General features: G+C 36.2%; 3 long non-coding RNA genes across 4 annotated transcripts; all 3 read right to left on the bottom strand.

Moving 5' to 3' along the window:
- Positions 1–124,812: 124,812 nt before the first annotated feature.
- LOC141585263 (uncharacterized) lies at positions 124,813–139,334 on the bottom strand. The gene is made up of 3 exons (XR_012518661.1): positions 139,273–139,334; positions 125,490–125,541; positions 124,813–125,340 (listed from the first exon to the last, which is right to left on the bottom strand). It is a non-coding gene; the product is annotated as an uncharacterized LOC141585263 (long non-coding RNA).
- A 164,364-nt stretch (positions 139,335–303,698) lies between these two features.
- Positions 303,699–476,439, bottom strand: LOC141585262 (uncharacterized). The gene is made up of 6 exons (XR_012518660.1): positions 475,932–476,439; positions 473,917–474,112; positions 470,420–470,499; positions 452,967–453,087; positions 323,250–323,315; positions 303,699–304,072 (listed from the first exon to the last, which is right to left on the bottom strand). It is a non-coding gene; the product is annotated as an uncharacterized LOC141585262 (long non-coding RNA).
- Positions 476,440–476,564: 125 nt separating this feature from the next.
- On the bottom strand, positions 476,565–575,593 carry LOC141585261 (uncharacterized). 2 transcript variants are annotated; one of them, XR_012518659.1, is made up of 6 exons: positions 575,486–575,593; positions 570,153–570,235; positions 489,102–489,236; positions 486,886–487,024; positions 486,412–486,783; positions 476,565–480,083 (listed from the first exon to the last, which is right to left on the bottom strand). It is a non-coding gene; the product is annotated as an uncharacterized LOC141585261 (long non-coding RNA). The 2 variants fall into 2 exon arrangements; XR_012518658.1 differs by having other exon boundaries at positions 486,412–486,581.
- Between the last annotated feature and the right edge of the window lie 1,123 nt (positions 575,594–576,716).

Here is a 576,716-nt window from a genome sequence, read left to right as displayed (position 1 = left end):
CTTCACTGGCATTTTTCTTGAATCATTCTAGTTGTTAGCGCAAAGGAAATCAACATCTTATAAAGAAGTGAATATTTAGGAAAAAAAAAAGTGAGACTGGCTGTCTAAATATCCACCCTCTGCTATTTCTACACATTTGTGAAACTTAAACATTCTTATAAAATTTAACTGTTTTTTTCTGCCATGTTTTTTATGTCATTGTATAGGCAATAACCTAATGAAAATACAGTTATATGAACGTTTTTATAATACAAGTTATTACATTGACAGAGGAAGTCTAGAGTCAAAAGTAATGAATTTCATGGTTGTCATTCCACATTTAGAAAATAGTCATTGAGCTCATTTTAAAATTTGTTGAAAGCCTAACCCATTTTGCTAAAGTTCAGAATGAAGGCTTGGAGTCTCAGCCTCCCTTCTGATGATTACTTCTGTGTAACCTTGAACAAGTTTCTTAACTACCCTGTACCTCAGTCTTACCCTCTGTAAAAGTGGAGGTAATAATATTACTCTTTAAATAGAGCTGTGTGGAGGATTAAATCCATCAATTTCTATCAAACCTTTTCATGGCATATCGCATGTGCTTAACAGGTATTAGCTATTATAATACCACTTAGTCAGAATGGATTGAAAATAAAGGCAATGGTGGCTTTGGGAAATTATATACAGAGTCATTTAACTAAGGAATTTTGTATGTATGTATGTCAATAGCTATCATGAATTTTGTCTTCGTGGTCCTATTATATCAACTATTTAATAATTTAAAGAGCACATATATAATGATTCATTTCCCCTTTGTGGCAGCTTGATTATATTTGTTTTTTTTTATTCTTAATGAGAACCTTAGATGGGATTAAGATGCAAGAAACAGGTGGTTTCTCCTATTTTAATAATAACAGTAATGAAGCCTTTATATCCTAATTTAACTAATAAATTGTCCCTTTTTGATTCAAAAGTAGGAATACCTTTTGATAAATAATCAGCCTGCCAATATTTGTCAAACATTTCACACTAAATTGCTATCACTTGGATTACAGATGTATGCAGTTCACAAACCCTCTTCCCGTTTTTTTTTTTTTTTTTTTTTTTTTTTTTTTCCCCAGGAGCAATGTGCAACTAAATCAGCTCAAAAAGAACATGAGGATTTGGAAGAACTAATTTGAATATATTAGAAGACATTTCACAAAAGTCCTAGTTTACATTCTTGCACAGACTTGAGCAATGCTAATAAATTGCCCATGCTAAAAAGGCTGTTTCCTTTCCCTTTCCTCTTTCTTTGTATGTGGGAATTTATAGATGAAAAATTTTACATTGATGGGAGAGAGTTTCAGAATGAACCTCTGGGTTGAAATGCTGTAGCCCAACATTACGTCTTCACCACTTTCAGCTTCCTTGTCAACTGGACATCTTTTACTTCAATTTGTGAAAGTCATGCTAATTACCACAAGGGTGTAGAAAAATAGGGCACCAGTAGGTTTGGACCTCACAAATATCTTTGTTCAGGACAAATTAGGTACTAATAGTTTCCGAAAGATGCTAGTTCATCCTCCATGTCTATCTTGCAATTCTTTTTGTTTCTGAGATGAGGAGAGATTTTGGCACATTTTGTACAACTATCAAGTCATTAATTAAGAAGATAGAGACAACCTTCTAGGAAGCAAGAGCAGCCTTACTCCGTGAACCCATGATGCCTGACAACAGAGATCTCTGATAAGGTTAAGGCATTTAATTTACAGTGTCTCCACCTTTCTTTCGTCTTCCCAGTGCCTGCCACTGTAAATGCCCATTCAATCTATGCCATTATTTATTTTGTAATGTGAGCACCTGTGTCTCAACTACTAGACCAAGACAGCCATCTGATTTCACATACCATTAAATAGAAAATAGACATCATTGTCTCAAGCTATAAATTTTACACACACACATACATACATATTACACTTGAAGGTATAAGTACCTGTCCAGTTAGAAGGAATAAGAGAAAAAAATTTCAGTAAGAATAATACTCATCTTTTTTTCAGAATGCCTCAACTTTAACATAGAGACGTGGTACAGCATAAAAATACTTTTGAGTCAGACTACCTGATGTTTTCTTATGGGGGCCTTTGGAAAAGCTATTCAGTGTATTCTCCCCTTGGTCTCTCTTTTTTTTTAAAAAAAAAATATTATTTATTTATTTTTGAGACAGAGTCTTGCTCTGTCGCCCAGGCTGGAGGGCAGTCAATCGATCTCGGCTCACTGCAACCACCACCTCCAGGGTTCCAGCTCTTCTCCTGCCTTAGCCTCCCGAGTAGCTGAGACTACAGGCACATGCTACCACATCTGACTAATTTCTGTATTTTTAGTAGAGATGGGGATTCACCACATTGGCCAGACTGGTCTCAAACTCCTGACTTCATGATCTGCCCACCTTGGCCTCCCAAAGTGCTGGGACTACAGGTGTGAGCCACTGTACCTGGCCAGTCTTTTTATCCTTAAAATGGAATTAATAATGGAATCTTCATCATAGGGTTGTTGTGATAATTAAATATGTTAATACACATAAAGTGCCTAGCTAGTACATCCTAAAAGATTAATCAGCATTAGGTGGAAGAAATATGAGTAGTTGTAGTAGAGTAGCAGCAGCAGCAACAGGAAATTATTTTTATTTTCCTGAGTCCAACAGCAAATGCAATGTATTCACTACCGACAAAGGCCTTCAAACCATGGGTGTCTGCCTTTCGTGTTCCATTCTACCACAAAAATGAATTTAAAATAAAAATAAAATAATTCTTTGTTCATGTCAATGGCAAATATTTCATTTGAATTCATAATTTGTAGGTCATAATTTACTTTCGGGAAATAGAAATATTCTTTGGCTCATTAATTGGGAGAAATGTTGCTTTCTAACCCAATGTAAGAACTTAATGCTTCAGCTGTTAATATGGCCACACAAACTCATTCTGGCAGAGCATCCACAGTGCTTAGCATGGGGTGCTTTTTTATTAGAGCAGTACTTACCACCTGTGAACACAACACATGTAAAAAGAGACTTTTACAATTAGCCCTATCAGAACCAATTCTGAAGTTAATGCATTTTGAATGAATTCGCCTGTATTTTTCCTAATCCATATTGCTCTTGGTATAATGCTTTTTATATTAAAAAGGGAGTTATTTACTTGATTTATTTTTGCTTTTTTCTAAAAGCAAGTACAAAGTAGGTGCTAAAAGACGTAATGCAATGCATAAAGTAGAAATATTTATTGTTACTCTCTCTCTTACATAAATTTGGGTACATTAATTAATAAAGTACAATAATACTATTTGAATTCAGGTTTTTCTATTGTTACAGCTAATGTTCATTATGCTCTTATTATGGGGCAGATGATGATAAGGTGTTCTTATACATATTTCCTTAATCTTCTGGTAACTCTACGAAGTAGGTATCATGACAATCCTAGTTTTACAGATGAAAATATTCTAGGGCACTGAGGAGAAAAGCATCTTTGCCAACACCTCACCTATTGTTGTAGATGGCCAGGATTTACATATTAGGTCTTCTATTAAACCTCTTCCCCCCTGGTTTTAAACAAATATTTTATTCTGACACTAAAAATAAAAGCTTCAGACATTGTCCTTACACGTCTAATTTGTTGATTCTCTGTCTTTCAGATGAGGAGGATGAGGCTTAGTAGGGTGAAGTAATTTTTTCAAAGTCAGTAGTTGAACCCAGGCATTCTGGCTCTTCTGACTCAGCTGGGCACAAAACTGTGTTCTATTAAACAAGAAAACGGTTTTTACATAAAACGGTCTTTTCTATTTGGACTGGCTTTTATTATTGGTAGCAAAGTTGAGTTTTTCAGAAGTATGTTGTTGTCCTAGTATTGGTCTATCTGGCCCGAAATGGCCACTATTAGGATCCCTTCTGCAATTTAAGGCAGTGTCTCTTTATGTCTGACCCTGTTAATACAGTTGCATCCATTCATACCTTTGCATCCTTTAATGCAATAATCAGGAAATACTCAACTGTTGCTTTAGAGAGGAGGGTCCCAAGAAAATAGGTCATAGTACTGGAGAATTTAAACAAGTGGTTGGTGGAAGAGACAAGAAAGATTGGAAATAAGGTTGAGTTTCTCCTCGGGTCCTGAGAGAGCACTGAAGTGAGAAGAGGGAATGCAGCTAGGCAATTTAGGTGAATCAGGACCAAGGATTCCTCAGCAGGGAGCCATCATGATTTGAGTCTACCAACTGCATGAACACCACAATCTCACTTACCTCAAATCCTCACCCATTCTAAAGAGTAGCAAAGTCCTACTGTTTTACACAGCACTTTCTCAGACAGTATTTCACTTCTTGTGTGCCAATACCAGCAACAATACAAATACCAAATGAAGTCTGTGGTATGGCTAAAGTGTTTTACATAAGTTTAGAAGATGTGGGGGATAAAGAATGACAGAAAAAAAAGTCTTTCAGTTTTTGTAGGATGACAACTCTTGAAAATGGAACAATATCAAGGAAGTATATAGGGGGGACATGTATGTAGTTAGGGAGACTGCTGTTTCAGTGGTTGTTGAGAAAGAGGTTTGCTAAATGTGGTTTTATTTCTTCATCAGTAATAGCTGGTCAATTAGGAACTATGATGATTTATGGTTTATGAATCAAAAAGTAACCCAAGTAATCCAAGTAGCTGTGATGGGTACAGCAGAGGGCCAGAAGTATCTGAACGGTCTCAGTGACTGTGGTATTTTCTTAAATCTTGCCAGATGTGGCCAGGCATGGTGGCTCATGCCTGTAATACCAGCACTTTGGGAGGCTGAGACGGAAGGGTCACTTGAGGTCAGGAATTCAATACCCGCCTTGCTAACATGGCCAAACCCAGTCTTTACCAAAAAATACAAAAATTAGCCATTTGTGGTGGCACATGCCTGTAGTCCTGCTACTCCGGAGGCAGAGGGAGGAGAATCAGCTTGAACACAGGAGGCAGAGGTTGCAGTGAGCTGAGATCGTGCCACTGCGATCCAGCCTCGGTGACTCCTTTTCAAAACAAAACAAAACTAAATGTAATCATACAAAACCAAAAAACTTGCCAGATGTGTTGAGAGATTAAAACACTTTGCAAGTATTTTAATTCTATGAACACTTTTTTAGTAGGCTGAACTGAATTCATCATTTCACCTTGTTTATAAAAGGATAGAGATATTTTATGAGCTGAATTTAAATTAAAATGAAACACTATTGTATTAAGAAGGCCAAAGGATTTGAGCTTTTGTCTCCTAATAACATATTTAGTAAGGATCTCCAAACCCAATAAAAGGAAATCAAAAATCAAGAACTTGGCTTTGTAAGAAACAGTTATAATTGATAAACTCTTTTTTAGATAGCATGAAGTTGGCACTAATCACATTCAAATCTAACTTTATTCTAAAATCTATGTATGTTTAATCCAAAATCTCATTCACCAATCTAGGAGAATTAAACAGAAAATGACACCTCTCCTTTTCTTAACTATTTTATCGTTCTTCTTTTATTTTTTAATTCAGCCTAGGCACTAATAAAGAAAAAAGCACTATGTAAATATTTTAATAATGAGATAAAACCATAAATCTTTTATACCTGCTAAACTCAGACAGCAATTCAATATTGAAATAGATTCACTTCACTGGAAATGTAAAAACAAAAACAAAAACAAGGATTCTTATAAAGAAAAAAGTGCTCGCTGAGAAAATTTCATAATAGTTTCAAAGCTCTAATAAGTAAAGTACCATAATATAATACACTAAATGACCCATTCTGAAATATTATGGCTTTGTTTGACATGATAAATTGCTTTATAACATGCTACTGTCCATTGAAAATAAATCATCATGTTGTAGATTATGGCAGTATCTGCTCTTAATTGTTATTATTTTTTTTTTACATATTACAATGAACCAATGTTGCAAAAATGGAGACTTGTTTCTTGATATTTGTGAGACAGATGTCAACATGAACTATGGAAATTAAAATGTCTCTGAATAATGGCTTAGACTTACTCTAGTGAGCATATATTTTCATGGTTTAGTGTTAAAGTGCACATTGATGTCTGCCACCTAAATGACTTCTTGACACTGAGCTGGCAAAATAAAAGCAATGTGAATAAGTTAAATACTCACTAATGTTACAAGTTAAAGAAAAAACACATATTTGATTTTTGGGGGGTACATATGGGAGTATCCAAGGTTATAGAAATTTTGTACATGATCAAATTGAAATGTAAATGCATTATGACATTCTGTTGTGTATTGCCAATATATAATAATACCTTGGGATAAATTGGAACTTGAAAAGATGTCTCAGCTCTTTCTCGTTCATTCTTCCTTTCCCTCTCCTTTCCTTTCCCCTCCTTTCCTGTTCCTTCTCCTGTATATCAATTTAATCTTAATCCTTAAGTAGAATATTACAAAGTAAATATCTGTGCCAAAAATGGGAGGGAGCTGAATTTTTCTAGTGAAGCGTGCCCCAGGATGTCTATGTAGGAGGAAATTTTGCAGGAAATGTTGGCTGGGTTAAGAAGATCACCAGCGCAGAAGGGTGGTCTGATGAAGATAGAAGGGCCAACTAGGGTGATGACCATGTTCACATGGAGGAACACCAATCATAGTGTCAGAGTAGGGAATGGAGGGCACTCATGCCAGAGAGAAGGTAACAGCAAAAGCAGGATATTAGATGCTGAGGAACTTACCAAAGAATTAAATCAATTAAAAACAATGGGATATAGTTTTCTCACTATCAGAGACATGGACATGCAAATATGGAAAGGGGAAAAACATCGAAATCTGGGATGTTGGATTGAAATTGTAGATATTGCTGTGAACTCCTGGTTTTCAGTGTATATATATCAGGAATGCAAATAAATGTAGATAAAAACATGAATGTGCTTTGTGTATGAATATGAGTATTGCATAGCTCTTTTCACTCGAGGGCCTGGGAATGGTGACACACCAATACCAATAAGCACATTTAGTACACAGACCTTGGCTTCTAAATATCATTCTGTAGCTCCATGAAGAAATGGTTAAATACATGGTTGCGAAAGGGAAAGTACAAAGTGATCCTGAAACATCTCATTATGCCAGAAAATACGAAAGCACTCAAAAAAGTGGTGAAGAGGGTAAAGAAGCCAGATAGAAGGAATTCTCACTGGCCAAATCTGAGACCATATAGCATGAAAATAAACAAGCATAGCAATAGATTGTAAACAATTGGATAAAACAGGAACCCATGAGTCCATACAAATATAAATAAAGGAATTCATTAAAAGTTTTGTGAACAATTAGCTATTTATACAACTTTTAAGTACCACCCAATTAAATATTAATTACAACGGGAAAAAGTAACTTTACATTGGAGAAAATTGGAAGACACCAAGTGAATCAAGTTGTCAAAATGAATAAATAAATGGAAATCACATAATATGAAGGGATTCAATCAGAAGAACGCAGCATCACTTCACTGATGCTCTTTCTAGACACATCGCCTAAATCTAATTATGAAGCACCATAACATGAACTCAGATTGAAGGATGGTTTAAAAAGTAACCAAGCTGTGATCTTCAAAAGTGTCAAAGTCATGCATTTAAGGAAAGACAAAGAGATTGCTCCACACTCAACAATATCAGAGACACATCATAGCTAAATGTAGCTTGTGATTCTGAACTGCACCCTTTGGCTACAAAGGGCACTGTTGAGACGATTGATGAAACTTGAATGAGTTCTGAAGACTAGATGGCAGTAATTTTTCAGTTCTAGTTTCCCGACTGTGATGAGTGTACTGAGGTGATGCAGGGAATGTCTTTGTTTATAGGCTTCTAGGTGGTAATAGGGCATTGGGTCAGCAGTTTACTCTCAAATGGCTCAGGAGAAAGTTCTGTTACTGTACTTGTAATTTTTGTGTTGGTCTGTGATTGTTCCAAACTTTTTAAATGAAAAAATCTTTTGTATCAGAATCCCCCACAATGCAATTTGCTATTCTCCCAATATAAAGATAGTTGTGATAATTCTGATTACATGAACAATCTCTGAATTTTAATGGATATAACAGAATGTTACCACCCTAGAGAATTTCTAGGTAATGCAATTATTTTTCTAGCTCACTTTATATCTCGCTCTGATGTACTACATATTGTACCCTGGGACCTAAGGATAATATGGAAAATCAATTGTTCAGCAAAGTGGTATGCAAGCCCTAGTCAGTGTATACTGTTCTTATATTTGGTTTTAAATGGGCTTTTTAAATTCCACGTTAGAGTGAAATCAGATAAAATTACAATTATATTCATGTATTCTCCAAAACTTAACTAAGCCCTAAAGTGATTATCCAAAAAGAAATTTTAATTAGTTTGATGAAATCTGCCTTATAAGCAGCTGAAAATTTGGAGATCCAAGAAAATGATGGTATTTATTCTTAAAAAAAAAATCCCAAGGAATTAAAAATGCTTTGTCTGAGAGGAGCAGAGGAGTGACTCCCTGCCAGAACAGCATAATTTGTATGCAACTGTGTTTCTCCACAGTTATCTCTGTTTTAATGTGCGTGTGGGGTTCCCGGATTACAAAGCGGCTAAGGTAGGCACGATACTGTTATGTGAATAACGGTATTAAGACAGACAATATGGATTATTGACATTATATTTTACATAATGCATATAAAACAATGGGCCTTGCATAGCAAATCTGTGTTGAAAAGGCTCAACCTTATCACATTACCATGGATCAGTGTGAATTTCTTTTTCAAAGTGGAGATCTGACCAGGGTTGGGAGCCAAGTTCTTTTCTGACCGTGTTTATGCAAAGACTTCATTTCAGACACCTTGGACTGGAGCAGCATGTAAATTGTCAGTAAAAAATATTGCTAGCCTGAAGCTACTAATAGAGCCAGTTGTACAGCCAAATGTGCAGATTTGGCAAACCAGCTGTTTTCCCTGCTCAAGGAATTTTTGCATTGTGCTCCTGCTAAGCAAATCAAACAAGCATTACATCAGTGGCTTTTATACTGTGATAAAACCTGAGGCTTTGTGGAAATTTAAACAAAGTTTACTCAATGTTTTATCTCTTCTTTTGATGATCATTTTTTCACTTGTTTCTTACAAACAAGTTTCAAATATTGAGAATTTCTACAGGACAAAATGTAATTTTACATTTTGGCATGTTCAGCTACTATAAAGATAGAGGGAGAGAGAAAGATGAGCTGGTTGTAAGAATGCAATGTCCTTTCTTTTGTTTCTAAAATGATAAATCCATGAAGGCAGATATTTCTGCTATTTAGTTATTTATGTCACTATCATGGCATTCATCAGTGCATGGAAAAATGCCTGGTGGATTTCTGAATTTAAAAGTATTCATTTCTAGGGTAGAGTAAAGTGATTTACATTAAGTTCTTACCATGGGTTTAAATCATTATTCTTAATTTGGGAGGAGTTTAATCCTGAGAGGATAAAACCTGCTAAACTGAAAAAGAATATGTCATTACTAACTTCTCAAGAACATGGTTTTCTAGTTGAGTCCCCAGTCAGATCAGAAGACAGTCCAGACCAAACATTTCTTTGAGCATTATTCATTCTTCATTTAACACATTTTTAGTATATATCAGTATGTGTCAAATACTGTAACACATGCTTGAGGCAGAAACACAAATGGACAACTTCTTTGTCTTAGGATGTTTAATAAGGGTAATTGAAAGAAAGATTTTGCAGTACAATGTGATAAGTACCATGAAATGGATACCACAAAGGTGTGGCTTTTGACCCAAATGATGTTAGTATTCATGAGGAACAAGCATAAAGTAACATAAGAAAATCTAATAAGAAAGACAGCCAGACAAGAAGTCTGAATAGTTATGGTGCTACAAGTATAAAAGCCCTCATGTGTGTTTTGCAAGCAATGAGAGAGCTTCTATCTTTATTTGTATCATTTCCCCTAAGCTTTCTGTTTACTTGGTAAGTCTATTTAGAAGGTCTGTGGTTTCTGCCTGCTTGAAATCTTACTAACAAAACCTTGTCATTTTAAAATTACCACTTCACAAGCTACTTTTTATTAGGCACTGTCCTAAATATTTTGCATTATTTCATTTATCTTTTAAAATATGCTGCAAGTAAACTATGCATCTGACAAAGGTCTAATGTCCAGCATCTGCAAATTAAACAAATTTACAAAAAAAAATAATGACAATTATATTAAAAAGTAGGCAAAGGACATGAACAAACACTTTTCAAAAGAAGACACACATGTAGCCAATAAGCATTTGAAAAAAGCTCAACATCACTGATCATTTGAGAAAAACAAATCAAAACCACAATGAGATATCATCGCATACCACTCAGAATGGTCATTATTAAAGAGTCAAAAATTAATAGATGCTAGTGAGGTTGCAGAGAAAAAAAGAATTCTTATATACAGTTGGCGAGAGCAGAAATTAGTTCAACCTTTGTGGAAAGCAATATGGCAACTCCTCAAAGAACTAAAAGCAGAACTATCATTCAACCCAGCAATCCCAATCCTGGGTATATATCTAAAGGAATATAAATTACTCTATCAAAGACACATGCATACATATATTCACTGTAACACTATTCACAGTAGCAAAGACACGGAATCAAACGAAATGACCATCAAGAGTAGACTGGAGAAAGGAAACAGGGTACATATATGCCACAGAATACTGAGCATCCATAAAAAAGAACAAGATCATGTCCTTTGCAGGAACATGAATAAAACTTGAGGCCATTATCCTTAGCAAACTAATGCAGGAACAGAAAACCAAACACTACATGTTCTCATTTATAAATGAGAACTAAATAAGAAGAAGACATGGGCACATTAAGGGGAACAACACACACTGAGGCTTACCGGGGGTAGAAGGTATGAGGAGGGAGAGAATCAGGAAAAATAATCAGTAAATGGTAGGTTTAATATCTGGGTGACAAAATCTGCACAACAAACCCTGTGACATGAATTTACCTATGTAACAAACCTGTATATTTACCCATGTACTTTAAATAAGAGTTAAAAAAACAAATTTAATAAAATTAGAAATAAAAAAATGCTGCAAGTTAGATATTTCTATTCTTGCTACATAGAAGATGAAACTGGAGTTTGGAAATCTTAAAAATTCAACTTTTCATGTCTGCTAAGAATCAGAGGCAAGATTATACTGTGCCCTATGGCCTTCAAAAATCAAGTAATACTTAAAAAAAGAAAAGAAAAAAAGACCTGCTTCACTGTCATTCTGGCTCAAAACTGTGACCGTTTTCAGAATTAAAATGGAGTCACTTGGCTCAAATCCTGACAAAATGGAGTTTAAGAAGGCTATGAAGGGAAGATTCTCACACATGATTGCCTGATAACAAGAGCTATCACAAAAGATTCTGCCATAACCACAACTTTGCACCAAGGCCACTGCAACCAGACACAAAAAATACTCCCGGAACGACATTTGCCCAGCAACTGCCTGTCCTACCTTAGACTGAGGCAATTCTTGTTGTTCATTCTTATAGCCAAGGATACCTGTTTCAAAATATTTATGTAGCCCTCTTCATTTTACCTTCGAAAACCCTTGTCTTCCTTTGCCTCTCTGAAAACACCCACACGTTTTCGTATTGCAGTGCTTATTACTGAATAAACTAATCACTGGAGAATCTCCTTCTGTTTGCTATTTTGACTGACATAACCAATAACTGTCATATATTTAGACGTTATGCAAACTAGGCAGTTTACTTACTGTGCCACTGACCCTCGTATAGACAATTATCACTATGTGATTTTAGCCAGAGCTTCAGTTTCAGTGAACTTAAGAATCACTGAAAAACATGTCAAAACATAAACCTCTGAGCTGCAGTTTAAGATACTAAACAAACATTTCAGGAAGAAGAATTTATATAATTACATTTTTATCAAGACAACAAGATAATTCTAATGCAAGTGTTCTGTGAACTAAACTACTTGTTGAGCCACATTGATTCAATTACCTCAATATGACACTTGGAATCACCCAGAGTATGGGATATGTCTGATACGTGGACTGAAATGATCTCAGTAGCCTCGGGCTAGAGACCTTACAAACAACTTTAAAATCAGACTTTATAGGACTCTTAATTTATTGTTTCAACATATATTTACGGAACACCTATTATGAGCCAAATGCTGGCAATGGGAATTAAAGTAGAAAGCAGCTTAGACAGAGTATCTGCTCACAGAGAGCTTACATTTTAGTTATATATATATATATATATATATATAACAGAAAATAGACACATGTAAAGTGAGAAAATGTCAGGTGACTATCAGGCACAAAAGTAAATAAAACCGGGTAAAATGATATAGAAAGCTTGGGAAATGGGGATTTTTACTGAGTCATTAGAGAAGATTTCTCAGAAAAGGTGGCATTTTAGTTGAAATATTTGAGAAAGGGAGAGCCAGCCAAGAAAAAGCCATAAAGAAGAGCAGAGAGAAGAGCTATCGTGTGGGCACCTCGATGGGAAACAAGCTTGGCCAGTGTGGGAAACCAGGGAAGGTAGTGTAGCAGGATGTAGTCAGTGAGGTAACAGGGACACGAGAAAATGTTAGCAAGAGAGGCTGGCGGAAAATCAGGCAGCATTTGATTACCAGTAATCAAAGTGTAGTGGAGACCACCATCGGAGTTTTTAAAGCAAGGCAGCGAGATAACTTGCTACACAATCCTTTAGAACAAGAAGTGCAAAAGGATTTATTGCATTGTTTGAAACTGTGTGCAATCCATCAACTAAGAGGAGATCATGAGTTGATCTTCCCTCATGTCTTCCTTAGAGGCTAATTTACTCCAGTTTCTCTTGTCAATAATGTGAGCCACTTATCTTCATATATTGGTCCCGACCTTGTTCAAATCCAGCTAGATTTTCAATCCCACCGGCTTAGAATCTTAGGACTTTCGTGTTGTCCACATATTTCAGGAGTTCATATGTTGCAATCGACTTAACTCTTTCTGTGGAGTTAATGCAGAAAGTCTGGTGGCTTGTTCCTTGCATGTCTCCATTGGAACCTAGAACCATAATTGACCATGGCCAAACCCTGGGAAGACAGTATGTGGAAGATTCTTTAAGTTAATGATTGATGATTTTGATGTATGTATCTGAAGCAATGGACCATGTCATACCAGCTCGACAGAACTGCTTTGCAAAAACATCAAGATTGATGACATAAACCTGACTTTATTATTAAAGTCCTGAGTTTCAGTTGCCCTGTCTGATGGCATAGAAGAGTTTACTAACGTAACCAGACTCCATGAGCATCTCAAGCCCTGACGCTTAACTGGGATTCCCTGGGCAGAGACATTCCAGGGAATCTTTCTGTAGCCATTGGAGAAAACACATGTTCTGTGTGGCTTGAGATGAAGAAAGACTCTAAAACCTATGCCTGACATCTATGGAATCTGCCTGATGCATATGTTTTCTCTACCATTTTTACTGTGTATCATTTGCTGTAATAAAATTTAGTCATGAGAACAACCTGCTTTTGGGCCTTCTGGGTCCTTTTAGCAAGTAACAGAATTTGGGGTGCAGTGGGACTGTTGAAACACTGCCTAGCATTTGTTTCAGCTGATAGGAAAATTGTAGTACTATTTGTGTTTTTTGATTAGACTTGTTTCTTTTCTGCTAACTTCACTGCCTTCTTTTTTATTCTTCCTGATAATTAATTATTAGGGTCAAGTTGCATATATAGTGGTGTCTCATTTTCTGCAGTTTCAGTTACCTGCAGTCAGACATGATCTAAAAATATTAAATAAAAAATTTCAAATATAAACCACTTAAAAGATTTAAATTGTGTGCCATTCCGAGTATCATGATGAAATCTCCAACCATTCAGGTCCTTCTGCCTGGGATTTGAATCCTTCCTTTGTCCAGCTTATCCCCACTGCATATGCTACTCACTGCTGGACACTTAGTAGTCATCTCGTTTATCAGATTGACAGTCTCAGTATCACAGCGCTTTGTTCAAGTAACACTTAAGTGACTTAATAATGGTCTCAAAGTGCAAGAGTAGTAATGCTGTCAAATTGATTATGCTTATGCCAAAGAGAAGCCTTAAAGTGCTTCAAGTACAAAGGTAAAAATTCTTGACAATAAGAAAAAATCATATGCTATAGTGGCTAGGATGTATGTTAAGAAAAATATTCTATCCATAAAAATATAAAGAAGAAAAAAATGTGTGCATAGTATATATAGTGTTTAATACCATATGCACTTTTAGGCACCCACCGGGGGTGTTGGCACATAGTGCACGCAGGAAAGAGGGGACTACTGTATAGATACATGAATGAGATACAAAAACACATGGACATTAGAAAGGTTTATATTAATTTGTACATATACATTTATGTATACATGCTTTTGTCTATTACATATGATGTATATATCACAATATTAAATATATAATTTGCATATGCATTTATGTATATATGTAAATTTAAGTATATGTCATATAAGAAGAATATGACTGGACTTTGCCCTTGGTTCCTGAAAAGTAGACTCTGAATCCTTGAAATTTTCCAAGTAATGAGAGTTTCTTTGTTATTCATGTGTGCCTTAGATCACACCCAATTTTATACAAAGGAGATGATTCAGGTTAGGGACTGGTTACTAAAAAAGGCCAACCATGTGATTAGAGAGTCAAAGCTTTGAGCTCAGGAGGCTAGAGCTGGCTAGAGATTTGGTTCAATTGCATGGTCAATGATTCAATCCGCTTTGCCTATGTAATGAAAACCCAATAAAATCCCTGGGCACCAAAGCTTACTGGAACTTCTTGGCTGATGAACACACTGATGTGCTGAGTGGGTGATGTGCTCACTGGGTGATGTGCTCTGATTCCATGAGGAAAGGGCATAGAAGCTCTGTTGACACTCTGAGACCTCATTTATGTGTCTTTCCCTCTGGCTAGTTCCACATTGTATCCTTTAAAATAAAACCATAATTATGACATCTTCCTGAATACTGTGAGTCATTCTAGCAAAGCATTAAGCCTGGGAGAGGGGACATGGGGAACATCCCAGTTTTGTAACCAGTTAGTTAGAAGTACAGGTAGCCTGGGACCCTCTAACTTGCTGTTGGCATCTGAAGTGAGGGCAGTCTTGTTGGGTACCATGCGCCGAATCTACAGGGTTATGTCACAAACTCCAGGTGGTTAGCTTCAAAATTGAATTACAGTATTTTAGTATACACATATGAAGGGTGAAGTTCAGTATATTAATCAGGGTTCTCCAGGGAAACAAAACCAATAACATCAATATAAGAGATCTGTTATGGGAATTAGCACATAACCATTATGGAATCCAATACATTTTAAGCTATGCTGTCTCTATGGTAGAAAACCAGGAAAGCCAACAGTATAATTCAGCCTAAGTCCAAAGGATTGAGAACTAAGGGAGTTATTGGTGTAACTGTCGGTCCAAGGCCAAAAGCCTGAGAACCAGGGAGAAGCAGCAAGGAATGGGAAACAGTTCTCGGGTGAGTCTCTGAGTTTAAAGGCCCAAGAACCAGGGCTCTGATGTCCAAGGACAAAAGAACATGGCTGTCTCAACTCAAGAAAAGAGGATAATTGGCCTATCCTCTATCTTTTTGTTCCATTTGGACCCTCGATGGATAAGATGATGGCTTCTCACATTGGTGAGGGAGAACTGTTTTTACTCAGTCTACTGATTCAAATACTCATCTCCTCCAGAAATACTCTCACAAACACACCCAGAAATAACATTTTATCAGCTATCTGGGCATCCCTTTACTTAGTTGACACATAAAGCTATCATCACAGTCTGGCAACATGAAAGACACATATCATTCTAAGATAATGCCTTGTGTATAATGTCCAATATTTCACATAATTTTAACTTGCCCAACATTTTTCTAGAACAATATACAATGGGGCCCAGATTGGCTCTGTCCATGGTAGAGAATTTTAGCCAGTGACTTTCACTTTGTATTTGAATTTAACACCTAACTAACTTTGTTGTTCACTATGTTATACATATATGATGCCAAAGAAGGTGTTGGATATATAGTTGGTGTTCAATTCATGTTGGCTTTCCTCTTACCCAACTCTTTTGGTGACTCAAAGTATCTATTAGTGGCATACATTCTGAGAAGGCCAATCCTCTGATGACTAAGAATAATTTCTCCCTTTAATATCTGCTCTGAATATATAATGCCCTCTGCGATGGACTGCAACCAGGCCAATGGAGTTGCTATATCCATAGATACATGAATAATAAATAAGTAGATTTATCTGTATTCCCATTTATGTTCTCACTCTGGTCCCAACAGCCCTATGTCCAAGGGAAAACAAAGGCTTTTCTGGCATTGGGGTAAGGGATTTTATAAGTTATTTTATAAAACCATTAATGCTTCACCAAAAAAGAAAAAAAATAGGTGTTAGAGACACGGGTTTTGGCAGGAAGAATGCATTTGGGATTAACACACGTGAATAGGAGTAGGTTGGTAAATTATGACCAATATCTGAGGAAGGATTTTATCCATTATTTGGGAAAGGTTCTCTTTGTATTAGAAGACAATTCTTTCATGAACAAGAATTGGTTCCTTTGGAATTCTCTTTGCCCTAATTTTTTTTTTCTTCTTTGGTGTTTCTACTCATTTGCATGGTTGGCCTAGAGGACAATTTATCATCCCTCTTTTACGCATGTGATTTTCTAAAGGTCGCCCGGCAAGTCATGGATGACATTGGGATATTCTCTCGGGTAGCTTCTAATAATTGCACTTCCTCCCCAATGCTTTGGGTGTCTGGCACATTTGTAATTGACAGAAGGATAACAATGCAATCTGGCTGGTTTCCAAGACCAGTCTCCAAAGAGAGTAGGATGGTGTGAGGTGGTTAAACTGCCCATATCCCTTTCTCAGCTCGTAGGATGGTAGGCTGAGAGAGCATCAGAAGAAAGTACAAAATTCAAAATAAAGAAATTATCTCCTTGGCTCATTGTTTGTTTCTTTAACTAAAATAAAATCCTTATAATTAACTGTGAAGCTGGATACGCAAGCTATGAATAAGAATATAAATATATATGCTGCTTAAACTCTCTCCAGCTATCTTTAGAAATGCACAACCTGTTCTGTCTTTGACATTCTGTCCTTTCACAAGCGCTGTGTGCACAGAGAGCTCAGCTTAGAGATAAAAGCGATAGGAGGGTGCACTGATGTCTGAATGATGTTTAACCATGCTGATCCAGGTAGAATGCCTATCTCTGGAATGATGCAGGGATCCCAAAGTGGAGAGAATTAGACCTATCACATTTGTGATTAGAATGGGCAAGTAACTATCAATGATCTCCTCTCTTCAAATGTGGACAGAATAAGAAAAGTGCTATTTCTTCAGAAGCAGGTGTCAGACAGGCAATTTACTAACAGACAAAGGAAATATAAAGATTGTCTTTGTATATCCTTTTTATATCCTTTGACCACCTTGTATTGGCCTACTTAAAAAAACTTTTTATTTTAATAACAAGGATTTTTATTGGTTCATATATTGCAAAGTGTTACGTGGTGGTGGTGCTAAAAAATATTTATTCTATTTCTGAAACAATTAGAACAGCGAATTAAACAATGTAGATGTGAACAATTAGATTGTTTGCAAATGCTGAAACTTCAGGTAAAAGATAAGTACACAGATTTGATTGATTGAACTTTGAAATCTGATTGGAAAGTACTTTTGTATTTTAATTGTTGTCCTAAATGTTGTTCATTAGGGGTGGCTCCAATACTCCACCCTTCCTCGTATGCATGCTGGGATATACGTCCTTTGCCTTGCACCTTTGCAGTGACTTTAATTTGAGCCATGTAACTCACGTTGGCCAATAGAATAAGCTGACGTGAATAAATGGCCAGAGTGATATAGGCCTGATTTGTGCCTAGACCTCAAGAGCTGCCTTGTGTTTCTGTCGTGATCTTAGTTTTAGCTACAACCAGGAGGAGGACATTTCTCAGGCTAGCCCATTGGTTCCAGGAGATGAATAAGAGAGACGAATCAGAGCTGTCTCTCCTGGCTCTGCCAGCCAAACCAAATCTAACCAGAGACCTCAGCTGATCTGTACTTGCATGAATTAACATAGCTGTGTTAAGCCCCTGAGTTTGGGGATGGTTTGTTCTGCAGTGGTATTTAAATGAGTCAGTAGTGGTAAGGCTGGTGTGTTGCACCGTGCATGGTTTACCAAAGACAATATGGAGATCCTTAATGGAAAAATAGCTTACTCAAAATCACACTCAAATCACCATTACATCAGGCCTCAAACTCATCTCTTGATTTCCAAATCCATGTTCCTTAAATCCAAGAAGCCCTTTTGGAAACCAAGTATAATGTTTTAAAGTGTATTAACCCTCAGACAGAAAATCTATTTTTGTGATCCAGCCCATTTTGCTGCCTCAGCCATCTTGCTCATGGGTTAAAGCCATGTGATAGTTGCTGTAGGAAGCAAACTCCCACAGTCTTTATCATGGATAGTGCCCTGTTCTCTGTGAGAACATGCATGCCTTCCTCACAACGTAATAGACAAGAATTGACTGTAGCCCCAAATTTGGAAAATGGCTGAAAAAGAAACAAATCATGGAAGAGTGGTGAAGGGTTTAAACGTTACTTTTGTTTTTACCCAAATTTAACACTTTCCTGAGCTGAGATCAAGGGTTATTAAACGTTGAGCTAGTTCTTAGACATAGTAGAAAAAAAATGTAAAAAAAAATATAAGAAAAAAGAGTTATTAAATTTGAATGAATATAGACAGGTTGGCCTCCTATTTAATATGCCTCTCTTCACTGCCTGGGGCTTGAAAAGTTGCACACAGCTGGAAACATTAATTAAGTCTGCCCATGTAAGAAATTCCTCAAGGCCCTCTTGCAATGCCACATACAAAGGTTTTTATAAGTGACAACCAAAAATATAGAGTTGGAGCAAACTGAGGTGGCCTAATTTCATACATGGAAGAAAAGCATCAGAATTCAACTTTTCCTTGGACACCATCTATGTTTGGAAGGGGAGATGTTTTATTTATATTTATCTTATTCTATTTTTGCTTTTCTAAGTGCATGTGTAAAAGCAAACTCTGTTACTTCTTTTCTGCTGAGGACTTTGGGGACACATTTAGAGGCTGAAACCAATGGAGCTACTTTAGCATCTTACAATATGTTTTGCAGATTCAGCTAATTGAGAAGGCCTCAGAGGAAGGCTTTTGATAATTGGGCTTCCAAAGTTGTGCACACACTGGCAGGTAATATTCATGCACATAAATTTTACAATAAAAAGCTCATTCCTCTCATGTTTTATCTACAACCTACGTGCTGATGACTCTCAAATTTTAAATCTAACAGAGACTTTTCCCTGAGTCTCAGACTTCAATATTCAACTGACTCTTGGAGATCTGCATGTGAATGCCCCGAGGCACCTTGGAATTAACATAGGCAAATCTAAATGTATCACCTTCCCCTTTCACGTTTTCCTCTTGGATTCCCTACTCAGTTATTGGCCTCACCATCCACCTTGCCACCTAAGCCATCATCATAAGTATCATCCCTTGACTCATCTTATTTCTGCATTCTTCACTCTCCGTTGGCATAAAGCCCTGTCAATTTCACCCCACAAATAGTTCTGAAATCTGTCTCCTCATTTGTAATTCCTGGCTTCCTGATATGTCTTAGCTGAAATATTGCAGCTCCAGTCTTACACTTCTCAAATCTTGCTTTAAATGAAAACTAACAAGGTCTCTAATATAACTAAATGGCTTCCAGTAGGCTAGTTACAAAAATTCTGCTCCTTAGCCTCGCCTTATAGGGTCTGCGTAATGTGGTCATCGGTGCTCTCTCAAGTCCATGTGCAGAGAAAGGACTCCAGGAGCTGATTGTCTGGGTTCTTCTCCCAGCTTCACTACTTCCTGGTTGTGTAATCTTGAGCAAATTTCTCAACATCTGTGTGTCTCAGTTGCCCCTTCTGTAAAATGGAGTTATAATATAACTTATATCAAGAGGTTGCTATGAGCATGACTGGAGTGAATATAGTCAATAACTTAGAGTATTTCTTGACACAGTAAAAGCACACTGCAAATGTTTCTCAGTCCTGAACTTTCTGCTTCAGATATTCAGGTATACCTATCACTTCATGAATGCACCACTGGCTTCCTAGGTTCATGCCTTTCCTTAAGGTGTTTTGTTTTTCTGTATCGAAATTCTTTCTGTGCCTGGGTACGTTGAATTCATCCTTCAATTGTTCACTGAGGTTACTGAGTCAAATTTTCATGCTTTCATTCATTCAATAAACTGTAGTTTATTGAGTAGTGACACTGTATTTTGCAAAGGACATGTAAAGGTGGCCACACACAATTGTGCCCTGGCTTTGAGGAACTTGTGGGAAAAAGGGGTAGAGAGAAAGATAAACACAAAGTCACTTAATTAGGAAGAATGTGTGTTGGATGAATAAAATCCTGGTGAATATAGAAACATATTGGAGAGGCACTAACACAGCTTGGAGGAAGTATTTCAGGCATCCTCTCCTCCAGAAAATTGTCCCTAATGCTCAGGCAAGGTTAGATTTTTCTTCCCTGTGCTCTCAGGGCACACCTGGTGTGTTGTTTTGGTTTACGTTGCTATAACAAAATGCCATAGACTAGGTGGTTTAAACAACAGACACCTATTTTTCATAGTTCTGGAGGCTGGGAAGTCCAACATCAAGGCACCGGTCAATTCAGTTCCTAGGGAGGACTCTCTCTCTGGTTTGCAGAGGACCAAGCCATTTCTCACTATGTTCTCACATGGAAGATCAATCTTTCTGTCTTTGTCTTACAAAGCCACTTAACTTCTCATGAGGGTCTCATCCTCCTGATTTCATCTAACCCTAATTACCCTCTAATGGTCTCATCTCCAAATACCATTACACTGGGTGTTAGGACTTCAGTATATGATTATTGGGGGCAACATGATTCAGTCCATAGTACCTGACTAGGCTTTCCTAAAAACCATACCTTAAGTTATTGCAAATATCTGTTTCCTTTTCTACTTCTCCTTTTAGACTACAAGTAACTTGAAGGCTGGTACTGCATCTTCAAGCTCAGTGGCTCCAGGACCAGATACTCTTGCAGCCACATAGCAGTTGTGCAACCAATTTTTGTTGAATCAGAATGCAGTGTTCAGGTGCTCATTCAGGGTAGTGCTGTTGTTGGCAAATTTTTGTTTAATCTGAATTTAAAATATATAATACTTGAGTATGCCTTAGAAACATCATAATGTGGATGCCTTAGAAACTATATTAGAATGTGGATGCCTTAGAAACTGTATTAGAATGTGGATACCTTAGAAAAATGTAGTGTATTCTTGAAATATATTTTTAAAAAATATATAATACTTGAGTATGCCTTAGAAACATCATAATGTGGATGCCTTAGAAACTATATTAGAATGTGGATGCCTTAGAAAAATGTAGTGTATTCTTGAAATAACTTTGGGAAAATCATTTTCTCCTATTGAGCCTCAGTTTCCTCATTTACAAAAATTAGAATCTTTGATCAAAGACTGAAGTCCCTTTCACTTTCCCTCATTCTGTGACTCTACCCTCTGAGTACACCCTTGGCCTCTTGTGATCAGTATCTTTTCTTGGCTTTCCTTCTGTGGGTTTTCTTCCTCCCTCTGTCACTTCCCTTCCTCAGTCTCCTTCGATGATTCATTTGCAGCCTTCTCCCATCAGTAACGTGGAGCGTTCCAACTCTCTTTCACTTCTCTAATCACTTTTATTCCTTGAAACCATACGAGCAAACTAGGATGAGAGGCGAAATCTTCCCTTACTGCCTGTTTTTGTAAAGAGAGTTATAGCAGAATACAGCCACGCCCATTCATTTACTACTGTCTGTGGTTGCTTTCCTGCTACAATGGCATAGTTGAATAGTTTCAATGGAGACAGTATGGCCCACAAAGCCTAAAATATTTACTATCTGGCCACTCGCAGAACAACCTCTGCCCTAGGAGACTTCATTCAGTCCTATGGCTTTAACATCTACATTTTAATGATTCGTAAGTTTGTATCATTGACCTTGACCTTCTCTCCTGAGTTCTACATTGGTGTATACAACTGTTTCCTCCATGTTCCCACTGATATTTAATAGGCATCTCGGACTAGTGTGGTAGTTAATGTGATGACTCTGGAGCTAGGTGCATGGCTTTGAATTCTGCCTTTCTTTCCTCAGTACTAGCAGCATGGCCTTAGCAACTCGCTGATTTCCCTGTACCTCATGTTCCTGGTGTGTACAGTGAGGATGTTAATAATAGTGACATTTCATGAGGTTGTCATGACGACTTGTAAATATATAGACAGCTCTTAAAGCACTGTTTTGTTGTGGAATCAAATTTTAATTGCTATGACCAACTATCTCTTTGCCTTATACTCCATACAGATTATCAGCAAGTTCTTGCCAGTCTATGTTTAAAATATTCATTACTCAGTGTCTACACTGTTAGTATCCTTCACCACGCCACCATGATTTATCACCTATACTACTGGCTCTCCTACTTGTTCTTTCTGCTTCATTTTTACACCTCTTCTGGGTTACTCAGTTCTCCACCCAGCAGCCAGAACAATTTCTTAAATACCTAATTACATCACAATACTCCCCTGTGCAAAATTATCCAGTATCTTCCCAACACACTTAGAATAAAATCCAAGCTCCTTACCATTGACCTACAAAGCCCTGTGTGTCCTGTCTCCACATTTCTTTCAGGACCTTTCCTCTTAACACTTATCTCCATTATTTTTTTCCCACTCACCCTGCCTTCTTGGTCCTCTCCAAGCACAAAAAGCTTGGCCCTGTGTCAGAGTCCTTGGATTTGATGTCCCCTCTCTTGAAAATGGTTTTCCTCTAGATACTCACTCACATAATTCTTTCCCTGTTTAGTTCAGCTCTTCACCTAAATGCCATATCCTCAGAGCATTCCTTCTTGCTTTGCTGTATTTAAAATGACCTTCTATCTTTTTCTGTTCTCATAGCCTGATTTTTTTGTCTTCATAGCATTTATCACTGATTCTCATTATATTACTTATTCATTGAATTATTTGTTTGATGTGTTTATTGTGTAAGCTCCAAGAAGAAAGTGATTGTGCTTTTCGGTCACTACTGTATTCTTGGTGGCTATATAAAGACATGTCTTTTGTGGGCAAGAAATAAATATGTATTAAGTGAACGATTACCAATTTGTAAAGGATTCAAGATTGTCGAAAGGGGAAAGGTTATGGAATAGCCAAAGACCCATCTAATGAGACCTGCATCTATTTGTCCAGACTCATTTTGTTGGTGCTTATGATTCTATTCTTTCTTCTTCTGCTCATGATTTGAGTCAAACTGAATTTCTATCAGTTTGCCATTTGTTGCATAAGCGTTACACTTTCACTTCTCTCAAGCACCAGCATGATATCAAGCACCAGCATGACATCAATGCCGGTCATGCTGATGCTTTCACATAGACAACTGCTGAAAGCTTCCTTATCCCTTCACTTCTTGAAAACTCCTACTTGATCTACAAGGACCTATTTAAGCATAACCTGCTGTATTAAATCTTCTCTCAATACCTCTTACTTCTGCTTACTGATTAGATAGAAACGTTTTCAACTAGATACTACGATAGCTTTCCTTGAAATAAAGAATAGTCATATAAAACAGGAGTGGCCAATGAGAAGTGTCTTAGTCTGAATTTCTCTAGAAAGCAGGCCCTGAGACAAGGATTTGTGTGCAGCAAACTTATTTGTGAATACATTCCAGAGATAAGAAATAAGTTCTCATTCACACAGTTCTTTTTCTAAAAAAGAAACAGAAAATTATGGAACCTGTAGATGGTGAATTTTTAAGATCATCATCATTGTTAGCAACTGGGGTCCCATTACACTGGCATTATTTGAGGAGCTGTATAGATAAAGCCTGGCTATCATCTGCCCAAGAAATGAAAAGGTGGATAATTTACTTAGTGCCTTCTCTTCTCCACTGGCCAAAGCTTGTTCTCATAGGTTGCTAATTTTTTATAGCTCCAGTTTATGCATAAGCGGCACATTTCCAAAGGTTTCCTATAAGCTGTGTTAATGATGCCTGGGTAGAAAGTGTTAGATACACAATGAAGCTAAATGGGAGGCTATTCAGTCACACCTTCATGACACTGGTTACCTCAGTATTTACTAGAAGGACTTGAAAAGGGAAACAGATCCCCTACAAGATATAAGTGAAAAGTCTGCTGGGATTTTTGAAAAAATTCTTTCTTTCTTGATAAGGGAAAAGATGCATTTGTTTATACCTCATTCCTCTGTCCTCTCTGCCTTCAATGTGGATATGTTGTCTAGTAGGCACCTTGAAATTCAGAGAAGCTAAGTCTTAGGAAAAGGCCAAGAGAAAAGTGGGGACATCATTTCTGGCAGCACTAAGCTATTGAACTGGGTCTTTAATTATTATATCTCCAATTATTATATAAGAAAAGCATACATACACATCTGTTTAATTAAGTCAGTGTAGTTTGATATTTGTGTTACTTGCAGCGAAATGCATTTCAAATTTTTTCCTCCAATCTGCTCATATGGCAAGGTTTTTTGCATTATTATGTTAGCTAAATGCATTATATAGTAATCCTTTTAAAAATATAATTACCTTCACACGTATATATATAAAAAGACTTAATTACCTTTGTATTCCCAATAAAGTACCAATAATGTGGTCTCTGACCTCACCTTCACACTGACAGGTGCCTTTTCTCCCAGGGCATTAGCCACACACCCGAAAGAAAATTGGTGCTCTGAAGCAAGGATTTACCAAATGTCCTCTTTGGGGAATGTAAAAAGTTAATGTCTTCTTTTAAAAATATAATTACCTTCACATGTATATAAAAAAAAAACTTGATTACCTTTGTATCCCTATCTCATAAGTACTTTGTACATGGTAGACAAAATAAAAGTTGCATAATGTACAATGGCTGAAAATGTTTCCTATTCCAAGGGATACCTAATTTGAATAGAATAAACTTACTGTAAATAAGAATCCTTCCTGATCTTGTATGGGTATCCCATAGCATCTAACTCAGTGCCATCACAGAAACTCAGTAAATATTTCAGTATGAGAAAGAGGTATGGGAAAATTTGCAAGGGTAGAAAGGATCATTTCATTAATATTAACCATCTCTCCTCTTTATAAATAATTTGAATAAATTCAGAACGAATATAGGTATATCTTTTAAAACCTTGGACCATTTATGGATTTCAAAACATATACTGCGATAGGGAAGCTTTAACATCTGTATAAGATGACAAAAAAGAACAAACAGTTTTACACCAGCTGCCTTGACAACTACTTTGTCTGAAAAGATTGCTTCAGGCCCTCATACCAAATATTAAGCTTTAATCAGTGCTGGTCTAACCCTGAATATCTTCTTGTTTTGTTTTCTCCATCTATTTGTTATTATATGCACTATATTTTGCTGAACTTTAGACTATAAAAGGACAAAAAGAACATCTTTGTTTTTGTGGTTGAAAACTCTTCAAAAAAATGTCTTACAATTCAAAAATGAGAATTCACTATGTAGGAAAGCCTTACTTGCCCTAGTAAAGCCAATTTTTAGACTTGACTCTAATCTTTCTTTCATCTCATCCTGCCATATCTGAAATATGTCGGGAATAAAATTGAAAATAAGATTGCTCAGGGCTCAGATCAAGAGCCTAAGAGCAAATACTTTGTGATTCTGCCTCAGGAGGAACTGATACAAACTCATCTTGTGCTTCTGTGAAAAACTGTTGCAAGGAATCTATCATCACAACATTTTCCTTTGGAAATACACCCAAACTCCTGGGTATCTATTTTCACATGATGTTTCTTACTTTGATTTCAAAAGTAATATATTTTATTATGAAAAAGTAGCTAACATAATTATTCAGAACAAAGAACAAAATATTCCTATAACATTGCCTCCAAAGGAGGGCCACAATTAACATTTTAGTGTATTTACTTACAGTATTTTTTCTCTGCATACATAATATATACATTTTCCATTTTGTAATATAAAAATGTCAGCCAAATAGGATTCCACTATATCTACTATTTAATAAACTACTTTTTAAACAAAACCATGCATTATAAATGTTTTTCATAATATGACATTTTTGCAATATAATTATAATATCTTCAGAGAGGTCTCCTGTTTAGCTGTACCATAGATAATTTCATCTGTTAGATATGTAGGTTGCTTCCATTCTTGTTGCTAAGTTGGGCATAGTGGACATATGTTGCTTTTATTTTCTCCTCCTCATCATTCCTTTTTGGGATACTAACTACTCCCTTGCTTCTGAAGATATCAATCACGGTCTATTGTCTACTTCTGGCTATTATGACTTTGGCTTAACTAATATCTCATCCCCTTGGAAAAGTGATTGATCTAAAGTTAAGAAGATAACTCACAGAGATGAAACTAGCATCTTTCCTGAGATTGATATGTAGATGGTGGCAGCAGGTGAGAGGGAAGGGAAAGCTATACTTTTTCCTTAATGTTGTGTTCTAAGTTGTGATGATTTGAGCCAGGAGTTCTCAGAAGCTTTCTTCCAAATTTTCTTGAAAGAAACCCACTAGTAGTTGGGGAGAATAAGTAAAAGGCACTATGGAGAGAAAGGCTGAGAAGTTAAGGAAGAGAAAAAGAATGCTAATTTTCTGGATCAAGCTGTGTCTGAAATTCTCTCTACTCCTGAATTTCTCACTTCCGTTAGTCAATATACTCTTTGATTTTTTTATTGTCATTAAAGTAGTCTGGTCAATACTTCTGATAACATCTAAGTAGCAAACCTATTACAGTAATCTGCTAGATTTTCATGAACAAAAAAGAACTTTATCTCATTTTTTGGCATTATTATTTTGATGCATAATTTATACTACAATTTTTGACACTATGATGTTCTGAATTAAACCTGGGAAATACCTAGTTCATGAGCTGCATTTTTCTTATATTTACTTATTAAAATGGAAAAGATTTTATGCCTACAGACCATCATTTTAAGAACCTGTTTAGTTCCTTCAGAGGGACCCAGCACATGGCTAGTGCACAATAGAAATGTAATGAGTTGATGAACGAATGATTGAATTTGCTGCATAAGGATCCCCAAGAGTTTCTTTTTGAAGGTGCATTGATTCCCTCAGGTTATGATCAAACACTATATCAAACACTATGAAATATACGCTGTTCTCTTTGGTGCTTCAATTTTATGTAGCTGTAAAAAACTTCATTGTGTTTATTGCAATTTTTCAACATGAAATGTAAGCTGAACTTCAGAAACATGAAGTTTGCTCCTAGGGAAATAGCTATAAAGTCCCACTGAGATTTGAACACAGATGATGAAACTGCTTGCAACGTTTTGGTTTGGAATTCCAGCTATCTATGGAAGTCCTGACAGTTTGACAAAAGCATAATTTGATAGAGTAAGAAAGTTTTCAGCATTTTTTTTTGACCTAAGAGATTACATTTAACATCCTAGAGGTGGCATTTCTGGTCCCCCAAAAAAGGACTAAGGAAAAAGGGCTGTCATGTTCTATTTTGCTTCTCTATCACTGAGCAATGCTTGTCATATTTTTTTTTTCTTTTCTCCATCATCTTGGGAACTCTAAGTTTTCCTGAGACTGTTCAACTTCTGGCTGCATTTACTATGAGGCAAAACAAAACAAAACAAAACAAAACAAAACAAAAAACCCACATTAGGTTATAGTCCTAATGTTTAGGTTTATTTCAACATCAGAAACAACAGAGTCACAACAAGTAGTTGAGGAAGGTGTCAAAAATGGAGAGTAAACAAATGGCTAAAACAAGCAAGCTGGCAGGGTTTAATAAACTATTATAATGGACTATTCTACCTTTTTTTTTTTTTTTTTTTTTTTAGCACACTCACCAACATGCCTGTCAACAAAACCAATGATTTCTTCCTTGCAATGGGTTTATTTGGATGTATTTCTCTCGTTCTGATGTTCTTCCTTTTTATCTGATGTTTTATTATCAACTAGTTACACTGAATTAAATATGCCTTTGTGATAATACCCTCTTTAGAGGCTGCTATATGCACAGGACTGGAGAGTGCCTGTATTCCAAAGAAAACCCAACTCCAAAAGAGCTCCATTCAGCAAAGGCCAAGCAGGTGCCTACAACCTCAGAGGAAGACTATCCTTCGGCAAGGTGTGTTGTTTCCAATAGCATTGACTAAGTGGGAACTACGGAATTCTGCTTTGTGGCAAGAGCCTTTCATCCCTTTCCTCCCACAATACTGGAAGCCTCTTATTCCATCCGCCTTGAGACCACTGGAGCTAGCCATCCTGCCCATTGCCCTGTTTAGGCTGAATGTCACAAAGTGTTCAAGTGCTTCATATTGTTGCTCATCCTCCAGATTCCCAACTCTAATTCCTGTTGCCTTTTCTGACCCTTATGTCTCCCTCCCCACCTTTAAAACTCTTTCATGTGGCCATTTGGAGCTCTAGGTCAATTATCAGCAAACTCATATTCTCAACCTTATCAGGAAATCTTCACTCCTTGCTCAGACTGAAATATTTTCACCTCTAATGGCAAACCTTTCTCTGCTGCACTCTTAGTGAATGGTTCTTTTCTCTCCTATGGTATCATGGTATCTGGTGGCAGGACAGATGTCCTATCTCTCCCAACTGCCACCTCTAGACCATTCCTGTCCAAAGCATAAACATACAGTATGGAATTTTATCTCATTAGACTATAGATCACCCAACTTTCCTCCTTATTTTTCATCTACCCTCAGGTTATAATCTCTCTTCCTTTGGAAATTGTTTTCTCCTGATATGCTGTCACATTCTTCAACACTACCAGTGTTTTTTTTTTATAATTTCTATAATCTCTCAGATGATCCTTCCAATGCCCTCCTTTTAATTTCTTGGCCCCTTCTTCTCCAATGACCTTGCTCTTCACTCTGTCCCAGGCACACCATATCATTGCTATGTACTTAATCATGTTCTTTACCATCTGTGCATCACATGCTACTCTCCAACCAGCTCTCTCCCTGTATGCCCAAATTGCAATAGCACTTCAGCCCCTGCATTGCTGTCTAATGCATCAGTCCCAGCAATTTTTCACTGTCCTTCACTGACCCCACCAACCCTGTTATCTCTTCCCACCCTACTCTGCTTACATTTTGTGATCAGTTGCTATTATCATTTATAACTTCTCTACTATTATGGTCAATTTACTTACAACTGCATTGCTCCTCTTCACTCTCCTGGCAAACCAAAACCCTGGTTAAATGTACCTTTCTCTGTATCCACTGCCTCCTCCAGCACTGCCAAATTGTCTGAAGAAGACACAAAACATCCTGATTGATCTTATTTTAAATTCCTCACTAATCTCGAGTTAGCCCTTACTATTCCCTGGTAAGCATTCTAAGATCCTTAGCCCCTTCTCTCTCTGTCTCTAGTCAGTGCCTCTCAGACTCTAAAAGATATAAGAAAAATCACCTGGGGACTCCATATTTAGTCTATCAGCAAATCCCCTTGGTTCTAACCTAAACATATTCAGAATTCATCTCATTCTCACTGCTCCTATAGCCACCATCCTGGACCAAATTGCTCTACCTAGATATTGCAATAATCCAACTAATCTCCCTGCTTCCACCTTTACCAAATTTATTTGACACAGTAGCTAGAATAATTCCTTTAACAAGTAAGTTAGAACCTGTCAATCTTCTGCTTCAGCTCCTCTAGAGCTCTTGTTGCAACCAGACTAAAAGGTCTTACTCTGATCTTCAGGCTTTGTTTGTTCTGATTCCTGCCATCTTTCTAGTGTCACCTCCTATTTTTTTTTTAATACAAGTGCCCTCTGCTCCAGACGTATCAGCTCTTTTATGCCAGGCACAGCTTAGTGCCTTGGGCTTTGTTGTTTCCTCTACTCACAAGGAGCCTCCTCCATCCTCTGTCTGACTCATTATATCAAAGCTTTCCAATATTCATTCAGAATCCCCATTCTCAGTAAAGCATTTCCTGACTAGCTTTTCTAAAATTTCCACCAACATGTCCTAATTTGCATTCCTTTTCTGCATTTATCATTATCACTCATATGCATTCTTATACTTACTTAGTTTATTGTCTCTTTTCACCAGTGAAATATAAGCTCTAAGAAGGCAGTGGCAGTGATTCGTTTTTGTTTTCATTACTGCTTCCCCATTATTTAGATCAGTGTTTGACACATAGTAAGGGGTTAAAAAGTTTTTGTTGAATGAATAAATCACTTCAGAATTTTAAGATAGCACTGACATAAATAACTCAAGGTTTTCACATCTATCTCTTTATTGGGGGAAGACTAGAAAGATGCCAGTAACTGTTAAAGCAAAAAAAAAAAAAAAAAAAGAGTAGTCACCTGTAATTGAGCTAGGTCTATTTCATGCATACCTCAATACCCTCCTTGCCTCCTCTTCTATTTGTTTTTGTTTTTGTTTTTGCCCTCTAGGGAACAAAGTGGAAGCAGAAGTGGCAGCCATAGTCAGCTTTACTGGAGGGAAGAGTTGCGAGAACAAATGAATTCGCTATTTTTCTAGTTCAAACCCAATCAGTTTGTGTTATAAAAACCTCTTGACAAGCTACTTAAACTTGAAATCACCATCTTCCTCCTACAGCCTTCATACCCATGTTATCCCAACCGTTATCAGCCAAAGAAATCTGCTCTGACATTTTACCTCCTTAGTCACGGTCCCCTAGTCCTCTGCATTTGAACATTATCCCAGTGAGATCAACGAATAATCACAAGCATGGATTCTTATATTTGTATAAGCTCCTTCATAGTCAATGAATTATCCAAGAATTTTATTTGTCCAACAAATCATTGATATGTTTGTAATCAAGTTCTTTGTCAATCTCAATCTTACCAACCTTTTCAAATGCAACATTTGTTGGAACTTGATCTAGTGAAAGTTCTTATTCATTTTTATTCTGGCTTAGTTCCTAACATTCCCATTATACCTTGCTAAGGAGACCGCAGGGCTCCCAAATTGCTACTGAGTGCATAGTGTTTGTGTAATAAATATCATCTGAGTGCTTCAAGTGTGCACTGAATCATGGAGTCTCAGGCTGTAGGAAATATTAAATCATCTACCTCTGACACTTATCCACTGTTTGATTCTTTCTCTAATGTTTTCTTTTGAACACCTCTTGAGACAGTGAACACATTGCTTCTTAAAGAAATGCAAGAATAGGCCTGTTACAGAGTTCTTTTATGTTGAGCCATAATCTCTGTCCCTTTTATTTATAACATTGATTCTACTTCTGTTGTATGTCAGTGTGGTACAAAAGAAAAGGTTTCGAATGAAGAATGAGATGATCTGGGTTTGAGTTTGATTGAACCACTTGATAATGCAATTGTTTTCAGACTCAACACTTAATGTGCTAAGTTTTACTTTCTGAATCTGTTCAATGAATTAACTGCTTTAATGATAGACTTCAGAGTGTTTAATGGCTCAGCCTCAATAGAAGTTAAATTCTTGGTACATAATACTACGAAGTGGATTAACAAGTTGGTAAGGCAGCCCTCTTCCTTGCAGTCAATCAAGGATCCAGGCTGATGGAGTTTCCATTATAATTAACATTGGTTTCCAAGTTAGTACTACAACTCTTCTTCATTCCCGCTAACCAAAAGAGAAAAAGCATATGAAAGCATTTGCATAGGAGATGTGTGTGAGTGTGTGGGCGTGTAAATGTGTCGCCTGTGGCAGTGGATCCCAATTTTTCCACTACTGTTCCATTCACTAGAACACAGTCACATGGCCACAGCTGAGTAGGGCTAGGGAATATAGTCCATGGCTAGCAGCCACTTCTCAGAGATAACACTATGAAAAAAAGTAAACAAACTTTTTTGGTCTCCGCCACAGCTGTCAAACAGGACAATAATATCTCACAACAGTGAGAGGCAATGCACATGTCAGTGTTTAGTGAAACAGTAGTTCTTAGTTTCTGTTTTTTGCTTGCCAACAAAATGAACTCCTTTTTGTATTCTATGTAGCAGTCTTAAAATGCTTAAACTCAACCATCATATGTCATTTGAGTACTCTTTTTCTCCTGATTAAATTCCTCCCTGTTCATTTCCCTATTACCCATAGGACATTGTTTCAAACCCTTTAACAGCTATGCTTTCTTTCTTTGCACATGATTCAAATGTAATGTGCACACCTTGATACAATACTCCAAACACTGTGTAAGTAGCATGGAAAAAAGAAGTTCTCTTTTTTCCCTTGTTTAAGATTCTATGTCTCTTTTAATGTAGTTAATGATGAAGATAGGCATTGCAAGAAATCCCATCATAGTGTTGATTTATATTGACCTTGCGATTGAATAAAACCCTTAAGTATTGCACTGTTACATTGCTTTGCATTTCAAAGATGTTCTACTGCCTTTAGTCTGAAAAAATATCTGATTTTCACATCAATAGGAAAAGCAACAAATGATCAAGAGAATTTGGGACTTGTCCAATAAGCGAATCTTTGACAAAACTGTAGAGCCATGCAGCACAGTAAGCCCTTGCCATCCGTTGCTCATACTGAACCAATCAACTCCTTTTTATTTTGGTCATTGTTTTAATTTTTAATTATACAAATGCAACATTAATAAAATATCATTTTATTTATTAAGAAATACAGGTAAAGAAAATGACTTCGGTGGCTTTCCATCCATAATAGAACTCATATCCTACTTATATGTGAACATAAGGATGTATGTAGTTTTGTAAAGACTTGGGACATAAATGTTATTATACTAAATGTAAATTTGCTTACCAATGTGTTTTAACCCCTCTTTATTTGGAATATTTGTTATAAGAATATAGACAGTTGATTTAATGAGTATTCTCTTAAAAGGTGTTTAAATTTGGTCTGATTTTCTTCTACTATTATAAATAATACTCTAGTGAAGTTCCTGAAACTACTTTTTGTGCACCCCTGTAATTTTCTTTTATATTTGAATGTGTAATGGTTGAGCCTCATTAATGGCTTTTTTTTAATTTTAAAAGACACAGAGACATTTTTTTTTTTCCTGAAAGGCTAATACCAATCTCTTGCTTCCCTACAACTTCAATAATACAAGATTTGATGTCTCTTTTTAAATACAGCTAATGACTGAGATAGTCTTTGAGGAACCTTTACCATACTGTTTTTACTAGTCTTTTATTTTTTTCCAGTTTTATGAAAAAATTATCTCATAATTTTAATTTACATTCCTCTGATGAGCAGTGAGTTTAAGCATCCCTTCAAACATGCATTGGCCATTGGCTGATTTGCTTCTCTTCATAGCAAAACCTTGGTAAACTTTGATTATTGAAGGGTGATTGGTCTCCACCTTGTCATCAGGGTCTCTGCAGTTCCTGATGCTGTATGTTGCACGTAGATGCTTAACTAAGACTGGAGCCATAAGTTTTCCCTTTCTCTTACTCTCCATGTCTAATTTACCTGTAAACTCTGTCAGTTCCACCCTTGAAATGTATTCCCATTTATGGTGTTTATTACTTCTCTCCCTTTACTAACAATTTAATTTCCACATGAACAGGGGCTCTGTCTCTTGTGTTCATGTACTTAGTAATCAGTAATCTGTGCTCTTAGAAACATTTCTTCTGTCTTTTGATTATTTTTCATTACTTATGTCATCCTAAATTAAGAGAGAAGAAGATTTTGGATCCAAATTTTGAACACAATATAGGGCCAAAAAATAATGGAGTCTCTCTTCTTTTCCTTCCAGAAAAAAGTAGTCTTCAACTTTATCTGAGCCATAATACCCATAGAGGACCACATTTTTATGTGGGGCACAGTGACAGGCAAAATAGTGATACCATATTGCAAAGGTAATGGGGGCAACACACATCCTAATCCACAGTATGTGGGTTGTTACTTTGCATGGCATAGATGTTGCCGGAAAGGGGTCCTGATTCAGACCCCAAGAGAGGGTTCTTGGATCTTACACAAGAAGGAATTCAGGGCGAGTCCATAGAATAAAGTGAAAGCAAGTTTATTTGGAAAGTAAAGGAATTAAAGAATAACAGAGCAGCACCAAGGGCTGCTGGTTGCCCAATTTTATGATGATTTCTTGATGATACACTAACCAAGGGGTGGATTATTCATACCCCCACTTTTTAGACCACATAGGGTAATTTCCTGAGGTTGCCATGGTATTTGTAAACTGTCATGGCACTGATGGGAACACAGCAGTGAGTTACTCTTGTTGTCATCTTGGTTTTGACTGGCTTCTTTACAACTTTTTTATCAGCAAGGTCTTTATGACCTGTATCTTGTGCCGACCTCCTATCTCATCCTGTGACTTAGAATGCCTTAACTGTCTGGGAATGCAGCCCAGTAGGTCTCAGCCTTATTTTGCCCACCTCCTATTGCTCTGGTTTAAATGCCTCTGACACAGGGACTTTGAAGATGTGAGCAAGTTAAGGATCTTGAGATGGGGAGATAATCCCGGGTTATCCATGTGGGTTCAATGTGATCACAGAGGAATCTTATAAGAAGGAGGCAAGAGGGTCAGAGTTAAAGAAGGAGATGTGATGACAGAAGGAGATGCCAGAATGACACCAGGAAGGGGCCATGAGCCAGGCTTCGAGGAGGTGGCCTGTAGAAGCTGGAATGACAAGAAACAGATTCTACCCTAGAGATTCCAGAAGAACCACAGCCTTGCAGACACATTTTAGAATTCTTGTCTCCAGAGCAGTTACATGAAGCCAATAAATTTCTGATAATTTGTTACTATAGAAATCGAAAATGCATATAGGCGCACACCCACATCCCAGTCTGCAGTACAGATAAGAGAGCCTGAGGATTTTATAAAAGCTACAATTTATTTTTTAATATTTTGACTCCTTTGTTGCCTGTTAATCCTCACCAAACTCAAAACAAAGAGGCTGAGAACTAAAGTTTAGGAGATGCTGGATAACTACACCAACTAGTTAGATAACAATGAATGTATTAGTTAGAGCTCTCCAGAGCTCTCAACAAATTGAGAAAGAGTGAGAGAGAGAGTAAACACACACACACACACACAGACACACACACACACACACACACACACACAGAGAGAGAGAGAGAGAGAGAGAGAGAGAGACAGAGAGAGACAGAGAGAGATTTTATTCTAAAGAATTGGATCATAGGATTGTAGAGGTGCAAGTTCAAAATCTCTAGGAAGAGTAAGCAGGCTACAAATCATAAAAGAGTTGAAGTCTGAGGTCAAAGGTACTCTGCTGGAATAATTCCCTCTTATTCAGGGGAGGTCAGTCTTTGTTCTATCCAGGCCTTCAACTGATTGGATGAGGCCCACCGTATGCCTCCATTATGGAGGGCAATCTGCCTTATTCAGAGCCCACTGATATGAGTGTGAGTCTCATCCAAACAACACCTTCAAAGAAACATCCAGGATAATGTTTGACCAAATGTGTGGGCACTGTGGCCCAGCCAAGTTGACACATAAAATTAACCACCAGAGTGTACTACATTTAAAGACATGGCTGTAGGCTGTGAAGTGACAGAAATTATGATCATAAGTGATTCATATTACACTGATTTTCCTCCCACTTGCCAAGTCAAAGTCTAATTACCTGTAAAGTCCTCTTCCTGCATATATTAGTTAAACTTCCTTTGGTTAGACAAAATATATATTATTTTAAATGAAGTTTATATTAGAAACACACCAGGATTGTCCTGAGAACCAAGAAAATAACTGAACAATTGAGCATGTCCCAAGAAATTTAGTAACAAGACTCTGTGCTCTGGAGCCCTGAAATTAACTTGAGGAAGCTCTGGTGCCTATCAATCTCTCTATCTTTGATAGATGTAGGAGGCAACCAAGGACTCCCTGGCAAAACCTCACCTTCAAGCCTGAAATAACCTGAAGGCTAAAAAACTAGACTGCCAGTCCTAAAGAAGTCCACACTTTCCCAGCTGATTCTTTCTGAATAATGCCCACCTGCACACTGGGAAGATGGGGTGGGGCCATGGAAGCTCATGCTATTTGCAGAGGGGAGGAGCCCAGCCTCTTGAGTTCCTGTGTGGTGAAGTGGAAGCTGGTTAACAGGCTTCCCTCTCGCTCTACTAAGAGTTTTTCTCTTTTTCTTTTTTGCCCAATAAATTCCATTTTTCTCACCCTTCTGTGTATCCACGACCTAATCTTTCCTGATTGTGTGACAAGAACCTGGATTTTCTTAAAACATCTTCACTCAAAAATTTGAATTAGATTTAATTTGAATGTTAATGTAAGCAAACCTTATTTTCTCTGCCTGGATCAGATATCTATCTCAAAGAATAGATTTCAATAAGAAAAGGCAGGTCCATATAGCAGAGACAGAGCTACAGATAGCCTGACCCTGGGCATCAGGGCTATTCTACCAAAGCAGAGGCCACTGGGAGATGGGTAGCCCACCTAAGTGGGAACTGCACTACGTCAAGTAGATCTGGAAGCTGCAGGGCCTTGCACAGATACTTGCCAAGATTCTTTGTAATGACCTGAGTATACGCATCATGCCAGCTACCACCATGTCAATGATAAACTGGAACATCTGAGTTGTCAAAGTTGAATGACATTCCTTTGCAACATAAGAGAAGAATGCCTCTCTCCACATTTAGTTTCACTTTGTGTACACAGTATCTAAGAGTTACTGCTTCTATCCCTAACATTTTACTTGCTGTGTCAGTTTTTCCTTAGAGTTCCTTCCCCTGCCCTCCTTCTATAAAACTATTACACCGGCCAAAAGGTGGGGCCAGAAGAGAAATCGAATGAGAGCTGTGGCGAGTGGTTTCACAATAAGTTCTTTTCTCAAGTAACCAAATTTTGTTTTGTTTTTAATTTTGCTGGTTCCAGAGTGCCAAGCCTTACACAGTCCTCTCTTATCATCACATCTATTCAAACAGACACCATGCCTCTTATGCAAATAGCCTCCTAGGAGGATTGCTCCATCATCCAGTAGTCATGCTCAGACATGTCTGCACCCTAGTGACAGAAAATTTAGATGTCCCTCGCCCCACCCAATAGTATTTTACCTTTGTACCATGCTTCCTATTTTACAAACAGTCCATATGTGCAATTACATTTGATTCTCAACATGAGTCTCACAGGGAGGCAGGCAGGATCGATGGTTTCACTTCTATTTTACAGACTCAAAACTACGTCTTATTCAAGTTCACATAGCTGGCAAGTGGATTAGATTAGGCTCTTTTAACTTCAAACCCACTGCTCTTTCTATTCCAGCCTACTATCTCCTTTAAAGGGGGGAATGGATTAATTTACTTCCACTTGAGAAATTATCAGGACAATGAGCTACAAGATGACAAACAATGAGGATTTGCTGTTTGTTATGCAGGGAAGCAGGGCATTTTCCTTACTGAACAGCAGGATTTCAATTGTTGCTCATTCCAATATCATGGTAACTATATATTTTTTTCTTTTTTAAAAACAATATTAAATAATGCATTTTTCCTTGTACATATAAGTGCAGTATAGTATTATGGCAGTTTTAAGCAAAGTATTAAGGCCTCCTGATGACATGTTAAGGAATAAAATAGAAAACACTGGGTCTGTATTTTCAAATAAAAATCAAGAGCCAAGATTCTCAAGTGGATACCAACAAGATGGATACCAATAAGGAGCCTTTATGCTCCTCATAAAGGCAAGCAAATTATGTATCTTGATATTCCCATATGTACAGTGACACATGATTATTTTATAAAATTGACAATGTTATCTTTTAAAAATTATCAGCAGTAGATCTGGAGTAGCAGGAAACTTCTGAAATCATTCCGCAGTCTGTCAGTTGTTGTTCCTGAATCTCTGTCCCACCTATCATTTGATTTTTCATTTCAAAGCATTCACAGAGAAGGCAAGACATTTTTCATTTCTTTCCCAACTGCAATGCATGTTGGAGCCCTTTTTTATATTTTATTAATAGTTGAGAATCCCAGGATTGGGATGATTGTTGAATTGGTGAAGGAGAAGATATCAGATAATTTGCATTATATTTGAGTCTCATTATCAGCTCAAGTTGGTGAGGCTGTCAGCCATGGAGAAGGGCATTGCCTGGCATTTAGGAATTATTCAATGAATAAAATTTTAAAAAGCCACAAAATAATATACTTTTCAAATTCATATCTACAGATTTGTGCTAACTTGTCATATTTCAGCATCAAATTAAAATTGTCTTCTGTAATTATGTCTAATTTAAACTGTAATAATTCTCTAGACATCTTGTATCTTAAATTCCTTTTCTTGGGATAAAAATTCTTAAACATCTCCATGTTGTCTATCCTAATTCTAGCCATGACTGGAAAATCTTCCTATGAATTCGTACATCTTTATTTTTTACATAGTCTTTTTGTTGTGCATTCTGCAAAAAGTACCCACATCTCTCTATGCAGAGTTAGCGCTTTTGAGTTATTAAGTTCAATAATAGTACTTATAACAAGAACAGCAGCAATAGTACTTACATTTAGATGATGCTTTCTATATACAATAAATTGTGCTTAACTATATACATTATTTAATTTCATACATATAGTAACTCTATGAGTTAGGCTCAATAGTCTCCATTTTGCCCCCAGATTTGAAGAATCATGCTTAGAGAAGTTACCTAATTGGCCCATGGATACACAGCCAGTGATTTGAACCAAAATTTAAACCCAAGCAATGACTGGATTTTGCATTATTTATATTGAACATGCATCTGTCAAAGTTGTAGTCTTTAAACTCTTATCATTAGTATACTTACAGGAGTTATTTAACATAGCACAAAATCTAATATCTACATTTCTCACTATTCACCATCTTGAATACTGGGAAGGGACAATTGCTTAGGGTGAGAGAATTCCTTTTTTCTTTGCAGCCTATACCAGAAAGAATAGACAATTGTTCAGGATGATAATGGTGTTTTTTCTTTGCAGCACAACTGGTCATTCCAGTGGGCTAATATAATGTAAAGCCAACCCATTTTCTAGAAAATGAAGATCTAAATTCAAGCTTTTCAGTTAAAAATTTTAAAAAGCAGGCAAGTAGTACATCAAGTTTCAAACCTGACACAACTCAGCCGTGTGACTCTGAACAAATGTACACTCCTTGCAGAGTTGCAGAGTTCCATTCATAAAATAAAGATGGTCTATGTATCTCCCAAAATACCTTCCAGCTGTGTGAGTCTCTGCTGCTATCTGGGTCAATGGTGCTGGCTACCCTTTGATACTGTTTGGGTCTGTGTTCCCAACCAAATCTCATGTCAATTTGTAATACCCAACGTTGGAAGTGGGGCCTGGTGGCAGGTGATTGGATCATGGGAGTGTTCCTTCATGAATGATTTAGCACCATCCCCTCAGTGCTGTTGATAATGAGTGATAATAAGTGATTGAGTTATGGTGAGAGCTGGTTGTTTAAAAGAGAACAGCACCTCCCCTCTCTTCCTTCTGCTCCAGCCATATAAAGTACTGGCTTCTCCTTCACCATCCACCATGATTCTAAGTTTTCTGAAGGCTCCTCAGAAGCAGAGCAGATGCTGCCATTGCTTCCTATACAGCCCGAGGAACTGTGAGCCAATTAAATCTATTTTCTTTATAAATTACCCAGTCTGAGGTATTTCTTTACAGCAGTGTGGGAACGGACAAATACATCCTTTTATGGGGGTCTTTTTGGTAAGTACAGTGTAGACCTTCCACTTTTCAGTGTCCTGTGTTTTTTACTTATCTGGTACTCTAGAGCAGTGGCCTTAGGGGACATTTGACAGTCTTGAGACATTTTGGGTAGCAAGGACTAGAGTGATGCTACTGGAATCTAGTGGGTAGAGTCCAGGGATGTGGCTACACATCCTATGTTGCATAGAAGAGGTCCCCACAATGAAGAATTCTCCAGCCCAAGATGTCAGTAGTGTTGCTACTGAGGAAACCTGCACTAGATTAGAGTTTAATATCACTGTGCATTGGAAAATGCTAATCTCATGTTTCTACATCTCATCAATGACAAATAACCTTACTGACTCTTTTTTCTTACTCTGCTTTTCTATTCCTAGAATGGTGCAATTTAATGCTATATAATTTGATATCTCTATTGCCATTGCTAATGTGTATTGCTTTGTCATATAATTATCATTAAGAATAAAAGTACAGAGAATTACAGGTCTATTGTTGCCAATTTTAGTTTTCCTTCTAATAGTTAAAAGATATAGCTATAAATCCCTTTGTACCTGCTATTTTCTGAACCCTGAATGTATTTTCTTGTGAAATGTGAATTTGTGGTCAAAAACTACTGAGGCTAAAGTATTTCCCACTCAGAGAATTTAACTCTGGAAGATATTACAATGGTGCTGATCTTAATGACATCCTATTTTACCTGTACAAAAATGTGAATTGTGAGTATAAAATGTCATAAAAATAAAATAACTTACACTTTGTAAAGTGTCTCTTCATTTTAAATTGGCAGCTAAAGACCCACTGTGACTATAAGATGAAGTAAATTCTTCCAGTATGAAACAAATTTCAAACATGGTTTGCTTTTCATAGAATGCATGCAGATAAAATGGAAGCTGTTCATCACTGTTAACGAAAACAAGTCCTTGGTAGAGGGAGAAGCAAATCCCAAAAAAGTTAACCATGATGTTTACAGGGGAATAGCGCATTGAAAAGAAGTCATAATTAACCAGTTGGGCCAAAAAAAGTTGCCTTGTGCTTTAAAATTTGAATCATAATCTGTTATGTAAATATGTTTCAGAGACGTCTGGGAAATCTTATGTTTTAGATTAAAGTATTGCAACCTTCCTCAACTCCACAGAACTGCTCATTAGTTAGCTCTCAGCTAGTCACTTCTCTTTGTTTTGTTATGAATGACTGTAGTCAGGCTATTTAAAGTAACTGAGGCATTCAGTTGTCTGTTATAAATGTCTGTGGAGAGCACCACAAATGAACCACAATTTGATTTAAATCTTTTCTTCTTAAGCAAAATGGCAGGATTTGAAAGAATACAAAAAGTACATCTGTTATCATGACAAAAGCTGGAGAAACAATGAAGAGAAAGATTAGAAGGCAAAAACACCTGCAAACAGAAGTTAAAGAACTTTTAGTAAAGAGAGAATGAGACAAATGCCCTTCTGGTAATTTACTCTTTGAAAACAAATCAACCTGGGAGTTAAATAAGAAAGCAGCCAGAGCTTGAAGCAAGTATTCACATTTGTGATATTGATTTCATCATAGCGGTCTTTTGTAAAATGTACTCAAAACTTTGGCTACATCCTGTATCTTGCAGTAAAGCTACAATTCATCTTTATTTAAATGCAGTTAAATAAAATGGAGTTTTCTTCAACCACCCCTTTATTCATTAAAATATCAGCAAATATTGACTGCTTACTGTGTGCCCAGCAAGACCTAGCAGTTAATGCAGAAGAGGCATACTAGTTATCTCTTGTTGCATAGCAGTTGGCCCTCAAACTTAGTGGCTTAGACAAAACAGTCATTGTCTCCAACAGATTCTGTGTGTCAAGAATTCAGGAGCAGCCTAGTAGAGTAGTTTTGGCTCAGGGTCTCTTACAACATTGTGCTCAAAATATCAACCAGGGCTGTAGCCTCTGAAGCCTTGAGAGTGACTGAAGAATCAGTTTCCAGAATCTTCACTCACGTGCTTTGGTTGCTGGCAGGAATCCTCAGTTTCTCCCCATGGGGGCATCTTTATGAGTCACTTCCTCAACTTGTCTTCATGACAAGGTGGCTGGCTTTACTGAGAATGAGCAACCCAAAGCAGAGGTAGAAACTTTCTTTTATGGCCTAGCGTTAGAAGTCATGCATTATAATTTCCATATTATTCCACTGATTACAGAGATCTGTCTTAAAGGACTAACTACACCAGAACAGGAAGAGCAGGAGAGGATCACCAGGCTATTTGGAAGCTGGCCACCATGATGGTTAAGAGCTCACTGATATTGACAATGAGTAGATTTTTAGGATGAATACTAAAGTCCCTTCTTTTATTGACCCTATATTCTGGTGGAGAGGACAGAAAATAAACTAATATAAATAATAAATTATTACATACAAATATTTGCCATTAAAAGAGAAAACATGGTAAAGGCTTACTGGGTGGTGAAACTGGTACAGTTTTTATAAGATCATTAAGCAAACTGTTTCTTAAGAGACATTTAAAACTGAGAACTTGGTGACAAGAAGGATTGAAGCATTTGAAGCTCTCTGGAAATGTACTAAGGCAAAGAGAAAGCTTGTGCTAAGACTTAAATGGACACAAGTGTGGCTTGTTTGAGGCATAGAAAAGAGGACAGTGTGTCTGGAGGACTGTATAAAAGGAAAGCTTGGAATAAGACGAATCTCTTAGGAATTTCAATTTCATTCTAAGTGTGATAGGGAAAAAATGGAAATATTTTGTTTCAAGCAAGCAAGTATTTACCAAGATTAATGGATACATAGTTGCTTGAAAGGGTGTGCATATTTGGATGTGTATATGGGTGTGTGGGTATGAATCCTGGAAGAGAGAATTGATAGCTGTTTTTGGCACCATGGACAGAGATTCTTAAGAAACTCTAAGCAATATTGACAAGTCTCAAGGACAATGTTCTGAATTTCAGTGTTGCCTTATGATTTTACATTCAAGTAAAAAAGCAAAAGGAGCCTGAAGGAAAACCAGGCAGAGTTTTAGAGATATACTGCTAAATGACATATTTCTATACAATCAATACATATGCCTATCATTTAGTTTATCAGTCACCGTGATGTCTCTCTTCTGCCTTTCTTCACCCTACACTCTCTTTAAAAGAAAAGATGATATACAAGTCTTCTGCAGATTTTAAGCAACAAATACAGTTACGGTACACAATACCATGCTTGGGAAATATTTGTTGAATGAATAAATAAATGACAGATTAAATGAATGCATCTTAGAGTAGAGCAACTTTTCCAGAGAAGAATAAAGTATCATTATGCAAAATGGTAGAAATGTAGACCACAATGATACAAAAGTAACACCAGCTACACAAAATATGAGAAACAATTAAATCTATAATGTCTATACTGCATGTGCAATCTCTAAGAAACAGGTTATAAATTTGAATCCAAGAATATTCCTAAATATAAAACATAGATATCAAAATGGATTCCTGTGATAGGCAGCTAAGAGATATTCTGTCCTTGAGGCTATAGGCTTTCCAAATCTTAGAATCTTTTGTAAAAGAAATTATTATTCAAAATGAAAATGCTAATGTAAATTTGTTGCTTCTAGAAATAGCTTTAGTTGCTTTCTTAGGTTTTATGGTTGGATGCTACATTTGTATTTTGCCAGTGAAGTTTATAATTACTTACTTTCTTCTGTACTGCCATTTCTTTTCAGTTTCTTTTTCCTTGTATGATTTTACCTGCTCTCCCAAATGACAATTTTCTTATTGATATTTTCTTTTCTCTGCTTTAAAAATTGAATTTTAAAAAATGCATGTAATAAGAGGGTTTTTTTTTCAAAGCATGCCTGCCTCTTTGGAGAAAATGTATAATGGAAACATAACAAATGCATAAAACAAAGGAGTATGATGCAATTGCACATTAGATATATTAGTATCATTTATTTTAGATTTTAACCATCAAAGCGATAAAGGTCATTGAAGGGTGGATGTGAAGACAATTAAGGTCAAGGGGATTTACTGGGGATTATTAGCTTTCCTTAAAATGGCACCAGACCTAATATTGAACTAGGACTGCAGAGTGGCAAGAGCCATTTTTAATTATTAAAAGTAATTTCACATGTGATTTAACAGTCATAATTGGAATTTTGAGTTATGCTTTCCTTGGTAACAACCCATTTCCTTTGTTTGGATAAACCTCAGGCATGGAGAGATGAAATATGCTGTCCTTTAATATGTGATACTTCAAGAAATTACATTTCACCGGCAGGCATTCAGCATTTTTGTGGCTGAAATGGAATTTCAGCAAAATACAATAGAGATTAGGCCCCATCATTAATACATCTCTCTCACCAGTTTCTGGGCCTTGGGTAAGGACTATTGACAAAAAAAAAAAGTGGGGGGGGCTCTGCATGTTCTTCACAGAAGTACTCACAACTACCTAGTGAAAAGGGACACATGGTTGTCATCCCTGAGGGTTCAGTGGGTCTTAGGGAAGGTGGCACTCATTGCCTAACAGCAGAAGCAGATGTGTGGCAGCTCCTAGCAGTTGCTAGGAAAAGGAGACATATCAGACAAGGCATTAGATAACTCTTAAGGAAACATTGCCACCACCACCATAACAAATGGAACTGTTCCCACCACTGCATCTATCTGGAATGAGCTTCTTTTATTTGTGTGCCTGGCAAGATGCTACTCAGCTGTTAAGGCCCATTTCAAATGTTTCCTCATGTGAAGCCTTTGCTGATTTACCATGAGCTGAATTTCCTCCGCCTCTAGGTTCTTACAGCCATTTACTTCATTCCCCAGTGATGTTGCTAATTGACATTCACTCATCTACTCACTTGTGCATCAGTAAATACGTAACAAGTACCTACTATGGATCAGGGACTGAACTAAGTTTTTCTGTGCTGCTTACAACAGTCTAGGCAAGAAGCTACTAGCATTTCTCCCATTAAATAGATGAGAAAACAGGCTTAAAGAACACAGCCAGTCAGTATAATCTCACAGCTAATGAGCATATAGCTTGAAATTTAAAGTCACATTGGTCTGATACCAATACCTAAACTTTTTTTTTTTTTTTTTTTTTTTGAGAGTCTTACTCTGTCACTCAGTTTGGAAGGCAATGGTGCAAGCAGATGGGACTGCAGTTGTGCACCATCAGCCTGCTAATGTTTTTGTTTTTTTAGAAACAAGGTCTCCCTATGTTGCCCAGGCTGGTCTCAAACACCTGGGTTCAAGTGATTTTTCCCACCTTGGTCTCCCAAAGTGCTGATTTTCCAGGTGTGAGGCCTCCCAAACCTAAACTCTTAACTAATAAGCTATATCATCTTAACATGGCATTAGATTATTTTAAATTATATTACATTTATTATACTTTGTATCTATTATATACATGTATATTTATATATGTGTATATATATGATATGATATAATATAACATAACAATACAATACATTATATAATGTATATATATATACATTATACACTATATAGTGTGCTGGATCTGGCCTGTATTGCTTACAATAACCAATCTCTTTCTAACTCCACATTTAATGACATTATGTGGGTAACTTGATACTGGTCATGGTGGGAGTATTTATTTACACAGTGATGATAGCAAAGGAGACAGATAAGTGTCCTTTTTCCTAAAGAACTGGATGGTAAACATTTACCAACACGGCTAATTGTATTATAGTATTTTAGAGTCACTTGTGTAATAGTCTATATCCAATCATTTGCCCCTCAGATGAAGGGATTATATTTTAGTGTTATCTTTTTTTAGAGCTTGTATATAGCACAGTGCCTTGCACATAGTGGGTATTTGGTAAATTATCCTTGCGCAAATGAGCGAATATTTTCCAGTGACTTTCACAGCTTTTACAACATTTACTTCCATTAGTTTCACAGGTTCAATGTTTGTAATATCACTACAGTGGGTTGCCAAGGAATAAAACGCCTGAAGTCTGAAGTGCAATTCTTTGCTTCTCAGCTGATTAGATTCACAGAGAAGAAACGCACTGCATATCAGGTATCTCACACTTCTTTTTACCTGTAAGGCCTGGAAGAATGCTAGCTGTATAACGAACTAAATGAAATCTACAGCCCTCAAAACAGAGTGATTACAAATATACAAGTAAAATACAAATATTTGAGTTATGTATGCATGCTTGCCTTTATTTTATTTTACTTCTTTTGTCTCTTCCTTTCCCCTTGTCCTGCTCTCTGTCTTAACCTGGCTTTGAAGTGATGTAGCCCTTAAAATCCTAGGTTCCTATTGTAAAATAGAATCCTTTCCAAAATATAAAAATGCAATGTCACTAACCTCTTACAAATGATGTTGAGGAAGGTAATGATGATGATCATGATAACTGAGTCCAGAAACAATGTTTTCCTACAATTTCTAGGTTAAAAAGAAAAAAAAACTCCAGAAATCATTTTTATCCCAGATTAACAAAGACATTAGAATCTGAAAGACTGTTTATACATCCTAGCTCTGCACTGACCAACTATGTGATATTGAGCCTCAGTTTTCTCCTCTGTAAAAAGATACAATATACTTACCTCAAAGAGAGAAATTAAACAATGTATTGAAAGCACTCTGCAGGATTTTTTCAGCCTCTGGCCTACTTCTTTTAAATTCATATATTTTGAAGGAATGATTGAAGGGGAAACAACAAACAGCTCCCAAAGGCTTGAACGTTTATCCACTTTCTTCCAGGTCTGTCCAGTAGGCATTTCTGTGACAGCAGGAACGTTACTGATCTTCACTGGACAATATGGTAGCCTTGAGTCACATGTGGCTATTGAGTACTTGAAATGTGGCTAGGGCAACTGAGTAAATCAATTTTAATTTTATGTAAATTTAATTCATTTACCTTGAGTGAACACAGCTGGCTTATGACTACCATATTAAAAGCACAGATGCATTATTAACTATAGAAAGCTAGATTATATTTTGGACTCAGAACACAATTTTTAGAAGGCATTTCCCACTTTTGGAATAACAAAATAAATAATCTTCTCCTAGAGAAGAAGCTCTTCTCTTGGTTCTTTGATTCTGATCTCACTTACGATATTGGATTACTTGTGGAATTTCATGCTTTGGAGAGAAAACCTTGTGTACTGTGACAGTAGCCATCCTTTAGAGATCCCACCTACCCGCTTTGATATATTTAAGCTCCAAGGATTTCTGACAAGCAATGGGGTCACCAATTAGGACAGGGTGGGAGGTGAATGGAGTTAGAAGGTCATGAGTAGCCAGTTCTGCAGTCATCAAGCCTTTTTCAGAGGTCAAATGTGGCTGCGGTTAAAGGTTGAGACAATTATGCTTCATTTGCTCTTAAATATTCTATGAGGGGAATATTATAAATTTATTTTTAGATAGTGCCCTGAGTACTGAGGAGAAAAGATGCCACATGCATTTAAATAATGTTGTGATTCAAAGAAGTGTTTTAAACATTGATATTTGCAAACAGACTATTAAATCGTAAAGCATAGGACCCTTAGAAATAATTTAACTTAACCTATGTGTTTTCCAGTTGAAAATGTTGAGAAATGACCAGCTTAGGGACAAAAGATAGCAGCATAACTAATGCTAACAGCCTGGTTTTCTGGTTCTCAGGGCTGACTCTGCTAGACCTCACAGCAGTTGCAAATAGAAAAACGGGAAAAAAAGGATCCATTTTGAAACACTGCTGGAATGCCAAAGCACTTGTAGGCTAAGAAAAGAGTTATATGTAAATGTATTCTAATGAGATACTTTGGAAAGGGGGGTATCATTTATGCATTTTCCTTAATTTTGCCCCCCAGCCCTGTCTCCCCTGGCACTCATGGCTTCTGATTCTTTCAAAAGACATAATACCCTCTTGGAGTAAATTAGACAGGTTGGAAAATGACATTAACTCTTTACACTCCCCAGAGAGGACATTTGGTAAATCCTTGCATCAGAGCACTAATTTTCTTCCTGGTGTGTGGTGAATGCCCTGGGGGAAAAGGCGCCTGTCATTGTGAGGGTGAGGTCAGGGACCACATTATTGGGACTTTATTGCTAAGGAAATGAGCTGAAGCCTGCTACATGTAAATCAAAGAGTTAACAATGGGCCAGGTGACTGCTCTGGCTTTGTCATCTCAGGGTCACAAGTGGACAGGCTACAATCTGTCATCTTTCAGACACTTGGTTTTAGCAGTCTCTGTATTTTGCAAACCATCAGTTGTGTTTCTGTAAAGCCCACAACATGGTATTACACAGCCTGAAATCACTCAATCTTCAGGACTCATTCTACTTCTGCCATCTAATCATCTCTGGGATTAAGAAGCCAAGGTGAGCTTGGAAATCTCTGCAGTCATCATTTCTCCAAGTTTTTCCAATTTCCTACTTTGAGTCAGACACAATTGTGGACTCTGAACTTGACATTCGCTCCCGGATTGGAAACTCAAAGAACCTTATTTTGCTCTTACAGATGAATTGCTTCAATATTGCAAGAGAATATAAAACTCCCCCACTGCACCACACTTCTACACACACACACACATTTGCCCTTTTCTGTAATAATACTAGAAAAGATGAGACTAACGAGAACCTACCTGAATTCCTAGAGCACTGTTTTAAGAAAAAAAGAATTTACAATCCTGTGAGGGGAGTTATGTGCATAGAAAACTAAAGTCAAGAAAGTGATGCAGTCAGTGTTAACCTTCTGGAATCTTTATTTTCTCAGTGGCTGCAGGCTGACATGGAGGGACTCTGTGAGGCCCAGGCTTCTAGGCATTCAAGTTCATTAGGCATGCATCTCATTTTGGCAGGAAGCCACCCTCTTTAAGCAAAACCCAGTCACAGATAAACGGAGGGCAATCATCTCTCAACTAATAAATGCAAGGCTGCAGAGATGGGGCTGCCAATCTTGCAGAACTGGGAATAAAAGGGGTGGAGGGAAAGAGTGTGTTTTGGGTCCTTATGATCCCTCTGTAGAATACAGCTGGAGCAGGAAGAAACCTTGGCCACCTCTCAGAAGCGAGATCTAAACTGCCCATACAAACAGTGATCATGCCATGAGTTTGGACAGAGTGGTGTATTTGTCCCTGGGAGCTTAGGGCATCTTACAAACCATTTCTTTCTCTTATAATCCCCATAGCATCCTTGGGAAAGGGAATGAGGCCAAGAGTGCACTACAAATTGAGTCACTGAGGCAAAGGAAGGCCCAGGAATGAAAAGCAAGGGTGTGTAATCTTAGGGAGGTGTGCAAGTGGAATAAAACAGGGCGTGAGGGACCTTTCATCATATTTCAGACACAGCCACTGAGAAAATGCTGCAGCAATGCAGTTGTTGTGCTTCAGAATAATACACAAAGAATACTTCACTAGTTCCAGGAAGCAACAGAAAGGAATGGAGCGGGAGGATGCAATAAAGCCTATCATCAAAAGCACCTAGAAAACTAGCTATTTTGGGTGGAATCTCCCAATTTATGTATAGCAGCCATTCATTCAAGAGTTTCAAAAGACAGGGCAAGCCAATTGAAACATGCTTTAGGATGACCAGCAAGCCACCAGTTTGTGACCTTTGGCTTAGGTAATTAAATACACCAGCTAGTAGTTCAAACCTCTCCTTTATCCTGCCTGAGTAGACACAGGAAGACTCAACCCCCTTTCATCGTGTGAAGCATGATGGCATCTGGTTCATTTTGAATTTGCATGCTTGGTTAAAATGCTATCACAGCAAGGTAAACTGGGCCCCAGAAGCCAGGATGGGGAACAACGATGCATTAGAGAGGATGCTCCGGTGAAGTGGGACCCAGAGACTGCTTTAGAAAGTCAATAACAAAAAGGTCTGTTTATATCTTCCTAATAAGGAGTCCAATTATCTAATATTTTGAAGTTCTATCTCACTAACCCTCTCCACAAACTCCACATCTAATCCCCACCCTATGACCCACGTTTCCACCATGCCTGTAAATCCCAGCATATCTGCCTGTCAAACAGCTGTCTGGGTATTCACATCTTAGCTTATATCCCAGAGAGGCTAATCTTTGGAAATTTTATAACCCTCGGGAGTGAGAGAAGGGTAAGCCGACTGATGAAATCCCGTCTGCGTTAATGGGTGATAAAGTAAAATCCAGTCCCCAGGGACTATGATACAGAAAGCCTCTGGTCCTACTTTTATGTGGGTCATATATCTTAATAGGTTTTCAAGCAATTTAGAAGACAAGACAAAGCAGCTGGTAAGGGCCTATTTACAAGTCCTCAGTTCCGGAGCAATACACCCTGTAGCCTCTAACAAAAGCCCAATTGGCAAAACAAGCCTTTTTCCCGGAGGAGTATACTCACACATCAGAAATTCCACTTCACCCAAAACACTCATTTGATCTACTTTATAAAAACATAGTTAGGTTACGTATTCTCTGGCCCACTACATCTGTTCAGTATTCATTTTCCTTCCAAGCTATTTCAAAATGGCCACTGTGCACCTGGTAAATGCTAGCTGCTTTCTGTTGCTTGCTGTAAGGGGAAGAAATCAAACTGTAGATCGTCTAAATGAACTAGCAACCCCTGGACCTCTTTCTTTTTATTAGTGGTTCCATGGCAACACTTGCACCAAATTGGAGGTAAGAAAGTGATCACCGATCCTGCATGTGTTAACAATTTATCTCAGCAATTTTACATTATGCAAATCGAAGGAAGCTGTGCTTTGAGGTGTGCCAGTGGGGTTTGGCTGCAAAAATCAAGATGGGGTAATTCGCAGGAGGAGGAAATGAGTCTTGTTCTGCAAGGTGCCTTCTGCTCAGAAATACATTCAGGAAAATTAATCAGTCCCTAATATCACCGTGTTATTCTCTCTCATTACAAATCAGAGTAAACAATTACTGCATTAAGCACTCTCTGAGAGGTTTTGAAAGGCCACTGGTGCTTACCGCTGATTTTCATAAATGATCTTCAAGGAGCTCCCCTGGGGATAGGAGATCTGCAGCGGTCTATAGAAAGGTTGGCAAGGAATGCATCTCATTACCATGGTGATGAGATGCAACATGCAGCCTGCCTATAGAACCAGTCACCATGATTTTGGATTGTGGTTTTCTGGTTTCCTGAAAGAGTGTTAAATCTTTATTGATGGCAGGCTCCCGGGGCACATTACGTTTCTCTTATGAGCACTCATCAGAAGAGGGTGGATCCTCGAAGCTGAATTCTGGCTCTCCCTCTTAGAACTCTGCAATTTTGGACAAGTGAGTTGAAATAGTAATCCTCTATCTTTCATAGGGTTGTCATGGGGATCTACTGAGATTCAAGCATTTTGAATAGTGCCTGCCGTGGAGTTAGCATTCGATGGTGGTCATTATTTTATTTGTTTACTTAATTATTTTGATAAGCTCTACCTTCCCCATTAACCGGAAACTTTCAGTGAAAACAAACATGCTGCTTCTATCTTCCTCACTGCAATACTCATGACCCCTTGAAAAGTGACAAGTATATAGCAGGAACTTCATTAATATTTTACCAATGAACAAGTAAATGAATGCAGAACGGTGTTTTCTTCTTTGAAAAGGGCAGCCCCTCTGTCTGCTTTACTTATAGAGACTGAGATAGAAACATAAGACTAGGATAGCTCAACTCTAGAAATTCCAGTATTCCCCTTGATTCGACCAAGAGGCAGAAGTGGAGACAAGATAAAATATGAGAATATCAATGTGTTGTGACATCCTTGAGATGAGTATGTTTGGAGAGAGCGAATGCAATTAACTGATAAAGGGAGAAAATTCTTGGAGAATAAGCTCTGCCCATGTCTTTAAGGCCTATAAGTCCTGTCTATCTCTCTCCTGGGGCTTCCTTTTTTTTTTCTTTTTTTTTTTAAAGCAGAGTCTCACTCCATTACTAATGCTGGAGTGCAGCAGTGCAATCACAGCTCACTGCAGGCTCAAATTCCCAGGCTCAAGCAATCCTCCCACCTCAGCCTCCTGAATAACTTGGACTACAGGCACAGATAACAATTTTGTTTATTACTTCCATGGCTATAGCACACAGCTTGTGCTCAGACAAGCACCTCTACACAGAGACACTTGTGCAGATACTCCACTGGGTTAGTGAATATCCTTATCTCACCCACACATAGTTCTATTTACTTTGGATAAAGGGTCTCTTACATTATTCTGAATGAAAGTGTAGGGTGGAATGTCCCCAGGTTGGCACATTAATGTACCATTGTAGGTTTTGAGTTTCCAAACTGACTTATACTCTATCCTCAAATAGCACACTCTGGCCTCAGAAAGCCATAGCTGCTTTAACTCAAAGTGGTTTTACTGGAGTATGTAACTAAGGCTGATGCCTCAGTGCAGTTCTCAGGCAATAAACGAACTTCCCCTTCTTAGTGGAAAATAAGACAGATCAATTAATTACTCAAGTCATACTCTCAGAACAGAGAGAGGATCATGGGTACATTTACTTTTTCTGACCAAAATGTTGCATTAAAGCCTGTATTGATTCAAGTACATGGTCTGTTCATCAGTGGTGTTTACTGAGTATCTATTAGGTGTACCCTGCAAGGCCTCATAGTAAAAAGAAGCCCATAGTCAGCCAATAAGCTCCAAATCTCTTATCTTGCCATACAATGACATCAATTACCTGACCTCTGCTTTTCTTTTTAGTTTCAGCCCCATACACTGCCACCTCCAGATCCCAATCCTCTAATCACTGGAACTATATCTGCAACCTGTGTGTACCATGGCTGCTTCAGGATTGGAGCACCTGAAAATTCCTTTTTCTTCCTCCTTGCTTCACTGTTGAAAGAACTATTCACAACTAAACATTATGTTCAAGCATCACTCCTCCAAAAAGCCTTCCTGACTTCCACTTCTCACCCTCTCTCTAATTACACGTGAGAACATACATCTACCAAACACATTAGTAGGCAGAAAAATGGCTCACAAGAGAAATCCATGTTCTAACCCTGTGAATATATTCTTAGAAGGGTTTTAGAAGATGTGACTAAATTGTGAATCAAGATGGGGAGATCATCCTGGATTGTCCAATGTAATCACAAGGGTTCTTAAAAGTGAAAGAGTGAGGCAGGAGAGACAGAGTCAGAAGAGGTGTGAGATGGAAACAGAGGCTGAAGAGGACACTGCTGGCTTTGCAGAAGGAAGGGGGCCACAGCTATGGAATAAAGGCAAAATCTGGAGATTGAAAAAGGCAAGGGAACAGATTTTGTGTAGTGCCTCAAGAGAAAAAGCAATCTTCTTGAAAATTTGAATTTAACCCATTGAAACCGACTCTGAACTTCTGTCCTTCAGAATGGTAAATTAATAAATACGTAATATTTTAAGCCATTAAGTATATGGTAATTTGTTACATCAGCAATAGGGTTACTAATACATACCTATATTATTTTATTGATTTTCTTCCCACATCTTTCTCCTTCCAAAGGACTGAATGTTTCCTGAAGTAGTTAAAATTAGCCAACCTCTATCAAAGGATTCCATGTCTGGCCCTGTGCTAAGTACATGGAAACTGATATTCAAAACAAGCCCTGTGACATTAGATTACATGGAATTGGACATTAGATAACAAAGCAGTTGGCATTGGGATTCAGTGCCTGGTATTGGGCCATAGGCTGCCTGGGTTCTCAACTCTACCACATACCATCAATGACCTCCAGCAAGTTACGTTTTCTTTGCCTCACTTTATTCATCTGCAAAATGGGGATAATAACGATGCCTGTCTTATAGGTATACAGTGAGAATGAGTTGATTAACTATTATAAAAGAGCTCAAAACTGATGTCTGGCATATACTAAGCATCATGTTAAGTGTTTACCTCCAGATACTGTCACCTTCATTTTAGCATTGATAAAACCAAAGCTCAGAGTCCTTAATGTACTTGCCCTGCAGAATAGACACGGGAACCAAAGTAGGTGAGATTCAGTAAATCCATGAGTTGCAGATTCATTAAGGTTGGGGTCTGGCTGGATCACTTGTATGTTCTAATACATTTGCAGGTGATACTAATGCTGCTGGTCTAGAGACTACACTTAGAGACCCACTGATCTATAGTAATTATTTTCCCACTGCTTTCGTCCAAGATTACTTCCCAAAGACTCACAAAAGGAATTTAATTGTCTCAATCTAACATTTCATTCAAGGAATTGAAAGGGAAGTTCTGTCTGGGTATTTGGAACAGCACGAAGCCCATTAAAAGTACAAGACTCTGAGAGAGCAAATTGGCTTTACCTGAGAAAGCTTTTAAAGGACTTGCAACACCAAGGAAGTAATTCTGAGGTAATAACTATGTAAGTGAAGCACTGGGTTCTCAATACAGAGGACCAGGGAAACATTTCATTCCATGTAGAGAGTGTTTCCTGACTTAATTGAATCTCTTAGGCCTGACTCCCAACACTACCACCATCAATGTGGACAACGTTTAAGGACGGGATCGGGGGACATAACAGAGAAATCTTTAAAAGGCTTTTGGCTGGTGTTCTGCATTAGCTCCTTGGCACAGAAACATTCTCAAGTGGCACAGCATTGCAGCCTAGGTAGAGCAGGCTAATCAACTGAAAAAGTCTCATTCCTAATATAGATGCAAACTCACATTTCTCCTCGTTCACCTTGTTCATCCGATTGGGTGGGATTCTCTCTTATGAGTATTAACATCCAATACAAGCAGTATACCAGGAGGATGAAGGAGAGAGGAATTAACATTTTTACAATCTTTTCATTTATTTCCTATGTAAATTTCTCATTTAGCTAAGAAATAACTTGCAGTTCACATTTGGAAGTGAATGAATTAGGGTTTAAATTAAGATGATGAAATATTTAAACACATCTATGTAAGAAAATATAGCAAAAAGTCGATTTCTGACCAAAACTGAGGAGAGCCATTGGGTGAGAAGCAACACATATACAGTCCTGCAAAAATCATTTAGTCATCTTAAAATTAATCACTCATCAAAATGCAAAAGAAATACTATGTTTAAAGATGTGGATCATGAAAAGATACAGGTATAAATATAGGGATATAAATGACCTTCCCAACCTCTTAATTATAAATAACTATACTGCAAATGCTCAATATTTGGCATAAAATTCTTATTTTAAAAGTTAAGAACAAAAATGTAATCAGCCTTTTAATAGGAAAACTTTAAATATTTAATTTTGGAAAAAGAACTTCCTATGTATATTAGTCTGTTCTCACATTGCTATAAATAAATCCCTGAGACTGGGTAATTTATAAAGAAAAGAAGTTTAATTGGCTCATGGTTCTCCAGGCTATACAGGAAGCATAGCACCTTCTGCTTCTGGAGAGGCCTCAGGAAGCTTCCAATCATGGCAGAAGGCAAAGGAGGAGCCAGGTGTCTCACATGGTTGGAGCAGGAGCAAGAGACAAGGAAACCACAAGAGCTCACTCACTATTCTGAGAACAGCAGCAAGGGAGGGTGGTAACCCATTCATGAGAAATTGTCCCCATGATCCAATCACCTTCTACAAGGCCTCACCTCCAACACGGGATTACAATTCCACATGAGATTTGGTGGGGTCAGAGATCCAAATCATCTCACTGTGATTGCTTTCACCAACAAATTCTTAAGAGGAAGGTGAAAGCACTTGTAACTCAGTGCAAACCATGAAAGCAACATAAGCAAGACTGACTCATATATTCAGTTTCATTGTCAGCTGCTCAGGTCCACAATGAGTTGTTACCCATCTGTGGAGATAAACTGGTATTCATGACACAATTTCTCTCTCACTTTACATGAATGGAGATTTATTTCACACTCAGTAAAAACCAGGCATATTGCCATGAAGATGTTCTTGTCAATAAATATGCCAGATCGTCTAACTGTGTTGATTCATCTTTGTATTCCTCATAACATCTTGTACAGAAGGGTCCTGCTGGTACTAGCTTTGTCTTGGAACAAGTTAGCTTTATCTTATTAGTATAGTTAACTATCTTTAACATATGTCAGACACTCTTCTAAGTGCTTTAAAATATTAACCTACTTTATCATAATAACCAGATGGGGCAGGCATAATTTTTATTCCCAAGTTATGAATGAGCAAACTAAGGTATAAAGAGATGAATGAATTTTCCCAAGGTCAAGAAATTGGCAAGAGGGAAATAGAGGATTCATTACCGGGAAGCTATGGACACTTTTCTGTGTCTCAATGTAGGTAAAAGGAGCACTTACTTTACAGAATTGTAAAAATTCAGCAAGTTAATTTTGTATATCCTGTGGACCAGAATATGACCTACAGCAATCCAATAAAATTTGTTAGCTAGTAATAGGGGTACTAAATAAGCACTTAGTGAATGTGTCTTCAGTGTGAAGCTTTGACTTTACAATAGTGAATTAAATGATGACAAATATAACAAAACAAGTAATTACATACCGTTTAGTAGACTATCCCTCTTAGAAAATAAATTATTCCAGTTCTTTATAGTCATCTTAGTAATTACTTCTAATAAACTTCCTATGTGGATGGTATTGAGTAGTGCATACCTATAAAGAAATTATTGATTGAAAAGTTTTTAAGCACGTCTTTATACTCAATTTGGAGTCCAGACTGTTGAGATCTAAGGTTGAAAACAATATCTCAGGTTGTCAAATGGAGTTTGGATTGAGCTCTGAGTGAGATGGCAGGTTGCAAGTGAAGCAAAAGCAATTAGTTACCCATCATGTGGTTATTGATCTTTCTGTCCTTTTTGTTATCAGGACTTCAAAGGCGAGATAAAAGCAGCTACTTCAATACATCACAATTTGTTGTAAATATTAATAACCTTTAGAACACAGGGGCTGTATTTTTCTGTGAGACACAGACAGAAACTAGCTCTGTCCCCTGAAAAAGGGAAGTAATTGTCAAATTCAGATGACACCTTTCAAGGATGGCTAATTTAAAAAGAGATTAGAAGAATGAAATGCCACTTGAAATAACTGAATTGAATTAAAAATAACAATAAATATCCCACCTCTGCCACTCAATTTTAAAAGGCCTTTTGACCTTCGTTTTCTGTTGAGGTTTGAGAACAGATAAATATTTCAACCAAAGGGCTCATATCAGATTTTCAGATTCTATACTATGCATGTTTGGGATGAGTATTTGAACACAATCAGATGCTTACAAGAATTCCCAATGAGGAAAGATAAAATGGCTTTTAAAAAGACCATAAGTCCCATCAGCCTGATTTTTCAATTACTTGTGAAGTTTCCATCTCTAAGCTGAATATATTTTTGAGGGATTCTATGAATTAGAAGCACTTACGTATTCTGCTTAGGCAATCATTCTTATACACATAAAAGGATGGCAAACTATGGCCCATACCTGTTTTTGTAAATAAAACTCTATTGGTACTTTACATTGATGTAGTGCCTGAAGATAGCATGGCCTAGAAAGTCCAAAGTATTTACTTTCCAGCTGTTTGCAAAAGATTTGCCAACACCTGATATATATTATAGGGGTTGTTAAAAAATATGGTAAATGGAGAGATATTTTGTAGCCATGAGCATAGCTTGTATAAGTTGTATATATTTTGAATAGAACTATCATAATTTTTACTTTGAAAAACAGGCTTTAAAATTACAACTAAGCAGTAAATTAAAAAACTTTTTCCCCCTAGAAATGTCACCACAGGACTCATCCTTACTCTCCCTCTTCTTACTCTCAGTATTTACTCCATCAGTTTGTCCTGCTATGACTCCTTTCATTGCTTTCAATATGTGTCTCTAATCTACCTAACTCCATTGCTGCAATCCTGCTGCAAGTCTTCATTATTTCTGGCTGGACTACACCAGTGGCATCTGCTGTGGACTGAATGTGTCCCCTGCACAATTCATGTGTTGAAACCCTCGTCCTCAGATGATGGTATCATGGGGCCTTTAGGAGGTGATTGAATCATGAGTATGGAGTCTTCAGGAGTAGAATTAGAACCTCATAAGAAGAGACACAAGAGAGACGATCTTTTTCTCTTCCATGGAAGAACACAACAAAAAGGTAGCTGTCTGCAAACCAGGAGGAGAGCCCTCACCAGAACCCAATCATGCTGGCACCCTGATCTTGAACTTCCATCCTTAAGAACGGTGAGAAATGCATTTCTGTTGTTTAAGCTGTTCAGTCTGTGGTGTTCTGTTAACGGCAGTCTGGACTGACTGACAACATCTTAACTAATTTTCTTGCTTCTGTTCTTGTCCCTACACCAGACAATTCACTAACAGCCAAAAAGATCTTTTTAAAACTCAACTCAAATTATGTATGTCCTCTGGTTAAAAGCTTCCTCTACTTTTCCATTCGCTTACAGCAGAATCCAAACTCTGCCCCAAGGGCTGACAGTGTCTGGCTCTCTCCTGCCTCTGTGTCTCTGACCACTTGCTTACTAAATCCAGCCACACGAATTTTCTTTCTATTTCTCTAACAGGTAAAACTGGATCTATGGCAGGGCCTTTCCACTTGTTCTCTCTGCTTGAAGTAATCTGCTCCTAGATCACTGCCTGATCTACTCCTTATCTCTCAGGCCTCATCTCAAACATAGTATCATCAAAAAGGTTTCTCTAAATCCCCTATCTTGCCTCATCTTCATAATCCCTCCCAAACACACCATTTGGTTAGTTTCCTTGAAATTTATCATTATCAAAAATTCAGTAATTTAATTACATCTCATTTTGTTGTCTTTCTTCCTGTACTAAGGCCTATGAGAGCACAGAGCATAGCTATTTGCTTTACGGCTATATTTACATATAGCACAGTCTTGCACATAGTAGGTGCTCAGTTTACCTTTGTTGACTGCGTACTATTTTGAGGGGCAGAGGAAGTTATAGTTAAATGAACAAAGGGATGTATATATTTTTACTCACCTAAAATCCCAGAATTATATATGTAATGCAAAGGGCAAAGGAGAGAAAAGTTTAATAAAATCCATAGGAGACTGGAGGATGAGAAATGTGTGGGTTGGCACAGGCAGAAAAGACCCTCTGGGGAAGAAATAAGACTTAAAGAAAGTTGGAAAGAAGGAATGGGTGAATGCTAAGACATGGATTGGTGCTGGCAAAAACAGAAAAAAAGGGAGGGGGCAGGGAAAGAACTCCAGGACACTAACCAGATAGGAAATTTGCAGAAATAACGGAACCTTTATTGATCATAAGATCACAATTAATGATGTGGCTGAAAGTGCATTGCATAGAAAGAAAGATTACTTTAAGTGCTGCAAACCCTGTACCAGAATCAAAAGATGAGGTGAAGAAATTTTCTATCACGCATGTCATAATGTAGGCATTTTCAGATGATTGGCTAATGCTCCTGAAGTGGAAAAACGTGGGGATTGGATCTTTTCCTGGACATCCTGTTCTCTTCTCTCCTTCTAACTTTCTCTATTCCCTGCAATTCCATGATTGCATAAGTAGCTTTCCAAGGGCTCTTAACTTTTCAAGGTAAGATTGCCTGATATCTGGTCATTTTCTCTTTAATTTAGGAATTAAATATTTAGCCACTCTGAAATAGAGTGGCTAAATACTCCAGAGGACAACCAGTATTTTATTCTCAGAACTGGTAAAGTTATTCTAGTGTGTTTCACAATGTGTGACCACTTCCCATTTCTCTGATGCTCCAGGCTTTTTGCTCTTTGTGGTACATTACCAGCATTTCCTGAATGTCTACAGCTACTGCTGTTTTCATGCCTGAAAATTCTTTCCCTTATTTTCTCTGTCTTCTCCACATCTTTTCCTACTCAAATCCAAACCTATCGTCATTTTGGAAAATGCAAAGGCTACTTCCTTTCTGAAAGCTTTCAAATGTTTATATCCTACTTCCTTTAATAATAGTTTGTAAGTGCTCACTGTGGATCAGAAACTGTGTGGAAATGTAATGTCTGCTAATATATCATCGCATCTCATCTTTGTAAACACTTAAGCATCATGATCTCACTTTACAGATGAGAAAATGGAACCTGAGAGAGGTTCTATAACTTGCCCAAGATCAACTAGTTCTGTGTAAGAATCTAGACTTTGATTCAAGTCTGTTTGATTCTAAAGTCTGTGTTCAAATGACTGCACTCAAAGGCAAAGTTAATTGATCATTTTCTTCCTTAAACTCATGTCTAATCATATTCTACATCCACTTGCATAATGATGGTATCTGTCCAGTCTTCTGATTGTTTTATGCTGATGCCATATGCATCATTAAATCTAAGCTGGGAACAGTGGCTCATGGCTGTAATGCCAGCACTTAGGGGGGCCAAGGCAGGCAGAACATTTGAGGTCAGGAGTTCAGGACACACCTGGCCACCATGGTAAAACCCAGTCTCTACTAAAAATCCAAAAATTAGGCAGAGTAGTGGCATGCACCTATAATCCCATCTACTTGGGAGGGTGAGGCAGGAGAATTGCTTGAACCAGGAGACAGAGATTGCACCGAGCCAAGATGGTGCCACTGCACTCCAGATTGGGTGGCAGGGTGAGACTCTGTCTCCTCTGCCAAAAAAAAAAAAAAAATCTGGAACAAATTCATGCTAGTATTTTATGTATTCCACCCCCACCCCCTGAGATGGCATAGTGTAATCTTGGCTCACTGCAACCTCTGACTCTCAGGTTCAGGCAATTCTCATGCCTCAGTCTCCTAAGTAGCTGGGATTACAGGCACCTGCCACCACACTCGGCTAATTTTTGTATTTTTAGTAGAAACAAGACTTCACCGTGTTGGCCAGGCTGGTCTCGAACTTGTGACATCAAGTGATCTGCCTGCCTCAGCCTCCCAACGTGTTGGGATTCCAGGTGTGAGCCACCATGCCTGGCCTGTATTGTGTATCACATTCATCTTTATAACATTCCTCATGCCTAGAACAATAGAATGAATGCTTATCGTTTTTCTAATAAAAACACGGAATGATCAAATAAAAATATACATTATAAGCTCTAATAATTTAAATTTCATTTTGCAAAGTTGACTGTGAAGTTGTTGAAAGCAGGTACAATATTTCAATTTGTTCATTCATTCATCCTTTATTCCTTAAACATTCATCGCAGAAGACGCTCTTAGCATTTGCCAAAAATGATACAAGGTACTGGGAAGTAAAGAATAAGGCAGATCTAGTCTTTGGAGTGTAGAACTTAAAACTGTGTTCAAATCTTTGTTCCTCTCTGTTACGTGATGCCAGGCATTAACATACAGTGATTGACAGCAGTAAACTGAGAAGATCTTACTATATGTTTGGGCATAGTGAAAGGAAAATGCAACACGAGAACACAGGAAATAACTTCAAAGACAATAGAAAACCTATTTTTAAAGTTACCAGGCTCACAGTTAGTTAACTGAGGAAACAGCTCAGATGAGAGAATCATAAATTAAATTATGCAAAGCTTTTACATATCCTTTTTAGAAACATATAGAAAGGGCAATACCCATCTTTGGACATAAGACCAAGGACTTCTCTTTCAGTATGGGTCATCTGATCAGTATTCCCTATCATCTTTCATTCACACACCACACCCATAATGAATTATTCACAATTTCCATTTTCAACTTTTATGGATTTTGTTTGTTTGTTTGAGATTGGGCTCTGTCTGTCGCACAAGCTGGAGAGCAGTGGCAATATCATGGCTCACTGCAGGCTGAACTCCTGGGCTCAAGAGATCCTCCTGCCTAAGCCTCCTAAGCAACTGAGACTACAGGTGTATGCCTCCACACTTTAATTTTTGTATTTTTTTTTTGTAGAGAAGGGGTCTCACTATGTTGCCTAGGCTGGTCTCGAAACCCTGGGCTCAAATGATTCTCCAACTTCAGCCTCCCAAAGTGCTGGGGTTACAGGTATCAGCCACTGTGTCCAGCCCATTTTCAATTTCTATCACATGGAATGAGAACTTAAGGACATATGGGATTATATATGTATTTTTTCTTATTACACATTTTACAACTGTCATATATACCTTCACAACAATTTTTTGAAAGCAACTTTCCTTTAATGGATCTTTCCAAAACATTCTAATTAGTTTATCTAGTGACACAACTCTATTTTCACACAGATATTTCCTCAGTTTATATTATATTTCACTAAATTGTCTAATTATAATAACAAGTAACTTACTTAAACAGGTTTGGAAACAAATGGCCTAACAGACTCTTGGTAAACATTCAGCTCCACTGGTGGAAATAAAAATACGTTAAGTCACCACAGAGTTTCTTCCTAGGTATCCAAATTCAGTGTGTTAGGAGACTAACTGTTTGAGTTGATCCAGGAATGATGAGTTCTTGGGATTCAGGACTTTCAACACTAAAACCAAGATGTGTTAGGCAAAGCAGATTGGCTGCTCACGCAAACTATGGGTGTCAGTGATTCTGCTTTATAGAAGAGATGAAGGGCACTGGTAAATCTGGCAAATTAGTTAGATAGAGTTTTGTTAGTAGAGAGAGTTAGATAGAGTTTGGTTAGTAGAGAGAGATAGAGTTTGGTTAGCAGATTTTGTACAAAGTTGATGACTGACTCACATAGAGCATCAGGATCCCTTCACCCAGCTTCATTCTTGTCTTACCCTATCTCTATCGATCTCTCCTTGGCCAGAGGTAGTTTTTACTCACCACTGAGTAAATCATTCTGGATATTCGTAAGCCTTGAAAGCTAGGCCAAAATAACCTCTAGCCCCACAAAGTAAAGAACGTTCTAAGTCATTTATTTCTATAGCTGAATGAGATGCCCTGCTCCACAGCCACATGTCTACAGATAACTGCCAATGTAACCAACTGCTTCTTTCTGATGGTGTACCAGGCACCCCTAGAGGGGTATGGTCTGGCCAATGGTGCCAATGAGAAAATCGCACAATCATACATCTATACATTTCTCAAGGTAGTTTTAGACATCATCAAGAGGAGAATTTCAACAGTTTAGACCAGGTTGAAGTGTGGCATATGAAATCTAGTTTCTATGAAGTATCTCTCTGTCATGAGATAAAAGCGTCCTGAAGACCAGGCTTACCTGTTCTCATCTAGTCACACAGGAGATTCTGGATGTCTGAATACAAGGGGTAGATTCTAATGACTCTACAGGTGATCTTTGTTGTGGTTCTTCCTTTCAACAGTGAGGCTATGAATATTCAGAAAATAGAAATATTCTTAGAGAAATCAGTCTATTTTCCTCCAACTCTCAAAAGTGAACTAAACATTCAATATTGATTCCTACAACTGAACATCCTTCATGTATCTTCTGATAAATTCAGGGAGATAAATATCATAGCTCAGGCTAAAAACCAGTGAAAATGGTACCATGCTGACTCTAAGCACATGTTTCTTTGAGTTATTCAAAAGAGGGAACAATTCATTTATTTTTCAGCTGATGAAAGCTGCTGACAAGTATAAGATGCTCCTACCAAGAGGCGCCTTGGGATACAGGGAAATCATAGAAGGGAAAGCCTTGCCCAGGATTGCGATTGTTTTAAAAATCACAATTCCATGAATCAAGCCTTGGTTTGTAGTTGTTAAAAATGGCCTTTGTAGGATAATCCAAATAAATCAGCATAATATCTCTCCTTCTCCCTGGAGGTTCCCTAGTTGGAGAGAATTACATCAGACTCCATGTTCTAAAAGCCTGCTTCCCGGGTTTTATCCTATAAAACAGAAAAAGGTACTATATTTTGTGTGTCTTATGACACAAGGTCCTTTAAAAAATAACAATATAAAGTTTGGTGTGACAAAATGTCTACATGTTCCAATGTACTTGTCATTTTCTCAGTGTCCATACTATCAATAAAAGTCTCAGTGAGAGATAACAATGTAACATTGCTCTATTCCTGGAAGGCTGTCAGGGCCTATCACAAGATCTGGTTGGTTGGTCTTCTCTGTAGACATGAGCTGTGGGAAGAAAGCCATAGGCAATGCAGTTTTACAGGGAACATATGGGCAGAAATTTACCAGATCCTTAGGGAGGGGTTCTGCTACCCAGATGGTTGCCAAAATTCCTGATCCCTGCACTCCGGAAATAAGACTGGGAGAGTTAATCAGATTAGTATGAATGATGATGTGGGAACTTCAATGTGTGCCACCTCCCTGGTTCATAGACCTCTAATGAATGCCTTCATTATGGTCTACGTGGTTCAGACGCTCTTAAAGTCATGGAGATGTCAGCCTAGCACCACACCATAGTCCATTCATTTCTGAGTGTATCACGAACATGCACAGATCTTACTGAACAATTTCCAATAAAATAATAATGAAAATGACCTCTTCCTTTAAGTGCCTTGGATGATCATTTTTTAAGGTTATGGTCATGATTGCTATGAAATAATTATGGACAAGTGTAATTTGTGCCTATAAATAAAAACCTACAGAACCAGAACCAAGTTCACAATTTGGTAAAAATCATGAAATAAGTGAATGAAATAAAAAAATAACCTGAGCAATTAAAATTTATTAGAAATTTTGTTAATAATCACCTTGCCCATATTGTTTACCACTATGACCCCAGGATTTAGTACAATATTTGCTATATAAGGAGCAATTAATAACTTTTGAAAGAAAGAAAAATTAAATCTCCCTGGTCATTAATTCATCATTTTTAGTTGGGAATTATAAAATTAACATTCTTTACTAAATTGTAAATATTTTTCCTTTGCACCATCAGAGTCAGACAGTGGACAGTATTGCTATTCTCTGTAATTTATAAAAAGCATATTTAACTGAGAACCAGGAATCTTGGTTACCCCTGTCTTATGCTACTGCTTAGCTGTGTGATCTCAACCAAGAAGCTACAATAGAAAAATCTTGATTGAGCATTAGGCAGAGTCAATAAGCCACCTTAATTCTTCCTTGCTATTTGCATTTTGGTATTTAGTGTCCTCACCTACAAAGTGGCAATATATAATGCCTGCATCAAGGAGTTGATGTCAGAATTAAATAATGTAGGGTTTTTTTGTTTTTTTTTTTTCCCCATTTACTGAGCACAGTTTCTGGAACACAGTAGTATGAGAGAACATGTATAGAACACTCATTATATTCTAGGCACTGTTCTAAGTGCATTACATGCATTAACTTTTTCAGTTTTCATAACAACCTTATGGCCTAGGTAATACTGTTACTTCCACTTTACAAATAGAAGAAATGAGGACCTGAAAAGCTAAGCAATTTTCCCAGGGTTATACAGCTAATAAATAACAATAGGAGATTCAAACCCAAGCAGACTATCTTCATAGTCTGTGTTCTTCTCTTTTTACTAACAATAGATGCTCACTAACAGTTAAGGTTTCTCCTAACACTGATAGTCTCTCTATGATATGCTATCCTTATAAATGTTTTAATAAATATATTCATTCTCTTATCTATAATTATCTCTTATTATCTGTAATAGGAAAGAGTCTGAAAGAAGTAAGGTCTTATCTAATCAGGCTTGGTGTTGTTAAAATGTGGGTTTAAAAGTATTCAGAAAAAAATGCTTTTCATTTTCTCTGCCTGGAGATCTTCCACTCTGAAAGAATCAGGTAGACAATGCATGCATAGCAGTTTGAAATTGTATTTGTCATGGCAGAGACAGCCCTTGGACAGACAGGACACAAACCTGCAGTGATTTTCGGTTCTAGCCTCATTCTCCTTGTTCTGAGATTCTCAGGACCATATTTTAAGCTGAACCTTACACCACAGCTAAATTTAAGACTTTTGCTTGAGACTGGGGCTAGGTGCCAACAGAGTAGCTGCTTCAGCAATAGAGACACCTGTCTCCTAGCAAACCAAATGAGATCACCAACTCATTTGCATAAATCAGCAGATGGGGATGAGCTGCATTTGTTATCAATTTTGGCTAGATTTCAACCAATTACATGCACTTAAAATGTTTGGTCTTTCATTGCCAATCTTCTAAGCTATGTACTTTCCTAATGCAATTTTTATAAACATGCTTTTTAAGATTCACCATATTAGCAGGATTTGTTTTACTTTTTTTCCTGACTGGCTAATGCATTAGTTGGAACTAATAATTCAGTCTCTTTTGCATAAATCTTTCTAATAGTCAAAAATTTCACCTCTGATTTCTAAATATTTTGACTCCCATTGCATTATGTATTTTTTATAAACAGATTATAGTTTAATATATCATATAATCATATAATTATATTAAAACATCCCCCCCATTTTAAGCCTAATGCCAAGCACAGTACCTGACACATGATCAATATTCAATGAAGATTTATGAAATGACTAAGTGAATGATTTAAAGAATGAATACTTGAACTACTAGCTTTTTTATTATTAGCTTTCACAGTTTTAATGGAAAGAAGTCAGAATTTCAGAAACCTCGACAGGGTCTCCACAGGGAATTGCAATCAGTCATCCACCTCCAATCAATATTTACACAGTGTGAGCTCCTCTGGGCTGCATAAGAGCAATGTCTTTTTCCATCTTTCTATCATAGGTTGTTAAGCAGGGCCATGTACATGGCAGAATCTCAATAAATGCTCTTAAGTGATCACAAAAGAAGGGTAAGATTTGATTCTTCTCTTTAAAGAATACATAATCCATATTTTAGTGACAACAAGACTTCCTCCACTGTCCTGTGGGTTGCTGCCTACTACTCCTACAGGTCAAAATGAATACCAATATCGGATTTATTAAAGTTTCTTAACTTTGTTAATAGTCTAAGACTGTTGCTAGGTTCACTTCCTTTCAAAATGAGAAGACACTCACTACATGGCTCTCCTTATAACTTTACTCTAAGACAGTGATTCAGAAAGAAGAATCACCACTCCCCATCATGAGTTACTATGTAGGAGATAAAGCTATTCATCTTTTGTCATTAAATTGTGACATTTGCCTGCATGTGGCCTGAGTTCCAATAAGCTTGGCTTTGTCTAATTCCCTGGGTCATTAGCCACATAATCATAATTATTTTCAGCTGTGCAGATTGGTGTTGTTTTTCTCATTGATTTTTATCCTCCCCTTCTTCATCACAGTTCTGCATTGATGGAAACCATGAGAGCACCATCTGGTACAACCTGTGCATGGGGCCAGTCAAATGAATGGCAGCCACTGGAGGATGCCCATAGTTCATTAGATGCACTTATGTGCTGCCTTCAGTCTCATGTCATTTTCAGTCCGTCTAGATTTCACTTTAGGGAGTTCAAGGGCTTCTGAAGGCTACCTAAATACAGACCTCCTGCCCCCAACACCAATGACATCTGAAAATTCATCTCCATTGAGGGTGATACAATTGACACCAAGTTATGAATAACTGTATTTGCAGAGAATTAACATTTCCTGCATGTCTACTGATTGACTTAGGCAATTATACAGACAGCTGCCAAATAAGTATTAACAACTGGAAAAGCTTCACTGTGTCTGAGTCAGATATCCAGGCTGTGTGCAACGCTCTCCATATACTGCAGTGACTTTATTTTCCAAGAACAATTTATGAGTAGACAATGCCTTGTCTTGGAGCAATTGCCTGGAATCCTCCACAGTAGAAATTATACTGCAGCCTGTGGGAAGCCAATGAATCAGAAAGATTTGGGCTCTACTATTTTTTAAACTCATGAACTATCTTTAGGCAAATTATTTGATTTCCATGAATCACAAGGAAATTGGTACATTAATTCCCTTTGGTATCCTTAGTAGTTTGATACAGTGCCACAAGGAGGAAATGGCATTGAAGTGGAAGCCAGGAGACGTCATGTGGCTTCTAGTTTAGAATATGTGCTGTACAACCTGACTATGTGACATCTGTGCCTTCGAGTTTTTCTCTCCGGGCCTCAGTTTCATAATCTATAAAATGGTCCCCAAAGTGTGGTTCATGAACCTATGCCTGAGAAGCACCTGGGATGCTTATTTCTGAAAACATATATTCTTTAGTTATTTCTACTTCTTGGGAGCATAGAGAACAAATACTTTTTCCAATTTCTCCTATTAAGTACAGCTAAAAACCAGGGCAAACATGAGAAAACTCTGAAATGTAAAGAGAAAAGCACAGACCGGCTAGAGAATTAAGACCCCAGGAATGACATGACGGTGAGTTCCCTGGATTCTGTTTTTTGTTTTTGTTTTTTTGCCTCATATCCCTTACATTTGGAGCTGAAGAAGGTGGTAATCTGAAAATGCCAATTAGAGACAAAAATAGCTCCAGCCAAAGTTTATTCCCTGTAGCCAAAGGACCAGAAAACTGGGAGCCTATCAATATGCAAAACATTAAGAAATAACTACTCTGCCTCAGTCAATACCACAGAACTCTGTTGCCATCTCCACCAGTAAAGGTCGCAAGGGAAGTCTAGATTTCCTCCCTCACCTGTAACCAGGTGCTTCAACACCTCCACTGGGGTGCTGTCAACAAAAGCCAAATAGAGAACCTAGACTTTTATTCCCCACTGGCAAGTAATGAGGCTGGTGGCTCCACAGTGTCAGTGGAGAACATCTGGGGAACTGGAACTCTTATTTCCACCAAGCAGTAAGGGAGAGCCCCACCCCCTTGGGTGTCAACAGAGACCAAGTGGGAAACCTAGACTTCCTGCTCTTGGCAGGAATGCATTAGTATCCTCTTCTTCCTGGACATGCTGGAGTTATGTCAGGGAAAGCTAGCTAAAGCAGAAAGTTTAAATAAGATCTAGAGCCTCAAAACACAATATGAAAATGTCCATGTTTCAGTAAAAATAATCACTCATCATACCAAAATCCAGAAAGACCCAGACTGCATGAAAAAAAAAAAAATCAATAAATGCCGAAACCAAGATGACAAGAGATGTTAGAATTATCAGATGAAGATTTTTAAGCTGCCAAGATAAAAATGTTTCAGAGAGCAATCATGAACGTACGTGAAACAAATGAAAAATAGAAAGCTTCAGTAAAGAAAGAAAAGGTATAAAAAAGACCTAAAAGGAAATTCTAGAACTGAAGAACACTATAATAGGAATAAAAACCTCAGTGGGTGTGCTTGACTGCAAAAAAGAGAGCCTGGAGGACAGGATCACGCCCTGAAAGAGGGAACAATAGACATCATCCAGTTTAAACAACAGAGAGAAAATCGACTGAACAAAAATGAACAGAATTTCAGGGACCTGCGGGACTATAACCAAAGATCTAATATTCATGTCATTGGAGTACTGGAAGGAGATGAGCAATAAGAGCTGAAAAAGTACTCAAGCAAATTAGAGCTGAAAACTTTAAAATTTGGGAAGAGGTATCAACCTACATACTTAAGCAGCCAATTTCACACTGAACAGAAAAGGCCCAGAGAAATCCATGCCAAGTTATAATATAATTAAGCTTCTGGAAACTAAAGATAAAAGAAAAAAGTCTTGAAAGCTGCTAGAAAAAAAATGGAATTTTTATCTACACAAAAGAACAATTCAAAGGAAAGCAGATTTCTCCTCAGGAACCATGGACATGAGAAAAAAAATGACAAAATATTTTTCTAGTCTTAAAAAGAAAAGATTTGTCAACCCAGAGTCCCACAACCAGTAAAACATCCTTCAGGGATGAAGAGGAAATCAAAATATTCTCAGATGAAAAACTAAGAGCATTTGTCACCATCACACCTAGCTTAAAAGAACGACTAAAGGATGTTATCTAAATAAAATTTTTTAAAAAAGGAAATTTGAAAAATTGGAAAGAAAGAAAAGCATGGTCAGCAGAAATACGAATAAATGCATTAGACTTCCCTTTTTCTCTGGAGTTTTCTAAAGTATATTTGAAGGCTGAAAGGAAAATTATGACATTAATGTGGCTCTAGATGAATGTAGAGAAATATCTCAGTTAACTATATCATAAATGAGGGAGGGTAAATGCACACAATGAGAGTTAGAGAAGGTGGGCCTTGTATCAGGAAGGCAATAATACCTTCTCCCAAACACCCTGGAAGATTTCTCATTGTGTCTCATTGGTAACTGTAGCACCACGGTCACCTAGAGGCAAGAGAATAAATGTTTTTAGCCAGGAATATGGTTATTGTTAAAAATAAAAAAGAGAAGAATAACTATTCGGTGGACAGCAAGCAGTGTCTGATACTAACTCTGAGAGCTGGTGAATGAGTTATATAAGATACTGTTCTACAAATGCTCAATGCAGAGCCCAGCCCATTTTACTATTTATACTAAATGAATGTCTCTTTCCCTCTTTGATGGAAACATACAAGAAGAGCACAATATCATATTTCAGAGGTCCAGAATAGACCTAGTTTTTCATTTTCAAGAAAAATTTCAGATCTTTTCAAGAAGATATTAAGGGCTTTGATATATTTTCTTTCTTATTGCCTGAGTATATGCAGTAAAAGTTGACACTTAAACAGTAAACAATGGGTAAGATAAAGGGTCATGGGTTCAGTCAGTTTAGAAATTTAAAGCAATTTCCAGTATATATTCTGGAACTACAGAAAGGGTAGTGGTGATGCAGTAAGAAATATGCCCTGCTATGTCAATTAGAAGCAAACTACAGAGCTGGAGGCTTCCCCTCAATGGAGGGAAGTTTATCCTGCCAATTCCTCTCCCAGGTATACACTATGGTTTCCTGTGTCCACACTCGTCTACCAAACGGTTAACCAAATATTTTATTTCAGAGAATGAAGCAAAACTACAACTGTTCTAAGCCTAACAAAAATCCTCCCAATCAATTAGAATCTCTGCTCTTCATGGATATTGGTTTGGAATACGCAAAACATCATTTATTTTCATGTTTTTGGTGAGGATATGAAAATACATTTCAAAAAATCCTATTGTATTTGACATGGTTGGATGTCCATCCAGTATTCAATCCCTAGTTGCTATTTTCTTGACATACCTACAGTATTGTTATCTGCCCTTCTCCGCTACAGCCACAAGCTCAGGTCTGATGCAAGTTCAAGGTAATGCTATGTTCCTCATCAGCTATTCATTGCAGAACGAGTGCGCCACTCAACGCTGGCCAGTGAGGCTTAAAGTTTCTGTGAAAATCAATTAGCCTTTTAAAAAGAAAGCCTCTTTTTCTCTTCTCGATATTGCCTTTTAAGGATGGGATCACTAGAGCTGCTTTAACCATCATGCCCCCAGCCAGATGATCTAACCAACAAATCAGATTCATTTCTCCATCTTTTGAGAGAGAGAAAAAAAAAAACTAAGATTTTGATGGCACTGTTGAGTCATTGGCTCCACCAGCCTTAAAGCCTACTTGTCCTACTCTTCAACTTCTAGTTATAGGAAATAATTTTTCTTATTTTTTATTTCTCTGTCAGTTGTCATTGGACTCACAAGAATCCTAATTGAAACATCTGGAAAAGCCACAATGATAAAAAGTATTCAGAAAAAAAAACTGATAACTGAAAATCAACCAGAAAACCCTAACAAACAACAAAAAGGTGTGTTAATTTAAACCCTGGTTTAAAAAAGTTATTTCCAAATTGTATGAGCCATCTTCTCATATTGGGAAGCCTAAAAAAGTAAATATGGTTTATTCTTTATTTTTTTTATTACATTTTTACCTAGATCTTGCAGAACTTTATAGACTATTTTTATAAATGTTGATATAGACCATCTTAGTGACCCTTGAGCTATCAAGGACCAGGCATATAATGTAGCTCTACTGATAACTTGGGTGAATCTGCTCATGCTTTTATTCATCCTTTTATTCATTCTTACCCTTTTATTTCCTCTGTTAATGGAAAAATATAAACCAAACAGTAAAATATTTTTTAAAGTTTTATTCTGAAACAATATTGATAGATGCAGGAGGAAGATAAGAGAGTCAGTCCCTGGGGAATCTCTGACTGGTCTGTGTGCTGGGAGAGTGGGGTGGAGCCAGAAGTTCAGGCTGTTTGCAGCAGAGAGGACTGGCCTCTTCAGCTCTTATGTATGTGGCCTGGAATCAATCTGTGAGATGGGGGCCTGTTAGCAGGAGCCTCTTTCGCTTTGCTGAGAGGTTTCTTTTTTTCCTTTTACCCAGTAAATTCCATTCCCTTCACCTTTCAATATGTCTGCATGCCTAACTTTTCCTGGTTATGTGACAAGAACCCAGTTTTGGCTAAACTAAGAAGCAGAGATCTACATCAGTATGAGTGATCATAGCTCAGAGAAAACACAAAGCCAAGAAGCCTTGAGAAAGTGGCCTCAAGGTAGGTAGAGTCCAGTTTGGTTTTATACTTTCAAGGCAGGCAAGAGTTATAGGCAAAAACATAAATCAATACATGATGGCTATACCTTAATTCAGCCTGAAAAGGTGGGATATCTTGAAGTGGGGGACTTATAAATCATAGATGGATTCAGAGATTCTTTAAACTGCAGTTGATTAAAGGAGCAAAACTTTGTCTAACAACTTGGAGTTAACAGAAAGGAATGGTTAAGAAAGTATGATAATCATACAGCAAGCCACAATATACAAGATCAAAGTGACCTGTTAAGCAAAACTGGATGACCTGCATGATTTAACCCTTGGCTTGCACTGCCTTAGGTCCTGTTTATGATTTGATATCTTACTGTCACATAGAGTCTATCTTGTCATCCTCAAGGTCTCTATTTTTACATTAATACAGGCCAGTTTGTGTGTCTAAATCCCAAAAGGGAGGAAGTATAATGAGGTCAGTCAGACTTCTTGTATGTTCATGTCTAGGGACTATGTTTTTCAGTTTTCTCTGGGGTCTTCTCAGCTAAGAAAGGATCCGCTTGGTTAGCTGGAAGGTTTAGGATTTTATTTTTACTTCACATCTCATATCTCTTATTTTTATCATTATGTTTCCTGTTTCTCAAAGCCTAAAATTCTAGGATCTTGGTTGCGTGAGTGTTAGTTGCATTCCAATTAATCCATACATTTTCAGTTGCAAAGAGCACAGCAAATGTTCAGTGCAAAAGCATGTGTATATTTTTTTGTAAGGAAGCTATTGATTTAAGGTAGGCACATTTGTGTGCCATCAAATGGCCACACATGGAGACAGAGGGGTGGGGGAGAGGTATGGAGGGGAGGAAAACATTTAGTATATATATAATCTCCAGGGAAACAAAGAGAACAGTGAATTATTCAGCTTGGCACAATCTGAAATTAAGGAGGCAAATTTTGGCTGGAAATGAAGAAAATGCTTCCTGACAGTAAAAATAATTGGATTGTAAAATCACATCCTGAAAGAGACGGAAGGTGCTTTATCTTGCATCATTTGTGAAGGTGGGAACACACAGTGGAAATATTCTAGAAAGTCCCCATTAGGGAATTAATTTTTCTCCTGACATATTGTTTTAATATGGCCCAGTGATTCTGCTGTTTCTTTCTTTCTGAAGTAAACTGGTAAAAAGAGCCAAAGAAACACATTGATTGAAAATGTGAAGAAATAAGTGTGTGCTGTATAATTGTGGCAAATGTGCCCAAATTAAAAGACTTAAAATCTTTACCAATAATCCAGCAAATGAGAAAATTTTAGGGGTTATGAGGAATCACAAACATCATTCAGCCCTTCGTGAGAAAGATAATAACTGTCTATTATGTTTAACACTTAATTTATTTAGTACCTACCCTTTGCCAGACTCAGTATATTCTCTTTTTTAATCACACTCCTTCCAGTAAAACAGGCTTTATTATCTTATTCCAAAGAGGAGGAAATGGACTCAGAGAGTGGAAATATCAGCTGATGTCACACAGCTGCTGAGTGTATGAGTCATAACATTAATCCAATTATTGGCGTGGAAACCCAAATGCTTTCTTTCCACCATACCACATTTCTCAGGAGACAAAGATCCTAATGTCCAGAGGTGAGGTGTCTGTGCCCTAGCCTTGAAGTTGCTTAATGCCAGGGTGTCAGAGGTGTGGGAACCAGAGTGACTCCATCTTGACTAGGGACTGGGTAAAATAAGGCTGAAATCTACTGGGCTGCCCTCCCAGGAGGTTAAGCATTCTTAGTGACAGAATGAGATAGGTTGTGGGCATAAGGTATAGGTCATAAAGACCTTGCAGATAAAACAGTAAAAGTTGCAGTAAAGAAGCCCAGCCAAAACTCACCAAAATCAAGATGGCGATGAGAGTGACCTCTGGTCATTCTCACTGCTGGTTAGATGCTAATTATAATGCATTAGCATGCTAAGAGACACTCCCACCAGCACCATGACAGTTACAGATGCCATGGCAACATCAGGAAGTTACCTTTTATGGTCTAAAAGGGGGAGAGAGCCTCAATTCTGGGAATTGCCGCCTTTCCCTGAAAACTCATGAATAATCCATCCCTTGTTTAGCATGTAGGCAAAAAGTAACTAAGTATAAGCAGCTGAGCAGCCCATGCTGCTGCTCTGCCAATGAGTAGCCATTCTTTCATTCCTTTACTTTCTTAGTAAACTTGCTTTTACTTTATTTATGGACTTGCCCTGAATTCTTTCTCGTGCAAGATCCAAGAACCCCCGTCATGAGGTCTGGATCAGGACCCCTTTACCGTGAAAAGGGCAGGCACTATTCTCGAGTGTATGCCCTCCTCCTTAGTCCACTGCTTTTTATATGCACATTATATAGATGCACCACTTCAGTTAATAACCAGGTTCTAACATCAGGGTAGTTAGGGAGAGGGCCATGTCATATCTGCTTTTCAGGTTGGTGGCAATTAAAGTATTTTTTTAAAAATGTGCCTCCCCCAATATTATCTTCTCTACATGCTGTGTTGTTCTCCTTTCCACCAACATATGTTTATCATGATTAAGGCCTTAAAAATATAAAACGTGCCAGGTACAGTATCATGTGCCTCTAATCCCAGCACTTTTGGAGTCTGAGGCAGGAATATCCCCTGAGTCCTGGAGTTGGAGACCAGCCTGGGCAAGATAGCAAGACCCCATCTCAAAAAACAAACAAATGAAATATGCAAAACCTTAACAATTGTTGGAATGTTTCAACTGTTCCTGGCTACTCATTTGGAGAAAGATCATATGTGACTTCTCAGATAGAGCTTGATCTATTCACTCCATCCTTCAGTTTCCTTAATCTGGCATCTTCCATTTCCCCTCTCCATCCCCAGTCCCCATTCCCCAAATCTGGACATCTCAAGCCTTCTTTCCTACCTTAGAGTTCCTTGTTTTTTACCTACTTGCATGCACTGTGCTTTCTCCTATGTCAAGTATTCCTGCTTCTGCCCAAGGCTTTGTTGGCAAGTTCTGTTTTATGTCAAAATTAGTCCAACTTCTTTGAGAAGGCAGAATTTCTTCCAGTGATCAATTAAACGTTAGTCCTTATGCTAGCTTGCTAGCTTGGTGGGGCAGCTAGCACAATTGTCACTTACAAATGTGAAAAAGACACTGATAACTTCTGAGTTTAAACGACCTGATTGACAACTTAAACTCACAATCATAAGGCAGGGGACCTAGGACAGGCACCATGCAGAGCATTTAAGAAACAGTAAGATTTCAAGAGAAATGACACTCACAATATCTACTAAAAATGAAAGGGCCTCTTCCTTGAGTTCCTTCTTTTCCAACTTTTGCTCTTTCCCTTCCCTTTAAAGACCACATTCAACAGTAGGGTTGTCTCTTTGACTTGCAAATGAAACCCTGGCTCTCTACAAGTTCGCTTTTGGCAGGCCTTGCAAAAGGACTTTTAAAAGCTGGATTCAAAGTGGCAGAGGGTTTCAAATTCCAGAGACATCACAAAATGAAATGATTCCTTATTGGTGGCAACCGGTAAAACCCTTGGCTGAGGAAGCCAGATCAGCTTCCTCCAGATGGTCCAGTGGAAAATGCCCTCTGAGCTTTGCCGTTTAAAATGAAAATGGCATGTATTGACAAATGTGGTTAATATAGTTGCCTCTGTTACACTGCAATATTCTCAGTTTTAATGGGCACCCAACTTGAGGCTCTCAGCATGTAAACAATTGGGAGGGGGAACTGGAGGGAAACTTTATCTGAGAAAATATGGAAGCTTTGAGATCACAATAGCCTTTTATCAATTTCATTTACAAGTCATAGTACAGTTTGCTAAGAGGCAATATTTCATGATGAAGAAACACATATGCAGGTGCATGTGCGCGCACGTGCGTGCACACACACACACACACACATAGACACAGGGGTGGGGTGGGGAGAGAGAGAAATACACAGCTAAGCTCAACCAGTACCCAGTGTAAGCAATACTACACTGGTTGTTTTGAGGAGAAAAGTTCTTCTCTGTCCTGAACTGGAATTCACTGCACAAAAACAATGCTCTCTTCAAAGATTCTGGCACATGTTACAGATAGCAGGAGGCATCCAGAAATCCTTACTAAACAGACATGAACTTTTGCACAGTGACTGGAAGCAAAGTGATTTGCAGCATGAATGAATTTTTTTGATCTTAACACAGGAAATTTTCCTTGCCTGATAGTAAACTCTTGAAACTAGCCTTCATTACAGAATCTGTGGTCTGATTTAATGAGGTAGACCATGTATGATGGTTTGATAATGGCCAGTGTTCAATATTGATTTTTGTCCTTTTTAAGTTACTATTGAAAGTAATGACAGAAACCACAATTACTTTTGAACCAACCTAATAATAAGGAAATGAGACAAATCACAACCAACGTGACATGGCAAACTACAGAAAGTAATACTTTGGAAAAGACAAGCTGAATCTAATTTTTTTTTTTTTCTGAAAAAAGAAAGAGAGTCCTATGGTAAACAAAAAACATATGAGCTTTATTCAAGAAAAGCAGGGCTGCTATGCATAAAGGCAGTTCTCTTGATATAGTCACCTGAATCATTAATATGGAAGATGTGCATGTTTTTCAAAGCCACCATTCTACTGGAATTTAATATTGATGGTGCATCCAGAACTGTGGTGTCTTTCTCAGGCAGGAATATTATAAGGGGCCTAGTTGAAATTCAGTGGCAGGTAGGTAATCTAGAAGTAGTCTGTACCTATAAATCACCTCAGTACACAGAAGATTGCTATGCTCATCCTCACTGCAGTTCTGTTGGAGTCCCTTCTCTGTGCTTCTTCTGTCAAGGTGAAGGCTGATTTACTAGGTGTTCTGGCTATTTGCAAGATGGTGAGGTCTAGGTTTAATATAAGGAGAAAGCTAACATTTCACAAATATTAAAAGACTCCTGATATTTTTTTATTTTATTTAGAATTAAACAAGGCTGAGTTAGGGTTTCTGGTTTCTTTGCTTTCATGTTGATTGCTTTGTTTACACAATTTCTGCAGACATCTGGCAAACTAACACCTTTTTATTTATTAAAAAAAATATTGAGTACAAAAAAAAAATACCAGGCACATAGCATAGAAGAGACTGGTGCTATAATGAAGAACAGGACAGCTGTAGTCCCTGCTTTCATGGAGTTCATATTATAGAGCAGAGACAAAAATAAAAACAAAAAAGAAAAATATGCATGAATAAATAAGTTCAGACTACAATCATTGCTAGGAAGTGACTGAGCAACAAGGAATTATGTTACGGAATAGGGAAGGGGAGGGTTGTTTTTTATGCTGTGGTCAGGAGAGGGCTTTGATGAGGTGGTATTTTCATTGCCACCAAAGAAAGAATAAATAGGTAACCATACAAAGAGTTGGGAGAGATTGGCAGGTCAAACAGAGCAAAGAGACGCAAAAAGGTCCTGAGACAAGAAAGGAGTTGGCCTAACAAAAGAAAAAAGAAAGACCACTGTAGCTAGAGCATGGTGAGCCAGAGAAAGGCAGCTTCAGAGGAGGTCAGAGATGAAAGTGGGGACCAGGCAGCTCCTGGTGTTGTAAACTGTGCCTCAATGGAAAGGGCAACTTGATGCTATCAGCCCTGGGGTTTCAAAATGACACATGGAGGGTTCCAATGAGTCAACAGGGCACTTTGATGGGAGTAAACATGTGAATGACACTCAGAAAACCGGATATTGGTAAAGGTATTGGTATCTGGTAAAGGTATTGGCATTCAGTCACGTAAATTAGAAGCAGTACTGAGAGAGTTTGGTGACTGGAATTTGAATGGTCTTTTTATGGTATCTGTCCCTTTATAAAAGCAAAAGTTCAAGACATAAAATAGCAGAATGTTAGGCTTGAGAGTGACCCAGAAATCATTTTACAGGAGAAAAATGGAGGCCCAGTAGATTTGAATCACATTCAGAGACAGGACTAAAAGCTCAATCTACCATGCCCCTTACCACATCAATGAAATGTTTTAAGCATGTGGCCAAATTGTGTGGCTAAAGTGGAATGGATAGTGGTGAAAATAGAGACATGGATGTGGAAGGAGGAGGTTCAAGGTACCAGAGGAATCATTAGTATAAATTTGATTGACATATTTTCATGTAGCTTTCATTATGAGAGGTTAGGAAAACAACCTAAGTTTCTATGAGTGAAAGATATTTTAATTCAAGAAAGTTGGTAAAGTCTTTTTTTTGAGATGCAGTTTCACTCTTGTTGCCCAGTCTGGAGTACAATGACACGATCTCAGTTCACCGTATCCTCTGCCTCCCTGGTTCAAGCGATTCTTCTGCCTCCGGCTCCCAAGTAGCTTAGCTAATTTTGTATTTTTTTAGTAGAGACAGGATTTCTCCATGTTGGTCAGGCTGCTCTGGAATTCCCTATCTCAGGTGATCCACACACCTCAGCCTCCCAAAGTGCTGGGATTACAGGCCTTAGCCACCGTGCCCGGCCGAAAGTTGGTAAAGTCTTATGATAGGCTATTATGTGGCCATTCGATGTTATATTTATAAAGAGATTGTGTTGATGTTTGAAAGTGCTTATGACAAAAATGGAGGGAGCAGGTTATAAAAGTATATACCCAGGAAATGATCTCTGAAATCTGTTATCCATAAAATGAAACAAAGACTAGACAGACACACATTTGTAAAATATGGTATTTTAACATTAAATCTACCCATTTTGTTACTTAATTATTACGTGCCAGATTTTGTGCTAAGCTATATATCATCTCATTTATCCCCATCAAAACATTAAGAAGGGACTATACTTTCATGTATGGAATGAAGTGAGACTTAAGAAGACTTAATTAAGTCATTTGTAATCACAAAGCTAGATGTTGGCTGTGTCAGGTGATAGAAATCAGACTATCACCATTTAAATCATGATTTTTCCTTTCTGCATTTTCTAATTCTGCACTGTGGAAATGTACTGCATTATACTTAAAAAAAATAAGTCAGATGCCAACTAAAGAGATTATTGCAGCCTGTGATTTATTTGGTGATCTGCTTTTTTTCCTCCCCACCCAGTGGTTCAAGAAAATGCCTTCATAGCTGGCTTTCTAGTCAGTTTTCAATTCATTAAGTGTTCATTTAGCACTTACATTGTTGCAAGTATTATTGATTCTATTTCCCCTCAGACCCACTGGGCGTGAGACATGGAAAGCACCAGTTCCTGTTCTTTGCAATGATCTTTATACCAGGGAAATGACTTCCTGTGCTTGCTGGTGACCAGAGGATTTGCCCAATTGAAATTGGCCTTCTCCTTACTTCTCTTCAGCAAATTCCTTATATTTGCCTGAAAAACTCTTATTTCATAATTTCAATAAACTCTTGCTTCACAGTATTATCATCTCTGCCAAGGAAACAGGAAGCATTTGAACTCCAAAAGCTGCCAACATGAGTCATGTCAACAACAGTATATGCCTCCATACTCTGCTCTTAGTAACCTTATATTTTCTCTAACTATAAATTGGGGGATCAGGAGTTTGCAAGGTTTTCAAACTCCTTTTTATCTGCCTTGTGGCTTTACCAATGTCTTTATGACAATATTCTGTAACTATTTTACTTCAATACAGCATTCAAAAGAATGTTGCAAGTATTTTTTTCTGAATCTATGGTCCCATTTCTGTTCTTGATTTTTGAAATGTTCTAAGCTAAAAAAAAAAAAAGAAACTAATAACAACTGATTTTATTTTATTTAAAAAATCATCAAACATAAAATTTTATTAACTAGGAAATAAAAATACTTTCCCAGAAGGCTTTTATTTTCAGAAATTTTCCAAAAACATTTGCTAAGTATTTCAAACTAAAGAAACAACACAAATAATAATAACCATAATGAAAGTAACAATTATTGAGGATTTACTACTTGGTAGATACCATGATTTTTTTTAAAAAAATAAAATGTTACTTTGGCCAAGGATAGTGGCTCACACCTGTAATACCAAAACTCTGGGAGGTCTAGGTGGGTGGGTGGTATGAGCCCAGGAGTTCGAGACCAGCCTGGCCAACATGGTAAAAACCCATTTCTACCAAAAAAAAAATTAGCTGGGCATAGTGGTACACACCTGGGCATGGTGACACACTCAGCTACTCAGGAAGCTGACGTGGGACAATCACTTGAGCCTGGGGAGGAGGTGGAGGCTACAGTGAGCTGTGATTGTATCACTGCACTCCATGGGTGAGAATGAGGCCCTGTCACAAATATATATATATATATATATAGACATACACACACACACATACATATATAGAATCTTTATTTAATCCTTCAGACAAAGTTCTGAGTTAAGTACTATTATGCCCATTAAATCAATGAGCAGACAGAAGTTTGGAGAAGCTGAGAAACCTGTAAACTTGTGTCAGGACAAACTAGTAAATAGCAAGGCTAGGATTCATGCCCAGATCATCCCTACTCTAATGTCTAACTTTGAATAACCATAACATAATGCATGATTAAATTATAGTTTGCAAAGAGAGGGCATTTATGGCCAATCATTTTTAAATAAAATCATGGCTTGGAAAGTCAAAAAAGTTTTATTAACATCCATGTCATTTAATTAAGGTTGAGTGTATGTCTTTTTTTTTTTTTTTTTTTGAGATGGAGTCTTGCTCTGTTGCCCAGGCTGGAGTGAAGTGGCATGATCTCACTCACCACAACTTCCACCTTCTGGGTTCCAGTGATTCTCCTGCCTCAGCTTCCTGAGTAGCTAAGCCTACAGGTACATGCCATCACACCTGGCTAATTTTTTGTTCTTTTAGTAGAGACAGGGTTTCCCTGTTAGCCAGGATGATCTCAATCTCCTGACCTCATAATCCACCTACTTTGTCTCCCAAAGTGCTGGAATTACAGGTGTGAGCTACCATGCCTGGCTGAGTGTATGTCTTTTAAAAGAAAACTGCTTCTAAATTATTGATCAAAGCCCGTAAAACTCAGGAAAGGAAGAAAACAGATCTAGTTTTTCGACCACATATCCCTAAATGCAAATTGATATCCCTAAATGCTACTTGACTGACTAATCAAGTTAATCACCCAATTTTAATAAACTTTGTATCCATATACATAATCAGTAATGTTAATTTAAATTAGATGTCTGGTATTTTTTTACAAGAACAATCTGCAACATATAACACTTAGGGAGGAATATATGTGGTCATATGGGAAACACGACTTTATTGCGTGAACGTCAAACTGAAATGTTTTAAATTAAACATCACTTGAAATATAATAGACAAATATACAATTTAAAAATCTCCTTGTCAAACTTTTAGTATTAATGAATACGACTACTCTTAATTCAGAGACTATCATTTGTCAAGCTCTATCAGGTACTTCACATAGTTATTGCACTAAATTGTCACACAATTTAATGAGATCGGTATCATCTCCAATTCATGTCTGAGAAAACGGAGCCACGTACAGGGTAAATCACTTGTTTGCAAACCCACAGACGTTAAAGGATCTGGCAACAATTCATAGTGCTAATATAGTATGGTGGTGCTAAGTACTGCTGCTTTTCCAACTATGTAATATTGTTCACCTGTGTAAGTACTAGGCCTCTATTTCATATGGCTTGTAATTTTATTCTATTTTATTTTACCAATACTTATTTATTTATTTTGACACAAGGTCTCACTCTGTCTCCTAGGCTATAGCACAGTAGCATAATCATGGCTCACTGAAGCCTCAAACTCCTGGTCTCAAGGGGTCCTCTGGCCTCAGCCTCCCATGTAGCTGAGACTATAGGTGTGTGTACCACCACAATGGGCTAATATTTTTTCTTTCCTACCTCTCCTCCTCCTCCTCTTCCTCCTCCTCCGCCTCCTCCTTCCCTCCTCCTCTTCCCTCCTCTCCCTCCTCCTCCTCCTTCTCCTTCTCTTCCTTGTTCTTCTTCTTCTTTCTTTCTTTTTTTCTTTTTTTTTTTTGTAGAGATGGGGGTCTCCCTATTTTAATTATTCATGTCCTGGAATATCATAAAACAAGTTAGGTTTATTGGGAAAAATGTAAAAAGCACACCTTAATTATATTTTTCTGTTTAAATTGCTTTGACAGTTTTACTAAGGCTTTTACAGTAACTTTAGTATAAATGTTTGTGCAATTATTACGAAATCTTTATGGGTGCTGGGACATCAGGAATCCAATTATGAATTTGCTTGCAAATTTAAAGTAGCAATAATTCATGGGCCTTGGAACAAAAATCCCAATGGTTAATGAGTGGATAAGGGTTTCTCTGGTTTGGGAAAAAATGTTCTTAGAAGATACCTGCAAACAGATCATAAGAAACATGTGAATGCATCACCAATCCTCCGTCTCTTTCCTAGACCTCATCCCCTGCTACATAGGGTTTGCTGCTAGGATTTTTTATTTTGGCCACCAGTAGTCACTAGTTGTCTGACCACAGACAAGTTGGTTAAACGTACTGAACTTCAGCTTAAAAACTAAAAACTTATTATGAAAATAATAAGTTTGGCCACGTATTGTGGCTTCACACCTGTAATCCTAACACTGTGGGAGGCCCAAGTGGGAGGACTACTTGAGCCCAGGAGTTTGAAACCAGCCTGGTGAATATAGTAAGACCCTGTTTCTATTTTTCAAAAAAAATTAAAAATAAAAATGAGAATAATAAGATGAATATAATAACATGTCATCATATGTTTTATCATATTAAATGTAATTGTGGTTGTGAAAAGAGGTTTGTAATATAGTACAAATGCGAATTTGCATTCTTAGTGCTCTTAATACAATTCACCCGGTCCGGTCTTTCAATTTTATATACATATATTGAAGCCCAGATAATAAAGTGAAGTATTCAATGACATACAGTAACATTTCTAAATATTAAAACTACGTTTTTCCTATTCTTTCATGCTGGCTTTTATGAGACATTACTCCCTCTCACAGCAGCATAGTTCCACGGATGCCCATTGTACAGCTTTAGAGGGCACCATTCGCATTCTCATCTATGAATAATGCACACCTTGAAACACAGCTCAAAATGAATGGCATCCCCTGAAGTTGTGTGTCAGGTGGCATTATTCAATATTGCCATCCCAAGTGGCTTTTTCTTTCCTTCATTAGATGCCTATCAACAAACCGCATTGTTTTAATATTTTAAAATACCTGTCCATTTTAGTGATCATCTTTGCAACAACTTTTTAAAAACTGAATAAAAGGTCTGTCTCACATAAGTTATTCTTAAAACATAACACCTTTAATACCTTTTTAAAGCTCTGCAGTTTTGGTGGCCACTGGAGACTTCAACACCCACCTGAAATCTATTGCTTTTAATATTAGTATTGCCAAAAATAATGGATTCTTGACTGCATCCTGAGACTTTTCCCCATTATTTGATAATGTCAATTCTTAAGCTTTCAGAAATATTATACCACCTCATATTACTTTGTCCCACATCTTTCTGACATCCTGAGTGCCGTATTTAACCCTTGACCAGCATTTCCTCTCCAAACCCAAGACTGTTAACATCTCCCAAGGGTTAGTTTTAAGCTCTCCATTGTTTCTCATCTCCTAGCCATTCACTATCTTCCACTGCCAAGATTAAGGCTTTTAGACTCAGACAGATCTATGTTTTGAATCCTGGCTCTGCTATCCATTACATGCAGCTCCGCTGAATGGAACCTGGACTCTCGGAGCTGACACCTTTCACTTTCAGACAGAATCGATAACATTAACCTCACAGGATTGGTCTGAGGAATAAACAGTGCCATGTTTAGAAAGCACTATATGTCTTCACAAATTATAGTCCTACTATGTGATAATTTTTGTCATTGCCTTTTCACTGGAATTTCAATTCTTTGGGGTCTGGAGACTATGCCAGGTGTGTTAGTCTATTTCTTACTGCTATGAAGAATTACCTAAGACTGGGTAATTTGTAAAGAAAAGAGGTTCAATGGACTCACAGTTCCACTTGGCTGGGGAGGCCTCACAATCATGGTAGAAGGTAAAGGAGGAGCAAAGGCATGTCTTACATGGCGGCAGACAGGAGAGCATGTGCAGGGGAACTGCCCTTTATAAAACCATCAGATCTCTTGAGACTTATTCACTATCCCAAGAACAGCACGAGAAAAATCTGCCCCTATGTCAGTTACTACCACAGGGTCCCTCTCATGACATGTGGGGATTATGGGAGCTACAATTCAAGACGAGATTTGGGTAGGGAAACAGCTAAATCTTAACACCAACCTTGGTCACTACTGTATACTTAGTGCCTAGAATGGTGCCTTCACATAGACAGTACTACATACATGTAACCTGAATGCAAGCTGGTACCCATGTAGTAGAGATTCTGAGGAGAATCCTAGTGACATTCACCCAGCCCAGGAGCCAGAAATAGTGTAAACTCTAGCATACCCATTAACTTGCATTTCTCAGAAAAGAAAACTATTCATTCAAAATTTAAATTAATACGTTGTAAAATCCTCTTTTCCCTCTTTTTTCTAACCTGTTATCCTCTCATAGCTCCCATTTCTTCCTCATTTCCTTACCTCAAACTTCTTTGCAAACCTCTTAGTTCTCTTCATTCCCTATATCCAGTAAGTTCAGCAACAGGTTCGTTTTGAAATATATGTTTTCAATGTACCTTAACTAAAAATAATTGACTCATGCTATTCCCTATTGTAAAGGATTCTGCAAAAGCCCTATTGCCAAACAGAAAGAGGTTACTACCAGAGCAGATAAAGCGGAAACTGGTGTAAATCCAAGGGGACCATTAAAGTATACGAAACAGTTCATGTTTAGTCTCCAGATGGGACAATGAACATGTTCAAAGCAATAGAATGTGGAATCAGAATGAAGGAAGGCTCTGAACTAAACTGATTTTTGTGCTGCACTTCCTAATAATTTTGTGAGGTTCTACTGTTTCCCTCTTCATCATAAGCTCTTGAAAGCAGGGACTTTAGTAATTCATTTATTCCTTTTGTAACAGTGTCCCAGCAAAGAACTAGGCATACTGCAGATTCTCATAAGTTGGAAGAGTACCTTTAATGCATTTGCTTTAGTTTTCTTTAGGCCTGTGGAGACAAGAAGAAATAATCCTCCTCAAGAAGTTGAAAGGAGTAGCTAGGGGTACCAGGTGCTGAGAGAATTTCTCTTAAAACATTGGCTAAATCTTGCTTAATTCAAATGCTTTATTATTTCACTCCACATACATTTGAATAGAGTGCTGGTAACATGTTTCATTAGCCCTACTGATGATATTACAGAGAAAATGTTAATTGTTGGTGAAGAGTAGTTTAGAGTTTGACTAAAGAGTAGCATGATCTAATGGAAAGATGTAAACCTGAATTCTTATCTTGGCTCCAGTAATTATGAACTGTGTGATTTGAAACAAGTCCTTTAATCTTTCTGTCTTAATTTCCAGCTTCATCTTACTTCATCTTATAGGGATGTTGGAGATAAACAAAATATTTAATGTAATACCTAGAATAGAATATTTCCTAAAAATTTGGTAGTGTGTCTTTCATAATACTACAGTATTTTCTATATATTTTAACCTGAAGTTAGCAACCCAAAAATACAATCCTAAAAAGAGAGATACTGAGATTTTACCAACATTCTAGTTTTCTTTACACTGCCATTTAATCTCTTACTTTAAAATATAGTCTCTGTACCTTCACTATTCCAATTGCATTTTATCTACACCTTGCCAGTTTACCCCTCACATCCTTCTGACTTGTGCTGTTGTTTTTCAAGTCTTGACTCAGTCACCTTTTGAATGCAATATTAAGGTTATCTAATTGGGCTTCATTAACCAACTCTTCCTGGATTTCAGTTATTTTCTCTGCTTGGTTTTGAGTTTCCCATTGTGGTTCGTTCGGGATCTTGGCCCACGTCCAGATGAAGGCAACATGCCTGGGGCGGGGCTTCCCCAGACACTATGTTTCGCCAGGTGTGGGAGAAGTCTCTATGCCTCTGGTTATCTTGCAAAACCTCATTTGCTTCTGGCTGAGAACAGATTGCTCTCCCCCTCCCTTTCACTTCGTTAACTGTGAGAACAAAGAAGTCTGCTCCTGTGAGAGATAAAGTATTCAGCAGTGTTTGAGATGATTAGAAACAAGAAAAAGATTTCTTGTGAGTTTTGAAGGGGCTTTCCTGGTGGAAAACAGAGCTTCAGTCGACATTGTGTTATTAGCCAAGAGGCTTACTGCAATTCTGATCCAAGCCTAACCCAGCAAAACAAAGAATGTCTTCATGCCATGAATAATCTAAAATGTGTTTTGCAGGCTGGGTGACCTCCTTCCCTGAAATGAAGTGCATAAGTCACTTTCGATCTAACAAGTTCATAGAATGACTTCAGGGAAATCTCGTGTTTAATTTGTATATTGACCATGCAAATATGTGTCTTTGAACGTGATTCTTTGCTGCTGATGAGCATCAATCAAGCTGCAATTTAAACTTGTTTCAGAAGCAGTGTTTACTTGAAATGAGTGTTTAGAAAAGAGAGGGAGGAAGAGAGGGATATTTTAGAAAGGTCTTTGAGACTAATTTAGAGATGTCCATGACACCTATTTGAGCATTTTGGGAATTTTATTCAAGTCAAAAAGTATTTACTGAGCACACACAATATCCTCAGAAATGAATTATATAACCAGGATATAACATAATCAATAAGGTTTTATGCTTACTCTGGGGTAATGCCTAGTCTACTTTCTGGGGCTAAGAGAGTTATATTTGTTTTCTAGGCTGCGGTAACAAGTTACTACAAACCTGGAGGCATAAAACAACAGAAATGTATTTTCCCATAATTATGAAGGCCAGAAGTCCAAACTCAAAATTTTGGCAAGGTCACGCTTCCTCCAGAGGCTGTCAGGGAGAATCTGCTGCATGCCTATCTTTTAACTTCTGGTAGGTGCCATCAACCCTCAGCATTCCCTGGCCTGTAGTGGCATCATTCAGATCTTTTGCTGCTCTCTTTATGCTGCCTTCTCTGTGTATGTCCTCTCTTCTTTCTGTCTGTCTCTGACTCCCTCTTCCTTTCCCTTTGAAGGACACACGTGTGATTGTATAGTTTTTCGTATTAACTTGACTGGGCCAATAGAAAGATGCTAGAATACCAGAATCCTTCTCCATCTGTGGAGATGAGAACCTTGAGAAAATAGTTATCTGCCTCGAAAATACAACAGTGGGACAGGTATAGTTAATAGGTATAGACAATGCCATGTTAAGGGAGAAAATGCAAGAAAGAAAGTGGTCACTGATGCCAATCAAGCCGAAAATCCAGCAAGGAAAAGCTCATTAGGTTTTAAGACCTGATAATTATTTTCTGTTGCTTGAAGCTATGATCTCTGGGTCTGGAGTTTAGCCCTCTGTACCCCAAGTTCTGCTCTCAGAGTCATTCTTCTCTTTTTTTGAAGGATAACACGTTTGTAGCCAACTAGTTCTATTAGCCCATTTTCTACTTTTAAAATCCCAGAGGACTGACAGTCTGCCTTCATTATGTTCCATATATGCCCTTTCAGTTGGCAGTGTTTCTGCTGATATAATATTCCCAAAAGCCTGTGGGTATCCCATATGTGTCACAGGGGCTCATATCATTAGATAACAGCGTACCTCATATGTCTTTCTTGGATAAGTCTAACTCTTCTTAGCTTCAGTTGAGATGGTTGAGTGAATTCAGAAGTCACACATCTGAGATGATTAAACTGCCAGCCACATCCTTGGCTTTCTCTTAAGACCAGTTTTTTCTAACAGTGAGATTTAGTCCTAATATTAGTTAGGTTTCTTTTGAATCCTGATAGGTTGTAAATTTCCAAAACTATTAACTTCTCATTTCTTTCTGCTTAACAGTTTCTTCCTCAGTCCAATTATTTCCTCTTGCATTCTGTGATAAGCATCTAGAAGAAACCAGTTTGCACCTTTTGACAGCAGGCCTGTTCATCTCCTTAGCTAAATATCCAAGTTGATTGCTTATAAATCCTCTCTGACACAATTGTAGAATATAATTAAGCCAACTTTTCTGACAGTATATAACAAGGATCCCCTTTCCTGCAGTGTTCAATAACATGCTCCTTACTACTGGTGGTGAACCCTCTCCTGCCGTGCTTCTAACATTCATATTTCTACTGATATTCTGTTTATGACAATACACGTATTCCCTAAAACTACAGAAGACTTCCCTACTTTGTTTCTCACTTTGTTCTGAGCCCTCACCAGAATCTCCTTCAATGTCCATATTTCTACAAATACTCTGTTCAAGAAAGTTGAGTGGTTGTTATCATGCTTCCTCAAGTTCTTCTAGCTTCTATCACTGTGCAATTACAAAGCCACTTCTACATTTTTAAAAATTTATTACAGCAAATATAAAAACATCTGAGGGTGGCATGGTGGCTCATGCCTGAATCTCGGTATTTTAGGAGGCCGAGGTGGGAGGATTGCTTGAGTCTAGGAGTTTGAGACTAGCCTAAGCAACATAGCAAAACACTCTCTCTACAAAAAATAAAAATAAAAATTAGCCAGCCCTGGTGGCTATTATCAGGTACTACTCTAAGCTGCTGGAGAGGCAGAAGTAGGATGATTTCTTGAGCCCAGGAGGTTGAGGCTGCAGTGAGACATGATCATGTCACCGCACTCCAGTTTGGGTGGCAGAGTGAGACCCTGACCCAAACAAAGCAAAACAAAACAAAACAAAATCTGTATCCATTTTCTATTACCACCATAACAAAGTACCACATATTTGGTGGCTTAGAACAAAATAAATTTATATTCTCCTAATTCTAGAGGCCAGAAATCTGAAATCAGTTTCACTGAGTTGAAATCGCAATGTCAGCAGGGCTGTGCTCCTTCTGAAGCCTCATGGAGGGACTTTGTTCTTTGTCTCTTCCAGCTTCTGGTGGCTGTAGGATTCCTTAGCTTGTGGGCCCATCACTTCAATCTCTGTCTCTGTCTTCACATCACCTACTCTTCTTCTTCTGTGTGTCTGTCTTCCTTGTGTTTCTGTGCCCAAATTTCTCCCACCTCTCTTCGATAAGGATGTATGTGATCGCATTTATCTCCCACTAATAATCCAAGATAGCGCCTCCTCTCAAGGTCCTTAACTGAATAACATCTTTTGCTACATAACACAATAGCCATTCTTTGCCATGAAAGTGTAATGGTCACAAATCCCAGGGATTAGAATATGGACATATCTTTTTGTTGGAGTCACCATTTATTAAAATAAGCATTTTAATTCTTATTTCATTTAGGATATAGAAAGACAGATGAAAAATGTGTTATCATCTCCATTTTATAGATGAGGAAGTTAAACATCCGAGAGGAATTATCTTAATTTATTTGGTATTGCTATAAAGGAATACCTGAGACTGAATGATTTATAAAGAAAAACATTATTTGGCTCACAATTCTGCTGGATAGAAGACTGGGTATCTCGTGAAAGGCTCAGGCTGCTTCCGCTTGGAGTAGAAGGTGAAGGGAAGCTGGCATGTGCATAGATCACACGCTGAGAGAGGAAGCAAGAGAGATCATGGAGAGGTGTCAGGTTCTTTTTAACAATAAGCTCTTTCGGGAACTAAGAGTGAGAACTCACTTACTACCACACCTCCAGGGAGAGCCTTCATCTACTCACAAGGGATCCATGCTCATGACCCAAACACTTCCCATTAAGCCCCACATACAACACTGGGGATCAAATTTCAATATCAGATTTGGAGAAAACAAATATTTATACTATAGCAGGAACTGATACCCTAAAAATCTCACTGCCAGTTTGCCTGGTTTCCTATGCAGAGACCTTAGCTAGACTACTCTGCCCCTTCCACTAGCTATTGTGCTTCAGGAGTTGAAATTCTTATTTAAAAGGGGAAAATAAAAGAGCACATTCCCAAAACAGTTACAGATTCCATCATAATCCATGCCTGACACACATTACTGTGTGTCCAATACATTCAAAAAATAACCAGTAAAGAGAATGATTCAACTGCAAGTAGATATATTACGGAGGTAGCATTGATTTTTGGATTACAAATGTCCATTAATTCTCACTCTCTGCCCCAAGTGAAAGATTCATTGTTGTGTGATGGCAGCATTAAATTCAAGCAATAAAGGGGAGACTGTGCAACTTAAAGCACCATTTTACTTCATGTTTCTGATCTGGTGAAAGATTTAGAGCAAGGAACCTAGACAGATGATGAAATGAAGCTGGTCAATCCTGAGCGTTCGTGAAGCAACAACTTGGCATCAAGTTTTCTGTGAGTCACCTTTGAGTAAGACAAATGAAAGAAGATGGAGTTCTTTCCTAAAAGAAAAAGCTAATATTCATTTAAATGCACAGGATAGAAAAATTAAACCCTGGTGACGGAAAGAACAAATTGGAAAGTAAAAGGTCAAGTATCAGCAATGATCTGAGATGGAAGAAGCTTTGGAAAACTGGCATAGACACAGTCTTCAGTAGAAGCATGTGGCTGAGCAGAAGAAAAGGAGAAGCAGATGGGGGTAATGGATGATACGCTATGTGTTTGTGTGTGGGTTTGTCTGATTGGAGCAGAACTCAAGGACTAGATTGAAGAGGGAAATAATTAGGTGATTTTCCCCCAAAACACTGAGTTTTGATTCACTTTATGAAATAACACCTATTAGTTATCAGTACTATCAGTAGTAGTATTTCAAACACAAACTATGTCAATGTGATATACAAATCACACAAATACACAAGTGAACATAGAAAATAAAGATGGTTGGTAATGGCAACTTGCAGAAATAACCACTATTAACATTTCATTCTGAGTGTTTCCAATTGTACATATTCACCTATGTCTATTTATACACTTTTCTTCTACTTTGGGATTACGATACACAACCTTCCCTGTAGACAGTTGTTTTTTTTTTTTAACTTAAAAACCTGCTGTAAAGATTTTTCGGATCACATATTCCTTGAAAACATGATTTTAATGGTTGCATAACTTTTCATTATACAAGTATATTAACACCCATTTAAATAATTTTTTATTTTTGATATTTAGGTTTCCTATTTTACCCTCTTATAACATTAAACTGATCAACAAATTTTCATCCATGTATTATGTGCATGTAAATTGGATTCTCCTTTTAAGTGTGAGACAAGAAATTCCCAGCAGTTATTCAATATTAATATGTTTCTCTCTTCCCTCCCACGTATTACACACACACACACACACACACACACACACACACACACATATGTATACATATATACACAGCCTTATAAAATAACACTACAAAACAAGTAGCAGTATACCAGCAAGGCTGGAGAGGTAACTGAGATACAGATGGCAAATCCGAGACTCAAATTGAGTTCTGTCTACAACAAATTCTAAATTCTCTCCATGATACTACTGCTAGTAGTAATAATAACTAACCTTAGTTGAGCACTAACTATGTGCTAGGGAAGGTACTAATTATTTTATGTAAACTGTCTCATATAACCCTTACAATATCTATATAAAGTTATGGAGGCAAAAAGGGAATGATCCCTTTTCTCCTCATAAAGAATCATGGTCAAAATTTCTATAACGAAACAGAGTTTGATAAGAGACAAGCATAGCAAATTTATTATGTGCACAGGAATTCTATAAAAAATATTAAAAACTCAAAAAAGGGCCAGATGATTGATGCTTAAATATCCTCTTCATTGGGGACAGAAAAGTGAATGAACAGACCTAAAGACAAGGTAATGATTTATAAAAGATTCTCTTTAGATGCTGAATGGGACCAAAGGACAAACAATAGCTTGTAGGCAGGTTAGGGAAAGGTGTAGGGCAGAACTGCACTGTGAACAAAGGTTGTCTTATGCAAGTGCGGTTTCCCCAAGTAATTTGTCACAACTGTCCTGAGAAGAATAAATGAAAAGTCTGTCTGCATGTGGTAATATTTTCCAGTCTCTTTTCTTCTCCAGTGTTAATCCTTCTCGGTTATTTAATGAGATTCATAAGAAGAGGGTTTTAAGATAATTTCCTTTGATTTAGAAGAAGTTTTCTCAGCCAAATAGGGAAATTGCAGAGAAAACCCCTCCTAATGTTTTGGAAAAGAAGAAGGATCAGAGAAGCAGGGAGACAGAGGAAGATCAGAGGGAGATCTTAAAGCTTCTTCTTTACTTCAACACACCAGAGCAGCATATTTTAAGGTATTGGTCTCTGAGCCCCAACGAGGCAAACAATTATTATTATATCAACGAGGCAAACAATTATTATTATAACCATTTTCGAATTGAAAAATAGGAGAAAAAAATAATTTAATAATTTGTGCAAGGTCACATCACTAGTTACTCTATTTGTCAAGATGTCTCAGTGTGTAGGCACAAATTACAAAATCACTTTGTATTGGATATACTATATGGGTTTGAAATAGAATTTCTCGGTACCTATCATAGTCCTACTGGCAAACATTGCGATGTTGGCAATAGAGTATCTTGGTTAACAGTACTGACTCTAGAGACAGACTGCTCAAATTTAAATTTCAGCTTTGGCATATCTAGCTATGTGACCTTAGACAGGTTAATTAATACCTCTGTGCCTAAGTTTTCTCATCTCTAAAATTGGGATAATTATAACAAATAATTATGAAAATTAAATAAGATAATTAAATAGAGGGGTATCTAATAGTAAGGTTTCAATAAATGTTAACTGATATCCAAAGAAGTAATAATTGCAATGACAAAAAGCATCACATAAAAAATAACACATAAATAGAGAAATTTGCTTTAGACTAAGCTATGAAAAATGAGACTTCCATTGCAAAATTCCAACTAGGCTTCTATCTGTTAACATTTAGAGTATAATGAAAATTAGATAATAGTACAAAAACATAGTAACTAACTAAACTTTGACTCTTTTGGATGTCATAAAATAATTAGCTATTCACTTTTTTCAAATAAAGAGAGCTGCTAGCTCACTGCTGGGTGAGACTTTAGATAGAAACTCATTCACAGAAAGAACTAGGATCACTTTTCTAGCATTTAGGAAAACAAAACCAAAGAGATATAAACAAAAGTTTGCCGACATGATCAGAGAAAGTCTGATATGTGAAGAGGAGCTCAGTGAACTAGGAAGGACGCCTTTCTCACTCCTCCAAATCGACACAAGTTCCCAAGCTTGATGACCTTGGCTAATCCTAAATGAGACATCTGTACCACATATGGTGAGACAGGGACTGAGCATACACAGAATGAAAGAATTTTATACTGAAATGGGACATTGGTCCAAACACTGAGGCAAGGGAGGTCCTGAGAGAAGTAAGTGACTCACATAAAGTGGCTAGAATCCAGATTTCCAAGCATGGTTCGGTACTCTCTGATTCTACCATCTTATCTCGTTTATGTATGTGTGTGTGTGTGTGTGTGTGTGTGTGTGTGTATGTGTAAATTTGTGTATTCACGGATACATACATATATATTTATTGCATGAATGTATTATATATGTATATGCATGCATGTGTTTATGTGATTGGATATTTATATGCATGAATATGTATATGAATGCATAGGCATGAATATGTAAATGGATATCTGTGTGTATGTGTGTATATATATATATATATATATGTATTTCATTCTGTATATTCTATCAAATACCTACTGACAGCTCTGTTGCATAATTTATGTCATGAATAATTGATAATATCCATAAAGGAAGTTTAGGTTAATTTACATCAAGATGCTTCTTGAACACATTTAGAAATTTTTCACAGCTACACATACAGCTGCCTGGTTACAGATCGGTTTTTGTATTCATGGACTTTGTTTTGCTGATGCAGTGCTGAACTGCAGAGTCATTTTCAAAAAAGCGTATCTCAAAGGACAAGATCAAATGACATTGTAACTGAAGTCTGCATTTTTGGTAAGACTTTCTCTCTGCTTCTTTGTCACTATGCATGAGACAAGCTGTGCTGTGCTGTTTCAGACAAAGGAGCTTGCAAGAAAAAGGTATTAAGACTTTTTATCTATTTGTTTATTCACAGTGTGCAAAACCATGTCTTCCCTGTTTACTCTTATAATAAAAGGAAACTGTAATTCATTTATTTAATGAAAAATATATTATGGTTTAACCTTACATGTAGAAAAAAGTCATTTTTATCACCAGAACTATTGTTTTCCATAATAAATCTCACTCATTACATCTAATCAGGATAACATTTCTTTTTCTCTTAACTCTTACTTTTCCTTTAGATAGTAATCCAAGCTCAGTGGTGACAAAAGTTATAAGGCTCCCCTTGGTCAAATGCCATAATCTAAACCTTCCCTCGTACAGAGATCAGAACTGCAATTCAGGCATACAGCTTGGTTTGAATTCTTTGCATTGAAATAGTCGGCTTTTCCCCCATCACACTGGGATGTAGAAAAGAGAGGAATAATTGGTATATTCTCTCATTTCGATCTTTATTAGAATGTGATGTTGGAAATCTGCTTATTGGCATATTCAGCCTTGTTACCTGGATGTGTGCTATTGAGGAAATAAGATAAACAGCTCAGTTTGAAGATCAAGGCAGTGGCATGCCCTGATGTTCAATGCTGGTTTGCAGTTTGGGGATAGAAAACATGTCTGTCAGCCAGGCAAGTTCTATTACACAGCACTGGTATAGTGCCTGGAACTTAGGGGACTGGGTGAATGAATGAATAAACACATGCATTTTGCCATTCCCCCATACCACTGATATCATTGCTTTGTCTATTTTTTGCTCCAAATAATTTTAATTTTATAAATATTGTATAAAAGAAAGTTGTGTAATGCAAGTATCTTTCACTGGTTATCATTAATAAAATAAATATATAAGTATAGCACTATTTATTTAAATTCAGGGTTGTATTCCTTCCACACACAAATGTAGGACATAGAACACACCTTGGGAAACACTAAAGTTTGAAAGCTCTAAAGTAATATAATAGTGATAATTAATAATAGTTATACAAAGCAGCTATCATTTAAGTACTTAGTATCTACAGAGTTAGCTCATTTAATTGTCATACCTAAGAGGAAATCATTATTTTTCCCACTTCACAGGCATGAAAATTGAATTCAACAAACAATTCATATGTGACTTATAATAACAATAAAACAGTTCTTGATAAAACTGATTTTATACTGAGATTTATTGACAATGTAATATTTGATTTCACGACGACCCTATGAGGGAGACTTGGTATCTTCATTAAAAGGTGAGGAAACTTAACTAAATAACCAATTCACTCAGATACTAAGTGGATTACTCAATATTTGAGCCCACCAGTCTCCAGGACTTAATCCTGCAACACATGCCTTAATCTAGAAGAACTTACATAATTCCACCATAGAGTCAAGGGCATATAGTAGTACTCCCTAATCCAAAGGGGATATGTTCCAAGACCCCCAGGGGATGCCTTAAATCTCCAACAGTATGGAACCCTATGTATATTTTGCACAAATTTCTTTTTCCTTCTTCATAATTTCACAGGTAGAAGATTCATTCTTACCATAGATTTTAGCAACCTCACCATACCATATTTTTTCTCACCTTATTAAACGGAGAACTTTCACCTTTTCGCTGAAAGGAAGCATTTTACAGCTTCTCCTTGCTATATCCAAATAGCCAGCATCACTACTCTTGTGCTTTGAGGGCATGAAGAAGTAAAACAAGGGGTACTTGAACATAAGCACTGCAATACGACAGCAGTTCATCTGGTAATTGAGATGGCTACTAAGTGACTAACAGGTGGGTGGGTATAAAGTGTGGATATGCTGGACAAAGGAAGGATTCGTATCCAAGGCAAGATGGAGCAAGAGTGCAAGAGATTTCCCCAGGCCACTCAGAACGGTGCATGACTAAAAACTTATGAATTGTTTATTTCTATAATTCTCCGCTTAACTTTTTTGGATGGCAGGTAAGCCAAACTGCAGATAAGGGGGAAGTACTGTATTTTCTAGAATGGAGCAGTAGAAGTGCTCAAGATATTCTAGTTCCGCTGTGTCACTCACAGGAAACAATTCTAGAACTAAAAGTTACAAAGTTCATCAGTTGCTGCGATTTCAAATGAATACAAGAACCAAGCTTAAAAATTTTTTTTAAAAATTGTTCATTGGTGAAGGTGGCATCATTCAGCATCGGTGAAAGAGCCAAGTATTTTTTGGACTGTTAACCAAGTTATTTGGAGTTGTGTGTATATAGCTTGTTTGTATAAATTAGAAGAAAGTTACCCAGCTCTAACAGCAATGGAAGGTTACCAGTTGACCTTTTGTCTTCTTTCAGGAAGCACAGAGGAGCGAGGAACAATTCAAGTTTCAAGAGAAGAGGATCCACAAAGTGTTATTTGTTTTCTTCCATTTGATTTCTATATTCAGCTGGGCACTTCCTTGAAACTGATGCCCAGAGCTGTCATTTATCCACTTTTCCATTATCACATCTGAATCCCGCAGCCCCACTTCAAATGTGGAGGGATACACCTGCAGTTTCTGAATGGATTTCTTCAACAATGCCGCCCAATTGACTCACATTTAGAAATACTTTGATCGACCCATCTCTTTGTCACATGAAGCTGGCAACACTAAAGGAGGCTCTTGGAAAGAAAGGTCTGGTTCCCTGACCAAATATCTTGACTTTTCCAAAAAAAAAAAAAAAGACGATTTCTGTCTCTTCAAAAGAAGAATTACATGCAATGGAAAGATTGATGTTCCTCTGTCAAAAGCCACCTTGGAACAGGTGCTCCCAATTAATTTCCATGAGCCACATTTATCCTGTGGTCAGATAATTAGAAGAAGTAACCTGGAAGAACCTTCTTTTGCCAGTCTAGTAGCCACATTTGATGTAATAAAACAGCAAGCACTTAAGAATATTCCAATAATAAAGATTTATTTCTATTCTGGTATATATTGTAATGAACAATATTGTTATTATAAAATTTAAAATTACATTGTCAGAGCTATTTATGTTTATCATGCAAAATGTGCAAAACATAGTAAAATAAAAAAAATTCAATACATAGAAATGAAGGCATGCTTTATTTTCACTCTATTTTTGCATATATATTGACATAGACGTAGTCAAACATTATATAGAGTTTTATGAATAACACAGTCATTAAAAAGTAATTAACCAAGTAATATCCAGTCACTGTAAACTAATTGGAAAACACAGATAAATAAAATATAAGCATCACTTTCTTTTTAGTAGCACAATACTTTTTCTGATATATGTTATTGCTATTTGTTTGTTTTAAAATTTAAAGAATTACATTTATGTAGTAATGATTTCTGTGGTTGTTATGGAGCCCAAGTGCCCTTGGGAAGGATTTTAAATATCATGAAACTGAGTTCTTTTCAGTTTTCTTTCTCATTAAGGGGACTGGAGAGATCAGTCCCTTAGTAAAGATTTGACTGAGATATAAAAGTTACAATTATGTGCTCTATTACCAACTCGGATGGACTTTATGGTATTTAAATGAACAAAGCTCTCTTTGTCATTTCATTAACATGATTCCTTTTCAGAGAACAAGCAGTTCTCATCTACTTCCTCCATTTTGGCAAAACAGCCCAATATTTCTCAATCTCATTTGAAAGGAAAATGGTTGTTGGTCTTTCCATAATTGATTGAGGATGTGTCTGGTCTCTGAGTGCACCTGATTCCATGGTTTATCTCAGACCACACTAGTGTGAGAAGTGCCATGTTCTATTTGGGTGGAATATTTAGACATTCAAAAGAACAGAACAACAACCATTATTAATTTATAATTCCATGGCATTTGTTAGTTTTTCTCATATTTTCTTTTTCTCTCTTAAAAAATAAAATGTGTAACATCTGTGACTGGAACATATTGTTCTAAAAGGGTTCAAATTTAAAATGCTGAATTTCTTCACTTAAACTTTGCACAATTATGAATTTTAATACTTGCAAATTATTTTTTATTGTTTTATTTTACTTTAAAAAGTAATTTCATACGTTAGGTCGTCTTACTAATTAAAATTCATACATCCAAATTGCTCATATTTAAGAAGCCATGTCAAAAATAAATAAAAATAATGCATCCAGATGAACAATGAACTGTTATTTTACTTTGGCATATTTTAAGAACTATAGGCTCAGAAGTATGTATGTATACTATTGTATATATTGTATATTATTAATATGTACATTATCATATACGCATAAGCATATTCATGTATTACCTACCATAGGGTTCAATATAAAAAGCTGGGGAGAATTTTTTGCTCAATAGATACTAAGAAGAGACCTTTAAATTGTTTCTTTGGGTCTTGGTGATGTTTATGTAAGCTACAACCTTGTATAAGACATTGAACCACATACCTTGAGCCTGCTCTCTCAGTATTACTCTTTCAAGAGTAAAAAGAAGTAGTCCAGAATTGAACATTAGTTAAAATAAGGACCCGAATAACTGTGTAATTAAGTTCTTAAACAACAGAGTAGAAATGGAAGCAAATTTTAAATACCCTACTTAAGATGAGTCTGTAAAATTATTTGGAACACCCAATTTCTGGGTTACTTCATGGATCTTTTGCCCAACATAAGACTTCTTCCTCCAGTGCTCTTTTACCCATTTCAACCCACCCCTGAGACCCTTAATTGAGTGAAATCCCATTCATTGTTTGAGTAAAGTGAGTACAAATTTTGGGAACCTAAAGCATACCTAGGTTTGAGGAAGTTATTTTTAAAAAAAGGATATAAAGTTACAAATATACAAGGTGAAGACAGCCTGCATAGCCAAGACAATCCTAAGCAAAAAGAACAAAGCTGGAGGCATCACACTACCTGAAATCAAACTATACTACAAGGCTACAGCAATCAAAACAGCATGGTACTGGTACCAAAACAGACATAGACCAATGGAACAGAACACAGGCCTCGGAGGAAATGCCACACATCTACAACCATCTGATCTTTGACAAACCTGACAAAAACAAGCAATGGGGAAAGGATTCCCTGTTTAATAAATGGTGTTGGGATAACTGGCTAGCCATGTGCAGAAAGCAGAAACTGATCCCCTTCCTGACAACTTACAATAAAATTAACTCCAGATGGATTAAAGACTTAAACATAAGACCTAACATCATAAAAACCCTACGAGAAAACATAGGCAAAACCATTAAGGACACAGGCACAGGCAAGGACTTCATGACTAAAACACAAAAAGCATTAGCAACAAAAGCCAAAATAGACAAATGAGATCTAATTAAACTCCAGAGCTTCTGTACAGCAAAAGAAACAATCATTAGAGTGAACCAGCAACCAACAGAATGGAAAATAATTTTTGCAAACTACCCATCAACAAAGGGCTAATATCCAGAATCTATAAACTAAAACAGATTTATAAGAAAAGAACAAACCCATTCAAAAGTGGGCAAAGGATATAAACAGACACTTTTGAAAAGACATTTATGAGGCCAACAAACATATGAAAAAAATGCTCATCATGACTGGTCATTAAAGAAATGCAGATCAAAACCACATTGAGATACCATCTCACACCAGTTAGAATGGTGATCATTAAAAAATCTGGAGACAACAGATGCTGGAGAGGATGTAGAGAAATAGGAATGCTTTAACACTGTTGGTGGGAGTGTAAATTAGTTCAACCATTGTGGAAGACAGTGTGGTGATTCAAGGACCTAGAAATAAAAATTCCATTTGACCCAGAATTTCCATTACTGTGTATATACCCAAAGGATTATAAATCATTCTATTAAAAAGACACATGCACATGTATGTTCATTGTGGCACTGTTTACAATAGCAAAAACCTGGAACCAACCCAAATGCCCATCGATCATAGACTGAACAAGGAAAATGTGGCACATACACCATGGAATACTATGTAGCCACAAAAAATGATGAGTTTGTGTCCTTTGCAGGGGCATGGATGAATCTGGAAATCATCATTCTCAACAAACTGACACAAGAACAGAAAATCAAACACCACATGTTCGCACTCACAGGTGGGTGTTGAATACATGGACACTGGGAGGGGAGCATCACACACTGGGGTCTGTTGGGGGCAGCTAGGGAAGGGACAGCAGGGAGTGGGAAGTTGGAGAGGGATAACAGGAGGAGAAATGCCAGTTATAGATGAAGCGGGTATGGAGGTATCAAACCACATTGTCATGTATGTACCTATGAAACAATACTGCATAATCTGTGCATATACCCGAGAACCTAAAGTACAATGTAAGAAAATCAAAAAAATGAGAAAATAAATCACAACAATAACTGCATACGTAAGATTCAGCCCACTTTCTTCCAAGGTCTCTTTAGACAATTTAATGAAAATGCTTAAGCAGAAATGATAACTGTTTGCATCCTGAATTTTCCTCCCCAGCTTTAACACCTAGCTTTCCCAGGGAGCTGCCCAAGGGAGAAACCAAAAAACTGAAGTTTCTTTAAAAATTTTGTTTTAGTCACCAGAGAAATGCAAGTCAAAACCACATTGAGATACTGCCTCATGCTAGTTAGAATGGCATTCATTAAAACATCAGGAGACAACATGTGCTTGAGAGGATGTGGAGAAATAGGAACGCTTTTATACTGAGTGTAAATTAGTTCAACCACTGTGGAAGACAGTGTGGCAATTCCTCAAGGATCAAATAGAAATATCATTTGACCCAGCAATCCCATTACTATGTATATATACAAAGGATTATAAATCATTCTGTTATAAATACACATGTACACATATGTTTATTGCAGTACTGTTTATAATAGCAAAGACTTGGAACCAACCCAAACGCCCATCAATGAAAGACTGGATAAAGAAAAGGTGGCACATACATACCATAGAATACTATGCAGCCATAAAGAAGGATGAGTTCATGTCCTTTGCAGTGACATGGATAAAACTGGAAACCATCATTCTCAGCAAACTGACACAAGAACAGACAATCAAACACTGCATAGTTTCACTCATAAGTGGGTGTTAAACAATGAGAACACATGGACACAGGGAGAGGAACATCACATATTGGGGCCTGTCAGGGGATGGGGGACTCGGGGAGGAATAGCAGGTGGTAGGGGTTTGGGGAGGGATAGCATTAGGAAAAATTCCTAATGTAGATGATAGTGTGATCAATGTAGCAAGCCACCATGGCACGTGTGTACCTATGTGATAAACCTGCATGTTCTGCACATGTACCCAACAACTTAAAGTATAATAAAAAAATTGTTTCAATTGACCTACTGTACATATTTATGGCAGACAATGAAATCTTATCATTTGTGACAATGTGAATAAGTTTGGATCACATCATGTTAAGCAAAATAAGCCAGACACAGGACAAATAATGATCACACTCATGTGGAATCTAAAAAAAAAAAAAGTTGGTATCATAGAAGCAGAGTAGAACAGTGCTTTACCAGAGACTGTGGGGGGAGAAGGGGGAGAGATTGGTCAAGGCCTTCTTGAGCATTATGGCAAGTCTCAGACTTGCAAGAAATCTCAGGCTTCTTGCAAGAAATCTTCCTTGTTTGCTTTCAGTATTCCTCTCCTGAGCTTTTGTAGCATATTATGTCCCCCTCTATCTTAGCATTTACCACCTTGCATTTTAAGTTCCTTTATTATAATAGGAGTCTCCCTAATTAGAATAGCAAACTTGAATCCCTCCCCATTATATCCCCAATTTTCAACACGGTTCTTATATAATATGCACCAAATAAATATTTTCCAATAATAGCAAATAATTGCATAGTGCTTGTTATATGCTGGTCTGTGTTCTAAGTATTTTATATGTCTTCACTAGAACAAAGCTAACTTTATTATCAACGTTATACAGATGAGGAAACTAAGAAGTAGAGAGCTTAAATAACTTGCCCAAGTCCAGAGAGTGAGTTCACATTGGAGCTGAAATTCAAACCCAGGCAGTGTGCTAATGCCGTTCGAGCTCTTGACCCTATGCAATACTGCCTCTCAAAATAAATGCTAGAAGAATGCTAGCTTGAGTGCTGCTTGAATACTGCTTTGAGTGGCATTTAAACTCTATGCCTCAAGGCATGGTTTGCTACAATGGCCAGCTCCTTAAGAATTGATAATCCAATTTGTGAATTTTTGAAGACTTGCAACCTCTTCACCCCCCTACAGCTTCTTGCCTGTAGGAAACACTTACATGCTTGTTAGTACCTCCCCAGAGATGTTGCCAGGAGAGGAGACCATATTACTTCCACTGTCCTCTACAGCCCCCAGTTATTCTTAATGCTACTGGGGTCTCTAAAAGCTAATCTTGCAGTAGCTTGTCTGTATGTGTGGATTCCAAATAAGAAGAAACCCTTTATTATCTATACTTACCCTTTTCGCCCCTTAAGGGTTGATCATCCAGACCAATCCTCTCCTTCGAAAGATATGTTAAGTACACAAATGGAAGCTGAGAATATGCCCCTTCAGCAGTTGAAAGATTTTTAGTGGGAGAGTGACAGAATAAAAACTGTATTTAAAGAGGATTAGGAGATGCATTGCAGAAGAGAAAGAGACGGGAGAAGAGGAGGTAAGTGAAGGGCAAATTGGTTTCACATTGCAGCAGCTTTCAGCGTGGACGCTGATGCTGCACAGCTGACAACCATTTCCAACACTTTAAAATAATTATTTGCTGAAACTGGTTTTGGTATAATTTCCCAAGTCCAGTGACTCTCATAACACTTTGAGAACCTTATGTATTAGTCCATTCTCATGCTGCTATAAAGAACTGCCCAAGACGGGGTAATTTGTAAAGGAAAGAGGTTTCACTGACTTACGGTTGCACGGAGCTGAAGAGGCCTCAGGAAACTTACAATCATGGTAGAAGGGGAAACAAATGCATCCTTTTTCACATGGCAGCAGGAAGGAGAAACAGTGCCAAGCAAAGGGCGAAAAGCTCCTTATAAAATCATCAGATCTTGTGAAAACTCACTTGCTATCATGAGAAAAGCAGCGTAGAGGTAACTGCCCCCACGACTCAGTTACCTCCAGCCAGGTCCGTGGGATTATGGGAACTACAATTCAAGATGAGATCTGGGTGAGGACACAGCCAAACCGTATCACCTGTGCAGAGAATGTTTCTTTAGTTTTGAAGACAAAGTTGGCATAGGCAAAAGGTTAACTAAAATAATAATTTATGCTTATGTTTCCTGGCCAGCAAGCAAAGCTGACTAAAATTTCCTTATATCAAGGTTTTTTTTCTATTATGTAGAATTTTCTGTTTGTAACAGGAAGAAATAGTAAGCTCTGGGGAAATTTCTCTTGCAATTACAGGCATCTAAAGAGGGAAGACTTCTCTAGCCAAGAGAGCTTTTGCAATTTTGTAATCCAGACTGTATATGTTTTATGCAACATTAATCTGCCTCATTTTGCTCAGATGAGAGGTTTTATATGTCATTCCCTGGGAAAAAAATTGGTGACCATAACTGCATAATGAAGTTGACTTCCTAGCAGCTTATCAGGATTGGGTTCCTGAAATATTTCAAAGCATTTACAAAGCCTGGCAGAAATGAGCAGAATTATATCACAGTAAAATTTTATTCATTTAGAAGGCACTCATTTGGAGTTTATGATCATGGGCAATGGCTGGAGTGACCTTTAACAGGCACTACCTACTCAACAGAGTTTTATAAAACCTATTGAGGAAAGCAAACTCTTTTAAAGCATTTGTTATCCCTTTAGAGGCACCATTTCAAAAGCTGATGAATTAATTAAAATAATTATTACCTCCCTATTTAAGCAAGCCTTCTAGAATTTCTTTCTTATTTGTACTGCTAGCTCGGTTTGAGTTCATTTACATCCTAAAATACCATTTTAAAAAATTTGATCTAATTCTTGTCATTACATTCACTACCACTTCCTTGTTTGACACTATTTTGCATTGACTAAATGGAACAGTTATTTTTGTCCATCCACAAAATGTCATTTGGCAGATATTCAGTGAAATTATTATGCATTGGATACTTTTCTAATAGGTGGCCACTTTGGAGACTTTAGGGATGGGTTTTCATATAATACAGTTTCTTTCGTGCTCAAGCAGGCTGTCTTTTGGTAATTCCAAGTTTCCCCTGTCCTTGTGTCCAATTTCAGTGTAGGAACTGCCTTTTGTTAAATGTGGCTTCCCCTTCGCGCCACATGACCTAGCATTTGGTAGAAGCTTACTATTTTTCTTGAAAAACAAAGTAACAATGATTCAACAAATGAGTGTCTCAGGCTTTCATCTGTTGTGCACTAAATCTGAAGTCAATAATTTTGAAGATACAGTATTATTTGGCAAAGAAGATCCTGGCACAGTAGTCCATCTATGTGGAAAGGAGCTAGCAAGAATCCAAGAGAGCAGGGAAGTGGAAGGAAGATTACAAGAGGACACCAGGCAGGCACCAACGTGCTACACAGGCAGAGAGTGTCCAGAGAGTCAGCAAGAATGACCCCTCAACAAAAGTCCAACTATGGGGCCAGAAATGTTAGATATATCCCCAAATCAGTGAGAGGCAAACAGGGGGATATCTCCCTTTTTGAAAAACTATACATTTGTTCATTCACTTTTCACGCAGTTGTTAATCTCAACTATTTATAGTGTATCACTACTATTTACCAGATAGTATATTAGCTGCTGTCTAAACATATGGTCATGTCTGCCATTTGATGGTTGCTCAATAGCTGTTTATTAAATGTAACTGGCTGAAGATAAATGACATCAAGTGAGTAAGGCTGAATTAAATCTGGAACAAAGGGAAGAAAAGCTTAGGCAAGATTTTTTAGCTGCCCATGTATGTAATAAGCAGCCCATGAGTCTCTCTAAAACTTTCTCTGCACCTTCTCAGGAACACTGAACCCCACCCAGAATGTTTTGCAATCAAGCATGCTATCCAAATTTATTGTTACATCTTCTTGTATAAGTTCTCATTGGCTTTTCTGTTCTTAAAAGAAGAGAGGATTTGTGTTGGAGAAGATTGCCTGGCTCTTGAAGAACTGCACTCGATGGGACACAAGCCTGCAGCCCCATCTGGACTCAGTAATACCTACAGTAGAATTAACTATGACTGGATGACACAAAATCATACATTTACTAGTTTGCTATCACTTCTGTTTTGATCAGCTAATCTGTGTAAACATGGAGATGAAACACTAAGAGCAGGCAATTCCAAGAGCTGTGAAAGAAATAGGTACATTTTTTGGATTAAAAATGTTTTTATTTTGGCATTGAATACTACACTGAGCTGCTGAGTCTTATGGTGAAATAATTAGAAGCCTAAAGATCTTCTTCCAGTTTTTCTGTGGTCAACCAAAGGCTTAGGACCATATTAAGTATGGCGAAGAGAATTATCATTGTGTATCTACAGTGCCTAAGACTATTTTGCATACAAGAAACTGATCAAAATCGGCTAACTTGAATTGAGTTTGGAAAGTGCATGTAGATTCAGGTGTCAGACAGAGATCATGCTGTCAGATTAGCTATAGAGTATAAGAGGGGAAGGAGAAGAGAATGAAATCAAGGATGGATTAATCTCAAAGGGGAGAGAATACGCACTAACAAATCCTGAAGTAGAATTGGAAAAACAGAGATAATAACCATGGATTAAGAATAACAAAACAAGCTACTAATTGAGGAGTCCTGTTGATCAATTCATATTTTAGATCTTGGTTTTGACACTGTCACCTGATAAACATAGTCTCCTAGCATTTCTTTCAAAGAAATAGCTCATATGTCTATTAAGTATGAGTTATAAGTGACCTGAATATCTATGCTTCTTGTAGTAATAATAATTGGAAAATCTTAGCATTTTTAGAAGCTTCTATAGGTTGGGTCATATCTTCTCCCCCCAAATCTTGTCTTTCATGCCAGCAAATACTTGACATTATATAGGTAAATCAAATGTTGCAAGAAATGTTTACATAGTCTCTACGCATTTACCCAGAAGCTTTAGTCCCTTTCTTTTAAAAACTATTTAAAGTCAATTTGCTGCATAAGAACAAGAATATTCACTACCACATTATCCCAAATGTAAAAGTCCCCTTTTGGGATAAGGTGGTAGTGAGGTGTTCTGGTTTGTGTGCAGCAAATCGACTACATCAACATGTTTCAGCTATAAATTGTCTAAGAAACTATCAGCTTTAAAAAATTTTTATTCATAAAATATGAATATCAACAGAAATTGATGGCAAGCCTACTGTATAACAGTAAAAAGGAATACAGCAAAAAAAAAAAAAAAAGGAACCAAAGCCACTCCTGCTAAAAAAAAAAATAGATCAAAAAAGCAGTATATAATTTGTTTACTAATTGTATGTTGTGGACTGAAATTTTGTTCAGAAGACATCATGAGTAAATATTGATAGTTGTAAAGTCCAGGAGATTAAACTTGATATGTGGTTGGCTCTGGATTTGACCTTGGGCCTCCCTGACTAGAAAGTCATTGCTCTTTTCCAAAGACTCAAAAACTAGAAAAAGCTAGCTTGGAAAACTTGCTGAGCCAGGAAAAAGAAGAAAAACTGATTATGCACTAAACTCTAAGAAGATCACAGAAAACATTATCAAGACAAATCTCAAAGGTGAGCAATCGTCTGTTTCTAAGAAAACAGGACTTGCAAAGTCTACTCTGGCATTTTTGCCAAAGAATACCGAGTTTAAATTAAAGGCAGGCATAAAACGAGCTTTAAAAAGATTAGCTGAAAATATATCCTTAAAAAAAAATCTGCTGTAGCTAATAAAATGGTCATACTAGTAAAAGATCATTTCAAAGCCTATTTTATACTTTTCTTCTCCAAAGAAACTCAAAGTCATTTATGTATGGTATTACCTAAGAGCCCAAACTGTCCAATACTAAAGAAAGTAAAGGTATGAAGTGATGACAATAAATACTTGAATCATAGTTCTCATAGCCTGACAAATCACTGATGCTCTTAAAGTCCTTTAATCTTGTCTACAAAGCTTTTACACAGAGTAAGTGAAAAGTAAGGAGAGGTTGGTGGGTTTAAAATGGGTTCCTACACAATACATAAACAGAAATATTATGGGGGAAGAGGGAAAGGCAAAAGAAGAAGCGGTCCCAGCACTAGAGTTCAAAGTTCAAAGCTTTCCCTTGTTGAACTCAAAGAGGGTGCAAGGAGCACACTGCCTTCTCCTGGCTCAGAGAAAGGCGCTCAGCTGTGAACAAGGTTCTAAAGACAATGTGTCTAGCTCCTTATCATTATGCAAACACCCACACACACATATACAAACAGGCACATATATACACATATGTGTACACATACTTACAATTTGAGATCTCCCTACTTGACTACCAAAATCTCACAAACACACATGCAGACACACACACATGCACATTAGGAACACACACATACATGTATACACACCAGCACACTGTTGCACATGCCTGTGCACACACATCACATATGAACACACCACAATGTATATCTCTCACTCACACACAAACATATATATACACAACTGCACACCACACAATGTATGCCAATGTATGTGCACATACTTGCAGGTGCACTTCATGTAGATACATATGCACAGGCTCTCATACACATAACCCTCACACACTTATGTAATACACACAGGAAAACACAACAAAACTAATACAGGGATGCACACACGTTGGCTAAGTATTCACTCACATATTACAAGGCAGGCATGCAGACGCTGCTATACATCCATGCACACATGCACACAGGCACACCTACAGATACATTCACAGACACAGGTGCACATATAATAATCAAAGACGATAGATAAATTAAATACATATGTATTAAAATGTTTAGGAATTTTAAGTTATAATGAAGGAAAACAAAGGAAAGCGAAATCAATAACCTTTTTACCAGATGAAGTAAACGTATCTTCAAGTACCTGAGACCTTCCCTTGCGGAATGGAGATTGCCATTTTAATTCAAGATGAGCCCAGCGTTAATGCCAAAACAAATTATAGTAGGTGTGTCTGACTCTAAAATGTCAAGCAGCACTGCTTAATCCTCTAAATACACAATTCAGTTCCCAGCTGAGTTGAGCAATTTGATCAAGGTCACCAAGAATGGTAAACAGCCTGAGCTTGACTAACATTTGAACATGAACCACAGGACCACTCCCCTACATTTATTTCAATATTTCATTTCATAAACAAGATAGGGAAATGGATTTAAAATATAGATTTCTCCATTTAAAATTCTATTTAATTCATCATCATACATTAGAAGTTTGACAGTGATGAGGTGCTCATAATTTATATATGAATCTGTTGCATTTTAAGCACATTCATACACATATGGAAGACGGAGGTTGTGTATATAATTGGTGTTCTCTGCATTAAAGAGGTCCAGCTAGCAGCCAATATACTTTAAGAATGCCAAGTCATGCTACTTTAAATATGATTAACAACAGCAAATTAGAAAGAAAAACATCTCCAAAGCTCCTTCTTACATATATTTAAATAATTATTTTTATGTATGGAAAGAAAGACCAATATTCTGTAGGTGTGCAGATATAAAGCATAATTCTTTACCACCCTCTTGTGGAGATTTTAAAGAACAACTCTCTGATCACTGAATTCCCCCTCCATATTTCTAAGTACTACTGAGTCTCTACAATTCCTTGAAGGTAAATCATAAGAAATTGCAGATATTTGACAATTTTTCACCTATAAAATGGTGATTTCATAGGATATTGCTGCAATTAATCATTTCCCATTTGTTCTGAAGCCAAGGAGGATTCATGTACCACTTACTTGGATTTTTAAAAATTACCCTTCCCTACAAATTCCCTGCCTAGCTTTAAGGGTAAAAAGAATTGTATGTTACCTTTCTTATCTACATTTTTTGCTTCTTATAAACATGGTCTAACTCAATAGAGTTGGCTCCATCCCTACGCTGTGTGCATGATGCCTTCTTTCCTAACTGTTCCTCACTTCACTGGAGTCCCTTCCTGCCTCATCCAATAGCTATGCAGTCTTTATTATCGAGACAGATATAACTTTATTGGATATATCCAGTGTACTTAGATTTGTGCCTTCTCTCTGTTCCAATGGCAATACCTGGACCTAATAAATTAATTGTTATATACTGTCTTATTTACCAGCTGTTTTGTTTTTATCTCCCCACTTACAGATTAATATATCAACTCTCCAGCCATCATATGCTCAGAGGGGAATCTCTCTCTCTCTCTCTCTCTCTCTCTCTCTCTCTCTCTCTCTCTCGTAGGAAGAATAATGGTCTGCCAAAGATGTCCATAGCCTAATCCCCAGAAATGACGAATATGTTAGATTGTATAACAAAGGACAGTTAAAGGTGCTACCAAGCTGACATTAAAATAGGAAGATTATCCTGCACTTTCATGGTGGACCTAATGCCATCTCCTCAAAAGTGCAGAAGGAGACAAAAGCAAGAGAATTGGAGAGCTGGCACTCTGAAAATTATTCAGCTAAACCTTGTGGGTTTTGAAGATGGAGGAATGGAGCCATGAGCCAACGAATGTGGATGACCTCCAAATGCTAGAAAAAGCCACAGAATGGATTCTCCCTAGAACCTCCAGAAGGAATGCAGCCCTACAGATACTTTCACTTTAGCTTAGTGATCTATTTTGGACTCTGACCTCCAGAACTGTAACATAAAATATGTATTACTTGACACTAAATTTGTGGTAATTTGCTGCAGCAGCAATAGAAAAAGCTCTATCTATCCATGGCTTTATACTGGCTCTGGTAGGAGAGGTTAGAGGGAAGCAGCATAGAGAGGAGACAACTCAAAATGTATGAGTCTCTGTCTTACACAGGCTGCTATTATCTTTGGAGTTAGACAGACATGGCTTCTATTGACCCTACTACTCATTAAACTCTTGAACATGTGGATCAGCCTCTCTAAGACTCTTCTTCTTCCCTCATAATGAAAGAAAGGAGGATTTACAAGGCATCATCCAATATAGGTTTATTAGGATTTTAGATATATAAACTTCTAACTGCTAAGCTTTAGAGGCATAATTTAGTAAAATTCCTCTCTATCTAAATATATCCGTTTTGTAGGAAATTCTCAAGACTCAGAATAGATAACAAATGGAGTATGTATGGGAGGAAAAACCTTTTCCATCTATCCATCTGCAATGGACTGAATGTTTCTGTTCCCCCACAATTCATGTTGAAACTCTAATCCCAATGTAATGGTATTTGTAGGTGTGGCCTTTGGGAAGCAATTAGGTCATGAGAGTGGAACCATTATGAATGGGACTGGTGACCTTACAAGAGGATGCTAGACAGCTAGCTGGCTCTTTTTACATTACATGAGGATACCAGGAGAGGTCAACTATGCAAACTGCAAGAGGGCTCTTACCAGAACATAACTATGCTGGCACTCTGATCTAAGAGTTCTTCCAGACTCCAGAACTGTGAGAAATAAATACTTGGTGTCTAGCTACTATGTCTATGGTAATTAGTTATAACAGTTTGAATAGACTAAGACACTATCTTGTGTTCATTGTAAACTAAACTGACAAAAGATAGATTAATATGAGAAAAACAAAGAGTTCATTAACATGTGCAGAGCACATCACTTGGGAGAAACCTCAGTGATGAGTGAGTCAAAGGGGTGATTAAACGAGCATGTCAGACTGGGCAGCATAGCAAGACCCCATCTCTACCAAAAGTACAAAATTAGCAAGGTGTGGTAATGTGCACCTGTAGTCCTAGCTACGTGGGAGGCTGAGGCTAGAGGATCCCTTGAACCAGGAGTTGGAGGCTGCAGTAAACTATGATCATATCAGTGTATTTTAGCCTGGGTGACAGACAGAGCAAGACCTTGTCTCAGGGTGGGGGTGGGGGGGAATAAAAAGAACTTGTGCATATACAGCAACTTAGAAAACAATAATAAATTTGTAAAAAGACTTAGCCTTCCAAGGGCTATAACCTGTGGTGGGCTGTATATAGGGGGTGAAACTAATAGAATAGAAAGGTTCTTTTAGTAAAGTTACATAGATTCTTCTGGTGCCATCTCTGGGCTGATAGGAGTCTAGCATTGTCTCTGGTGGTTAAGAATAGTTCTACTCTTCCTAGCAGATAAAGGAAGGACAGACAGTATGTCCTATGTCTGTTTTTTTCTCAGTTGCCTTTAGCTCAAAACAATTATATGCCAGAGTAGCATATTTTGGGGTGGCATACTCTGAACCCCTCAAGACAGATAATTAGCTCAGAGAAGATGTCACGGTTCTGCAAAAGCCCATTGATGTTGGGCACATGTAAAATGTGTATTTATTAACAGAAGCAGCACTGTACCTTTAGGTTCATTTATCAACTCTGTCCCTCCTAGCTTCAACCAGCATTTATGCCTGAGGAGCACAGATTTTCTGTGATTGCCTGAAGAAGTCATTTCATTCTTCAACAAACTCAGTGGAATTGAAAAGACTGGAGACTGGCTTCAGTGGTTACCATCTCCCACCCAGGACACTCTTGACATGTACTAGAATACTGCCATAGCTCTAAATATTAAAAAAGAAATGAAAAATGTTAAAAATTTTAGGAGTCTGGTTCAGCTTTGACATGTCTGAACTTGGAGGTCATACTTGGCCTATGACAAGAAACGGTTGAACCAACTGAAAATCAGTAATTTTTCTTGGACTCATTGGTGTATGCAGAGAAACACACCTGACATCTGCTTATCTGGAAGAGAAGCTGGTGCCATACATTAGTAGGAGCATTCATTTGGTTATTTTAATGAAATGCTGAGAGTCGTGTATGAATTAGTGTGAGACTGAGAAACTATTAGGAGCTGGATTATTAGGGTTAAGGGTTCCCCACACCTTAAAGGGTTTTATATATAAACCCCAACAGGTTCTCATAGTAAACATCTGAAAATGTTTTTTTGATGGCTCTGGCAGGTGGAAGAAAAGAGTAATCACTGTGAAATAGCTCAGTTTTCTTCTTAACAAAGGCTGACTTTCCAGAAGAAAGACTACTAAGAGTTTATCACAGCAGAGACATTCCTCCCACTGAAGCTCCTAAGAAGGGAAAACAAATAAACAGAAATCAAGGTTTCAAGGAAGTATGCTGAGGATGCTGCAGCCAGGGAAAAGAATAGGGAGAAGCAGGGGGATAAAAGCTAGATCATGAAGGTCACCGCTCCAGATTTAAATGGCACATGGTGGTGGAAGTGCCTGTAATCCCAGCCTCTTGGGAGACCCAGGAGTTCCATCACATCACTGGACTCCAGCCTGGGTGACAGAGTGAGACTATGTCTCATACAGGAACTAAAAAGAAATTATTTAGGCAGATAGTGAGAGTAAAAGAGTCCCCAGCAAGCTTTTCCTTTTAATAAAAAGCAGCCCCCAAATAATTTCTTTTCTAAAAAAAAGCAGCCTGAAAAATCAAGCTGCAGGCATAGACAGGCAGGCTGGAAGCTTGCGCAGGTGAATGCCGGCAGCTGTGCCAATAGGAAAAGGATACCTGGAAGTCAGGTATGTCCAACATAGGGGTTCCCTTTTCCCTTTTCTTTGTTGCCACTTGTGCATGTACAGCATGGTACTGGCCAGGTAGAAAACCCATTTACATAATAAAAGATCATCGTGGGATGACCAGCCTCTTTGCATACTATGTAAATTGTTGCACATCTATTCCAACCAATCCTCTGTGCTCTATGTAAATCAGACACAGCCTCCTCAAGCTCATCTGTAAAAGCAGCTGCATCTTGTTGCAAGCCCGGAAACTCAGTCCAGTCCCCTTCCTCTGCATGAGGAAGGTTTCTTCTTTCTTCTCTCTATTAAATTTCCATTTTTCTTTTTTCTTTTTCTTTCTTTTTTTTTTTTTTTTTGAGTTGGAGTCTTGCTCAGTAGAGACAGGGTGTTACCATCTTTGACAGGCTGGTCTTGAACTCCTGACTTCATGATCCACTAGCCTTGGCCTCCCAAAGTGCTGAGATTACAGGCATGACCCACCACACCCGAACTGAACTTCTGTTCTTAAATGTATTCTTTGTGTGTCTCCATCATCGATTTCCTTGACATGAGACAATGAGCCTCCAGTATTTCCCCAGACCATAACACTGCTTCATAAACAAAAAACAAAAACAAACAAAAAAGTTGGATAATTATAATAATGCAATGTCTCTACTACATCTTAACACCATACCATCAGCCTTCAACACAATGACAGTGGGTCACAACAGAAAAAGCTCTCTCTTTGAAAAGATGTATATACTTAGGGAAGCATAAAGTCAAGATGGAAGACCAAAGGAGGAGGTCGGTGGGGAAGATCATGAGCTGAATTTAAAGCCTCTGGCACCTACAGCTACAGCAAATATTAAACACAACCCTACTCCTAGAGAAGTTAAAATAAATGTTCACACTGAAGCCTTACTTATCTTAGTTCCTGTTACCCAATGCATGTGTAGATTTCTACAGAGTATTATAAGGCATGATAAAGGACAAGGGCAAACACACTCTGAAGAGACAAAGCTACCATCAGCACAACACTTACATATGACTCAGATGTCAGAATCATCTTTTAAAACTAAATATAATTAACATTTTAAGGATCCTAATGGAAATAGTGGTGGGTAATGTCAGCAGAGGGATAGAAACTCTAAGAAACAAAAGAAAATGCTAGAAATAAAAAATCCTGTATATGGATATGGAAATGCCTTTGATAGGTTTATGAATGGATTTGACACAGCCAAAGAAAAATTTCACTGATTTTAAAGATAGATCAATAGAAACTTCCCAAAGAGAAATATTAAAATACAAAAAAAAAAAAAAAAAAAGGCCAGGTACAGCAGTGGCTCATGCCTGTAATTCCAACACTTTGGGAGGCCAAGGCAGGCAAATCACTTGAGGTCAGGGGTTCAAGACCAGCATAGTGAAACATGGTGAAACCCTGTTTCTACTAAAAATATAAAAATTAAATGGGCATGGTGGCAGGTACCTATAATCACAGCTACTCGGGAGGCTGAAGCAAAATGGCTTCAACCTGTGAGGTGAAGGTTGCAATGAACTGAGATTGTATCAATGCACTAAAACCTGGATGACAGAATGAAACTCTGTCTCAAAATATATATATATATATATATATATATATAATAAATAAATAAACCCAGAACATCTAAAACTGCAGAACAATTTCAAATGGTATAACATATGCAGAAATACTAAAAAGAGAAGAGAGAACAGAACAGTAGGAATATTTAAAGCATGAAAAAAAGCCATAAAGTTTGGAATTCTGCATATATCACCAAGTAAAGCATTTACCAAGATATTTCCCAAATTAACAAGTGACAGTATGGGTGCCTGTTCTGTTGTAGAAAAGCCTGTATTTCTGTGAGCAATGAGTTCATCACAGCAGAAGGTAACAGAAAAGGAGCCTAGTAAGAGAATGGTAAGCAGAGGTGATTGTGAAGGATCATGAATATCACTATATCATTTCAACCTCAATCCAAAATCTGTGATGTAACTTTGCCTTAAAAAGGCATACTAATAATGGGATTTAGAGTAAGATGAGGCTGGAAAGCTGTAAGTTCTTAAGCCCTTACCGCAAAACTCTAGGAAAGGAATAGTGAGAACCATGTCTGTGGCAAAAGCGAAAGCCTTTTACCAGAGATAGGACATGGAGTAAGTCCCGTAACCAAGTAGAAAAATTAGTAAAAATAATAGACTAATAAAAAGCAATCAAGTAAGAGATTCAAGTTGGGAAATCCCACTGACCATCACCAATATGAAATTATTGTCCAACAAAGGAGCTGACATTTCTAATTTAGAGTTTTCAGAACTGCAAGTAGCAACAAAGACGACATTTAGAACTTTCTTTGGCAAGCCCCTACAATTTATAAATGCATAAGGAAGTGCATACTTAACCACTCATATGACCTTGAAAATCATGGAGAAGGATGTCCATGTAGATAATAGTGGATAATGCCAATATGGCTGTTTTTAAAATTTCTGAGAGACCACTATTAAAGCTTCATATCTTACAAATACAGATGCGATGGGCATTTGATTTTGGCCTCACTGACTTCAATACTCTAATTACCAGTTTTCTTTATGGATGAATTAGTCAAATAGCTGTGTGATTTATCCTGATTGATTGTCATCATGGCACATTTGCAGAGGGAATAGTCAATGAAATGAATTTTTAGTAATAGCTATTCTGGCTACCTTCAATATACATGTGATGTCAATGCTTGACAGTTACATCTTGCATATTTTAAGGTACCCTTTCTCTTGAGTATAGTATCTAAGAGTTTATTTCAGCAAAAATTATAATACTTGCATCATGGATGATGTGATATGAAGGCAACATGATTACATGGCTAAATAGGTCTTTCACTGACTCTATTATAATGAATTGTCAAAAGCCCTGTCAATGAGGTTACAAATTGGTGACCACATAGGGGTAGATTCAGCCCCCAGATGTGTTTGCTTAGACAATGAAATATTTATGACTTTTAAAATAAACCAACAAAACAGATTTTACATGAACTACTCCCTACCTCCATGTGCGCATGCATGTGCGCATACACACACACACACACATACACACACACACACACACACACACACACACACACACCTTAGAGCTTGGCAATACTGTTCCTGCAATTCTGTGTCAACGATGACCTAACTGTAGTCTCCATTACTCCTCAAATGTATTCATTCACATTTAATCTCTGTGGTTTCCTTTATTTAAACTACTTGCTTAGCCCATTGTTATTAGTCAACCAGGGGTGCCATAACAAAATACCACAGACTGGTATTCTCTTATAGTCCTGAAAGCTGGAAGTCCAATATCTAGGTGTTAGCAGGTTGGTTTCTCCTGAAGCCTCTCCTTGGTTTGCTGCCTTGATGCCGTATCCTTGCATGTTCTTTTCTCTGTGCACACGACTTCCTGGTGTCTCTTCTTCTTATAAGGACACCAGTCCTACTGGATTAGGGTCACAGGCTTATGATCCCATTTAATCTTATTATCTCCTTAATGGCCATATCTCCAAATATAGTCATATTGGGGTTAAACTTTTAACATAACGAACTTTGGTGAGTCACAATTCAGTCCATTACATCCCTGTAAACATTTGAGTTTGTGAATGCTTACAAGACATTTTTAATTTTGTATATTGGGAGGAGCCATCCAGTAGGGCTCAACATTGAAGAGGCAGAAGGGGACTTGGATGTCATTGGCTTGACTTCCCAACTGATATAGCTCCTGCGTCATTGCTGCTGTCCAATCAACTTTTGCTTCACCCTTTCTGAAATAGCTAAATATTCATGCTAATCATTGCCAACCAGATCCTCTTCCATTGAAGCATCCTGTTTTGACTGATCAGCTTGCATTTGTGGAAAGATTTTGTTTGAGTTATCATTCATTGCATCATGTAAAGTCTTGTTTATTTAAATCACTGGAGAAGAGTTCCTTCCTGATAATGCTGATGGTAGTCGCCCTGCTGTTCTTTTGAGCAACTAGTCTCTTAAAAAATAAATCATGAGGACAATGTGTTTTGCATAAAAGCCATATTTCCTTTTTGGCTGGTCGCTGCAAAGCAGAGATGTCTATTCTTTTGGCTTCCCTGGGCCACACTGGAAAAAGAATTGTACTGAGCCACACATAAAATACTAGTGATAGCTGATAAGTTTTAAAAAATTGTCCCAAAATCTCGTAATGTTTTAAGAATGTTTGCAAATTTATGTTGGCCCACATTCAAAGCCGTAGGCCACAGGTTGGGCAAGCTCCCTGTAAAGCTTAGAAACAAACATGGGGCGGCTATGCCACTTAGAAACCAAGAAGTAACTGCAGGCTGGCATAAGGCCTCATAATGGTAATCCCAGCAGTTTGGGAGACTGAGACAGGAGGATCGCTTGAACCCAGGAGTTTGAGACCAGCATGGGCAACATGTTAAAATCTCCTCTCTACAAAAATTAAACAAAATCAACAGGGGGTGGTGGCACGTGCCTGTGGTTCCAGCTACTTCAGATGCTGAGGTGGGAGGATCACCTAAGTCTAAGAGGTTGAGGCTACAGTTAGCCAGGATCATGCCACTGCACTCTAGTGTGGACAACAGGGTGAGACTGCTCCACTGCCCCCACGATCCAAAAAAAGTGCCTGGAGTCAGAAAGCGTAATCTCAAAATCTTCCCCTGCACTCTCTAAGTGTTTAGTTTTTGGCAAGTTACTTATTCTCTTAGAACCGTGGTTTCTTCACCTGTAATTTGAAAAACACAGTAAACGTAATTGCTCTTAGTCCAGTTCTTGACAAACTTTTATGTGCTCAGGAATCACCTGGGACCTTGTTAAAATGTAGCTTCTGATTCAACAGATCTAGGATGAGGCTAGAGTTTCCGCATTTCTCACAAATCCCAGCTGACACTGGTGCTGTCGGTCTGTGGACTACACTTGGAGTGGCAGGGTCTTTGAGGATTAAATGAGATATAGGTGGAAAGCAACTAGAACCCTGCCTGTAACACCGTAAGAATTCAAAATAGCCTTCCTCCAAAAGTTAGTGTTATTCAGATGAAGCTTTTAGGTCAGTAGAATCTGCCTGTGTAGGAGGATTCATTGTAATCCTGATTGTGGCATTCCTCTGTGCATCGCCTGGCACTGCACTTTAAATTCATACAGTTGTATTATATTTTATGTATTTTTAGAAACCACCTGAAATTCTTTTTACAAAGAAAGATTATATAAACTAAATACATTGATAGACAATGATAATGTACTTTTAAAAATTTATTAAAAATACTGTGATTCCAAAAATGAAATCAGAGTACCCATTGTAATCACCACCACTCCTTATTCAGCAAGACACTTCCACAGACTGCACCCTGGTGCACCTTATCACATCTACCTTTTCATGACCCTGGAGCTTGCACACCATAATCCAGTTTCTCATAAATTCTTTCAGGTCCTTCAAAAGTATTATACATACAAGTGTCCTGCTCTTTGTGTTTCCTATTTCCTCTGATATTATTTATCTGCCCTCTGCTTCAGATTTCAGCTTAGATACCACTTCCTTCAGGAACTTGCCTGATTGCCCTCTAGATCTGAGTTTCCTGCCCCTTCAGGGGCTCTCATAGGACCTTTGCCTACTCTTATCTCTCTGCATTTCAAAATGTATCATAACTGCTTGTTTATTAATTGGTTCCTGTCACCTACCATCTCCCTGATCTGTAAACTTCAGAAAGTCAAGAGTACTATGCTTATGCCCTGTTATATTCTTATTACTTAGAACAGTGCCTAACTGGTGTTATAGTAGGTACCATACTGAAGACTCAATACATATATGCTCCATTAATGATGAATGGATGAGTGGATAGATAGATGGATGGATGGATGAGTAGATATAAAAGCAGATATGTCTATTGTTAAAGATTTTCATACCCTATTTATTAGCAACAGCTTGGATTAATTTTATTCGAACTGAAATCCCTGAACATAACAATCATCTCAACAACTACACACTTACTGGTAGTACCAGTAAGGAGATCAACTTAATCTCCTTTGCCCAGCTGTAAAGACATTTAGGAATAATGGAATTGTTATCTGGATTTTAGCATGTGGCAAATGTCTCTCTCCGAGACCTGCGATGAAGGGGTTCCAGGCTGAATTTCATTTAACTTTATCCCTGAATAAGATTGTACCTTCATCAAAGCCAGTAACCTAACATATGTAACAACTGTGCACAGAAAGAAACAGGGAAATACTGAGGAGTAGATTTTCAGGAAAGCACCATCACTATAAGAAAAAAAACCACTTCAAATTGTATTTGGAATTGATCATACCTCAATTTCATAATTTTTATCATTCAAAAGAGAAATAGCTCATGATTATTACTAAGATAAAAATAATGAAATTGTTTTCAGTTTCTGTAACATGATTGTACAATTCTCTGTTCAATTTAAAATAAAATAAATTCTTCCATTTTGGATGGGATTGGATAAACTGAGTGTTTATCAGAAATGATGTTATATTTTCAGAGAATGATAGCCCCAAGCTTAATCAATCCTCTGAAAATATAATGTACATTCACAGAAATACTTAAAAAACATATCCTGAGGTTTTTATCTTGGTTGGAAATACAGCACACTCTATTATATAGGACAGAAACCATTCAGCATGTGCCCTGAGGGCCATTAAGTTCCCCAGGACCTGAGATAATGAAGATAAACAGTTTAACCTTTGCTAGATGTGGGACCCTGGTAACCACAACGTCTCATTAGGAAGAGGCACACTAGGCAAAGCACAGAAAAATGGATTACCAAGCACCATGCCTCCAAGTGGTGACCCAGCTTCACTACTTTTATACTCCATTTTTGTTTTCTCACCCCATTCTAGCTATTTTCTATAGCCAGATCACAGTGCTTTTGTGAAAGATTTTTGTCACCAAATTTTCAGCTTAAGTTTTGAGAGTTAAAAATCACCTACATGTTGACCCAATAGCTTGCAATGTACTCTATAAACTGAAATCCTTTAGGAACAAACATTAGGATATTCCCTAGCATTTAGAAAGATTTCTGACATTTGATTTGTAATTATGGAGAAGTCTATTTGCAATTATTGAGGAGTAGTGGAAGTAAGGAAAAGGTATTAGCCTATTTGCGATTAGCAAAATCTATGACAAAAAAATGAAAGTAACAATCTTATCTTGGTTGTTAGAACCTGATAACAATATCTTAGTTTCTTATGCAATAAGATAAGGTAGTGGAACTAATCATGACTTACTCTGCTTCTCTTGAATGGATCTCGGGAGGAAGTAAGCCAATGGCAAAATCTTGTTTCTGAGCCCCACCTTGCAAGAGACAGATGGACCATTGAGGAGCAGGCTCTTGTTTCTCTTAATAGGAGTAAGAGGAATATTATAAGGCACAGCTATATATGGAGAAAAACATGCATACTATTTGGAAAAGACACTTAGACTCTTGAGAGCTTGTGAAGACTCAAAACAAAGTCAAGTGACAGTGTCAGATGTTTCAAGATGGACTTGACCTTTCACCCTTCCCAAGAGAGAAAGATTATTTTGCCTAGGAATAAAAGTGGATAACAACTTCACAGAGATGAATCATTATGTCATGTCCTCATTTCCCAATGGATGTAGTAAATAAGGTACTTTTTTTTTTTTTTTTTTTTTTTTTTTTTTTTTTTTTTTTTTTTTAAATAAAAGACCTAGGGTTGAGTGTCTTATCCAATCAAGTCACATGAGGAAAGGTGTGAAGATTGAAACAGGTAACATTTTTGTAATTCTAAATCCATTGGTTAAATCATGGAACGTGAAGAATTTTTTACTGCATTATCTTGCAACATTCATGGTAGCTAAAGAAGTTTAGCTTGCGATGACCAAATAATAATGGATATAACATAATCTGGATATATTTAAAATCTCCAACAGATAGTTCCTAAGAAGGCTGAAAAGTAAGGAATACCATCAAGGCAATAATAAAACTAGATTTTCTTTTTTTAACATATTAAAACAGAATTCCCTCCTTTCCTTTTATAGAGAGCCATGTTAGGACTCTGATGGGCTCAGGGACTTTTATCTTCTTGGGTATCTTTTTCCAAAAAAACACTTAAAATTATATTTTATGACTACACTGTCATAAAGATGAATATATTAATATTATGTATTATTTTCTTTGACCTAAAATTTCATTCATTTTTTCTGATTAAAAATAAAACACTTTTTTCGGCCCTTAACAGTATTGTGCACCTTAAGCACTGTGCTTCGTGTACCTGCTAGAAAAGTCAGCCATGCTGTTATCTAGCTGTATCTAGAAACTATGTATCTTCTTTCAATTCACAATACAGATTCTCATGCCTGGGAGTCACATCTTAGTGAACTAACACACTAGAAACTGCAATACCAAGCAAAACATTAAGTGTAACCTCAAATGCTTTTTTCTCCCCTCCAAATTCATTATATCAAGTTTATTTGATTAGCAAATATGTCAGCTAATCAAAGTACATTCGTTGGTTCCCTTTAAACAATGCTAGCTTTCATCAGGTGTCCTCTGAAGGAAGCTCCAACTCTCGAAGATTCAAATCATCTACATTTTTATTACCCACTATGTGATGATAATTCATCTCTGCAGCACACCCCTCCTTCATGAAATCAGTGGGTTAGACAAACATAAGCTCCACAAGAACATAAGCTCCAAAAGGAAGAGATTTTTTTTCTCTTTCTTTGGTCTGTTTTGTTCATTTTTTTTCACCGATGAATCTCAAATACCCACAACTTTGCCTGACGTATAGTGAATGTTCAATATGTAGTGAATGAAGAAAGTTCAGTTGATGATACCTCTTTTAAATCTCTTTCTACAGCCTGTTTACCACCTCTGTTAGTTTTTGTCACTCTTGTCTCTTTCCTTCATTGACCCATCTGCCTCTTTGCTCTAGTTGGTCTCCCTCCTATGTGCTTTTCTGAGTGTTCTTCTTAAAGCTCAATGTTAATGATGTAGTCATCTTATTCCAAAGTCTTTTGATGGTTCCTCATATTCTTCAGAAGCAAACAAAATCCAAAATATTTACGTATAAGGTATAAAAATCTCTTTATGAACCAACACCAGACTATATCTACTTTTGTCCCAAGTAGGCTACTGAATTCTTTGATAGAGGAGAGAATCTGCTCATCTCTTTAGCCTCCGGTTCTCTGCACGTGTCATTCTTGTGCATGGATAATCCTTTCTCAAGCCTTTCTTAAATTCACTTCCCTGACCCCACACCTTACTTGACTAATTCCCACCTACTCATCACCTTCTCTTCACTTTACGATTCCTAGTATTCTCCTACATCCTCATGTATCATCTGCAAATTCCTTTTATGATAGCATTCATTTGATTTTATTGTGACTAGGTGTTTAGGCATCTGTTTCTCCCACTGTATTCTAAGTTTCTCTAGGGAATGGTTTCACTGTGCAACATTTTATACCCAGAACATGGCACAGTATCTGAAACTTGCAAGAAATGTAATAAACAGGCCAGGCATGGTGGCCTTGCTCCTGTGATCCCAGCACTTTGGGAGGCCAAGGTGGGTGGATCACGAGGTCAGGAGGAAAAAGATATATGCCACAAGAGAGTGCAAAGATACGGCATCAAACCCTGCCTGTAGGAGTGAAAGATGTCAAGGCAGAGAGATTTGCATGTCCCACAAGTTACCTTCAGAGGATGCAATGACACTCCCGAGGGAGTTGAGAGAGGCTCATAAGTACTGCAAAGCTAATGGTCTAGGACAAACAAAGAAAATGACTGCTATGAAAATAAAGGAACGAAGTTGGCAAAATGATGTGTGCTGTTGCTGAAGCTAGAGAGTACAAAGGCAAACAAGCTGCATCCTAGGTCTGCTTACTAAAGATAAGATTTCTCTCAATGTAAAAGTCAGTGTATTGAATATTCAAACAATCATTCAGTAGTCTTAAACTATAAAACAAAAAGCAACCATAAACACACAACCCACAGGATGGCTTGTGCTACCATTACTGACAGGTTTCTTCAAAGTAGATCAAAAGACACTGTACTCAGTTTTCCTATACACAAATGAAAGTGACAAGGATGAGAAACATGCAGTGTGTAGCGTAGATAAAGGAAAAGAAGATTTTCCAACAAATATATATTTTGCTGACAATGAAAAAAAGCAAAAGATAAAGAAGTATGGTTATGAATGTTGAGGACCATATTAATTAAAAGAAACGTTGGGAAGGAGTGCTGTGCTTTTAACAAAGAGAGTATAGTTTTAAAGAGAAAGGTCAATGTCGAGTACTGAGTGGCTTGGTGGCTTTAAACAGGAGGCTTCTAAGTATGTTCATTTATTTACTGGCTATGATAAAATCCAGAAAAGTATCAGTGGCTATAATAGCCCAGTTGTATTTACACAGAAGGTCAAATATTAGAAGCCTACTGTTCAAGAAAATAAATGTGTGGATAAGCAGAAGGCATGGTTATTAAAAGCAAGAAAGCTGGGTTTAATTCTAGCACTGCCACTGGCTGGCCCTGTCAGTTAGGTAAACTGCCCAGTGAATCTGTTTCTCAGGCTCCTGTCCTGGAAATAAGAAAATCAAAACAAATGCACCATTAAATCACTTTCTTTTTAATATTTTGGAATCTTTCTGATATGCGGAGGAAATAAGAATAAAAAAGTGTTTTGTGGAAATAAAGACATTATTTTAGTGAATGATAGCAGGCACATGTTATTGTATTTTACTTTTGTTGTGTTTTGAAACAAAGTCTTGCTCTGTCACCCAGACTGGGGAGCAGTGGCATGATCATAGCTCACTGAAGCCTCAAACTCCAAAGTTCAAGTGACCCTTCTGTCTCAATCTCCCAAGTTGCTGGAACTACAGACACCTGCCACCATGCCTGGCTAATTATTATTATTATTATTAACTATTATTTTGTAGAGGTGAGGTTTGTTACCCAAGGGGGTCTCAAACTCCCAGCCTCAAGTGATCCTCCCACCTCAGCTTCCCAAAGTGGTTATTGCACTTTACAAATTTCTTAATATATGTTTTCCAAATCATAGATTTAGAAGTACTTGTAGATATTAGAAAGTTACTGGATTGCAAAATTGAATACAGAAATCTGGCATTTTATTTTCCTTTCTTTGATGTACCAGAGGAATAGCTACAAATATTTCCTCTTAATTTCTGACATGATTTGAAGATTAGGCTCTCCTTGCCTGCAAATAAATAAAAATTAATTTTGGGATTAATTATGATTTTGGTTTTCCATTTAGAAAAATATCAAGGTTTATTTTGAAAAAGCAAAAGAAGGAAAATGCTTGAGTTGCACACATATCTCCTATTGACATTCCATTGGCCCAAATATGTTCACATGGACATATCTAACTGCAAGGGATGCTGGAAAACGTAGCCTTCAGTGGGAAGCAATGTATCCAAGTAAAACTGGAGGCACTTTGTTACTAAAAGAAAAAAAAGTGGATGCTGCTTGGTAAGGCAGTTACTGAAGAAGGGAGTAAGTCTAGCACCCTAAAAGAGCTGAGTAGGAAATCTGACAGAATGAAAGAAAGGAATATTTTAAGTGTGCAACTGTCATGGAGTGCCAAGTCATTAATGAAGAACACCCAGATCTCACTGCACAAGCACCTTCTATCCCTTGTTTCCAGGGTATAGGTTGTTAAAAGAAAAACTTTAGCCAAATTAAATCTAAAGTTTAACTGAGCAAAGAGTGAATCAAGCAGTCTCCCTGAGCCAGACTCCAGTGCAGCGACATGGTAGAAAAAGATTTATGGACAGAAAAAAGAAAGACATACGGAAAATGGAAGTGAGGTACAGAAGCAGCCGAATTGGTTACGCTCAGTGTCTGCATTATTTGAACATGGTTTGAACAGTTGGCCACCTTTGATTGGCCAATCAAAGTTTTCTCAGGGATTGGCACAAGAGTACACTACAGTCTGTTTACAACTCCATTTAGGTTATAGTTCATGATATATGGAAAAACCTTTAGGCTGAACTTAAAATATGTAAGCAGGCAGCTTTTGGCTAAACTCGATATAACAATGTCAATTTTACTCAAAGGGTGTGGCAAAAACTTCACTTCATCAGCATTCAGAAACCTTCTCACTGACAAGAGAAATGCCATTTGATACCCAAGTCTTTTTGTAGGTTCTGACAAATTCTATATGACCAGACACTGGAAAACAGAGGAGAACAGACGTGGAGCTCTGGACAGCTAGGGTACTGGTCCACCTGAATAAGCCAAAGACTCCACCATAAACTGGAATAAATGTTAATAATATATTTGCTACTAATATTTATATAGATATGACTTAATATGAAAAAGCAATGTACACATATGCTTTAAATGTAGTATATAACCTATATAGGGCAGATCAAATATTATCATAAATAGAGCAGAATGATATTTGGAAACATCACCATTAGGTAGAAAATTTTGTCAGTAGGTGCCAAGGTGATAGACATTAATTATAGGGAAAAAAATCAGTTTTCTTCTAAGTGTTTTATTTATTAATTACTTTTATAAAAATTGTACAATCCCAAGTGTAGATTTTCTCACTTTGGCGTGAGAAAAAACTACTGTGGATGTGCATGTTGAATGAGAAACATGTTTTTTAGCTCAAACTTTTTGTTCCATTATTGGGAACAAGAAAGAATTTCTCCTGACAGAATGTACCTGAGGTAAAATAGAACTGTTATTAGGAAAACTTTTCCATATTGTATATATATATATACCTAAACCATATTTGTCAGTAAAAAGGCTGCTTTAAAAATGTTGTACACAGTATTTTCATTTTCATTAATTGCTTTAGTGTGGCAGCAATTCACTAGGAAGAATATGAGATGCTCTCTCTCCCAAGACTGCTTTAATTTTATGGAAAGCCACATACGATGTTTTGAGACAGTTACATTTTTCAAATCTAGCACCAAAAAAAGGTTTTTTTCATGTCTGTTTTACCACTTGACAATCTTTTGACTGCCTAGAAGCTTTGGATATCCTGTGCATGTTGGCTAATTTTCAAGCTTATGAGTCTGATCCTCCCCAAGGTAGAAGCCAGAAATTAAGTTCTCAACCTCTTTCAAAGTCGGGATAGAGGCGTGTGACTTGCATGCTACCGATTAAGTACATACATGAGAGTTTTTGAGTATCAAACTACAAATTGAAGAAGCAGATATCATGACCAATCCATTTCTGTTCTGGTGGTTGCACACTTATCCTGTTTCTTAAGATTGAACCAGCAAAAATTGTAGTGTTATTAGCCAACATGCAGTGTTGTGTTTGTTGCCAAGGGTTACTGAAGCAGTTATGAAGTGTGGTTTTGAGGTTCTTCCTTGATTCATAGGTTTCTGTCTAGTCTTCAAGATTGCTTGAGATGGAAGAATGGACACTGAGCATATAATTATTTGTTTTATGTATCTTACTTTTTTTACTGTATTCAGAGTAAACATATCCGCATTCATGAAATCATTTATGAATATATAATTTTAAATAACTGCACAGTATTTCCCATTTTACCCTTCAAATGTGTGTTTCATCTTTTTCACATAGCTTTCTTTCTGAGGCCAATCTGTGTATATGAAATAAAACAGCTCCCTAGATCTCTGATTTCAGGTGGGTTTGGACAATGGGGAACTAGGGTAAAATAGCAGAAAACGGAGGAGGCCTTAAGTCAGGCACTGGATTCAACTTGTTCTTTCTTACTGGATCAATTCTGATTGGCTGCTGCTCTCAAAGAGACTCACTCTTCATCCATATTCTGTTAATTGCTTCTTACTCAGCCCAGCCCAGACATCGCATTCCTTGTGATTTATTTTCACACACTTAGATTCTCTTTAAATAGCTTGAACTTGCGACAATTATGTTTTTTTTTTTAGGGTTTCTGACTGGAGTAACATTCCATTGTAGGAATACATCATAATTTATTTCACCATTTTCCTAGTGTTTTATGTTTAGGATTCTCTTGATTATTTTAAATCTAAACATTGCTGTAATTAGATGCTAATATATAATTCTGATGGTTGTCTCTGGTTCTTTCTTAATTATATTTTCTAATTGCTGCTATGCAGAGACTCTTGCCTTTGTTGTTGTTGTTGTTGTTGTATGGATCTCTTTCATTCACCTATATTGCAAAAATCTAATTAGCTACAAAAGGTTAGCTGTAGAATTGCTTGAATTTTTATGGAGACAATCCTATCAGCTATAATTAAAATTTTGCTTCTTTCTTTCCAATATATCTACTTTTCATTTCTGTTTCATATCTTATTGCATTGTCTGGGACATTTAGTAACATGTTGATTACACTGTTTTATTTTAAATTAAATTGTACATCTTTATGGGGCACACGTACTATTTTGATAGACACAAACAATGCATAATGATCAAATCATGGTATTTAGGAAGTCTATCACCTCAAATAGACATCATTTATTTGTGTTGGGTATATTTCAAGTCTTCAAGCTATTTTGAAATATAGAACATATTGTTGTTAATTACAGTCACCTTGGTTATTCCTTAGATCTAACTGTATTTTGTAATAATTAACCAATCTCTCTACACCTCCAAGCTGTTTTAATGGGCATATTTTCATATTTTCATCCGAATTTCAAAGATAATTCTCTTAATTTTACCACTAAATAAAAGCTATTGCTTTAGGACACATTTCTAGATGTTGAATTATTCAAACAGCATAAATATTTTAAAGCTTCTTGGAATATATTATGAAATTTCTCTCCAGAAAATTCCAACATTTTATATCATCATCAATATTTCCTGACAGTGTCTTGACCCACATAACCTTGCCAACATTAGCTGTTAATTAGATATATTTTATTATTTGTAACTGGATTACCTTTTTCTGCTCCATGGCCACACCTAAACCCTAATGTGCCACAAGAACAACAATAACAAAATGTAAGAATAAGATTCTGCTGAGAATTAATCAAGAATATTACCCTTGTCAGTAGCTGACAACATATTCCATTTGCTTTATTATTTTATTTATTTATTTATTTTTGAGACAGAGTTTTACCCTGTTGCCCAGGCTAGAGTACAGTGGTGCTATCTTAGCTCACTGCAGCCTTATCTACCAGGCTTAAGCAATTCTCCCACCACAGCGTCCCAAAGTACTGAGATTACAGCTGTGAGGCACTGCACCTGGTCTCTATTTACTTTAAAATAAGGATGAAGTTTTCTATTTCCTAAATTTATGTAACCAGATTTTCTGTGTCAAAGTATTTTTGAAGCATTTTGATCATTGGGAACACTTTTTTTTCTTTCACATAAAGGACTTTAAAATTCAGAAATCACCTCTAAGCTTGAGGGTACTGCTTTTCTCTACATAAACACTAGACACTTAAAAAAATAAAATTAGAAAACCAATTTCACTCTACCTGCTACACACAGTTTTCCAAAGTGAGATGTTTGTTCCCTAGCTGTGTAAATGTAAGTCATAAAAAATACTAAATGTTGACAGTTTTACTCCACCTGAAATTTACATTAGGTAGTCACTGGGCTGTGGAAGGTACAATGTCTATGAGAGAACTCATCAAAAACACTGATATAAAACATATACCTGCCTTTTGTCTCAGAAGGCTGCATGACTTTTATCTCATCCCATAAATAATGGAGGCATCAGCACATTTATCTGCACACAATAACAAATCCCATCCTCTTGGTAATTGTAAAAACGCTGAAGCCTGTTATTGACCTTGTGTAAAATATAGGCACGGGACAAAAACACGAAGAAACTTTTTGTCTGTCTATATCCACGTCTAAAGCCCCATCACACACTTTGAAAACCATTAAACTAAAAGTCAATGATGTGTAAAGGAAGAGGAAAAAACATATTATTGAATAAAGCAAAACAGACAAGTCAAATCAAAAGATGCATCCATCCATACCATGTCACTCAATGTTCCTATTTTCTATGCTGAAGTTTTTGAGATATTTGCATTAAAGGAAGGCTGAAATCTTCAGCTCTCAAAGCTCTATTGTTAGTTATCAATTTTTTTTTTACTTCTCACATTCTTTTACTGTGCTTATTTATTTTGCAAATGAATGGTCTGTGGATAGGTTTTTAAGGTGCCTTTCCTATATTGTTAGAATACAGATTTTCTGATTGAATTACAGTGAAAATGGTGAGCAGCTATTTTTTGATCACCATTTGCAAGTATTTATATCCATATCCTAATCTCTGCCAGTTTCTTTGGGCTGGGCTCAAGAACTACAATGCTGTGCATTGCCCTGTGCCTCACAGCTAGATGGCATGATAAATGGTAAGTAATGAGGTCCTCCAATGAGCAACACCCAACAATTACCATAATAGTTCAGAGAAGGGAGAGACAAATGCAAGCCACAGCAGTGACAAGATGTCCCTTATGAGAGGCATGCTTGAGTTGAATCTTCAAGAATGAGATTAAATTGATGGAAAAAACAATAGGAATATTCCAAAATGGTCAAAAAAGATATACATTATTGTTTTAGTACATTTTCACATTGCTATAAAGAAATACCAAAAATTGGGCAATTTATAAAGGAAAGAGGTTTAATTGACTCAGTTCCACATGAGGGAGGAAGCCTCAGAAAACTTACAATGGGAATGCAAAGGAGAGGCAAGCACCCTCTTCAAAATGCAGCAGGAGAGAAAGAAACAAAGGAGGAACTTCCAAACACTTATAAACCCATCAGATTTCATCAGAACTCACTCTCATGAGAACAGCATGGGGGAAATTTCCCCCATGATCCAATCATCTCCCTCTCTCAACTCATGGGGATTACAGGTCCCTCCCTTGACGTGCGGGACTTACAATTTGAGATGAGATTTGGGTGGGAACATAGAGCCAAATCATATTATTCTGCACCTTGCCCCTCCCAAATCTCATGTCTTTTCACATTTTTAAACCAATCATGCCTTCTCAACAGTACCCCAAAGACTTACCTCATTCCACCATTAACTCAAAAGCCTAAGTCCAAAGTCTCACCTGAGACAAGGCAAGTTCCTTACATCTATGAGCCCATAAAACAAAAAACAAGTTAGCCCCTTCCAAGATACAATGGAGGTACAGATATTGGATAAATACATCCATCCAAATGGGAGAAATTGGGCAAAACAAAAGGCCCTATGCAAGTCTTAAATCCCATAGAGCATTTCATTAAATCTTCAAGCTGTGAAATGAATGCCTCTGACTCCATGTCTCAAATTTGGGGTATGCTGATGCAAGAGGTGGGCTCCTCAAAACTTCCACAGCTGCTTCACGGGCTAGCATTGAATGTCTGTGGATTTTCCAGGTGCACTGTGCCACCTGTCAGTGGACCTACCATTCTGGGGTCTAGAGGTTGGTGGTCCTCTGCTCACAGCTCCACTAGAAACCAAATGGAGACTCGGTGTGCAGGCCAAAACTCCACATTTCCCTTTCACACTCTTCTAGCAGAGGTTCTCCATAAGGGCTCTGCCTCTGAAGCAGCCATCTGCCTGCATATCCAGGCATGTCCATACATCTTCTGATATGTAGGCAGTGATTCTGTAACCTCAATTCTTCCCTTCTGTGTTCCTGCAGGCCCATCATCATGTGCAAGCTGCCAAGGCTTGGGGCTTGAACCTTTGAAAGCAATGACCTAAGCTGTACATTTGCCCCTTTTAGCCACACCTGGATGTAGTGCACCAAATCCCAGGATTGGACAAAATAGCAAGGATTTGGGCCAAGCCCATGAAAACATTTTTTCTTCCTAGACCTCTAGGCCTATGTTGGAAAGGTCTGTTGCCAAAATCTTTGACATGCCCTGGATATATTTTCCCCATGTATTGGTGAATACCATTAGGCTCCTCATTACTTATGCAAATTTTTGCTTGAATTTCTCCACAGAAATTGGGATTTTCTTTCCTAATGCATCACCAGGCTGCAAATTTTCTAAACTTATATGCTTTGCTTTCCTTTTAATCATAAGTTCCAGTATCAGATTATCTCTCTCAACTTCAAAGTTCCACAGATCTCTAAGGCAGGGGCAAAATGCCGCCAGTCTCTTTGCTAAAGCATAGCAAGAATGACCCTTGCTCCCGTTCCCAAGAAGTTCTCATCTTCATCTGAGACCACTTCAGCCTGGACTTCATTTTTCACATCATCATCAGCATTTGGGTTAAAACCATTCAACAAGTCTCTAGGAAGTTCCAAACTTTCCCACATTGTCTTCTCTTCTTCTAGGTCCTCCAAATTGTTCCAGCCTTTGCCTGTTTCCCAGTTCCAAAATTGCTTCCACATTTTCAGGTCATCTTTGCATCAGTACCTGACTCTTTGTACCAATTTTCCATATTAGTCCATTCTCACACTGCTATAAAGAAATACCCAGGACTGGGTAATTTATGAAGCAAAAAGTTTTAATTGACTCACAGTTCCACAAGGCTGGGGAGGCCTCAGGAAACTTACCACCATGAGGAAAAGCAAAAGGGAAATAAGCACCTTCTTCACAAGGCAGCAGGAGAGCTAGAAATGAAGGAGGACCTTCCAAACACTTATACAACCATCAGATCTCATGATAACTCACTATCACAAGAACAGCATTGGAGAAACTTCCTCCATGATCCAAATACCTCACTCCTTTGACACATGGGGATTACAGTGCAATTTGAGATGAGATTTGGGTGGGGACACAGTGCCAAACCATATCAAGTATCATTAGAGAGATGTATATGAATCTAACATGTATTCAAAAGACAAGATAATGGATTTACTTGGAGGAAAAAGGGATCTGAGTTTGGATAAGTGGTATAGTAAACAAATATTAAAAGTCTTCAAATATAGGCTGAATAGTTTAAACTTGATTTGAAAGGTGAAGGTCACCAAACATTAGGAATAAGAGCTTCAACTTGCCTTCTACAGCAGACACTGCAATTTGGTCAAAGCTCTCCATCTCCCGGAAGCCAGGTAGAATATAAGATTCCTTAATTTTTGATATAAACTATCAAAATTGGCTCAAAATGTTAATCCATTTTGCCATGCTCAATATACGTAAACATTTTGAACCATAAAGGAACAGAAGCATACAGTTTTAAAGGATGACTCGGGGTAAAGGCCAGTTAACTAAAGCATTTATGAAATAATCTAGAAAATGAATACTGAAAACATTTAAATTAAAAGGGCAGGATCTAATGAAAGACAAGAGGAAGAATGAAGCAGAGACAGAGGGTTCACTCATACCAGGTTAAAGAAAAACTCATTTAGCTAAAATAAATAATTCAGCTTCAACCTATTCAATAAAAATTTATTAGCAATTTAATATAGTATAGGGCTAAAGCATTTACAAACTTTATCTGAATTAATTCTTGTAAAATTAGTATTAATTTTGCTTCTTGGAGATTATGTCTTTTGGGGGAACATGAATGGAGCTAGAGGCTCTTGTACTTAGCAAATGAAGGCAGGAACAGAAAACCAAATGCCACATGTTACCATTTATAAGTGAGAGCTAAATGATGAGAACTTATGAACACAAAGAAGGAAATAACAGATACCAGGGTCTACTTGAGGCAGGAGGGTGAGAGGAGGGAGAGGAAAAGAAAAGATAACTATTGGCTACTGGGTTTAATACCTGGGTAATGAAATAATATGTACAACAAACCCCTGTGACACTTGCTTATCTGTGTAACAAAACTTCACATGTATCCCCAACCTAAAATAGTTTTTAATGAAAAATGGCTCAGAGAAATTAAGAAACTTAGTCAAGACCCCATATTCTTTCAGCTCTATCACACTTCTGAGATGAGATGAAACACGAAAAACAATTATAGCCTAGTTGAATTTATATTTAAAAATATTTACTAGAAATTATAGCCTAATTAGAATCTCAGCACTACAGTGAGTTTAGCATGAAATGAATAGTTTATCACTCTTTTTGTTTTGAGAGTTAAAATTGTTCTTAAAAAAATCCGTTAAACTTGATAGCAATAAACTTGCTGACATCGAACTTTATTTTTAAGATTAATATGATTGAAATAATAATAATTTTAATACACAGGAGTGGGATGTAATCAAAGGAAATGCTGAAAATTATATGTGGAGTCTTTTTTAGTTTATATAGTGACTTACTTGGATCATTCAGAAAAAATAATTGAGAATTTCTCTTTGGATATTTTTGTCATTGTTTTTGTTATCTTAAGTAATTAAGTTAATAGTATATATCTTATCAAACAATTGTCAATTCTTCAACTCACAGTGCCTGAAAATGTGCTCAATAAATATTAATTGACTGAATGGCAAGACATTCGGCCAGAGATAGTATTTATCGTTATAGCAAAGATAATAGCTAAGCTGCCAAGAGACATTTCTTTAATCAAAATTCTATAATGTCTCAAAATTCACTCAAAGTAATTGCCCAAATTCTCACTGTGAAGGAGCTCCAAGGTCTGACTCCATGCCCACCCTCAACCTTTCTCTGACCTTATCTCCATCTTCTCTCTCCCTGAGTCTCTTCAGTCCAGTCACACTGGCCTGCCTGCTGTGCTCCAAAGCCCACATTAGCTTGTTCCTTACAGTTCTCTTTTCCTATTGTCTCTTCTTGAAAGTTCTTCCCACCTTATTCCCTCCTTCAAGTCTTCACTCAAATCTCATCTTCTCAAGGAGTCCTATGAAAAGCACTCTATTTAATTTTGCAACCAGCTGCCACCTGATACTTTCATTCATTTTCACTTGTTCTCCATCATTTTTTTTCTGCAGCACTTACCACTTTTAAAATATGTTGTTTACTCGATAATTACATTTATTTGTTATTTTCCCATTATAATTACAAGTTCAATGAAAGCAGAAACCTTTGTCATTCTTGATTGCTGCTGTATCCCAAACAGCTACAAGTCAATAAATAGTTTCTGAAAGAATGAATGAATAATAATGGTAAATAACAATGGTTATGCTATCTGAGAGCATTTATTTCCCAAGGACATTAAATGTTAAGCTACCTACTAAGTACAATCACATTTTTTTTTTTCATTTAAGCCTCATAACAGTTGTTTAAGGGAATGCGAATTTACATTAAGTAACAGGCTACAGATTTCCTAACCATAATTGGCCGTCTAACCCAAGTCTCCAAACTCTTGTTCTATGTTGCTGTGGCTGAAACATAGAGAAAAACATGTTTACTCCAATTATAGTTCAGACATACCAGCATCCAACAATGAGGTCATATCACATGGAATATGTAACTAATTTATATTAATTTACATCTTTTACACTCAAATTGTACAGTGATTGTTTGTAATATCGCTATTATACCAAGGTAAATTACACTTTAATTCAAAAATATTTCAATGATTAAATTTTTTGAAGTTTCATTTTGGAGACCTATATAGCTTTTCTGTCATATTACTAATATACTATAACCTTCTTTTTACATTTCTGAAATCAGATGTCAGAGGTCACCTAAGAAGGTTTTAAACATGCCAACCACATGTATTAGATTCCAGTAAGTTTAGAAACCCTATAATTATTCAATGGCCTGATTATAATCAAGTATTTTAAAATGCAATCTTATTTTGAACCTACCTTAAGATGAAATTGTAGCAAATAAGAAAAAAATCTCCAACTATCAAACTTTCTACCTACAAAATTTTCTCTGTAAAAGCAAATGAAAACAACTAGGAAAAAGTATATTTTAAATCAGCGTGACTGTAGCTATGACAAAATGGAAAATGACTTCCCTATGAAAGGGAATCTCTGTGAAAGTGCTGACAAGCCAAAGATAAGTTATTTATTGTTTTTATTCATTAAAAAATGAAATAATTGTTTCAAGGAAATAAAAACAAGGTAAAGAGTTAGGCTTCATTAAACAAAATCAGTGAAGACAAAGGTAATTCACAAAACCACATATGTTCTATGATATTCATTAAAGCAAAAACAGGTTTGCTGTTCTGATAAGTCATTTATTATTGCAGTTTGGAAGGCTATTTCTTTATTTACATAGGGATGCTGTGCCATCATGAGAATACTTTGGAGAGACTGCTAACAAGGCCACTTCATGTATCTTTCTTCTCATTATAAAAAAATTGTGGTAAAATATACATAGCATAAAATTTTTAATGGTACAGTTCCATTAGGTATATTCACATTGTTGTACAACCATCTTTTTTTTTTTAATCTCTTTATACTTTCAAATAAAACTATCATTCCACTGGTTTTATAAACTCTTGTTCATCCAAGTCACACAATTGAGAACAGATTAGGGTCACGAAGAAATATCTTAGAAAGTTCCACGACCTCGTAATTTATATTTCCCAAATGAAGCGCTAAATACAAGACCATCAAAGGCCCTGGCAATTCTTACCCCTTTGCCTATTTCTGTTATTAACTGCTTTTTGTTTTGTTTTGTTTTGCCGTGTTTCTGTAGATTTATGTGTACGTCATGACCACATCCCAAAATATGTTCCTTGGAGCATCAGTTGTAGGGGTGTCCACCGGTGTTACCCAGAAAAGGATTATGTGATCAAACAAACTTAGACTCACTCGATTAAACAGGTGTCCTTTCTGCAGAGTTTCTGAGAATTTCTCATGTGCTGGTGGGCATTGTGGCTGTTTAGGTCAGAGAGGTGGCCTGCAGACTTCACAAAGATCTTGGACCACTGAATTCTGTTATTGCTTGAGAATATTTTAGAACTATTTTGCAAAGGAGTGCACCTTGGAAAACATGAGATTACAGCACTATACCCCTGTCATTTTTATTATCACAGTATCTTTTGGCATGAAAAACTTTTTTTGTAAAGAAAACATTTTGTTCGATGTTACATCATCTTGGAAACTTGTCACTTTCCATATCCACCACCTTGTGCTATATTGTCCACATGTTTACTGCAAAACTCCTCACCTTTTTGGCATTTATTCATTCTGCCCAGTATTTTTACTTTTTAAGTTCTACCTACTTTCACAGGAGATTAAGGCAGGAAATGTACGACCAGAGAAGGAGAAAGAAATTTATTACGTAAGTCTTAAGTGAAAAAACAGAAAATCCAAAGCATACGGAAAGGAAACCTTGCAAGAAAAGAGGTTCAAGAGCTTTGTGTCACAGCAAGACACTAAGAACGTTCTAAGAAGGCCATATCAGAATGCCCTTTGCTGACTTTCAACCCCAGGATCAATACTTCAGAAGCATTAGCAGAGGGAGATAAATCAATATTTTCCATGTTTTGTGCTGTATCTATTTTGTTCCCTATCCCAATCCCCAATCCACCACTGCTCTGAAGCACAGATTGACCTCTCTGGATTCTGGGAGGAGATCTGTGTATTCAGTGCACTTCGACTGAGCATGAGGGCAGGTCTCAGACTCCAGCCAGTGACTGCTAGTTAGAGTCGAGCACATGAACTACCCAGCATGGACTGCTTATAATTGCTGGCCTGTGTTAAATTTTGGCCTCCTGCAAAATCAATATTGAGACATCAACAATTAATAAGAAGGTTCTCGGCATTTTTAGCAGTATTTATTTACAGTATATGTTCTGACAGGCAATGAGCCAAATCCATTAGAAAGGCTTTTATTTTTTATTTAAAAAAGTTAAAGGTATTTGGACATGGATACCAGGATCAATGATCTCTTTAGGCAGAACTTCCAAAGCAAAGCCCCTATGAGTGCCAATCTAAGCCCCCTGGAGTGTTGGAAAATGGGAAAATGCCTTCTTTAGAACATTCTGGTGGTGGTTGGTCAATATCTTAATTGTTCAAGACCATTTGCCCTGTGACAGGCAGGAAGTTGATAGTGGGAGTTCTCTGAGTTTACTTTTTCCCTCAGATCTTCTCATCTCCCTGAAAATTGCTAAAGCATGGTCATTAGCTCCCCAGAGCTTGCTCTCTCTCTCTCTCTCTCTCTCTCTCTCTCTCTCTCTCTCTCTCACCGACTCCCTCCTGACCTTGTCCCTCTTTTCTGTTTACTAATCCCCCTCTCATAGTTTCAACAAGAAGGACATTCACCACACTAACTTCTGCAGGAAGACAGGCTGTCTAAAGGCAACATCTGCCTCCGACCCTATAATATAGTCCTCACTGAAGATAAATGTTATAGGTTGAATTGCGTCCCTCAAAAAGATATGTAGAAGTTCTAACCTTTGGTGTCTGTAAAGAGGACTTTATTTTGAATATAGTATTTGTAGAAATAATCCAGCTATAGTGAGGTCATACTGGGTTAGGGTGGGCTTTAAATCCAATAACTGGTGTCCTTATAAGGGGAGAGGGAGATTTAGAGGCACAGCTTAAACACGGAGGGGAAATGTGCATGTGAAAACAGGGAAAGAAATCAGAATGATAAAACTATAAGACAAGGAACATCAGAGATTGTTGGCAATCTCTGGAAGACATGAAGAGTCAAGGTAGATTCTTTGCTAGAGTCTTCAGAGGAAGAATGGCTCTGCTAACACCTTAGTTCCAGAGTTCTGGTCTCTAGAACTGTAGAAAACTAAGTTGCATTACTTTTTACTTTAAGTCAAACACTTTGTAGTAATTTGTTACAGTAGTCTTAGGAAACTACTAGAAGTGAGTACAAAGGTCTAACTGATTGCATGGAAAAAGAAGACATAATATGGAAAAAATGAAACTCAGATTATGAGTCATTGTGTATTCCTGAGCAGGGGGACTAAAGTAGAAGGAAGGCCTCCAGAGGCATCTAGAGACTAGGACTGGATACGCATCTTGTGTCATGCTAAGAGCCCAGAGCTGACCGTATAAAAGATGGGAGCTAATGATGACTTAAACTAAGAGATATTATGGTGACATTTTCATTTTGCATATGTCATCTTGACATAGAACATGAACTGGACAAAAGCAAAGCATCATGCATACGCATTTGTCTTGGAGGCCAGGTGCAGTGGCTCACACCTATAATCCTAGAACTTTAGGAGGCCAGGGCAGGTGGATCATTTGAGGTCAGGAGTTCCAGACCAGCCTTGCCAAAATTCAGAAACCTGATCTCTACTAATAGCTGGGCAAAGTGGCAGATATCTGTAATACTAGCTACTTTGGACGCTGAGGCTGGAGAATTGCCTGAACCTGGGAGACAGAGGTTGCAGTGAGCTGAGATGGCACCACTGCACTCCAGGCTAGATGACAGAGTAAGACTCTGTCTTGAAAGAGCAAAGCAAAGCAAAACAAACAAACAAAAAAATAGCTGAGGATGGTGGTGTGTGCCTGTAGTCCCAGCTACTTGGGAGGCTGAAGTTTAATGTGTTTTTTTCCAGTTCTGTGAAGAAGGTCATTGGTAGCTTGATGGGAATAGCGTTGAATCTGTAAATTACTTTGGGCAGTATGGCCATTTTCACGATGTTGATTCTTCCTAACCATGAACATGGAATGTTTCTCCATCTGTTTGTATCCTCTCTTATTTTGTTTAGCAATGGCTTGTAGTTCTCCTTGAAGAGGTCCTTTACGTTCCTTGTTAGTTGTATTCCTAGGTACTTTATTCTCTTTGTAGCAATTGTGAATGGCAGTTCGTTCTTGATTTGGCTCTCTTGAAGTCTATTACTGGTGTATAGGAATGCTTTGCACTGTGAAACTATTGAGCCATATAGATGCAGTCATAGAAACTATTTTTCCCCAGTTGAAATTATCCCAGCTTAAAAGCTAGAAAGAAAGCATCTCTCCTCATACAGCCATCTCTGAAGTCTCTGAAAAGTATTGATTGTCCACTTGGCTCTGCGTCCATTTTGGAGCCAATCACTATGGCTATCTACGGAACAGAGAGTGATTCACTATCCTATCAAACTACTTCGAGGGAAAGTAGAGCCACCCTAAAAGAAAGGGAATGTAACCAAGGAAGTTATCAAGGCTGAATTGAGAAAAAGAAAGGTAAAGAAAGGGTTTATTAGTGTTCTGAATTCCAACTACAAAAAGGCAAGTCTGAGAGAAGGTGGAAATTTTCCTAGCACTGTAAACTTACAGGGAATACAGGCAAACAAACCAGTGGAGCATTCTACAACGGAGACTGTGTAGAATTGTTACTTCCAATCAGAAGTTTCTAATGGAGAAATTAATGTGGTGACCAATACTGCTTTCCATCCAAACTAAAATGTGTGTGGGCACACACTCCCCCAACACACAAATCATATTTAATGTAGAGAATAAAGTCTCAAGGGATAAATGGTTTCTCCAGTTTTATGGGTAAAAAAAATCTTTGCTCAGTAATATAGGATAGAAGTGTTTACTTTTGACATTATTGTTTGGATAAATTGAGATCAAAAAATAAAATTTATCAATGATAAAAAAAAATCTTTATCCAAACAGATAAAGAATTTTGTTTTATTCATTAGGGAGCACTGTTATTCTTTAACTCTTTTCTAAACTTATCAAAAATATAAATAAACAAAAGCACAAATGCACTAGTGATTGCTTTCTTTGGGAGATCTTCTCATTGCCAGAAAAATATATCTCTATCCTCCCAATCTCCAGAGTTCTTAGTTTGTACCATTCATATGAGATGAAAAAGGTTCTGTTTTTAAATTTGTGTTAATTATTACATTTTTACATATCCTGTTTGTAAATTTTTTGAGTAACATCTACCTAAAAGCCAACAGCATAAATAGCTAATTTTGAGAAACATCTGTTGTCAAGTTATATGCTAATTATGTGTGTGTGTCTTGGTTCAAATCCATCTATGAGATAGATTCATTCCATTTTAAGATGACAAACCTTTGGATCACAAAAGTAGACTAACTTGTCCATGATCAAGAGCTCATGAAAGACAGATCCAAGATTTGAACCCCCGTAAGTGTTGCTCCAAAACTCTTGAAATAGTCTGAAGGGGGCATGATTAGAGAGAGACCAGTTAGATGTCTATGGCTGTGATCCAGGTGACAGAGACAGTAGCTTAGACTGTGATGATGGCAGAGAAAATAGACAAAATGAGATGGATTTGAGGATATTTTAGGGTAGCATCAACAGATCTTGATATGAAGGTTAAGCTCTGTTCCATCTACCAATGTTTCAGCCTTTTGGAAGTAGCTAGGAAATGTGCTGTGAATGACAGATGGAAAGCTGTAGAGGTGATAAGGCTGCCCGGAGTATTTATAACTCTTCCACCTGGACTCTCTCCTGAAAGTCTCAGGTGGTCACTATGTTAAGAGCACATGGAAACTAACGAGAGAGGGAGCGCTTTGGATGTGCCATTTCTTTAGGGCTCAGAATGAGAGGCAGGGTATGGGAAAAGGAGACTTTGAGGATGAAGCCATTGGTCATGTTGAGGTAAAGAACTCCAAAGACGGAAGTTTCCTCATTAACTGTAATGCCAAGAAAACTGTGAGTCATTGGCCCAGCCACCATGAATTTCCACTCCCTCTAATACTTGCCTGTCACATTCACATTGATGTTGCCTATGAATATGTAGATACTCTCAGGAAATGTGTAACCCTTAGGAGGATTAATGCAAATTTAAACTCGTATTTCACATGTTGGAAGGCATTCATCACCTTAAACTGTATTAATGAATAACTAATTAAGGTTGCAGAAATCTTGTTACATTTTCAAAACCAAAATTAACTTTCATAGGATGATGATAACTCAGTCATCCATTAAAGTGGTAGTAATTGTCTATTAGTCTAGTGTCACTTTAGTACCAGAGAAAGGCCTAAAGTTAAATGGTTTCTATTCTGGGGACCATTTTCAGATTTGAGTTGAGAAAATAATACAAAATAGGAGAATTTAAGGCCTATATGTACCAGACTAAATTAAATATTTCCAGCAACAATGTAAGTGTAAGCTATTTCCTTTAGTATCTCTTCTTCCTGCTCTAATTTTCCCCTCTCTTCTTTTCTTCCTTTTTCCTTTCTTCCTTTCTTTCCTTTTTTTTTTTCACTTTTCCTTTGTCTCTTTGCCCCTCTATTCTCATTTAATAGGAAAAAAAAAAAAAAAAAAAATCTCTGTATGTTTTTCCCAAGATAATCCAGCAGAGGGCAAATGTTCTTTGCCTAAATTTTATAAACCTGAAAGAAAGTGAATTCTGAAGCCCTGCCTTTCTCTTTCAACATGAGGCAAATACTAGATGTGCACACTTTCCTGGGTCCCTAATGTTCTTTCTTCTCTTGCAGTTCTTTCTAGTTAACGAGAATACGGTGAACACACTAAGAGATAATGATCTCTCTTTTTAACCTGTTTGTTGTTTCTAAATAAAAATGTGTTCTATTAGACATATTTTCAAAACCAGTTAAAAATGGAGTGATCTCCATGTCTGATTTTATGTCTCTATCAAACTCGTTTCACTAAATGTGTAAGTAAGCATCAAATAATAAAATTAGAAATATTGTCTTGTAAACAAGGAGACAAAAAGCAGCATTAAAAAAGTAGTTGCTTTAAAGCTCATAGAAGTTATGGCTCACTTTAATCAGTATAATGTGGTTGCTTTGTATTTATGTCTGTGAGCAGTAGTTTTACCCTATGCAGAAAATGTTTCTGGAAAATACACTGTGGAATTACTTGTGAACTTTCTATTGGCTTTGGATTATCAAACTTCTTTTCAATCTTTAAATGAGAGAAAATGTAGCATACATTTGTGTTTCTCATTAAAAAAAAAAAGAATAAAAAGTTTAACCTATTTGGAGTAAAATCATTTCTAAAATTCAGTATTTAGTCTATTGATACCTTAGGAGGCTTGCTTCAATTCAAAGTGCTTGTTCTTAGAGTTTAGGTAGTATTTCTTTTCCTTAGTTATTTGTTAGGTAGGTAGGTAGATAGGTTGGTTGATTTCAATTTTATGAATAGCACACAAATGAAGTGTCTTCAATTTTTATTTTATTTATTAATTGATTGATTTTTGAGACAGAGTCTCATTCTGCCACGTAGGCTGGAGTGCAGTGGCATGATCTCAGCTCACTGCAGCCTCCACCTCCCAGTTCAATTGATTCTCGTGCCTCAGTGTTCTGAGTAGCTGGGACTACAGACATGCACCACCACATCCAGCTAATTTTTTATATTTTTAGTAGAGACAGGGTTTCACTGTTGGCCAGGCTGGTTTTGAACTCCTGACCTCTAGTGATCCTCCTGCCTCGGCCTCCCAAAGTCTGGGATTACAGGTATGACCTACCGTGCTCAGCCAGTGACTTTAATTTTTAACTTAAGAGAAATATACAGTGTAAAGCAGAAGTCACTTATGCATTCATTCGACAATAACTGCTGAGCTTCTACATACCTACAAAGTACATAGACATTCTGTACATGTACAAAGTATGAAGACATTCTGTGATGCTTATCCTGGCAAGGATGTGAAGATATGATCTTTTTCCCTGGGAAGCTTTTGGTCTGGAAGCTTCTCTTCATATTTTTCCCTCAATTACCAATTTAGTACAAATTCTTTCAGACCATTTGATATCCATTTTTATACATATATGCCTTTTAATCATATATGTGTGTGTTTTCACATAAATGGAATTCAACTATTTGTTGCGTAATGGGACTTGTTCTTCCCTTGCCTCTAGACAAAACCTTGGTTAACTTAGTTTATAATATTTATGGTCACTTTTAAGTAATACAAATAGTATAGATTTAGAAAGTACAAATAGTGTACAAATAGTATAGAGTTAGAAAGTGTGTTTCTCATTTGATCATCAAAATGTCAAAGTTGTTTTCAGAGTAAGGTAGAGGGAAGCCTTTGATGAAGAAAGGGGGTTGTGGTTGGCTTTTTCATCCTTTCTTCTACTCTAGCAGTTTTGTTACTTCCCCTGCTTTGCTGACATTATTAGTTCTGGTCCCTGCTGAGGTTGGATGAATATTGGAGAGAAAAGGAAGACAGCTAAGGGGCAGTGAAGAAAGTTCTTAATTGATGTAATTCAGGAGAGAGGCAGGAAAGTGCTGGGTAGAAAAGGGCAGGGTCCCTGGCAAGGGCTCCACCATCGGGCCTGTGCACGTGGACCTAAATGAGGACAAGCATTTCTGGTTTTGCCCCCAAAAAGTTGCCTTTAGCCCCTCATCCTGTGTCCATAAAAATCTGAGACCATAGTAGGTACACATACAAGCAGCTGGATACTGAGAGGAGCAGAGGAGCAGACGAACAGACACCAGCAGACGCCAGCAGGCCATTGATCTTGGAACAACCAAGACGTTCAGGGGAATTCAGACAGGGGCTGTAGGAGGAGAGTCCAGGTGCTGGGTAGTCCAACTCCAGGGAAAGATCACCTTCTCACTCCTCCCCCTTCTAGCTCTCATCCGTCTCACTGAGAGCGACTTCCACCACTCAATAAAACCTTGCACTCACTCTCCAAACCCACTTGTGATCCAATTTTGCTTGTGCACTGGGTCAAGAATCTGGGATACAGAAAGCCCTCTGTCCTTGTAGTAAGACAGAGGATCTAATTGGGCTGATTAACATAAGCTGCCTGCAGATAGAAAAGCTGAAAGGGAACACTATAACATACACCCACTGGGGCTTTGGGAGCTGTCAACACTCAACCCTAGAGGCTGCCATGGTGTTGGAGCCCAAAAATGGTCCCCATGACCTGTCCATCTGCATGCTCCCCCTAGGGGTTTGAGCATCGAGGCACCAAAAGTGAGTCACACCCCTGTTGCATGCCCTGTGAGGGGGATAAGGGAGCTTTCCCTGTTTCAGATGTATACTGGAATAAGATGAAATCCTGTTTTCTCTCAGCAGATATTTAGAACTAACTCTCACATGGGGCTTTGCATGAGTTCTGTTGGGATCTCCTTTTGATCTGGGAATCCTGCAGTTTGTCACCTTATCTTGCTGTGGTTTGTTCAACCTTCCTGGACAAGTATTGAAATAGCATCATTCAGCATATGTTCAGGATATGACCCAGATTCTAAACACTCATAAATCCTGACACATTGCCTTGACAATATTCCGAGAGAGCAAACAAATCCTAATGCAACAGGAACTTCTGTGTCTTAACAGGTCAGCAACTCTCAAGCCTGTTCCTCAACCCTGACATTTCTCTGGTGGAAGTCAGGCATGCTTGTTACCTCCAAAGTCAGTGGGCAGTTAGCAGGCTCTCCATTTGATCCAGGGAAAGTCCTTCTCACTAGTAATAAGCTAAGGAAGGAACACTGCATATTCTCAGCAAAGAGAGTGGAGTGGGATTTTTCATGACAGCAACAGTTACCTTCAGATATCCTCTTTATAGACACTTCAGTTCTCCATTCCTCCTCTTCCCCATCATCAAATGTTCAAAAGGAATTAAAAGTTATATTACTGTTTTTCAGATATCTTCCTTAAAAATGTATAGTTTGACTTGATAACTCACTTTTGAATGTCTATCATATCTTGGATTTAAGAAGTAATCACCAACTTAAGAGTGGTAAAAAAAAAAATACTGTCTTCCTAGGCTGTGACTGGTCTTTTAAAATGTTTTTTGGTCATGCTAAATCTTACAATTTTTAAAATCAAACTTTCTAATCTTTTCCCTGAGGTGTGCAAGAAGACCATCTTTAACCCAAGATAATACAAATACTCTTCTCTATTTTCTTCTAAATCTTATACTGATATGTTCATTTATATTTAAATATTGACTTCATCTGAAACTTACTTTGAAGTATTTTGTAATACAGATTATCTGATTTCATTTTTTCCCAAATGGAAAGCCAGTTGGTGTTAAAATTGCCATGATGTTCCCACTGATGCCAAATGCCATCTTTATCTTTATCACATAGCTAATTCCTGAGTAGGATTCAGACCTTACCAAGTAGATATCCCTTTTCCTAGGGTAGTCATGCTATATTAACAAAGGCTAGATAACTTAGTTGCTGATCTGGGCAACATCTCAATTTTGTGTTTCCATATGGTCTATAGAATAGGCAGTAGTCTATTCTATGGCAGTATTTTAACTGCCTTACCCATTCTAGGATTGTTATTATCCTAGAAATAAAAATTAGATAATGTGAACAAAGATCTTTGACAAACTTAACCATTTACATGGTTAAGTTTACATGGTTTTATGTAAACATATATATATATCTTTTAAAATCTTTTTTTATTTAAAAAAGTTGACAAAAAGAAAAAAATCTGGAGTAAAATGTCATTGTAAAACAGAGCCCTAATTTAAAAAGTCTCCATCTGGAGAAACATTCCATGTTCATGGTTAGGAAGAATCAACATCGTGAAAATGGCCATACTGCCCAAAGTAATTTACAGATTCAATGCTATTCCCATCAAGCTACCAATGACCTTCTTCACAGAACTGGAAAAAAACACCTTAAACTTCATATGGAACCAAAAGAGAGCCCGCATAGCCAAGTCAATTCTAAGCAAAAAGAACAAAGCAGGAGGCATCACACTACCGGACTTCAAACTATACTACAAGGCTACAGTAATCAAAACAGCATGGTACTGGTACCAAAACAGAGATATAGACCAATGGAACAGAACAGAGGCCTCACAGGAAATACAACATACACACAACCATCTGATCTTCGACAAACCTGACAAAAACAAGCAATGGGGAAAGGACTCCCTGTTTAATAAATGGTGTTGGGAAAACTGGCTAGCCATGTGCAGAAAGCAGAAACAGGACCCCTTCCTGACACCTTACACCAAAATTAACTCCAGATGGATTAAAGACTTAAACATCAGACCTAATACCTTAAAAACCTTAGAAGAAAATCTAGGCAAAACCATTCAGGACATAGGTGTAGGCAAGGACTTCATGACCAAAACGCTAAAAGCAATGGCAACAAAAGCCAAAATAGACAAATGGGACCTAATCAAACTCCACAGCTTCTGCACGGCAAAAGAAACAGTCAGTAGAGTGAATCGGCAACCAACAGAATGGGAAAAAATTTTTGCAGTCTACCCATCTGACAAGGGGCTGATATCCAGAATTTACAAAGAACTAAAGCAGATCTACAAGAGAAAAACAAACAAGCCCATTCAAAAATGGGCAAAGGATATGAACAGATACTTTACAAAAGAAGACATACAGGAGGCCAACAAACATATGAAAAAATGCTCATCATCACTGGTCATCAGAGAAATGCAAATCAAAACCACATTGAGATACCATCTCACACCAGTTAGAATGGCGATCATTAAAAAATCGGGAAACAACAGATGCTGGAGAGGATGTGGAGAAATAGGAACACTTTTACACTGTTGGTGGGAATGTAAATTAATTCAACCATTGTGGAAGACAGTGTGGCGATTCCTCAAGGACCTAAAAATAGAAATCCCATTTGACCCAGCAATCCCATTACTGGGTATATATCCAAAGGATTATAAATCATTCTACTACAAGGACACGTGCACACGAATGTTCATTGCAGCACTGTTTACAATAGCAAAGACCTGGAACCAACCCAAATGCCCAACGATGATAGACTGGATAGGGAAAATGTGGTACATATACACCATGGAATATTATGCAGCCATCAAAAACGATGAGTTCACGTCCTTTATAGGGACATGGATGAACCTGGAAACCATCATTCTCAGCAAACTGACACAAGAGCAGAAAATCAAACACCGTATATTCTCGCTCATAGGCAGGTGTTGAACAATGAGAACACATGGACACAGGGAGGGGAGCACTACACACTGGGGTCTGTTGGGGGGAAATGGGGGAGGGGCGGGGGGTGGGGAGGTGGGAAGAGATAGCATGGGGAGAAATGACAGATACAGGTGAGGGGACGGAAGGCAGCAAAGCACACTGCCATGTGTGTACCTATGCAACAATCTTGCATGTTCATCACATGTACCCCAAAACCTAAAATGCAATAAAAAAAAAAAAGTCTCCATCTGTTTCCAAACATTACTTTCAATAGGATGAAAATTAGCTATTGCAAATTGCTCATTTCAAAATTAGTTCTATGCAAAATGTTATGTGTGACATGCTATTTCATTCCACAATATTATATAGTTTAGTAAATGTCAATTTGGTACTTTTTTGACATTAAATCTACATTTGGTTCAAAATGGCAAAAGAAAAAAAATGATTTCAACAAATTGGCCCCAAATTCAGCTGAGTCTGCTAAGTTGTGATAATGGAATGACGTGATGAAATGACACAAATATTGTTATAGCTGCAATAAATAGAATTATGTTTTCCCCTGTGAGGGAAGAAATCAGAAGATAGCAATATCAGAGAATTTTATTTTTGTCAGTTTTGTTCTGTAGGTAGATTTTATATGTTTTTATATTTTAAAATACAATGCACTGAGCAGTTCTTATCAATCCCAACAGTTAAAAAGTGAAATAACACCAATTTTCTTTTGGTAAGCTATGTTGAAGGAAAACTATATTTAGATTAAAGACATAATGAAAATATACCACGGTATGCCATCCACTGCACATCTATCTAATAACATATCTTCGTAAGGATGAAAACTTAATTAAAAGTTACATAGCGACTGGAGACTTTCAAGATGGCCGCCTAAGAACAGCTCAGGACTTCAGCTCCCAGTGAAAGTGCAGAGGGTGAGTGGACGCCGCATTTCCAGACGAACTCTTATTGCCCACAGACCAGGAGATACCCAGGCAGAGGGGTCGCCAGCGTCGCAGTCCCAGCCGGTGCGGCTGTTTTGGCCCCCGCGGGGCTGATTCCGCCCGCGCGGCTGCTGTGACCGCTCCCTGTTGCTGCGGTTCTCCGTACAAAAGCCACTGGTCTGGGAGCCCTCTTAGCTGGCGAGCAGAGCCTTGAGACGGCAGAATAGCCCATTCATCTGAAATAGCGAGCCAGGCCAGGAGATTCCTAGGCAAAAAATCCGCCAGGAGCCAGCGCCGCGGTCCGAGCCGACTCCGTGAGTCGCAGCACGGGAGATCCCGGCGCCTTTTCAACAAGCGACCGGAACGCGGGGTCGTTCAACTTAAAAGAAAAGACTCTGAGTCAGGGAGCCAGGTGATCAGGCTCGGTTGGTCCCACCCCTCCACCCCCAACAACAACGAAAACAAAAACAGTAATTGGAAACCCTCTGGGCTGAGCCCTTCAAACCAAGCACAGCTGAACCCGGACGGTCCGGCTCCGTTGGGGAGGGGCTTCCGCCATTACTGAGACTCTCCACCGCTACGGAGGCAGGCTGCCATTGCCGAGGCAACCCGCTGTTGCCGAGGCAACCTGCCACAACAGAGAGAGTCCGCCATAACAGAGGCGGGGCCACCATTGCCCAGACAGTTCTAACTACGCCCATATAAAAAGGACTACAGGGAAGAGCTCAGGGCAGCTGGGCGGAGCCCACAGCAGCTCAGCAAAGCCCCTGCGGGCAGGCAGAGGCTAGGCGTGCTGCTAGCTGGGCGGGTCCGACCTGAAAAAAAAAAATCAAAAAAGGCAGTAGTGCAACGGAAACTCATAAAGCTCCAACTCCCTGGGACAGAGACAGACAACAGGAGGATAAACCCACAAAAATGGGTAGAAACCAGCGTAAAAAGGATGAAAACTCCCGAAACCAGAACACCTCTCCTCCTAAAAGTGATCACAACTCCTCACCAGCAAGGGAACCAGACCGGATGGAGAAGGAGGGTGATGAAATGACAGAATCAGACTTCAGAAGATGGGTAGTAAGAAACTACAATGAGCTAAAAGAACATGTTCTAACCCATCGCAAAGAAAATAGGAACCTTGAAAAAAGATTGGACGAACTGCTGACGAGAATGGACAGCATAGAGAGGAGTATAAGTGAATTGATGGAGCTGAAAAACGCAACACGAGAACTTCGTGAAGCATGCACAAGCTTCAACAGCCGAATTGACCAAGCAGAAGAAAGGATATCAGAGGTCGAAGACCAACTCAATGAAATAAAAAGAGAAGGCAAGAACAGAGAAAAAAGCGCAAAAAGGAATGAACAAAATCTTCAAGAAATGTGGGACTATGTGAAAAGACCTAATCTACGTCTGATAGGTGTACCTGAATGTGATGCAGAGAATGAATCCAAGCTGGAAAATACTCTTCAGGATATTATCCAGGAAAACTTCCCCAACCTAGCAAGGCAGACCAATATTCAAATCCAGGAAATACAGAGAACACCACAGAGATATTCCTCAAGAAGAGCAACCCCAAGGCACATAATCGTCAGATTCACCAGGGTTGAAATGAAAGAGAAAATGCTAAGGGCAGCCAGAGAGAAAGGTCGGGTTACCCACAAAGGGAAGCCCATTAGACTCACAGCAGATCTCTCAGCAGAAACCCTACAAGCCAGAAGAGACTGGGGGCCAATATTCAACATCCTTAAAGAAAAGAACTTTCAACCCAGAATCTCCTATCCAGCCAAACTCAGCTTCATAAGTGAAGGAAAAATAAAATCCTTTGTGAACAAGCAAGCACTCAGAGATTTCATCACCACCAAACCTGCTCTACAAGAACTCCTGAAAGAGGCTCTACACATATAAAGGAACAACCAGTACCAGCCACTCCAAAAACACACCAAATGGTAAAAAAGCAGCAACACAATCAAGAATCTGCATCAACTAACCAACAAAACAGCCAGGTAGCATCAAAATGACAGCATCAAATTCACACATAACAATACTATCCCTAAATGTCAATGGACTAAATGCCCCAATCAAAAGACACAGACTGGCAAATTGGATAAAAAGCCAAAACCCATCAGTGTGCTGTATCCAGGAAACCCATCTTACATGCAAGGATACACAAAGGCTCAAAATAAAGGGATGGAGGAAGATCTACCAAGCAAATGGAGAGCAAAAAAAGGCAGGAGTTGCAATTCTCATCTCTGATAAAATAGACTTTAAAGCAACAAAGATCAAAAGAGACAAAGAAGGACATTACATAATGGTAAAAGGATCACTGCAACAAGAAGAGCTAACGATCCTAAATATATATGCACCCAATACAGGAGCACCCAGATACATAAAGCAAGTTCTTAATGACTTACAAAGAGACTTAGACTCCCACACAATAATAGTGGGAGACTTTAACACCCCATTGTCAATATTAGACAGATCAACCAGACAGAAAATCAACAAGGATATCCAGGACCTGAACACAGACCTGGAACGAGCAAACCTAATAGACATTTACAGAACTCTCCACCCCAAATCCACAGAATATACATTCTTCTCAGCACCACATCACACCTACTCTAAAATTGACCACATAATTGGCAATAAATCACTCCTCAGCAAATGCAAAAGAACAGAAATCATAACAAACAGTCTCTCAGACCACAGTGCAATCGAGTTAGAACTCAGAATGCAGAAACTAACTCAGAACCGCACAGCTTCATGGAAACTGAACAACTTGCTCTTGAATGTTGACTGGATAAACAATGAAATGAAGGCAGAAATAAAGATGTTCTTCGAAACCAATGAGAACGAAGACACAACATACCAGAATCTCTGGGACACATTTAAAGCAGTCTCTAGAGGAAAATATATAGCAATGAGTGCCCACATGAGAAGAAAGGAGAGATCTAAAATTGACACCCTATCAGCAAAATTGAAAGAGCTAGAGGAGCAAGATCAAAAAAACTCAAAACCTAGCAGAAGACAGGAAATAACTAAGATCAGAGCAGAACTGAAGGAAATAGAGACACAAAAAACTCTTCAAAAAATCAATAAATCCAGGAGCTGGTTTTTTGAAAAGATCAACAAAATAGACAGACCACTAGCCAGATTAATAAAAAAGAAAAGAGAGAATAACCAAATTGATGCAATAAAAAACGATAAAGGGGATATCACCACAGATTCCACAGAAATCCAAACCATCATCAGAGATTATTACAAACAACTCTATGCACATAAACTAGTAAACCTGGAAGAAATGGATAAATTCCTGGACACCTGCAACCTCCCAAGCCTAAACCTGGAAGAAGCCGAAACCCTGAATAGACCAATAACATGGTCTGAAGTCGAGGCAGCAATAAAGAGCCTACCACCCAAAAAAAGCCCAGGTCCAGATGGGTTCACAGCTGAATTCTACCAGACATACAAGGAGGAGCTGATACCATTCCTTCTGAAACTATTCCAGACAATCCAAAAAGAGGGAATCCTTCCCAAATCATTTTACGAGACAAACATCATCCTGATACCAAAACCCGGCAGAGACTCAACAAGAAAAGAAAATTTCAGGCCAATATCCATGATGAACATAGATGCAAAAATCTTCAATAAAATACAGGCAAACCGATTGCAACAGCATATCAAAAAGCTCATCCACCATGATCAAGTAGGATTCATCCCGGGGATGCAAGGCTGGTTCAACATACGCAAGTCCATAAACGTAATTCACCACATAAACAGAACCAAAGACAAAAACCACATAATTATCTCGATTGATGCAGAGAAGGCTTTTGACAAAATTCAACAACCCTTTATGCTAAAAACCCTCAATAAACTAGGTATTGACGGAACGTATCTCAAAACAATAAAAGCTATTTACGACAAACCAACAGCCAATATCATACTGAATGGGCAAAAACTGGAAGCATTCCCTTTGAAATCTGGCACTAGACAAGGATGCCCTCTCTCACCACTCCTATTCAATATAGTACTGGAAGTTCTAGCCAGAGCAATCAGGCAAGAAAAAGAAATAAAGGGTATCCAAATTGGAAAGGAGGAAATCAAATTGTCTCTATTTGCAGATGACATGATTGTATATCTGGAAGACCCCATCATCTCAGCCCAAAATCTCCTGAAACTGATAAACAACTTCAGCAAAGTCTCAGGATACAAAATCAACGTGCAAAAATCACAAGCATTCCTATACACCAGTAATAGACTTCAAGAGAGCCAAATCAAGAACGAACTGCCATTCACAATTGCTACAAAGAGAATAAAGTACCTAGGAATACAACTAACAAGGAACGTAAAGGACCTCTTCAAGGAGAACTACAAGCCATTGCTCAACGAAATAAGAGAGGATACAAACAGATGGAGAAACATTCCATGTTCATGGTTAGGAAGAATCAACATCGTGAAAATGGCCATACTGCCCAAAGTAATTTACAGATTCAATGCTATTCCCATCAAGCTACCAATGACCTTCTTCACAGAACTGGAAAAAAACACCTTAAACTTCATATGGAACCAAAAGAGAGCCCGCATAGCCAAGTCAATTCTAAGCAAAAAGAACAAAGCGGGAGGCATCACACTACCGGACTTCAAACTATACTACAAGGCTACAGTAATCAAAACAGCATGGTACTGGTACCAAAACAGAGATATAGACCAATGGAACAGAACAGAGGCCTCAGAGGAAATACAACATACCCACAACCATCTGATCTTCGACAAACCTGACAAAAACAAGCAATGGGGAAAGGACTCCCTGTTTAATAAATGGTGTTGGGAAAACTGGCTAGCCATGTGCAGAAAGCAGAAACAGGACCCCTTCCTGACACCTTACACCAAAATTAACTCCAGATGGATTAAAGACTTAAACATCAGACCTAATACCATAAAAACCTTAGAAGAAAATCTAGGCAAAACCATTCAGGACATAGGTGTAGGCAAGGACTTCATGACCAAAACGCCAAAAGCAATGGCAACAAAAGCCAAAATAGACAAATGGGACCTAATCAAACTCCACAGCTTCTGCACGGCAAAAGAAACAGTCAGTAGAGTGAATCGGCAACCAACAGAATGGGAAAAAATTTTTGCAGTCTACCCATCTGACAAGGGGCTGATATCCAGAATTTACAAAGAACTAAAGCAGATCTACAAGAAAAAAACAAACAAGCCCATTCAAAAATGGGCAAAGGATATGAACAGATACTTTACAAAAGAAGACATACAGGAGGCCAACAAACATATGAAAAAATGCTCATCATCACTGGTCATCAGAGAAATGCAAATCAAAACCACATTGAGATACCATCTCACACCAGTTAGAATGGCGATCATTAAAAAATCGGGAAACAACAGATGCTGGAGAGGATGTGGAGAAATAGGAACACTTTTACACTGTTGGTGGGAATGTAAATTAATTCAACCATTGTGGAAGACAGTGTGGCGATTCCTCAAGGACCTAAAAATAGAAATCCCATTTGACCCAGCAATCCCATTACTGGGTATATATCCAAAGGATTATAAATCATTCTACTACAAGGACACGTGCACACGAATGTTCATTGCAGCACTGTTTACAATAGCAAAGACCTGGAACCAACCCAAATGCCCAACGATGATAGACTGGATAGGGAAAATGTGGTACATATACACCATGGAATATTATGCAGCCATCAAAAACGATGAATTCACGTCCTTTATAGGGACATGGATGAACCTGGAAACCATCATTCTCAGCAAACTGACACAAGAGCAGAAAATCAAACACCGTATATTCTCGCTCATAGGCGGGTGTTGAACAATGAGAACACATGGACACAGGGAGGGGAGCACTACACACTGGGGTCTGTTGGGGGGAAATGGGGGAGGGGCGGGGGTGGGGAGGTGGGAAGAGATAGCATGGGGAGAAATGACAGATACAGGTGAGGGGACGGAAGGCAGCAAAGCACACTGCCATGTGTGTACCTATGCAACAATCTTGCATGTTCATCACATGTACCCCAAAACCTAAAATGCAATAAAAAAAAAAAAAGAAAAAAAAAAATCCTGAAAAAAAAAAAAAAAAAAAAAAAAAGTTACATAGCAATCTGTTTCCTAGAAGTTTGAGGTCAGGCCTGGCAGATAAAAACTCAAAAGCTCCTTTACTATATGCTTGAATTACCATGTGGTTTCAGAAGGAATTTATTTCACTGCTGATTGCATATATTTCAAAGGAATTACAAGTGGGTTTTAGGAAAGTAACATGGTTAGACAGAAGCCAAATCTAGCTCTTCAGTGATCTCACTTGAATGAAGGTAAAAATGCAGTCAGTGCTAAAAAAATACTAGTTTGATGATTACAGGAGGACTGTGGGGAAGGGAGGGGTAAAGATAGTATGCAGCAAAATCATCCCAAGTTTATATATATTTAAATCTAATGCATTTTAATATGAAGATAACATTTTTAATTAATTTTTCCTTTCAAAGGAATAAAAAGCCTGATATCAATTCATATCAGGTTTTACTTCAACAAGGGTATACAATAAACTCCCATCACAAAGAACCTTTTGCCTCACTCGTTGAAGCCTTTCTGTGGGTTGCTATCAAATCTGTGCACACACAGCAGCTGTCTGCTCTCTCTGCCCTTCTGTCCACTGTGATCCAGCCAAGAAAATTGCTGCCCTGGGCCTTCCTATGGAGTCAAAACCTGTGGATCTGGCTTGCTCTGGTCCTTCTGTCTCAAAAGGTTGGCAATGACTTCATGGGGGCATACAGGTCAGAGACTGGTGCAAAAGCAATAATCATAAGAAAGATATAACAATCATAAAAGCAACTAATAGTTTATTGACTGTGTATTTAATGTGTCAAGAATGGTGTTAAGTGCTGTGTATGTGTCCTTTCATATAAACCTTACAATATCCTTTGCATTAGACACTTTTATCATCCCCATTTTTTGAAAGTGGGCTAGATCCAAATGACCTAACTCCTAAGTGAGAGAGTGACTACAAAAGTCAGGGCCCTTGTTCTGAGCCACTGAGTTTTCCTGCTTCTACCAACATCGTTGACAATGAGAGTGAAAAATGGATGTTACAGTAAACCTCTGCATTGCTTATGTCAAAGCTTGGAGAGGACCAGGACAGCAGTGGTGCGGGAAATGCTACTCTCTGAGGGCTGAGCCAAAGATAAGAGTAATCATGGTACTTAACTTGCTGAATGAAGAAAGAAGTGAGCAGCCCAGAAACTCCTTGGATAGTTCAAAGAAGCTATAACATTGCTTATGCTCTTATGTCCTGGCACAATAACAGTCACATCATGTGGCTTCAGGGATACTTCATAAAAGTTACAGACTCTATGTCATCTTTTCAAGACTCAAATAAAAAGTTTTTTAGAGAAAAATCCAGTGTCACCACAAAGGCTCAGAATCCAAGTGGAAGAATTATAGAGATTAAACTGGCACCAAATTAAAGACAGATTTGGAAATTTTCAGTATCCACCCAAATTGAGAAAATATTTGGAATAATATTTTACAACATCTTACAAAATAAAAATAAGAGAAACAGAGAATGAAAAGATCTGAAATTGACTTTAAAAAAATCATACTTTGGAAATGTTGATTAAAAATACAAATGGAAAGGCAAAATTTTCCTAATCTTATAAAGTTGACTGAGATGGGACAGAATTTAGCCATCAGGACATATTGATTCATCATTTATTCATTCAAAAAACATTTATTAAGGGTGTGCTGAGCACTAGATGCTTTTCTCGTTGCTGGGAGTAAAACTGTGAACAAAAGAGAGAGAGAGATTCTCTGCTATTATGAGATTATATTTCAGTGGAAGAGACAAATTAACAAGTAAATGATGAAACAAAATATCATATGGGGGTGACATGTTATAAAATAGGTAACAATAAGTACAGGCCAGAGATAATAATTGGGGGTTTCATTGTGGAAAGGGAAGGCTATCTATGGAGGACACATTCAACTCATTGAGACTTGTAGAAGATGGGATTAGCCCTGGGGAGCTCTGGAAAAAGTGTGTTCCAGGAAGAAAAAAGCTCTGTGCAAAAGCTTAGAGGCAAAGACACAGAGGCAGCAGATGTGACTAGAGCTTAAAAAGAGAGGGTATAGTGCCAGAGATGAAACAGAGAAGTAAGCAGGGCCAGAGTATGACCTAGCACTTTGAAGTCCAGAGTCAAGATTTGCACTGGACTTTTTTTAACTTTTAACTTCAGGGGTACAAGTGCAAGGTTGTTACATAGGTAAACTATGTCATGAGGGTTTGTGGCACAGATTATTTCATCACCCAGGTATTAAACCTAGGACACATTAGTTATTTTTCCTGATCCCCTCCCTCCTCTCACCCTCCACCGTCCATAGGCCCCAATGTGTGTTGTTTCCCTCTATGTGTCCATGTGTTTTCGTTACTTAGCTCCCACTTATAAGTGAAAAAGAATACGGACTATTTGCTTTTCTGTACCTGCATTAGTTTGTGAAGGGTAGTGGCCTCCAGCTCCACACATGTCCCTGCAAAGAACATGATCTCTTTCCTTTTTATGGCTGTGTAGTAATCCATGGTGTATACATACCACATTTTCTTTATCCAGTCTATCACTGATGACCATTCAGGTTGATTTCATGATTTTGCTATTGTGAATAGTGCTGCAATAAACATATATATATATATATATGCATGTGTCTTTATAGTAGAATGATCAATATTCCTTTGGGATATATACAGTAATGAAATTACTGAGTTGAATGGTCTTTCATAATGGCTAAACTAATTTACGCTCCCACCAGCAGTGGATAAGCATTTCTTTTTCTCCACAACCTTGTCAGCATCTATTATTTTTTGACTTCTCATAATAGCCATTTTGACTGGTGTGAGTATCTCATTGTGATTTTGATTTGCATCTCTGTAGTGATCATCAAGAGAGTAAACAGACAATCTACAGAATGGGAACATTTTTGCAAACTATGCATCTGACAAAAGTCTAATATCCAGCAACTATAAGGAACTTAAAGAAATTTACAAGGAAAAACCCAAACAACCCCATAAAAAAAGTGGGCAAAGGACATGAACAAACACTTTTCAAAAGAAGGCACATATGCGACCAACAGTCATGCCACATTGGATTTTACGTGCAACATGAAACTGCAGGAAGATTTCAAATACAGTGACAATATAATTTACCATACAAATCAGCACACTTTTCAGAAAGGTGTTTTTCCCAATGAACACATCAGGATAACAGGCATAAACTGGTACCATCTTAAGCAAAGTGGGATATATTGTTATTCTAATTTTAAATAAGTGAGCCTAGATCTGATGAAATTTTTTTAAACAACTGCTATGAGTGCTGAGTGGTCAATGGATTTTAGTAGGAATGGAAGTAGGGAGAGTAATTGAGAGGCTTTTTTGCTAATCAGGAAGTGAATGAGTGGCAGATGTGACGAATGTGGTAGTGAAGATTTTATTAAACAAATGCCTATGTGGCAGACAATGGGTGACACACATGGAAGTAGAGGCAGCAGGACTTGCTAAGGGGAAGGGGGACAGGAAGCCATCAGAGATGAGGGCTGATGAAAGGGTGGAATGAACAATGACTCCTGGTTCTCTGGCTTCAGCAATTAAATGGATGCAGTTGCTATTTACAGTGATCTGGGTTAGGGAGAATCTGGAGCTGGTGGAAAGAGAGTTCTATTTTTGCCAGTGATGCTTATTAGACATCCAGTCAGAGATGTCAAGTAGTCAATTGGTTTATGTGTTTGAAATTCAAGGGGAGACATGACTAGAAGTATATATTTTGGAGGCCATTGATCTATAAATTATATCATCTTCAGGATCCATTTACATGTCAAAAAGGTCAAAGTCTACCTAGTGCAAGTTTCCCCAGAGCCTGGCCTTCCAAACAGTCTGATCAGAATCAACCTCATTGTCTGCAGATAAATCAGCTTTCGGGGTCCAAATGCCAGATATTATAATTTGATAACGCATGTGGTAGGGCCATGGAATCTGCGTTTTGAACAAGCTTCCCAGGGATTCTTGAAGCTCACTAAGGTTGTGAAGCACTACCTTTGTTGTTGCCAAAGAATCACATAAATAATCAAAGAGGCAGAGAGCAGCAGTTTCTGAAGATACAGATAGGCTCGTGGTAGGAGAAACATTGTATTGTATCCTTCCTTAGTGCCTTAATTTCATCATCATTATTATAATTGTTTATTTTGAGCCCTTGTAATATTATTGTGACTATTTTTTGTTTTACCTTAAGGCAATGCAACACTGTTGTTCCCAAAGTTGACATATAGAAGCAACTGGATCAAGTAGCTTAATAAAATCTTGGACTCCAGTGATAGATTCAAATTCACAGCTTAACTTCAGAACTTTATTTTGACGAGGGCCTCAGGTAAATCTGCAACTTTGATGACCTATGTGATTCAGCACAAATTCCTATTTGGAGTTTCTCTCCACCCGAAAGCTTCTAGTCACTTTGTGGTTAAGCTCCTATTATCTGGACATGTTCATGTGTAGTATTTGATATAGATTATGTTATATCTCCACCTTTTAATTTTCTTTTTATGTTCACAGAGAGCAATGAGAATAAACAGCTAAGTTGTACATTACACTTCTGAAAAGATTTTTAAAAATTAAATTTATTTTTTTCTTGTGAGAATCATATTATATTCCCAAGAAAAGAAACTCTTCCTATTAATCTTTAAGTATGTGTTCCCAAGATGTCAGAAAGATCTTCTCAAATAAAATGTTCAAAGTAAAATATTTTTAGTACTTTATGATAAGCTGCTACTCATTGTTAGATTTATGCATCGGATTTTTCCAACTTGAAGTAAAGTAATTCTAAAAACAGGGTAAACCTGAACATATTACGTAAAGGAAAAAAGAGATGCATGCATAGGAAGAAACTACTTGACATAAGTGAAAAATTTTACTTTCTTATTTTTTTTTCTATTTTTAGGCAATCTATGATTTTAAAAGCTTTTACATATCCACAGTGATTTGTTTCTTATATCACTGAAGATAAGAAGGGTAATTATTTTTATTTTAGAACCAAGGCCCTAAGGAAATAAATGACTTGGCAAGGTCGTACACATTAAGTGCTGCATCCAGGGCTTAAACACAGGACCTTTTTACTAGAAGCGTAAGATTCATCCCAAATATTTGAGGAGTGTTGTCAAAATATGTGACCAGTCACTTCCCTGATGTTTTGAGTCAGAGTCTCCCCTTGATTCCTAGCTGTTCCTGACGTGCTATTAAATAGCTTTATCACAGCCCTCTTGAGTTTTTACAATCTTTATTTCAAGAAAACAAGGAACTCTCTTCGTGACACTTTTGATCCAAGAGACTTAAAAAGCACCTCAGAATAACTTCAGTAGAAACGAGAAGGGGGCAGGGATCTATTTTCTCACATAAATGATAACTCTAGGATAGAAAATCTTCAGGGATAGCTGGATCTAGGATATTTAATGATGTCATCAAGACCAAGTCCCTCTCCACAGTGTGTGACTCAGTTCTTCTCTACGATAGATTCTGGGTATGCCTTGGATGAACTCTGACTTAGCGGTCCTGGGAGAGGTTGCAATGCTCTGTCAGCTGAGGCTTTCTTCCTAAGCTTGCCATCGGCTAGACGCTCCAGCCCACAACACACATCAGGAGAAAGTAAAGGCTGGGTACTGCAGAGGCAAATTCATCTAATGTTCACTACGGTAAGAGCTGCAAAGGGCATTTAGCTCAATTTTCTTCTAACTCAGTATCCCCTGAGAGTTAAAGAATCTTCGCTTGTTCTATCAGTAAGAGAAGACTTTAGGAGTTTTATGATGTGGCAGTGTCAGTGGGGTTTTGACTGCAAGTGGTCCATGTGGAAGTGGGCAAACTGAACATTTATAGATTAACTGCCTTTTCAATTCGTTTATCTCCATTTTAACAGGTGCAGGTGATGGAATAGCTGGAACTTGGAAAGTTTGGAACATTCCAAAAGCTCTAATGCTTTGAACTTAGACGGTGAGGGGCTATTAAAGTCAGTCATTGTAATAAATTTATTATACCGTGGTGCTTGTACCCGTCCAATGCCAGACAGAGTTCAGATTTATGGGCAATCATACATTATGTATCAGCTATAAAAATAGTTTTATGCTATTGCACTAAATTTCAAGAAAATAAAAATTCTGACAAAGAGGATACTACACTAAAAAAATCTCCAGCTTATGATCAACACCTTGGAGTTGCTTCAGCAATCAACTATGTATTTGTGTTTAGAGTCTCTCAAAAGTACATTGAGACATTAATAGTGGTTTTCAGAAGCAAAAGTGGTGTCTAGAAGGAAGAAAGCTTTTAGTTCAGAAGAAATTGAATCAATTTTTCATTTTAAAGTCATAAAGGTTTTAGTGTTACTAAGCCCTAGAACCACCCTAACAAAAGCACATTAGTCCTAAGTAAAAGCGTGTCTTGTTTTGGATGGTACAGAGAAGTGCAAGAATCAGAAATATATTTTTTAAAGTTAATAAAATATGTTAAATAATAACAACATAAGTTTTTAAATATTAGAAATTTCCTCCATGCATAAAAAGACAGAAAAACTGAGATCAAAATGAAATTAAAATAGTGCTTGCCACCTCCAATTCATTGCTGAGGGAGTCATCACATTGAAAAGTAAAACTCAGGATGTAGCATTCAGCTAAAATGCTTTTTTAATTTTCTACAATCTGTACAGTTTATTGAGCTTTCTTTATATTTCATTATCTTGATATTTTTGAATAGGGTAAGATATTCTTTTGGTAGGCAGTCCCTCAATTTGGATTTGTCAGATATTCTTTATGATTTGATTTACAGTTTCGGTAGGAATACCTCTGTGTTAGTTCATACTCATGATGGTATGAAGAAATACTAGAGACTGGATAATTTATTTTTTTTAAAAAAATGTTTAATTGACCTACAGTTCCGCATGGCAGAGGAGGCCTCAAGAAATTTATAATAATGGAGGAAGGCACCTCTCTCCTGCCACAGGGTGGGAGGAGAGAGAATGAGTGACAGCAGGGGAAACGCCAGACACACATAAAACCATCAGATCTCATGAGAATAGAGATAAAACCACCAGATCTCACTCATTATCATGAGAATAGCATGAGGGAAATCACTCCTGTGACCCAATTACCTCCACCTGGTCTCACCTTTGACACATGGGGATTACTACAATTTCACATGAGATATGGGGGAAACCTGAAGCCAAACCGTATCAACCACAGAGATCCTGTTGCCTTCTCAGTGCGTCGTGTCAGGAGACACACCGTCAATAATGGTGATTTTGACTTTAATCACTTAATTAAGATGGTATCTGCCAAGTTTCTGTACTTTAAAGCTACTCTTTTTCCATTTTTAATTTAATATGCATCATTTGGGGAAACACTCTGTTTATTTTCACATTTTTACTCAGTAGTTTTAATGATACTTGATGATTCTGCCTAAAATAATTACTACTCTGGTAATATTCTAATTCCATTATTACTTCTATCTCATTAGTTTATACTCTACAGTAAGGGAGAATTCTATCTCATTCATTCATTCATTGATGTCATTGTGGAATTATGAATACTTGTTATATTTCATTCTATATTTTCCATATTCCATCACGATCACTACTTATTTTAATATTCACATTTTCCAGATTTTAACCATTTGTATTGCAAATAAATAATATAACCTCGCTTAAGAAGATGAGGAAGGAAGCTTACTTGAGTAACTTTTGAGCACAGTACTTTGATTATATACCCTTATATTAAAGACCAAAAAATTTAAGAACATATTGAACTCTAATTTGTAGATGTTTTCTCACTCTAACGTAAACTAGCATTTCTGAAGCAACTTCATGTGATTCTAGTTAAATAAAATGAATTGTTAATAGTGAAAAATTGGTTTTTCACTGTTAGAGAAGGGAGTGACATACATAGATAGGTTAGGAAAAAAACGTGTTGAATTATAATGAAAAGTATCAATATAAACTTAAGATTTCTAATTTTTTAAAATTTTCTTTCTTCTAGATAGTGTCTTGCTCTGTCACCCAGGCTGGCAGATCGTGCAGTGGCATAATCACAGTCACTGTAGCCTCAACCTCCTGGTCACAAGTGATCCTCCCACCTCAGTCTCCTGAGTAACTGGGACTACAGGCGTGTGCCAGTCTGCCCAGCTTATTTTTTCTGGATTTTTTGTAGAGACGAGGTCTCACTATGTTGCCCAGGCTGGTCCCAAACCCCTGGGCTAAAGCAATTCCCCTGCCTCAGCCTCCCCAAATGCTGGGATTACAAGTGTGAGCCACTATGCCAGGCCAAGATTTTTTAATATATATAAAGATCTATGATAATGAAATAAATATAGCTGCATGCATGTATGGTTGTGTGTGTATGTGTACATTATATTAAAGAATGCCAATGGTTTGATGTGACAGTCCAACTTTCGATAGGTTATATACTCTTTATGTGTACTCTCTAATGCTCATCGCAAGTAACAAACTCATTAGAGTTTGTTCTCATTCTAATTGTATAAGTAAAACTATAAAGAACATCACAATTATTAAGTACTATGACATCCTTAATGTTATTTATTTCATTACTTTTGCGTGTCCCCATCCTTAAGTATTATCCAAGAGAGGAAATTGCAACTATGCATTAGGAATTAGTAACTTCAGTCTAAGTGTATGATACTCAGTAGATGATACGACTGAAATGTTACAGTGTTAAGATTTTCAATTCCATGCCCACCGTGTGACTTTTACATCTCAATTTAGTGCAAGAAACATCACCTGAGAACCAGTAGAGAATATCTGAGACACCACAAAGCAATCTCAACAGTCACAACCTTCACTGTAAACTACTAAACCTGCAGTCTTATTCTACACATCAGTCTCACATGTTTGGTTACCATGAGTCTGTAGTGTAGTTTCCCTTAGTAACTACCCTGTGATGTTCTGATGGTAAATCCAGTTTTTAGCTACAAGATTACAAACAGGAAGCTCCTTGGGGAGAAACAATCCAAGCTTGCCAAAGTAACAAACTCCTTTGGGTCTCCAAATTTGGCTTGTTATGGTCTTCAGAATTCTACATACATGAATAAATCAACTCAATAAAGTCAATTTATTGAGTACCTATTCTTAGCCACCCACCATCTTAGGTGCTTTTCCAGTAGGATTAGATTAATTCATAGAGCATATCAAAATAACCAAGTGAACATTTTTATACATTGAGACCTATAATTAAAATACAAATTCATTTTAAACCAATAAATAGCCAGATTTTTACAGCAGAAGCATAAATAGAATCTGATTAATAAACTTATTATAATTTCCTGCCATTGTTAATATCTTATTTTCTAAGAAATAAGTTTGATAGTGACTCTAAGCCAGATGCTCAGCAATCCTAAGTAATTTTTAAAGAGCTATTTCTGATAACTATTTGGTTAATATTTCCACTGCCAGGAAGAATTTTTTTTATATGAACATGTTAGATGCCTTTTGGTCACTTAACAAGTAGACACAACTATTTAATACAACAATCTCACTGCTAAAATTTTACTCCACAAATAGGTATACTTGCAATTGCATGCTTATGATGCAGCGATTTTTGCTCCTTAGTTCAGCTAAAATCCAGGTTCTTGTTGCATAACCAGGAAAAACTAGGGCTGCAGACACATTGAAGGGTGAGGAGAGTAGAATTTATTAAAAGAAAGCTCTCAGTGAAATAAAAAGGAGTTTATTTCACCTTGCACAAGCTTGCACCTCACAGATTGAAGACCAGCTACCACACAGGAGATAAAGAAGCCGGTCTCCCCACTCTGCCCAAGGATTCCTGGTGGCTTCATCCCACTTTCCCAGCATGCAGGTGGGCCCCCAGTCCATTGTAAGCATGCCCAAACAAGGCCCTGGGCAGGTTTCCTTATTTTCCTCCTGGATCTATCATTCTTTCCTCTAAAGAAGTGCATCAAACTGCCATGACAGTAAGGATAAAGATAAGGACAATGATTACTTTTAACTGCTTCCTGCTGACGGGGGCTCTGTTTTGGGAAAACAGAAGTCAGAACTTCCTCAGAGGCATTTCTAAGGGCTCTCAGCAAAAGGGACCATCGTCCCAGGCTCTGGTTGCATGACCATTTGGAGTGTGATGGCTTGAAGGTGAGAAGGGACATACCTGGTTATTAGAAAACATGTATCAAAATGCAAAAAGGGGGTGAGTAAGGACAGCTCAAAAAATCCCAAGGCCTTTTAACCGTTTGCCCAGGGAGAGGGAGGCCACAAGCCTGACTGGTAAAGAAACATTTATCTTTCTGCTGGGAGGTCAGGCTTCTGGGTACCCTTCCCGTGAGCCCAATCCGAAACCAACCAGTTTAGTCTGGGAAATCAACCTTTCCCAGTTTGGAGGATGCATCTGAAGGGAGTGTCTGATAGTACAAAGACACAATTACCTTAAAGTAATTGTACATATCTATAGGGTACATCTTGTTGTGCAGGCTTGATCTTTTAGCAGCAGCAGCAGGGAAGCTAGGCAGGGTAATCCCAGCAGGATCACCTGAAACCTGGTGTCAACCTGCCCTCAACACAGTGGCATAAGAAGATCTAGGTTCAGTGGCTTCTCCGTGCCTTCCTACCGTACCAGGTGGCTCAGGGAAGCAATTTCCAGCCTCTCAGGTAGCACCAGAGGTGATCTGAATGGGAAGTCCAGCAATGCCAGAAGAACAAAGCGAACCATAATTTCATTTGCATGTGTCCTAAAAGCTAAAGTGCTACTGGAACCATTGCCTACTAAAACAGGCCAGAACAAACACGATCAATGTAAGCAGGGTAACTGCCTAATAAATAGGAGATTCAATACGATTAAGGGTCTCCTAACATAAAAACCAAATATCCAGGATACAATAAAAAGAAATTCATCATATCAAGACCCAGAATCCATAAATTAAATGAGAAAGACAATCAACTGATGTCAAAGCCAAAATTAATCAGATATCAGAATTATCTAAGAAGCATTCTTAAAGTAGCCATTATCAAAATGACTAAACACTTGTGAATGATCTTGAAACAAATAAAAAATTTAAAAAGTTATAAAAATAACCAAATGATAATTAGATAACTGAAAAATATGGTTAGTAAAACAAAATCTTCAATGTATAGAGTCAATAGGGGAGTAAATTAAAAAGGATAGACTCAGAGAACTTGAAGACAGATCAATAGAATATACTCAATTGAACAACAGAAATCAAACTTTAAAAAATGAAGAGAGCCTTGGGAAATTGTAGGACAATAACAAAATATCTAATATGTCATATGAGTTCAAGAAGAGGAAAAAGAGTGTAGAGCTGAGAAAATATTCAAAGAATAATGGCTGTAACCTTCCTAAATTTGGCAAAAATATAAAAACTTATAGGTCCAAGAGCCTGAACCAACTCTAAATAAGGTAAGCCTAAAACATCCACACTGAAAGACCTTACGATTAAACTTGTAAAATCTAAAAACAAAGAAAAAACTTTAATATCAGTCAGAAAGAAGCAATGCATTCTTTATAGAGGTGTACCAATTCAAAGGATAGTGTATTTCTCATCTAAAATCATAGAGGCCAGAACGAAGACGCGAAGTATTTTTCAAGCTGAAAGAGAAAAAAACAGCAAAACCGTCGACTGCAAATTTTACGTTTAGTGAAACTAACCTTTAAAATCCAAGGGGAAATAAAGACATTCTCAGATGAATTCAGAAATAGTTGCTGTCTTACCTACTCATAAAGAATGATTAAAGGAAGAAAATCCAAATAAAATTTAAAAAAATTGAAGATTGGGACTTTCAGAAAGGAAAGAAGTACGAATTAAAATAAAGGTAAACATTTTTTTCCAGTTTCTTTAAGGTTAGAAAAAATAGGTAAGCAAAATAAACTATTCTTTACCTCATGAGTTTTTTAAACCATTTTGTGTGACTGAAATAAAAATTATAACACTCTTTCATATGATGTGGAAGGTATGTTGAGGAATACTTAAACTAATTAAAATTAAGAACTGGAGGAGTTTAAAGAGACCTAAATAGAAGTAGGACTTTTGCACTTCACTGGAAAAACCAAAATGTCAACACCAGGAGGCCAGTTCAAATACAAAAATTCATCAATATAATCCATCCATTTTTCTAAAAAAGAAAAATCATAAAATCATATCAATTGATACAGAAAAATCATTTGACAGTTTGACACCCACTCATGATAAGAAATACTTAGAAAATTAGGACTAAATAATTGTAATCATTTGGCATAAAGCATTTTGCTTATTTTGAACAGAATTCTGTAACAGACTTGGTGGCTTATAAACAACAGACATATACTTCTTATAGTTCTGGAAGTTAGGAAGTCCAAGATCAAGGCACCACTGTTTGGAGAGGGCCTGCTTCCTGGTTCATAGATAACTATCTTCTCCCTATGTCCTCACATGGCAGCAAGGGAGCATACACAGGTCTCTATTATAAGGACTCTATTTTCTTTATAAGAGCTCTTTGTTCATGGCCTAATCATCACAAAAAGGCCCCATCTCCTAATGCAATTATATTAGGGGTTAGTGTTTCAACATGTGAATTTTGGGGGCACATAAACATTTATTCAATAGCAGCACATATAACTATAGCTAACATTGTATTTAATAGCAAAAGATGTAATGCTTCCTTCCTAAGATTAAACATAAGGCAAAAATGTCTGTTCTCATTACTCTTATATAACACAGTCCTGGAATATCTAGACATCTCAATATGGCAAGATAAATAAGTAAAAAATAAGTAAAAGCCATGAAGATTGTAAAGAAAATAAATAAAACTATACCTACTTGCAGATACCTTGTCTATGTAGTAAATTCCAAGCAATCTACAAAAGTCCCCTGAAGTAATAAGTGAATTTGGTATGATTGCAGCATTCAAGTTCAATACATAAAACTCCATCTCATTTCTGCGTTCTAAGAATGAACATGCAGAAACAAAAACTGAAAATATAATACCACTTACAATTACTCAAATAAAGATTCAATGTGTAATTACTTTTATTTTTAAAAAAGTAAAAGAAATCATGTAGGTACACATTTAAAAATATACATATATGGCCAGGTGTGGTGGCTTATGCTTGTAATCCCAGCACGTTAGGAGGCCAAGGCGGGCAGATCACTTGAGGTCAGGAGTTTGAGAACAGCCTAGCCAATGCGGTGAAATCCCCTCTCTACTAAAAATACAAAAGTTAGCCTGGCCTAGTGGTGCATGCCTGTAATCCAACTACTCAGAAGGGTGAGGCAGGAGAATTGCTTAATTGATTGAGCATGGGAGGCAGAGGTTGCAGTGAACTAAGATCGAGCCAATGTACTCTAGCACTCCAGCCTGGGTGACAGAGCAAGACTCCATCTCAAAGAAACAAAGAAAAAAATGAATACACACTCTCTCTCTCTATCTCTCTCTCTCTCTCTCTCTCTCTCTGTACTAAAAAATAAAATACAAAAATTTAAAATATTTAAATAAATTGGAAACACACTTTATTTGATAGATTGGGAGACTCAGCATAATAATGATATCAATTCTTCCTAAATGGATCTATCTATTGGTTTAATAAAGTTTCTATCAAAATCCTAGCAAGATTTTTGTAGACATAGAAAACTTATTCTAAAATTCATATGTAAAGGCCTGGCTCAAGAATAGCTAAAATAATCTTGATAAAGCAGTATACTGTGGGAAGAATTATTCTACAAGTATTAGGTCTTATGGCTACACAATCAAGGCAGTGTGTTCTTCACAAAGAAAGGGACACATAGATCAATAGAATCAAATAGGAAAGTCAGAAATAGGCCCACTCAAATATGCAAAATTGATTTTTTTTACAAACAAGTAGAAAACTCTATAGAAGAAGAAAATTGTTTTCAACAAATGATGCAGAAGCAATTGGACGTTCATAAACATAAAAATGTGAACCTCAATCTAAACATCACATCCTATACAAAAATTAACTTGATATTAAAATGGATCATAGACTTAACATGTAAAATGTAAATCTATAAAATATCTAGAAAAGTAGGAGAAAATCTTTAGGATGAGAAAAGGAATTTTTAGACTTGATGCCAAAGGTATTATTTGACCTCGTCAAAATTAAAATATTTTTTCTTTGTAAAAGATCCTACTAAAAGGATGAAAATATAAAGCTGCAGACTAGGAGAAAACATTTAGAAATCACATATTTGACAAAAGACTAATATTCAGAATATTTACTCTTATCTAATATCATATACAAAAATTAACTCAAAAAAGTTTAAATATTTAAACATAAGGTGCTTGAAACTATAAAACTAGTAGAAGAAAACACATGGAAAAAATTATGTAACATTGATTTGGGTGGTGATTTTTCAGATTTGACCCCAAAAGTACAGGCCAGAAAAGTAGAAATAGATAAATTGGACTGCCTCAAAATAAACAGATTCTGCAAAACAAAAGAAACAATCGACTAGAATCAAGAAACAACCTGCAAAGTGGGAAAAGATATTTACAAACTATACATCTGATAAAGGGTTAAAATTCATAACACATATGAAACTCAAATAACTTTATGGAAAGGAAACAAAAAATCTGATTAAAAATGGGGAAGGAACCAGAATAGACATTGCCTCCAGAAAGACATAAATGGCCAACAGATATGTAAAAAAATGCTCATCATCAATAATCATTAGAGAAATGCAATGAGTACCATTCCATCTTAAAAAAGCAAGAATTTCTGTCATTTGTGACAATATGGTTGGATTGAAGAACATTATGCTAAGTAAAATAAACCAGGCACAGAAGGACAAATATCACATGCTCTTACTTATATGTGGAATCTAAAACAATTGAATGAAGAAAAAAATGGAACAGAATGATGATTACCAGAGGTTGGGGGTTGGGAGTAATGAGGAGATGGTGGTTGAAGGGTACAAAGCCTTGGTTACACGGGAAAATGAGTTTGGTTTTTTTGTTTCATTTTGGAGGTGGAGTGCATAGTGTGGTGAATGTAATAAATAATAGTGTGCTAAAAATTTTTAAATTGCTAAGTGAGTAAATTTCAAATGTTCTTACCATAACAAAGGATAGTTTAAGGTCATGGACAGATTAATTAGCTTGATTTAATTATTCCACATTGTATTAATAAATCATAACATTACTTTGTAATCCATAAATATATACAACTATAATTTGTCAATTTACAATTAAAAAATTAAGCCATTGGGGATAATTGGAGAATATTTAAATAACATGTTAGATGAGAATCTATTAATGATAATTTTCTAAGATATGATAGTAGTATTGTGTTTGTAGAGGAAAATGTCTTTTCTCAAGGAGATACGCATCAAAATATTTAGAAATAAAAGTTCTACTGCTTTCAAAGTACTTTTTATGGTTTAGTAGAATGAAACAAAAAGTATATTTTGCTAGATAGACAAACATGCAAACAGAGGGTAGCAGGTCAACAATCATGAATGTAGAGAAAGGATAGCCAGTGTTATACTATTTCAACATTTCTGTAGATTTGAACATTTTGAAACTAGAGAAGTCAGGGAAAATGATAATATGATATTAAAGAACTACTAATAAGATATTAAATAACTTATTTATCTATGTGGTATTTTACTTTGCTACAAGTTGTTATGCTTAACGAGAATGTTCTCATTAGCATAATAAAGCAGACTAGTGTAAAAATACGTTATTATGTGCTTTCTGCATAAAATAACTTTACAGCCAGTATTTGTGTGTGATGTTTGGACTTATCAGCTCATAATGTGTCTAGAAGTCTAGAATTGGTTACCTTAGAGCCTATATCTTCCTGTCTGCTTAGAATAGCTCAATACAATATGAAACACTTGGAGTTGCCAACTTAAGATAAAGGATATACACATTGCAAAAATAACTGGATATTGATATAATGCACATGACTAGAATCACATTAGGTAAAAGAAAGAAAAAAACAGGTCAGTCTTAAGGAAGATTTAAGGACACTTAAGCACACTTTCTTAAACCACAAGCTTGCATAGCACAGATGAAGGAAAATACTGCGTATGTAAGAGCTCTAGAACATGGGGGCGGGGAATGGTAGTGTTCCATGTTAGATCAGACAGCTCTGTCTCCAGCAATTCCCACACATGGCTGTGCAACACAAATACTTGACTGTGCAAAGGAAATACAATAGACAGAATGCTAGGCTCCACCTCATACCTGTTACTTCAGATACTAACGAACGACATTCATTTCCAGAAATATATCTATTGTTAAATTCTTCTAGATGATGCCAAAACACAGTGAGATATAGAATCCATTGAACAAATTACTGACACAGACTGAAACAGATTCTCTGGAAAGAGCTGATTTCTGTATGCTTAAAATATTTCATTACAAATGCAAATTATTCAATTTTTTACTAACAATAGAAACAAATGCATGGTATTTAAAATTGAATAATTACTTTTTAAGTGTGTTTTTGTAACTTACAATTTATTTAACACAGGACAAATAATTTTATCTCTCAAGGTTCCTCTGTAAAAGGGGAGATAACTATGAGATAACTATGTTGGTAAGGCAAGGAACCAACAGTTAGTTATGTTACTATGTTTATGCTTCTGAGATAGCCATTTTAAAGATTTTATGTTTGGGGAACTTATTTCAACAAGTATACAACTATGCAGAATAGGTAGGCACAGTGCTTTAATATACAAGAATTGAAATTTAAATCAGCTTGTTGAATTCAACACAAGTAAATGGAAGCTATTAATATGTATTTTGTTTGACTCTGTTGTTTCTCAGGCCTTTCATTTAAGGGTAAAAGAATACTCTAGAACCTCTGCATAACACAAAAGCAAAATCATCTAAGTTCTAAGCACATTGAAGTATTCTAGTACCTACTTCTCTGTGATTTGCCTATATTATGTCTTCAATCTATATGGATGAATACCATCACAGAAAATGAGTCCAGGGACCACTTGCCAAATTGGTGTTCAAGTTTCCATCTGTGGGGGTTTACACTGAGCATTAGTAATATGACTTAAATTTTCATTTTTAAACTGTAGAAATAGTAACAGTTTTGATACATTTAAGGAGACTTCAGTAGGTAATAAAGCAGTGTTGTGTTCTTGAGGGAAATACTCTTAATGATAGCCTAAATATCACTGGCTTAAATAATAAAGCCTATTATATTTTTTAACAATTTTGCATGATTGCATCCTATTCTACTACCCCAAACTCCTGCATTTTAAGAGTTCCACAAAAACTCCCAAGCAATTAATTTTTAGGTACACACAAATGTTGAATAAATAAATAAAATTTCCTGCATTCTTAATGTATTTATTAAAAGCCCTCAAAATGCTGAGAATTCAAAAATAATTTTGATAAAAGCCAGTGCCAGAGGAAAATAATAACATATATATGAATATATGATTTGTTTTATTTTGTAAATATGCATACCTACTGTCAACAATCAAGGATAAATAAAAATGGTCTTAAAATATGCACCTATTCAACTAAGTTGCTCATTAAGTAAAAAAGTTTAAATGTATGCTTAAAGGCTAGGTAGTGGGAGAAGGAGCTGTTTAATCCTTTAAATAGTGTGTGAAACCATTTTGATACATCCAGTAATTCTCAGTAAAATTAAATGTAGAGATAAAATTTCCTGTTTGTGGAATGTTTTCTTTATCCTCCTCTCCACGGCAATCTACAGGAATTCATAGACACATTCTCATCCCGGTATTCTGTGGTTTATGTACCTCATCTTAGCAGATGCCTCTCCAATCATAAATTAAAGGAACACTTTATTGCCTCTCATTTCTCTGACATTATTAGGCTTGTCACAGGTCTGGATACAGCATTTTATGAGACATACTAAATCCTTCTTGGTGTTTTGTTACATGTAACTCTATTTCTTTGCCATCAATAACTTCTTAAAGCACACCCAGACACACACACACACACACACACACACACACACACACACACACACCCCACATTTATGATTAGAGAAAAAATTTCAAAGCCTGCACTTATGAAGTGAATTTATAGTACTACACTGAAATCTAATGGAAAGAAAATCTAAATATCTTTGATCATGTCAAATTACTAGTTGAAAGCCAATTGTCTCTATGAAAATGCAAATAATTCAATCACATATATTATCTTCGTTCCCTTAAAATTTAATGAATGTCAACATTTATAATTCTTAGGGGGTTTCACTCCTATTATCAGATATATTGGAACCTAAAAGATGAACAAAGAGGATACATTTCCCTTTGAAAAGATAATTGTTCAAAAAGTGGCAGAAGATATTCTCCTTTAGTATTGTACCCAAGCAAAATGACATGGAACAAGATCTGTGTCAACCTTTAACTTGCAAAATGTATGTTTTCATTCAAGGATCAGAGTACTTTTACAACACTTGGGATATAAATTCTTAAGTAGACTCAAGAGGATCAAAAGATTCTAAATCCTGTCAATTAATTATTACTCTATTTCGACAGCTCCAAGATAGTTGCTTCCCTAATTCTTTATCCCAGCTTCTTCAATTCTTTGCTTTCTTTAATATTTACATTTTTACTTTGTTATGTGATTGACAAAAACAGAAATCCATCAGTTTCTTTTTTTTCCGCCAGGGTCTCCTAGTACACTTATACCATGATGTGTGCATTGAAAATTTAATGAGATGTTTCATAATTCCTTAGGAGAGAGCTGCTCATTCATGGCTGCACTGCATTATCTGGCACAAGTGGGCTTTAATAAGGTATGTTTTTCTTATGAAGAAACTCATCCTTAGGAAGGGTATTAGTCAAGGTTTTCCAGATAAACATACACATAATCCTCTTTTTTTATATATGTATATGTGTGTGCGTGTGTGTGTGTGTGTGTGTGTGTGTATATATATATATATGTCCTGTGTATTATATAGAAGTAATAGAACCCATTTTTATGTACATATTCATTAAAAGTAATAGCAAAACTGCAATCACATTTGCACCAACCTAATACAATCTATAGTATATATATTATTGTGTATTACATATAATATATAATGTACTACATACAATATTAATATATATTATATACTACATATATTACATATATTTCATATAATATATGTATTATATATTATGTATATGTAACATACATTATATATAACATATTATGTATTATATATAATATACCCTATTATATAAATATATCAATTTATATAATATATACATATATCAATTTATATAATATATAAATATGTCATAGTATATATTTATATTTCATATTAATATGATATATTTTATCAATATTTACATTATTATATTAAATACATTATTTTAAAACTGTAAAAAAGAAATTATTGGCCAGGCATTGTGGCTCACACCAGTAAACCCAGCATTTTTGGAGGCTGAGTCAGGATTACTTGAGCTCAAGCACTATGCCTTTGAGGGTAATAACCCATGTAGTTGCATGTGTCAGTAGTTTGTTCCTTTACATTTCTGGATATACCACAGTTTGTTTAATAGTTCTAGAACTTTTAGTTACCCTTCTCATTTTCAAATTCCCTCATGATGGTTGAAGGGATGGGAAGATTATAGAAAAAGAAAAAACAGATTTCATAATCTAGAAACTGTGCTATAGGAAATACTCTCAGAAATCATATAATAATTAAAAAACTACTGTTGAACAACAGTAAAACCAAGTTTATGTATATTGAGTTGAATGAATCTTTAATGAATTCTGTTTTCAATGCATTATGTTTTCTGTGAAAGTCTGGTTAAAGAGTGAGGGTAAATTATATGAACCATGAACTTCCAGTACTGGCAAAACTACCATTTTTGATGCTCTTTTATCCGTTGTAACAATCAACTATTCCATGTTATCATATTCCTTCCACATTAAAAAAAAATCCTTTAACACTTCTGTTAGTGTAGATCTTCTAGTGATGAAACTTCTCAGTTTCTGTTTAACTGAAAATGTCTTTATATTGTTTTCATTTTTAAAATACATAATAACTGTTTAAAAAATTCTAGATAAACATCTTTTTCTTTCCCCAGTTTTTTTAAAGGTGATCTTTTATTATTTTCTGACTTGCATAGTTTCTGATGAGAAGTCTTCTGTCATTCTTATTTTCGCTTTTCTTTTTGTCTTTGTCTTTTTTCCCTTTGGCTGCTTCTAAACATTATTTCTTTTTTAATCGCTTGCTTTTAGCAGTTTAATATGCGAAGCTAAAATATCTGAGACAGTTCTCACTTTAGGACATTTATTTTGCCAAAGTTAAGGATACGTGTGCATGGCACAGCTTCAGGAAATCCTGATGACGTGTGCCCAAGGTAGTACAAGCAGAACTTGGTTTTAGACATTTTAGGATGACATGAGACATCAATCATATGTAAGATGCACCTTGGTTTGGTCTGGAAAGGCAGGACAACACAAAGCAAAGGCAGGACAACACAACATGGGGATGGGGCTTCCAGGTCATGAGTGGATAAGAGACAAATGGTTGTATTCTTTTGAGTTTCTGATTAGCCTTTCCAAAGGAGGCAATCGGATATACATTTACCTCAGTGAGCAGAGGAATGACTTTGAATAGAACTGGGGGCAGGTTTGCCCTAAGTAGTTCCCAGATTGACTTTTCCCTGTAGCTTAGTGATTTGGGCCCCAAGATTTATTTTCCTTTCACAGATTCTTATGCATATCATTGTGCTGTTCTTTATGTTTCTTCTACTTGGGTTTGCTAAAATTCTTCAATCTGTGGTTTTCATTTTCATTAGATCTGAGAATATTTATGTTACTATCCATAGGTCCTTAGGCTCTCATGTAATAGAAATTGACATGAAGCCAAGCAAGTTTCCCAGACAAAGCTTTATTAGGGGCTTATGCTGGAACACAAGGGAGACAGCACTGGAACACAGGAGTTCTCCAGCTGTCTCCTGGAGGGGAGTGCATTGCAGTGTCCTAAGGAGGTGACATGAATAATTCAAGAAGTAGGTAAGCATCCTTACATGTATAGGGTGGAGTGTGGGATGCTTAGGTATAGTAACAAATCATGCTAACACATACATCACATGATCAAAAAAAAGGCAGATAAGGACCCTCTGGCCAGAAGTTTTAGTGTTATAATGAGGTGAGGGGTAAAGATCAGTCATTCTTCTGGTATTGTACACTGCAGATGATAAGATTAACTTCCTTGAGTAAGACTTATGGTGGGAAACTGCTTTTCTTAGTTTCTTCAAAATCCCGTGGTCAGCAGTTAGAAAATGGAAAAAGAAAGAAAAGGAAAAATACGTATCAGTAAAGGGTGGGGCCAAGTCCCATCTCTACTTTGTCTCATTTGTACTATTATTTGTTCTTATATTTTCTTTCAACTTTCTTCCCTATTTTGGGGTCTCTAATGACATATTTATTAGAAAGATTAACATCATCCCACAGCTTCCTGAAGTTATGTATCTTTTTGTGTTCACTTCTTTTTCTCAGTGATTTATTTTGGAGATTTTCAATTGCTAGACCTTGAAGGCCACTTATCTTTTCTTTCTTGGTGTCTATTCTTCTGATAATCACATCCAGTGTGATTTTCAACTTTTTCATATTGAATCACTTATTTCTAGAAGTTCATTTTGGTCTTTTTAATGTCTCTATTTCTCTGCATTGTAGTTGTATGATTTTTCAAATCTCTGAATGCACCTTTAGACTTAAAATAACTGCCTCCAGGTTTTTGGATATAATTCCATCATTTGGGTCAATTTTTTAGATGGCTCCTTTGCATGTCTGGCAATTTTTAGTTTAATACTGAATAGTCTTAATTTTGTGTTGTGGGTATTGGAATTTGTCTTTCCAAAGAAGTAACTACTTGCAGATTAATCTTATAAGCCTTTTGAAGCTTTCATTCAAGGCACATTACGGCAAGTCCAGAGCACACTTCAATCTTGGACTGATTTTGCCTTGCTACTAAGGTGTGCAGAAAACTTTATCAATTGTTCTATTACAAGGTCTTTCTGTTTTGACTGGTGGAAATGCAAACAATTCCCAGTCCTTTGTGAGCTTTGTGAATTGTTCAGCCCAGTGTTTTCCAGTTGTTCTTTCCTTGGTTTGGGGAAGTTTCATCCTACTCATGCATAGATTAGTTTTCAGCCAAAAACTTAAGGGGACTCTGTGTGCAAATCCACAGAGCTCTCTCTCTCTCTGTGCAGATATTTCTTATCCAAACTCAGTTTTCCTCTCAGTCAAATAAGATTGCCAGAATTTATTCCCCTCCCTGCACTGTGGCCTGATTATTTCCTTCAGGCAATAAGCTGGGTCTATCATATCTCATTTGATTTCCTTCTTCCAATCATCATAGTCATGTGCTGGCTGTAGTCTGATGCCTAAAAATCATTGTTTCATATATTTCTTTCCAGTTTTGTGGTTATTTAAAGTAGAAGAGCAATTTTGTAGTAATTGCTTCTTCTTTGGCAGTTGTAGAAGTGTTGTTGCAGGTATTTATTAATAAAATAATTAAAATATAAAAGGTACGCAGAAGTTTTCCATTTTGCTTCCATTTTCTTCCTCTTCCTTTCTGAGTAGCAACTGCTATCATGAATGTGGTGCATAAAAGTAAATATTTCATTCTTTCAGGAAGATGGGAAATGAGAGTTTGATATTGTGAAATATCTACATGGTCTTCATCCTTGTTTCCTGTCAAACAACTTCTAAAACCCTGGGAATCTCCAAAGTGATATCTTTTTGTATGTTAATGATGGATGGATGGCCAGCAGCCCCCCAGCTTTGAGATGGGGAATGGTCACCAGAAAGGCAAAGGCAGGATCACCAACCTTCTGGGAGGAAAGGGGCTAATAGTCAATGGTTTAATCAATCATGCCTATGTAATAAGGCTTCCCTAAAAGCCCCAAAAAGATAGGGTTCAGAATCTTTCATATAGTTAGATACACAGCGGTTTCCTGGAGGGTGGCACACACACAGAGGCCTGGGAAACTCCATATGCCTTCCCCCATAGCCTGCTCTATGCGTCTCTTCATCTGTTTCCTTTGTAATATTCTTTTCAATAAACTGGTAAACATAAGTGTTTCCCTGAATTCTGTGAGCCACTCCAGCAAGTTAACCAAAGAGCTGGCCATGGGAACCCCAACTTGAAGCTGGTGGGTCAGAGGTTCTGGAGGTTGAACTTGGGACCAGTTTCTGAAGGGGGGCAGTGTTGCAGAACTAAGCCCTCAACTGTGGGATCTGATGCTATCTCCAGGTAGAGAGTGTCAAAATGAAACTGTAGGATACTCAATTGGTGTCTGGTGGAGACTTAATTGCTTGCTTGGTGGTGGGGAGAAACCCACACACATACATTTGGTCCCAGAAGTCTGTCTGTGTTGACTGGTGGTGTTGAGCATGGCATGAGAACAGAGGAAAGTGGGAATTTTGTTTTAAGGTCATTAGGTTTAGAATACAGTGTTTGACTAGAAGATTGTATCAGCATGGATTCAAAGATAAAGAGTAATTTAGACAAGAATTATTTACTAAATAAGAAACTGAAGGAATAAGGGACTGGCTATTAGGAAGTACAAATAACTCTCAATAATATAAGGTAGCAAATAGAAGGAGCAGCTACCAACCCTAGGGCTGAGATAGAGCAGCTACAGGAAAGCAGCTCCCCTACCCTGTTACCCGCCACGTAAGGCTGAAATCCAGACCGTTGGGAGAGACAGCTGTCGCTCACTGAATGAAAGAAGGGCTGGGAGAAGTTGCTGAAACCTGAACTCTAGAATTTACCAGTCATTCTTCTGCTAAGGTGATAGTGAAATCTGTTACCAGGAATGGGTCTCATTGGAGACATTCCAATATAAACCCACTAGAAGCAGAGACAGAGGGGCTGGCAGATACCTCTTACTACCACACATCATAGTTGCTGGGCACCAAAGAGGCTACAAGTGCTGAAGGAGCTGCCAAACTATCACCAGCATCAGGAAACAAAACCCTGGTATCCTTCAGTGTCTTTCTGGGGCCCTGTACTGACAAGCCTTAACATTGTGTCAGCCGGCAAAGAAAAATATTTAAAGGGTTCAGATCCATTTCACAGAACAGGCAAAAGGATGGATTTGGAGCTGAAAGGCAGTAAATAAATGACACAAGGATGCAGAAAAAACGTTACATTAATTACTAGATATTTATTTTAATGTTACTCAATGTAGCCTCATTTAGCCATATCAAGCAGTGGAACCAAGAAAAATTAGGTGCCCACTTCTAACTTGTAACACTTAAATGTGAGTATGCCAATTAGGAATGAGTTCCCACATCTGAGGGAACAATCTGCAGGAAAAGGTTGAACAAAGAACAGAGAAAAATAGGTATAAAAAGACAGCTCCAGAGAATAGATGGACCTGTGCTTAGCCTGCTAAATTAAACGATGCTATGACCTGTGACTCTACCCTTAGATTTTTCCCCTTGAACTTGGATTCTGGAGTTGAGCAAGACAAGAACAATTCATTAATATATCCGTGTTCAAATAAGGCTGTTAACATTTAAGTGTTTCCCATCCATAGTCATTTGAGGTGGAAAAATGATAGCATCCCGTTTAGAATTCTTAGAGAGAGATAAGGAGAATCTGAGAACTGGGGCTTATTACTGTAGCCCTTCCCCACTCCAAGATAATGGATCACAAGAAATTTTTAATTGCAGTTGTCTACATGAATGGATTGGCTAGGGAAATAAGCTGTTTATACTGCTGAAAAAGTGAGGCCTTTCCCTGAGTTCTTGAATACTATGGAAAACATAACCACACCAAATACATGGTTTGCCAAATACCAAAAGGCCAAATAATAAAATCAACAGTGAACCAAGGCTGAGATGAAAATAAATACTATCATCATAAAGTTCTGAAATCAAAATTAAATCCTAAGGTTTTTTTGTTTAAACTTAATTATTAGTAAAATTCACTGTTGAGTATTTTGTCAGTAAGATTTTAACAGTGTAACATTAGATGACAGAAATAAACATTCTTCAGAGCCCTGTAGATTAAACAGCAGGTCACTTGCACCTGTGATTTTTGAAGGTAGATATATTTTTTTGGTTATCATTACTGGTATTTATGCTGTCATCTAATTATTCAGTTTTCCTTTATCTAAATTAAAGGCACTTACTGTGGTAAATTAATGTGAAGATATTTTCTCTTCCAATTCTGCATTAAAAGATTTAGTCAGTAGTAAAATTGAAATCTCTTTGAAACAATCTCACAAACTAAACATTTTTGTACTTCTTGAAGAAAATGCTTTTAGCATATTTTCAGAAGCCGACTAAAGGTGGATTTCTTCATTTAAAAAAAAAAAAAAACGTAATATTCTTTTCAAGTACTTGCTGCTTCTCACAATCCCTTGAGACAATTTTGTCTTTATAATTTCCACCCAGGAGTAATTTGGCAAAGTAGCAGTGTTGGCTTTGTGAAAAACAAGGTCATTTCTAGAAATATGTTTCCTTCCACATTGTTCATATGCCAATTTCAGCATCTCCCCAGGAGGACAACGAGAGGAGAGTCTTTAGAGGAGAAGGCATAAAAAAGTATTAGCCACAATATTTTTGTTACTTCTAGGATCAGAAGATTGTTGGCACTGTGCAAGTTCAGAGATGATACATGATGTTGAAGTTGGCAATTGGGCTTGTCCTTGAACTAATCTTGGAGAGATGGTACTCAGGGTCCTCAAGTTTTTTAAGCAGGCTGTCCAAAGCCTCTGGACAGGTGGCCTGGAAAGCACAGAACTTAGCTGAATTTCATGACCTCTGAGACAGGGACGCTGAACGATTTGGATCCCCACCCAAATCTCATGTCAACTGTAATCCCCCATGTTGAAGGTGGGGCCTGTGATGCTGTCCTCACCTCAGTGAGTAAGTTCTTGTGAGATCTGGTTGTTCAGAAGTACAGTACCTCATGCCCCTCTCTCTTGCTCCTACTTCAGCCATGTGATGTGTGTGCTTCCCCTTTGTGTTTCACCACGATTGTACATTTCCTGAGGCCTCCCCAGAAGCCGAGCAGATGCCAGAATCATACTTCCTGTACAGCTTGTGGAACCATAAGCCAATAAAACTTCTTTTATTTATAAATTGTCCAGTCTCAGGTATTTCTTTATAGCAGTGTGAGAACAGACTAATACAGACCCCCTTATTCCTTTAGTCAAACTAACTCAGGGTGAGCAAAATATCATTTCTTTCTAGGGCTAACCAATCTATTTTTGTTAACCTAAATTTTCTGGAAATTCTGGAATATCTTTCTTAGTCCTTTTACTCCTTCTCTGCAAAAACACAGACTTGTCGATCCCCACTGAAGCTTTTCATTTATCTCGGCACCTCACCATTTCCTTTACTATGTCTCCTTCTTCCATTTGCCCTTCCATGTCTCAAATATGTGGTTTATATTCCTTACTACTCGATACTTTCCTTTCTAATTTAGTTTCCATCATTGCCACTCTGCTAAAGATAAGCTCAACAATTTCTTAATTCCTTTGAGTCACTTTTCCTTAATGTCAGTCTTGGAGGTGGAGTGGAGACATTACTATGCCATTACATTGTTTTTGCTTAATTGAATATTTTACACCAGATTTGCATGACACCATAGCAAGGGAATTCCTTTCCTTTCTTTTTTAAGGAGGCTTAACCTCTTTTGATTAATAGCTTGCCCTCAATTAGCACATCATACGTACAATCATGAAAATTACAAAAGCAGAAGAGAAAACATTATCTGCACTAAGAATTTACCCATTTTATTGTCTTTTGAAAATCTTTGCTAATATGTCATTTAATTTAGAAAAAAATGAGTTACTATAAAATGATAAAAATATTAAATCTGCAAACCAAGAAATGAATTCCTTTACATAATAGAGGTATGAAATATTAATTTAAATGTCAAATTTGACCCCTTTCACTGTTCTGAGACTCTGGCAAGGGAAGTCAACATACACATGAAGACTGGTACCAATCTATATTGTCTGAAAGCTGTTAAGGAAGCATTATCTGTCTCTGATGGGCTCAACACAGAATTCACCATAACAGCTGTTCCAAGCGCATTCCACCCTCCTCAATACAAAGCAGGAGAATTATACTGTGGCCAGATGTTAACCCCCTAGAGCTTGGTGCATTTTAGCTTCTCAAGGAGCTCCAGCTGCAGCTGCACAGGCAAGAATAAACACACACACACACACACACACACACACACACACACATGAGAGAGAGAGGAGCCATAAATTTCTGGTAGTTTGGGGGCATCTACTTATTGCCCTCTGGAGAACTAGGAAATGGTATCCAACAAGGTTTCCTTGAGGCAAAAAGAAAGTGATGTGTCCAACTTAGTACCCTAGTGGTTACTGGCATGGGTATATCTGGGGTCCTTGAGGTAAGTGCATAAAAGATACTTGAGGGGCAATTGCAGCAATCATTTTAAAAGGAGGAGAATTCTGGGGGGCAAGCTTCCCAGAAGGAAGGGTGGCTGGGAATTTGACAGTAACATGGAACCAGAGGCACAGCAGTGGTCAAACTGACAAGAGGAAGAAAGTACGACACGACATGTGGAAAAAAAAGACCTTTCTAAAGATGGAGACATAACTAAGTAATCCAGCTATCGAGAACTGTGTATGAAGAGAATTTCTTGCATGCAGACAATTTTGCAAGGCAGAAGATGCAGATGGGGTATATGTTGCTTACAAAACTGACCCTTGGATTTGGTTCTCCTTTTATATGCCACTAGACATACACTAAAATTTTTTCTTTTCTTTTTCTTTTTTTTGTTGAAATGGAGTCTTGCCCTGTTGCCAGGCTGGAGTGCAATAGCGTGATCTCGGCTCACTGTAACCTCTACCCACCTGGGTTAAAGCCATTCTCCTGTCTCAGCCTCCCGAAAATTTTTACTTTTTAAATAACATTTATATGTCTTGCAACCTAAAGTAACAAGCTCCTACAATGTACTTTATTTTTGGATACAAAGAATAACTCTTTAAGGAAATAGAACTTACAGAATCTTGAGAAAATCTAGATTAAAAAAGCTGGTCAAGTCTCCAAGGTTTTTAAGATCGTCAGTATAATTGAAGATTTTCTGAACACCTCCTGTGGCAGTCCAGATCTCACTAATGCAAGCCTCCATAACTACTGTTTCAGTACTGACTGAGTGGTTAAGTCAAATATTAAAAGCCAATGTCCTTATACAAAGGTTGGATTGTAACAAAAGCCCATCAGTAATTTTGCCTAGGCCTTTCGTGGGCTTTAAAGCATAACAAAATAACTAAAGAATTCTTAACAGGACCCATTTAGGATTAAACAAGTTTTACTGTGGGTCTAAAGAAACTCCCCAGGCCTCCACAAACAAGCTTATTGGGGGTTTGAAGGAACTCCTCAAACTTCTGTAATTAAGCAGAAGACAAAATAAGGGTAATCACCCCAGCATCTAGACCCATTTAGATAAGTAAACTTACTGAGGCTTCAGAGGAAGATCTTTAGGACTCAAATCTTAGTTATAGATTAAAAGAAGCTAATCACTTATATCTTTGGATAAACACACAGTTACATGTAAACATACAGCCTAGAAGGTATAAAACTTGGTAATTTTGAGTTGGTCTGGTGATAATTCCCAGGCCTTCTCCCTGTAACTTGTTACAGAAACAGGAGCTGACTTCCTCCCAGTTCATTTTCATCTCATTATTGGGCCATGAGAAATAGGAGCCTGACCCTCAGTTTGGTCTGGGAATACTACCACATAAAAGGGATTGTGTTTCTTTGAAAACTAACACTTACCGGGTGCTTTTATGTGCCAGACACTGTTCTAAATCCCTTATTTGAATCAACTTGTTTAATCCTCACCTCGGCTCTCCAAGGTAAGAACAATTCTTCTCCCATTATACAGAGGAAGAAACTGAGGTTTAGAAAAGTTAGCTAACTAGCCGAAGATCAAATAGTTTATATATGGTAGTGAGTGGTTCAACACAGTCATTTCTTCTGTAAAGTCTGAGTAACTGAGAAGAGGGGATGTGACAGTGAATCATATCAACCTGGCTTCTGGCTTTATAGCGTTCATCATCTTTGGGGGTGGAAGACAGCAAAAGTGAGAGGTCACTTTGTACAGGCAGGATGCTGAACTCAGTGTTGAAAGGCTAAAGAAAGCTTCCTAGAGGACATGCTAGTTTAATTAAAGACTTGAAGAATAAAAAGGAGCTGGCCAATTGAAGATAAAACTTATAAACCTTTCAGAAATGAAAAGAACAGAAAGTGTACATACCTAGATGTGAAAGATAACATGGCATGTTTATAACTAGAGTCTGAATTGCTCGTGGCAACAGATGAAGCTGAAGATGTACAGGAGTGACAACCAAACAGGCCTTGCATGCCATGCTGAAGAATAAATAAATAGGAGAAGTGTGGAACAAAGAAGTCACTCCTCTAGGGGGTTGTAACCCTCTGGCCTACATGGGCTACATTTCAGAATATAAATACATTCGCAAACAGGATAATTTTGAAATATTTTGGCCTATTAGTCTTTCAGAGACAGTGGGACATAAGACAATTACCCCAAGTCTAAATATCAGTAAATTCACCATTTGAAAGTGGAACAGATGTATTCTAAAAAATCAGATAAACTGATCTTAGCCTAAGCTGACTCAGTGCCAAGTACCAGAGGAAAAAGTAAAATACTTTTTGACCAATTGAAGGGAACACAATTCTAGAATAAATTGTTCATGAGATTTTTTTTTTGTGGGCACCTCAAGAAAGGGTGAGGCAGTGAGAAGATATTTACTTTTTAAAAAATGTAATGTATATCTTGTATGTGCAAGGAATTGTGCTGCATTTGGAGGAGAAGAATACAAAAGGACAATAATAATAGCTACCATTTATTGTGTACTTGCCAGATGCTTGGCCATCTTCCAAACCTTCATGTTTTCAACTCTTACAGTCCAGTGAAATTAACTCCTATAGTGTTCATTTTACAAACTGACACTTGGTATAACTTCTCCAAGGTCACATCCTAATAAATATGTGTGCTGAATTTTTTTTGGAAGGGGGATCAATATGGCACCATTACTACTGTTGCTTAAGGCTGTTTCACAGAATCTTTTTCTTTGTATGATTTCAGTATAGAATTTTGTGACTAGTGTTACATGCGATATGTTAGGTGAAAGTAAAATGCACTTTTTCCAAGAGGTTGTATCAGTATGATTTGTTGTCTTTCTCTAAAAAGGTATCTTCACAGACCCAGCAAAACCCAGTTGGGTGCCAGGTGCAGTGATTTTTACAAATTTCCTTTGAGCTCTGGTTGTCTGCATCTGTGGTCAGGTAGTGGATTGGCTGTTCACTGGATGATGGTGGCTGGTCTCGGTTGGAATACTCTCTAACGGGGTGTCTAAGTTTTCTCTCCCACCAGTCTAACTTAGGTTTCTTTCCAAGGCAGTTGCAGGGTTGCAAAAAGCAGCAAGAGAGGGCAAGTTCCATTTTTCAAAAAGTCTTCAAATATCTGCTTGCATCACATTTGATATTGTACCAATGGCCAAAACAAGTCACACGGCCAAGCCCAGTCTCACTATCGGAGAGTGTATCCAAGACATGTGAGTGAGTATCCTGGGCCATGTTACAGTGATGAGAAATTGTGGCCACTTTCAGAAATCACACAAGTCCCGATTCCAGTATTGTATCCCTTATTCCTGTATTTATAGTGACTCTATCTCCCTTGCTGAATCTTGATTATTACAGGATTAATAATTAAATCCAGTCAGTTAGGCTTAAGCGTTGGCAAAAATCTTGATCATAATGTTATTATATCTCCAAATCTGCAGAGAGAGCTTATTGCATAGAAGCACACATATTTCTGATTATCCTAAGAGACAGGATACAAATAAAAACTATGAAATTATTAAATGTACTAGCCCATGTAGTGCAAACATGGATGTATTAGAACTAATTCTGATGGGGAGATGAGTTGGTTAAGGATACATAATGAAAGAAATGCTGACCTATTTCCCAAGCTTCTAACTCACCTTGCTGTCAAGCTCCCTTTTGGAAAGCCTCATGTGAATTTGTCCCTGATATTTTATGCACATGTTCAAAATACAATTAATAATCTTCCCTTACTTTCATATTCCTACAAACGCCATATTTTGACTCACTGATTGATTCATTCAACAAGTATTTATTGAGTGGCTACTAGGTACTAGGTAATTTTCTAAATGTGGGGCTTGGATAAACAAAAAGGATTTCCCCCTTCGAGGACCTTGCATTTTAAACATTGACAGAAAACTTAAAAAGTAATAAGTCTTTGAGATAAACTGAAAGAAAAAAATTAAGCACACAAACTCTGCTAGTAGGAAGTAAACATTTGGCCACCTTGGAAAATGGTATTACATTACTTTCTAATTTGAATATTCCTCTATCCTATGACCCAGCAATTCTATTCTGAGGTATATATCCTAGAGAAATCCTTTCACATATACCAAAACATATAGAAAAAAACTGCTAACAACATCATTGTCTATAACAGCAAAAATCTAGGAAAAATTCCAAATATTTATTAATATCTAATAGAATATTTGTAGATATATTCTAAGGAAAAAACTACAGTGGTGTTTGCTGATGAGGAGTATACATTTTAATTGCCACTTCAGAAAACAATTTGGTGGTAACTTTTAAGTTAAACATTTATTTATTTTATAAGTCAGTAATTCTACTCTGAGGTTTATACCCTAGAGAAATTCTTTTATATATTTACCAAAATACATGTAAAAACATTTAGGATAGCTTTGTTCATATTAGCAAAAAGTTGAAAAATCTCTAAGAAAAGAAAAATGAATAAACAAACTAAATATATCCACATAAAGGAATGTTATACAACAGTGAAAATGAATAGATATTGATGCATCTTAGAGAAATGTGAAAAATAAAAATTACATGACTTCTGCTTCTTGCTATGATGAATTAGCTTCTAGCAGGCTAGAAAAACCACCTAAAATTCAATAAAACCTGTTTGAATTATTGGGGAGATGCTGAGATTGCCAGGATTTGAGGGGCTAAGATACTGGATAGAACTGAGGTTAATTAGGTGAATGTAACATACTCCATGCTGTTCTTCCCCCATGAAGCATATACTGATTTTTGGAGGAGGATAAGAGGCTGAGTAGCTCAGCAGATCCCAGGTGCTCTGAAGCAGTGAAGGCTGCAGGGCATTCAATATTTTTCAATATTCTCGGGAGGCAAACATGGAAGTAATTGTCTGCCAAGGCAGTCAGGATGAGAGGCTAAGATTCTAGAAGAAGGTGCATGTCCCTCCCAGCATTACAGTGGTTTTCCCTTTGGGCATGTCTTGAATGTTAACTAAACAGTGTGACAGGCTAAGAAGAAGCAACAAGAAAGCTGAAAAGCAAAGGTGTTTCCAGAAGCTCCACACTGCTAAGGAGACAAAAATTGTAGTTAATGATATGCCAAGGAGTAGAAATCCTAGTAAACACACAAAACTCTCATTGGAAACCTGAAGGGCTTCATATTAGAAGCAGGAGTAAATCAGTGGTAGAGAGAACCTTCAGAAGATGGTATTTCAGCCCAAGCTTAGCCTAGTTCCTTATTAGATTCAGATGACCTTCCTCAAGTCTAACTACATATCAAATGATAGAGTAAATCCTCTGTGGAAGAAAATCCGATAATCTAGAATCTTTATATTTCATCTCCAATGTGAAATAAAAGAGTTGTCACTCATCCCTAATGTATTAATCAGCTATATCTACCATTATGGTGCATAACAACCAACCATAAATCACAGAAGCATCCAACAACAAATTTCTATTTCTTTCTTGAACATCTACAAGTGACTGGGTGGTTCTGCTAACCCTGTGTGGAGGTCAGCTGAGGTAGTTCCACTTTAGTTTGCATGCCTGTACATCAACAGAGGTGGCCCTGCTCTACCTGTTTTATTCTGTAACCCAAGCTGAATGAACAATAAAACAGTATGTTATTCTTTGGGAATGACAGAAGCACAAAGGAGCAAAGTCAGTCATACAAACACCTTTCAAATTTTTTCCATAACAGGCTGGGAGGCGTGGTATGCACCTTTAGTCCCAGCTACTTAAAAGGCTGAGGCAGGAGGATTGCTTGGGTCCAGCAGTTCTGGGCTTTAGTGCACTGTGCTGATCAAGTATCTCCACTAAGTTTGGCGTCAGTATGGCTTTTCAGCAGGGAACCATCAGGTTGCCTAAAGAGGGTGGAATGGCCCAGGAGCAGGTCAAAGCTCCTCTGCTGATCAGTAGTGGGAGTGCCCCTGTGAATAACCAGGGCACTGCAGTCTGGGCAACATAGCAAGACCCCATTTCTTATGAAAAAAAATCCCATATCACCTCTAGTAAATGCCCATTCACCAAAGTCAAAGTCTTGGCAAAGTCCAAAAGTATTGGCAAGTTATCTCTATCATCAGTGAGTCCACAGAAACTATGGTGAAAATTACTACTATAGGTCGGACATGATGGCTCCCATCTGTAATCCCAGCACTTTGCGAGGCCAAGGCGGGTGAATCACTGAGGTCAGGACTTAGAGACCAGCCTGGCCAACATAGTAAAACCCCATCTCTACTAAAAATACAAAAATTAGCTGGGTGTGGAGGCACACACCTGTAGCCCCAGCTACTCAGGAGGCTAAGGCAAGAGAATAGCTTGAACCCAGTAGATGGAGGTTGCAGTAAGCTGAGATCATGTCACTGAACTCTAGCCTGGGCAATCAAATGAGACCCTGTATCAAAAACATAAAATAAAAAAAAAGAAAATTACTACTATAGGGCAGGAAGTTGAGAGGGGAGAAATGGGTTCGGTATTCAATCTGTCACAGTTTATTTTCTTGGCCACAATTATGTGTGTTGTCCCCATGTGCAAAATATCCTTATGCTCATGTCAAGGTTCAGAAATCTTTCCTGGTATGTCAGAGGGTATACACAGGTGTATTTATTCAAAAATGCAAGATTTTATATTATTTAAAAAGATAAATCTAATGAATTACATTCACAAAGGAGAAAAAGTAGATGATCTTCTCAAAAGATGTGATATATCAACTGATAAGCTTTAATACACATTTATAATAAAATCTCTTAGTGACCTAGGAAAGAATAGAAGGGAACTTTCTAAATCTGACAAAAGATTGCTACAAAACCCTGAAGCAAACATCAGATTAAATGGCAAAATTTTAAAAACTATTTCTTTGAGATTGTGACTAAAAATGTTAATTCTTACTACTTCTATTCATTATTGTCTTAGTGATCTGAGCCAATGGGGTAAATTAAGGAGAAAATTATATATAAATGTAGAAATGAAAGATGCAAAATTGTCCATATTCATGGATTACACACTTGTTTATATAAAAATCCAAAAGAATCTTCAAATTATTAGATGTGATAAGTTAACAAGTTTATCAAAAATTTGGTCAATATAAAATAATTATATTTCTATATAGCAGACACATTAAAATAGGAAACAAAATGAAAAAGGACACCCTTTCAATAACATAAAATACTTAAAATAACGAGAAAGATACTAAAACCTCTATGTAGATGTGACTGAGAGAAATTAAAGACCTAAATAAAAAAAGAAACGTATGATGCTCATAGATTGAACAGTATTGTTAAGATGTCCTTTTCCCCAAGTTGATCTATAGGTTTTATTACATATGATCAATCTAATTTTCTTTAGATTGCATCAACCCGTGTATTATATGAAAATAAAAATAGTCAAACATAGTCAACTCAATAATAAAAGGAACAACGCTGGAAGACATATTTTCAGTATTAAGACAAAGCCAGTGACATTGTATTGAATTACAATCACCAACTCCATAGCAGAAGTGAGATAGTATGTACCTGACTATTGTATCTCCTGGTTCTAACACATACTACACTACTCAGAAGCCACCAACGTGATGAGTGATAGAATAAGTATTCAGGGTGCAGTTGAGATACCAGCAAGGACAGAATTCCCTGTGAGGATGGGACATCATCCTCCAGGATGAAGCATACATCCCATAACCTACTTGGGAATGTGAGCTCCTTATTTCAGTAACTCTAGGTTCTGTGGTCTGAAGGACATGGGAAAATTCCCTTTGAACTTACAGCTTTAACTGCTATTTATTCACTTTGTGCTCTCACGCTAAGAGATACAGAGACAAGAAAGGGAGTCAACAAATTAGCAAGGGACCCTGATCATGAGGATGATATGAGACTGCTGTTACAGAAAGGGACAGTGAAAACTGCTTTTGGCTTTTGGTGATTCACTGAGGGAGACTCTTGGTATTTCTCTGCTGAATTTGGCACAATGCACAAGTGTACCTGCTATGGCCCCAGAAGGACATGGTGACCAGGAGCTCCATGAGAGGTCAAGACCAGTGCCATAGGAGAAACTACAGCCTATCCTAGTGAGCTTCCTCTTGTAAATTTTACCAGGAAAGGAGACCAACCAATCAGACAAGCTGTTCACAGATGGAATAAACATATCAATGAGAAGCAAGTGGATTTAAGCAAGAAGGGTCCAACCACACTGCATCTGATGGTGTGCTGCCCCGCTCTGGTCTTCTAAACAAGCTACCACCAGGTGCCAAGGAGGTATGTCACTGAAAGTTCACAGCTATGAACTGCTCTGGACTTTGCTCCCATGAAGGGAGCTACCTGATTAGTGTTTAAGACCCCTCTCCAGGGCATGGTCCTTTGCTTCAGTTTGGGACAATTCTGAAGCATTATTCTAGTTCAAGCTTGTGAGATCAGCTATACCCAGTGTTTCATTTTACCTAGTCCTGCTTCCCTCATTTCTCTATAGGATTTGTTCCTCGTTACACTGTCCAATAAACCACACAAATTTCCATCTGTTTGCACGGTTCCTGTCCTAAGACAGCTTTCCTATTTAGTTAAAAGTATACATGTCTAAGGCTAGACTGTTAGCACTTTGAGGGTGAGAGCAATTTATTTCCTGTGGTATCACTGGCATCCAGCAGAGAGCTTTGCAGGTTGCTGCCTCAATATAAAATTGTTGACTACTTCAAAAACCATCCTTCCTATTAGATTGTCATCATCTTGCAAGGAAGACTATCTCTAAAATTTTTTAGTATTCCTACATATTCTATAATAACCATTCATAGGAGGCTCTTTATGAATTTGCCTTTTTCTTTAAAAGGAAGAATTAGCTTTTACGTAACAAAAGCTAAGTTAACATATTCATTAATATTGAAAAGTGCTTTCTTTGTTTGTCTAATTAGCATTTGCATGTCCTTTTCTCTTCAGTAACTTTAGATCAGCACCTTTGATCTATTTACCAGTGACTGGCATGGATGGGTGAACAGTAACCTGACGTGGCTTGCCATTCTTTTATTTTAAATTATTTTGACATAGATGCAAAGAAATAGACGTGCGTTAAGAGACATCAGACATTAAATGAATAAATTTTCAGAGGAGATGATAGATAATGATGGAAATTAGCTCTTAACAGAGTCATCCCTAGGTTTGAGTTCTCTAGCATTGGAAGTTCTAAATTGGTAGAGTAGCCATACGAGCAAGGACGGTTTGAGGGAAACATCAGGGAGCCCGGATTCTATTAACTGTAATCACCGCAGTGTTTCTGCTCACTGGTACAACACATTTTCCATGTAGCAATAAACACTGAAGCACATTTCATTAATTCGTGATTTCCCCTAAACAGCAATGTGTTTAGCTGCAGATCAGTGTGTGACTTTATCAAACAAATTGAAGCAAGGAAAGTACAATGAAACAAATCACTCAATCATCTCCTGGGAAGGCTGTTCTTTACTGGGAGGCGCTTTGGACTAGGTCTACTATAATTAGCTCAGTCAAAGGTTTGCTCCACTGAGGGTCTTGGATTCCCATGAGAAATTCTTCAGGAAACAGAGATTAAGCCAGACCTTGCTACATTCTGCCAAAGTTGCCAGCCAGCTGCAGTTTCTCTCTAGAGGCACTGTGCAGTCAATCTGTCTAAGCTTAAGTCAGGAACTTGAAATTCTAATCACCACCCTGATAGCAGTTTGCAACGTGTCTTTGTGCAGGCCACTTACTGCTTCTGGTGCTCTAGCAGTTTCTCAGCCGGAACTTGGGAGAAGGGACTGGAGGCTCTAGTTATGACTATTCTGAGAATTAATATTGACAGAACACTTGTACATCTACTGATGAACGGTAAGGTAGCCTTGTAGAAACTCAAAAGAGTAGAGCGTTTGCCTTTCTAGCTACCTACAGGATCAATGCTGTACTCCCTACAGTTATTATATAGAGAGGAATTAGTCCAAAACTGAAAGAGATGACATGAACCTCATTTGGCATATTGAGATGTTTCTGTTCAGCACCTGCATGCATGAGGAGCTGACACCAGACATAAGGAAATTAAAAGCAGTCTGTAGCACTGTATAAAAATGAGCACCCCCTTGCTGAATATTTCCCATTGGCTCCCCAAGATTTATTGTGTTTCTTTCCATACCTCTGCTGATGAGGCTGACTTTGACGCAGAGAAAACTTCAGAGGCCTTCCTTTCCTCTGGCTTCCCCCCGGTTCAGGCAGTGGGGAGGACCCAAGGACATCAGAGTAAGGGAGGAGAATGAGGTCAAGGTATTGTTTCCCTCTCCTGTAGGGTCTCCTTTGGACTAGTTGTGAGTCTTGACTGGAGGTAACTATCCATCACAATGTGGCCCTCTCAATATGGCTGTCTCTTGCTATCTGCTTCCCGCCACATCCCTAATGACAGAGCTCCTTCCCTCTCCCCCCTTTCTTTCATTAAGCTCTGCCATTTTAACTTGCTGTATGATCTGGTTCCTATCCTACCATGCACTTGGATCTCTGCTGTCAGAGAACTCACATGGAATCTCAGAGGTGCCATCCAATAGAAATATAATTCAAACCACAGACACAAGCCACATATGCAGTTTTGAATTTTCTAGTAGCCACATTTTGAAAAGCAAAAAGAAACAAGTGAAATTAATATAAAAAATCTATTTCATTTAACCCAATACATCCAGGTACTATGCTCAACTCTTTACAAGTATTATCTAGAGTTAATATTACAACAACCGCATAATGGTTATTCTGAATGATTCCCAGATTCAGAGAGGTTTATTTCTTCATTTATTTGCTTATCGATAAGTACTGATGGAGTGCTTCTGTGTAACAGGCACGATTCTGGACTCTGTGATACTTAAGGAACTAACATCCTCATTGATGGTGTTTATATACCATTAGGGACACATCCGATAGTAAAGAAGCTAAATAACTAAAACATATAGCATATTAGATAGTAGAAAAGCTTTTGGACAAAAAATAAAACAAGGAAGAGGATGGAAAGAGTATGAAAAGAATTGAAATGTTACATATACTAGTCAGGTCATCCCTTGCAAAACAGACCTTTGAGCAATACCCTGAAAACAGCAGCCATGTAGACAATTGAAGAAAGAAGAACTCAAGTAAATAATTCAAAGCAGCAAGTACAGAGGCCCTGAGGAAGGAGTGTGCTTGAGGTGTTCAAGGAATAGCAACAAATATAATGTGGCTAGAATAAGTAGAGTCAGGTCAGGTGCTGTGGCTCATGCCTGTAATGTCAGCACTCTAAGAGGCTGAGGCAGAAGAGAGAGCAGCCTGGGCAACATAGGGAACCCCCATTTCTACAGAAAAGAAAAAAAAAATAATAAGTAGAGGCAGCATATCAGAGGGCGAGATCAGGGAAATAACAAGAGAGTGTGGGTCAGGGGTGCACATCCTGTTTGGCTTTCTACCAATAGATCATAGTAAGAACTTTCTCTTTCACTCTGAGTGAAATGCAGTCATTAGCAATTTTTGAGCAGTGGGACTAGTCAGGAGGTACAGGAACCATTTGGGCAAGTGATTAGGGTAGAGTGGGTTGGCCAGGTTGGGGGAGTGGGATGACCGTGGCGGAGATGACAAGTTTGGATAATGAATTTAATTAAAATATATAGGAAAATAGGAATAGTTGAAGGTAACTTTAAGTTTAAGAAGATTTTTCTGGTTGCACTGCTAACAAACAAGAGAATTAAGATTTAAATCCAGATCTGCCTGACTCCAAAGCTCTAGCTCTTAATTTTTACTGACAAGTCCTTGGTTTCTTTTCAGCTGCAGATGTCTTGGTGTCTCCAATATGTTTTTATGGCAAGTAAGAAGGTTCTACAAATAATAGAGCATAATTTATAAGATTAAAAGATTTTATACTTTGGCTTGGAAATCCCTTTTCAAGTAAAAAGCAAGTTTCTGGTAAAAGCATAGAATTAGTGGTCATTGGATCTTCACTTATTACCAGAGATAGCTGTGTGACTTTTTAGTCACTCCACCTAACCTTTTTCTATTTATATGTCCTCATTTCTGTATGGTGAATAAATATTATTTTTTTCTTAACTAAGATGTTTTTTCAAAAAATATGTGTATTTTAAAAATCAGGATATGAGAGAAAAATGGAACACCTTGGACTGCCTACTCTCCAAAAGAGAGAAATGACAGTACCACTAACCTTTGGATAATAGCTGCATGGCCAGATGAAGGTCATTCTTACCAAGAGAGCATAAATTTTCAAGAAAAGATAGTATGTCAGGTAATAGATACGTTAAGTAGTTCGATTTTCTCTTTCTGCAGTGCATGCATGGATCAAAGCATTATTTTGTATCCTCATAAATATATGCAATTATTATTTGTCAGTACAAATAAAATTAAGAAGAAAAAGATAATACGGGAACATGATTGTGTAGGAGGAAAAGGGTTGTGAAATTTTTGATTTTTCCATTTCAGCAACTAATTCAATTCCATTTTTGGTTTTAGTGGCATACAAGCCAACAGTATGTGGTTTCTCTGTCCCTTCTAATCTCAATATGAGAATACCAAGCTCTCGAGAAATGACCTTAAGGTAACTTAGCACTTCCATTCCAACTAGACAGATTTATAATTTGATGATGTTCTAAATTAGATATGGTGGTTCACAATGGTATCGTAAAGTGGGTGTTTTACATACATATGTAAAGTGTTGAGTAGAGTATATATACATAAAGAATGTGGGCTTAGTGTGAACAATAAACTAGATGCATTAAACACTGTTAACTTCAAGATATTTCAATTACTCCTCAGTGTAAAGATGCAAGCATTTTACACAAATACTGTTATGACTATCATTAACTGAAATAGTGGTTTCAGAAACACATTAACATAATGACAAATTTTTACAGGTGAAATTATGAAAACTTTTACTCAGTGAAAAGAAATTAAAAGATGTTTGTAGTAATAACTATTCTGTGATTGTGGAAGTACGTAAGTGGCAACTGATGGTTGAACTATTATGAGCAAGCCTTTGAAAAATGCATACCATTGTCAGCAGCAGGGCTTTGTCATCCACAGGTTGGTCAATTTTCTGTTAATTCTGTAGCATTTTACATTTGTATAGAAATGTGTCTTTCAAAAACTTTGCACATTATTTTACAATATAAACTTACATCTGATTTCTCATATTGGAAAGCCACATTTATTTAAGAGACTAATTTAGCTGACAACTGAATTAGTAATTAGTAAAAAACCTAGTGATATTTGGCAGCAAACAATGGTTGATGCATTTATTCAAATTTTTAAATAAATGGGTGGCCTGCTAACTGTCATTAATGTGACAGTAGCAGCCTGGAGAAAGGGCAAATGGGTATTCATGGCATAACGAGTAATCACAAAATGAAGACATAGTATTGATATAGAGGAGGTCACTTGCAGGTTTTATTTTTTAAAGAACATCTTTTCCCCAGCTACAGTATAGTTATGATATAAGAATAATTTTCAATATTGCACAATGAATGTATCCAGATCCTGAAACGTGGATCAAAAAAGTGGATTAAAATGGAGTATGATAGCAATTTCATGGAAGTCTCCCTGATGAAACCTAAATACTGAGTTTTTTTTTTTGTTGTTTTTTTTTTTAACATCTGACAGGTCCACTTATTTATTTCACAAACAGTATTTTAGAGTTCACCATATGACAGATACTACATTTAGTTCTACATTTTCAGAATGTACTCTCATTTTTCTTCCATGTTGCAATCTTTTTCAAAGTTTTAGACATTAAATTGACAAATAGCAATTTTATATATTCACCATGTACCACGTAATAATTTGATATATGATACACTGTGTAATGATTGCCACAGTCAAATCAATTAAAACATCAATTACCATCCATGCTGTATATTAGGTCCCCAAAAATTACTCATCTTATAATTGAAAGTTTGTGCCCTTTGGCCAACATCTGACAGTTCTTAATTATTTATATGTTAGTAGCTAAAATTTCTTTAAAGCATTAAAGCAACCCGGATAGAATTGGAGACCCTTTTTTTTTTCTTTTCTTTTTCTTTTTTCTTTTTTTTTTTTTTTTAGACAGAATCCTGCTCTGTTGCTTAGGCTGGAGTGTAGTGGTGTGATCTTGGCTCCCTGCAACCTCTGCCTCCAAGGTTCAAGTGATTCTCCTGCTTCAGGCTCCTGAGTAGCTGGGATTACAGGCACTTGCCACCACACCCAGCTAATTTTTCTGTATTTTTAGTAGAGATGGGGTTTCACTATGTTGGCCAGGCTGGTCTTTAACTCCTAACCTTGTGATCGGCCTGCCTCAGCCTCCCAAAGTGCTGGGATTACAGGCATGAGCCACTGTGCCCAGCCTGGAGACCATTATTCTAAGTGAAGTAACTCAGGAATGAAAAACCAAAGCAGTGTATGTTTTCATTCCTAAGTGGGAGCTAAGCTTTGGGAATACAAAGGCATAAAAATGATATAATGACCTTTGTTGACTTGGAGCAAAGGGTGGGATGGGGATGAGGGATAAAAGACTTCACACTGGGTACAGTGTACACTACTCAGGTGATGGGTGCATCAAAATCTCAGAAATCACCACTGAATAACTTATTCAGGTAACCGAATGCCACCTGTTCCCCCTAAAGCCCATTGATATAATTTTTAAAAGCACCTCCAACTAGACAGTAGCTGAGTAAAGACACAGCCCTGTGATTCTTTTGAGTCAGAATTTCTTCCACCATCTTAGAATAGATTCTATGCCTGCCATCCAGGGTATGGTCATTAAGATCTCAGCTCTACAGCTTCCAGCTACACAGGCCATGAGGCTAATTCCCGTTGAGTGCCCTGTACTCTTCTCCAACCTCCTTCAGCTTGCCTCCAGGGACTTGCTTTTCCCCTGCTCATTTTCAAAGCAGCTACCACCTGCACCATTTCTCCCTCTTACCTCTTACCAGGGACCACCTCCATTGGAAACTGCCTGCCCAGTGCCTTCTTCCTGGGCCCTTTGAAACTTTCACAAATCTATTTTATATCAATGGTTTCATCGCTTATGAAGGAAGGAGGAGTTAGAAATGAATTGTGGGAGTGTGGGGGCAGGAATAACTTAATGGAAGCTAATCTGGTTCTTGAATCTCACTTAGTATTTTCTGATGGATCTCAGCAGCCCTTCTCTAAATATGTACAAATGCAAAAAACGAAATTTGCAAGTACAAAAACAAAAACCATCATATTGATGGAAATAACATATTAAAAGAAAAACAAATTCATAAGATAATACATAAACTTCTCTTTTAGTACCAAGATTTAATGACAGGTGTAATAATTACCATAATTACGTAGTGCCTAAATAATACTGGCCCTATCTGCCACAATTGTAATATGGTATGAAAATACATTTGATTTCTTTTGTACACTATAGATAACATAGCCTACAATCTTAATGGGAAAAAAACTGCTAACCATCTATGAAAACTGGGATTTTTAAAGTTCAAGTTCACTGACATAAGTAAAGACCCTGTTTGAATCACTGGCTCTGGAAGGTAGATCCTATTTATAGACAAAACTGCCTGAAATGGAAACATTTAAAGAGGAAGAGAGTACCATCAACATCATCAATAATAGTAATAAACACCCAAGGGTCTACATCAGAGCTAGAGGTTTCCTGCAGACCCTTAGCCATATACTGTGGAATCCACATTGCCTTTTCAAGAAGTTGTGGGGGAAATAGGGGAGGCACGAGGTGGGTGGGGAGTTGGGGAGAGATAGCATGGGGAGAAATGCCAGACATAGGTGATGAGGAGGAAGGCAGCAAATCACACTGCCATGTGTGTACCTATGCAACAATCTTGCATGTTCTTCACATGTACCCCCAAACCTAAAATGCAATAAAAAAAGAAGTTATGGGGGAGAGGGAGCAAGTGCTCTTAAATAAGTACAGAAATTTAGTACAGAGGTGAGGGGGCAATATGTTAACAAGGAGGTGTAAGAAGAGAAGACAATGACTTCTCTGTTTTCAAAGACTTTGCAATTGAGAGAGAAATATGATTAACTATCCAGAGGTAATTACTAAACAAGGAAGAGCCAAGCCACATAGATTGTATTACAACATAAAGAACTTAAAACATGCATCTTAATAAACACGTAGAAAAAACATCGTATTTTGTAATATTCTTACAGACTACAAAATTCAACAGGCTTTATTTTCTGCTATTAAGCATGGCTTGTGAAGCTCAAAATGCTTTGGGGAAGAATATCCTTACTGTGGGCACTCCCAAGCTTTTGTGATTTGCTGTCTTCTCTCCAGCACACTTTTAGCTTTCTAAAGGTAGGGCAGGGACTTGTTTGCTCTGGCTATCAATTTTATTTGTCTGGCAGTATCTTTGGAAATATGATGTGAGGATAGGATGGAAGAGAGCTTTGAATAATTGGTATCCTATTTTGGAAAAATTTTCATTATGCAATTCAGTTAAACTCTGAGGATAATAATGAAGTGTCTTATGTATAAGTTATATTCTAATTAATTTTTAATTAATTTTTAAGTGAGATTTTAGTGAGAGCAGAAATAAGGTAGATAAAAATATCCACTTGTAAAATTTTTTCAACATTTACATTTTGGTTCTGTGGCACTTTAAAAGGAAAAATACAGTTGGCTTTGAGTATATATATTCAGACCTAAACCTTCATTAGTTTTCTGAAGAGCGCCTATTTTGGTTATTGCATATATGTTATCCTAAAAAGGTGTACTTTATTTTAAAAAGAATGTATCATTGCAGAAGTATAGAATGTGATTTTTAATTAACTTTTATCTCTTTTTTCTGATTCATCATCTATATGAATGGAAATGCCCACTAGAGGTCTCTCCAACCTGAATTATTTCTATTCCTGAAATGAGATTGTATTACTTAAATGTTCAGTCCTTGCCTGCTTGTGAGAGTTAGCAAAACTTTGTGGCATTTGACATGATAATTGCCCAGGATCTTAACAGAGGAGAGTGGGACACACATTTAAACTGCTACTCCTGTGAGTCTATTTTATTTACATACAAGAATGTTAGTTTTACCCCCTGTTCTACCAAGTTCATTTGACACGTTTTATGCTTTTGAGTGAAGATGGAAAGCAAGTAAGCCCTTTAAAGACAGTGACCACGTGCTGTTGGTTTTTTTTTTTTTTCCAGCTTGCAGAAGACTCTGGAAGGCTATCAACTGGAAATAATAATTATTATTGTCAATTTTCAGCCCTACATTTATCAAATCACGGAAAATACTTAAAAATTTCAATTCAAAAGAAGAACTTCCGTGTGCAAATGCTAGAGACAACTTTTTGATTTTCTGATACATTTATTAATTATGTCAAATAAATTTCAGGAAGTTTGGCTTATGTGCAGTGTGCATTAGAGAGACTTTTTGCAGTGTGTAATTTTAACATGAGTTTGTGTGCGTGTGTGCACCTGTTTACATACATAAAGCAATTCTGACATTGACTCAGCAAATACATAAATTAGCCTTTATGATATGAGTCTTAAAACATAAAATTAAAAGGCCAGAAAGGTTTAGTAACCCTATATTATTTCTGTAATCTTTAATCCCACACCCTAGTTCAAGACAAGTTAGAGTTGATGAACAATGGGCAGGGTGTTCTACTGAGAAAAGTCAGTATTTAAGATCAGCTGTGGCCATTGTCCCCATATTGGATGGAGCTCACGCAATTTGTGAACTAGTCTTTGCAAGTTAGATTAATTTTCTTATGTGGCTCAAGGAAACCTGCAAGCAAAATGAAGTAAAAAATAGATAATTGACAAAGTGCAGTGATACATATGAGTAAATTAAAAATGTGACTAAGAGAAGACAAAATAACAAATCTATTGTCTTTGAACTCATAATTAATTATCTTCTCAAAATCAAAGTCTACAGAATTTAGACATAAGCAAGTTTGCATGCACGAAGCTATTACAGCACCTGTCCTTACCAAAGCAACAAGAAGCAATGAAAGAGTTTGCTCATTCCTGAATCAGCTTGCATGAATAGTAAAGACATGTGGACAAAATAACCTCAAGATACCAACTGTTTGGGCTGGAGGAATCCTAAACCTTTGATATTTTGTTGCTAGACTACTATAGTAATAACACCAGTCCAGACATTAGTTGAACTCAAATCCCATACCACTGTAAGCAGAAATGTAATGGTTTGGAAACTTTTTTCTCTCTCCATAAAAACAATAGTCAACATAAGACTCCTTCCCCAAGACGAGACTGGAGTGGGAATAAACATTGAACCTGTGATGCTTCTAAGCAAAATGATCTCATTTTCTCACATAGCAGGGAGCAGTAAGATGAGATGGCATGTATTCTTTTCAGACAGAATTCAAAACGATTAAATATGTCAATAATTGTTTTAAAAGAGCTTTGGCTGGGCTCAGTAGCTCATGCCTATAATCTCAGCACTTTGGGAGGCTGAGGCAGGAGGATCACTTGAGCCCAGGAGTTCAAGACCAGAATGGGCAAACTAGAAAGCCCTTAACTCTACTAAAAGTTGAAAAATTAGCCCAGCATTGTGGAGTGAAGTTCTAGTCCCAAATATTTGAGAGACTGAGGCAGGGGTATTGCTTGAGCCCTGGTGGTTAAGGCTGCAGTGACTCATGATTGTGCTACTGCATTCCAGTCTAGGTGACAGAGTGAGACACTGTCTTAAAAACAAAGGAGGTTTCATAAAATTAATAAGCAGAAATAGCAGGCCACAGTACTGGTTTTCTAGTATTTTTACTGACAATATAAAAATCACTTTACATTGTGGTCCTAGACACATTCACACATATATAACTGACACAATATTTATCCTTACTCTGCACTATTTACTCAGTTATTTTATAGTCTATTTCTATTCATTATTTTAATGCTGGTTATTACCCACTAAATCGATTTTCTAACCCACTAATTGGTCATAAGTCACAGTTTGAAAATCTTTAAATGAAAGAATAATGTATGAAAAGAATCAATTTTTGTAAACCTAAATTCTCATGGGAAAAGTAATGAAGATCACATATTTTAATATTAAAAATCAGTTGTCTCTGGGTAACGGATTTTGTGATTTTTTTTTTTTTTCGTTTTTCTTACCTTTATTAGCTTCCTTAAGGAAGTTATATGTCTTGGGGAAATGGTAAACTGAATCACATCCTATGCGAGAAATGTTTTAGAATCTTTCAAATTATCAGAATGTCCTAATTCCCAATATCAATTTGGACCCTCCTCCATCAATAGGTTTAGCTGCTGAATTTCCTACCAGCAACCATAATGACATTCGTACGCCCTTAATTCCCAGCTCAGAGTACCTCAAACAGGAAGAAAGGAAGGAAAGAAAGAAGAGGGTAAAGAAGGAGAGAAGGAAAGGGTTGGAAGGAAGAGTGAATCTCATGTACCTACTCCAGGTTCCTTTACCCAGGGTGTTTGTATGTGGTGGGGGTAGGTTGGTTTGGGGCTTAGAGCTTATTGTTATGTTGCCTTGAACATGGACTGGATTTTGCCCATAGATTTATTACACACACACACACACACACACACACACACACACACACCCCTATATATCTCTATTATATATAGATTATTGATAACTCAAAATTTATATTTCTTGCTTTATACCAAATTCCTAGGAAGAATACTAAAAATTGACTGCCTTTATTATGAATTAAATTTAGCTCAGTGGCCAAATCAGATCTAATGACTCCTTTTGTAAAAATATGTGTAAGATTTCTTTTACTATCTTAAGCTATTTGACCACTTGCACTTATAACTTTATAAAATTAAATGAAAACCTACTGACCATGTGTGCAAACATGTCACTCCGCTTCCACAGGAACAAATTTAAACAGTCTATATATCCTATAAATATTTGTTTACCTAATTTTTAGTGTTAAAGATAAAAGTAAGTTATATTTAATAGAAGGTCATGCAAAGAGCTTTAAAAAGCTTTATTCATACTCTTTGAGATGCTGAAGACATTTCCAGGGCTCACTCAACTGCCATTCAAAGAAGTCACTACTGCTATTGACAGTAAGTGTTCAAGGAAAACATTCTCTCTGGGAACAGGTTACAAAACTCCTATATGGGTAGGAAGTCTTTTTCTCTTTCTTTCTCTCTCTTTTTCTTGACAGAGTCCCCTCACTTTCTTTCTCTGTTTCTTTTTCTTTTCTTTTTTCTTTCTTTCTTTCCTTTCTTTTCTTTTTTCTTCTTTCTCTTTCTTTTCTCTTTCTCTCTGTCTCCCCTCCCTCCCTCCCTCCCTCCCTTCTTCCTTTCCTCCCTTCCTCCCTTCCTCCCTTCCTCCCTTCCTTCCTTCCTTCCTTCCTTCCTTCCTTCCTTCCTTCCTTCCTAACTCTGTGTCCCAGGCTGAAGTGCAGTGGCACAATCATAACTCACTGTGACCTCCAACTTTTGGGCTCAAGCAATCCTCCTGCCTCAACCTCCCACGTAGCAGGGAGTACAGGCATGAGTCACCACACCTGGCTATCTTTTAAAACTTTTGTAGCAACTAAGTCTTGCCATGTTGTTCCTGGTCTCAAGCAATCCTCCCGTCTTGGCCTCCCTGAATTCACAAGTGGATGGTTGAGAAACTGGCAAGAAGTTGGCCAAATTTATCTCCTAAGATGTGTTCTTTGGCCCTTGGATGTTTACAAACAATTTTTAATTAGTTACAAATACTAAAAAGTGAGAGATTACACATTATAAGCCAAGTTTGCTTTCAGCTTCCTTTAAAGAGTCACATAACAAGTCTACCCTGAGTCTGCATTGCTGGGAACTCCCTTGCTGGACCTGGGTAGTGATGGTCACTTTACGACGAGCAGGGGCTCCAGGTGAGCACACCCTAACCTGCACCCTTCCATTCCTGCAGGTTGCCTCCCTAGACATTTAGGCATTTGAGCTGGAGACTCCTACTGTGAGCAAACATGCTAGGTACAATTTCATCAGTTAATCAACAGACATTTACTTGATGTAATTAATTAATTACCACCAGCAGAAAGTAACCAAAAAACAAACCATAATGTTTCATGCAAATTTTCAATCTAAACACACTTGTTTCTATCTTATTGCCAAGCCTCTTTGTCTTCATCTTGTTATATTTACCTTTATTCACCCCTCCCCACATGCTTTTTTCCTCTGAGGGAGATTTTTTTGTAAAATGCAGTTAATAGCATCTGCTCAGCCCACCTTTCTGAAAGTCCAAGTGCAAAAGTGCTATATGAATGCAAGGTATCATATCCATTATTGTTCACGCTCAGGCATTGTTACGTTCTTCTAGGCCCTGCTGCTCTGCCTGGCTTGAAGTCTCATGTATCAGCAGGAATAGGTAAAGCTGGTTAGATGCCTTTAAACTCATTTAATGCTGTTCTTGGTTCCTCCATACTGGTGTTGAAGTAACTCTTTTTCTCTGTCAGCTCAGTAGTCAACCCAACCAAAACTAACTAAATAAACAAAAACTCCCCCCTTTTTCTGTGACAACAACTGAAGCTGCAGACCTACTTGCACCAATAGAATCTAGGCTACTAATTCTTAATAGTGGTGATGATTAACACAAATGTACTATACTAATAAGAAGGGTATCCAAAGGCATTTGAATGTGCCAGTAGGTCCATTCAAATGCAATGTGGCTCTGCCCTCAGCACACAAAAAGGGTGTTGCAGCCCCCAGAAGGAGATATGTTTCCAAGCCAGTCCATTTCTCCAGAAAGTAATCCACAGTTTGTTTGTTTGTTCCGAGACAGAGTTTCACACCTGTTGCCTAGGCTGGAGTGCAATGGTGTGATCTCAGCTCACTGCAACCACTTTCTGGGTTCAAGTGGTTCTCCTGCCTCAGCCTCCTGAGTGGCTGAGATTACAGGAATGCGCCACTATGCCCAGCTAATTTGGTATTTTTAGTAGAGATGGAGTTTCTCCATGTTAGTCAGGCTGGTCTTGAACCCCCAACCTCAGGTGGTCCTCTCACCTTTGCCTCCCAAAGTGCTGGGATTATAGGCATGAGCCACCATGCCCGGCCAGTTATGCTGTTTTTGAATGTTCTGCATCATTTTGTAAAATGTTAAACTAGTTCAATGTCAAAATACAGAGGCAAAGCAATCTGTCAACCAAAGGACTTGCAAATATGCACATTTCACCATGGCAACTGCCTTCTGAGCTTCAGGCTCCTCACCTCACCAACCCTCTGACATTCCATAATGGTAGGGAGTTTTTTCAGTACTTTGTTAGCTCACAAAATTCTCCGTGCCCAGAATGCTATCTAGCATACAGACGGTATGCAATGTCTTCTTGAGTTTGTTTTTGTGGTGGAATAAATGAAGGATACCACCCAATAAATAGCTGGAATTTAACTAGTCTAGGATAAGAATTCTGATTTCTATCTCTCACCTCCAAAACTGCTCCTTTCCTGTTTTTTTGTTTTTTTTTTGTTTGTTTGTTTGTTTTTTGTCTTTGCAATTAGTGCTGCCATCCTCCCAGTTATTCAGTGACACTGATTCCCCATTCCCTTGCTCCCACTTCCAATCAGCAAGTTCTTTCAGCTCTACCTCTGTGATGTGTCTCACATCTGTCCCCTTTTCACCACCATCACTCCTACCCCAATATAGCCTCTTTAGTGGACAACTAGAAACATCCCCCTCCAGCTTCCTGTCTCTCCTCTTTCCTCCTGCAGACGCTTTTCTTCACGAAAACCACGGAGAACTTTAAAACCTATAATTCTGCCAAGAATTCTCCGATGGCTTCTCATGGCACATAGATTAAGATGAAAACTCTTTATCATGATCTAGTCTGTGGGGTAAAACAATTGGGGTTTCTAAAACTTGGCCATAAAAGCACCCAGAGAGCTGAAAAACATGCAGAGCTTGAGACATGCATTAGACTCATCTAACCAACCTTGCTAGAGGTGAGAGCTCAGTAGATTCCACATTGAACATTCCCCATCTTTCAACTTCTATGTTTTATATCCCTCTCCTTTTCACCCATGACACTTGGACTACATGGGGCTTCTCTTCCCTCTCCAGAAAACATCAAGTTCTTTCCAGTCTCAGGACTTTTGCTTTTACTATCTGAAATGCCTCTCCTCTTCATGGCTGTTGCTTCACCTCATCCCAGAGTCCTATCAAGCATCTCCTCCCTCTTGCATCCTCAATAACGCAGCCCCAACACTGCCCTTAGGTGTTTCCTATGCCATACTTGTTATATTTTCCTTCTAGTACTTATCACATAAATTGAAGTAATCTTATCAATTTATGAGTTTATCTATCTCCCCTAGTAGGAAGTAAAATCCATGATGGCAGAGACATTGCAGGGTTTTTTTGATCGCTGACTTTGCAGATGTGCTCCACAAGTACATGTGGATAATCAATATGTTAGTCTTTGTGGGCTCTGTCGCAACTGCTTACCTCTGCCATTGTAGTCTGAAAGTAGCCAAAGATGGGCTGTGGCAAATAAGCATGGCTGCATTCTAGAAAAACTTCAGTTATAGAAACTGAAATTCAAATTCCATTTGATTTTCATAGGTTGAAAGTATTATTCCATTTTTGGTTGTTTAACCATTTAAACAAATTGTAAAGACCACCTTATTATCCTGTACAAAAACATGAGGCAGACTGGATTTGGACTGTGGGCTGTAAACCCTGATTAAGAGCATTTATTTTGTCATTTGGTTTTAAAGTCCAGAACATCTTCAAGAAACACAACGGAAGATTCCTAAAACACTGTTAGCAATGTTATCATTCTATTTCCATCTTAGGATGTCTGCAGGTCTAAGACCAATTCAAAAAGCATTTGCCAGGTATATATTAGGTTAAATTGAACTGTACTAAGTGGTAGGCCGGGGGCAGCTACACAAGGTACCAATCGACAACTAATGATAAAATATCACCGTAATAAATCTGAAATTTTGGATTCTGAACTCAGTTTTCCACAAGAGTGTTTTTAAATAAGTGGCAAAATAAACTCTTGTAAATGAAGACATCAGTCCTGAATGAGTAGTAATTTAAAATAAAGCACCTATCTCTTCTTCATTAATATAGAGTAAACATTCAAATAATTTTTAAATGAAAAATAAATATTTAAATATTTTAGACATTGCAAACTCTGTTTTTGCATCTAACATAAATTCAAACTAAATTGAAAACATTGTGAAAAGGCTCTCAAAAAATACAAAGAATAAAATAGTTCCTACCTGTTCTTAAGGAGTTTGTACTGGCTGTCCTGAACTTTCACCTGCCCAAATACTAATTATACATTTTACTTCAAGCCCAAAAGCCAATATTTCTGGTAAGATTTCCTGAATTCCCACACATAGATAGGTTGTTCTAGGTTTCCAGTATTTTCTCTTTTTGCATATGTTTATATATTTATTTTGAAATAAAAATATAGTCTTTATATATTTATTGACAAATATAAATATTTGTGTATTTGAATACTTAGTTAATGTCCATTTCCCTCATGAAACTGCTAAGCACATTAGGCATGTTTTATAGACCTGGACGAATATTGTTCCTGGCATTCAGTTAGCACAGTTGAATAATTGTTCAACGAGTAAATAAGTATTTGAATAAATGTATATAGTAGATCTTGAAGGAAAGCAAATTTGTACCTTAACAATTAGGAAGATATTTCTTTCCACTTTTTCCATAACTTTTTATAATGCATTCTGCACACATTTATTACAAATATGATAATCATATTTCTGAGGCCCAAACAGTCCACCTTTGGGTGAAGGAAGAAGAGAGACGGGGAGAAAATGAAGGTGCCCCTGGAGTGAAAATTCATTAGATGCAGAGGATAGCTTACAAATCATAGCATTCATTTTAAAGCTCGCATGCTGGTTACTGCAAAAAAAGAAGAAAAAAATCTACCACATGTATTAAAAAGCAGAGGAAAACACAAAGAAAAGTCTTCTTTCTAAACCATAGGAAGCTTGTTTTCAATCCTGATTCCAAAAGACGAACAGCCTGCTCTCCCCTTCATTATAATCCTCATTGCTGCCCTTACAATTAGGTCCTAGAATGCATGCTGGTGTCAAACACAAAATCAAAAGCTACAGCATAAATGCATTTCCAGATACTCTGCATATATTTTCTATTTCTTTGGCAAGAGTCAAGTTCAGGTGAGGTCTCTCATATGGCTAGTTGTTCCTGGTAAAGATGTCCCCCTTTCCAGGTGGCTGGTATTTCAGCATGATCAAGAAAGTGAAACTTGTGCACTAAGAAGAATATTTAGGCATTGAAAATTGATGAATCAGATGATAATAGATTTCCTTACCAGAAATATATATACCCTAAAGTTAGGTTTTAACTTATGAGATCAATAAAATCCAGGTTACTAATGAGTGGTGATGAATAATATGATACACTGTACTAATGAGATATGTAAGAAGACGAACTTCTAAAATAACACAAACAGTTCTGAGCATAGCAAATGAATCACGTTCTCCAGAAAAAATTTAATGTAAAGACAACAGTTGTGGGTCTTTCAACAATCTCTAAACTTGCAGTTGCCTGAAATAAATTGGAAAATATCAAGCAGTCACATTTATCTGCAGATTCAATATGCAGTTATGAGGCTGTAAAATGAGCATTGCTATAGAAAAGATGCTGGCTATCAAACTGATTATATAAAATTAATCTCCATTAAAACATTCCTCCCACCTAACACTAGTTTATATCTTTTCTGATTCTCCTCTCCAAACTAAATGCAGTACAGAAAAACATTAATGTGCAATTATGAATCTTCCAACTACTGCCCGATTTCCTGAAGTTAATGAAAGTGATATTGAAGAGTTTCTTTAAACTTGAAGCCATTAATAAATAGATTTTTAACAGAGATAGAATGGTTAATGATGAAATATGTAGTTATTGTCAGGTATAATGGCACAATCATCATTTTAAAAGATAATGATTTAAATACAAAAAGTAAAAGAGGCCCATGGGAAAGCTCAGGAAGTCTTGAAGAAAATATGATGCCCTATATCATTTGTGGAAAAATAAAAAATAAAATGAAGAATTTTTTTTACACTGTCAGAAAATTTTCTCACAGAAAATGTTCTAGAAAAACATGAACATAAATCATATTGCTTACTGTAGATATTGGCTTTTTGCTATAATTTCTATCAACATTTTATAAAATACATAGAATATAAAAATATTTTATAAATAATACACAAAATAATATAATTAAATGATAAAAATACATAAAATAAAACATTTATAAATACTATAAATTAAATATTTATATATGAAATATTTATAATATAATATCTATAATGGAATAAATATGAAAGTAAATAATTATTTTCGTACTATTAACTTCAGTTTTCAAGATAACATTCCAATAGCATATTTCTAGAAATTTCATGACAAACTCATCTTCATTTTAAAGAAACTTTTCCTTGCAGCAATGATCCTTGGTTATGAAGGATCATTTTAATGAGTAGAGTTTCTAATTCCTATATCTCTGAATGTTCTTTCTCCAATTTTTTCATGGTCTCCTACCTCTACACCCAGTACTTAGATGTACAGCTTAACTAAGTTTTATTGATTTGTAAAAAAGATTATATACTTTATTGTCCAATGGAAATACTGTTGAGAATGGCAAAAGAAGCCAAAAATAATTAACAGGCATTAAGTGATTTACAGCAATTGTTAACTATTAGAGTCCCAAGTTTTTGGCATCTATTCTACTTAATCACTTTGCATGCTTTTATCACCTGTCAATCAATCCGTTTGCTAATATGCCCAACCTCAGATATTCCATCTGATGACCCTAACTCAAAGTCTTGACATACACAGGCCTTCTCCCCTTCTTGATTCACTTTAAGGCCATGCAATCAGCCACCTTAGTGTGGTTTTATTTTTTTTGTACATGAATATATCTTCCCTATATTTTTAATACTGTTATGAATAAAACCCTCATATTTTTATTTGGATCTCCTGCATTGAACTCTTAGCAGGTCTTTTCTCTGCCCTCTTTTTCTTTCCAAGTACAAGTTATGTCCACTCACACACACAAAGACACACAAAAATAGTCTTACCATGTCAGTCTTTTCTTATCCTGTAGAAAAGACTTAGCTGAGCATAGGCAACCTGAGTCCTTATGTATTTTTTCAATTTAATCTCTCATCACTTCCTACATCACACTTTATGGCAAAGCCGTAACTTGTAACTAGGGATACAGCAATCTTCGGACAACACAAGCTATAATATATGTACACTTAAAGAACATTTCCGGAAAACAGTGAAAGAATATTATGAATACAAAATAGTTAAGAACCATGACACCAGAGCAAAACCAACCCTAGAAACAATGTGCATTTTCAGTGGAGACAACTATGAGCTTGTGTGGTCTTTACCACTCACTGTGGTAGATACTTGTGACCTTTGCAAGTTAGTTAACTTTCTCAGCATGTTCTCTCATATCCAAAACAGAACTAATAATTTTCAACTTATGTGGCTTATTATGAGAATTAAATGAGATAGTGTTTGTAAAGTGCTAATGTAGTTTTTCAACCAATGGTAGTTTAGCAACGATGCTAATAAAAATGATGAAGAAGATGATAATACTTCAAGACTTTTCTCACTAATAAGGTTTTCTTTGTTGTTCCCTCTGCCGAAAAACACTTTGTTCGCCCATTTCACCTGAAAATTTTTATTACTCTTCAAGGTACAACTCAGCCTTCAACTTCTTCAAGAGCCCTTTCCTCACCTGCCTTAGACTGAGCAAAGTGCTTAACGTTTTTGTAAGTCTGCATATCTTCCAAGAAGAGAAATGGCATTTCATTGAAATGATACATAAATATTTCCTTAGTCAGAATATAAATATCTTCAAGTCAAAAACTGTGTCTTATTACCCCTTTATCCTCAGTGCCTTGCACAGTAATTGGTACATAGTTATAGAGGGTTTGAAGGCTTCGGGACTGATCAAGGAAAAAGATATGAACACAAGGGGCAGCAACACACCGTAACCTTTACTGGACAGTGCTTCAACAGGGTTGCATGAGAAGTACCTCACAGCATAAGACAGTCCCCAGGCTACCATCCATAGAAAAAAGAGGGTAAGGGGATTGAAGGATTGGAGACAGGGATTGAAGAGGGGTCCACTGATGGTGCTAAGCAGCATTTGGAGGGTCCTGGGTCAGAAAGCTCCAAAATAGAGCTTGGAACTTTGTAACTGCAGGTCTCTATCTAGTTAATGGGTATCAAATGTAGGGTGGAGTTTCATGGGGTATGCAAAACAGGTGAGCTCTAAGTGGCTAAAACTGCTTGTTTGGGCTGTTATAAAAAGTAAATGGATGTATAAAAATTTTGAATTTGTTGCCAGCAGGCCTGTACACAACCTAGAGACCAATACACAGAAGCCAACTTTGGCTCATTTATGCAACAATAGTAGGTTCTCTGTAATTGTCAAAATTCCGTGAACTTACTAACTACAATTTTGATGTATATTCAGAAGTTCTCAAAGGAACAGCCTACTTTAATTGAGGTTAAAATCCAAAAGTCCAGAGATAGAGAGCTTGGTTCATTTGTTTCTTAAATATGTCCCTTAATCTATTCAGTTTCAGAATTCAGGACATTTAAAAGACCCCTCCAGTAACTGAAGGTTCCATGGCTCCTTCTTTTTTCTATAGCAAGCATACTGTTCTGTGAATAGTGTGTACTTAATAAATAATCATTGATTGGAATAAATGAATTAATGATTCCAAAACAAAATAAACTAAAATAATTAATAGGCACTGAGTGATCCACAACAAATACTAACTACTGGAGTCCCAAGTTTCTGGTCTCCATTTATACTTACTCACTTTGCATGCTTTTCTGATGTGTCAGTTCCTCCAATAACTAAAGGTATCATGATTCTTTTTTTCCCTACAGCAAGCATATTATTCTGTGTATAGTGCATACTTAATAAATATTCATTGATTGGAATAAATGAAGTAATGATTCCAAAACTCCTCAAGCACATATTCTTGAAGATGTTCAGAACAGAGAAGTGTTTTTATGCTTAAAATAATTATCTTCTTGAAGAAAATAGCTCAAATCCAATCTATTTAGAAATTTATTTTAAATTTATTAAAATAAGATATATGGGTATTGTTTTCTGGCTGAAAAATATTGAATAAAAATCTTTGTATACAAGAAATGCCAAATAATGCAGGCAAGTTGAGATAAGGGTGTGGTGGCTCATGCCTGTAATCACAGCAATTTGCCAGGCTGAGGCAGGCAGGTCACTGGAGCTCAGGAGTTCAAGACCAGTTTGGCCAAAATGGTGAAACCCCATCTCTAATCAAAATACAAAATTGGTTGGGCATAAATTACATGCCTGTAATCCCAGCAACTGGGGAGGCTAAGGCAGGAGAATTACTTGAACACAATGGCCAAGGTTGCAGTTGCCGAAATCATGCCACTGCATTCAGCCTGGATGAGAGAGGAGAAAAAAAAAATCATAATGCCTGAAGAATCACCTTCTTCAGATAAATGCCTATTCTACCTCTGTAAATTCACAAATGATGATGAGGAGAATGAATGGATAAATAAATTCATTTGTTTCTTAGCTAGTAGACAGATAGATAGATAAATGTTGTACATTTACTACATGCTAGCTACAGTGTTTGGTGCTTTACACACATTATCTCATTTAATTCTCATGACAACCCTCTAAGGAAGAGGTTGTTATTATCACATTTTTAATATGGGAACTAAGGCTTTGGCGAGTATTTATAGGAGACAACAGAGCTAGTAAGTGATATTTGAATTCAGGTTTTCTATGCAGTGTCCATGCAGGCTGAAAGAAGAAAATTTCAGCTGTAGAGATTATGTTCCTATAATAATCCCAACTTCTTTCCACGTTGATCTTTCAACTTGCCTGCTAAGAACATACCTTCATTTTGAAAAGTAATTTCAAACACAATGAAAACAAGGTAAAATCCATGGGAATTGTAATTAAGTTCCAGATCACCATATTCTAGAGGAAAGCAAATGAAAGCAGTTGGAAATCTCCTATTTTATGTACTAATAGAATTATTTAGCACCACTCACTGTTCAATTACTCTAATTATGGTCAACATCAGTCTATGTTGTTAAAATGACAGAAGAAAATAATTCTGCTACTTTTTAGAACTAGGCTTGCCAGAGGGATAATAAATAGGTGTTGTGCCTAACATAGGTAATTGCCATCCATCTTCAGTGGTTCTATACCATTAAAGTGATTAAAATAAAAATAACTTGTATGAATACTTTATGAATTTTTATTTCTTGTGGTCATTTGTATAGGTACCTCCATTATTGATTGAATGTTGTAAGATTTTATGATATTTTTGTATCTTCAACAAAAATAAATTCAAGGTATTCTTACAGTTCTAGAACGAACTCAACAACTGCAAATTTGAACATGCACTACTTAAAATATCAAAAATAATTAATTTCACAATAAAAAATCTTTAGAATTAAGCAGCTCATTAAATGTATAATTTTATATTCATATAAAGTAGACTTTACATTACTGTATGTATTTATATGGATATGTGTATGTCATGTGTACAAGGAAACTGACCATCTGAAAACTCATAATTAATGGTTGTAAAACCCAGGAACTTAACTATTCGGTAGCAACAAGAAATTTACTTCAAACACTTCAAGTATTCCCATTAGAGCAAACAGTCTAAATTTTCTACAATTTAGGCAAACATTTGTTATATACAGAGTTAGAATAGGCTCATAAAATAAACTGGAGAATAAGACAACACTTTGTAACAAAGTCACTAGACCAAGAAAATAAGATACAGATGAAGGGAGAGTCATCCTGACTTTACTATTCCAGTTCCGAGGGAACTCCACAAAGCATGCCTGAGTAAAATCCATTGGACACTCTTGTCCAAGAGTCTCTATGAGATGCAGTAAACTAGGAAACGGGAGCTCCTGGACACAGTTAGTTCTGGAAGTATTTCTCTTGGTCTGCCCAACATTTTGGTAATCACAAATTTAGTTACCAATGTCTATTAAAAAATAAAGATATTTTCACATAAATTTCTTTATTCTGGTTTCTCTTGAAAAGTCCAGTGTTATTAGAACTGGGTGTACAGTACCTGAAAGCTCCTTTTTTTTTTTTTCCCTACAGCAAGTATATTATTCTGTGAATAATGTGTATTTAATAAATAATCATGTGAATAATGTGTACTTAATAAATAATCATTGATTAGAATAAATGAATTAATGTTTCCAAAACTAAATAAACTAAAATAATTAATAGGCATTAAGTGTCCTGAATTTTAATGACTGTTGTTATTAGATGAATCATATGATTTTCTGAGGCTAGAGTCCCTGCCACCCCCTATAGTGAGGCATGAGATCTAATGGGTCATAAAGTTTATTTTGTGACTCTGGTAGAAATACAAATGGGAGTTTGAGACTTTGGGAAAAGTCTAACTGATGGAAAGAATCTGAAAAATTTGACCACTTCTTTCAAACTTGAACTTACGCTCCCTTAACAGAGACAGAAAACTTGATTAGTATTTTTGTTTCTCTTGAAACTAATTAGTATCTGGCATTTTGAAAAGTAATTTCAAACATACTGAAAACATGATAAAATAAATGTGAATTATAAATAAGCTCCAGACCACCATATTCCAGAGGAAAGCAAATGAAAGCAGTTGGAAATCTCCTCTTATTTTATGCACTAATTGAATTATATAGCACCTACTGACAGTTCAATTAGTTTAATTATGATCAACATCAGTCTTGGTTGTTAAAATGACAGGAGAATATGGAGTTTGTTGAATAGACAGTGATTTGACTAAAGATCATCCATAAGTGGTAGGCTGAACTGGGAACAAAATCTTATGAGATTCAAATACAGTAACTGGATTTTGAGGTATTTATAGTCTAAAACAAATCATTCCATTAACATCTCACTAAATTAACTCATTGTTCCACTGAGTCAATCAAAGCATTACCACTGTTCGATATATTAAAAATACTAAGTATTTTTTTCCTAGTATATTCACTACAATCTATATAAATGACTTCCACAAAAATATTTCTGAAACTGGGAAATACTTACTAAGCTTCTCTGAAAAATCAAACAACCATAATATTAAGAAAGCAAAATTTTCCCTAAAAACAAGATGACTCTGAAAAATAAAAAATGTAGAATGGGAATCTTCTTAAGAAAAAATGGTAAATATATAATATTTTTGTTTGGTTTTGAGAGAGCAAAATGTTTGTGCCAACAGGTATAATCATGATTACCAGCAAAATTTGTCAAATCCATGTATTGATAGAAAACTATATTTCTGACAAAGAGTGAAGCACTCATTCACTAAACTTTCTCCTTTAGAATAAACAGTAATTCTGATAAACATGTACTCCAATATACACTGACACACTCTATTCCTGATCATAATTAAGCTTTTTGAAATCCAATCTACCTAACATCACATATGAAAATTAAAAAGGAATTCAGATAAAGCCTAAGTTTATTTTTTTGAATGATGTCAATAAGACCTTTAAAAATGTCTTACTTATCATTTTTTTTAATTGCACTTTAGGTTCTGGGGTACATGTGCAAAACACGCAGGACTGTTGCAGAGGTACATACATGGCAATGTGGTTTGCTGCCTCCATCTCCCTGTCACCTATATCTGGTATTTCTCCCCATTATTCCTCCCCAACCTCATTACCCCGCACTATCCATCACAATTTCCCCTAAACAGACCCCAGGGTGTGATGCTCCCCTCCCTGTGTCCATGAGTACTCATTGTTCAACACCCGCCTTTGAGTGAGAACATGCAGTGTTTAGTTTTCTGTTCTTATGTCAGTTTGCTGAGAATGATGGTTTCCAGAATCATCCATGTCCCTGCAAAGGACACAAACTCATTGCTTTTTATGGCTGCACAGGATGCCATGGTGCATTTAAGCCATATTTTCCTTTTCCAGTCTATCATCAATGGGCATTTGGGTTGGTTCCAGGTCTTTGCTACTGTAAACAATGCCACAATGAACATACGTGTGCATGTGTCTTTATAAAAGAATGATTTATAATCCTTTGGATATATACCCAGTAATGGGATTGATAGGTCAAATGGAATTTCTATTTCTAGGTCCTTAAGGAATCAACACACTGTCTTCCACAATGGTTGAATTAATTTACACTCCCACCAACAGTGTAAAAGTGTTCCTATTTCTCCACATCCTCTCCAGCATCTGTTGTCTCCAGATTTTTTAATGATCACCATTCTATGTGCAATGTTATCTCAATGTGGTTTTGATTTGCCTTTCTCTAATGACCAGTGACGATGAGCATTTTTTTCGTTTGTTGGCCTCATAAATGTCTTCTTTTGAAAAGTATCTGTTCATATCATTTGCCCACTTTTGAATGGGTTTGTTTTTTTTCTTGTAAATCTGTTTTAGTTCTTTGTAGATTCTGAATATTAGCCCTTTATCAGATGGGTGGATTGCAAAATTTTTTTCCCATTCTTTTGGTTGCTGGTTCTCTCTAATGATAGTTTCTTTTGCTGTACAGAAGCTCTGGAGTTTAATTAGATACCATTTGTCTATTTTGGCTTTTGCTGTTTTAGTCATGAAGTCATTGTCTCTGCCTATGTCCTGAATGGTTTTGCCTAGGTTTTCTTCTAGGGTTTTTATAGTGCTAGGTCATATGTTTAAGTCTTTAATACATCTGGAGTTAATTTTAGTGTAAGGCATCAGAAAGGGGGCCCAGTTTCTGCTTTCTGCACATTGTTAGCCAGTTTTCCCAATGCCATTTATTAAACAGGGAGTGCTTTCCCCATTGCTTGTTTTTGTCAGGTTTGCCAAAGATCAGATGGTTGTAGATGGGTGGCATTGCCTCTGAGGCCTCTGTTCTGTTCCATTGGTCTATATCTCTGTTTTAGTACCAGTACCATGCTGTTTTGATTACTGTAGCCTTGTAGTATAGTTTGATGTCAGGTAGCGTGATGCCTCTACCTTTGTTCCTTTTGCTTAGGATTTTTTTGGCTATGTGGGCTCTCTTTTGGTTCCATATGAAGTTTAAGATGGATTTTTCCAGTTCTGTGAAGAGGGTCATAGGTAGCTTGAAGGGGATAGTGTTGAATCTATAAATTACTTTGGACATTACAGCCATTTCCACATGCAAATTCTTTCTAACCATGAGCATAGAATGTTTTCCCATCTGTTTGTTTCCTCTCTTATTTCCTGAGCAGTGGTTTATAGTTCTCCTTGAAGAGGTCCTTTACATCCTTTGCTAGTTGTATTCCTAGGTATTTTATTCTCTTTGTAGGAACTGTGAATGACAGTTCATTCTTGATTTGGCTCTCTTTAAGTCTGTTATTGGTATATAGGAATGCTTGTGATTTCTGCACATTGATTTGTATCCTGAGACTTTGCTGAAGTTGCTTAGAAGTTTCAGAAGATTTTGGGCTGAGACAATAAGGTCTTCTAAATATACAATCAAGTCATCTTAAAATAGAGACAATTTGACTTCCTACTTTTCTAATTGAATACCCTTTATTTCTTTTTTTTGCCTGATTGCTCTGGCTAGAACTTCCAATACTATAGGAGTGGTAAGAGAGGGCATCCTTGTCTAGTGTCAGATTTCAAAGGGAAAGCTTCCAGTTTTTGCCCATTCATTATGATATTGGCTGTGGGTTTGTCATAAATAGCTTTTATTATTTTGAGATACGTTCCATCTATACCTAGTTTGTTGAGAGTTTTTAGCATAAAGGGGTGTTGAATTTTGTTGAAGGACTTCTCTGCATCTATTGAGATAATCGTGTTTTTTTCTTTGGTTCTGTTTATGTGGTGGATTACATTTATAGACTTGCATATGTTGAACCAGTCTTGCATCCCTGGGATGAAGCCTACTTCATTGTGATGGATAAACTTTTTGATGTGCTGTTGCAATTGGCTTGCCAATATTTTATTGAAGATTTTTGCGTCCATGTTCATCATGGATATTGGCCTGTAGTTTTCTTTCTTTGTTGCATCTCTGCTGGGTTTTGGTATCAGGATGATGTTGGTCTCATAAAATGATTTGGGAAGGTTTCCCTCTTTTTGGACTGTTTGGAATAGTTTCAGAAGGGGTGGTACCTTCTGAAAGGGGTGGTACCTTCAGACATACCTCTTTGTATGTCTGGCAGAATTCAGCTATGAACCCATCTGGACCTAGGCTTTTCTTGGGTGGTAGGCTATTAATTGCTGCCTCAACTTCAGCCCTTGTTATTGGTCTATTCAGGGTTTCAACTTCTTCCTGGTTTAGGTGTGGGAGGGTGCAAGTGTCCAGGAATTTATCCATTTCTTCCAGGTTTACTGGTTTGTGTGCATAGAATTGTTTGTAGTAATCTCTGATGGTAATTTGTATTTCTGTGAAATTGGTGGTGCTATACCCTTTATTGTTTTTTATTGCATCTATTTTATTCTTCTATCTTTTCTTTTTTACTAATCTGGACAGTGGACTGTCTATTTTGTTGATCTTTTCAAAAAACCAGCTCCTGGATTTATTGATTTTTTGAAGGGTTTTTGTGTCTCTATCTTCTTCAGTTCTACTCTGATCTTAGTTATTTCTTGTCTTCTGCTAGGTTTTGAGTTTTTTTGAACTTGCTCCTTTAACTCTTTCAATTTTGATGATAGGGTGTCAATTTAGATCTTTCCTTTTTTCTCATTTGGGCATTTATTTCTATATATTTTCCTCTAGATACTGCTTTAAATGTGTCCATAGATTCTGGTACATTGTATCTTCATTCTCATTGGTTTTGAAGAACATCTTTATTTCTGCCTTCATTTCTTTGTTTATCGAGCCAACATTCAAGAGCAAGTTGTTCAGTTTCCATGAAGTTGTGCGGTTCTGAGTTCATTTCTGAATTCTGAGTTCTAACCTGATTGCACTGTGGTCTGAGAGACTGTTTCTTATGATTTCCGTTCTTTCCATTTGCTGAGGAGTGATTTACTTCCAATTATGTGGTCAATGTTAGAGTACGTGTGATGTGGTACTGAAAAGAATGTATATTCTGTGGATTTGGGGTGGAGAGTTCTGTAAATGTCTATTAGGTTTGTTTGATCCAGGTCTGAGTTCAAGTCCTGGATATCCTTGTTGATTTTCTATCACATTGATCTGTCTAATATTGACAGTGGAGTATTAAAGTCTCCCACTATTACTGTCTGGGAGTCTCAATCTCTTTGTAAGTTGTTAAGAACTTGCTTTATGTATCTGGGTGCTCCTGTATAGGTTGTATATATATTTAGGATCATTCGCTCTTCTTGTTGCATTGATCCTTTTATCATTATGTAATGCTCTATTTGTTTCTTTTGATCTTTGTTGGTTTAAAGTCTATTTTATCAGACACTAGGATTGTAACTCCTGCTTTTTTTTTTTTGCTCTCTATTTGCTTTGTAAATCTTCCTCCATCCCTTTATTTTGAGCCTATGTGTGTCCTTGCAAGTGAGATGGGTTTCCTGGATACAGCATACCGATGGTTTGACTTTTTATCCAATTTGCCAGTCTGTATCTTTGATTGGGGCATTTAGCCCATTTACTTTTAAGGTTAATATTGTTATGTGTGAATTTGATCCTCTCATTTTGATACTAGCTGGTTGATTTGCCCATTAGTTGATGTAGTTTCTACATTGTTTCTATCCTTTTTTTACCATTTGGTACATTTTTGGAGTGGCTGGTACTTGTTGTTCCTTTCTATGTTTAGTGCTCCTTCAGGAGCTCTTGTAAGGCAGGCCTGATGGTGATGAAATCTCTCAGCAATTGCTTGTTTTGTAAAGGATTTTTTTTTTCTCCTTTGCTTAAGAAGCCCAATTTGGCTGGATATGAAATGATGGGTTGAAAATTCTTTGCTTTAAGAATGTTGAATATTGGCCCCTGCTCTCTTCTGGCTTGTAGGGTTTCTGCCAAAGGATCCTCTGTGAGTCTGATGGGCAACCCGACCTTTCTCTCTGGCAGCTCTTAGCATTTTTTTCCCCTTCATTTCAACCTGGTGAATCTGATGATTACGTGCGTTGGGGTTGCTCTTCTTGAGGAATATCTTTGTGGTGTTCTCTGTATTTCCAGGATGTGAATATTGGTCTGCCTTGCTAGGTTGGGGAGGTTCTCCTTGATAATATCCTGAAGAGTGTTTTCCAGCTTGGATTCATTCTCTGTCACATTCAGGTACACCTATCAAACTTAGATTAGGTCTTTTCACACAATTCCATATTTCTTGGAGGCTTTGTTCATTTCTTTTCACTCTTTTTTCTCTAATCTTGTCTTCTCATTTTATTTCATTGAGTTGATCTTCAATCTCTGATATCCTTTGTTCTGCTTGGTCAATTCGGCTACTGAAACTTGTGTATCTTTGCAAAGTTCTTGTGTTTTTCAGTTCCATTAAGTCAGTTATATTCTTCTCTAAGCTGTTTGTTCTCGTTAGCATTTCATCAAACCTTTTTTCAAGGTTCTTAGTTTCTTTGCATTGGGCTAGAACATGTTCTTTTAGTTCAGAGAAGTTTGTTATTACCCACCTTCTGAAGCCTGTTGCTGTCAATTCATCAGACTAATTCTCCATCCAGCTTTGTTCCTTTGCTGATGATGAGTTGTGATCCCTTGGAGGAGGAGAGGTGTTCTGGTTTGGGATGTTTTCATCCTTTTTGCACTAGTTTCTTCCTGTCTTTGTGAATTTATCTACCTGTGATCTTTGTAGTTGGTGACTTTCAGATAAGGTCTCTGAGTGGATGTTCTTTTTTTTTTGATGATGAAGTTATGTATTTCTGTTTTTTAGTTTTCTTTCTAACAGTCAGGCCCCTCTGTTGTAGGGTTGCTGGAGGTCCACTCCAGACCCTGCTTGCCTGGGGGTCACCTGCGGTGGCTGCAGAACAGTAAGGGTTTCTGCCAGTTTCTTCTTCTGCTATCTTCATCCCGGAAAGATACTCACTAGATGTCAGCCTGAGCTCTCCTTTATGAGGTGACTCTTTAGACCCTCTACATTGTTCTCGCTGGGAACTGCACTCCAAAGCTGTTCCTGTTTAGCCATCTTGGATCTGCCTCCACAAGTATCTTTTGTAAGAGAAGTTACCTTGCTTGTTTTTCAGGAAGAAATAATAGCCGCTACAAACACTTGATGAAAACAATGTTTATCCGTCTACTGAGTTTTCACAGAAACTGGAAATTGGAGTGTACCTGAGCCACAAGGTGAGTGGGCCATCCAGCTGATTGTCTGAGCTCAGGGAGGCAGCACTTAAATCATTTTTTAAAAAATGTTTGCTGTCATTGGTGTCCTGTAGATGTAGCTAAAGGAATTAAGGCAGCAATTCAGGTCTAAAGCTAAAGAGCAGCTGGAGCTTCATACCATGACATCTCTCTATTATAAAATATGGTTGCTTTATAAGGAACAGGTTATCTATCATCAGAGAAGTGGAAGTGCTTTGACTGACCCCTGCTTTCACTCATTCAACAAGTGTTTATTGCAGGTCTATTGTTTTAGGTTTGGCATAAAATGGTAGACATAAAGAATACAATTGCAAACAGAAAGTGGTAAAAGAGGATATTCTAGAATGAGTTAGGTGACTGAGCTACATAAACTTTAGGATCTTTCTGAACACTGAGATAAAAATACCATGTATTGCATATATATTTAAGAAAAATACTCCTGGTAACTAAAGTTATATTTAATCTGACATATGCTCAAACTAATTATAGACACTACTAACAACATCCTGTTTAGTAAAAAAAAAAAAATTAAGTATTATAATGGAAGGAAAAAAATTTCAGAGACAATAAGAAAACTTCATTGCTCTAATTATAATTCACAAGGTTGGATATTGCAAGATAGCCTTGCAGATAAGAACATTTGATTCTATTAGGACTTCAATACTGAATGATGTTGAAAACATTAGAGAAGATTATCAGTTTTGTCTTTATCCATATTAACGGCACTTTCTGGTTCCAATAAAGGTATTTTGTTTACGTATTTTGAATGCGTATTAGCTGTGACATTCTTGGGACAGTGCTGGTACGTAATAAATGATAAGTAATTATTTATATTGCTGTTTTTGTTATTATTATTGCCATAGGAGATCCAGATCAACTAACACAGATGCAGAGAACAAATAAAGTACATGTGAGATATCAGTTGTGAACCTGATGAAACATATAAAATAAAATTCCTCCCATTAAAAAATTTTATCACTTAGGCCAGGTGCAATGGCTTGTGGTGTAACATTTTGGGAGGCCAAGGCAGGTGGATAGCTTGAGCCCAGGAGTTAGAGACTAACCTGGGCAACATGCTGAAATCCAGTTTCCATGAAAAATACAAAAAATTAGCCGGATGTGGTGGTGTATGCCTGTAGTGCCGGCTACTTAGAATACTGAAGAGGGAGGATCACTTGAACCCAGGAATTCAAGGCTGCAGAGAGTTGTGATTGTTCCACTGCACTGCAGCCTGGGCGACAGAGTGAGACCGTGTCTCAAAATACATGTATATATGTTGTAATTCTATATATAGAATTAGTGCATCTAATATGAATTCCTAAAATTTTATATATATACACACATATATGCGTGTATGCATATATATACACACATATATATATATATACGTATATATACACATATATATACATACTCACATATATGCATATATGTATATATATATTTATATATTATATATATATATAATTTAACACTTAATAGTCACTCTTTACAAGAAATTTCTAGGTTAACATCTCCAGTATTTACTTACTAAATCCAAAAATAAAAATAGAATATACAAGGTATGTGAAGAAATATACCTCTTTCCTCATAAACATTTTGGCCAGTGTGATTTTACTGAAGGGCATTCTGCTTTCTCAGGTCTCTTATATAAATCATATAAATTTATAAAATTATTAAGATGGCGCTGATTCATAAAACAAACACTAAGCCTCATTTATCATTTTCAGGATATTCTTCCATGCTTTTTTGATTAATACTTTTATTAAAGGCATTAAAGATAGATAATGTGAAATTAAATGGATTTTGCCAGAATACATTATGGTCATTAAAATAAATCAGACTATTAAATGGAGAGAAAAAGTAAAATCTGAAAAAGAAATATAATTCCATATAACTTATGACAGAGTCGATTAATCACCTTACTACAATTTGAGAACTTTCCTATGGAAAGAAAGGAATAAAGATCCATTTATCAGTCCATAATTATTGTTGAATTCTCTGAAGAAAACATTATGAGCCAAGGACTGGTCTGTAATGACTTTGAAGATAGAATTTTCTGGGTTTTTTTTTTTTTCAACTTCCCTTAACTCAACTATACTCTGTTACCCTTGCTAAGAGACAATATGAAACAAGATATAGGCCAATAGGAAAGAAGCAAACCAAATGTCAATGCTTTCAAAAACTTTTGGAAACAATTCATTTGAGAAGAGCGCTTGTGTTTTGTCATTACGACTTTACTTCTGCATTCTGCTTCTGAATATCTTTCTCCAGTGTTCCATTTCACAAAATTGCCTTCAATTTCCACTTACCTTAATAACAAGATAGAACATTTACTTGACTTTAATTATTGAACTTCACAATTTTTTGGCCTTTAAAATTTCCTCTTAAATAAAAAAAAGACGACAGGATGAAAACTTGTTATAAGTATGCTACTGCATCCAATATGAATTCATAGAATTATGAATAAGTTCATTTTTACCAAATACCAAATGCCTGCTATGAAGCAATTTTAATACTGTCTGTGTTTTATGCCAGTTCTGAAATTTATTATTTATTGATTTAATAGATTTTTAGGTGTCAGTTATAGTTTAGTGAATTCAAGGAATAATTGAAAAACTTTTACTCTGCTATTGCTTGATGACAAGCTTAATCAATCAAAAAGTTCTATTTCTGACTGTGATGTTAGAGCCTGCTAGGGGTTGAGTGAGACATGCAAAGCAAAAAAACATATTTTTGCCATCACAGAACTTATAGGATAGTTGGGAAGACAGAAGTATGTATACATTCAGAAAATAATAAAACATTCCTAGATATTTGATGTCATAAGAGTTAAGCAGGAGAAGGAAAAAGAATAAAACAGGTTGAATTTTGAAGAAGAAGGAGTAGGAGGAGACTTTAGGGGGCATTTTCAGGACTCCAGTTTGAACCCAAGAACAAATATGGAAGGCAAGAGGTGTGGTCAGGAAGTAGGATGACTCCTTGGTTTCAGGGGAGCTGCATGTGCAGTAAGATAGAAGGAGCAAGTCCAACTGGAAATACTCAAGTGTTTGTTATTAAAGGGATACAGCCTGCCTTTTTACTGCAAACCGCATCACATAGATACAGCCTTCTAGGAAGCCCCAAATTATAACAGCTAGAGAGATAAGCATTGTTTTAGAAACCACTACTGATTAACTACCTAAAGGAAAAAAAAAATCATTCTATCAAAAAGATATCTGCACATGTATGTTTATCACAGAATTATTCACAATAGCAAAGTCATGGAATCAAACTAAGTGCCCATCAGTGGTGGATTGGACAAAGAATACAGGGTACATATATATCATAGAATGACATGCAGCCAGAAAAATGAAATTATGACCTTTGGAGCAGCATGAATGCATCTGGAGGTCATTATTTTAAATGAATTCACACAAAAGAAAATCAAATACCACATGTTCTCACTTGTAAGTGGGGGCTAAACACGGCTACACATGGACATAAAGATGGAAACAATAAAGATGGTATTCCCAAAGTGGAGCGTGAGGAAGGGAGGAAAGGACTGAAAAACAACCTATCAGGTAATATGTTCACTGTTTGGATGCTGGGTTCAATAGAAGCCCAAAACCCAGCTTTATGCATTATATTCTTACAGCAAACCTGCACACGTACCCCGATTATAAAAATTTTTAAAACTGCCTCCTTCAATTCTTGAATAATACAGTTTATGTCCCATCCTCCCCTTCTTGTCATGTCTCTTAGTGATGTAAATATTTTCGTAGATGGAGCTTCCAAAGCATTACTTTCTAAGTCTTTCTTCTCTAAGGCCAGCAGCCCCAATGGTCTACACTTGTCACCCAGTTTCATGGCACTAATGATAAACACACGGCCGCCTTAATCTGTATTACAAACATTGTAACACCCAGCACCACCTCCTGTCTTTCAACTTTGTCCCTCTCATATATTGTCTCACAAAGTTCTTTCTCCTCATTGGGACTCTTAATTTATTTACCTTTTAACCTTTTTGACTTTCTATCACTCCTATTATATCCTCACTTCTCTTCTCCTGCAGCTCAAATTACAGGGTCAGTCACACTCATCAGTCCCTTGGAAATCCTAACTCCCTTGGCCTTTCTTTTTCCATCATTCTATCTGGCAAGATACCAAATTTGTTTAAATTCCAGCTTTTCCCTACTTATGGCCTATATCCAAGCAGCCGAAGACTCCTGAAAAAAATATGGAGCTATGCTGACAGGTCTCGTTTTAAATTCATGACAGAAATCTCAAGTGGGTTCTTACTGCTTGCCTCTCAGTCTTACAGCTTTTCCCTAGTTAATTCACTTTCTCCTTCTACATAGTTCCTATTATAAACCCTTTACTCTCTCCTTCAACTTTTAATATCTCCTACCTACTTGCTTCTCTCAGCTGAAAGCACTGCTTAAACATTTCCCTGAGTAAATGAAAGTTCAGAAGAAGACTTCCATGCATTTCCAGCACCCAATCTACCAACTAATCTGCATCTGCATTCACATCCTCAGCCTCTTTCTCCCTTGCTATGAAGTGCTTATCTCAGGCCAACCCTCCACCTGTTCTCTGCATTGCCTATTCTCACCCCCATGAAAGTACCTGGCTCATTCCTCCCACTTTCTGGCAAACATCAGATTTTGTCTTCTTCAGCAGGGATCAGCAGACTATGGCTCACATGCCAAATCTGGCCAGATGCATGCGTTAAGAATAATTCCTGCATTTTTCAACGGCCGAAAAAAGTCAACCTGACTTATATTTCATGGCATGTAAAATAATATGAAATTCAAAAATTAGCATCCACATAGAAAGTTTCATTGGAACACTGCCTTATTCACTAATCTGTGGTTGCTCTTATGCTGCAGCAGCAGAGTTAAGTAGTTACAACAGAGACTATAGGGTCGGTTAAGCTAAAGATATTTACTATCTGCTCTTTACAGCACAGTTTTAGATCCCAGTTGAACAAAGTAATTCACAATAATGTTTAAGCATGCTGTAATCAGTTAAATGTTAAAAACAAAGACATCCCTTCACTCCGTGTCTCTCTCCAGTCATAGCACACCAATCCTTTCTAGCAAAAATCTTCAAAATAATGCTCAGTAACTACAGTTTTCAACTCCATTTGTCCTGTCTGTTTTAAGATCACTCCAGTAATTGTTCAAATGAGGTAGTCTTTTTAAAGGTCACCAGAAGCTGCAAATTGTGAAATCTAATGGCTATCTCATCCCATTCCTACTCTATCACTTAGCAGCATTTGACAGGGATCATGCTCTTCTTCACTTAGGTTTTGGGACCAACTCTCTCTTGATTAATTTCCTTTTTATCTAGTTGATCCTTCATTTTCTTTGCTGGCTATTCTTATTTTCCAAAAACATCTAAAAATAGTAGAGCTCTAGTGTTTAGTCCTCTGACCTCCTCTCTTTTGTTTCTCTGCTTGCCAGGTGATCTCATCCAGCATCTGAGTTTTAAGGGACATTAATAAGCTGATAGTCAAATTTGTAAGTCCACCCGTGACCTTTCCCTTCAACTCAAGACTCATATACACAAGAGTCAACTTGACATATCCAAGTTTATATTACTAAAAACACACTCTGGATATCTCCCCAAAGCCTACTTCTTCCTTTCTTTCTTTCTCATCTCAGTGTTAGGCAACTTCTGTTTCTACAAATACCTGAGCCAAAATATTTGGTGTTGCCCTTAATTACTCTCTATAGTTCATATTTAAATCTGATCAGCTCTTTGATTTCTCTTTATCCTTAACACACTCAAATACTATTAACTCTATCTTTAAAATAACCCCAAAGTTATTTGGTTTATTTTATCACCTTTATTCCTTTGACCTTAGTCCAAAGCATTACCCTTGGTATAGACCATAGCAGTAGCCTCCTATTTGATCTCTCTTCTTCTGCACTTGTTTCCTTAAACGATTCTTTTCAAATGAAAGTTGAATATGCAACTTCCCTTCAAATGGCTCCCCACTGCACAAGGACAGAAATGAAAACATTTAACCCTGGTTTTCATGGCCTCAGATTATTTTGTCTCTGCTTAGTCTCCAACTTCATTTCATTCTACACCCAGTTTCCTGTCACCACTTTTTATCACAATGGTCTGATTTCTGCTGCTCACAACCTCTAAGCCAAGTTCCTGCTACTACTCTCTAGGCTTAGAGGTTTTCCTTCTCCCTGCTCATCACATGCTGTGACCTACCCTTCAGAGTCCGGAGAGGCTTTTCCTGGCCACCCAGTCATCCCCACTCTGTCTCATCCACCGACTCTTTAACTGTCCTACTCAGTTTCTCCATAGTCCCATCTCTATCAGGTATTATTCTACTATACATTTTTATTACCCCACTAGAAAATAAATGCTATTAGAGAAGATCTCTTACCTATCTTAATCTCCATTGTATTTCAAAAGTCTGAAAGAGTTGCCACTCGTAAAACATCTGTTGACTTAATATATAAATCAGTAAATACAGGAATAAAAAAAATTCTTAAAAAGTGTTCAACACATTGCTTGGCACAAAGAAAAATACTGAATAAATGGAGGCTGTTAATAAAAAATAAAAATGTATGTAAAATAAAAACAAAATAATGAATAATAAAAGTTAAAAGATAAATAATACTGTTTTAATTAAAAACGGCAATTTAGAAGAGTGGCATGCAGAACATACATGTTATAAAATAAACTTATAAAAACTAATTTTTATAGGTTCAATGAAAGTGTTATTTTGTAGTGCTGACAATCTTTAAATTTGGGGTGTAGTATTGTATCTTTATTCAAAATACTCAAGCACATATATACAATACACAAAAAGGGTTGGGGAGGGATATTCTGTGGAAGTCAGTAGCAGCAACCATGGAAAAGAGAACTGAATTTTCTTTTTCTTGAAGAAAGGAAATGAAGTTGTTGCTGTTCCATGCTTCCTTAAGCTTGAATTTCAATTTGTGTTAAGTCTAGTCTGTTCCAAGTTCTGAATAGAACATTAAGTGCTGCACAGGCAGTGTAACTAATATTTTTTTCTCATTCTTCTAGACCTTTTACTGTGCCCTAGGTAAAAGACTTTACATAACTGACTTTGATTTTTTTTCCTTGGCTCAGGTGCTATATGGGATATTTGCAATAAAACATATGTGTGTGAATTAGAAGCGATGAATTTAAATTTCATAAGCTTCTCATTGATTTAAAAATATATATATATGAATGCTGAACATCTACTTTCTTTTGAAATTATAATGTTTGTGCAGTTTTACTGAGCTTATGTTGTTTGTTTCACTTCAGTGCAATTTATTAAACAAAGGCTGAGTATCCACAATGTTGAGAGTAACATGTTGGGCACATTAGAGGATACCAAATGAAACAAATATGGAAAATGAAATCTATTTCCTGAGTAACTCCAATTGAATGATTATAGCTACATGAAGGGGTATATGAGATGGTTTGCAAGACTGTGACTGGAACTATGGAAAAAAAGTGACATGATCCGTGAATGATATCTGACAGAAGGGACCGAGGCTCAATCATTACACAAATATTGACTGCCATGTTAGAATTTGACAGTCATTGCTCTTAAATAGTAGTAGTCCACTACAAAAGATTAATTCACATGGTTGTATGGCAAGGAGTCATATTAATAAATTTTAAGACAAATCAACAGATGCCTAATTTAATTGGCACATTTTAACACATTAACATTAGTTTACCTTATATAAGAATACATGAATTTTAAAACAGAGTATTTGGTCAATTCTGATCAGCATAATGGAACCAACTCATATGGTAATCTTTAGCCGATACTCATATTTTAAAACCTCCTTTTGCTCTTAAGGCAGGGAATGCTGGGAAGATGGCCGCCTAAGAACAGCGCAGGACTTCAGCTCCCAGTGAAAGTGCAGAGGGTGAGTGGATGCCGCATTTCCAGATGAACTCTTATTGCCCACAGACCAGGAGATACCCAGGCAGAGGGGTCGCCAGCGTCGCAGCCCCAGCCGGTGCGGCTGTTTTGGCCCCTGTGGGGCTGATTCCGCCTACGCGGCTGCTGTGACCACGTCCTGTTGCTGCGGTTCTCCGTACAAAAGCCACTTGTCTGGGAGCCCTCTTAGCTGGCGAGCAGAGCCCTGAGACGGCAGAGTTGCCCATTCATCTGAAATAGCGAATCAGGCCAGGAGATTCCTAGGCAAAAAATCCGCCAGGAGCCGGCGCCACAATTCGAGCCGACTCCGTGAGTCGCAGCACGGGAGATCCCGGCGCCTTTTCAACAAGCGACCGGAATGCTGGGTCCTTCAACTTAAAAGACTCTGAGTCAGGGAGCCAGGTGATCAGGCTCGGTTGGTCCCACCCCTCCACCCCCAACAACAACGAAAACAAAAACAGTAATTGGAAACCCTCTGGGTTGAGCCCTCCAAACCAAGCACAGCTGGACGGGGACGGTCCGGCTCCGTGGGGGAGGGGCTTCCGCCATTACTGAGACTCTCCACCGCTAAGGAGGCAGGCTGCCGTTGCCGAGGCAACCCGCTGTTGCCGAGGCAACCTGCCACAACAGAGAGAGTCCGCCATAACAGAGGCGGGGCCACCATTGCCCAGACAGTTCTAACTACGCCCATATAAAAAGGACTACAGGGAAGAGCTCAGGGCAGCTGGGCGGAGCCCACAGCAGCTCAGCAAAGCCCCTGCGGGCAGGCAGTGGCTAGGCGTGCTGCTAGCTGGGCGGGTCAGACCTGAAAGAAAAATCAAAAAAGGCAGTAGTGCAAGGGAAACTCATAAAGCTCCAACTCCCTGGGACAGAGACAGACAACAGGTGGATAAACCCACAAAAATGGGAAGAAACCAGCGCAAAAAGGATGAAAACTCCCGAAACCAGAACACCTCTCCTCCTAAAAGGGATCACAACTCCTCACCAGCAAGGGAACCAGACTGGATGGAGAAGGAGGGTGATGAAATGACAGAATCAGACTTCAGAAGGTGGGTAGTAAGAAACTACAGTGAGCTAAAAGAACATGTTCTAACCGAACGCAAAGAAAAGAGGAACCTTGAAAAAAGATTGGACGAACTGCTGACGAGAATGGACAGCATAGAGAGGAGTATAAGTGAATTGATGGAGCTGAAAAACGCAACACGAGAACTTCGTGAAGCATGCACAAGCTTCAACAGCCGAATTGACCAAGCAGAAGAAAGGATATCAGAGGTCGAAGAGCAACTCAATGAAATAAAAAGAGAAGGCAAGAACAGAGAAAAAAGCGCAAAAAGGAATGAACAAAATCTTCAAGATATGTGGGACTATGTGAAAAGACCTAATCTATGTCTGATAGGTGTACCTGAATGTGATGAAGACAATGAATCCAAGCTGGAAAACACTCTTCAGGATATTATCCAGGAAAACTTCCCCAACCTAGCAAGGCAGACCAATATTCAAATCCAGGAAATACAGAGAACACCACAAAGATATTCCTCAAGAAGAGCAACCCCAAGGCACATAATCGTCAGATTCACCAGGGTTGAAATGAAAGAGAAAATGCTAAGGGCAGCCAGAGAGAAAGGTCGGGTTACCCACAAAGGGAAGCCCATTAGACTCACAGCAGATCTCTCAGCAGAAACCCTACAAGCCAGAAGAGATTGGGGGCCAATATTCAACATCCTTAAAGAAAAGAACTTTCAACCCAGAATCTCCTATCCAGCCAAACTAAGCTTCATAAGTGAAGGAAAAATAAAATCCTTTGTGAACAAGCAAGCACTCAGAGATTTCATCACCACCAAACCTGCCCTACAAGAAATCCTGGAAGAAGCTCTACACATATAAAGGAACAACCAGTACCAGCCACTCCAAAAACACACCAAATGGTAAAAGAGCATCAACACAATCAAGAATCTGCATCAACTAACCAACAAAACAGCCAGGTAGCATCAAAATGACAGTATCAAATTCCCACATAACAATACTATCCCTAAATGTCAATGGACTAAATGCCCCAATCAGAAGACACAGACTGGCAAATTGGATAAGAAGCCAAAACCCATCAGTGTGCTGCATCCAGGAAACCCATCTTACATGCAAGGATACACAAAAGCTCAAAATAAAGGGATGGAGGAAGATCCACCAAGCAAATGGAGAGCAAAAAAAGGCAGGAGTTGCAATTCTCATCTCTGATAAAATAGACTTTAAAGCAACAAAGATCAAAAGAGACAAAGAAGGACATTACATAATGGTAAAAGGATCACTGCAACAAGAAGAGCTAACGATCCTAAATATATACGCACCCAATACAGGAGCACCCAGATACATAAGGCAAGTTCTTAATGACTTACAAAGAGACTTAGACTCCCACACAATAATAGTGGGAGACTTTAACACCCCATTGTCAATATTAGACAGATCAACCAGACAGAAAATCAACAAGGATATCCAGGACCTGAATACAGACCTGGAACAAGCAAACCTAATAGACATTTACAGAACTCTCCACCCCAAATCCACAGAATATACATTCTTCTCAGCACCACATCACACCTACTCTAAAATTGACCACATAATTGGCAATAAATCACTCCTCAGCAAATGCAAAAGAACAGAAATCATAACAAACAGTCTCTCAGACCACAGTGCAATCGAGTTAGAACTCAGAATGCAGAAACTAACATAGAACCGCACAGCTTCATGGAAACTGAACAACTTGCTCTTGAATGTTGACTGGATAAACAATGAAATGAAGGCAGAAATAAAGATGTTCTTCGAAACCAATGAGAACGAAGACACAACATACCAGAATCTCTGGGACACATTTAAAGCAGTCTCTAGAGGAAAATATATAGCAATGAGTGCCCACATGAGAAGAAAGGAGAGATCGAAAATCGACACCCTATCATCAAAATTGAAAGAGCTAGAGGAGCAAGATAAAAAAAAACTCAAAACCTAGCAGAAGACAGGAAATAACTAAGATCAGAGCAGAACTGAAGGAAATAGAGACACAAAAAATTCTTCAAAAAATCAATAAATCCAGGAGCTGGTTTTTTGAAAAGATCAACAAAACAGATAGACCACTAGCCAGATTAATAAAAAAGAAAAGAGAGAATAACCAAATTGATGCAATAAAAACGATAAAGGGGATATCACCACAGATTCCACAGAAATCCAAACCATCATCAGAGATTATTACAAACAACTCTATGCACATAAACTAGTAAACCTGGAAGAAATGGATAAATTCCTGGACACCTGCATCCTCCCAAGCCTAAACCTGGAAGAAGCTGAAACCCTGAATAGACCAATAACATGGTCTGAAGTCGAGGCAGCAATAAAGAGCCTACCACCCAAAAAAAGCCCACGTCCAGATGGGTTCACAGCTGAATTCTACCAGACATACAAAGAGGAGCTGATACCATTCCTTCTGAAACTATTCCAGACAATCCAAAAAGAGGGAATCCTTCCCAAATCATTTTATGAGACAAACATCATCCTGATACCAAAACCCAGCAAAGACTCAACAAGAAAAGAAAATTTCAGGCCAATATCCATGATGAACATAGATGCAAAAATTTTCAATAAAATACTGGCAAACCGATTGCAACAGCATACCAAAAAGCTCACCCACCATGATCAATTAGGATTCATCCCGGGGATGCAAGGCTGGTTCAACATATGCAAGTCCATAAACGTAATTCACCACATAAACAGAACAAAAGACAAAATCCACATGATTATCTCGATTGATGCAGAGAAGGCTTTTGACAAAATTCAACAACACTTTATGCTAAAAACCCTCAATAAACTAGGTATTGACGGAACGTATCTCAAAACAATAAAAGCTATTTACGACAAACCAACAGCCAACATCATACTGAATGGGCAAAAACTGGAAGCATTCCGTTAAATCTGGCACTAGACAAGGATGCCCTCTCTCACCACTCCTATTCAATATAGTACTGGAAGTTCTAGCCAGAGCAATCAGGCAATAAAAAGAAATAAAGGGTATCCAAATTGGAAAGGAGGAAATCAAATTGTCTCTATTTGCAGATGACATGATTGTATATCTGGAAGACCCCATCATCTCAGCCCAAAATCTCCTGAAACTGATAAACAACTTCAGCAAAGTCTCAGGATACAAAATCAACGTGCAAAAATCACAAGCATTCCTATACACCAGTAATAGACTTCAAGAGAGCCAAATCAAGAACGAACTGCCATTCACAATTGCTACAAAGAGAATAAAGTACCTAGGAATACAACTAACAAGGAACGTAAAGGACCTCTTCAAGGAGAACTACAAGCCATTGCTCAACGAAATAAGAGAGGATACAAACAGATGGAGAAACATTCCATGTTCATGGTTAGGAAGAATCAACATCGTGAAAATGGCCATACTGCCCAAAGTAATTTACAGATTCAACAGTATTCCCATCAAGCTACCAATGACCTTCTTCACAGAACTGGAGAAAAACACCTTAAACTTCATATGGAACCAAAAGAGAGCCCGCATAGCCAAGTCAATTCTAAGCAAAAAGAACAAAGCAGGCAGCATCACACTACCGGACTTCAAACTATACTACAAGGCTACAGTAATCAAAACAGCATGGTACTGGTACCAAAACAGAGATATAGACCAATGGAACAGAACAGAGGCCTCACAGGAAATACAACATACACACAGCCATCTGATCTTCGACAAACCTGACAAAAACAAGCAATGGGGAAAGGACTCCCTGTTTAATAAATGGTGTTGGGAAAACTGGCTAGCCATGTGCAGAAAGCAGAAACAGGACCCCTTCCCGACACCTTACACCAAAATTAACTCCAGATGGATTAAAGACTTAAACATCAGACCTAATACCATAAAAACCTTAGAAGAAAATCGAGGCAAAACCATTCAGGACATAGGCGTAGGCAAGGACTTCATGACCAAAACGTCAAAAGCAATGGCAACAAAAGCCAAAATAGACAAATGGGACCTAATCAAACTCCACAGCTTCTGCACGGCAAAAGAAACAGTCAGTAGAGTGAATCGGCAACCAACAGAATGGGAAAAAATTTTTGCAGCCTACCCATCTGACAAGGGGCTGATATCCAGAATTTACAAAGAACTAAAGCAGATCTACAAGAAAAAAACAAACAAGCCCATTCAAAAATGGGCGAAGGATATGAACAGATACTTTACAAAAGAAGACATACAGGAGGCCAACAAACATATGAAAAAATGCTCATCATCACTGGTCATCAGAGAAATGCAAATCAAAACCACATTGAGATACCATCTCACACCAGTTAGAATGGCAATCATTAAAAAATCAGGAAACAACAGATGCTGGAGAGGATGTGGAGAAATAGGAACACTTTTACACTGTTGGTGGGAATGTAAAGTAATTCATCCATTGTGGAAGACAGTGTGGCGATTCCTCAAGGACCTAAAAATAGAAATCCCATTTGACCCAGCAATCCCATTACTGGGTATATATCCAAAGGATTATAAATCATTCTACTACAAGGACACGTGCACACAAATGTTCATTGCAGCACTGTTTACAATAGCAAAGACCTGGAACCAACCCAAATGCCCAATGATGATAGACTGGATAGGAAAAATGTGGTACATATCCACCATGGAATATTATGCAGCCATCAAAAACGATGAGTTCACGTCCTTTGTAGGGACATGGATGAACCTGAAAACCATCATTCTCAGCAAACTGACACAAGAGCAGAAAATCAAACACCGTATATTCTCACTCATAGGCGGGTGTTGAACAATGAGAACATCTGGACACAGGGAGGGGAGCACTACACACTGGGGTCCGTTGGGGGGAAATGGGGGAGGGGCGGGGGGTGGGGAGGTGGGAAGAGATAGCATGGGGAGAAATGACAGATACAGGTGAGGGGACGGAAGGCAGCAAACCACACTGCTATGTGTGTACCTATGCAACAATCTTGCATGTTCATCACATGTACCCCAAAACCTAAAATGCAATAAAAAAAATAAAAAAATAAAATTAAATTAAAAAAATCTCCATTTATATTTTCACTGAACTATCAATATAATTTTTATACATTTAGTTAGAATAATATGCTCAATACATTAAAATATATAGAAACTGTGAATGTTAATAACTAAAAGCATTTTTCAAAATAAATTTCCCTTCAGCATAGCAGACTATTTGCATTAATGAAAACAGAGTATTTCTCAATATTATAGTAAAGAATTAAATAATAATATCTTAATAAAAATGAATACTATGGATGAAAACATATAGACAGATGGTGGCTAAATCATCATTGCTAAAGTTTTCATTATCAGTTCTGCCACAGAAGGATAAACTAGATATCCAAAAAGGTTTTAGAAAGAGAGCTATAAAGGTCATAATAACATTTTAAAATAATTAAAATAGAAAGAAGTGGCATTCATACATCTAAGACTTTAATTGACAAAAGTGGATCTCTGGAAAATATAATCAAGAATAAAAGAGCAAAATATTCATAATTCATATCTGTCAGAAGCATTTTGGGTGATATATAAACAACAGGTATAAGGGGGAAATGTTGAGGGAAAAGTCAAGATCTCAATTATTACTTTATAAAAAGTATTTACGGTCAGGCGTGGTGGCTCACACGGGTATCCCAGCACTTCGGGAGAAAGAGGCTGGTGGATCACCTGAGGTCAGGAGTTCGACAATAGCTTGGCCAACATGGCAAAACCCTATCTCTACTAAAAATACAAAAAATTAGCCTGATGTGGTGGCACTTGCCTGTAATCTCAGCTACCCAGGAGGCTGAGGCAAGAGAATCACTTGAACAGAGAAAGTGGAGGTTGCAGCGAGCAGAGATCATGCCATTGGATTCAAACCTGGGCAACAAGAGCAAAACTTCATCTCAATTAAAAAAAAAAATAGATACTTACTGTGAGCACAGATAGTACATCTGTGCAAAGAAAAATAGGGTTATTCCTGAATTACGGCAAGCAAGGATGATAATAATAATTTAATGCAGAAATAATTCCATGGTTTGTTTCTTTACTGCAATAGACTTAGCAGTAGAAAAATTACAAGGGCTTCTTTATGCTAAAAACTCTCAATAAACTATGTATTGATGCAATTTATCTCAAAATACTAAGAGCTATTTATAACAAACCCACAGCCAATAACATACTGAATGGGCAAAAACTGGAAGCATTCCCTTTGAGAGTCAGCACAAGACAAGGTGCCCTCCCTCACACCACTTCTATTCAACATTGTATTGGAAGTTCTGGCCGGGGCAATCAGGCAAGCAAAAGAAATAAAACGTATTTGAATAGGTAAAGAGGAAGTCAAATTGTCACTATTTACAGGTGACATGATCATACATTTAGAAGACCCTATTGTCTCAGCCAAAAACATCCTTAAGCTGATAAACAATTTCAGCAAAGTCTCAGTATACAAAATCAATGTGCATAAATAATAAGCATTCCTATACACCAATAACACACAAACAGAGTCAAATCATGAATGAATTCCCATTCACAATTGCTACAAAGAGAACAAAATATTTAGGAATATAACTAACAAGGGATGTGAAGTACCTCTTCAAGGAGAACAACAAACCACTATTCAAGGAAATAAAAGAGGACACAACAGATGGAAAAAGAATTCCACGCTCATGGTTAGAAAGAATCAATATTGTGAAAATGGCCATAGTGCTTCAAGTAATTTATAGATTCACTGCTATCTCCATCAAGCTACCATTGACACTTCTATATTTAAAAACCACCTTAAATTTCATATGGAACCAAAAAGACAATAGCCAAGAAAATTCTAAGGAAAAAACAAACAAACAAACAAAAAAATAAAGCTGGAGACATCATACTACCTGACCTCAAACTATATTACAAGGCTACAGTAATCAAAACAGCATGGTACTGATAATAAAACAGAGATATAGACCAAAGGAATAGAACAGAAGCCTCCAAAATAACATCACACATCTACAACCTGACCAAACAATCTTTGACAAACATGACAAAAACAATCAATGGGGAAAGGATTCCCTATTTAATAAATGGTGCTGGGAAAACTGGCTAGCCATATGCTGAAAGCTGAAACTGGATCCCTTCCTTAGACCTCATACAAAAATTAACTAAGATGGAGTAAAAAATGAAACCTAAGACCTAACACCATAAAAACCCTAGAAGAAAACCTAGATAATATCATTTAGGGCATAGGGATGGGCAAAGACTTCATGACTAAAACACCAAAAGCAATGGCAACAAAAGCCAAAATCGATCTAATTAAACTAAAGAGCTTCTGTACAGTAAAAGAAACTATCATTAGAGTGAACAGGCAACCTACACAATAGGAGAACATTTTTGCAATCTACCAATCTGACAAATGGCTAATATCAAGAATCTACAAAGAATTTAAACAAATTTACAAGGAAAAGCAACCCCATCACAAGGCAGGCAAAGGATACGAACAGACACTTCTCAAAAGGAGACATTTATGCACCCAAGAAACATAAAAATAAAGCTCATCATCACTGGTCATTAGAGAAATGCAAATCAAAACCACAATGAAATACTATTTCATGTCAGTTAGAACTGTGATCATTAAAAAGTTAGGAGACAACAGGTGCTGGAGAGGATGTGGAAAAATATGAATGCTTTTACACTGTTGGTGGGAGTGTGAATTAATTCAACAATTGTGGAAGACAGTGTGGCAAATGCTTAAGAATCTAGAAATAGAAATATCATTTGACTCAGCAATCCAATTACTGGGTATATACCCAAAGGATTATAAATTATTCTATTATAAAGATACATGTACATGTATTTTATTGCGACTCTTTTCACAATAGCAAAGACATGGAACCAACCCAAATGCCCATCAGTGTAGACTGGATAAAGAAAACATGGCACATATACACCATGGAATACTATGCAACAATATAAAGGATGAATTCACGTCCTTTGCAGGAACATGGATGAAACTAGAAATCATTATTCTCAAAAAACTGACACAAGAACAGAAAATCAAACATTGCATGTTCTCACTCATAAGTGGGTGTTGAACAATGAGAACACATGAACACAAGAAGGGGAACATCACACACTGGGGCCTTTGGAGGGGTGAGGGACTAGAGGTAGGATAGCACTAGGAACAATACCTAATGTAGATGACAGGGTGATGGATGCAGCAAACCGCCATGGTACATGTATACCTATTGAACAAACCTGCATATTCTGCACATGTACCCCAGAACTTAAAGTATAACTTAAAAAAAGAAAAATTACATGGGCTTTTTCCTTTTGTGTACTCAAAGGAAAGGTAACAAGATTGCCCTGCCTTTGTGAATTTGTAAATCACTGGTTCCTTGGGGAATGTTACCGTTCTTTTGTTTTTTAGCTATGTAGGGTTAAGCTGCTCTGATGAATGTCCTCTCAACTATCAACATTTAATTGTACATTCAAGAAAGATGATCCAAGAAGAGTATACGGATGGAAATCAATCATTAAAATAACTATGAATACACAAAACCACAGGATATGCTTGGATTTTCTAATTACAAGAAATTTAGTACCCACAAAATTCGTATGCTGAAATCTAAGCTCCAATATGGTAGTATTAGGAGATAGGGCCTTTGGGAGATAATTAGATCATGAGGATGGAGCTCTTATGAATAACACTTATAAAAGGGACTTCAGGTAACTCTCTAAGCTCTCTTCCACCATATGACGCTACAACTGAGAAGTCAGCTGACTGCAACTGAAAGAGGTTTTTCACCAGGACCCTATCGTGATGGCATCCTGATCTTGGACTTCTAGCATCCAGAACTGTGAGGAATGAATTTCCATTGTTTAAAAGCTACCCAGTATATGGCACACTGCTTAGAAGCACAAACTGATTAACATAGGAGGATATGGAAGAATGAGAACCTTTCCAAAGGCCAAGATCTTCAGGCTACATGTAAAATTTGCTCAGATGGTATGCAGAGTCCAAGGTAGGTGTGCATGGGACAGGTGCAGAACCATGGAAAATGACCCACATTAGATTGTTCATAGAAAAGAGTGAAGGGGCTCCTGAGAGTTAAACCCAATATTATTTTAAAGAATAAAGAATGTGGCATCTCTTGCATCTTAAATAGTGTTATAATGTGGTAGAATAAGTGTGCCAAAACAGAAGCACAAAAGCTACTTTGGGTATTCAAGAAAAGAAGGAATTATTTAAAGTCTAGATTCATGGGGGAGATTATGTTGACAAACACCTGTGTTACAATTCATTTTACATAAACATATTTTCAGGGTCTTGATCAAATGAAAAATTTAAGGAATTCTAACCTTTTAAGGACTTTATTAAGGACTTGAGAATATCAACTTTTGTTTAGGTTTTGAAGTCTCTAGTTATTCCAAATACAGAAATTTTTTGGTCAGTGGTAAGCCTTTAACCCTATACTGTCATCCTTGCCTCTTATATGAGATAAAACTAAAATCAAGACAAACTTTCCTACATTGAAAAACCCAAGTACAATCACAGGCCTTATTCTACTGGTATAGCTCTTGGAAACATCATAGTTCGTTCAAATCTGGAAACAATTCTGCGATTTTTTAGCTCTTGTCTAGAGAGCTACCTGTCTTCCTCTTCTGTGTTTGTAGATTCAGTTCTTTAGACATTTCCTGCTTCTTATATTTAAGAATACATCATGTTTTGGTTTCCGTGTCTGTCTTACTTCATCTCATGAAGAATTTGCTAGTTACCTTAGTTCCTTTTTTTCCCTTTCTTTTCTTTTCTTTCCTTTTCTTCTTTTCTTTCCTTCTCTTTTCTTTTTGCCTTACCCAACATATCTTTGATTGTTTGGTAATCTTGATTATTTCCTTCACGCATCCTAGATTTACTAAGGAAGGTCACATATTGGCTCAACATTTTGGTTCTGCATCAAAATTCTTCTTTGATCCAAAGTAATGCATTTGTTTAGGTTTTATTAAATTTAAATTTCTATGCTAGATGTGTTAATTCAGATATTTCAACAACCAGTCACTGATATCAATTCCTGAGGTTCAACAGCTTGCAAACCCCATATGCTTACATATAGAAAAGTATATGTAATCTGTAGAAAAATAAATGTATTTATTTTTTACCATTACAGAAGAAGTCATTCATGGAGCATTAAATTTAGACCATCAGGTGATGATGATATAAAGAAGGGAGACAATGAGTCTGGGAATAATATTCAAAATAGAACAAGCAAATTGGTTTTCCTATCTACTTATATAGTAAATAATTTTAAATGAATAACAAAACACATGATTTCTTCAAATCATTCAGTTTAAGACGGCTCTTTGTGTGCATGCCTGCATGCATGCACACATGTACGTATGCACATATTTGGTCTTCAACTTGTCCTCTCTTGCAAAGAATTTCAGAATAGTGTGTTTGACTTTAGTTGAAAGTGGCAGGAGTTACAGGCTGAGTGATCTTATGCATATCATTCAAGTATACTGAGGCTCAGATTCTTCAACAACCTAAGAGATTAATATCTAAAAATAAACAAAATACTGCTTATAAATACACTGTAGGAATGGCTGTTTTACAAAAGTTATACAACAAATGATAGTTACCGATTTTTTATCAATACCGTAACAGTAGTAGATTTTTAGAATCAATGGTTTTAGCATTAAATAGTAGCGGTGATAACAAGCAGTAATCAGCGTTGCTATGAGTTTCCAAATGCTTAGAAAAATGCCTTTGTTGTGGCTTTCTTTCTTTGAGATTAAACTTCTCAAAAGAAATGGTTACTTTATTCATACATTACTCATGAGAGTATTAACTGATACAATCTTATTGGAAAGTAACCTGGAAAAATCTATTAAAGTTCAACATAGAAAGGCTCTCTAAACCAGAAGTCTCATTGTATAGAATCTCTCTTTCAGAAATAAAAGTAATAAAATATAAAAACATGTAATAACCTTATTACAGTAGATATATATAGCCAAAAATACAGAGCTAATGAAAAGCTTATTAATAGGAAGTAGTTGAATAAATAGAGGTGGAAGATTACAGAGCTATTAAAAATGGGTTATATTTGTATATTTTGAATGGGGGATTTTCATGATATATTGTTTAATGAAAAAACATGTTTCAAAATAAAGCATATAGTGTCATCTTATTTTAGATATATTTTTAAAGGAATATATATATACACATATACATATATATACACACATATATACACACACACATGCACATAGACAAATAGAATTAACTGTGTGAAACAGCTAATACTGGTTACCTAATGAAGCATTCCAGGAGTAGGATTTAGAGAGATAGAGTGTTGACTTATATCTTTTCTTATTAGATTTATGTACGAGCTTTTACTGCATTTGTAATTTTTTAAAGTTTGGTGATGTTAAAACACTTGTAAGTCACTGTGTTTATTTGCAGAAGGATAAGTACTACATAAGGGCTTCTTACCTTCTGTAGACGTCACTTTATTTAGAGAACATCTAAAAGAGTGGGCATGAAAAGAATGTGAAAAAAGAAATGTTGGAAAATGAGACAAAGCCAAAAAATACTTGGCTCTAGAATACAAAAAAGTTCTATTTTCACACATTGGTTTTAACTCTAAATATGATTGAACAGGGCAGGAGCAGTAAGCTATTCAAGCAGATCAAAATATCCTACTTTTGGTATGTTGATTATTTGGGGCTGCAACAGAAATTGAGAAATGGCAGATACAGAAGAGCTTTCTAACCTCCCGCTGTATACCTTAAACCAGGGCACACATTTCCCTTGACAAAGTTCCTTCTCCCCAATACTAGCAAGAGAAGAGTATTCTTACCACCACATACAAGGAACTGATGTCAGGATGAGTCTGCATAAATAGGCCTTATTAAAATAATTCTTGCTGGGCGCAGTGGCTCATGCCTGTAATCCGAGCACTTTGGGAGGCCAAGGCAGGCAAATCTTGAGGTCAGAATTGAGACCATCCAGAGCAACATGATGAAACCCAACCTCTACTAATAATACAAAAATGAGCTGGGCATAGTGGCACACATCTGTAATCTCAGCTACTCGGGAGGCTGAGGTGGGAGAATCCCTTGAACCACAGAGTCGGAGGTCTCAGTGAGCCAAGACTGCAACACAGCACTCCAGCCTCAGTGACAGAGGGAGCCTCCCTCTTAAATAAACAAATAAACAAACAAATAAATAATTCTTATCTTCTATTATTTCCCTCCAAGTATTTCCTACTTACTTTCCCATAGCTTATGAGCCCTCGAAAGGCAAAACCCTTTTTCTTTAACTAGTTCCTCCTCCAAAATTTATCACCCTAAAATATATATCAAATCTCACCCAAGTTATAGAGATCTGGTATATATTTTACAGAGACACCAAACATTAAGTAGGTTATGAATTATTATAGCATTTATTGAGCTTTAAAAACCCTGATTCCAAATATCAGACTGCAATTACAGAAATTATGAAAGATAATGCAAACTATAATAAAATATAAAATTTTGGTTTATATTCAATACTACAGTATGAGCAGGAGAACCATATATCTGAAATATATACCCTCCCAACTTGTAGTTATATCATAAAAAGAAAGAATTATCTGTTTTTTTGTTATTTTCCAGGGTTCTAGCTGAGCCCCCTCTCTCTATACTCTCATTAACTGATCTCATCTACCACCATGGCTTCTATAACCCTCTTCTTAATAATTTCTAAACTGACCTCTAACTAGGAGACCCTTTTGATCTGTGGACACATATGTCTAGCTTTCTAGTGGCCATCTCCAGTTGGATATCTCATACTTATCTCCAATTCAATACTATCAAAACATAAACATGTCACTACCTCTTACCTGCCCCTTGCACATATTTTCTACTGTGCCTATAATTGCTGTTTCATGGAATACCCTCACCATTCAACGTGACTCTCAAGACATATACCAAAGAGCAAAGCATCTACTTCATTGCCAACATTCTGCTCAAGTGGTCAGCCCTCCCTTGCTCACTGTGACTAAAGGACTTCCTGAAACATGAGAGTTTGAGATAAAACGAGAACCTCCAGGGACTAACCTGGATGAGTTGGAAAATGTACATTCAACTGGGTCTAGTCACAGGAGTTTGTTTCCACCATCCTCACTATCCTTTAATTGGTTTAAAACCAAATCTCTAGAACAGCATCATCATGGGTTTTCAAACCATTCTCCACTTTGTACTCAGGGCAATATTTCTTGTTTCTTTTAATTATTCAAATAACGTTTTAATGATTTCGGTTAAATACAACTGAAATTGTGGTGTCACTGAGGGCTGTTTCCTACTGAATTTCAAATTATAGATTTATGGGCCATCTCTGTGCAGGCACATATATTCCTACTAAATATTCATTTTATTATCTCAGGTTATTGGTAGCCTTGTAATAGGAGGTGGAGAACAAGAATGATCAACTGAAAGGATTTGATTAAGAGAGAAAACAAAAACAATGCAAGTGACACTTGAGGTAGTTACAGACATTACTGAAAGAGAAATGCAATCCCAAGTATTCAGCCCTTAAAGTATTGGGGGGAAAAATACTGGCAAAGTTGAAGCAATGACAGTCTTCACAGACTTGAGTAACTTTATTTGCATTTTATAGTTCTTTCTTTTATGTTGCTTGTTTTGAGACAGAGTCTTGCTCTGCTTCTCAGGCTGGAATACAGTGGTTTGATAATGACTAATTACAGCCTCAACCTCCTGCCTCAGTCTCCTGAGTAGCTAAGTCCACAGGTGTACACCACCACACCTGGCTAATGTTTTTATTTTTTGTAGAGAAGAGATCTCACTCTCTCACCTAGCCTGATCTCAAATTCCTTGCTTCAAGTGATTCTCCCTCCTTGGCCACCCAAAGTGCTGGGATTACAGGCATGAGCCACCACTCCTGGCCTGACTTCTTAAGGCTTATGTCCAATGAAACCATTTTAAAAAGTTCTACCAGGAATGAAAATTTAGCCATTTATTATGTGTTATCAGGTCATGGAGCTATTTCTCAAAGCAAGTTCCTTCACTTGAAATTAAATTTAACTATTTAAATTAATTGTATTAAGAGGAGTTAAAAACCTCTCTTGAAGAAATATCTGCAGGTTCTCCCTCTGGTTTTTCAAATGAAGTGTTAAACTAATGAATATAAAAGTCAGGCAAGGGCATGCAATGCATCCTATAATATCTTGTCAGCCTTTTGTGCCTTTGATTTTTCTTTTTTCCCTTTTAGATATGTAGTAGCATTTTCTTGTAGTATTTTAAGTTTTTTTAAAAATTAAAATAATACCTTCATAAAGAAAAATGCCTAAATTATTAGTATACATCTTGATGAATTTTCACAACACAATGGATTCACCATGTAATTAACACATTAAAAAACAGATCATTATCAGCACCCAGAAATTATCATGATGCCCTTTTTCAGGGACTACCTATCCCAAACATAACCAATATCCTTACATTTTTTTTTTCTTTGAGACAGAGTCTCACTCACTCTGTCATCCAGGCTAGAGTGCACTGGCATGATTTTGGCTCACTGCAACCTCCGCCTCCCTGGTTCAAGCAATTCTCCTGCCTTAGCCTCCTGAGGAGCTGGGGTTAAAGGTATGCTCCACTACCTCTAGATAATTTTTGTATTTTTAGTAGAGGTGGAGTTTTACAATGTGGGTCAGGCTGATCTCAAAGTCCTGGTCTCAAGTGATCTGCTGGCCTCAAAGTGCTGGGATTACAGGCATGAGCTACTGCACCCAGCCTATCCTTACTTCTTCCACCATTTAATCTTCTTTATTTCCAACATTGTGTAAATGAAATCACAATACTATTTTTTGTTTATATTTTCCCCCACAGCATTATATTTGTGACATTTATCAATATTTTGGGATGTAGTTCTAGTTTGGTCATTCTCATTCCTATATAGCACTTATTGGTGAACTTACCACAATTTATTTTCCATTCTATTGTGTTTTGTTGTTGTTTTATTTCTATTCTTTTCTCCCTCCAGCTTTATTATCATTGTTTTAACATGTGAAATGATTACCACAGTCAAGCTAATTAACATATTCACCACCTCATGTTGTAACCTGTGTATGTATGTAGTCAGAACACTTGACTACATACATAGACACACACACACACACACACACACACACACACACACACACAGTTTCTCTTCACAAATTTCAAGTATACAATACATTGTTATTAACTGTAGCCCATATGCCGTACATTAGGTCTCCAGAATTTATCTTACAACTGAAAGTTTTACCCTTTTACCAATATCTCCCCATTTTCCCTATCTTATAGTCATTGGTAACTACCATTCTATTATCTGTTCCTGTGAGTTCATCCTTTTTTTAAGATTCCACATAGAAGTGAGATTAAGAAGTATTTCTCTTTCTGTGCTTGACTTATATCACCCAGCAATAATGACCTCCAGGATTATTTGTGTTGTTACAAATGGTAGATTTTTTTTTAAGGTTAAATAATATTCCATTGCGTGTGTGTCATGCGCTGACAGACACGTAGGTTGTTTTCATGTCTTGGCTATTGTGAATAATGTTACAATGAACCTGAGAGTTAAAAGATCTCTTTGAGATAGTGATTTTCTTTTCTTTGGCTATATAGCCCGAAGTGGTATTGCAGGGTCATACGGCAGTTTAATTTATTTTTTTTGATAAAACTCCGTATTTTTTCCCACAATGCTTCTTGTACCAATTTACATTCCTGCCAACTGTGTATAAGAGTTCCTTTCTCTACATCCTTGCCAAGGGTTGTTATCTTTTGTCTTTTTAAACAATCTTTTACAAAATTATAGTTTTTATAATTGCTAAGAGTTGTAAGATGGTATCTCATTGTGGTTTTGACTTGCATTTTTCTGCTATTACGTTAAACATAATTTCATACACAAATTGGCCATCTGTATGTCTTCTTTTTCAGGTCTTTTGTCCATTTTTTAATTGGATATTTGTTTCTTCACTAGTTGTATAAGTTTCTTATATGTTTTGGCGTAAAATAAGGGTCTGATTTAATTCTTCTCCATATAGATATTCAGTTTTTCCAGGATGATTTACTGAAGACACTGTCTTTTCCTCATTTTGTATTTGTGGCACTTTTTTTTTTCTGATCTACAAATCACCATAGATATGTAGATTTATTTTGAGGATCCTTATTCTCTCTTGGTCTATATTGTCTTTTTGCCTGTGTTATAGTATTTTGATTACTATAGCTTTATAATATACTTAAAATCAGGAAGTGTGATGCCTTTATTTTTGTATTTTGTCATAATTTGTTTGGCTACTTATGGTCTTTTGTGATTCCATATTAATTTCAAAAAAAATATCTATTCTGTAAAAAAGTCATTGAGATTTTCATAGGGATTGCCTTAAATTTTGAATCATTTTGGAAAGTATGAACATTATGCCAATATTAAGCCTCCCAATCCATGAGTACAGGATTTCTTTTCAGTTATTTATATCTTCAATTTCTTTTATCAATATTTTCTAGTTTTTAGTATAGAGATCGCTCATCTCCTTAAATTTATTCCTAAATGATAACTTTGCTATTTCTGATGCTAATATGATTGTATTATTTTCTTAATTCTTTGTTGAATAGTTCATTGTAATTCTATAAAATTCCTGCTAATTTTTGTTGTTTGATTTTGTATTCTGCAACTCTACTGAATTCATTTATTAGTTGCAAGAGCTTTTGGTAGAGTCTTTAAGGAGTTCTGTGTATAAGAGTTTGTTATCTATAAAAGGCTGAGGCTGAGGCAGGATTTTCACTTGAACCTGGGAGGTGGAGGTTGCAGTGAGACACGATTGCACCATCGCACTCCAGTCTGGGCAACAAGAGCGAAACTCCATCTCAAAATAAAAATAAAAATATAAACAATAAAGAGACTGTTTTACTTCTTCCTTTCCAATCTGAATGCCTTTCATTTCTTTTTCGTATCTAGTTGCTCTGGCTAGAATGTCTGGTATAATGATGAATAGAAATGGTAAACTTGAGTACCCTTGTCTTGTTCTTGATCTTAGGAGAAAAGCTGAAAGCTTTTCACTGTTGAGAATGATGCTAGCTGTGGGCATTTCATGTATACCATTTACTATGTTGAGGTAAATTCCTGTCATACGTAATTTGTTGAGAGTTTTATCATAAATTTCAGACACCTTCCCTGCATATACTGAGATGATCACATAATTTTTGCCCTTAAGAGTACTCTTAAGAAAATAATATTTTACATGAGTCAGAATGCTAACATTAAGCAAGATAATTACTTTATGAAAAGGTATGAGAAAATGTGTTTTTTTCTTTCTTGAAAACATACTTTTACAATAAAGAAATTTTCATCATATTTCAAAAAATAATGCTAACATGTATTTGATAGTTTTCTACAATACCAAAATTTAGCCCCAAACATGGCTGTTTTTAAAATAATTTTCTAAGCTGAATAAACATGTAAAAATGGACCAGAAGTTTCATCTGTTCTACCAGCTATCAACCCCCCTTTGGGACGTCTGCCCAATGCAGCTTTCTAAACACAGGCATCTGGTACATTCTGAAAGACTAGAAATGATAAATGGGTTAGAGACTGTTTAAGGTCTTTGTAAAGTTTAATGAAAGATTTATCTCTTGAGGGTAATGTTCCTCTTTCTTTTACTGAAATGAGAGTTTGATAACCTCTCATTGTGCTTTTGATAAATTACACCTCACAGTCATAACTAAAATGACTAAGTGGAATTTTTTAAATGTAGCTAAGCAAGGTTTAGTTATCACTAAATGCTTTTAATACTTAGTATCTACAAAACTAAGTTTGGCATTTGAAGTACTTTTAATTATTAAACTGAGAAATAGTATGATTCAATAATTTAACAACAATCGCTGGGAGACCCTTTAATATTCTCTATGCTGATTATAGCCAGAGGAATGGGAGATTATGACTTAGAATTTATAGTCAATTTAAGGCATTATAATCTACAATCACAAAGGATGTTTTTCACTAGAGTTAGCCATTACTGTTGTTGAAGTCATTAATATTTGATTTTAAATTTAACAGTTTGAATGTGTTTTTATCCTTATATACCCACATGCACAAATACTGAAAAGACACTTATCCAGCACAATAAAAAATAAGAAAAATAAACACCTCAGCTATTTTACTTAATTCAAACCTGAAGATTTTTTCAACACACTGAACATTTTTTCTCACACATTAGGAATTTTAAGTTTTACTTTTAGAACTCAATATATCCAAGAGCATTTGAAATGAACAGTTAGAAAAAGAAGATAATTTTCAAGGTATTTATAGTGGTTAAAAATACATAATAATTGTTTAACACATTTCTCAAGCCACTGTTTATAATCAGAGTGGTTTTCTGGGCATAGAGAGCATTTCTCTGAGATTGATGTGAATGTGGACAAATATTGCTTCTCCATTTCTCCAGCTGATGCTCTAAGATTATTTAGATTTAGTTGGTGCTTCCTTTCCTCCTAGGAATTCTGTAAAGAACTGCATGCGAGCAGTGACAATTTTTCATATTTTAAAATATTTTGAGTGATTTTTAGTACAAAATTAATCCATGTTTGAGGTAAAAATTAAATTATACATAAACCTTTGAAATAAAAGTAGTAAAATCCTCTAACTTTTTTCACTACATCCTATCCTAACTTGCCTCCCCAAAGCTGAGCCCCTACATACTCACACAGACATCCTGCCATTCCCATTCCTAAAGAAAAACCAATTTCCCTAAGTATGTACAATGATTACATATCAGTTGAATAATAAATATGCAAAAGAACAATAAACTGCAATGTATACTATAAGCAAAAAGTCACCTATTGTATGCATATAATTAAATTGTAAATATGCATTTTATATAATTAAATATGTTAATTATATTAAGTATAACATAGGACAGATATTTATTAAATATATAATTACATTATATAATTAGATATTCATAAATGTATTTACATATACAGTCATGTGTCACTTAACAATAAGGCTACATTCTGAGAAATTCATCATTAGACAATGTCATTATTATGTGAACAAATAATAACCCAAACCTATATGGGATAGCCTACTACACACCTAAGCTATATGGTAGAGCCTATTGTGCCTAGGAAACAAACCCGTGCAGCACCTGACTGTACTGAATACTACAGGCAATTGAAAAATCATAGTAAATTTTTGTGTTTTTAAACATATCTAAACATAGAAAAGATACCATACAAATATTATATAGCAGTACTCTAAGTTGCTCTGGGTGAGTCAGTGAGTTGGGAGTGCATGTGAAGTGGAGGACATTACCATACGCTACTATAGCCTTTCTAGATACCGTAGACTTAGGCTACACTGAATTTATTTTTTAATTGTCTTTTTAAAAATAACAAATTAAACTTAGCTTATTATAACTATTTTGTTTGTAAACTTTTAATTTTATAAAACTTTTAGACACTTTTGTGATAACATTTAGCTGAAGACACAAACACGTTGTGCAGCTGGGTGAAACTATTTTCTTTCTTTGTATCCTTATTCTGTAATCTTTTTCTTACAAAAAAAATTCACTTTTTTTACTTTTAAACATTTTTGTTAGAAATCAAGACACAAAAACACACATTAATCTAGGCCTACAGAACATCAAGATAATTGATATCACCATCTTCCACCTCCACATCTTGTCCCATTGGAAGATTTTTAAGGGCAATAACACCTATGGAGTTGTCATCTATGATAACAATGTCTTCTTAGGGAATACCTCCTCAAGGATCTGCCAAGGGTTGTTTCTCAGTTAATCTTTTTTTTTTTTTTAATAAATGGAGAGAAAGCATTCTAAAATAACTATATTAACCTAGATGAAATAGTCTTCAAGTTATAGTACAGTAAATACATAAACCAGTAACATAGGATCATTATCATTATCAAGGATTATGTACTGTACATAATTATATACACTACACTTTTACATGATTGGCAGTGCAGTAAATTTGTTTACACCAGCATCACCACAAACACATGATTAATGCATTGCACTAAGACACTGCAACAGCTACGATGTCACTTGGCAATAGACATTTTTCAATTCCATTATAATCTTGTGGGACTAGCATTGTATGTGTTTCATCATTGAATGAAATGTAATTATGTGGTGCATGACTGTATTTGCATAAAATATAAATAAAATATAGTGTGTATATATTTATATATAATTGAGATCTTTCATACACACTTAAGTTCATCTTGTTACATATTTATTATTTTATTCCATAACATTCTAGGAAATCCATCCATGTTGGCCCCCATTCTCTACCTGTGTTTCCTCACCTCATTGCACCATAGCTTATGCTTAACTTTACATTACTGGCTGTCGATATTATAATTCATTAGCCATCATTTCTTGCTACTTCGGTACCCTAGCTGAGCTGTTATTTAGCTATGATCACAAATATCAGGGAAGACAATGTAGATATCCTTGAGCTGCTAGTGAGTGATTTTTCTGCTTCCAGTTTTTATCAAACTCCTATTGGAAATAAAAGTCTTAGGGCAGGTTGAGAGCAATCTTTTCCTTTTCTGGGCCTTTCCAACACACTGTTAGTCTTGCTAAGGGAAAAGCAGTCTGATTATACAAATCTGGACAAACATTCTGCCTAACAACACACATATGTTGCTATGAAACGATTTACAAATTCTGCCCAATTTTTCAATCACTTTAAATTGAATACCACCTTCTATCACTCAAACCCTGACTCAATATAAATCTGAGAAGCTTTAGTGAAAATCAGCTTCAAGTGCCTTATTGAAAGCATTTAATTCTTTGAGTCAGGAATTATGTCAACCCACAGATAGAATGGAACTCTTAAGAGGCTATCAGATTATTCTTTATGAAGCATTTTAAGAATATTTTTTAAAAAGAAATACAATCATTTGTTGCAAAACCATTGACTCTTTTTGGAGACTGGGTAATCCAGGCAACTCTGCCATTAGCAGAAGCTCTCCCCTTTCACGAGAAGCATGAGGTGTTCTGTGTTTAAGGAGAAGGGGAACGAGGGAAACCCCACCCTCTATAGCTGTTAAAATAGCACCAGCTGACACTGTTGAAGCGGGTTGTTTATTTCTTCTGATTATCTATGAGAAATAAACAGGCCAGCTGGTTAGATTCATCTTAAAACAGTAAAGTTCAAAAAGAATTCTACTTTTTTCTTCCAAACAGTGGTTACTTGGCATTGGTTGTGGAGTAATAAATGAGACAGCTTGGCTCCTATTTATGATCCTTTCCTGATACAACGTGGACAGAGAAATATTAGAAACAATTGTCACTGTAATGATACTGATGATGAGCTCCTTTTAAAGGGCAACATGCAGTCTCCACAGTAGAGAACATCGGTTTTGTTCAGTGCTTTTCCTGAGCATCATGTGAGATGAATTTTTCAGTGAGTTGTATTATAAGATGTAAGCATTGAAAGAATTGTGGAGGTTATGCCAGATGACTAAAACTGTTACCCATGGAGGGTCTTGACAATGAGTCATCCAGGTTCTTTGCATTTTGAACAAAGAATTGGACAAAATGCAAAAGCAAAGCAATGAAAGAATACAGCAATGAAAGTACAGATTTATTGAAATGAAAGTACACTCTACAGAGTGGGAGCAGGATTGAGCAAGTGGCTGAAGAGTACCACTTGCAAAATTTTCTGGGGTTTCAATCCCCTCTAAGGGGTTCCCATTGGTTACTTGATTACACCCAGTGTAAATGAAGACTTGGCCTATGATCAGTCTGATTGGTTGTAGGAGGGAACCAATCAGAGGTACTATCCACTTTTCATCTGCAACACAGTGCAAAAGGATTAGCCTCTGATCCTTTGTTACGGAGAGGTTGGTGGTATGGTTTGGCTGTGTCCCCACTCAAATCTCATCTTGAATTATAACTCCCACAATTCCCATGTCTCATGGGAGGATCCTGGTGGGAGGTGATAGAATTATGGGGGTGGGTCCCTCCTGTGCTGTTCTTGTGATAGTGAATGAGTCTCAGGAGACCTGATGGTTTTAAAAGCGGGAGTTTCCCTGTATAAGCACTCTTCTCTTGCCTGCCATCATGTGACACATGCCTTTCACCTTCTGCCATGATTGTGAGGCCTCCCCAGCCACATGAATCTGTATGTCCAGTAAACCTCTTTCTCTTGTAAATTGCCCAGTCTCGGGTATGTCTTTATGAGCAGCATGAAAATGGACTAATACAGTGGAGTTTTCCTTTGGATTCAGCTCTAGGAAGTCAGTAGGAATTGGCCTTAGGTTTCTTGACTCCAGCCCCTATTGTCCTGGCTCAGGTCTCCACTGAGAGACATGATCCTGATAAATCTTTATGGGAGGCATAGAGACCAATGGTTTTCTTCTGTAACTGCTTTATACTGACTTGAACTTGGGATGCAGCCCCTACCTAATGGGGCTCAAGGAACTCTCTCCTTGCTCTGCTAGTTGTGACAGGGTAGCTTCCTGATGGCCAGGCATGGTGTCTTTACCTGGAACTGGTTAGAAACCATGTCGCATAATCATCTGAAGCTTGATGGCCTCTAGCCAAGAGGAAATGAATTTGGGTAAGAGACTTAACATAGTCCAAAAAACCAAGCGAAGTATAATCATTAATAATGCGCCAGCCAAGGGAAGGAACCATGAAACCCAAATCACTGCCCTTCTCCAGGAGCCCCATGACTCGGACAACTATTGTTGTATTTTGGAGGCCTGATCATCTAATTTCTGGGTGGCATTCCTTACTAATCCAGATTGGCTGGTTTCTCTAGAAAAAGACATAAGCCACTCTTTTTTATTAGTTAGGAGATCCAGTCCCCTTCTATTTTGTAAAGTGACACTCGATCAAGGAGTCTAACTGATTTTGTATGTTCGTGATACTTTGAAAAATGTCATCCAAGCTTTCCATTAAATCCTTGAACAAGCATTGGTAATAGGATAGGAAAGTTTCAGGCTCAGTAACTCCTGTTCCTACTCCCACTGTTAAAACTACTACCTCTGAAGGATTAACTTCTTCATATGTAAACAATACATACTCACACACATTACAAATGGGCTGAAATGATAATAATAAGCAGTCATGTCTACAGAGAATTCAAACCCCCCAGCAACATGCCTGGGCTATCTTTTCAGCAAGTCATTCTACCATGGCCAAGGTTGCCAAGAAGGAATATAGATAAATGCTTGATTTAAAACAGCATTTTCTTTCTGCGCTTCTGGGAAACAACAAGACACATCAAAATGCTACCTGGAAAGCAAAGAATGGAAGAGAATGGAAATTCAGACATTATTGGGAAGGACTTTCAGTTCATACTACCTTTTAACCAATATTTAAAAATTTCATTGACTGCCTAATTTGTTCTTAAAAGTATCCATGGTGTTCTGATCTAAAAACTCGGAGTTCTCAGGAGAAAAAATATCTAGTCTCCCTCTCAGATCTGGCTCAACATTGACTAAATTCACAGTATTAATTAAGTTCTACCTTTCTCATTGTAAAATGAAAAAAAAAATTCTTACTTAAGATTATGTGGAATAGCAAGTAGAACACTGGCACCTAGATCGAGGCTTGCAAAACTAAAGTCTGCAGTCCAAATTCAGCCTACCACCTGTTCTGTATGGCATGCAAGCCAAGAATGTCTTAGTCTACTCATACTAACTGCCATAACTAAGTACCTTAGACTAGGTGGCTTAAACAGCAGAGTTATGTTCTTACAGTTCCGGAGGTGAGAAGATCAAGCTGCTGGCTGATTGAGTCTTAGTCAGGGTTTTCTTCCTAGCTTACAGAGAGAAATCTCTCTCTTTCTTTTTATAAATCCACCAATCCTATCAAATTAGCACCACACCCTTATGACCTAATTTAATCTTAGTTAACTCTTAAAAGCCCTGTCTCCAAATATGGTTACACTGAGAGTTAAGGATTCAAACATTCAATCTATAACAGAGTGGCTTTTACATTTGTAAATGATTGGAAAGAAATAAAAACGTAAGATTTTGTGACGTGAAAATTATACGAAATTCAAATTTCAGCATCCATTCAATAAAGTTTAATTAGGAACACAACTGTACCCATCATTTATGATGTGTTTATAGTTTCTTTCACAGAGTTAACTAGTTGTGACAGAGGCCCAGTGACCCACAAAGCCTAAAATGTTTGCTCTCTGTTCCTTAATAAATAACATTTATTGACCCTCTGACATAGGAAATCCTCAATAAATGGTATTGCTTGTTAGGACATCAAAACATCTGAGTAAAGATTGAAATGTATAATTCTCCAGCATAGATAGAGTGCAACAGAGAGAACATCTGGAAACAACTGGCAATTTTCTATAAACTGGAGGTCCCAAACACAGGCATCTCCAAGGCCCAGCTAGACAATGTCAAAGAGTGGAGTGAACCAGGTTAGGGAGATAACTGGGAGGCCTGGGGGCAGTGGGAATCTGCTGTGAGTATTGACCAACCCCAGCAGATTGTTGCCAAAAGAAATACAGGTCTGGAATTGCCTGTGAAGTAAAGTTGGAAGCTTTACTTTCTATGTGAATTTTGTTGACAAACAATATTTTTTAAAATTTTTAATTGCTGTTCAACAAAGTGTGGAAGAAACAAAATATGTCGTTATGCCCAATGCAAGCCAATAATGAGAACTTTGCAAGATTTGATGTGAAGAGTAAGAAATAGCCCCAAATTTAATAAGATTTTATATTTTTGAAGTATCTTTTCAGATCAACATAGTTTTGGTCTAGTGATAAGACATAGCTGATTTTTTTTTTCTTTCTCTGCTGGATAGTCATTCTTGTTTTAGAAAAATACAGGACAGATGTGGCCGCATTTTTTTCCTTTCAACTTTTTGAAATTTATAAAATTTTGTTCTCATTTTCTTCATTATTTATTCAGATTTTGGGACATAACTGATCTTTCCATATGACTACAAACTGTCTTAGCTGAGGTGTATAATTGTCAGGATCCTCATGGCCTAAATAGTGCTTAATGCATGATGCAATTATAAATGTCTGTTGAGCAAAAACTGAATGAATAATAAGAACTAATGCCCTATTCCATCTATCAAAGTCTCCAATATAAATAAATCGACAAAAGTTTCAAGTATGATATATACAAATGACGACCATTATACTGAGCAGTTTTGATGTAAATGTGTGGTATTTTTTATTGCTACAGCAAAATATAATATTGCTATGGAACTTCTCTTTATAAAAAGACTAGAGAATATATGTGTAACACCTACTGAGTATATTTTCCCCCAGTGTCTAGCCTTGTAGAATATCTATGTAACATAGATACATAAATGTCAAACAGTCACTGAGAAACAGCATGGTTCATGGAAGCATTAGCAAGAGATATGTCTTTGTACTTCAACTTTTTATTGTAATTCACTATACAACACCACACAACACAGCTCTTCAAATTGCCAGGGAAAAAGTTATACTTTTCTCTTGAAATAGAAGTTAGAAATGATACATCTGTAATCATCTGTGTACATAAAGCCACTTATTCACCATAGACATAAAATATTGTTATACTCGTGCTTATTAAGCTTTCAAAGCCTGTGGAAATCGTTATGAATGCTGTTAGCATACAGGGAAGCCATGTGGTTTAGGGAAGAGGTAAGGAATCTTTGCTATTCACCAGTGTTTTCTTTCCTTTCCCCCACAGTCTTTAATCTTGCGTAGGGTTTTCTATCCCTGGTGAGGTTTCTCTCAAGTGCTTTGAGAAATAAATATTTGCTAGACTATTTTAATATTTTATTAAAATAAACTCTAGCTGCTGCCTTTAAATTGTGAGATTCACAGATATATGTTTAGAATCCCTACATATGTGTACCAATAAATAACAATTGAGATTTACTTGGAGGTACAAGGAAATGAATTCACTCCAAAAGACCTGGGAGACTGACATGTTCCAAATTCCAAATACTATTGTGGAATGAATCACTATTAAATGAAATGTGCATATGAGGCTATTTCTAAATAAACAACCTATCTAAAGAGCTTTAATGCTATCTGTTGCCAGAAACAAATTGTTAAATGGCACTTTTATTAATGGCCCAGTTTATGACTTGATTACATGCCCTTAATATTTGTTTAACATATGTTGAAATGCCTTATAAATACTACAATGTACAAGGTCACTTTCTGTGGTTATTAGACAGGGTCTCTGGATATGATTTCTCAGAGATCATCAAGATGCTAAACTTATAACTTTGTAATGATATTCTGAAACTGCATAGGATCCTCTGCCTAAATATCTCAAAGAGCTTTACTTAATATTAAGTGATTAAATCATACAATGCCCTTGACTGACAAATTTAATTATACCCATTTCAGAAAGACAGTATGCTGAAAAACTATTAATCTACCAACCCAAGGTTATCCAGATAATCAAGTCCAGAAGGCCATTTTGCTGGGATAGCCATACCTCCTACAGTGGCTAGCTCCCATATGGAAGTGAATTGTGAGACTTGGGGTTTTGCCAATTTCTTCAGTATGTATATAAAGCTGAATGTCACCACTGGCAGTACAGTAATCATGTCTTTGGAGGGTTAACACCTTTAATTCTGTATGATTCAACAACTTTTGCATAGTCTTTTAGAGGAGAATAAAACACAAATGTCAGGCTAATGTTGGTTTTGTTTTTGTTTTTTTTTTTTTTTGCAAAAAAAACTAAAATTATAAAAATCATCTGAAAATCAAGAAATAATTCTTAATATGTTTATGTACACTCACTTTTAAACAAAACAGACACACACAGTACACCCACAAACACACAGATATTGCTTATCCTTCAACCAGTCCTGTTAGTTCAACCACAAAAGCAGACTCTCACTTAGATTTTTCCCTCTGCTTTTTCATTTCTTCTTTACATCCTGCATGAGAATGCATTGTTTATAGGTATGGGAGCCATTGTGTGGTCAGAGTGGACATGTATAAAAACCAATGTTAACACATTTTTAAAAAATTAAGCTAAAACTTAGCAATAGCTTGAATTAATGGCATTTCTGAGCTCTCGGAACATACCAGAGACTAATTACCTTCCAACCTCTTATAAAGTAAACCATAAATATCCTTACAATTTAATTATATTTATTTTGTAGCTTGCAACCAAACGCTTTCCCATCTGATATTTATTTTATCCTATTTCTCTCTTTCACTATTGTCATAACATTTTTTTTCTACATAGGAGTATACTATTTTATTTATAAATTTGCTTATTGGTTTCTTTGCCTTTCTCTGCATTGAAACGTCAGCTGCACAAGAGAATGAATATTTTCTGTCTATTAACAGCTGTATCCACACAACTAAGTGCTCTGGCACATTGAAGGCTGTAACAAATCGTTTTAAATGAATGAATGTATATGTGAGTAAATGAATTTATGAAATATCTTACCTATACATCCAATGACTAAGATGTTATAAACTTCATTCAGGTTGTATAACTGCCTGTTGGATTTCTAAAAATTTAATTAGCTTTCTTAATAACTTATAAGAAAAACGATTTATCTAATTTTTTCATAAAAAATTGACATGGTACATTTGCTGCTTCTGCCTTAATTTCAGTCTTCATCATGAGAAGCCTGGTTTCTGAAAGCAATGACAAAAGCTAGAGACTATAACAAACTGTTTCTGCCAGGGTGAAGGGCCATTGCTGAGATGACAGCACTTAAAGGAACAAAGCAGTAAGTTAACAAACCCCCTTTGAGTCTTTCTGCATGTCACTCTGTTTCTTTACTGGAAAACCTAATAGGGAACCAGCTGGACAAAAAAAGAATTATAGTTTTCAGCATTCCAAGCCCAGTAGCACAAAGGAACAGATAGAGTATAGGTTTGGGGCCAAGAGAAAATAGGTTAATACACAGCAAAAAAAAAAAACCTGCATAACTGTGACTCATGGAATCTTGTCTTGTGTCTTTGTAACTCATTAAAGGTTGACTTTTTTTCCCCTTAAAACACAAATCAGATCAGGTAATATCCTGCTCAATATCTTTCAGAAGATTTCCATTTTCTCTTAAGCTACCTAATATTATATACATGACCATTTATGACCTGGCTTCTGGTTTCCCCTCTGCCCTCATCCCCTGGTATACCCACAGGATCTAACTTTAAGAATAGACTTCATTAGGTTCCCCTCAGTAGCACACCTTCTCCAGCTTTTATAGTCTCTTCCTGTATTTGTTATTCCATTCCTCTTTCTCCATTTGCTAATTCTTACTCATATTTGGGAAAGTGTTCAAACTAAGTCTTTCTACACCTGCCAATGGAGATATTAATAGATGATATTGTATCAGGTTCTTGTTAGTAAACCAAATAATGCAGGTAAACTATTATCACCTATCAGGACTTAGAACACTCTCAATAAATGTGTGCTTTTATTATCACTGCCTTTTATAACTCTACCAGAGTATTCCTTTCTTTCATAAAATGTGTCTAATACCCATGTGTATGTTTTCTCAGTGATCCCATAGCACACCACATCATCATGAGGATACCTACCACACTGGGTAGATCCCTAGCTGGTTGGCCAGTCTTTCCCATTAAGTAATAAAATTAAAAGGTGGTGGCTATGTCATTTATATGTTTAACTTACATACTTGACACAGAGCAGAGCAGGTAGTAATTTTTCAATAAATAGCTCAATGAAAATATTGCATTTTTACTAATTTGATATAGTTTTATTGACTATTTTGCATGAAGACAATGCTAGAACACACACACACACACACACACAAATAGATTAATTACTATTTAGACAACTCTACAGCAACTTATTTCATTATAAAGATTCAAGCCATCCTTGATTGATAGTTACTAACCATAATTTTTTAAATTTGTTAAAGCAGTGTGCTTGTATTTGAAATATTTAGGAGACTATGAAGATGACTCATATGAGCTGTGTCTTGACCTAAGTTCCGCTACCATCTCCATAAAAGCAGAACCAGAGACAAGGGCTCATGTGAAGATTGCTTGTTTGAAGAAATGACCCCAAGGAAAAGGAGAGGGTAGATGAAAAAAGTAAAACTGGGAAGGAGTGAGAGCAAATATAAGTTTGCATATAGAATTACAGCATGCCGTTGGGCTCATTTCCAGTGGAAACATCTCAATGAATCATTTAAAATTCCCCTTAGAATTGTCCATCCAAGGGAAATAATTAAGTATTTATCCACTGGTTTCTAGCCTCCATTGGTCAAGAGTTGCCCCAGGTAACACTAACTACCTCACACTGCCTGATTTTGAATACTTCAGAATGGCTGAATGGTTTCCTTACTGACATCAAGGTAAGAAGCAACAGAAAGCACCCAGGGCAGAAAGCAAGAAAAATCCTAGCTACAGCTAGGAGTGGTTCTGTCAGGTTATACCTGAGTGCAGCTGGTTGCCACAGCAACTGCTAGAGTTCAAAAAAAAAAAAAAAAAGGGCTGAGAGAATACTACTCAGGTCTTAACCAAGCTGGAATAGATATCTTTTAAAATTTGCTCTATTTATATTAATATCATGAATGGCTTAAAATACACAATTTAAATAGCTTATAAATAACTTCTTTTGTAGTGTAACTTGGAAACATTAATCAATTATTTATAACCTTCTAATATCTAAGTAGATGGTATCTTAACAGTGTAAAGGAAAATATAAAACCATATTTTAGAAATTTTCAGAAATTCCTCATGGAAAGCCTTCATGTAGAAATTGGAAACATTATACTAATATCATAAGACGGAATTGAAATTTCTCAGACTACTTGAATGAATCTGGAAACCATCATTCTCAGCAAACTGACACAAGAACAAAAAATCAAACACTGCATATTCTCACTCATAGGTGGGTGTTGAACAATGAGAACACATGGACACAGGAAGGGGAGGATCACACACTGGGGTCTGTTGGGGGCAACCAAGGGAGGGACAGTGAGTGGGATGGTGGGGAGATCCAGAGGGATAACATGGGGAGAAATGCCAGATGTAGGTGATGGGGCGATGGAGGCAGCAAACCACATTGCCATGAGTGTACCTATGCAACAATCCTGCATGATCGTCACATGTACCCCAGAAGCTAAAGTAAAATAAAAATATATAAAAAAAGAGAGATGTCTAGTGCCATAACTCAATTTAATATTCCATATATGTCATTACTGAAGAAATAGCAGAGTGAGGAGAGGCAAAGAGATGGGATCAGGGAAGGGCATAAAAATAGTTTCAAATATATTCGGTGATGTTTTGGTTCTTCAGTGTGTTATGGGCTTAGAGGTATTCGTTTTTGCTTTATAACATAATTCTGTGACATCTAGTTTGCATTTGAATATATTATTGCATGGTAAAATTAAAACTAAAGAAATAAATATAATCATATTATGTATTACAGAAAAATACCATATTATGTTAAAAAAACATTAGTCATATAGCTTCTGAGACATACCTTCAAAATAAATGCAAAGAAAGGTTGAGAGCAATATGATAGAAATATTTTTCATGCAAATATTCATGAACATAAAGCAAAAAGAAAAGAAGAAAACTAAACCAGAAGAAAACAGCTATTTAAAAGCGAAGGTAAAATTTCAGCCGTTCAACATGCTGAGAACACATATACTAAGAGTTCAGAGCCTGCCACAGAGGAGAAGCCACAGGGTTCCCCATGAAACCCAACAATCTTGAAATGGCTAAATTTTTATTAGATCCAGGTGATCTGCCTGAACTCTAATGACCAGGAAATAAAAACTAAAATAAATGACATTCTGAGAGAATGTCATAGGTATGCTTGCTTTCATACCCCAGCCATGAGGAACACAAACACAAAATAATACTTCTTGTTGAAGACAAGCTCACAGACAAAAATTACAAAGTACCTACCATTCATTTAAAAGGGTGTTTCAAAAAGATAAAAAGAAATATTGTACATTTTAAAAGATATTTTTTTTTTTTAAAAAAAGGACCAGGTATGTTTAATGAAGAAACACACAGAGCAATGAAAAACATAGGTATTGAAAAAAAAAACAAAAAACAAAAACAAAACCTGATCAAATTGGATAAACAGTAGTCTAGTTAAGACAGGAACAAAGATACTGCAAAAAAGTTTCCTTCAATATGGTACAGAAAGGCAATGGCAAAGATCGCTGATAAGGCTTTGCTCTATGGTCTCTACAGCACCCAGTTTGTGGATGGGCAGTGCCAATGCTTTCTTTCTGGTGTTTGCCAGGAGTAGGGTGGGTTTAGTCAAAATGTTCTGCCCTTCAGTACTACTCTTTTTCTGGTCCCTTGGTCAGAGTGGAGGTTTTTCCTGGTGCATTGTGAATATATATGCATAGTTCAGAGCTTTCTGCAGTTTCAAACAGGGACACTTAGCGTATATCCCTTGTGTAATAAGGGGGAGGTAGTGTATATTGGTCAGGGTTATCAGTCCATAGTCTTCTTTTGTAGTGGCATCTTTGTCGTTTATTATCAGAACAATGCTCATCTCAAAATGACTTTGGGCGAGTTTCCTTCTCTGTAGTTTCTTTGAAGAATTTGAGAGGGCTTGGTATTAATTATTTAAATATTTGGTATAATTCACCACTGAAGCCATTTGGTTCTGGGGTTCTCTGTTGAAATGGCTGTGATTACTGATTTAACCTCCATGTTAGTTATAGGTCTGTCCAGATTTTATTTTTCTTCATGATTCAGTCTTAGTCAATGGTATATTTCTAGAGAATAGTTCACTTTTTCCTATAATTTCCAGTTCATTGGCTTATAATTGTTTCTACTGTTTCTAGTACCTCTACATTCCTGTTATAAGAATGGTTGTGATAAAATTCAGGGCCCACTGAGGTAATCTATGATAACCTCTCCATCATCAGATCATTAGCTTAATCACATCTGTGAAGTACCTATGATTTATAAGGTAACATTGACAGGTTCCAGAGATTAGGACTTGACTAATTCAGGAGCCAGTTTTAGGCCTAAATACTCTACTATGGTATTTTTAAAAAAATATTAAACTGAATGCAAGTGATAGAAATCCAGTTAGAATTTTCTAAATAAAAAATGAAATTGAATATAAAGAGATGAGAAATGGGAAATATTCAAAACCCTGGAAAGGATCTGGAGAATAACTAGAATCAGAAAAGTGAACAGTATTAGAGCCCTTCATCTCTTCTCCTTGTTTCTTCCTACACCTCTTTATTTTTTAAAAGAACCGCTCTCTGTCTCTCTCAACCACTCTCTCTCTCATCCTTTCTCTGTTACTATCTCTATCTCTATCTCTCTGTAGAGTGGTTCTCTCTGCTTCTCTGGCCCACAGGTTGCCAATTTTCCTGAGGTTGGCTCAATGGGGTAGCATGACTACTGAGAAGCTGACATACATGTCTATCAATCCAAAGTTCAGAAACTGCAGGAAAGAAGCTATTGGTTAATACAGGTGATATTTCTTGGACTAATCAATGCCAGCATTAAGGCAGGGTCCAATTTAACAAAAATGGTCCTTCTTCAGCCCTTTTGAAAGGCAAAAGAAGCATAAAGGGGCAGTAACTAGAAAAGCAATAGAATAGTTGCTGGGCAGACATTCTCACACGTGTCCTTTGCAACTTTATTCCTGGGGAAAATAAAAAATTCTTTCTTGTGGGGTTAGGTGAAGTCGAGAAAATACTTTACAATTGATAACATGATTTCACATAAAATTATTATTCAACTGTCTAGAAAACAAGCAAAAATTATTAATAGATTGGGATATTAAGGTTTAGAAATGTTACTATATGCAGCTTGTAAAAGTTGGCTAACATGAATCATCTAGCGCTAAGATTATTATTCCTTTATTCAAGTAATTGTATTGCAGTTGAAATAATACTAGACTAAGAGTTGGAAGACCTGAGCTTATGTCTTGCCTCTGCTATTTATTAAAAGTCACCCTTAAAAAGTTATTTGAGTGTCCATAGCTCAGTTTCTTCCTCTAATATGAAGATAAAAATTCCTAAGCCATAGGGTTATGTTTTCAATTTTAAATGAAATAATTTAAGTAGAAGTCCTTTCATAACTGCTAATTTATTTTTAAAAACTAAATAAATGTCATATAACCTTTCTCTGATTATTTGTGTTCACATCTCTCACTTGAACTGTCTATTTTTAAAAAGGATTACAGTAGAGTTTGTTATTCATTAAGAATTGAAATCTGATGAAAAGGTTCTGTTTGAGTGTTAGTGACCAAGATATGTCCTGCTACATATTGTATTATAAAAGAGAGCATTTTCCAGGAACAGGAACCACTCCTAGAGGTTGAGGTGGCAGGGAACATTCCAAAAGACCCAACTTCTGAATGAAATTCAGAAGAATATCCCTGATTAGACTGGTGTATACTTTATACTATCTCTCAAATAAAATTTCTTTAATGGTTTTTTCTTGCCAGAAGGGAAAATCAGCCTCTCTATGCAATAGAACCATTGGCAGCAATGATCTGAAAGCACAATGGTATACGGAGAATAAGAAAACAAGAGCTGGCATCTCAAGTTTTATGATAAAAAGATAATGTTGATAATGTTTTATTAACAATATCAAAATGCATGATTCTTCATTAAATGGAAATTTTAAACTAGCATGGGGATATATCTCTACAAAATAAACATTAGCCACATTGCTTACTGATGATACTTCCCTCTGCTCTTTGTAGCATATGTACTTTGGATATATAAACTGAGAAATTTAACAATAATCTTGATGTGGGACTAGTTAATATACTTAAGGCTGGGTATGCTTGTGGGAAATATATAAAATTATAAAAGTTAAAATTACTGAAAGACATGGAAATTTATACCCCAAGGTTGAAAGTAAGTATCATAACTAGGAGCTTTTTAAAAAGCTATTTGTTACATGTTTCCTTTGAATTCTCTCTATATATTCAAATAACATTATTATTATTATTATTATTATTTTGGTCATAAGGGAAACTATAATTGGTATTTAATTAAACCTGCCAGCTATGTTTTCTTGCCTGGTGAAATTGTGTCAGTTCAAATCACATGCATTCTTTCCACAGGGAAAAAAAAAAAATTAAAGTTTGAAAGTTTTCTAAAGTCATTACTTAAATTGTTAAATAAAAGTAAGAACAATCCAGTCAATATTAATAAATGTATGTCTTAGTCCATTCTAACACTGCTATAAAGAAATACTTGTACCCCAGCACAGTGACTCATGTCTATAATCCCAACACTTTGGGAGGCTGAAGCAGGCAGATCATTTGAGGTCAGGAGTTTGAGGCCAGTATGGTCAACATGGCAAAACCCCATCTCTACCAAAAATATGAAAAGAAAAATTAGGCTGGTGTGCTGGTGCATGTCTGTATCCCAGCTAGGCTGAGGCAGGACAATTGCTTGAACCTAGGAGATGGAGGCTGCAGTGAATTGAGATCATACAATTATATCCCAGTGTGGCCTACAGAGTGAGATTTTGTCAGAAAGAAAGAAAGAAAGAGAAGGAAGGAAGGAAGGAAGAAAGAAAGAAAGGGAGGGAGGGAGGGAGGGAGGGAGAGAGGAAGACTTGAAACTGGATAATTTATAAAGAAAAGAGGTCTAATCAGCTTATGGTTCTGCAGGCTATACAGGAAGCATGGGCCGGAGGTCTCAGGAAACTTACAATCATGGTGGAAACAGAAACAGGCACATCTTACATGGCCAGAGCAGGAGGAAGAGACAGAGAAGGAGGTGCTATACACTTTTAAATAACCAGATCTTGTGAGAACTCACTATCAGGTGAAATAGAAAGGGGGAAATTTGTCCAGTTATCCAATTACCTCCCACCAGGTCCCTCCTCCAACATTTGGTATTACAGTTTGCTGAGACTTGGGTGGGGACACAAATCTAAATCATATTAATGTATAAATTTTTAAAAGCCAAAACTTAAAATATTTAAAGTACTTAATTGTTTTACAAATTCATAATATTGAGAAAAAGATTGAGATCATTTACACATTTTTAGACTATCTGACTGGACAAAAGTAAAATAAGTTAACATTTAAAATCTTAATTACCTCTATATTTGGCATCTTGAAAAATAGTATATTTAAACACCTGACTTGCTTATTCATTTTTCATTCAATTGGTTTGCTCTGCTGTAGACACTGAATCTTTGCAAATGAAAATATTTTAAAATATATTAATGCTCCGTAGGAAGCAATGAGGTAACCCATATTCATATACTGCTGATGAGTATGTCGTACTATTTGATTTATCATGTCAACTTTTAAGAATCACTTGTGGAGCTTTCAATTTTAGATCAAATGAAGAAAACACATTCCACCTTATTTCTCTTGCTGATTATGGCTAAAAAGTCTTGACAAAACACATAAGGCAACTCTGAGGCGACTCAAGAAGGTGAAGAGAGGGAGGCCAACTGGCCTCAGGACTTGAGGAATTACCAAGTAGTGAGTTTCCTGTTTTTTTTTTTTTAATGCTTCCAGCATATCTCATCCTGGGTGCTAGAAAAGCTTACCCCCCAGAAACACTAAAGGATCTATAGCCAATGCACCAAGAAAATCTTCAACTGTCTCACCAAGAGACCAAAAAAAGAGTAGCACTCAAGGGCAGAACATTTTGACTAAACCCAGCCTACTCCAGGCAAACACCAGAAAGCAAGCATTGGCACTGCCCATCCACACACTGGGTGCTGTAGAGAACATAGGGCAGAGCCTTATCAACAATCCCTGCCATAGTCTTTCTGTACCATATTGAAGGAAATTTTTTTGCAGTATCTCTGTCACTGTCTTAACTAGACTATGATTTATCCAATCCAATGAGATTTTTCTTTCAGTATCTATGTTTTTCTAAGTGTTTCTTTATTAAACAGACCTGGTCCTTCTTTTAATAATATCTTTTTAAATGTACAATTTTTTTATCTATTTTTGAAATATCTTGTTAAATGAATGGTAGGTCCTTTGTAATTTTTGTCTGTGAGCCTGTCTTCAACAAGTATTCTTTTGTGTTTGTTTTACTCATGACTAGGAAATAAAAGCAAGCATACCTATTATTTTAGTTTTTATTTCCTGGCCATAAGAGTTCAGGCAGATCACCTGGATCTAATAAAAAATTAGCTGATTCAAGATTGTTGGGTTTTATGAGAAACCCTGCTTCTCCTCTTGGACAGGCTCTGAAGTCTAGTGTTTGTCTTCTCAGCACATTAAATGGCTGAAACTTTACCTTTGCTTTTAAGTAGCTGTTCTCTTCTGATTTAGTTTTCTTTCTTCTTTTTTTTTTGCTTTATGTGAATATTGGTGGAAGTCAGGCCGTACTCACTGAGGGTATGGAGTAGTGATGGCCAAAGTGAAGGACTTCTCTGATTGAGGAAAAAGGATAAAAGAGCGGAAATAACTTTGTCTTGTTGCTTGGGTGCCAGCTCAGCTGCAGTAGGATAGTGCACCAGAAAGATTCCTAAGGTTTCCAACTCTAGGATCTGGCTATCAGATGGAATCTCTGGACTAAGCTGAGGCTGGCAATAACTTGCTGCCCTGAAGAGAAGAATGCAAGGCTATATGGTTTCAGCACCTGCTGATCGCAGAGCATTTGGGTCTAGAATAAACACCGGAGGTACTCAAGCAGTGTTCACCATCAGCCTTGAGTGAGGCACAGGGCTGTGCTGGCTTTGGGTCTGACTCAGTATGGTTCCAATGGTGGTGGCCACAGTGTGTTTGTGTTACCCATCTCCCATCTCTTTGTGGCTCAGTACAGAAAGAGAGACTCTGTTTGGGAAGAAAATAAAAGAAGAGAACAAAAGTCTCTGCCTGGTAATCCAAGGAATTCTCCTGGATCACACCCAAATTCATGAAGATGACACCTCTATGAGTCTGAAAAAGCCAAAGCGTTACAGGGCTTGGAGTGTCCCCGAATGCTGATAGAGCTGCAATGATCAGTGACTCAGATCACAACATGTAAGTAACTTTGTTTGGAAAGCTTTTCTAAGAAGGATGGGTATCAACAAGCCCAGTCTCTGAAGACTGCAATAAATAATTAACTGGCTAATGCCCAGATAACCATCCAAAACATCAAGACCATCCAAGGAAACATGACCTCACCAAACAAACTAAATACAGCACCAGTGACCATTCCCTGAGACACAGAGATATGTGACCTTTCAGATAATCCAAAATAGTTGTTTTGAGGAAGCTCAACAAAAATCAATGTAATATAGAGGAGAAATTCTGAATCCTATTAAATAAATTTAACAAGGAGATTGAAATATTTAAAAGGAATCAAGAAGAAATTCTGGAGCTAAAAGATGCAATTGACATAATGAAGAACACATCAGAGTATCCTAACAACATAATTGATAAAGCAGAAGAAATAATGAGCTTGAAGGCAGGCTATTTGGAAATGCACAGTCTGAGGAAATAAAAGAAAAATAATGAAACACACCTATGAGATATAGAAAATAGCCTCAAAGGGGCAAATCTAAGAGTTACTGACCTTTAAAACAAGGTAGACAGAGAGAAGAGGGTAGAAAGTTTATTCAAAGGATTAATAACAAAAAATTTCTCAAACCAAGAGAAAGATATTAATATTCAAGTAAAAGAAGATTCTAGAACACCAAGCAGACTTAATCAAATAAGACTACCTCAAGACATTTAATTTAATCAAGCTCCTAAAGGTCAAGGATAGAAAAAGAATCCTAAAATCAGTAAGAGAAAAAAGAAGACAAATAACATACAAAGAATCATAAATACATATGGTAACAGTCCAGGAGAGAGTGATATGATATATTTCAAGTGTTGAAGGAAAAAAATCAAAAACAAAAATTTTATCCTAGAATAGGATATCCAGCAAAAACATCCCGCCAACAATAAAGATAAATAATTTCCAAGACAAACAGAAGCTATGAGATTTCATCAACATTAGATCTTTGCTACAAGAAATTCCAATGTGAGTTTCTTCAATCTGAAGGTAAAGTATATTAATGAACAATACAGTATCATCTAAAGGTACATAACTTACTGGTAAGGGTGAGTACAAAGAAAAACATAGACTATTGTAACATAGCAATTGTGATGTACAAACTACTCATATCATGAGTAAAACAACTGGAAATGAAATCTACCAAAAATAACTCCAACAACTTTTAAAGACATAAGATAATAAGATATAAATAGAAAGAACAAAAAGTTAGAAAGGAGGGAAGTGAAATTAAGTTGCAGGGTTTTTATCAGTTTTCTCTTTGCTTGTTTGTTCATTCACACAATCAGTGTTAAGTTGTCATCAGTTTAAAATAATGGGTTATAAGATATTATTTACAATCTTTATGATAATGTTGGTTCAAAACTATGTAACAGATACTCAAAAATAGAAAAGAAAGAAATAAAAACATACTACCAGAAAAAATTACCTTCACTAAAAACAAGACAGGAAGGAAGAAAAGAAGGACGAGAAGACCACAAAACAACCAGAAAACAAACAACAAAGAAGACAAGATTAAGTCCTTATTTATCAACAATAACATTACATATAAATAGACTAAAATTTCCAAAACTCCTAGAGTGGCTGAATAGACAAAAAAAACAGGAAACATTGATCTGCTGCCTACAAGAAACACACTTCACCTATGAAGATACTCACAGACTATTTCCATTTGCATGGAAAAAAACTATTCCATGCAAATGCAAACTAAAAAAGAGCAAAAATAGCTATAATTGTATCACAAAAAATAAATTCAAGGCAAAAACTATAAAAAGAGATAATTAGATGATATATAATAATAAATGGAACAATTCAGCAAGAAGATATAACATTAGTTAATATATATGCATTCACTGCTGAAGCATCCAGAAATATAAAGCAAATATTAGAGCTAAAGAGAGATAGACCAAAATGCAATAATAGCTGGAGACTTCACCACCATACTTTCAGCTGGACAGATCATCAAGACAGAAAATTAAGAAAAAAATATTAGATTTAATCTGCACTATATAAGAAATTGATCTAATAGATATTTATATAACATTTCATCCCAAGGCTGCAAAATATGCATTATTCTCAGCATGTGGATTATTCTCAAGGATAGATCATATGTTAGGCTACAGATGTCTTTAAAAATTCAAAAAAAGGAAATAATATCAAGTATCTTCTTTGACTACAATGAAATAAAACTAGAACTTGATAATAAGAGAAATTTTGGAAGCTTTAGAAACATAAAAATTAAACAATATGCTCTAGAATGACAATAGGTCAATGAAGAAATTAAGAAGAAAATTGAAAAATTTCCTGAAATGATAATGATACACAACATACCAAAATCTATGGATTCAGTGAAAGCAGTACTAAGAGAGAAATTTATTGCTATAAGCACCTACATCAAAAAGGAAGAATAACTTCAAATAAATAACTTAGCAATACATTTTAAAGAACTGGTAAAGTAAGAACAAACTGAACCCAAAATTAGTGAAAAATAAAAAATGAAAAAGATCAGAGCAGAAATAAATGAATTTGAAATGAAGGAAACAATTAAAAAGATCAAAGAAAAAAAGTTGATTTTTGAAAAGATAAACAAAATTAACAAAGCTTTATCCAGACTAAGAAATAGATTGAAAACCAAAATATATAAAATATTTATATGTATATATTTATCTTTTATATAAATATATAAAATCAGAGGTGAAAAAGGAGACATTACAACTGACACTGCAGAAATTAAAAGGATTAATAGAGGCTACAATGAGCAACTCTATGCTGATAAGTTAGAAAACATTTTAGAAATGAATAAATTCCCAGGCATTTTATTTTCTTCAATTTCTTCATGGGCCATATTGAACCATGAAGAAACCCAAAACCCGAACAGACCAATAAGATGTAATGAGATTGAAGCCATATAAAATGTCTTCTAGCAAATAAATGCCCAGGGCCTGATAGTTTCACTGCTGAATTTTACCAAACATTTAAAGAAAATTAATGCCAATCCTACTCAACCTATTCTTAAAGACAGAGGAGGAGAAACACTTTCAAACCCATTTTATGAGGACAGTATTGCCTTGATACCAAAACCAAAGACACATTAGAAATGAAAACTACAGAACTACAGATCAATATCCCTGATAACATTGATGCAATGATTCTCAACAAAATGTTAGTAAATCATATTTAACAACACATTAAAAAGATCTTTCATTATTATGACCAAGTAGGATTTATCTGTGATGCAAGGATGGTTTGTTATATGCAAATGTAATACATCATACCAACAGAATGAAGGACAAATCTATATGATCATTTCAATTGATTCTGAAAAAGCGTTTGCTAAAATTCAACATTCCTTCATGCTAAAAACCCTCAAAAATTGATTATAGGAGGAGCATGCGTCAACATAATAAAAGACATATATCACAGACCCACAGCTAATATTCTAAGTGGGGAAAACTTGAAAGCCTTTTTCTAAGATCTATGTATTAGTCTGTTCTTTCATTACTGTAAAGTATTACCTGAGACTAGGTAATTTATTAAGAAAATGGGTTTAATTGACTCATAGTTCCACCAACTATACAGGAAGCCTGACTGGGCAGCCTCAGGAAACTTACCATCATGGCATAAGGCAAAAGGGAAGCAGGTGTGTCCTATATGGCTAGAGACAGAGGAAGAGAGAAAGAAGTAGAAGGTGCTACACACTTTTATAGATAACCGTATCTTATGAGAAGTAACTCATTATCATGACAATGGCAAGGGGGAAATAGATTCCTTCTTCCACGAGGCCCCTTTTCCAACATTGGGGATTAGAATTTGACACGGTATTTGTGTGGGGACACAAACCCAAACCACATCATTTGGACAGACAAGGATGTCCACTTTCACCACTGTTCCTCCACATAGTATTAGAAGCCACAGTTAGAGCAATCAGACAAGAGAATGAAATAAGGGACATTCAAACTGGAAAGGAAAAAGACAAATTATACTTTTTTGTAGGTGACACAATCTTATAATTGGAGAAACCTAAATACTCCACCAAACAACTATTAGAACTGATAATTTCAGTAAAGTTGCAGGATTATAAAATATACACGGATTAATATAGACATACAATTTGAAAATCGAGAATGTAATATTATTTACAATAACTACAACAAAATAAAATACCTAGCACTAAACTGAACCAACATTAATGCAATAAATTGAAAAGAATATAAGAAAATGCTTTCTGCACATGACTAGCCAGTTTTCCCAACACCATTTATTAAACAGGGAATCCTTTCCCCATTGCTTGTTCTTGGCAGGTTTGTTGAAGATCGGATGGTTGTGGGTATGTTGTATTTCCTCTGAGGCCTCTGTTCTGTTCCATTGGTCTATATCTCTGTTTTGGTACCAGTACCATGCTGTTCTGATTACTGTAGCCTTGCAGTATAGTTTGAAGTCCGGTAGTGTGATGCCTCCTGCTTTGTTCTTTTTACTTAGAATTGACATGGCTATGCGGGCTCTCTTTTGGTTCCATATGAAGTTTAAGGTGTTTTTTCCAGTTCTGTGAACACGAGTGTTCATTGCAGCACTGTTTACAATAGCAAAGACCTGGAACCAACCCAAATGCCCAACGATGATAGACTGGATAGGGAAAATGTGGTACATATACACCATGGAATATTACGCAGCCAACAAAAACGATGAGTTCACGTCCTTTGTACGGACATGGATGAACCTGGAAACCATCATTCTCAGCAAACTGACACAAGAGCAGAAAATCAAACACCGCATGTTCTCACTCATAGGCGGGTGTTGAACAATGAGAACACATGGACACAGGGAGGGGAGCACTACACACTGGGGTCCACTGGTGGGAAATGGGAGAGGAACGGGGGGGTGGGGAGGTGGGAAGAGATAGCATGGGGAGAAATGACAGATACAGGTGAGGGGATGGAAGGCAGCAAACCACACTGCCATGTGTGTACCTATGCAACAATCTTGCATGTTCTACCCCCAAACCTAAAATGCAATAATAAAAAAAAGAGCAGATAGAAGGCACTGGAAAAAAAGAATATAAGAAAATGGAAAGATATTCCATGTTTATGGATTAGAATAATTAATATTGAGAAAATGTTCATGCTACCCCAAACAATCTACAAATCTGATGAAATCTCTATCAAAATACCAATGACATTCTTCACAGAAATGGAAAAAAAATTCTAAAATTTATATGGAACCCCAAAAAGCCAGAAAACAAAATGTATCTGTCTTCCACACTGTCTTCAACAATGGTTGAACTAATTTACACTCCTGCCAACAGTGTGAAAGTGCAGTGAACTCATTTTTGACAAATGTGCCAAGAACATACACTGGGTAAAAGACAGTCTCTTCTCTGGGGAAAGTTAGTGCTGAGAAAACTAGATATCCACAGGCAGAAGAATAAAATTAGAATACTATCTCTAGCCATACACAAAAATCAAATAAAAATAAATTAAAAACTTAAATCAAATACCTCAATCTATGAATCTATTAAAAGAAAACATTGGGAAAACTCTCCAGGAGATTGGTCTGGGCAAAGATTTCTTGAGCAATTCCCCAAAAGCACAGGCCACCAAGGCAAAAATGGACAAATGGGATCAGATCAAGTTAAAAAGCTTCTGCAAAGCAAAGGAAACAATCAACAAAATGAATAGACAACCCACAGAATAGGAAAAAAAATATTTGCAAGCTCCCTATCTGACAAGGGATTAATAACCAGAATACATAAGGAGCTCAAACAACTCAATAGGAAAAACTCAAATAGTTTGATTTAAAAATGGGCAAAATATCTGTATAGACATTTCTCAAAAGAAGACATACAAATGGCAAACAGTAATATGAAAAAGTGCTCAACCTCATCAGAGAAATGGAAATCAAAAATAAAATGAGCTAACATTTTATCTGTTAAAATGGCTTTTATCCAAAAGACAGGCAATAATAAATACTAAAAAGGACATGGAAAAAAGGGAACCCATGTACATTGTTGGTGGGAATGTAAATTAGTACAGCCATTATGGAGAATAGTTTGGAGATTCCTTAAAAAAAACTGAAAATATAACTGAAATATGACCTAGAAATCTCACTGCTAGGTATATACCCAAAAGAAAGGAAATCAGAATATTGAAGAGATATCTGCACTTCCGTGTTTGTGGTAGTACTATTCACAATAGCCAAGAGTTAGAAGAAACCTATGTGTCTATCGACAAATGACTGGATAAAGACAGTGTGGTGCATAAACACAGAAACCATTACAATGGAGTACTATGCAGTTATGAAAAAGAATGAGATCCTGTCATTTTTAGTGATATATATGGAACTTTAAGAAGGGTATTATGTTAAATAAAATTAGACAGGCACAGAAATACAAACATCACATGTTCTCACATACTTGTTCACACAAGCTAAAAATTAAAACAATTGAACACATGGAGATAGAGAATAGAATGATAGTTACCAGAGGCTGGGAAGGGTCTTAGGGGGACGTGAGTGATGATAATCAATACAAAAGTAAATTGAGCTAGAATGACTAAAATCTAGCATTTGATAGCACAACAGGGTAAGTACAGTCAACACGAATTTACTGAACATTTTAAAATAAAATAGTGGATTGTTTATAACACAAAGGATAAATGCTTTGGTAACAAATATCTCATTATGGTGATATGATTATTATGCATTATAGCGTTTATCAAAACATCGCATGTATTTCATAAAATATACACCTGCTATGTACCCACAAAAAGAGAAAATAAAAAAGATCACAACTAGATACTACCTCACAATTCTCAAGATGGCTATTTTTAAAAAAACCCAAAGAAAACAAGCATTGGAGATGATGTGAAGAAATTGAAACATTTATGCCATTACAGAAAACAGTATAAAGGTTCTTTAAAAAACTAATAATAGAACCATTACATGACACAGAAATCTCACTTTTGGGTTTTTTTTTTATCCACATGAAGTAAAATTAGGATCTCAAAGAGATATTAGCACTCTATGTCATAGTGGCACTATATCCAATGGCGAAGATGTGAAAAAAAAAAAACCTAAATATCTATGAACAGATGAATGGAAAAAAAATTATAGTGTGTGTGTGTGTGTGTGTGTGTGTGTGTGTGTGTGTACAATGTAATATTATTCAGACTTAAAATAGAAAGAAACTCTGTAGTATGAGACAACATAAATGAAAGTTTAGGACATTGTGCTAAGTGAATGAAGCCAATAATCCAAAGATATATATTGCATGATTCCACTTATATGTGGCATAAAAATCAGTCTAATTTATGAAATCAAAGGCCAAAATGTTTGTCAGGTGCTGGGAGGAGAAGCTGAGGTATTATAAACCTTGACATAAAGTTTTAATCCAGCAAAGTGAGTATGTTCTAAAGGTCTGCTATACAACATGGTAACTATTGCCAAGAATACCATATTGTACACTTAAAATATGTTAATAAGGTAAGACTTATGGTAAGTGTACTTACCACAATGAAATAAAATTAATAAAGTTTTTTAAAGAGAAAGTCAGAGAGAGGTTTGACTACAGAAGATTAAGTCAATGTTTAGACTAAAACCAGACGCTGTACTGCGGCATCTTGCAATGGAAGAAGATGGAGGAAGGAGCTATGGGCCAAGAAACGCAGTTTAGGAGCCAGAATAGGCAAAGACAGATTCTCCCTGATATAGTTTAGCTCTGTATCCCCACCTGAATGTCACCTTTAATTGTTATAATTCCCACATGTCCAGGGCATGTTATAATTCCCACAGGACCAGGTGGAGACAACTCAATCATAGGGGCAGTTTACCCCATACTGTTCTCATGATAGTGAGTGAGTTCTCATGAGATCTGATGGTTTTATAAGGGATTTCCCACTTCACTCAGCTCTCATTCTCTCTCCTGCTGCCCTGTGAAGAAGTGCCTTCCACCAATATTGTAAGTTTCTTCACACCTCCCCAGCCATGCAGAACTGAGTCACTTAAAATTCTTTTCTTTATAAATTACCTAGTCTCAGGTATTTCTCTATAGAAGCATGAGAATGAATTAATACACTCCCCTAGGCTGAGTAAAAGTGATTCTAGATTTTTAACCTTTAGAGCGCTGAAAGAATAAATGTATGACATTTTAAGCCACTAAGATTGTGGTAATTTGTTACAACATCCATTGGAAACAAATATATAAAGTAGACCATGAAGTTTTTTGTTTTTTTTTTTAATGGTGCCAGAAAGGATATGTGAGGGGGTGACTCCTCATAAGAACACTGAGTGGTTAAACCAGAAATTATTACCTGTGGAACTTCATCTACCCTGTATGTGCCCAAGAACTAAGCTCTAATAACTCTACCATTTCTACTCTAAGAAAAGGGATATGTGCAAATTTGGGTACAGATTCCTTCATACTTTCCATCCTACTTTCCCATTAGCCCTAAACACCAAGTACAGTTCTTGCTAGCAAAAATCTTTGATCAGTGAAATTATGCCACGTGCAAAGGTAGAGTTTACAAAAGAAAAGCAAACACAAACACAATTTATGGAAAAATCTATTGCATAACGCTGGAGTACCAGGAATTTGATTATTTCTGACTTACAGCATCGATGTGTGACATTCTCATTGAGGTTGATTACTACCCTAACAAAAATTGAGTGTTGATTTGATGGCTGCTTTGGGCCTTCGAACTTCAAGCACACACAGTTCAGGCCATGTGATGGTTTCAGACTTGGCATTCCCACTGATTCAAAGCACTCATGCCTTTTACTGTATATAACATAGATGGAAGTTCATGGATATTTGAAACAATACTAGGAGCATATTAACAGTGTTGTGGGAACACACAAGATGACATATATAGATTATAGGCAGTCCCATGAATATGTAAATTTGGTGGATTTAAGGGGAAGCAATTGAAACAAGTTGGTTGAAGGCCCCTAAAGCTAAGCTCCCTCAGGAAATATCCTTAAGGTGTTCAAGAAGAGCAGAGTTAATAGATGAAATTTTTTAGTGTCTAGAGAAGGGTTCAGCTAAGGTTGATTAAGTGGTTTCTTTTTTTATTTAATGCCTGATATGTCAGCCAAAGGCAGTATTCAATTCCTTAGTGACTTTCTCTGCTAACTGAGGCATTAGGCCAATTTCCTCGGCTAGAACAAACCTCTCTTTTGCCCAAATGTTTGTTCAAGTGGTGACTGCATTGGTTTTTACACCAGTGGAAGGTTTGTTCTACTTTATTTATATTTTGTTGCAAGCACGACATTTTTGTGCCCTGCTGACCAGTCAGAATTTATTTAAGCACTCAAACATCCATATAGTCTATTTTAAGAGAGGCAATATACTTGGTTTACTGATGTTCTTTTTGGAAATTCTGATTCACTGGGTTTTCTTTAAAAAATGCAATAGAATAGACTGGATATTTTTTATAATGGAATAAAAACTACATTACAAAATTTCTTACATTTAGCATTAATTGTGTCTTCTAAAGAATATAAATTGAATTTCCAGATGTTTAGGAATTAAATCAAGTGTAATGATCTACTTTTAGGGCTTTCTTAGAATTAACATTTGAGTTTTGAGAAAAGATACGTTGTACATCTCAAGAGAACTTATCCAAAATCCAGAATAAACAGGACTCTCAACATTGTGAGAGGTGAGTTGGCAAGATGATGTAGAAGAATCAATTAGCAGCCAATTAGTAATTCAATAACAGAATCATAATATTAAATATTATCTATGAAAGGAACAATCATTTGTGACTGAGATCATGCTGAAAATATAGTGGTAAAATCAATTCTCTGTCCTCTACAAGGGTTTTAGAATCATTGGAAGAAGCAGCAAGTATTTAAACTGCAGCAGCCGCAAAGCAATCATTGTAGTTCAAGATTTCACTGTGGTGGAAGAAAAGTGATATTTAAAAAAATGATGATTAGTGTTCTAATTAAGAGGGGACCATACTGAAAGACTTTCACAAAATTAAAGGGCACTTCTAAAAGAGTCTAGGAAATGAATTGAGTTACTTTAAAATGCATTGTAAGACATGCATTGAGAGCTTGAAAATAAATTAAGATAATAATAAATTTATCATGCAAAGAAAGTTTGTGAATTGTTTGAGTCTGATGTCTAAAACTGGCAATAATTTAGAAAAAAAATGCCATTTAAAAAGTTTTAGAAAACATTTCAATTTCAGGTTAATTTGCTGAAAATACTTCACATGTATATAAAAATTAATGAAAGGTATTATAGAAATATTTTTAAGATTTTAAAATACGTGTATTAATTATTTAAATGCATTTATGTAAAAACTTTTACATTAAAACTTGAAAATAATCAGAAAGAAGGACTTATTCACATAACACCCTGTACTAATAAAGCATCTGATTGGCATATAAATTTGAAAGAAGATGTATCTGAATTATAATGAAACATCTTTCATCCAAGAACATTATCACCTGCAAAGTAAATAACTATGAGCAATAATGGTTGTAGAAAGAATGCACCGTAAATCACAATGTAATAAAGTACTTTGAATTTCAATTGATCGGCTTCCAAAACTAATCCAAACAGCATTTTCATTAGCCTAAATGATCTGCAGAAAAATGGTTTTAATTTTCATTTAATACTCTTTACCATGTCTATGACCTTCAACATGCAAATGGAAAAAGATGAAACATAAAATATGATATGAAAGAAAAGTGTATCCTATTACTCGTTGTATCATTTCAATTGTTAAAAGATCCGCATAAAAATAATATATCAAACTAGTTTTTTGGCAAAAACCTGGTTCGTCATCCTAATTGGTATAGCCTCATGTCCAGTGACATTCTAATTTTCTCCTCACTCCAGTACCCCAGACCTGTCTCCAAAACACACTCAGACAGATATTTGAGACAGATTTTACCTTCCAAAGGGGGAAAAAAAACACATTTTCTTCTTATGGAAATAGACACTTGACAGGAAAGCAGTGACATATAGGTAACAAATATTATTCAGTATAAAATTATTATCTAATAATTGTGAGGTAAGTCATGCTCACAACTGTTCTGGCAGATTTATTTCTCTTTTAATCTGTCATTATGGTTGATCAGTGTTTTGAGTAGTTTTTTTAAAAACGCCCAGACATTGTTATTAACTTTCTTAGGTGTGATAATGACATTGTGGTTCTTTAAGAAATTGTCTATACATTTTCTGAGATAGAAAGTTTGTCAGGATGTCATTGAGAAGTGGATCTGTGGATTTGGTAGCAGGAAATTCTAATACTGGTTGAAAAAATAAAGCCAAAAAAGTTCAATTAATCACATGTTGCATACGTAAAACTACTTCAGGCCAGAACTGGTCAAGAAGTATTTGAGTTTGGGTCATAATCCTCAAAGACACAATCGTCAATTTTGAAATCCTGAAGGATAAAATCCCTAAATTGTAAAATTTAGAAAAATCACAATTCTGGAAAGAAATAATTTTTAAAAATTCTTTCAAAGATATTTTTATTCATTCATTCATTCATTCATTCATTCATTTTTTTGAGACAGTCTTCCTCTGTTGCCCAGGCTGGAGTGCACTGGCACAAACTTGGTTCACCAAAACCTCTACCTCCCTGGTTCAAGTGATTCTTCCTGCCTCAGCCTCCTATGTTGCTGGAACTACAGGCACATGCCACCATGCCCAGCTAATTTTTGTATTTTTAGTAGAGATGGGGTTTCACTATGTTGGCCAGGCTGGTCTCGAACTCCTGACATTGTGACCTGCCTACCTCAGCCTCCCAAAGTGCTGGGATTACAGGTTTGAGCCACCACGTCTAGCTATTTTCATTTATAAAAGGATTTATTTGAGAGACATTTGAAGACACAGCAGAATATGTCATAGACCACTTGACAGATAAAATAGGCAATAATAATATACATATTTTTGCAAGCATAAACACTCAGGTATACTAATGACAGTCCCATGGGTATGATGGTTATGAGCAGTCAAACCATATTCATAAAGAAATGGGTCAAAAAGCAGAAGAAATCAATACATGTCACTGTGGTTGGCAATTGTGTGCTCCAACAGCTTTATAATTGTAGTCATTTGAAATACTGTCATTACGTTTTGATGAGATTGACCAAAAAACATAATGAGTCACCGCTGCATTTGCAGTCACCCAAAGAGCTGAGATCTCAAGAAATTTTATATTTCACAAACGCAGATTTACAAAAGGACATATCTTCACTTATGGAGGAACTTTCACTATTTTTACATACACACACAATGCTTACATACAGAGTCAACATTGAGATAATTCTCTTTATAGAGTCAAACTTGCAAAAAAAAAATGCATAGGATGATTAGAACTCTCTAAAAGTCTACACAATTTGTACTGCTAGTATTAGAAATTATTTGAAGACAAAATATATAGCATAGCAAACTACAGAAAATAATGATGACAATTTAAAATAGTGGAAAAAATATAAAAATTTTGATACATGAGAATGTGTATTATAGATATATATTATGGGCAATTGTATGGAGGTAGTTCAAAAAAGTTGTTACCAATAAAGTTTTTTTTTTTTTTTCATACAGCCTAATGCATTTGTTAGAAAATTCAAATTAGTAGGTTGGCCCACACAAGATGGCAACAGTGAATACTTCAGTTTAACAATGCATCATTTTTCTGCACTGTATTTCTAGCTGCTGATGAAATTCTGGGAACTTTTAACGAATTAAAATCACACTTGCCTAAAGAAGCCAGAATACTTACTAATGATTGTTTCAAAAATCACTTTTAGTAGTTTGCTGAAACCTATTTTCACATCTGTCATCACGGTTTGGGGATTCAACTGAAATCTATTTTCCTCTGTAACATGCACCAAATTTTCAAACATACGTTTATAAAATGCTTCACTTTTTTTTCCCAGTCATTCAAACATAAATGAGATGATAAGTTCTAGAATTTCTGGATCCAACAGAGATGCCATTTATATAGTTAATAAAAAAAAAAGGTAGGGACAGCTTTGGAAGTGTCATCCATTAGCAAAAGTGAATGCACCATGAGCCAGTTTTTCTGTTAGATTTAGTGGTAAATACAGGAAGACTACTTTCTTCAACAGTCAAATTTCTCACCAAGAGTAGGTCACCATTTAATGTGATTGCAACATTGGAGGAATCTCTATATCATCAAATGTCTTTGCTTCAGAAGTCTCTGAGCTTTTAATTTTTTTTTTTTTTTTTTTTTTTCTAGACGGAGTTTCACTCTTGTTGCCCAGGCTGGAGTGCAATGGCGCGATCTCGGCTCACCGCAACCTCCGCCTCCTGGGTTCAGGCAATTCTCCTGCCTCAGCCTCCTGAGTAGCTGGGATTACAGGCATGTGCCACCATGCCCAGCTAATTTTTTGTATTTTTAGTAGAGACGGGGTTTCACCATGTTGACCTGGATGGTCTCGATCTCTTGACCTCGTGATCCACCCGCCTCGGCCTCCCAAAGTGCTGGGATTACAGGCTTGAGCCACCGCACCCGGCCAATTTTTTTTAATCTTCTGAAAAAGGGTGTTTGTTTGCCTTGTACTTTTTAGAGACAAGGTTGCTTTGTGTGGCCTAGGTTGGAGGATGGAGAGCAGTGGCTATCACAGGTACAACCATAGCACACTACAGCCTTGATCTTCTGGGCTCAAGCAAACCTCCTGCCTCAGCTCCTGGAGCAGCTAGGACTACAGGCACAGGCCAGTGTATTTGGCTTGAAGGGCATTTTTTGGGCAAGCATGACGGTATGTGTGAATAGGCAGAAGTCACACGTGATTGAATAATTTGTCAGGAAATATTTCTTGTATAATTTGCCTGTATTTTCTCTTCTTCTGTGACATCAGAAACACTTTAAACATTGAGGGTGGTCTTTCCCATTTACTTCACTCAGACTCACATACTAATCTGCACGGGACACAACCTCACAGACACACCCAAAAGAATACTATATAAAGTTTCTAGGTATTTCTTAACCCAATCTAGTTGACACTTAAAATTAAGTCCACAAATTTACCCCTTCTCAACTTGGCACCTGTATACATCCCCCTACATCATATTTAATTTCCAAATAAGGACAATAACAAAGTAATAGTTCCACCTAACATGGTGCAACCAACGTGATGCAGCTTACCTGTGTATAACTCCAAAACCCACTCATTCTTTCTTCAGAATTCAGCTTTCAAGGTTTCAACATGTGGATTTTAATCTTTTGGATAGTGATGTTCAGAATTTTAGATGTTAGGATATTTGGGAGATTTTAATCTTTCAGAAATCCAGCATTTGAGATTGTCTTTCAGAATTCTGAATGGCACCACATATGTTCATAGTATTCATAGCATCAATAAGCATGCCCTTGATTTGCTTTTAACATAACGTAAGAATCAATCTCCAACCGGATCTAATAGGATGGACAATGAGATGAAAATAATATAATCATCTACTTTTTATGGGATGACCTATTAATTAGATTATTCTTAGAAAGCTGTCTGAGTTCCATGAGTTTCATGTATACAGGAGGTATTTTCACCAATGTGTTGTTCAATTCCACAGGTTAAGCTTTATTATTATTAAAAACTTTATATATTAAAGAAGTTGCTATTCATCGTTTTTTCATCTTTCAGGATAGGCAGAGGAAGACTTGCTAAATTAAAGTTGACATTGTTAAAGGCTTGCAACAAGAATATCCCCACAATTATTATAAAAAGCCACTCAAATTACCAGTGACATTATCAACAAACATACTTTGACACAGCTTAGAAAGAATAGCTGAACAAGTTAAAATAAATGTAAAAAATACTTCATATATTGGAGTCACTATGAAAGTGCTGAATACATTGAGAGCCTTATTTAGATAATTAATCTGTGGGCTCACTCAGACAACAAAGCTCAGCAGCAAAATTAGGCCAGGGCACATCAGAGCCCAGGCGACAGCTCTTCAATAGCAATGCCTGAGCCCTTACACAGGAGACTAAAAATGCTTCAATTACAGAGTAAATGGTTATATACAGAACATGTCTGTCCATGGCATAGTCTCACTAGAGAGATTAATAATCAGGGACACAGTGACCACAAGTATTGCAAAGCCCACAAAACCTGGATCACCTAGCCTGTGAAACATTTCCTTTAAGTTCTCTAACCCCTCTGCTTTTAAAGTATGGCCGATTGACCGTAACTGTAGATCTTAAAATACTCAGCAACTACCCACTATTTTCATGAGATTAAGTCATTCACTTAGAAAGTATGAAGAAAGAGTGGCACTTTCTAGGTCTCCAAAAACTCCTAATGGAGTCACCAGTGTAGCTCGTGCAAATGCATGAGTGACACTGGCCATCTCCCCAGCTCTCATCAACAGCAATTCCACCCACCAGCACCATTCTCTAAGATGTGTATGCCCACCTTGACCAGCTGTCATGAGCCTTTGCTACAGTGGCAGACCTTTTTTGTTTTTCTTTTAGAAAATGAAACTCCCTCCAGTGAAAATACTACAGCACATAGCCAATCCTAGATGAATATAAAAATGATCTTTTCCATGCCCCTGACTATTTATTTCACTTGTTACTTTTGAGGTTTTTTTAATCAATCATATTGACCACAATATGGAAAAACTGTTAGCACTGAAGAAAGAATGATGCCATCTTCATAGAGTTTGAAAAGATAACATCAGTGGGGATGTTCTAAAAGGAATGAACTCTTTCCTGTTCTCAGACCTGGAAATGCTCCATTTTCAACTCTGTAACTGAAGGGTGATCACAGCAATACGGACACTTCCCTCAGAAAATGGTTGGAAGACGTTAGACGTGATTTACTTTTATTTCCTCATAAACATTACTCTTTACTCCCATTTAAAGCTTTAAATCCTAGCTGTTTAGCTCCAGCCCCAGCCGGCCAACTGCCTCATGGCTTCCCCTCTACCACCCAGCTCTGGGTCACCTAGGCTCGCATACAGCCACAGAGACCACAAGGGTCACCCCATGCTGCACTGAAGTGGCCACCACATTCACTGCAGTCTATTGGGAGGTAAGAGCATCCAGGCTGCAGCCTGCTAGAGGGAGTACCTAAGGAAACTGTCCTAACTATCCGTGGCCAAGGGCAGCCACCCAGGAGCAAGAAGGTACATTTAATAACAAAAAAAAATAGAGTCCAATAAGTATAAAAAGTCGTCATATTTACTGTAGAGTTTTTAGAGAGGATTAAAGTTTTAGTTGACTGAAAAAAGATTTGAATGCATTGTTTGACAAAGAAGAAAGTTTTGGGGTAAAGAAGAGAAAAGACAGGTGGGAAGGAAGACAAGAATCATAATTTTCTCCGAACACCTTTCTTTTTTTTTTCTTTGTTACTCACTAAGATATGAATTGTTCATTAAAAAGGATGCATATGTGTGCATGTTTCAAAGAATAATGACCAAAACACACATAACGTTCTCACTATATTCTTTAAGAAATAAAGTATCAGTGACTTTGAAGCCTACTCTGCTCCTCCCCACTCAATTTCCTCTACCTCATTCTTACGTGACAGAGAGAAAAACTGCAAGATTTTGTGTGTATCGCGTTCTTTTCTTTTGAAAAATTAACGAGTCATTGATATTGTATACATAGTGAAATATATTGCTTAGGTTTGTAATTTATGAAAATATTTTTTGAAGTTTATACAGAAGAAAACATGATATATGCATTTTTTTACCACTTGCTTCTTTTAATTAAAATTAAATTTGTGAGACTAATCCATGATGGTGACTGTAGACTGTGTTTATTCATTTGTATTGTGATACTGTATTTCATTGTGTGAATATGTCACAGTTTATATGAAGATTTTACTACAGTTGTAGATTTGGATTATTTCTCAAACATGACTACAAAAAGGACATCTATGAAGGTTCTTGTACAAGTTTTCTGGTACATATACAGAAGAGATTCTTCAGTGTTTGTGCTAAGAAATAGAATCGCTAGTCTTAGGGTGCATACATTATTGCTCTACTAGATAATTTCAAATTGCTTGACAAGTAAATTTTGAATATTCACAGTTTGAGTATGAGTAGTTTTTGTTCCTCATTTTTATCTATACTAATATTGTCATTTTTAAACTTTTTGTGCGTTTGCCAATCTTGAGGATATAAAATGTAATATCACTATTTGAATTTGCATTACAATTATCACTACTAAGATCAACCATGCATTTAAATTATTACTGGTAATTCATGTCGTCTCTTATGTATGCTTTTAAATCTTCTTTCTTTTTGATTTGTCAGAAAATTTTTATTTTTATTGATTGATTGACTGATTTTTAGAGATGGAGTCTTGCTCTGTCACCCACACAGAGAGAAGCTGCACGATCAGAGCTAACTGTAGCCATGAATTCCTGGGCTCAAAAGATCCTTCCACCTCAGCCTTACAAGTACCTGGAACTATAGGCATGTGTGACTATGGCCAGCTGAGAATTTTTTAAATACACAAATCATTTTGCATAAACACACACACACACACACACACACACACACACACACACATATGGTGTGTATTTTACATACACAAACATGTATGTGTATTTATCCATAGTCACAAATACCTTATCCCAGTGTGTTGGCTAATATTTGTATTTGCTTTATGTTACTTTTTAAAAAAATGTGATAAGAACAATTAAAACCAGATATATCCTCTCTCCTAACCAATTTTTACCTGTATAAGATAGTATTCATACCATAGATACAATACTGTATGACAAAATTAACTATTGTCATTAATTTTATTTTATTTATGTTTTTTATTTCTTCCTGAATGAGTTTTGGCTATGTAAGAATATACACTTAGCCCTCCACATCAGCAAGTTCTACATCCCATGGATTCAACCAACCTCAAATCAAAAATATTTTAAAAAGACAAATAAAGAAATAAAACAGTGTAACAACTATTTCTATAACATTTATATCATATAAAGTATTACAAATAAGCTAGAAATGACTTAAAATATATGGCAGACTCCTCTGTGAAGCTCTCCTTTCTTCTCCCAAGCAGAATTAGTGACTTTTAAAAGACTCCTCTATATGTCACTTGGCATTTGATTTCCATATCTACTTGTTTATCTCTCAGTAGCCTGCAAGTAATTTAAGAGCAATAGCTGGCTTATTCAATCACAAATCCCCGACATTCATCACAATGCCTGGCATATTGTAGGGTTTAATGAACACTGATGAATGAATAACGAAATCCTTTTGATTTTACTGTGGTTCCTACTATCTAATATGTAATCCAAAATATGATTTTTATGTGTCTGCTGCTGTTATTTTACATGTCTGAGCTATATTTGGAGATCAATAAATATTTGCTGACCAAAAAAGTATACACATATACACATCCTGCCCACCCGCCAAACACACACCATACATAAGGGAGGATGTGTGTACACTATATGCAAATACTATGTCATTTTATATGAGGGACTTTAATATCTAGATTTTGGTGTGTATTGAGATTGTTGGAACCTAGCCCCTGTGGATACCAAGGGACAACTGTAGATTTTAGTCGTGCTTCCCTTTCAATAATGCTTGCAGATGTATTGGCATGGTGTGTGAAGAATTGAAACAGATCTGACACTTTACCTCACTTCTGAGATAAAAAGTTAACCAACCAAAATTTCATAGATGTCAGTAGAATACATAAGACCTGAATCAGAGACAAAGGACAGGTATTTTTTTGTTTGTTTTTTATCACAGCAATAACAAAAGTCAGACTATCAGCATTTTTTTTTTCTGCCGGCTTCCCAAACCCCAGTCCTCACAAGGCATACATAAGGTCCAGGTGACACCTGTAAAGGAAGTGGGTTACAATATAGAAAACAAATTCTGAATTTAAAAATCCAAATCTTTTGTAATGAGCAAAGAATACCTGACATTTGTATGAGTGAGAGACATTATCTCTATCTTCCAAAGCTATAAGCAAACCCATATTTTGCTTTGGAGAGAAAATTTCTCTCTCTTATTTAGTTTGTTTGCTAAGAATCATCATACATCCTTGAAAGATTGTATGTACTTCTGGTTTCAGCTGTATCATGCAGAGGACTTCAAAGTCATGACAATCATTCTCACCAGAATAAAGCAGATTAGGCTAAAAGTCAATGACTTTTCTTGGATCTACCAGAGAATTGTGGCTACTAGACAAACCATCACTCCGAAATACCGAAAGACAGATGAACACAGTATCTCACAGCTTATTGAGAGAGAAGTCACCAGAGTCAATAAGCAGTAGGAACAATTACATTGAACCGTGATGAACTGATGGAAGCCTATTATAGATTACCTTGAGAGTTAGGAAATTCTGGGGACACAACATTAAGGGGTCACCATACTTTCATGTGTTTCACTTCCAGAAACACATTCTCACTGTACAGATTGGAGAAAAATTCCCTCATGTTTTGAGCAGAGGGAAATGCAACCACGTGAAAATCTCCCAGGGCAAAGTATTGGTGTAAAATATTTAAAAAGCATTTTTCATAATAAAAACGTGTCCTCTGTGAAAAACCACTTTACTAGAGACTTATAAGGCCTGGGAGAAGGACAGCTGGAAAACTCTAGCCCCCTCTAGCCTCCCTGTCTTACACAAGAAGAAAATTAAAAAGACAAGGAAAGTCTTTCAAAGTTCACAAGATATATCCGAAACAATGCAGGCAGAATGAGACTGGAGTGAAAGTTTTACAGCTGAGAGAAAAAATCCTACCAATTTACAAGTTTTTATTCACCAAAATCATTTTCCAAAAGAAAGAAAAACTGAAGGCTAGAGTATTTGTTACAAGGTAATCTGCCTTGCAAGAAGTGTTAAAAAGAAGTTAGAGAGAAGGAAAATGATGTAAGTTATAAACTGAGATCTACATAAAGACAGGGAGAACAAAGGGGAAGGAATAAATGAAGAGAAAATACAAAATAAAATATTTTAAATTGACCTAATAATTTATTTTAATTTTAAATTGACCTAATAATTTATTTCAAAGCAATAATAGTAGAAATTTATTGGTTAATTATAAGACATGTAAAAATGAAATAAATGAAACAATTACAAAACAAGAAGGAAGAATTAAGAATATTCTGTTACAAGATATTTGCATTACATGTGAGTAGTTTTATTTTAGAGTGGTCTTAGAGTTGTTATAAGTATATAATGCAGACTTTAGGAAACCAGTAACATTTTTTAGAAAAAAAAAGTTCATTGATATGCTAATAAAGAAAAGAAAATCAGAAAAGAAATATATATTCTATTAAAACCAGAGAAGGCATAAGTAGAAAGGAAAGTTTAAAAAAAAAGAAAAGAAATAAAGAACAAGTACAACAAATAGAAAGTAGTTACAAACATGGCATTAATCCAACTATACAAATAACACTTTAGTTGGGAATGATTCAAATACTCCAATTAAAAGACATACTGCCCTTGCAAACAGCAAAACCCCACTATATGTTTTCTATATGAAACCCACTTTGAATATAAAGACACAGAGGGACCAAAGTAATGAAATGAATAAATATATATCATACTAAACCTAGAGTAGCTCTATTAATTTTATACAAAGAAACCTAGAGTAGCTTTATTAATTTTATACAAAGCAGACTTCAGAGCAATGAAAACTATCAGGGATAAAGAGGGGTATTACATAGTGATAAAGTGATCAATTCCCTGAAAACAAAATAATCCTTAATATATGCATGTGTAACAACAAAGCATCAAAGTATGTGTGGCAAAAAAATAATAGAACTTTAAGAAAAAACAAACTCACTATTATAGTTGAAGACTTCAACACCCCTCTGTCAGTACTTGATAGATCCAACAGAGAAAACACCAGTAAGGACAGCATCATTTGTAAATTAGATCTAAGTGACATCTAAAGAATAATTCATCCAAAAAGAGCAGAGCGCACATTCTGCTCAAGTTCATATGTAACATTCACTAAGACAGACCAGATGTTGTTTCATAAAACATATCTTAACAAATTTAAAAGAAAAGACAGTCAGATCACAGTAGAACTGAAACAGAAACCAGTAAAAAAAAAGATAACTGAAAAAAATCTTAAAATATTTTCAGATTAAACACACTTTTAAATAACACATTGGGAAAAAAGAGGTCTCTAAAGTAATTAAAAATACTTTGAACTAAATAAAATCCTGCTTTTCAAGATTTGTGGGATGTAGTAAAAGTATTATTTACAGAATAATTTATAGCATTGAATGTGCATTTTAGAAAAGAATAAAGAGCTAAACTGATCATGTAAGCTTCCACCTTAAAAAACTAGATGAAAAAAAGAGAAATATAAGCTAGCAGAAGACAATAAGTAATAAAAATCAGTGCAGAAATGAATGAAATTTCAAATGGGAAATAAACAAAGAAAATCAGTGAAATCAAAATCTAGTTCCTTGAAAAGTTGAATGAAAATGATAAACCTACAGATAGGCTAGCCAAGAAAAAAGAAAGACACAAATTATAAATTATACATATCAAAAACAAAAGAGTGGTCATCAATGCCTGTCTCATGGACATCACAATGAACAACTATATTCCCACAAATTTGATAACTTAGAGAAAATGAGCCAATTCCTTGAAAGATATGAACTACCAAACCCATGCAAGGAAAAACGGAAAATCTCAATAGGCCTATATATGTTGTATAAAAAACATAATAATTAATAACCTTTTTTTTTAAAAAAAAGCACTAGGCCCAGATAATTATACTGGTAAATATTATCAAACATTTAAGAAAGACATATACAATTATCTACAATCTTTCAGAATACAGGAGAAAATGGAACACTTCCTTATTTAATGAACCAAGCATTACTCTGATACCAAAACCAAACAAACATTCCAAGAAAGGAAATTGACAGTCACACACAGCTCATGAGCATAGTTGCAAAATTGGTCAACAACATACCTATAAATTGAATCCAATAATTCATTAAAAGAATTATATTCCATGACAAAGTAGGATTTACTTCAGGTATGCCAGGCTGGGTTAACATTTTAAAAATCAACTAGTGTAATCTATCTCAGCAGGTGAAAGAAGAAAAAAATCATATGATTGCTTCAATAGAAGCAGAAAAAACCTGTGAGACAATCCAACGTTGAATCATAATATTAAAAACTACCAACAAAATAGAAATATAAAGGAAATTTTTTAACTCGATAAAGAACATCTAATGCTAAGTTCACACTCAACGGTGAGAAATCAGATGTGTTGCCCTTATAGTCAAAAACAGAAAATTTATTCTCTGTTTTTTCCCTGTCAGCACTTTTATTCAACATGAATAGGTCCTAGTTACTACAATAAGAAATGTGTTCAGTTTGGGAAGGAATAAATAAAATTGTCTTTTTTCATAAATGACATGATTGTCTATGTAGAAAATCCAGAAAATAAAATTTTTTAAAAAAACCTTCTGGAACCAATAGGCAATTATATCAAAATTGCAGGATACAAGGTTAACATACAAATTCAATTGCTTTCCTATATATAAGAAAAGAACAATTGAAATTTGAAATTTAAAAACACAATGATATTTGCATTAGCGCTCCTAAAATGAAATACTTATGCATAAATCCAGCGAAATATGTACAAGATCTATGTGAGGAAAGTATACAAAACCTAGATGAAATAAGTTAAAGATCTAAGTATGTGGAGATGTATTTTATGTCTACAGATAGGAAGACCCAGTAATGTTAGGATGCCAGTTCTTCCCCAACTTCTCATATTGATTCAACTCAATCCCATTCAAAATCCCAGCAAACAATTTTGATGATATTGACAGAGTCATTCCAAAGCTGACATGAAAAGGCAAAAGATCTAGAATGGCCAATACAATACAGAAGAACAACAAAGTCGGAGGACTGACACTACCCTACTTCAAGACTTATTGTAAAGCTATAGTAATCAAGACACTGTGATACTGATAAAATAATAGACAAGTATGTCAATGGAACAGAATAGAGAGCCAAGAAATAGACCCACACAAATATCATCAGCTGATATTTGACAACACAACAAAGGCAATTAGATGGAGAATAGGGAGACTTTCCACCAAATGGTGCTGAAATAATTGGATATCTAGAGGTAAAAAATAAAACAAAACAAATATAAACAGAGACTTTCCAGCTTTGACAAAAATTAACTCAAAATGGATTATAGACTTTAATGTAAAATACAAAACTTTAAAACTAGTACAAGACAATATAACAGAAAATAATATTTGACATAGGACTAATATCTCCAATGCATAAAGAACTCTCAAAAGTCTCCCAGACAGATTCACAGCTGAATTCTACCAGAGATACAAAGAAGAGCTGGTACCATTCCTTCTGAAATTATTCTAAACAACAGAAAAAGAGAGAATCCTGCCTCATTTTACAAGACCAACATCATCCTGATACCAAAAACAAAAAAATTTCAGGCCAGTATCCATGATAAAAAAAATGCGAAAATCCTCAATAAAATACTAGCAAATTGAATCCAGCAGCACATTAAAAAGCTTATCCATCACGATCAACTCTGCTTCATCCCTGGGATGCAAGGCTTCTTCAACATATACAAATCTATAAACATAATCCATCACATAAACAGAACCAAAGACAAAAACCAAATGATTATCTCAAGAGATGCAGAGAAGGCCTTCAACAAAATTCATCAGCATTTTATGCTAAAAACTCTCAATAAACTAGGTATCAATGGAACGTATCTCAAAATAATAAGAGCTATTTATGACAAACCCATAGCCAATGCCATACTAAATGGGCAAAAACTGGAAGCATTCCCTTTGAAAACCGGCACAAGACAAGGATGCCCTCTCTCAACACTCCTATTCAATATAGTATTGGAAGTTCCGGCCAGGGCAAACAGGCAAGAAAATGAAATAAAGGTATTCAACTAGTAAAAGAGGAAGTCAAATTGTCTCTATTTGCAGACAACATGATTGTATATTTAAGAGACCCCATCCTCTTAGCCCAAAATCTCCTTAAGCTGATAAGCAATTTCAGCAAAGTCTCAGGATACAAAATCAATGTGCAGAAATCACAAGCATTCCTACATACTAATAACAGACAAAAAGAGAGCCAAATTATGAGTGAACTCCCATTCACAATTGCAACAAAAATAATAAAATACCTAGGAATACAATTAACAAAGGATATGAAGGACTTCTTCAAGGAGAACTACCAACGATTGCTCAAGGAAATAAGAGAGGACAACAAACGGATGGTAAAACACTCCATGCTCATGGTTAGGAAGAATCAATATTGTGAAAATGGCCATACTGCCGAAAGTAATTTATAGAGTCAATGCTATCCCCATCAAGCTACTATTGACTTTCTTCACAGCATCAGAAAAAAAAAAAAAAGAAAAAAACACCTTAAATTTCATATGGAACCAAAAAAGAGCCTGCATGGCCAAGAAAATCCTAAGCAAAAAGAACAAAGCTGGAAGCATCACACTACCTCACTTCAAACTATACTACAGGCTACAATAATCAAATAATCAAACAGCATGGTACTGGTACCAAAACAGATATATAGACCAATGGAACAGAACAGAGGCCTCAGAAGTAATGTGGCACATCTACAACTATCTGATCTTTGACAACATTGACAAAAACAAGCAATGTTGAAAGGATTCCCTGTTTAATAAACGATGTTGGGAAAACTGGCTAGCCATATGCAGAAATCTGAAACTGGATCCCTTCCTTACACCTTATGCAAAGATTAACTCTAGATAGATTAAAGATTCAAACATAAGACCTAATACCATAAAAACCCTTGAAGAAAACCCAGGTAATACGATTCAGGACATAGGCATGGACAAGGATTTCATGACTAAAACACCGAAAGCAATGGCAGCAAAAGCCAAAATAAACAAACAGAATCTAATTAAACTAAAAGGCTTCTGAACAGCAAAGGAAGCTATCATGAGAGTGAACCAGTAACAAACAGAATGGGAGAAAATATTTGCAATCTACCCATCTGACAAAGGGCTAATATCCAGAATCTACAAAGAACTAAAACAAATTTAGAAAAACAAAAAACAAAAACCAACCCATCAAAAAGTGGGTGAAGGACAGGAACAGACACTTTTCAAAAGAAGACATTTATGCAGCCAACAAACATATGAAAAAAAGCTCATCATCACTGGTCATTAGAGAAATGCAAATCAAAACCACACTGAGATACCATCTCATGCCAGTTAGAATGGCAGTCATTAAAAAGTCGGGAGACAACAGATGCTGGAGAGAATATGGAGAAATAGGAACACTTTTACATTGTTGGCAGGACTGTAAATTAGTTCAACCATTGTGGAAGACCGTGTAGCAATTCCTCAGGGACCTAGAAATAGAAATTCCATTTGACCCAGCAATCCCATTAGTGGGTATATACCCAAAGGATTATAAATTGTTCCATTATAAAGACACATGGACACGTATGTTTATAGTGGCACTCTTTACAATAGCAAAGACTTAGAGTCAACCCAAATGCCAATCAGTGATAGACTGGACAAAGAAAATGTGGCACATATACACCATGGAATATTATGTAGCCATAAAAAAGGATGAGTACATGTCCTTTGCAGGGACATGGACAAAGCTGGAAACCATCATTTTCAGCAAACTGATACAAGAACAGACAACCAAACACTGCATGTTCTCACTCATAAATGGGTGTTGAACAAGGAGAACACATGGACACAGGGAGGGAAGCACCACACACTGGGGCCTGTTGGGGAGTGTGAGGCTAGGGGATGGATAGCAGGGGGCGGGGTGATAGCAGAGGGATAGCATTGGGAGAAAGACCTAATATAGGTGACAGGATGATAGATGCAGCAAACCACCATGACGCATGTATACCTATGTAACAAACCTGCACATTCTGCACATGTACCTAGAATGTAAATTATAATAAAAAAGAAAGGAAAGCAAATAAAAGAAAAGAAAAAAGGAAAGAAACAGAGAAAGAGATAAAAAGAGAGAAAGAAAAAGAAAGAAAGACACAGAGAGAGAGAGAGAGAGAGCAGAAGACATGAACAGATAATTCACTGATGAGGATATACAGATGTCAAAAAAGCACTTAATAATATGTTTAACCTCTTCATTATTAAGAAAATTTCAATTAATAACAAAGAAATATCAGCACTCATGTATCATAAAAGCTAAATTAAAAACTCGTGATAATACCAAATGCTGGCAAGGATGTGAACAACAGAAATTCTCCTTCATTGCTGGTGAAAATACAAATGTTATAGCCACTTGGAAGACAGTGTGTCTATTGGTTACAAAGCTAAATATGTTCTTAACATCTAATGCAGTAATTATGTGTGCTCCTATTTGCCCAATTAGTAGAAAATTTATATCCATACAAAATGTGCATATGAATATTTATAGCAACTTTATCTGTAAATGTCCCCAACTGAAAGCAAACAATCTAACTTTCAATAGGTGAATGGATAAACAAACTATGGTACATCCACATAATACAAGATTTTCAGCTGAAATGAAATGAGGTATCAAGCCATGAAGAGATCTGTAGAAATGTTAAATGCATATTGCTAAGTGAAAGACACCAGTCTGTGTGATGACAACTATATGGAACTGTGGAGAAGGTAAAACTATAGAAATAGCAAAAAAAGTCAGTGGTTCTCAGGAATTTGATGGAAGGCTGGAGATGAACTGGCGAAGTGCAGAAAATAGGGCAGTGAAACTATTCCGTATATTCCATGATATACATTTTTCAAAATCCATAGAACTGTACATCACAAAGTACGAAACCATGTAAACCATGGACTTTAGTTAATAATAATGGATTAATATTGGTTTGTTAATTGTAAGAAATGTATTACTCTAAAGGAAGATGGTAATAATAGTGTAAATTATGAAGATGGAGAGAAACTATGTGGGGAGTCTCTGCACTATTCATTCAATTTTGCTGTAAAGCTAAAACTGTTCTAAAAGATAAATATAGCTAGGAACAAAAAATATCTGTTACCCACTTGCAATATAGACAGAATGTGAGACAACTGTGAACAATTGTCCTACAGTATAGTGATAGCATAATATCTTATCTTGATCACTTAACTATCAATGCATTTGTATATACAACTTTCTCTTTATTCTGGATATTGTTTATTTCTTCCTCTTTATTTCTTGATTAATATCCCATAAAGTTTATTAACTCTATGAAACATTTCAAAGGACAACTTTTGGGTTCGCATTTATTCCCTAGATCACCTTCTATGTCTCACTAATTTCTGTGCCTTAAGATTATGCTGGTATTGTTCATTCGTGTTTTTTTTCTATGAAGATGAGTGGATAGTCATTTATTGCATGATTTTTTTTTGTTAATATAAGCATTAAAACAGTAATTTTCATCCAAGTACTGCTTTGGTTATATTACAAATTTGTATACATTTTCTTATTCAGTTCTAATTAATTTTAAAAATTTAGTATAATCTTGAATATTCAAACTTCTGAAATAAATGTTTTTGAAATTGTTTTATGTAGTTAATGCTTGCTGATATTTACAGACATTTCTTATTTTACTTTGCATTCCCTTATGTATCCCACCTATTTCCTACAAATTATTTCCTTCCTACATAAAGTGTATTGTTTAAAGGTTGCTTCAGCAACAGTCTATTGACAGTGTTTTTTATTGTTTATCTGAAATCTTTTTTATTTTGCACTAGTTCCCTACGGAGGCTTTCACTGGATATGCAATTGGAAGTTGAAAGTTATTTTCTCTCAACACCGTATTAGTCCACTGTTGTTTACTTTTCAATTTTGCTTGTAAAAAGCAAACTGTTAATTTTAGTTTTTTTTTTTTAAGTCATCTGTCTCTTTTAACAGAATCCTTTAAAATGTTTTTGCCTTGTTTTTCTGGTCGTTAGGTTTCTGCAGGTTTATTCCGGCTTGCCTACGTATACGTTTCCTTTTATCTATCCTGCTTAATATTTTGAGACTTTGGGAAATTAAGAATTTATGTCTATCTAATTTTGGTCTTCTTGACAATTTCTCTTGCAGTATGGCTTTACTATCATTTCTTCCTTTGGAACTCCAACTGACCTATCTTGGAAATTGTGATTATTCTACACTTTAGGTCTCCACCTCCTTTTCATATTTTATATTTTTGTATCACTAAAATCTATTCTAGGTAATTCAGATCTATTTGCTGGTTTAAAAATTCTTCTTGCAACTGTGTTTAGTGTGATATTCACCGAGTTTTGTGTTTTACTATACTTCAATTTCCCATCCCTCCTTCCCTCCTTTCTTCCCTCCCTCCCTCCCTTCCTTTTTTTTTTTCTTCCTTTGTCGAACATCCCTGGTCAGTTTCATAGCATAAGATTTACTTTTTAGATATTATCTTTTACATCTTTAAAAAGAAGAAACATGTTTATTTTATAGTCTTTATTTAACATTATATCAGCTATATTTTTTTGTGAGACTGATCCAATTGTTTCTGCTGATTTTCAAAGTGGCTTTTTTTTTTCTTGCTCTTTACTTAGCTATTTATTTGTGAACTCATATTTGTTGGAAGTCTATCTGCAGATTATTTCAAAGTTTCAGTTAATGATGCATTTTTTAAAAAATTAGGATGGAGTGGAGTCTCACTCTGTCTCCCAGGCTGGAGTGAGTGGCACTATCTCAGCTCACTGCATCCTCTACCTCCCAGGTTCAAGTGATTCTTCTGTCTCGGCCTCCTGAGTAGCTGGGACTATAGGCACACATCACTATACCTGGCTAATTATTTTTGAGTGTGCATTTTTAGTAGAGAAGGGCTTTCACCATGTTAGGCAAGCTGGTCTCAAACTCCTGGCCTCAAATGATCCACCCACCTCAGCCTCCCAAAGTGCTGGAATTATAGGCACGAGCCACTCTGCTGAGCCAGTGTATTCTTTTAGAAACAATTTGTGTTTGCTTCTGCTAAGTATTCATGACATTTAGTCCATTACTACTTAAAATTAAATTTCTGCTTGGGTTTTCACAACTAATATGCATATCCAGAAATGTACATGCTTCCTGATTTTTCTTTAGGAATTGGAAGAGAAGACATTGCAAGATAGGCACAAATATATATTCATAATCTGTTGGGTGACAAGATGTTTTCTAATTTACTCTCTGAGTAAATCATCTTCATAATGACCCATTTTTCTGCAGGGGTCTGTTTCCCTATTTTCTATGATTGTGGCTCATTAAAACTGAGTCTTGAGATCATTCATAAATAGATGAAACTTCCTCAGTGCTCACTTACTCTGTTTTCTTTAATTTCTGGTCTCTGAATAGTCACTTTATTTTGTCAGCTTATTTATGGATGAAAAAACACCTTTATATAAAATTTTATCTAGTATATTTTAACATAATATAATAAAAGAAATTTATAAAACTATTTAATTTCTCATATTAGTATGAATGAAATGACTTCCGACATTTTTATGGGTAATAAATACTGCCATTTGAAACAGATATTAGACTTTTTTTCTGATTATCCCATAGGATCAATAAAAGGAAGTTACAAGAAAGAACACTTTTTAACTAAAATATCAAGATGCAGAAAATTATGTATAATGTCATTTTTATAAAATAGTAACCAATGCACGAACCACAAGTAGACACAAAAATACACACCAATATATATGTTTGTATGTGTATATATATATATATATGTATATATATACATGTATGCTTTTATGTGTGTATCTAAATATGTATATACAGTTAAATTGAACGTGTGTGTATCTTAGTCTGTACTGTTATAACAAAATACCAAATGCGGGGTAATGGAAATTTATCTCTCAAGTTCTGGAGGCTGAAATGTCCAAGATCAAGGTACCAGCATGTGGAGTCTGGTGAAGACCTTCTTGCTACGTCCTTACATGGCAGAAGAAATAAATACTTTGTCCTCATGGTGGAAGATGGAAGGCAGAAAAGAGCCTATTGCTATGTAAAGCCTCTTTTAAAAGTGCTTTAGCGGCTTAAGATCACGATGGCGAATGGGAGGCAGAACTAGATTGCAGCTCAGACTTACATGGACAGAGCAACGTGCGAGGGCTTGCATTGTGAATTTTAGCTTCTTATTGACTGCAAAAATAAACCAAAAATCCCAAGAGGACCCATAGTCCCTCTGAAAGAAGCAGACTGATCCTGAAGGACCCAGGAGACACTCCAAATACTGCGAGTAGCCCAACAGCAGAAGTGGAAAAGGGAGAGCCTCTTCCCCAAAACCACACCTACACTGGAGAAACTAAAGGTCTGTTTGCAGTTTTCAAGCTTACCTGGAGCCAAGTCAATTTAGATAGCCAAGGGAAATACAGTGGTAGAAGCAGCAGCAGAAAGGCCCTGGGAACTAGCTGTGTCCGTAAGCAGGCTATTCCTGCCTGGCACCACAGGGATCCATCAGGAGGGCAGCCAGAGGAGCAGGGGTTGGGGTGGGACACTACAGGGAGAAGGTAATTCTCACCTGAACTTTGTAACAATTGAAAGAGTTAGAGCCCATCTAACGTATGTTCCCACTGATATGTGGGAGCCAAGCTATGAGGACACAAAGGCATAAGAATGATACAATGGTCTTTGAGGACTTGCAGGGAAGAGTAGGAAAGGGTAGAGGAATAAAAGATTACATATATGGTGCGGTGTATACGGTTCAGGTGATGGCTGCACAAAAATCTCACAAATAACCACTCTTTGGTAACTTACTCATGTAACCACATACCACCTGCACACCAATAATTTACAGGAAAATAAAAGTAATAAATTAAAGTGCTTTAATCTCATTCATAAAGGAAGAGTCTTGAACTATTCACTTGCTAATGTCCCTAGCTCTTAATACTATTTATTAAATTAGAGATTAAGTTTCAACAAGAATTTTGGTAGGCATAAAAACATTCAAACCATAGCACATGAAATTAAATTGGGATAATATATACTACATTGCTGTCATGGCTTCTCACGTTGGAATGGCTTATACAAGAATAGAGGGAGGATGGGAAAAAGAAGAATTAACATAAAAGTAAAGGAAAGTGGTGTGTGTGTATGTGTATATGGGGGGGAGAGAGAAACATGCTAAAATATAATATTTATGCGTTTGTGTAAAATACTGTATGCTTAAAGCAAAAGACATATTCTTCTCACTCCCTGTGTAATAAAGCTACAGAGCACATATATGTAGTCTATTGATTTACTAATGCATTTATAAGCAGTAAAATAGTGACACCATTGATTGTGGGAAAATAATTTTCGAGCACAAATACTTGATGAAGCTGTTTAGGAAGGAATCAAGAAGTGGGTTGGAGGCAGGGATGGGCAAAGACAAGGTGACTTCTAACTCTGAGATTATTTTTGAGTATATAATAATTCTGACACTAAGCATTTCTAAAGTAGAATATCAAGTCACTTCAGTAACAACACAAAAATCTTGGTTTTGTTATATGCCTTGAATTTCAATGCAGCTTTAAAATTTATCGTGCCAACTGTGTTTTTCTATCACCATCCAGGGTGCAGTGCATATCCCAAAACGTATCCTACAATGTCATGTTAATTTAATCCCAACGACTGAGCATCTGAAAACTCCTTTGTTCTTTAAAGGATGTTTTGTGAGCAACTGGTGCAATACAATTTTGCTTTTGCTTTGAACAAATCCCAATGTCACCTTTACTCTTTTACCGAGAGCTGCATTTTATTTGCCTGAGCAACCATGGAAACACTGTGTAGATGAGTTTGTAGCATGCTATGGCTTTGTGACTTTCTACTTCGAAGAACAGGAGGTTAAACACAGTAATTCTAGCATTATACCCTAATTTCACAGTGCAGATTTTGTATTATTACTATAAATCTATTTTTTCATTCTAGAGTGTGTTCCACGTGGGTTATTTCCTCATTGATGATCATAGTAATTCAACAGGACTTGAAATGGGATTATCTTTTGTAGAAAGACTGATTTGGGCCAAGTTGGTAAAGAGATGAGCACAATGAGAAAAAGCCTTAGTGAAGGGATGAATTTAATTGCTGAGGAGTGTCCATTTCTTCAAGTAATTTATGGATCAGCAACATACATTGCCTTGTTTACCTATCACATACTGCTGGAACTGATAAAGTCAGAATGTCCAGTGTTTTAATTTTTATTTAAAAAACAAAGAAATCTGACTAAACTGAATGGGTGACTAATTTAAACTTGAGTTGTATGTCTGAGACCAAATTTTATAGGATTAGAGTAAAATTCAGTAACCAGGGAAAGGCCTTCTTTCAGCCCATTCAATGTGTCTTGCTCTCATTTTTTAAAAAGATATTATACATTTTGTTTTTCTGCTTAAAATGGTCTCCCTCCTACCTCTCTAGTCCTCCTATTAAATAATTCTTTCTTATCTAGCAAAGTCCCATTTGACCTTCAGATCTTTAGCCCACATCGATCTATAAGGAAAGAATTCCCTGTTAAGGAGAATAATTGTCTCCTGGAATCATATACTTACTTTCATACTACGATTGCAATTTTACATTTGTTTGAGTGATAATATGGTTTAAATGTATCTCTCCCATTAAACACGAATCTCCCCAAATGGTATGAATGTATCTATGTTAGAGGTAACTACTGTTTCCCAAAGCCAAACACAGTGCCTGATGCAGGTGAGCTCTCAGTATGAATTTATTGAATTTATAAACAAATCGATGATTACATAAACTAGCTAGTATCCCAGAACATAAATTATTCCTATATTCTCATTCTTACAAGCTTGTTATTATAAGCAAAATCAACCATCTTCTACCACAGGGTAGCTACTAAAGAATGTTCTTGGTTTCTCTCTGTTGTTCAATAGAATTTTCTCTGATGATGGAAATGTTTGTATGTCTAAGATCATCCTATGCCAATCAATATAGTAGCCACATGCAGCTACTGAGTATTTAAAATGTGGCTACTGCCACTGTGACAGTGAATTTTATATTTTATTTAGTTTTAATTGATCTTAATTGTAATAGTCATATGTGACTAGTGACTACTGTATTAGAAAGCACAGGATAGTTACCGGGTTATAAAATTTCTTCTTCTCCTACTGAAAAATTCAGCAGAAGACTGGAGACATGCTGGTGGGAGATAAAATTTTATGATTATGGAAGTCAGATAAACAACAAAACTATTCTCAACTTTTGTGGATAATATCAAATCTCAGCAACACCAGGAGAAAGAATCAGAAAAATAACATAACTTAGTTTTTCTATTTTCCTTTTGCTCTTTTTCACCACTAACTAAAGTCAAGCACAGCTAAGGATACACTATAATAATTATTTTACAATGTCTTCATTTCCAAAATCCAGTTCCAATTCAGCATCTTTGAGTGAATCTCCTCTGACAATTTTAGCTCCCAATGAACTCCCACTTTCCTGATTTGCCTTGCATTTTTGGTTCTGCACAACAAGAGCTTTCTTTAATTAATATGTGCTTTATATACTGCGGCTGGAAAATGACTCTTAAAGCAGATTAACCTTTTAGGTTAATAGGCTCCTTTTGGTGCATGACTAACACAATGAAGGAAGAGTTAGCTCAATAACTTGAAAGGATTATTGCACTTCTGAGAAAACCTAGCCAGTACCCTGAGAGTTATTTACCCTCTAGGAGAAATTGACCACAGATGTGACTTCAAATGCACAAGGATATATTTGATCGCATTTTCACCCTTGACCTGTCTAAAATATGTTCTCACTATTGATCGCACCTCTCTTGTTTGAAATTCACTCCTCTCTTGGCTTCCTTGACACATGTTGACCTTATTTTCTTCCCTATTTCTCCATAATTCTCTATCTCCTTTGCTTGTTTTCTACTTCCTCTTCTGTGCTAAGAAACTTGAGGTATTGGCCAGGCCTATGTCTCTGTATCTGTCTCATTTTGCTCCTTTCTTTAAATGTTTCTCCTAGAGGGCACATTTTGTATATATTTCCTACCACTAATCAAATCTAAACTTATCACATCACATCTAAATTATCCCAATACTCTCCAGACCATGATGTTCCTTTGATTATAATCTGGGTTCCTGTGTAATTCACCCTGATATTGCTGGAGCATGGTCTTCTGTAACTGCTACACTCAGCAGGTAACTTCATTGCCAGTTGCTTGACAGTGGTTTCTTAATGGCTCAAATCTCAGGTTCCAATTCCATATAGCTATATGAGCTACAAAACTCTTTAACTTTAATCCATTCTCCCCTGAGAGCCCATAAAAAGTTGCTGCTACTACTTTTATGACTCATCTACTTATGCTAGTTGAGTCTTCCCACGAACAGCAAGCACACCACACTAATTGCTTCATTGTCCTGTTCTTCACATGTTGAATCTCCTTTGACGTATCTGTATTCTTATATAATAGCTGACTACCTCATTCATCAAGGTCATGCTTGACTTACATTCTGCCCATAAAATTTCTCCAACTACTTGAAAATCCAGAATTTTTTTTTCTACCTCAATTGTTACAAAATCAAATGGCCTTAGGGACAAGACACCTAAGAGTAAAATGGGCAATATAAGTTAAATAAAATCATACTTTTGTATATTAAGCATGTAGGATTATTCTTTCATTTCTCCCCAGAAACCAGCTCTCATTTTAATCTAAAACATAAAGCTCTGTCGATCACTTAAATCCCCTAGTACTTTTGTTGGAGACACAAGTAGAGGAAATGCTTCTCTGTATGAGAGAAGTAGCAGCAAGGTAAGGATGATCACTAGCCACTGATGCTCAACCTACGTGTCAGCAGGACAATAGGGAGAGGTGGAGACTGTGGTAAACTGAGAAGCGCGTGCTTATTCTAAAGGATACATTAATTTGCACCAGCTAATTGTCATAAGAAAATATGAGTCTGATATTAGTAGACAGTATTGTCAGGAAACTCTAGGAATATCATTACTGTGCAAACTAAACCAAAAGCAGCTATGAGTGGGATACAATGCTTTTAGAGGAATCTGCTTTCTCTCTTGAAACTCTACAGTCAGGATGCAACTAAATAGTATTTGCTATTGTGAGCTAGTTACTACATATGTGAAGTCATCTTTCATAGAGAGATCCTAAGTTCTATGAGGAAATAGTCCATGGTTAACATGCTTTTGTCTTTCTCAGTGCTTAGCACAGTGCTCATCCCCTGAAACTCAAATTGACTTTGTTATTACCTGCTTATTTTTACCTTGGTTAACCCCAAAACATAACCTTGGATAATATAAATTTTCTACACTCATTTCATATCAATTATTTTAAAATGTATATAAAGGATACATTACATATGCTCAGTTCATTCAGTAACTATTATCTAATGAATGAATATTCAACAGATGAAACATTTATCAATTACTATAAGACAAAAGTGTTAATCACAGCAGTTTTTTTTTAACTTCAAAAGCTAAATTGCCATAACATTGCTAGTAGGTTACCAAGTCACTCTCTAGTTGATGTCTAGAACTAGCTAAATGATTAGGATCTGATTATTGGAATCAGAAGTACTTGAAATGTGGTTGAAATGTACTCACATTGGTTCTAACTAAAATGATCTATTGTAGATGTATAGACCTCAAACAATGATAATCATGGCAAAAAAAAAAATCTCAAATTGAAAATAACACCAGGAAAAATTGAGTCCAGTGCATTTTAGAGGCTGAGGTGAGAAAGGATATACAGGAAGCCTACATATATCATATATTTTATCAACTTTCTACAAACTTATAGGTATTCTTCTCAAAACTATTCTAAGTAACCAGAAAAGTGAAAATAAAGTCAGAGAGCCACAAAAAAATATTTTGACCTTCTCAACTTTTTTTCTTGTCAAGTCTATAAATATTTTTAATTTGCCTTTGTAAGAAATATATCTTTGTAGTATCTGGAATGAGTTTTTAGTTATGGTAGATTTGATACCACCACTGAAATTTAAAACAAATGTTGTGTGCCTTAATTATTGCCATTCTATATTTTAAATTGTATTTGCAATTATAAAAATGGGCTGCTGTTTACTAAATGTCAAAAATAGTTCAGCTACAACTGGGCCCAACTTGACCCTTAAAATTGCAAAAATTTATCAATTGTGAAAATACCTAATTACCATAGACAGTGTTCAACAGGTTAATGTATGCTAGTCATTTTGTTGTTTCTATACTTTCCTGGAACTTTTTGCACGTGTTAACGTTTGACGCATTTCAAAACGATGACTAGTCTTATTTCTATTACCTACAGGAAAATGTTCTGACATGCCTGATTTCCCACAAGAGTTATGTTTCACTAAAATTGAATCTACTACGCATGCTCTAGGTGAAATTTTCTCATTGTTGAAGCACTTTTTTAAAGTCAGAAACTCAAATATGGAAAATTAATATCACAGTTGTAGATTTATTAATTTCAATGTACATTGCACATTATTATTTATAAAAAGCACTGTTTGCTGCCTTATGATTCCATTGAAATAATTATGCATTAGAGCTCCTAATGCAAGATTACTTTGGAACTTTGCAGAATATATACAAATTTAGGTGGGTCTGGGAGGAAGCACAAGAGTATTTTTTACTTGTATAATGTTTGTAACTTATTTTGCTTCAAAACTTGAAATGAGAAGTAAAGAAAGAGAAAGGAAAGGTATGCCACAGAAGGAAAGGAAGATGGAAAAGTTCAATTGCACCCCATAACCACAAACATAAATAACCATGACAAGGCACAAATTTTGCCTTCTTAAGGTTTCTAGGAATTCTATTTTTTTCTATTCTTAATAACCCTGTTTCAATCCAGTACTCAATTACTGAGCTAACTTCCTTCCTTCCTTCCCATTCTCCCTTCCTTTTTTCTCTTTCTTCCTCCCTCCCTCTCCCCCTTCCTTTTATTTTTCTTTCCTTCTTTGTCTTTCTTTTTCTTTCTTTGCTTTCTTTTCCTTCTTCTTTCTTTCACTCTCTTTTCCTTTCATTCCTTCTTTTTTCTTTTTCCTCTGCCTTCCTGCCTTCCTTACCATCCTTCTATATATCTTTGTGACTGTCTATTTTTATCTTTGAGACAGTGTCTAAGTCTGTCACTCAAGCTAGACTACAGTGACCCAATCATGTTTCACTGCAGCCTTAACCTCCTGAGTTAAAGAGACTGCCCTGCATCAGACTCTCTAGAAGCTGGGACTATGTGTGCCACCACGCCAGGCTAATTGTGCCATTGTAGAAACAGGGACTCACTACGTTGCCCAGGCTGGTCTTGAACTCCTAGAATAAAGTGATCTTTCTGCCTTGGCTGTGTTCTGAGTTTGCAGGCATGAGTCACAGTTCCCAGCCTCTCTATCTTAACACATAGCAAAAATTTGACCCCAACCTATATTTACATTCCTATCTTTCTTCAACTTCTACTTTTGAGTTTTGCAATTCCTAATCTCATAGTAGCTACCCCATGGGCACCATGTCATTTCACACATTCAAACTTGTTCAACTTTCCTCTGCCTGAAATCTGATTCCATGTTTTTTTTTTTTTTTTTCACCAGGTTATTTCTCAATGTACAAAATTTGTTCTTAGTCAACATCTGCTCCCAGCAGGCTGCTTTATCTTACTCCCTCCCATATTCTACCCCCCGATCTAGATTGAAGATTTATATTTGTGCTTCTCTGACACCCTGGGTTTACCTCTCTCACTTTACTTACCATGTGGCATAAGCTTTGTGATAGCAGCGGCCATGTCTGCCTAATTCTGGGCTATACTTCTCTGCCTAGGGCTATGCTTGCCACATAGTAGGAACTCATTAAATGTTTGTTGAATGAAATAGCAAACATGTCTCATGATGTGTCTGACCCCCATGAAAATAAGATAGTAATTTTGCTATAATTCTGTGGACAAGACTTCATCCTATTACTTTTCTTAACTATCCCCAGAACCTAATATAGAAACTGGTACACAATATGTGCTTAGTACGTATGTGTTAAACTGATCATTTTATATTTTGACTTTTGTTTCTTCCAGCTGAATTCTGATCTCTTCCCTCCCAAGACATCTTACTCCCCATCTCTATTTTTCATCATATTTTGTAGCACCCAAAGGGAAACACAGTAAGAGAAGAAGACTAATCAGTTTAGAGCCTGGCACCCTTGACCTTACAAAATAAGAAGTAGGTTTGGAGGGCATGAGGATAGGCCCATTTATCTGAGAATGCAGCCAATGAAAAAGTGACCTGAACATCCCATTTCAGGACAAACTGACTGGATGAGCCCATCAATTCCACACCAGTTACCTAGAAACTATTAAGCCTTGTCCACCTCTCCTCTGCCCTACGGTGCTAGGTCAATAATGCCAACGTTAGAAAATATCTCCTTTGGGCCACAGCTTCTCTGGTCACCATTTCTCTGTGTCTGCCTCTTACATTATCAGGGAAGAAGAAGACTGTCCTGTCAGAAAAATACACCAAAAACAAAGAGATTGCACAGAAAACCACAGAAAGCCCTAATAATATGATTTTTTTTTGCAAACTTCTGCCTCTTTATGTAGTCTCAGTAATCATGAAAATCCATAAAATGAAAAAAATTAGAGAACCCTACTGTAGTTGTGAGAATGAAATGATGTAACTGAATTTGCTTATAACATAACAAACCTCCAGATATTCACCTACTATTGTTGTCATTGGTCCTGTATTGAAAGGGGCTTTATACTCAATTCAAGAACGAGCTAGCACTTCCAACAGTCTTCACTTAAACATATTCAGGGGCAGGTCCTAGGCTGTAGCTTGGGGTTCCTTAAGGGCAGAGCTATTAGGACCCAGTAATCCTGTGTTATGTGGTGCTTTCCTGTGCATTGGATGATGTCAGCAGCAGCCCAGACGTTTACTCACTAGATGCTAATAGAAAAACCTCCCACTGAGTGGTGACCATCAAAATGTCTCCAAACATTGCCAAATGCCTCCTAGAAACAAAATATCCCCCTGTTGAGAATGCTGGTCCGAAGTATATTTTTCTCCACTATCACAGAGTTTTATTATTTAGACCATTTTTTCCCCTACTGAACTAAAATTTGTCTCCTTGCAATCACAACCCATTAATACACAGCTTCACAGCACACACCTCTTTTTCACAAGTCAGATATTTGAGAGTGTTGCTTTAAATGCAATGCAGGCTAGATCTTTATGTAAATTGGGGTAGCCTGTTGATGGCTTACCTTCTCAATACTTATATAAATGTGCAATAAGCATTCACCTTCATACCCAGATCTTTCTGAAGTGCTTACAGGCTGGTGACAGTGATAAATTAAAAACTAATCTAAAACAAACACTAGGACAATATTATAAATATATATTAATTATAATCCTGAAGTCCCTACAATAATTTTAAATTATTTTGTGGTTGAAAATGGAAGAACTAATTTTGTATTAAGTTTATAGAACTGAAGATGAAGCAAACAATAATAAGCTCCAATTACACTGTATTTTCTTGGTACAGCGACCAAGGCTAAAGTTTTAAGCACTGATTTATTGTAGTATGATATTAAAATGGTACATGGATATCAATTAAGAAGATAATTATTGTTTGAAAAGAAACCTATCTCTCAAGGATTTTTTTAAATCTGGGGGCAGTAATAATATTTCTTAATATTAAATACTTTAGATGTACTAAGTATTGTGCTTGGAAGTTTATATATATTGTCACATTATACTATTAATTTTTGTACCAATCACACAGGCTATAATTTATAGTGGTAATAAACAACCACAAATTTTCAGTGTTCATTGTGGGTCAAAATGGGGTTTTAAAAGTATGTTTTCCGTGCTTTAGGACAAAACCTTCCCCATCTGAAAAACTGGGATTGTAGGGGAAATAGTTTACAATTCATAGGTGTCTTTTAAGACTCTCAACTGACATTTAATTGGTCAAAGCAAGTCACGTGGCCACATCTAATTTCACGGAACCCGGGAGATGATGAAATCTACTAAGCACCCAAACGCGGAAAACTCAAATACCTGAGAACAGCATCAATCATTACCACATTATCTCCATTTTATATATGAGAAATCTGTCATGGGAAGGTTAAATTGCCTGTCATCACACATGCCCTAAGTGTTGGAACTGGGAGTTGAAACTAAATGTATCCATATTGCTAAGTAACAACTATCCTCCACCCCACACAAATCTTAAAGGCACAAAGAAACAACCATTTACTTACTTCATGATTCTGTCTGTTGGCCATTTGGGCTGGACTCAGCTCAACGATTCTTTCAGTCAGGCTTGGCTAAATGCTGTGTTCCCTTATGCCTCTGTCAAGTCAACTGCCAAGTCAGCTGGGAGCTCACTCGTCTAAGATAGTTCAGTTAGGTTGGCCCTTTTCTGCTCCACATGTTGTCTCGTCCTTCAGCAGGCTAGCCCAGGCTTGTAGTCATGGCTGCAGGGGTAGGTTACTGAAAGAATAAGAGGAAGCATGGAAGCCCAGAGTGTCACAACTTTCCTTTTCACACAAAGCCAGTCACAGGGTCAGCCCAGATTCAATGGACGGACAAATAGATTCTACCTTTTGATAGGAGGAACAACAAAAATTACCTTATGAAGAGTATTGATAAAAGGAGAGGCAATCTGGTCTAAGTCCCCACATTCTTAAGCACTATGTTATTGTTCAATGATTATATTCTCTAATTCAGGGATATAGGTCAAAGGCACACCTGAATATTTATTTGGTGAAAACTTATGATCTGTTCTGTGGGTTTTTTAACAGTGCATTTTCATTTAATTTTTTATAAGACCTATAGAGCAAGATCAAAGACAAATAAAACAAGTAAGTGGTACACTGTGTCTAATTCTTTCTCTTCAAAACAGTTGTAAAAATAGCACATCTAGTAATTATCCATATGATGATGTTATTTCAACATTTCAAAACTCTCAATTGGAGCTCAACATGATAAAAAGCAAGTCAATATCATGTCAAGCAGTGATATTACATAGGAACTGTTAACAAGGTATTGAATTGATACTTGTGAATTTCCTGGTAGTTTTTCAAAAGAAAATGTTGCTTGCTAAAGTTATTCTTCATTTCAATGAAGAATCAATTCATTATATAAGTCCTTGTTACTCCTCTCTTCTAAAATGTAGAAGAATTTATTTGAAGTCCCCAGTGGGTAAGTGTGACAGTATGATTAAGAAGCGCTCTTTGGAGTTAGGCTGGTACCACCATATAATTATTGAGAAGCGTCAGATAAGTTATTTTGCCTCCAAACTCACTTTTTACATCAGCCAAATGGGAATTATCATAGTAGGTATATCCTGTGTCTCTATGTAAGACAACAGTACAAAACATAAAGCCTTGTCGGTAGTACTTTTTAAATAAATATTTTAACAAAAAATTGGAGCAGTCTTATTTCAGATAATAATGATAATAAATACACATTTAGAAACTTAAAAAAGAAAGATGTTTACATTTTTAAATTGTATTCTAGTCCAACGGCAACTTTGAAAGTAAGTGATTTTTAATATTCGTGGAAGCATTTTAGATTAACCATCTTTCAGATGATTTCTAACTTCCTTCCAAATGGTATAGATAGTAAGTAAGAAGAAATCTCTTCCATCCATTGCCCTATTTTGTCCATTTAACTCAATCAGAGGATTTTTCTTCTATTATTCCCTTTACCCTGGACAGACTTAACCTGCCCAAAGGACCAATTACCTACCAGTGTTCAGTACCTGACCTTTTCCAGGAAGTTAACATTTGAAAGATTTACTCTAAAAATGTAAGGAGAAGGCAGGTAAGAAAGGTCTATGGAAGTCAGACAGAAATATAGGGATGCCACGTTCAAGACAATGAAGGCAACATCAGCAACAACAACAAAACTAAGAAACACAGAGTCAGAAACTCCACACTAAATTTGGGTCATAGTTTTGGAAAGAAAATGGGACCAACACTACAGATGAAGGCAATTTACTCAACTGCCTGTTACCTACATTACCATCAGCATAAAAGGATCAAAGTTGAAGGATTTTTTAAATACAGAGAAGTGAAGCATGGGATAAACCAATTTTGCATACTCTGTCTCTTTCCCCTCTTTCCTTCCCTCTCTCCTGCTCTCATTGCTCATTTTCCATTTCCTGTGTCTCTTTAAAAAAAAAAACCTATAAAGAATACAAATCATCTTTCTATTCTCCAATGCAGATTATGTTTACCAACCTAAATCCACACATATATAATAACAATAACAGCTTGTAGATGTTAGTGCTTATTGTGTGTAGGTGTTAGTGCTTATTATGTGCTGATTGCCTTTTTGTACTTTTTCTAAGTTAATAAAAGTCATTTTTAGAACAAATAGTTTTAGGTTCATAGCAAAATTGGATGGAAAATACAAAGGGTCCCCTCATATTCACTGTCCCCACACATGCAAAACCTCACCCTACTATCAACATTCTGAACCAAAGTAGTGTATTTGATACAATTGAACCTATAGTTACAGTCACACATCATTATCATCCAAAGTCCATAGTTTACCATTGGGGTTCACTCTTGGTGTTGCATATTTTATGGGGTAGACAAATCTATAATGACATGAATCTATCATCATCATCTCATACAGTGTATTTTCTCTGTCCTAAGAATCTCTATACTCTGCCTATTCATCCCACCCTCCCCCAAGTCCCTGGAAACTATTAATCTTTGTGCTATCTTTATTCTTCTGCCTTTTCCAGAATGTCATATGGTTAGAATCAAACAGTATGTAGCCTTTTCAGATTTACATATTCTACTTAGTAATATGCATTTAAGTTCCTCTATATCTTTTTATGTCTTGATAGCTCATTTCTTTTTAGCACAGAGTAATTTTTAATTTAATGGAGGTACAGTTTATCTACTTTCTGAGCTTTTTATGCATATAAGCAGAGACAAACAGCTGCATATTATGAATCTAATCATTTCAATGATCACATTATTCTTATTGAACAAATGAGACCACCGGAGTAAAGAGAAATTGGCATGGCCAAAAGCACTTGGGAAAAAGAAAAAGGTAGTTACAGGCCATGCATGGTGGTTCATGCCTATAATCCCAGCATTTTGGGAGGCCGAGGCAGGAAGATCACTTGAGCCCAGGAGTTCGAGACCAGCCTGGGCAACAAAATGAGACTCTGTCTCTGTATTAAAAACAACTTCATGAATTTATGCTTATTACCTGGGTGACAAAATAATCTGTACACCAAACCTCCATGACATGCAGTTTATCCATGTGACAAACCTGCACATGTAATCCCAAACCTAAAATAAAAGTTGAAAAGAAAAAAAATGGTAGCCAGAAAGAGATCTAAACTCAGGTCTTGACATCTTCAAAATCTATCTTCCCTGCTATACATACATGAGAGATTATGTTACATATCTCTCTTAAAAGTACATTAACCAAAGACTTATCAGTTTGTGTATCACTCCCCTTTTTTTATTATACTTTAAGTTCTGGGGTACATGTGCAGGTTGTGCAGGATTGTTACGTAGTTATACGCGTGCCATGGTGGTTTGCTGCATCCATCCCCTTCGTCACCTATATTAGGTATTGCTCCTAATGTTATTATTCCCCAATCCCCCCACCCCATGCTATCTCTCCCGAACACACCCCACAACAGGCCCCAGTGTGTGATGTTCCTGCCCCTGTGTCCATGTGTTCCCATTGTTTAACACCTACTTATGAGTGAGAACATGCGGTGTTTGGTTTTCTGTTCTTGTATCAGTTAGCTGAGAATGATGGTTTCCAGCTTCATCTACGTCCCTACAAAGGATGGGAACTCATTCTTTTTTATGGCTGCATAGTATTCCATGGTATATATGTGCCACATTTTCTTTATCCAATCTATCACTGATGAGCATTTGGGTTGGTTCCAGTCTATGCTATCTTCAATAGTGCCGCAATGAGCATATGTGTACAGGTGTCCTTATAATAGAATGATTTATAATCCTTTGGATATGTACCCAGCAATGGGATTGCTGGGTCAAATGGTATTTCTATTTCTAGATCCTTGAGGAATCACCACACTATCTTCCACAAAAATTGAACTAATTTACACTCTCACCAATGGTGTAAAAGTGTTCCTATTTCTCTACATCCTCTCCAGCATCTGTTGTCTCCAGATTTTTTAATAATCACCATTTGAACTTGCGTGAAATGTTATTTCAATGTGGTTTTGATTTGCATTTCTCTAATGACCAGTGATAATGAGCATTTTTTCATATGTTTGTTGGCTGCATAAATGTCTTCTTTTGAAAAGTGTCCATTCATATCCATCACCCACTTTTTGATGGATTCTTTTTTCTTGTAAATTTGTTTTAGTTCTTTGTAGATTCTGGATATTAGCCCTATGTAAGATATGTAGGTTGGAAAAATGTTTTCCCATTCTGTTGATTGCTGGTTGACTCTAGTGATTGTTTTGCTGTGCAGAAGCTCTTAGGTTTAATTAGATCCCATTTGTCTATTTTGGTTTTTGTTGCCATTGCTTTTATTTCTTCATTCAAACAGTAAGTTTTGATAGAAACAAGAAGCACTATACCCAGGACAACTGTATTATTATAAAGAAATTTTAAAAAAAGGAAAGAACAGCAGCAACAAAACAACTGTCATGATGTATCTTCTGATCACATATAGATCATAAAGGTCTTTAGATCATTTCAACCCATGTACCCCCCCTATTTTACACTATGGGCCTTGGAAAGATGTGTATTTTCTAAATTATCTTAAAACTTCAAACTAGAAATTCCTCCATTCTTTTTATTCACAGTGAAGATAAAACTACACTTGAAGTATTTCACAAGTTTACAGATGTCTTAAGTTCTCACCTATAAGGCTTAAATATGGTGAATTGGAGATTGAAGAAAATAGGAAAGCAATTGAGAAAGCCTGTTTAAAATCTGACATTAGGCAATGAAAGGGAAAAATGTTTCACTCTCTTAATGATGTTTGTACTTTCAAAGCAACTGCCAACTGGTCTTTTTACATCCATTTGAAAATATATTGTCCACACTTCATGCTTCAGTTTTACTTGAACTATCATCTGTTTGCCTTTTCAGCAGAATAATCCCACAGGAGTTTTTAATTCTATCTGTAAATGTTGATTTTTAATACGGAATGTTATAGTAGTAATTTATACCATGGGTTAAAACCACAGATATTTCCTTTAAAAAGTCTTATTCTCACAGTAACTATCATGTCTACAATAATGTTCAGTTTACTTTTCAAGGGATTGAGAAGCAAAGAAATATTAAATGGGAACTAAGTATCTGATTACATTTTCTCGGGGACTTCCAGGGACAAAGAAATGTATAAATGACAGAAAAACGTTCAGCCCTGATTTAATTCAGTATACATGTTCTATTGCAAGTTTGAAAAACAAAGTCCTTAGTTGGTATAAACAACTTAATTTTTGATTAGAAAATTATTTATATTGAAGATAAGGAACCTAAAAAGGAAAAGGAGAAAGTGGGGAGGAAAAAAGGACACTATGTTTTTTTATGAGAGGAGAAAGGAAGAAACCAGTCAGGCAGGCCATTAGGGTGGGTGCTTGGTTGAATTCTTTCAAGCAACAGGACAGCCTGAAAAATCAAGCTGCAGGCAGAGATAAGGGAACTTGCACAGGGGGGCCTGCCCAAGACATGCCCACAGCCACGCAGATAAGAAAGGTCCACGCAGGTTATTTGCCCAGACTCGCCCACAATGGAAAATTGCATCTTCTGACACATGTGCAGTAAGATGAACAAAGCAATATGGAGTAGCTCAAGCTAAGGGCCCTCAGGCACATTAGGAGGACAGGGTGGAGCTACCAGAAATCTGCACCTTACACAAGTGAGACACTCAGGTTTCATGGGTTTCTAACAAAACCCCTTATATTCAACTGTAAAAATGGCAACCCTCTTTTGGGCACCATCTCCACTGTGGCGAAGTTTCTTCTTCCACTTATTAAACTTTCACTCCAACCTCACCCTTGGTATCCATGCTCCTTAATTTTCATGGTCATGATTCAAAGAATTCCAGGTGATAACTCAAACAGTGAGAGACTGTTACACTGTGGTCCCTTGATGAGACTGTAACATTTACATCTTTGCAGACAGTATTGTTTAATTAGAGACTTAATTTCAGGATGTAAGAGAAAATTAATGAGAGAAGTTCTGTTTCCATAAGAAATGGAGACCCCTTGTAGGGCTTCCTCTGTGTTTCATGGGCTGCCTGGATAGCATACATATGATGGGTCCCATCTTCCCCCAAATTATATAATAGCTTCCCTTAGTAAGGTGTCCAGGCTCTTAAATCTTTCTAACCTCATCACACATGTTTTCTTTACTCAATGCACTACATTGACCAGGGAAGGGAGTAAGGGATGTCTTACATTTTGACCCTCTCATATCCATATATAGTTTCCTAAGAAAAGTGTGAAAGTACCAATTCAAGTAATGATTTCAAAAGAAAAAAAAAAAAAGCTTCTTGTCCTGTGTGGTAATATTTCCTAAGGGAAAAGTGGGAATTAACATATATTGAGAACTTTTCTTGCTTAGACTCTCCAGTGAGGCCAAAACTATTTTCAAATTTTTATTCCTCCTGAATGTTGGATTCATATTTCTGGACTAGTATTGGAGGTTGATGAATTTCAGTAAGGAGTTCTTGATTTGTTTATATAGGACCTCATCCCATTTAAAGCTTTATCTTGAATTCAACCTATCTCCCATGACTACCCTAGGCCTGATTATCATCCTCTCACTTGGATTGTTGTAGTTGACTTTTTACAGGTTCTCCGCATCTATTCAATTTACCACTCCGCCCTACCGCAATCCAATCTCCTCAGGTCTGTCAGGTCTTTGAGAATGTAAATCAGAGTTTGATTGGAATGTAAAGGATGACTCAGTGGTTTTCTCTTGCCCTTAGGGTAAATCTAAACTTTGACTAGGTCTTGAAGGTTCTGTAAAAAGTTCTGCTCACCCTCATTTTGTGTAAATTTATACCCAAGTACTACACTATTGCTATAATGTCTCTGGACCCCAACAAGAAATAGTGGGGGAGGAAGGAACAGAGAAGACAGAGCAGAGCTCCTGCAGATTTGTACAATGCCTTAGTGCAAATTAGGAAATAATGCTGACCTCCAGGCTGAGTAATTTAACAGAAGATACACTTTCAGAGAAGATTAATTAAGAAGAGTTTCCTCCAACACACCCTGGGTGCATGTAGCACCTCACTAGGTTATAGAATGCATTCAGTGGGGGTGTGCACACTGAGCTAGAGCTCCTTGAGCAGGGTACTAAGTACTAAGGTACTGAACTATTTTCAGTGCTCCTTTCCAGGACTTCGTCTTCCAAAATTGCCAACATCCTCCTGCCCCATTCTCATTCTTCACTGTGTACACAGTAGTAACTTTCTTAGTCTTAAGTGTTCCCCCCATCCAGTTTACTTAACACTATTAGTAATATAAAGTCATTAAATAATTTTGTTGGTGTTTTTGTTGCTTTGTAAAGGCTTATGCCTCATTAGATTGCAAGTTCCATGAGGCCAGAAGCTCTGTGTTCTTTATTCGTTTTGGCATCCCTTTTGGGACTGATTGGCATACAATAGAGCTGCAATAAATATTTTACAAAGAAAGCCATTTGTTTAGGTACAGTAGCTCTTGCTCTTTGCTGTGCATTTAAATTATACCTTGAGAATTTTTTTAAATTTGATGATGTTAAAAGAAAAACTTCAGCTAAATTAAATTTAAAGAAGTTTAATTGAGCGAATCAGGCCCCAGAATCACAGCAGATACAGAGGGACTCCAGTGCAGCCACACGGTAGAAGAAGATTTATAGGAAAAAAAAAAAAAAAGTGATGTACAGAAACTGGAAGTAACAACTGGATTGGTTACAGCTCAGTACTTACCTTATTTGAACACAGTTTGAACACTCAGCAGTAAATGAGTATTTGACGTATGACTACCGGGATTGGACAAGACTCAGCTATTCTTACAGGTGCATACTTTTAGTTAGGTTTTCATTCTTGTCTACCTATTAAGTTAGGTTGCAGTTCATCCACAGGACTCAAATATAAAAATATGGAGTTCTTCTCAGGCTATATTTATTAACAGTTCACTTTAACAATGCCCAGCACCCCCCATCAGAAAATTCCATTTAAGTGGCCAGAAGTGAGGCATAGGCATAACAATTATTAAAATATTCCCAGGTGATTACAATTTATAGCAGAAGATGAGACCTACTGTTCTTAGTATTTTTTCAACTTTAAAGTACATGAGAATTTTCTGTAGATTCTGTTAAGTTAGTATTCTAATTTGGTACATTTGGGGCACAGCCTAGGCTACCGCACTTCAGCATTAGTGTTGCTGATGCTGCTTGCTGGTCCATGGCCCACACTTTGGATAGCAAAAGTAACAAAGCTTTTATAACCTGTCCTTCTCATTTTCACTGTCAAGACACAGAAAAGATAAACTTGAATGGGCCCACAGGTTGTAACGATACCAAAATAATTGGATTGGTTTGAAAAAAAAGGGACTGAATGAAATTAACATGAATGGCTGTACACTGGATTATCAAATAATGCTACTTAAAATTTCATATATATAGATGTCCTAGAACCTTGTCATTATAAGTCAACCATCATGATCACAATGTATTATGGAATCTGGGAAACCTGTGTTTGTCAGTAAGATGATTAAAGCTTTAGATCCTGTTGAAATCATTTATACTCTTCCCATAAATTGAGAAATATGATATGTGGGTTGGCAGATTATATGTGACATTCAGTTTGTAGAAATACTTTCTCCAGTTACTGACTTAGAAATCACTTCTTCATTCCCTCCCCCTCCCCCTCATCACTGCTGTGGGAGAGGAGAGGTGAGGAGAAGAAAAGCATGCACAAAGCTCATTTCAATCCTCCCCTGCCCCCAAGAAAATAAGTTTGGAAAAAGTTAACACAATCTCCATCTAGGTTCGAAACTTTTGAGCTTCTATAACCAAATGGAAGTTATTATATGGTATCAATTCCATGAAAGAATGGTTAAATTCTTCTATAGCCATAATAGACTCTGAAGGGATGCAAATGGAATACTAAGCTGAATCTATAAAAGATTAAACTGACAAAAAGTTTGTTTTTCATGATGAGTCTTCAAGCTTGTGCAAAAACTGGGACTGTTTTTTAATCAACTCTATTTCCAAGATTTAAAATGTAAGTAGAACACAATAAGCCTTTCTTATATTAAATATGTGACCTCATGTAACAACTTTTCTAACAATTATTTTTTCTAGAACTTGTAAAAATCTTTATTAAAAACACAGAAATCAAGTCATGCTAATCCATAAATGTCTATTTATTCCATTGAAGATTAGTCTCTGTATCATTCTAATGTTTAAAAAACTTAGAAGGAGGCATATCTATAGAACTAATCAAATACTAAGAAGAAAGAAAAGGAGGAAAATAGCTAAATTTGAACAAAACATACTGCAATCCTGTTACTGCTCACTTCAAAATGAAAAACAAGATTCCAGGAAAATGGCTGACTAGACACAGCCAGAAAATGCCTCTGCCATGGAGAGGAATAAAAATTTCAAGTAAACTATGACACTCTGAACCAATCTTTTAAGAGGAAGCACTGAAAATCAATAGAGAGGCAACACAGACATGTGGTTGGAGGAGGAAGAAGCTGCGAAGCCTGCTCGGAGAAGCTGGATGCCAAGACTGACTCCAGTCCTGAACTGGACCCAAGATAGGGTTAAGTGAAGGAACTTCAGAGCACCACTCCAACTGTGGACCACTGGGATCCTACCTACAGGAATTCCCAGGCACCGCAAGCCTTTAAACTGACAGGAGAAGTTGCCTAGAGAACAGACAGAGGCAAAGCTCAAACCAACACAGAGCCCATGGTGCAGCTACAGAAAAACATGATTGTAGCTACCCATCCCCCAAGGCTCTCCATCTTACACTAAGTGGCTTCAGCTTCTGCTGTCTGCCAGGCCAGAGGACAGCATGGCTGCCATTGCCACAGGACTGGGGTAAATCTAATCCAGGTGTCCCCTTGCCTGCCTGCCCCTCCTTGCGGGGGGATGCCTACAGCACAGCCTTCACTGAGCCATCTGAGTGTTTTGCTGGTTGCCTGGGAGCAATTCACTACCCATTAAAACAGCCAGTGCTCGACCTTGAGGGCCCAGAGAACTAATCTGCTGGTCTGGTCCCAACTAACCAGGACTGAAATATACCACTCAAAGGTATTAAGCTGGGATCTGTGGCCTTGGCTCTAGCAGGGGAGGAGCCCCCATTCTCAGAAAACAGGGAAAAGCATGGTGCAGGTTCATGTGACAGCACAGGAGATGTGTGTCCTTCCTTTACAAGACATGTCTAGAAAGGATGTGGCCTAAAGCCAGCTGTGACTTCTTTTCTGCGGAGGCCTGTGGCCTGAAACATCTGCAATGGCTCAGCAATCTGGGTGCAAATGGCTTGGGACAAGCCTATCTTGTCGGGCCTGCTATGAAGGAGGACACCAGAGGAAGACCCGCCCGGCTGGGGGAGCATGAGCTAGGAGAGCTCCACAGCCATCTGCTGTTCTGAAAAACCCCAGAATGTGGGCACCATAGGGTTGCACACTGTAATAGATTATTCTCACACTGCTATGAAGAAATACTGGAGACTGGGTAATTTATAAAGGAGAAAGTTTCAATTGACCACAGTTTCGCTTTTCAGGGAAGCCTCAGGAAACTTACAATTGTGGTGGAAGGCAAAGGAGAAGGAGGCACCTTCTTCACAGGGCAGCAGGACCGAGTGAGTGCAACCAGGGAAAATGCCAGATGCTTATAAGCTATGAGACCATGTGAGAATTCACTATCATGAGCACAGCATGGGGGGAACTGCCCCCATGATTCAATCACTTTCCACTGGATGCCTCCCATGACACATGGGGATTATGGAGATGAAAATTTAAGAAGAGATTTGGGTGGGGACGCAGCCAAAACATTTCACACACTCATGGCACCACTGCCTCGCCTGAGGGTCCTCTGTCCTGCATGCACTGCATCACTAGATCATCCACAGACATACCCCACAACCTACTCTGACTTTGGTAAGCCCAGGGGACCAGCAGCAGGTCCCTGGGAAACTGCAGGTATCCTGGTGACCTAACCTTCAGTTCAGACTGCCCCCTAAGGGAGGGGGGAACACAGTCTCCCAATGTCCCCCTTGGAAAAAAGAAAATGTGGCTGCTACCAGTAGTCGAAGGTGACACCACCAAGGCCCAGAAAGAGACGTGTGATCTCTTGCTGATCTCTCCATCTTGCACTAAGGGAGTGATCTCTTGCTGCTCACTTCTTTTCCCTACAGCACTGCGACAGAGGCACTGAAATACAAAACTGGCACAAGAGACTGAGTATGAGCCTCACTCTGTTGACCCTTACTCTTAAGCATCATCTACTGGATTGCAGCCTGAATTACACTACCAAACAAAAACATATTACTTCAACAAACACCTGTGAAACTGATCTACAAGGAACACCCATACAGAGCCATGGCCTTCTGACAGCTCCCAGAAACAAAGCCAATCTACTATACACAACATACATCACAGCCAAAATCTCTAGGGCAAAAAAATATAAAAACAAAAAGCCTTATCCAAAGAACAGCAAATTCAAAAAGTAAAAGCAGCACTAGCCCCCTCAGATGAGAAGGAATCAGTGCAAGAACTCTGGAAAGTCAAAAAGTCATGGGATTTTATTACCTACAAATGTTTACACTGGTTCTTTAGTAAAGATCCCTAACCAGAGTCAAATGTCTGAAATGATTGACATAGAATTCATAATCTGGATGGCAAGGAAGCTCAACGAGATCCAAGAGGAAGTTGAACTCCAATCCACGGAAGCCAGAAAAACAACACAACTTTTGAAAGATTAAATAGCTATATTAAGAAAGAACCAAACTGAACTTGTAGAATTGAAAGATTTACTAGTGGAATTTTGTTAAACAACTGGAAGCTCAACAGTAGAGTAGACCAAGCAGAGTAAAGAATTTCAGAGCTTGAATACCAGTCCTATGAATCAACCAGTCAGACAAAATTTGAAAGGAATTTAAAAAATGAATGAAGCCTCTGAAAAATATGGGATTATGTAAAACAACCAAACCTACAATTCATTGGCATTCCTGAGAAAGAAGAGAGTAAGAAATATGGAAAACATACTTGAGGATATAGCCCACAGAAATTTCCACAATCCCTCTAGAAAGGTCAACCTGCAAGTACAAGAAATTCCGAGAACCCTTATGAGAAGCGATACAAAATGTCCAGCTCCAATGTACATATTCAACAGACTTTCCAAGGTCAACATGAAAGAAAAAAGTCTTAAAGGCAGCTAGACAAAAGAGTCATATCATTTAAAAGGGAATCTTATCAAGCTAACAGGGGACTTCTCAGCAGAAACATCACAATCCAGAAGAGTGGGGATCTATTTTTAGCATTCTTAAAAGAAAAGAAATACCAACAAAGAATTACATATATCGTTAAATTAAGCATCATAAGCAAAGGACAAATAAAATATTTCCCATAAAAGCAATCACTAAAGGGATTTGTTACTGCTAGACTGGTCTTACAAGAGTTTAAGGGAATTTTAACATGGAAACAAAAGAATACTATCTGGTACCACAAAAACATACATAAGCACTTCAACCACAGACCTTACAAAGCAACTACTTAATCAAGACTACAAAGCAACAAGTTAACAACTCTGCAACAGGAACAAAATTTCACATATTAATCTTGAATTTAAAGTGTCTAAATGTTCAACTTAAAAGATACAAAGTAGCAACTTGGATTAAAAAAAAAATTCAAACTTCTGTTGTCTTAAGGACACCCATCTTACCTGTAATAATACCGATAGGTTCAATGTAAAGGAATGGAGAAAGTTCCATCACAAAAATGGAAAACAAGAAAGAGCAGGTGTCACCGTTCAGAATAAAGCAGACTTTAAACCAACAATAGTACAAAAGGACAAATAAGGCCATTATATAATGATAAAGCTTTCAGTTCAACAAGAAGACTTCCCTATCTCAAATATATACACACCCAAAAATGGAGCACCCAGATTCATAAAACTGTTACTTTTAGATCTAGGAAAAGACTTTGCCACATAATTACAGTAGAGGACTTCAACACCTCACTGAAGCATTAGATAGATCATCAAAGCACAAAACTAAGAAACTCTGGATATAAATTCAACAGTCAGTCAATTGGATTTAATAGTATCTACCCATTACTCCACTCAACAATCACAGAATATACATTCTTCTTACTTGTACATGGAATATACTCTTAAGACTGACAACATTTGGGGTCATAAAGTCTTGGGCCGGGCGCAGTGGCTCAAGCCTGTAATCCCAGCACTTTGGGAGGCCGAGGCAGGTGGATCACAAGGTCAAGAGATTGAGACCATCCTGGTCAACAAGGTGAAACCCTGTCTCTAACAAAAATACAAAAAGTTAGCTGGGCATGGTGGTGCATGCCTGTAATCCCAGCTACTCAGGAGGCTGAGGCAGGAGAATTGCCTGAACCCAGGAGGCGGAGGTTGCGGTGAGCCGAGATCATGCCATTGCACTCCAGCCTGGGTAACAAGAGCGAAACTCCGTCTCAAAAAAAAAAAAGAAAGTCTTAATACATTTAAAAACAGTTAAATCATACAAAGCATGGCTTTCTCAGACCGCAATGCAATAAAAATAGAAATAAATACCAAGAGGAACTCTCATAACAGCACAATTACATGAAAACTAAACAATTTGCTCCTTAATGCCTTTTAGGGACAATAAATCAAGGTAGGAATCAAAAAATTATTTGAAACAAATGAAAACAGAGACAAAGTATACCAAAATCACTGGGATGCAGCAAAAACAGTGTTAAGAGGAAAGTTTATAGCACTAAATACCTACATCAAGAAGATAGAGCTCAAATTAACAATCTACCATTGCACCAAAGGAACTAGTAAAACAAAAACAAATCCCAAAGATAGCAGAAGAAAGGGAATAACTAAAATCAGAGCAGAAATAAACAAAATTGAGACCTGAAAAAAATGTACAAAGAAACAGTGAAATAAAAAATTGGTTTTTTGAAAGGATAAACAGGATTGGTAGAGCAACCTTGCATCTGGGGAATAAAGCCTACTTGATCATGGGGAATTAATTTTTGATATGCTGTTGGATTTGATTTGCAAGTATTTTAGTGAAAATGTTTGTGACTGTGTTCATCAGGGATATTGGCCTATAGTTTTCTTTTTCCATTGTGCCTTTGCCAGATTTTGGTGTTAAGGTGATACTGCTTTTACTGAATGAGTTAGAGGGCAATTATTTCTTCTTGACTTTTTGGAATAGTTTCAATAGGATGGGAAAGACCTCTCTTCTCCGTACATGTGGAAGAATTTGACTGTGAATCTACCTGATCTAGGGATATTTTTGATTGGTAGATTCTTTGAATTACTGATTCAATTTCAGAACTTGCTTTTGGTCTGATCAGGGTTTTGATTTCTTCCTGATTAAATTTTGGGAGGTCGTGTATTTCCAAGAATTTATACTTTACCCCTAGTTTTTCTAGTTTGTATACATGGGTGTGTTCATCACAGTTTCTGAGGATCTTTTGTGTTTCTGTGGGATTGGTTGTAATATCACCTTTGTCATTTATGATTGCACTTATTTGGATCGCCTCTCTTTTTGTCTTTGTTAATCCAGAAATAGGAACGCTTTTACACTGTTGGTGGGAATGTAAATTATTTCAACAATTGTGGAAAACAGTGTGGTGATTCCTCAAGGATCTAGAACCAGAAATACCTTTTGACCCAGCAATCCCATTACTGAGTATATACCCAAGGGAATATAAAGCATTCTACTATAAAGACACATGCACACGTATGTTCATTGCAGCACTATTTACCACAGCAATGACATGGAACGAACTCAAATGCTCATCAGTGACAGAGTGGATAAAGAAAATGCAGTACATATACACTGTGGAATACTATGAAGCCATAAAAAGAAATAAGACGATGTCTTTTGCAAGGACATGGAGGAAGCTGAAAGCCATCCTCCTTAGTCAACTAACGCAGGAACAGAAAACCAAACACAGTATGTTCTCACTCGTAAGTGGAAGTTGAACACTGGGAACACATGGACACAGAGAGGGAAATAGCACACACCAGGGCCTGTTTGCGGGGTTGGGGGTGAGGGGAGGAACTTAGAGGATGGGTCAATAAATATGGCAAATCGCCTTGGCACATGTATACCTATGTAACAAACCTACACATTCTGCATAGGTGTCTCATTTTTTTAAGAGGAAAAAACCAATGCATAGTGTTTCTATACACTAATAACATTCAAGCTGCAAGCCAAATTGAGAATGCAATCCCACTTGAAGTATCCATACATACAAAAAAAAAATATCTAGGAATACTTCTTACCAAGAAGGTGAGAAATCTGTTTAGGGAGAGGTAATAAAGTGCTGCTGAAAGAAATCAAAGATGACAGAAACAATTGGGAAAATATTCCAGGCACATTTGTTTAAAGGATATTAGGCGGGTGTTGAACAATGAGAACACATGGACACAGGGAGGGGAGCACTACACACTGGGGTCTGCTGGGGGGAAATGGGGGAGGGGCGGGGGGGTGGGGAGGTGGGAAGAGATAGCATGGGGAGAAATGACAGATACAGGTGAGGGGACGGAAGGAAGCAAAGCACACTGCCATGTGTGTACCTATGCAACAATCTTGCATGTTCATCACATGTACCCCAAAACCTAAAATGCAATAAAAAAAAAATCAGAATTAAAAAAAAAAAAAAAAGAAAAAGTCATCCTTTAAGTATCCATACTGCCCAAAGCAATCTATAAATTCAATACTATTCCTATCAAACTACCAACATCATTTTTTTTCACATAATTAGAAAAAAAAATTTCAAAAATTCATATGGAACCAAAAAAGAGCCTGAATAGCCAAAGTAATTCTAAGCAAAATGAATAAAGCTAGAGGCCTCACAATTTCAAACTATAATATAAGGCTAGAGTAACAAAAACAGCATGGTAACAGTACAAAAAGAGACACGTAGACCAATGGGATGGAACAGAAGAACACCCAGAAGAAAAACCACACACCTACAGCCATATGATCTTTGATGAAGGTGACAAAAATAAGCAGTGGGGAAAGAGATCGTTTTTCAATAAAGGATACTGGGATAGCAGGCTAGCCATATCCAGAAAAATGAAACCAGACCTCTATATTTCACCATAAACCAAAATTAGCCTGAGTTGCATTAAAGACATAAATATAAAACCTCAAACTATAAAAGCCCTAGAAGAAAACCTAGGAAATATCTTTCCAGACATTGGTTTAGGCAAAGAATTTATCACCATATCCTCAAAAGCAATCACAGAAAAAACAAAAATTGCCAAGTGGGACCTAACAAAGCTAAAGAATCTCTACACAGCAAAGGAAACTATCAACCATGTAAACAGACACCTGCAGAATGAGACAACGTATTTGCAAACTATGCGTCTGAGAAAGGACTAATATCCAGCATCTAGGACTTCAACAGGCTTCTTCTCAAAAGAAGTCACACAAGTGGCCAAGAAACACATGAAAAAATGCACATCATTACTAATAATCAGAGAAAAGGAAATAAAAACCACAATAAGATACTATCTCTCACTACTCAAAATGATTATTATTAAAAAGTCAAAAATCAGCAGATGTTGGTGAGGCTGTGAAGAAAAGATAATACGTGCTGTTGGTGGGAATGTAAATTAGTTCAGACACTGTGGAAAGCAGTTTGGAGATTTCTCAAAGAATTTAAAACAGAACTATTTGGCCCAGCATTCCCATTACTGGGTATATCTCTAACAGAAAATAAATCATTCTACCAAAAAGACATCTGTATGCATATGTTTACTGCAGCAATATTTACAGTAGCAAAGACATGGAATCAACCTAGGTGCTTTCCAATGGTGTACTTGATAAACAAAATGTAGTACATATACACCACAGAATACTATTCAGCCATAAAAAAAGAGTAAAATTATGTCTTTTGCAGCAACATGGATGCAGCTGGAGGACATTATCCTAAGGAAATTAACACAGAAATGGAATAACAAATATCACATGTTTTCATTTCTAAGTGGGAGCTAAACCTTGGGTACACACAGATACAAAGACGGGAAAAATGGACACTAGAAACTCCAAAAGGAGAAAAACAGAGTTGAGAACATGGGCTGAAAATCTTCCTATTGGGTACTATGTTCACTACCGGGTGATGGAATCAACAGAGGCTCAAACCTCAGCATCATGCAATATAGCCTTGTAAGAAATCTGTGCATGTACCTCCCGAATCTAAAAATAAAAGAAAAAGAAAAAAATAAAATAAAATACAAATTGTATTGCATCATTCCGTATCTCTTACTAGAGAAGTTGCAGACTGCTAATACAAAGATTATCATGATAGAGTTATATTTTAATTAATCCATTCATTGACTTAATGAGCATTTGAGTTTGGTAGTATAAGAAATTTTATTCACAAAGTTTCTGCCCTGATGGATAGCATTGCTAATATATACTACACAGCAATAAAAACGCTATTTTTAATAAAGATTTACATATTTATAAAATGTTTGATATTTCTTAATCATTTCTAATAATTTTCATCTTTTTACTAAATGTTCACTTTTTATCTTTTGATGATTGTGGAGAACTCCATGTGGACTTTATTGCATTTAGAAAACTCCATGTGGGTATGTTTTTAAAGAGTGGGAGGGGGGTCTACAATGTTTTCCAGGACTTGGTTGAAATTGAATGTTTTTAATGAATATTATATTAAATAGCATAATGTACTGAATATATAAAATGATTACTAAGGAAAGAAATAAGCTGAAACATCAAATTCAACTTAAGACATTTTCTAAAAAGTGACAGGGTATTTCCTAGTCACATTTCTAGTAAAAATATCTAAAAATATCTAAAGACTGTTTTTTCCCTACAATCTTAAAATAGGTATATAAAAATATAAATATTTTACAAATTATTTACATAAATATACAATATTATATTTTATCTGTACATAAATATAAAATATTGTCTATTTTTCAATTATATATTATTTTGTATATATTACACTGTATATATAGTATATGTTACATTTGTAATATTTTACAAATATATATACTTGTATATATACATAAATATTGTATATTTTGAATATTGTATATTTATGTATATATACATATTTTACATATAATACTTGTATATATACATATTGTATATATTGAATATTGTATATATATACAAGTATATTTGTAAAATATAAATTTGTATATATAATATATAAATATATATACAGTATTTATGTATATAATATTTATGTGTATACAAGTATACATACATTGTAAAATATAAAATATATATTATAAATATATACATACAAATATATATATACTTGACATATTCTAATATTTTTACTCTATAAAGTACATCTGATGAAACAGAAAATAAAAAACAAGACAAAATTGAAAGAAAAATGTTAATTTTGTTGTGTTTATCTCTTTGAACTGTTTTGTTTACTCTATTTTATTTTCTTGCCTTCTCCTTGCCCCTTCTTAAATTATTCAATTCCACCATTTCTACTGTTAGGACATTTTTCTCATTGCTTTTGTAACTCTGTGACATTTCCTATTTAGTATGTGATCCTTTCCCTGGGGCACCTATTTGCCCATTGATTGACAGTGTGCTTTCCTCTCCCACTCTCTTTGTGCTGGTCACCACCATCCTCAGCTTCTACCAAAAGGATATCCTTAGTCAAAACGAGATGGAGAGTCCAGATAAGGTTTAGAGAGATTCTTTTGTTAGACAATACAAAATGGGTTCTCTTATCTACTGGATACTTCTAAGTATATCATTTTGGAAGGGTCGTGTAAATATCTAAATACATTCAACTGCTAAAGGAACAGCATAATAAAAACAGATTTCTGCAGCCTGGGCTGGGATCCTGACTCCTGACCATTCTTTTGGGCTAGTTCCATTCCACAAGGGACACCATGTCTCATAGTTGAAACATGGGGTCTGGTGTCTGGACACTCAGAATTTAAATTCTGAATCCAGCATTAACTTTTTAGGTTCCTTGGAAAAATTAGTTAATATCTATGAGTTTAGTCTCTTAACATATAAAATAGACATAATACTTACCTCACAGTATTGTTATAAAGATTAAAACCAAAAAAATGAGATAGGACTGAGATCACTCATAAGTACCAAATAAATGATAGCTATTTTTAAATTTTTATAGCAGTTGAATGAAAGTTGTCCTTAGTATCAAAACGATTTACAACATAAATAGTGTAAAAAGTAATAATGTTTTGTAGTATAGAGTTTATAAATACAAATATTTGGATAGAAATATATGCCTCTAAAGTATCATGGAATGAAGGAAAAGGCTAGATTTCTAAATTCCATGGATATGTATTAAAAATTATATGCACTAATCAATAAAGTGTGAAAGGGCTGATGAAACAGACTGTATTTTTCTAGGACAGTGATTTTTGTTCTATGAATTATTTATAAGGAAAGTGAAGTAGAAATAAAAGAAATATGAAAGCATAAGCCTTACCTTATTAGTCATAATCTTTCAAACATCAGCAATGAAGTTATAATCATTTAGCACATGGTGGTACATCTGCAAAAAAACGTAACATTGTGTCATATAAAAAATGTATCATACTATGTACAAGAAATTAATCCCTGTTGAGTTGCTAAGTATCCACTGTGCTTTCCCTAATTGTGGATTTTTCTTCTCATAGCAAGGTAAAACCAAAAAAACCTAGATAAAAACAGATTTGTAGGGAGTGAGCTTGTCAAATAAGATTATCTTCTTTATGTGGTCTATTTTAGCATCTGGTATATCATGACCAGCAAATGCCAATACAGAACAATAGTCATTTATGTCTTATTTTACATACAGGGAAACTGAGGGCCAACAGTGTGAGGGAGTAGCACAAGTTAACACAGTTGAATAGTGGTGATGGCAAAAGGCAGATCAGATTGTGGCTTTTTAATTATCAGTCCTTTACCCTTTCCACTTCAGCTGTCTAATTTGTAAAGCATTCTGGCAGGAAGTGACGATAAGAAAAAACAAAGTCAGACTTCACTTTATGCTAAATTTCATTATTAGATTAAGCAAGTTTTATTGGTGCTATAAATACATAATAAGAAAAAGACAGTAAGATGGCATTTTGACTTAGATAATAACAGCTAGTGTATAGGGGACCTTATATGTCCCAAGCCATCATCTAAAAGTTGTATGTGTATTAACCCATTTATCTCCTGATAAAGGTATTATTAATTACTTTTAGTTTACAGAGAAGGACAGTGAGTCATTGCAAGCTTAAGCCAAAGCCCTAATCACATAATCTAGTAATATATTTTTCTAATTTTTGATGGATGCTTATATAAGATCTAAAATTATCGTAACAAAGAATAAAGACATTCTGTTCTGAGAAAAATTTATGTCCAGGGTAAACACATAGAATGATTACTTATATGGGAATGTATTATAAGTATATAAGAAAAATGTAGAGCTGATTCGGGCCCAAGACAAATAATATGAATCAAGCTGTACATTAAAATCTATTTCCCTGTTGTTAAGGTCTTACAACTTGAGAATAAGTTAACTTAATTCATAAGTCATTCTCTTCTCTACCTACTTCCTCACACTGCGATCTAGGACTACTGACTTACTGTTGCCTGCTGTGTTTGGTCTGTCGATCTAGTCTGGGTGTCAATGAAGCAGTGAAGCCCCAGATGGCAGAATTTTATATTGAGATAACAGAGTAAAGGCCACTTTCTCTTAATGTATTTTTCTTGAGAGTTTTTTTTCTTTCAATTTAAGGTAATTGGAGGGATTTCCCTTTTTTCTGAGAGAGGAGTCTTTGATTTGCACTTAGAGTTTTTGGGCTGGCTGTGTGTCTCTTCAGAAGAGAAAATATCACTTTGTAATACTGTATTCTGGCAGGAGGATCCAAAATTGCTGGGGTAAGCATAAGTTAGTGAAGAGAGGATAGACAGTTTTTAAATTATTAAAGTACAATTGGTACATCACATCTCTAACATTTCCAGGGAAAGACTACTGAAGAATTTATCATTTGTAGATTTATTTTCTTGCAAAACCTGTCTCCTTTTAACTTGTCTTCATGAAAATTTCAGTGGTTCACTTCCCGTAAAAATATCATTTATGCTAGTTATGATGACAGCAAAAAAAAAAAAAAAAAAAAAAAAAAAAAAAAAAAAAAAAGGTTAGAAAGTTACTCTGTGATAGAGTAAGCTGCCAGTCCTACATAAAACACCTGTGAATAACAACACAAGAAACTCTGTTCTCATTGTGTTCATGCTTTAGATACTTTGAGGGTGGTAAGCACCATTATCATTACTGGGTCTTCAAAAATTGTCAGGATGATTCCATCCATTCCCAGATGGCATTTAAATTGTAGAGAAGCATTTAAATATTTGACATGTTTTTGAGTTTTCTGGGCCCAATTCTCCATTCATTGTAATAAAGCTATTTCCTCTGAATGCTGACTGGACTGTGCTTGAATTTAATTTAAGGAGCCATTTTCATGTTGGGAAGATTTTTATAATTATTAAACACTACAGATAGACAGCAGGGAAGAGGCTCTTAATACAGAGATCTTTCTGTTCCCAATGCAAAATGATGACTTCAAAAACTGAGCACATGAAGGCAATACACAGTTTTTGTAAACAGAAATGCATGAATGAATAAATGAAAAATACCCAAGGTAGACACATAAGATAAGCAAATTCAGGATGGTTATTGGCAAACACTGAAGTATTGCATAATTCCCTCAGTCATTAACCAACAGAAAGCTCTTAACACTGACTTTTAGACTTAACATGGGGAAAACAACAAAAGAAACATGATTTATCATCTAAAGAGTATAAAACATAATGCTCACAAGTGAGTAAGTACTAGTGAGTAGTACAAAACCCTTTCATACTACTATAGGGAAAAAGTCTAGAGGTTACCAAAACAAAGCCAATACTCCCACATGGAGTAGAAAACAGGATTATGCCTAGGAGATGCCCTTCTATCCCAAGTTTTCCCCTGCTGTGCTATTGCATCTCTTTTGCCATAAAGCAAAAAGTGCTCTATGAATTAAATTCTGAAAAACATAAATATTTTTCCAAATGCCAGGATAATGTTCCCATAGAATTCACAATACTATATGTAGGTACGAAACTGTCCTGACCACCACCTTGCCCTCATTCCCACTACCAAAACAGACTAGAAGGCATTGTAAGATTTGTAGGGCTGGCGTCACAAATCTGTGCTACAGGAACTGTTCAGCTGCTTCCTATTGTTCTTAGGGTCAAGTCCAAATCCCTGAATGGGCCTAAAATGTCCTCGGCTCTCAGTTTATCTCTCTAACCTTGGCTCAGCTCTTACCTCCCCAAATATATTGAATAATTTCTTAAAATTTCTGATTTTCTTCTGACCTTTGTAAATCTTCTTTGTTTCAAAAACACCTCCCTTTTACTTTGACACATTTTGCTCAGGTTTCCACAAAGATGTCACTTCCTCTGGCTAGACTTCTGTAAAGTGCGTCTACTTGTATGTGTCTCTGTAACATCCTATGACTCTGTTATTTAACAGCTCATCTGTGCCTCTTTCCTGCTTGTCTTCTTCTGCAGGCTGTAAGACCAGGGCCCGCAATGGTCTTCTGCACCACAGTGTTCCCACCACTGCATTCCCACCATTCTGAACCACTGCATAGCCGACTCTGCTTCACAGTGGTGCTCAATAAATATTTATATCCCACAAGATCTTACAGTCTTACTATCAATGTCTGAAGATAATCTGTGGCTAAGGAGAAGAGACAATCTCTCTGTTAACACGGTAGTTTGGGTGTGTTTTAGTTCATTTGGTGCTGCTCTAACCGAATACTCTAGGCTGGGTATTTTAAAAATATATATATTTCTTAAATTTCTGGAGTCTGGGAAGTCCAAGGTCCAGAAACCTGCTCACATCTGGCTAGCGCCTTTGTGCTGCATCATCCCATGGTGGAAGACAGAAGGGTAAAGGAGCTCATGACGGACAAAAGGGGCAAGGGGAGACTGACCTCCCTTTTTTCAGGAATACACTAACAACGCTCATCTATTCATGAGGCCAGAGACCTCACTGTCTGAGTCACCTTTTAGTGATTCCAGCTTTCAATACCCTCACAATGGAAATTAAATTTAAACATGAGTTTTGGAGAGAACGTTCAAACCCCAGCAAGGTGGAAAGCAAAATACTGTGTATGGAGTAATTTCTCCCCTATTCTAGCTAAACTGAAAACTCTCAGCTGGTAACAAATGGCGGATTGCTGAAGCATGTAAAGTAACCTTCATTTTTTTTTTTTTTTTTTTTTTTTTTTGCCTATTCATCTTTGAGGTTTAGTTCATATTACACCTCTCCTCTGGAAAACCTGTCTTGGCTTCTCTAACAATGTGAGTCTCTACTTACCTCTGCCATCCCTTACTATCTATCCACCTGGAGGTGTTTGTAATGAAGATGCATACAGAGTGGTCAGGATGAATCTGCTGAAGGTCAGTGGTTTGGATGTACAGCTTCGCAGAGACGCTTTAAACTTGATGAGTTCCTCATCTGACATCACATTACTATCCTCCACTTTGGGTACTGAAATCTCAGACTGCTCAGAATCCTGAAATTGATCAGTACTGGGGAATCTGTTTTACTCTCATCACTCATAAGAGATTGAAGTTTATAAATCAGAAAATCTGCTAATTAATTTATAATGAGAAAGACTAGCATTGAGTGAAGCTGACTTTGATGTTAGTTCAACCGGCAGTTTCTCCTTGCAGACATGCTACACAGAATTCAAATTATTAGAACTTGCTTAGTGAACCCTGGAATCAGAACAAGGGGAATTTCACAAATACTGAATGGCATCAGGCTCTAATGGCTTTGTTATTCCCTTTTTACAATAGGGCCATAAATATCTTGACAATAAAATTTATCATCCAGACTGAGATATCCTTGAGAGTTGAAAAGAACACTATTGCAATTCCACTAGGACAATAAGTGACATGATTGTCCAAGGCAAATTGGATGTACAGTCACCGGAGATTCTAAATGCCTGGAAGACAGAAGTATCTATTGTTTTCTAAAGAATATTCAAATGACCATATGGACAATTTTAATTATTTCTCTATCAATGTTTCTATACTTTATGGATGGTCAACCCATCTTCCTGCTCAAGTGCAGGAAGCTTAATTCTAAGATTACCTACTAGATTCCTACCTCACTGGGTACACACACTGGGATATATGGTCCAATTCTGACTGTGAGAAGTGAGTGGTTCCCTTGATTAGGGTATGATGACACTATAGTTGCTCATGTGATTACATTTCTTTATATAAGACTCCTTCCTGGCAGACTGGAGATAGTGTCTTCTCCTGGACTTGGAGAAACAAACTACTATTTTGTGAATTGGGCCATGCTGCAGAGAAGAACAGCCTCTAGGAGTAGAGGGACTCAGTCCTACATCTATAGGAATGGAATTCTGCCAGCAGCCAGTGATCTTAGAAAGCCATGCCTCAGTTGAAACTACATCCCTGATTGACACCTTCATCATGGCCTGTGAGAGGAGACAGAGCAGATTATATTGCTAAACCATGCCCAGATTCATGGAAATGGTGAAATAATAAGTTTGTGTTATTTTAAGTCACTAAGTTTGTGGTTACTTGGTAATAGAAAACTGATATAGAAGGCTTTACTCCTTCGTCCCTGAAATCAGATAACAGTCAATTCTTACAGGTTGAAGGCAAGAAAGAGTTTTCTCCTTGAGAACAAATAGAAAGATGTATTCTTACCCTGTACATCCCAAAGTGCCTATTATAATTCTGGGCCAGCAGCCAGTTGTCTAAAAATATCAGTCAATGAATTCTTCCATCAATCAACCAAAAAATAATTTGTTAATTTACAGTGAATTATTTTTATTTCTTCTAATTTTCTCTATTCCACAAGAGAGTAGAAAGCTATTAAAAACAATGTTTGTGTCAAACTGTCCTGCTTGAAATATGCCCTGTTGATCTGTCACATGGCTACTGGCCCTGTGTGATCTCCTCCCTGCTTCCTTTGCCAGCATTTTTTTTTTTTTTGAGTCAGAGTCTCACTCGGTTGCCCAGGCTAGAGTACAATGGCATGATCTTGGCTCACTGCAACCTCCATCTCCAGGGTTCATACAATTCTCCTGCTTTAGCCTCCTGAGTAGTTGGGATTACAGGCACCTGCCACCATGCCCAGCTAATTTTTGTATTTTTAGTAGAGATGGGGTTTCAACATATTGGTCAGGTTAGTCTCTTGACCAGGCTGGTCTCAAACTCCTGACCTCATGATTCGCCCACCTCAGCCTTGTAAAGTGATAAATGACAGGTGTAAGCCACTGTGTCCAGCCTTGCCAGCCTTTTTTACCCCCATTTGTCTCTTTCCAAATGCTCTAACCATTCTGCACTGTATTCCAATGTTAAATTTATTTTCTAATAGTGATAGCAATATTATTCATGCATGAGACTTTGTGTGAGAATTTCAATGAAATAAACATTAAAAGAGATTATAGCAATTTCTACCAAACACACAATAAATGCCAGCTCTTGTTACTAATACTAAGGCCTTTGCATATGCTGTTCCTTTGGCCTGAATGTGGGGTCATAGTGCCCCACACTGAGTCCCCACTGGAACACTGCCTAGAGGAGCTATGAGAAGGCCACTATCCTCCAGACCCCAGAATGGTAGACCCACCGACAGGTTGCACCATATGTCTGAAAAAGCCACAGACGCTAAAAAAAAAAAAAAAAAAAAAAAAAAAAAAAAAAAAAAAGCAGCCAGAAGGGGAACTGTACCCTGCAAAGCCACAGGGGCAGAGCTTCCTAAGGCCATGGGAGCCCTGCTCTTGCATCAGTGTGACCATTCCAGAATATAAGACACGGAGTCAAAGGAGATCATTTTGGAACTTTAAGGTTTAATGACTCCCCTGTTGGTTTTTGGGCTTGCATGGGGCATGTAGCTTCTTTGTTTTGGCCAACTTCTCCCATTTGGAACAGATGTATTTACCCAATGCCTGTACCCCCTGCCCCCCTTGTTTCTAGGAAATACTAACTTACTTTTGATTTTGCAGGCTCATAGGAGGACGGGACTTGCCTTATCTCAGAAGAGGCACTGAACTGTGAACTTTTGAGTTAAAGCTGAAATAAGACTTTGGGGGACTATTGGGAAGCCATGATTGATTTTGAAATGTAAAGATATGAGATTTGGCAGGGGCCAGGGGTGGAATGATATGGTCTGGCTGTGTCTCCACCCATATCTCACCCAGAATTGTAGTAAGTCCCAAGTGCCAAGGGCAAGGCCAGGTATAGATAATTGAATCATGGAGGCAGATTCCCCCATACTTTTCTCCTGGTACCGAAAAAGTCTCATGACACCTGATGGTTTTATAGATGGGAGTTCCCCTGCCAAGCTCTCTTGCTTGCCATCATATAAGGCATGACTTTTCTCCTCATTTGCCTTCTATCATGATTGTGACTTCTCCCCAGCCATGTGGAACTGTAAATCAATTAAACCTCTTTCCTTTATAAATTACTCAGTCTTGGGTATGTCTTTATGAGCAGTGTGACAACAGACTAATACAGCCTGGAATACTTTTCTTGCAGTTCTCTCCCTCTCTATCTAGGTAAGGAGGTGATTCTGCCATCAGGTCTCAGATTAAATATCTTTTGATTTATAAGCTTTTCTGACATCACCCACTATAGCTAGATTAGGCTTCCAATATGTAATGTCAGCCAGTTCACTAGATTTTTCTTTCACATCATTTGTTATTATGCCAAATGATAGGGTTTGAATGAGTCCCTCAAATTTCATGTGTTGGAAACTTAATCCCCAAATTTGTATATTGATGGCATTTGGAGGTTTGGCCTTTGGGAGGTAATTAGGATTAAATAAGGTCACCAGGGTGAGAACACCATGACGGGACTGGTGGCTTTACAGGAAGAGGAAGAGACACAAGAATTGGGATGCCCTTTTCCCCTCCCCATGTGATGCCCTCTGTCATATTTTGATACAATAAGAAACCCCTTACTAGATATGGCCCCTTGACCTTGGACATCTCAGGCTCCAAAACTGTAAGAAAATATTATTTTCATTATAAATTACCCAGTATGTGGTACTCTGCTATAGCAACAGGAAAAAGACTAAGACAATACATATTCATATGAGGTGTTATATAGTGTCTGCCTCTTTCTCTAGACTATAAGCTCTATGAGGGCAAAAACCCTATCTGTGTTATATATTGTTGTTTTTATAATTTCACTATAGGGCCTGGCACATAAGAGCCATTCAAATACATTGTTGTCTGTTTGGGCTACTATAAAACATACCTGAGACTGGGCAATTTATAAATAACAGGAATGTATTGCTCACAGTTATAAAGGCTGGAAGTCCAAGATCAAGGTGCCTGCTATCTCATTCCTCACAGATAACACTTTCTATGTGTCCTCACATGGTGGAAGGGGCAAGACAGCTCTTTGCAGCATCTTTTATAACAACGTTAATTTCATTCATGAGGGCAGAGACTTCATGACCTAATTGCCTCCCAAAGGCCACATCTCATAATACTATTACCTTGGAGATTAGGTTTCAACATACCAAAGTTTGAGGGGACACGAACATTCAGATTATAGCAATTGTGAAATGGCAAATGAATAAAGGAATAATTACAAGAAAAGCATTCACTGTGGAAAGAATTTTATAATGGAATGGCTCTTAATTCACCACAACCCCAAAACGAACAAAAAATGAAGAGCGCAAGCCAATGAATTACAATAAAACTTACATATTTATGTTAAGTAAAACTGATTTTGTCCAAGATATAAAACTAAAAATTTTTAAAATATGTAATGACAGAATAATTCAAAAAGTCACTCTAGCTGCAACTACATACATTATTTCAGATATGGCTGGAAAAAGGCCAGCATCTATAGTTTATCTCTCCATCCTTCAAGTGTTAGGCCAATGTTAGCTACTATTGTTAAAAAAAACTCTCAAATTTCAGAGGTACAATAAAGGCTTACTTTAGTGTTGTGACTGTCTGTTGAGGGTGTTTTAGTTAAGAAACTTTCTTTCAGGAAAGAATTCAGGGACTCCAGTCTTCTCTCACTCTGTGGCTCTGCGATCTTGTGGTTTGGCTATCTGTCCCCAGAAGGGAAAAGCACAAAGGGGACCATGAGTGGGAGATTTTATGAACCAGACTGGAAGCGCAGTGCCTCACTCTTGAGACCATTCTGTCACTTACAACTTCAACATGACTATTCCCCATTGAAAACCAGGCTGGAAGTGTAGCTTTCCTGTACCCTCCGAAAGAAGAGGAGGCTAGTGTGGGGAGAGCTAGCCAATTTCTGACACATCATGCAAAATTAAAAGTGCTCTCCTGACTACAAGCCATTTCAAAATTGGGAGGTCTGAAAAACTGAACATGGGTATTTTTTCACACGCCAGTCTTATCTGTGACTTCTAAGAATGTAAAAATGCTCTAGGCATATGTTATGTCAACATGACCCAAATTGCCAAAAATTAAGCATGATAACAGCAACCTTGAGTAAGTCAAGTATCAACCTTTCTAGTACATAAAAATATCACTAAATTAGGCTTTTCCCCTCTGTATTTTAACAGAATATTTGGGAATTTGATTATTACAGCCCAGTTATTTCTAAAAATGAGTAACACTTCCATAGGGCACTGCTAAAATGCACAGAGGCATTTTAATTGCCTATGAATATTCAAAACCTCATTATTGTTGCAGTTTATAATTATCAAATTCCCTTGACAAAAATATGCAGCACACAATAAAAAAAGGCAATTCATTTAGAAGTGTTGACATCCGTGTTCAACCATTTCACTTTAATTCTTGGCTATTGAGTCTATATCATTAAATTTCATTTTAGGGAGATGCTAAGATTGAGCACATCTTTTCTCATTCAAAATGCAGCCTGTTGATTGTGTACATTTCCTTATTAAGGTGCAGCATATTTTACACAAGACAGTAGATTCATTGAACTGCTATAAAACTCAACTGAAGCCTGGAATGGAGATCAAGATTTGTGTGCAATAGCAAGCAAAATGAGAAGTTGAAAATAACTTCTCTGATTTTGGAAGAATCATAATGGCACAGTGGCAGTAGAAACAAATTTGTAATTCATAGCCTTGAAAAAATGAGAAAAATTTCACTGAAAATTATCATTTTGTAAAGAGGTAGAGAGACATGTTTGTTTGATCATCAAAACAGACCTGGAAGAGAGTTAACAACAACAAAACAAACAGAAAAATCCCAAAACAACCACCACCAAAAAGATCCCTAAGTCATCTCCCAGTATACGAATGGTTTTACTTAAAAGTCTGCAGACCAATTCATTCCTTTTATAAATATGTATGGAATTCCTTCCTTGTGGCAGAAACTCTGCTAGCAGGAGGGAACACATTGATGAGTAAAGTAAAGGTAGTATCTCCAAGTAGCTAATCTCCATTTTCTTTGTTCTTTTCTTGCTTTTTGCTTAATTTTCTTAAAAAAAACCCTATAATTATTCAGCAAATATTAGCTAAGTATCCATTATGTGCCACGGAATGTATAATTGACGCTATGACATTGCTTATAGTAACTGAGGTAGATCGATACATAAATCTACAATTATAACACAATGTTATAGCTTAGTGATAAAGTGGAGCATTTTTGCTCACGACTTTTCCTATACTAGATTATCAGGAAAGACACACCTGAGAAGCTGACACCTGATTTGAATAATAAATAATACACTTAAATTAGGTAAAATCATGAGTCCAGAAAAGGTGATCCAAAACTAAAAGCAGAACAAGGTGAGGCAAGGAGAAAGAAAAGTAATTGCATATGGAACTGAAGTTTAGGTTCTTGTAATATGAAGGTTGGAGGTGGAACCCTATTCAGACTATGTGGACTAAATAAAGGAAAAGTTAGATCTTTCAATGAGGGAAAAGCAGTTGATATTTGGAAGGCAAATAATCCGTAACTATGAAGCAGTCACTGTGAGATTTCACCTCAGCATTTGCAATGCCAGATCAAGAAGACTATAATCAAGAGAATTCTAGCCCTGTGCTTCTCCATAGGGCTGGGTAGGATATGAAGATCACAGCAGCCTTGTTGTAGGGTTTTTCCTAAATATGAATCACTGCATTCTTATTCTACACAAAACCCCATAAATATTTGAGTTGAGAATGTGAAATCAACAGGGCTCAGGCATATTCATTTTGTTCTTTGTGTCTTCTTTCTCTGCTCCATCAACATTAAAAATGACAAAAGAGTATTATAAAATACTATTCAGCCACAAGAAGAATGAAATCATGTATTTTCTAGCAACATGGATGGAGCAGGCAGCCATTTTCTTAAGTGAAACAACTCAGAAAGAGAAAGGTAAGTACTGCATGTTCTCACTTACAAGTGGTGGCTAAACAATACATATGCATGGGCATAGTGTGTGAAATGAAAGACACTGGAAACTGAAGAATAGGGGTTGGGTCAGAGAGGGGTGGATGATAAGAAATGCCTAATGGGTATAATGTATATTGATTAGCCTGATAGATATCCTATAAGCCCAGACTTCACCTCTACACAATGTGTCCATGTAACAAAATTGTACTTGAACAATTTTGAAATATATTATATATATATTTTAAAAATATATACAATAAGATAAATACTTTCAGAAAGATAATGCATAATATTTTTATATGTCCAAGGAACATTAGAAACTTTAAATATATTCCAGGCCACATAGGAAACCAAATTTCCCACAAAGTATAAATCATAAAGCCCATAGTTTCTGATTACAAGACAATAAAACTAAAACAATAACAAAGATTTAAACATTTGCCAATTGCTTAGAAATTAAGCAGCAGTCCTAGAATTATTTAGGTCCTAATTTTGATTAAAAGAAATGTAACTAAAGGCTATTAGGAAGTTCAAAATAACAGTGGTGGCACAACCTGTTAAGGCACATGGGATGCTTTCAACACTTACACACAAATCCAGAGCATTTGTGTACTTATGTGAAACAGCCTTGAGTATTTGACAGACTTGTTTGTGGATTTCTACTTAATAATAATAGTATCAGTTTCTTCCCTATATTCTTGGGATGAAGTTCAAACAACAAACAATGTTAACATTGAATGTTTATTTTTTTTTATTAACATACGTTAACAGAAAGTAGAATAAAATAATTGAAACATTATGGGAAAATAGTATCTTTTATACACAATAAGCTTTATAAGTGGATAGAATAGGATGAACACTCCAGGACGAAAAGGAGAAATGACCTTAACAAGTGATTTAAGAAAGAAGAAATACACATAGCTAAGCACATAAAAAAATCTTACTGATAAACAAAACAGATGTGATTTATAATAAGATGTCATTTTTTTTGCCATTCAGAATTGGAGCTAATCTTTATTAATATTTACTTTGTGGGAAGGCATAATTCTAAACTCTTTACATGTATCAGCAACCTTAATTCAACAACTTTATAGAGTGGATACTTATTAGCCTTATTTTATAAATAATAAAGTTGAGACAGGAAAAGTTATATAATTGTCCTTGGCACTGGACGTCGAATTCAATTGACAAATATATAACCTATAGCATTGTCCAGTGCTGGAATGGTACAGCAGAACTGCATTCTTGTATATACCTTGAGTGTAAATTGGTATAATTTTCCTGCAGAGCAATTCGACAGCACGAATAGATAGCTTTGAATCCCCTAAATCTTTAACGTATTCCATCTTTATGTATTTGTACTGAAGGAAAAACAATTCAGAAATCAGTGATGTTCAGTTATGTATGTTGGAATGCTATACTAATAAAAATCCTATTTTCATAATCAAATATTCCTTGGAAGAGATTTCTTTACACACAGTATGGTATAACTAAAAAGCAAAATACTGTATGATCATACAAAATTATCCCCATAAATAATAACGAATAAGGTAAGGAGATGTCCATGATATAATGAAGTTAATAAAAGGAAGATTCAAAACTATAAATACTAGTAATACTAGAAGATTCAGATTTTACAATTTTTGTACATACACACACATATGCACACACAGAAACTCATATTGTCACACATCAAACATAAACAAAAGTAAATCAATATTTTAATAATCAGTGAAACAACATTGGATGTATATTTTAGTTTGTTCCTTTCCTGTATAATTTTTACATTGAGTATATTAATCTTATAATTACAAAAAGATTAATTTTTAAAGTGTGCATTTTACGAGTCTTAGATTTTCAAGCAGGTAATCTGAGAACATCAACATTGTCACAAAACAACATCTGTTATCGAACATAGGGCCTCATTTAAGTTAATGAGTAAATATTCTTCATAAGCAGATAGATAAACAGGCCCTTGATTAATGAATATGCTAACTGTTCTTCTCTGCTACACACATTACCTCTGTTTGGTTTTAATTGTGACACATCCTTATGAGAAAACACTATTACATTTATCATTTCCTTTCAAATACATGAAGTTATAATTTCAGAACTTTTCTAACACCTTTTCTCCTATCAAGAATCATCGGGGATAAGGATGACATGTAGCCTCTTGACACAATCCAAATTTCCCATTTGTTTGCCTTCAGCTTTCCTTGAAAGGCCCCAGGCTAATCCTGCTTAGGGAATTATTCCTGTTCTGGCGGGGTGAGGATAAAAACAGCTCGCTGCACACAGAGTAGGAAAGTGTACAGCCAGCATGGCTTTTTTGAGCATGACTCCACGTGTCTGTGTCCTGTTCTCATGCAGTTGCCTCATGAATTCTTCCTTCCCTTTAATTCTTTCTTAGCTAAGTCAGAAACTTAGAGGGTTATATCCTAGCCATACTACTTTGCAAAGCTCCCTTGGTGATTCCAATGTGAAACCAAGGGGAAGAGCCATTGCTCTAAGCTTGGTTTACTCAAAGTGATGAAAATCGGAATCCTTCCTTTTGAGCCCTCTTCTCCAGGGCAACACTGAGCCTTCTTAGCAGCATCAGCGGCACAAATCAACTGAAATTAAAATTTATCACAATGGCAGGCAACCCAAATCAATTCACAAAAGTTAGCAAGATAGCAAACCCTTTCTCACTCTTTTTTCCATGCAGTAAAAATAGTAACATGCAAGAGTTGTGAGACAAGGTGCACCCAGGAACTATTGATTTCTTTTCACTGGATCCCACAGTAGCATCAAGAAAATGGATAGGCAAGTGCTATCCCCAATACCCTCTTGGGCGCACAGTTTTATTATAGTCCCTTTGTTTGCCTACTCCAAGCTCTTCCCCGACTAATCTTGCTCTTATAATCTAATCTTGGTCATATATCTCAAACTACATTTAAATTTGTTTTGAGTAAAGCTCACAAGAATTCATTTTGTCCCATCCTTTACTCGAATTCATTTTCTTTGTGTCTTTCTTTTAAATCTTGTTGCACGGTCCATGACTTGATGTAACTAATTAATCAAAATTTGTTTCTATGAAAATATAAACTCAACTTCATATAAGTGTGTACATATCTACGTAGTCACACATTTGATTTTTAAAACTGTTATTATTTATATAACATTTTTGTACTTAACTCTTAAACTAGAAAATCCTCTAATAAAATCACTGCCCTCCTAAGCCATGTTACCTGTCGTCTACTTCAGTTGGTTGTGTGGACTGAATGAGAAAGACCCTGAAAAGCTTGCAGAAGAGCACTTAGCAATAGTAAATCACCTAAAAGATGTGAACAATTATGATTATAGTGACTCAGAGCTAGTATGACATTCAGTTAAACCTGCGCTTTTTAAATGCAGCAAATAGGTATTTACTTCATACGGCAATTTCTCAAAAACGTAAAGGGTATGCAATTTCTCATAAATGAAATGCCTTTGAACTAGAATAATATCCTTTTTGTAATCTGATCCCCTTTCATTAGTATTTTTCAACAATACTTTTTAAAATTTCTTAGTGAATTAGGCAAAAATTTTTTTGAGAATCAAATGAAAGAAAAGTAACGAAGTGTGTACTTCTGCTTGTATTTATGAAAATTGATGTATTTTGAAGATAAGAACTGATAAATGTATCCAGAGACTAAATTAATGGAGGGGAAGGGCAAAACAAATTAGATTACGTGCATATATATATGCATGTCACATTGTCGCATGCTGGTACCTCTAATGCCTGACTCATGGCCAGCCTGGAAAATCTTTCTCTCTCTCTCTCTCTCTCTCTCTCTCCACACACACACACACACACACACACACACACACACACACACAGGCACACATACCACCTATTTTTCTGGTTACCTATTTCTCATCTTTTGAGAAGACTTCTCTGATGGTTCCTCATCCCCCAATACCTCAGGTCCCCCTTAAACAAAACCTCATAGCACCCAGTACTTCTATTTTTATCACATTTACAATTTTAGTCAAAAGCTTAATTGTACATCTGTCCTCTTTAAACCACCATCACCTTTTCCACAGTCTATGCTGGAGCTTTCCAAAGAGAGACATTCAATAACTCACATTTGCAACATAATTCACATTTGCAACATGGCTTCATACACACACACACACATAATACTAGCAAATTATATATATAGTACTGTGACTATATATGTGTATATATATAGTGCTTGTTTGGTTTCAATGGGTCTCTAGTTCTAAGGGAGAACTTAGAATATATGAGCTGCAGTACAAAGAGCTACAAAAGTTTTTGTGGGGAACTGTGGAGGTAGGGAGGGCTAGAGAAAGAACTATCTAAGGAGAGACTGGAAAGAACCTTTTTCAATATTTCACCATTTCCAAGACCCCAGTCTCCTTTGATCTTAGCCATGTCCCTTAGGATCCTGAGTACTATAAATTAAGAAGGAGATTGTTGAGATGACATGGGATTTTATTACTAAATGCAATACTCACACCAGGAGAATCAGGCCAAGCTCAATCCCAGCCTAATTCAGGGAGAAGGGCTTTCATCAAGGTTTTCTAAGATCTAATATCATACAGTTCCCAAAGAATTGCTATGAAATCCATCACCTTCAGACTTGAAAGCCCACCCTCCTTAGTGGGAGCCTTGGAAGAGGTGAAGTGACCATTATTAAGAAAGACGGATCCGACTTTCAAGATGGCCGCCTAAGAACAGCTCAGGACTTCAGCTCCCAGTGAAAGTGCAGAGGGTGAGTGGACGCCGCATTTCCAGACGAACTCTTATTGCCCACAGACCAGGAGATACCCAGGCAGAGGGGTCGCCAGTGTCGCAGTCCCAGCCGGTGCGGCTGTTTTGGCCCCCGCGGGGCTGATTCCGCCCGCGCGGCTGCTGTGACCACTCCCTGTTGCTGCGGTTCTCCGTACAAAAGCCACTGGTCTGGGAGCCCTCTTAGCTGGCGAGCAGAGCCTTGAGACGGCAGAATAGCCCATTCATCTGAAATAGCGAGCCAGGCCAGGAGATTCCTAGGCAAAAAATCCGCCAGGAGCCGGCGCCGCGGTTCGAGCCGACTCCGTGAGTCGCAGCACGGGAGATCCCGGCGCCTTTTCAACAAGCGACCGGAACGCGGGGTCCTTCAACTTAAAAGAAAAGACTCTGAGTCAGGGAGCCAGGTGATCAGGCTCGGTTGGTCCCACCCCTCCACCCCCAACAACAACGAAAACAAAAACAGTAATTGGAAACCCTCTGGGTTGAGCCCTTCAAACCAAGCACAGCTGAACCTGGACGGTCCGGCTCCGTGGGGGAGGGGCTTCCGCCATTACTGAGACTCTCCACCGCTAAGGAGGCAGGCTGCCGTTGCCGAGGCAACCTGCCACAACAGAGAGAGTCCGCCATAACAGAGGCGGGGCCACCATTGCCCAGACTTCTAACTACGCCCATATAAAAAGGACTACAGGGAAGAGCTCAGGGCAGCTGGGCGGAGCCCACAGCAGCTCAGCAAAGCCCCTGCGGGCAGGCAGTGGCTAGGCGTGCTGCTAGCTGGGCGGGTCCGACCTGAAAAAAAAAAAAATCAAAAAAGGCAGTAGTGCAACGGAAACTCATAAAGCTCCAACTCCCTGGGACAGAGACAGACAACAGGTGGATAAACCCACAAAAATGGGTAGAAACCAGCGTAAAAAGGATGAAAACTCCCGAAACCAGAACACCTCTCCTCCTAAAAGTGATCACAACTCCTCACCAGCAAGGGAACCAGACCGGATGGAGAAGGAGGGTGATGAAATGACAGAATCAGACTTCAGAAGATGGGTAGTAAGAAACTACAATGAGCTAAAAGAACACGTTCTAACCCATCGCAAAGAAAATAGGAACCTTGAAAAAAGATTGGACGAACTGCTGACGAGAATGGACAGCATAGAGAGGAGAATAAGTGAATTGATGGAGCTGAAAAACGCAACACGAGAACTTCGTGAAGCATGCACAAGCTTCAACAGCCGAATTGACCAAGCAGAAGAAAGGATATCAGAGGTCGAAGACCAACTCAATGAAATAAAAAGAGAAGGCAAGAACAGAGAAAAAAGCGCAAAAAGGAATGAACAAAATCTTCAAGAAATGTGGGACTATGTGAAAAGACCTAATCTACGTCTGATAGGTGTACCTGAATGTGATGAAGAGAATGAATCCAAGCTGGAAAATACTCTTCAGGATATTATCCAGGAAAACTTCCCCAACCTAGCAAGGCAGACCAATATTCAAATCCAGGAAATACAGAGAACACCACAGAGATATTCCTCAAGAAGAGCAACCCCAAGGCACATAATCGTCAGATTCACCAGGGTTGAAATGAAAGAGAAAATGCTAAGGGCAGCCAGAGAGAAAGGTCGGGTTACCCACAAAGGGAAGCCCATTAGACTCACAGCAGATCTCTCAGCAGAAACCCTACAAGCCAGAAGAGACTGGGGGCCAATATTCAACATCCTTAAAGAAAAGAACTTTCAACCCAGAATCTCCTATCCAGCCAAACTCAGCTTCATAAGTGAAGGAAAAATAAAATCCTTTGTGAACAAGCAAGCACTCAGAGATTTCATCACCACCAAACCTGCTCTACAAGAACTCCTGAAAGAGGCTCTACACATATAAAGGAACAACCAGTACCAGCCACTCCAAAAACACACCAAATGGTAAAAAAGCAGCAACACAATCAAGAATCTGCATCAACTAACCAACAAAACAGCCAGGTAGCATCAAAATGACAGCATCAAATTCACACATAACAATACTATCCCTAAATGTCAATGGACTAAATGCCCCAATCAAAAGACACAGACTGGCAAATTGGATAAAAAGCCAAAACCCATCAGTGTGCTGTATCCAGGAAACCCATCTTACATGCAAGGATACACAAAGGCTCAAAATAAAGGGATGGAGGAAGATCTACCAAGCAAATGGAGAGCAAAAAAAGGCAGGAGTTGCAATTCTCATCTCTGATAAAATAGACTTTAAAGCAACAAAGATCAAAAGAGACAAAGAAGGACATTACATAATGGTAAAAGGATCACTGCAACAAGAAGAGCTAACGATCCTAAATATATATGCACCCAATACAGGAGCACCCAGATACATAAGGCAAGTTCTTAATGACTTACAAAGAGACTTAGACTCCCACACAATAATAGTGGGAGACTTTAACACCCCATTGTCAATATTAGACAGATCAACCAGACAGAAAATCAACAAGGATATCCAGGACCTGAACACAGACCTGGAACGAGCAAACCTAATAGACATTTACAGAACTCTCCACCCCAAATCCACAGAATATACATTCTTCTCAGCACCACATCACACCTACTCTAAAATTGACCACATAATTGGCAATAAATCACTCCTCAGCAAATGCAAAAGAACAGAAATCATAACAAACAGTCTCTCAGACCACAGTGCAATCGAGTTAGAACTCAGAATGCAGAAACTAACTCAGAACCGCACAGCTTCATGGAAACTGAACAACTTGCTCTTGAATGTTGACTGGATAAACAATGAAATGAAGGCAGAAATAAAGATGTTCTTCGAAACCAATGAGAACGAAGACACAACATACCAGAACCTCTGGGACACATTTAAAGCAGTCTCTAGAGGAAAATATATAGCAATGAGTGCCCACATGAGAAGAAAGGAGAGATCGAAAATTGACACCCTATCATCAAAATTGAAAGAGCTAGAGGAGCAAGATCAAAAAAACTCAAAACCTAGCAGAAGACAGGAAATAACTAAGATCAGAGCAGAACTGAAGGAAATAGAGACACAAAAAACTCTTCAAAAAATCAATAAATCCAGGAGCTGGTTTTTTGAAAAGATCAACAAAACAGACAGACCACTAGCCAGATTAATAAAAAAGAAAAGAGAGAATAACCAAATTGATGCAATAAAAAACGATAAAGGGGATATCACCACAGATTCCACAGAAATCCAAACCATCATCAGAGATTATTACAAACAACTCTATGCACATAAACTAGTAAACCTGGAAGAAATGGATAAATTCCTGGACACCTGCAACCTCCCAAGCCTAAACCTGGAAGAAGCCGAAACCCTGAATAGACCAATAACATGGTCTGAAGTCGAGGCAGCAATAAAGAGCCTACCACCCAAAAAAAGCCCAGGTCCAGATGGGTTCACAGCTGAATTCTACCAGACATACAAGGAGGAGCTGATACCATTCCTTCTGAAACTATTCCAGACAATCCAAAAAGAGGGAATCCTTCCCAAATCATTTTACGAGACAAACATCATCCTGATACCAAAACCCGGCAGAGACTCAACAAGAAAAGAAAATTTCAGGCCAATATCCATGATGAACATAGATGCAAAAATCTTCAATAAAATCCTGGCAAACCGATTGCAACAGCATATCAAAAAGCTCATCCACCATGATCAAGTAGGATTCATCCCGGGGATGCAAGGCTGGTTCAACATACGCAAGTCCATAAACGTAATTCACCACATAAACAGAACCAAAGACAAAAACCACATGATTATCTCGATTGATGCAGAGAAGGCTTTTGACAAAATTCAACAACCCTTTATGCTAAAAACCCTCAATAAACTAGGTATTGACGGAACGTATCTCAAAACAATAAAAGCTATTTACGACAAACCAACAGCCAATATCATACTGAATGGGCAAAAACTGGAAGCATTCCCTTTGAAATCTGGCACTAGACAAGGATGCCCTCTCTCACCACTCCTATTCAATATAGTACTGGAAGTTCTAGCCAGAGCAATCAGGCAAGAAAAAGAAATAAAGGGTATCCAAATTGGAAAGGAGGAAATCAAATTGTCTCTATTTGCAGATGACATGATTGTATATCTGGAAGACCCCATCATCTCAGCCCAAAATCTCCTGAAACTGATAAACAACTTCAGCAAAGTCTCAGGATACAAAATCAACGTGCAAAAATCACAAGCATTCCTATACACCAGTAATAGACTTCAAGAGAGCCAAATCAAGAACGAACTGCCATTCACAATTGCTACAAAGAGAATAAAGTACCTAGGAATACAACTAACAAGGAACGTAAAGGACCTCTTCAAGGAGAACTACAAGCCATTGCTCAACGAAATAAGAGAGGATACAAACAGATGGAGAAACATTCCATGTTCATGGTTAGGAAGAATCAACATCGTGAAAATGGCCTTACTGCCCAAAGTAATTTACAGATTCAATGCTATTCCCATCAAGCTACCAATGACCTTCTTCACAGAACTGGAAAAAAACACCTTAAACTTCATATGGAACCAAAAGAGAGCCCGCATAGCCAAGTCAATTCTAAGCAAAAAGAACAAAGCGGGAGGCATCACACTACCAGACTTCAAACTATACTACAAGGCTACAGTAATCAAAACAGCATGGTACTGGTACCAAAACAGAGATATAGACCAATGGAACAGAACAGAGGCCTCACAGGAAATACAACATACCCACAGCCATCTGATCTTCGACAAACCTGACAAAAACAAGCAATGGGGAAAGGACTCCCTGTTTAATAAATGGTGTTGGGAAAACTGGCTAGCCATGTGCAGAAAGCAGAAACAGGACCCCTTCCTGACACCTTACACCAAAATTAACTCCAGATGGATTAAAGACTTAAACATCAGACCTAATACCATAAAAACCTTAGAAGAAAATCTAGGCAAAACCATTCAGGACATAGGTGTAGGCAAGGACTTCATGACCAAAACGCCAAAAGCAATGGCAACAAAAGCCAAAATAGACAAATGGGACCTAATCAAACTCCACAGCTTCTGCACGGCAAAAGAAACAGTCAGTAGAGTGAATCGGCAACCAACAGAATGGGAAAAAATTTTTGCAGTCTACCCATCTGACAAGGGGCTGATATCCAGAATTTACAAAGAACTAAAGCAGATCTACAAGAAAAAAACAAACAAGCCCATTCAAAAATGGGCAAAGGATATGAACAGATACTTTACAAAAGAAGACATACAGGAGGCCAACAAACATATGAAAAAATGCTCATCATCACTGGTCATCAGAGAAATGCAAATCAAAACCACATTGAGATACCATCTCACACCAGTTAGAATGGCGATCATTAAAAAATCGGGAAACAACAGATGCTGGAGAGGATGTGGAGAAATAGGAACATTTTTACACTGTTGGTGGGAATGTAAATTAATTCAACCATTGTGGAAGACAGTGTGGCGATTCCTCAAGGACTTAAAAATAGAAATCCCATTTGACCCAGCAATCCCATTACTGGGTATATATCCAAAGGATTATAAATCATTCTACTACAAGGACACGTGCGCACGAATGTTCATTGCAGCACTGTTTACAATAGCAAAGACCTGGAACCAACCCAAATGCCCAACGATGATAGACTGGATAGGGAAAATGTGGTACATATACACCATGGAATATTATGCAGCCATCAAAAACGATGAGTCCACGTCCTTTATAGGGACATGGATGAACCTGGAAACCATCATTCTCAGCAAACTGACACAAGAGCAGAAAATCAAACACCGTATATTCTCGCTCATAGGCGGGTGTTGAACAATGAGAACACATGGACACAGGGAGGGGAGCACTACACACTGGGGTCTGCTGGGGGGAAATGGGGGAGGGGCGGGGGGTGGGGAGGTGGGAAGAGATAGCATGGGGAGAAATGACAGATACAGGTGAGGGGACGGAAGGCAGCAAAGCACACTGCCATGTGTGTACCTATGCAACAATCTTGCATGTTCATCACATGTACCCCAAAACCTAAAATGCAATAAAAAAAAAAAAAAAAGAAAGACAACTTGAATTTTCCATCGTAATCTTCTTTCTTGAACAGTACTGTTGTCCCCTTTGATATACACAATGGTTTATAAAGAGACCTGATATATACATTCACATCTCTCAATTTTAGATTTTATGCACCAAAAGAGTAAAGCATTCTTCCAGTTTGCCACTAAGACAGTTGTTTTTGGAGAAATTTAGCTACAGGAATGTTTGTACAAAACAGACATTTTCATTATTATTTGAAAATAAATATGAAGTGCTGTTCAAACTTTTACAAATATCAGACTTATGAATCTTCATATTAATTTTAAGTGATAGATTATATTATTATAAATCTAATTTTTAAAAGGGGAAACTTGAAATGCAGATAGGCTAAATGACTTGTTCAATGTCATGTAAGTAGTAGGTCAATGCCTCTAAGTGCTGGGCCATGCTGCCTCTGATTCTGCAAAGCCCACCTGACTCAGAGAGGTCCAGCTGAGATTAGAAGAGGGGTCATAGGTTTAAAGTGTCCGATTTCACTCATAATTTAACTTTCATAGGAGATGTTCACATGACTACTAATAAAACATATGCTAACACAATCAGCAGTTTAAATGAAACTGCTATGCATGAGATTTTAAAAAAGAAAATATTAACAACTCCTATTGGAATACATACACCTGAATCCTGAACTATAGACTTTAGCTTTTAGAATCCCAGTTTGATGCTAACATTAAGTAAAGATTTGCCATCTGCTATGTACTTGTTAAAATTATTTAATGCTAATAACTTATTAATTTCTCATTATAAATCCTATGAGGTAAGTGCTACTATTATTCTTACTTCACATATATGGAAACTAAAGAATAGAGATGTTAAATAACAACCCTAGTGCTTACTCACTTATGTACAAGTTTGAACCACAAATGGTATTTGCAAATTGATAATTTTGTACTATAAAATGCTTTAGCAAGTTCCTGGTTTTGTAACTCTCCAGCTCATTTTCAGATTAATATAGGCTGAAATTCTCAGTATTATTTAAGAAATTCCATTTTCATTCTGTTTTGTTGTGTTTTGTAGGAAAGAAGACAAGTTAAAAGAGAAAATGTTAAAGTGTTTCTTTGTTGATTGGCCTGAGAAAGCCACCACCAGTTTTGAATGTGTCAACTCTAGTCTATGAACCATAGCCAGACTTTAATATAATCTAGAAGAATTATTACCAGAAGGCAGTTTGGAGATTTTCTCATTCTTGACTTTCACTCTTTGAAGTTAAAATTGAATCTTTATTATGAAAAGATTGGTGCTCTTTGAAATCTTCTCATGACTCTTCCTTGAACTGGTAAACAATTTAGAGATCAAAGATTCTAAGAGAGTTTTCCTGTTTCCTTTCTATTCTACTATTTGAAACACATGTAAATGAGTACTCGTCAGTTAATAAGGTTGCAAAGAACTTGGGAACTATAATGTCAAATGTTTTATTTTAATCTAAAGTTCATGAAGCTCTCACTGAATTGATTCTGATTTGTTTTTATTTATGAATTATTTCAATACATCTTTAAACACCTAATGTGTAAAAAAATGAAAACAAAAAACTAATTTTCTGGGAACTTGGGAATAGCTATAACTGAGGTTTAAAGATGTTTGATTAACAGAGCTGCTATAAATCAGTTAGCTGGGAACAAAATAAAGTAAGTAAAGTCGTGTTGCAAATGAGAGTCATTGAATGTCACTCCTGGAAAGCTCCAGCAGAGATTGTGGAAAAGGTGGTGGTGGTTTAAAAGGGACAGACGTACAATTAAGTTTTTGACTAAAATTATAAATGCGGTTAAAAAAATCGAGGTACTGGGTGCTATGAGGTTATATTCAAGGGAGACCTGAGGTATTGTGGAGTGAGGAACCATCAGAGAAGTATTTTCAAAGAATAAGAAATAGGTAACCAGAAAATAGGTGGTGTGTGTGTGTGTGTGTGTATATGTGTGCGTGTGTGCGTGTGTGTGTGTGTGTGTGTGTGTGTATGTGTAGAGAGCGAAAGAGAGAAAGATTTTCTATGCCACCAGTCAGGCAGTAGAGGTACCATCATCATGTGACAAAAAAAAAAAAAAGAAAGATCCTGACCATTTAAAGACCTAAAACAACCTCAGGCCATTTCAGTGAGTAGGGGCCCAATTTTGATTCATTATATTCTTTGTTGAGTTCCTTTGAATGTTATTCCTAAAACAAGAAACACTGGTGGCTGGACTAGGGCATGGTAATGCAGATGGCAGGATGTGAGTATATGTGAGACACAGTGCAGAGCTTGAATCACTCAGTCTTTGGTCGATGTTCTAAATAGAACACATTAAAATCAAACAAATCAGATGGATTGTTATTTTTTGTAATATTCTTTCTCTTCACTATTTTAGGAATATAGTCATATAATTGTAAAGAGGTTTTTAACTTACCAAGTGCTTCTATCCTAACAACAATAAGAAATTACAAACACTTATTTGATGACTCACCTTGAGCTAGAACTGTGAATCTCAAGCTTAAAGAGCTTAAGTTCTAAGCACTTAATATGCAGGTGTGCTCTAACTTAATTCTCACAACTACCTTCTTAAGGAAGTACAGTTACATGCTCCATAACAACATTTCAGCCAGTGACTGACCACATATACAATGGTGGTCTCATAAAGTAACAGTACGTATGATGTTTTTACTATACCTTTTCTATGTTTAGAAACACAAATGCTATGATCTTAGAACTGCCTGCCATATTCAGTACAGTCACCTGCTGTACAAGTTTATATGCTAGAGGCAATGGACCATACACCATACTGCAGGTGCAGAGCAGGTTACTCCATCTAGGTTTGTGTAAGTAACTCTGTGATGCTTGAATGACAAGGAAGTCACCTAATGATGCTTTTCTCAGTGTACATCCCCTTCATTAAGTGATGCATAACTGTAATGCTATTACTGTCTCCTGTTTCATGAATGGGGAATCTCAGGTTTAAGGAGGCTAAGTGATTTACCAAGATAATGTAATGTGGTGGCTCAGGAGGGTTTCTAATTCTAAGTACTGCAACTGTCTCCAGCAAGATGTGAAATGTGGTCTGAAAAAGTTGATAAAGGTCTCTAGAGGCACGAGAAGTCTTCCTTCAATCAGGGAACCTGGCATTACCCAAATTGTCTACATTTATAGTAAGAGTCTCAGTAAATGATTTATTTCTAGGTTCTAACTTAATTCTTAAATCTTTTGAGAGACTCATTCTTCTATTGACTGGTGCAACCCACTAACAAATGCACTCACACATGCATGAAATATATGGAAATATGAAACAAATTCATGTTGAATATATATAATGTAAACTATATATATAGTGTAAAAATATATACTTGAATATGAAAAAATATGTATGTATTCATGTGTCCCCTAAGCAACTCTCACTAAAAGAATGCTCCATTTCCCAATATGATCTTTCTCCTTAGCTATTCTTGTAAAATCAAGTCCGTACCTCACAGCACTATGAAAATCCTGAAATAGATCTTAGGACATGACTCCTGTAATTTGTAAAAGCAGAAACTGGTTCCTATATTCTGAGCTATCAGCCTTAACAAAGAAGGAAGCACAAGGAAACACTGAGGCAGCTTTCGAAAGCATAGTATACCATCAGCAGCCAGCATGCAGACATGTACAAACTAGAGAATTGAGCATATAAAGTCATGGCTATTTCTCTAGTGGTCCAGCAACTGAATCTGCACTAGTGGATGGGTGCTACTTTTGGAGAATGAAAGGCAACTATGGCATTTTCTCTTTTTAAAAAAAGAATCTAAAAAATGCACCAACTAATCATTTCAGACGTCAGCTAGTTTAAGCTGTTCTGTGTTAGAGCATCAAATATTTATACTAAGCCATCATCACAAACTGGGAGACTTGTTGGTGGAATGATTGATCTGTAATTCAAGTAATCAATAACAATGGACTTGAAATTTTAATTATTGTGGTAATTCAGAAAATAAGGTGAGTGATTAATTTTTCAGTAAATTTTTATGGTTTGCATGCTATGTGCCACTTACAGTTCTGAAAACTAGGGAGTAACGAACAAGACAGGTATTTCCCCTGTGGTACACAGAAATCCAAGATGATCCTGTATGACTTAGGCCCTTGCAAAACCTCTTTCGCATAAAAGTGGGTGAAACCTGGAAATATGAGATAGCATTCCTGTGATCAGGCTATTAATCAACTGACTTCGAGTTAATCAAAAGGGAGTTGGTACTGGCTGGGCCTGAGCTGAGGCCCTCAGCCTTAAATCCACATGGAACTGATTTCTGCTGATTTCCTGAGTGAGCTTTCCAGAGGACCCTGATCCTCAGCTGAGAGGGACCCCCAGGCCCACATTTTGATTAAAGTTCTCTGAGACCCTGGGTACAGGATCCACTTAAGTCACACCTGAACCCTTTACCCGGGGAAACTGGGCAATGATAAATGTATCTTGATTTAAATAATATAGAAATTAAATAACAGCAATAGAAAACTAATGCAGTTCTTTGCTGGGACAGATGATAAAACTCTCAAGCCTTAAAAATTTCCCTTTCTTTTGTAATCCCCTTTCCCTTTGTGTTTGAGATTGTATTTCTCTTCATCTCTACGAAAGGTGTCAGGAAGGTGAGCAGAAAAAGGAAACACCAAAGAAAGGGGAAGAAATATATGAGCTCATCAAAGTATATGCTAGACAAAAGGAAATGAAGTCAGTAACCTCATTTTTCCCAGGATGATGAGCTGTGGTAGCACAATGATCAATAACATTAGCTTCAAAGCCATCAACTGACGAAATGCAAAACCAAAGGGTAACAGATAAGGCCGTCAGAAACACCAGTCCCCAAGAGGAATGAGTTCCAAATAAATGAAATGACCAACTTTCAAGATAGTTTATAGCAGAAACCAGACCATAGCAGGTAGATCCCCCTAGGGAAAAGGAAATTCAGGCAGAAAAGTGGTTTGGCAATGATATATACTGTAACATGGAAAACTAATTGGCACTAAATGTAAGAAGCAATTTTTACTTTAAGTGTTAAAAGTTTTTGTTCTGTTTGAAATTACACTTTTATCTTGGAAACTCACACAATGCCGACTTCAGCTGCCTCTGCTTCTAGATTTTCATTAAAACACACATGCTGTATGCAGTATTTTGATCTTGGAAGTGCTTGATATGTTAATGGTCTTGCTTTCTATTTGTGGACTTGGCATCACTCTTATTTGGTGGGCGTGATGAACCAAAAAAAGGCTGAATAGTGGGAGGACAGAATGCCCTTCACTGAACAAAGGCAAACGTTTCTAAACAGGCTATTATCTGTTCACTGAGCCCTGGGCAGGGAACCTATAGATATGAGAATTACAGTCGACTCCTGGGAGAGTAATCCTCTATTAAAAAACTCACTGGGCTTTTTTTCCCCCATTGCTTGCAAAAAATCCCTTGAATCAGAAACTCCTTAGAGGAGATCATGAACTCCTTTCTACTTAAAATCTCTCTGACAGAAACCCACAACACCTAAATGAAAAGAGAATTGAAGCTCTGCTGTGATGATCATTCAAGAGCTAATCTCAGATCCCCAGGCGCCTGTAAAATAAAACCCATTTTTAGTAGTATCTCGTATCTTCAGAGTCTCTTTAAACACAGATAAGCAAACCCGCAAAGACAATTCAGTTTAGAAAAATATTAGCCAATATGCAATAGTTCTGATAAAGGTACAATTAAGAAATATGTCTAATGTCTTGCTTTGACAATCATTAAAATCATGAGAAATATGTGCTCACATGAATATCAAATCTTAACATTCTACTATCGAAAGTCCAATATGGGAAAAGTCTGAGAGATAGGCATAGATACAAAATACAAGTGAATAAATGAATGAATGAAAACCTGAATAAATAAAAATAAAATGTCCTTTGCCTTTCATGTCCACACAATGAATTGAGACTTAGACATAAATGAGGAACTCTGATACCCAGCTGTACCTGATAGGTGTGATAGTGACATTCCTTGAAATAGACTCTGTATTAGTCTGTTTTGCATTGCTATAAAGGAATACAAGAGGTTGGATAATTTACAAAGAAATGAGGTTTATTTGGCTCATGGTTCTGCAGGCTGTATGAGAATGGCACCAACATCTGCTGGGCTTCCTTTAAGGTCTCAGGGAGCTTTTACTCATGGTGGATGAAAAATGGGGTGCAGACATGTCACATGGCAAGAGAAGGAGCAAGAGAGAGGGGATGGAGGTCCCAGTCTCTTTAAGAACTGGATCTCATATGAAGTCCTTACCACGGGATGGGCGTCAAGCCAGTCATTAGGGATCCACCCATATGGTCCAAAGACCTCCCACCAGACTCCACTCTCAACATTGGGAATCACATTTCAACATGAGATTTGGAAAGGAAAATATTCAAACTATATCATAGTCCTAGAGAAAAGAAAAATTGGTTCCTATTGGGAAAATCAGGATGCTTGGAGGAGATTAAAAGTAGGTTTGTGTTTTTATGGAAAGATGTTAGTTACTTTAGAATTCAAATAATGATTAACAATGTGTCAGATACTTTACTTAGTGCTTTTTAAATTAACTTTTGAGTTATAGATTTACATGTAGTTGTAAGAAATAATACAGAGAAACTCTGTATATGCTTTACCCAGTCCTTCCAGTGCTACTATCTTGCATAACTACAGTGTGATATCAAAGCAAGAAGTTAACATTGATACAATCCACTGACCATATCAACCTTATTTCACCAGTTACACATGCATTTGTGTGTATGTGTGTGCATGCTCATGTGTGTTTAGTTCAACTATTCTGTATGGGATAAATGGCAGGGCTATTCATTGTTTATATTAGACTTCTTCATGTAATGATACTTTGATATGCCTCTGGTTAATAACCCTGTCCTCCACCACTAGCCTCTCTGTCTCCAGTGGTTAAGTCCTAACCTTAGGTCCAAGATTAAGATAATAACTCAGGTTTAGACAATCAAAATTCTGTTACTTCTGGCCATGTGATAGGCACACTACAGAATCAACCAATAAAATTTTGCAAGTGTTGCTGAGAGAGTGTTTCCTTTTTCACTGAACATGACCTGAAATGTTCTACATACAAAAGTGATGGCAGTCATCTTGACACCTGGTGGAGACTGATAATGATACCAGCATGTAGGAGCATAGTTGGTAGATGGAGAGACACATTCTAACGATGTTGTTTAGACTCCAGAATCCAAAAAGGAGCCACATTTCCATTTAAGTGAGTCATATTCCTCTTTAACTGAGCCATATTCCTAGTTTCCTTAAACAAATTTAAACCAGGTTTTCTGGGATTTGCAGCCGAAGAATCCTCACTGGGACACAGGCACATTTTATTTATTTTATGCATTTTTACACATGAGAAAGTAGAGATGCTGAGATTGTAAAATAAATTGTTATTTTAAGGAGATCAGAAAGAGGAAACCCAATTTGTGCTGGGTTTCACCTAGGTGATCATCTAGGTGCTGTACCTCCAGGGTAAGGATATTCTACACTATGTCATTTGGACCAAATAAACAGGGGTTATATAAAATTCTTCATTTTATAGATGAGAAAATAAGTCTTAGAGATTAGGCAGCTAATAGTCATCTATTGCAGCATTATAAAAAATACTTCAAAACATAGTAGCTTAAACAATAATCATTTGATTTGTTTAAGCTACTATGGTTCTATAAATCAGCAAATTGGGCCTGTTCTTCTGCTTGTCTCTCCTGAAGTTATTCTTGTGGCTGCAGTTAGCTGGTAGGCTAGAGGGTGGTTGATAAGAGGGTTATTAGCTAGGATGGTCTATTTCTGATCGATGTGGTCATTCATTCTGTGCATGTCAACCAGAAATAGTGGTAGTGCAAGAGTGTCGACCAGCATGAGAGGACAAGCAGGCAAATGCTTTTCGAACTTTTGCTTGTGTGACATTTGCTAATGTCCTATTGGCCAACACAATTCACATGACCATGGCTTTTGTTATCATATTACATCTCTCAAATAAAAGAGAAAAGGGTTACCAGGAAGAGGGACTAGGAACTGGAAGATATTAGACAGTATTAAATAAAGTGAAAGATCAGGCTGTCAAAAAATTAGAGGAGATATTGGAGAAGCTTAGAGAAAGTGACATTCATGTATCTCCTAGCAGCAGTTGGAGAGGAGAAGAAGGACATGTAGGGAAGAGAGAAGTCTTCAATAGAGTATGTAGCTGCTTATGCTCCTGGAGTCAGGTGGGCTAGAGTACAGAAGAGAGGAACAGGAGTGGCCTGAGACCAGCTCATAAAACACTCAGAGAACATGTTGTAAAAAGTTAGCAATCTTCTGTCTTCTATGCCAGGAAACTATAGATTGCTTGGGCAACATGGCATTTCAAACTCTCCAAATTTTGTCTGTTTGCTTGTTTGTTTATTTTAAGACCAAGTTTTGCTCTGTCACTCAGGCAGGAGTGCAGTGGCTCAATCTAGACTCACTGCAACCTTTGCCTCCTGGTTCAAGTGATTCTTGTGTCTCAGCCTCCCGAGTAGCTGAGATTACAGGTGCATGCCACCATGTAAACTCTCTAGATTTTAACATTTCCTAATTAATTTCCCTTTTGGTTCATCTTCCCTATTGCTACTATGAAGGACTTATATTTTTTGATCATAGACTTTTTATACCTTTCACCTTAAAAAAAATGTGTACTTTGAAGTTATGAATATGTTTAAAATAACATTTTAAATTCATCAATTTCTATATAAAATGTAGAAAGTTATAGACATTTCTTATCTTTGGTCACCTCTAGGATTACCAGAAATGTAATTATGCAACTGCTAATAATTATAATCTCAGTTATTTAGCTGAGAGGCATATAAATTTTATAAGGCAATAAATCTTATTAAATGGTCCCTAGAGTATCAATTGATTCATTAACTTATAATAAATGCTTTTAAGAATTTCTGGGTAAGATGGCTGAATAAGAATAGCTCCAGTCTGCAGCTGTTAGCCAGACCAATGAAGAAGGTGAGTGATTTCTGCATTTCCAACTGAGGTAACTGGTTGATCTCACTGGGACTGATTAGACAGTAGGTGCAACCCACAGGGTGAGCAGAAGCAGGGTGGGGCATTGCCTCACCAGGGAAGTGCAAGCGGTGGAGGAACTCCCTCCTTAGCCAAGGGAAACCTTGAGGAACCCTGCATGAAGGACATCACCATCTGGCCCAGATACTATGCTTTCCTCACAGTCTTTGCAACCCACAGACCAGGAGATTCCCTTGGGCACCTACAGCACAAGCACCCTGCGTTTCAAGCACAAAACTGTGTCGTCTTTTGGGCAAACATTGAACTAGCTACAGGAGCTTTTTTTCATACCCTAGTGGCACCTGGAATACCAGTGAGACAGAACTGTTCACTTCCCTGGAAAGAGGGCTGAAGCCAGGGAGCCAAGTGGTCTTGCTCAGCAGATCCCACCCCCATGGAGCCCACCAAGCTAAGATCAACTAACTTGAAATTCTCACTGCCAGCATAGCAGTTTGAAGATGACCTGGGATGCAAGAGCATGGTGGGAGGAGGGGCATCTGCCATTACTACGGCTTTGTTTCCCCTCACAGTGTAAACAAAGCAACCAGGAAGTTTGGACTGGGCAGAGCCCACCACAGTACCTCAAAGCTTCTCTAGATGCCTCCTCTCTGGGCAACAGCCCCAGTCAGGGGCTTACGGATAAAACTCCCATTTCCCTGGGAAAGAGCACCTGGGGCAAGGGGCAGCTGTGGGCTCAGCTTCAGCAGACTTATACGTTCCTGCCTACTGGCTCAGAAGAGATCAGTGGATTTCCCAGAACAGTGCTCAAGCTCTACTAGGGGCAGACTGCCTCCTCAAGTGGATCCCTAACCCCTAGACCTCCTAACACAAAGACACCTCCCAGCAGAGGTTGACAGACACCTCATACAGGAGAGCTCCAGCTGGCATCTGACAGATGCTCCTACGGGACGAATCTTCCAGAGGAAGGAGCAGACAGCAATTTTTGCTGTTCTGCAGCCTCAGCTGGTGATACCCAGCAAACAGGGTCTGGAGTAGACCCCCAGCAAACACCAGCAGACCTGCAGAAGAGGAGCCTGAGTATTAGAAGAAAAACTAACAAACATAAAGTAATAGCATCAACATCAACAAAAAGGATGACCCTGCAAAAACTCCATTCAAAGGTCAGCAACAGCAAAGACCAAAGGTAGATAAATCCACAAAGATGAGGAAAACCCAGTGCAAAAAGGCTGAAAATTCTAAAAACCAGAATGCCTCTTCTCCAAAGGATCACAACTCTTCACCAGCAAGGGAACAAAACTGGATGGAGAATGAGTTTAACTAATTGACAGTAGTAGGCTTTGGAAGGTGGATAATAACAAACCCCTCCAAGCTAAAGGAGCATGTTCTGACCCAATGCAAGGAAGCTAAGAACCTTGATAAAAATGAAAGGAATTGCTAACTAGAATAACCAGTTTAGAGAAGAACATAAATGACCTGATGGAGATGAAATACACAGCACAAGAACTTTGTAAAGCACACACAAGTATCAGTAGCCAAATTGATCACGTGGAAGAAAGGATATCAGAGATTGAAGATCAACTTAATGAAATAAAGCATGAAGATCAAGATTAGAAAAAAAATAATGAAAAGGAACAAACAAAGCCTCCAAGAAATATGGGACTATGTGAAAAGACCAAACCTGTTTGGTTGGTGTACCTGAAAATGACAGGGAGAATGGAGCCAAGTTGGAAAACACACTTGGGGGTATTATCCAGAAGAACTTCCCCAACCAAGCAGGACAGGTCAACATTCAAATTCAGGAAGTGCAGAGAACACCAAAAAGATACTCCTCAAGAAGGGAAACCCCAAGACACATAATCATCAGATTCACCAAGGCTGAATTGAAAAAAAAATGTTAAGGGCAGCCAGAGAGAAAGGTTGGGTTACCCACAACGGAAGCCCATCAGACTAACAGCAGATCTCTCTGCTGAAACCCTACAAACCAGAAGAGAATGGGGTCAATATTCAACATTCTTAAAGCAAAGAATTTTCAAATCAGCATTTCATATCCAGCCAAACTAAGCTTCATAGGTGAAGGAGAAATAAAATCCTTTACAGACAAACAAATGCTGAGAGATTTTGTCACCACCAGGCCTGCTTTACAAGAGCTCCTGAAGGAAGCACTAAATATGTAAAGGAAAAACTGGTACCAGCCACTGCAAAAACAAACCTAGATGTGAAGTTCATCAACGCTATGAAGAAACTGCATCAACTAATGGACAAAATAACCAACTAGCATAATAATGACAGTATCAAATTCACACATAACAATATTAACCTTAAATGTAAATCAGCTAAATGCCCCCATTAAAAGGCACAGACTGGCAAACTGGATAGAGTCAAGACCCATAAGTGTGCTGTATTCAGAACTATCTCACATGCAATGACACATATAGGCTCAAAATAAAGGATGGGGAAAAATGTATCAAGCCAATGGAAAGCAATAAAAAAGCAAGGGTTGCAATCCTAGTCTCTGATAACACAGACTTAAATTAAACAAAGATTAAAAAGACAAAGGTCATTATATAACGGGAAAAGTATCAATGCAACAAGAAGAGCTAATTATCCTAAATATATATACACCCAATACAAGAGCACCAAATTCATAAAGCAAGTTCTTAAGAACTACAAAGAGACTTAGACTTCCACACAACAAAAGTGGAAGACTTTAAGAGCCCACTGTCAATATTGGACAGTCAATATTAAACTACCATCAAAGAATAATATAAACACCTCTACACAAATAAACTAGAAGATCTAGAAAAAAAATGGATAAATTCCTAGACACATATGTCCACCCAGGATTAAACCAGGAAGAAGTCAAATCCCTGAATAGACCAATAACAAGTTCTGAAATTGAGGCAGTAATTAATAGCCTAATAACCAAAACAATCCCAGGACCAGACAGATTCACAGCCAAATTCTACCAAAGGCACAAAGAGAAGCTGGTACCATTCCTTCTGAAACTATTCCAAACAAACAAACAGAGGGACTCCTCCTTAACTCATTACATGAGGCCAGCATCATCCTGATACCAAAACCCAGTAGAGATACAACAAAAAAAAGAAAATTTTAGGACAATATCCCTGATGAACATCTATGTGAAAATCCTCACTCAAATACTGGGAAACCAAATACAGTATCACATCAAAAAGTTTATCCACCATGACCAAGTTGGTTTAATCCCTGGGATGCAAGGCTGGTTCAACATACACAAATCAATAAACACAATTCATCACATAAACAGAACCAATGATGAAACCACATGATTATCTCAATAGATGCAGAAAAGGCCTTCAACAAAATTCAACACCCCTTCATGCTAATAAAACTCAACAAACTAGGTATTGATGGAATGTATCTCAAAATAATAAGAGCTATTTATGACAAACCCACAGCCAATATCATATTGAATGGGCAAAAACTGGAAGCATTCCCTTTGAAAACTGGCATAAGACAAGCATCCCCTTTCTCACCTATTCAACATAGTATTGGAAGTTCTGGCCAGGGCAATCAGGCAAGGGAAAGAAATAAAAGGTATTTAAATAGGAAAAGAGGAAGTCAAATTGTCTCTATTTGCATATGACATGACTGTATATTTAGAAGACCCCATTGTCTCAGCCCAAAATCTCCTGAAACTGATAAGCAACGTCAGCAAAGTCTCAGGATACAAAGTCAATGTGCAGAAATCACAAGCATTCCTATACACCAATAACAGACTTAAACAGAGCCAAATCAAGAACGAACTCCCATTCACAATTGCTACAAAGAGAATAAAATACATAGGAATACAACTATCAAAGGATGTAAATGACCTCTTCAAGGAGAACTACAAACTACTGCTCAAGGAAATAAGAGAGGACACAAATGAAAAAACACTCCATACTCATGGTTAGGAAGAATCGATATTGTGAAAATGGCCACACTGCCCAAAGTAATTTATAGATTCAATGTTATTCCCATCAACTACCATTGAATTTCTTCACAGAATTAGAAAAAACTACTTTAAATTACATATGGAACCAAAAATGAGCCCGTATAGCCAAGACAATCCTAAGCGAAAAGAACAAAGCTGGAGGCATCATACTACCTCATGTACTCTACTGCAGGATACTACAAACTCTACAGTAACCAAAACAGCCTGCAAGGTTACAGTAATCAAAACAGCATGATACTGGTACCAAAATAGATATATAGACCAATAGAACAGAAAAGAGGCCTCATAAATAATACCACACATCTACAACAATCTGATCTTTGACCTCAAAAAAAAAAAAAAAAAAAAAAACAAGCAATGGGGAAAGGACTCCCTATTTAACAAATGGTGCTGGGAAAACTGGCTAGCCATATGCAGAAAACTAAAACTGGATCCCTTCCTTACACCTTAACAAAAATTAACTTAAGACAGATTAAAGATTTAATATAAGACTAAAACCAAAAAAACCCTAGAAGAAAACTTAGGCAATACCATTCAGGACATAGGCATTGGCAAAGAGTTCATGACTAAAACACCAAAAACAACTGCAACAAAAGCTAGAATTCACAAATGGGATCTAATTAAACTAAAGAATTTCTGCCCAGCAAAAGAAACTATCATCAAAGTAAACAGGCAACTTACAGAATGTAAGAAAATTTTTGCAATCTCTCCGTCTGACAAAGGGCTAATATCCAGAATCTAAAAGGAACTTAAACAAATTTACAGAGAAAAAACAGACAACACCATCAGAAAGTGGGCAAAGGATATAAACAGACAGTTTTCAAAAGAAGACATTTATGTGGCCAACAAATATATGAAAAAAGGTTCATCATCACTGATCATTAGAAAAATGCAAATTGAAGCCACAATGAGATACCATCTCATGCCATTTAGAATGGTGATCATGAAAAAGTCAGGAAATAACATATGTGGAGAAATAGGAATGCCTTTACTCTGTTGGTGGGCGTGTAAATTATTTCAACCATTGTGGAAGACAGTGTGGTGATTCCTAAAGGGTCTAGAAATAGAAATGCCATTTGATCCAGCAATCCCATTACTGGGTATATACCCAAAGATTATAAATCATTCTCCTATAAGGACACATGCGCACATATGTTTATTGCAGCACTATTCACAGTAACAAAGACTTGGAACCAACACATATACCCAACAATGTTAGACTGGGTAAAGAAAATGTAGTACATATATACCATGGAATACTATGCAACCATAAAAAAGAATGAGTTCATGTCCTTTGCAGGGACATGGATGAAGCTGGGAACCATCATTCTCAGCAAACTAACACAAGAACAGAAAACCAAATACAGCACATTCTCACTCACAAGTGGTAATTGAACAACAGGAACACATGGGTACAGGGAGAAGAACATCACACATTGGGGCCTGCCAGGGGTAGGGGACAAAGGGAGGGATGGCATTATGCAGCAAACCACCATGGCAAATGTATACTCATGTAACAAACCTGCACATTCTGCACGTGTATTTCAGAACTTAAAGTATAAGACAAAAAATAAATGCTTTTAAAATGCAAATCAAATAATAACTGTAAACACCTCAGTTAAATGCCACCAGGATTCCCTTTTATATACCTCTACAAGAGATCTGTATTGTTGCTTCATTTTAAAGCAATGTGTTCATAAACATAGTCAATAAGATGTTTACTATAGTGGGAAGGGACACAGGATGTGCTGTGTAGGTATGTAGAGGGTTTGCTAATTTAAATTCTAGCTTAAAATGATCAATTTTAAATTATTCAACTCAGAATATCTCTTCAGAAGCAAATCTTTGTTCAACCACTCTGAAAAGCTACTTGACAATATTTCAAAGATGTCCTGTCCTTTCACCAACCATTTCATTTCCAGGAAACTCTCTAAGGAATACTCAGAAAACCATTCAAAACTATAAGTGTAAAGATACTCATTGAAGGCTGTGTGCGGTGGCTCACGCCTGTAATCCCAGCACTTTGGGAGGCCGAGGCGGGTGGATCATGAGGTCAAGAGATCGAGACCATCCTGGTCAACATGGTGAAACCCCGTCTCTACTAAAAATACAAAAAATTAGCTGGGTGTGGTGGTGCGTGCCTGTAATCCCAGCTACTCAGGAGGCTGAGGCAGGAGAATTGCCTGAACCCAGGAGGCGGAGGTTGCAGTGAGCCAAGATCATGCCATTGCACTCCAGCCTCGGTAACAAGAGTGAAACTCCGTCTCAAAAAAAAAAAAAAAAAAAAAAAAAAAAAAAGACACTCATTGAAGCTGTATTTTAAATATGTAGTGACATCTAAATCAGTTCTGTATTTCATTCTGATGAGGCATTATTCAGAAATTTTTAATGGTAATTTTAAAAAGTAGTTAATTACACAAAGGCAATACATATAGTGTATCACTAATGGTTTTGTTATAATATTACATTTTGGGTGAAGATATAAAACCATATTTAAGCTTTATTTCAATTTTATAAATGTATACTTATCTGTAAAAACAGACCAAAAGGAGTACATTAAATGTTAAGTGAGGTTATTTTGTATTATGATATAATAAATAATAATGATTATTTTATTTCCTTTGGTGGTTTTGTAATAGTTTTAAACTTTTTAAAAATTTACTAGAATCTACTAAATTTCTAATTTGGGGGAAATAAACAGGTGACTTGAGAGAGAGAGAGGGAGAGAAAGAGAAAGCAGAGAAACAACTTTGTTAACTGGGCATAATAATGACTTCAGACTTTAATAGATAATAAATAATAAATATATAATCCAGTTAATGATAGAAACCTGCAATAAAAGAGAAGCTAACCCAATCACATATTAAGATTCTAACTTTGTAGAGTTGTGCTCACGCAGAGCAAAATAAAACTGACAAATAAGAAAATATAACATGGTCAAGTTTTAAAAAAACCCCAAAGCATACAGCTGGATATATTCTTCATAAGCTGGGTTGAAAATAGCTGGGCATTTGACATTTTTGTATTTTCTTGCTACTGAAATCATTTTACACAAGTATCAAATTTACTTATTTAAAATATCTTTTACTCCACTTTTACCACTTAATATAATTTATTTTTAAACTTTTATTTCTTGAGTTTTTTTTTGTTCTTGTTCCAAAATTAATAGAATGGCTAGATTTCAATGGGTGCCTACACAAAAGTCCCTGCAAATTTGATTTCCCAAGGCATAAATAAATGTCAATAATTCTTATATGTCTAAAGAGGGAGCTATTGACTAAGAATGGCTGGAATATCAAATTGAATAAAGATATTTCTCAATTCACAGAGGAACTCTCATACATTAGTAACTGATTTTTACTCTCTTGATACTTAATTGAAAAAAGTATATCACTTTATGAATCAACTCCACCACTATGAATCTGAAATACTATTTTTCCACTGATATCATTTTTCTAGCTTCAACAGTTTCTCATTCCTAGACTGTTCCCTACCCTTATTGCATATTGGTACCAAAAAAATCTTGTTTTTGGCAAGTATGATATTTTTATGGGTTCCATGACAAAGTATTATGGTATTTTCTACCTTTCCACTATCCATCCTCTTACCAATATTCATAAATAATATTATATTGTCAGTATGCTTAGCCTTTAAAAGCTGAGCCAGAAACCAGACCTGGGAAGATTTGTTTTCAAAAATATTCCATTATATAATTTTGAATTACAATGAATTATAATATACTCAAGAAGAAACTTCATACTAAGTAAGTAGGTTGAGTAGTAACAATTTCTGAAACGAGTTATGCACAGTACATATGTACACCTATTGAAATAAATATGGTCAACTTCAGGTAATGGTTATCCCAACCTAGTGATTTATAAGTAATATTTCTGATGCATTCTCATAAAATATAATCAAGACAGTTTCTGGCTTTTATGAGGCTGAATGCTAAAAAATTTTCAGAGAGTAATGCCAAACACAACACAATTTGTATTGCTAAAACACTGCTAAAACACTGTGTCAATGAATTTGCATGTCACGTTAGTTTGAAAAAAACATCATACACTGACTCGCATCCTCCTCTTTTCATAGACAAATTAAACATCCTGAGAGATCTACCCAGGTAATTTTTATTTTTTCCAAAACAGAGACTTTTCATAAAATGATTGTAACTGTGATTTGTGACATGGGTCATACCATTGCTTTCTTCCTATATATGTCAGGATCCCTATGTGATGTGATTTTGGTAACTGGCAGATTTCAGTGGAAAGCAATGTTTCCTTCCAGTTTGATTTTGACAAGTTCTCAAAGTCTTCCAAGGCGCTCCACAAGGATTTCAAGTTAGCAGGATATTATTAATCAAATTTCTTAAAAAAAATTAATAAACACATAATAAAAGTATACTGATGATAAAACTTGAGCAGTTAAATATTCAAATAATAATTTGCATTACTGAAAAAGATACAGATTAAGCACATACTTGAATATGAAAAGTAACAAAGTGATTCTACATTAAATGTAGAATTTGATTTAAACTTCAATTAAAAAATGATTAAATTTAACCAAAAATTTAATATTTAAATATTAAATAATTAAGAAAAAAACTGAAAATACACCCTTACAATTGGTAATAATAGGTGTTGTGTAAATATTGTTTTCAATGAGAGGCAATGCATACTGACTTAGCTCTTACCTGGACACAGTGTAAGGATTTATAAAAAAATCATTTTTTGAATTTAATAGAAAATGAACCTGATCATTACTCTTTCACTTATATCAAACTATATATCATTATCATTAGCTGAAAGTCATTTGGTTATCAAGAAAGACTAAGAAGATAAATTGCTTTGTGTCTGAGATAAAACTTTGCCCAAGGGAAACAGATACCCAAGATTTAGTAGCACATTTCTAAGATCATATTTCATGGCCAAATTTATGCACTATGAAGTTGTATATTAATATTATCTTAGTACCTAGGCCATTTGTGATTTGGAATTTGTAGATATTTAAAATATATAACCAAAATGTCTATCAAGTATGAAGGGAACACTTTTGTGACCCAACTGTAAGTTATAGGTGTCATTATTTAAAGAAAAGATTTAAGATGGTGAACTTTGCATTAAGTCAATTAAGCTCTTTCAACTAATCAGCATTTGAATAGCAGACTGGGTTTTTCAGTCAGTGCTAAAAAACCAGTTGCAGGCTGGTCAAGAGATTTTCTTCAAGTGACGCTAAATGGCCCCATGACAATTATGTTATGGCTTTGACCTTCTTGCTTTCCGTAATTGACAAAACAGATTCAGACATTTTCTGCAATCTACTTATGGGCCAACAGAGATTTTTTTTCCTATGAAAAATAACTATCGACCTTTTAAAAAATACTATTTTAAGATTTTTGAATACATTACGCAATGAGTACTGCCAAGATTCTGATTTGTATTTAAAAACATTTTAAACCAGACTATACATAAGAAAAAACAAACAAAACATCTCCTTATATTACTGCAAATAATTTAAATAGAGGCAAAAAAAACAAAAACACAAACGTTAAATAATTTAATTGGAAGTATGAGTTCCCCATAGTAATGTTAGTTTTCTCACTGCAAACAATTGGCACTAGGGGTAAAGAAGAAATTAACATTACCATAGGTCATAGTCATCACCCCTCATGGTTTGAAAATTTATTCATAATATTGATTGATACTAACATATTGTAATTGTCTCCTTTAATGCAAAGATGATGACCATGTAAGAATCAATGTGAACAATGTCTAGTTTTTAGAATTGCTGATTTGATTCCAAATTACTGATTAGTTCTGCTCACAGAACAGGGTCATTATCAACTATTAGAGAGCTCAGTTATTTGTAACAGACATTTTCAGGGTCAGAGTAAGTCAGTAAAAGCAATATTCCTGCACTATATAAAACAGCTGTTGCAGTTCAGGAGTCTAGAGGGAAATTAAAATCTATAGAGGTGTCTTTTTGCATTTATATTTAATGGAAGAGCAGTCATCTCATTTTTAAAAAGGTAAAACTTCATTGAGATTATTCATATATTCAACAAACATTTATTGAATAACCAGCACTAAACTGAAGGCTCAAAAATAAATAAAACTTGTTCCCTTTCAAAGTGCTGTGTTTCCAAATCATTTCTTTTTAGTAACCATTTATTTTGATAGTGGGCCTTCTATACCATTTTAAAATATTATTTGAAATTTTAAAATAGATAACATAACTAAAACAAATAAAATGACATATCTGAGAATTAGAAATACCTCCCAACCACTAGAAATTTCTGATATGAACTCTTTCTTCCACCTCAGCCTATCACGGACCCTCTTAACTAAAATTTCTTGGTATGGGGTGGGAATCTGCATTTTTCAGATGTTACCAACTATCCAGTTTGAGAACCTCTAAGAGAGTGAAATGATAGAGTATTGCAAAGAAAGAAAGAACAGGGAAACACTGAAAAAAGATTGCTTTGAATATGGCATTTACTGTTGAAGACAGTTTTAAAGATTGAACATACTATGTAGAAATACTACCTTAGTGGCAAAAAAAAAAAAAAAAAAAAGGCAATTTAAAAATGAGATTTTTATGGGTACCTGGACCCTAAATTTTAATTCCTATTTCATGGAAATTCACATAAGTAGATATTTGGCCCAATAACTTCTGATAATACTTATTTTGTAATATTATCAAAATAATTCCTTAATATTTGCCCAAATATTGCAAGCTTAAATTACTTCTAAATTTGTTTCCTTATTCTTAACCAAAAGCAATGAACCTGTCCTTGCCTCTTAACTCCTTCTCACGTCTCTCTTCTTTAGAACTCATTTTAAATATCAGAGCATTCTTAGCCTTTCTGTGTCTTGTAAAGACCTTAAGATAAAAGCAATAAAATCTTGAAATCATAACAAATAAGTTTAAAATATGTGTGTATATGGGGTGGGTGTATATTCCTTTAGGTATTCCCTTAAATAAGAGTCCATATACTATTTATAATGGGAGTAGAAAGAATACCCATTTGTGAGTAAAAACTTTCTGGAGCTCTGAGACCAAGTTAATACTATTTGGTATTCTAGGAAAAATACGTAATCAAATGTTTGTTAAACGCTTTCAATACATCAAGTATTTTGTTTATTTTCCCCTAAATCCCACAAATAAAATGTCACTTTCCTTTTATACCAAAGAAAAGCAAGGTTCAGGGACGCTAAGTAACCTGCCCAACTTAAGTAGCCTATTCTGGTTCAAGGCAATTCTATTTAACTTCAATGTCCACAGTCTTTCTAAATTATCCTCTATTGTAACAAATGACCAGAGAACTTTTACATCTGCAAAAGATACATATCTTCTTTGTTCACTGTCAGTTTGGGGCAAAAGCAAATCATGGACTAGTTTCTCCTGACAAGTCATTGATGAGTGGTGGTTGACTAAACCCCAGTGATGAAAAAATTCTGAGGTTAAAGCAGGACTTTCCAGGAGCCAGCTGGTTGGTGGTGCCTGTGTTCCTTATAGGAGCAGTCACAGTGTGCATGTTCATTGCCTCTGACTTACAGCCTACAAACAAGATGCAGCATCTGCTTCTTAGTCTTAATTCCATAATGTAACTCCAGCGAGCAGAATATACTTTACATTCTTTGCAAACAATATAAGAATGTTTCACAAACGAACAGTTCAGTGTTACTGTTTCCCCATGAGCTCAATTTGCTGTTGTTTATCCAGGTGCTCACTTACCTATGTTTTTAATAGTTTACTACAGTTTTCAAAGATATATTTTAAAAATGCATATACAGTGTAATAAATAGGAAAACGTGAATATAAAATATAATTAAATGGGAAATGACAGATCTAAAATTAAAATCAATATTTAATCGACTTAATTATTCCTGACAGGTTACAGTGAATTTACTGATTCTGTATGCTTTCAGTATGAATAAAATGAGGCTCATAATTGAATAAGATTCATGATTTATCATAGGTCACAAGAATCCTTAATTTCTTCCAGCCTCCATAGTCCCATTAATATAAGCACTTATGCTCACATTAATAAACCAGATAGTTTATTCTCATAATATAGACCAGATAGTTTCTGGCAATGATAGTGGCTTAACTTCTATGGATATGAGGACTTAGGAGATGACATCTAAAAATCAATTTCTAAGTTTACATAGGAAGCTCTAGACAGTAAAAGAGCAACAGGTCTCTAACACAAAACTGTCACTTCCGTTACATGTCATATTGAAAGAACTCAGAATACATTTCAGACATCTTACCATGGCTGTCAGGGTCCTCTGTGACCCAGTCTGGCCTATTCCTCTGATCTTAGCACCTTCACTTTGTTCTGGAAACATTGAAGTTATCTCCCATCTCAATAAAATGATTTTTATGATAACCTGAATCAGCAAATCTTGTTCCAATCTCAATAGTTGTGCACTTCTTGTTTCTTCTGCCTGGAACCTTTTCCATCAAATTTTTGTAAGACTGGCTTATCTTGTCATCTATATCTCAGCTCAAATTACACATTCTCAGAGAGATCTAACCTGAGTTCTCCTTGCCTTCAATTGCTTTCAATCTCAATATCTTATTAATTTTAACCACTGTCTTTTTAAAAATATATAGTTGTTCTCTATTTTTCTTCATAACAAAATGAGCTCCAGGAAGGCATGACTTTTGTCAATATTTTTATGCCTATATCACCAGATAAAAGACTAGTGCCTAGCCCACAGGGCTTGGAAATAGTATTGAAAGATTGAGTTAACAAATAAAAGAAGAAATGACTGAATGTGAGTACTTTTACTATTTTATTCTATCACGATATATTCTGAGACAATAGGGAATTAGACAATTTTCCCAAGACAAAACTAATTCCAAACTATATAGGGTTAACTTTTAAATAATTTTATGGTTTATTCCCTTTTCTTTAGCATCTCAGCTCTGCATTATTGATATCTTTTGTGGAAAGACAATTCTTATATTGGCTTGCCTCTCGAGTTGGTTTGAACTTCTAGAATATTCTGGTTGTAGTGATGCATTACAATGACCTCAGTTAAGTGGACAAGCCTATGTATGATTATTAGAATGAGGATTTGTATAGTAATTCCTGACAGTGTTTCTAATAATGCCGCTTAGGTTACCACTGTAAGAGATAAAATCATTTCAAAAAGGAAATTGTGTTTTTAAAATGCAGTATTTTTAAAATTTTGTCAGCACTAGGAGTATGTCCAACTATATAAAATAGTAATTTATATCAAATCTCCCATGTCAATATGGAAGAAATAGCTGAAGGGGCTGCAAAATAAAGCTTAGCCTAATAAGCTATCCAATTCTGAGGGTTTCAAATATACTACAGTTTTAGATGATGTATAATAGACTATGATTTTTATGATAGACCTTGGACATATTCAGAAATCTATAATTACCATAAAGCAATATGATATTTATCAAGTGCCTTTTAAACATGTTAAGAGTATTCTTACTTGTATAAAAAGTCACTCTGCCCTCTAGGAGTGCATTAGGTAGGATTAGGTTGGCTTCAAGAGACCAAAAACTCAAAATAATTGAAATATCAGTACAGTAGAAATGTATTCCTTCTCAAATGCAATAAGTGTAGAAAGAGTCTGTTTAGGGTTGGTCTGCATTTCTTTTCAACCATCCTCAGCATGTGGTCTCGATATCATATTCTGAGATGGCTGGTCTAGTACCAGCTCCAGAATCCAAATCCAGCCAAGAGAATGAAGAAAGGATCGAAGTATAACATACCTTCTGCTTTCCAAGAATTCCCATTGAAATGTCACTGTCCAGACTTAATCACGTGGATGCATAGGGAATCTAAGACATAAGATTCTTATTTTTGATGACTGAGTGCTCAGCTAAAATTTAAAGATTTCAATTCAAATGAAGAAAGGGAGATAGGCATTTAGGGAGAGATGGAACTTGCTGCTACAAAGTTTCCAAAGAACGGGACAAGACATGGAAAATCTAAAAGTTAAATGTCTAATATTTAAATTATAAGTTGGAGGTCAGGCGTGGTGTCTCACACCTGTAATCCTACCACTTTGGGAGGCCATGGTGGATGAATCACCTGAGATCAGGAGTTCAAGACCAGCCTGGCCAACATGGCAACATCCTGTCTCTATTAAAAATACCAAAATAGCCAGGTACAGCGGAGGGCACCTGTAATCCCAGCTTCTCAGGAGGCTGAGGCAGGAGAATCACTTGAACTTGGGAGGCAGAGGTTGTAGTGAGCTGAGATTGAACCACTGCACTCCAGCCTGGGTGACAGAGTGAGACTCTGTCTCAAATAAATTAATAAATAATAAGTTGGATAGTAATTATAGGGAGGTTAAGAAATTAGGGCTTTGCAGTTAGGCTGCTGGGATTGAGTATGGCTCTGCCATTTATTTGCAATGTGAACTTGGATAAGTATTTAAACTTTGCAAGACTCAGTTTCTCAAGCATCAGTAGAGAATAATAGTAGAATTACAGTATGGAGATGACCAAATAAAATGAACATAAGGTCTTTAGTATAGAATCTGCCTCATATTGAGCACTTGATAAATATTGATGAAGAAGATGATAATGATGATGGTGATATTAAGTTTAATGGGTGACAGTAAATATTAAGGTATTATTAGTAATATAAAAACTATCAAAACATGATTATTATGATTATTGTCCAAGAATGTTTGGAAGGCTTCATAGATGGGGAAGACTTGATACACACCACATGGATAAGTTGGATTTATAGAGCTAGAAAGGAAAGCAAATTCGACATTGACCATACTAATACATTATGATCAAGATCAACAACATCAACCTCTACATTGTTTGAATCCTCCATAATTTCATTGCAAATGGATTTAAAGCAAATGGAAGACTGGAGCTTATTGAACTCAAGTGTAAATGTTGTTTGATGATTTAGTTACTAACATGGACAATTATTCTATCGCTGAACATTTTCTGAATTCCTTTTTAGGGCAAAAACAAATTATTACATGGATATGCTACAATCAGAATAAGTGAACTCTTTAGGTAGCAGTTTGAATGGAAAATCAATAGCCTTCCATATCTTCAAATAGGAAATAACTCTTGCTTTCCTAATAGTAATTTCAATGTTACCAAAACCTCCCCCACAAAACCGACACATTCAGAAATCTTCACGATTTCCACCGATGGTAAACCATAGAGTAAAAGTATAGTCATTGTACTTATTTTCTATCCAATGTTTTGGCTTTACGTGTGTGTGTGTGCGTGTGTGTGTGTGTGCATGTGCGTGAACCCAATCTTTTCTTCAAAATGTGAAGAGCTTTGGGCATACCTTCGACTGCTATAATTAATTTATTCTTGCCCAAAACACTAAGAGGTTCACTTGAGCATGAATTCTGCATTTTTCCACCATTGGAAATCACTTGAAAATTTCCCCCATTAGAAAGCCTAATTTAAAATTAATATGTATGCATTTTCTTTCATCTTTTAAATATGCAAAAATAAGCTGTTTCTCAGTGATGAAGAACTGAACAGTGGTTTGAAATGCCACTTATTTGAATTTCATAAGTCAATCTTTCCCTATATCTTTTTTTTCTTCCTTTGGCTGTCACTCAGAAAATTGCAAGCAAACAGCTGAAAACTAAGCAATATTCCCCACAAAGTCTGAGCCTTAAAGAGCTAGTGCTGTTATGACTTTCAATTATACAATTTACTCAGCTTATTTAACTACTACTTTTAATAGCAAAAAACACAATTATTTTGGAACCACCCTAACACTATTAATTTTTTTACCCCTCACCATTTTCCAGGTATGTTCCTAAGGACTTCACATTCTCTCTCTCATTTAATCCTCACCAAAAATTGATGAGGTGGTTCTTATTATTATATCATTTTTAGAGCCCAGATAACTGGTCCATAGAATGGATCAGCTGGCCAATGTCAGAGAGGTGACAAAGGGTGGACATCAGATTAAACCCCACTCTGTTTTTGTCTGCATATCACACATTTAAGCCCTGAATTACTTTGCCTCTCCTCTCATGCATATGCACATCTTATTTAAGGCTACTAGATGAAAAAAAATGCTGCTCTAATATAAAATTTTATTGTAAAACTTTATTTCCACAATAATTGTTTGGTACTGCACCTGTGGCTCCATTTCTCAATCCTACAAACATTTGGCTGAAAGCATTGTACACAGTGTTGCTATAGCAAACATGCTGGTGAGCCCACATTTATGCTCTGAAAGTCAGCTACCTCCAGACGAAGTGACAAAGCAACATATTTGATTCCCGCAGAAACAATCTACCCCCATGTCTACACAACTGTCGGAGACACAGTAAACTCTTTTTAAAGGCAGAAGAGGAAAAACACTGTGCATGGAAAACTACTGGCTGCTTCGTGTGTGTGTGTGTGTGTGTGTGTGTGTGTGTGTGTGTGTGTGTGTGTCTGTGTGTGTGTGTAGCTAACTGGCTCTTGACAAGATAAATGCTCCATCTGATAAAAATCTATGAGAGCTACATGAGCAGCCGGCGGAGTACATGCATAGCGTTTTAATAATTTCTTGTTGTTTGTTTTAACAAGCACACATCATCATAGCCCATTCTGACAGTCAAATAATGCTACCACCAACTTGTCACGATAAAAAATAAACCCCATTGAATGCAAATAGGAAAACCCATTTAAAATATGTTAAAGGAATAAACATGTACCAGTCTAATCAAGATGGTAAACAGATTTCAGTCATCTCAAATAGTTCAGAGAACAACAGTGTGAAGGTAAATGAAAGGAACATTTTTCTGTCATAAGAAACAAAGAACTATATGTCCCTGTGAACATATGCACACTGTTTAGATCAAAGAACATGCTAATTTTATCATTCAAATGCCAGTCCTATATGTCTCTTCCATTTACTCAAGTGATCTGCATGAGATTTATGATAAAGTGGGGATGATGGTTATATTCTAAAGGGTCAAATATTATAGAATGAATAGTCACCTTGCATGTTTCTTTAATGCCAAACCTTCTGGAAAAGGAAGGTGAGGGGCTTCCTCAAAGACCAAATAATCTGAGAAGGGGTTTAAAATGGTCTCTACAAATGTTTTCCAAACAGGTACTCAAGGTAATTTTTAAAACACAACATGATTGAATCATAACACCTCCCCACCGCACTCCCGTTTAGACTGGCAGTGCCTTCTCATTGTTTGTGGGATGAAAACAATGCTCACTATGTTCCTGCGTGTTCCTTCTGCCACCAAGCATTAGGTTCCAGTGCATATCTCCCCTCCCCAACCCAATACTCCAAGCTTATGGACTTTCTTTCCGTCACTAAAACAACAATATGCCTTCTCAGGATCATCCCAAAGTCTCATGGTAGCTGTTTCCTCAGTGTCCCTTGCTGAGAACAGCACCTGTAATTTGGTCACCACCCATAACTAGTGTTAAATAGAGGAATGAGTGAATGCATGCCCCTCGCTTTCCCTGGTATATTCTCTTCCCACTCATCCTTTTAACTTGCTTTACTTGTAAGTATTCATATTTCAGCTTAAATCTTACATCCTCAAGGAAGCCTTCTCTTAGCGTAACCCACAACTTTAAATGGTACCATATCTCTCTCACTGTAGCAATTATCATAGTTGTAATCTTTACTTATTTGTTTGATAATTTGTTTAGTATCATTTCTCTACTAAACTTTTAGCTCCATGAACTCCATGAGAATAGAAATCAAACCTATTTTTGCCCATTACTATTTCCCAAGTGTCTAGCGTAGCAGCTCACATGTTTAGAAGCCCATAAATATTTATTGAGTATATCTGTGAGCAGACAAGTGAAAGAATGAATGAAAGACACCAAGAAAAGTAGAGTTCCCACCATTTTCATAAAATAACCCACCTGTCACATTTCCTCTGTCAAATACAGGAAGCAGACAGGCAGAGCTCTCAATGACTAGCTAATGATATCAAAATTGGAAATGTATGACTTTAAAACTTCTAGGGAACATTTTTAATTGTAAATATTTCTCTACCAACAGTTTTAGGCAAGGTTTACACTTGCCACGTGATTTTATTTCTGTTACTCCAACTTTGGGCTAAGGAAAAAAGTCTCAACCATTTCCAGGGGGGAGATTCATAGCCTCTGGGTCAAAGGCAATTGGTTTAAAACTTACTGTGATTTCACAAAAAAACACAGCAAAAATAATTGCTGCACTTTATTTCTTCCTGAAAATACAAAGGTTAGTTTGTGAAATGATGATTAATTTCTAACTATTGTTTTAAAAATAGTGTCCTCTCAAAAGCATGTTGGTAATAGCTTGCAATTTTAGTAGCAGTTAAATTAATTCTTTTACAAATTAATGAAGTCAATGAGTCAGAGACTTCTGAATTGTAAATGAGTTTCAAAAAATTTTGCATGAGCTAAAATGCCACATAAGTTGTATAAGAACATCTTTGTTTTCCTTCTTTATTCTGCATACTTCCGTAGTATTTTTCTATGTAAAAGAAGTATAAATATTTGAAAAGGGCAGCCTGTGTTTTATGGTCTCTTAGGCAGCCAAATTCCAGTGACCTTGTAACAACTTCCATTCCCACCCTGTTTCCACAGTCTAACAAATTCCATTCATTTCAACTTTCAACTTAAAACATTTTTGTCAATTTTGTTTTCTGAAAATTTACTGCCTTGGGAGATTTTTCACTGGTAAGAGAAAGGATTTTTAAAAGAAAAGATTCTGAATGTGATGGCCTTGCAACCAGTGAGATTTTAGTTATTTACTCATTGTTTATTTATTTATGTAGACTGATATTTGGTTCTGCAAAGAAGGAAAGAATGTTGTTTGTCTATAGTGCTTCTTTCTAAATCTTATTTGAAAAATGGAAAGTAGGGCAAAAGTCACTATACTGCACTTGGCTCCAGTGCCATATGTCATATAGGGAGGAGCATTAATCTAGCATGATTCTTTTAACTTGAGTCTTTAATATTTTTTTCTGGAATAAATGTTCGGCAATAAGCATAGTCCCTGATAACCAGTGAGTTCTGTGTTGTCATGCAGAGTCAGAAAATGGATTACCCTTGTACAAGCATTAAGTTTAATTAAACAATCAATTTTTCATTAAGTCATTGCTTCAGTTCAGCACTGTACTAGGTGCTTTGGGGAAAAAACAGGTACAACATAGTGACAGTACTTATGTCTTATACCACTAAGGCACCCATGAAGAGGGGAAAGTATGGGATATCGAAGTCCAACAAACAGTGAGGGTCACAGTAATTATAAAGACTCCAGAGAGGAAGGACCTTGAATATGATGGGACTGGGGAAGTAAACAGAAAATAATTTTGCTGGAATTGTATGTCAAGGAAAGAAAAAAAAAATGTGAGAGTTCATAGAAAACGAGGTTCCACAGTCACACAATGAGAATACAATGAAGGTATCCTTACAGTTAAAATGATATGAAAAATAATTAAAACTTGTCAGATAATTCAACAGTCTGCTACATCTTCACATATGCAAATGAAACTCATCAGCTTTGAAGTACTAAACTTCATATCTGTTAGTTTTTTTTTATAATTTTAATAATGTATTTTAAAAGAATTAGATTTTTGTGAAGTCTGTTGTTGACACATACACATATTTATAAGTTTTGGAGTTATTTTTAAAAACACTTTTTAATGTGGGCATGCTTTATGTCTGTTCATAACTGTCTATATAAAACATATAAAACGTTAATGTTTCAGCTGAAAATAGTTACATAGAATGTTACCATTGATCCTAAAACAGAGAAAGTCTAGGTCACATCCCTTCAGTGAAGAGCTAAAGCTCATCTCCTTCTTAATGTTATAACTTAGTCTATTTTTACTATTATATTACTGATTTGTTCCTATTTATTTAAAACTAAACATCTGCCAGTGCAGTGTTCATGCCTATAATCCCAGCACTTTGACAACATGAGGCAGGGTGATCTCTTGAGGCCAGAAGTTGGAGACCAGCCTGGGCAACACAACAAGACCCCATCTCTACAAAAAACTAGAAAAATTAGCAGAGTGTGGTGGTGTGTGTCTGCAGTCCAGCTACTTGGGAGGCTGAGGTGGGAGAATTGTTTGAGCCTGGGAGTTCGAGGCTGCAGTAAGCTGAGATCCTGTTACTGCACTCCAGCCTGAGCGACAGAGTTAAACCTTGTCTCAAAAAAAATAAAAGAAAGAAAAAAATTTAGTGGTTTCTAAACTAACTCTTAAGTGCTATATTTTGAAATAATATTAAACTTATAGAAATGTTGCAAAGATAGCACGGAGAGATCCCCTATACCTTTCCTATGGCATCCCCCAATGTCACGGTCATCTGCTACCATGTTACATTCATCAACATGAAGAAATTAATATTGGCGCGATTCTATTAGCAAAACTACAGATTTTATTTGCACCATCCTAGTTTTTCTATCAATGTCTTCAATTTTTTTTCTTTTCTTTTTTTTTTTTCTTTCTGTTCCAGGAGCCAATCCAGGCTCTGGTGTTGCAATTAGTCATTACATCCCCTTGGTCTCCTCCAGTTTGTAACAGTCTTTCCTAGTTTTTTATTAATTTGACACTTAAAAATACTGCTTAAAACCAGATTTTAGGGAAGAGCTGGCAAGATGGCCAAAGAGGAATACCTCTGGCTTGCAGCTCCCAGCGAGACCAACACAGGAGGTGAAAGACTTCTGCATTTCCAACTGAGGTACCCAGTTCATCTCACTAAGACTGGTTAGACATTGGGTCCAGCCCACAGAGGGCAAGCAGAAGCAAGGTGGGGTATGGCCTCACCCGGGAAGTGCAAGGAGCCAGGACCCTGCCTTCCTGAGCCAAGGAGAGCCATTGAGGGGCTATGCTATCTGGACCACATACTACCCTTTTCCCACAGTTTTTGCAATCTGCAGACCCGAAGATTCCCTTGTGTGTCAACACCACCAGAGCCTTGGGTTTCAAGTATAAAACTGGGCGGTTGTTTGGGCAGACAGTGAGCTAGCTGCAAGAGTCTTTGTTTTTCTTGTTTTCTTTCATACCTCAGTGGCAGCTACAACCCCAGCTACAACCGTTCACTACCCTGGAAAGGGGACCGAAGCTAGGGAGCCATGTGTTCTCACTCAGTGGGTCCCACTCCCACAGAGCCCAACAAGCTAAGAACCACTGGCTTGAAATTCTCGCTGCCAGCACAGCAGTTGGAAGTTGACCTGCAACAATGGAGTTTGGTGGGGGGAAGGGCATTGGCCATTACTGAGGCTTGAATAGGTGGTTTTCCCCTGACAGTGCTAAGGAGGTGGGGAAGTTTGAACTGGGTGGAACTTACCACAGCATGGCAAAGTGGCTGTGGCTAGACTGCCTTTCTGTATTCTTCCTTACTGGGCAGGGCATCCCTGAAAGAAAGACAGCAGCCCCAGCCAGGGGCTTATAGGTAAAACTCCCATGCCTCTGGGACAGAGCACCAGGGGGAAGGGGCGGCTGTGGGCACAGCTTCAGTAGACTTAAACATTCATGCCTGGTGGCTCTGAAGAGAGTAGCAGATCTCCCAGCACACCACTGGAGCTCTGCTAAGGGACAGATTGCCACCTCAAATGGGTTCCTGATCCTCATGCCTCCTGACTGGGAGACACCTCCCAACAGGGGTCAACAGACACCTCATACAGGAGAGCTCTGGCTGGCAAGCTTCCAGAGGAAAGAGCAGTCAGTAACCTTTGCTGTTCTGCAGCCTCAGCTTGTGATACCTAGGCAAACAGGGTCTGGAGAGGACCTCCAGCAAACTCCAGAAGACCTGCAGAAGAGCGGCCTGACTGCTAGAAGAAAAATTAATAAACAGAAAGCAGTAACATCAACACCAACAAAAAGGACCCCTACACAAAAATCCAATGTAATCATCATCAGCCTCAAAGATCAAGGGTAGAAAAATCCACAAAGATGAGGTAAAAACAGTGCAAGAATGCTGAAAATTCAAAAAAACCAGAATGCCTCTTCTCCAAACGATCACAACTGCTCTCCAGCAAAGGCACAAAACTTGACAGAGAATGAGTTTAACAAACTGACTAAAGTAGGCTTTGGAAAGTGGTCAATAACAAAATCCTAGTTAAAGGAGCATATTCTAACTCAATGCAAGAAAACTAAGAACCTTAATAAAAGATTCCAGGAACTGCTAAATAGAAATACCAGTTTAGAGAGGAACACAAATGACCCGATGGAGCTGGAAAACACAGCACAAGAACTTCACGAAGCATGTACGAATATCAATAGCTGAATTGATCAAGCAAAAGAAAGGATATCAGAGATTGAAGATCAACTTAATGAAATAAGGTGTGAAGACAAAATTAGAGAAAAAAAAAAAGAATGAAAAGGTAAGAACAAAGCCTCCAGGAAATATGGGACTATGTGATAAGACCAAACCTATGATTGATTGGTGTACCTGAAAGTGACAGGGAGAAAAAACCAAGGTGGAAAACACTCTTCAGGATATTAACCAGGAGAACTTCTCCAACTTAGCAAGACAGGCCAACATTCAAATTTAGGAAATACTAAGATACTACTTGAAAAGAGCAACCCCAAGGCACATACTCATCAGATTCTCTAAGATTAAAATAAAGGAAAAAAACTTAAGGGCAGCCAGAGAGAAAGGTCAGTTTACTTACAAAGTGAAGTCCATCAGACTAACAACAGATTTTTTTTTTTGCAAAAACCCCAAAAGCCAAAAGAGATTGGGGGCCAATATTCAACATTCTTAAGAAACACATTTTCAAACCAGAATTTCATATCCATCCAAACTAAGCTTCATAAGTGAAGGAGAAAAAATGTCCTTTACAGGCTAGCATATGCTGAGGGATTTTGTCACCACCAGGTCTGCCTTACAAGAGCTCCTGAAGGAAGCATTAAATGTAGAAAAGGAAAACCAGTACCAGTCACTGCAAAACCACACCAAAGTATAAAGACCAACAACACTATGAAGAACCTGCATCGACTAATGTGCAAATAACCAGCTAGCACCACGATGCAGGATTAAATTCACACATAGCAATATTAACCTTAAATGTAAATGGGCTAAATGCCCCAATTAAAAGACACAGACTGGAAAATTGGATGAAAGTGTCAATACCCATCAGTGTGCTGTATTCAGGAGATCCATCTCCTGTGCAAAGATGCTCATAGGCTCAATAAAAAGGGATGGAGGAATAATTACCAAGCAAATAGAAAGGAAAAAAAGAAGGTAGGGGTTGCAATCCTAGTCTCTGATAAAAGAGACTTTAAACTAACAGAGATAAAACAGAAGGGTATTACATAATGGTAGAGGGATCAATGCAACAAGAAAAGCTAACTATCCTAAATATATATGCACCCAAAATAGGAACACCCAGATTCATAAAGCAAATTTTAGAGACTTACAAAGAGATGGAGAATCCCACACAATAATAGTGGGAGCATTTAACATCCCATTGTCAATATTAAACAGATCAATGAGATAGAAAATTAACAAGGATATTCAGGACTTGAACTCAGCTCTGGACCAAGCAGACCTAATAGACATCTACAGAACTCTCTAATCCAAGTCAACAAAATACACATTCTTTTCAGCATCAAGCCTCAGGATACAAAATCTTTGTGCAGAAATCACAAGTATTTCTATACATCAGTAACAGACAAACAGCCAAATCTTGAATGAAATTCCATTCACAACTACTACAAAGAGAATAAAATACCTAGGAATACAACTTACAAGGGATGTGAAGGACCTCTTCAAGGAGAACTACAAACCACTGCTCAAAGAAATAAGAGAGGACACAAATAAATGGAAAAATATTCCATGCTCATGATTAGGAAGAATCAATATTGTGAAAATGGCCTTACTGCCCAAAGTAATTTACAGATTCAATGCTATTCCCATCAAACTACCATTGAATTTTTTTCACAGAATTAGAAAAACTACTGTAAATTACATATGGAACTAAAAATGAACCCATATAGCCAAGAGAATCCTAAACAAAGAGAACACAGCAGGAAGCATCATGGCACCTGACTTAAAACTCTACTACAAGGCTACAGTAACCAAAACAGCATGGTACTAGTCCCAGAAGAGATATATAGACTAATGGAACAGAACAGAGGCCTCATAAATAACACCACACATCTACAACCATCGGATCTTCCACAAACCTGACAAAGACAAGCAATGGGGAAGTCATTCCCTATTTAATGAATGGTGCTGGGAAAACTGGCTAGCCATATAAGGAAAACTGAAACTGAACTCCTTCCTTACACCTTATACAAAAATTAACTCAAGATGCATTAAAGACTTAAATGTAAAAACTAAAACCACAAAAACCCTAGAAGAAAACATAGGCAGTGCCATTCAGGACATAGGCATGAGCAAAGACTTCATGACTAAAACACGAAAAGCAATTGCAACAAAAGCCAGAATTGACTTTTGTCAATTCTTTAGATTAATCAGATCCCATTTGTCAAAAAAAAAGGAGCTTTTTTTTTTTTTTGACAAATGGGATCTGATTAAACTAAAGAGCTTCTACACAGCAAAAGTAACTATCATCAGAGTGAACAGGCAGCCTACAGAATGGGAGAAAACTTTTGCAATCTACCCATTTGACAAAGGTCTAATATCCAGAATCTACAAGGAACTTAATTAAATTTACAAGAAAAAAAGACATCCCCATCAAAAAGTGGGCAAAGAATATGAACAGACACTCCTCAAAATAAGACATCTATGCAGCCAACAAACATGAAAATAAAGCTCATCATCACTGGTCATTAGAAAAATGCAAATCAAAACCACAGTGAGATACCATCTCATGCCAGTTAGAATGGTGATCATTAAAAAGTCAGGAAACAACAGATGCTGGTGAGGATGTGGAGAAATAGGATTGCTTTTATACCGTTGGTGGGAGTGTAAATGAGTTCAACAGTTGTGGAAGACAATATGGCAATTCCTCAAGGATGTAGAACCAGAAATACTGTGTGACCCAGAAATCCCATTACTAGTTATATACCCAAAGCATTATAAATCATTCTACTATAAAGGCAAATGCACACATATGTTTATTGCAGTGCTACTTACAATAGCAAAGACTTGGAAGCAACACAAATGCCCATCAATGATAGACTAACTAGACAAAGAAAATGTAGAAAATGTGGCACATATACACCATGGAATACTAGGCAGCCATAAAAATAAATGAATTCATGTACCTTGCAAGGACATGGATGAATCTGGAAGCCCTTTATTAATTCTCAGCAAATTAATAAAGAAAGAGAAAACCAAACACCACATTTTCTCACTCAAAATTTGGAATTGAACAATGAGAACACATGGACATGACACAGGGAGGGAAACCTCACACACTGGGGCCTTTGGAGAAGAGGAGGGAGAGCATTGGGAGAAATACCTAATGCATGTGGGGCTTAAAACCTAGTTGATGGGTTGATAGATGCAGCAAACCACCAGAGCACATGTATACTTATGTAACAAGCCTGCACATTCTACACATGTATCTCGGAACTAAAAGTAAAAAAAAAAAGAAAGAAAGAACAAATTACTTCCAAACGCTTTTGAATTTTCTGCTTAGCAGAAGAGGAGCTATTATTTATTAATTCAGCAACTGCTATATGCATTCCTCACATCCTATGAAGTAGGCATTCTAGTAAAGGAATGAAAGATGAGAGATTAAACTGAGCTGCCCCAGATGGATTAATATAATTTCATTGGAAATAACCCAATCATTTTGCCAAGATGATTAAATGGTCCTTTATCTGTAAGGTTATTAGATTATGTCTCTATTTTGATTGTTCTGTGTCATTTTTTTCCCACAATGTAATGAGTTTTCCACTTCATGCCTTCTTTTGTTTAATATTCCAAATGTCCCACTGTGCTTGTCCAGCCCTCCTCTTCAGGTTCTGATCATGTGCAGGCCAATCTCCTTTTTCAGTTCTCTCTGAAAATTTTTATTAAGAGTGAACAAGTCAGGCAAAAAAAAATTTAAAAATAAAATACTGCTTAAATATTTTGTAGAATATCCCTCAATTTGTGTTTGTCTGGAACTTTCTCATAATTAAGCTGAAGGTCTATACCTTTTAGAAAGAATGCCAAGATAATGTAACGGCATTAGAGCAGAGGGTACATTATGTCAATATCCCTGATTATTGCTAATGTTAAGCTGGATTGCTTCATTAAGATGGTTTCCACCAAGGTTTTAAACTGTAAAGTTACCATTTTTCCCTTTCCATATTCTTTTTAGAAGTAAGTCCTATATGAAGAGTTTAATGTGGCATATGATAACTACAACTTCCTCAGTTCATGTCTGAGAAAGTATCATTACACTTCCTGGAGGGAAGAGTTTCAAAGAATTTGTGGACATATGTTAAAATCATCACAGTGATTAATGAATATATTGAGTATAATATGTTCAGGCCACAAACTATCCTGATCCTTCTTGAGGTTTTGCCCAGCAATTTCATATTTACTGGTAGACTTTGCTTGCAGCAATTATTACTATTGTGATCATCTTAATGTCAGCGTTGCTATAGAGCAGGCGTCCCCAAACTTTTTACACAGGGGGCCAGTTCACTGTCCCTCAGACCGTCGGAGGGCCGCCACATGCTGTGCTCCTCTCACTGACCACCAATGAAAGAGGTGCCCCTTCCTGAAGTGCGGTGGGGGGCCGGATAAATGGCCTCAGGGGGCCGCATGCGGCCCGTGGGCCGTAGTTTGGGGACGCCTGCTAGAGGAATATGCCAGGCTGGATAATTTATAAAGAAAAAAAGGGTTTATCTGGCTTACAATTCTACTTGCTGGAGGATTGCGCATCTGATGACAGCCTCAGGCTGCCTTTACTCAAGGCTGAAGTCAAAAAGGAGCTGCTGTGTGGGGATTACAGGGGAAGAGAGGACCAAGAGGGAGAAGGGAAGGAGGTTCCAGGCTCTTTTTAAGAACCAGTTCCAGGAACAACAAATACAGTGAGAACTTGCTCATCATCATAAGGACATTATGCCATTCATGAAAGACCTGCCTCCATGATCCAAACCCCTCCCATTAGGCCCCACTTTCAATGTTAGAGATCAGATTTCAACATGAGATTTGGAGTGTCAGATATCCAACCTATGGCAGTGATGTAATAGTAATTTTCTGCTTCTTACATTCCTTCTATATTTACTAATTAAAATTCTTCTAAAGAAAAGAATTCTGACTTCTGCCTCTTTTATTCAATTATTCAATTAATCATTTATTTTTATCAGTATGGATTGGAGAAAGTCATTTTAGTCTTTGGGCTATAATACTATAATTATTAAATTGGTTGCTCAAATTGCTCCAGTTTCAGCCATGGAAGAGTTAACATTGCAAATGACTGGGTGATTTTAGGGTAATTATGTGGGTTTTAGAAGAAGCTAATAATATTTTGTGGTGTTAGATCAATTTTCTAGACCTGACTCTATTCTCAGTCTGCTGAGCACTAAGCTCATTACTAATGGGATAAGATAGACCTTCCCTTCTTTTTAGAATTCTTTCCTATTATTCTTACCTTTAGTGATCCCCTGTTCTAATGTGCCTGTAAATTCGGATTGGAGGTGAAGAGTGGTCTTTTCCTTGTGAATCAGGATATGATTGCAAGACTTGCATTAAGATTTCTTATTTTTTTCTAGGATTAAAGGTACAACAAATTTACTATTTACTTTGGTCTTATTTACTTTGGTTTGATTAGTAGAAATATCTATTACGTTTTTTTCAAATTAGAGAGTCTTACAAATATAATCCTCTCATAAAATGAAATATTACTTTAATTTCACCAGGATATATTTCATTAGTTTTCCCAAGTTTATTATGATTCTCTAACTTAGTCCACAAACAAAGTCTAGATAATCTCATGTTGACTGCTACCTATTACCAGAAATTGCAGTTTGGTTTTCATATTAAAAGAAATCTTAGCGTTTTAAAACATCATTTTCCTATCCAGAACACTAATTTTTCAGGACCAGGAAACAAAGTAAGTTTCTAAAAATATTGTGATTCTTATCTTTTTATATCATTAATCAAAAATCAACTGTATTAATAAATCCAAAATCCAGGTAAACTATATAGAAAAAAAGTCCTCTTAAAAATTAATAATAATTAATTAGGGATAATAAATAATTTAATTTAAGCCAAGCTTAAGCAAGGTGTTTTATAAGTTTCATTTCCTAAACTAATGCTTAGCACATAGGACGTGTTTAATAGTCATGTGTGATTTAACAAAAATATCAATAAAGAATTTACAACGTCATTTGAGCTAGATTATGCACATATTATTCAATATAAATTTAAAAATGAATACTCAGAAATTTTTTAAATTATTATTGATGCTTACTGCACTACTATAAAAATTATTTATTTTATACTTCAATTGGAATATCAAGAAAAATGCCATTTCAGAAATCCAGATGCAAGTGAGATTACTGAAATTTTTTTTCTATTTGCACATTACCCATTTAGCAAGTTTATATGGAAATGGAAAATTAGTGCATTATGAATGTATTATTTTTGTTGTAATAAGGCTTAATGTATTTATACAAATGAATTAAAATGATTTAGACAGATTTATTGTGAAATTAAATTCTTTACCAAAGTAATTGTAATACTATAAAAATCATTATGTCACACTTTTATTTCTTTACTCCTCCCTCACTCTAACCACCTATACAAATAGTTTCAAATATCATGTGTTTCAATAATGGGTAGGATTTTTACACCCGACTCCTGAAAATAGATATTAGTGATTTATTGACTATTTAAATGACAACGTTACTTGAGAAAAACTGAAATTCTTTTTCATTAATAAATGAGTAAGTCATATGTTCAAAATTTTATTCTAGCTCTTTCTAGCTCTGTTTCCTTGACTGGCTTACCTAACATCTCTGAACCTTCGTTTAACATCTTTCCCTGAACAAGGCACATGACACAGACCTTGCAAATTTGCTGTGATAGTGCAGTTGTCATAATCAGAGGAGTGCATTTTTGGTCTTTATTTTCAAAATCTTCTGGCTGTCACAAAACATTAATAACAGTAACTGATTAAGAAAATATACTTTTGATGTTATGATTCTGCCAGATAACATTCTTTTTGTGATGATGATGCAAAACTTAAATTTAAAATCATGATTAAATGAGATCTAACTGGATAATTTTTAGACTTGTTCAAAGTAACAGATTGCTTTTCTGAAGCTTTACTGAAATACAGCAAATCACGGTAGATATGAATGGTTTTTACAGAGAGCATGAGATGATTATGTGATTTGTTTTGAGACTTTCAATGTATTAAAATATTAATGTATCTTATTAAGAGCAATTATCAATAAGAATTCTAATAAAACCACAATGAAAGATTGTCCATTTTTTTTTTCAAAAGGGAGGCAGCTTGTTGATATACTAGAAAATACATAGGTTTTCAAATTAGAAAAATATATTTAAATCTGAATGTCCACTTAATAGTACTTTTTGGAATCTTAGTTTCTTTATTATTGATGTGGAATTAAGAAAATTTCTTCTTCAGGGTTGCTTTGATGGTGACAGATAATTATATATGAAGAGTTTAATGTGGCATATGATAACTAAAACTTCCTCTGTTCATTTCTGTGGTAGACAGCAATACAACATTTTATCGTTTTGCAAGCACCCCTATTACAAATGTAGGCAGAAACTTTGCCATGTATCCATCATGCACTATTAAATGCACTCATTCATTCATTCATTTATCATAATATGCTAGGTAGTGGGAATAATCAAGTGAGGGAAATTAAGAAAAATAACTACAATGTAAAGCAAGAAAGAAATTTCTGAGACAATTGGCTGGTTGTTAAAGAAAAAAATGGCATTAGAAAAAGTATCACAGAAGAGGTAGAATTTAAGATTGCTCATGGAAGATGAATATGGATCCTAAATTTTTGGAAGAGCGTAGAGGGGCTTTATGATTGTCAAAACAACAGGAGTAAGTTCAAGAAGGCATGTGTAACCAGAATACATTTCTGAACCTCATGTGACTCAACCTTCAAACAAACAGACTCCAGTAACAATAAGAAACTAATTCCAATTTCTAGTTTTGTCTCTCAAAAAACATCAAAGGGTACATAGTTTAAAATGTACTTCTGTTATTCCTTTCATTCTGCAATTTATTTTACCCCCTCCTGCTTTCCCTCAAGCATCTCTTCATGTTCTCCTTCTCTACAGAGCATCAAAATGCACTTCATCCCAAGGGGTCTTTCCTTTTCCATTGCCTTTACTGTATTTCTTTTTATTTTTATCCCTTGTAGGAATTTCTCTTGACACAATTTAAATTCCCTATTCTGATTTTCCCTCTAGCATAATTTGCATAATAAGGCCCAAGAACTAGGGCAGGGGTTCTTATCCACAAGGTTTTGGATGGTATTTCAATGTAATTGGTTTCTCTTAGAATCCTAGGCATTTTACTTTATGCATTTAGAAACACTCTTCTAAGAAGTGACCCAGAGGTTTCTCCAGATTGCCAAAGAGGCCCATGGCACAAAACACATTTAAAAACCCATTAAACCAGGAAGAAGAAGGGGCAACTGAAAACAGCAGCCAACTGGCCTGGCATGGTGGCTCATACCTGTAATCCCAGCACTTTGGGATCCGCCCACTAGGCCGGCAGAGGAGGATCGCTCGAGGTCAGGAGTTTGAGACCAGCCTGAACAACATGGAGGAACCTATCTCTACTAAAAATACAAAATTAGCTGGGCATGGTGGTGTGTGCGTGTAATCCCATCTACTCTGGAGTCTGAGGCAGGAGAATTGTTTGAACCAAGGAGGTAGAGCTTGTAGTGAGCCGAGATTGTGCCACTGCACTCCATCCAGCCTTGGCAATGGAGGGAAGCTCTGTCACAAAAAAAGAAAGAAAAGACAAGCAAGCAAGCAAGCAAGAAAAAGAAAGAAAGAAAGAGAGAGAGAAAGAGGAAGAGGAAGGAAGGAAGGAAGCAAAGAAGGAGGGAGGGAAGGAAGAAAGGAAGGAAGGAAAGAAGGAAGGAGTGAGCAGCCAATATTTTTTCATTCAAGTTTTTGTTCCTGCTTTACTCAAAAGTATCTGCAGATGTGTGAGGAGCAATGGGCAGTTTACGTAACCAAAACGTAGCATGACAACAGGAAGTAATGGGACTTGAGACATTGATTTTCTATGCATATGGAAACAAAAATGAGACACAAAACAGCCACTATGCTGTGCATACGGGAAGTCAAACATCCTCTTCATAAAAACATAAAGGGCTCGCTCCTTCTATGTTTCTTTCCACCCTCCCGTGGGTTACCCTGCTACTCTTCTCATTAGCTTTTCCAAAATTATCTACAGCCTGAATCTAGTGAAGAAATATTCAAACTTACTAAAACTTATGATTTCAAAGCAGATTAGTTCCAAACCCAGATTAAACAGAAATCAGCTGTCACAGTTCAAATATTTCACAGTAGTTATCCGACCATTTAATTCCTGTCCTGTCTCCCCGTATTCCCTCCTCACCTCTTCTAATACCTTAACTAGAAATTTTCAAGGGAGTAGGTTTCTGAAAGACACTCCTGCCAGCTTTTAGTGCTGCGTAAAAATCAACCTGCCTGCCACCAGCTGTGTGACAGTTTGTATAGTGTTGCTAGGCCCATAATGGTTCAGAGTATTTTCGAATATATTATTTTTGACAGGTTCTTCTCCCAATTAAGGACCACACAAAACCCTTCATTCACACTTAAAATTCCCAGCAGTGGTATCCTTTGTGTAGCTAAGGAGTTTTAAATCTTGGAAAAAGAAAAGTCTAGGTTTTCACGGGTATCTGGGAAGAAGCGCAAATCAGCCCACAGCTCATTCCTTTACATTAGTGGGTCAGTTTTTAGGGGCAGCACAGATTTCCAATTTGCTGAATGTTAAGTCACCTTCTTCCATCAACTCCCTGTCAATGGCAAAACTATTACACAATACCCAAACTTTCACTTTTGTTAAAGTAGCAGAATCCCAATTATTATCATAAACACAAAACTCAGAAAAGACCAAACTTACATTTTAACTTTTCACTTGAAGACAGATAGAATGTGGCAGCTCATTTCAAGTCATGACCACATCTATGATGGAGCAAATTGTATAAAACTACACTGATAACACAAATAAATTTAAATAGATTCTCATGATCTCCTGGACAGTCACTGGTCAATGGGAACTAAGTTTCTTTTGAAATTTAACTCCTCTGACAACTTGAGAATTTACTTAGTACTGACCAGTGATTCTACCAGCCAACATGTATCCTATTGTGAATACTGTTAAAAATATTTTAAAAATTGAGTGCTTAGCATGTATTAAATACTTTATATATACTAATCCACTTATATTTTTTCCCCAAAACTCTTTGAGTTAGATATTAAGATTATCGCCATTTTAAAGAGGTGAGAATTAAGAAAGTTGAATGTTCTGGATCTGAGTCCAGGCAGTCTAGACCCAGAGCTTGCTTGCAATTTGTGCCGTTGCATAGTGTCTAAGATCTAAAAGGGTGCCCCACTTAGGTCAACACTCCTGTCTTAAAAATCATTAATAATTTGTGTAAACGGAGTCCTGAATTTTCATTTTGCACCTGTCTCCACAAATAATGGAGCCAGTCCCACCCAAGCACTTAATCTTTATGCTATCTTGGCCATATTTTACCATCTGATTCACAGAAACATCATCGCATCCCACTCTCTCCTTAACCATTTTTGAGTTCTTCTTTGTCCCTGCATTGGCTGAAATCTGGCTCTCACTGGAAGACACCACTCTGTAGCACTGTTAAGTGACAGCATCTTGTTGCTTTGTTACCCATCATGGATCTTGGGGATTGAAGGGATATTGTTGTACTCCATGCTTCTCATTGCCACTTCCAGACAACTTCTTTCAGCCTCTAACTACTTTCTTGAATACCAAACCACTTGACTAAGTTAGTTCACAACCCTCATCCTCATCTTAATCGCTATCCCTATTAAACCTCCTGCTTAGTCTCCATTCGTCTGAATCTTTAGAACTAGTGCAAAGCCTCATCAATCCAGTGTTGTCTGTATGAACATTGTAGGCACTAGGGTACTGATGAATTCCTTGACCTCTACATCTGACATTGTTACAGAGACACACTGAAAAAGCGATACCTGGGAACTTGCCATTACCAGGAACTGAGCTACCTCTTAAATCATAAATTTATAGGTTACATCTTGCTACTGCCTCACTCCTTCCAGTTGAATTGTTGATTTACTGTTTCTACCTTAATTCCTGACCACATTGGGGCCTCGCATCCTTGTATCCTCTGATTTTCCCTTCTTCTTAGTCCTTTTTTTTTATTCTTGACATATTTCTTTACTCAAGATACCATGGGCCACTGTTTTCTAATGTTTACATCAATACCCATATTCCATTGCATTTCTACCTTTTCATCATATCTGTCTGCTAAAACCTCACCCTAAACTAATCCTAACCAATCCCATCCCTGGGCCTGCATTTTAAAAAGCTAAGAAATAATAGCATAGATGTATACTAGACAGCTTTAAATCATTACGTACTCATGAACACTAGTTTCCAATAGGCTATCCACCCTGTTAGGCAATTCTTTAGTGTATTTGCAGTGTATTTGCTCTTAGGTGGAGTTCCTTAACAACGTTGTTTGAGAAAAGGACTTTGAGTGGGTGATGTATGAGGGAGTGGTAGAAGTGGAATAGGCAAGAACATGGGTTCCACTGAGTTCCAGCCTCAACATCAGTCCATAGGAGCTGGAACATAAGTGGCTCCATAAAAATTGGACCACCTGAGGCAAAGGCAACAATATCTCTCATCCCCTCATGCATCAGTGGTCCATCCCTGCAGACAGAGAGTAAGAAATGTCCTAGGTATTTCTGGGCAAGGTGGCTACCTTCAGCCCACGGTGATTCTTAGAGGAATGTAGCTGTGAGTTGTCCACAGCAAACCTCCACAAGAGCTGGGTGATGGGATCTGGGTGAGGCACCACATCACTTACTGCATTCACGCTCTTAATTTCTACTGTGATTATGTAAAAATGTTTCCATTTTCCTCCCACCCACTAAACCGCCACCTTTACACAAAACCCCACAACTAAGTCAGTTTCTTTGTTATATGCTCACTTAGCACGATGGTGTTTCTTGGACTCAGAAATCTTATTTCATTGTGTGCATTTGTATATATAATATCTGTCTTTGCAACCAAACGGCATACTCCATGAGAAAAAAAGACAAAATATATTTGTCCATGAATATCACACCTCTTGGGCTTAAAACACTATGTGTATTAAACCTTCCATCTCCTACAGCTGTGAGCTAGGTACTGTTATTAGCCCATACTGCAAACAAGAAGTTCAGGAAGTTGCCCAAGTTCACATGGCTAAGAAGGAGATTTGTGATATTAAACCAAGCAGTCTGACTTTATAGTCTTTGGTCTTATCTAGTACACTATACTATACTGTACTGCCTCTCATATGAATAGTGTAATAAATAAAGGACAGATGAAATGGAGGGAGAAAAGAGAGGGAAATGGAAGAAGGGAGAAAGGAAAATAGAATGCAGCAGACTGGAGACACACATACTATGTGTGATGTAGTCAGAAGCATTTGAGTATCTCACAGAAAGTGACCTTTTGTTAAACCAGTCTCCTTAAGTAGATGTCAACTATCACTGGATGCATAAAGCATCTCAAGAAGGAAGGCAATAGTATACCAATCTTGTGAAACAATTTGATCTCCTAGGAATCCAGATGGGAAATTCACAGTCACTGAGGTTTGGAAAGAAACCTAAAGGTCATTCTGTTTAAACCTCTCAGTAGCATCTGGTCCATTTAGGAGACATTATTTAAAGATTGTTTTTCTTCCCATAAAGGTCATAATTAACGTGTTTGTTATTATTTTTAAGGTTAAGACAGTAAATTGAGAGCAGATGTATTTAATATTTTCTGGCCGCTTTAAAACCAAACTGGATTAAAGGTTTGTTTCATCAGATACCCTCTTTGATAAATGATTCAAGATGTTTAGTCATCATCAGAATGTAGGTCGAACCTCCATGTGTGTGAGAACAATTTTCTCAATTTATTATAATTCCATTGATTTATGCACAACAGTAATGGAAATAGCCTGGTGTCGATTTCCAAGGCACAATGTGGGAGGCACTGTGTGTGCATAAATCCCGTTATTTGTTAACAGGATTTGTCCACACACCCTCTGCCTAATCTGTCCAATGCTTTGAAATACTGCAGCTGCTTTTCATTTCCTGCTAAATCCGATTGGCAACAATGTCAATGCCACAGCTCAACCTACAAACAGAAGCACAACTCCAAGTAAGAATACACAGTTGGCAAAAACAGTCATTAATGCCACCACCAAGGATGCCATCTGGGGAATTTCGTTATCCTGCTAGGCCCAGCTCTAAAGTAAGATATTTCATATTCAACTGAATATGGCTTTCTAACATTGGTGACTCCACATAACAGTTCTTAACTGGGGGCGATTTTGCTACTCATAAAACATTTGGCAATGTCCGGAGACATTTTTTAATTGTTATCACTAAAGGGGGATGTCCATCAAATGGGTGGAGCCTGGATAATGCTAAACATCTTACAATGCACCAGAAAGCCTCCCAAACAAAAAATTACCCAGTACAAAATTTTGATCATGCTGAGGTTGCAGCCCTGCTCCAAGGCATTTCAAACCAATCTAATATAACCATAAATGACAGTTGTCTTTCTTTATCACCATTTAGGATACAAACTACAATGCCTGTTGGAGAACAAGTAGTTTAAATCCATGGGATCTAATCTGGCATTATATTTCTGTCTTTGTGACATTTATGAATACATCTCTTACTATGTATTTTGACTACAAAAAGAAGTAGCAACAGTAAGGAGGAGAGTGGTAACAGTAATGCAGCAACAGTAAGTAGCAACAGTATTGCAGATTCTTGGAAATGCCTCACAGGGACTCTCCTGGTACAACATTTTCAACCCCTATTCTCTCAAATATCAGTTCAGCAAGTTGTATGGGAATCCCATGACTACCGGATTATGGGTCAAAAGCTTGGTGAAAGGCTGGCTTCAACTAACTGAAATGTGTTCCGGTCCTGTAGGACTATTGTCAGCCACTTAAAATGGTCACAGTCACCATAGCTCTCCAAGAGATAAATATAACAAAACAAAGAAAACATTCTGAAACGTATTGGACCAAAAATTTTCTTAGTTCTGTAACATCTGTTAATACTGCTTTAAACAAATGACCTACTACAGCCAGCACGTTCATCGGTAAAGTACGGTGCAAAAGTTGCAGTTATTCGCCCAGAATTATTCGCTAAGTAGGACAAAGCAAGGACCACAAAAAATACCACCTTCTGTTGTCTATTCTTCCACTATGCAATGTTTATTTTTACGGCTATAGTTTTAAAATGATGACATAATTTCATCGTTAAATCACAGTATAAAGTGCTTGGAATAAAACATTACTTTGGTCGGAGCATTTTAAAAGCTAGTATCATGTTGCTCTTCACAATTCACATGGAATTATTTTTCCCTCTACTACTCCACTTCCTCCTCCTGTTTATTGTTCTCTTCCCTATTATCGTCACTACCACCATATCTTGAATGTAAAATTCGCCTCTAGAATTTACCATGAGTCTAGGGCCTTTGTTACCCCAGTGTTGAAAACAATCTGTGGCACATTGGAGCCACTCCATGTCTGCTCAATTCATGGAAGCCCATTTTGTAGGTGATGGATATGAAGCAAAACCTGAAGGCAGAAGTACACAATTTTTAAAAGCACCTACTATGTTGAAAGTACTATGCTAGTTATTTTTTCAGATATTATTTCATGGAATTAGAGAGATATAACAGCAACATCAAAAGATAAAACTGGCTAAATAGCAAAAATAATACATTTTTAGAAAAGTATCTAACAAAAACTACAGAATAAATGAAGGAAAATTGCAGTAATCTTTTTATGCTTGTTTTCCGCACTCTAAAACAGGGAGCCGGTAGACACTGGCTGCTTGCTTAAGACTTCAGTGTATTGACTCACATTTATTTGGTTTTATGCAAAAGGCCAGTGATTTTGCTGGGTAAAATTTCTCACTGGAGCTACAAGAAGAGACACAATGATGAGCAATTAACTTTTCACAACCACCCTGCTAAACTAGCCAGAATTAAAGACATCAGTAATTCCACTTCAATTTTATGTTTATTTTTTATGATTACGAAGTCTAGTCAACTTGATGTTTAACACATAATTCTCAAAAACAAAACGGGAAAGAACTCACTGGAAGAATGAAGCAATGAAAGATTATCTCTAATAGCTAATTTTTTATTTTTTATTTTGTTTGAGACAGAGTCTTGCTTTTGTTGCCCAGGCTGGAGTGTAATGGGACAATATCAGTTTACTGCAACCTCTGTCTCCTGGGATCAAGTGATTTTCCTGCTTTAGTATCTCAAGTAGCTGGGACAACAGGCATGCATCCCTGAGCCCGGCTAATTTTTATATTTTTAATAGAGATGGGTTTTCACCATGTTGGCCAGACTGGTCTTGAATTCCTGTCCTTAAGTGATCTGCCTGCCCTGGGCTCCCAAAGTACTGGGATTACAGGGATGAGCCACCATGTTCTGCCTCTAATAATTAATTATTAAACATGTTTCATTATCTGGTAGATTAGCTTCCTGCAGATCCTTGCCAGTTCTTCTCCACCCATCTACCTATCTAGAGTGCCATAGTAAAAATAAGCTGGGAAATTATCAGAGAATTTTTTCACAGAAGAGCTTCTTCTTAGTAGGAATGCTTAACATTAGAAAATATTATCAAATTAAACATAGGCAACCTTAAAAAGGCATTACAACTGAAAGCAGATAAAATTAGCATTGACCAGTTAACTTCTAGACCTAGAAATAATGTTTTTAATGTCCAGCCATTGTCAAGTGTTTACAAACATCTTAAATTACCTTGACGCACATGGCAAAGCAAGCTGAAATATTCCCACTAATACATGAGCTCACTGACAAGCTTATTTGTCCATCACTTATTCAAACATACTGTGTACAAACGACATAGAAAACACTAGACTCAGTGCTATGGAGGATAGAAGATACAGACTCTGCTCTCGAAGAGGTCATGTATTGATCAGGAGGATTAGAAATTGTGTTTTAAAGGTAAACTCAAGTCCCTATGAACAAAAATGAAGAGCGAGGATGTTCATTGCTGCATTGTTCGTAAAAGTAATCTGGAGGAAACATACATGTTTATTAGGAGAAAAATGGTTAAAGAAATATCTATTATTTGCAATAGAGAATAGCATAACAGCAGTAAACAAAACAAAACAACCCCAATAGCCAGAATTTGAATGAATAAAGCAAATGGTTGAACCAATATTACCATATACATATTATATATTTATGGGCATGTAAGAAGTATAGAGCTTTTTAGGGAAAAGGCCTAGAAAGATACAAATGAAATGAGAACAGTGGTTTCCACTGGGCAAATACTGGAACTATGGAAATCATTGTAACAACCTACAGTTTCACCCATAATGTTCCAATTTAAGATGGTAATAAATACATTATTTATCAAATATATGTACATATAGAGATGTATATATATATATATATATATATATATAAACATGACTATTACAGGGAAGAGCACATAAAAGGATAAAGAATTCTGAAAAAAATGGTTTTCTCTCAGGAGAATTACTCAACCTTTTGTACAGGAAAAGCCATTTCTTATTAGTTTGAAAAATTCAAAATAGGACACAAAAATAGAAGAAGGAAATGTATAATTAACTACAAAGATGCTGTAGTACACAAAACTTACAAAGATTAAAATTTTAGCCAAAATTTGGGTGGCAGGGAGAGATGAGGAAACAGACCACAGGTAAAACATTTTCATTTTTCAGATTATGAAACTATTCAGTATGCATAATAATGGCAGATACATCATGTATTTCAGAAAACCCTTAGGACTACACAAGTTAACATGAAACTTTTGATAGTAATAATTTATCAATATTGGTTCATCACTTGTAACAAATGTGCCACAGTAATGCAAGATATTAATAATAGGGGAAATTACATGCATTTGAGAGAATAGGGAGTACATGGGAACTCTCTGTACTCTGTGTTTGATTTTTCTGTAAACCTAAAACTTTTCTAAGAAATAAAGCCTATTTGGCTGTTGGTTTGTCATAAACAGCTTTTATTATTTTGAGATATGTTCCATTGATAGCTAGTTTGAGAGTTTTTAGCATAACGGGCTGTTAAATTTTGTCGAAGGCCTTCTCTGCATCTATTGAGATAATCATGTGGCTTTTGTCTTTGGTTCTGTTTATGTGGTGGATTACATTTATACACTTGCGTATGTTGAACCAGTCTTGCATCCAGGGGATGAAGCCTACTTCATTGTGATGGATAAGCTTTTTGATGTGATACTGCAACCAGTTTGCCAGTACTTTATTCAAGATTTTTACATCTATGTTCATCACAGATATGGGCCTGAAGTTTCCTCTTCTTGTTGAGTCTCTGCTGGGTTTTGGTATCAGGATAATGTTGGTCTCATAAGATGATTTGGAAAGGATTCCCTCTTTTTGCTTCGTTTGGAATAGTTTCAGAAGGAATGGGACCAGCTCCTCTTTGTACAGCTGGTAGAATTAGATGTAAACTCATCTGGACCTGGGCTTTTTTTGGTTGGTAAGCTATTAATTGCTGCCTCAACTTCAGCCCTTGTTATGGGTCTATTCAGGGTTTTGACTTCTTTCTGGCTTAGGCTTGGGAGGGTGTAAGTGTCCAGGAATTTAACCATTTCTTCCAGATTTTCTTGTTTATGTGCATAGAGTTGCTTGTACTAAGCTCTGATGGTAGTTCGTATTTCTGTGGAATTGGTGATATCCCTTTAACATTTTTTATTGCATCTATTTGATTATTCTCTCTTTTCTCTTTTATTAATCTGGCTAGTGGTCTATTTTGCTGATCTTTACAAAAAAATCTGCTCCTGGATTTATTGATTTTTTGAAGAGCTCTTTGTGTCTCTATCTCCTTGAACTCTGCTCTGATCTTAGTTATTTCTTGTCTTCTCCTAGCTTTTGAGTTTTTTTTTTTAATCTTGCTCCTCTAGCTCTTTCATTTTTGATGATAGGTTGTTGATTTTACATTTTTCCTTGCTTCTCATTGGGCATTTATTGCTATAAATTTTCCTCTAGACACTGCTTTAAATGTGTCCCAGAGATTCTGGTACATTGTGTATTCATTCTCACTGGTTTCAATGAACATCTTTATTTCTGCCATTATTTCTCTCAGCAATTGCTTGTTCATAAACGATTTTATTTCTCCTTCACTAATGAAGCTTAGTTTGGCTGGATATGAAATTCTAGATTGAAAGTTCCTTTTTTAAGGATGTTGAATATTGGTTCCCATTCTCTTCTGGCTTGTAGCCAAATCAAGAGCAAACAAACATTCACAATTGCTACAAAAAGAATAAACTACCTAGGAATACAACTAACAAAGGATGTAAAGGACCTCTTTAAGGAGAACTGTGAACAACTGCTCAAGGAGGAAATAAGAGAGGACACAAACAGACTGAAAAACAGTCCATGCTCATGGTTAGGAAGAATCAGTATTGTGAAAATGGCCATACTGCCCAATGTAATTTATAGATTCAACACTATCCCCATCAAGCTACCTATGACCCTCTTCACAGAACTGGAAAAAACCACCTTAAACTTCATATGGAAGCAAAAGTGAGCCCGCACAGCCAAGACAATCCTAGGGAAAAAGAACAAAGCTGGAGGTATCACACTACCTGACTTCAAACTATACTACAAGGTTACAGTAATCAAAACAGCATGCTATTGGTACCAAAACAGAGATATAGAACAATGGAACAGAACAGAGGTCTCAGAGGCAACACCACACACCTACAACCATTGGATCTTTGACAAACCTGACAAAAGCAATGGGGAAAGGATTCCCTGTTTAATAAATGGTGTTGGGAAAAATGGCTAGCCATGTGCAGAAAGCAGACACTGGAGTCCTTCCTTACACCTTACACTAAAATTAACTCCAGATGGATTAAAGACTTAAACATAAGACCTAACACTATAAAAACCCTAGAAGAAAACCTAGGCAAATCCATTCAGGACATAGGCATAGGCAAGGACTTCATGACCAAAACACCAAAAGCATTGGCAACAAAAGCCAAAATAGACAAATAGGATCTAATTAAACTCCAGAGCTTCTGTACAGCAAAAGAAACAATCACTAGAGTAAACTGGCCACCAACAAAATGGGAAAAAAAATTTGCAATCTACCCATCTGACAAAGGGTTAATATCCAGAATCCACAAAGAACTAAAACAGATTCACAAGAAAACAAATAAACGGTCATGTGCAGAAAGCAGAGACTGGACCCCTTCCTGACACCTTACCCTAAAATTCACCCCAGATGGATTAAAGACTTAAACATAAGACCTAACACCACAAAACTCCTATAAGAAAACCTAGGCAAAACCATTCTGGACATAGGCGTAGGCAAGGATTTCATGACCAAAACACCAAAAGCATTGGCAACATAAGTCAAAATAGACAAATGGGACCTAATCAAACTCCACAGCTTCTGCACAGCAAAAGAAACAATCATTAGAGTGAATTGGCAACCAAGAGAATGAGAAAAAATTTTTGCAGTCTACCCATCTGACAAGGGGCTGATATCCAGAATTTACAAAGAATTAAAACAGATTTATAAGAAAAAAACAAACAAGCCCATTCAAGAGTGGGTAAAGGATATGAACAGACACTTTACAAAAGAAGACATACAGGAGGCCAATAAACATATGAAAAAATGCCCATCATCACTTGTCATTAGAGAAATGCAAATCAAAACCACATTGAGATACCATCTCACGCCAGTTAGAATGACGATCATTAAAAAATCTGGAGACAACAGATGCTGAAGAGGATGTGGAGAAATAGGAACACTTTTACACTGTTGGTGAGTGTGTAAATTAGTTCAAGCATTATGGAATAGAGTGTGGCAATTCCTCAAGGATCTAGAAATAGAAATTCCATTTGACCCAGCAATCCCATTACTGGGTATATACCCAAAGGATTATAAATTGTTCTATTATAAAGACACATGCACACATATGTTCATTGCAGCATTGTTTACAATAGCAAAAACCTGGAACCAACTGAAATGCCCATTGATGATAGACTGGACAAGAAAAATGTGGCACATACACATATACCATGGAATACTATGCAGCCATAAAAAACGATGAGTTCATGTCCTTTGTAGTGACATGGATGAATCTGAAAACCATCATTCTCAGCAAAGTGACATAAGAGCAGAAAACCAAACACTGCATGTTCTCACTCACAGGTGGGTGTTGAACAATGAGAACACATGGACACAGGGAGGGGAGTATCATACACTGGTGTCTGTTGGGGGAGACTAGGAGAGAGACAGCAGCGGGTGGGGAGGTTGGGGAGGGATAACATGGGGAGAAATGCCAGATATAGGTGATGGGGGAATGGAGTCAGCAAACCACATTGCCATGTATGTACCTATGCAACAATCCTGCATGATCTGCACATATACCCCACAACCTAAAGTACAATATATATAAAAAGAAATAAATCCTATTTAAATTTAAAAAAGTGCAACTGAATAATGCACAAGACAGTATGTCCATATGTCCATATATAAAAGGATAATTGATGCTTTTGGAGAAAGAGTGAGGCAGTGGTTATATTACATCTATGACATGAGTTAGTCCATAGAGAGCTCCGTTGTGCTTGCTACACAAAAGTATTCAACGTTGTTGCTATTATTGGATCTGTCCACCTGTTTGTCTATCCCTCCATCCATCTATCCATCTATCCTTCTTCACTCTGTTTATACATTTTTATATGTCTTACAGAGGAATAAAATTATGCCAGAAAGGCAAGGTGTGGAAAAACATTCTAAACAGAGAGAACAGCTAGCTGGATGACACAGACATATGGGAAACAGCCCTTTCAAGGACTAGACTTGAATATGGGATGGCTGGCATAAAGACACATTTCAAACCTACTGGAGAGGAAACCAGAACCCGAAACTAGGATTGAGCTTCAAGAACCTTGAACCCCTTGCCAAGGTTTGCATATAGGTTGTGGGAATCACAGTGTTTTGAATGTGACCTACTTACTTCTGTGCTTTTAGGAGTCAGATGGAAATAAGAAGAGATTCAGGAGATGCCGATGAGGGAATAGTGAGAGTATAACAAGAGTGATGGTTTGGGAATCAAAATGAGTAGGTTCAAATTCTAGTTCTGACACTTCCTAGCTAGCTATGCATGTAAACCCAGGGCATGGATCTTAACTGTTTTCAATCTCAAGTGCCTCATGAATAATGATAAATATAATATAATACTCTCTAACAGGTTTGTTGGTGGTATTAAACCAGAAAATATATACTAAAATGCCTGATACCGAACCTTACACATTATAAGTGCTCTAGAAACAAGTCTTTGGTACAAGTATTGTGTTAGAGACCTAAGTATTAATAGGGGATAATAGATAATGATGTATTTGGGAAAATTAGTAGGACCACAGGAAAAGAGAAGGTATGGCAATTGACCCTTTCTGAGTTCCTGGAAAAATGGTGATATTAATGACAAATATAGGAAGCAAAGGGAGGCAAGACATTTGAGCAAAGAGGAGTTTGACCTCAGACATAAAGACATTCGTCCAAAACTCAAGCGGAATTACAGAGTAGTAAGCAATGTGAAGAAAAAGAGTTTGGAAATTAGGAACAGGGAGCCAAGTGTGAAATTAAGACATGTGAAAGTGACTCACATAGAAATGGGTGGTGTAGGCGCAGGGAGAACAGGCAGGGTAACACCTATGAGGGAGTTAGAGGGTTGTGGAGGAGCAAAATAGAAGTCACTCACAACCTGGAGCCAGCTGGAACAGTCGATAAGGAGGGTGTCATGAGGCCCTGAAGAGTTCTGCCCAGTCGCCCTGCCCTGTGTATGTCTTCATGCTTGATCTCATACAGGGCCTCCACACACAAGCCTTCAAGGCACCACATGCAACCTCGCACAAATAAATCAAAATTAGGTCTCATAATTTTATGAATAATAATATTCTAGCTATTCTTTAAATTTTAGGATTTCCTTTTAGTAAGACTGAAAGAAAAGGAAAGACCATTGTATTATTTCTGAACTACTGCACCAAATCCATTACGTAGACATTTACAGACACACATAGACACAGAGTACAGTTTCTAAGTCGTCATTTAAAAATATTTTTTAGTGGAAATTTACCTTGTTTAAAATCTATTATTCTTATGACTAGGCCAGGCATTGTAGCTCATGCCTGTAATCCTAGAACTTTGGGAGGCCAAGATAGTAGGATCGCTTGGGGCCAGGAATTTGAGACCAGTCTGGTCAACATAGCTGACCCAATCACTTTTAAAAAAGAAAAAGAAAGAAAAGAAAAGAAGAGAGGAGAGGAGAGGAGCGGAGAGGAGGGGAGGGGAGGGGAGGGCAGGAGAGGAGAGGAGAGAAAAGAGAAAAGGAAGAAATGGAAGGGAGGAGAGGGGAGGGGAGGGAAAGGAGAAAGAAAGAGAAAATGATTATTCTTATGGCTAAAACTTTGTTCTTCATGAGATATTTTTAAAATAATATTAATCTCCAAAGTCAACACATTAGTTAGAAAATACTTTATTTGGTATAAGGTACTTCACATTAGAGATAAAATGCCATATTAGAAAGATTTGGAAGAATTATAAGAAGGTTAAAATGAAATGCTAGGCAAAATAATAAAATGATGTGATTTTATAGATAATTTCACCCTCTCTTTTTAACAAATTGATCTTTTTATGCTAAATGCTATTTTTACATCATCCTTTCAATTACTAAATCAATGAACAACTGCCTCAAATTACTTTTTCTAGCCATTTTAAAACAATCACGTGTGCCTTAATTTTGTTCACTGGCATACTGCTCCATGATTTTACTCAATGAATAACATTTTACTACAGATATAGAAAGACCAGAATGAACTGCAGACATGAAACTCTATCCTGCTATCATCCAATTATCAGATGGCACATTGGTCTACTAATTATAAAAGCAACCTTGTTCATGGCAAGGGTGAGAGTTACCAAAGCACAAATATTCGTTTCTAAGAGCTTTAATGTTAAGTGATTCACTTCTTTTTTTCCCCAAAAACAATCTCACTGTTTCCCCATTAGACTCAAATTGTGTCATATGGTTCTATTCAGTGACTAATTAATGCTATTTTCCAGAACAAATCTCCAACAGTGCTGAGAATAAAAGCCTAATTTAGAACACAAAAACAATGAATGAGGTGGTCATGGCCAGTGACTTTTACTCAAAAGTCAATGCCAGCTAATTACAATGTCTGGGAAGTTGCACAAGGGATCAATGGCGAGTTATTCTGTTCTGGTTCCTCCCATTAATAACACAAATGTCCACCATATCACTGTCATTTTCCCAAGAAAAGGGTACAAAAATCAGCAAACAGATGAAAGCAATAAGGACCACAAAATGCTTACCACAGTGCCAGGTACAAAATAAGTCTTCACTAAATACTAGCTAATGATAATAAGAGTATTATACTCCCAACTTTGCTAAGCACCCTGGTTAAAAGTCCAGAGAAAACAGAATAGCAAATGTTAAAAGGATTCCAACATGTAATACCTCTGATTTATAAATATCTAAGTTTATCACAGAAAAAATACTTAGTTCACTTCCTGGAAAATGATCCACACCTAATAATCATTTATTGAGGGAAAGCATGAATGAACGCTCTTCAGAACATAAAACTGGATAAGCTAGCAAAGGAGGGGTAGGGAATATGACACTGCAGGAATCGTCTCTGTCATGTTTCGTTGAGTAATGACCATTCTAAGGTGGCCTAATTCAGGAAAGGTATGTCCAAATAACGATCACAGAGATCAAGCAAACTCTGCACCTTACCAGGCTTACAGCCTGACAAAATTCAGGGCAGTTCTTTAAAAGTAAAAATAATAATTATTATTATTAGGTTAAAACCAGGAGAAATGCAAAATTGAGACTTACTTTTATTCTGTCTTTCGATATAGAGAAAAGACATTTTCCCTTATACTCTGTCCCCCAAGGCAAACTGGGGAAGGATGAGTGGTGTATTTTTGGGTAAAATTCTGACCTTTTCTATTAAATTCCTCTAACATATGAAATATTGCTTAAATTCATAGATTTATCCACATTTACATAGTTTTAGAGTCAGTCTTGAAATAATTAAAAGGAAAACAAAATTCCCAAAATTACATCTTTTAAAAGATTATGTTTTTTGTCTTTCCTTCACTAGATTTGCAATGACTATTTAAAGTCATTTTAGTTTTCTCTATATATAACTATTTGAACTTTCTGTTTTTTCAAGCATCGTTAACTTGAGTTTCCACAATATCCTGAGGGAAATTTTGTTCTAATTGCATTTTTAAAATATTACACGTGTGTATGCTGAATTGGACTTGCAGTTAATGTCTCTGCCTATTAGGTAATTTTACCTTGAAGTCTGAAATAATTTGTTATTATATGTTGTTTAAATAATCCCATGACAACATTATAGCCATTAATATGTCTAGCTATGGTTATTTATTTATGCATAATATCTATCATGTATGAGTTAACGTTACATTAAGCCAGTGACTAACTCAATGTTAAATTGCAGATCCAATTCTGCAGCTGCTGGCCCCTTTCACTTGAAAATGTCTTTAAAATTTCTACTAATTCAGCATTACATAAGTAAAACCAACTTGAGATTATTTTCTCAGTTATATACAAAGTGATGTTAAATGTATTTGGAATATATAGGACTTCAGCCTTGATGTATGTTATTAAGTTACGTATACAAAACTTCATATTTACCAAGGCCAAGAATTTTTTAAAAATACTTTAGCAGCAGAACCCTCTCCTCCCTCTATATATTTTAATGTTAAATCTTACAGAGTTTTTTTAAATTGAAAAAATAAAATTTTTAGGTACTATTTCTGGTGTCAGACATGAAGTTTTGACATATGTGTATGCTGTGGAATGGCTACATCAAGGTAATTAACATATGCATCCACACATTTATGGTCAATTCTTTTTTGACAAATATGCCAATAAAACACAATGGGGAAAGGAGAGTCTCCTCAATAAATAGTGTTGGTACAGCTTGTTATTCACATGCAAAAGAATTAAATTAGAACCTTATCTCACACCATATACAAAAGTCAACTCAAAAGACATTACAGACTTAAACCAAAGATCAGAAACTGTAAAACTACCAGAGCAAAACAGAGGGAAAAGCTTTTCGACATTGGTCTAGGCAATGATATTTTTGGCTATAACCCCAGAAGTACAGCCAACAAATGCAAAAATAGACAAATGGGGATTACTTCAAACTAAAAAGCCCCTGTGCAGTAAAGGAAAAAATCAACAGAATAGAGAAAAAACTCACCAAATGGGAGAAAATATTTGCAAACCATGTATCTGACAAAAAGTTAATATCTGAAATATATAAGGAAGTCACACAACTCAATAGCAAGAAAACAAATAACCCAACTAAAGAGTTAAACAGTTTTAAGATACAGAACAGATAAGACAAGTACTCTCTTTAGTTGAAGCCAATGAACAGAGCCCCCCCTCCACCCCTGCTGTTCATTTCTCTCTCTCTCTTTTTTAGACAGTTTTCCTATGTTGTCCAGGCTTGTCTCAAATTCCTGGTCTCAAGTGATCTGAGCCTTCTGCCTCAGCTTCATAAGTAGTTGGGATTAAAGGCATAAGCCATTGCACTCAGCTCTATCCATTTCTTTTGAGTTCTTTTTTTAAAAAATACTTTAAGTTCTGGGGTACATGTGCAGTTGTGCAGGATTTCTACATAGGTATACACATGCCATGGTGGTTTGCTGCCTTCATCCCCCATCATCTGCATTAGGTATTTCTCCTAATGTTATCCGTCCTCAATCTTCCCACCTGCTGCTATCCCTCCCCTAGTTCCCTTATCCCCCAGCAGGCCCCAGTCTATGATGTTCTCCACTCTGTGTACAGGTGTTCTCATTGTTCAACACCCACTTATGAATGAGAACATGCCAGACCTGGGGCACACTCATAATCCTCTCTGTGGAACTCAGGACTACACAGAAAACAGCTAGAACACATCTCTGACATATCAATTTCATTTTCTTTGGATACATACCCACTAGTGGGATTGATGGATCATATGGTAGTTCTATTTTTAATTTTTTTTAGGAACCCCCATACTGTTTTCCATAATGGATGTACTAATTTATATTCCCACCAACAGGGTATAAGAGTTTCCTTTTCTTTGCATCCTTCCCAGCATTTGTTATTTTTTGTCTCTTTGATACTAGCCATTCTATTTGTCATGAGATGATGTCTCGTTGTGGTTTTGATCTGCATGTCCCTGATGATTACAGGTGTTGCACATTTTCTCATCTACCTGTTGGCCATTTGTATGTCTTCTTTTGAGAAATACTAATTCAGATATTTTTTGCATTTTTATTATGATGATTTTTTTCTATTCAGTTGTTTGACTTGCTTACATATTCTGAATATTAACCCTTTGTGAAATGCATAGTTTGCATATATGATCTCTCATTCTTGAGGTTGTCTTCTTACTCCATTGATTTTTAAAGAGATATCTTTGTCAAATACAAATCCTTGTGGAAAAGATACCTTTTCATGTCAAAGAGATAGCCGCATTTCCATGTTTATTACAGCAGTATTCATGATAACTATGATATGTAATCAACCTAAGTATCCATTAGCAGATGAATGAACAAAGAAAATGTCGTATTTATACACAATAGAATAGTATTCAGCCATAGAAAAGAATGAAATTCTGTCATTTGTGGCAACATGGATGAACTGGAGGGCGTTAAGTTAAGTGAAACAAGCCAGACATAGAAGGACAAATACTGCATAGTTTCACTCACATGTGGAATCTATAAAAGTTTATCACACAGAAGTAGACAGTGGAATAGTGGTTATCAGAGGTTAACCAGTGGGCCAGTAGTGGGGATTGGGAGATATTCATCAACAGGTACATAGCTACAGTTAGGAGAAATCAGTTCTGGCTTTCTATTGCACAGTGGGTTTAACAATACTGGAGCATGTATTTCAATATATTAACACCTGGCATGGTGGCTCATGCCATAATCCCAGCACTTTAGTAGGCTCAGTTGGGTGCCTCACTTGAGGTCAGGAGTTTGAGACCAGCCTGGCCAACGTGATGAAACCCTGTCTCTATTAAAAATACAAATATTAGCTGGGAATGGTGGTGGACTTCTGTAATCCCGGATACTTGGGGAGGGGGTGCTGAGGCAGGACAATCGTTTGAACCCAGGAGGCGGAGGTTGCAGTGAGCTGAGGTTGTACCAATGCACTCCAGTGTGGGACACAGAGTGAAGTTTCATCTAAAAAAAAAAAAAATCTATCTAGTTGTCTATCTATCATCTGTCTGTCTATACATATAGCTAGAAGAGAAAATTTTGAATGTTCTCACCACAAGGGAGTAAAAAATATATGAGTTAGATATGCTAAATAGCCTGATTTTTTATCTTTTATTTTTTGAGACAGTCTTGCTCTGTCATCCAGGCTGTAGTGGAGTGGCACCATCAATAGCTGACTGTAGCCTTGACCTCTCGGGCTCAAGTAATCTTCCATGCCTGGCTAAATTTTAAACTTTTTGTAGCAACATGATCTTACCATGATGCCTAAGCTGGTCCCATACTCCTGGCTTCAAGCAATCCTCCCACTCTGCCTTCCAATGTGCTAGAATTACAGGCATGAGCCACTGTGCCCAAACAAATTTTTAATTTTTATACAATGTACACATGTATTGAAACATCACACTTTACCCCATAAATACGCACAATTATTATGTGTTATATTTTTAAAAAAAGTAAGAAAAAAAAAGAATACACCTTGTTGTAGCTTCTAATACGGCAGTTAACTACAAACTCCCAAGTGTTCTTTAATAACCTTTATCAGAAATGATGGTAAAATGGACTCCTGTGTAAGTTCATTTATCAGAGCTTCTGATCCAGAATACAACTGTAATTAATAAAAGAGGGCGTTTTAAAAACAGAATATAATTGTACTAATGGTAGTTTCCAAGAAATGATGCAGAATATGTTATATCCATGTGATACTGATTTGATCAATTCAGCTGATCATTTAAATATTTTCTCATTGTAAATTTATGACACTTTTGAAAGTTTTTGAAAATCAAATGTATCAAGTATTTTTTATATTTCTTAGTACCCTGCTGCCTTTTAAAAATAATCCTAGTCTTGAGGAGGAAGGAAATGCAGAAAACTGCATGATCTTCTGATCAATTTCTCTGTGGTAAGGAATCCCTGTTTCTCTTTTCCTCCCTACTCCTCTGCCCTCCTCCTCATAGGGCTTGTCTTGGAAGAATCACTGAGGTTAGGGTGAGTGTACATCTATTAACTACTCCTACCTCAGAGTTTTCAAAAACAGTTCTCCCTACATATCTCTGCAATAAAACATACCCATCCAAAGCCTTTCCCACTTCTGTACATAGTATTCTACATGTCTCTGGAATTTTATAAGTAATTCTACTTAAGATACTGGACATATTTCATGGAAGCTCTTATTGCACAATTTTTTCTAATGAGATTCAACTTTCACAAATTCTTTATTCTTTTGTTTCAGATTATGAAAGACAAAAGCTTTCTTAATATATCCTGGATCTAGGTCAATAATTCAAAAACAAATATTATCTGAACTTCAGATAAATTTAGTATCTTTTGAAGTTTTATTATTTTTTTCTAAAATATGTTTATTTTCCTTTCAATTTCATTGTACCTTTGTCAAAAGTCAGATTATATTTGTATAAGTTTATGACTGAGATTTGTGTTCCTTTCCTTTGATTTATGTGTCTGCCTTTTCAGCAATACCACAGTGATGATTACTGTAGCTTTATATTAAGTTCTGAAATTGATTTTATAACATACTTGTACTGAAGTCCTCACAATTCCAATTAGTTAAAATAATCCTGGGTATAACTGATGAAACACGTTAGACTTGGTTTTAGCCACATAAATTTCAAAATCATCTTGGCAATTCTAATCTGGTAAATATCTATCTGATACAAAGAGAAAAGTCTGTTGAGATGAGAATTATATTTATGAAACAAACTGGAGAGAAATGACCTTAATGTTATTGAATTATCCAGTCCATGAATAAGGTATACCTCTGCATTTATTTAGGCCTTTTAAAAAAATTTATTTTATTAGTGCTTTGTGGTTTAACTGTACAGATCCTGCACATAGTGGAGGCATGCTTAATTACTTTAGTTTTTGGTGCTTTTTTAGATGTGATTGATTTTTAAAGTGTTTATTTTAGTAGTTCAATACTAATGTAGAGAAATACAATTGATATGCATATGTTGATTTGTTATCCACAAACTTGCTAAACTTATTGGCTTTGAGGTCATTTTTGTAGATCTTTGGGATGTCTGACAAAGACAATCATTTTATATGTGAACAAGGATGATTTTATTTATTCTTTTCTAAATTGTACATATGGCTTTCATTTGTTTATCTTGTAATGGCTAAAGCACAGATAAATGATTTTGTCGCAGGCCCAGAAGGCACAAGCCCAGGGACCAGTGCCATCTCTACCTCCTTGTTTCCAGGCAGGCTGCTTATGGGCTTAAACAAATACAGGAGGCCAGGTGGTTCTAAAATGGAAGACTAGTCTCTGTCAGCAGGAAATTTGGGCAAGAAGTTTCCCCTATGGTTGTGAATATGGTAAATACTGGGTACAGTAGCTTTACATATTTTATATAACATAATCCTCATAGAAACTAAAAATAAATAAATAAATAATGAATAGAAATGATTAGACAACATAGCCTTGCCTTTGTCTGATATTAGAGGGAAAAAAAATCAGTCCTTGATAACTATGTATGATTTTAGTTTTGGTTTTCTGACATAGTATATTTATTCTGATAAATTGATAATGTTTTATCCTATTTTTAGTATTCTCAGGTTTTACTATGAATGAATATTAATTTTTTTGAAATTTTTTGGTATCTATTAGCATTATCAATTTTTTTCTTAAGTTTGTTAATATGATAAACTACAGTGATTTTTAAATGTAGTGCTACATTTACATTCCTGGGATAAAACCCACTTGGATGTGATGCATTATCCTTCTGATATTTTGCTGAATTGGATTTGTTAATATTTTGTTGACAATCTTTACAGTTACATTCATGAGGGATATGGTCTCTAGTTTTCCTACAATAACCTCCTTGCCTAATTTTGGTATTATATAAATGCTAGTCTTATGAAAATGAACTGGGAAGTTTTTCCTTCCTCTAATTTTTGAAAGGATTTTAAGGAATCAATATTACGTATTCATGAAATGGTAGAATTCGCCATAAAAATCACCTGGGCTTTCAGTTTCCTTCTTTTGAAGCTTTATAATTATGAATTCTATTTCAATCTCATATAAAGGGCTCTTGATATAATCTGTTCTTCTTGAGTGAATTTTCATAGGTAGTATCTTTTGAAAATTTGGTCATTTCATCTAAGTTGTCAGATTTATGGGCACAGAGATTTTCATAGTATTTCCTTATTTTTCTTTTCATATTTGTAGGGTCTTACAGTGATATGTCCTTGTTCTTTCATGACATTGATAATTTTTGTCTTCTATTTTCTCCTCATCAGTCTGACAAGATTTTTTATCAATTTTACTCATTACAAAAATCAGTTTTTAGTTTTCATTTTCATTGATTTTCTCTACTATGTTTTCTGTGTTCAATTTTATTGATTTTTGCCTTATTTTTTTCCTTCTGATTACTGTAGCTTTAATCTTCTCTTCCTTTTCTAATTTCTTGTGGTGGAACAGATTATGTTTTTTGATCATTATTTTCTAAATTAAGCTTTAAATGAGAGAAATTTCTCTCAAGCCACCGCTTTAGCTATATCCTACACATATTGACATATTTTAACATTTTTTTCATGCATCACAAATATTTTTTAAAATTTCCTTTAGAATTTCTCTTTGAAATACACTTCCTTCCTCAAATTTTACCAGATATATTTCTGTTATCAATTTCTGGTTTAATTCCACTATGGTACAAGACCATTTGGTATGATTTCTATTATTTTAAATATTTTTGTAGTTTATTTTGTGGTTTAGATAGGGTCTATTTTGGTCATATTTTCATGTGCACTTCAGAAGACAGTGTATTCTGTCCCCTCTGCCCGACAATGACATCTCTGTGGACACTTTTTAGTCTTTTATATTTGAACCTGGTGGGATTTCTTGCAAGAAAGTTTGTATTCCAACAGTGTCTACAGCCCATGATAATTCCCATAGTTCCCTGTCCTGCATTCCCATATTCAGCCTTCACCCATTTGTCAACTACTTTTGATGATCTCTTCTTACCAGTGTCAAATTGTGTCTACCTTCAGTAGTAGCAAGTGCACAAATCTATTTCCCTTATTTGTCCTTAAACTTTTGGGTCAGTTGGGTGCTCTGCCAACTGACTTTTAAAAATATATGCATTTAAATTTAGTCTGACTTTTTGTGTTTTGTTTTAAATGTGGGAATGATGCTCCTTCCAATACTTTGCATACCATGACAGAAAACCTTGTGATTAAGCTCCCCTGTAAAGTAATTGGCTACTCTTTATAAAACAAATTCCAAATGATTCCCAATGATAATGAAGACATAAGATACTATCAATTTCTGTATAGCTGAAAATTTCATATTTGAATAGTTTATAAAATAAAGTTATAATCCCAAGGGATGCAAAAATAATGGAATGTAGAAATTATATACTTCATTAATAATAAAACTAGTCTATAATTTGTTATGTTTTTGGGAATTGCATAGCCAAAATCATATTAAGTGGATCAAAGAAACAGTAAAATAAATGAACACAGCTTGTAGTAAAATGTCATTGTTGAACCATAAAGAAATAAAGCTACGGATGCTGAATTTAAATAGAAAACAGAACAAAGAATTGCCTGCTTTTATCTACCATATGACATCTGGGAGCAGCAAGCCTCTTGGAGAATCTCACATCACAGTTTAACAACGGTGACCCACAAAAATTGGCTTCATATTTCAGATATTTAACTGTAAGGCATTATAACATGGCTATTAGAAGAGAACAGATTTTTGGAATCAGACAGATTGGACTCCAATTACTACTTTCTACTCCATCAGTTAACCAAAGGTAACTTCAAGGATACTGAGTTAGACTTCTCAAGAAAACTGACTTATATTCAAATATTTCCTGATTGTGTCCAGTTAGCATGAAAAATTAAGAGTTTAAGTAGCTTAAACTACAAATGTATACCCAGAGCAAAGGAACATCCACTGTAATCATGTGTTTGTAATTAATTTTGGTTAAATTTGGAAGTCCAACAGCATCTTTCTTTGGCATGACATCCTTACTTAGTAAAAAAGAAAAAAAAAAGGAAAACAAAAACAATAACTTTATAAACCAGACATAATTGGGTTCTAATCTCAGCCATGAACTTATTAGAAGAGCAAACATTTATAAATCAGTGAACCACTATGACGTACAGTTACTACACTTACAAAATGAAAATTTAAAATATCTATCTCACAGGACTGCCAGAAATAATGCATATAAAATGCCTAAATTTTTATTTCATCTATCTTTATCGTTTTCTTCACTTCTGGTGTAATAGATCTTGAGAATATCAGGTTCAAGATTCAATTGCAAATCTAGTTGCAAATCTGTCCTTTCCCGAGGTAAGTAATATTATTCCATAATGAATGTCCATATTTAAACTCCATAATTAAAAGTATTTAAGATAAAAGCTTTATGATTGTGATAACACAATAGTGCCCTGATAATTTTTTACAAGTGATTTCTAAACTCAACAATTTTAGCTTTACAAAATGAGGTAAACAGGAATAAACGTTATTTCAGGTACACTGATGTTGCTATTATCAAATATGAAACAATTATATTGTCAAATAAATATTCTTGTTATATGATATTCCATATTTAGACATCCTTAGTATTCTTTATACTGTTTGAAACCTTTCATGATGTTAATGGTTACCTACTTACCTTGCATTGACTTGTTCTAATAATATCCTCATGAAAGCTTAGAGATTTCTTTCAAAAACTACATAGTGCATTTCTATAAGAACTGAAAAACAATTCATGTGCATCTAAATTTGAACTATCTAAGTTTAATAGTGAATCCCACATAAATCAATCACTTTTATTTTCATAAACAACATAATGAATGTAAGGAATACTTATTAGAAAGACATTTTACTTGGATTGGTATGTTATTTCTGCCATGATGCTTTCTAATATAAGGCCAACTGACCAAACTAACCAACCAACCAAACAAAAAAAACCTGTTGATCAATTACAAGGAGAAAACCCTTCAAATATCTATTTTTGTTTCAAAGTTTCTGTCATTATATGGCAAAAACTGTAAAATATTACATGTTGATTTAATTGCAATTATAGGAATCTATAGAAAATATATTCTAGAGTAGACAGTATAGTTCCACATATAACCAAAATAAGTTGGTAACGAATATTCTCAGCAGATATTTCTTTATCTTTGGTTTTCGGCATAGGCTTGAGCCAATTCAATTTTATGTTTCCCATTCTATTTTATAATAATCACAAAATATCTCCGTTTCGAATTCCATCTGCCACTGGCTATTGGATGGGCTCCCTTTCCAAGACTCTTGGTTCCTGCAGGCAGGCTTTCTGTATAGTCTGTATAGTCTACAATTTAAATGTCACAGGACTGTGGAGTAACTGTTGGGGGAAAATGGAATTACATGTGAATTCTGATCTCCAGCATTTATACAATGTTTCATTCTCCAGAGTATCTCTTGTTTCCTACATTTACTGAATCTCAACTTTTCTGTTTAGTTAGGTTTGTTTTTTTCCATGCAGGATACTATTACATCTGCTATACAACATAAACTCAGAGAGTTGTGGGTCTTTTTAGAGACTGTTCTTTTAACAATGAGTAGAAGCATTTTCCATATTGTCACTGTAATTTTTGGATACCTACAGCATCTCATTGGTTTCCTAAAGTAATTTACCTTGGAGATAGCATAACCTAACCAATAGTTTAAGAAAAATAATATTAGTTTAAGCCAAACACATAGTTCCTGATTCCAGTTCTAATCAACACTTCAGCCAAGAAATTGGTCATTCACACATCTCAGCACATGAATTGGTAATCAGAAGCATCCTTTCCATTGTTATTTAATAATTATTAGAGCAATAGCAAAGGCAGATTTTTTCAAGCCAACAACTATGATAATACATAAAAATTAATATTTCATGAACATTTACTTAAATTTTTATATCAAAAAGGATTTCATCTGACCCTTGGCTGAACTATATATAGAAAATTTTAAAAAGTCACAAAGAAGAAACAACAGAGAATTAGGTGAAACATGGAATTCTATGCTATAATTTTAAATTACTAAATATTATCTTACAAAAATTCCTTTATTAGTTACTCTTAAAGTTTAAGGTGTTACTCCTCCTATTGTTTGCTAATCAGCTAAGCACAATCATTGACTTTTGCATCTAGACAACTGACAATGTATTCATCTGTCCATCCTTCCACTCATCAGTCTGACTATTCCCCTTTGCTGATGAGCAACTTACACAGTTCCTTTGCTAAAGCTGAGGGGGATTCAGTTGTGAGTAACACAGCATTGACAGATTTACCATCAAATTTAGTAAAGGGATTTTCTTTGCTGCCTAAGGGTATGGGCTTTGAGGTATGAAGATCTAAATCCAAATCCCATTTCTGCTATGCACAATCTGTGTTATTCCTACTTTGCTTAACCTCCCCTTGCCTAAGTTGTGGGTTTGTAAGACGGAGATTATGAAATCCACATTTGAAGGTTGTAGGATGCTTAAATGCTAAATAGTAATTATCATCGGTATTCAGGAGATGGGAAGAACAATCGCAACCAAGGAAATCATCAAATATTATTGAAAGAAAGAAACATTCAGGGACATCTGTAGAGTACGTTAATCTAAAAAGTAAGCAAGACAAGGAACTTAATTGTATCAAATGCTAGAAAAATAATTGAGGAAGATGGAAGATGGATATGTTTGTCTATTGGTTCTTCCAAACGATGAATCTATGAAAAGATATGACCAGGTTGAGTTCTTTCTTTTATTTAATGCCACTGATATCTTCAAGCAATGACATAAATATATATCTATATAAATATATATATTTAAAAATATATATTATATATAAATATATATTTATATATTTATTTTAAATATATATAAATATATATTTTAAATTTATTTATTATATAAAATATAATTATAATATATGTTATATATATTTTATATATAATATATAAAAATATATATTATATATAATATAAAAATATATTATATATATTTATATATATATAAAAAACATTAATTCACAAAATCACAGGTCCCACAATAGGCCATCTCAGTCTGCAGATGGCCTATTGTGGGACCTGTGATTTTGCAAGTTAATACTTAATGAATTCCCCTCATATACATGTGTGTGAAACTGAAGAACATGGTCCAACATTTGAGGTCAGGAAGGATCCATCAGGAAGACAGATGTCATCTGGAAGGCTAAGCCAGTCTAGTCTTTTCACATTTTTCTGCCTGCTTTACATTCTAACTGTGCTGGCAGTTGATGAGATGGTGCCCACCCAGATTAAGAGTAGGTGTGCATTTCCCAGCCTACTGACTCAAATATTAATCTCCTTTGGTAACACCCTCACAGATACACCCAGGATCAATACTTTGCATCCTTCAATGCAATCAAGTTGACACTCAGTATTAACCAACACACCATCGAAACCTCCTGTCAACTGTAATCTCTGGTGTTGGGGGTAGAGTCTGGTGGAAGGTGATTGGATGTTGGGGGTGGTTTCTCATGGTTTAACACCATCCCCCTGGTGCTGTCCTCACAATTGTGAGTTCTCCTGTGAGATCTAGTTGTTTAAAAATGTGTTGTACCTTCCTGCCCTTTCTCTTGCTCCTGCTCCCACCACGTGAGCCATGTCACCCTCCCTTTGTTTCTGCCATGATTGGGAGCTTCCTAGAGACTTTCCTAGAAGCAGATGCTGCCATGCTTCCTGTACAGCCTGCAGAACCATGAGCCAATTAAACCTCTTTTCTTGATACCAGTCTCAGGTATTTCTTTTTAGCAGTGCAAGAACAGACTCACACACACACACACACACACTTTGGAAACTTGCAATATATTTTAATGTTAATTTAGAAAAGTTTGAGAACCTTCAAGTGAAGAACTCTTTCAAGTCTTTAGCTAGTTCCCTTGTACCTGATGGAAATGAAATGTTCAATCACTTCCTTTACTTTCTGGGTAGCAAATAATGGTATTTATTTGTTTAGAATCATCATATTATATATAAAGGAACTACACAATAACTTAAGGACAAAAATGTAAAGGAAATAGAAAAGTCACTTAGAATGAAACCTTAGAAGGCAACCAGCGTGTCTCCTACCACAATGCATACTATTAAAGTTGTATATTAAAACCTATGAGGATCAGTGGAGATAGAGCCTTAAAGTTTATTATGTAATTTTCTTGAGCCATTATTTAAAAGCAGAAAATCTCAGACTAAGGAAGACATTTGGTTCAAGTTGTTTCTATTTGAAATGAAAAATGTTTGTAGAATCCAGAGTCAAAGAAACCTGGGAATTCAAAGAACAGCTGGCCTGAGACAATGTAGATAAATGACTTTTATCATTTTCAGTCTATAAGAGGGAAGATGGTGGGTTCAAGAAAAGCACAAGTTTGCTGGGCTTGTATCTGACTCTACTATTATTAGGTGCCTGGCCTAGGACAAAATTTAACCCTTCTGGCTTAGAATTTTCTAATACAATGTGAATGACTACTAAATTTGTCAATATATTTCAACATCTTAATGCAGTAGTTTATATTTCCCTCTCATGTAGCCATCCAGCAGGTGATCCAGTGGTCAGGCAGGCTTCTTGGATCTTGGGGTCCACTAACACCCAGGGTCTCTGTATCCAGCCAGTGGGAGGAGAAAGAAGGCATGATGACAGCAGCTTCAATTCTTAAGAGCTTTGGCTCAGATGTGGTGCATGCCACTTCTCTCATTCTATTTGTGACACATTGTCACGTGTCACACCTAGAAGCAAGGAGGCCAGGGAAAGGAGTCCTGGTCTGTGCATTCACTTCCCAGCCATGGTTTTCCCCTATGGACTTGGGCACATAAACAGTGGCAGATGGCTAGCATTTTTCAGTCCTTGCGTTTTATGGTTGATGACAGAGTTGCAGAGCACACATGTAAGGAACCCAGCACATTTGTCACACTGTGAGCAAACAATAAATGACACCTGTTAATTAGGGAAATGAACTCCTCCAAGTTTGCCTAAGATTTTCTTTTACATTAGCTTGGAAGATCCTATGTAATTCTTAGAGTTCCAGGAACACTGGGATGGTTTATACAGGACTGTCCTTGCCTTAAAACTGAAAGTCCATAATCCTGAGAACCTTCTCAGTTCCATGCAAACTGGAACACTTGGTCATCCTACTACTAATGTTAATATCATTATCATCGTCTTGAATATAAGGGAACATTTTTACTTGTGTACTTAGCAAGGGTGTATGTACAAAGTAATAACTGCTTTGCTGATTTGACTGAAATGCAATACAGAAGAAACACCCTACAAATTTTCTAACATTTTTTAAATGATTTGCTGCAGATGACCCAAGGAGACATTTGAGATGTTTGTGAGAATGATAACTGTCTTGAAATACACAAATGCAGCCATGTGCAAGTGTTTAGATATATTTTGAGTGATTCCAGAAGGCTGAAATGAGACCTATGGGTAGAAGATATGACAGGTAGATGACAGCTCAATATAAAGAATTTTTTTTTTTTAAAAAAAGGGTCTATTCAGAAGACAGACTAATTCAGTAATCCTCAAGGCAGAACTGGAAAGCAAAACACATGCTATTTCCACATCCCAAAAGACCTACAATATTTTTTAATGTGCTTTAAATGCAACATCATTCTGGTCCATTATCCTGCTTCTCAGGCAAAATAGATACTGAGGAGACATTTTAGCAAAAAATATAGAATGGGCACATATTTTCACCTTACATTTCCTGATCTCTGTGAGCTTTATATTTTAATCTCGAATCCCTGTTACATATTTTTCTGTTTCTAATGTCACACAATGTTACCCTTTGGGAGCACAGCCAATCCTAGAACTCCCTGCCACTTAAACCAATCAATTAGTGATTTTTTTCATCTCTATGCTTGCTCCAAGTTGGAAGAGCAACAGAATTATATTCTTGGGCTGAAAAATTAATACAAGTCAGAGCCCTTGGAATGGTAATCTATAAAACTGACCTCCCTAAAGAAGCTGGTTGGAATATTATTTTACCAACAGACTCCTTTGATCTTTCCTTTCTAAAGACATTTTCCCCCCATGTACCCCAAGGAAGAACATCATACAACTAAAGTAGATGTTCTCTTAAGACCATGATTATGTGTCAAACTCTGTGCAACTAGAATTCCATCTTTCCTCAATAAGATTAGCATATGATTAAAAATATTAATGATTGCTTTAAGTAACCAGAGGGACAGATAACTACAAGATTTGGAAATGAGGGAATCAATCATATACTGGAAATTGATCTATTGGTAATCCTGTGTAATTGGGATGTAGAGGTCTGTGCTTTTGAAATGATACTGTGTCCAAGATAGGGCTGCTGTAATGAAATACCATAGCCTGGGTGGCTTAAAGCATTGACATTTATTTCTCCCAGTCTGAAATCAAGGTGCCAGGAAGAGCCCATTTCTGGCTTGCAGAGGGCTGGCCTGTGTCCTCACATGCTAGAGAGGCGGCACCAGCTCTAATTTATCTTCTTCTTATAAAAACAAGAATCCTATCATGGGGACCCCACCTGCAGGATTGCATGTAAACCTAATTACCTTCCAAAGGTCCTACCTCCAAATACCATCACATGGGACCTACAGCTCCAACATACGAATTTGAGGGGCACAAACATTCAGTCTGTAACAGAAGCCCTTATAGGGGCCAACAGGGATGCCTCTAACTTGTGGCATTGGTGAATTTCCACCAATTATTCAACATATTTCTTCGGTCCATCTACTATTTGAAGAACAATGTGCTTTCTATGCTAGGCTCACTCGAGCAAAAATCATGGAGGACTCTCTGTCAGAAGATGGTCCAGAAGCTCTTTTATTGAGAAAGATACCCTCCACATGTAGGATTTTATGATTCCCTATAAAAGTGCGTGATTCTTTTCTCTCCTGCTATTGCTATCTCATTATAGTATTTTCCCATCAACACATTAAATGTCCTCTTGTGTTCCCAAGAAGATAGTACTCAATACATTTTTTGATAAATGAATAAATGTCGATTGGATAAATGATATAACCTCTAAGGAAGAAAGATAAATAATTAGCATTCCATTGACCAAATTTTGTTAATTGTTAAAAAAATCAGGGAGCCACTAAATTCTACTTGGCTCACAAAATCTTAATTCATCTTATGACAGCAGAGTTTGTATTTTCTAATGGTCTCTTCAACCTCTCTATTTTGCAGAGAACAAAGGCGCACAGTATCGTTTCTTCAGTATGTTCAATTTGGATATTGGTGAAAATTGGGAAAGGCTGGATTTGTACTAAACATTTTTAGGATAGAAATGATGAATTCTTACCAGGAAGGTAGATGTTTTATTGAGGAAATAGGGTAGACCCCTTGGAAGAGTATGAAAGTTCTCACCCTTGCCATAGCATCTTAAGCTCCCTGAGCCTCAAAATCTTAACCATAAATAGGGTGATTATTATATCCAAGTCATTTACATCCCTCTATATTTTGGTACTTTATTTGTATGTTTCCCCTTATCTTCAGGTAAACTCAGAGTTATATCTTATTCTCCTAGTCATATTCATATTAATGAAAGCTAAAAGGGCATTTATTGGTGTAGAATGAAAAGTCTGGCAAAATATTGGCTTCAGGCTATGTCCCAGAGCTCAAACGATGTTACTAAGACTCTGTCTCTCTCATGACTTAATTTTTGGCTATATTTTTAGAGTACACAACCAATAGATTTAGGTTCATCTTATCTCTTCAGCCATCTTTTTTTTTTTTTTTTAAACTAGTACCATCAAAACTCCTTGAATGAGTCTTATTGTCTTGGTTTGAGGCACTTAAACAATCCCTGTGGCTGATTGGCCAGACATGGTTTATTTTCTCATCTCTAGGGATTAAGAGTCAGGACATGATAGATTTAGACACACTTGGACTAAGTGCGGCAAGGAATATTTTCCAAAAAATAAATAGAGAAGACATAATTAATTCTGGGCAGATATTCAACACACACACACACACACAGTCTACGTGCTATTATAATCTGGCTGGCATGTTCGAAAGTAACTGTATTTTAGAGGCACTTTTCAAAGTTAACGTCAGACAATCCCTTTGAGTTATTACAGATCCATAGAGTTTGATTTTTAAACTATTATCCTTAGTAACATAATGGTAAGGGCACTTGTCAGAAAATATTTGGTCTACATAGATGTAATATAAGATAACTAGATGAATGTTAAAAATGATAGCAATGATAGCCAACATCCTGTGTAATTATGTTTTTCTTGCTGACTTTCACATTCTATTGAATTATTCCTCTTTATGCTTCAAATATTAGATTAACATAGGTTTAATACAATTTTTAGCCCCAGAGTCTATGTATTTTCTTTTCAAATAAGAATGTTTTAAAATACTGCATTTCTGCTAAATTGTAAAATACAAATTCTAATAAATTATCACTTTAGAATTAGGTTTTACTAAATCTTAAGTATATATTTAAATGTTATGAAAACTATGCTGAAAATATGATTATCAAAGAAATACAATGATGATTAAAAAGCATTAAATAATAAATCTCTCCATAAAAGTTAAAATATGAGTTGATTTGTTTTATAACTCTCTACCTGGAGTCCCCGTACTTATTAAATTCCCTTATACTTAAATAACTTGAAGAACATGAAAATATATTTACTACTGACAATGTTTTAAAATATGTTATTTCAAATAATACTTTTAAGAAAACTAAATATTCGTTAGATCCATGTGAAATCACAATCATTGTAGACAAAATGCCACCACATGTCAGGCATGTTAAAAGATATATAGTTAAAACTATAGGCCAGGCACGGTGGCTCACGTCTGTAATCCCAGCACTTTGGGAGGCTGAGGCGGGTGGATCACGAGGTCAGGAATTCGAGACCAGCCTGGCCAAGATGTTGAAACCCCATCTCTACTAAAAATACAAAAATTAGCTGGGTGCGGTGGCACGTGCCTATAATCCCAGCTACTCTGAGGCAAGAGAATCACTTGAACCTGGGAGGCGGAGGTTGCAGTGAGCCGAGATCGTGCCATTGCTCTCCAGCCTGGGTGACAGAGTGAGACTCCATCTCAAAAAAATAAAAAAAATAAAAAAATAAATTAATTTAAAAAATTTAAAAAAAACTATAGTTTGGTAATGCAATTGCCATATATATTTTAATATTATAGGCAGTGATATGGACACATTCAGAGGATAATTCTCAACATTAAATTCACTATTCATCACAAAGATACTTTGCTGCAGCCTAAGCATCAGTGTAAGAAAGTATATTTTCTGCTACATTTCTGAGATATTTATTGTCAATCACTAGTACTATTAGAAAATTGGCCGGGTGCAGTGGCTCACGCCTGCAATCCCAGCACTTCGGGAGGCTGAGGTGAGTGGATTACTTGAGGTCAAGAGATCAAGACCATCCTGGCCAACATGGTGAAACCCCATCTCTACTAAAAATTAAAAAATAAATTAGCCAGACATGGTTCTGGACGCCTGTAGTCCCAGCTACTCAGGAGGCTGAGGTTGCAGTAAGCCAAGATCACACCACTGCACTCCAGCCTGGGGGACAGAGCGAGACTTCATTTCAAAAAAAGAAATTTAAAAAAGAATTAATAATTTGGGTTTTCTTTAAAGTATTTAAGCAAAGAAAGACAATGAGCTGACGTCAAATTATGCTTACCCTGTGTATTTCACTTCATTTTCATTTTACCCCTAAGTTAGACCTTTCTTATTGGAAGAATTGAGACATTCAAAATTGCAAAATCCCTTCATAATTCAACAGAAATGTCCTCATTCCTTTTCTTTCTCTTAATCTTTCATTCTTGGTGCCTTATCACAATATCCAGATATCTCAGAACATGGTACTTTGAATATTTTAACCCTGTGTTTGACATAGTGACAGCACAATATAATGCCTGTGCATCTCAGAAAACAGAAATGGTCATCTTTTTCATCATTTGTACGAAGTATCTGAAACACATGCATGTTAAATTAAATTACGTACCTCAGAGAAAACTCTGAGACAAAGGCAAGATAGAAACATTGCAAGTGTTTTAAAACATATTTAATTTAGTCATAAATGGAAAGTTTTTGATGCCTATGTTTCTGCCAGCAGAAACATTTTTATAGGAATATGTCTATATTTACCCACAAATAAAGAAAAACTTCATAAAATGTCACTTACTAAAATTAATTTGCTGTGAATCATCTTTCAGATAATTCAGTCACAATTTAAATTTCCTTGGGTTGAAATACATATATAAAAGATATTACCTTTGTTCTTGAACTGCTGTTATTATTTTTTGTTGTTACCTCTAACAGTTGTGAATGTGTATACTTAAAAATGCTCAACACTGCAGAGGGCTTATAATGAAAACAAATAGTCTCTTGTCATGGTTCTCCCCACCTGTAATATTCTCCTTCAAATCAAATACAAACATTCCAACTGTTTGGTTTTAGATTCTTCCTGTGGCTGCCTGCAAAAGTCTAAATTGTATGCTTCTATAGCTATGCCTACATGTACACACAAGGTGTCACATAAAGTTTTCCGCTATGGTAGGAGAAGGTTTAGTACACCTATTCCAACACTATCTCTGTCTTTTTTCTCAATTTATTTACACGTCACTTTTTAGTTCCTGCCTGTAACTTTAAATAACATACTTAAAACTTAATTTTTTGCTCCATCAGCCTACCCTGAGTATGCTTTCACTTCGACATTTTGAAATATAACATAAGCACTCTCAGACCAGCCCCCAGCCTGCCTCTGCTCACCACCTATGTTTCAGCTTTTATCTGCATCTTCAGGTTTATGTTGTCTGGATTTAAATTTTATGTTCTTTTCTGAGGTGTAGTTAAGTGTTCTGCATTTGGCCATAATTATTGATTCCAGAACATGGAAACCATTAAAACTACTCATATCACTCTGTTTAGGAAAACATTTTATAGGAATATGACTATATTTACCCACAAATAAAGGAAAACTTCATAAAGTATCACTTGCTAAAATAGTTGTGAATCATCTTTCAGATAAATTCAGTCACAATTTAAATTTCCTTGGTTTGAAACATAAATGAAAAAAGAGATCACCTATGTTATCCATAACATAGCCTATTCAGATGCTGGGACTGCATTTCCTTCTCTGTTGCCATTATGCCCTTATTTTTGTTTTTGGTGGTATTTTTGTTGTTATTCTCATTTAATAAACTCTTTTTTAGAGCAGTTTTACATTCATAGAAAAATTGAGCAGACGGTACAGAGATTTCCCTTAAATTCCCTACCCCCATGGATACATAGCTTTCCTCATTATCAACATCCCACAACGGAGTGATACATTTGTTACAATTAATGATCCTACATTTACACATCATCATCATCCAGGGATCACAATACACGTCAGTGTTCATGCTTGTTGTAGATTTTAAGGATTCGAACAAATGTATAATGACCTGTGTATGCCATTCTAATATCATACAGAATAGTTTCACTGCTCTGAAAACCCTGTGCTTCACCTATTTACCTCTGCCTCCCTAATGGCAACCACTGGTCTTGTAGCTGTCTCCATAGTTTTGCCTCTTGCACAATGTTATATATTTGGAATTCTATAGTATGTAACCTTTTCATATTGATTTCTTTTACTTCATTATATGTATTTATTTTCTTCCATGTTTTTTCCTGGCTTGATAGTTACTTCCATTTACTGCTGAGTAATATTCCATTATCTGGATGTACCACAGTTTATTCACTTATTCACCTATTGAAGGACATCTTGATTGCTATGTCCTAATTTTTAAATGTCCTAATGTCCTAAAGTTTAAATTACTTAATTGAGTGAATTCCAAAGTTTCTTCAACATTTTTATACTCCACCAATTCCTGATTGTGTTCTCAAAGTGCACCTAGTTATCTGTCTTACCACTGATTTTCCTTTTTCATGGGGGCCTTTGTCTTGGAAGCCTTTGTGCTTCTACTGTAATCTTGATTACTTTTGAACAGCACTACAGCTTTCTTCATGAAAATCCCCCTTGTTGCTTTCCTGTGCTTTCTGGATTCCAAAGTTTCCTAGTTCTTGAGTTAATCTTTCATCTTACTGAAACACATCTGTCAAAACTTCTCCAAAAAAAAAGAGTCCCTGTAATATACTCTGAGTCCTTGCATACTTTTATTTTTGTCCTCACATTTGAATGACAGTTTGGTTAGGTATAGAATTTAAGTTTAAATAATATCCTCTTGATATTTTGAAGTAGCGGACATAGTAACCTTTACCACAAGCACTTAGTGCTGTTGATAGGAATCTCATGCTATTTGAAAGTTCACAATAAGTCTTTATTCATTCAGTCTGTTTGTTTGTAGAGGTAGTATGCACCCAGGCTGGAGTGCAATGGCATGATCATAGCTCACTGCAGCCTTGACTTCCTGGCCACAAGGGAACCTCCCATCTCAACCTTCCAAGTAGTTGCTGGGACTATAGGCTTCCCCATTGTTGACATGCTGCACCACCACATCCAGCCAATTTTTTTTTTTAATTTTCCTAGAGACCAGGTCTCACTATGTTGTCCAGAGTGGTCTTGAACTCCTGGAAATCCTTTCTTCTTGACTGCCCAGAGTGCTGAGATTACAGGTGTGAGCCACTTTGCCTGCCCCTTCTTCAGTGTTATAGGCATACCATTTTGAATTATCTTCTTGTTCAACACTTCTATTATTTATCTTACTTCTTCCTTCTCTGCTTATTCCATTCTCTCTCTGGAAACCCAAGCAATCAGAAACGGTATTTGATTTTCTGATCCAATCTTCTATATTTCATTTTCATTTTATATATGTCTTTTGTTCTACTTCTCAGGTAATTTCTTCAATTTATGTTATTTTTATATTCCAATCTATATTATTTTTTGAATCATATTTTTAAATTCCAAGACTTTTCTTGTTAGCTGTTTCAATTTTATTCTTTTTGGCCTTTTTTTAGTGAAATCTATGTATTAACCTATCCCAATAATAACCAGAGTTGATTTTAATTGTTTGTTCATTTTATAGTCATTATGTGCCATTTATTATCACTGTTTAGTTCTTGGTTAGTTTTTGATTTGATTTTTTTATGGTTGTAGGAGTTGTGTGTTTCCTTAAACCAAAGGAAATTTAAATTGTTTGTACCTTATTTGGTCATATCTGAAAAAGGAATGAAGGGGAAAGAAAGGACAGGCTGATTATTTATTTAATAAATGACCCTGGAGGAAAAAGAGAAACCATACTGGTGAGTTGTTTTACCTAGTAACTGAAACTAAGCTCTTCATTCAAAATGCTAGAGTTCAAACAGAGTATCCAGCACTTAACAGTTGTGTGATTTTGGACAACGTGTTTTCTCTCTCTGAGCCTTAGTTTCTTGATTTGCAAAATATAATAATAATAACACTTATGCAATTGTGAATATGAATTTATATAAGATACACAAGTGACACTAGTGACAGAAGACATGTAACTGAGACAATGTCAGGCCCTGTGAGAAAATATTCTGAATAAAATTCAAGGTGGCCAGTCTCTAAAAAGGAAAACAATTAATTATTGCAATAAAAGTGACACTGATTTTCCAACAAAAGATTTTTGTAATTAACTGTCTATATATAAAATATTAAGTAAAAATAAATGTTATCGATGTAAATTACAAAATTACAAGCTTTTTTTCTCAATTGGACCTTAGCATCACATGTTTAATTAAATCCAGAAACCCCTTTTTGTTTTTCTGTTTTGATATTGTTATGAGATTAAATTGTCAACACACATGCAAACAGTATTCTTACCAGAACTGTAAGTGAGAAATAAACCAAGGTTAAAAATATTCAGTAAGTGAGATCATACAACTAAAACAACAACAAAAACTCAGAAAACCATAGGAAAATTGGATGTTCATTTTTTGTACCATCACAGCATCACATGAGAAACATGGTGTGGTGCAAAGAAGCTGGGAGCACGTGCCCAGAGAACGTGGGCTTACTTCCTTTTTCACTCCTGTTTCCAGTATCTACATCATACTCACAACCTGAGCTTCCCTTCATTTATAAAGTATGTTCAAATGCTCTAACAATTTGACAATTCTAGAATCACTTATCCATAAATTAAAAGCTTGCTCTTGTAGCATATTTAATTGAATATGCAAATTAAAAATCTATTTCAATACCTTAAAAATCTCATCCTGTGTGATTCTAAGTGAGATTTCTTAATATAACTTTATATTTTTAAAACCTATCAAATACTCTCTTCTTAGTCAAGTTCTCTAATATGAACTTTTAAAATCAGCCTTAGAGAGAAATGATAGATGCCTTTCTACATATCCGTCTAGGAAAGACTGGGAAGTTGCTCCTATAGTTTTTCTAATTAGTGTAGAAACAGTTTATTAACCAAACAAAGCTATGGTAAGTTTAAGAGTATCCTTTTATTATCTTCACAAAAAAAGTGGCTTCCAGAATTCTGTTCAATTCGGTCTCTCTAAAGTTAAATATGCTTTAAGGAATATTAACTACAATGATAGTGAAGTTAATCATGAATAACTAAAATGATTTGTCTTCCTGTCAGTCTCAGCCAGTTGAATATATTAAGCATGGTAAATTTAAGGAGTTTAAAAATAGTAAACTACGATAATCAGAAAAAATAGTTTTAGGTGTTTATATATGGATAGAAACTTTTGTTTGACACTGCATTATTGAACAAGGCAATTGTACCATGTTACAGACAAAATATTATTAATGAAGCTTTGAAATTTAGTCAGGAGCCAGTTAGTTGAATGGTTTGGAGCTGTTTCCTACAATTAAATGTTGACTTGGTGATATTACATTTCTAGAAAGCCTCCTATTCTGTTTCTGTTGTTTCTTTCTAAGCACAGTTTAAATATCACTTTCTCCAGAATCTTCCTTGACCAGCTGTCATTTCCTTACCCTCTGTATTTTGTTTATAATAATCAACTCTTACGTTATTTGTTTCTTCATTCATTTACTCTCTATCTCCTATAAAAATGAAAGTTCTATGAGTAGGAGATTTTATCAATATTATTATTATTATTTGAGACAGAGTTTTGCTCTTGTTGCCCAGGTTGGAGTGCAATGGCACAATCTCAGCTCACCACAACCTATGCCTCCTGGGTTCAAACAATTCTCCTGCTTCAGCCTCCAGAGTAGCTGGGATTACAGGTACCACCCACCATGACTAATTTTTATTATTATTATTATTATTTTATTTTTAGTAAAGATAGTGTTTTACCATGTTGGCCAGGCTGGTCTCGAACTCCTAACCTCAGGTGATCCACCTGTGTTGGCCTCCCAAAGTGCTGGGATTACAGGTGTAAGCCACCATGCCTGGCCCCAATATTGTTCTTAAGGTTATCCCCAGCATACAGGACAATGTCTAGCATTTTTATGGGCTTAATATATATTGTTACATAATTTAAAGAAGAACAAGTCACAAATTTAACCTATTTAGAAATGTTTTCCTACTCTTTTCTGATCTAAAGGGGTTTAGAAAATTATATCAACTTCTATATACAATTTCTGCTTTTATAAAGATTCTATTAATTCAAAAAAAAAGTTAACCCAGAGTTTCAATAGCTTAATAGATAGAAGTTCATTTCTTGCTCATATAAAGTCCATAAGGATCTCCTGATTCATGGGCAGCTGTAGTCCAAATGGAGTTTTAGAAACTCAGGCCTTTTCCATCTTGTGACTCTGTCATCTTCAATATTTGGCCTCCAAGGCCATCCCGGAAAAGGGAAGAGCAAGAAGAATGGGAGACAGTGCGTGCACAGTGTTGTCAAGAACTTTCTACTGGCCAGAATTCAGTCACATATCTAGCCTTAACTGTGAGAGAGACTGGGAAATGTAGCCTAGTTGTGCTATCTAGCCTTAACTGTGAGAGAGACTGGGAAATGTAGCCTAGTTGTGCATCCAGGACAAAGAAGAAATTGATTGGGTGAAAGATAACCAGTCACTGCCACAGCGATTAAGTAAGTATGCCCCTATTATCATCATTTTAGAACTTGGCTTTACTTATGTTTGTCTATCACAGTGCCTGAAATATAGTTGGTCTACAATAATTATTTATTGAATAAATTATTTTGAGATAGATACATTAGATTTACATTTTAAGGGTAGCTTATAAACACATAATTGTATATCAAATCTACCATATTTGAGCTTATTTTTGTCTTACAGCATCGAGTAAAAATGTAATACTTTTCTTCAGATCAGGGAAAATGCAAATGTAGATCACGGTCTCTGATATTGATAACTCATCAATTTCACATGTATTTGAAATCCAGTCAGTGTTACTCAGTTATAAATATTTGACAAAATTGGACCCTGCATAATTAATTTACTTTAAAATGTTTGCTTAGATTTTGCAATTTAGGAAATCTTGATAGGTGAGAAAGTAAACAATATCAAAATCATATGATAAGAAAAAACATTTTTCTAGCTCTAAACTCTTGTTATCTGCTAGCTTTCCCTGGTCTTCTGTGTGAATTTTCAAAATTAGTTCATAGAGTCAAGTGACAATGGAGCATACTGAGACGAACACAGACCTCAGGATCAGAGAGTTAGCAATAAAATCCCAGATGTGGGATGCTGAAAAGTCACATAACTTATTCTGGTTTTAGTTTCCTCACCTGTAAAATGGTGCTCATTCCAACTGATCAAATAAGCCGCATTGCATGGACTCACTATGGAAATTGAATTAATGTCTGGGAGGTTGCTATTATCATTCTTGATATGTTTGCTGGTGTTTCACCTCTTTTTAAATAGATTCTCTCAATAAAGTCATATGGGAAGAACTTTAGCTAAATCTCATGGTTCATATGGAAAATGGAGACTATCAAGAGATGATATATTCTGAGTTCCAAGAAGGGTATTTTATTGGGTTTATTTGCATAACGGTTAAAAATCTCACCAAAAACAGGGAAACATTCTTAAAAATGAAGATGTGAAAATAAAAAATGATTAGACTATTATGGAATCGTGGTTATAAAAGATGTTATGCGAAGAGGTTTCAGAAGCAACAAGGGACTAGAATCAAATTGAAATCAAGATACTTCATTATGATATCAGTTAAAGTGACTATTACATATTTATCAAGATATTTGTAACAGGGGAGAAACCATATTTTCTAAATAGGACAGACTTTGAGGTCAGAACATGTTAGGTTTGAATCCTTGCTATGCCATGAGTATTTATTAGTTACAAGTATATACCTAGCCTATTTGGACTTAAACTTTCTCATTTACCAATGTTGATTAATAATGTCTACCATATGCAGCTTAACACCTCAAAAAGAAGATGTACTTAAAGTAGCTAGCACAATGCCCAGTACATGATAGATCTTACAAAACAGCAACATGGACATATGGCATCAGTAAAATAAATCCTCAAATCTCTCTCCATCAACACCACATTTCAGCCTCATCATTCACACTTGTTAATTTTTGGCTTCTCTATTCAGTCTGGACTTCATGTGATCAGCGTTGTCTTGGTAGAAGAATTTAGCACCCTAATTTAACACTGTAACATTTTGTCAATTTCAATTTTGGGCTGTTATTAAATTTATCCAATCTCATCATGGAAATTGTCACTTAAAAAGATGATATAAATTCTCAAACCTACTAAAATCACAGTGCTTTCATTAATAGTCAAGAATCCCCTCCCACCCCCAACATACATGATGTTGTTACTGTTTTGGTTTCATGTAACCATCTTTTGATTCTCAATGATTGTTTTTCCAAACCCAGACACTACTCCCCCAAGTACATTTTCTATATTGTAACAGTGTGACAGGAAGGTACTTCCTTGATGTCCCTGATCCTCTCAAAGAGAAATAATCTTAATTTATTTATCTCCTTTTTTGTATTTGTTTTGTGTGTGCACATCTGTTAACGCCTATGTTTCATGTTGATGTTCTCCTGTGTGTATGTAACTGGGCATGCATTTGCCTGTAAGTTTGTGTGGTAATTTCCCGTGTTTTTATGTGTTCTTCTGTGTGTGTATGTATATAACTTTTTAATCTCTCCTTCTTTCTCAACAGTCCCTAAAGACCATGCCGTTGCTTTGCCCATCATTTCTGAGTATATATTATCATCACAGGGCACATTTTATTAATGTTTAATAAATATTTGAATAAATGGTAGTATTTTACATTCCTTAAACACATTTTTCCATGTGTTTTCTTATCACTTAAGTCCCAAATCCTAAGCACATTGGCAGAAAGCATGATCAAACTGAAGTGAATATTTTAACGTGCCTTATTTTAGATGGAATCAGTATAACTGGGTTAAGAATTCAATATGTCATTTACATATTTTGAACCTCATTAATCCAGGCCTGAAACAATGAGAATTTTTCTCTAACTTGTGAATTAGAGCATGAATACAAGATCCAAATGTATTTTTCAAAATAATGAAAAGGGTTCATAATACACATTGCTGGCTTTTCTAATGCAATAATACTTCATTCTTCACATGCAAATGTGCTATACAAAAATTTCTAAAATAAAACGTTCTTGCTTTATTGTATCACTATCTAATAGCATGATTAAGCATCCAGGACAATACTGCCAAAAAGATCCTTTATTGCAAATAGAAATACCTGCAATCTGATCAAGTGATAATTATCTGGATTCTATTTCTTACAAATGGTGGATCTTTTTTTTAAAAAATATACATATATATAATCTTATTTTTTAACAGTAACAGCTTTACTGAGATATAAATCACATGCCATATAATTTTCTCATTTAAAATATACAGTTCATTGGTTTTTAGAATATTTGTAAAGTGGTACAACCACCGCCACAATTGAATTGTAAACACTCTCATTATCCCAAAAAGAAATTCTGTACTCATTACCTTGATCCATTTCTTGTCACTTTCACCCTCCAGTCCTAGGAAATGGCTAATCTATTTTTGTCTCTATAGACTTGCCTATTTTGGGCCTTACATAGTAACGAATAGTACAATATATGGTTTTTATAACTGGCTTCTCTCACTTAACATACTATTCTCAAGGTTCAACCGTGCTGTAGTATGCATCGACATTTCATTTCTTTTTCTTGGTTGTTTCACTTAAAGTTCTGGGATACATGTGCTGAATGTACAGGTTTGTTAAATAGGTATACGTGTGCCGTGGTGGCTTGCTGCACCTATCAACCCATCGTCTAGGTTTTAAGCTCCGCATGTACTGGGTATTTGTCCCAATGCTCTCCCTCCCACTTCCTCCACCCCCAGCAGGCCCTGGTGTGTGATGTTTCCTTTCCTGTGTCCATGTGTTCTCATTGTACAGCTCCCACCTATGAGTGAGAACATGCAGTGTCTGGTTTTCCACTCCTGTGTTTGCTGAGGATGATGATTTCTAGCGTCATCCATGTCCCTGCAAAGATCATGAATTCATTCTTTCATTTTTTTGTGGCTATATAATATCATGTGGTGTATATGTGCCACATTTTCTTTGTCCAGTCTATTATTGATGGGCTTTTTATTGCTAAACAACTTTCTATGCTATGACATATTTTGGTTATCCATTAATCAGTCAGTGGACATTTGAGTTGTTTTTATATTGTGGCTACTGTAAATAATGCTTCTAGGAACATTTATGTATAATTTTTGTGTTGATATTCTTTTAGTTCTCCTTCCTATATTCCTGGAAATGAAATTTCTGAGTCATATACAGAACCTAGATTCTCTATGCCTCTTTTCAGCAATTATATGAAGAATATTTGGCCAGGCATGGTGGCTTCTGCCTGTAATCCCAGCACTTTGGGAAGCAGAGGTGGACAGATCATCTGAGGTCAGGAGTTCAAGACCAGAATGACTAACATGATGAAACCCCATCTCTGCAAAAATTACAAAATTTGCTGGGCAGGGTGGCACATGCCTGTAATCTCATTACTTGGAAGGCTGAGGCAGGAGGATTGCATGAGCTACTGTGCCCACTTAAAATTTTTTAACTTGATGAATAATTATTGTATATATTAATGGGGTATGTAGTGATTCTTTCATCATGTAATGTATAGCAATCAGATCAGGGTAATTAACACATCAGTTACCTCAAACATTTATCATTTTTTTTTTGTTGGAAGATTCAATGTTTTCCTTCTTGATATATGAAATTATATAATACATTATTGTTTACTAGAGTCGTCCTACAGTGATATAGACCACTAGAACATATTCCTTCTATCTAGCAGTAATTTTGTATCCTTTAACAAATTTCTCCCCATCAACCCTCTTCCCTCTACCCCTCCCAGCTTCCAGTATACTCTTTTCTATCTCTTAATTGAGTGTTTTGTGTTTACCTCCTTTCAAGCCATTGAAATGTAAACACATTTCTTTCAAAAGGGTAAGGGTGGATAATTCAAAAGACTTAGCCAAATAATTGCTTAGAAGTATTATTCATTAGTAAAATTTGAGTTTTCAGTAATGAGTAACATTTGATTCAAAAATCCTACATATCTAAGTTATAAAATCTTCAACTAAACATTCCAAAGTAATGAATGCATTGCAATATAAATCATATTGAATCCTAATTTCCACAGGCTTATATTACAGAATGCTGTGAGGTCAAAATTAAACAGTTTGCATTGGATAAGGCATACATGCCTTAAATCCCAGTTTAAAGATCAAAACTGCTATCTTCCACCACTGCAGTCGAATTGACAGCCATAACTCTGGCAAACCTGCTAACCACTGTAGCTGTGTATTATCATCTTCGTTACTACTTCCTATATTCTCTGTCAGGAAAACCCTATAGTGAAGATGGAGGTTAAGTGAAGGATAAGGGTGCATGTGTTTCATTTTTTTCCCCTAGAAATTAAGGAATTCTAGAAAATATGCAATTCTTGGGCATATCCATTAAATAACAGAGGAAAGAGAACCAAAATAAATCTTGATGGCCAGAGCTGCTCTCAGATTCCAGAAAGCACCACCTGAAAAGCTAAAGAAACTTGGAACATTTAAATACAGCAAAACTACTTTTCTACTTTTCTAAGTTTTCACAGTACAGTGGCCTCATTTCATCTGTTTCTAGAGTTCTTATTTTTAGGGTATTCTGCATCGTACTAGCTGCTCATTGGGTAAAGGGAAAGATGCTGGCACCCAAGTGCAAATGAGGGTGTTGCAAGAAGGTAGGTTCAAAACTGTCAAGCTAATCTATCTCCTGTGAACATAACAGAGTATGAGTTATTTCTTGTTCAATCATTTTATAATAGGAGACTGTATATTTAGACTGGGCTTATTTGTAATAATTTATCTCCTCAAATTTTACAATTAGGCTGGAGATAAAAGAGACAACATCATAAAATTGATAAAATATATAGCAAAAGAAAGGAAGGTAAGCTTTATTTCTTTCATAGAGTAGACACATGCCAGTTCCTTTCTTATTAGGAAAGGTGATTGTAAAATGCTTCATTCCTGCCTCTGATATTTAATTGAGGAAAACTCACAGGGAAGAAGTGAGCTTCTGCTTAGTGTGAACAGTCAATGTATACAGAGAGGAAGAACAGCACTGATACTTGACATCCTCTTAAAACGACCTCAGTACAAGCTCAGAGAATCCAGAGCTGAGGCACGTCATTCTGAATGGTTCTGTGAGTTCAAACTGCAAAATGGAAAGCAAATGGCCTTTATTCAGCCCCATAGCATGGTAAAGTCCTAACATCTGATAAGAGGAACATACAGGAAGGTATACAGGAACATACTTAAATATCAAAGACTACAAATATTTTCTTGTAGTTTTGCTAAAGATAAGTTTGTATCTCATCTATACTATTATTAAAAGAATATAAACATTAATTATTCTGCTGATTTTTAAAGAGTTTATTTGAAACCTAGTTATCTGTCAAAAAGGTTAAAAAACATTATTAGCAATGGTTCTAAAACAAAATAGGTAATATTACACCAGCTTAAAACTTTCATATACTAGAAATTTATCAAATGTATACTTTGGCCAAATTCCTTAGGGTTAAATGTTAAAATCAATATTCAGATAAAGTAAGGCCAATGAACTCCTAGAATAGACTCCAAGAATAGAATGAACTAGAATAAACATGACTTCAAAAAAAAAAATCTGTTACTATTACTATTTTGCTATTTAAACTTCTCAGCATTTGACTTTGTATTGGAAAGTTCCTGTCATATCATTATTTGGTGCTAGATTACTCTATAATCACAATAATGCATAGTTGCAGTGCTAAGTAGTTGCTTGTTTACAAATTAGGACCATGCAGAAATAAGGCATTTTTGGCTAGCCCTGCCACTAGGGATCTTGGTAATGCACCAGTACTAATTATCTTTCTCAATACTAGCAAACTATTATGGCAGAGACATCCTCAGGGCATCTTCTACACTTTTCTTTGGGAAAGATGTAATCCCAGCTATTCTGAAGGCTGGGCCATGAAAATTGCTTGAACCAGGGAGGCAGAGGTCGCAGTGAGCCAAGATTGCACCACTGCACTCCAGGGTGACAGAGTGAGATTCTGTCTCAAAATAGTAATAATAATATAAATATAAATAATAAAATATTATGGTGACAATTAAGCATTAAACTCTAGAGAACAGGTGTTCTCAAAGCCTTTCAGGATTTGAGATTTTTTTTTAATTTAAAAATTTCAAAGACCCCATTTCTTTGTAATTTAATTGTTCACAAACAGAATAACCAGATTAAACATTAAGTTTGCTCACCTGAGACTCTTGGAGCACTTACAGTGAGTTTTTCAATCACTGCTAAGAAATACACATCTCCATCCAAATCTTAATACCTAAAATATTCATTGAAAATTATTGATTGATCACTACAATGGGCGAGGCCCTCTTCTAAGCACTGAGGATACCACAGGAAATAAAGAAAACACAGTCCCTGCACTCAGAGGCATACATTTTAGTACGGAAGGAGAGACAACACACCAGTCATAGTGCTATGGAGACAACAAAGTGGTGAGGATGCATAGGATGTTGACAAGCAAAACTTTCTCTAAACCAAATAACCATCTGCATTTCTCTATGTTTCTACGGGAAGATTCCTTTCTAAGCTGTGATCACATCTTGACTGCTATGCAACGTGCCAAGCACATCTATTTTGATCGCTTTCTTGCCATAAAAATTGTGCAGAATAAATAAGAATCTAATGTCTCTAATGCTTGAGACAATATTTTATTTGAAAACATCACAACTTGGGATATAAGAACTATGTGTTTTAACTAGATATCATGCTAATAATATTTGGGATGTATTAGTGTAAAATATCTTTGGCAACATTCCTTAAAACCTGGTTTCTATTTTGTTTAACTGTAATTATGCCTAAGAACATTACCTTTTTTGAAATTACTTCACATGTAACCTAAAGTTTATGAAAATCTAATTAAAGAATGATTTTATGTCATCAAATTAGTTGTAACATTTGATAACTTATGTCTAAAATCAACCTATGGAATTTTATCAAAGCATAGATGCCAATAATAACACACTTCTAAACAAACTATGATTCTGTGTAATTTTTCTACCAATTTGTATCAAAGTCAAAACATCATTCACATAAGTAAATGTGGACTTCAGACTTCCCCAGAGTCCACTGCTTTCCATATATTAAGAAGTACAATTAAACTCAAATGTAACCATTAAAAACCTTCAATTTTTTTTTTTAAAAAACAGTTGTTATTTCTTTCAAATCCTTTTCAAGCCACAGATAAAAATATTTTGCTTTAGATGGAATTCCTACTGAAATCTTTCACTTGTTCAATTTTGAGGTTAAATATATGGCAAGTAATCATAATGATAATATTTAGCTTTTAAATATTATCTTTAAGTTATTTTAAATTCAGAGCTACTATTTTAAAATTTTCTTAGAGTTGTTAGGAGTGTATGGTGAAATGGCATATTTAAAGGTGGTATCAGAAAAGAACCTCAAACGAAATCATTATTCTAAGAATTGTGTCTAACAGCAGATAGAAGTTTTAGAACATGACTCTTCTCTTTCTTAACCCCATCTTTTGCTGAATTCTTTTTTTATATAGCAATTTTTCATCTTTATTATTTTTAGAGACATAGTCTTGCTACGTTGCCCAGGTTGATCTCAAGTGATCCTCCCATCTCAGCTTCCCAAAGTACTGGAATCCAGGTATGAACCACCACACCCAGCCTGCTAAATTCTTTTATGTTGCCATGCCAAGGCTTAAAGAATTCTAAAATACAAGAAGAAATCTGAACAGTAGACAGAGAGAAATCACCATGTCATTTAATGCAAACTTGTCCAGCCCATGGCCCTTGCAACATATGTGGCCCAGGACAGCTTTGAATGCAGCCCAACACAAATTCATAAACTTTCTGAAAACATTATGAGATTTTTTTTGTGATTTTTTTTCTTTTTAGCTATCATTAGTGTTATTATTTTATGTGTGGCCCAAGACCCTTTTTCTTTCAATCTGCCCAGGGAAGCCAAAAGATTGGACACCCCATAAAAGCAACTTCAGATGAAATTCATATTACATACAATGTGAAAGGCAGCATAAAAACTCAGGATCTGACTAAAACAGCTTGTTTGTAAGCAACATTTTAACTACTGAGTAACTTGCTAGTCTCTTCATACACTATGTGTCTGGGTTGCAAATATATGAATGAAAACCAATATATTACTTCTGCATGTGCTGGGAGCATAAGTGAATATGACCTTTAGAACAAAAATTGGACTAGCCATGAATGAGTTATTGTGCAAACCAGAATTGAATTGGTTGACTATTATAATGATTATAATGATAATTATCACAAAAAGAGCAGTTACAATTCACTGAATGCTAACTCTGGGTCAAGAACCTTACTAAGCACTTTATGTGCATTATCTCATAGTCTTAAAGCTCAAATAACAATATGGCAGTTGGTGGTAGTTCAATTAGTTCTCACAGCTTTATGAAATAGATTCCATTATCTCAGTTTTACAGATGAGGATATTGAGGCTTAGAAATATTAAGTAATTTACAGAAGTCATGGACTTTGGATTATATAATGAAGCTAGTGACTGAATCCACATTTATCTGAAACTAAAGATTGCATTCTCATCATCTGTGTATACTGCTTCCCACGAATTATTTTCCTCTTTACTGTTGAGTGACTTCTATCTGAAACTTCTGTCATTTTAGATCTTGATTTCCACCTCGTAACTGAAACATAATTGCAGGTTACTTTCATTGCTTGCCAATTTGATTCTGTTGTGTTTGATCCTGCACTACATCCCACCTTTGATATGCCATGACCTAACAGTTTAATAAGGCACTTGGGCATTCTTATTCATGAATACCTGTTCCCATGATATTTTAGGCATGAAACTAAGGTTTGAAACTGTATGATCATTTGACTTCACAAAGGGATGCATATCAGCTTCAACACACACTAATTTTTGGACATTTTAATATATTTTAAGTAGCTGGATAGAAATTTAATCATGATATTCACATTTTTAAAATGAAAAATAGAATAAGGGCCATGGAATGACCTTCATTTTTCATTTTTACTTATCCACATAGATTCTGATATCTGAAGATTAATGATTTTAAATATGGCTATATAAATCAATTAATATATGTTGAACTTCATATTCTCCTTCAAGCTTAAAGAATCAAAGGCTATCTTCCATTTAGGTATTTTCTTTCCGTTTAGAATTGCATTGCATTTCTACTTGGAGAGGAAAATCCACTGGTTTCTTCCAAGACAGGTTTTTTTTGCCAAGACAAAGAAGTTGGATTTATTCCCCTGCTATATAATTATACTTCCTCCTCAGTAGCTGAAGGCCTTGGACAAAACTCATGCTTGTAAGTGACAGAAATCCAAATTGAATTGGCTTAAGCACACAAAGGGAACTTGACTCCTATTAATGAAAGTTCTAAGTGATACCTTGTTCTGTGATACCTAGGCATTGTGGATTTAGGTGATTTTCTCACCATTTCTCTCTTTCCTCTTCTTCAGTTTGTCTTTGGTTTTCTCTCTGAGCTTAATCCTAGACTCAGCACAGCAGTTGCCAGCATGCTCAAACATATTTTATATGTACTACCAACGGATCAAACATTTTTTTAAAACCTTTTCCCTGAAGTTCCCCAAATTCTCCAAGGGTTGGTTTACATGGCTTCAGTCACATGACTATACCTAACCTCATCATGTGGCCAACAGAGGAAATACATGTATTGTCCAAGCCTGAGTCATGTGGCAACCCAGATGGAGCAAGAGATTGGACCAGTCCCTCCCAAAATTCAAGGACTGAGAGTAAAGAAACAGTGATTCTGTAGAGGACAATGCAGAAGCTATTTCCAAAAAGGGTAGAGTAAATTCTTGGTACGCATAATTACCAACAGTGCTATGGCTAACCCAGAGGCATGGGCATCTATGACTTTAGACCTCTGGTATGACAGAAACATTTGCAGAGTTTTCTGTTATGTTCATATGCACATATTCTTGGGGAGGTGATTCATAGTGTTCATCAGATCTGCAATTGAAGCACCAGTCCTCAAACATGTCTGGATCTATATTTGGCAGAGTCTACAGAAGCTCCTGTTAGATATAGGGCTGAGGAGGAGGATCACTAAGGATGGGTTCCAGCGATCTCTCTGAAAGCTGTTTCACTTTGTTTCTTTCACATAACATATTCTGGGACACAAAGGGATTCACTCAAAGGGTTATAGCCTGAAGTACCAGTTTACTGTTACCCTCTGAGTTACTCCCATTTACCTCATGCATCTTAGGGAAGAAATGGATTATTTTGTTTCTATATTTTTTTTAATCTCTGTATTATTGAAAAGTATTCAGCCACCTTAAAATTTTGACAGTGTTAGGAACTATGATAAGTTAGTTCAAATGACAGTCTCTCCAGGAGTTTGCATGCTAAACAGACATTTCTTCACCCAGAGCTGTTGCTACAAAGAGAAAGAAAACAAAAAAAAATCCAGAACTGCATGTTCATAAATAAATATAGTTGTCAAAATGGCTTTTTTGTAATTCAAGGGCTGATTTGGAAAGCTGGACCAGGAGAGTTGGAAATCTTGCCTTTCTTCCAGTTGTTCGTAAAAGTCTGAATAATCTTAATCATTATATGTTCATATTGGCACCAAAGAAAGAAAATAATGTGATAAATTTTAGAGTAACAACCAGGGCTCATATTATTTCATGATCATATGTTTCACAAAGTTAACAAACATTATTGAAGCTATAGAATTTGCAATATGCATAATGTAATGTATTTCAGTATGCTATTTCCAGTCATTAAAACATGTTAAACTATGCCATTGTGTGCATAGACCAGGTTCATGCAAAATACAATTGACACTCATGTCATCTGAATGAAAGGTAATTACAAGCATAACCACTTGTGGGTGTCTTTAAGTAGAAAATAAAATCTTGAATTTACACCTTATTTGGCATTAAACTGATATCTCATTTTCATAAGAGAAACGTAAAATTATTTTCTATTTCCTAGATGATGCGAGTATTTCTAGAGTATCACAATCCTATATTCAAGCTGACTTAAAAGTATTCACAGATTAATCAAGTTTGCAGCCTACATTTAGAGTCTCTGAGGACAATGATACCCTTTACCTAGGGTAAAACTAAGTGGAAGAGAGAAAATTTGCCCACGCAATGAGATATCAAAGAGGCAACCAAAGGAAAGTTCCAAGACTACATTAAATTAAATTTACTGCTGTCTCAAATGCCTGTAACATGTATTCAAAGATACTTTAAAAAGCTTTTTTTGTTAGATTAACTCAAGATAGATTAAAGACTTAAATGTGAAATCCAAAACTATAAAACCCTAGAAGAAAACTTAGGCAATACCACTCAGGACATAGGCATGGGCAAAGATTTCAGGAGGAAAATACCAAAAGCAACTGCAACAAGAGCAAAAATTGACAAATGGATCTAATTAAGCTAAAGAGCTTCTGTATCGCAAAATAAACTATCATCAGAGTGAACAGATAACCTACAGAATTGGCGAAAGTTTTTGTAATCTATCCATCCGGCAAAGGTCTAATATCCAGCATCTACAAGGAACTAAAGAAGTTTACAAGAAACAAACAAACAAAACATTAAAAAGGGGGCAAAGGATGTCAAAAGACACTTCTCAAAACATTCATGTAGCCAACAAACATGAAAAAAGGCTCGTCACTGATCATTAGAGAAATGCAAATCAAAACCGCAATGAGATACCATCTCATGCCAGTCAGAACAGTGATTATTAAAAGGTCAAGAAAGAACAGATGCTGGCGAGGATGTGGAGAAATAGGAATGCTTTTACACTGCTGGTGGGAGTGTACATTAGTTCAACCATTGTGGAAGACAGTATAGTGAATCCTCAAAGATCTAGAAGCATAAATATCATTTGACCCAGCAATCCCTTTACTGGGTATATATCCAAAGGAATATAAATCATTCTATTATAGAGATACATGCATGTGTATGTTCACTGCAGCCCTATTCACAATAACAAGGACATGTTCGTTAATAATAGACTGGATAAAGAAAATGTGGTATATATACACCATGGAATACTGTGCAGCCATACAAAAGAACTAGATTATATCCTTTGCAGGGACACGGATAGTTCTAGAAGCTGTTATCCTCAGCAAACTAATGCAGGAACAGAAAACTAAATACTACATGTTATTACTTGTAAGTGTGAGCTGAACAATGAGAACATTTGAACATATGATGGGAACAACACACACTGGGGCCTGTCAGGGAGCAAGGGGAGGGAGAACATCAAGAAGAATAGCTGATAAATGCTGAGCTTAATACATAGGTGACAGATTAATTGATCTGTGCAGCAAATCACCATGGCACATGTTTACTTATACAAGAAATCTTCACATCCTGAACATGTACCCTGTAACTTAAAATAAAAGTTGAAGGGGAAAAAAGAAGAATTTTTTGCTTGTTTATTTTTACTTTTTATATAATGCTCCCTACCAATAACAAGCATTATGAATATTATTAAATATAAGATAGGAGAAAGCCCTGGAAACCTTCTCTGAAACAGAACACTTTGTTCTCTGCACTAATTATGCTTGTTGGCAGCAAAGCTTCGTGAGTCCTTGAGAGAACTTGCCATCCCTCTTAGAAGGACAGAGGAAACTTACCAAATATCTGAAATAAAGCCAGATGGCAATGAAGAAGGTCACTGGCAATAGCTATTGTGGTCTTGGCTGAGGTATGGGCATAGAGATAAACACAAGACACAAAGATAGATGACTAAAATCAAATGTAACTGTAGTGGATGAAGCCTCTAATAATAATTGTGTGAGGGGGAAAAAAACTGGTATTATATGCCTCTGCCCAGTGGCTATGTGAAGGTGTACAGAAGAGTAAGTACAAGCCACTAAGAGGTGTTTATTTCTGTATTGGTTCTAATAAAGGAGGCTAATTTTTTAGGTGAAGAATATCTAGAAAACACAGCACCAAAAAATACATATAATTAATATATTTAATGCTACTGCATTAAAACAGCTACTACTATGAACCAAGCATGGTGGCTAATGCCTCTAATCCTAACACTGTGGGAGGCTGAGGCAGGTGGATTGCCTGATCTCAGGAGTTTGAGACCACCCTGTGCAACAAGGTGAAACCACATCTCTACTAAAACTACAAAAAATTAGCCAGGCATGGCAGTATGTACCTGTAGTCCCAGCTACTTGGGAGGCTGAGGCAGGAGAATTGTTTGAAGCCGGGAGGCAGACGTTGCAGTGAGCCAAGATAGCCTCACTGAACTCTAGCCTGGGTGACAGAGGAAAACTCTGTAACAGGGAAAAAAAAAAAAAAAACAAACCAAAAAAAAAAAAAAAAACTACTAGAATCTCCGAGTTCTGGTGTCTATTTCATTTATTTTGCTTTTCTGATATGTGGTTTGTATTTAGCTCTTATAATAAAATGAATACAATTGTGTGAAAGTTTCCTACTTATGATAAATAAAAATTTTATCTGTTGTAGAAATACCTTGAAATCTTTTTTCCATGAGAAGGGAATACGCAACTCTGCCTCAGAAAAGAAATAGCTCTGCCCCAGTAAACAGGGATGTAGATAAAGATGTGAGAGAGGCAGAATAGATACAGGTGGCTTAAGCAAAGGAAAAGAGATCAAACAACAAATTTTAGAACCTTTTACTTATTCCTAAAACTGGAGCTTCAGTCATATGGGAGTTCCATCCTCCAGCATGCTTCTGTAAAACCATAATTTTTTCCTTATTTTTAAAAGAAAACTTATTCATCAAATAACTATATGCAAAATAAACTATATTTATATATAAATGAGGAATAATATTTTCAATTTTTTCCTCTGAAATTTATGTTCACATTCTTAATATACTTCAAATTCATAATTTATAAATTTCTCACATATTTACTATTAATAATTATGATTATGTGACTTTATTATAAACTTATATTACTATGACTAATTGTGTTCTCTGCAGAGCCAAATACTATACTTTTATAAATATTCCTTCTTTGTATTGATTTCAGTAACTTCTTGCATTAATAATTTTCTACTGGATCTTTCAAATGCCTATAAATAATATTTTTTTTTAAAAAAAAGAACTGTTGGAATACATTGAAAAATACATAATTTCAAATTATTTTTCTCCCTCCACAGGTCTCCTTTCCTTCTGCTTAAATTCAAGGAAGTTATTTCTCACTAAAATCTAAATTCTCAGGAAAAAATGTACAAATATCATTGGAAATCCATGTACAATTGAGTAAATTTTGGCAGACTTGAATCTTACATGAGAAAAGATATTCTATTCTACACCCACCAACCCCAGCAATGAACATATAGATATTATAATATTTGTAGTTAAAACTGAGTTGTGGGTCAAAGTTTTTAAAATATTTTGGCTGCGATTCATGTTTAATTATATTAAATCATCATTTATAACGTATTTTCTCAGATAGTTATCATGTTTTCAAACCACTTCTCAAATTTTAATTACATATTTATTTGTCTAGGGCAAATGCCTGTGTTTTGAGCTGCTGAGGCTCCCTGCTTTTAATCATTTGAGCATATACGACAGACACTCACTCATAATTTGCAGACCTTACGTATAGACTATGATCCCTTTTACAAAAACACACGTGCACAAATCACACACACACGCGCATGCACACACACACACATACCTGGAACTTAAAATAAAAGTTGACGGGGAAAAAGAAGGATTTTTTTTTTTTATTGCTGATTTATGTAACCGAAATCAAAGTGTAGAAGGTTCCTTTCACCCCAGAAAGCTTCTTCTCACTCCTTTGCAGTCAATCCTCATGAGCAAAATGGGGAGTTACATATTTAGAAATATTTATATATCATTTTAATTTATATACACAGAAAGATGCTAAACACATCACTGAATGCATTCTGCAGTATTTCAGCAAAAGCTAATTGAAATGATCACTCTTTCTTGAATGCATCTTTTCAAAGAAAATATCAGTATCATTGGGCATTCGTACGCAATTGAGCACATTTTGGTAGAAATTAATATAAAATGAAATTGGCTTCAAAAAACTTTTCCACTGTTGCTGAGAGTGAGAGTAGGTGAGAGGACAGTGGGAGCTCAGAAAACATTCATTATTGTTCAATATGCAGAGCAGCAGGGGAGGGAAATTAAAGCAGAGGAGTGGAGAAGAAAAGCAGCAATATGGTTAAAATCAGCAACACTCCTTCGTGGGAGTGGAAGCACCCAGGGGGAATAGAATCTTAGAGTGTCCCATCTTCTTGATCTTGCTGCAGTCTGTGAGTACATAGAAAGTGGCAATCCAAATATGCTGCCAGAAACTGGAGGGAAAATAGGTAAGTAACTGATGGAAACAGAGCCACCCTCCTGCATTGATAAAGGGGGCTGCTCTCAAAATCGCTGTGGCTTTAAGCCTCTTTTACGTAATAGTTGCTTCACTTAACGATAAATATCTTCAGTCAAAAGACAATGAGATTTTCCAAAGAGTGTCAAACAGTTTAATAAGCAAAAAATTATAGAAATTGAAGGAAAGAAGTAGTAATTTCTTGTCACCCAATACTGGGTAGGCAGTACACACAATACCACTTCTTCAGCAATGAATGTTTAAAATTGGCAACCGCATCACAGGAAAACAACAACAAAGCAATCTGACAATTTGGCAAGTCCCTCCACCTAAAGATTTAGGAAAATACAGAGCAAGTAGAGAAGGATATTTGGCAATTGCAATTTCCGAACATTACTGTTATTATTTCCAAAGCAAGTAATTTCTCTGAAAACAAAACAAACAAACAAAAACTTATAGTGATGAACCTACAAACGTAAGATGGTTGTTGAACTGAAATACAAGAGACACCCTGCCTGATAGAAGACAAATACGGGGTTAATAATACAACAGCCAGCTCAAGTCCTTATTCCAAATTAATCTGAGGCAAAGGAAATTCACAAATGCATTATTCATTTGTGAACAAACATGAAGTTATCATTTCCAGCTGGGAACAGAAGTTGAATAGTCAAATCAGATAACAAGAGGAAAGAGAGATTTTGTGATTTGCACACCTGTGTTTGAAAGTAGGAAATAGGACTCTATTATGGAAGCATATTCAGTAAACATTTCAGGGTAGCCTCATCCGATTCCAGGTATTTAAAACTAATGATTAGGCCGGGCTCGGTGGCTCAAGCCTGTAATCCCAGCACTTTGGGAGGCCGAGGCGGATGGATCACGAGGTCAAGAGATGGAGACCATCCTGGTCAACATGGTGAAACCCCGTCTCTACTAAAAATACAAAAAAATTAGCTGGGCATGGTGGTGTGTGCCTGTAATCCCAGCTACTCAGGAGGCTGAGGCAGGAGAATTGCCTGAACCCAGGAGGCGGAGGTTGCGGTGAGCCGAGATCACGCCATTGCACTCCAGCCTGGGTAACAAGAGCGAAACTCCATCCCAAAAAAAAAAAAAAAAAACCTAATGATTAGAAAATGAAGAATACGATCTGTTTTTAATAAACCAAAGTTATGCCCAGGATCAATTATGTTTGATTCTATACAAGTGTGACATCACGAAGTAACACAGCTTTTCTGCCCAGTGGAACTAGATGGTTTCCTCTGCATCAATGTATTCCAAACAGATGGTTTTCTCTGCATCATTGTATTCCCAATGTCTAGTACCAAGCCTGGTACACAGCAGGTGATCAACTAGCTCTTTCTGAATAAACTGGTATTATGTAAATACATTGTGCTTTATTGTGTTCCCTTATGTTCCAGACACGTTTTAAGAATTCAAAGAGAGAAAAAAGCATGATCTCCTGAGAAAAAGTCTGCTATAATAATAGAAGTAGACAAAGAATGAGGAAATATGTCATAAAACGTAACAGTCATACAATACGCATGGCTTCTATTTATTGATGTCATCACAAATATTCATTGAGTAATCTGTATCGTGATTGTCAGTTTATTAAATTCTACTACATCAAAATGTAGAAAGTATGGCCCCCGTTCTCGAGAAACATACAGTCCAGCGGTAAAAAAATAAAATTTATAATTCAATTTAATATATTTTAAAATATATCTCTAGACAAATATTTTCTAAAATAGATACTCAGAAGTTAAATGCTGCATTAGAGCCACCCAAAAATATTGTGATGGCACAGAGGACTGAGAACCTTAAATAGAAAACAGAAGAAAACCTTACATCTAAGTCTATATATGTATATACACACATGCACACATATACTATGTAGGTACACATACATAATATGTATGGTTTCTAGTTTAAAATATAAGAAAAAAGAACAGTAAAGAAAAAAATTTTTTGAATGTCAAAAGTCCAAAATAGGTTCCTTTATGTTGATTCTGAGTGATAGAAGAGACTTTACATCATCTTAGAGATATACCTTATTTCGGAAAATGCATTTAGGGGAGCAAAGACTATAGTTACTCCAAATTAGCTACAATAATGTCATTAGCTGTGAAAGTAGATATAATCAAGTTTTGTATACAAAACTAAGATTTAAAATGTCGTAAGTTATTAATGTATTCAATGCAAAGAGAAATAAAGCATAAATCAAGAATTGAATTAATAATTTCTTACTCATTTGATTTCCTAGAGAAGTTCCCAGTCTATGTGCAGGCATTTAGATTTCTTTCATCTTGCTCCAAAACAAATATTATTTTAAGTTTAATATGCAAATGTAGATGTTCAATAAAATTTATGTACTTAATTTTATACACTTAATTCTGTTTCTATTTTGAGTATGCTAGCCAGACATCTGTCTAAGATTTTTAAAATGTAGGGAAGATAATTTCACTTTAGAAACAAATTTAAGCACTCAACACTTCTTGTCTGTTTTGCTTGTCAGACAAGAGCCTAATCCATCTCTACTTTATTGTTTCTGAATCAGTTCCTCACCAACATCTTCAATGAAAAAAATACATGACATACTAAGAAATTTTATTCAGAATATATATATATATATATATAACAAGTCTTTAAAATAATGGTTAGAACTTGTGCTACAGTTTTTATGTCAAGAACTTCAAAAGTCTTCTATTTCCAGACAGAAGATAATGAAAAATGCAATAAGCATATTCTGAATGTACTTCAAAGAACAGGAATTTCATTTATTTATAAAGTAGTGAAAGAAATACTATGATATAGAAGAACCTGCTTTAAGCTAATGACAACATAAATTCAAAAATTTGTATCTTTAGAGAATATATCTATATTCAATTTTATAATGCTTAAAGTTTGGCCGTATTTTGGAAATAATGAATATCCTACTAAAAATTGTGAATGTTTTGTGTTTCTTGGTCACTTTTTCTAAATTATGAAATATTTCAAACATATAAAAATGATATTGAATTTAAGGGAAACTTTGCCATAATTGCTGCAATTCTCTTTTTTAAAAACTAAAACATTAAATATTACACGAAAAATTAAAGTCTAAGAAATCTAACTTACCACAAATGACCACTTCTCTGAATCTGATGTACATATTTCCAGATTGCTTTTTTTGTTATCATTTTGCATATTAGAATTCATTAAAACAAGTTTGCATTTTATGATTCAGAACTTTAAATAAATAAAATTATGCATGTCATTTCGCAACTTTTAAGAATTCAGTATTGGGCTTTGAGACTTAAACATGAACATGTTAATTTAGCTCATTTTTTAAATCACAGGATTGCTCTTTCTCATATAAATATGCATACTCAGTTCATTCCTTTAGTGAGGGCTACTTTTGTTGTTTGGAGGAAATTATTATTGTAAGCAATTCGGTAATAAACATCTTTGTAAATAACTTAGTACCAAAAGTGATATTCAATATATTTAACATTCAGAATAATTTGGGCATTGCCCAGTTGGAATAGAGTTTCTATAACTCAGAATTAGCTAGCCATAGAAAAATGTAATTATAACAGGGTATACTGACTCAATATCAGTTCTGCCTGATAGCCATAGACAAATATTTTTCCAGAGTAGATACCCGGAAGTTAAGTTGCATAATGAAAATATTTTTAAATTTCTAATTTCAAAATACTGCCAAGTTGTTATTTTAATTTCTATTTCTGTAATTTGTGAGGATAAGCCTTTCTCAATATGCTTATTTTCTAATTATATTTCTTCTTTAACGTGGTAATTCATAAGTTTCATCCATTTTGTTCTTTACTGCTATTTCTTGTAAGTAAAAGCTATTCATATATTTTCAACATCAATCTTCTACAAATATTTTTCTCTCAGATCACTATTTTTATGTCATAATGCCTTTTGTTCTACAGAGATGGTGTTACATCTTTCTGTACCGTTTATTAAAACGAACTGTTGATTTTTTTCTGTTTAATTTGTTGTTAATGCTCTTACGTAGTTTTTGCTTATATAGATGCTGACATTTTAACATATATAAGCAAATTTTTCTATTTCTTACAAACTTCTCTGTCTATACTGTCAAATATTATTTCCTCTTATAACCTTTGATCTATATTTTCCTCAAAACTTGTCAATTTAGTCTTATCTAATTTTTTTCCTTGACAAATTCCTCTCTCTTTTTCTTTTTAAACCCAGAATTGTTCAAGTACTTGTTCTATTTCCTGTGAATTTTAAATTTATGGCTGGGGTTGGGTAATTCTGTGCTCAGTTGGTCATCTTGGCCTAATTTCCACAAATTAAAAAAAAAAAAAAACATTTTGAATATAAAAAGGCTAAACTCCAGAAATATTAACTATCCACACCTGTGACCTACTGAAGACTGACTTTAGGATTAGAATCCACAAATGCAATTTTATTGGCCCAGGTCCTCAGTGAGGTAGATGCAAAGACAATTATATTAGTTCCTTTTTATGCTACTGATAAAGACACACTTGAAACTGGGAACAAAAAGAGGTTTAATTGGACTTACAGTTCCACATGCTGGGGAGGCCTCTGAATCATGGTGGGAGGCAAAAGGCACTTCTTACATGGCAGCAGCAAGAGAAAAATGAGGAAGCAAAAGCTGAAACCCCTGAAAAAGCCGTCCGATATCCTGAGACTTAATTGACTATCGCGAGAATAGCACGGAAAGACCGGCCCCCCGTGATTCAATTACCTCCACCTGGGTTCCTCCCACAACACGTGAGAATTCTAGCAGATAAAATTCAAGTTGATATTTGGGTGGCAACACAGCCTTACCACATCAACAATTAAATTTGCAAGGATTAAGGGAAACACCTGAGAGAAAATAAAGAGCGAAGAAAGGCTGAGAAAGCCTGCAAACATGCAAGTCTGACTCTAAATTTTAAAAAAGAAGGAAAGGAGTTTCTGCAGAAGCATCCTCAATTGTACACAATCTCTAAAAAGATTTAGCAGGACTCTCAGGGAGTGCTTGAATCAACACATAGGAGTCCTCCTTCGTCTTCCAAGAATAAGTTTGACTTGCTGTCCTGTAAAGGCAACCATTCTTTTGGAGCAGCCCATGTGACCTGAAGCCTCAGTAATAACACAGGGATGGAGTTTCCAGATGCTCAAGCCCCTACTCAGTTAAAATCTCTGTAGCTGGAGAACTGAGTGGCACTTTCTTATAGCCACCAAGGTTGTTTATATGTTTTCATCATTTCACTGTGAGTCATGTTATTTGAACATTATCAAATGGTGTTAGCTATGTTTTCACTTCAGTAGTATGTTAGCATCAGAATGGCAAGCATTGTATGTTTAATATATTTTGAACAGTACCTTCAGGAAACTAGTCACTCATTTTATTGTAAAAATATTTCTATTTATTTATTAAAAGGCAGGGGCTTGCTCTGTCACCCATGCTGGAGTGCAGTGGCAAAGTCATAACTCACTGTAACCTCAAACTTCTGAGCTCAAGTGATCCTCTAACCTCAGCATCCAGAGTAGCTGAGACTACAGGTATGCATCACCACACCAGGCTAATTTTTATTTCGTATTTTTGTAGAGATGGGGTCTTGCTCTGTTGTCCAGACTGGTATTGAACTCCTGGCCTCAAGTGATTTTCCTGCCTTGGCCTCCAAAAGCGCTGGGATTACAGGCTTGAGCCACTGTGCCTGACCTGTAAATACTGATTATTATGGACTTAAAATAACAATTTCTTTATTCCTACCATTGAATATTAATAGTATAAAAGCACCAATTTTATTTGTTATTTATAAGTATAGGGAGAACCAAAGGGTATTTTAAATTATCTCCGTTACTGTGCTGAACAGATACAGCCTTTTCACCCAATTTAGTTCAATGGAAGTGTATTAAAGACCAATAAATAAACACATTACAGATGGAAAACTGCGTATTTGTCAATAAAGTACATGATCAGCAGCTTTTCCAGCACTTCTGAACACTATTTTCATAGTTGATATAGACCGTTCTGTGAACTTTTTCTTTACATAGTTTTTTGCATCCATATATTCTTTCTTTCTCTGCTTCATCATTTATAGTTCTTTTTCTTTCCTCAGTGCCCATATTACTAATTTATTCATGCATGCTAAATTCATTTAGTTTTTCATTCTCAGCCAAGGCTACATTTTCTCTTACTTTTTTTGTTCTTTTCTGAAACTGCTGTAATTTTAGGTTTTTAGTATTCTTATTTTCTGAAATAAATATGATATTCTAGATACAGTCTGCTCAGCAGTGGAATGAGGCAGACAATTACCTCTCCCCTTGCTGCATAACATGATGCCTTTTCAACCCCGAATAGCATGGCAATTTTTTGCTGGCAGCACAGACTGCGAATCCACATTTAATTTGCCATGCACAATCACTTCTCTTTTCACCCCTGTCTCCTTTAGATCTCTAGACAATGGAGAGAAACCTAACATATTTTTTATCTTTCATTGAGTATATTCCCACTTAATAAATGCCATTCTTCATACAGTTAGCAACATGTGTGTTGATTTTATATTTTTTCTTTCCCTTAACTCTTGTTTATAATTTAAAACTATATTAATATGCTTAGGAAAATATTGTGGCTGAGTACATAGGAGGCTCTGCTATTATTTAATAAATACATCTTGAATTAAAGATATTAACAGGCCAAACATAGTGGTTCACACCTGTAATCCTAGCACTTTGGGGGGCCAAGGCAGGTGGATCACCTGAGGACAGGAGTTTGAGAGCAGCCTGGCCAACATGGTGAAACCCCATCTCTACAAAAATTACAAAAAAAAAAAAAAATTAGCCAGTTGTACCATATACACCATAGAGTACTCTGCAGCCATAAAAAGGGATGAATTCATGTCCTTTGCAGGGACATGGATGAATCTGGAGACCATCATTCTCAGCAAACTGACACAAAAACAGAAAACCAAACACCGCATGTTCTCACTCATAAGTGGGTGTTGAACAATGAGAACACACGGACACAGGGAGAGGAACCTCGTACATCGGGGTCTGTTAGGAGGTGGAGGGGGTAGGAGAGGAATAGCAGGGGTCGGGGATTGGGGAGTAACAACATCAGGAGAAATACCTAATGTAGATGACAAGGTGATGGATGCAGCAAACCACCATGGCATGTGAACCTATGTAACAATCCTGCATGATCTGCACATGTACCCCAGAACTTAAAGTATAATTTAAAAAAATTAGTCAGGCGTGGTGGCATGTGCCTGTAATCCCAGCTACCTGGAAGGCTGTGGCAGGAGAATTGCTTGAACCTGGGAGGCAGAGGTTGCAGTGAGCCAAGATCATGCCACTGCATTCCAGCCTGGGCAACAAGAGCAAAACTCCATCAAAAAACAAAAACAAAAACAAAACACCACGTGGATTCTTTTCATTTTGATCTTTCATAAAAATATTGAATTACAGTTTATCTGGCATAAGCTATTCTGATTACTTAAGTATATTTGTCTTATACTATGTAATAGTTTAAAAGTAATGTACACTCATTTAAAAATCAGAAAATATAAAAATATACACTAACATGTACACAAGAGAAAAATCAAAATGACTAGATGCTAAATATATATATATATATTTTATATATATAATATGCATAGACATAACTGCAGTCAAGTTAAAACACATATACATATATAGCAATTATATATACAGTTGACCCTTGAACAATGTGGGGTTAGGGGCACCAAAACCCTGCATAGTCAAAAATTTGCTTATAACTTTTGGCTCTACAAAACATTAACTGCTAATAGCCTATTGTTGACTAGAAGACTTACTGATAACATAAACAGTTGATTAACATATATTTTGTATGATATATATATTGCATTCCATATTCTTACAATAAAGTAAGCTAGGGAAAAGAAAATGTGGCCAGGCCTGGTGGCTAACACCTGTAATCCCAGCACTTTGGGAGGCTGAGATGGGCGGATCATGAGATCAGGACATTGAGACCGTCCTGGCCAAAATGGTGAAATCCCATCTCTACTAAAACATAAAAAATTAGCCAGGTGTGGTGGCATGTGCCTATAGTCCTAGCTACTCTGTAGGCTGAGGCAGGGGAATCACTTGAAACCGGGAGGCAGAGGTTGCAGTGAGTCGAGATAGCACCACTGCACTCCAGCCGGGCAACAGCGTGAGACTCTGTCTCAAAGAAAAAAAAAAAAAAAAAGAGAAAGAGAAAAAAGAAAATGTTATTAAGAAAATCATAAGGAAGATAAAATGTATTTACTGCTCATCACATGGAAGTGGATCATCATAAAGTTCTTCCTTCTTGTCATCTTCCTATTGGCTAGGCTAAGGAGGAGGAGGAGGAGGAGGAGAAGGGGTTGGTTTTGCTGTCTCAGAGTGGCAGAGGCAGAAGAAAATCATGCCTAAATAGACCCAAGCAGCTGAAACCTGTGTGGTTCAAGGATTTACCATAACTGCAATCATAATTCTTTAAATCATTATAGTTTATATATATTTAAGCATTATATATATATGCATATGTATATGCACACACATATAATTGCAAAACTACTAGTAATATTAATATTATTTCCTATGGATTTAAGTATATGGATCTCTGAGCAGACGAAAATTCATATAACATGAGCATTCATGTCTAACTCCTGAATGGCCTTGGGAAAGGCTCACTAGCATTGCATTATGTTATTCTTTTCTTTTTTTCTCTCTTTTTAAATTATACTTTAATTTCTAGGGTACATGTGCAGAACATGACATTTGTTACATAGGTATACATGTGCCATGATGGTTTACTGCATTCATCCCTGTATTATCTACATTAGGTATTTCTTCTACTGTTAGTTCTCCCCAATTCCCCAATCCCATGCTATGCCTCCCCTAACCACCCCACCCCCGACAAGCCCCGGTGTGTGATGTTTCCCTCCCTGTGTCCATGTGTTCTCATTGTTCAACACCCACTTATGGGTGAGAACATTGTTCTTTTCTTTCAGACCGTGTTAAGAATATAAACTTGATATAATTAAGGGTCTACATTTTTTGCTCACGATCCTATTTCTGCTTGATGTTCAAAAGGAGTTAACAGGTACAAAACAATTGCAAAATGACACCATCTTATGTTTGTCCTGGAAGTGTTGAGACAATAATCTTCTTACCAAACTGAGGGGAGCTTGACAGAGACCACTTAAGATATTACTTAAAATGTGAGCCAAAAAAGTTGACAGAGAGCATTCTGCATCCAGAAAGCCTCAACCTAGAACACTGGGCATCTCAGCATTATTAGATTCAAGTACTAAGAGAGACTTCAAGTATCAACTAGCTAAACTATTCACTGGAACATGGAGGAAAGCAGGGATGGATTAGAGAAAATTAAAGGCCTTAATAAAAATCTCATAATTGATAGAGAGTTGAGAGTGTCACCCCTGTCCTCACTAAGGATTCTGTCTTCTTTCACTAGAGGTCAAAAACTGGAGCCCTCATTCCACAGTTAGACTGGTTTATTTCACTGCTAGTGTTTACTTTCTCTGAAAAAAAATTTGAATGTTTGGATAAGATTTAATATTAAAAGTAAATATCTGAAGAAAAATGAGATCTAAAAGGTATAGATCCAAAATTCTAACAATTGCTTTAAAATGAGTAGTAGCTACCAATTTTAGAAGAAACATACTCTTCAAGTGCATGACTGTCCCCACCTGGCCCACGTGGCTCAATGAGCAGTAGTGTTACCTGCCCAGTCATTGCAGATATTTGTGTTTGTGACCAAGTGACTTCCCTGCTATAGTACATTAAAGTGGAGATTTATCTTCAGAAGAATAGCAGGTTTCCTATGGCATGACTCAGAGTTGTCTTGGTATACTTGACTATCAAGTCATTCCTTAACTGTCTTCATGGTGGTAGGAGTCTTGTTCCACTTCTAAAGTGTTTCAGGAGTGAAAACTCTTATGGTATACTTTGGCTTCATATTTCTTTTACACAACGTGGTTTCAATGAATGAAATCTCAATTATTCTTACTAAAAGACCTAAATGATGTCCCAAATCATGGTGATTCTAGAGCAGTCAGAGAGGAACTTTCCTGCTTTGGCCCTATGGATATTTAATCTTTCCTTTCTAATTCCCAGTTTCTGTTCTTTTTTTGCTTTTCATTTGATTAAAAGTAAGAATCTAGCATCTTTGTATATGATTCCTTGTGCTTTCAGGTACTTAATGTTTAAATCACTTGTTTCTCAAAATTCCTGTTACGTAGCAAAGATCCAAATGTTCTCTTACCAGGGTGAGCCAGAAATAAAATGAATCATACTATGTTTCACTCCAGTGGTCACCCTGTAGTCCATTTCTTGGATTCTTCCCTTTTGAGAGTCTCTGAGGATTGGATGCCAGAAGTTATTAATATGCTCTTCCATATTCTTCCATCTTGGAAGAAGAAATGCTAATCTTTTCCAGCTAGGGTTGACTCTATGACATCATCCTGGATAATTATTTATAAACAGAAATTTCTGAGTGGGGCCTCTAAGAGACAAATGTCACAACTGCCACAACATCTGAAATGAAAAAGACTAGTCATAGCAAGTGTTGGCAAGGATGTGGAGCAATGGGAACTCTCAGGCACTATTAGTGGGATTTCAAATTCATAAAACTTCTTTGGAAAACATCTACTAATCTTTAGCACATCCTATGAGTTACACAGCCACTGCTAGGTATATTCCCCACAGAAATGAGTACATGTGTTCACCAAAAAAAGAACACAAACTCACTAGAATGCTTACAGCAAAATTCATAGTCCAATACAAGAAATAGCTCAAATGTTCATTAGCAGTGAAGTGGGAAAATTAAGAATTATCAAAGTGGAGTACTGTATTACAATGAGAATGAACAAGCTACAATTATACCCAATGAAGACTATTACAACTGTAATATTTAATATAATAAGTCAGCCACAAAATAATACCTATTATATAATTCAATTTCTATAAAGCTCAAAACTGGGAAAAACTAATCTTTAGTGTTAGAAGTTGCCGGGCGCAGTGGCTCAAGCCTGTAATCCCAGCACTTTGGGAGGCCGAGGCGGGTGGATCACGAGGTCAATAGATCGAGACCATCCTGGTCAACATGGTGAAACCCCGTCTCTACTAAAAATACAAAAAACTAGCTGGGCATCGTGGCGTGTGCCTGTAATCCCAGCTACCCAGGAGGCTGAGGCAGGAGAATTGCCTGAACCCAGGAGGCGGAGGTTGCGGTGAGCCGAGATCGCGCCATTGCACTCCAGCCTGGGTAACAAGAGCGAAACTCCGTCTCAAAAAAAAAAAAAAAAGAAGAAGTCAAGATAGTGGTAACCATTGTCTGGAGTGGAATGGGAGGCTTCTTGGAGGCTAGTATTGTTTTAATTCTTAACCTGGACATTGGTTATATGGGTGTGTTGAAACTACCAACATTCACCTATTTGTGCACTTATGATTGGAATGTGTAATACTTCAAATAAGTTATTTGAAAGAGAGACGAAAAACTTGCTGGGCACAGCACCCTTTGCCCTGTAGTCCTTGCACCTATTTCCAGCTGAAGCATAGATATGAATTATGGATATGAAGACGTCTTAACGAGACCATGAGGCTAAAGCCTGGAAACCTAAGATATCACAGTGAAAAGACAGAAAATGCCCCTCTTCATGATGACTTCACTGAATAGCTATGCCAAGTTTCAATGCTTATTTCCAAACTTCTTGGTGGCTGAGACCCATTAACTCTTTACACATTCAGCACAAGTCTACGCCTTAAATATTACTTACATGCTGTTAGATTTTCTCTTGCCTGCTATCAAATGCAATTCCTAGCTATTACATGTTTCTGAGCCAATTTCCTTCAGTTTAGCAGCCCAGCATATGTAAGGTCAATCCAAACCAGTAAGCTTTACCATTTTTGGTAGCCCAAGAAATCCTCATAGTGGAACATGTTTACACTCAAATTTAAAATAGTACAGAGTTTCTTTGCATTTCTTATTATCAATGCTCTATTAACTGACAAAGGTGTCTAATATCTTTGGTAAAAACACAATGTGATCATGTTTACTAAAAGAATATATATCATATTTTGCATTTCCCTCACATCTTTTATGTGTCTTTTTATTCTTATTGACTTACCTCAAATAGCCCTAATTATAATCTGCTGTTTCCTTCTGTTCCTTACACTAGTTCATGGAGTCTTGGGTACAAGGATCTTGTTATAACCTCAGCATTTATCACCGAGTTTTGTAAAGAAAAGATACATTCAACATATATATTCTAAATGTCACGTAAGTGCATTAAGAACAAATTTTAAAGCCACTGTATATATATGGTGAGCAGTAGATATATAATCATTCTAGATATCATATATTCATCATCCCTGTTTCTCTAGAATTGGCAACACTTTTCTCTAAAAAGACAGATTTTTTTTTTTTTTTTTTTTTTTTTTGGCTTTGCAGGCCAAATGGTCTCAGGCACAGCTAGCAACTCTTCCACGAAAGCAAAAAAGTAGTCATAGATAAATAATACATGCACAGATAGAATTTCACTGTGTTCCAATAAAATTTACTTAGAAAAACAGGCAATGATCCAGATTTGGCCATGGGCCATAGTTTATCAGCACTGGCATGTGTACGTCTATTGTAAGTAAAATCCAAATATTCATTCCTACCAGGGAAGACAAAAAGCTCAGAAACTTCTCCCCATTCTGTAACATATATTGAAACGGCAGAGGTTAGAGAATGCGGCAACTCCATCTATTTGGCTGCTCCCTTCTTTCCAGGACTTTGAATCTGGAGCAAGTAACACAAGGAAGGAAAATAAGTTGGAAGCCATTCACCATACACAGGAGGAGGTGTTGACAAGATTTTTCTGATATTTTTGGCTTCTTACATTTCTGGAGCTCTGTTTCTTTTTAATAATTGTCAATATTAAAATGCAGACTTTATATAAAATCTAAATTATCAGATTCTTTTAAAACATTAGAAAAATCACACAGACCTTATACTAGCTAATGCATTTAGACTAGGCATGAATTTGCCACAGTCCCCACCACTCCCAATTATTTTCCCTACTATGAGGCTAAGTATTAGTCATCGTTCTGTGTCAAACATACGCTGTTATTTTTCTTAACCTGACCTTCTCTCCATTAGGTTCCCTGCCTAGTACATGTAAACATCTGAAGGTTCAACTGTGGATATACGTCATTATAATATACTTTACTTTTTGGGATGAACCCCATGTCCAAAACACTCTCCTCTAGAGTATCCAATAAGCATTATTATTAAACAATAATCCAGAAGCAAAAGGGAATTATTATTCTATATGCTGACTGTATGGAATCCATCCTAATTTTATACACTCTGAGTAGAAAAATATGGTTTTTCTTTAACTATGAAAAAAGGGCTGTCTTCTCAGTTCGGGAATAAATGACTATATTCTTCCCCACTTTGTACTTTCTAAAACATTATGATGTCTAATCACATTCTCTAGGTTTTATTTGGATCCCTGATTTCTAGACAAAAGTTCAGCAATTATACATTTCTTCCTACAGAAGAATCAAAATATGTAAGTTGAGTTCATTATTAAGCGGACTGCTTCTTTTCTGTTGTTCATGTGTCTTTCTGTGAGGAGGGAACAAGCCCCCTTCATGTATCATGAGTGGTCCTTCTTCTCTCTTTCAGGCACTTAGTCTTACAGAGGCTCATTTAATTTTCTGTGGGAATGTGTGCCCAGTCCCATCCGCTCTGAGAACAGCACTTCTCTCATAAGATATGCTGTCTTTTCTGCTCTGAAAGTCCACAGGTTTACAAGCAAAAGCTTTGGGTGGTCCATTTAAGGTGGTCTCCTTCTTAGTAGATTAATTCAGCCCAAATGAAAGGGCTGTATTTCTTTCTTGGAAATTTCATTGCTTGTAAATTTAATAACCATTTTCCCATATCAGTTTCACCAAGAGTAAATGAGTCATTTTGACCCCCATCTATTTAACTCCTTTGTCTTATTTTAAAATATACTCAGAAGCCAGGCAGAGAAGATGCTACTGGGCACCCTCCAGAACACCAACACATACGAGAAACAAACCATTATTTAAATTGTTACTTAGAGTCCAAGTTTTTAAAATATTAGTCAATTTAATCAACACAGCATCTAATACTAACCAACTGATCGCGACAAGTATCTATCCAGGAAAGGTTACCTCCATGCATATCTAAGGCTCTGTGTTTGTCAGCTCCCTGATAATAGCAATTTATTGAGCGGAATCAGTTTTCTACTTAAAGGACCATTTGATTTCTCAGAAAACTTACAAAAACTGAACCACACTGTTTCATGCATAAGTACCACTGCATCTGCCATTTTAGGAGCTACATGTGATTTTAGGTCATTTAAGCAGGTACTAAAAGGCCTCGGTTTGAGAATGGCATGAATTTGTTGCTGTGCATCTTTAAGTAGGGACAAGGGACAATCTGGCTATGTGTATTCTCAAAGCTGTTTTTAGCTGGCAGACCTCAAAGAGTTCTGGCAGCCCCCATTAGAGACTCACCCCTGCTTAGCTAATAGGCCTTTGATGCTGCTTTTCTTGCTAGGGAAAATACTCTTTGCTCATTCACAGATTATATTTTTTAAAATTGATATTTCATACTTCACTCTCTGGAACAAGATTTTGGTGTTTTATTATGGGTACACTAAGAATTAGTAGTCAGTATACAAGTCATTCGTGGGCTCTAAAAATTGTAATTATCTGATGCATGATACAGAATGCATTTCAGCAATTGCCAGGCTAATATTAATAAGAGGAGTAGGTTGCTACAGATAACAGTAAAATCATATCTTAATTCTAGAAGCACAAGTCTATGTTTTAAGTATTACTTAAGAAAAAATAAATGAGAAATAAAGTTACTTAACAGAAAAGTAGCATGTATTTTTTGCTTTATTGTTTAAAACAAACTATTGAGAAAGTCATTCAGTTGCATACACTAAAAATACATGCGATAAAATAGACTGCTGTAGAAAGGAGGAGGGACATGTAGTTCACTAGATACTCTAAGATAATATCCATTTCTTCTTTATATTCAAGTTGTATACTCAACATGTGAAAAAATAACATAAATAAGTGATTTCCAGAGATTTTGGATATATTAGCAATTTAAAAATCCAATTTGAAATAATGTCCTTAAATATCGTATCTTTCAGCATTCTTTGAAACATGCAATTATTTTCTCTTTCTAAACTTGTTGTTTGAGCAAAAATATAGAGCCCTATTAAGGCTATTGAATTTTGTCCTTTTCAATTTTTAAAACAGTCTAAGAATAGCTAATTCTCAAAATCTTATTTTTCCCTTTCCATAGGAAATCTCTCATGCATGTCTTACTTCAAAGAGGTAAATGCAGAACTCTAATGATACATGAAAATTGTTTGAGAGCATAAACTGGAAGCATGACACCATGAGTAGATTCTTATCTAGACTATTGGAAGACTAATAGAAATCATTGATATAGGTCTCTCAATAAAATTATTCATTAATTCATTAATTTTCCAGAATTTCTTGCCTGCAGATTTTTGTTAGCGGCTTAATAAAGAGCGAACATTGTGCAGAGGGAAGGAAATTGACCTCCTTGGAACTGCCACCCAGTGTAAATATTTACAAACCTGCCAACCTGGCATTGATTTCTGCAGAGCAAATGCAAACAAGAAACCCAATGCCTGTCTTATTCCTCTGTACAAAAATATTTGCAATAGAGACTTTCAACAGAGAAGTTGGCTAGTATATCCAAGTAAAATGAGATGTAAGCAGTGTTTTACTGCATTATATGGTAATCCCTCCACAAAAATAAAAAGATCTACAATAGAAAAAAATCACAGTTTTTGAAAGTTTTCTTTAATTATATGCCTTATGTCATTTTTATGTTTCCCACATTATAAACCAGTCTACATATTATAAAAATGTATACTTCATACTTATGAGTAAATGCAGTCAGTTCTACAAATTCCCTTTTATAGCAGCAGTAAATGCCTACATGATTTACAGAGTGTATATGAAGTAAGTAAACCCCAAAGAAGTCACTTAAAATCCCCTATCCAAACCTATATTTTTAAAAGACTGCAGTTACCTATTAATATTCTTATCTTAATTTGATTTTTTGCTTTAGGAAATTGAATCAGAAAGTAGATGGTCTTACGAGTTTTTTCTTCTTGGCCAGAACCAACATCATATACAACACACATACAAAAGTCAACTCCCAGTACCATCTGTAAGAAAACAGCTTAGGGAGAGCTAAAAAGTTTTAATTTCCCAATGCCACTATCAAGCTGCAGCTGTAAGAGTAACCCTGAGCCTTTGTAAAGCTACCCAGCTTGCTTTTGTTTCCAGGTATTGGCATAGGCTGCTGTTCAAGAGAGGTGAACTTACTATCTTGAATGCAAAGTTGTATTTTATGGCTCTCTCTTGCCTTTAAGCAAGATTAAGAATCAACAAACTTCCATATACGCTAAGAGATATAATAGACTGGCATAGCCACATGGTGCTTCATCACAGATTTTGCGTACTTACTCTAAGAATTATCAACCAAACAATATGTGGGAGTTTGGTTTGTAATTTAATTTTAACAGATATTTAATAGAGAGTTGCTCTACTTCTCCCCTATGCCTAGCATTCAGTCTGTAGCCACGTCTGGCATATTTTACCTCTAAAATAACTTCTCTCTGTTTCCACTACTGCTATACTCAAAATTTTGAAATCACTCCCTATACTAGTTTGCTAGGGCTGCCATAACAAAGTATCACAGATGGGTCACTTCAACTATGAAAATTTATTTTATAAGGTCTGGAGGCTAGAAGTCCAAGATCAAAGTGTCAGCAGGTTTGGTTGCTTCTTTCCTTTTCTTGCACATGGCTGCCTTCTTGCTATGTCCTCACATGATCTTTCCTTTATGCCATGTTCTCTTAATGTACATTTTTGTGTATCGAAATTTCCTCATCTTATAAGGACACTGATCAGATTGTACTAAGATCCACCCTAAAATCTTCATTTTAACTTAGTCACGTCTTTAAAGACCCTCTATCCAAATGTAGTCACATCTTGAAGTACTGGAAGTTAGGACTTCAATATGGGAATTTTGGGGAAAGACAATTCAGCCCATAACACTCCCTGCTTTTCGCTTGACTTCAAACAGCTTTCCAACCATACTTTTCTAGTATGTCAAGTATGTCCTTAAACACATTATACGTTTGCTAAATATCTTTGCATCAATCACTATTTCTGAAGAGATGTCCAAATTAATAGCCTGATTTATGCCGTCTTATTTTCCAGCCTATCTTTTCAAACACAGTACTGGTTTTACATTTTGATCTGCTAGGCAGCTAAAAGCATGGGTCTTCCCTCTATCCAGGCAGAAACATCCCATCTCCGTGATTCTTTTTACCACTGTTCCTAACTCAAATGTTAAACTCTAGACCAAACTTTCTTTTATACTGGATAGGAGATATCTATTGACTCTTGAGAAACATCCATACCTCCATTTGTTTTTTGTTAATAGTCTCCTGCTGTAATTCCACTAAAAATCCCTAGAGGGTATTTGTGAAACTTCCCCACTCTCTCTATTAATCTATGCAAACCATCTGATGTCATATGTGGGCATATGACCCAGGGCTGGCCAATGACTGAATTTCACCTCCCAGGCTGTAGATATTGTTGAAATAACATGTGTTATCTAATGATTTCTGGGATTTCTTCTGGGACACCAGGGAATGTAAAGCTTTTTAAGTTAGGGTTGTTAAATAAGTAAAAACAAACCTGAGGCAACTAGTGCCTCGCTACCCAGCAGGATAAACAAAAACAAATTAAACTCCAGGAATAGCTTATTTAAACTGCAAAATCTCAGTGATTCAGAGCAATTCTAAATGCTGCCAAAAGGAATATATTCTTTATAAAATTATAACTAATGGCAGACTTCTCATCAGAATCATAGAGACAATGACGTTTTATCATTAAGGAAAAATAACTGTCAGCTTAGATTTCTATATTGAGATAAAGCAGAGGTAGGGAATAAAGTTAAAAATCTGTCATACATATAATAGCTGAGATAATTTGCCAACCTTAAATCTAACAGAAAGAGCTACTAAAGGATATGTTTTATCTAGAGAAAATGATCCATAAGTTAAAGGAATGAATAGAAGACAAAATAGTAAGAAAATAAGACTCCAGTAAAATTTGTTCATAAATCTAATGAATGTAGAATTAAAATTGTATGTATTTATAACAGGTATGTTTGTGATGATATGGTCACTGTGAATTAAAGTATGCTGGAGTATTATTTTAGGCACAAAGATGATGGAGATAATATAATAATAATTACTGTGTTTCTGAAAATGTGTTATTAACTATATACAGAAAAAAATCACATATGTTGCTGAAGTGACTGTAAACTGATATAACTACTTGGCAACATAATTTGCCAATATCTACTAATGCTGAACATAGGCATACCCTATGATCTAGAAATATCTCGTGGCAAATCACCACGGCACGTGTATACCTATATTACAAAACTGCATGTTCTGCACATGTACCCCAGAACTTAAAGTATAAAAAGAAAAGAAAGAAAGGGCCTGTTTAATTGAGAAATACAAAAAGCAAAAGTATCTTCTCTTAAGTCCCCTGCTAAAAATTAATTTAATTCCATTGTTTAAAAATATTTTTCTACACAGTTCACCTCAGTCAATCTAAAGTGATTGAGTCTACTCTTGGTATACATCTGGAGATCACTACTTAAAATCTAGTACTAGGTTTTCATACAATAAAGGCAAAAACTTGCCATTTTAGCGTATGTAAGGAGACTAAGCACCTATACCTACAAGTAATAATAATAATAATACCTTTATTGAACATTTAGTGCAGACTTAATAAGTTTGAATTTATTTATGTGTGACTTGTAAGCTTATAAAATCATATAAAGTGAGCAGAAAATTGTTTGACCCTAAAATTGTCTTTAGATTCTTATTTCTTAACTGACACACCACATATTAAAGTGTCATAAATGACCTCTTTACCTCAAGAGACCTTCCTAGAAAATTGCAGGAAACTTGATATTTAATGAAAAGAAGTCCTTATACATTATCTCACTGAAGACATGTATACACATGCAAGCTGGGTGTGGTAACTTATGCCTGTAATCCCAGCACTTAGTGAGGCTGAGGCAGGTGCACTGCTTGAGCCCAGGGTTTTGGGACCAGCATAGGCAATATTACAAGGCCCCATCTATACAAAAAGTAATTAAATATTTGCTGGGCATGATGACAAGCACCTGTGGTCCCAGCTGCTTGGGAAGACTGTGGTGGGTGGATCACTTGAGCCTGGGAGGTAAAGGCTATAGTGAGTGGGTCGTGATTGCACCACTGCACTCCATCCACCCTGGGGATAGAGTGAGATCCTGTCTCAAAAAAACAAAACAAAACAAACAATAAAGGAAAAGAAAAACAAAAGAAAGGAAAATAAATATATACACATATCTGCACACACATAAACCACTCTATCCCTAGCACCTAAGATAATCTGAAAAGCAGTAGAAATTGAAAAAAAATATTTAATGAGTGAATGAACAAATGAATGAAAGAGACATGAAGCTGAATGCCTTTAAATGATCTTTACAAGTCAAGAAGTGATAAAAGTACATAAGAAACAACTGTAAAGTTTACTTTGGCAGGGTGTAGAGCTCCGTATTCCTGACTCAAACCCTAACTCAGCTGAGAAGATGTTGTAAATAAATCAACTTAGACGTTTTCTTTTTCCCCCCCACTTAGGGAACACAGTGGTAAACAAAAACATTTATCAAATACAGAGTCATAAATATCTAGGTGGCTATATTTCGCATTAATGACTCAATGCAGCCTTATCATTATAATGCCTGAATAAGTTCAATAGAAGGGTAGAATCTATAATAAGGCAAAAAATAGGCAAAAAAAGTATTGCAAATATAGATGAACAGTGTGTCCTTTTATAATTATATTTCTCACCAAGGCCACATGAAATACAATAATATACAGAAAATACACATCTTTCAAGTGTTCCAAAGAGTAGTACATTACTATCACTTCCAATTCATTGTTCCAACAAGGAATTACAGTGGGATACCTGGCTTCCTCTATGATGTTAATTATTTAATTTAATACTTATTTTCTGTGAAATATTATTTCTTTGTAGATTACCTTTGATTATACATAAATTGAAATTTAGGATTATTAAGGTGTACATAGGCATTAATGTGGTATTTAAGAAATGTAAAGAATTATTCATTCTTTTCTATCCCTATCATGAGATGGTGATTATCAATTCAAAGCTTATCTCAATTAATTAAATTTATTAATACTCTGGCTTAAACTACTTTTCCATGTGGAATTTCAGAAGACTATAAAATCTGAAATCTCAGAATACTCTAAAATAAAGTATTAAGGTTAGTAATGAGATAGAATTTCAAATTTATGAAAAGGCAAGAAAATGTGTGCATGCATGTGTGTGTGTGTGTGTGTGTGTGTGTGTGTGTGCATGCATGTGTGGGTGTATATAAAAATGAAAAAAAACAGTACAAATATAATTTCTGAAAAGAAATATAGAAGAGTGATTACTTCTAGGTCTTGAAATTATACCTAAAATAATCACATAAACTTTCTTTTAATTTTCTGGGTTTTTTTTTCCTCTATTTTGTATCATGAATGTTGACCATGGAATTAAGATAATATTTCTAAAATAATTTATGCAATCTTTACTTCTGATATCTTTTGACACTCTCAACTAAAAAAGCACTTTGTTGATTTTGGATTTTTGTTCTATGATCACTTAAACGTGAAATGACCCAAAGACAAAATACAGTTATAGAATATAACCAAGAATAAAATAAAATGAAAAACAACCTGTAATATAATGACGATAGATCCAATGTTTCTATTATTGGAATACCAGAAAAAAAAGAAGAGATCGGGGCTGAAAAAGTGTTGGAAGAAATAATAATTGAAAACTTTCCAAATTTGGTGACAAACAAACCTACAGACCCAAGAAATAGTACGAACCCAATCTGAATAAATCTAAAGAAATCTATGCCAAGACACGTTGTAATCAAACTTTAAAAAATTAAAGACAAAGAAAGGGTCTCAAAAGAAGCCTGAGAGAAATTATACATTACTTTCAAGGAGGCACTAAATTAAATAGACAGTATATTTCTCATCTGAAACCATGAAGGCTAAAAGAAGTGGCACAATATTTTTGAAATATAGAAAGAAAAGAATTATCAACAGTGAAATCTATACCTGTTGAACTTTATCAAATCAAAATATTAAGATAATTTTAGGCTGACAGATCTATCTTTAAAGACTGGTTGTTAGGGAAAGGTATTCAAGCAGGAAGAATTTTTTTAAAGGAATCTTGGAATGTCAGAAAGGATGAAGGAACAAAACAGAAAGAGAATTATGAGTACACATAATACACCATTTATTTTCTTATGAGTTTTGAAAGTCATATTTTAGTTTCAAAAAATTATAATGCCATCTGATATCTAAGACAATGATATTTAAAAATGAGGAAAGCAAAGGAGATGAACAGAACTGAAATAGAATCAAACTTTATGAGACACAGTTAAAGCAGTGTGAGGGGAAATTTTATAGCACTAAGTCCTTACATTGGAAATGAATCAGATTCAAAGTTTCAAATCAACAACCTAAGTTCCAACCTCAGGAAAGTAGGAAAAGTGGATTAAATAAACCTAAAGCAAGGAGAAGAAATGGTATAATGAAGACAAGAACAGCAGAAATCAACAGAATAGAAAATAAATCAATAAAGAACATCCATGAAGCAAAAAGCAGGTTTTTCAAAAATGTAATGAAATTGAGAAACTTCTAATATTCCTTATTAAAATTAAAAGAGACAAGGCACAAATCACCAACATCAGAAATAAAATAGGGAATATCACCAGGGAGCATGCAGATATTAAACAGATAACAATGGAATGCTGCAAATAGCATTGTACTCATGTATTTGATGACTTAAGAGAAACAGGAGGCAATTTCTCAAAACCACAAACTACCAAAACTCAACTGTGATAAAACAATTTGAATATCTCCATAACTTTTTGTCAAATTGAATTTTTAATTTAAAAGCTTCTCCCAAAAGAAATATTCAAGACCAGCTTGTGTCACTGGAGAATTCTACCAAATATTTAAAGAATCAATATGAATTTTACATAACGTATTCCAGAAAATAAAATAAGAGCGCATTTTCCAGCTTATTGTATAAAACCAATATTGCCCCAATATTACTCTTATGCCAAATCAGACAATGGCATGCCAAAAAACAAAAATCAAAACGAAAAAAAAACGAAACAACAGCAACAACAAAAACCATGCAGACCAATATCCAATACCTCCAGTGAACTTAGGCTCTAAAATGTTCAACAATACATAAGAAAACTAAATCCAACAATATGTAAAATGAATTACACAGGTTGACCAAATAGGATTTATTCCAGGAAGGTAGACTCTTCAATATTCAAAAAATTACTCAGTTCAATCTACTATATCAACAAGCTGAAGAAGAAAACATATTTTTATATCAATTGACTCAAAAAAGTATTTGGCAAAATTCAATACCTGTTCATGATAACAACTCTCAGAAAAATAGGACTAAATGGAATGCTACTCAACTTGCTAAGTGGCATTCACAGAAAACCTATACCTAATATTATGCTTAATTGTGAAAGACTGCTTGTTTCTACCCTAAGATTGAGGGAAAGATGTCTGCTGTCATCATTATTATTCAACATAATACTGGAAGTTACAGGAAGAGAAATTGGCAAGAAAAATAAAGCATATATATTGTAAATGAAAAATAAATCTGTATTTACAAAATATATGAAAATCCCAAGCAATCTACAAAACAAGGTAAAATAACAACAACAAATACTCTTTTTTTTTTTTTTTTTTTTTGAGACGGAGTTTCGCTTGTTACCCAGGCTGGAGTGCAATGGCGCGATCTCGGCTCACCGCAACCTCCGCCTCCCGGGTTCAGGCAATTCTCCTGCCTCAGCCTCCTGAGTAGCTGGGATTACAGGCATGCGCCACCATGCCCAGCTAATTTTTTTTTTTTTTTTGGATTTTTTAGTAGAGACGGGGTTTCACCATGTTGACCAGGATGGTCTCGATCTCTTGACCTTGTGATCCACCCGCCTCGGCCTCCCAAAGTGCTGGGATTACAGGCTTGAGCCACCGCGCCCGGCCAACAAAAACTCTTATAAAACTAAGTAAGTTCCACAAGGTCACAAGACACAAGATTAATGCACAAAACTTAATCTCATTTCTATATACCAACAATGACATACGGAAAATAAAATTGAAATATACTATCAGTTGTATCACTTCCAAAAGATAAAACTCTTAGGTATAAGCTCAGAAAACATATATTGGATCTGTATGCTAAAATTTACAAAATGCTAATGAAAGAAATTGAAAAAGACCTAAATAAATGAAAAGACATACTATGTTTATGGATTGGTAGACTCAACATAATAATGATGTAAATTTGCCCCAAATTGATCTATCAATTTAATCCAATTTTGATCAAAATCCCACCAAGGATTTGTACACATAAACAAGCTTATTCTAAAATTCCTATGAAAAGTCATTGGCCCTAGAATAGCCAAATCCCTCTAGACAGAGAATACAGTTTAAGCCTTACTATATAGCCACAGTAATCAAAACAGTGTAGTATTAGCCAAAGGATGGGCACATAGGTCAATGGTGCAGAAAAGAGGATGAGACACAGACATCCCCCGAAAAATGCTTGGCTGATTTTTTACAAATTGCAAAAATCAATACAATGGAAAAAGTTTAGCCACTTTAACAAATGGTGGTAGAGTAATAAGACAAACATAAGCAAATAAATAAATAAATAAATAAATAAAAACAAAAATAAAAAAAAAAAACCCTTTGACTTCAATGTCACAATTTATAAAAAATAAACTTAAAATGGGTTATAGACTTAAACGTGAAACAAAATCTGTATACTTTTAGAAATAAAACACAGGAGCAAACTTTGGGATCTGGACTTAGGTAGAGAGTTATTAGACTTGACACCAAAATCATGATCCACAGATGGAAAACTTGACACATATGGTTTTACCAAAATTTAAAACGTTTGCTTTGTGAAAGTCCATGCAAGAAAAATGAAAATACAAGCTACAAGATAGAAATAAATATTTATAATTCACATAGCTGACAAAGGACTAATATCTAGAATATATAAAGAACTCTGCAAACTCAACAATACAAAAAAAATCTAATTAGAAAATCGACAAAAAGCATTAGAGACCAAAGAGGATATACAAATGGCAAAAAAAACAGGCACATGGAAATGTGATAAACATTTATTAGTCATTAGAGAAATACAAATGAAAACTATAATGAGATGTCACCACACATCAATAAGCATTATTAAAATGAAAATTACAACACCAAATGGTGATGAGGAAGTGGTGAAACTGGATCAGTCATACACGGCTTTTAGGACTGTGAAATGATAGACACTCTGGAAAGCAGTTTACCAGTTTCTTAAATATTTAATCATGCAACTACCATATGACCCAGAATTTTACTCCTGCTCATTTATCCTAGAGAAATGAAAACTTATGTTCCCACATAAATATGTGCATGAATGTTCATAGAAGTTTTATTTGTAACAGCTAAAAACTGGTATCAACCCAGATGTCCTTCAAGAGTTGAATAACCAAGACTGGGCGCTGTGGCTCATGCCTGTAATCCCAGCTACTCTGGAGGATAAGGCTGGAGAATTGCTTGAACCCAGTAGACAGAGGTTGCTGCAAGCAGAGATTGCGCCGCTGCACTCCAGCCTGGGCAACAGAGCAAGACTCAGTCTCAAAAACAAAAACAAACTAACAAAAAAATAGTTGAACAGTTAAACAAAATTGTGGTTTACAGGTGTATACATACACAATGTAATAGTACTCACCAATAAAAGAAAATACACTATCAATATACAAAACTACTTGTATGAATATTTAGGAAATCATGCTGAGGAAAAACAAATGGTTATATGCTATATGATTACACTTATATTAAATTTTCAAAATGACAAAATTTTAGAAACGGAATACAGATTAGTGGCAGTCAGGGTTTAGAAAAGGAGGTGGAGAAATTGGGGAAGAAGCGCAATGTGTGTGGCTAAAAAAGAACAGGATGGATACTTGCGGCACTGGAATCCCTCAGTATTTTAACCAGGGTGATGATATATGAACTTACACCGGTGATAAAATGTGTAGAACTTCACACACACATAAAACAATAAAAGTAGGAAAGCTGAGTAAGATCGATGGATTGGTTGATGTTAATAACCTGGTTGTGATATCATACTATAGCTTTAAAAAGTTACCATTGGGGAAATTAGGTAAAGTGTACAAGGCTTCTCTTTACATTACTAACTCTTAAAACTTCATGTGACTCTATAATTATCTTTTTTTTTTAATGGAGAGAACATCCTCAAGGATTTTCCTTCATGAAAATGCTAGCTAAAACAAAAATTTACACTTTATGCCATGATCAGACACACTTAGGAGAGATTCCTTGGACTTCCAAAGGCTAGCAGTGTGATCTTTGGCTTGTCATTTAATGTCTCTGAGATTCTGATTCTTCTTTAATTGATACAAATCTCAGGCTTTCAGTGCCTCCAGACTCTAAAGATCAAGCCCAAATAATTTTTAGAGGGCTTTGAAGCTTCTGGGAGAAATAAGCTGAGGGAATATTGAGAGGGTATTGAAGGAAGAGTTCCTTATCTGACTGTGTCCCATTTATAGCACTTTATTTTATGTAAGCATTTATTTTCACAAACATAATCCAATTATGGTCTTAAAATATGTCCACAAATTCTTTGACATTCTTCCCTTCAAAAGGTGGAGTTGAACTCTCTCCTCTTGAAGATTAGGTAAAAGCAACATATGTGACTTAAAAGGGTAGGTAGTAAAATAAATTCTTGCTTCTGTCTCTTGGATCACTCCCTCTGAGGAGACCAGCTGACATATCATGAGGATGCTCAAGCAGCCATGTGGAGAGAGCCACATGTCAAGGTTCTGAAAATTCCTGCCAACAGTCAACACAGAACTGAACATGTGACTAGGACAGCCATGGGAGGGAATTCTCAAGCCCCACTCAAACCTTCAAATGACTGCATCCCCAGCTGACCACTAGATGGCAACCTCATAGAAAACTCCAAGTCAGGCCAGGCGAGGTGGCTCACGCTTATAATCTCAGCACTGTGGGAGGCCGAGGCGGGTGGATCTCGAGGTCAACGGGTCGAGACCATCCTGGCCAACATGGTGAAACCCTGTCTCTGCTAAAAATGCAAAAATTAGCCGGGCGTTTGGCACGCGCCTGTAGTCCCAGCTACTCGGGAGGCTGAGGCGGAAGAATCATTTGAACCCAGGAGACGGAGGTTGCAGTAAGCCGAGACTGCACTACTGTGCTCCAGCCTGGCGACAGAGCAAGACTCCGTCTCGGAAAAAAAAAAAGAAAAAGAAAAGAAAACTCCGAGTAAGAACCATCTATCTGAACTCCCAAATTCCTGACCTCCAGAAACTAGTTTATACATGTATTTGTTGTTTGAAGCTGCTAAGATTGGAGGTAATTGATTATGCAGCAACAGATTGCTAATTTATGATCTAGTTTAACTCTTATGTGGTTCAGAAATGTCAAAGAATTTTTTTCATGGTACAGTAATAGATAGACCCAACTAAATTCTGATGTCCCAATTTCAAATAAAGTGCCATGGATCTCTTCCTGTTTGTATGATGAATCTTCACTTTAAAATCCAAAATCGCTAACTTAAAGAGAGGCAAGTTGCTGTCAACCTTGGGTGGCATTCAAGAATAATAACACCCTTTACAGTCTGACAGGAATAGCCCTTACCCTGGATCCTGTGTTTTAGGTGGTTCTTTTCTGTTCCAGCCTCATTCTGCATGCAGAAAAAAAACCATGTATGCACACAAAGCCCTTCATGGTGCAGGACAGAGCTTGAGATAAAAAGAGACATTTTAAAGTATCATAACATCATACAATCCTTGCCACTCTTACCACTGGAAAGCCATGAACTAATTTGAATAGAGTGTGTGACCAGCTAAAATGAAGAAGATTTTATTACTCATGAAACTTTAATATAAATACTTTATAATATGAATCTAAACATGGCCTGCAGCTACCATGTTTCAGCATGGACTTCAAGGAGTTTTCAAGGAATTCAAGGAGCATTTAAAACTTGAACCTGGCATTCTAAGTCATTATGAAGGAATATTTATTAAGCTAAGAGCATAGACCATTACACTGGAGATTTTATTAGCTTTACTTTATAACTTTTAAATATTTAGAACTATGGTATGTGGCCTTCTTAATATATAGAATAAGGGGCTCTTGCTTTTAGTCCCACAAGTGACAGAATTAGGAAGCAGGCAACTGCTGTTTTCCCTTCATATTGGGGTAGGGGGTGGGAAGTCTCCTTTGAAAAGATCACACAGTCCAGAGAGACATTTTCACCAGGGCTGATCCCCAAAATCTATTCTAACTCTTAAGAGTTTATCAACTTAGCACATTAGTCACTACAGGGACCAAAGAACCAACCAGAAATATTATAACTATGATAACCCTTCAGAAAACCCTTCTAGGGTTCTAGTCTATAATTCTAGATTCAAGAGAGGATATAAGAATATGGTCTTCTGAGTTCAGTAGCCTACAGATTCAGTTACAATAAAAATCCTAATGATTACCATGTATTGGGGGCCCTATTAGCTGCTTTTCATGAATGACATTATGTAGTCCTTGCAACAACTGTGTTAGTGAGGTGCAATTAGCCTCATTATGCAAATGAGAAAGCCAAGATTCAGAGGTATGTTCTAGATCCTTTAGTGGGAAAGAGACAGATTACAATTCTGTATCATCTCAAAGTCAGTGCACATGATCACCATTCTTTACGGCAGTAGATCTACTTTGGAAGTATTTAGGTGTCACATTTCCCTGAGTTCTGGAATAGGGGAAAGTCTCCTTTGAAAAGATCATAGCAGTCTAGAGAAACATCTGCACCAGGATTGATCCCAAAAAACCTATTCTAACTCTTAAGAGTTTATCAACTTAGCATATTAGCCACTAATGAATTTTTATGTTATTATAAAAAATGTTATTTCTAACACATTATCAGTTCCTGACATCAAGCCCAAAAGAAAGAAAAATATCAGTGAATCAAGGCTTTAGGGATATCAGAAGAAAGATATGAACCAAAAGTTGAATTTATAGATAATAGAAGAAAGAAATCTTAAAGGAAAACATAAGGAAACTCCACGGGGAATATGAGTCTACAACCTAGTCTGACAGTTTCATGTTGCACCATAATTTAATATAATGGAGATATTCAGGCTCTAAACTATTCATATTAAAGTTTCATGAATAATAAAATCATCTCCATTTTAGCTGGTCACATATTCTATTCAAATTATTTTATGGCCTTCCAATGGTAAGAGTGGCAAGGATTGTATAATGTTAAGATAATTTAAAAGTGACTGCTTAAGTTGCTTGATCTTTAAATAATTCTTATTTAGTGAGAATCGAAAAGCACTGATGAGTAAATGAAGGGTGAAAGACATTTATAAAGGTTTGAAATATCATTCAGAAATGAACATATTCTAGTTAACACTTCATGTAACAATGTCAGCTTTAAAAGGAGTTGGCTGTATTGTTTAGTGCAACATTTTGTCAATTTAGCCAGAAAAATATATATTTAGTCCTACAATATTAGCAGTGTTTAAATGTCCTAGCATTTCCATTTTAGAAGTACATGCCCCCCAATCTTCCAAGAAAAACGCTTATATTAATTTACCATTGAACAAATGACATAGTCCTATAAAGAAAAGCCAAAACTTTTCTTTCACAGCTTTGCTTTTCAGATAGAATAATATTGTGCCATATCATCTAGTATTATTACTTACATAAAATTTTCTTCCAGGACGAAAATACAAGCGTGAATGATAAGTTTCCTTCTGAGCTGGCATCCTCACCACAGAAGGTAAACCTCTAATACACTGTGAAATCACAAACTGCCTAATATAATAAATTTCTTTTCCAGATAGCATTGTCTTTCACTTACTTATTTCTTCCATCTTTCATCCATGGAGTTTTATATTATTCTCACATTGTATACAGCAAAACAGTCAACACTTCATAAATAAATCATCTTTGCCCTTGACAAATCCATTAACCAAAGAAAGAAAGAAAGAAAGGAGGGAAGGAAGGAAGGAAGGAGGAAAGAAGGAAGGAAAAAGAAAAAAGAAAAGAAACACCCTGGCTTTAAGCTGGTCATTATTTGTTCCCTTGGATCGAGTGCACAAGTGAGTTTCAGCCCACAACAAAGTTTATTTGCCTTTATATTTTTTGTCCATTGTATATAGCATTGCTTTTATACAGACAGTATGTAAAAGAAACTCACAAGCTTAAAAATTATAAATATATAAATCCTTTTGACTGTGCCAAACTATTCTGAGAAAATCTTTTTCTCTCAAAATCCCAAAGTACATTTTTTAAATTCTCATTTGCCCTTCATAACTTCCTCATCTGTCTGTCCAAAACTCCTTCTTTTAAATAATGTTACTAACAACACCTGTCCTCAACATTAATATACATATAACCAAACATAAAATATATATATACTTATGCATATTCATATACTACACATACGCATATACATATGCAATTTATAACTGGCAAACTCACCTTCTCATTTACAAGGGCAATTCATTAGAAATTTATTTTCAGTTTACATCAACAAAGGTTTTTTTTTGTTGTTGTTAATATACATTCTTTTCAGTATGCCAAACTATCCTGAGAAAATATTTTTCTCTCAAAATCCCAAGGTAAATTTTTAAATTCTAATTTGACCTTAATAACCCCCTCATCTGTCCAAAACCCTTCTATTTAAATAATTTAACAATATATACTTCCAACATACACATACTACCAAACATAAATACATACATATTATGCATATCCATATACTACACACACACATATACATATGCAATTCATAACCGGCAAACTCACCTTCTCATTTCCAAGTGCACACAGCTCATTCCAAATTTATTTTCAGTTTATATCAGCAAAGGTTGTGTTTTTTTAAAAATCTAAAGCCAAACAAAGCACAAGACAATAAATTTAGAGTCTCCTCCTTATATTCCAAAAAATTATCCTGTGAAAGATGGCAATGAGATTTTACTCCTCTAGAGAAAGAAACCAATCTCCAAAATAATGTCCTAGGAAATAGCTTTTCCCTGAGATTTTCTTTTTTATTTTTATACAGAAAAAAATACAAATACAGAAGGCATTTGAGCAAATCAAATGGTAAGAGGCTTCCACATTAGCCACACTTTTTCTTGTTTAGAAAAGAAAAATAGTTTTATCTTATGCTGTAAATTCTGCAGAGTATTAAGGGATTTATTCATTCCCATTTTTTTCTAAGTTCCTTTTCCACAACTCAGATTACTTTTAGTGAACATGAAAAGGAAAAAATAATTCTTGAAATCAAAATAACTGGATTTGTGTGTTTAAATTCAAAGCCCTAACAACTTCCTCTAATGTTAATTTACATTAGGAAATGTCATCCAATTAATCTCAAATGAAATTGCAAACATCAGTTGTGGACAATGTTTTTCATGTTTGTGGATAGGTAATATGATACAGATTTTGCAACGAATAGCCACCGTTAAGTCTTGTCTATGATCGTGAGATAAATAGAGATGATATTTCATTTCACTATCATAAAACACAGAAAATATACAGAAATGCTCCTTTTCTAACTGTCCACTAGTACGGTTCTAAGATTAACAAGTTCTGGGCTTTAGAGTAAGACAATCTGAGTTCAAGACCCAGTTCTGGGCTGAGTGACAAAGAGAAAATTATTTAACACTCCAGACTTGCCTCCTTCTCTAGAAGGCAGGCATTACAGGGTGTTCAGAAGACTAAATGTTACATGTAAAACAATTGGTACCATTCATTCCTAGCTCACAGTACCTGACATTAAATATCATTCAGGACTAGTGTTGCTGAAGTATTGACACTTCTTTCTGTCAGATACAGAAATATTCCATTAAATGTCACCTAAAAGGTATACTTCTGGATAGGTCAAACAAGGACATTAATTGCAAAGGAAAAGGAAACATGGTACTCTTCCAATATGTTCGTGTGGGATTCTTTTTGGCATTCACAACAACTGTGCAGAGTAGGCACTAAGGCAACCTTTTTTACACAAGAAAATAAAAGTGAAAATGGTCACCCAGCTTAGGGAAAGGCAGAGGTTGGACTCCATCTCCAAATCTCATGGCTTTCGTTTCCATCAGTCTACAAACATATACATTAAATTGAAGAGGAGGAAGAAAGAGCTATCAGTTCCTTCTTTTCACCTGATTCATAGATGTGAAATAGTAAAATACTGTTCCATGGTTTCTCTTCATAAATTTTGTGATGTGAGTGGTGCTTGACAAGTTCCTCTGACAAACTCACAGGACATTAATGTCTTGAAGGATCTCTTAGGTTTCTGTTAAATGCAAATACTCCTTGAAGAAATTTTATTACATAAACTTCAGGGAGAGTTAAGTTTGACTGCTATTTGAGTGTGAGTGGCTGGCAGAATGGAAGGCAGAATTGGGAAGTCGGGGATTAGGGACCAAACTGGAAACTGAAGAGAGGTCCCAGATGTAAACAGCAGAGTATCACATGAGAAGACAATTCTCTCTGTTTCTGTAGGTTTTGCATCTGAGAAGTTAACCAACCATGGATCAAAAATGTTTGAAATAAAACATTAAAAAAATGACAGTATGACAATAAAAATATAATTTAAAAACATAAAAGTATGTCATCTGATTACACAGCATTCACACTGCATTAGACACTATAAATAGTCTAGAGATTATTTAAAGTAAAGGGGAGACTATGTATAGGTTATTTGTAAATACTGTGCTGTGCCATTTTTATATCAGGAACTTGAGCATCTGAGGATTTTAATATCAATAGGGATTTTTGAACCAAACTCTATAAATACCAATGGATGACTGTACTGAGTATTTATTAGGCACAGATAAATATTATGTACTTGATAATCCATCTTTAACATGGCCATATTAGCCTATTAGCTACTGCTTATCATTACTAACCTCATGTTCTGTGGAAAAGTTAGTAAAGACATTACACTGGCTTAGAGAGTAAGAATTCTGCCTTCTAGTCACAGTTCTGCCATTTACTACCTGTGTAGCATGAGGAAAATTACTTCATGGCTCTGCTTCAGTTTCCTCATTTGTAATAATTGTCTTCTTCACACGGTTATTATGAAAAAAAGTAAGGTAGTATGCTAAATCTCATGATAAAATAAAAACAATTCTGGATAGATGCAAATTATATTATGTTAATACTTGCTGAAACAAATATTCAGTGAACAAACCTTTATGCAGGGTATTGTTTTACTATACAGTTAACTAAGTTAAACCAAAGATTGATCTTGGCAGGAATATCATTGGAACAAAATCACTATTATTATTATCGCTTATTCTGAATTCTTACAGAGAAGCAAAATGTAGCGTTAGTAAGACGGAATTCTGACTATTTTCACCAAAGTCAAAATTATTCAGCTCCTGAGCCTAACACACTTGTTAAGTTGTAGGTACCCCTAGTTTCCACTTCAGATGGTGCTATCATCTGTGGGTAAAGATTTACATTCATCTCACTTGATCTATAAATTGATCTGAACTTGAATCCAGACCTTTGGCTAATGGAAACTTTGATGGGATCCAGTTGGCAGGCTCAGTATTTGCATACCCTTCCATATCCACAAAGGTTCTAGCCTAAAAGAATAATTGGAAGGATATCGATTTTTAAATTCCCAAGGAAAAGTATAATTAACTGCTGCCCAATTGTGGCTGCTGTTGCAGTCTGCAGGGCAGATATTTTACTGAGAGAGAGAGCCTCCAGTGAATCCCCTGGCTCACACCAATATATCTCGTCTATCAACAAAAGTGAATACTTCTTCAAAGTATCTTAATCATGAAATCATAAAGTAATTTCCTTCCAAGTCTTCCTTCTAGGCTTTCATCAGTCTATCATTTGTCCTATCCGTTATACTGCCAAACTATATGACATAACTTCATTTTCCAAAGCCCTTGTCCTCAAAAGTGAAATAAAAGCATTCCAGAGTTTAAACTTATATTTATTTCCTTTTGATAATTTCTTTTATTTGTGTTGCCACTGTCTTTGCCCTTTGCAATCACTTGCATTTCTTTACATCTGTCACCTTTCTTGGACACTGCTTCCTTCCTTCCATAAACAACATCAAGGGAAAAAGAAAAAAGTAAAGCTGAATTTCATGGTGGGTCAGTAAGGATTTGAATCTTTTATTTACTACCATAATCACAAAGCAGAATTGCTTTCTTCAAATTACACTAATAAATTACCAGCTATTATACCACAGTGTATTGGTGCAAGGTTGATACTGAATAAGGTTTTAGAGGGGCAGAAAACTTGTAATTTATATGTCACATGTGGTCTCAACATACCTACTTGTCACTCACTTGAGTAGCTATAGAGGAATGGAGTTAAAGAGTGCTAATATACCCACAGGGACACCAAAACCTCTCTCTTGCAAATGATGTGATGCATCCAGAAACATAGCTTGTAAGTTCCAAGCCCATCCCGCTTCTTCCACCAGCTACTCAGTTTTTCATTTTCAGCTCCAGAGGATGCCGTTATTTCCTTTTAGGAAACAGAAAAAATAAGACCAAATAATGAAGCACACATGTTTTTAGGCACAAGGGATTATTTCTGTCCTCCAAGGGTAAATCAGTAACATAAACCCACACACACACACATGCACAGCATTTCATAAGTAATTGCATATTCAGCCCTTCTCAGAGAAGCAATGTGAAATTAAATCATAGAATATGGACTAAAGGTTGTTTAAATCTATTTTCCTCACTAAGCCCATTATTCAGTGTATATGAACACTATTAAGCTGAGGACTCATTATTCATCCTGCAGGTAAGCTGACCCTTAGGTGTGCAACTCTTTCAAAATAAGAATAATGTATTTGCATTGTAAGTGAGGAAAAAAATTAATGCATACAGTCACTGATGCTAGCTCTGGCATGAAGTATTTCAGCAAAAAGTTAACCAAAGTCAAGAATAAAAAGACATGCCACATTGTGGGAGAATGTATTTGGAACTCAAAAATGAGGAAGTCCTCCAAGTAATTAAGAAAACTACAGACTGCTTAATTTTAAAAATGTACAAAAGAATTAAATGGGCTATTGTGAAAAAAGAAAGCCAATGGCCAGTAAACAAATTAAAAGCTGCTCACTCACTGGCAACTTGGAAGATAAATACTAAAATTGTGATGTGATTATCAATATATACTCTACTGGATCAACAAAAACACACTGCCTTACAATGCCATAGGTTTGTGATTACATGGAACTAAGAACTCTCATGTGTTGTTGGTGGGGATGTAAACCACATTTTGAAAATGATTTAACATGACCCGTTAGAGTGGAAGATATGTAAACCCTAAGGCAGTACTAGATATATACCCTAGAGAAATTCCTATCCATTTGTGCCGGAATACAAGGACAAGAAGGTCTGTAGCAGCCTTATGCATGATGCCTCCAAACAAGAATACCAAAATGTCCATCACAATACAGGGAACATATAAATTGCGCTGTGTTTGTAGAATGGAACAGTAAATAGCAACAAAAAGAGGTGAGCTACAGCTACACAAAACTATATGGATGAGTCCAGGAATCTACATTACAAATATTTAATCACTGGTATGATATTGGCTTGGAACAAACAAAACATGCCAATAATTGACAACTCCTATAGGTCTGCTGGAAGAATATCAACAAGCCCTGGATAAATTTCTGGAACATTATGTTGCTAAACAGAATGGAGTTGAAGAACAAACATAATTAAAGTTTATTTGTTTAGGGAACTATAATGACTAGTAAAATTAAAAATAAAAGAAAGGAAATAATTTCCATAAAAGGCAGGGCAAGTTTACTTATAGTTGGGAGAGTGGGTTATTAAAGGAGATAAGATGTAAGTACCACATGATGAGCATAGTAGAAGGGCTTTTAAGGAGCTCGTAGTCTTTTGTTTCTTTACTTAGGAAGTGTTGCTATTGTCATTCATTATTTAGCTATTGTCACAACTGTATGTGTATGTTTTAGGCAATTTTCTATGTATATAATATATTTTACAATAAATACAAACAAGCAAAGCAACAGGGGAAACCAATGTTATATATACATGGGTGGATACTTTTTTCTAACAGAGACATTTATTGAAATTGTTATTGTCTTAGACTATCTTTTAATTTTTTTTTCAAGATTTACAAAACCATTACTCAATTTTTACAACTGTGATTGTTTCCACACTATTTAAGCATCTTGCCTACTTCAGAACTCATTGCTGATCCTTTCACATGTGTCTCTTCCTAATCCACCCAGGAAAGTCTTAGTGACCACTGCCCTAGCAAAGGCCAAAGTAATTCCTTCACTAATTCCTACCACACTCACCATATGCTCATGAGTGATCCAGCTGCAAAATCCATATGGAAGCTCTCCTTTCTTGACCAATTCTGGTACTTGTTGTCATAGCTTGGGTTTTCCAGGGGGATACTAAGGTAGATGCTTGCATATCAATACAATATGGAGAGAATGATTCAGGTATCAGGAAAGAGAGAGGAAGGAAAACCAACACAATAATTCAGTGCTAAGGGTGACTAATACTCAATCTAGCAGGTTCCTTGTGGACAAAAGGCAGAGGTATTTAATCCACTAGCTCATGTCCCTGTTAATCAAGTGTAACACAAAGGGGTTAACTGCTTTTCTTCTCCAGCTTGCACATACTTGAATGCTGGATAGCTTCCTCTGGGTACCTGGTACCATGGAGTCAGAGAAGCCCCAAGGCAGGGACTAAGATTGTGGGATATGGATCTAAGTTGAGGCTCTCTTAGTAGCACTTTCACAAAGCTGATTGAAGTTTGCAAGCAACTGCTCACCACGAGAGTGGCTGGGATAATTGGCAGTGATAAAGAAATGGCGTCTAGTATGCTGGCATAAATCATAAGCAGATTTACTTATGATTTACGCCAGCATACTAGACGCCATTTCTTTATCACTCCAATTATAGGAAACATCACACACCGAGGCCCGTGGGCTGCGGGACTAGGAGAGGAATAGCAGGGGGTGAGGGGTTTGGGGAGGGATAGCATTAGGAAAAATACCTAATGTAGATGATGGAGTGATCGATGCAGCAAACCACAACTGTAGCACGTGTATACTATGTAACAAACCTGCATGATCTGCACATGTACACCAGTACTTAAAGTATACCACAAAAAGAAAAAGAAAAGAAAGGCAGCCTGAACAGGAAAAAAGAAAATCTGCTTATGCACTTCCTAGCCTCTATTCATCCTGTTTTGTAACAGAATCTCCATTCTCTTGAGACTCCATCCATCCTCCACTTTCTGATCCCATGATTATTCTGGGGCTAAATCTATACCAAGTTCTAGGTGTGAGTTTGTGAATCTGACTTGGCCATTCATAGTCAATGAGTCTTTACCATGGTACTTTTGTTGAAGCTCTACAGAAAGATGAAATTTTCTGCTCTTAAAGCTAAGAATATGCATGCCTGGAGATACTGGGGATTACCAATGGAACTAGACTGCCTATGAGTGGAGGGGAAAAAATGGAAATCCAGGTGCAGAGAAGGAATCAGAAAGATTTTTAACAATATTACCTAAGTATCTGCATACAGCTGAGTCTGAAGACAACATACCTTTTTTAAAAAAACAAAAAACAAAAAACATGAACCCCTAAATTCCTTCTTGACATAAGCCTATTTGAGTATATTACTGAAAACTGAAAGACATCTAACTTTTTAAGTACTTGGTAAAATATGTTGATTACATCTATACCTCTACGCATATAATGCTATGTAAGAACATTCAGTAGACTGTAATCTAGTAAGAAAGCTAAGTGCCCTGATAACTTAAGTGGGGCTCCTTTAGAGTCACTGAGACAATCAGGAAGAAAAAATCAGTTACAAATACATTTTCACTAGAAAATGACATATTATGGAGTACAAAATGAATAACGGAATGAAAGCTGTCTTGATTTCAGTGGATATTGTAATTGTCCAGATTTCATTCTGGTGTGCAACCAGGATTGACAGAAGGTAAGATTTTCTGTAGGGAGAAAATACAGAAGTAGAAAAATTGGCATTTTAGGTCTAAAAAAGTAAAAAAAAAAATACACAGCAGAGCTGCAGGTATGTAAAATGAAAGTGGGTTTAAGTAAGGTTTCAATTTCAGAAGACAATGCATAATATCCTATAGAAATTCAAAGCCTGCATGAAAGCAATGTCCAGTGGGTTGAGGCCTAGAAAAGACATGACCACATAGTCAAGTCCTCCCAAGTTAGTATTTGCTTTGGTATAGCTGCCACTGTAAAAAGTAAGATTATATCTTGGGTCATTGCCTTGGGATTGAGTTGCTGATTGATTGATAAAGTCAGAAGTCCAATAATGGTACATAACTAGAAATATCACAGCAATATAATTGAATGATTCAAATGTAAGATGGCAACAAAATCTGATAATCTACCACATCCATCTGATGGTTAATTTTCCCGCCAGCGTTCTACTTGTCTAAGTTTTGGGATGAAGATTGCCACGGTTTGTCTCTGTGGTCTCAATTTTATGAACTTCTAAGAATGAGCATCCCATCACCACAAAATCTTTTAATTCATACAGTCTTTGAATGTGTTCATGCATCCAATCCTATGGCTTTAGCAGAGATTTATATGTCTGTTCTCTGATACCTAAGATTGCTTTGTTTCCTCAAGAAAATTATTTCTCACTTCCAAGTTCACAGCTGCCTGGGATGACTAAGAAGAGGAACTCATTTCCCTGTAATCTTCAAGGGCTACAACACAACTGAAAATATCTGGATTTTATTCAATAAGATTAGGTACTTTTGAAACATTAATCTAATATCTAGGATAATACATGGGCATGGAAACTGTATATCCTCCAAATTCAGCTGCTTCTTTTTTTTTTTTTTCTGTACCATTTTTTAGACATCCCCAAGAAAAGCTACCATGCCTAAGACTTTAAGAAAGAAAACTTTTCTAGTAAGAACATGATTTTATAGTTAAAAAGTTGTGGATAATTTTGTGATGTTGTTTTTATACAGTTATTGTAGGCAGCCAGTTCCTATGTGTAAATTATTGGTCTCTTTAATAATGCTTATCAGATTATATTGGAGGGATAAGACCATCTCTAGGCAATTTTGGCTCCTTAGCAAAAAAGAAATGTAAATAAAAGGTATTTTGAGGACTTAGATGATTGAAAGCATAACATATGGCCTCATGTCTCTCCACAAGAATTTCCTTGACTAGCATTTATTGTATGAACAGGAAAGTTAGTACCTGTTCGGAAAAAAGAAAAAATCCCCAGACTTTAAGATTGTACCAGGAAGACAAAGACAAGTACATAATTACCTGAAAAGTGCCTTCTTATTTCCTTTTTAAAGCACCATAATACAGCAGAGATTCACATTTTTGTCTGTGAAACACAGAGGTGTTAACATGCAATTTAGATGTCGTTGTCATATCTGGCCAAAAAGTCACTTTGATTTTGTATTCTCTTGATATTTTTGATTTTCTGTAAATTATGATGAAATTGGCTGTAAGTAGCACTATTAATTTAGTACACAGCATTAGTTAACAAGAGGACATTGCAAAAATAGATGTAGCATTGACTGAATGTGTTGATGAGAAAAAAAGATGTATGGGCAGAGAGACAGGTGTGATATATACATGCATGAATTCATATTATATTTGTATGGGAACTTAAAATTCACAACTTGCATTTATACAGTTATCTCATTTAAGTTTCATAATACGCTCATGAGAATTTTCAACCAGATTTTAGACATTGTTACATGACATTAACAATTGATATGGATTCAGAGATAGAACAGAGCAAGAAACTCTGTTTCCTCTTTTCTCTTTCCCTAATTTTTTTTCATTCTACCGGAAAAGAGGTGTTTATTAATGAAGAAATTATGCTTTGACAAGAATTGGCCAGGATTTTAGATTTTTTTTCCAGCCCTCTGTAAATTATTCTTGCACTTATAGTCATAACTAATCAACTTAGAAATAAAAAAGATTTTTCATTCTCAAATTATTTTACAAAATTTTATAGATCTTGTACATTTATCTTTTATAGCACTACTCATGTCGAATTACAATTTTCTACATGTAGTAGACTTCCAGTTAGCTACACAAATCCAATCCATACTTTCTTCTTTATTTGCATTTGTTCAAGAATCATGTAGTCATGCATTTCAATTGATGTTGGGCCTCTTTCCAACACCAGAGGGTAAATTTTGATTACCAAAACACAAGTCTGTATTTCCATTCCCCTTGCTAGTAATTGGTTTAGAAATGGTTATCCAGCACAATTCTGACTAAAGAAAAACAAAGTAGGCCTGTCAGAAGATGTCTGGGCAGTTTTTCTTACTTTAAAATAATTAAATTAAAAAACTTAAGGAAGTGATTATCCACGATTCTCCTTCTCTCTTCCGGCTTTTGAAGACTATTGTGTGAGGATGGTATGCATGGAGGTGCTTCAGTCATCCTGATGCTATGGAACTCACAAGTCTATGAAAAAAGACAGCATATTAAGTATGACAGAAAGAAATGATAAAAAGCAATCTGATGCACTGCTCTCACGTTTGATCTGTTGAATTTTCTTTTACTATGCATGAAGTTGAATCCAATTTTCTGTTTCTTGCAGCCAAATGTATCATATTGAATACATCATGTATATTTCTTTCTACCAAATTAAACTTTGACTTACTTGATGACATAGACTTCATCTGACTAATCTTCGTAACTACAGTGTCTAGTACAATGCCCGATATAGAGTGCGTTTCCCAATACTGCTTGCAGAATTAATGAATGAATAACTTTCAAAATTAAATAATCATGTAAATACTGTCACTCTTTAATTAATTTTAGGCAAATAACTAACAACCAGAACCTTAAATGTAGAAGATTTTCAAGGGGCAGAAATTCTGAGAGCATTTGCTGCATAACATCAACAATAACCTTTTTCTAGTGCACAGTAATTAAGGTATATTGAATTCATCTAGAAGTCACTGGAGGCCTTTGTCTTTAAGACAGGGTACCATTCATTTAAATAGTAATTTCTGTTGTGCTATTACTTAAATGCCTATGAATATGGATCATCAGCTAGCATAAGAGCATCACTTTGTTCTCCAGACTCTAACTTCTATAGGGGAGCTCCTGAAATCAGAATGACGTTGAGAGCAGAAACTAAAATAAAACAAGTGAGTACACAGATGGCTTTTTTTCTTTTTCAAAACCTGGGAATGATTGATATCTAAATGGAAGTATTTGGAAGTTTCATCCTTAAGTTGAAAAGAGAATTTAAAACAAAAAGGAATTCAATTTTCCACATGGTCAGGGGGCACTGTCTCAGCTTGAGAGAACCCCCTGCCAGACCTTCTTCTCTTTCTGTACCAATGAATATCATAATGGGGGCTGATTTTGCCCTTTAAACTTTTATTCCTTTGAGCTGTCAAAGCAGTTTTGTCAATCTTCTTGAATATATCATCCATTATAATTCCATTTAAAATACATATAAAAATAAAATGTGTCTACTTGCCAGAAAAATTTAATTTGTTACAGTTTTTTAATGAAAGAAAATTGTCTCCCACAGAAGGCATATTTTGCATGTGTTTTATCTCTCAAATTGTGCTAATTTTTCATATGTCATTTATAGTTTTCATCCCAGCTTATCTCTTTCAGTTGTTTTGAACTGGGTTGTTAATCAAAAATGTGCATCAATTTCCTGCAATTCATTCACAGACTAAATCCTACAGTGACTTTAATGTGCACATTACTATAAGCGTAGAAACTAGCATTAACTATCGCAAGCCTAGACAGTTGATTGACAGATAGGTAGGTAAGTAGGTAGGTAGATAGATAGATAGATAGATAGATAGATAGATAGATAGATAATAGATTAAATAAACAGGTAAAAGCATTTATTGGAAGAATATGGAAATCAAGGGAAACCTAAATAGCTTATCTCAGAAAGAACAAGAACCAAGGCACTCTAGTATCTAGGTAAGCAGAATTAATGCTCCATGACTTCAAGGCATATTCCAAACATGTTTCGTAGTTGAGTCATCTCACTCACGATTAAAAATTTAAGAGAGACAGTTTGGCCTTAAACTAGGAAGAGCCTGGCTGTTTTTGGTCTATTACATTTCCAAGACAGCCTGAAATGTAGAACGGTTAGTTCTCCAAAGCAAAAACTATAGAGCTATTACCAAAAAAACAAAACAAAACAAAACAAAACAACAAAACAACAACAAAAAAACCTCAAAAAGGAACAAAGGGGGTTGATCAAGCCTAATGATAATGAGATTTTTTCATCTCATCACCAGACTTCCTGGTTTTGAATCTCAGCCCAGTTTATAACCTCATCTTGTCATCATTTGTTAATATCTGCTCACCAGTCTTCTGACTTTTGACTTTGCTTCCTACAGGATTGCACTTCACTCTCTCTACTGTTTTATATTTGCTATTTGGGATAAACATTTTACTGAACCTGGCCCAACAACAGGAGTCCTCTCTTCCTGCACTGGAACATAACTTTCCCCAGCTAAATGAAAAAGGCCCGGGGAAAATGGTATTTTTATACTCATCCTTTCACCAAATGTGATAGGTGTTTGGTCAGGGGTGATAGTAGATGGAGAGGAGGCACAAAGGTGAGCCAAGCAAGAGAAATAACATTTCAACCTTCATGGAAATCACACTTGAGAGGTGCAGAGAGACATTAAATGACCCCTGGAAGTGAATGATAACTACAAGTGTGAGTGGTAGGTACAAGGTTTAGGTCTACAGACCTATTAGAGGGAGGATATGACCACATTTGTAAGGCCAGGGGAAAGTCCCTTGAAGAAGGGACAATTATACTGGAATCCAAGAAAAAATAATAGAAATTAAACAGGTAAAAGTTAGTGGAAAACGAGAACATGCCAAGCAGAAGTGCAGGGTTTGCTAAAATCTTGAAGTGCAAAGGAAACTAACCTGCTCAAGGTTAAAAAGAAAGCCAGGAGGGTGATGGGTAGTTACCATTGTGGGAGGTAGCCTGGGAATTGTGAATTTGTTTTGAATTGATATGAAATGATGTTGAAAAATTAGGCAGGTGCCAAACAATTCAAGGTTTTATAAGCCATGTTAAGGATCTGATCTTGGATATATCCAAAGAGTAATGAAAAGCCAATGGAGTGTTTTTAAGCAGAATCAAATCTGCACTTAAAAAAAAAAAAAAAAAAAAAAAAAAAAACCTTCCATCCACAGAGTGGAAAATGTCTTGGAGAAAGGCCAGAATGGGTGTAGGAGTTCCAAACATAAAGCTGTGGCAGGAGTCCAAGCTGTGATGATAATCATCTGGTTTAGGATGATTGAAATGGAGATGTACAGACTTGAAAAAAAGTTAGGAGTTAAAATTGTCAGGATTTTCATGATATGTTGGCTATGGTGAGGGAAGAAGAGAAGGAGGGAGAAGGAGATATCAGTGTTTCCTCCTTGTTACTAGAGTTCATAGCAGAGTACATGATGTGATATTCACTGAGAAAGGACACACTCAGATTTGGTGGGATTGGAAGGGGGTTGATAATTTGGGATATATTAATTTTGAGATGTCTTTCAGACATACACAGGAAGATATTAAGTGGGCAATTGAGTATGTGTTTCTGTAGCTCAGAAGAGAGATCTCAATGGGAGATAATATGAAAGTCATCTGAAGATAGAGAAGTAAATTCAACATAATTTAATCCATTTTCATATGTCAATCCCATTTGAAGAGGTCTAAAAGTAAAGAGTCTTCGGAGCCCTACTTTGTAATCTGATCGTGACTCCTGTAAAAGAGGCAGGGTAGCGTAATGGTAAAAAGGCAGCTTTTCCTGTCAGAAGATTTGGGTTTAAGTCTCAAGGATATCTCTTGAATAACTGTGTAATTTTCAGCAAATAATTTCCTCACTCAGACATTGTTTCCTTCTCTATACTATAGCAGTAATGAAATCTCCCCCGATTGCTGTTGCAAAGAATGTGATGACATCAATGATAAGTGTATATAAATGCACTTTGTAAACTGCTACAAACACCTGTCTTATTTTATTCCCAAACCTCTATAATTATGCATGTATGTTCGGTCTACTCAGAGATTAACAAATGTCATTAAGTAAGCACAGGCTTTTGAGGACTCTCAGACTGAGAAGACATGTGAGACTATTACTGGTTAGCTGTTTGAGAGCTGCATTAAAAAAAAAAAAATCCAACCTCAATTCACTTTCATCAGATGGGCTTCTGAATCATAACTTCATTCTTGCTAATTAATTATTATGAAAGGTACGGAAAAGACTTTACCAATGTGGAAATTCAGTGGTTATAGAAAAATGTTTTATTTAGTTTCTTGTCTTGAAAGGCCAAGCATTAAAATGAGCTGTGAATGCTTTCTTTTAAAGACAAACTTCTGTTTTACTGTTTTTAACTCTAAATATAGTAAGTAACATCTCTCCAACTGCAAGATGAGGAGATACTCTCCCTGGGGAAATGGGACATAGCCCTCAGAAGTCTATGAAGCAGCTGCAAATCAAAACCATAGGAAACACCTTTAGGGGGCATTGTATCAATGTCCTGAAAATGTCTGAAAGCCTGCTTTATAATTTGGGGAAAATCAGCAGAGATGCTAGTAGAATCAAAGAAGATGGAATAAAATGTCACTTAACCTTTATAGATGTATTATAGAACACCTAAGAAATTACTAGTCATAAGCCACATTTTAATAGTGAAATGGATATCACAGCTCTGAAACAATCTTAAAAAGCAGAATTAAAGAAAATTTCTGCACAAATACTTCTAATATGTCACAATATTCTTTTACTAAAGCCATATTAAACTTTATAAATTAAATTTAGATTTCTTCATAACGTAGCTAAGACTATTTTTTATTTCCATATAAATAGCACTAAAACATCAAAATATAGAATTAATATTTTTACATTATAACATTATTAACTTTTAATAAGCATATCAAAATGTATAATGATACTTTATTAGAATCCCCTGTCTAGTGAGGGTCAATTATTATACTTTATATTAGGCTCAATTTCAGATAGCACCTAATTAGGAGTTATATGTATGCTAAAAATTTTTTTAAAGAAGACTGAAATGTTGATAATTTTCATTTATTTTAGACGGTTAAAAATTAAAGTTACCTTAACCAAGAGATCAAAGTTAAAGTAACCAGAAATGAGGCATGTTGACTTCATGTACTTCCTAATATGATGTGCCAGAAAAGACACAACATTCACATATGGGATATTCTGGCCAGCAATACCTCAATCAAATCATAACAATTCTCAAACAAAGCCAAATAGAGAAAAATTCTAAACAATAACTGGCCAGTACTCTTGAAAGTTAAAGTGACATAAAGACAAAGAAAGATTAAGAAATTCTTTTTGTTGTATGTGCCTAAGGAGACATGAAACTTACAACAATATAAGATCCTTAATTGGATACTGGACTAGAAAGAGGATATGAATGGATGATTAGAACATTGTGAGTAGAATCTGAAAAATCAGTTAATAGTATTGGATAAATCATAATGATCTGATTTTGATAAATTGTACTGTGTCTGTGTTAAGATAACATTTGGAGAAGTAAAGTGTATATGGGAAATCGACATGTTTGCAACTTCTTTGTTTTCCTTTTTAAACTTATTTCAAATTTAGAATTTTTTAAATTATGCTTTTTGTAAGAAGTACAGCTTATGTTTTATGGATATATGGTGTAAAATTATTAAAGAATATTAACTATTTTAGAAGTTATTTTGTTTCATTCAATCACTTCAATAATCCATTGTCTGGCATAATATTATATGATTTATTTATTGTAGACTGGCTTTTAGTGTGAGTTCATTTCTCTGCTAGATTTTTATATTTTTATATAAAAAATCCTTTAAAGTATCTGAAATATGACATTGTTCTTTGTAGTAGTCATTCTAATACAATAGTTCAGATTAGATAATGAAGTTATCTATTTTTAATAATAAGCATAGATTTATTTTCATAAAAGAAAAAAGATATTTTAGAAACAATCACAAAAAACTCATGACATATGCATCTGAAGATATATGTTTATAAAAGAGCACAAGAAGCTATGTGACTTGCTGTATGTCACCCAGTTGGTAAAAAATGGCAGAGCTCCAAGTCAAGTTTATGACCACAACCTCCAAATTTATCACATTTTCTAATATGCTACTGAGGCTACTTTAAAATATTTTCTTTAACAAAGCCCTCACTCCCGACCTTAAGAAATTTAGTGAAGCTCTATCATATGGCTTAATTAATCCCACTCTAGCAACAATTCACATTCTATTAATATTTTGTCAGAAATCTCTATGTACTCCCTTGACTGACCTTTAGAGTAAAGAGTGGGTAGAGCTTCAAAGGTTGGGATTCCAAAGATCTTTTTTCATAACTCTGTTACGAAGTAATATATCAGGCTGGTTTTATAAAAAATCAGAGGAAACAGAAGAGCCAAAAAAGAGTAGTGGTAGATGCCACCTCTACCCAAGGGCCAGCATAGGGACTTCCAGAACTGTGCAACATGTAGTGTTCCCTCCACTCTTTCTGTTCACTTTTCCTTCCTTCCTGTCCGCTATACCTAGTGGCCACCACGAAGCTCTAGCCTGGCATTTCCAGAGCTTCTTATTTCAAAACTGTTGCTTTCTGAAGTGACTTACTAAATACAACCATGGAACCATGATTATTTCAATGCATAACGAAGAATCTAAGGTAACAATAGTGTTACTGGACATTCCCTGTCCTATCTCTCTTCACAGGATCCACAAACAAAGTTCCCTTGCATCATTCAATCATTTACTCACATAGCTCAAGTCCAAAGTATTTCATTATTCCTCAATGATCCAAACATGTAATTTCAATCATTAGATCCAAGATTATATTTTTAAATAGCAAAAAGGGATCCATTCCTTTAAGGCTGCTTCTGATTCCTGATGTGAGTGACAGCCAGTCAGTTAAATATTGCTTTCTGCATCTGTAAAATAAAAACGTAAATGCTGGTATTTTCCAGTTGGATCAAGTGGCACCAACATCTTATGATGTTCTGTTTTCAAGACTGAAGTTGCCCCTTGAGGTAAGTAGGATATGCAGAATGACAGCTGGTGATCCAGATGAAAACTGCAGATGTTTATGACCCTTCCTGCTGTATTCTTCAAAAATTCGATTGCCTTGGTTTCCTGGATTTATATGCAAACAGATTTTATATCAGCATTCAAAATTCTGACTTCTCTTAAAAATCAGGAAAACTTTGGATGCACATTGCATGTATTAGTACTCACGGGGGTTCAAGGTGGAGCTGCCACCTCTCTTCTGGCCATCTGATTTCCAGGCCACATTCCTCATTGTTGTCTTCCATCTGGAGCATTTCACTGATTTTCATTGCCTGGCTGACTCGTATAGCCATTTAATTTTGTGACCCTGTTTTAGAAATATAGATTAACATCAGTTTATCAAAAACATTAAAAACCTCATTTAACATTAATTGATGAATACTGGGAGTACTTTTTGTCAGAGAAAACTACACACTAACACAGAAATAGAGACATATGCACATGCAAATTTAAGCCGAATAATACATGATATAAAAATAAAATATGTTAATATATTCTGGAGCCATGTTACATTTGCCACCTTAAATTGAATGTTATTTTCATTTTAAATAAATGCATAATGTAAAAGTAATAAAAGACTCATATATTTAAAATTTGTTTGTGTAGAACATTAATGAACTCCATAAAATGTAAAATAATACAAAGGACTCAATATTTTGGAAGCTTTGTTTTTTTTTACATAAAAATGTGTTTATTCTTAAGTTTAAAATAATTCTACTAATTAACATTTTTTAATCTGAAAAGATTATTTAGACAGTTGTGGTTTAAAAAATGACAAAAATTATCAGGACTACAGATCTCTGTTATTGCGTTCTGTAGACATTCTCATAGTAAAATAGCTTTAAAAACAGATTAATTGTGTACTTCCACTTCAAGAGAAATGGACTTGTGCGTGTTACTATGGCAACTACATACAATTCCAACTATCAGTTTTCTTACTACTGGAAAAAAATCAATAATGACATACATTACTTAAGATAACATATAGCTTTGGAAAATATTTATTTACCCAATATTATTACAAAAACCGCTTTACTATGAAAAGTCAAAGGCAGATGCTTTTTAAAAAGGAATATGCCAAAGCTGAATCAAGTATTAGCAAAACCAGCCACATTCTCCTCTACTAAGTGGCTCCAACATATGTCTAGACTAATTATGTGTAAAATATAATCCACTCTGACCAATCATCCCTGCTGTAATTGTGCATGTTATGCTCATAAAAATATACCACTAACCTTTGCAATATCCTTTAAAATTAAAACAGCAGTTAACTTTCTTTCAGTTCAACTAAATACTTATAGCCTGAATTTTCCAGAATTGGGTTAGCACACTAAAACCTAAATCAGTGAGGTTGTTTTCTTGGAAAAGCTGTCAAATTAAATGTTATATATCTTTTGGGGTTTACCTAAACAATTTCTTGATCCACATTATAGCATAACAGATTTGACTCATTGATTTTGGTTTTGCCTCTATAATTTTTCTCTCATAGGTTCAAATGCTTTGTTTACAACTGTTTAAAATTCAGCTTTATTGTGACAGTTGTGAAAGAGAAGCAAGAAAGATATGCCCAATTCTAAGGAGTAAGAACATTCTCAACTTCAAATTAATATTATTCTATTCTATTGTTATGCCCTAAACACACAGGCTAAGGCCTCAGTGTCCCTTAAGGGTTGGCTTTGTTTTAAAAGAAAATGGTGTGATTAAAAAATATTTTCTACTTTTCATTCTAACCTTACTTACTTTATCAATCAGAAAGATGTTGGGATTTTTTTGTATATACTTTAAAAAAAAAAAAAAAACTACAGTCTAAACCCTGACTAATACCCTTTTCCTTTCTTCCCCCAAAACAGAGAATTGAAAAAGAAATACAGTTATATTATTTGGCTTCTCCTTTTTTTTTCTCACTCTCGTTTTTGCCCTGTAGCTGCAGGACTGGAATAAAAATAAATACATGATATCTAGTAGCCAGAAGGGTTCCTGGCTTTATCCTGTACTTTGAAAATGGGTCTTATGCTTTAGAAGTAAAAAGAATGTGTTATACTTTCATCTCAATATTCTTGTCCCACTCATTAAACAACAGCATCAGAAATTTGGCTCGAGGTATAAAAAATTTTACTCTTAGTGCAGCCTGAAACAAGTAAAGCACAAGACATAAAAGTAAAGCTTCAGAATGTTTTATAACCCTCTGAGTACTCAGCTCTGAAAGAGCCATGGATATTTGTATTATTTTTTCATATAGATGACGGTAATATATAAAAAAAACAATTCTTATCGAATCTCATTGTATCTAATTTGTTGGATAATCACATTTACTTGAATGCATCTGGATTCCCTTCAAATAAAAACACTGCTAGACTGGGCGATTAGAGATTGAAGAAACTGACCTGTGAAGAATCCCAGTTTAAAGCATATCCTTGTTTTTTCATTCATCGCCATTGACTTCACAATCACCTGAATTTCCACCTTGCCCTTGTAATCCCCTGTCCCTTCATTATTCATCATCCTTTGTCTTACTGCATCTTCAAAGGAAAAAAAAATAAAAGTCATTCTGAGCCAACCTGGATATATCTCAAAAATAGTTCCTGCTACGTCAAATATCATTCCACAAATGAGTACGTCAACAATAACTATATCTAATTTTGAAATTGAATTCTGAGTGGGTATGTACTTGTTTCCACTCCTTCATATTGGACTTTCACTCTATTGAACTTGTCCTCACTAAATCAAGTCATGCAGTGTTCAGCTGGACTTTCGCCTCACCATGCAATTCTGATCCACGAATGGCAGCTTATAACAGGTAACAATACTCAAAACGACAGCAGCACCATGCGTTTATACCCTTCTTCACAATATTCAAAACATTTCCTTAAACAGTTAATGCTTCTCCATTTCCTGACCGCTTTTGAATGCTTACCAGTGCACAGTCACTCTTGCAAGTAGTGTAATACTGTTTAGCGCATTCTGGCTGAAGCAGCACACCTCACTGCATATGTTTTCCCACACTGAGGAATACAGAATCTGATCATTCTTGTTCAACAGGGTAACCTATGTTAAATTAAGTTCGCACATCATTTTCCACATGGGACTACTCTTTCTCTGAGTAGTTGACTGATTCGCCTTGGGTAACAGAGCTATTGCAAGACAAAGCTCGCCCTTAATCTAAGTATTCTAACGGATCTTTCCTTTAGGTCACTAAAATTCCCAGCATTCATTTGAGGAGTGGTTTTTCAAATGTGGCAAATGTTTCCATTTGTTTTGATCTGTGTATTCTAGATAGAAACAGCTATCCTGATTTTTAAAGTAGCCTTCGAAAGATAATAAACTGCATTAAGATGGCCAAAGCCAGCTGGGTGCAGTGGCTCACACCTGTGGTCCCAGCATATTGGGAGGTAGAGGCAAGTGGATCACGAGCTCAGGTGTTCAAGACCAGCCTGGCCAAGACGGTAAAACCTGTCTCTACTAAAAATACAAAAATAGCCAGGTATGGTGGTGGTTGCCTATAATCCCAGCCACTCGGGAGGCTGAGGCAGAGAATTGCTTGAACCTGGGAGGCAAAGTTTGCAGTGAGCCAAAATTGCACCACTGTACTCCAGCCTGGGTGATGGAGTGAAACTCTGCCTCAAAAAAAGTAAAAAATAATAATAAAAAAAAGGGCAAAGTCCATAAACTGACCTCATCTGGTGACATGTAAATATAACATTCTTTTTAGTGCGATTTGTGTTTTAATTATCATTTTGTGCTCCCAAAAGGAATTTAAGTCTCATGATGTGTTCCATTCATGAACTATGAATCTCTAAGTTAGATATATAATCACTCTTAAAGCAAATCACTTTGTATTACAGTTTATCTAAAGCTGGAAATATGATAATCATCTTCCTATTTTGAGTGGACTTGGAGAAAAGCCCACCCAATATAGCTTGGGATGCTTAACTCTCTTATTCGGAATCATAAAAAAAAGAGACATGATGCCCAAGTTATAATATGTAGAGGGTTTTCTTTTCTTTTGTCTCTGAGAATGCTAGTTTTTTATTCCCCTTCTAGAGATGGAAATCTCAAAACTTTGAAAATATTGAACACTTGTTCTAATAAAAAAATAAATCACAACAAAATATGTACATGTAATAGCTATTTGCTTACTTTACACAGAGTATCTTTTCATTTAACCTCTTCAGTTAGTAAATGAAGGCCTTATTTAATAGCACCTGGATGATATTCGGTAGAATCTCTTCATTTTACAGCTAAGAGATAATATCTTCCATAGGAAAAAATTAACAATTTAAATTAACTCATAAAAATGCATTCCCTTAAAACTATTTTTAATTAGATACCCCTAACCACCTCGCGTATCCATCATCTCTCTCTCTTCTCTCTCTTTACTTTCAGTCTCTTATTCTCTCATTTTCTCTCTTTCTCTCTCTCTGTCTCTCTCTCTCTCACACACACACACACTAATATATTTTTTCTAGAAAAATGATATTTTATAATAATCTTTCAAAAATAATATATGGTTTCAAAAGTAGTGATTGTTTTATAACTGGATTTTATAGGCAAGAATTCGACCAAATCAAGTATTACTACATAAAATGACTTATTTCCGTCTGCAACCCAATGTCAATAAGAAGATTTCTTTGTAAAACAGTTGCAAAAGAAACTCAGTTTTAGCTAATTACCAGTTGTATTTCAGGCTTTTCCATGTAAAAGGAGAAAAACTAAACTGAATTTTACACCTTCAATAACTGATAGCAGACTTCTGAGAAATAAATAGTATTAAAAATAGTATTCAAACCTAAAATCTTGATTACTAAGACACTGTGAAAGTTGAACTTCTGAAAATAACACACTATGAAGTTCAAAAATTAAGGTGGCCAATTTATATTTGATTTTTTTGAGAAATTACTATTATAGAGAAATATTTAAATTGAACTTCTTCTCTTACTCTCCCCACATTTTCTTTCCTTTTTCAAACCAGCGACCCATAAGCTAGTTTACTTATCTCAAATATTGTATTTTAAAAAAAAGGGCTTGGTGCTATGCAGTAATTCTTTTTTCTTCAAATATCTTTTATTACACATTTATCAAGTTTAATTTTCTTGTATCGATTGAACATTTTTGCTAGCATTCAACATTTCAAAACATTACACTAACAAAAATGCCTTATGTGTTAGGTATCCAGAAACCTGTTTGAATCATACAATATAAACAGATGAGAAAATCTAAAACCAGCTATCCAAATAGAACAACTTCCAGATGTATAATGGCAATTCAATAATTCACTCTTAGGTCAAAAATTAAGTTGGTATTTCTTTAGAACAAGTCTGATGATCCATTGCAAACTGAACATTTGCTTTGAGAAAGCCCTTTTTTTTTCTTTTAAAAAGTTCAAAGATTTTAGGGAAGTAAATCTAGGAATATTAGTCTAGGAAATAAATCTAGGAATACTAATTCACAGGAAAGGAAAAAAAATAATGACATGAATATGCTTACTATTTTTGAAGTAGATGAACAGCCACAATTTATCAGTCTCTGAACTTAAACCTCAAACTTTTAATTTCAGAGAGGACACTTGCATACTTCTGAGTATGCATCTTCATTGGAAATTAGTTTCTTCTTTTTTTTCCTTGGACCTCAGTTTCTCAATCTTAGCACTAATGAAATTGAGGACCAGGTAAGTCTTTGTCGTAGGGGCTGTCCTGTGCATTGTAGGATGTTTAGTAACCCCACAGGTTTCTAGATGCCAGCACCTCCCAGTCACACTTTTGACAACTAACAGTATCTCCAGACTACCACTCTTCCATGGCAAAGGAGGCAAATTCACCTCTTGTTTAAAAAAAAAAAAAAAAAAAAAAAAAAAAAACAACTGAACTAGGGGTTTAAAATTAAAAATTGATAAAAGGCCAGGCACATTGGCTCATGTCTATAATCCCAGCACTTTGGTAGGCTAAGGCAGGTGAATCATGAGGTCAGGAGTTCAAGACCAGCCTGGACACAGCACTTTGGTAGGCTAAGGCAGGTGAATCATGAGGTCAGGAGTTCAAGACCAGCCTGGACAACATGGTAAAACCCTATCTCTACTAAAAATACAAAAAATTACCTGGGCGTGGTGGCAGGTGCCTAATCTAATCTCTAATCTCAGCTACTAGGGAGGCTGAGGCAGGAAAATCACTTGAACCTGGGACATGGAGGTTGCAGTGAACCCAGAACACTGTCGCCACTGCCCTCCAGCCCAGGCGACAGTGTGAGACTCTGTCTCAAAAAATAAAATAAAATAAATAAAATGAAGCCTAGGCCAGGTTCACTGGCTCATACCTATAGTCCCAAAGCTACTACAGAGGCTGAGGTGGTAGGATCAGTTGAGGCCAGGTGTTCAAGACCAGTCTGGGGAACATAACAAGACTCCATGTCTACAAAAATATAAATGAAAATAAAAAAATAAAATCTAGTGTATATGTTCATTCTCACGCTGCTATAAAGTGACTACTTGAGACTGGGTAATTTATAAAGAAAAGAGGTTTAATTGATCACAGTTCCATGTGGCTGAAGTGGTCTCAGGAAACTTACAATCATGACAGAAGGCAAAGAGGAAGGAAGGCATGTCTTACATGGTGTCAGGAGAGAGAGGGAAAAAGAGCAAGGAAGTGCCACACTTAAAACCATTGCTCCCATGAGAACTCTCTCACTGTCTTGAGAACAGCATGGAAAAAACTGCCCCCATGATCCAGTCACTAGGTCCCTCCCTGGACATGTGGGATTATAATTCGTGATGAGATTTGAGTGGGGAAACAGAGCCAAACCGTATCAGCTAGAAATTACATTTATAAGGTATACTTTATTATGGCTTTGCCCAGCAGCTGACCATGTGGTAAGGATTTAAGGGCAGGTAGTTCATTTTGGAGGTACTACCAAGAAGCACCAGTAGAGAACAGAGAAAATGAGACAGAGAAGTGAAGAAGCCAGCAGAGGTTAATTAATGAATAGATGATTGCTACATGCCACGGGAGCTTGATCTTGTCAGAAACCTTGGGGTTGCAGTGCTATGAAGAATGTGCCTCCCTTCTCTATCACCTGAGAGGTGAGGGATATGAAGTATTCATTCACCAAATCCCTTCCCTCATTGCTGACAATTACTCTGGAGGGCATTTATTCCCTGGCATTTCATTCCTAGTTGATGGGGAGGATCATACATGTGACCAAAGAAAACCCTCAAGGAAAGTGACAGATGTTTGTTAAAGGAAACTTTTGGTGTCTGCAGCAATGGTTCTTGAAGTATGGTCCCTGGACAAGCAGCATAAGTATCACTCGGTAATTCATTGGAAATGCAATTCTCAAGCAGCACCTTTGACTTATAATGGGGACTTCAATGCTGTGTTTTAACAAGCCCTCCAGGATTCTGATACACATTTGCGTGTAGATCATTGGCCTAGCATGCTCTTCTCCAACAGGGGCAATTTTGTTCTGAGTGAATGTTTGGCAATGTCTGGAGACCTTGCTGGTTTCTGTAAGTGGAGGGTGGTGGGGGCAGGGGTACTGTGCTGCTAGTATCTAGTGGGTAGAGACCAGGGATGATGCTAAATGTCCTGCAATATACAGGACAGTGCTCCCACAACAAATACCTATCCTGCCCAAAATGTCAACAGTGCCAAGGTTGAAAAACCCAGGTCTAGTGGAATGAAGGGCTGTGGACAGGGCAACAACAGCATCTCCCATATCATGACTTCGCCTTTTCCTGTTTTTGTTTAATTTTCTTTCAAGTTATTGTGTTTTCTTTCGGTTTTTTTTTTTTTTTTTTTTTTTTTTTTTTTTTTTTTTTTGAGACAGAGTTTCACTCTTGTTACCCAGGCTGGAGTGCAATGGCGTGATCTCGGCTCACCGCAACCTCCGCCTCCTGGGTTCAGGCCATTCTCCTGTCTCAGCCTCCTGAGTATCTGGGATTACAGGCACACGCCACCATGACCAGCTAATTTTTTTGTATTTTTAGTAGAGACGGGGTTTCACCATGTTGACCAGGATGGTCTTGATCTCTTGACCTCGTGATCCATCCGCCTTGGCCTCCCAAAGTGCTGGGATTACAGGCTTGAGCCACCGCACCCAGCCAAGTTATTGTGTTTTTAGCATTACAAATATTACTAAACATCCAATTAAGCATTCTAGATTACATGTACACACTACACTTAACCTTGCTTCTTTTCATCCTGGATAAAGCAACCATTTTTAGCTCTCTTTGACAAGTGTCCTTGGAGTGTTCTTTTCTATTGAGTGAGACAACTCTGCTCTTCCAGAAATCCCCTCTCTTTCTTTGCTATATCCAGTTAAATTGCTGTCGCCAATGTCACCAATGTCTCCCATCACATTTACTCATTCATGTGGAACCCTTTAGAAATGCAGGTTCTCTTAACTGTGAGGAGGAAGCTATCTAATTATCAAACCACTCGGTTCCCAGCCCCTGTAAACTTCAGAAGAGGTATAAGGATTAACAGCTCTTCTCTGATTTTTGTTACTCAGTTTCTTTTGAATAAAGTTGTCATTGAAATACTCTGATATCACTCCACTTCATAACAAAACATCTCAAATACCATCCCAGTAATACACCTTGGAATTTCCATCAGAATATCACATTCATTTGAATGTACAGACTCACACTTCATGGGAGTATTGTCCTCCTTGCTGCTGTAAACAACTAACATTCCGCATTGACTCTGTTGCAAGCATTGTGTGCTAATTACTTTGCAAATAAGGGTAAGCAGAATCTTGGTTCATGACCTTTGCCCCTGTGCTACCTTTGTGTACTTGCTAAACGTAATGATGGTTACTAATTAGTTGATTTTAAAATAGTGACAGTATCCCGGATTATCCAGGTGAGCCCAATATAATCACATGCGCTCTAACAAGTACAAATTAAACAGGACATCAGGGAGAATCTGTGAAGGGAAGTTGGAAAATTCTAAGCACAAGAGGGATTCAATATGCTATTATTACTAGCTTTGAAGATGAACAGGGCCACAAGCCAGGAAATGAAGGTGGCCTTTAGGAGCTGAAAATGTCCTCTGGATGAAAGCCAGCAGGGAAAGGAGGACGTCAGTCCAAACCCACAGGGAACCAAACTCAAGTGAAAACCTGAATGAACCTGGAAACATCCTTCAGTGGAGGGAGTTACCCACGGCAGTGTTCTGAGACCCCAGAACGTTTGGTTAGGAGTCTAGGTAGGCTGACCCCTGACACCTTCCATTTCAAGCTCACGATACTCTCAACAGAGGACCCAGTTAGCCTATCTGAATTTACAGCCGAATAACTGTGGAAGAATAAAATAGGTGTTAAGACACTAAGTTAAAGGAAATTTGTTATGCAGTCGTTGAAAGCTAATGCACGGTGTTTCCCTTTAGGCTCAATACTTTAAGGTAAGATTCCCTTTAGGCAATACTTTAAGGTAAGATTTTCTATTTCTGCAGTTAAGAAAACTGAGCCTCAGAAATATTGAATATCTTGATTAAGGTTCCAAAGTTACTAAGTCAGAGGGTTGGGGTCAGCAGAATTTAGATCTGTTTGTCACCAAAAACCATAGCCTTACCAACTATTCAATTCTGCCTTCAAAGGCAAGAGGTCAGAAGTCAAGAGCAGCTTCTTCTTATTTATTAGTTTGTTTGGTGGTGTTTCATAATGGATTTGAACAATTGACTCATTCACACTAAGTTTACATAAATTCAATTAAAAATAATTACTAAATATATATAGGTATAAGAATAAATAACTTCTGTTAGAGTTTTTGGTAGTAAATACTACCTAAAAGTGATCTGGATGATATGATTATAAGATGAAGCTTGCCACTCAGTTGGAATAAGTATAAACAGAACATTATAGTCCACTTTTTAAAAAAGGAATTCATTTCACTTATGATAAGAAGAGCATCGATGTTGTAGTATACTTTATGGAAATAAGTTCTTCCTTTCATTTTTCCCCTACCCCTTTCAAATCTAACACTAGATTAATTCTTTTGAAAGCAACATACTCATTCAGTACAAAGTCAACATTAAAGATTCCTCCACAAAGACACTTTAAAAAGAGGAGTATTTCCCCTAGCATTATATAATGTTGGAAGATTTTTTTAAAAATTTTTATGCTCATATTTAAATCAGCAACAATGCACAGCAGGTTGCATGAGGCCATTTTTATATATACAATTGCACTTAATTCAGTGAGAGAAACTGGAAAGTGAACAGATTAAGCAGCACACATTTTTATTTTACGTATAAAGCCTTGAGAAAAAGAAAGGCTACCAAGAGAGGTTAAAAAAATGAAGACAAATAAATAAAATATGTTCGCAACAGGATAACAATCTGGGACCAGCTGCTGCTGAACAAACATTTATTACCATCCATCTGAGATTTAGTAGAAAATAGAATATCCAGAAAGATGCCGAACAGGAAATGCATATCCGATCATCAAATATGCAAAGCTCCTGACTCCTACAGATAATTGTTTTCCAGAGAAAGGCTTGAGCTTGTTTAAGTGACATATAAATAACTCAAAGCTTGTGTGGGGATAAAAGGAACAGAGCTCAAACCTGTATGTAAGCAGACCAGGAAATAAACTCTATATTATTTTGGCAGCAAAACCTGCCAAAATAACAACTTCAGGTCTCTGGTTTGTCCTAAGCCTGAAGCTTTGGAGGTATTTTCCTGGTGAGTTGTCTGGTTTTGAGGTCTAACCCTTTTTCAGTATCTATACCACACTACCTTGAGCTGAGTCAACTTTGTCTCCTACCTGATTACTCCAATAGCCTGCAAGCTGATCACCTGCTTCCATCTTTGCCTCTCTGTAATCTGGCTGCAATATACCAGCCAGGGCAATCTGCTTAAAATCGAAGTCAAATGTGGGCCATTCCTTCTCTGAAAACCCTCCACTGGATTCCCATTTCACCCACTTCATTGTCTAATTCTGAAAGCACCACATGATCTGTCCAATCTCCAACAGCCTTTGCCTCCCTGACTTTAGTCCACTCTTCTCCAGCCCCTGAACTCTCTTTGTTGCCCTCAATCAAGTCAGTCAAGCTTCCACATTAAGGGTTTTTCACTTGCTGTTCTCACTGCCTGCAAACCTCCAAACCTGCATGAGACTTTGTTCAAAAGTTCAAATTTCTTCAAGCAACCTGTCGTTGCCCTCACATTGAAAAATGCCTTCTACCATCCCATCATACCTCATCTCCTTCTCCTGCTCTAGTTCTCCATTTTGCCATACTATTCATCACCTTCTAGCTACTACAGAGTTCGCTCAGTATGCTTATTTTTGACTGTCTGCTTTCTTCCACTACATTTTTAAAGCCCATAAGCAAAGAGTCTTTGCTGGTATCTAGAAGCGTATTGTCCAATATAAATACAAGGAGAAGCACATAAATGATTTAAAGTTTTCTAGAAGTTTCATTAGAACAGAAAATGGCAAAAGGTAAAACTAACGTAAAAATATATTTATTATATGTAATAAGGTATTATAAATCTTGAAAATAGTATCACTTCTATATGTGGCACTGGCCACATTTCAAGTCCCCAATAGCTACATATGGCTAATAGTTCTGGCATTGCATACCCCACCTGTGGAACAATCCTCACACATAGTAACCTCTGAATATGTTGGCCCAATTTGCTGACATTTAATTTGCTGACAAATGAATAAATGAGATTCCAGGAGTGTCATTCTGAGGTAAGCTGTCCGGCGGAAATTAATCACCTGTTCTGTCCTCCTCTTGGCTCAGATTCTCAGTCTGACACACTCAGCAGTCTCTCTGTCTCTCTGTACCTCATCACTTGTCATATTTTGCTTAGTAAGTTACTGAAAGACATTTCCCTTCTACATCCCAAGTGTGAATGAATTCTCTAAAGTATTAAAAGAGTTGGAATTCATTCTTTCTTGGTGTCCACAGCCCTTCTGTGAGTATGATAAAAGGATCAAAGACAGATACACACACACGCACACACACACACATTTTGCACATAATTTTAAGGGCTTCATGGAGCACTGATTATGAATCTTCATGATAGGTTGAGATAGCAGGTAAAGTTTTAGGGCTGATGCAGTTGAAATGACCCTTGAAGTTCAAAATCTTGTAACTTTCCAGGCCCTATAGCCCAAATAATCCCAAACTTACGGAAATCACAGAAACCTTGTGTAATCAATCTTTTCTATTCCTACTTTCCATCTTCACACCTGGGATTAAGTAAACCCACATGAATTTCCTTGTTTCATAATTCTTCCAATACACCCTAACTTGACTCTGACTCCATTCTTTACTTTGTACACCCCTGCTTCTGTCTTTCAGATAACGGGAAAATCTTTAGAAATATGCATTCAAGAGTGTTCTCTCTCTTCACAATAAATGGTTTTTCAAAATATATATGAAGTGGGGTAGGTGGCTATTCGTCAGAGATCATGGCTTCTTCTTCTAACAATGAGATCTGTATTTTCTGCATTAATCTTCCTAACAGTGTATAAATTAGATTTGCATTTAACAAGAATACATATAGTGCCTGATATCTGCTGCTGATGATTGGCAAGCAGGAATTTATATATTTATACTTAAATTTATATTTATATAATATCTTTAGTGTGTGGAAACCACATGACCACAAACAAAGGATACATTACATTGCTAAAACATTTCTGCAAGTACATGCTTTCTGTGCCCCTCTATATTCCCTGGCCCTTATCAAGTCAGAATCTACCTTTTCAGCTGAGAGCCCTCACATTTCTTGCCTAAAGAACCCATTTTCTTGCCACTGGAACCTATTTTGCCAAATGACCCACAGGGCAAAAGTATTGGAGAAATAAGGCCCAGTGGAATCATCCCTCAACCAATAACTCATGAGATGTGGTATACAAATAGATAAGTTAGTGTATAAGTCCCTTGCCCACCAGGTGAGATAACTCGAAGCCATATATTTCATTCTGTCTCTGAGACTTTCTGCAGAGGCATTACGTTCCATTTCCTCATAGTGGTAACTCCTTTGCAACACACACTTTCTTGGCTGCCTTAGCTTTCCTTCTTTTTCACACTTCTACAATCCTCTTTCTGCATTTCTCAGGATCATCTCCTAGGACTTTACTTGCACTTAAATTCTTGTCTCAAATTCTACCCTAGAAGAATCCAATGTAAGACATATCATCTGCAAAATAAGTCTCTGAAACAGTGATACAAATAAAAATTGTAACAGTGGCCTGGAAATGAACACTGGAGTCAAGGAATGAACTTCAGTAATGGTATGAAATCTATGATATTTCATAAACAAAAACTGTTGTCTGAATAATAATAATACATAATGACAAGGGCAAACAAAAAATTTATTATAAGGCATTTGTAGAGAGCGTTTTGAACTTTGGTAAATACGTATGACAAATTCATTGTCAATGTTAGATAAAGGAAGCAAAAACAGACAACTTGCAATTCAACAGTACCTACTGAGTGTAGATTATGAAAAAATCACAGAGATAGGTAATGAAATATAAAATAGTAAGTGCTATTCAATTTAACTGGTATTATGATCATTGTTATTAAAATTAAGAGCAGCTAACTCTAGTTTAGTGCCTATTATATATAAAGGACTTCATAAGTTTGATCTCATTTTCTCTTCTCAGTAAACATACAGGATAGATAATTTCATCCCCAACTATTAAATGAGGACACAGGTTTAGAGACATTACCACACCCAAGTTAGAGAACAATGTCTGGTAGAGTCAGGAAACATATCCAGGTATATTTGATCCTGCAATGTTTTGGTCACGAAACACCCATGCTGGTGTGTGCTCACAGGCGTTTGGCCATCCAGCTCTCCTCCATGCATTGCCTGTGTAATAGATGTGGTATCTTAATGGGTACTGTGTGATTGGCTCATAATCAATCAGAATCAGTGAGGTACCACGGAACATTTGCTAGGACATCTGGGAAAGGAACTCACACTCTCCTGAAGTATTTAAAGCTGAGACAAAATAAATTCTGGCAGAGCTAATGTCATATGCGAATACCAGATAAAGGTGAAATTGAGAAACTGGGACCTGCAGTGGCATCACTTGAACCTTTTTCCTAAACTGATTGTGAGGCTATTCCTATCCCATCAGTACACCAGTAGTGTGACAAAATTAATTGCATTATAACAAGCCAGTTTTCATTCAGCTCTTCTGTTTCTTACAACTGAAGGAAAAATGACTAATACAGAGCTCAAAATTCCCTTCCAGTCACAGACCTTGGCTTCCAGAACTGCAGGACTTCTTTCAAAAACAAAGCAATGGTATAGACAATTCTGTGACCATTTTGTGAAGATGCTACTACTTGCACTTTTTTTTCTTTCAACACAACCTACATGATTTTCCCCGTGTGGAAAACTATAGGTCTATAGTTTTTCATTCAGTACATTCCTAGATCTCTTTAACAGACAACACAAATTCATTTTCTATTCTACCAAAGTAGTTATTACCAAAAAGATATATACTCTTCCAATTACTACAGCTTTCATCCTTACCCTCATGCAGACTATTCTCAACATAGCAGCCAGAGTAATTTTGTTTTGAAAAATAGCAAGAAAATAATATACCACTCCACATCCAACAGGATGACTATAATAATAATAATAATAATAATAAAAAGACAGACTATAATAGGTGTTGGCAAAGATGTGAAGAAACTGATGGTAGGGAAGTAAAACGATGCAGACACTGTAGAAGGTGATTTGGTGGTTCTTCGAAGAATTAAGTATAGAATTAACGCATGACCCAGCAATTTCACTCTTAGGTATATACACAAAATAACTGAAAACTGATACTGAAACCACTACTGATGCACAAATGGTACAGATGAATATAGTAGTACTATTAAGAACCGCAGTGTTACTCACAATAGCTTAAAGGCGAAAACAACTGATAAGTGGGTCAATGATGGCTGAATAAAAAATGTGGTAGATACATACAATGGAATGTTATTCATCATAACAGGAATGAAGTACTAATACAGAATACATGCCGCAGTGTGAATGAACTTTGAATACATTATGCCTAATGAAAGAAGTCAGATTCAAAAGGTCACATGTTGTATGATTGTATTTATATTAATTAACAAGAATAAATCAATCCAGACAGACAAGAAGCAGATCCATGTTTTCCAGGACCTGGGGAGGGGAGATGGGAATGACTGCTTAATTGGGACAGAGTATTTTCGAGAGGTGATGAAATATTTTGGAACTTGATACAAGTGATCACTGTACAACTTTGTGAATGTACTAAAGGCCACTGAATTGTTCACTTTTTAAAACAGTTAATTTATATTATGTGAATTGCGCCTTCTTTCTTTCAAAAAGTGAGAAGAAAATGGCAATTCAGTTTGCTCATCTTGTCCATTCCGCCAGTGTCCTCCCATGTCACTCAGGGCAAAGGAAAAGGTCCTTATCCTGTCCCACACAATCTGTCCCTCTGTTACTTCTCCGGGGCCCTTGTATTCTACTCTCCCCCTTTTTTAATTCACCCTGGTTTCTTTGTTGTTCCCTAGAAACTCAGGTCTGCTCTCTCCTACTCCCAGAGGGCCTGTGAATGTGCTGTTTCCTCCAGATGTTTGCATAAGTCACTCACTGCCTTCCTTTGAGACTCTGCTTGGCTGTCACTTTTAAAGTGACGCTTTCTCTGACCAAAATATTTAGGTTACACACCATTACCCACAGCATTGCCTACTCATTCCTGCCTTTATTGTCCTGGACAATGTATCATCATCCAACACCTTATATTTTTTATGTATTTATTTCCCTTTCTAGAATGTAAAGTTCTTGAGGACAGGGCTCTCTGTTCTGTTAGCGGTTGTCTCCACAGGGCCTACATTGTTGTAGACACTCCAGTCATCCTACAAATGCTTGCTGACCTCCTTCTAGCTCTATATTCTATTGATCAGATGCACCATAGGGAGACTCTGATTCAAAACTGAGTCATGCCAGAAAGAAGACAAAAGTGTTACTTGTGTGATTGTAGCCCAGGCTGGATGGTTGTGGAGTTGGCAGCAGGGGCAGCCACTTTTTGGTCAGGGCTCACGCCTAAGCCACCTTGGGCCCAGTACTGAAATGAGTTTTGAGAATCATTCCTAGAAGCTCAAAATAGTTTGTTTTTGCAGCCTTCCCAATGATTCCATACATTATTTAAGCCCCTTAATGAATCCCTTAGTGCTTAATTAAGACCAGATTCCATTGTCTTCAAATGAGACACTTGAATGATATAATACAGGTAGAATAACATCGTGAAGTTATTCTGCATTAAATTAATAAGCTTCTGTATTTCTCAACCAAGAAAACAACTAACATCTCATGAGTGCTTGCTTCTTAAAAAAAATTATTTGATGCAGGGAATTTCTGCTCTAATCACCCCTATGTTTTGAATATATTACTTTAAAAAGAAAGTCTGCTAAATTACCCCAAAAGTGAGTAATTTGCTTGCTGTGTTGGGTCATAGAAGATTTATCTATGAACAGTGCTATTTACTTATTCTAAATATTATTTCTCTATATTTCTATACTAGTTAAGTATTGAAGTATTGTTGCCTAACCTATAACCAGGGACTCTAAGTGGTGATGATGAACAATGACTCTTCACATCTGTGGGTCAGCTGGTTGGCAGGTGGCTGATCTAAGGAAGATCCTCGGAGTGACTCTGCAACATGTAGGTCTGGCTGAGCTTGACTCCTTACTCAAGTCTGTTCCAAGCAAAGTGGCAATTATTTTTCTGGGAAAGATCTTTTCATTTAATTGCAGAGGAACCAATGGTCATGTGCAAGTCCCCTTACGTCCTAGATGTGGCCACTGTCACTTCACCACATTCTACTAGCCAAAGTGAGTCCCATGATGTAGCTAAAGGTCAAGAAGTAGAAAGTATACTCTTTGTTTTTAGAAGAATTGAAGAGTTTCATGGCAATAAACAAGGATTCAGGATACGCTACAAAATTAGGCCAAATAACTCAATCTACTATGCCATCTCTAGTTTGTTTAATAAGAGATTCAAAGCACTAAAAAAAAAATCAGACCCTAATATTATCATTAGTTTTATTATTATTAATTCTCAATAATTGGGAGGGTGTTTTATAGCTTTTATTTTTGAATAAATTAACGGTGGTAATACACTTTTAATTTATATAAGCCCTTTACATGCACAATATAAGGAAATGGATAGAAACTCCAGGACACCTGCCAGGAGTACATTTCCCTTTTCCTTAATGAATAAAATACCTTTCCCTGGCATGTAGGTCTAGTCAAAGTTTAAGTCTTTCACTTTCAGGAAGGCACAGAAGATGACCATAAATTTATAAAATGTGACATTTTAATCAAGCCCCAAGCTGTTGGCTAATTACATTCCACTGCACTTAAAGGAAAAACAGGAGATGTCATGTTGGTGTAGAGATGAGCACAAAATTGTCCTTAGTACTTCACTGATAATTATGAATACCATGGTATCAAATTACTCAGAAAAGAGAAAGTAGTAAATCCTTTTAAAATTCATATTTCCAATTTTCTTTTCAATTTCATTTTAGAGTATATTTGAACACAGGTTTATTCGAAAGCTGACATTTTCTTTCCCCACATCTTTTCTATATAAAAATACGTATAACGGATCTACTGGTAGCATTAGAGACCATTAAGCTATGGAAGCATGAAATCAACTAGAAATTATTATTTTAATTCTATGCACTTGTGCATAACAGGATGATTTCTGTGCCAAATAAACCTTCATCAGGGCTCTACCTAGTATCCTACATACTAATGGAGCTTGAAGTTTAGAATACAGATGTGTGGGGATGCAGCCAGAGAAATGCACTCAAAGTCAAGAGATTAGTTGTCTGTCTCCTGAGGATGATCAGCTAGTGAACTAAGAACTGAAACAAAACATATGCCACTAGTCCACTGTTACTTGGCTTTTCTCCTTGGTGGTGTAACTCAGCTAACCTGAGCTGGTTTTCTAAGGGCATAATATATGAAATACTCAACAGGCACTCCTATTCTATCAATAGATAATTTCCCCACACAGACACACAAGCACAAATAACTAGTGATATAGGCTACGTCCATAAAAAAGATAACTAACTAAAGAGACTATTTCCATTGTTTCAGCTTAAGGAAGTGATAACTGAGTTTTGAAATCACTCCCTTCTACATTTTTTGCAGGAAGTAATCTCACTTTCCAATGAGCTATTTGCTGAAATGGATAACAATTTACAGTGAGAGGATGGTGAAGAGTAGCAAAGTTATTTATTTTGTTACTTTTGCTCCTGGAGAAAGAGGAGGGTAAGTGTGCCTAACAAGGAGAATGGATAGGGAAGGAAAATCATTGTGACACTTGCTACAAAACACCTGTTGAAAGCAAGACATACATCTTCAGTTTCAGTTCATATTTGAAAATCAAAAACATTACAGAACTAGAAGGAGCTTCAGAAGATAGCACCTCTATTCTTTTATTCCAATGCAAAACCACAAGGAAACAAGCAGTGGAGTGGTTGAAACTCGATCTGCAATTCTGCCATTTTTTTTCTCTTACAATGTCCAAAGTCTTTGTTTCAAGAAAAAGTAGTATTCTCTGCCACTTACATATGGAATGATTCAGAACATCTGCATTTCTGACATCCCTCATTCTATATCTAAAATCTGGTAATCGTGAAGATGGATTAAGAATATAACATTGTGAGATCATTGTTATTTACTGTTTCTTTTTTCTTCTTCCTCTTTTTTTTTTTTTTTTTTTTTTTTTTTTTTTTTTTGCCAAGTTAGGGGCTTCACTTAACTTCTTTTTAGAGAACAAAGGGAGGAAGGAAGGGAAGGAGGGAAGAAGGAAAGAAGAAAGGAAGGAAGGAAGGGAATATGTTCTTAAATATTGCAATCAATAATTGTAATTGGGAAAAATTACCGCCCTTTCTTTCACCAAGTTGTAATTTTTAAGATATACAATATGTTTTTTTAATGAGAATATGTGATTTTTCCAGTTCAAGATCCTTAACATTTATATGAATTTTCCCAAGATACCTACCCTGCAAATTTTTTTTTCCAAATAAATTTATTAAGACAAATAAAAGACTGTGGTGGTATAATATTAGGTTCTATAGGAAGAATGTTCACTGAGCTTCTGTTTCATTTTTTAGCATTTCAAGTATCAATTCTCAGCAGAAGCACAAAGTTGAAATTAGAATCCTGTAAATTTTGTCACATAACAACAAAGGGATATGTGATCACATGTGAATGATAGCATGCTCCACTGAGTTACCACCTGAATTGGAATGAGTCAGGTGGGATGTGTCTCACTGAATCATAACGGTGCTTCTAAAAAATAAACTTTTCCAAAATTATAACACACAAGAACATGACAGTAAACTTCCTGAGCTATAATTCAGAAATTGTCACATATTTACAGAAAATCATTACAAACCTTATAGCAAACGAGATTTTATTAATATCCTTGAATTCACCGATTGAACCTATTTATTTTGTTCTGCAATTTATGCAAATTGTGTAGGTCTGTTTGTTTTAAGATCAAATGTATCAAGCTGGGATTTGCAGACTTCTTTCAGATTCATATTTCTTCCCAATTGTTTTAAATGTGCTTATATTTTTCCCAACCACTCAAAACTTATTTATAATGTTATTCATCATATGTTAGAAGCCAAGATTTTCACATGCCTGTCTAAAATGGATATTGCATTCAGAGATACAGGAGAGATTATTTACTTATTTATCTTCCCAAGCTAAGAAAACCCAACAACCAGTTCTTTCAGATTCACCCTGGAAATTCAATGTGTCAAATATCAGGGCAGTTTTCCATTTCCATCTGGAAATAAATAACAAGAATCACAGTCACTCCTTGCTGTAATGACTGTATACTTGACTTCATCAACTATTTAAAAAGCTATGGAGAAAACCAGCAACAGCTGTAAAAGGGCCTGGAATTGTTTGGAGGAGAACTTACATGCTATAGTTTTAGGATAAAAGCAGAATTATAAATGAACTTGGGAAACTTTGCAAGGTACTAACTCTAAGTCCCATGCTGTGCAATCTGTCTGTTCAAAGGAAAATCTCCTTTGAAGAGATTAGCAGAGGTGGTTTGTATGTGATCACAGCAGCTGAGATGATGTGTGACTTTTGCCTAGCTTAAAGTGGATTAGCAAGACTTAAAAGACGGAAAATTGTTTTGTGTGTAGCTCACCATGCTCTTGGAAACATAAATGAAATCACAGTCCTACGAACTTAAATATGATTTCTATTAGTTCAGTGTAGTGAAAATCCCCTTCTAAAAGTTTAAACAAAAAATGGATTGTGGCTTGTCAATATTCTCATCAGCTAATGATTGTTACACATTTGAAAACTATTTCTTAGAATTTACTTTTAATTCATCCACAAAGATGTCACTTTAAGTGTCTGAGTGACAGTGTGGTAAAACAGACAGAACATTGGGTAAGAAATAGAAACAATGAAATTCCGTTCCCAAGTCAGCCACTGACTCTCTAGGTCACTTTAAATAAAACACTTAACCTTAGAGTTTGTATTCTTATCTATAAAATAAAAGAATATATACCACATAATCCTTACAGTTTTGCTGAGTATATCCAATTACAGTGTGTATTTAAGGAAGCTTTGAAAGCCATGAAATATTAAATTTTAGTTATTATTATTCACATCTTTGGTTATAACTATTGATCCTTTTTATTAATATCACATAATAAACAAATCAATGTCTGATTTCTCTGAAAACCCTCTTTTTCCATAATAAAAACAGAAAGAATAAAGATGAGTTATATAAGACAGATCATTGGGGTGACTGAATGTGGTTTTACTCCCTTTCTTCCACCAGCAAAATGTATCATACCATCTCATCAAATAGTTTAGGTTGCTTTTGTAAGCCATTAGACCTCACTTCATTTTTCACAAATATATGAATGTAAAAGCTATACCACATGTTTAATAGGGACCCATGGAGTATGTATCTCCTTACCAGAAACAAACAGTATTATAAAAAGGCAAGAGAGCCCACAAAGGAATATTTGTCTGAACTTTTGTATGGGCCTCCAATGTCCAGCATTTAGCATTTTCTTCTCTGTCAATCTTTATGAAGAGGAAGGCACTTTTCAAAAAACTATCAAAGTCTTTAAGTATATAAATACAAGTCAACCACCTGTTTTTATGTCTTTTTCTCCATAGACTTTTGGCAGGTGCTTAAAGAAAGAAATATTTCAGAGCCCTGACATTTAAGTGTAAAACAAAGAGGCCTATTGACCAATTTCTGGGGCACACTGTCTTTGGTAAAAGGTTAATCTTCTCAGCTTTTAGAGTTTGGAAGTCCCAACACACAGAAACTGGTATGTTCTGCTATCACTTTACCAGCTGCAAAGCTCCAAAACAGGAGAATCCTCAATTTAAGATAAAATTTTAAAAAGTGGAATGCATGGCAAAGGAAGCTTAAAGAATAAAACAGAATAAAGCAAAAAATAGAGAAAATGGCACATCACTCAATCACGGATATTCTTCTAAAATTATAAACTTTTTGACCTGATACAGATTGTTACTTTACACATCTATGCCAGTTACAAAGTAGAAATTATTAAGAATTCATATATTAAAAATGGAGAAATGATTATCTTGAAGTATGTGATAAAATTTAAGTAGGAAAATAATACCCACCACATTTCTCCTTTTCATTCACTGTCTCAGTTAATCATTTAATCCCAATAAATTTGTGCCCATTTTTTCTGATGACAGAACAAATATTTAGGGAGCTTAAGTAACAGCTGAAATTTGACTCCCAGAAGTCTGAATCCAAAGCCTATTCAGAATATCATAGACTACATTGCAGAGAAACAATCATATTGACCATGTTTAGCAGTCAGTAAATAGCTTCTGATTCTCATTAAAATTATAAACACATTTGTGATATAGAAAATGAAAAAACACAGGATCATAATTTTAAAAATCAGAATAGTGGGATGAACAAATGGCACATGATATTTCTGAAATAATACAGTACATTTTACTATTGGTCCAGCCTTTGTTGACTGTTTCTGTCTAGTTCTGGTCTTGAAGTCAATCTAGAATTATTCGATAACTATCAGAAATCCAACAACTTCAACAAGGAAAGTCATAACAATATGAAAGATGAATATTTTGTAGTAGGCATTTGAACAAAGTCCAGCCATTCAAATGATACCTATTACTAGGCAAACTCCCACTGGGCTAATGTGAATCCCAAGACCTTGTCAAGCTGATGAGAAAACCACAATATCTCTTTTTTAAAAGACTTGCACTTGAGAGTATGGAAGCCTGTTGATTACAACTACATGATTCCCATAATGACTTAGCAAATTTGAAAAACAGAAAGAAAAAAATGAGGTGAGATGGTCAATACTGAGTTTCAACTTGATTGGATTGAAGGATACAAGGTATTGATGCTGGGTGTGTCTGCATTTGCTGCCAAAGGAGATGAATATTTTAGTCAAGTGAGCTGGGAAGGCAGACCCACCCTTAATCTGGGTGGGCATAATCTAATCAGCTGCAAGTACAGCTAGAATACAGGCAGGCCAAAAAATGTGAAAAGAGAGACAAGTCTAGGCTCCCAGCCTACATCTTTCTCCTGTGCTGGATGCTTCCTGCTGTCAAACATAGGACTCAAAGTTCTTCAGTTTTGAAACTCGGACTGCCATCCTTGCTCCTCAGCCTGCAGATGGCCTACTGTGGGATCTTGTGATCCTTGAGCTGATACTTAATAAACTCCCCTTTATATATATATATACACACACACATATGCAAAATGGAATTATATATAATATATACATAATGGAATTATATATATTATATATCATATATATGGAATTATATATTATAGATCATATATAAATTATATATAATTTGTATATAAATTATATATAATATTGATTATATAATATATAATCTATATATCATTTATAATATATAATGGAATTATATATAATATGTATAGTGGAATTGTATACATAATATATAGAGTAGAATTACATATATTACATATAGTGGAATTATATATATAATATATATAGTGGAAATTATATATAATATATAAATACATATGTGTATATATATAATATATTATATAATTCCATTAGGTCTGTCCCTCTGGAGAACCCTGGCCAATACATCAGGTAACAATGATATCCTCATAGCACTTGCTTCCAGCCATGCCTGACAGATCCATTCCTAGGATTTTGTGTTAGATTAGTCAAACAAATTTACTTTCATGTCTGGGATAGTCTTCATTGTGAGAGCATTCTGAAGTTTTTTAATCCATGAAGATTACATTTAAAAATTTTCTTCTAGTAAGAAATTTCAAAAATAGAACGGATAAATGTAATAATCTGCTATTGTAAATGTCATAAAATAAATACATTTACTCTAGTGGGCAAATCTAAGATGATTTGCTACCATGTTAAAATGTAACATGGTCGGAAAAGCTTAGCACACAATATATTGTCATCAGAACAGAAGCAAAAGAATATACAAATATACTCTTTGAAAGCAAAAAAAAAAAAAAAAGAAAAAAGAAAACCAATGAGTGATACGAAGAAATAGGTTAGCAATGATTATGCTGATATCTTTCACATTGTAAGAATAAATACCTCTTCATCTTTGTAGTTTAAGAGATAAGAACTAAAGCAGATGTACAAGAAAAAAACAAACAAGCCCATTCAAAAATGGGCAAAGGATATGAACAGATACTTTACAAAAGAAGACATACAGGAGGCCAACAAACATATGAAAAAATGCTCATCATCACTGGTCATCAGAGAAATGCAAATCAAAACCACATTGAGATACCATCTCACACCAGTTAGAATGGCGATCATTAAAAAATCGGGAAACAACAGATGCTGGAGAGGATGTGGAGAAATAGGAACACTTTTACACTGTTGGTGGGAATGTAAATTAATTCAACCATTGTGGAAGACAGTGTGGCGATTCCTCAAGGACTTAAAAATAGAAATCCCATTTGACCCAGCAATCCCATTACTGGGTATATATCCAAAGGATTATAAATCATTCTACTACAAGGACACGTGCACACGAATGTTCATTGCAGCACTGTTTACAATAGCAAAGACCTGGAACCAACCCAAATGCCCAACGATGATAGACTGGATAGGGAAAATGTGGTACATATACACCATGGAATATTATGCAGCCATCAAAAACGATGAGTTCACGTCCTTTATAGGGTCATGGATGAACCTGGAAACCATCATTCTCAGCAAACTGACACAAGAGCAGAAAATCAAACACCGTATATTCTCGCTCATAGGCGGGTGTTGAACAATGAGAACACATGGACACAGGGAGGGGAGCACTACACACTGGGGTCTGTTGGGGGGAAATGGGGGAGGGGCGGGGGGTCGGGAGGTGGGAGGAGTTAGCATGGGGAGAAATGACAGATACGGGTGAGGGGACGGAAGGCAGCAAAGCACACTGCCATGTGTGTACCTGTGCAACAATCTTGCATGTTCATCACATGTACCCCAAAACCTAAAATGCAATAAAAAAAAGAAAAAAAAAAATAATTAAAAAAGAAAAAAAAAAAAAAAAAAAAAGAGATTAGAACAGTGAAAAATAGAAGTAAATAATAGCTGGCAGAATATTAAAATGTCCAATCAAAATGATTTGTGCTAATTTAATATTATGCTAACATATTCTAATATGATCAACCCTTAGGCTAGCTCCAAATGGAGAGAACAGAATTGAAAACACTGTATGATGCTTTCTGCTCTGCTTTCAAGTACCTCACTCAGTAGTTATGAGATCTCAGAATATGTCATTAGGGACAGAGGCTGCTGTCCAGCAGATTTTAGGGTGAGGTTATTGGAGACAGGTTATATCCTAAGCCATTGTGGTCAGGATACATTGCAGACCAAATCTGACTCGGGGGGAAAAAGAAACTTTTCATAAATAATAATAACAAGTTCCTAAATTAGAATTTCCTAAATACACTCACCCCAAATAGTACTCATCTCATATTGCTGCTTTCATCCACAGCATGCATTTTGAAATTTTATATTTGTTTTCTAGGTCTTATCCTCTCATTTGTTATTCCATAGATGTACCATAGCAAACCTCAAAAACCCCAAACTCTTGAGAGTTGTATGCCAGAAGAAAATAACAATTATCCTGTTCTTCCCACTCAGTTAAAACCATTATTTAACAACTAAAATGCAAACTAAGAATCTGAAATCACCTTCAATAAACACTAATAATTGAATTCAATTAGTTGAAGAAAAGAGAAATAATTAAAAGAAAAAAAAAGTTATATCCAAATGGACATCCAAAGCCATCCTGCCTTAAAAGTTTTTTCCGATCTCAGGAATAACCTCTAGTTATCAGCAATGCCATATAATGATAACAATAGCATTTTATCAGACTTGTATTACTTCTGGGCACCATTTTTTAACACTTTTGCATATAATAACTCGTTAAATCCTCACACTAATTCTTTAAGTACAAAAAGTAACTCTTTTCCCAGTTTAGAAAAGAGAAATCCAATTTAAAGACAGGTTACATAACTTGTCAACGGTCACACAGCTATACCCAGGTTCGACAGCTATACAACTTGACCATTACCCCAAGGTACTGACAAATACTCATGTAGTAGCTATTCTGGGAATTGCTAATTGCCATGTGGTTAATTCTGGCTGATTCCCTGTAGTACACACCTTGATGATACTGACTATCTCATCTGGGCTTATAACTATTTCCAAAAAAATAAAAAAAGACTATCTAAAATAGAACTTAGAAGCCAGTATACTATAAAATATATTGAATGCTATAATGTTAATTAAAATTAATATATGAAACATCATTTATAAGCAAAGATTTTTGTTTCTGTTTATATTTTTCTCATTAGCATTGGCCCCATTGAGCTCCTGAATATATCTCATTGTTATTGAAAATTGCAGCTCTTATCTATTTATCCAATCATTTTCTCTGTTGAAGTAAAAAGATACATTCTCCAAAATTGTTCATATTCAAAGTAGATTGAATATGATGGTTATGCAATATAAAGCCCTGTGATGTTTTGAGCTGCACATAATTCACCTGTTTAAATCTTACCATAATATGTATCTACTTCTATATCTCTATCAATCATCTACATAATTTACAGTACAGTTATGTATACCATAACAACATTTCACTCAGGAACAGGCCGAATATACAACTGTAGTCCCATAAGATAAAATGGAGCTGAACAATTCCTATCCCCTGGTGACACTTTAGCCATCCTAACATCATAGTGCACTGCATTACTCGTGTTTTTAGTGATACAAAGATAAGCAAACCTACTGCATTGCCAATGATATGAAAGTATAGCACATACAATTATATACAGTATATAATACTTGATAATGATGGTAAATGATGATGTTAGTATTTACACATTTACTATACTATACTTTTTATTGTTATTTAGAGCACACTCTTTCTGCTTATTAAGAAAAAAAGTTAACTGTAAAACAGTCTCAGGCAGGTCCTTCAAGGGGTATTTTAGAAGAAGGCATTGTCATAGGAGATGACAGCCCCATGCACGCTCTTGCCCCTGAGGACCTTCCAGCGGGACAAGATGTGGAGGGAGAAGATGATAATGCTGATGATTATGATCCTGTGCAGGCCTAGGCTAATGTATGTGTTTGCGTTTTGTTTTTGACAAACAAGTTTAAAACATTTTTTAAAATGAAAACCAAACAGGCTTATTAAATAAGTTAAAGAAAATACTTTCATACAACCGTACAATGTTTGCATTTTAAGCTAAGTGTTATCACGTGAGTAAAGTTAAAAATATTTAAAAGTTTAGAAAGTAGAAAAGTTACAGTAAGCTTTGGTTAATTTATTACTGAAGAATTTTTTCTTTAATAAATTTGGTGTAGCCTAAGTACACTGTCTTTATAAAATCTATAATACTCTGCAGTAATGTCTTAGGCATTCATGTTTACTCACCATTTACTCATTGCCTCACCCAGACTATCTTCCAGTCCTGAAAACTCCATTCATAGTAAGTGCCCTGTGCAGGTGTGCTATTTTTCACATTTTATATTGTATATTTACTGTATATTTTCTATGTTTAGATAGATATAGATATACAAATACCTACCATTGTGTTACAATTGCCTACAGTACTCAGTACAGTAATGTCCTATCTAGGGTTGTAGTCTAGAAGTAATAGGCTGTACCATATAGCCTAGGTGTGCAGTAGACTATACCATCTAGGTTTGTGTAAGGACACCCTATGATCATAAAATGACGACATCGCCTATAGATGAATTTCTCAGAACATATCCCCATTGTTAAGCAACATATGACTGTATGTATATCTAATTTTTAATGTATGCAAAGGAAAATTGAGTTCCAAACAAAAGATTGACTTTTGGAATGATATGGTAAGTTGTTAAATGATTTGTAAGCATCACTTTTTTTCAGCTTATTATGATAGAAACCGGCCCTTCCCTTTTGCGTATTTCCCTATGTGCATATTTAACTAGCAGGTATCATAATTTTGTTCCTGGAATTTGTGCCTTTGTGTGAAAAATGTTTTCCTTCTTTCATTCAACCAGCATTCAAGTGCCTCCTGAGCATCTGGTCCTCACCTACAGGCTGGTGATACAACTATGAACACGACAAGCACAAAGAGACGATAAAAAAACAAATAGGAGAGTAATCCCCACAAATAGAGATTGTGGTAAATACTACGAAGGTTTTCTAGGTTGAAGAGTGTACCCCCACTACTGCCGAAAATTCATGTCCACCCAGAACTTGGGATATGACCCTATTTAAAATTAGTGCCTTTGCATCTAATCACATGGGAATTAATTCAAACATCCTGGATTAGGGTGGGTCCCAAATCCAAGGTGAATCTTGGCCTTATAAGAAGGCAGACATTCTAGCACAGAGACACTTAACACACAGTAAAGAACACTGAGTAAAAACAGTCACAGATCTGAGTGATGTGTCTACAAGCCAATGAATGTCAAGGATTGCTGGCAACCTCGGAACACCAGGAGCTAGGAAGAGATTAAAAAAAAAAAAAAAAAAAAAAGCTACTCCCCTGAAGCTCTCAGAACATAACCTTGCCAATATCTTGATTTCAGACTGCTAGCCTCCAAAACTGTGAAAAAATAAATTCTGTTGCATAAGCCATCTGTGTGTGGTACTATTATGGCAGCTCCTGGGAAACTAATACAGATGAGTACAACAGAAGACAATTGAGTAGGGCAGTTAGCACAGGGTGGGCACCCAGAGAAAGCGCATCTGTAAGAGATGAGTTAAAGGGAGACCTCGAGTGTGAATCAGCATTGTGAGGAATGCAGCGGGGAAAGAGTTCTAGGCATGGGAAATAGCAAAAACAAAAGTCCAGAGTCAAAAAAGAGCTTACACTTAAAGGACAGAAGTGGAGTCTGGAGGAGAAAGAGAAAGACTAAGAGATTAAGAAGGAAAAGTAGGAGAGGCAGATAAGGGACTAAGGATATCAGCTCTACCCTAGCTTTGTGGGACATCCATCCCAGTGAGGAAAAAAACCACATTATTAATAGCTACAATTCATGGAATGTACAGAGTTCAAAGAGAGGAAGCAATGATTTCCTTATGTGTGAACAGCGAAAGATTTGCTGACAAAGTAAATGCCATTTGTACTGGGTTTTATACATACAAATACAATTTGGGTATTGCCTTAGGTCAGAGTTCCTAAAAGCAAAGCCTGAGATGGGGACTGTCAAAAACGAAATTTGTTGAGGGAGTGCATTCCAAAGAAAGAGAAAGATTAAGTTAGGATGTGGTTTCAAGTGATGTCTAGCCTGTTTGATCCCAGAGGAACGAGGGAGTGCAAATTGCACAGTGAGCTCTCTTGCCTTTGAGGCAAAGTAGCTAGGCTTTTGTATCCCTTGTATCAGTTATTCACTGGCTCTGGGTCAATCGTGCAGGTGGATTGGTGAGGGAGGAACCTCACTCCTCCAGGCCCCATGAAGCAGCTTCTATTGCTCAAGCATAACCTTACGAATGATAATGCAAACAGGAGCCTTTGGCAGGCACACCGGGCGGGGGGCGGGGGCTGGATAAGGCAAAAGGGCATCGGTTATAAATATAAAGATATGAGCCAGTCATAGGGATTAGAACTATTTCAGAACAAAAGAGTCATAAGGGCCAAGCCTCTTCTATTCAAATCCACTCCAGATGACTAACCTTACAAAATGAATAAGGAAGGACAGACTAGACCCTCACTGGGGTCTCTACACTAACTTTCCTCATCTCTGCCTCATAGCTGCTACATTCAACTTCTACTAAATGATAACAGGAGGAAGAAAAGAGATTGTATAGCTTCCCTCCTTACTGTAAGGTCTCAAAATCATTACCTCATTGATGACAAGATTACCTCATTGATGACAAGAATTTGTGTTATAATTTTGAGAACAGATGTTGCTTCAAATAGCATGGTGATTATTTACAGGCAAAATACCTACAATAACAAAAGACAATTTAATGTGCAGCCTTGTGCTAGGAATGGCAGAAGTTGCAAAAAACTAAAGTTAATTTTACTGAAGTATTTTGCCAAGGTGAGAATCTGAGTCAGTAACATTATTCCTGATATGCAACCTAGTCTGATATATAATGGAATAAAAATAAAGCTATTATGTTTAAAGTTCTTATCTTGTAGATTTACCAATGTAATTAAGGAAATATTAAAATAGTTTCAGGGGAATAGAGATCATATATTATAATTTTACATATAAATACACACACACACACACATATATACAAATACACACACACAGACACACACACACACACACACACACACACACACACACACACACACAGAGGTTTTTAAAAAATAATACCAGAGGGCCAGGCATGGTGGCACACGTCTGTAATCCTGACACTAGTGAGTCTCTTGAGGTCAGGAGTTTAAGACAAGCCTGGTAAACATGGTGAATCTTTGTCTCTAAAAAAAAAAAATACAAAATGTAGCCAGGCATGGTGGTGTGCACCTGTAATCCCAGCTACTCGGAGGCTGAGACAGGAGAATCGCTTGAACCTGAGGAGGCAAAGGTTACAGTGAGCTGAGATTGTATCACTGTGTTCCAGCCTGGGCAATAGAGCGAGATCCTGTCTCAATAATAATGATAATAATAATAATAATATTAATAATAATACCAGAAAACTTGAGACCCAAGGAAATATATACAGGAAAGAATAGCAATGATAAGGCTAGTACTTAGAGGTAATGAGAGAAACATGTTGATTCTTAGCATGATTACTGATTGTTCATTAAGCCCAAGGGAACTTCTAGGTTTAGATCAACAGAAAACTGGAGGAAATCAGAATTGGGAGATTAGTTTCTTAAAGCCACATTAATTGTTATTGCCTTCAATGACTCTAGGGCATTGTCTGCAACTACTTCAGCTAATGTGATCTGTTTCTTTCTTTATGCCATTTACTGGGAGGAAACTTTCAGTGGAATAGCCAACTACTATTATTTTTGCATTAATATCAGCAGTGATCATTGTGCTGTAACTGTTGGCACTTTTCAACTTCTAATAAATAATTTATATATTTTTAAATATAAGCAGTTACGAGGTACTTTTACAGTTAAGATCTTACCAAATTTTTACTTATTTTAGGATGTTCTCCAGGATAAGATATATGATTGATTGTAATGTTAGTGGTAACAAAAATTTTGCTATTGCTGACATATCAAGTTTTATCAGTACCATGTCATTTTATGCTTGTACTCATACATTTCAAAATCACTTGTGGATTTCATGAATATATTACAATAATTTAAATTTTAACATATTTTAAGAAAATTTGCTTTCACTGTAAAAAGTATTGAAGATTACTAATTTTATATATTTTATATATTTCAAACATTTCATCATAAAAGCTATCTGATGGAAGTGCACCAAAATTTGTATGAGAACATTTGTAAGTAATGCCACACATCTACAACCATCAGATCTTTGACAAACCTGACAAAAACAAGCAATGGGGAAAGAATTCCCTGTTTAATAAATGGTGTTGGGAAAACTGGCTAGCCATGTGCAGAAAGCAGAAACTGGACCCCTTCCTGACACCTTACGCTAAAATTAACTCCAGATGGATTAAAGGCTTAAATATAAGACCTAACAGCATAAAAACCCTAGAAGAAAACCTAGGCAAAACCGGTGAGGACATAGGAATAGGCAGGACTTCATGACTAAAGCACCAAAAGCATTAGCAACAAAAGCCAAAATAGACAAATGGGATCTAATTAAACCCCAGAGCTTCTGTACAGCAAAAGAAACAATCATTAGAGTGAACCGGCAAACAAAAGAATGGGAAAAAATTTTTGCAATCTACCCATCTGACAAAGGCTAATATCCAGAGTCTGCAAAGAATTAAAACAGATTTATAAGAAAAAAAACAAACAAACCCATTCAAAAGTGGGCAAAAGATGTGAACTGACACTTTTCAAAAGAAGACGTTTATGAGGCCAACAAACATGAAAAATACTCATCATCACAGGTCATTAAAGAAATGCAAATCAAAACCACATTGAAATACCATCTCATACCAGTTAGAATGGTGATCATTAAAAAATCTGGAGACAACAGATGGTAGACAGAATGTGGAGAAAAAGGAACACTTTTATACTATTGGTAGGAGTGTAAATTAGTTCAACCATTGTGGAAGACAGTGTGGTGATTCCTCAAGGACCTAAAAATAGAAATTCCATTTGACCCAGCAATCTGATTACTGTGTATTTATAAAAGGATTATGAATTATTCTATTATAAAGACACATGCACACATATATTCATTGTGGCACTGTTTACAATAGCAAAGACATGGAACCAACCCAAATGCCTATCGATGATAGACTGGACAAGGAAAATGTGGCACATATACACCATGGAATACTATTCAGCCCTAAAAAATGATGAGTTCATGTCCTTTGTAGGGACATGGATGAATCTGGAAACCATCATTCTCAGTATACTGACACAAGAACAGAAAATCAAACACTACATGTTCTCACTCATAGAAGGGTGATGAACAATGAGAACACATGGACACAGGGAGGGAAGCATCACACACTGGGGTCTTTTGTGGGGACTAGGGGATGGATGGGGGGGTAGGGAGGTTGGGGAGGGATAACATGGGGAGAAGTGCCAGATATAGGTGTCAGGGTGATAGAGGCAGCAAACCACATTGCCATGTGGTTACCTATGCAACAATCCTGTACATTCTGCACATGTACCCCAGATCCTAAAATGCAATATTATATATATAAAGTCATAAAATAATTAGAAGAAAAAAAGATATAGGGGCTAGAGCTCTCAATTTCAGTTCAGGTCTTTGCTCCACCACTTATTGTGTTACCTTCCTCATATTATTGAAGTTCTCTACTTTACCACCTTCATTTACAAGATAATGAAAATACTAATACCTTGTGTAGCTGGTTGTCATGGAGATTAAATAAGATATTGCATGGAAGGCATTTGGTCCAGTATCTATCACATAATAAATGCTCATTTAATGTTAGCTATTATTACAGAATTTAGCCAATATCTAGCTATAGGACAAGAAAAGTAAATATCATAAGCTGTCAGTAGAATGTATATTACTCAATACATTCAAAATATAAATGATCGTTTTTCAATCTTTTTTTTAATACTTTAAGCTCTGGGGTACATGTGTAGAGCCTGCAGGTTTGTTACTTAGGTATACACATGCCATAGTGGTTTGCATGTCATCTACACTAGGTATTTCTCCTAATGCTACCTCTCCCTTAGCACTCCACTCCCCAACAGGTCCTGGTGTGTGATGTTCCACCTCCCTGTGTCCATGTGTTCTCATTGTTCAACTCCCACTTATGAGTGAGAACATGCAGTGTTTGGTTTTCTGTTCTTGTGTAAGTTTGCTGAGAATGATGGTTTCCAGCTTTATCTATGTCGCTGAAAAGGATACGAACTCATCTTTTTTAATAGCTGCATAATTTCCATGGTGTATGCGTGCCACATTTTCTTTATCCAGTCTATTATTGGTAGGCATTTGGGCTGTTTCCAAGTCTTTGTTATTGTGAACAGTGCCACAGTAAACATAAGTATGCATGTGTCTTTATAGTAGAATGATTTATAATTTTTTGGATTTATACCCAGTAATGTGATTCCTGGTTCAAATGGTATTTCTATTTCAAGATCCTTGAGGAATTGCCACACTGTCTTCCACAATGATTGAAATAATTTACACTCCCAACAAGGGTGTAAAAGCGTTCCTGTTTCTCCACATTCTTTTCAGCACCTGTTGTCTCCTGACTTGTTAATGATCTGCATTTTAACTGGCATGAGATGGTATCTCAATGTGGTTTTGATTTGCATTTCTCTAATGACCAGTGATTATGAGTTTTTTTTTCATATAAAGACAATATAACAAATAGAAATGATTCAAAATTTAAGTACTCTCTATCAGAAACAATAACTTTTTACTTTAACTATCACAGATATACAGAAAAAATGGACAAATTCATGTGTGTTCAGTTCATTGATTTTTTTTAACAGAGCAAATATCCCCACTTAGCCACAAAATAGACCCAGAAATAGAATTTTACCAACACCTCAGTAGGTCCTATTACCCATCTCTCATCATAGCCCTCTAATATTAATCACTATTCTGACTCCTATTGTCATCAATCAGTTCTCCATACTTTTCAAATTTACATAACTGGAAGCACACTATATATATATATATATATATATATATATATATATATATATATATATATATTTGTTTCTGGCTTCTCTTGTTTAACATTATGTTTGTGACATCCATCTACTTTGTTGCAATGTAGCAACACTTCATCCATTTTCATTGTGGGTGGTACTTCATTGCATGAATACATCATGATTTATTTATTCATTGTGTTATTGATGCATATAGGTTGCTTTCTGAATTTATCTGTTGTGATAATGCTTGCTAGAACATTCTTACATATATCTTCTATGGGACACACATATGTACTTCTGTTGGGCTTTTACCTAGGAGGGGAATTCCTGAGTCTGAAAGTCTAAGGGAATTTCTTAGTTAAACTGGATATACTGTATTCAGCTTGAATAGACACTTCAATAAGGAGTATATTCTCATAGAAGTGAGATTTAGTGATTCTCCATTTCACAGATGGGAAAACAACGGTTTGTGTAGTAGGGAGACTTGCCCATAGATTTAAGAAGTGCCAGTCATAAATGTGGAGTGAAAGCAGAGTGAAAACCCACTATATGCCAGCTACTGTGCTAGGTATTGGGGTAAAAATGGAAAGAGGCAAGAGTTGTGACCTTGGCTTGAAGAGAGCATAAAATCTAGTATAGGAAACAAATGTAAATAGAAAATCAAGCTGATTAGTTCATAATTACAGAAGAGTTGAGTGCTCTGAGAAAAAGAAACATGAACCAAGACAGCTATAACAATATCACATGTTCTAAACCAGGGATTCAAAGACTTCTTCCTTTACAAAACAAGTTGAGGCTGATATTCAAGGAATGAATAATTGTTAAACAGGAAAAGGTAGGGCAGAGGGCCTTCAAAATACAAAAAAGAACATGTGCACGGAACCATGATGGCGACAAGAAGAATGGCTCCAATGGCAGGATCTCTAGGCGGGCAGTGGACAATGCGCCTGCAAAGATAGGCAGCAATGAGGTCACACGCGGTCTTTAGTCATTCATTTTTAACAATTTGGGATTGTTTCCTAAGATGGTAAAGTCATAGAAATATTTTGCTTTCGTGCTGGGGCACGGTACATAAAAGATCATACTGACTGCTATGTAGGGAATAAATTCAATAAAGTCAAGAGTGAATGCAGGGTACATAATACCAGAAGTTCTGAAAAGAGATGATACTGTTTTGGACAAAGGTGATAACAGTAGGAATGATGAGCAGTTGAGTGATTACAGTGTTATGTAGTGAGTAAAATTAATACCACTTGGTAACAGACTGGATGGGGGTTACGCTAATAAAGAAGACATCAAAGATGACCCTAAGTTTCTGATCGGCTCAACTAGATAGTAAGTAACTGGTTAATTCTGGGAATAAAATCATTCTAGCCGTTCATGTAGCTAAATCTAATGCAGTGCTTTTTAAAAACTACATTTAAATCTTGGAATTAAATCCAAGAGCAAATTACACTGTTTTTGTCATCTTTAGAAGTGCTGATTCTCCTCCTGACATGGCTCCAGATGCTGACAACTTTCTCCCATCCCTGGCATCCATCTCAAGTCTTCAGTCTTTTTAAGACTATATTCTTTGAGTATTTCAGCATAAAAGACATTTTTGGAGGTATTTAAATAAAACATTTGTTGTATGGGCGTACAAAATAGATCAATGGTAATCACCCACTCACTATCTACTGATCAATTTGAATGCTACTGAGAGATCATTATGAATTTCTTCTCATTTCATTTTCTATCATTACAGATACACTCTTTATGAATTTATTCTGGATTTAGTTTATTATCATAAACCTAATGAAACATTTCATCCACGGAGCTGTCACAGAGATGTTGATGTGTGTTTTGATTCAATATAACAGTAGGTAAGAGATGCTTAACTGAATATATCTTCATAAGCAAAAAATATCTCTAAATCATACATCTACAATTTAGGATTCATTTAGTACACAACTTGTCATATTTACACTGTGAGTGACTCATACTTTATATTGCTCTAGTCAAAAACTAGATTTTGGATGACTAAAGTATATTTTTAAAAACTAGAATTTCTTGAGAAATGAAACGCTAAATATATCTTTATTTCCCTCTACCTAACTTCATTTTTCCTTTTTAAACTAATTCTACATATCACTACCAGGTTAATTTCCTTTAAAATACACTTTGCCTCACATCATTGAATTACTTAAAGGAAAACAATCCTTCCCTGTTATACATTGCATGAAACTGCTCCACTTTAAGGCCTTCCATGAACTTTTCTCACCCTAAAACACCACTTCATTGCTTTCTACTTCCCAGGAGACTGGCTCTACCATATCTACCAAATCTCTTAAGTCCCCTTTCTTCCACAAAGCCTGAAGTTTTGTGCACAGTCCTTTTCACTCCCACCAGCTCCTGAAAAAGCCATAATCTCTCCAAATACCATGACTCAAAGCCAAGAATAAATTCTAACTCCTTCGTTAAATCTCCCAACAATGATGGCTCATTTCTTGTTACCTCTATTACACATATAATTAATGTTAGTTGGCTTAAGTAATTAATTGATTGGTTTTCAGAGTAACATTTTATCACTAAAAGACATTCTATTATCTACTGAAAGAGATCCTTCTATACATAGTTGTATGTCTGTATCACAATGCTGTTTATAGAGGCTGTCAATAAAGAGATGGCCAATTGATAAATTGACTGATTGATTAGAACACTCTGAGATGTTTATTAAACCTAATTCAGTAATTTGGCTACATTATTGTCTTTAAAGATATAAGTAGCCTAGGGAATAGAAATATTTATGTTGTCTAATCTTGCCTTGTAATTTTGTCATGTAATTTTGCAGCAATTGCAGAGAAAGCCAAAAATGAAAGCTAAAATGGAAGCTACTGAACCATTTGGAAATTCAGTCACTGAAAGAAAAGCTGTGACTAATCTCCAATGTACTGCATCTCCGAAGCAGCATATGGCTGAATGTTTTCTCATGAAGTTTGCTCATTGAACTCAGTAACTGAATATAAGCACCACAAATGCACATCAAGATGTCATCCAATAATTATCACTAACAATTTTAAGACCATGTAGAACTGTAAATTTTCAGGACTGAATATCAATTCAAAATGTGTATATGTGAGTATATATTACATGCATCTTAAAGAATATTTATATATAATTCATGTTAAGATATTCATGAGATAGCCATCTATATAAATATATTCATTTATTTGTTTAATAATTATCAATTGAGCCCCTACTACATGATGGGAACTATGCCACTTGCTGGAGGTTCAACAGTGAACAAGAAAGACATGAACCCTGGTATGATAGAGCCTACAGTTTAGATGTGCCAAAAGATTAATAGTAAAGGAATAAATACAAAAAGAATAAATTGGGATTATTTCATTGATAGGAAATAAACAAGTGTCATTATAGAAAACGACGGGCAGAATCTGCTAAGAGTCGTCTCAGAGGAAATGGAGTTTAACCTGATCCCTGAGGGGTAAGAAGGAAGTTTGTCATGCAAAGTGACTGATTCATTATTTTCTTTATTAAATATGTTAGCAGTAGTTATGGCAAGACATGAAACAAATATTTTATTTTCTGAGATCATAACCTGCTCTTGTGGTTCCAAATCAAAACCTCCTCAACCAGATGATTCTGTGATATAAGCAGCCCACGATTATTGGTTGCTCATCATAGTAATTAAATAAATATTAAGAAGGAATATCATGGAAGATTATAAAAACAAGATATAAATCATTATGCCTCATAATTATTTTTTCTACTCAAACCTCTGGTCCTTCTCCAGTCCTGTCTAATTCTGTATGACATGTACCTCCTATTTCTCCAAATGGCCTAACGATTGTTTCTTTTGAAATGGAATTTTGCTTTTATTGTCTAGGCTGGAGTACAGTGGCACAATCCTAGCTCACTGTAAATTCCCCCTCCCAGATTCAAGTGATTATCCTGACTCAGCCTCCCTAGTAGCTAAGATTACAGGCATCCACCACCAAGCCTGGCTAATTGTTGTATTTTTAATAGAGACAGGGTTTTACCATGTTGGGCAAGCTGGTCTCGAACTCCTGACCTAGTGATCCACCAGCCTCAGCTTCCTCTGGGATTACAGACGTGAGCTACCAGGCCCAACCAGCCTAATGATTAAGCATATGTCAGTGAAACACACACTATCATATATAACTGTGCTAGAAGGTGCTAGGTGTTTGGATGCTGGATCTATCTTCGTAATTCAATAGCTGTTTGTCTCAAAACCTCTTCTGTAAAGCACTTAATTCCCTTCCTGATACAATGAGGATCAAGATCCTCGGGCATTTTCCAGCCATGCTTCTGAAGACCTTCAGATCTCATAGAATGCCTCAAGGACTGTCCAGCAGGAAAAGAGGAGAGGGAATGAGAGATATTAGAGCAGGAGGAACATCATGACTTCTTCTTCTACTTCAATAAAGTAAATTCTGACAATATGTATTTTATATTCTGGACTGTGGAGTGGGGTTTAATTAAAAGCATGGACTCTGTGTCTAAAAAGGGTTTGTAAACCCTAAGGCGAGTTGATTTGATGAATCCATTTGCTTGCAGCAGTTTAAGAATCCAGGTTCTTCAAAACTGAGATTAAAGTTATGGTCATTTTCTTAAGATGAAATAAATGAATGGGAAAAAAATAATATCCAAATATTCTAATATTTTTGCTTAACTTTTTAAATAAATTGGACCCCTTTACCTAGAAAAGATGGGACCTGAATACAGATTCAGTGCACAAATGAGTGCATATGTAAACCAAGTTGTGCTTCCCACCATGTATTTTTGTACCATATATCAGCTACCTCAATGAAATGATTCTGTTTTCATCCTGGCAACACTGGATGCCCTGCAGATAAACACTATCTTTGGTCATATTTTCACAGCACAGTATTCACCTTGTTGATCCTAAATAAAGATAGAGTTTCACGTAGCCATTTCTATTCTTAAATTTTAAGGACTCACTCAAATTAAACACATGATGATTTGTATGGCACTAAAGGCAGATAGAAATGCTAATTAAAATTTAAAACATTACATTAGCTCTTCATTCCTTCCCAAAATATGTATGGCATCTTATTCCTACAATGAACGTAAACTAATAACCAAGTGATACACAGATTCCATAAAAATTCACTTTGTATATGGTGCATAATAGCAGAAAAGAGATCATTGTAAGTACTTCTGATGACTAAATTTCTGTATAGAATAGTAGCAACAATTTGGAAAGATTATATTCCATATAAGTGATTCACTTCAAGTAATGTTAAAAATACATACATAGCTCCAATAAAATCTTTGCAAAACAGGATATGATCAAGCTTTTGAAATAAAGCCAGTTTTATTCAAGATATCTACTAAGAAGAGTGTCTCATAACATTGAAAAAGAACAAGATAGAAAAGAAAATAGAAACTGTTTATCCTCAAAAATTAAATTACTAAAAACATTTTGCATCAATATATTCCCTGAAACATACAGAGAAAATATATTTTTCTCTCTACCTCAAATGATAAAATGTTCATCTGAAAAAACAGAAATGTTTTCATATTCCTTGTTAGCCCTTAAGAAACATTATTTCTTTAAATAAAAATTTTCCCAATTGGCTTTAAGTTTAGCCTAGTGTACCTGGATACTATAAAATGAATGTAAATCAAATTACTGTCTATACCAACAAGTTCTAATAGTTCCCCTTACATCTGTATCCTGCTTTCAATGTTTTCATGGAAAGTTTCACCTTAAATCAAATTTCTAATAATCAATCACACTTTAAATGCAGGAGAAGAATTTGTTATTGTCCCAGAGTGATCTGCAGAACTAATATCCTTTGAGGTAGCATACAATCCTTAACAAAACAAATGTTCAAATGTCTTTCAAGTGTCTTTCAATATTATTTAGAAAGATTTTTTCAGTTAAAATTGTAAGAGGGTTAATCATCCCTACGGATGCGATCACTTCCCAAAACTGTCCAAAGGTATCTGTTGCCAGTGCCCCCCAGCTAAAGCCCACCAGGAACTCTAACCACGTAGCCATTAGTCACAAGTCACTTTAATTCACAAATTACCAAAAATTTGTTTTTAAAGTCTTTTTTGCTTTTAGCATCCACCCTCTCATTCACCTTTAAATAACATGATTGCCTGGTGCTCAATACCATGTTATTTATTTAATATTTGTTGATTGCTGTTTACTGAGTGCTATGTGACATACACTGTGTCAGGCACTTTCCATAAAATAGCAGATCTAACCTTTGAGCAGTCCTATGGCTCCAATATCAGAGGTAAACCTTGCGGTTTAGAAACACTGCCTATTGCCCAATTCACAGAAGAGATGTTAGAGTAACAGTTTTAAACACAAATAGTCTAATTCCTGAACCGACGCCCTTGAGCACTAACTGAGCTTTGAATCCTGGGCAGAAATGAAACATTAAAATATCTTATCTCTTAATTCCATTATCTTAAATGTCCATGTGGAAAGCTGTAAATAACAGACACAATAAAATATAGACCTCAGACACAGGAGGAAACAAATTTGAAACAGGTTACTTAAGGGTCTTCCTATGAGGAAATAATTGGAATGGATTTTGATGGTATGTTTGATTTTGACTTGAAAGACGGTGGGACCAATATTTGAGTTAACAAATGAGATGTCCTAGGGGAAGGAATAATTCTTTTTGGGAATCCCAGCTGGAATAGTTTAATGGGAGTCAGTAGAGAAAACTGCAGTGGAAAAAAATGGTTAAAAGATGAAATGGAGTTTTTAGTAGAAGACATTGCATATGAAACATATAAAGATTTCCCTGTGAGAGTAGAATGCTGTTTTAATCAGAAGTCAAATATGATGAAAGGAGTCGATTAAGAAGATTCACCCCATTTTTCTACAGATCAAATTGTACTTTGCCTAACTCAAGTGTATACATAGTTGGTGTTAACTTTCAAATATTTTACATAGAGCAAACATCTTTAGAAGAATCTGCTCTAGATGACAGTGGCAGCCAAGAGGTCAGATAGACTAAGGAAGAAAATAAATGAAATAGGTCCCCTCTTTGAGTCAAGTAAAAAAATACAGCCTAATGCGATATTCTCCACAAGTTGTTCTTTATGTAGTTCCTGAACCAGCAGCAGTGACATCACCTACCGACTTGTTAGAAATGCAAACTAGTGGGTCCTATCCCAGACCTACAGAATCAGAAACTGGTATTGAAGTCTAGCGACACCTGTTTTAACCTGCCCTCTGGGTGATCTGAGTACATACTAGGTTTTCAGAATGTCAGTTTTATACATTGCTACTCCAGCTGTGATCAGTATCAGCAGCACAAACATCAGCTTGCAGCATAGTACAAATGCAGAATCACAAGCCCCACCCCATAGAAACAGTATCAGAATCTTCCTGTGAACCAGTCCTCCAAGATAAGCGTGGTGACATGGTTTGGCTGTGTTCCCACCAAAATCACATCTTGAATTGTAGTTCCCATAATCCCCATGTGTAGTTGGAGGGACCTGGTGGAAAGTAATTGAAACATGGGGGCGGGTTTTTCCTGTGCTGTTCTCCTGACAGTAAGTCTCATGATCTGATGGTTTTATAAAGGGCAGTTTGACTGCACACGCTTCCTTGCCTGCCGTTATGTAAGACGTGCCTTTGCCTTCCCCTATGATTGTGAGACCTCCTCGGCTATGTGGAACTGTGAGTCCATTAAATCTCTTTTCTTTATAAATTACCCAGTCTCAGCTAGGTCCTCATAGCAGTGTGGGAATGAGCTAATACTCATGGGTACATTAAACTTGGATGCTAGGATGTACATTTTCCAGTTTCTTCTCTGACTGGTTTGTGTGAGAGGTTCTTTCTACGTAGCTCAAAGCAGCTGATAAGCCGTTTGTTTCCATCATGGCCTCTCTAGACTACTGCATACTCTCCCATTTCTAGCCCTTTCCGACACTCAAAGTCCAGCCTGCACTGCAGTAACATGTTCCATGTGCCAAGTTCAGGAAAGAAGTACAAGGCCTACATTTCTCTGCTGAATATGAGCATCTCAAAATACTACGTTTTGTGTCTTACTACTCAATCATTGTGGATTAAATAATTCGTATTCCTTGTTAAAAATCCATGTCATTGTTAGTACTATTTTTAAAATTTTGATCAGCCCCTTCTCCCTGCCACACCCTTACCAACTGAGTTAGAATCTTCGGCAGTGGATTCAGCAGTATTTATTATTACAGACTAGGGTGGAGAAACTACTAATTTCTTACAAAATGTATTTTGGTCTCAGAACTCAATAGTAGTATAGTCTCAAAGTAAATTAGTTTTGTTGCCAAATACAGTGTTTTCTTTTCTTAGACCTTGATTGGCATATTATAATATATCTTAACATGGACCACCATCCACATCTGGTTTATAAGTCATTACACTTGGTTGATTGACCCATCATTAGCTTAAATAATCATTGACCGGCTTTTTTATAGCTATTGTTCTATAGCTATATGTATTTTTAAAGCTTATTTTCATTTCTCCCATAGTCATCTAGATGACATTTTAAAGTCATTTTATTTTTCAGAATTAATTCCTGTCTCCTGCTTGTCATTTTGAAAGATGTCCACAAATCCTTCCCTAATTATTTATTCTAACCTTTCTACTACTGTCTTGAGAAGTAAATTATTTTTGTATCTCATTGTGAGAATAATGCCTAAGTAGGCATTTAGATTGATAAATTCTTTTTTAAAAATTAGAATATATCCAAGAACTTTATAAACAAAAAATTACTCATATTTTTATGAAGATATAAAGATTTACTTTTCTTAACTCTTATCAGGTAGTCAAAGATACTGAGAATTTAGATGTCTTGATAGAAATAGAAAACATCCGTGACTCCTTTTAAGAATGTCTTGTTTGGTTTCCATTGCCAGCACCATTCTAAGTCAGTGCTTCTCCATTCCAACACCTTGACAAAGGCTTTTCACAAGACTTTTCATATCTGGATCCAGCTAGATTTAGTCACATAATTAATTCCAAGTCAGTCTCCTATATTAATTGAATCCAGCCATGTAGTGTATATAAAAGTAAGGACTCCTGTCTTAGTCCATCCATGCTGCTATAACAAAATACCTGAGACTGGATAATTTATAAAGAACAAAAATGTCTTTCTCACAGTTCTAGGGGCTGGTAAGTCTAAGATCAAGACACTAGAAAGTTCAGTGTCTGCTGAGGGCTGCTTTTTGCCTACAAGATGTGTCATTTAAGACACACTGTATCCTCCAGAGGAGATGTACCCTGTGTCCTCACATGGTAAAGGGAGTAGAAGGGCAACAAGGGCCCAGATAGTTTCCTGGGGCACTTTTATAAGACACTCATCCATTCATGAGAACAAAGCCCACATAGTCTAATCACCTCCTAAAGACCCCATTTCTTAATACTGTTGTATTGGGGATAGATTGTCAACATTAATTTTGAGGTAGCTCAAATATTTAAACCATAACAGACTCCCACCTTTTCCCCCCTCACAATCCAGCATGAAAACACTGGAGAATTGTATTAGAAAATTAAAAATAGAATGAGCAGAATGTATTTGTAGTGTTTTATTTTGGGAGAGAAAAGAGGCAATGAGTGACCACTGTGCTATCTCCAAGCAATTGCAGTGTGTCTTCATTTCTCTTGCTCCAAGGGCCAAACTAGGTGATAATAATGCAATGTGTATAAATTTTTCTCTGGAAATTGGACTGATAATTTCAAAGTTCTGTCTAACCTTAACTTTGGGTTATGGCCCAAAAACACAGACAGCATTAATTTTTATGATCCCATTTGCACATTTCTTCAAACAAATACCAGGTACCAGCAGCATATTAGAGAATATGAAAGACAAAGCCTGTTTTCATGAAATGTGTTTTAAAGAAGACAGGCAACGTAACCTATAGAGATAAACAGGTAAAGCAACACAATACATACAAATTGAAAGTAAAGTCATGAAAGAAATAAATTGGTTGCTAGTTAGCAAATGGGGAGAATTAAGCCCACATTAAAAATAATACTTAAGCTTTAACTTAGATGGTTAAACTATGAGGTTAATGAAGCAACAAGTGAATTTTCCTGTTTCTGTTCTGTGTTTTTTGTTTGTATTTTTTTCACTTATCTTTTCACATTTAACTTTGATTCTCAAATATCATCAGTTACGACTCAGATGATTGAGTAGGAGAACACAGAAATGCCAATAAAAACAAATTTTCATTAGTGCTTTAATCTGATTTTTGAAACAAAAAATATTTTTTGAATATTTATTTGATTAAGAGCATCAACAACCTCTAAGTCAGGACAAATATGGTTCTCAAAAAACAATGAGATTGCCAGCTCAGCACTTGGAATTTCCATTTTATCTCTTAATAAACAAAATTTTCCTATTTCTTAGCATAGAACTTCTACTGATAATTACTATATTTATTTCAGGTGTCTTGAAGAAGATTTCATGCTATGTAACACCCAGCAAATGGCTTAACACATCTTTATATGATCTTAAATACGATATTTGCATTCGATGTATAAAAGCAACTAAGTAAATTCTATATCACAAAGTAGCATAGGTAATTTAGTAGGATAAAGCAGAAGCAAATGGATAAATCCTTCTTTAATAAGGTTCACAAATCCTTCACTTAAACAGGAAAGAATAATGAAAACATGAGAGAAAAAAAACACATATTTTTCACCAACACACAAAAGCTACTACAAAATTGATTAAATGGGGGATTTAGACCTACAGAACAATATTCAACAACAAAAACCAATAGGATTCAGCCAGAAAATCTCTGTGTTGCTTTAAATAAAAGGATAAGGCGAGATTTTCCCCAGAGTCAATCTAAGCCTACAGCTTATGTTTAAACATCAACCATGAAAAATCACTGTGCAATCTGAGGACTTTGCCTTTCAAGATGGAGCATGTTACCGAAATATTTTTTAACACCATAGAGCTAATTTGTGCTGGCAATTTACGTGTTGTTTTGGTGGTGGTATCATTTTGTTCTTCTTTGTTCTGCTTTATATTTCATGACCAGATTGAGCCTTTGGAGACTAAGTGGTATCAAAAAAAAAAAAAAAAAAAAATAACAACAACAAAAAAAACAAAACTGTTTGCTTAAGTCCTCATTATTCAAGCATTTAGAGAGTTATTTATTTGCCTCCCACAACAGATCTAGATGAGAGGAGTGGGATTCAGGCTAATCCATGTACCTTACCTACATAAGTGAAACATTGTTACCTCAAATTATTTTACATCTAAATATTCTCACCTACAAATGTGTGTATACATTAGGATCAAACATTTTATCTAGTAAAATGTTTCCTTCTAGCTGGGCATAGTGGTGTACTCCTGTAGTCCCAACTACTCAGGAGGCTAAGGCAGGAGAATCACCCAAACCTGGGGGTTAAAGATCAGCCTGAATAACCTAGCAAGATTAACCTCTTGAAAAACAAAAAAAGAAAGAAAAATGAAAATATGCCTTTCCAGTTGCAATATTTATATCTATACCTGAATTAATTCATTTTTTATTTATATAGGCCTTTTTCTCTTCATCCTAAGAGCATAATGTAATTGATGTATAAAGCTATTTATTTTTCATAAAGCTTTCCTTACTTTATTCCAATTTATCAATCTATACAATTATTGTTGACTTTCTTTGTATTGCTGTGTATAATTCTGCATCAGAGAATAATTTATATGACACTGAAATTGGTCAGTGTTATTTATTTGAAAAATGTTACATGAAGATATTTTTAATTGCCTTGATGTAACTAAAACTTTTTCCTAAAAAAATAATTGCAACCAAGTCTGTCTTGCTTATATTCATTACAAAGAGGACAGATTTACAGCAAGTATTTGTATTATTAAAATGACTATCTTTCCAATTGAAATATAAAAATATTAATTTAATATTCCTATTTAAATAAAATATGGAAAAATGTTATGCTGACCGTCTTAATTTTTAATAAAAAATAATGTTTAATTCAGATCCAAAGAGCACAGGCCTCAACAGATTTAAGATAATTTGAAGTTTATGATAATAGCTAAGAAAGGAAATGATGTCTCTAATCATGAAATGGGAGACTTCTTTAAGCCAAAAGATTAAAAATCTTTACACTTTAAACTTCCACAGTAAATAAAGTTTTACTTGGCTTGTCACAAAATAGGAGGGAAGAAAGGATGGATAAAAAGAAGGAAGGAAAGAGAAAAGGAAGGAAGGAAGGAAGGGAAGGAAGGGAAGAAGGAAGGAAGGGAAGAGAAAAGGAAGGAAGGAAGAAAGGGAAGAAGGAAAGGAGTGAAGGAAGGAAAACAAAATCTGCAAAGAAAAATATTTAATACAGTGTTTCTCAAACGTGTGGTACATAGGATTTAGGCTGAACATGACCATTTTAATTTTAATATCTGTTTATCATAATGCACATTAGGAAATACAACTAGAAAATCAAACTAATGAGCTAATAGCTGTTACTGTTTAGGGTGAATCTAGAATTATTTAAGTAAAAAGATGAATCATGCTAAAGAAATTATTGAGTAAGTGACTATTTAATTGATGAGAAACTAGGAAGGTAGCCCTGAAATAGCTAAGGTTTAGAAACTAGTCTACTATAAAGCTGACCTTCAGAACTTGAGATTCGTAAAAGAGAAATGTTGTCAGGGAGGAAGTAGCAATCTTTAAGTATTTTCATGTTGTCAAGAAGGAAATAATAGCAATCTTTAAATATTTTCATGACTGATTTCATAGAATAGGATTCAGATCAATGGGAAGAAATTACACAGAGCCTATTTCTACTCAATAGTAGGAAAGAATTGTTATAAGTAAATACTTGTAACTGCTAGAAGGTTAAAATGTTCTGATTCCCATTCCTTGTCATCAGTGGAATTTAAGAACAGTCCTGGCAAACAATTAACAGAATTGCGTAGAGGGAAACAACTGGAAAGTTATTGGGTTCAGAAGGTCTTTTTCCAACCCAGAAACTTTGTGAGAAAAATTCATATATGCTATTAGCTAATTTTTTCACATTTACCAGGGATAATAAAAGCAAAAGTAATTTAAATACACAGAACTTTATTAGCCAGTAAATTCAACTTCCATTAAAATAGAAAGTGAGAAAACAGATTTCAGTCTTACTTCATTGTACTATTCATGTTCTCTCAGCTGGGAAAACCTTAAGGATCAGCAAAACTCTTGGCCACTTAGGCAAGTTTCTCATAACGGGTTTTATGACTACAAGGTACTAATTTATCAAATTAGATTGTCTATACACAATAACCCATCATCATTTCTTGTGACCTAATCACATGATTTTCTGCATTGTTATTTAACCAGATCACATAGGTAGGACCATTGGTTAAGAATTTTTTTACAGCAAATAAGAACAATAACAACAAAACAACCAATAGTTGATAAAACCAGAGTTACCGTTATTTTACTTGATAACAAGTCTAGAAATGCAAAATCAAAGGCTACAAATACAAAATTAAAGGCTAGTTCAAAACTGTAATGAAGTCATCAATTATAGACTCTGTCTCTTTTCTGAGGCCTCTTGACCTATTGCCCTTTTTGCTTTTCTTTTCTTTTTTTTTTTTTTTTTTTTTTTTTTTTTTTTTTTTTTTTTTTTTTGGTCTTAGGCTTATTGCCTCATAGCTGTAAACTCCAGATTTACAATTATATTGAAACTTAGAAAGAAAGCAGGAAGCAGAAGTGCTTTCTTTTTTAAACTTTTATTATAAATTCAGGGGTATAAGTACAGGTTTGTGACATAGGTAAATTTGTGTCATGAGGGTTCATTGCACAGATCATTTCATCACTCAGGTACTAAGCCTAGTATGCATTAGTTATTCTTCCTGATCCTCTCCTTCCTCCCAACCTGCATCCTCTGAACATCCCATTTGTGTTGTTCCCGTCTAGTATCCATGTGTTCTCATCATTTAGCTCTCACTTAATAAGTGAGAACATGCAGTATTTGCTTATCTGTTCCTGTGTTAATTTGCCAAGGATAGTGGCCTCCAACTCCATCAATGTCCTCACAAAGGACATAATCTCATTCTTTTTTTATGGCTGCATAGTGTTCCATGGTATATGTTCCATAAGGAACACTATTTTCTTTATCCAGTATGGAACCTTTATCTTTATCCTGTATGGAACCCCATTTTCTTTATCCAGTCTATTATTGATGGGCATGTAGGTTGATTCCATGCCTTTGTTATTTCAAATAGTGCTGCAATGAACATACACATGCATATGTTTTTATTTTATTTTAAAAAGGAATGATTTTATTCCTTTGGGTATATACCCAATAATGGGATTGGTGAGTCTTTCTTATCATGAGTCTATGTCTTCTTATGAAGAAATAAAACCTTTGGTTGAAGATTTTCAGAAAATTTATCTTTACATCTTATGGGGTAGAAAAGGTTCACATGGCTGTAAGTAGCACTGGAAAAGTTATATCTGGCAAACAAGAAAGACAGAGACAGGAGTTAGCCTAGATCAGTCATCATTTACCCCCTGAGGCTGAATCTGTTGTTCTACAAAAACAAAACAAAACAAACAAACAAAAAACAAAACAACAACAAAAAAAAAACTGTAGTTCTGATAGCAGGAAAGAAAGGGAGAAAAAATGTGGGAGAAGCAATTAAAAAGGTCTCATAAATCGTATTCCTTCAAGGAGAACTAAATTCCCTGAAGACAAGAAGAGTATCTTCCTCTGTTACTAATCTACTCAATGCCAAGAGAAAAACTGATCATTTAGTAATTACTGGAAAAAAAATGCTGAATTTAGATTAGATACTAATAAAATAGGTCTATTTAAATAAAAGAATTGTGAGTATCAAGAAATAGATTGATCTATTTTTCATTAGTAATTTTATCCATTCACCTATGAATATATTTCAAATCTGGAGAAAGGGGCATATTTATTTTGGGGTAGGAAGGGCATTTCAGTAGAAAAGGAAATATCTGAAAGAATGAACTAAAACTTTCCAATCAGACTGACCTTATGATACACTAGAAGAAAGTGTCAAGAAAGCCCTTTCTACTAGATTTCACATCTAGGTGACTAGAACAGGGATCACAACATAGAAAGAGGGGAAATTAGAGGAAACATCTCAAATTTTAAAAGGAAGGTAAGTTTTATTTACAGTCATGCATGCTATAATTTACTTTTTCATTTCAAGGACTAGTTTACCTTTTCATTTGAAGGACAAGTTTACTTTTTTCATTTCAAAGACTCTAATTCTTCCAGTTTCTTTCTGCTTCTGGTGCCTCTTTAATGGCTTCAGACAACTATTTTTTTTAGATATTTGTCCAAAGAGTATAATTATTTCAACAGGAGGGTAGGTCTGATTCTACCCTCCTTTACCAGAAGTAAAACCACAAATTGTTTTACATCAAGATGTAATAATGATGTGACTATTTTAAATGAAGAATAATAAGATTCCTTAATTTAACCAATATATAGTTTATAGAGGAAGTATATATGACTAGGATCCACTTCAAAGTGATACAAAAGTGGTAGGAGTTGATGAGTGAATCCATGGGAACAGAATAGCTACTGTTTGCTGATTCTCAGTTTGGGTGATTAATATATAAGGATCAACTTTCTATTCTGCTATTTATGGATTCTACCAAAATTCTCCCTAAAATTAAAATAACTTAAAATCCCTACCTATTATATGAAGACCATAGGAGTCAAGAGATGACTTATGAACAATAACAAGGAACAAATATGGAGCAGGGCAGTCATTTATACAAGGAAGTTCTTCACCCGTCAGGTGTTTGTAAATTAAAAAATAATCACATACACACACAAATATTCACTCACACATATATATGCTCACATAAAGCAATGACATGCAAAAATGTATTTCTTCCCTTTTTTCATGTGTATAAATACTATTCCAATATTTTAAAATTTATATAAGTGATTTATGTAACTCTTAGATATTTATAAACATTTGTATGGTTGCATAAAATAGTTCTCATGAGAATAGAAAAGACAGGAAAAAATGCATGTAAATCTATACACATTAGGCTGAGTAATTTTGGATGAGAGAATTTTTCATATGAAAAAATATTTACCAGAAAATCGTACTGATTATTCTTTATTATTTTAAACAATTTAAAATAATTTTACTTTAGATACTGTCAGGTCTCCATATGCAAGCCTGGAGCCTGAAAGTCTGAAGTCTTGCTTGCCTCAGCTGATCGTCTCCCACCCGCTGCCTGCATTTGCCATTGTCCCTGATTGCCCAGCAGAGCTTCCCCAGACAAGCCCCTGACCCAACCCTGCCATCTGAACTGTTCTTATGATCATGTGAATATCTCTTGCCCAACCCTGCCATCTTAACTATTCTTATGATAATATGAATACCTCTCACCCACCTGGCCATCTTAACTGCTCTTCTGCCTCACCTCCATTGGCCATTGTAACTGAACTTGTGGTCATGTAAACTCCTTGCCCCTACCCCCCCCAACTGTAACTGATCTTATTTTGCCACACCCCTGCCCCCCAAAAAACTACCCCAACCTGTAAAGCCAATTCCCACCTTACCCCCTTCACCTGTCCTTTCTCAGATTCAGCCTGCTTGCACCCAAGTGAGAAATAAAATGGTCTTGTTCCCCACAGGAAGCCTGTTTGGAAGATCTCTTTACTAAATGCATTTACTATTTGATACTATTGGAATAACAGATACTTTAAAACTGTGGTAAAACTTACATTGTATTTTGGTATTTCATTATATTTCTGTCTTTTCAAGACTTGGACATTGACAAAAAGAATTAATCAAAAAGAATTAAAGCATGATCATGAATTAACAGATCAAGCATTGATAGGCTTTATCTATTCTCATTCTTTGTTTGGAAACAGGGGAATAGTATTTATCATAGGAAGAAATTTTAAAGAAGAATACAGTATAATTTATAGATCTGAAGGAAAATTAGCAAATACCAGGGCTTAGGAAGTTCAGAAACTACATCAGGATCTAAAGAACAGGATACAGTGGACTGACTCGAGCAAGCTATCATACCTGGGTTGGCAGCCTCTCAAAGGCTTCATGAAATGAGGAAGAAACTGTTTTTAAAGAATTGAGGTGCAGCAACTGGAAGAAATGAAATGGATGCAAGCAGGATAAACGAATAAAAAACATCAGTATTTCAAGACAGCTAGAACAAATTGCTAAGATTACATTAAAAGTAAAAGATAATATAGCAATTTTGATTTAAAAATACCAGCAGCATTTAAAGCAAAATATCCACTAGTATACTAATAAAACAGAAAATTTTCTAATGTCAGTCAATAGAAATAGATTTTTTCTTCTTCTGCAACTGTAGCTACTGTTTAAATTACCAGTATGGTAAGATGAAGCTGGCAGTATGTAGACTCATATGAAGAAACAAGATTATATTCATCTCTACAACTATAAGAAGACAAGTTTGAGTTGTCACACTTCCGAGCTACAAATTGAGATGATCTTTCCTCTAAAATTTTAGAACCATTTTTGTTTGATGTTCATTTATACCATTCAAAACTAAAGATCAAAATCTTTATTTCATTTTTGGTGAGGTAATTTGGTCATGAAGGAAACAAACCTCACAGATGTGTTAATTCGTTCTTTAATTAAATATACCAGAAATCAACTTCACTTAGCTTATGGAAATCTAACGGTCATTTACTATGAAGATCCAAAGGGTTTTTCATTGTTCAAATGTGAGGATGTAGCAAGGCTAATGAGAACAAGGAGTGAAAAGGTATTTGGAACGTAAAAATTATTTTGTCTCTATTTTAATTGTTTTTTACACTATTATTCATTCTTTCTGCTTCTGAATTATAAGTAAGGGCTGCATCATAGCACCTTTGGAAAAAGAATATGATTGGCACAGCTTGGGTAAGTCATCCTCCCTCCTGCACACAAGCACATGTATCCAAAAGAGCAGAGCCTCTTATTTCAAAACTAACTGTAACAACGCATGCCTAAGATAAGAAGTATTGATAAATAGATTATAATGAGCCATAAAAACTGTTATTGTCTGAATATTTGTGTCCTTCTTTCCCCCCAGATTCATGTGTCAAAATATTAGCCCATAAGGTGGTGGTATTATAAGGACAGCTATTGGGAGGTGATTAGGTCATGAAGATGGGGTTCTCGTGAATGGGATCAATTCCTTTACAATAACAGACCGCAGAGGGCTGCCTTGCTCATTCCACCAAGGGAAGACACAGAAGGTAGGCACCACCTGTGAACCAGAAAACAGGCCCCTACCAGACACTATATCTGCTGGTGGCTTGGTCTCCAATTTCCCAGCCCCCAGAACTGTGAGAAATCCATTCCTGTTGTTCATAAGCTATTCAGTATTTTGTTGCTGAATGGCCTAAATGAACTAAAACAAAAACATTTCAAAAGTTATCTTGTTCAATAAATGTAAGTTGTGAAAACTTAAGTTAGCTTCTGTGTGGTGTGTGTATGTGTTTCATTTTAAAAACAGAAATCGTGTTTAAGTTTAGAAAGATGTAAAGAGAAAGAAAAAAGTTATGGAGAACTTTGTTATGTGGATGACTGCTTGAAAATGGTGAAGTAAAACATTGAGCTGGGGGGATTCCCAAAAATGACCCACTCACCATTAAGAACAATGTGACCAGAGTGACCTTGTATCCAAGAATGATAAGGTTGACCATGACGATGAGGCTCAGTGACAGTCACCAGCAAACTTCAGGATGGATTTGTTACAACACCAATTACTGAAGTGGGACTCAATAATCAATACTGAACTAAAGGATCTACCATAAGGTCACCAGCCATAGACTACAGCAGCTACAATAACTGATTGTCTAAGAATAAAGATGGCTGCAACTCAGCAGACACTACCAGTGAACACACGAGTACCAGATCAGCCACTCTTGAGAAGAGTCCAAAACCAGGTAGAACCTCAGACAGCTTCTCCTCCATGAAACACAATGAAGATCTTTCATTTACACCCAGATACCATCTTGGGGAAGGATGAGGAAGAAAACTGAGACAGCCCTGATAGGAACTTGGCTTCAAATCTTACTGAATATTTAACAAAGAGATTCTATTTAGAACTGAAAGATACTGTTAAAACTGGAAAATGCTGAGCTATTGCTGATCAGCCACATGTTTTTCCCCCATTTCCCAGAGGAAGAGAGCCTGTGAAAAAGTTTAGATTAGTTACATAAAATAATTAAGCTGTAATTTTCCTGCACACTTAGGTCTATGTGCATTTTGTCAACCCAGTTACATTGTTAAAAGCCTAGCAACTTGCATCTAAACTATAAACACTAAATATAATTTAAAAGAGGAGTAATTAAGTAACAGGAGTGGGAAGGGAATATAAAAATGTCAAAGCAAACATAAATATCTGTAATGGCAGACACAGGAGTGCCACAATAAAGCCAGAGCTGAGTTGCATCTTACATCGTCATTTCTAACTTAGCATGTAAGAAGATGATCAAGTATAGTCAAATTTACTTCTAAAAATCTTTGAGATGGCCATTGTACGATCTCTGTATCATCTCTCAAAAAGGACACCCAAGGCTTACAAAGCTTATCACTCTAGCTTCTAGAATCCTCACCTCACATATTATCAAACACATTATAAAGCACTCAAAATGTAAGAATTTGCATTATTTGCATGTGAAATAATGTAGCTACAAGTAACTAATTAAATTTACATTTTTGGGGGGTTCTTGGATTACACATACCTGGAAGTTAGCATAAACAGAGAAAAATGCATTATGCATATTATTCTCTATTGTGAAAATTCATTACAAATACTAATTTTACCACCAACCAACAAAAGTTGATTTTAAGTTTTTTTATAGACATTTCATTAAATATTGACTCATTTCAATTTTTCAATTTTCTCGATTTTAAGGTTAATATATTTTGTTTCAAATGTTTTCAAAGAGGGCTTTGAATAACTCCAATGTCTGATGGCAGCTTGCCTACAAAATAAAGTGTCATTGAGTCCAGTGCAGCACAAGGAACAAAAACAATAAAAAAATTCCCATCTATGCATAGTCAGCTGCAAGCCAACAATATTAAATGTGAAATTCCAGAAATAAACAATTCATAAGTTTTAAATTTTGCACCATTCTGAGCAGTGTAAGGAAATCTAGACATCCTGCTCCCCTCCACCTGGATGTGAGTCATCCCTGTGGTACAGATAGTTTTATCCTATAGACACCACTGCTCATGAGCCACTTGGTAGCCATCTCACTTCTCAGATCAACTGTCACAATAACTTTGTGCTTTTATCACAGTCCTTGTGTTCAAGGTCAATAGTAACGTAACACTGAGTCACAATGCCCGTATCATTCGCCTCACCTCATGTAATCAAGTAGGCATTTTATTATCTCACATCATCACATGAAGGGTAACTATAGCATAAAAATATATTTTAAGAGAGAGAGAGAGAGAGAGAGAGAGAGACCACATTTATGTAGCTTTTATTACAATATATTGTTATAATTGTTTTATTTTATCATTAGTTATTATTGTTCATCTTTTTCTGTGCCTAATATATAAATTATGCTTTATAATAGGTATGTATTTATAGGAAAAAATTAGTGTATATACCATTTAGCACTATCTGTTGTTCTAGGCTTCCATTAGGGATCTTGGAACATATCCTCAATGGATGAAGGAGGACTACTGTATTAATGGTAACGAAATAATTGATTTGATTTTCAATTGAGCACCTAATGTAGCTTTTGATTTGAGTTTGGCAGCTACACACACACACATACACACACACACACACACACGTGTATTTATATAATTTAATTTTAGTATATAAGATATATAATCTCAAATATATATAAAATAATTGGGGGTGTGTGTGTGTGTGTGTGTGTGTGTGTGTGTATAAAACAACAGAGTTAAATACAACAGGGTGAGATGGTCAAAGTAATCTAGGAATATGGGAAACAGGGTCCACCTCCAAAGCAGCAAATATTCCATAACCAGCTTAGTTTGTGTCATACACCTATGTCTGAAATTGACATCGTTGGCTCTTCTCCTATTTCTTTCTGTCACTTTCTCTCATTCTCACCTTATCTCTCCTTTGTGTGCAAAATAGTTTACAATGAGACTTCTATGTTTAATCTGAAGGGCTCCCAGAAAGGCAGGAGAGAGCTCATATGCAAATGGGAGGTATCAGGGATAGCTCATAAAGAAGCTACTTTTTGAGATACACATTAAAGGAAAGTAAAATTCTGATAATATTTTTTCCTAGGAGGGTTGGCAGTCTTAGTGATGAAAGAGCATAAACAATTCTGTAAATATAACAAAGGGACTGAGTATTCTTGAAGACTAGCAGAGATCAGAGTATGTTTGGAAAAATAGCAGGAAATAAGGTTAGAAGAACAAAGAGATAAGAATATAATACAGATATTTTCCCTCTGTATTATTTTATACTATTTGGAGGTACATTAAGGACAAATGTTTTTCATTGCCTCTCCTGCTCCTTTTAATCCCGTTCAAGTTTCTAATTTAAAGTTTGATGAATTTATTAATGCCAAGAATTGCTACCTTCTATTTCACATTTCATGCTGCCTTTCCTTTTGCCTCATTAAAACCATTTCCACATGCCTTACTCTACTCATTTGATGGTGTTTGTTCTAGGACTCCTTGCAACCTCAAACAGATTGATTCTAGGGAGTAGGATAAAAGGAGAGAGGAACTGTCACTGCCAGACTGCATTAAAAAAAATCAAATCTAAAGATCATGCATATATCATCAGCTGTAAATATCTCTTCATGGATAAGAAGCAAAAGGAGTTCGACCTACACTCTTTCTAAATAACCTTTCACACTTTCTGTCAAGTCAACATAAAATTTTCTTTAGAAAACAAGGAGTCTTCTTTTTTTAAACACAGAACATTTATCTAATCTTGAGTACAACAATCATGCCTATCCAATGAAGCCACCATAGAAACCCAAAGGACTGGGTTGGGGGAGTGTCTACATAGCTGAACCAGTGGGGGTTCCTAGTAAATGGTGCAACCCATAGAGGGCACAGAAGCTCCACAGCTTTTCCCTCATACCTTACCCTATGCAACCCTTCCTCTGTATTCTTGGTAATATCCTTTACAATAAACCAGCAAACACAAGTATTTCTGAGATCTGTGAGCTTCTCTAGCAAAATAATTGATGGGGTTTCGGAAACCCCGGTTTATGGGCAGTTTGTCAGAAGCATGCATAAGACAACCTGGGGCTTGCAAGTGAAGCTGAAGTGAGGCACAGTCTTAGAGACTGAACCCTCGATCTGTGGGATCGACCTTAAGGTAGATAGTGTGGAAATTAAATTAGAAGGCACCCAGCTGGTGTCTACTGCAGAATTGTTTGCTTCCTACTGGTGGAAAGAATAGCCACCCATTTGGTCATAGAAGGCTGTGCTGATCGTTGTGGGTTAAGAGCAGAAGAAAAACAGTTCGATTTTTCTTCACAGAATCATACCACTAGTAAACTTTAGAACAGGCACTTACAGTCATCATTTATAATCCCTGTACAATTATTTATAAAATATTTCATTCATATAAATACTGGTTGACCCATTATTTTCAATAGGTCATACTGATGGCCTTGTAGTTCTGTGGAAGCCAAGTTTGTACAAGCTGTAGTACACCAGATACCCTGAGTAACCAATGGGTATTGTGCTTTATGTGTATTTCGCAGGACTGATAACATATTTTAATTCATTTTTCCTTCATCTTGGAGCGCTATGGGTTTTGGACCTGCCTAGCTGATAGGTTGATAAATTAGGCTCTGACTTACTCCATGCTACTCCATGTTAGTTGATTAGAACCCAAAGTCTGGTCATAATATTAGCTTTAGGGGAAATTGTGATCTGCTCCAAGTTCATGTCTATAGGGCATATCACAGCGAAAAATAAAGAATGCATACATAGCCATGGCCTGTGGCATCTGGAACTGTAGATTCACTGAATTAAGAACAAAAGTTACACTTTGGTTAAATTATCTAAGGATATTTAGTAAGTCCATGTTGTATAGATTGAAGTATGACAGTAAAATAAAAAGAATAGAACCCAGCTGTTCAAGTTTAAGTCACCATTATTCTCAGAATTCCCATTACCTCAATTTGTGTGAGGTTAATTATTATAATATTTGTCTCATATATCAAATTATTGACCAAATCCTGAGATAACCCATTACGCAGGAAGCATTTTTAAAAATCTGCTTTTCTCCTTAATTTTTAAGTAAGAATAATGAATTCATTATAATTTTGATTAATCATTTGCTAATAAAATGCCATCTCAATATCTGTTTAGTCACAAATATGCCAGCTACTTCAACTGAGATGCCTTATATCATGTTGTTCAACAGAGTCCTTTCCTTCAAAAGACTGCCAAAGAAAACTGTTTAAAAACAGTGCTTACTAATTCTCTTCAGAGAAGTTCATTGTAGTTTATGTAAATGTCTTTGCAGGAGGATAAACAAACTTTCTTCCAGCGCTTCATGATCTAAATTGTGATTCACTGAAGTATTGTAGCATGCATAATTTTTTTAGAAAACACAACCCTCATTGACACTTACCCCAATAGGTACTCATTTAAGTTCCAAGGAACTTATCACATTTCTTCTTTTTCACTGTCATTTGATTTTGGTGTAGCAGACATCTGCTACACAGCTCTTTTAACTTTGCATCAAGGCAAAGTACTGGAAACCTCGGTTACTGTGGCAATAAGGAGTAGATCCTATTGTTTTTGCCTGTCAGTCTTCTCAGCAGTGTTAGTCTGGTAGAGAGTGCTAACCAGTAGGGGAGTTAAGACCAGCATACCTTTGCAAAGCTTGAGATTTTGAATACTGGGATTGAACCACTCAGATGGAAAGGCTTGTTTCCATAGCAACAGGAGCAGCTCCCATTGTTTCAGTTTGTCACTCATCACAGCAATGTTTGCCTTGGGAGACTGCACTAAGCATTTCTAGCCACATTTTATTGTGGATTCAAGAGATTGGTTGGCAATGATGCTATGGTTACTAGAGTTTCTGTCTTAGGGGAGATTCTAGAATAAAGTAATTTCTCCCATTCCAGTAGAAATTTTAAATAACTAGCAATGGAATACAAAGAAAAGAAGTTATGATAACTCACTACCTTCTGGTACAAGGGTAACAAAGTCTGACTTCTTGGGTTTTTTATTGTTGCAGTTGTTGCTTGTGATGGTGGGGTGGTTTGAAATGAGAAGTGAGAAGTTAGGGCTGACTAAAACAAGGAATAAGGAGAACATAAAGTGATCATTCACTATTTTTAAAGTACAAGAAAAGAGAATGTCTCAAAGATAAATGTATAGTAAATATTCATATAGTCAAGGTAATTCTTTTATCAGTCTATATAATTTTTAATTTAAATGATTTCTCCAACCCTTATTGCTATGATCTGAATGTGTCCCCATAAAATTCATAAATCATAACCTGATCGCCAATATAAAGTATCAAGAGGTGTGGCTTTTAGGAGGTGATTAAGTCATAATGGCAGAGTCCTCATAAATGAGATTAATGATCATGTAAAAGAGGCTTGAGGGAGCTATTCATGCCTTTAGCCCTTCCTCCCTTTCATCATGTGAGGACACAGCATCAAGGTGCCATCTTGGAAGTAGAGAATGTTCACTGAACATGAAATCTGCTGATGCCTTGATCTTGGAATTCTCAGCCTCCAGAACTATAAGAAATAAATTTTTTGTTGTTTATAAGTTACTTAGTCAATGGTATTTTGTTACATCAGTAGAAATGGACTAAGATGCTTATAAAAATAATTCATTGTCTCAGCCAGATCATAACACTTTCCCCAGGGTTGATCACTTAGGGCTATGAAAGGATCTACATAAAGAAAGTGGAAAATCTTCTGGGTAACAAAATGATGCTTTTTATATACTTTTTATTTCCACTCCTCATTGGTCTCAAGATGGATACAAAGAAAGAAACAACCATTGAGAATTATAGAAAAGGCCACAACCGATATTGTAAACTTCTCTGCAATTACATGGTTACTATTACAATTACAGAGTATTGGACAAACAATAGCACAAATTTATTCATTAAAAATTACTAAAAACCCAAGAAATCATAATCCAAACATTCAAAGATAACACTATTTTGATTTTGATTATGATTTCATCTTACAATTTTATATCAAACACTACAATGTGATAAGTATTGAACCACATGCATTACATGTATTATTTTACTTAAATTTTACTAAAAATTTTTTGAGAAAGTTATTATTATTTTGCTCCAAGGGAACTACTAGTTGTAGTTCCCTTGGAGCAAAGTTACTTGAAACTAGACACTGAGTTTTATTACTAAATTCTAAATTCTCATTTTTAAAATTTCCCTAAATCAGAATCACATTATCACTTTTTTATTTCCTTTGCCTGATTGAGTTGTGAATTATCAAGAAGTTTGTTAATGGCTAGACTTGCTTTTAAAATGACTATAGATAGTATTCATTTCCCACTTTATTTGTGCACTTTGAAAAATATTTTATGTTTACATGGTTACAATGCACTATTTCAGTCTTAGCAAAGTATAATAAGTAACTATTCCATGTATATCTCAATAACAGGTTATGAATAAATATGATATGCATTGTTTTCTCAGATTATTCTTTGGAGAATGTAGTATAAGGTACTTAAACTATATTTCATCTTTTTTGCCTAGAAATGGAATAGATGCAGACAGGGTTGATGGGGCACAAAATGCCAAGGAGACATCTGGAGAAGAAACTGTGTTTCTTCCCATATGGCAGAGAGAGATTGTTTAGCCCACCAGCACATCAAGTCTGCTCTAACTCTCTACAGGCTGGTGCAGCAGTGTGTGTTCTCTATAAGTTGTATCTCTTAATTTCAGCACTGAGATTAAGCAGAATGGGCCTGTAAGAAAATCATGTTTTGCTCTTTTTTCTTTTCCTGGATTTTGGTCACATTGCAGTAAAAAATGTTTTTTAAATGCTATTTTCCCCATAAACTTTATTTCCAACATAAATATGTTTAGAGCTTTTAAAAACAACTTAGCTTGAAATATAAGGCCATTTTGCAAGATGCACTCAAGGAATGTACAAGACAGGAGGCATAATAATAGTAGGTGTTAGGAAAACAAGTTCATTCTGAAGAGAGAGCCTTTTAGTTAGAGAAACTAAGTGCATGTACTTATGTGCCTGTGGGTGTGTGCATAATATATACACACAGCCAATGCCAAGGTTACAGAATTTAATTAGAAAAAAATTAGAGATCTTATTAGTGTTTTTTGTATATGTAGCATTCTACAGCTATTTTTTAAAATTATTAAATGAATAATCACTGTGGGGAAAAAAAAAGATGACTATCACCTGGCTACCTTAGGAAGGTTGCTGTAACTCTGAAATTAGAGTTTAGAATTTTCATCATTAATTTTCATTATTTCATTTCTTATTTGGCTAATATTCTAGTTGCTTTTACATTTTATAATTTGAAGGAAATTATTTTGTTGTAAACAAGTAGCATTCACAATCTATTTTATGGCTTGTATAAATACATTTTTCAGGTTTGGCAAATTGTTTAATTTTTTCTCCAAACAGGTGCTGAATTCTTGCAACATTCATAGGTTTATTTTATTCAATAAATATTTATGGAGGTCTTCTTTGTGTACTATGCTGGGTATTGATGGGTTAGGGGGAAAGATGAACTGGTGGGTCAAGCCGATCCACCAGTGAAGGTTTATCCAGAGTACTGGGATTAAAATTTAGTGTTTTTAATTATCTTAGTTGAAGAACATATTAAGAAGATCAATTAAAAGTAAGTATCTGCTTTCAAAAATTAATCTAACTCATAACTTCCAAAAACAAATTCAAGTTTCATTGGATCACACACAAATATTTACTGAGTTGTGATGCTTAACTCTTTTCTTTTTTTAAAAAAAATATGGGGTTCTCATACGTTGCCCAGGCTGGACTCAAACTTGTGGGCTCAAGAAATCTCTGTGTCTCAGTCTCCCTGATTAGCTGGGACTCTGGGCATGTTACACCATACTTGGCTCTGATGGTTAATTTTATGTGTATATTTGGCTAGGCTGTGATGCCCACAGAGTTGTGAAAATATTACTGGGTATGTCTGTGAGGGTGTTTCTAGAAAAGTTTAGTATTTTAATCAGTAGACTGAGTAAAGAAGATGGCTGTCACCAATGTTGAAAGGCATCCTCCAGTACATTGAGGGCCCAAATAGAACAAAAAAGATGGAAGAAAGATAAATTTCCTCTCCATATTTGGCTCGGACATTGGTGTCCTTCTGCCCTTAGACATAGGAGCTCCTGGTTCTCAGGCTTTTGGACTCAACTGAATTATACCACTGGCTTTTCTGGCCCTTCAGCTATCAGATGGGACTTCTCAGCCTCAATAATTACATCATAGAATCAACCAGACTGATATATTTTTAATAAAACATTTTAATTTTAGAAAGTTATAGATATATACACAGCTGTAAGAAATAACAGAGAGATCCCATGTACTTTTATTCAATTTCCCCTGAATGATATCACTATAGTATCACAACCAGAGTATTGACATTGATACGGTTGAAATATAGAACAATTTTATCAACAAAAGGATCCCAAATATAGCCCTTTTATAATCAAATCTACTTTCCTCCCACATCTCTATTCCTCACCCCAGCATCCTTAAACACTGGCAACCACTTATCTAGTCTTCATTTTTACAGTTTTGTCATTTCAATAATGCTATAAAAATGAATCATAAAATATGTGATCTTCTGAGATTGCCTTTTCACTAAGTATAATTTCCTGGAAATCATGACACAACATTTAGGTTGGTGTGTTTATCAATAATATGGATATACCACAGTTTGTTTAACCATTCACCTGTAGAGGAACATATGGGTTGTTTCTAGTTTTTTACTATTAGAAATAAAACTGTTATAAACATTCATATACTAGTTTTACAGAAACGTAAATTTTCATTTCTCTGGAAAAAAATGCCCAAGTGTACAATTGCTAGGCCGTATGAAAATTAGATGTTTAGATATCTAAGAAACAGCCAAGCTATATTCCAGAATGGTTGTAACATTTTACTACCCCACTAACAATGCATGAATGATCCAGCTTCTTTATATTCTCATCAACATCTGAGATTGGCATTATTTTTTGATTTTATTTTAGTCATTCCGACTTTAAAAATGTAAATACTCACAATAAAATACAAGAAACGCTGAGGTAGAAGCTAACTGAGATAAAATACAAGGAGGAATACAACTCTTCTCAGAGAAAAGGTAAAATGGAAGAAGTCACATATGCTAAGCACAGGGATAAGAAAAAACACCAGACAACTTGGGAAAATGCAAATAGCTTGGGACAGATGGCAGGCAATGAGGGAGTTGATGACAAGATGGGAAGGTAGGCAGAGATCAAATAACGATACACCTTGCTTGCCGTGCTGAGACTTGGACTTCATGCAGAACATAATGGCTTGAGAGTGGAAATAAAGGTATTATTTTGAAACACACCTACTTCTTCCCAAAAGTCATTTCTCTTTTTCTATTTTTTAAATTTCAGCAGCTTTATGGGTACAAGTGGTTTTTGGTTACATGGATGAATTGTATAGTGGTGAAATCTGGGATTTCAGTGCACTCATCACCCAAGTAGTGTACATTGTACTGAACACATAGTTTTTATCCCTTACCCTCCTCAAACCCTCCCAGCTTCTGAGTCTCCAATGTCTATTACACCACTCTATATGCCTTTTTGTACCCATAGCCCAGCTCCCACTTATGAGTGAGAACATCACGTATTTGGTTTTCCATTTCTAAGCTACTTCACTTAGAATAATGGCTTCCGATTCCATCCAAGTTGCTGCAAAGGACATTATTATTTTATGGCTAAGTAGTATTTCATGGTATACCATATTTTCTTCATCCACGTATTGATTGATGGACACTTAGGTTAATTCCACATATTTGCAATTGTTAATTGTGTTGTCCTAAACATACACATGCAAATGTCAATGTCTTTTTAATATAGCAACTTCCCCCGCCCCCCTCATTTGGGTAGATACCTAGTAGTAGGATTCTACCATCAAATGGTAGATCTACTTTTAGTTCTTTTAGAAATCTCCGTATTGTTTTCCATAGATGTTTTACTAGTTTATATTCCCACCAATAAAGCGTAAGTATTCCCTTTGCACAACATCTATGCCAAAATCTATTGTTTTTTGACTTTTTAATAATGGCCATTGTGGTGGGGGTAAGGTGGTATCTCATTGCGGTTTTAGTTTATTAGTATTTCCCTAATGATTTGTGATGTTGAGAATGTTTTCATATGTTTGTTGGCTGTTTGTATTATTCTTTTGAGAACTGTCTATTCATGTCATTTCCCTACTTTTTAATGGTATTATCTGGGTTTTTTTTTTCTTGCTGATTTATTTCAGTTCCTTGCAGATTCTGGATATTAGTTCTTTGTCAGATGCATAATTTCCAAATATTTTATTTCCCAGTGGTGATTTCTTAATTTGGACAATTAATACACAGGCAGGGAGAAAAGCCAGGAAAAAAAGGATTGTTTAAAGACATAGAAGATAAAATCCCTGTACGCAGAAAGCTAAACAATATCAAATAAAATGGGAAGGCGATGAGGAGTTTAGAGGAGGGGTTATCAAACTACTCCCACGGACCAAATCTGGCTAACTCTCTGCTTTTGTAGATTAGGTATTATTAGAACACAGCCATGTCCATTCATTTAAACATTGTTTATAAATGCTTTTGCTCTGTGAGAACAGAGTTGAGTAAATAAGCCAGAGACTATCTCACAAATTCAAAATTATTTACTGTCTAGCTCTTTATACAAAATATTCGAAAATCCTTTGTTTAAAAACAAAGGAACAATTGCTTAAGAAAAAACATCTGCCAAGTGTTTTGTGGGTTTATCAGTAAGTAGGTTTTTGGTGACTCTGAGAGAGCAGTGTTTAGTGAAATCGTTGTTGGGATAAAGGGAAGTGTAGAGAGTAAGTACATGCAACTTTCAAGATGTATTCATCCTCCCACAGCCAGAACATTACCACTCTCCCCAGTCTTCATCAATAAACTGCATTATCTCCATTCACAGAAGAGGAAACAGAGATTCAGGGAGTTTAAGCAACTTGGTCAAACTTCCACAGAAGTGGGAGTCAAAACTGGAATTCAGTTCTATTTATTCAAAGCCCATATTCTTTCTGCTATATAATATTTTTCCTAGAATTTACACTTGAGAGCCCAGAATTAAAGCCTTATGAAATTGTTTTAGATTTCAAGATTGTGGACTTTGCCAAAGTACTCTACTTAGAAATGACATCTTAAACCATTGAATCTGTTGTCCCTACCAACAGGTATACTAAAGGAATGAGATAATTTAATAACTATGTTCAATTAATCCGAAATCATTCTCTCTCCAAATACAAAGGACTCTTGCTCCCTGGATTCTTCTAATTTAGAGAAACTGCCTACTCAGAGTAAGTTTTCATAGACATAATGAAGTTCACAACAGCATCTGTTCTGAAATATTCTGCACAGCAAAGAGGGTGAATAAATGCAAACTTTTAAATTAGTAGTCACTGAGGGAACAATAATGACAACAGAGGGAAAAAAGGCATCTCTAATGAAAGGAACAGGAAGAAATCTGGTAGATCAGAACCTCACTACCATATAAACGTTTACATGAAAAACCTCATTAAAAGTACATAAACATTTTTTCTTATTATATAATTCATTATTGCTCAAATTCATAGGTATATGTTATTTGAGATATATTAATCTCAATGTTCCTTATTCCTTTGTGAAATTTCAAGCCAACAATTTTAAATAAAATTGGCAGAGTGAAGGGGGAGGTTTTCTGTAATATACATAAGCATTCATAGGAATCACTTTATAATAATAGCTCCCAATGGGATTGACTTTGTCTTTCGGGGATATTGGCAATCCGTAGACATTTTTTATTGCTATAACCTGGGGAGGAAGAGACGCTACTGGCATCTAGTGGGTAGAAACCAGGGGTACTGCTCCCATCCCATAATGCATAGGACAGCCTCCCACCTCACCTCCCTTAGCAAAGAATTTTCTAGCCCATAATGTCAATAGTGCTGAGGTTGAAAAATCCTGCTTCAGAGAAACACCAGTGTGGCATATTGGCATGTCCACCAATGACATAGAAACAGTATATCAAATATGCTACTATACTCAGCAATCCTTATTTGCAACGTCATGAATTATAGTCCTTAAACTGTTATATTTGCAAATGATAGCTTAAAGGAAAAAACACATAGGGTTGACTGAAAGAATAAAAATAACATCTATCAGTATAATTATTTTTAATAACAATTGGATTTCATCTTCAAGATGAAATAAGATACTTATCTAATTATATACAAATATGCTTTAGACCAGCAGCCTGGAGCTACATGAAAACAGGAAAGTAAAGACCTATATAAGGCATGTTGCCAATTTATCTAGAAAAAGAGAGATAAATGTGTGATTGAAAAAAGTATTTGTCAAACAAGCTGAAGCTGTGTATAACTAATACCTAATTGCTCATCTGGAACATATTACCCATGAAGACAGAACAAAAGTGGGTGCTTTTCTATGATCTATGGAGATGATTTACCAAATTACTGCATAAAAATACACTTAACTCATATTAAAGTTATGATTCTAACCAATCAAATCTCAGGGTAATAAGAATTACTGGTGATTTGACCTAACTTTCTTTGGTGTTTTAGAAATAAAAAACTGGAGGGATAACATTAGGAGAAATATCTAAAACAGATGATGGGGCAATGGGTGCAGCAAACCACCATGGCACATGTATACCTATGTGACAAACCTGCACACATTCTGCACACGTACGCCAGAACTTAAAGTATAATTTTTAAAAAGGAATAAATTAAAAGTGGTTTTAAAACTTCAGTTGGAAACCAGAAGTTGACATTTGAATTTTTCTTCCAGAACTACTATTAAGATTTCAGTAAAGTATGTTAACTCAAAAAGTATCAAATATGGAATATATATGGAAAATGTCTGTAATAATTTTAGTCATTAGATTTGTTATGGCACCAATGACTTATAAATATATATCTTTAACTTAATTTGAAAATAAATGTAATGGTGATCGGCTCTATTTTGGGGGTATCTTAATAACAAACTCTACTTGAAGTGAATATGGACTGCACTTGAAGACTTGAAGGAGAGAAATTCTGACAGCTAACCTTGTCATCAACAGAGTCCTAGAAACTTACTCTGGCAAATTGGATTACTGCTCTCTATTCTTCACCCTTGTCCTTTACTAGAATTACAAACTCCTTGCCTTTTGTCACATGACTTTGCATTACCTCCCACTGAAGTGGGAAGAGCATGTTTCCTCATCCTGTTGATGTTCAGTTTAGCCATGTGACTTGCCTTATTTGATAAAATGTGGCCTAAAGAGACTGTGTTGCAGCTATAAGCTGAAGCTTTGAAAGGCATTTCATAACTTTGCTCAGTTTTTTTCTTTTATGCCATTTGCCATTAGAGAAACATGTCTCAGATAGCTATTGACTTACTAGACATGTGGAGCTGATCCACAGACTTAAAAGCAAGAAAAATATTTATTATAAGGCAATGAGATACTTGAGGTTGTTTGTTAGGCAGCAAAAAAATGACTATTACACTTATAACAGGATTTTTCTGGCAATGTAGACATTGTGAGTATTTGATGACTACCTCACCAACCCTTGTTTCCCTGATTTTCAACTGGTAATCCACCCTTGCCTCCACATTGTTGAGAAAGGAGAACCAGGACTGACTCCCAGGGGAACTGAATCTTGGCATTCCTCCAGTCACTGCAGTTTGATTCCATTATGGGCACATGATTTTAGATGGGCCAGTCGGAATCAACTTCAGAACTTTTGAAGAAGCTACCAGGAAAAGAATTTCACTGTTCCCTCCTAGTCTTTAATTGGAAGAATGAGAAGTTAAGCCTACTGCAAACATCTTGCTGACACAAGAAAGAACCTAGAGCCACCTAGACCTAAACCAACAAAGCCGAAATTGGAGCTGAGAGACAGAATGAAACAAGGTCCTCACAATGAGGCCCAGGGTCTCAACTCAGCTATCCATGAAGATAGCTCCATCTCTGGAGCAATCTCTATGATTCTTTATATGCGTTGATAGTTTCTTCTTATTTCTTAACCTAATTTGAATTATCTGCCACTGATATCATAGAGATACCTAATGGACACAGCATCTTTGATTTCAATTAAGGGATAAGAAATAAAGAAAATACTCTTTTTAAATACAATTTTCTTTTATTTAAGCTAAAACACCTAGTCATTCTGTAATGTGTACAAAGGGAAGAATTTACTGCAGAAAGAGAATAATTATAAAATCATATGCAAAATGCATGCCTATTTTCTCCTTCTATGCATATAATTTTCTTTTAAGGGGAATATCATTGTGACATAATTATAGTTTATGCAAATCTCAACATGAAATTAACATTTCAAAGATATAAGACAATTATAATATTTTCCAACAGAACATCATATTTTATCATTACTCCTAAATTTATTATCTTCCAAACTTCACATAAAATTTAAGAGACTATCTTATAACTCTACTAAATTTTAAATGAACAAGTTTAATCCCCAGTTTATGAAAAGACACTAAAACCTCTGATGCTAGAGAGAACAAAGTATATCTATTCTGAAGTCAAGTCTGCATAAATCTATTTTTCCAGATTATATAGGTAAGGTGTTTCTTTCCCAATTGAGTAAAGAAAATTTATTTCTAATAACCAGATTGTACAGACTCAGTGAGAAGGTTTCCTTGTCAACTATTAGTAATATATACACAATACCTAAGGTGGTTGTTTGATAATCATATTATCAGATAATTACGTTTTACTTCCACTTGCTTAGCTACCACCTATATTTTAGAAAACAATATTATATTTCTCTGGCTATAAATATAATTCAAACATATTTTATATTATTTGAAAAGTGCCAAAAAGTGCAAAGAGAAAATAAAAGCCAGCCATGTTTCAAATACAAGATATTTGTTACTATTACATGTTTTTGTATTTCTCTTCAGAAGTTGTTTTTTAGAATTAAATTGTTTGTACAGTTGGGTGCCTTGCTTTTTCACTTATATATTTGAATATTTTCCCATGACAATCACGTGTAATAACACAAAGAATCTTTCAATGACTTTCCATCTTACTGTTAAGCGGAAGCCAAATTCTTACGATGGTATAGGGTTGCTATCACAAACTACCACAAACTGCCAGGCTTGCACAGCATTGCATTAGCACAGTGCTTTGGAGGCTGGAGGTCTGAAATCAAGGTGCCAACATGGTCAAGTTCTGGAGAAAGCACTCTTCCTGTTTGCAGATGGCTGTCTTCTCATTGTATCCTCACATGGTGGAGAGCAGAGAGGAAGCAAGCTCTCTCCTCTCTTTCTTTAAGGGCACTAATCTTATTCTTGAGGATTCCATCCCCATGACCTAATCACTTCTCAGATGCCCTACCTCCTAATACCATCATAATGTGGGGAGAGGGGGGTTAGAATTTCAGAAACAGATTTTGAGAGGACACAGACATTCAGTCCATTGCAAATAGTCTCCATGAATTGCATCTTCCTATTATCTCTCTGACTCAATATCTCCCCTTCCTTAACAACTTTTGTCATGACAGAGTTTTTGCTCTTCCTCTAACATGCCAGGATCATACTCCTTGTTGCCTTCATACTGCCACCTCTGCCTAAAACACTTTTTCTCCTGATATGCATGATTCATTCCATTATGTTCTCCTCATGGCATCATCTCTGTTTGACCAACCAAGACCCTCCAGGTAACTATGGTGATGGTCACTAGATTCAGACTTGCATACTAGCTGTGTGATCTGGAGAAAGCTGCTGAACCTCTTTGTGCTTTGGAGAATAACAATAATTTCCTTATGGGCCTGTTGTGAGAATCAAACTCATCTACTTTGCAAAATCCACTTCTTTACCAGCATTCTCCATCCCTAAGATGGTTCTTCTTTTAAATTTTACTTTTTCCACAGGCCATTCATTATTTTATAGCTTACTCTATTAATTACTGATTATTATGGCTATGATAGCAAATTGGTGATTATTTATATTTCCACTGTATACTGTCTTGTCTCCCTGCTTCACTGGGCTCCAAATTCTACCAGGTTAAAGATGTGATCAAAAACAAAAACAAACCGGTTAATGCCAATGTGGTACCTGCAATGCAACTATCATTCTAAGCTTTTTATATGTATTAATCACTGTAAGGGGAGGATTATCTGTGCTTATTCCATGGAACACTTACAATGATTCCACTTATGATTTTTTTTTTTACTTTATGATAATGGGAAAGCCATAACCATATAAAAACTATACTTTGAGTATCTATACAACCTTTCTGATTTTCACCTTCAGTATAATATTCAATAAATTATATGAGATTTTTTAACACTTTATTAAAAATTAGGCTTTGTGCTAGAAGCTTTTCCCAACTTCAGACTAACATAAGTGCTCTGAGGACATTTAAGGTAGGCCAGGCTAACCTATGATGTTCAGTAAAGCTAGGTCATTAAATGCATTTTTCACTTAATAGATTTTCAGCTTACAATGGGTTTATTGGGACATAACCCCCTGGTAAGTCAAGGAGAATATGTATTATTATCTCCATTTTACAGATAAGAAAATTTGAAGCATTCACATTATTGAGCAACTTTCCCTGTTAGTAATGGCAATAGTGATGAAGGGAGGCTATGAACCCAGATGGTGTGGCTACAGAGGGAACACCATGCTTTCAACAAATTCATATTGAGGAAATGAGGTGAACAAACCAAAGAAGGAAGCACCGTCCTATCTTCAGGGCTAAGCTTCTTTTATATCCCAGGCCTCCTTCTAAAAAAACTCTGAATTCTATTTCCTTTCAGACTGCGCTTTTCCAATCAGCATAATGTAGGCTAGAAGATAGAGAAGTGAGACTTTCATTTCTCAATCCCACCTTTGACATGAGAGGAACAGGGGCCATCTTCCTTTTGGCTGGGCTCCTGCTGAGTTGGATTTCTTCTCATTTACTTCATCTCCTTTACCTGGCTTTCTCCTCCACACTAATGATTTGCATCCATAGAGCAAATGACCTTTGCTAGTCAATGTGTTTTCCCTTAAATCGGCCATGTTACTTTTGTTCTTTTAAATATTACAGCACAACTCATCAGCATGCCATTGGGAGCAGTGTTTTCTAAACAGTTACATCATAGTTTTATTTAATTTACCAAAATACCAGTTCTTTTCCTACTCCATGCAAGTTGCTCTTTATTACAATTTCTTTTATTGGGATGAATTGCTTGCTGGCTGTACTATGAAACTATACATGGATGTTTTATGAAAGCAATACTTTCTAGCCTTGCTCAGCTCTGTTCCTGCTTTGCTCAAATATCTCATGAGAGAGTAAGGAATGCTCTTCCTTGAGTTCTTGAAGGGGGGTGACTAAGCTCCTGTTTTATAGTTCAGAAAACTAAAACTTTACTATTTTCAAGGGCTACCTCTAACATGATTTCTCAGCAAAAAGCCCACAGACAACTTGTAAAAGATGCAGCTCAAGTGCTTGTCAAAAATGAGGACCTCTGGGCCCCATGTTTACTAAATTGAAATTTGAAAACATAAGACAAAGGGATTTTGCATTTCTAACAAGCACCCCAAGTAATTTGTGCGTGTGTGTTTGCTTGTGCATGTATATCATGTATATCACATACATATGCATACATATATATGTACAGGTTGTCTTCTATATCTTTGGGTTTTGCACCTATGGATTCAACCAACTATGGTTCAAAATACTTGAAAAAGTTTGCCTCTGTACTGAAAATGTACGGGCTTCCTTTTCTTGTCATTATTTCCGCAACAATATAACATGACAACTATTCATATTGCATTTACTTTATAGTAGGCATTATAAGTAATCTAGAGATAATTTAAAGCACACAGGATGATATGCACAGGTAATGTGAAAATACAATGCCATCTTGAATCAGAGACTTGTGCATCCATGGATTTTAGCATTCACAAAGGGTCCTACAATCAATCCCCTAGGGATACTGAGGGACGACGGTATATATATTACATATATGTACACACCCATATATACATGTATATGCATATAATATATATTTAAAACATTATTATTCAATTAACATTGAGCACACACTATATGCTATGTCCTGTGTTGACTGCTAGGAACACAGTGATAAGCAGAAATAGATATAGTCCCTGCTCCCATTAAATTTCAGCCTGTTGGATGAGCTAGATATTAACACATGAACACAGAAGTAAACATAGACTCACAACAGGGAACAAGAGGCATAAAGTGTGGAAAATCTGAATTGTGAGTGCTTGGCCTTGCTAAGAATTCCAAGGAAAACTTGTCTGAACTGAAACCCAAAGCTGAGCGTAAATCAACTAAGGGTAGAGGAGAAATGGGGACTGTGTTGGAGGCAGAAGGAAAGTGATATCATGAATCTCATTTAAAAGGCGCATGAGAGAGTAGTGAAAGAAGCCCAGGGTGGTGACAGCCACATGGTGAGAACAAGTGGAATGTGGGAAGCTGGAGAGCTGGCAGCCACCAGACTACACTGAGTCTTGTAGATGCTAGTTCTGTTTTTAACTTATGCAAAAACAATGGAAATCCCTTGGAGAGATTAAAGTGTCAGAGGACACTGGTAGGGTTACAGCCAAGATTTTCTTATTGATCTTAGAGCTGTAGTGTTCAGTAAGGTAGTCACTAGCTGCATGTGGCTAAATAAATTTAAATATAATAAAATTAAAAATTCAGTTCCTCAATAGCAGTTAGCTGTGAGAGAGCCCAGATATAGATTATTCATGCTAGCAGCAAGTTCAGTTGACAACATTGCTCTAAGTGTAGTCCGTGGACCCCAGCATGAGCATCCCTTGAGAATCACTTTGAAATGTATGAGTTCAAGTCCCGCCTTGCATTCTAAGATGATTCTTAGGTGACCTGTATGCATGTTAAAGTTTGAGAGCCGTAAGTCTACAAGGTAATTGGCCACTTAATGGAATCCTATTGACAATTGGCTATTGTGAATGAAATGAAAGAAATGCCAATATTGCCAAGTAAACTACCAATCTGGACCTCAATTTTATAAGATCTCTTCAAGTCCTTTTTGAACCTCAGTGAAATATACACACCACCTGGTTCGAATCACATGCTTTGCATTTGGTGGAAAAACATAGTATCACAGTTCTTTCCAAATATGCTTTTGAGGTATTCCCCTACTGTCCTCCCTTCCCCATCCATTCCCCAGTATTCTCCCTCTCTACTGTCTTGCTATCGTGAGTAGGATTGCTATATATCATACCAATAGAACTCTGGCTGTGACACAAAGCTTAATTTTCTTTTTTAGGGTTCCCAGTGGAAGACTATAATGTGTGAAATGTTATTTGTTGGGTAGTTAAAAGAAACTAATGAACTCACTGGCTTCCTGAAATTGTAGTTCTATTTTTCAGGAGTATGGGAACCTATTTATTTTTAACTGTACTATTATCATACAAATAGATCAGCTGTGGTTGTTACCCATTTCAGACACGCACTCCACTCCACTTTATTGCAGTCTGTTACATGACAAAATACCTGAGGAAGCTCACCAAAATCCCAGACTTGTAAACAAACATTATACGTGAGGAGAGAAACATTTCCAAATAGCCTATGCTAAGGTTTAATCTTAAGCTGAAGAACAATATAGTAGCAAAATAATAATAATCTAATAATGAATATTAACCTATAATGAACACATACTATGTGCCATAGATTGAATATTTCTATACTCTCAGAATGCATATGTTGAAGTTTTAGTCCCCATTATGATGGTGTTTGGAGATGGGGTCCCTGGAAGTTAATTAGGGTTGGATGACATCAGGAGGGTGGAGCCCCCATGATAAGATTTGTGGCCTAAAAAAAAAAGGAAGAGAGAGAAACGCCCCTCTCTCCACTGGAGAACAGAGGAAATGTCTTATGAGGACATAGCAAAACGGCAGCCATCACCTTGACTTTGGACTTTCCAGCCTCTAGATGTGTGATAAACAAATTTTTGTTGTTTAAACCACCCAGTATATGATATTTAGTTATTGGAGCTTGAGTCGACTAAGGCATTATGTGCCAGGCCCAGTGCTATGTACCTCCCAGGTATTGGCTAATTTTATGTTTACTTATATCATGAACCTAAAATTAATACTATTATAACCACTTTACAAATGAGAAAACTGAGACTTACAGAGGCTAACTTCTCAAGGTCACTATAATAATTGCAAACTCATATGTACTGTTAATTTCTTTCAACATAATCCATTTGAAGTTTTCAGCAATGTGTATGTCAAAAAACAGCAGCTAAAAAACTATCCAAAGCATTCCATGTACTTGCAAATGCCAATAAGTTCTTGACAGTTATATTAAACTATTACCTGCATCTAAGCAGATGCTATTATTGTATGGGCATAATCAGGTTCTGTGTATAAAACAGATACATCTGTGGCTATTTCCTACTTTTATCTTTGAAAAGTTACTCACTCAGATTCTTGTAGCACAAACAACACGGCTTGCTGAACATACAAATGCACATTAAAAGGGTATTTCTGCAAGTATAAGAAACTGAAATCCGAATTATTTTTTGTAACCTCTTAGGCAACCTTGGATAGGTGGCTTTATCCCTTAGGACAAAGTGCTCTTCTGTGGGGAAAAGATTGTCTTTAATCTTCTCTCCAGATTTAACACTCTGATTTTATGTTCTCAAAGAAAGCCTTATTGAGAACTCTGTTATTTAGGTGACAAAATTAAAAGTTTAATCTTCTTAAACTAAAAGGAGATGCCTCTTTATTTGAGGCCTTACTTAATGAAGGGCAGCTTGACTGAGTACATACGCTAACTGAAAATCTAACTTAGGAGTGCAGTCTTACAACAAATACCTGCGTTTCAGCCAATCACAGCAGCTGAGCTTTAGTTAATCATAGGCAGGCGGATGATTTGAATAAGGCAACTAAGGGTGTTAAACTAAATTTGAGATAATTTTGTCTTTTGTCAACCTTTGTAACAAGTTTAGGTTTTGCCACATGATTACTTTGAATTTTGATCCCCAGGAGGTTGAAAACCAAAGGAATAGGATAAAAACAAAGTCTAGATATGGATTGGTTGATATAATCTATCCTGCTGGCAAATATAAAATAGTTGCATTGGGCATGTGTCATTTAGTTACAAAGTCACAGAAGCCTACCTCAAAATGGATACAGCAAAAAACAGCAACAAGATAATTATTGATTTACTAGAATGAAAAGTTCGTGGTTAGGTACAGCTTCTGGCAAAACATTCTTGCCAATAGATCCAGGCTTGCATCCTCTCTGCTTCTCCTTCTTTAAAAAAAAAAAAAAAAAAAAAGTGGGTGGTGATGTGCCCACATTTGAATCAATACATGGCTGAGATGGGTCATATGTCTATGTTTTGAACCAGAGATGAGAGCAGTCTCATTCTTAGCTACCAAAAATCCACAAAGAAAATCCAGGTAAAATAACCAGTTGAAGGGAGAATGGATATTTGAAAAGTGAAAAACAACAGTCGTCCATCTCATCAAACAAGATATTAAGTATAATGAAAATAATGCTAAATGACTAAGTGGTTTTCCCCATCTTACTAAAGATAATACAATAATAGCTGTAAATTGTTGAGCATTTCCTATATGCTAGAGACTGTGCTGTTTTACACACATTGCCTTTTTTTTATACAGATGAAGAAACAGACTCAAAGAAGTTGCATCATATGTACTGAATCCTAACAACTAGTAAGAGGCAGAGCTAAGATATAATATAAATTTATCTGATTTCAAAGTTCACATGCTTAAGGGTCTTAACCAGTATACTGCTTCCATGAGAACTACCTTGATATTTTATGTTGATACAGTAAAAGAAAATAGAAGCTGCAAAATAAAATAACTTCAAAATATGGCTTCAAAAAACAAAGTTTGTTTCAAGAACAAAAGAATAAAATAGAATATAGTTTACTAATAATGTCCAGAAGAAGTCTATGATATAATTAGTACTCACAGTATTGTAAGCAATTCAGTTACCTTACCCACTAAGTATTAAGGCATCAAAAAAAAATTTTCAACATGTATTTGTACATGTTATAAGTGTGTGTAAAGAAAATTACAATTTATTGTTTCCAAAGTGGTCATTAGCAATCAAAACATGCAAACTTTTGAGAACCATCACAACCACAACTCTTACTGGTTATAACACAGTTACTGTTTTTATCAATTAACAGCGATATCTCTGTATTATTCCAAGCCATGCAGCTTAGGCTGCTAGGACAGCATTAACCGGTAATTTGAAAGTTGGCTGTTCATGTGTCTGCAACCCACAACTTCTGTACCCAATCATTGTCAAGATATTACAATGACATGGCCCCAGGAAAAACAATTTTCTATAATAGGGGTTTGCAGGCAATGGCCTACAGGCCAAATCCAGCATGCTGTCTGTTTTTGGAAATGAAGTTTTTCTGAAACAGCCACACACATTCACTTACATATTACCTATTTCTGCTTTTACACTGTAATGGCAGAGCTGAGCAGTAGCCACAGAGAGCATGTGCCCAAGAGGTGGAAAATATTTATTATGTAACTCTTTGCAAGAAATGCTGTCAACCCCTGTTCTACAGTATGGCATACATACTGCAAGGAGGATTTGAAATTTTAAAGGGAAATTCCAAGAATCCAGAAATATTTGTCCTATTTTGTAAATCATAGTGAAGAAAACTCCTATTTTATGGACATAGATTGACTTTTTGATGCTATGAAAAGAATAATATATCACACCTCAAGCCAGTCTCTGAGAAGAGCAGTAATGGACTGTCTACCAGGCCAGCTGCTCCCAAACAAGTGAGAGCTCACCCAGACACCAGGACTGCCATTTCCTGATTTAGGGTCTTTTACTTCTTTAATTTCTGTTTCTGTTTAGAACTTCTAAGAAAAGAGTTAATGAGCTAGAATCTTTTCATTGGCACTCTTTGGGGCAACTGCCAATTGGGAGTTATGACCTAAACTTTTTTTCTTTTAAATGTTCCTGGAAACATTTTAAACCTTAAAACCTTCCTTAATGGTTTCTCTTTCACTGGTTTCTACAAATCATATCTTGTTTCCTTCCCACTAAATCGTGTTGAACCTTCAATCATATAAAAACTAGCCATGTTCAACTCTTAACGAGCATTCTCAACACAGTGGCTACTGAGGGACTTTGCTTACCCACTTATGGTTTGAAAGATTAACTTGGCCTTTACTGATCTGTACTTGAAATTATTGTGTTTCATCTGTTTCCTTAAACACCTTGGTGTCTGGGTGACCCATTCTCAATAAAGAAGGTATGTGCTTACATAGCAGAGCATATTTTTTTTCCTGAATTAAACTTTAGGGATGATGCTCCTGTGTTTTACACACAGACAGATTACTCAAACCTTATCTGATTGGATGGGAGAGGGATATTTTGGATGCACGATTCAATCCTGATCCTTTATCCTCAACTCTAAACTGCACAAGCAACCCATGATTAAATATCCAGCAGTTACATTCTGACTTATTGGCATTACGATGTACCTCTGAGAAATATCTCTAATAGCTTGCAAGTTGCTAGAGACATTTCACTTGTGCTATTTAAATAAACTGGTAATGTTTTCTTATGCACCATAATTTTTCACTGTTGGCTATACAACTTTAGAATTTTTGCATTTTCAAGAAATCCAAGAGTAAAGACATGAATTTGGAAATGTACAAGAAGTATTTACCCAAAACCAAAACAAATATATCCCCCTCTTCATTTTTGGTTGTAAAGAGACTATATATCTAGCAGAAAGAGAAAGAGAAAGAGACTATATATCCAGCAGAAAGAGAAAACAACAGTCTTTACAACATTTCAAATTCAGAAAACAAGAAAGATGTTGTCAAGGAAAACAGGATTGTAATGTGTGATGAGAAAATTATAACTTCAAAATAAAATCTTACTAAGAACAATCCATCCATTGCTGCCTGCCACTTCATGTATAGCAGAAGTTGGTTCCTCTCTCTAAAGCCCACTAGTCCAAAAAAGTATTTGCATCAGCCCTCACATGTAAATTCCACCCATGGAATGTCAATTCTCTAATACTGAAACTGCAAAAACTCAAATAGAATTGCTTTCGCAAATCTTTCAGTTACATACATCTTAATAAGACCACCTTAGAGCTTGTTTGAAAATACACTACTGTGCATTCAATATATTTTTCCCCCCTACCCAGCATCTATCTAATGGATGAAGACCATTAGATAGATGGTCTGAAGGAGAAGACCATATCACAATGAGTTGATGATCTGTTCTAGCAGCCAGCATAATATCAAAAAACCAACTGAAGTCACAAAACCCATATCTTTCTCTACCACTATTATGAAATATGCATTATCTTTCCACTGAAGATACTGAGCTGTTAATTCCTAAGTCTGGAGCTGCAGGTACCCTGGCCAGGGAGAACCTGTCTGAGAGTAGAGTCAGCACAAATAGCAGAGTTAGGAGACTCAGAAAGACAATTCCCTAATGGTACTATCTGAGTCCAAGAGTATGGTACTACGTAACGGTGGAACCACCATAATTTTCAGTTAGTTGAGTACATAAATTTGCTTTTTGCTTAAGCCACTTATTCTTACTTGCCACGGAAGATTAGGACTTAAAAAGGATTCAAAACATAATAAACCCTATCATGATATGTTACCCGATACCAACATTTTGAAGATATGTGATATTTGACAGGAACATTTTGATATGTGCTGGGGGTGGTGGGGAAGAAGAATCTAGAAAGGTAAGCAGAGTCCATAAACTCTGAATGAGGTACTAAATAGCCAGGCACCCCAAAGAACAGGGTGGTGGGCTGATGACAGGAAGAACATGATAAAAGGGAAGCAAGCAGAGGCTGAACAAGCACATACTTTCATATACTTGACCACAAAGTTTTATGTGGTGTTAGTGCTAAAACACTCCGGAAAAACTATTTCTCCACTGATTTGAGCCATGTCATGAGCCATTTATTTCACATTTTTGGCCTCATTAACAAATACCTCTACCATTGATCCAATCAGAGCTTCCCAACCACTTTGCTGAGCTACTGATTGTCTTACTCTCTCTGGAAGGGCCAGGAGTAACCAAATCCCTAAGCAAGTGATTATCAGTCATGGACAGGTGTCAACAGCACCAGTGGAAACCATCATGCATGTGTATGTTTTGTTAGTAATTTTGCCTCCTTAAGACTCTGTTTTCTCATTGGCAAAGTAGAATAGTCATATCTACTATAGAGATTCATAGTGAAAATTATAATTAATATAAAATATAAAAATTGTATATGTGGTATCACGATATAGTAGGCACTATTTAAAGGATAATAGATATATTTTCTATAAACACATTTTACATTTATTTACTTTTTTTGTATTTGTGTAAAATGCCCATATTTAAGCAAACTTTTTTTCCCCAAGCCAAAATATATACCTGAGAGAATCTACAGATGGAAATGCCTTGACTTTTCAGAATCCTATGTTGTTGTTGTTTAAAAACTGACACTTCACAAGGAAAATATTTGGAATCATGTAGATATCTACATAACCCATCTTCCTAAAAAGGTAATTTATTTATTACAAAGCAATTTATTCACTCTGAAAGGACAGAATGGCAGAATAAGACATATAACTAGATTTGAGCAATAATCTGAGGCTACAGTAGTTTTTTTACAAGTATATACTAGATACAAATTTAACAAGAGGGTAATAATATATTTAAATCATAATTTTTATGATTATATTCATAATTCCCTAATATCAAAATTTAGTATGTTAATTATACTATTTAAAGGTACAGTCAGAAATTTTGGTTTACTTTTATAAAAGCTGAAAGGGGTATAACGGACTTGGAAAAGTTATTAGCATCACTGGAAAGCTAGTATTTGGGAGTCAATGGAAAACCAGAAAAGTTGTAAAAGCAAATGTAGAAAGAAGAGGCTATGCATAAAATGTTCATCAAGATAATAAGGTAGTATGACATTATTGAACTGTAAAAAGTATCATGCAGAGTACACATGAAAGAGAAGAACAAAAATTTTTCAAAAGGCTAAAGACTTGTGACTTTATTCCAGTAAGAATATAGTAAAAATCAATGAAAAAAAATTGACAAATGTATAAGAAAGATGCTATTTTTCTGATAGTAAAAATGGAAACTAAATATATATTTCTTGCTTTTTGTCTAAGCCTCCTCTTCCTCTTTACCTCATCTGATCCACAGCATAGACTCTCATCTCTTTTACAATGACCTTTCTGAAATTGAAATAAAATATTGGAACAAAAATGCAGAGAAATTCATAATTTATTTTATTTTTAAATTTCCAACTTTTATTTTAAGTTCAGAGGTACATGTGCAGGATGTGCAAGTTTGTTACCTAGGTAAATGTGTGCCATGGTGGTTAGCTGCACAGATCATCTCATCACCCAGATATTAACCCCAGCATCCATTAGTTATTTAAAAGTCAAAAAAAAAAAAAAACAAAAAACAGACACTAGTGAGGTTGTGAAGAAAATGGAATGTTTTACACTGTTGGTGAGAGTATAAATTAGTTTAAACATTGTGGAAGAGTGTGGAAATTCTTTAAAGATCTAATGACAGAAATACCATTTGACCCAGAAATCCCATTACTGAGTAAACACCAAAATGGGTATAAATCATTGTGTTCAAAAGTTACATACATGCATATGTTCATTGCAGCATGGTTCACAATAGCAAAGACACAGAATCCATCCAAATACAATCATTTTTGAAATTTATATAAGTGAACTCACATGGTATGTAATTATTCTTTGTGGGTTTCTTTTACTAAATTTTACAGTTATATGATTTTTTTCCATATGGTTGTGATAGTTTTCATTGCCATGTATAAATACACCACAAATCTTACTTTAAAATGATACTGCTATAGACAACCTATACCAGCCTTTTCTACACATTTCTTTTGGGACTATACGGTACCTAGGAGTATAATCGCTAAGTCAAAGCTTGGCAAACACTAACCTTTAGTTTTCCAAACTGGTTATGTTAACTTGCCCTACTACTGGGACTTCTTGGATGTTCCATGGGTTCATAACCCTCTCAATACTTGGAATTACCATTATTTGTTTTGTTTTTATTTTTAGATATTCTTATATGTAGCAATACCTCACCAGTTTTCTTTTGTATTGAGTTATAACTTACATGCAATAAAATGGAATTTTGAAAAAATATTCAGTCATGTAATTACTATCCAAAGAAAAATACAATGTAGACCATATTCATCACTCCAGGAAAGTACCATCCTGCTTTCTTCCATTCAGTTCCAAACTTCTACTTGAAGTATTACTATCCTAAATTCTACTATGATAGTCCTGTTCTTGGACCTCAAATAAGTGAAATCCTGCAGCATAAGGTATTTTATGTCTGGATTATTTTGCTTAAAATTATTTATAAGATTCATTCACAATATGACATATATTGGCACAATTTATTTCCTTTTAATTGTCAATCAGTATCCTATAGAATTACTACATCAAAAATAGCTTATTCTACTCTCCTGTTGATGAGGATTTGAGTTTCAAATTTGGGTCTATTATAATTAACATGTGATAAATATTTTTATAAACATTTATGTGGACATTTTTTTTTCTATCTTGTGTAAATAGCTAGAAATGGAATCCCTGGGATAGATGTGTGTTTAATGTTATATGAAACTTCCTAAATATTTGTACAATTTTACATGCCCACTGGCATTCATGAGAGTTAAGGCTGTTCCTCATCCTTGCCAACACTTAACATTGTCACTCTTAATTATATCCATTTAATTGGTTAGAATGTAGTGGTTTTCATTTGTGTTTCTTTGATGATTAATGATGTTGAATATTTTTTACAGGCTTGTATTTATGGGTCACTGTTACATATTCTTTTGGCAAGCATTTGCTCAAATGTTTCAACCTTTTTTATTTGGTTACTTTACACTTTTTTTTTTTTTTTTTTTTTTTTTTTTTTGAGACACTCCAGCTCTGTCGCTCATGCTGGAGTAGGTGGTATGATTATGACTCATTGCAGCCTCAACCTCCTGGGCTCAAGCATCTCCTGCCTTAGTGTCTCAAGTAAGTGAGACTACAGATGTGTGACACCATGTATGGCTAATATGTATTTTTTGAAGAGACGAGGTCTCACTACGTTGCATGAGCTGGTTGTTTGTGTTTACAATATTGATTTGTAGAAGCTCTTTATATATTCTAGATTAAAGACCTTGTTCAATTTATGCATTGCTAATATTTTACTTCAGTCTGGGGCTTGTCTATTTGTTTCCTTAGTAGTTTCTGTTGATAAGCAGAAGTTTTTTTTTAATATTGACAAAGTCAATATTATTGATTTTTATAATGTTTAGTGCTTTTTGTATTTTGTCTAATAAAACTTCATCTACTCAAAATGAAAAAGACATTTTTGCATATTTTATTCCATAAGATTTATGGCAGCAGATTTCACACTTAGGTCTTGGAATCATCCTGAATTAGTTTAATTTGGGTGTATGGAGTGATATATACAGAATTGATCCAGCATCATTGTTAAAAAGACTTTCCTTTTTTTATGGATTTAATTTAACACCTTGGCTAAAATAAGTTGTCTTTATCCAGGGAGATTTATATCTGGACTTTCTAATTGGATCTATGAATCTATTTGTTATTTATTATACAAGTACTACATTAGTTTTTACAGTAGTTCTTAAAGCTTTATAGTAATTCTTAAAGGTAGATAATATATGTATTATAACTTTGTTCATTTTTTAAAAATATTATATGTAGTTGATTCTTGCATTTCCATTTTAATTTTAGAATCACCTCATAAATTTCTTCAAAAGAGAGGGCATTTTGATATAGATTTAGCTGAATCTGTAGATTTCTGGCTGCTTTTAAGATTTATTATGTATCTTTTGCTTTCAGCAATTTTATAATGGCATTCCTTAGCATATTTTTCCTTCTACCTATGCTGCTTGGGTTTTACAGAACTTCTTAAATCTCTATCTTGAACTTTTAAAGTAGTTTAAAAAATTTTTCTGTCAGTCTTCTCGACTCTTACTTCTACCCAATTCATTTCTCTGCTTAGGAGTCCAATTACATTTCCTTGACATTTGTGCTATATTCTAAATATCCATTTTGTTATTCCCCATATTTTCTATCATTTTGAAGCTTCTGGCTTCAGTTTGTATATTTTATTTGACCTTACTTTCAATTTATTAATTTTTCCAATTTTGTATAATCTGCTGATTAAACTAATTCAGCTGACGTCAACTCCTGAGATCTTAATTTTACTTATTTCATTCACATGTTTAATAATTGTGACTTTTAAAAATTTCCAGTTTGCTGTTAAATTTCCCATTTTGTCACTTAACTTATGAATACTACATGATCCACCCATCCCACATCTCTGTATATACCCAAAAGAAGTGAAAGCAGGATAGTGAATAGATATTTGTATACCAATATTCATAGCAGTATTTAAAATGGTCAAAAAGTGGAAGTAATTCAAGTGTTCACAGATGGGTGAATGACTGAATTTAAAAATGTGGTAAATATATACAATGGAACATTATTCAGTCTTAAAAAGGAATGATTTTATCCCTCACCCCCCCTTTTCCCCTGAGTCTCCAAAATCTGTTGTGTCATTCTTATGCCTTTGAATCCTCATAGTTTACCTCCCACTTATAAATGAGAACATACAATGTTTGGTTTTCCATTGTTGAGTTACTTCACTTAAAATAATAGTCTCCAATCCCATCCAGGGTGCTGCAAATCCTATTAATTCATTCCTTTTTATGGCTGAGCAGTATTGCATCATAATTACAGTTTATTTGTCCACTCATTCATTAATAGGCATTTGGGTTGGTTCCACATTTTTGCAATTGAGAACTGTGCTGCTATAAACATATGTGTGCAAGTATTGTTTTAGTATAATGACTTTCTTCCCTCTGGGTAGATACTCAGTAGTGGGATTGCTGGATCAAATGGTAGTTCTACTAGTTCTTTTAGGGATCTCCAAACTGTTTCCATAGTGGTTGCACTAGTTTACATTACCTCCAGCAGTGTAGAAGTGTTCCCTATTCACTACATCCATGCCAACATCTATTATTTTTGATTTTTGATTATAGCCATCCTTGCAGGAGTAAGATGGTATTGAGTTTTGGTTATATCCTACTTTTTAAGTGAAAAAATGGGCCATTTGATTTCTTCTATTACTCTCTGTATTTTCGACCTCATAGAAATCACTATATCAGGGGCCAGGCAACACTGCAATAGCGATGAGACTGAAGATTTAGAAACTACAAAGCCAAGGTCTGGACTTGATTATGCTAGATTCTTCAAATTTGATTTGCCTTATAGGTTGGTTGGTCTTCTTTGGGCAACACTCAGTTCCTTTTCTATTGGAAACATCTATATCTTTTGCTGATTTACTCTAATAAATTGCTTCCCTTAAATTTTCTGAAATATATGACAGGACTAATCAATAAAAGTAAAGAGTCAGGAAAGTGACTTACCAGTGACTGAAAATCCAACAGGCCGTATTTCTCTGTATTATCATCCAAATCACAAAGAGTGTATCTAAGATGTCCTGCAGAAACTGAAACAACATAAAAAGCAGAGGGCTAAGGTCTCAGGACCTTATATGCACAGTCAAACTTCCACAAACCAAAAAATTTAACTTCCAATAAAAAAATGAAAGACCTCTACAAAGAAAACTACAAAACACTGCTGAAATAAATCACAGACAGCAAAAATAAATGGAAACACATTCCATGCTCATGGACGGGTAGAATCAATATTGTGAAAATTACCATACTGCCAAAAGCAACCTACAAATTCAGTGCAATTCCCATCAAAATACCACCATCATTCTTCACAAAACCAGAAATGCATTTGAAGAAATGTACCTGAAAATATCCTAAATTTGGTGAGACACAAAATTTTGCAGAATCTCAAAGTTAATTCTAACTAGGATAAATTCTAAGAAAACGAAGCTTAGACACATAATAAAATGCAAAAAAAAATGACATTACAAACAAAACTAATATATTACACAGAGGGGAATAACAATTCGAATGGCTGTGAATTTCTCATCAAAATCTATCAAGACCAATAGTGACACAAGTCTTTAAAGTATTGACTGGAAAAAATATGCAAACTAAAAGATAAACCTTTCAACTCAGATTTTATATTCAGCAAAAATATACCTTGGGAATGAATGAGAAATGAAAGCATTTTCAAATCAAAGAACAACAAAGGCAATTAGTTGCCAGCCCAGCTAAACTGTAAGAATTTAAGGAAGTTCCTCAGGCTGAAGAAAAAGAAATACTGGGAAAAAAAAAAAGAAATCCTTTGGAATCAATTAAAAGATTGAAAAAAAGGTAACTATTTTTATTATAAAAATTAAACTGATTTTAATAGCTAAATATAAATGGCAAAGTCCTTAATTAGACTTTTGCCCTAATTATTCAGATTACTCAAATGTTATTTTTGTTCCAATTTCTAAATAGCACTATAAATTCACCATATATATGCAGCAAAAGCTGTGTTGTGCTCACAGAGATACTCATCTCTCCATTTACCAGAAATGTTGGCTGCTGAAGGCTTACTGGTGATTCCCCTTTACAATTGAGCTCATTTAAGTAGAAGGATGATTACCAGAGGCTGGGAAGGCTCTGGGATGGGGACAAGTGGGGATGGTTAATGGCCACACACACACACAAAGAGGAATAAATAAGGTCTAATATTTGATAGCATAACATGGTGTTTATAGTCAATATTAGTTTAATTTTACACTTAAAATAACTAAAAAGGATAAATGCTTGAGGAGATGGATACTCCATTTACCCGATTATTATGCCTTGTATGTCTGTATCAAAATGTCTCATGTACCCCATAAATATATACATCTACTATAAACTCCGAAAAATTAAGCATTAATTTAAAAAATGAGGTCATGAAATTGGATTGAAGAAATATGGAAAAAGAAAAAAACAACGAAGAATGGTGCTCGTTCAAAGGGAGCTGCCTCACCCACCTTGTGCGTCCTTCCCAGAGGCAGCCCACACTGGTTTCTGTTGGAGTACAAAAGCGAAGCTAGATTGCCTCCATCTGGGACAATGCTGAAGGGTCATTGCAGCTCCATAGCTCCCTGTAGGGTCAGCTGATGGCCTTTGTTCTGACCACATCACAATGTAACATTTCCCTCTGTGGAATCCTATTCCATTACTCCCTCGTAGGTGGTGTTCCAGGGCACTACCCAACACACCTCCTTCTGCTTGCAAATCTCTACCTCAGACTGTTTCCTGGGTAACCTGACCTAAGAGAATTGATCATATACAGAACCCTTCTATAAGCTGGCTCGTTTGAAAAACTATGAAAGATGAGGGGGCGAGAAAAAAACAAACATCACAGTAAGTTTCAGCTGAAGACAATTATTTAGATTGTTTTCCCCAGTGTGATTGACTCAATAGAATACACTCGTGGAACCCTGTTGAAAGTCAAATGATACCACTGTGAGACACTTTTTAGCAAGAGACTACATCAACTCTAAGATCCAGTATAGGCCCAATATACCAATGGTCTGAAGTGCTAACAATAAATAATGGAACATGATTCAAAAATGGAAAAATGAGAAAATGCTCTCTTAAGCCTTAAAGTACATAGAGACATAGGTGCTGAGTTTTCATAAGGAGCCACAGTTACTCACTGGCATTCAAAGTAAATAGACAAAATCTTCCTTTAGAAGCAACAACTGATTTATGCTAGAAAAAAAAAATTCAAATTCTTCATTTAGAACAGACATATTTTTTTAAAATGATATGAACATTCTCAATCATTCTAAAATGCTGGGGATTAAAGATATTTTGGTTGATGCTCTTTCTTATCCTATTTCTAAGATTCAAAAAAAATTCAGTCAATTGTAATAATCTCTTGCATTATATAGCTCTCTAGAGTTTAGAGTACACTATTATGTACAGTATCTCATTTGTATTTTTGTTATTATTTATGCAATACGTGGCTATAGTAGAATTATTGGAAAATACAGAGAACCAAAAAGTATATAACAGATTATAGGTAAACTCAGTACCAAGAAAAATATTGTGGTAGACATATTGTATTTTCTCTTTTTAGTATCCCTTCCTCCCAGAGAGCGCATTCGTTTCCAATAAAACCTCTAACTTCCTTCGTTCTTTACCCCCAATTCAATCCATGTGTGAATATGACTAACCCTACATTGAATCAAAAAAGGGTAATTTTGTCTCAGGCTTAACTAATCAAATGTCAAAATCACTGGCTCTGGGGAATGATATATGAGACAAGACCAAACAATAAATACTCAGACATTTGAGGTGGAAACTGAGAAAGATGTAGAGCCATGTATAGCTATCTTGGCTACCACATGTGATCCCATCTGATACTAAAGCTAACAAAAATGAAAGTAGAGTAAAGGTAAAGCCAATGGGCTCGGGACAACATTTAAGCCTTTATTTTTATTTTTATTTTACTTTAAGTTCTGGGGTACATGTGCAAATTTTGCAGGATTGTTACATAGATATACACATGTCATGGTGGTTTGCTGCATCCATTCCCCTGTCATCTACATTATTTATTTTTCCTAATGTTATCCCTCCCCAATCTCCCCACCCTCTACTCTATCTCCCCTAGCCCCTACCTCCAACAGACCCCAGTGTATTATGTTCCCCTCCCTGTCTCCATGTGTTCTCATTGTTCAACACCCACTTACGAGTGAGAACATTCAGTGTTTGGTTTTCTGTTCTTGTGTCGGTTTGCTGAGAATGATGGTTTCCAGCTTCATCCATGTCCCTGCAAAGAACATGAACTCATCCTTTTTTATGGCTACATAGTATTCCATGGTATATATATATACCACATTTTCTTTATCCAGTCTATCTTTGATGGGTATTTTGGTTGGTTCCAAGTCTTTGCTACTGTTAACGGTGCCACAATGAACATACCTGTGTATGTGTCTTTATAATAGATCGATTTACAATCTTTTGGGTATATACCCAGTAATGGGATTGCTGAGTCAAATAGAATTTCTATTTCTAGATCCTTGAGGTATCGCCACATTTTCTTTCACAATGGTTACACTAATTTACACTCCTACCAACAGTGTAAAAGCATTCCTGTTTCTCCACACTCTGTCCAGCATCTGTTGTCTCCAGATTTTTTAATGATTGCCATTCTAACTCACATGAGATGGTATCTCAATGTGGGTTTGATTTGCATTTCTCTAATGACCAGTGATGATGAGCATTTTTTCATATTTTTTGGCCTCATAAATATCTTCTTTTGGAAAGTGTTCATATCTATTGCCTACTTTTTGATTCAGTTGTTTGTTTTTTCTTCTATATTTGTTTTATTTCATTGTAGATTCTGGATATTAGCCCTTTGTCAGATGGGTAGCTTGCAAAAACTTTTTCCCATTCTGTTGGTTCATATGGAACCAAAAAAAAAAGAGCCTGCATAGCCAAGGCAATCGTAAGCAAAAAGAACAAAGCCCAAGGCATCAAGCTACCTGACTTCAAACTATATTACAAGGCTACAGTAATTAAAACAGCATGGTACTGATACCAAAACAGAGATATAGACGAATGGAACAGAACAGAGGCATCATAAATAATGCCACACGTCTACAACCATCTGATCTTTGAAAAACCTGACAAAAACAAGCAATGGGGAAAGCATTCCCTGTTTAATAAATGGTGCTGGGAAAACTGGCTAGCCACATGCAGAAAGCTGAAAGTGGACTCCCTCCTTGAACCTTATAAATAAATTAACTCCAGATGGATTAAAGATTTAAACATAAGACCTAACACCATAAAAACCGTAGGAGAAAACCTAGGCAATAGCATTTAGGACACAGGCACAGGCAAGGACTTCATGACTAAAACACCAAAAACAATGGCAACAAAAGCCAAACTAGACAAATGGGATCTAATTAAACTTAAGAGTTTCTGCACGGCAAAAGAAACAATCATTAGAGTGAACCAACAACCATTTAGGCCTTTTAATCAAGGTGTACCTGAACTGCTTTTGAAATTTTCAGTTTGTATGAGATAACGGTTTCTCTTTCCTTAAGCTACATGAATTTTGCTTGCATTACAGAAAGAGCTTAATAATAAAATAACAATAAATATTCATACTTTGTTGCTTTTTTTCTGGCTATATTTTGATAAATATCCACAGTTAAATAGATAGCAGAGTGACAACAAAATTGGGAATTATCTCATTTTTATACATAAAATTATCCAGCATGATGTGCAAGGCAAATACTGTATTATTAATCCTGTTTAACGCACAAGCAAGAACAAGGAACAAGGAATAGAGCAAATAAGTCAAATTTTAGACTAGATCCTATGCCTTGTTAATAGGATGTGGTTGTTTTTATAGTGCATGACATTGCTCTTCAACTATTTCTTTATCCTAACAATCTAGTTCTTGAATTAGGATTTTTGAATTAATAGGGATCATCCATAATATGAGAGTAAAAGTGAAGGAAGAAATCATGAGTGTATAAAGAACTTCATTGATCCTCAAAATCATAAATATAGGAAATAATAATATTGAAGAGGGAGCCAGGACTTGCCAGAATGTGAACAAGGGTTTTAAAACATTAATTCCTGTCCGGGCGTGGTGGCTCAAGTCTGTAATCCCAGCACTTTGGGAGGCCGAGGCGGGTGGATCACGAGGTCGAGAGATTGAGACCATCCTGGTCAACATGGTGAAACCCCATCTCTACTAAAAATACAAAACATTAGCTGGGCATGGTGGTGCGTGCCTGTAATCCCAGCTACTCAGGAGGCTGAGGCAGGAGAATTACCTGAATCCAGGAGGCGGAGGTTGCGGTGAGCCGAGATCGCGCCATTGCACTCCAGCCTGGGTAACAAGAGCGAAACTCCGTCTCAAAAAAAAAAAAAAAAAAAAAAAAAAAAACCATTAATTCCTTCATTCAACGTTTAAGTGTATTTTATGCTTTCTATGTGCCAGGCCTGTGTCAGAACACTGGGATTGTATCCACAATGAAACCCTCACTGGGCCCTGCCCTCATGAAGTTATAGAGAGGAGACGGAGGAAACGGACCACATCCTAATAAATAGACAAATAAAATGAAAATTTCATCTCTGACATAGCCTATGTAAGGGAGATATTTTGGTGCTGAAAAAGAGTTCTTAACAGGGCATTTGACATGATAAGGAAATGTGAGGAACGTCCTTGAGGGAGAGATGTTTAAATTTATATCTTTATGATGATCAGGCTTAAAGGTGGATAGAAAAGTGTTCCAGCCCAAAGCAACAGCATGTGCAAAGGCCCTGTGAATGGGGGGTACCTACAAAGAAGATTTAGAAAGATGAAAATGTTGGCGAGTTGCTAGAGGTTAGAGCAAGTAGTAGCATGACTAAAGGTATGACTGACTTTTGTTTTTCAAACCTCAAATTTTTAAGATTGTTTGTTAATTTTTAAAAACAGATTTATTCCCATTATCTCCCAATAAATAAGCACAGAAATATTTTTTTCCACACAAATTAGCTTTCTATTGTTTTTTTAAAAAATCCATGGGGAAAAAAAAAAAAAAAACATTCAGGAGAATCTACCTGAAGAGTTAACATTTTTTCCCCTTTGCAATATCTAGTTTAAGTTTCTCTTGCTTCAATTTAAGCTATTTTATGAGAATACATTTTCTGTGCTTATCTTTCTGAGAATTATACAATTTAGATGTGGAAGTGATCTAACAATATTCTAAAATAGTCCATTAATTTTAAGGATGGGGAAACTAAGTCCCCATTGTGATTTATACCAGGTCACCCAGTTAAAACAGCAGAAGTGACTCGTTATTTCTCAGTTTTTCTTTGCCAAACTCGATTGCAATTTTTATATCCTACCATCATCCTGTCAATCTTTTAATCATTTTCATTGACCCTCCAGCTTTCCCACATCTCTGTTAAGCAGTTGAGTTCAAAGCACGTCACAGAGTACCTAAATGACGGTACTGAAACGAAGCACAGCAGGTTAGAAGCCCGCAGAGTTTTTTACTTTATATCCCTAACCTTTGT

This window comes from Saimiri boliviensis, chromosome 8, assembly GCF_048565385.1.
Source record: "Saimiri boliviensis isolate mSaiBol1 chromosome 8, mSaiBol1.pri, whole genome shotgun sequence".
NCBI classification, from domain to species: Eukaryota; Metazoa; Chordata; class Mammalia; order Primates; family Cebidae; genus Saimiri; species Saimiri boliviensis.
The sequence above is the reverse complement of the archived record's forward strand: the minus strand, read 5'-3'. Positions and strand labels throughout refer to the sequence as shown.